Here is a 576,716-nt window from a genome sequence, read left to right as displayed (position 1 = left end):
GGAGTGCGTTTCTTCTTGACGCTAACATCGACCTGTAAGGCTGAGTTCACACTTGAATTATTTGGTCAGTTTTGGCCTCATAACTGCCCAAATAGGTGAAGTGTGCATTGATTCTAAGAGCGACTCCTGTCATTTGCGTTTCATACTGACTCACAGTATTGTTTCACTACCACAGCAGACTCCTTATGCGTGTTACTGCAAGGTACAGTGTTCTACATCACTATACAGGCTCTCTGAAGCCAGGAAATAGCTGTTTTTTTAACTCGATTTGCCACAACTAAAATCGGATCAAATAGAATCTTTTCGGAAAATTCGGCAAACCGGCCGAATCGAATTTTTCAGAAATTCGCTCATCTCTACTTTTCATCTTCATGGTGCTAAATATCTTTGCCTGCATCCTCACCTGGGAACCATGCACTAGGACATACCATGAGGGCAGTGAGCTGATACATAGACTTTAATTCTTCGTTGTCTTATTCTTCTCTCATCTACTGTACACTCATAAATGAGTAGATTACAAAAAAAAAAATATCTAAATTACAAAGAGTGGGATGATTATCTTGATTTTTGGAGTTTCCTTCTAATTTTTGAAAACATTGTCTGATGTTGATTTTCATGAGGTCAACAATCTGACTGGGTGAATCTCATTATCAGTAGTTCAGCACTGTGGAATTTTCTTTGCTGTAGTCTCCTTCAGTAAAGGTCATGAGGTTTATCTTCTCCATCAGCCCATTCATTACTAATTTCAGTCACACCATGGAGATTAAATGGCACTTATCTTAAAGTGACACATGGAAAAACGTGATAATATTGAAGAAGGAATTAGACCTTATGCATTGATTGTCATTACCATAGTTCCACTCTTTGACATTAGTCAGTGACGACACCTTGAACAAATTGAAATTATATTACCCTTAACATCAATCTATGTGAAATGTTAGATTGTGTAGTATATTGTAACATGTCATTCCAAAAAAAAAAGGCTGATTCTGCTACGTACTAAATATTTGAATTTTAATGGTATAACTATAGAGGTCCCACAAGCTTCAGTTGGGATAGGGCTTTGGGGAACCAACTATGGAAATACACTGTATATTTAGAGCTATTTGTAATTTGAGATCACTATGTGTCACGGTCTCTAAACCGACAGCTGTCAGAAGATCCAAGAGACAGGCTGCACGTGATGTGATCTGACAGTCTCTTTTGGTTCCACTTGTTTCAGTGTTGTTGCTGGTAAGGACCACACCTCTTATCTCAGGTGTAGCTTGATGGTCATTCCACTCCCCTATTTAATCTGGCTTCACCCATCATTTTATGCGGTTGATAGCTCTATTCTGTTGGTGGAAGTGTTAGTGTTTGGATATCAACGGAGTTCCTGCTCGTCCACGGACTATGTTTCCTATTTCTTGTTTGTTGTATTCCCCTATCTTTTGTATTAGGCCTGAGGGGGTCTCCTGTTCCTTCAGCCGGGAAGGAACAGCTCATCCGTTGTCCTGACACTATTTCCAGGGCCCTATAGGGTGAGATAGGGTATTAGATTCCTGCATATGAACATTCCTACCATTGAGGTCTGCTCATACTGATAGTAGTCAGGGCTCAGATTAGGAAATCACTAGGTGGTTACCATCCTACCTTTCCCTAGTTTCCAGTCCTAGTACCTTTCCCCTTCCCTCCTATGTTGGGTGTGGATTTTACTACCCACACTGCGCCGTGACACTATGTGTACAACCTTTTAGATTTATAATTGTGTTTATTACTTCTGATACTGTACTTACTGTGAAATTGTTGTGGTCCTCGAAGGGGTTGTTCCACCATAATAACATAGCACCTATCCTATTCCTCCACTAGAAATCCAACAGAACATGTGACCTCCCTTAGAGTGAAGCTACAGTCATGCATTCTGTGAATAAGTGATAAGTGGTTATGATAGGAAAACTCCTTTAAGATGCCTATACACATTAGATAAATGTTAGCCACCAATGTACCTGTATGTACACCAGACTCTCCCCGTATGGCAGATGTTGGGGGAAAGACGGATGGATTTCATCATGATATATCCTTAGTTCATACACGGGATTTGTCAGAGGATTCTGGCAGCTGTTTGTCTTACTATTTTAAAGGCTTTTTTGTTCTTTCTATGTAACAGCTTTCCAATTAACTCACTCTATCTCCGGTGGCTGGTTTCTCAGATTTCACTGAGGGTCCCATGACCTGTGATGTCAGCTTCTCTCCCTGCTCTGATAAAGGTCGTTTACAAGCCTGTAAACGAGACGTCACTGTGCTGCCCCCCCCCCCCTTCACTGCCGTCTATTCTCTGCTAGGATTTTTAACCCCTTCAGCTGCACAGCTGCACAGCTCTGCAGGCAGTGAGGAGACAATGCTGGGCATTGGAGCTGACATACTAGAGAGAGCATTGCACAAAAAGGTAGGGGGAAGAACCTGTGTGTATTAGCAGTGTCATTATACAGGTGGGACATGTAGTTCTACACTTACAAGTTGCTGTTGATTCTCCCAGCACTCAGGGCAGCTCTTGTATCCACTCCCTTAGCAGTGTCATTATACAGCTTGGACTTGTACTCCTATACATACAACATGCTGCAGAGTCTCCCAGAAGGCAGACATGTCACTCAGGGCAGCTCTTGTATCCACTCCCTTAGCAGAGCAGGGGGAGGGGCAGAGATTGTTTTTATTGCATGTAAACAAAGGACCAGATAAGAACCAGGGAAATGAGGAAATATATACAGTATATATATATATTTTTTGCATAAAACTTCCTTAGCTCAGTTATATATCAGATTTTCAGTGCTATTTTTTTTTTTTTCATAACTCGGACAACCCCTTTAATCAACATGCATACTTGACAGAGCTGAATATGGGGGAGTGGCTGTCCATCAAATATGCAATTGGTTGAGAGCTATATTAGGTCTGCGGGGACCTTTAGTCATCTGTGACATCACTATGTGAAAGAGGACCTGTAACCTGTCCAGACATATCTGTAACTGTATCTGTAACTAACTGCATTCCCCATGTGATAACAATTGTATGACTATGATGTGCCATTCATTTATAATTCCTGCTAGAAGTTATGAATGAATTGCTATCCATTTGCAATGAAGGTCCAGCCAGGTGTTACCAGTTGGTAGGGAGGGTGTCCCTGCACAGTCTGACACTGGAAATGCAGTTCCCCAGTAGTGGGGAGTATCTATTATGTAATGATATTTAATGTTTGCATTGTACACCGGCAGGTGAGCTATGGTTGGCATCAGGAATGGGGCTAACCACCCCATTTCTTATATCTTAGTAAGAGTGGGCTGGTTCTATTTCCTGCCAGAGGAAGGAATTGTTAGTTAGGACTGTAAATAGTGGGGAAACACTTCCTATTGCTCCTGCTCCAAGGACCCTTAGTACCACAGACTCAACTCATCTGTGAGACCACTACTCTAGAGAGACTTCAGACAAAACTACAGATATTCTGCAAAGCTACAGCGTTTACAGTCAGCAGAGTGGCCAGCTACCACAGCTATTCAGACCCTGCTGCAGGTGAGGGACTACTGCTCAGACACCCATCACTTTAGATCACATCCAGGAAGGCCAACTCCTAAATGCCTGCATTACACAGTACCAGCTTTCAGCCAGAAGTTCTGAAGAGAGACATCAGCAAGATAGCAAAACTTCGATTCGGCTGCTTCATCGAATTTCACAAAGAAAGAAAGAGCATTTCTTTGTAATTAGGGGGCGTATTGATGGGGAACGGTGATTATTTCGTCCCTCCATCATTGAACCCCCTCAGATCATCGCTGATTTCGGCATCTGAGATAAACATTGAGGGATTTAAGGGGTCAATCCGGGGGAGGGAGGATTCACCTTAACCATTTCATCGCATAGAGGCCGCAGGGGACATCTTTATTGAAGACACAGAGCAAATTCTCGTGTAGTGATGTGATGATATCATCACACCAGCTGACATGGTGACGTCTTACGTCACCGTGCAAGAGATTTTGCTCGATATCTTCAATCAAGATGGCCTTGGCGTCCTCTTCATGTGCAAATGCATGAGATGAGTATGATATTCCCTGCTCCCCATTTCAGGGAAAATTTTTTCCTTACCACGAAGCATAAGCAAATTTGGCTTCACAGAAAATGTAACTTTCCCTGAAATTCGGATAGAAGTCCACGATTGTCTCAGTCCTAGCCATTATCTGCTACTTTGCCAGCCACCATACCTCATCCTCTGGGAAATGAAATTGCACTGTGTACAAACGGAATGTACTAAAACTTCTATTTTGCACTTAGTAAAGAAATAGAATGGAGACAGAATACTGTATATTTAATATTTTACAATATTAGTTTGTTTGACTTTTTAATATTGTTTTAGTTTTTTTACAGAATACTTTCTTAAATATCTTTTGATTTAATGATTTACGCTATCCGTGAAATTGTGTGTTTTGCTTATGGTGTAGTCTGAAATATATGCAGTTAAGAATTATATTCAATTTAGTCAGCAATTACATTTTAGTTATTGTATATAGTAGTTTTTTCTTTGTAATTCAAGAAACAAATGTTCTTTTAATTTTAAAATCAGCGTCCAATTTTGATTTAAATTATCATATATCTGTAGTATAATTTTCAGATGTATTTTTATAGTCAGTATTACTTGATTTTCCTTAATTTACTTTGACGTTAAATACTCAGTCAATCATTTAGAATGGAACGTGTCACTCAACAAGGAGCTGTGATTGTATGCGAAGCAACGTACAGACAGATATTAAACGCTTTATGACAATCAAATGTATGCTCTAGGCAATGTGTCTAGAAACGTAAGTAGCTAATTTGAATAAATTTAAATATAAAAAATGCGGAAAGAATGTTTAACTTGAACCTTTCTGAAAAGTTAAAGCAGGAAAAAATAATACCTTCTGTAATATTACAAGAGCCTATATTGTGGCTAAGAATGAGCAAACTGATTCGGCATTCGGTCAGAACTTCTCAAAAGGGTGCAGCTTGCATGGAGTGACAGAGCTATCTTTGTGGCATAAACCCCTGAAAACCAGTGGACCGGGAAAGGTGAGCAGGGCATCTTGATTGAGGGGACCACGCAAAATTTCACGTTGTGACGTGAGGACGCCATCACACTTGCAGGACACGCTTACATGGAGACGTCAAGCATCACAGCGCGTGAGATTTTGTGTGGTTTCTTCAATCAAGATTGTCCCGATGGCCTCTCCCCGAGCAAATCAATCGGGTGAGTAAGTATTTATTTGTTGTTTTTTACCACCATTTCAGGAAAAATCGATTCATTAGCACGAAGTGCAAGGAAATTCAGCTTCATGGCGAATCACATTTTTCATGTAATTCAATTAGTTTGACTTTGATTCATTCAACACTATTAGACACATATGCAATCATAATGCAGTTGTAAAAAAACTCCAATATAACATTTCTGTGAAATCAGTCTGAAAAACAAAGTCATAGTTTCTGAGGAGGTAGTTCCAAAGTGACAACCAATATTGCCGTGGCCCAAAAGAAATATTTACATTTTCTCTAGTTTATTGTTTCAGTAAAAATCTTTAAATCTATCTATAATACTGGAAATAAAAGGTAGTGGTTAGGCTGGGTCCACATCACATTTTTTCCATACATTTCACATACACAAAAAACTTACAGGTTAAAGGGGTATTCTCATCTTCCTTTTTCATACTTACCTTTCTTGAGCGCGACGTTCACTTCCTGGATTCTTCTCTCAGCCAGGCCGCACTTGCGCAGAAGACTGAAGATTTTCTCCCGGCCGGGCCGCGCAATGCCCTGAACGCGCACGCCGCCGCGCATGCGCCATGGTGACTTATTCCTGTCCTGTATAGTACAGAGCCGGCGTGCGCGTTCAGGACATTGCGCGGCCCGGCCGGGAGAGAATCTTCAGTCTTCTGCGCAAGCGCGGCCCGGCGGAATTCGACAGGAGAGGTGGCCGTAACCAGGGGAGACCAAAGACAACATCAGGTAAGAGGGGACTTATTTTCTAAAAAAAAGGTGGGAATTGGGTAATAAAATGTATTTAAAAAAATTATCACTGTCAAATCATTAACAGATTTAACAGTGACCATTAAGATGAGAATACCTCTTTAAATACAGTGGCATCCTTTCGCCATAGAGTTTCATTGTATAAAAAAAGTATACTTTTTTTACCGGACTCTGCAGAATACAAGAAAGTGGCGTGCTGCATTTTTGTATCCTTTTTTTTCCCCTAACATATACATCAAACGGAGACATAAAACAAGATGTGAACCCACCCTTACCGCTGATTTCTTGGGCACTGCTATCATGGACTGTAATGGAAGCAAGGTCTATACCTGTCATGCCCTGCTCAGGTTATGTGCGGAGGTCTGCCAGGTTAGCAGCACGTGTGTAGTTTTTTGTTTGTTTTGGATTTTGGAGTTGAGCTGTATCCGCCTCCCTTCAGGTGCACTGGGTGGGGTCGTTTGTGTGAGTTTAACCACTTCAGCCCCCCTAGCTTAAACACCCTTAATGACCAGACCACTTTTTACAATTCTGCACTACACTACTTTCACGGTTTATTGCTCGGTCATACAACTGAATTTTACCTCCTTTTCTTCTCACTAATAGAGCTTTCATTTGGTGGTATTTCATTGCTGCTGACATTTTTACTTTTTTTGTTATTAATAGAAATGTAACAAAAAAAAATTCAAAAAAAATACATTTTTCACTTTCAGTTGTAATTTTTTTTTTTTAAAACTACATTTCTATATAAATTTTTCTCTAAATTTATTGTTCTACATGTCTTTGATAAAAATAAATGTTTGGGTAAAAAAAAATTGTTTGGGTAAAATTTGGGGTTTTAAAAAATAAATAATTATTATAAAATTAAAACCTGTATGTATTTATCCTTCACAGTTAAAATATACATTAAAAGTTGTTTGAGATGTTTGAGATGATCATTGCCTGAACTTGTACTGAACTACAAAGAGCACAGCAAAGTGTACCACTGGCCTTGCTCTTCTGAAGATTTTGTACTCAGTAATATCTAGTATTGTGAGTAGGTACATATCACAGCAGCTTTTGAGCCATATCTGTAATAACTGTAATAAACAATTTGTCCTAAAAATAACAAATTAATATGTGCAGGAAGTAATTTCGAAACAAAAGGCTTTCTCACAGTACAGACTTCAAGTTCTCACAAAACAAATTTAATGAATTTTCACAACCTGCTAGTAGTGATGGACGAACATCGGCCGGGACGGTGCGAACGCGATCAAATGTTCGCGAACCGCAAGTTCACGGCGGGCCCCATTCACTTTAAAGGCAGGCGAACCTGGAATACTTTCAGGTCATATTTGCAGCCACCAAATACTTACTAGAAGTGCACAAATAGTCCCACAACATGGACAGTGACATACCAGATGTATTATTCGAATTTGCGATCTCCATTTATTATTTTTTTCAATGCGAAATATCGGCAATGTAATTTTCGCCTATGCGCATGCTCAAAATATGCGCGGCCTACTACAGCAACTGGGTTTCCACCAGACCGAAGTTGGATGATCAGAAAAGATGGTTGGCAACAATTTTCGCGACGTTGAGGAAGAATTTCTGATCACTGTAAATAATTTGACATTAAAGCAGTGTATTTGATTACATTTCACATGCATGTTATAACAATCGCTGCATATGCAGATCGAGTGTTTAAAAAAAGCGCCGTTGCGAAAATCCCTAATGATGCAATTTATTTTTTCGCGGTACACACCACTTCACATTTTTTAAGGTCTCATGAGATATTAGTGATTGGTGCACTAAGTATTGTTGTGAGAACTTGCCACTCCAATACAGGCCCCAAAAATTAGCCAATAGCCAGAAGGCGTAAGGTACGATGTCATTGATGGCGCCCTGGCTGCGACTGACAAGTTTGGTGATCTCACCAAATGGCTGCAGAAGTCTGCATGCGTCACGCATGAGCAGCCACTGGCACAGTGTAAAAAAAACAAGCTCCCCAGAACCTGTCCTGCCGCAGTGTTCGCACAGGTAGTCATTAACTGCACATTTCTGCTGGAGCAGCCTATCAAGCATATACAAGGTGAAGTTCCATCGCGTCGGGCAGTCACAAATCAGACGTATCAGACAGGCAGGTGGTGTCGCCGCTGAATGTCAGCAAGGCGAGCAATGACCGTGTAAGATCTTCTAAAATGGCCAGAGATTTTCCTGGCCTGCCGCAAGACGTTTTGGACCCCGGGGTATTTGGCAACGAATCGCTGCACGAATAAGTTCAGGATGTGTGCCATGCACGGCACGTGTGTCATTTTGCCCTGTTTCAGCACGCTCAGCAGATTGTCGCACACCACTTTACCAACTGTTAAATTGAGCGGGGTTAGACACTGATCTGCCTGTGACCGCAAAGCTGAAAGGAGTGCAGGAACGGTGTGGCTCTTGGCTTCCAGGCACAACAGACGCAGCACAGCATGGCAACGTCTCACCTTGCACGTCAAATAGGTTCTGGGGATCTTGGTGGGCGCAGCGGAAGAGACGGTAGCAGCGGAAAAGGAGGAGTCAGCCGAGGAGGAGAGGGAGGATAGAGTAGGAGGAGGAGAAGAAGAGGCAGGCCTGCATGCAATCCGTGGTGGTAACACCAAATCTACACGGGTGCCACGGGTTGCATGCTTGACGGCCGTCAGAAGGTTCACCCAGTGGGCAGTAAAAGTTATGTACCTTCCCTGCCCGTGCTTTCTAGACCACATGTCTGTGGTCAGATGTATCTTGGCACCGACACTGTGTGCCAGAGAAACATTCACTTGCCGCTGAACGTGGCCATATATCTATGGGATGCCCTTCTGGGGCATCCCAAGAAATATTTTCTTCCGGGGACCTTCCATTGCGGTGTTCCAATGGCCACAAATTTTCTAATGGGCTCCGAGTCCACCAGTTTATATGGCAGTAGTTGGCGGGCTAGAAGTTCTGACAAGCCAGTAGTCAGCTGTTGGGCAAGAGGGTTATCCGGCGTCATCATCGTTTTTTGCCAGATGAACGCGACAACGGCAGGGTGGAAGGTGGAGTGGAGGATAACTGGGAGGAGAGAGGAGAAGAGGCAGGACGGTGAGCGCCGGGAGTATGGCTTTGTAGGTTCTGATGGTGTTGCTCCCACTGGGCTCGGTGATGGGAGGCCAGGTGCATTCTTAAGGCGGTCATCCCTAGGTGAGTGTTGGGCTTACCACGACTTATGCGTTGAAAGCACAGGCTGCAGATGGCAACACTATTGTCAGCAGCTGACACGTTAAAAAAAGCCCACACTGCGGAGCCATGTGCCGGGGGCCTGGGAGCACCAGATGTGGCCATGCATGGTGGATGCTTCATTCCAGATACATTAGCAGTCTGCTTTTTGCCTCCTGGGCACTGTAAGTTCTGCCTGCTTCTCCTCCTTATCTTCTGCTCCGTCTCTCCCTCTGAACTCCCCTACTCTTCCTCTCTTGTGGGCACCCACGTGACGTCCATCAACACGTCATCATTGGATTCGTCACCTTCACCACCACTGACATTAGACATCTCGGAGTAGGCAGCAACAGCGGGGACCGCCCTACTTGGGCTGATCTGGGTACTGTCGTCAGACTGCTGGGTGTCTGCGCATCGGTAAGGTCTTGGAATGTATGGGAAAATAATTCCTCTGACTCGAGCGGAGGGGATATGGTGGTGGTGGTGGTGTCTTTGGGGGTGGACACAACAGAGAATGAAGAGGGTGCAGATAGAGAGGATGAGGAGGGTGCAGAAGCGGAAGGCTGAGTGAGCCACTCAACCAAGTCTGGTGCGTCCTTTGACGTAATCGCACGCAACTTCTGCAACTTCCCACTTAGGCTCCGGCCTGGTGCACCTGCCCGACCCCTACCACCCTTGCGGAATGGCCTGCCTCTTCCACTGCCTGTCATTTTCAAAATGACCCTGTGACAAAAGTCCCTATAGAAGAGCAGTATTTGTGGAAGAAGGTATATCACACCCCTGCCTCAATCAGTTTTTTGGGGGGGCAACTGATAAATCACACCAGTAGAAATTATTGGTTCCAATAGTGTTTTTCACTCTGTGTAGATGTGGTAAGGCAGCAAAATCGCAGACAAATGCTGCACTACCTAAATGCACTATATAGAACGTATATTATTGGTAAATAACACCCCTGCCTCAATCAGGTTTTTTGGAGGGGCAGCTGGTATATCACACCAGTAGAAATTATTTGTTCAAATAGTGTTTGTCACTCTGTGTGGCTGCAGTATCACAACAGAACCGCACACAACTGCTGCACAATACAAATGCACTATAATATACTTTCTATGTTAGAAAGTATATTATAAGTATATTACACCCCTCAGTATGTCACACCTATCGATAGCACACCTATACCAGTCCTTAAAAGGACTTTTGTGGCCCTATTATCTAGCGATTTGTGTCACTAACAGCCTGTCCCTGCTCCACACAGCAACCTCTCCCTACACTGGCAAAAGACTGAATGTAAAATGGCGGCCAGATCAGGTTTACTTATAAGGTAGGGGGTATGTCCATGTGCTGAAACGTCTCAATTGGCTGTCCTTTACCACCTGATGGATGTGTCATGGGTCAAAGTTCTTCACAATGTAAAAGAATATGGCGGGCGCAAATATCGTCATATGTTCGCATGTTCGGCGAATCGCAAACGCGCAAAGTGCAAACAGCAAGGCCATCTCTACATGCTAGCACATACACTCAGTGGCCACTGTCAGACTGCTATAGGATAGACATCTTATGACACAGTATAGCTAAATAATTTTTTATTTTTTTTTATAAAGTTGGTAAGGAAGGACATATCTGCATTCTGTACATTCTACATTGTGATTATACAGGGTGAGTCAAAAGTCGCAGGACACCATTTTATTTCAGACACGAAAATGAAATATCTGAATACCACAGCAAGTAATGAGTGAGGGAGCCTATCTTTTGGACTATGTCTGGAACATGGCTACCATGAAAGCCGTTATATGGATCAAGGGCAAATTTTTCCAATGGGAAGGGCGCCATGTAGAATATTAAAGAAGACCAGAATTTTCTTCAAAATCGGTTGCTGTACAGAACTTTGAAGTTTTGAACTTTCTGTGTTGATGAGCAATTCCTGGTTTTAGAATTGAGGCAAAAAAAAAATCTATCTTGTTTCATCAGACTAGAGAATCTTGTCTTTTCGCAAACTGTGGTTGAGCTTTCATGTGTCTTACTGACTACTCCCAGATTGGTTGAGTGCTTCAAAGATGGTTGATCCTCTTAAAGTTTCTCCCATCTGCACACAGGATCTTTGGAGCTCAACCAGAGTGACCATTGGGTTCTTGGTCACCTCTTTTACTAAGGTCCTTCAGTGGCCAGCGCTTAGGAAGAGTCCTGGTGGTTCTAAACTTCTTCCAGTTAAGAATTATGGAGGCCACTGTGCTCTTGGGAACTTTCAATTCAGCACCCTTTTCCCGATCTATGTCTCCACACAATCCTCTTTGTCAGCTGTACAGGCAGTTATTTCCTCCTCATGGCTTGGTTTTTGCTCTGATATGCATTGTCAGCTGTATAACCTTATTCAGACTGGCTTATGTCTTTCCAAATTGTGTCCACTCAACAGGTCCACAGGTGGACTCCAATCAAGATGTACAGTACAGACCAAAAGTTTGGACACACCTTCTCATTCAAAGAGTTTTCTTTATTTTCATGACTATGAAGGCATCAAAACTATGAATTAACACATGTGGAATTATATACATAACAAACAAGTGTGAAACAACTGAAAATATGTCATATTCTAGGTTCTTCAAAGTAGCCACCTTTTGCTTTGATTACTGCTTTGCACACTCTTGGCATTCTCTTGATGAGCTTCAAGAGATAGTCCCCTGAAATGGTTTTCACTTCATAGGTGTGCCCTGTCAGGTTTAATAAGTGGGATTTCTTGCCTTATAAATGGGGTTGGGACCATCAGTTGCGCTGAGGAGAAGTCAGGTGGATACACAGCTGATAGTCCTACTGAATATACTGTTAGAATTTGTATTATGGCAAGAAAAAAGCAGCTAAGTAAAGAAAAACGAGTGGCCATCATTACTTTAAAAAATGAAGGTCAGTCAGTCAGCCGTAAAATTAGGAAAACTTTGAAAGTAAGGGCTATTTGACCATGAAGGAGAGTAATGGGGTGCTGCGCCAGATGACCTGGCCTCCACAGTCACCAGACCTGAACCCAATCGAGATGGTTTGGGGTGAGCTGGACCGCAGAGTGAAGGCAAAAGTGCCAACAAGTGCTAAGCATCTCTGGGAACTCCTTCAAGACTGTTGGAAGACCATTTCAGGGGACTACCTCTTGAAGCTCATCAAGAGAATGCCAAGAGTGTGCAAAGCAGTAATCAAAGCAAAAGGTGGCTACTTTGAAGAACCTAGAATATGACATATTTTCAGTTGTTTCACACTTGTTTGTTATGTATATAATTCCACATGTGTTAATTCATAGTTTTGATGCCTTCATAGTCATGAAAATAAAGAAAACTCTTTGAATGAGAAGGTGTGTCCAAACTTTTGGTCTGTACTGTACATAGAATAAATGTCAAAGGTGATCATTAGAAATGGGAGGCCCCCATAACTAAATACTAAGTGTTATAGCAAAAAGTCTGAATACTTATGTCCATGAAGAATTTTAGTTTTTCATTTTCAATACATTTTTTAACACATTTTTAAAAATGTTAGCACAAGGCCACATAAAATTTTAAAACAGTGCTGAAGAATTTCTGAATGCATTGTGTACACTGTAAGGATAGAAGTCTGTTTTACCCGATTTGGGAAATCATCATCAACCTGATAGATTGTCTATTTATTCATTCAGCTGTTACACATCAATAATTTCTTGACGGCGAGGAGTAACAGTTTTGAAATCCCTGGAAGAATATATCTTATTTTGTAAGATGCCTTCAAGTAACAAAAAGGAATATATTCAACCCATCTGTTGTAATGTGTCACTGAGATTTTCCGAGGCTACATCTCAAGAAGCAGTTTATTTTTTATCTTTTTCTAGCACCCAGGGTCATACCAATCCATAATCATCAAATTATCAAACGATCTGTGGAAAATGTGCAGATATCTTTTCAGACAGATATGGTGCAATTTCTACAGACAAATGATTAGACTGTGTGTTGTCTGTTATACACAGTATATTGTTTGCAGGGTTTCCTACAACAAAATATTTGTTGATAAAATATGATTAGATATATAAATTTGGGACAGATGGAAGAAAGATTTATAGATAGATAGATAACGGATAGAAAGGTTGAAACATTCCAAACATTTGGGGTGAATAAAAGAGTGCTGCTTATTGTAGGCTTTTGAATAGATACTGTAGATAGATAGATAGATAGATAGATAGATAGATAGATAGATAAATATTATAGAACAAAAAAACAACAGCACTTGTCAAAATTTATGAAGGTGCGAATCCTCCAGGATGTAGGGCATTGAGCCTAAGCATTCACAAATACAAGATGAGGCAGAACTCCAATTTTGTGAAAAGAGGTGGTGGACCACTTTATTTCACCAAAAAAGCTATTGGGTGAATTAAAGTGGTCTACCACCTCTTTTCAAGAAATTGGAGTTCTACCTCATCTTGTACTTGTAGATAGATAGATAGATAGGCTTTGCTAACGTTTGGGAAAAAAATGTCTCATTCTAAAGAGCTCACTGAATTCTGTCATGGTACTATAATTGGATGCCATCATTGCCACAAGTCAGCTCATAAAAATTCTTCCATTCTAGATATTTCTCAATCAACTATGAGTGATATTATTGCAAATTGGAAGTGTTTACAAATGACAGCAACTCAGTCATGAAGTAGAGATCACGTAAAGTTACATAGAGAAGTCGCCAAGTGCTGAGGTACGTAAAAGTCGCCAATACTCTACTGACTCGATAAAAGTTTCAAACTTCCTCTGGCATTAACATGAGCACAAAAACTGCATTGTGCCAGGAGCTTCATGGCATGTGTTTTAATGGCTGAGCAGTTGCCTGCAAGCTTCACATCAACAAGCACAATGTCAAGTGTCAGATGAAGTAGTGTGAAGCATGCCACCACTGGACTCTGGTGCAGGGGAGACATGTTCTTTGGAGCGACAAATCATTCTACTACAAGTCTAGATTTGGCGAATGCCAGGTGAACGGAAAGCCATGCCCTATCATCCAGTATCTGACCTCACAAGTGTTCTTCTGGATGAATGGACAGAAATTCCCACAGAAACAGTCCAAAATGTCAAAATCTTGTAGATGGCCTACCCCAAAGAGTAAGTCTGTTTTAGCCGTAAAGGGGGACCAACTCCATATTAATCCATTCATTTTTCTTTAGATTGTGCAGTTTTCCATAAACCTTAAATGTGACATACTGTATATCTCCATTGCTATACACCATGGTTGTTCAACCCACGGCTCAGATTGCCTATGAATGCGGCCCAACATATGATCGTAAATTTACTTAAAACCAGGCCCATTTATAGCACTGGGCTCTGGCATTCATTAGCCCAACCTTAGAGGACAGGAGGCCCAGGGAGCAGTGAGTATGTCCTTTACTCACCGCTCCATAGTCTGCTTCTGCAGGTGCCAGCATTGCCTAGGTCCTGAGAGCGTACAGTGTCATGCCATACTGAAAATAGGTGCGTGCCATGACATAACACTATGTGTGACATCAGAATTATAGTGCAGTGCTGGCGCCAGAATACAGTGTTGCGCTGCAGGAAGAGGCGGAGTGATGGCAAAAAAGGAAAGGGTTTTTTTTGTGTCTGGTCTGACGTCTGCAATACTGTATTTAGGAGAAGGAGGGGTTAGGTGAAGGTTATGAGCAGCTAGAAGTCTGCATGAATTTGGGACATGATCAGGGCCTGACCTGGATTTGTATGAATTGAGGGTCTGCATAAATTTGTGGGTTGATCTTAGGTCGATATGAATTTGGGGGCTGATTTGGGGTCTGTATGAATTTGGGGGCTGATTTGAGGTTTAATCTTAGATTTGTATAAATGTATCGGCTAATTTGGGGGCTGTATGAGTTTATGGACTGATCTTGGGTTTGATGTATGGTGGACTGGTTGCAGCAGGCTGCAGAACGCCGCATGCCCCAAAATGAAGATCCACAGAAGTTAGAACACACCATTCATTTACATCTGATCTGAATATAATGCAGCCTTTGTCTCATCACATGCCTCCGCTGCAAGTTTTAGCAAAGCCCTGTGATGAGATACATGCCGTGTTATCAGGCTTGGACTGGCCCACAGGGGAACAGGGAAATCCCTCGGTGGGACCCTGAGAAAGGTGGGCCCCCAGTCCACCAGCACAGCATCTCAAATAACCTACATCAATATAAAAAACTGGGTAGACTATCCAGATTATTATTGTAGACACATCGGAAGGTTAAGATGGCCTCTAGGCATAAAGGCAGGCCAACCAGTATCTTTTCTTCCCTGGGACTCACCTTTTGAAGTTGTTGCAGGGATCCCATAATCAATCATTTAGTAGCGTCTTGTTGCTGTCTGCCTGTGTGTGAGCAGGGAATATTTGCATGTCGCTGCACAGTGGGCCTCCAGAATCCGTTTTATTGGTGGGCCCTATGTATCCCAGTCCGACACTGCATGTTATATACAGATGTGAATGGATGGTAGAGTGTTCTGCTGATTTTCATTTTAATGGATGCATGGTTTTCTGCATCAGGACACCATACATTGTACAAAATGAAGGTCAGCAGCTGCAGAAGATAGAACTGATTATCCATTCACATCTGCAGTCGTTATCTCATTGTAGGCCTCTGCTGCAAGTTGCTGGAGTACAGTTAAGGCCTCCAGCAGCATACTCCACAGACAGACTGGGCGAAGCAGCGATTAACAATAATATTTAAACTGCCATTGCAATGGTATATGCAATTTATTGTTATTTAGAAGTCAGGTAAGCATTTGCGGTTAATTGTACACCTCGATACCTCATATGGTAAATTGTGGCCCAGGACAACTATTCTTCATCCAATGTGGACACCAAAAGGTTGGATACCCTTGTTACACATACAATGAGCCAAAGAGGAGACGGAGCGGAGGATGGGAGAGGTAGCGGCTGTCACAGTCAATCACAGTGGTAGTGAAAGGAGAGCACATCCTTTCTTTGCTTGGGGAGCACCCTGGTTCTTGTACCCTGCCTAATAGCTGTTGGAGTGTGTGTAATGTTAAGTTTCTGTATGAGTGCAAGGCAGGGTGTGTAGAGTGCAATGGCTGGTGTATGGTGCAGGAGTCAGTAACCAAGCAAGATGTGGCAGAATAAACATCTCTCCCAAGTTTAATATGGGAGTTGTGATGTGATAATTAACGGTGGGATTCTTCCAAGATGGTTTTGTGTGGAGTTGAGCATGGATGGAAATTATCGTACTCTTTCCTCTCTAACTTTCTAGAATCTATGGCTGGCAAATGCAATTTTGCAATCATGCCTGTAATTCGCAACTCAGATGTACAGATTTTTTTAAGATACCACTGGCCAAGTCATGTCCATGTGTGAAAGGTATCTTAATAGTATTCCCCCAACTGCAGTAAAGTCAAAATAATTTACGTAGCAGGATATGTTACTGATAGAGATGAACGAATCGAAGCTGACGAAGTGTAAGGCTACATTCACACGTCCGTATTTTTCTACATCCCGATTTTCGGTCCGTTTTTTGCGGATCCGTTGTTCCTGAAAATGTTTCCGTATGTCATCCGTTTTTTGCGGATCCGCAAAAAACGGAAACATGTGAAAACTCAAATCCGACAGTATATTCTAACACAGAGGCGTTCCCATGGTGATGGGGACGCTTCTAGTTAGAATATACTGAGAACGGTGTACATGACTGCCCCCTGCTGCCTGGCAGCACCCGATCTCTTACAGGGGGCTGTGATCCGCACAATTATTGTGCGAATCATAGCCCCCTGTGAGAGATCAGGTGCTGCCAGGCAGGAGGGGGCAGACCCCCTCCCTCCCCTGTATTAAATGTGACTAGTGCGGTCTCACCTCTCCCCCCCCCCCCCCATCATTGGTGGCAGTGCGGATTCCCAGTATTAATAAATGTGCCCAGTGCGGTCTCACCTCTCCCCCCCCCCCATCATCGGTGGCCAGTGCGGATTCCCAGTATTAATAAATGTGCCCAGTGCGGTCTCACCTCTTCCCCCCCCCCATCATCGGTGGCCAGTGCGGATTCCCAGTATTAATAAATGTGCCCAGTGCGGTCTCACCTCTCCCCCCCCCCCCCATCATTGGTGGCCAGTGCGGATTCCCAGTATTAATAAATGTGCCCAGTGCGGTCTCACCTCTTCCCCCTCCATCATTGGTGGCAGCGGAGAGTACCGATCGGAGTCCCAGTTTAAATCGCTGGGGCTCCGATCGGTTACCATGGCAGCCAAGACGCTATTGCAGTCTTGGCTGCCATGGTTACTTAGCAATAAATACAAGCATTATACTTACCTGCGACTGCGAGCTGCGATGTCTGACCGGCCGGGAGCTCCTCCTACTTGTAAGTGAAAGGTCTGTGCGGCGCATTGCTTTTAGCACAGACCTGTCACTTACAAGTAGGAGGAGCTCCCGGCTGGACACACATCGCAGCTCGCAGTCGCAGGTAAGTATAATGCTTGTATTTATTGCTAAGTAACCATGGCAGCCAAGACTGCAATAGCGTCTTGGCTGCCATGGTAACCGATCGGAGCCCAAGCGATTTAAACTGGGACTCCGATCGGTACTCTCAGCTGCCACCAATGATGGGGGGGGGGGGAAGAGGTGAGACCGCACTGGGCACATTTATTAATACTGGGAATCCGCACTGGCCACCAATGATGGGGGGGGGGGGAGAGGTGAGACCGCACTGGGCACATTTATTAATACTGGGAATCCGCACTGGCCACCAATGATGGGGGGGGGGGGAAGAGGTGAGACCGCACTGGGCACATTTATTAATACTGGGAATCCGCACTGGCCACCAATGATGGGGGGGGGGGAGAGGTGAGACCGCACTGGGCACATTTAATACTGGGGAGGGAGGGGGGTCTGCCCCCTGCTGCCTGGCAGCCCCTGATCTCTTATAGGGGGCTATGATATGCACAATTAACCCCTCAGGCGCAGCACCTGAGGGGTTAATTGTGCAGATCACAGCCCCCTGTAAGAGATCGGGTGTTGCCAGGCAGCAGGGGGCAGTCATGTACATCGTTCTCAGTATATTCTAACTAGAAGCGTCCCCATCACCATGGGAACGCCTCTGTGTTAGAATATACTGTCGGATCTGAGTTTTTCACGAAGTGAAAAATCAGATCTGTAGAAAACTTTACTGGGAATCCGCACTGCCGCACTGGCCACCAATGAATATAGAGGGAGGGGGGCTGCACTGGTCACATAATACTGGGGAGGAAGCCTAATTTCCAGGAACGGAATCCGCATAAAACGGATGACATACGTAATGACATACGAATGTCTTCCGTTTTTTGCGGATCCATTGACTTTGTATTGGTCCAGGATCCGATTTTTGCGGAAAAGAATAGGACATGTTTTATTTTTTTTCGGACATGCGGAACGGAACAACGGAAACGGACAGCACACATTGTGCTGTCCGATTTTTTCCAGGACCCATTGAAAATGAATGGGTCCAGATCTGGTCCTGATCTGTTCCTGAAAAAACGGAACAGATCAGGAAAGAAAAAACGGACGTGTGAATGGACCCTAATTTGATCCGAATTGCAGGAAAAATTTGATTCATACCGAAGCCGAATTTCCTCACGCTTCGTGGTAACGAATCAAATTTTTTCCTAAAATGGCTGCTGCATGTGTGAGGACATGGAGCAAGGCACTCTGGGAACAAGGTATCACCCATAATGCCATGCATGCAGCCAATCAGCAGCCAGCCAGCCCTGTGATGTCATAGCCCTATAAATTCAGCCATCTTGGATTCTGCCATTTTCCAGTGTATTTAGTGCAGGGAGAGACGTCAACAGGCGCTAGGCACAGTGCTAGAATTTTTTTTTATTGTGCTAAAAAATTATTTACAAGTGCAGGGAAAGATTATTCAAAGTGTAGGGAAAGGATAAGGAGGAATCATTCCACAGCATTTATGTTGAACAGAGTTCAGTAGGGGAAGTGACAGCCTGGGTAATAGGAACAATCCTATTACACCTTGCTGCACTGACTGGGCACCCAAATTGTCATTATACAGGTGCTGTTTGATACAGGCATTAACAGGGTTTATTACAAAGAAATATTTCTACGTCTTATTTGCCCTTGTGCGGTACAGTTATATGTTCTGAAGCATTTTTTGGCTTGTATTAGTGGGAAAAAAGTCTTATTAGCCGTTGTGTGATGAAGTGCTAAAATTACAGCCATTTGACATTTAGCAGTGCAGAAATATGTTCCAAAGCCTTTTCTGGCGTGTATTAGTCGCAAAAGAAAAATATATTCGTCGTTTAGCGGTGCAGTTATATGTTCTAAAGCACTTTTTGTCGTGTAATAGTGGCAAAATAAAAATATATTTGCTGTTCAGCGGTGCAGTTATATGTTCTAAAGCCTTTTGTGGCGTGTATTAGTGCCAAAAGTAAAATATATTTGCTGTTCAGCGTTGCAGATATATGCTCTAAAGCCTTTTGTGGCATGTATTAGTGGCAAAAGAAAAATATATTTGCTGTTCAGCGGTGCAGTTATATGTTCTAAATCATTTTGTGGCGTGTATGAGTGGCAAAAGTAAAATATATTTGCCGTTCAGCGTTGTAGTTATGTGTTCTAAAGCCCTTTTTGTCGTGTATGAGTGGCAAAAGAAAAATATATTTGCTGTTCAGCGGTGCAGTTATATGTTCTAAAGCCTTTTTTTGTGAGTATTAGTGTCACAGCCAGACAGCTGAGAAGCGCTCACAGGAGCTTCTCAGATCCTCCTCCTTGAATTTCTTTGTTTTGGTTTAGTTTCTCATCTCGTTGGTCTATCTCAGCTGTCGTGCAGTTGGACTGATTGCTACCCTTTAAGTTCCTCTCCATAATGCAGTAGTGTGCGGCTGATACAACTTCCTGGAGTGTGTGTGCATGCTGCTTCCAGTTCCCAGTTCCCAGTTCCCAGTCCTCAGTCGTCAGTCGTCTGCAAGATAAGTGCTGTTTATGTATTTATGATTTTGTCTTTTCTGGATCCAGGTGACCCTGACTCCCTCCGTGTCAGTGTAGGGAGCCGGTGGTCGTGTCCCTTCACTATTGTAGGGTCTTCAGGTAATAGATAGCCGAGGAACGTGGATATGCGGCCATCCACCTTTGGGGTGTTCGCATAGGCTGAGCAGTGAGGGAGAGCGGCAGGTCTATTGCAGGGGTCTCCCTTTGTTCCTTAGTTGTGGATCCAGAGAGACATTGTTTATATGGTATTGTCTTGTTTCCTGTACACCATCCGTGACATTATCAGCCGCCAAAACCGTCTCAAGCATGGATCCGGTTTCACTTTTGGCTGAACGCCTCCAGGGTCTTTCATTGGAGGTAGCTGATCTCCGTAGGATTTTTTTCTCAGTTTCAAGTGACCGGTTCAGCTTGCGTTCATGGAGTTTGTGCTGAGCCCAAGATCTCGCTCCCGGATACGTTCTCTGGGGGTAGTGAGAATTTTGTGCGTTTTAAAGAGGCTTGCAAACTCCATTTTCGCCTTCTTCCCCATTCTTCTGGTGATGAAGAACGGAGGGTGGGGATCATTGTATCGCTGCTCAGGGGTAACGCTCAGTCTTGGGCCTTTTCGCTACCGGAGGGGGCACGGCCCCTCCGCTCAGTGGATGAATTCTTTTTAGCCCTGGGTCAGATATATGATGATCCGGATCATATTGCTCTGGCTGAGTCTAGACTACGTCTGTTATGCCAGGGTAAACAATCCGCAGAGATATACTGCTCAGAATTTCGGAGATGGGCAGCTGATACTGGTTGGAATGATGCTGCACTCCGAAGTCAATTTTGCCATGGTCTTTCAGAGGGATTGAAAGATGCATTTTCCTTTCATGAGAGGCCTATCTCCTTGGACTCTGCTATGTCTCAGGCCGTTCGTATTGACAGGCGTCTTAGAGAGAGACGAGAGATCTCTCCTTCCTGTCCTACTCAGTCCCGGAAAAGTGCAGCGGTCTCATTCTGTGCGCAGGAGTCTCAGTCGCTGTCAGCCCCTTCTGAGCAGGAGCCCATGCAGCTGGGGTTGATTGCCTCTGACAATAGAAGATTCAGCCCGCATGGGAGGGTTTGTTTTTGTTGTGGAGGTATAAATCATTTGGCAAATGTTTGTCCCTCTAGGAGATTCAGGCAGTTTTCTGGGAGTAATAAAGAGACAAAAAGGAAAAAATCTTTTAAAAATGTTCCGTCTGTTACTATTGGCAGGGTTGAGGCGGAAATTGAAGGTTTTCCGTTTGCTTGTAGTTCCCGTTTTGTCCAGCCTGCTAGGGTGGCGCTAGAGAGCAAGAGCATTTTTTGTGAGATTTTTGTGGATAGTGGAGCAGCTGTCAACCTCATTGATAATCAATTTGCAATAACTCATGGTTTCCAGGTATGCACTTTGGGAAAGGATATTCCTGTTTTTGATATTGATTCAGCTCCACTTTCTCAGAAATCATTAAAGGGCATAGTTCACAATATCCGTTTAATTGTGAGTGATGCTCATGTTGAGGATGTGTCATGTTTCGTCCTTAGCGGTTTGCCTACTCCTCTAGTGTTGGGGCTACCCTGGCTCACTAAACATAACCCCACCATTTATTGGCAAGCGAGGCAAATAAATGGTTGGAGTAACTTTTGCAGAGAGAATTGCCTCATAACATCTGTTTCTGAGGTTTCTACTAAGACTGTACCACCTTTCCTCTCTGAATTTTTGGATGTCTTCTCTGAGAGTGGAGTTCAGGGTTTACCTCCGCACAGGGAGTATGATTGCCCTATTAATCTCATCCCAGGCGCCAAGCTGCCTAAATCTCGTTTATACAATCTCTCCCAACCTGAGAGGGTCGCTATGCGGGCTTATATCTCTGAGAGTCTGAGAAAAGGACACATACGACCCTCGAAGTCGCCTGTTGCCGCTGGTTTTTTCTTTGTTAAGAAAAAAGATGGTTCTTTAGGACCTTGTCTGGATTTCAGGGAACTGAACAGTATCACTATTCGTGATCCTTATCCGCTTCCTCTGATCCCGGACCTGTTTAACCAGGTTGTTGGGGCTAAAGTCTTTTCCAAATTAGACCTAAGAGGGGCATACAACCTGGTTAGGGTCAGAGAAGGAGACGAATGGAAGACGGCTTTCAATACCCCTGAGGGCCATTTTGAGAATTTGGTTATGCCTTTTGGTTTGATGAATGCCCCAGCCGTTTTTCAGCATTTCGTCAACAGCATTTTTTATCATTTAATGGGAAAATTTGTATTAGTGTATTTGGATGACATTTTGATTTTTTTCTCCTGATTTCAAGACTCATAAGGAACACTTACGTCAGGTCTTGCTCATCCTGCGGGAGAATAAATTATACGCGAAACTGGAAAAATGTGTGTTTGCGGTTCCAGAAATCCAATTTCTGGGGTTTCTTGTCTCCGCTTCTGGTTTTCGCATGGACCCCGAGAAGGTCCGCGCTGTGCTTGAGTGGGAGCTTCCTGAGAATCAGAAGGCGCTGATGCGTTTTTTGGGCTTTGCCAATGATTACAGGAAATTTATTTTGAATTATTCCTCTGTTGTTAAACCACTCACTGATATGACCAGAAAGGGGGTAGATTTTTCTTCCTGGTCGGTAGAGGCGCGTAAGGCCTTTTCTAATATCAAGGAGAGTTTTGCTTCCGCTCCCATCCTAGTACAACCTGATATTTTGTTACCCTTCATAGTTGAGGTTGATGCTTCTGAGGTAGGGGTGGGTGCGGTCTTGTCTCAGGGTTCCTCTCCTGCCAAATGGCAACCGTGTGCCTTTTTTTCAAAGAAACTCTCCCCCGCAGAGAGAAATTATGATGTGGGAGATAGGGAATTGTTGGCCATCAAGTTGGCTTTTGAGGAATGGCGCCATTGGCTAGAGGGAGCCAGACACCCTATTACCGTGTTTACTGACCATAAAAATCTGGCCTACTTGGAGTCAGCCAAGCGTCTGAACCCGAGACAGGCCAGATGGTCTTTGTTCTTTTCAAGGTTTAATTTTGTTGTTACGTTCCGCCCTGGTGTTAAGAATGTGAAGGCAGATGCCCTGTCACGTTGTTTTCCGGGAGGTGGGAATTTTGAAGACCCGGGTCCCATTTTGGCTGAAGGTGTGGTGGTCTCTGCTCTTTTTCCTGAATTGGAGGCAGAGGTGCAGGCAGCCCAGTCAGAAGCTCCTGATCTTTGTCCTCCTGGGAGGTTGTTTGTGCCTCTCTCTTTGAGACACAAGATTTTTAAAGAACACCACGACACGGTCCTTGCTGGGCACCCGGGGGCAAGAGCCACACTGGATCTCATCGCTCGGAGATTCTGGTGGCCTGCGCTTCGTAAGTCGGTTGAGGGTTTTGTGGCAGCTTGCGAGACTTGCGCTCGTGCCAAGGTCCCTCATTCACGGCCATCAGGTCCTCTCCTTCCTTTGCCCATTCCTTCCCGTCCTTGGACACATCTGTCCATGGACTTCATAACGGACTTGCTTCGTTCCTCGGGGAAGTCTGTGATTCTGGTGGTGGTGGACCGTTTTAGCAAAATGGTGCATTTTATCCCTTTTCCTGGTTTGCCCAATGCTAAGACGCTGGCGCAGGCATTTATTGACCACATTGTCAAATTGCATTGGATTCCTTCAGACATAGTCTCTGATAGGGGCACGCAGTTTGTTTCCAGATTCTGGAAGGCTTTCTGTTCTCGCTTGGGGGTTCGGTTGTCATTCTCTTCTGCTTTCCATCCGCAGTCGAATGGCCAGACAGAGGGCGTCAATCAGAATCTGGAGACATATCTGCGCTGTTTTGTGGCGGAAAATCAGGAGGATTGGTGTTCTTTTTTGTCCCTTGCTGAGTTTGCTTTAAATAACCGTCGTCAGGAGTCCTCTGATAAGTCACCATTTTTTGGTGCATATGGGTTCCATCCGCAGTTTGGGACTTTCTCGGGAGAGGGCTCTTCTGGTTTGCCTGATGAGGACAGATTCTCCTCGTCTTTGTCATCTATTTGGCAAAAGATTAAGGATAATCTAAAGAGCATGAGTGAGAGATATAAGCGTGTGGCGGATAAGAGACGTGTGCCTGGTCCGGACCTGAATGTTGGTGATCTGGTGTGGTTGTCTACCAAGAATATCAAATTGAAGGTTCCCTCCTGGAAGTTGGGTCCTAGGTTTATTGGGCCTTACAAGATCCTGTCTGTCATCAATCCTGTTGCCTACCGTCTTGATCTTCCTCAGACTTGGAAGATCCATAATGTTTTTCATAAGTCCTTATTGAAACCTTATGTTCAACCTATTGTACCCTCGCCTTTGCCTCCTCCTCCGATTATGGTTGATGGAAATCTTGAATTTCAGGTCTCTAGGATTGTGGATTCTCGTCTTGTCCGCGGTTCCCTCCAGTACCTCGTTCATTGGGAGGGTTATGGTCCTGAGGAGAGGATGTGGGTCCCAGTGACGGACATTAAGGCCTCTCGTCTCATCAGGGCTTTCCATAGGTCCCATCCTGAGAAGGTGGGCTCTGAGTGTCCGGAGTCCACTCCTAGAGGGAGGGGTACTGTCACAGCCAGACAGCTGAGAAGCGCTCACAGGAGCTTCTCAGATCCTCCTCCTTGAATTTCTTTGTTTTGGTTTAGTTTCTCATCTCGTTGGTCTATCTCAGCTGTCGTGCAGTTGGACTGATTGCTACCCTTTAACCACCTCAGCCCCCAGGGCTTAAACACCCTGAAAGACCAGGCCACTTTTTACACTTCTGACCTACACTACTTTCACCGTTTATTGATCGGTCATGCAACTTACCACCCAAATGAATTTTACCTCCTTTTCTTCTCACTAATAGAGCTTTCATTTGGTGGTATTTCATTGCTGCTGACATTTTTACTTTTTTTGTTATTAATCGAAATTTAACGATTTTTTTGCAAAAAAATGACATTTTTCACTTTCAGTTGTAAAATTTAGCAAAAAAAATGAGATCCATATATAAATTTTGCTCTAAATTTATTGTTCTACATGTCTTTGATAAAAAAAAATGTTTGGGTAAAAAAAAAATGGTTTGGGTAAAAGTTATAGCGTTTACAAACTATGGTACAAAAATGTGAATTTCCGCTTTTTGAAGCAGCTCTGACTTTCTGAGCACCTGTCATGTTTCCTGAGGTTCTACAATGCCCAGACAGTACAAACACCCCACAAATGACCCCATTTCGGAAAGTACACACCCTAAGGTATTCGCTGATGGGCATAGTGAGTTCATAGAACTTTTTATTTTTTGTCACAAGTTAGCGGAAAATGATGATTTTTTTTTCTTACAAAGTCTCATATTCCACTAACTTGTGACAAAAAATAAAAACTTCTATGAACTCACTATGCCCATCACGAAATACCTTGGGGTCTCTTCTTTCCAAAATGGGGTCACTTGTGGGGTAGTTATACTGCCCTGGCATTCTAGGGGCCCAAATGTGTGGTAAGGAGTTTGAAATCAAATTCTGTAAAAAATGACCAGTGAAATCCGAAAGGTGCTCTTTGGAATATGGGCCCCTTTGCCCACCTAGGCTGCAAAAAAGTGTCACACATCTGGTATCTCTGTATTCAGGAGAAGTTGAGGAATGTGTTTTGGGGTGTCTTTTTACATATACCCATGCTGGGTGAGATAAATATCTTGGTCAAATGCCAACTTTGTATAAAAAAAATGGGAAAAGTTGTCTTTTTCCAAGATATTTCTCTCACCCAGCATGGGTATATGTAAAATGACACCCCAAAACACATTCCCCAACTTCTCCTGAGTACGGAGATACCAGATGTGTGACACTTTTTTGCAGCCTAGGTGGGCAAAGGGGCCCATATTCCAAAGAGCACCTTTCGGATTTCACTGGTCATTTTTTACAGAATTTGATTTCAAACTCCTTACCACACATTTGGGCCCCTAGAATGCCAGGACAGTATAACTACCCCACAAGTGACCCCATTTTGGAAAGAAGACACCGCAAGGTATTCGCTGATGGGCATAGTGAGTTCATGGAAGTTTTTATTTTTTGTCACAAGTTAGTGGAATATGAGACTTTGTAAGAAAAAAAAAAATAAAAAAAAAAATCATCATTTTCCACTAACTTGTGACAAAAAATAAAAAATTCTAGGAACTCGCCATGCCCCTCACGGAATACCTTGGGGTGTCTTCTTTCCAAAATGGGGTCACTTGTGGGGTAGTTATACTGCCCTGGCATTTTCCAGGGGCCCTAATGTGTGGTAAGTAGGTAAATGACCAGTGAAATCCGAAAGGTGCTCTTTGGAATGTGGGCCCCTTTGCCCACCTAGGCTGCAAAAAAGTGTCACACATGTGGTATCGCCGTACTCGGGAGAAGTTGGGGAATGTGTTTTGGGGTGTCATTTTACATATACCCATGCTGGGTGAGATAAATATCTTGGTCAAATGCCAACTTTGTATAAAAAAATGGGAAAAGTTGTCTTTTGCCAAGATATTTCTCTCACCCAGCATGGGTATATGTAAAATGACACCCCAAAACACATTACCCAACTTCTCCTGAGTACGGCGATACCAGATGTGTGACACTTTTTTGCAGCCTAAATGCGCAAAGGGGCCCACATTCCTTTTATGAGGGCATTTTTAGACATTTGGATCCCAGACTTCTTTTCACGCTTTAGGGCCCCTAGAATGCCAGGGCAGTATAAATACCCCACATGTGACCCCATTTTGGAAAGAAGACACCCCAAGGTATTCAATGAGGGGCATGGCGAGTTCATAGAAATTTATTTTTTTGGCACAAGTTAGCGGAAATTGATTTTATTTATTTTTTTCTCACAAAGTCTCCCTTTCCGCTAACTTGGGACAAAAATTTCAATCTTTCATGGACTCAATATGCCCCTCACGGAATACCTGGGGGTGTCTTCTTTCCGAAATGGGGTCACATGTGGGGTATTTATACTGCCCTGGCATTCTAGGGGCCCTAAAGCGTGAGAAGAAGTCTGGAATATAAATGTCTAAAAATTTTTACGCATTTGGATTCCGTGAGGGGTATGGTGAGTTCATGTGAGATTTAATTTTTTGACGCAAGTTAGTGGAATATGAGACTTTGTAAGAAAAAAAATATAATTTCCGCTAACTTGGGCCAAAAAAATGTCTGAATGGAGCCTTACAGAGGGGTGATCAATGACAGGGGGGGTGATCAATGACAGGGGTGTGATCAATGACAGGGGGGTGATCAATGACAGGGGGGTGATCAGAGAGTCTATATGGGGTGATCACCAGTCATTGATCACGCCCCTGTAAGGCTCCATTCAGACGTCCGTGTGCGTTTTGCGGATCCGATCCATCTATCAGTGGATCTGTAAAAATCATGCGGACATCTGAATGGAGCTTTACAGGGGGGTGATCAATGACAGGGGGGTAATCAATGACAGGGGGGTGATCAGGGAGTCTATATGGGGTGATCACCACAGTCATTGATCATGCCCCTGTAAGGCTCCATTCAGACGTCCATGTGCGTTTTGCGGATCCGATCCATCTATCAGTGGATCCGTAAAAATCATGCGGACATCTGAATGGAGCTTTACAGGGGGGTGATCAATGACAGGGGGGTAATCAATGCCAGGGGGGTGATCAGGGAGTCTATATGGGGTGATCACCACAGTCATTGATCATGCCCCTGTAAGGCTCCATTCAGACGTCCGTGTGCGTTTTGCGGATCCGATCCATCTATCAGTGGATCCGTAAAAATCATGCGGACGTCTGAATGGAGCTTTACAGGGGGTTGATCAATGACAGGGGGGTAATCAATGACAGGGGGGTGATCAGGGAGTCTATATGGGGTGATCACCACAGTCATTGATCATGCCCCTGTAAGGCTCCATTCAGACGTCCGTGTGCGTTTTGCGGATCCGATCCATCTATCAGTGGATCCGTAAAAATCATGCGGACGTCTGAATGGAGCTTTACAGGGGTGTGATCAATGACAGGGGGGTAATCAATGACAGGGGGGTGATCAGGGAGTCTATATGGGGTGATCAGGGGTGATCAAGGGTGAATAAGGGGTTAATAAGTGACGGGGGGGGGGTGTAGTGTAGTGTGGTGCTTGGTGCAACATATTACTGAGCTACCTGTGTCCTCTGGTGGTCGATCTAAACAAAGGGGACCACCAGAGGACCAGGTAGCAGGTATATTAGACGCTGTTATCAAAACAGCGTCTAATATACCTGTTAGGGGTTAAAAAAAATCACATCTCCAGCCTGCCAGCGAACGATCGCCGCTGGCAGGCTGGAGATCCACTTTCTTACCTTCCGTTCCTGTGAGCGCGCGCGCCTGTGTGCGCGCGTTCACAGGAAATCTCGTCCATCGCGAGAGGATGCGCCGGCGCGTCCACTCGGAATGAATCAACCACCTCCAGGACGCGTCTGTGCGTACAGCGGTCCGGAGGTGGTTAAGTTCCTCCCCATAATGCAGTAGTGTGCGGCTGATACAACTTCCTGGAGTGTGTGTGCATGCTGCTTCCAGTTCCCAGTTCCCAGTTCCTAGTCCTCAGTCGTCAGTCGTCTGCAAGATAAGTGCTGTTTATGTATTTATGATTTTGTCTTTTCTGGATCCAGGTGACCCTGACTCCCTCCGTGTCAGTGTAGGGAGCCGGTGGTCGTGTCCCTTCACTATTGTAGGGTCTTCAGGTAATAGATAGCCGAGGAACGTGGATATGCGGCCATCCACCTTTGGGGTGTTCGCATAGGCTGAGCAGTGAGGGAGAGCGGCAGGTCTATTGCAGGGGTCTCCCTTTGTTCCTTAGTTGTGGATCCAGAGAGACATTGTTTATATGGTATTGTCTTGTTTCCTGTACACCATCCGTGACAATTAGTGGGGAAAAAAAGCTTATTAGCCGTTGTGTGGTGAAGTGAGAAAATTACAGACTTTCTTGGGGTGTTTTAATTTCCTTCTATTTATTTGATCTAACGGTATATCAGACAGAGAAGTGCCAGGTCCTGCACAGGGGAGTGGCAGAGGCCTAAATGTTTCTGGCACAGGCAGCAGATAAAAGGGGCCGTGGCAGCAGGGGTCACTTCGAGAGGCCTGAGCTCCCAGGGTCAGCTAGCGGTCGTGTCTTGACTAGTGTTGAGCGCGAATATTTGAATTGCGAATTTTAATCGTGAATATTGCCACTTCGAGAATTCACGAATATTTAGAATATAGTGCTATATATTCCTTTTCGCAAATAGTGTTGAATATTCTTATCGCAAATTTACCGCAAATTTATTGCAAATTTATAGTGAATATATTACATTGCAAACTTTTGCAATCAAGTAAACAATTACTTGAGATCTTGAATTCTCAAATTTTAGAATTTATGGCGAATATTCACGAATTCGAATATTGCCTATGCCGCTCATCACTAGTCTTGACCAGAAACCTGGCGGTTCTTGACTGATTGACTCAATCTTTGACTTCGTCGCAATTGACATCAGACACCCCCAGCCAAGAGTCATGCGTTCGTCAGTGGCAGGGGAGCTGGTGTTGCGAGCAGTCAGGCTTCTGAACCAGACAGTTGAAGAGGACATCAATGACGTGCAGACAGTACTCGATGATGATGTAGCTGATCGCACTTGGGAGCCAGGTGACGAAGGGGCTTCGTCATCATCGGGAGAAGAGGGTGTCAGCTTTCCCGTGAGGCAGCAGTGGAGCCAGCAAGTCACTAGCATGGCCTGGAGTCAGCAGAGTGGCAGCAGTGGGAGGTTGGAAGCCAAACATGCCCGGGGTATTCAACTTGCTTCGCAGGAGCCTGCCTGCCCGGGAAGTAGCGGTGCACGGGTTCACAGAGGCAGTGGCAGTAGCAGTCAGTCAGGTGTGGTAGCTTTTTGTTAAGCAGCCGGAGGAGGTGAACATGGCCATATGTAGAATCTGTGGGCAGGGTGTCAATGTTGGCACCACGGCCCTGCATCAACATAGGCAGTGTCACAATAAAGTGGCCTGGGAGAACTATGGCTCCGATGTGGTGGTCCAGCCTGCTGCAGCAACCGCTGCATCAACCACTGGCTCACAGCTGATTTTAGGTAGTCAAGGCTCCACCACCTCAGCTGAAGGGAGCTGTCTGTCCTTCCCAACATTTTATGGTCCTGATGCTCCTGCTTCTTGCCCTCCTACTCCTCGTCAGTCATTCCGTCAGCAATCGATCACCGAAGCGATTGCCAAAAGACAACAGTATGCGTGCATTCATCCAACGGCGAAGAAGCTGTACATGCTCCTGTCCAAGTTGCTGGTGCTGCAGTTCCTCCCTTTTCAAGTGGTGGATTCTGCACCTTCAGTACCAGCCCTGCACACGTATGTAGAACAGAAGGTGGGCCAGTCCTTGAGCTTGTCGGTGTCTGCCAAAGTGCATGGCAACACCGACGTGTGGAGCTGTAACTACGGTTAGGGACAATACATGCCACACCAGCAACTTGGCCAGGTGATGCCGCTTCCGCCTCCACGTTCTTATGCCGCTGGTCCTGCGACAATTTCCGCCTCTGCCTCCTCATCCTACACCCTGTCCTCAGCAGTAGACAATTCACAGTGCAGGGACAATTCACAGTGCCCCTCCAGCATACCACATGTGCAGGGCACAGTGGTGTCACGCTGTTCTGCACCTCGTTTGCCTGGGCGAACGGAGTCACACAGGGGAGGAACTGCTCCCTGTCCTTCAGCAAGAAACAAATCCTGACTTACTCCACGACAACTGAAAATCGGAAACATGCTGACAACGGGAAGAACATGATGTCGGCGCTGTGTCAAGGAGGGCTGAGCCATGCGCCTTGCATGGCACACGTGTTCAACCTGGGTGTCAAGCGGTTCCTGAAGTCTTCCACCCATCTGCAAGACATCGTAAAAGTGGCCAGGAAACTTCAGCCACTCGTACACTGCAAAGCACATCCTCCTTGAGCTGCAGCGGCAGAACGGCATCTCCCAACATAGGCTGATATGCAACATTTCTACCCGTTATGGCAAAAAAGGGAGAGGCGCTCATAGAGTAATAGTTTTTGGGTTAAATAGTTGACAACAAAAATAAGTTGTGCTCACCTTTTTCTGTTGTGCAAGCATAGGCACAACACTAGTGTAGGCGTGTGGTTAGACAGTGGTCGGTGCTGCCGGTATTGTTCGCTTCTCGCTTGTAGGGTTGCCAGTCCTCTAGAGGAGCGATGAAAAGACAATACAAGGGTGTGGAGTAAATGTGGTCCACCGTTTTTCAATACTTCTTGGCGCAAAGATATGACCTCAGGTAGTTGTAGATAGTTCCTTTATTGTTTATATATACAGGTGACAATGCATTTCGGAGCTGTGAACACTCCTTTTTCAAGTCTAAAAGGTAGTCAAGTTCCATAAAATAAATACATAGATAAGAAGTGGGGATATATAACATCAAGGATTGTATGTGATAATATATGATATATAAATAAAAAAATAAATAAAATAATAGTAGTGTTGGTAGTGGTGTAATAAAATTCATGTTGATGTGTGTATATATATATATATATATATATATATATGTCTATAGCAGGATTTTTTCAGGGGGTCTTTTAAGAGTCACGGTAATAAAAAATGAATCATAAATAAAATGTATCAAAAATGTCAATAAGATATATAATAAGATCATGTTTGCAAAGGAAAGAAAATATATTAGGTCTGTGTTGTCATCTTATTTGAAATTATTATTTGTAGTAGTTATGAGTTGTTGTTTTTAGTAGTGGATTTGATAATTATTACAATAGAAGTGCATTGAAAAATGTATATACACGTACACCTATATGCACATATATATATATATATATATATATATATATATATATATACAGTTGCAAGAAAAAGTATGTGAACCCTTTGGAATGATCTGGATTTCTGCACAAATTAGTCATAAAATGTGATCTGATCTTCATCTAAGTCACAACAATAGACAATCACAGTCTGCTTAAACTAATAACACACAAAGAATTAAATGTTACCATGTTTCTATTGAACACACCATGTAAACATTCACAGTGCAGGTGGAAAAAGTATGAATGGTGACCGTTATTATAAATGGCTGATGGGATGAAAGGAATGGAAGGAATGTATAAAGTTGGTGATAGGATGGAGATGATCAAATTTGGTTAGATGAAAGGGTGATAAGGATGAAGTATCTGTTTACTGATGATTGTTGTGAGAGGGAGAATTTTGGTAGACTGTGGTTTTGTTGTATGGGTGGATGTTGGGAACTGGTGCTGAACGATGATAATCTGCCTAGATGTGATGGCTGTTAGAAGCAGTTACTTTCAAGTGATTCGTTGAGGCCGTACAGTTCTATAGTCTGTAGCTTGAATATCCAGTACATTTCTTTGCAGTGTTTATTGGTTCTTTCTCTTAGGGTCAGGGTGGTCTGGCCGATGTACTGGAGTCCACAGGTGCATTCCAGTAGATATATAACATAAGATGAAGAACAATTCAAAAAGTCTTTTATTTCAAACCATTCCCCGGTGACATTACTGATGAATTTTGAGGTGCGGGTGGAGATATTTGAACAGCATTTACATCGCTGGTGGCCACATTTGTAGCTGCCATGAAGTTGAGAGAAAAGTGTTTAGTATGCGGCTGGGAGCAATGAGATTCTTAAGAGACTGGGCTCTTCTAAAAGTGATTTGAGGTTTGGATTGGATGTGTTTTTTTAGAAACGGATTTGCCCACAGGATAGACCAATGTTTGGTTAAGATGCCACGTAGTATGTTATGGTTCGCAGTGTAAGTTGTGAGAAAGGTGGATTTGAAGTTCACGTGTATTTTTTGATGGACCTCTATTTTCTTTCTAGATGTTAGACACTCTTGCTAAATGTAGCTCTTCGCCTGCTGATAGGCCACCTGAATGATCTTGTTGGGGTACCCTTTGTTCCGGAATCTACATTTGATGGTTTCGCTTTGGGTGGAGAAATCTTCATCATTTGTACAGTTTCTGCGTATCCGTTTAAATTGGTTAAAGGTTATATTGTTTTTCCATTTTTTGTGATGAGAGCTTTTGTAATCTAGATAGCTGTTGCCATCGACTTTTTTGAAGAAAGTTTTGGTTTGAACAGATTTACCTTTAGAAAAAAGAATTAGGTCTAGATATTCTATGGCTGTAGTGGAGTGATTGTCTGTAAATTTGAGGTTAAACATATTGTTATTTAAATGTTTGGCGAAATCCATAGCCTCGCTTGCGTTACCATTCCAAATTAATAGTAGGTCGTTAATCTATCGTTTATACAGTATTATCTTGTTGGTCCAGATATGTTTGTTGTAAATATATTGTTTTTCAAAGAGACCAATGTACAGGTTCGCTAAACTTGGCACAAAATGCGTGCCCATAGCGGTACTCATGATTTGTTTATATACAATCAGGTCCATAAATATTGGGACATTGACACAATTGTAACATTTTTGGCTCTATACACCACCACAATGGATTTGAAATTAAACAAAGAAGATGTGCTTTACCTGCAGACTGTCAGCTTTAATTTGAGGGTATTTACATCCAAATCAGGTGAACGGTGTAGGAATTACAACAGTTTGCATATGTGCCTCCCACTTGTTAAGGGACCAAAGGTAATGGGACAATTGTCTTCTCAGCTGTTCCATGGCCAGGTGTGTATTATTCCCTCATTATCCCAATTACAATGAGCAGATAAAAGGTCCAGAGTTCATTTCAAGTGTAATATTTGCATTTGGAATCTGTTGCTGTCACCTCTCAAGATGAGATCCAAAGAGCTGTCACTATCAGTGAAGCAAGCCATCATTAGGCTGAAAAAACTAAACAAACCCATCAGAGAGATTGCAAAAACATTAGGTGTGGCCAAAATAACTGTTTGGAACACTCTTAAAAAGAAGGAACGCACCGGTGAGCTCAGCAACACTAAAAATCCGGAAGACAACGGAAAACAACTGTGGTGAATTACCGAAGAATTCTTTCCCTGGTGAAGAAAACATCCTTCACAACAGTTGGCCAGATCACTCTCCAGGAGGTAGGTTTCTCAAGTAGCTCGGGAACCTAGCGCTAAACCTACCTGGGCTCCTGGTATTGCCCACAAGGCCCAGGTAGGTTTAGCGTTAGGTTTTTTGGAGGTGTAGAAACTCCTAGTCTGAATGTGCCTTCATTTCCATCCACAGGCAGCATTCTGGTGCACATGTGAGGCCCGGGCAATATCAGCCAGTCTTGGGTGGGGCTCAGAGCTCTCTGCCTCCTCCAATTGTGTGCATGGTCACATGCTGGAGGTTACTGGGAGATTGCTTTGAGTCGGACCTTGCGCACCTGTAATTCGCCCACTGGCTCCTGGTATTGCTCATACGGCCCAGGTAGGTTTAGCGTTAGGTTCCCGAGCTACTTGAGAAACCTTGGCACGGTTCTCGGGCTCAGACATGTCCTCCAAGCAGGATATGTTGGCTAATTCTCAATTTTACATCAGTACGAGGGTTAGTAAGACGGCAGAGTGCACCTGTCTTTGTTTTTGTTATGTTATTTTGACTGCTTATCACATCCACACAATTGCTATCCTGTGTAGGATGTCCATTGTGGTACTTGTGGTCTGCTGCAGGCATCCTCCATTGTATGCATTTTTGGGGATTGCCATTAGCAACGGGCCACAAGTGCAGGATCTGCCCCCCCGGTATAGATGCACCACTGCATATGGGGTTGAGCACTTCCTGTTTTTTAATACCACGCCAATTTGTAGTTTGCATTTAGAATTTTTGGAGGTGTAGAAACTCCTAGTCTGACTGTGCCTTCATTTCCATCCACAGGCAGCATTCTGGTGCACATGTGAGGCCCGGGCTATATCAGCCAGTCTTGGGTGGGGCTCAGAGCTCTCTACCTCCTCCCATTGTATGCATGGTCACATGCTGGAGGTTACTGGGAGATTGCTTTGAGTCGGACCTTGCGCACCTGTAATTCGCCCACTGGCTCCTGGTATTGCCCATACGGCCCTGGTAGGTTTAGCGTTAGGTTCCCGAGCTACTTGAGAAACCTTGGCGCGGTGCTCGGGCTCAGACATGTCCCCCAAGCAGGATATGTTGGCTAATTCTCAATTTTACACCAGTACGAGGGTTAGTAAGACGGCAGAGTGCACCTGTCTTTGTTTTTGTTGTGTCACTGGTATGGTTTGAGTAATTGTTTGGGTTTTGAGAGCTTTAGTATTGAGGTGTCTGTGTAATGTGAATTTCCTTGTAAATGTTTTCAGTTCTACAAATAGTTCAAACTCATAGAATTTTCCCATGGGGTAGAAAGAGGCACTTTTGTAAAAGGCTAGTTTCTGTATTGCTAAGTTTATATGAAGATAGACTGAAGATGCGTACTAGCGATTCGTCTTGTTTCTCTTGGGACTTTGAATGTTTGTATCCGGGGTCTTGGTTGTGTGTGACTACTTTGGGATCTGTTTGATGTTGTTTTTCCACTCCGTCGTCCTCTTCCAGACTTATCCTTCTTTTTAGGCCCCTTGTTTGGGTGGTACGGAAGAAGTCGGTGATCATGGTGGTCCCTGATGGTTGCCGTAGGGCCCCGGGTAGAGGTAAAAAAGACACCGATTGGTGTTCACATTGTTCTGGAGGAATTTGCATGCTAGTATTGTGGATTGTGATGAGTGAGTCTTCTGAGAGGGTACAATTGTCATATATATAACATGTTGTGTTGTTATCTGGTGATGGGATGCTATGAGCTGGTGGATGAGTAGGGTGCGAAGACTTTGGTTCCACCAGAATGGGGAGACCAAATGTGGTTGGTGGAAACTTGAACTATTCGGCTTGGTGATTTTGAGGGATAGGTATAAGCGGATATGCCGGGTTATGGATGAGGTTTAATGTGGGTATGGGTTATATGTTTAAGCTGTTTCCTGGGGGGTTCATATGAATGGATGAAGGAATAGACGATTTTATTCTGTTGTTAGTGATTTTTTATTTTTGATGTCCATAACTTTTTTCACGTGGATGGCCTTAACAAATCACTTGAAAGTAACTGTATTTAACAGCATCACATCTAGTCAGATTATCATCATTCAGCACCAGTTCCCAACATCCACCCATACAACAAAACCACAGTCTACCAAAATTCTCCCTCTCACAACAATCATCTAACCAAATTTGATCATCTCCATCCTATCACCAACTTTATACATTCCTTCCATTCCTTTCATACCTTCAAATCCATCATCATCAGCCATTTGCAATACCAGTGACCACCCATTCATATAACCAAATTTCCCCCTATAAATCATTACACATCACCAATTTTCCTTATTCTCCATGTTTTCCCTTCCCCTTTCTAAAAATCTACACCATCAGCCACTTAAATTAACGGTCACTATTCATACCATTATCATCCTGTTTATATACCACCAATGTCATGCATTCATTCCATTTGTCCAAAATCCAACACTATTAGCCATACACTATACTATCCATATATTGCCACCACTCCTCCAACACACTCATATACATCCCCAGTTCATCATCATGCCATCCCAAACCTCAATACAATAGTTCTTCACATGAGGCTTCAGCGATCTGACACCTTCCTTACTAGCGACTCTGACTTCTTCCCGCTCAGACACAGCGCTCATGACCAGCAAGCGTTGTGTGTTCCCTCTCTGACACAGCGCTCGTCCTCTCCCTACTCACACACAGCGCGCATTCAGCATACGGCCGCTGTGTGTTTTTCTCCCCACACATACACAGCGCCCATTCACTACATGGCCGCTCCACCCAGGCTGTCAATCTAAGCTACCCCCTCCCCCTAACCTCTTATGTAGCGTGCCTTTTTTCACTTGCACACGCTGCGAAAAACGCGCTGTCTGCACAGAAGACGTTGTGTTTTTTTTTTTTACTTCAGGTAAATTAACTCTATTTCACTATGGGTCCAATTATATTATAACATAACACAGATGTTAAAATCATAACGCAGTTGTTCTTTTACATGCGCTCCCTTTCATAATTTGATATTAGTTCTTGGGATATTGTGCACACTTGAGTTATTGTTCCGCTCTCCATATACACATATACATGTGATTGCAGTTAATGTTTTTGGCCTCCTGCTGTACACGCCCGCGATTAATCTCTCTCTCTCTCTGTATGTATGTGTATATATGTGTTAATGTATATAAATACATACATATAGGTTTACGTGTATATACATTTTTCAATGCACTTCTACACGCCCACGATTAATCTCGCTCTCTCTCTGTATGTACAGTGGATATAAAAAGTCTACACACCCCTGTTAAAATGTCAGGTTTCTGTGGTGTAAAAAAATTAGACAAAGATAAATCATTTCAGAACTTTTTCCACCTTTAATGTGACCTATAAACTTTACCACTCAATTTAAAAACAAACAGAAATCTTTTAGGTGAAGGGAAGAGAACAAAAAAAACCTAAAAGAATGTGGTTGCATAAGTGTGCACACCCTCTTATAACTGGGGATGTAGCTGTGTTCAGAATTAAACAATCACATTCAAAATCACGTTAAATAGGAGTCAGCATACACCGGCCATAATTTTAAGTGCCTCTGATTAACCCCAAATAAAGTTCAGCTGCTCTAGTTGGTCTTTCCTGAAATTTTCTTAGTCGCATCCCACAGCAAAAGCCATGGTCCACAGAGAGCTTCCAAAGCATCAGCGGGATCTCATTGTTACAAGGTATCAGTCAGGAGAAGGGTACAAAAGAATTTCCAAGGCATTAGATATACCATGGAACACAGTGAAGACAGTCATCATCAAGTGGAGAAAATATGCCACAACAGTGACATTACCAAGAACTGGATATCCCTCCAAATTGATGAAAAGACAAGAATAAAAATGGTCTGGGAGGCTGCCAAGAGGCCTACAGCAACATTAAAGGAGCTGCAGGAATATCTGGCAAGTACTGGCTGTGTGGTACATGTGACAAAAATCTCCCGTATTCTTCATTTGTCTGGGCTATGGGGTAAAGTGGCAAGACGAAAGCATGTGGGAAAAGGTGTTATGGTCTGATGAAACCAAGGTTGAACTTTTTGGCCATAATTCCAAAAGATATGTTTGGCGCAAAAACAACACTGCACATCACCATAACAACACTATACCCACAGTGAAGCATGGTGGTGGCAGCATCATGATTTGGGGCTGTTTTTCTTCAGCTGGAACTGGGGCCTTAGTTAAGCTAGAGGGAATTATGAACAGTTCCAAATACTAGTCAATATTGGCACAAAACCTTCAGGCTTCTACTAGAAAGCTGAACATGAAGAGGAACTTTATCTTTCAGCATGACAACGACCCAAAGCATACATCCAAATCAACCAACGAATGGCTTCACTAGAAGAAGATTAAAGTTTTGGAATGGCCCAGCCAGAGACCAGACCTGAATCTGATTGAAAATCTGTGGGGTGATCTGAAGAGGGCTGTGCACAGGAGATGCCCTCGCAACCTGACAGATTTGGAGTGTTTTTGCAAAGAAGAGTGGGCAAATCTTGCCAAGTAAAAATGTGCCATGCTGATAGACTCATACCCAAAAAGACTGAGTGCTGTAATAAAATTAAAAGGTGCTTCAACAAAGTATTAGTTTAAGGGTGTGCACACTTATGCAACCATATTATTTTATTTTTATATTTTTAAGATTTCAGTTTGTTTTTCATTTGAGTTGTACAGTTTATAGGTCACATTAAAGGTGGAAAAAGTTCTGAAATGATTTATTTTTGTCTCATTTTTTAACATCACAGAAACCTGACATTTTAATAGGGGTGTGTAAACTTTTTATATCCACTGTGTATATATATACACTCACCTAAAGAATTATTTGGAACACCTGTTCTATTTCTCATTAATGCAATTATCTAGTCAACCAATCACATGGCAGTTGCTTCAATGCATTTAGGGGGGTGGTCCTTGTCAAGACAATCTCCTGAACTCCAAACTGAATGTCAGAATGGGAAAGAAAGGTGATTTTAAGCAATTTTGAGCGTGGCATGGTTGTTGGTGCCAGACGGGCCAGTCTGAGTATTTCACAATCTGCTCAGTTACTGGGATTTTCACGCACAACCCTTTCTAGGGTTTACAAAGAATGGTGTGAAAAGGGAAAAACATCCAGTATGTGGCAGTCCTGTGGGCAAAAATGCCTTGTGGATGCTAGAGGTCAGAGGAGAATAGGCCGACTGATACAAGCTGATAGAAGAGCAACGTTGACTGAAATAACCACTCGTTACAACCGAGGTATGCAGCAAACCATTTGTGAAGCCACAACACGCACAACCTTGAGGCGGATGGGCTACAACAGCAGAAGACCCCACCGGGTACCACTCATCTCCACTACAAATAGGAAAAAGAGGCTACAATTTGCACGAGTTCACCAAAATTGGACTGTTGAAGACTGGAAAAATGTTGCCTGGTCTGATGAGTCTCGATTTCTGTTGAGACATTCAAATGGTAGAGTCCGAATTTGGCGTAAACAGAATGAGAACATGTACCCATCCTCTGATGGCTACTTCCAGCAGGATAATGCACCATGTCACAAAGCTCGAATCATTTCAAATTGGTTTCTTGAACATGACAATGAGTTCACTGTACTAAAATGGCCCCCACAGTCACCAGATCTCAACCCAATAGAGCATCTTTGGGATGTGGTGGAACGGGAGCTTCGTGCCCTGGATGTGCATCCCTCAAATCTCCATCAACTGCAAGATGCTATCCTATCAATATGGGCCAACATTTCTAAGAATGCTATCAGCACCTTGTTGAATCAATGCCACGTAGAATTAAGGCAGTTCTGAAGGCAAAAGGGGGTCCAACACCGTATTAGTATGGTGTTCCTAATAATTCTTTAGGTGAGTGTGTATATATATATATATATATGTATGTGTGTACTTGTATATACATTTTTCAATGCACTTTTATTATAATAATTATCAAACCCACTACTAAAAAAAACAACTATTTTCTTTTTATATCTCTTTTTGACATTTGTTGATACATTTTATTGATAAATTAATTTTTTATTTCCGTGACTCCTAAAAGACCCCCCTAAAAAATCATATACATATACATCAACATGAATTTTATCACAACATTACCAACACTACTATAATTTTATTTATTTATTTATTAATATATCATATGTTATCACATACAATCCTTGATGTTATATATCCCCACTTCTCACCTGTGTATTTATTTTTATGGAGGTCGTGTCTTTGCGCCAAGAAGTATTGAAAAACCGTAGACTAGGGATGAGCGAACCCGAACTGTATAGTTCGGGTTCGTACCGAATTTTGGGGTGTCCGTGACACGGACCCGAACCCGAACATTTTCGTAAAAGTCCGGGTTCGGGTTCGGTGTTTGGCGCTTTCTTGGCGCTTTTTGAAAGGCTGCAAAGCAGCCAATACACAAGCGTCATACTACTTGGCCCAAGAGGCCATCACAGCCATGCCTACTATTGGCATGGCTGTGATTGGCCAGTGCACCATGTGACCCAGCTTCTATTTAAGCTGGAGTCACGTAGCGCCGCACGTCACTCTGCTATGATCAGTATAGGGAGAGGTTGCAGCTGCGACGTTAGGGCGAGATTAGGCAGATTAACTCCTCCAAAAGACTTCATTCTTTGATCGATCTGCAGCTGTGGATCATTGAAGTGCTATTATTGACTTGCTCACTTTTTTGAGGCTGCCCAGAGCGTTTTTAGATCACTTTTTTTCTGGGGTGATCGGCGGCCATTTTGTGACTTGTGGTGCGCCAGCACGAGCTATCACCAAGTGTATTTAACCATCGATAGTGTGGTTATTTTGTGCTATATCCTACATCAGCTGCAGGCTGAGCCAGTGTCACCGAAGTGCATTTAACCATCAACAGTCTGGTTATTTTTTGGCCATATACTACATTAGCTGCAGGCTGAGCCTGTGTCAAAGAAGTGCATTTAACCATCAACAGTCTGGTTATTTTTTGGCCGTATACTACATCTGGTGCAGGCTGAGCCTGTGTCACCCAAGTGCATTTAACCATCAACAGTGTGGTTATTTTTTGGCAATATATATCATCAGGGGCAAGTTGAGCCTGTCACCCAGCGCCTAAAAAATAGACCTGACATTTCTATTCAACCAAATCTGCACAGTTTTAGCTGGTCAAGTTATTTGTAGTGACCGTAAAAGCAGACTTTTTGTTCTGGGTTGAAAAAGCATTCCCAAATTTGCCATTCTGAAAATAACTAGTTTGTGGTATTTGAGGCCTACTTGAAATCTATCCCAAAAAGAAAATCTTACATTGAAGGTATTGATAGTGTGATTCAGAAAAACCTAAGACACACGCTAGCGTGCTGATAGAAGTGTCATTCTGTGATTAAACCTATAACTGTCACACAGCGCAAAAAAAAAACAGGTCTCACATCTCTATTCAACCAAATCTGCACAGTTTTAGCTGGTCAAGTTATTTGTAGTGACCGTAAAAGCAGACTTTTTGTTCTGGGTTGAAAAAGCATTCCCAAATTTGCCATTCTCAAAATTACTAGTTTGTGGTATTTGAGGCCTACTTGAAATCTATCCCAAAAAGAAAATCTTACATTGAAGGTATTGATAGTGTGATTCAGAAAAACCTAAGACACACGCTAGCGTGCTGATAGAAGTGTCATTCTGTGATTAAACCTATAACTGTCACACAGCGCAAAAAAAAAACAGGTCTCACATCTCTATTCAACCAAATCTGCACAGTTTTAGCTGGTCAAGTTATTTGTAGTGACCGTAAAAGCAGACTTTTTGTTCTGGGTTGAAAAAGCATTCCCAAATTTGCCATTCTCAAAATTACTAGTTTGTGGTATTTGAGGCCTACTTGAAATCTATCCCAAAAAGAAAATCTTACATTGAAGGTATTGATAGTGTGATTCAGAAAAACCTAAGACACACGCTAGCGTGCTGATAGAAGTGTCATTCTGTGATTAAACCTATAACTGTCACACAGCGCAAAAAAAAAACAGGTCTCACATCTCTATTCAACCAAATCTGCACAGTTTTAGCTGGTCAAGTTATTTGTAGTGACCGTAAAAGCAGACTTTTTGTTCTGGGTTGAAAAAGCATTCCCAAATTTGCCATTCTCAAAATTACTAGTTTGTGGTATTTGAGGCCTACTTGAAATCTATCCCAAAAAGAAAATCTTACATTGAAGGTATTGATAGTGTGATTCAGAAAAACCTAAGACACACGCTAGCGTGCTGATAGAAGTGTCATTCTGTGATTAAACCTATAACTGTCACACAGCGCAAAAAAAAAACAGGTCTCACATCTCTATTCAACGAAATCTGCACAGTTTCAGCTGGTCAAGTTATTTGTAGTGACCGTAAAAGCAGACTTTTTGTTCTGGGTTGAAAAAGCATTCCCAAATTTGCCATTCTGAAAATAACTAGTTTGTGGTATTTAAGGCCTACTTGAAATCTATCCCAAAAAGAAAATCTTACATTGAAGGTATTGATAGTGTGATTCAGAAAAACCTAAGACACACGCTAGCGTGCTGATAGAAGTGTCATTCTGTGATTAAACCTATAACTGTCACACAGCGCAAAAAAAAAAACAGGTCTCACATCTCTATTCAACCAAATCTGCACAGTTTTAGCTGGTCAAGTTATTTGTAGTGACCGTAAAAGCAGACTTTTTGTTCTGGGTTGAAAAAGCATTCCCAAATTTGCCATTCTCAAAATAACTAGTTTGTGGTATTTGAGGCCTACTTGAAATCTATCCCAAAAAGAAAATCTTACATTGAAGGTATTGATAGTGTGATTCAGAAAAACCTAAGACACACGCTAGCGTGCAGATAGAAGTGTCATTCTGTGATTAAACCTATAACTGTCACACAGCGCAAAAAAAAAACAGGTCTCACATCTCTATTCAACCAAATCTGCACAGTTTTAGCTGGTCAAGTTATTTGTAGTGACCGTAAAAGCAGACTTTTTGTTCTGGGTTGAAAAAGCATTCCCAAATTTGCCATTCTCAAAATTACTAGTTTGTGGTATTTGAGGCCTACTTGAAATCTATCCCAAAAAGAAAATCTTACATTGAAGGTATTGATAGTGTGATTCAGAAAAACCTAAGACACACGCTAGCGTGCTGATAGAAGTGTCATTCTGTGATTAAACCTATAACTGTCACACAGCGCAAAAAAAAAACAGGTCTCACATCTCTATTCAACCAAATCTGCACAGTTTTAGCTGGTCAAGTTATTTGTAGTGACCGTAAAAGCAGACTTTTTGTTCTGGGTTGAAAAAGCATTCCCAAATTTGCCATTCTCAAAATTACTAGTTTGTGGTATTTGAGGCCTACTTGAAATCTATCCCAAAAAGAAAATCTTACATTGAAGGTATTGATAGTGTGATTCAGAAAAACCTAAGACACACGCTAGCGTGCTGATAGAAGTGTCATTCTGTGATTAAACCTATAACTGTCACACAGCGCAAAAAAAAAACAGGTCTCACATCTCTATTCAACCAAATCTGCACAGTTTCAGCTGGTCAAGTTATTTGTAGTGACCGTAAAAGCAGACTTTTTGTTCTGGGTTGAAAAAGCATTCCCAAATTTGCCATTCTGAAAATAACTAGTTTGTGGTATTTAAGGCCTACTTGAAATCTATCCCAAAAAGAAAATCTTACATTGAAGGTATTGATAGTGTGATTCAGAAAAACCTAAGACACACGCTAGCGTGCTGATAGAAGTGTCATTCTGTGATTAAACCTATAACTGTCACACAGCGCAAAAAAAAACAGGTCTCACATCTCTATTCAACCAAATCTGCACAGTTTCAGCTGGTCAAGTTATTTGTAGTGACCGTAAAAGCAGACTTTTTGTTCTGGGTTGAAAAAGCATTCCCAAATTTGCCATTCTGAAAATAACTAGTTTGTGGTATTTAAGGCCTACTTGAAATCTATCCCAAAAAGAAAATCTTACATTGAAGGTATTGATAGTGTGATTCAGAAAAACCTAAGACACACGCTAGCGTGCTGATAGAAGTGTCATTCTGTGATTAAACCTATAACTGTCACACAGCGCAAAAAAAAAACAGGTCTCACATCTCTATTCAACCAAATCTGCACAGTTTTAGCTGGTCAAGTTATTTGTAGTGACCGTAAAAGCAGACTTTTTGTTCTGGGTTGAAAAAGCATTCCCAAATTTGCCATTCTGAAAATAACTAGTTTGTGGTATTTGAGGCCTACTTGAAATCTATCCCAAAAAGAAAATCTTACATTGAAGGTATTGATAGTGTGATTCAGAAAAACCTAAGACACACGCTAGCGTGCTGATAGAAGTGTCATTCTGTGATTAAACCTATAACTGTCACACAGCGCAAAAAAAAAACAGGTCTCACATCTCTATTCAACCAAATCTGCACAGTTTTAGCTGGTCAAGTTATTTGTAGTGACCGTAAAAGCAGACTTTTTGTTCTGGGTTGAAAAAGCATTCCCAAATTTGCCATTCTCAAAATTACTAGTTTGTGGTATTTGAGGCCTACTTGAAATCTATCCCAAAAAGAAAATCTTACATTGAAGGTATTGATAGTGTGATTCAGAAAAACCTAAGACACACGCTAGCGTGCTGATAGAAGTGTCATTCTGTGATTAAACCTATAACTGTCACACAGCGCAAAAAAAAAAACAGGTCTCACATCTCTATTCAACCAAATCTGCACAGTTTTAGCTGGTCAAGTTATTTGTAGTGACCGTAAAAGCAGACTTTTTGTTCTGGGTTGAAAAAGCATTCCCAAATTTGCCATTCTCAAAATTACTAGTTTGTGGTATTTGAGGCCTACTTGAAATCTATCCCAAAAAGAAAATCTTACATTGAAGGTATTGATAGTGTGATTCAGAAAAACCTAAGACACACGCTAGCGTGCTGATAGAAGTGTCATTCTGTGATTAAACCTATAACTGTCACACAGCGCAAAAAAAAACAGGTCTCACATCTCTATTCAACCAAATCTGCACAGTTTCAGCTGGTCAAGTTATTTGTAGTGACCGTAAAAGCAGACTTTTGTTCTGGGTTGAAAAAGCATTCCCAAATTTGCCATTCTGAAAATAACTAGTTTGTGGTATTTAAGGCCTACTTGAAATCTATCCCAAAAAGAAAATCTTACATTGAAGGTATTGATAGTGTGATTCAGAAAAACCTAAGACACACGCTAGCGTGCAGATAGAAGTGTCATTCTGTGATTAAACCTATAACTGTCACACAGCGCAAAAAAAAAACAGGTCTAACATCTCTATTCAACCAAATCTGCACAGTTTTAGCTGGTCAAGTTATTTGTAGTGACCGTAAAAGCAGACTTTTTGTTCTGGGTTGAAAAAGCATTCCCAAATTTGCCATTCTGAAAATAACTAGTTTGTGGTATTTGAGGCCTACTTTAAATCTATCCCAAAAAGAAAATCTTACATTGAAGGTATTGATAGTGTGATTCAGAAAAACCTAAGACACACGCTAGCATGCTGATAGAAGTGTCATTCTGTGATTAAACCTATAACTGTCACACAGCGCAAAAAAAAAAACAGGTCTCACATCTCTATTCAACCAAATCTGCACAGTTTTAGCTGGTCAAGTTATTTGTAGTGACCGTAAAAGCAGACTTTTTGTTCTGGGTTGAAAAAGCATTCCCAAATTTGCCATTCTCAAAATTACTAGTTTGTGGTATTTGAGGCCTACTTGAAATCTATCCCAAAAAGAAAATCTTACATTGAAGGTATTGATAGTGTGATTCAGAAAAACCTAAGACACATGCTAGCGTGCTGATAGAAGTGTCATTCTGTGATTAAACCTATAACTGTCACACAGCGCAAAAAAAAACAGGTCTCACATCTCTATTCAACCAAATCTGCACAGTTTCAGCTGGTCAAGTTATTTGTAGTGACCGTAAAAGCAGACTTTTTGTTCTGGGTTGAAAAAGCATTCCCAAATTTGCCATTCTGAAAATAACTAGTTTGTGGTATTTAAGGCCTACTTGAAATCTATCCCAAAAAGAAAATCTTACATTGAAGGTATTGATAGTGTGATTCAGAAAAACCTAAGACACACGCTAGCGTGCTGATAGAAGTGTCATTCTGTGATTAAACCTATAACTGTCACACAGCGCAAAAAAAAAACAGGTCTCACATCTCTATTCAACCAAATCTGCACAGTTTTAGCTGGTCAAGTTATTTGTAGTGACCGTAAAAGCAGACTTTTTGTTCTGGGTTGAAAAAGCATTCCCAAATTTGCCATTCTGAAAATAACTAGTTTGTGGTATTTGAGGCCTACTTGAAATCTATCCCAAAAAGAAAATCTTACATTGAAGGTATTGATAGTGTGATTCAGAAAAACCTAAGACACACACTAGCGTGCTGATAGAAGTGTCATTCTGTGATTAAACCTATAACTGTCACACAGCGCAAAAAAAAAACAGGTCTCACATCTCTATTCAACCAAATCTGCACAGTTTTAGCTGGTCAAGTTATTTGTAGTGACCGTAAAAGCAGACTTTTTGTTCTGGGTTGAAAAAGCATTCCCAAATTTGCCATTCTCAAAATTACTAGTTTGTGGTATTTGAGGCCTACTTGAAATCTATCCCAAAAAGAAAATCTTACATTGAAGGTATTGATAGTGTGATTCAGAAAAACCTAAGACACACGCTAGCGTGCTGATAGAAGTGTCATTCTGTGATTAAACCTATAACTGTCACACAGCGCAAAAAAAAAACAGGTCTCACATCTCTATTCAACCAAATCTGCACAGTTTTAGCTGGTCAAGTTATTTGTAGTGACCGTAAAAGCAGACTTTTTGTTCTGGGTTGAAAAAGCATTCCCAAATTTGCCATTCTCAAAATTACTAGTTTGTGGTATTTGAGGCCTACTTGAAATCTATCCCAAAAAGAAAATCTTACATTGAAGGTATTGATAGTGTGATTCAGAAAAACCTAAGACACACGCCTGCGTGCTGATAGAAGTGTCATTCTGTGATTAAACCTATAACTGTCACACAGCGCAAAAAAAAAACAGGTCTCACATCTCTATTCAACCAAATCTGCACAGTTTTAGCTGGTCAAGTTATTTGTAGTGACCGTAAAAGCAGACTTTTTGTTCTGGGTTGAAAAAGCATTCCCAAATTTGCCATTCTCAAAATTACTAGTTTGTGGTATTTGAGGCCTACTTGAAATCTATCCCAAAAAGAAAATCTTACATTGAAGGTATTGATAGTGTGATTCAGAAAAACCTAAGACACACGCTAGCGTGCTGATAGAAGTGTCATTCTGTGATTAAACCTATAACTGTCACACAGCGCAAAAAAAAACAGGTCTCACATCTCTATTCAACCAAATCTGCACAGTTTCAGCTGGTCAAGTTATTTGTAGTGACCGTAAAAGCAGACTTTTTGTTCTGGGTTGAAAAAGCATTCCCAAATTTGCCATTCTGAAAATAACTAGTTTGTGGTATTTAAGGCCTACTTGAAATCTATCCCAAAAAGAAAATCTTACATTGAAGGTATTGATAGTGTGATTCAGAAAAACCTAAGACACACGCTAGCGTGCTGATAGAAGTGTCATTCTGTGATTAAACCTATAACTGTCACACAGCGCAAAAAAAAAACAGGTCTAACATCTCTATTCAACCAAATCTGCACAGTTTTAGCTGGTCAAGTTATTTGTAGTGACCGTAAAAGCAGACTTTTTGTTCTGGGTTGAAAAAGCATTCCCAAATTTGCCATTCTGAAAATAACTAGTTTGTGGTATTTGAGGCCTACTTTAAATCTATCCCAAAAAGAAAATCTTACATTGAAGGTATTGATAGTGTGATTCAGAAAAACCTAAGACACACGCTAGCATGCTGATAGAAGTGTCATTCTGTGATTAAACCTATAACTGTCACACAGCGCAAAAAAAAAAACAGGTCTCACATCTCTATTTAACCAAATCTGCACAGTTTTAGCTGGTCAAGTTATTTGTAGTGACCGTAAAAGCAGACTTTTTGTTCTGGGTTGAAAAAGCATTCCCAAATTTGCCATTCTCAAAATTACTAGTTTGTGGTATTTGAGGCCTACTTGAAATCTATCCCAAAAAGAAAATCTTACATTGAAGGTATTGATAGTGTGATTCAGAAAAACCTAAGACACATGCTAGCGTGCTGATAGAAGTGTCATTCTGTGATTAAACCTATAACTGTCACACAGCGCAAAAAAAAAACAGGTCTCACATCTCTATTCAACCAAATCTGCACAGTTTCAGCTGGTCAAGTTATTTGTAGTGACCGTAAAAGCAGACTTTTTGTTCTGGGTTGAAAAAGCATTCCCAAATTTGCCATTCTGAAAATAACTAGTTTGTGGTATTTAAGGCCTACTTGAAATCTATCCCAAAAAGAAAATCTTACATTGAAGGTATTGATAGTGTGATTCAGAAAAACCTAAGACACACGCTAGCGTGCTGATAGAAGTGTCATTCTGTGATTAAACCTATAACTGTCACACAGCGCAAAAAAAAAACAGGTCTCACATCTCTATTCAACCAAATCTGCACAGTTTTAGCTGGTCAAGTTATTTGTAGTGACCGTAAAAGCAGACTTTTTGTTCTGGGTTGAAAAAGCATTCCCAAATTTGCCATTCTGAAAATAACTAGTTTGTGGTATTTGAGGCCTACTTGAAATCTATCCCAAAAAGAAAATCTTACATTGAAGGTATTGATAGTGTGATTCAGAAAAACCTAAGACACACGCTAGCGTGCTGATAGAAGTGTCATTCTGTGATTAAACCTATAACTGTCACACAGCGCAAAAAAAAAACAGGTCTCACATCTCTATTCAACCAAATCTGCACAGTTTTAGCTGGTCAAGTTATTTGTAGTGACCGTAAAAGCAGACTTTTTGTTCTGGGTTGAAAAAGCATTCCCAAATTTGCCATTCTCAAAATTACTAGTTTGTGGTATTTGAGGCCTACTTGAAATCTATCCCAAAAAGAAAATCTTACATTGAAGGTATTGATAGTGTGATTCAGAAAAACCTAAGACACACGCTAGCGTGCTGATAGAAGTGTCATTCTGTGATTAAACCTATAACTGTCACACAGCGCAAAAAAAAAACAGGTCTCACATCTCTATTCAACCAAATCTGCACAGTTTTAGCTGGTCAAGTTATTTGTAGTGACCGTAAAAGCAGACTTTTTGTTCTGGGTTGAAAAAGCATTCCCAAATTTGCCATTCTCAAAATTACTAGTTTGTGGTATTTGAGGCCTACTTGAAATCTATCCCAAAAAGAAAATCTTACATTGAAGGTATTGATAGTGTGATTCAGAAAAACCTAAGACACACGCTAGCGTGCTGATAGAAGTGTCATTCTGTGATTAAACCTATAACTGTCACACAGCGCAAAAAAAAAACAGGTCTCACATCTCTATTCAACCAAATCTGCACAGTTTTAGCTGGTCAAGTTATTTGTAGTGACCGTAAAAGCAGACTTTTTGTTCTGGGTTGAAAAAGCATTCCCAAATTTGCCATTCTCAAAATTACTAGTTTGTGGTATTTGAGGCCTACTTGAAATCTATCCCAAAAAGAAAATCTTACATTGAAGGTATTGATAGTGTGATTCAGAAAAACCTAAGACACACGCTAGCGTGCTGATAGAAGTGTCATTCTGTGATTAAACCTATAACTGTCACACAGCGCAAAAAAAAAACAGGTCTCACATCTCTATTCAACCAAATCTGCACAGTTTTAGCTGGTCAAGTTATTTGTAGTGACCGTAAAAGCAGACTTTTTGTTCTGGGTTGAAAAAGCATTCCCAAATTTGCCATTCTCAAAATTACTAGTTTGTGGTATTTGAGGCCTACTTGAAATCTATCCCAAAAAGAAAATCTTACATTGAAGGTATTGATAGTGTGATTCAGAAAAACCTAAGACACACGCTAGCGTGCTGATAGAAGTGTCATTCTGTGATTAAACCTATAACTGTCACACAGCGCAAAAAAAAAACAGGTCTCACATCTCTATTCAACCAAATCTGCACAGTTTCAGCTGGTCAAGTTATTTGTAGTGACCGTAAAAGCAGACTTTTTGTTCTGGGTTGAAAAAGCATTCCCAAATTTGCCATTCTGAAAATAACTAGTTTGTGGTATTTAAGGCCTACTTGAAATGTATCCCAAAAAGAAAATCTTACATTGAAGGTATTGATAGTGTGATTCAGAAAAACCTAAGACACACGCTAGCGTGCTGATAGAAGTGTCATTCTGTGATTAAACCTATAACTGTCACACAGCGCAAAAAAAAAACAGGTCTCACATCTCTATTCAACCAAATCTGCACAGTTTTAGCTGGTCAAGTTATTTGTAGTGACCGTAAAAGCAGACTTTTTGTTCTGGGTTGAAAAAGCATTCCCAAATTTGCCATTCTGAAAATAACTAGTTTGTGGTATTTGAGGCCTACTTGAAATCTATCCCAAAAAGAAAATCTTACATTGAAGGTATTGATAGTGTGATTCAGAAAAACCTAAGACACACGCTAGCGTGCTGATAGAAGTGTCATTCTGTGATTAAACCTATAACTGTCACACAGCGCAAAAAAAAAACAGGTCTCACATCTCTATTCAACCAAATCTGCACAGTTTTAGCTGGTCAAGTTATTTGTAGTGACCGTAAAAGCAGACTTTTTGTTCTGGGTTGAAAAAGCATTCCCAAATTTGCCATTCTGAAAATAACTAGTTTGTGGTATTTGAGGCCTACTTGAAATCTATCCCAAAAAGAAAATCTTACATTGAAGGTATTGATAGTGTGATTCAGAAAAACCTAAGACACACGCTAGCGTGCTGATAGAAGTGTCATTCTGTGATTAAACCTATAACTGTCACACAGCGCAAAAAAAAAACAGGTCTCACATCTCTATTCAACCAAATCTGCACAGTTTCAGCTGGTCAAGTTATTTGTAGTGACCGTAAAAGCAGACTTTTTGTTCTGGGTTGAAAAAGCATTCCCAAATTTGCCATTCTGAAAATAACTAGTTTGTGGTATTTGAGGCCTACTTGAAATCTATCCCAAAAAGAAAATCTTACATTGAAGGTATTGATAGTGTGATTCAGAAAAACCTAAGACACACGCTAGCGTGCTGATAGAAGTGTCATTCTGTGATTAAACCTATAACTGTCACACAGCGCAAAAAAAAAAACAGGTCTCACATCTCTATTCAACCAAATCTGCACAGTTTTAGCTGGTCAAGTTATTTGTAGTGACCGTAAAAGCAGACTTTTTGTTCTGGGTTGAAAAAGCATTCCCAAATTTGCCATTCTCAAAATTACTAGTTTGTGGTATTTGAGGCCTACTTGAAATCTATCCCAAAAAGAAAATCTTACATTGAAGGTATTGATAGTGTGATTCAGAAAAACCTAAGACACACGCTAGCGTGCTGATAGAAGTGTCATTCTGTGATTAAACCTATAACTGTCACACAGCGCAAAAAAAAAACAGGTCTCACATCTCTATTCAACCAAATCTGCACAGTTTTAGCTGGTCAAGTTATTTGTAGTGACCGTAAAAGCAGACTTTTTGTTCTGGGTTGAAAAAGCATTCCCAAATTTGCCATTCTGAAAATAACTAGTTTGTGGTATTTGAGGCCTACTTGAAATCTATCCCAAAAAGAAAATCTTACATTGAAGGTATTGATAGTGTGATTCAGAAAAACCTAAGACACACGCTAGCGTGCTGATAGAAGTGTCATTCTGTGATTAAACCTATAACTGTCACACAGCGCAAAAAAAAAACAGGTCTCACATCTCTATTCAACCAAATCTGCACAGTTTTAGCTGGTCAAGTTATTTGTAGTGACCGTAAAAGCAGACTTTTTGTTCTGGGTTGAAAAAGCATTCCCAAATTTGCCATTCTCAAAATTACTAGTTTGTGGTATTTGAGGCCTACTTGAAATCTATCCCAAAAAGAAAATCTTACATTGAAGGTATTGATAGTGTGATTCAGAAAAACCTAAGACACACGCTAGCGTGCTGATAGAAGTGTCATTCTGTGATTAAACCTATAACTGTCACACAGCGCAAAAAAAAAACAGGTCTCACATCTCTATTCAACCAAATCTGCACAGTTTTAGCTGGTCAAGTTATTTGTAGTGACCGTAAAAGCAGACTTTTTGTTCTGGGTTGAAAAAGCATTCCCAAATTTGCCATTCTGAAAATAACTAGTTTGTGGTATTTGAGGCCTACTTGAAATCTATCCCAAAAAGAAAATCTTACATTGAAGGTATTGATAGTGTGATTCAGAAAAACCTAAGACACACGCTAGCGTGCTGATAGAAGTGTCATTCTGTGATTAAACCTATAACTGTCACACAGCGCAAAAAAAAAACAGGTCTCACATCTCTATTCAACCAAATCTGCACAGTTTTAGCTGGTCAAGTTATTTGTAGTGACCGTAAAAGCAGACTTTTTGTTCTGGGTTGAAAAAGCATTCCCAAATTTGCCATTCTGAAAATAACTAGTTTGTGGTATTTGAGGCCTACTTGAAATCTATCCCAAAAAGAAAATCTTACATTGAAGGTATTGATAGTGTGATTCAGAAAAACCTAAGACACACGCTAGCGTGCTGATAGAAGTGTCATTCTGTGATTAAACCTATAACTGTCACACAGCGCAAAAAAAAAACAGGTCTCACATCTCTATTCAACCAAATCTGCACAGTTTTAGCTGGTCAAGTTATTTGTAGTGACCGTAAAAGCAGACTTTTTGTTCTGGGTTGAAAAAGCATTCCCAAATTTGCCATTCTGAAAATAACTAGTTTGTGGTATTTGAGGCCTACTTGAAATCTATCCCAAAAAGAAAATCTTACATTGAAGGTATTGATAGTGTGATTCAGAAAAACCTAAGACACACGCTAGCGTGCTGATAGAAGTGTCATTCTGTGATTAAACCTATAACTGTCACACAGCGCAAAAAAAAAACAGGTCTCACATCTCTATTCAACCAAATCTGCACAGTTTTAGCTGGTCAAGTTATTTGTAGTGACCGTAAAAGCAGACTTTTTGTTCTGGGTTGAAAAAGCATTCCCAAATTTGCCATTCTGAAAATAACTAGTTTGTGGTATTTGAGGCCTACTTGAAATCTATCCCAAAAAGAAAATCTTACATTGAAGGTATTGATAGTGTGATTCAGAAAAACCTAAGACACACGCTAGCGTGCTGATAGAAGTGTCATTCTGTGATTAAACCTATAACTGTCACACAGCGCAAAAAAAAAACAGGTCTCACATCTCTATTCAACCAAATCTGCACAGTTTTAGCTGGTCAAGTTATTTGTAGTGACCGTAAAAGCAGACTTTTTGTTCTGGGTTGAAAAAGCATTCCCAAATTTGCCATTCTGAAAATAACTAGTTTGTGGTATTTGAGGCCTACTTGAAATCTATCCCAAAAAGAAAATCTTACATTGAAGGTATTGATAGTGTGATTCAGAAAAACCTAAGACACACGCTAGCGTGCTGATAGAAGTGTCATTCTGTGATTAAACCTATAACTGTCACACAGCGCAAAAAAAAAACAGGTCTCACATCTCTATTCAACCAAATCTGCACAGTTTTAGCTGGTCAAGTTATTTGTAGTGACCGTAAAAGCAGACTTTTTGTTCTGGGTTGAAAAAGCATTCCCAAATTTGCCATTCTGAAAATAACTAGTTTGTGGTATTTGAGGCCTACTTGAAATCTATCCCAAAAAGAAAATCTTACATTGAAGGTATTGATAGTGTGATTCAGAAAAACCTAAGACACACGCTAGCGTGCTGATAGAAGTGTCATTCTGTGATTAAACCTATAACTGTCACACAGCGCAAAAAAAAAACAGGTCTCACATCTCTATTCAACCAAATCTGCACAGTTTTAGCTGGTCAAGTTATTTGTAGTGACCGTAAAAGCAGACTTTTTGTTCTGGGTTGAAAAAGCATTCCCAAATTTGCCATTCTGAAAATAACTAGTTTGTGGTATTTGAGGCCTACTTGAAATCTATCCCAAAAAGAAAATCTTACATTGAAGGTATTGATAGTGTGATTCAGAAAAACCTAAGACACACGCTAGCGTGCTGATAGAAGTGTCATTCTGTGATTAAACCTATAACTGTCACACAGCGCAAAAAAAAAACAGGTCTCACATCTCTATTCAACCAAATCTGCACAGTTTTAGCTGGTCAAGTTATTTGTAGTGACCGTAAAAGCAGACTTTTTGTTCTGGGTTGAAAAAGCATTCCCAAATTTGCCATTCTGAAAATAACTAGTTTGTGGTATTTGAGGCCTACTTGAAATCTATCCCAAAAAGAAAATCTTACATTGAAGGTATTGATAGTGTGATTCAGAAAAACCTAAGACACACGCTAGCGTGCTGATAGAAGTGTCATTCTGTGATTAAACCTATAACTGTCACACAGCGCAAAAAAAAAACAGGTCTCACATCTCTATTCAACCAAATCTGCACAGTTTTAGCTGGTCAAGTTATTTGTAGTGACCGTAAAAGCAGACTTTTTGTTCTGGGTTGAAAAAGCATTCCCAAATTTGCCATTCTGAAAATAACTAGTTTGTGGTATTTGAGGCCTACTTGAAATCTATCCCAAAAAGAAAATCTTACATTGAAGGTATTGATAGTGTGATTCAGAAAAACCTAAGACACACGCTAGCGTGCTGATAGAAGTGTCATTCTGTGATTAAACCTATAACTGTCACACAGCGCAAAAAAAAAACAGGTCTCACATCTCTATTCAACCAAATCTGCACAGTTTTAGCTGGTCAAGTTATTTGTAGTGACCGTAAAAGCAGACTTTTTGTTCTGGGTTGAAAAAGCATTCCCAAATTTGCCATTCTGAAAATAACTAGTTTGTGGTATTTGAGGCCTACTTGAAATCTATCCCAAAAAGAAAATCTTACATTGAAGGTATTGATAGTGTGATTCAGAAAAACCTAAGACACACGCTAGCGTGCTGATAGAAGTGTCATTCTGTGATTAAACCTATAACTGTCACACAGCGCAAAAAAAAAACAGGTCTCACATCTCTATTCAACCAAATCTGCACAGTTTTAGCTGGTCAAGTTATTTGTAGTGACCGTAAAAGCAGACTTTTTGTTCTGGGTTGAAAAAGCATTCCCAAATTTGCCATTCTCAAAATTACTAGTTTGTGGTATTTGAGGCCTACTTGAAATCTATCCCAAAAAGAAAATCTTACATTGAAGGTATTGATAGTGTGATTCAGAAAAACCTAAGACACACGCTAGCGTGCTGATAGAAGTGTCATTCTGTGATTAAACCTATAACTGTCACACAGCGCAAAAAAAAAACAGGTCTCACATCTCTATTCAACCAAATCTGCACAGTTTTAGCTGGTCAAGTTATTTGTAGTGACCGTAAAAGCAGACTTTTTGTTCTGGGTTGAAAAAGCATTCCCAAATTTGCCATTCTGAAAATAACTAGTTTGTGGTATTTGAGGCCTACTTGAAATCTATCCCAAAAAGAAAATCTTACATTGAAGGTATTGATAGTGTGATTCAGAAAAACCTAAGACACACGCTAGCGTGCTGATAGAAGTGTCATTCTGTGATTAAACCTATAACTGTCACACAGCGCAAAAAAAAAACAGGTCTCACATCTCTATTCAACCAAATCTGCACAGTTTCAGCTGGTCAAGTTATTTGTAGTGACCGTAAAAGCAGACTTTTTGTTCTGGGTTGAAAAAGCATTCCCAAATTTGCCATTCTGAAAATAACTAGTTTGTGGTATTTAAGGCCTACTTGAAATCTATCCCAAAAAGAAAATCTTACATTGAAGGTATTGATAGTGTGATTCAGAAAAACCTAAGACACACGCTAGCGTGCTGATAGAAGTGTCATTCTGTGATTAAACCTATAACTGTCACACAGCGCAAAAAAAAAACAGGTCTCACATCTCTATTCAACCAAATCTGCACAGTTTTAGCTGGTCAAGTTATTTGTAGTGACCGTAAAAGCAGACTTTTTGTTCTGGGTTGAAAAAGCATTCCCAAATTTGCCATTCTGAAAATAACTAGTTTGTGGTATTTGAGGCCTACTTGAAATCTATCCCAAAAAGAAAATCTTACATTGAAGGTATTGATAGTGTGATTCAGAAAAACCTAAGACACACGCTAGCGTGCTGATAGAAGTGTCATTCTGTGATTAAACCTATAACTGTCACACAGCGCAAAAAAAAAACAGGTCTCACATCTCTATTCAACCAAATCTGCACAGTTTTAGCTGGTCAAGTTATTTGTAGTGACCGTAAAAGCAGACTTTTTGTTCTGGGTTGAAAAAGCATTCCCAAATTTGCCATTCTCAAAATTACTAGTTTGTGGTATTTGAGGCCTACTTGAAATCTATCCCAAAAAGAAAATCTTACATTGAAGGTATTGATAGTGTGATTCAGAAAAACCTAAGACACACGCTAGCGTGCTGATAGAAGTGTCATTCTGTGATTAAACCTATAACTGTCACACAGCGCAAAAAAAAAACAGGTCTCACATCTCTATTCAACCAAATCTGCACAGTTTTAGCTGGTCAAGTTATTTGTAGTGACCGTAAAAGCAGACTTTTTGTTCTGGGTTGAAAAAGCATTCCCAAATTTGCCATTCTGAAAATTACTAGTTTGTGGTATTTGAGGCCTACTTGAAATCTATCCCAAAAAGAAAATCTTACATTGAAGGTATTGATAGTGTGATTCAGAAAAACCTAAGACACACGCTAGCGTGCTGATAGAAGTGTCATTCTGTGATTAAACCTATAACTGTCACACAGCGCAAAAAAAAAACAAGGTCTCACATCTCTATTCAACCAAATCTGCACAGTTTTAGCTGGTCAAGTTATTTGTAGTGACCGTAAAAGCAGACTTTTTGTTCTGGGTTGAAAAAGCATTCCCAAATTTGCCATTCTGAAAATAACTAGTTTGTGGTATTTGAGGCCTACTTGAAATCTATCCCAAAAAGAAAATCTTACATTGAAGGTATTGATAGTGTGATTCAGAAAAACCTAAGACACACGCTAGCGTGCTGATAGAAGTGTCATTCTGTGATTAAACCTATAACTGTCACACAGCGCAAAAAAAAAACAGGTCTCACATCTCTATTCAACCAAATCTGCACAGTTTTAGCTGGTCAAGTTATTTGTAGTGACCGTAAAAGCAGACTTTTTGTTCTGGGTTGAAAAAGCATTCCCAAATTTGCCATTCTCAAAATTACTAGTTTGTGGTATTTGAGGCCTACTTGAAATCTATCCCAAAAAGAAAATCTTACATTGAAGGTATTGATAGTGTGATTCAGAAAAACCTAAGACACACGCTAGCGTGCTGATAGAAGTGTCATTCTGTGATTAAACCTATAACTGTCACACAGCGCAAAAAAAAACAGGTCTCACATCTCTATTCAACCAAATCTGCACAGTTTCAGCTGGTCAAGTTATTTGTAGTGACCGTAAAAGCAGACTTTTTGTTCTGGGTTGAAAAAGCATTCCCAAATTTGCCATTCTGAAAATAACTAGTTTGTGGTATTTAAGGCCTACTTGAAATCTATCCCAAAAAGAAAATCTTACATTGAAGGTATTGATAGTGTGATTCAGAAAAACCTAAGACACACGCTAGCGTGCTGATAGAAGTGTCATTCTGTGATTAAACCTATAACTGTCACACAGCGCAAAAAAAAAACAGGTCTCACATCTCTATTCAACCAAATCTGCACAGTTTTAGCTGGTCAAGTTATTTGTAGTGACCGTAAAAGCAGACTTTTTGTTCTGGGTTGAAAAAGCATTCCCAAATTTGCCATTCTGAAAATAACTAGTTTGTGGTATTTGAGGCCTACTTGAAATCTATCCCAAAAAGAAAATCTTACATTGAAGGTATTGATAGTGTGATTCAGAAAAACCTAAGACACACGCTAGCGTGCTGATAGAAGTGTCATTCTGTGATTAAACCTATAACTGTCACACAGCGCAAAAAAAAAACAGGTCTCACATCTCTATTCAACCAAATCTGCACAGTTTTAGCTGGTCAAGTTATTTGTAGTGACCGTAAAAGCAGACTTTTTGTTCTGGGTTGAAAAAGCATTCCCAAATTTGCCATTCTCAAAATTACTAGTTTGTGGTATTTGAGGCCTACTTGAAATCTATCCCAAAAAGAAAATCTTACATTGAAGGTATTGATAGTGTGATTCAGAAAAACCTAAGACACACGCTAGCGTGCTGATAGAAGTGTCATTCTGTGATTAAACCTATAACTGTCACACAGCGCAAAAAAAAAACAGGTCTCACATCTCTATTCAACCAAATCTGCACAGTTTCAGCTGGTCAAGTTATTTGTTAGTGACCGTAAAAGCAGACTTTTTGTTCTGGGTTGAAAAAGCATTCCCAAATTTGCCATTCTGAAAATAACTAGTTTGTGGTATTTAGGCCTACTTGAAATCTATCCCAAAAAGAAAATCTTACATTGAAGGTATTGATAGTGTGATTCAGAAAAACCTAAGACACACGCTAGCGTGCTGATAGAAGTGTCATTCTGTGATTAAACCTATAACTGTCACACAGCGCAAAAAAAAAACAGGTCTCACATCTCTATTCAACCAAATCTGCACAGTTTTAGCTGGTCAAGTTATTTGTAGTGACCGTAAAAGCAGACTTTTTGTTCTGGGTTGAAAAAGCATTCCCAAATTTGCCATTCTGAAAATAACTAGTTTGTGGTATTTGAGGCCTACTTGAAATCTATCCCAAAAAGAAAATCTTACATTGAAGGTATTGATAGTGTGATTCAGAAAAACCTAAGACACACGCTAGCGTGCTGATAGAAGTGTCATTCTGTGATTAAACCTATAACTGTCACACAGCGCAAAAAAAAAAACAGGTCTCACATCTCTATTCAACCAAATCTGCACAGTTTTAGCTGGTCAAGTTATTTGTAGTGACCGTAAAAGCAGACTTTTTGTTCTGGGTTGAAAAAGCATTCCCAAATTTGCCATTCTCAAAATTACTAGTTTGTGGTATTTGAGGCCTACTTGAAATCTATCCCAAAAAGAAAATCTTACATTGAAGGTATTGATAGTGTGATTCAGAAAAACCTAAGACACACGCTAGCGTGCTGATAGAAGTGTCATTCTGTGATTAAACCTATAACTGTCACACAGCGCAAAAAAAAAACAGGTCTCACATCTCTATTCAACCAAATCTGCACAGTTTTAGCTGGTCAAGTTATTTGTAGTGACCGTAAAAGCAGACTTTTTGTTCTGGGTTGAAAAAGCATTCCCAAATTTGCCATTCTCAAAATTACTAGTTTGTGGTATTTGAGGCCTACTTGAAATCTATCCCAAAAAGAAAATCTTACATTGAAGGTATTGATAGTGTGATTCAGAAAAACCTAAGACACACGCTAGCGTGCTGATAGAAGTGTCATTCTGTGATTAAACCTATAACTGTCACACAGCGCAAAAAAAAACAGGTCTCACATCTCTATTCAACCAAATCTGCACAGTTTCAGCTGGTCAAGTTATTTGTAGTGACCGTAAAAGCAGACTTTTTGTTCTGGGTTGAAAAAGCATTCCCAAATTTGCCATTCTGAAAATAACTAGTTTGTGGTATTTAAGGCCTACTTGAAATCTATCCCAAAAAGAAAATCTTACATTGAAGGTATTGATAGTGTGATTCAGAAAAACCTAAGACACACGCTAGCGTGCTGATAGAAGTGTCATTCTGTGATTAAACCTATAACTGTCACACAGCGCAAAAAAAAAACAGGTCTCACATCTCTATTCAACCAAATCTGCACAGTTTTAGCTGGTCAAGTTATTTGTAGTGACCGTAAAAGCAGACTTTTTGTTCTGGGTTGAAAAAGCATTCCCAAATTTGCCATTCTGAAAATAACTAGTTTGTGGTATTTGAGGCCTACTTGAAATCTATCCCAAAAAGAAAATCTTACATTGAAGGTATTGATAGTGTGATTCAGAAAAACCTAAGACACACGCTAGCGTGCTGATAGAAGTGTCATTCTGTGATTAAACCTATAACTGTCACACAGCGCAAAAAAAAAAACAGGTCTCACATCTCTATTCAACCAAATCTGCACAGTTTTAGCTGGTCAAGTTATTTGTAGTGACCGTAAAAGCAGACTTTTTGTTCTGGGTTGAAAAAGCATTCCCAAATTTGCCATTCTCAAAATTACTAGTTTGTGGTATTTGAGGCCTACTTGAAATCTATCCCAAAAAGAAAATCTTACATTGAAGGTATTGATAGTGTGATTCAGAAAAACCTAAGACACACGCTAGCGTGCTGATAGAAGTGTCATTCTGTGATTAAACCTATAACTGTCACACAGCGCAAAAAAAAACAGGTCTCACATCTCTATTCAACCAAATCTGCACAGTTTCAGCTGGTCAAGTTATTTGTAGTGACCGTAAAAGCAGACTTTTTGTTCTGGGTTGAAAAAGCATTCCCAAATTTGCCATTCTGAAAATAACTAGTTTGTGGTATTTAAGGCCTACTTGAAATCTATCCCAAAAAGAAAATCTTACATTGAAGGTATTGATAGTGTGATTCAGAAAAACCTAAGACACACGCTAGCGTGCTGATAGAAGTGTCATTCTGTGATTAAACCTATAACTGTCACACAGCGCAAAAAAAAAACAGGTCTCACATCTCTATTCAACCAAATCTGCACAGTTTTAGCTGGTCAAGTTATTTGTAGTGACCGTAAAAGCAGACTTTTTGTTCTGGGTTGAAAAAGCATTCCCAAATTTGCCATTCTGAAAATAACTAGTTTGTGGTATTTAAGGCCTACTTGAAATCTATCCCAAAAAGAAAATCTTACATTGAAGGTATTGATAGTGTGATTCAGAAAAACCTAAGACACACGCTAGCGTGCTGATAGAAGTGTCATTCTGTGATTAAACCTATAACTGTCACACAGCGCAAAAAAAAAACAGGTCTCACATCTCTATTCAACCAAATCTGCACAGTTTTAGCTGGTCAAGTTATTTGTAGTGACCGTAAAAGCAGACTTTTTGTTCTGGGTTGAAAAAGCATTCCCAAATTTTCCATTCTGAAAATAACTAGTTTGTGGTATTTGAGGCCTACTTGAAATCTATCCCAAAAAGAAAATCTTACATTGAAGGTATTGATAGTGTGATTCAGAAAAACCTAAGACACACGCTAGCGTGCTGATAGAAGTGTCATTCTGTGATTAAACCTATAACTGTCACACAGCGCAAAAAAAAAAACAGGTCTCACATCTCTATTCAACCAAATCTGCACAGTTTTAGCTGGTCAAGTTATTTGTAGTGACCGTAAAAGCAGACTTTTTGTTCTGGGTTGAAAAAGCATTCCCAAATTTGCCATTCTCAAAATTACTAGTTTGTGGTATTTGAGGCCTACTTGAAATCTATCCCAAAAAGAAAATCTTACATTGAAGGTATTGATAGTGTGATTCAGAAAAACCTAAGACACACGCTAGCGTGCTGATAGAAGTGTCATTCTGTGATTAAACCTATAACTGTCACACAGCGCAAAAAAAAACAGGTCTCACATCTCTATTCAACCAAATCTGCACAGTTTCAGCTGGTCAAGTTATTTGTAGTGACCGTAAAAGCAGACTTTTTGTTCTGGGTTGAAAAAGCATTCCCAAATTTGCCATTCTGAAAATAACTAGTTTGTGGTATTTAAGGCCTACTTGAAATCTATCCCAAAAAGAAAATCTTACATTGAAGGTATTGATAGTGTGATTCAGAAAAACCTAAGACACACGCTAGCGTGCTGATAGAAGTGTCATTCTGTGATTAAACCTATAACTGTCACACAGCGCAAAAAAAAAACAGGTCTCACATCTCTATTCAACCAAATCTGCACAGTTTTAGCTGGTCAAGTTATTTGTAGTGACCGTAAAAGCAGACTTTTTGTTCTGGGTTGAAAAAGCATTCCCAAATTTGCCATTCTGAAAATAACTAGTTTGTGGTATTTGAGGCCTACTTGAAATCTATCCCAAAAAGAAAATCTTACATTGAAGGTATTGATAGTGTGATTCAGAAAAACCTAAGACACACGCTAGCGTGCTGATAGAAGTGTCATTCTGTGATTAAACCTATAACTGTCACACAGCGCAAAAAAAAAAACAGGTCTCACATCTCTATTCAACCAAATCTGCACAGTTTTAGCTGGTCAAGTTATTTGTAGTGACCGTAAAAGCAGACTTTTTGTTCTGGGTTGAAAAAGCATTCCCAAATTTGCCATTCTCAAAATTACTAGTTTGTGGTATTTGAGGCCTACTTGAAATCTATCCCAAAAAGAAAATCTTACATTGAAGGTATTGATAGTGTGATTCAGAAAAACCTAAGACACACGCTAGCGTGCTGATAGAAGTGTCATTCTGTGATTAAACCTATAACTGTCACACAGCGCAAAAAAAAAACAGGTCTCACATCTCTATTCAACCAAATCTGCACAGTTTCAGCTGGTCAAGTTATTTGTAGTGACCGTAAAAGCAGACTTTTTGTTCTGGGTTGAAAAAGCATTCCCAAATTTGCCATTCTGAAAATAACTAGTTTGTGGTATTTAAGGCCTACTTGAAATCTATCCCAAAAAGAAAATCTTACATTGAAGGTATTGATAGTGTGATTCAGAAAAACCTAAGACACACGCTAGCGTGCAGATAGAAGTGTCATTCTGTGATTAAACCTATAACTGTCACACAGCGCAAAAAAAAAACAGGTCTAACATCTCTATTCAACCAAATCTGCACAGTTTTAGCTGGTCAAGTTATTTGTAGTGACCGTAAAAGCAGACTTTTTGTTCTGGGTTGAAAAAGCATTCCCAAATTTGCCATTCTGAAAATAACTAGTTTGTGGTATTTGAGGCCTACTTTAAATCTATCCCAAAAAGAAAATCTTACATTGAAGGTATTGATAGTGTGATTCAGAAAAACCTAAGACACACGCTAGCATGCTGATAGAAGTGTCATTCTGTGATTAAACCTATAACTGTCACACAGCGCAAAAAAAAAAACAGGTCTCACATCTCTATTCAACCAAATCTGCACAGTTTTAGCTGGTCAAGTTATTTGTAGTGACCGTAAAAGCAGACTTTTTGTTCTGGGTTGAAAAAGCATTCCCAAATTTGCCATTCTCAAAATTACTAGTTTGTGGTATTTGAGGCCTACTTGAAATCTATCCCAAAAAGAAAATCTTACATTGAAGGTATTGATAGTGTGATTCAGAAAAACCTAAGACACATGCTAGCGTGCTGATAGAAGTGTCATTCTGTGATTAAACCTATAACTGTCACACAGCGCAAAAAAAAAACAGGTCTCACATCTCTATTCAACCAAATCTGCACAGTTTCAGCTGGTCAAGTTATTTGTAGTGACCGTAAAAGCAGACTTTTTGTTCTGGGTTGAAAAAGCATTCCCAAATTTGCCATTCTGAAAATAACTAGTTTGTGGTATTTAAGGCCTACTTGAAATCTATCCCAAAAAGAAAATCTTACATTGAAGGTATTGATAGTGTGATTCAGAAAAACCTAAGACACACGCTAGCGTGCTGATAGAAGTGTCATTCTGTGATTAAACCTATAACTGTCACACAGCGCAAAAAAAAAACAGGTCTCACATCTCTATTCAACCAAATCTGCACAGTTTTAGCTGGTCAAGTTATTTGTAGTGACCGTAAAAGCAGACTTTTTGTTCTGGGTTGAAAAAGCATTCCCAAATTTGCCATTCTGAAAATAACTAGTTTGTGGTATTTAAGGCCTACTTGAAATCTATCCCAAAAAGAAAATCTTACATTGAAGGTATTGATAGTGTGATTCAGAAAAACCTAAGACACACGCTAGCGTGCAGATAGAAGTGTCATTCTGTGATTAAACCTATAACTGTCACACAGCGCAAAAAAAAAAACAGGTCTCACATCTCTATTCAACCAAATCTGCACAGTTTTAGCTGGTCAAGTTATTTGTAGTGACCGTAAAAGCAGACTTTTTGTTCTGGGTTGAAAAAGCATTCCCAAATTTGCCATTCTGAAAATAACTAGTTTGTGGTATTTGAGGCCTACTTTAAATCTATCCCAAAAAGAAAATCTTACATTGAAGGTATTGATAGTGTGATTCAGAAAAACCTAAGACACACGCTAGCATGCTGATAGAAGTGTCATTCTGTGATTAAACCTATAACTGTCACACAGCGCAAAAAAAAAAACAGGTCTCACATCTCTATTCAACCAAATCTGCACAGTTTTAGCTGGTCAAGTTATTTGTAGTGACCGTAAAAGCAGACTTTTTGTTCTGGGTTGAAAAAGCATTCCCAAATTTGCCATTCTCAAAATTACTAGTTTGTGGTATTTGAGGCCTACTTGAAATCTATCCCAAAAAGAAAATCTTACATTGAAGGTATTGATAGTGTGATTCAGAAAAACCTAAGACACATGCTAGCGTGCTGATAGAAGTGTCATTCTGTGATTAAACCTATAACTGTCACACAGCGCAAAAAAAAACAGGTCTCACATCTCTATTCAACCAAATCTGCACAGTTTCAGCTGGTCAAGTTATTTGTAGTGACCGTAAAAGCAGACTTTTTGTTCTGGGTTGAAAAAGCATTCCCAAATTTGCCATTCTGAAAATAACTAGTTTGTGGTATTTAAGGCCTACTTGAAATCTATCCCAAAAAGAAAATCTTACATTGAAGGTATTGATAGTGTGATTCAGAAAAACCTAAGACACACGCTAGCGTGCTGATAGAAGTGTCATTCTGTGATTAAACCTATAACTGTCACACAGCGCAAAAAAAAAACAGGTCTCACATCTCTATTCAACCAAATCTGCACAGTTTTAGCTGGTCAAGTTATTTGTAGTGACCGTAAAAGCAGACTTTTTGTTCTGGGTTGAAAAAGCATTCCCAAATTTGCCATTCTGAAAATAACTAGTTTGTGGTATTTGAGGCCTACTTGAAATCTATCCCAAAAAGAAAATCTTACATTGAAGGTATTGATAGTGTGATTCAGAAAAACCTAAGACACACGCTAGCGTGCTGATAGAAGTGTCATTCTGTGATTAAACCTATAACTGTCACACAGCGCAAAAAAAAAAAACAGGTCTCACATCTCTATTCAACCAAATCTGCACAGTTTTAGCTGGTCAAGTTATTTGTAGTGACCGTAAAAGCAGACTTTTTGTTCTGGGTTGAAAAAGCATTCCCAAATTTGCCATTCTCAAAATTACTAGTTTGTGGTATTTGAGGCCTACTTGAAATCTATCCCAAAAAGAAAATCTTACATTGAAGGTATTGATAGTGTGATTCAGAAAAACCTAAGACACACGCTAGCGTGCTGATAGAAGTGTCATTCTGTGATTAAACCTATAACTGTCACACAGCGCAAAAAAAAAACAGGTCTCACATCTCTATTCAACCAAATCTGCACAGTTTCAGCTGGTCAAGTTATTTGTAGTGACCGTAAAAGCAGACTTTTTGTTCTGGGTTGAAAAAGCATTCCCAAATTTGCCATTCTGAAAATAACTAGTTTGTGGTATTTAAGGCCTACTTGAAATCTATCCCAAAAAGAAAATCTTACATTGAAGGTATTGATAGTGTGATTCAGAAAAACCTAAGACACACGCTAGCGTGCTGATAGAAGTGTCATTCTGTGATTAAACCTATAACTGTCACACAGCGCAAAAAAAAAACAGGTCTCACATCTCTATTCAACCAAATCTGCACAGTTTTAGCTGGTCAAGTTATTTGTAGTGACCGTAAAAGCAGACTTTTTGTTCTGGGTTGAAAAAGCATTCCCAAATTTGCCATTCTGAAAATAACTAGTTTGTGGTATTTGAGGCCTACTTGAAATCTATCCCAAAAAGAAAATCTTACATTGAAGGTATTGATAGTGTGATTCAGAAAAACCTAAGACACACGCTAGCGTGCTGATAGAAGTGTCATTCTGTGATTAAACCTATAACTGTCACACAGCGCAAAAAAAAAAACAGGTCTCACATCTCTATTCAACCAAATCTGCACAGTTTTAGCTGGTCAAGTTATTTGTAGTGACCGTAAAAGCAGACTTTTTGTTCTGGGTTGAAAAAGCATTCCCAAATTTGCCATTCTCAAAATAACTAGTTTGTGGTATTTGAGGCCTACTTGAAATCTATCCCAAAAAGAAAATCTTACATTGAAGGTATTGATAGTGTGATTCAGAAAAACCTAAGACACACGCTAGCGTGCTGATAGAAGTGTCATTCTGTGATTAAACCTATAACTGTCACACAGCGCAAAAAAAAAACAGGTCTCACATCTCTATTCAACCAAATCTGCACAGTTTTAGCTGGTCAAGTTATTTGTAGTGACCGTAAAAGCAGACTTTTTGTTCTGGGTTGAAAAAGCATTCCCAAATTTGCCATTCTGAAAATAACTAGTTTGTGGTATTTAAGGCCTACTTGAAATCTATCCCAAAAAGAAAATCTTACATTGAAGGTATTGATAGTGTGATTCAGAAAAACCTAAGACACACGCTAGCGTGCAGATAGAAGTGTCATTCTGTGATTAAACCTATAACTGTCACACAGCGCAAAAAAAAAACAGGTCTAACATCTCTATTCAACCAAATCTGCACAGTTTTAGCTGGTCAAGTTATTTGTAGTGACCGTAAAAGCAGACTTTTTGTTCTGGGTTGAAAAAGCATTCCCAAATTTGCCATTCTGAAAATAACTAGTTTGTGGTATTTGAGGCCTACTTTAAATCTATCCCAAAAAGAAAATCTTACATTGAAGGTATTGATAGTGTGATTCAGAAAAACCTAAGACACACGCTAGCGTGCTGATAGAAGTGTCATTCTGTGATTAAACCTATAACTGTCACACAGCGCAAAAAAAAAAACAGGTCTCACATCTCTATTCAACCAAATCTGCACAGTTTTAGCTGGTCAAGTTATTTGTAGTGACCGTAAAAGCAGACTTTTTGTTCTGGGTTGAAAAAGCATTCCCAAATTTGCCATTCTCAAAATTACTAGTTTGTGGTATTTGAGGCCTACTTGAAATCTATCCCAAAAAGAAAATCTTACATTGAAGGTATTGATAGTGTGATTCAGAAAAACCTAAGACACATGCTAGCGTGCTGATAGAAGTGTCATTCTGTGATTAAACCTATAACTGTCACACAGCGCAAAAAAAAACAGGTCTCACATCTCTATTCAACCAAATCTGCACAGTTTCAGCTGGTCAAGTTATTTGTAGTGACCGTAAAAGCAGACTTTTTGTTCTGGGTTGAAAAAGCATTCCCAAATTTGCCATTCTGAAAATAACTAGTTTGTGGTATTTAAGGCCTACTTGAAATCTATCCCAAAAAGAAAATCTTACATTGAAGGTATTGATAGTGTGATTCAGAAAAACCTAAGACACACGCTAGCGTGCTGATAGAAGTGTCATTCTGTGATTAAACCTATAACTGTCACACAGCGCAAAAAAAAAACAGGTCTCACATCTCTATTCAACCAAATCTGCACAGTTTTAGCTGGTCAAGTTATTTGTAGTGACCGTAAAAGCAGACTTTTTGTTCTGGGTTGAAAAAGCATTCCCAAATTTGCCATTCTGAAAATAACTAGTTTGTGGTATTTAAGGCCTACTTGAAATCTATCCCAAAAAGAAAATCTTACATTGAAGGTATTGATAGTGTGATTCAGAAAAACCTAAGACACACGCTAGCGTGCAGATAGAAGTGTCATTCTGTGATTAAACCTATAACTGTCACACAGCGCAAAAAAAAAAACAGGTCTAACATCTCTATTCAACCAAATCTGCACAGTTTTAGCTGGTCAAGTTATTTGTAGTGACTGTAAAAGCAGACTTTTTGTTCTGGGTTGAAAAAGCATTCCCAAATTTGCCATTCTGAAAATAACTAGTTTGTGGTATTTGAGGCCTACTTTAAATCTATCCCAAAAAGAAAATCTTACATTGAAGGTATTGATAGTGTGATTCAGAAAAACCTAAGACACACGCTAGCATGCTGATAGAAGTGTCATTCTGTGATTAAACCTATAACTGTCACACAGCGCAAAAAAAAAAACAGGTCTCACATCTCTATTCAACCAAATCTGCACAGTTTTAGCTGGTCAAGTTATTTGTAGTGACCGTAAAAGCAGACTTTTTGTTCTGGGTTGAAAAAGCATTCCCAAATTTGCCATTCTCAAAATTACTAGTTTGTGGTATTTGAGGCCTACTTGAAATCTATCCCAAAAAGAAAATCTTACATTGAAGGTATTGATAGTGTGATTCAGAAAAACCTAAGACACATGCTAGCGTGCTGATAGAAGTGTCATTCTGTGATTAAACCTATAACTGTCACACAGCGCAAAAAAAAACAGGTCTCACATCTCTATTCAACCAAATCTGCACAGTTTCAGCTGGTCAAGTTATTTGTAGTGACCGTAAAAGCAGACTTTTTGTTCTGGGTTGAAAAAGCATTCCCAAATTTGCCATTCTGAAAATAACTAGTTTGTGGTATTTAAGGCCTACTTGAAATCTATCCCAAAAAGAAAATCTTACATTGAAGGTATTGATAGTGTGATTCAGAAAAACCTAAGACACACGCTAGCGTGCTGATAGAAGTGTCATTCTGTGATTAAACCTATAACTGTCACACAGCGCAAAAAAAAAACAGGTCTCACATCTCTATTCAACCAAATCTGCACAGTTTTAGCTGGTCAAGTTATTTGTAGTGACCGTAAAAGCAGACTTTTTGTTCTGGGTTGAAAAAGCATTCCCAAATTTGCCATTCTCAAAATTACTAGTTTGTGGTATTTGAGGCCTACTTGATATCTATCCCAAAAAGAAAATCTTACATTGAAGGTATTGATAGTGTGATTCAGAAAAACCTAAGACACACGCTAGCGTGCTGATAGAAGTGTCATTCTGTGATTAAACCTATAACTGTCACACAGCGCAAAAAAAAAACAGGTCTCACATCTCTATTCAACCAAATCTGCACAGTTTTAGCTGGTCAAGTTATTTGTAGTGACCGTAAAAGCAGACTTTTTGTTCTGGGTTGAAAAAGCATTCCCAAATTTGCCATTCTCAAAATTACTAGTTTGTGGTATTTGAGGCCTACTTGAAATCTATCCCAAAAAGAAAATCTTACATTGAAGGTATTGATAGTGTGATTCAGAAAAACCTAAGACACACGCTAGCGTGCTGATAGAAGTGTCATTCTGTGATTAAACCTATAACTGTCACACAGCGCAAAAAAAACAGGTCTCACATCTCTATTCAACCAAATCTGCACAGTTTTAGCTGGTCAAGTTATTTGTAGTGACCGTAAAAGCAGACTTTTTGTTCTGGGTTGAAAAAGCATACCCAAATTTGCCATTCTGAAAATAACTAGTTTGTGGTATTTGAGGCCTACTTGAAATCTATCCCAAAAAGAAAATCTTACATTGAAGGTATTGATAGTGTGATTCAGAAAAACCTAAGACACACGCTAGCGTGCTGATAGAAGTGTCATTCTGTGATTAAACCTATAACTGTCGCACAGCGCAAAAAAAAACAGGTCTCACATCTCTATTCAACCAAATCTGCACAGTTTTAGCTGGTCAAGTTATTTGTAGTGACCGTAAAAGCAGACTTTTTGTTCTGGGTTGAAAAAGCATTCCCAAATTTGCCATTCTCAAAATTGTTGTGAACGGGAACAATGAGGAAAACATCTAATAAGGGACGCGGACGTGGACATGGTCGTGGTGGTGTTAGTGTACCCTCTGGTGCTGGGAGAGGACGTGGCCGTTCTGCCACAGCCACACGTCCTAGTGAACCAACTACCTCAGGTCCCAGTAGCCAGCAGAATTTACAGCGATATTTGGTGGGGCCCAATGCCGTTCTAAGGATGGTAAGGCCTGAGCAGGTGCAGGCATTAGTCAATTGGGTGGCCGACAGTGGATCCAGCACGTTCACATTATCTCCCACCCAGTCTTCTGCAGAAAGCGCACAGATGGCGCATGAAAACCAAGCCCATCGGTCTGTCACATCACCCCCATGCATATCAGGGAAACTGTCTGAGCCTCAAGTTATGCAGCAGTCTCTTATGCTGTTTGAAGACTCTGCTGCCAGGGTTTCCCAAGGGCATCCACCTAGCCCTTCCCCAGGGGTGGAAGAGATAGAATGCACTAACGCACAACCACTTATTTTTCCTGATGATGAGGACATGGGAATACCACCTCAGCACGTCTCTGATGATGACGAAACACAGGTGCCAACTGCTGCGTCTTTCTGTGTGAGGTCAGGGGTCAAGACTGGGTGGAAGACGATGCAGGGGACGATGAGGTCCTAGACCCCACATGGAATGAAGGTCGTGCCACTGACTTTCACAGTTCGGAGGAAGAGGCAGTGGTGAGACCGAGCCAACAGCGTATCAAAAGAGGGAGCAGTGGGCAAAATCAGAACACCCGCCGCCAAGAGACTTCGCCTGCTACTGACCGCCGCCATCTGGGACCGAGCACCCCAAAGGCAGCTTCAAGGAGTTCCCTGGCATGGCACTTCTTCAAACAATGTGCTGACGACAAGACCCGAGTGGTTTGCACGCTGTGCCATCAGAGCCTGAAGCGAGGCATTAACGTTCTGAACCTTAGCACAACCTGCATGACCAGGCACCTGCATGCAAAGCATGAACTGCAGTGGAGTAAACACCTTAAAAACAAGGAAGTCACTCAGGCTCCCCCTGCTGCCCCTTCTGCTGCTGCCGCCTCGGCCTCTTCTGCTGCTGCCTCGGCCTCTTCTGCTGCTGCTGCCGCCGCCTCGGCCTCTTCCTCTGCCTCTGGAGGAACGTTGGCACCTGCCGCCCAGCAAACATGGGATGTACCACCAACACCACCACCTGCGTCACCAAGCATCTCAACCATGTCACACGGCAGCGTTCAGCTCTCCATCTCACAAACATTTGAGAGAAAGCGTAAATTCCCACCTAGCCACCCTCGATCCCTGGCCCTGAATGCCAGCATTTCTAAACTACTGGCCTATGAAATGCTGTCATTTAGCCTATTGGACACACACAGCTTCAAACAGCTCATGTCACTTGCTGTCCCACAGTATGTTGTTCCCAGCCGCCACTACTTCTCCAAGAGAGCCGTGCCTTCCCTGCACAACCAAGTGTCCGATAAAATCAAGTGTGCACTGCGCAACGCCATCTGTGGCAAGGTCCACCTAACCACAGATACGTGGACCAGTAAGCACGGCCAGGGACGCTATATCTCCCTAACTGCACACTGGGTAAATGTAGTGGCGGCTGGGCCCCAGGCGGAGAGCTATTTGGCGCACGTCCTTCCGCCGCCAAGGATCGCAGGGCAACATTCTTTGCCTCCTGTCTCCTCCTCCTCCTACTCAGCTTCCTCCTCCTCTTCTTCCACCTGCTCATCCAGTCAGCCACACACCTTCACCACCAACTTCAGCACAGCCCGGGGTAAACGTCAGCAGGCCATTCTGAAACTCATATGTTTGGGGGACAGGCCCCACACCGCACAGGAGTTGTGGCGGGGTATAGAACAACAGACCGATGAGTGGTTGCTGCCGGTGAGCCTCAAGCCCGGCCTGGTGGTGTGCGATAATGGGCGAAATCTCGTTGCAGCTCTGGGACTAGCCGGTTTGACGCACATCCCTTGCCTGGCGCATGTGCTGAATTTGGTGGTGCAGAAGTTCATTCGCAACTACCCCGACATGTCAGAGCTGCTGCATAAAGTGCGGGCCGTCTGTTCGCGCTTCCGGCGTTCACACCCTGCCGCTGCTCGCCTGTCTGCGCTACAGCGTAACTTCGGCCTTCCCGCTCACCGCCTCATATGCGACGTACCCACCAGGTGGAACTCCACCTTGCATATGCTGGACAGACTGTGCGAGCAGCAGCAGGCCATAGTGGAGTTTCAGCTGCAGCACGCACGGGTCAGTCGCACTGCGGATCAGACACACTTCACCACCAATGACTGGGCCTCCATGCGAGACCTGTGTGCCCTGTTGCGCTGTTTCGAGTACTCCACGAACATGTCCAGTGACGCCGTTATCAGCGTTACAATACCACTTCTATGTCTCCTTGAGAAAACACTTAGGGCGATGATGGAAGAGGAGGTGGCCCAGGAGGAAGAGGAGGAAGAGGGGTCATTTTTAGCACTTTAAGGCCAATCTCTTCAAAGTGACTCAGAGGGAGGTTTTTTGCAACACCAGAGGCCAGGTACAAATGTGGCCAGACAGGGCCCACTACTGGAGGACGAGGAGGACGAGGATGAGGAGGAGGTGGAGGAGGATGAGGATGAAGCATGTTCACAGCGGGGTGGCACCCAAAGCAGCTCGGGCCCATCACTGGTGCGTGGCTGGGGGGAAACACAGGACGATGACGATACGCCTCCCACAGAGGACAGCTTGTCCTTACCTCTGGGCAGCCTGGCACACATGAGCGACTACATGCTGCAGTGCCTGCGCAACGACAGCAGAGTTGCCCACATTTTAACGTGTGCGGACTACTGGGTTGCCACCTTGCTGGATCCCTGGTACAAAGACAATGTGCCCACCTTACTTCCTACACTGGAGCGTGATAGGAAGATGCGCGAGTACAAACGCACGTTGGTAGACGCGCTACTGAGAGCATTCCCAAATGTCACAGGGGAACAAGTGGAAGCCCAAGGCGAAGGCAGAGGAGGAGCAAGAGGTCGCCAACGCAGCTGTGTCACGGCCAGCTCCTCTGAGGGCAGGGTTAGCATGGCAGAGATGTGGAAAAGTTTTGTCACCACGCCACAGCTAAGTGCACCACCACCTGATACGGAACGTGTTAGCAGGAGGCAACATTTCACTAACATGGTGGAACAGTACCTGTGCACACCTCTCCACGTACTGACTGATGGTTCGGCCCCATTCAACTTCTGGGTCTCCAAATTGTCCACGTGGCCAGAGCTAGCCTTTTATGCCTTGGAGGTGCTGGCCTGCCCGGCGGCCAGCGTTTTGTCTGAACGTGTATTCAGCACGGCAGGGGGCGTCATTACAGACAAACGCAGCCGCCTGTCTACAGCCAATGTGGACAAGCTGACGTTCATAAAAATGAACCAGGCATGGATCCCACAGGACCTGTCCATCCCTTGTGCAGATTAGATATTAACTACCTCCCCTTAACAATATATTATTCTACTCCAGGGCACTTCCTCATTCAATACTATTTTTAATTTCATTTTACCATTATATTGCGGGGCAACCCAAAGTTGAATGAACCTCTCCTCTGTCTGGGTGCCGGGGCCTAAATGTGTGACAGTGGCCTGTTCCAGTGGTGGGTGACTTGAAGCCTGATTCTCTGCTATGACATGAAGACAGATTCTGTGCTGACATCAGGCCAGATTCTCTGTTACGGGACCTCTCTCCTCTGCCTGGGTACCTGGGCCTAAATGTGTGACAGTGGCCTGTTCCAGTGGTGGGTGACGTGAAGCCTGATTCTCTGCTATGACATGAATACAGATTCTGCGCTGACATAAGGCCAGATTCTCTGTTACGGGACCGCTCTCCTCTGTCTGGGTGCCGGGGCCTAAATATGTGACAGTGGCCTGTTCCAGTGGTGGGTGACGTGAAGCCTGATTCTCTGCTATGACATGAAGACAGATTCTGCGCTGACATAAGGCCAGATTCTCTGTTACGGGACCTCTCTCCTCTGCCTGGGTGCCTGGGCCTAAATATGTGACAGTGGCCTGTTCCAGTGGTGGGTGACGTGAAGCCTGATTCTCTGCTATGACATGAATACAGATTCTGCGCTGACATAAGGCCACATTCTCTGTTATGGGACCTCTCTCCTCTGTCTGGGTGCCGGGGCCTAAATATGTGATAGTGGCTTGTTCCAGTGGTGGGTGACGTGAAGCCTGATTCTCTGCTATGACATGAAGACAGATTCTGTGCTGACATAAGGCCAGATTCTCTGTTACGGGACCGTTCTCCTCTGCCTGGGTGCCTGGGCCTAAATGTGTGACAGTGGCCTGTTCCAGTGGTGGGTGACGTGAAGCCTGATTCTCTGCTATGACATGAAGACAGATTCTGTGTTGACATAAGGCCAGATTCTCTGTTACGGGACCTCTCTCCTCTGACTGGGTGCCTGGGCCTAAATGTGTGACAGTGGCCTGTTCCAGTGGTGGGTGACGTGAAGCCTGATTCTCTGCTATGACATGAAGACAGATTCTGTGCTGACATCAGCCAGATTCTCTGTTACGGGACCTCTCTCCTCTGCCTGGGTGCCTGGGCCTAAATGTGTGACAGTGGCCTGTTCCAGTGGTGGGTGACGTGAAGCCTGATTCTCTGCTATGACATGAATACAGATTCTGCGCTGACATAAGGCCAGATTCTCTGTTACGGGACCGCTCTCCTCTGTCTGGGTGCCGGGGCCTAAATGTGTGACAGTGGCCTGTTCCAGTGGTGGGTGACGTGAAGCCTGATTCTCTGCTATGACATGAAGACTGATTCTGCGCTGACATAAGGCCAGATTCTCTGTTACGGGACCTCTCTCCTCTGCCTGGGTGCCTGGGCCTAAATGTGTGACAGTGGCCTGTTCCAGTGGTGGGTGACATGAAGCCTGATTCTCTGCTATGACATGAAGACAGATTCTGTGCTGACATCAAGCCAGATTCTCTGTTACGGGACCTCTCTCCTCTGACTGGGTGCCTGGGCCTAAATGTGTGACAGTGGCCTGTTCCAGTGGTGGGTGACGTGAAGCCTGATTCTCTGCTATGACATGAAGACAGATTCTGCGCTGACATAAGGCCAGATTCTCTGTTACGGGACCGTTCTCCTCTGTCTGGGTGCCGGGGCCTAAATGTGTGACAGTGGCCTGTTCCAGTGGTAGGTGACGTGAAGCCTGATTCTCTGCTATGACATGAAGACAGATTCTGTGCTGACATGAAGCCAGATTCTCTGCTATGGCATGAAGAGACTGATTCTGTGCTGACATGAAGCCAGATTCTTTGCTATGGCATGAAGAGACTGATTCTCTGCTGACGTGAAACCAGATTCTCTGCTATGGGACCTCTGTCCAATTGATATTGGGTAATTTTTTTTATTTTTATTTTTATTTTAATTCATTTCCCTATCCACATTTGTTTGCAGGGGATTTACCTACATGTTGCTGCCTTTTACAGCCCTCTAGCTCTTTCCTGGGCTGTTTTACAGCCTTTTTAGTGCCGAAAAGTTCGGGTCCCCATTGACTTCAATGGGGTTCGGGACGAAGTTCGGATCGGGTTCGGATCCCGAACCCGAACATTTCCGGGAAGTTCGGCCGAACTTCTCGAACCCGAACATCCAGGTGTTCGCTCAACTCTACCGTAGACCACATTTACTCCACACCCTTGTATTGCCGTTTCCACCCGTTGGAATTCCACCCTATATATGTTGGACCAACTATATGAACAGAGAAAGGATATAAACAATTTCTTGATGATCCAAGCAGACCCTGTGTAACTTCAATGTCAGCCAGTGGCAGCTCATGCGAGACACCTGCCGTTTGCTCAGGCCCTTTGAGGATGCCACATTATTTGTCAGTTGCCAGGACTACGGGATGAACAATGTCATCCCACTGCTTTATATCCTGGAGCAGATGCTGGTAAATCTGGCTGGTTAGGAAACTGGAGATGTGGCGCCTACATCTCACTGCTACATGAGCCCTGTGGGGGCTGAACTGGAGGAGGAAGAGGAGGACGACATTGGAGCACAAGCAATCGGTGGTTTTTCTACACAGGTGACAGGAGAGAAGGAGCAAGAGAAGCCAGAGGAGCTACAGGGCGATGAGAAAGAGGAGGCAGAGGACCCAGACACACTGTGGCAGTATGCAGTGGAGATTGAGGCAGGGAGTCCCTCCGAGTCACTTGCACAAATGGCCCGATGCATGCTCACTTGCTTGCGTAGTGACAGCCGAATTGTCACCATTCGGCAGAGGGATGACTTCTGGCTCTCCACCTTGTTGGACCCTCGATACCAGTTCAAAATGGGTTCCTGTTTTACACCCCCTGAGAGGGAGGATAAACTGAACTACTATAGAGACATCCTATGTAGTCATTTGGCAGCTGCCTATCTGCGCCATCGTCAGGGCCTGCGTCAGCACCCTGTAAACCCGGGCAAGTGTCAGGTCCCACTGCTCCTGGGGGGGCCCACTGTGCCCATTTACTCCTGCAGCTGTGTCCTGGTCTTCATTAAACTGCCTGTTCTGAATTCTAGGGCAGCTTACCCCAGCAATGCAGACAATTTCCGCTATGTGCACTGCTGAGGTGGGCGGCCCCAGGACTCAGAACAGGGTAGATGGAGTTTACTACCGGGCTAAAGAACCTTCCAGATGTCATCCGCCCATGTGACCAGTGGGGGAGGAGCCGGAGGAGCAGAGAGCTGTGTTACTGTATGGAAAAGAGCCAGGCTGGAATGTTGAGGCCTAGCTGTGTGTGTCTGTCCCTGTGTGTGTGTGTGTCTGTCCCTGTGTGTGTGTCTAAGGCATTGCTTAGACTCCATACCACAGTCTACCCAGTGCCTAATGGGTTACAGTTTAGGCCACCTTCTGGTACATGTTGATAATTCCTTTTTAAACCCCATTACATGTCCCCTTAGTATTGGGAATCAATAGGAGTCATATTAGAAGGTAACAAAAGGTTGGAGAATAACTTAAGGTGGAATTCCCTTTTAATGTCCCCTAAAGGTGGCCAAACACATTAGATAGAAGTTGGCTGAAAATCTCACCATCGCACAGGTGTCTGTTCATATGTATGTGTCTGCTCCTGTGTGTGTCTGTCCCAGTGTGTGTGTGTGTGTGTGTGTCTGTCCCTGTGTGTCCGTGTGTGTGTGTGTGTGTCCCTGTGTGTGTCCATCCCTGTGTATATGTGTGCCCCTGTGTGTGTGTCTATCCCTGTGTGTGTCCCTGTGTGTGTCTGTCCCTGTGTGTGTGTGTATGTCTGTCCATGTGTGTATTTGTGTCTCTGACTGTGTGTCTGTCCCTCTGTGTGTCTGTCCCTGTGTCTGTCTGTCCCTGTGTGTGTGTATGTCCCTATGTGTATGTGTGTCCATGTGTATGTGTGTGTCCCTTTGTGTGTATCTGTCCGTGTGTATTTGACCATCCCAGTCTGTGTTTCCTTGTGTTTATGTGTCCCTGTGTGTGTGTGTCCCTGTGTGTGTTTCACCATCACCATGCCCACAGTGTTTCTATCCCTTGACACAGCTGCACCTGGACATTCTGTGCAGGGCAAGAAGAAGATGGAAGAGGAAGATGGAAGAACAGCATGGAGTCCGTGGTAGAGACACAGGGAGGCACACTAAGGACGTAGGTAACACTACCACATTATCAGCACTAGTGTTATCTGTTGTTTTACATAGGACTGCAGGTAACACTACCACATTTTCAGCACTAGTGTCATCTGTGGTTTTACATAAGACTGCAGGTAACACTACCACATTATCAGCACTAGTGTTATCTGTGGTTTTACATAGAACTGCAGGTAACACTATGACATTATTAGCACTAGTGTTATCTGTGGTTTTACATTGGATTGCAGGTGATATCTACTATATTATCTGTACTCAGAGAGTTATCACTGTGTAAGGGGGCCCACATGAACCTGGAGCCAGCCCTGGCCATCATCGATCCTCTCACAGGTCTGACCTGGGGGACCATCTGTGCTCACGTTCCACTGCCATGGCTGCTGGGGAAGGGTGGGGTGGCAGGAGCAGTACCAGCTCCATCAGCAGCAGCCTGAGTCTAGAGTCGCTGATGAGCAGCTTTCTTCACCCGCATAGTAAAGAAACTATTCACCAGCAGCTAGATATAGAGCAAAACCTGAACCAGCAGGTGGTGGCATACTTGGAGTGCACCCTGCCAGCCGTCATTGAAGATCCACTGGACTGCTGGGCAGCCAAACTGGATTTGTGGCCGCAACTGGCCGAGTTTGGCCTGGAAAAGCTGTCCTGCCCGTCCAGTAGTGTGGCATCAGAGCGGGTGTTTAGTGCGGGAGCAGCCATAGTTACCCCAAGAAGAACTCGCCTGTCCACCAAAAATGTGGAGAGACTGACCTTTGTCAAGATGAATCAGGCATGGATCAGCCAAGATTTCCACCCAACAATTCCTGATGCATCAGACTAGATCATCCATGATGCCACGCCAACACTTTGACAAAAGAGACCGGTTTCTTCTAGCTACCTGCCTCAGCAGGTACTATTCTGATGCTGCCACTAGTGATGAGCGGCAGGGGCAATATTTGAATTCACAATATTTTGCGAATATTTGGTAGAATATTTGTCATATATTCGAGAATTCGGGAATTCGAGATTATTTTCTAGATCGCGAAAAATCGGCAATGTAATATTTGTGTAATGCGCTCTAAAGACGTGGGTCACTATAGCTATATTTTTCAAGCTGCTGGTTGGCATGGCAGAACATTACAATAGCTTTATATGCAGAATAGAGTGCTCCAATATATTCGCGATTGCAAAATCGGCACCAATGATGCAAATATTTTGGCGCAATACGTGCAACTTCACATTTTAACAGAGGTATGACTACTTATTAGTGATTGGTGCACTAAGTATTGTTGTGAACTTGTGACATCACAGCACTATGTATGTAGCATGTATGTATGGACAGCAGAACCTATCGGCTACACTATATCACTATCTAACCTACACTGACTATCTCCCACTAACTATCTGTATTATATATATAAGCTAACTAACAATCTAATGTAATGACACAGGAAAGCAGAGAGCACAGCAATAACACTGCTGTCTCTCTCAGATCTGCAAAATGCGGCATACAAGGGCTGCTGGGGAGGTTCCTATATAGTAAGGGGTAGGCAACTTTCCTATTGGTTGCTAGTGATGTTGCTAAGCTCAGACAAAGACATTGCAGCCTTCTCATTGGCCCACAACCAATAAGGGAGGTTACCGTTGAAAAAAAAATTTAAATATTTAAAATTACGAATATATATCACTATATTCTAAATATTCGCAAATTCTCGAAGTGCCGATATTCACAAATAATATTTGCTATTCGAATATTCGAGCCCAATACTAGCTGCCACCTGCCTGATGCGACACATCTGATGCAAAGTGCTCTTTCTTTCACCCACCATCTTCTGCTGGTACTGGTATTGCCACCCACCTCCCCACTCTGTCACCGGGTCACTCTGTGGTCTCCTGATGCTGCTGCCACCTTCACACTATGTCACCTTGCCACTCTGTGGTTTTCTGATGCTGCTGCCACCTCCACACTGTCACCTTGCTACTCTGTGGTATTCTCATGCTGCTGCCACGTCCACACTATGTCACTTTGCCACTCTGTGGCCTCCTAATGCTGCTGCCACCTCTACACTATGTCACCTTGCCACTCTGTGGTCTTCTGATGCTGCTTCCACCTCCACACTATCATTGTGCCACTCTGTGGCCTGCTGATGCTGCCACCACCTCCACACTCTGTCATTGGGCCACTCTGTGGACTTCTCATCCTGTTTCCAACCTCCCCAATTCATGACTGGGCCACTATTTTGTCTTTCGGCCTGTCTGACATCATCATTTATTTGGCCCTTCTTCTGATCTGTCAGAAGGAAGGAAAAATGAGACGCACAACAGATCCTGTCTGTGTAGCAGATGTAAGGCCTGTAGGGTCCCATCAGAATTGGCTTGTGATTTGGTAGCCAAAAGCAGGAGTAGGTACAAAACACAGAATACATTAAAATATTCCATTCATGTGTCATCTCTGTTTTGGATCTACTCCTGTTTTTTGGGCATTGGCAATACTGATGGATTACTGACCAAATGCTGACCGAGCGAAGACAGATGCTCAACAGACAGGATACATTTTTTGGGGGTTATTGTTCTGATGGATCAGAGGAAGGGCAAAATAATCAGTGATGTCAACACAAACTTACTGCTGGTACCCTCTCCACTCTGTCAAGGGGCTCTACTTGCATAAGCATTTAATAGAACAGGTTCTGTAGACATCTATCGACGACGGTGTAAAAGGAGTGCGCTTCTTCTTGGCGCTAACATCGACCTGTAAGGCTGAGTTCATACTTGAATTATTTGGTCAGTTTTGGCCCCATGACTGCCTAAATAAGTGAAGTGTGCAGTGATTCTAAGAGCGACGCCTGTCATGTGAATGTCATACTGACTCACAGTATGATTCACTACCAAAGCAGACTCCCTATGCGTTTTACTGCAAGGCACAGTGTTCTACCTCTCTGAAGCCAGGAAATAGCAGTTTTTTAAAAAATTCGCTCATCTGTAGTTACTGACTCCATTGCTCAGCTATGCAGATTTCTGAACTTTTTTGTTTCTTTCTCTTTCTTACTTTCTGTAGATCATCCAGAGATTGGTGAGTTTCTGTAGCTTTAGTTCAGTCTTGTGGGGAATGGAATGCATGGAGTTGCTTTCTCAGTATTCTTTTTTTAGCTAACTTCAGACTAGAACGCTCTTGATTCAGCTAGGGGCGGATCTTGGTTTGACACCTAAACTTCCTGTAGGGGCTGTGCCAGAGTTTATTTATTCTGTTACCTTCATCCATAGCTACATATAATTTCTAAGTACCCCCATCTCTGGGGTACTGCACACACAGGTACGTCATTGCTTACTTTAATTTTCTTACTCCTATTGCTCTACCTGTGTACGGGTGATTTCAGATGTCCTTCATACGGTTGTATTTCAGTATCTGTCCTGTAACCTCCAGATTCAGACCCTCCACCCCCCCCCCCCCATGGTTCTGCTTAACCAAACCCTACAGTAATATATGTTCAGTTCAGTATTTCTGCCATTTGTGTATTTATAAAACTGTATTATGCTTATGAACTGGGATGCTCAGAAGTGTCAGCACTATAGATCCCTCTAAGATAGGAAAGTGCCGCAGTATATTGTGTAAATACAGGTGGAACTCGAAAATTTTTAATATTGTGCAAAAGTCCATTTATTTCAGTAATGCAAATGAAAAGGAATTGCATTAATGCAGCTTATAATTAGAATTTTATGAAAAGGTTCAGTATTCTAAGCTCAAAGTGTAACACTCTAGTCAGCTAATTAATCCATACCCCCTAAGCAAAGGGTACCTCAAAATTGTGACTTTGGGGTTTCATAGGCTGTAAGCCATAATCATCCAAATTATAACAAATAAAGGCTTGAAATATCACGCTTTGCATGTAATGAGTCTCTCATATATTAGTTTCACCTTTTAAGTTGCATTACTGAAATAAATAAACTTTTCACGATATTCTAATTTTTCGAGTTTCACCTGTACTGATTTCAGACTGTAAAATGATGCTGAATGCAAATGGTATCTTCCATATTAAATGTACAGTACTTAATACGTTTTCAGTGTTGTATGAGAAATTTCCCAATGTAACATTCTACTTTTCTGTGTTCATTGATCCTTCCTATATTAACCCTTAAGCAGTGGAGCCCCAGGGAGCTGTGCTGACATACTGTACAGTACACAGATCATATTGTAGTAGCTCGAGCAGCTCCAGGAACCGTGTAACATTGCAGATGGCTTTGCTAAGGGTTAGCGGCAAGTAAATAGGCAAAAAGCTGATTTATTTTGTAACATTTCACAATTCCGTTAATTAGTTTTATATATTATAAATGTTATGAGAGTAATATGGATGTAAATTGTACAATGAGTGAAGTATCACAAAGTTATATTACATGATATATAATATTGCTACGTGCCCCCCAAAAAAAACCTTTGAGGCAAAAATTTTACTGAATTTCACTTTGTGTTCCAAAATGTTTTGGTTAACACAAAATTGCATTGTGTGTCACAAAATGTCCATCTATTTAAAAACATTGGGAGAGATTTATCTAGCCCTTCACTCCAAAATTCTGTCTACGAAAATTAAAAAAATACAGGTTTGCAACTTATTTGCGTAAACATTTTGTGACTTTTTACATGGCTCACTCTAGTTATGGTAAGTGGTTAGAAAAGTGGACATGATTAGCTTATCTAGCTGACTTACCCCATGTTTATCAATTGAGACTTTTTAAAAAGTTGCAAAAATGGTTGCTATCTTACTAGAGGGATGGATAGAAAGTTGTGTAACATCTCAAGACACAAGTGCTAGACTTAAAGGGGTTGTCAGGGCTTTTAATATTGATGGCCTATCCTCAGTATAGGTCATCAATATCGGATTGGGCGGGTCGGACACCCGGTACCCCCACCGATCAGCTGTATGAGGAGACAACGTGCGCAGTGCTGTCTCCCTTCTCTCTTCCTGTATGCTGCTGTGGTCTATGGTCTTTGCCATAGAACGCAGCAGTGAGCAGGAAAAGAGACAGGAGGCGGCACATGTACACTGCGCGCCGTCGCCTCATACAGCTGATAGGCGGGGGTTCCGGGAGTCGGACCCCCCACCGATCCGATATTGATTACCTATCCTGAGGATAGGTCATCAATAGTAAAAACTGTGAAAAACCGTTTAAACTGGTTTTCTGGTTTGCATCAAGATCCTTTAAAATAATCCCTTATGAAGGTAGCTGTAATTTAGTAATTTCTTTTATCTTTATTGCTCTTATCTTCTGTTAAGACTTTAAAGAACGGAAATGGAAATATGATATATTATTCTAAGCTGAAGTTTGATAAAATGTATGTCAATGGTTGGGGATTTGTAACGGGGTTCTGAAGGTGCACTCGGTCCCCCATTGCCCGCAGAACTGTTGCTTAGCTTTGGGAATGAGGATCTGTGTTTGACCTCATTCCCAGGGCGGCTTTACTGCTGGGTGGCTTCCTGCTCCTAAGGCCTGATGCACACGACCGTTTTTTTTTTGCGGTCCGCAAAAATGGGTTCCGTAGTTCCGTGATCCGTGTCCGTTTTTTCTTCCGTGGGTCTTCAAGTTTGCATTGAAAATGATAGGAAAAACGGACACAGATCACGGACGACTATCTTGTGTGCATCCGTGATTTTTCACGGACCCATTGACTTGAATGGGTCCGTGAACCGTTGTCCGTGAAAAAAATAGGACAGGTCCTATTTTTTTCACGGACTGGAAAAGCGGATCACGGATGCGGAAGCCAAACGATGCATTTTCCGATTTTTCCACGGACCCATTGAAAGTCAATGGGTCCGTGAAAAAAAAACGGAAAACGGAACAACGGCCGCGGATGCACACAACGGTCGTGTGCATAAGGCCTAAGTCTGCCTTGAGCGCCGAGCTGATCACTCGGTGCTCAACTGGTTGGTCTGTCGGTCATGTGACGCTGGCCACGTCACATGACCCTCACTCCCCACTATAAATACAGGCAGCCTGCTAGCCACAGGTTGCCTGTTAATTTCTAGGTTCCTGGCTATTTGTTGGACTACTGAATACTCACCTGATAACGTTCCCTGACGATCCTTTTGCCTGCTCCTCCTGTACTGCGCATCCGTCCTGGAATTGTGACCTCGGCTCCCACCTGACTACTCTCTTAGGACTCCTCTTGTACTTCTCTACTCTCCTGGTATTTGACCCCGGCTTCTCCTGACCATTCTTTGCTTAACCCTTTGTACTGCGTAGCTCTCTTGGTTCTGACCCGGTCCGTTCATGTTCCGTATTTTGTCTTGTCTGTCTTCCCTGCACGTATCCTAAGTTAGGGACTGCTGTCCAGTTGTCCCCTGCCATCAGGACTCGTGAGGCAAGTAGGCAGGGCCAGGGGTGAGGGTGGAGCGCAGTGGTCACTATCCTTCCCCCCGTGTGTGTGTGGACGTGATCGTTACAGGATTATTGAAGAGATATAAGCTTTCTTCAGAACCCATATATTCTGAAACAAATAGTGTGAGTTCATAAACATCACTATAAGTATCTATCACAAGATCATTATGACTATATAATAGAGATGAGTGAATTTCCCAAAATTTGTTTCAGGTCCGATCCGGCTGTCAGATTTGATTTGATCCAAAATGAATTTGATCTGATTCAAAAATGCCCCAGCTGTCCTGAAAAGTCATGTATGACACTCTGAGGTCTCCTAGGACCATCTCAAGCTCTTTAATACCAAGACAGCATGAGTAATGTGAAATTGACAGTGACATTTATGGTTATGGATAACTGGATGGTATTCATTGGCAACAAACAACCTGCTTAAAAACACACTGAACTGTTGGATTCTATTTTTAATCATAAACTTCCAAACATTATCGAGTTTTCGTGGCAGATGCCTTCTTCTGTCTTCTAATCTGTAAAATGTTGGTTGCCATTTTGAGTGATTTGTATGGGCCGAATCAAAAAAGTTTCCGATTCACTGAAATGAGAATTTTTTGAGAAATACATAACAAGCTTGAAATGTGTAGAATTGATTAGCTCATCTCTGCTGTATATATCTTTAAAGTTGTTATCCCGTCCTATGACAGCTTAGCGGGCAGTTGAAGGATGGAACTGAGCATGTGTGTGCACCTCAGCAAGGTGGGCAGAGAAAAAAATAAATAAAACAGCAGGTGGAGCTTTACAGATAAAATGTATTGAATAACTTAGTGGCTATACAACATTGTTAAATACATACAATTACAAAAGTGTTCAGATTCAGGTGCTGGTTTGAAAACTACAGAATATGTTTTTGTGGGACAACCCATTTAAAGTGTAATTATTGTAATCTTCCCCTCACTTACATTGGAATGTGTAGTGCCATGGACAACTTCCTCTCTTCTCTTGCTTTATTACCAGTAGGTACATATATTTTTAGGTCCAGAAATATTTCAACAGTGACACAATCTTCATGATTTGGGCTCTTCATGCCACCACACTGGATTTTAAATAAAACAACTGAGATACAATTGAAGTGTAGACTTTTAGGTTTAATTTAAGGGGTTGAACAAAAATATCATGTGAATTGCAACCATTTTTCGACAAAGCCCCCTCATTTCAGGGGCTCAAAAGTAATTGGACAAATTAACATTACCATAAATAAAATGTTCGATTATAATACTTTGAAGAGAATCCTTTGCAGGCAATGACTACCTGAAGTCTGGAACCCATGGACATCACTAACGGCTGGTTTTCCTCCTTTGCGATTCTTTGCCAGGCCTTTACTGCGGCTGTCAACAGTTGGTGCTTGTTTGTGGATCTTTCTACCTTAAAGGGATTCTGTCACCTTGTTTTAGCTTATAGAGCTGCGGACATGCACGGCTAGATCGCTGCTAGCATGTCTACAATATACCTGTCCCATAAAGCTGTGTCCTTTTATTGTGTTAAAAAAATTATTTTATAGATATGTAAATGAGCCTGGTAAGGTGCCCAAGGGGCTGTACTAACCTTCTTGGAGCCCAGCAACGCCCCCCTGTGAACGAGCCCAGTACCGCCTGCGTCCTCCGAATCTCCTTTCTTCACAGTTAGATTTCCGTAATCTCGCGATGCGCAAGCTCGCGCATGCGCAGTTCCTTCCCTGAGGCTGATGCCAGCACAGGGAAGGAACACTATACCGGCACTGCTCATGCGCAAGCTCGCGCATCGCGAGATTATGGCAATCTAACTGTGAGCAAGGAGGAGATTCGGAGGACGCGGGCGGTGCTGGGCTCCTTCTCAGGGGTGTGTGGCTGGGCTCCAAGAAGGTTAGTACAGCCCCCTGGGGACACCTTACCAGGCTCATTTACATATCTATAAAATACATTTTTAAACACAATAAAAGGACAAGTATATTGCAGACATGCTAGCGGCGATCTAGCCATGCATGTCCGCAGCTCTATAAGCTAAAACGAGGTGACAGAATCCCTTTAAAGGGATTTTTTTTTTTTTTTTACTGATAACCTATCCTCAATACTCATTGCATCAATTGAGTATTGTTTGGTTGACATACTTACCTAGTTTTATGTTGTGTGACCCAGGAATGCATTTGTCCCATTGTGTTCAGTACCAACAGTAGAAGCTTTGGGACATGTCAATTTATAGAAAAGAGGTAAAACAAGTATGCAGATGCTTAAACAACTTGAGCAACATTTTGTCGTGTGATGGGCAGTGGTTTTGATTGTGATATGACCTCACAAAACATCAAAGTAGATAGCGGACAATGTGACAATCCCAAAAATCTGACAAGTTAGAATGGGTTATCTCTCCTGAATCATCATAGTGTTGCATTATCGTGCTTAGGCTTGCATTAAAAAGCCCTTATTTGTACTGTACTTCCAGTGATCCACTTAATAAAAAAAGTGTTGTCATTAAGACAACTTATCCCCTATAAGTTGTCTGATGAGCTGTGGCCTCTGCGGATTGCATGAATGATAGCCTGTGCTCATCATTTTAATAGAGCAGAAGACAGGCATGTGTGTCCACCAAAACATTCATCTGTATTGGACTGCCGAAGATAGCTGGGTACAAGTGGTCCAATATTCCTGACAGCCCCATACAGATGAATGGAGTGACAGAATGCATGTGTGGCTGCTACTCCATTCAACTGAGAAGCACAGGTCCCGGTTCTGTCATTGACGGGGTCCCTAAGGGTTGGACACCCACCAGTCAGACACCCACCTATCAGACCCTTGTCCCTTACCTGTGAACAGGGGATATGGGGCAACCTCTTTGTTAAAAAAAAAAAAGCAAAACAAAAACAAAGTGTTCTTTGCTTAATTTATTTTAATATGCGGAAGTGTCGCAGGAGACTTAAATTGCTGCAGTCCTACTTCCTCCTTGCTGATAGATAGATCAATAGACAAACTTTTTTCTCTGACTTGAGCAAGCAAAGAAGAAAATCTAGCATTTGACCGGAATTAAAGAAGAGCATTCAATACTTGATTTCTATATGCAAAACGGGGTTGAATTACTGCAGTCCTTAACACTGAGATAAAAAAAGATAAATAGATAATGTTCCCCCACTGTCAGCTCTCAAAGCTGAAATGTACAGTCCAGAATGCTGTGCTGTGCTAACACAATGGGGAGGACTCCGGTCCATATGCACAGCAGTCTTGACAATGTGCTTCAGTGCAGCTTTGAGTGCAGACAGTGGGGGAAAGGGGCAGCAGGAAAAAAAAAAATAGCAATCTGGACTTCTTTAGTACTACTCATGTATTCCTGCAGATAATAGTCCAAGATCATGGTGACAGATTCCCTTTAAATATTTTACAAAAAGAAGGATTAGAAACAGTTTTTACCATTAGAATAAGCTACCTAAGTAGTAAAGCCATGTGATCACAGCAGCATAGGCATTGTTTCAAACAAGCAATCTCTACAGAGGAATGAAGGGTGAGCAGTAGCTAGATTAATATAAGTTATCAGGTAGAAACAGTCTTTGTAACATTTCTGACAACTCTCTGTTACAAAATTAGGAGGAAAGAGAGGACTTCTGCTGAAACAACTACAAATACTGAACAGCACCATAAAGTTTCTTTTTTTCACTGCAGGAACATTTTAAATGACAATTTCATTGGGTGTTGTGGTCAATCCTTGCATCTCAAGAACGTTATCCCTGAAACTCTTTCTCTTATCAATATCCTATACAGAAAAAATGTAGAAGATGAGGTTTACATTTAAAGCATTCAAAATTGCACTAATTGCTGCATAAATTGCAAAGCCAAGAAGCCTCATTTTGCAGCACAATTATACACACCAAACAGATTACCTAAATGCAAGTTACAATCACTTATTTTCCTTGCGTCTCTGACGTAGAGCACTGGGATCATTTAAAATATTTTTTAAGAAAGATTTGCTCAGACCCTTTGTGAGTGTATCTTTTGTTCGATTCCATGTTTAAAGCATAGTCGCAGCACTCTGATATGAATAGCCTAGATTGGTCTCCTAGCAACAACTCTGTCTCTACCATATCTATATTCTCACTATAAAAAACACTGTTATCTGCTTATGCCGACAAGGAAACATTAGTAACCTTTTGAAATCTAGTGGCTAGCTGTATAACACGTTACACATTAGATATCAATTCTGTAAATTACAAACATCAACTGAAGTTTTTTTTTCTAGCAGCGGCTTTGTAATATATTCTAAATCTACTAGGGAAGATGCTGTATATGTTCTGCATTAAGTGGTAAGATCTTGGCACAGCCATAGACTGTACAGAGGTAGAAGAAAGAAAAGGACCTTGCAAAAAAATGTGCAAAGACAGAACTCGGAGCCGTACCTCATACCAACCAGATTTTAGCTTTCATCTTGCAGTGCAGGTTTAGCTATACTTATCTATACCCCCAGATTGCCTGAAAGACTTCCAAAATAGAGATCTTCACGACTCAGCAGAGCAGTTGTCTCTGGCAAAGGCTGCTGGCGGCTTTCACACTGTGTGCACATGTTTTTATAGCTCACAAGTTGACTTTGAAGGGGTTGTCCACTTTTTGACCTATTGACCTATCCTCAGGATAGGTCATCAATATCAGATCAGCAGGGGTCAGACCATGGGCGGATTGGCTATAGACCTTACAGGGAAATTTCCCGATCGGCCGATGCCCAGGGGGCCACCCAAGCCCTCTACTCTGCTGCTGGCCAGTTACTTAATGAGCTATCAGTGGTAATTAATGCTGTGAGAATCAGAAACTCATGTACCCCACCAGCGACCACACATGCCCTCTAAATTCAACTGCTGTGGCCCACAGCTCACCTCTTAAGCCCCTTTTACATATCTTAACAGAGACAACTGAAGGAGGACAGAAAATGGCATCTATTGATTGCCACAATAGAAGCACAGCTTTTGGGGCAATATATTGTAATGCTCTGTGGTATATGGTTCTGCTGGGCCGGTGTTTTGCATTATAGTATTGCTTATTAGTGCCCCCAATCCAGTAGTTCTGACCCCTTAGTGCCCCCATCCAATAGTGCTGCCCTCTTAGTGCCCCCCAATCAATTGGTTGTGCCCCCAATTCAGTAGCTCTGCATCTTAGTGCCACCATCCATTAGCTTTGCCCCCTTAGTGCTCCAATCCAATAATGCTGACCCTTAGTGCCCCCATCCAGTGGTTCTGCCCCCTTAGTGCCCCATCCAATAATGCTGCCCCCTTAGTGTCCCCAATTCAGTATTTTTGCCCCCTTAGTGTCCCCATTCAATAGTGCTCCCAATCCAGTATTAAAAAAAAAAAATCTAATACCTTGCAGTCTCCTTTCCCCTGTGAGCAAAGAACCTGACAGCTCCCTGCTTCACTATGGCATTCAACTAGGGGCGCCCAGAAGCCATATTAAAGCTTTCCGGTGCCCGGAAAAGAGGACCATCTGGTGCCCCCTTCAGGAGTGCAGGGTAGTGCGCCCAGTGCCATCACACAGGTCGCACACTCCAAAGGCTGGCCCTGTATCTTGCACTCTACCAACCAGCCACAGTCTCTAGCAGTTAACAATGCATGGAGCCAGATAGCCAGAACACCACAGCTCCATATATCGTGTAGTGGCCATTCTCAGGTACTGCAGCAGATGTTACTATTCAAGTGAATGGAAGCTGAGCTGCAGTACCGGTGAACAACCACTACACAGTGTATGGGGCTGTGGTATTCTGGCACCCTACACTGCTTACTTCCAGAACTCGCAGCTGATTGCCAATGCATGGGACACCCACAAGCTCATATTGATGATCTATCCTATGGATAGGTCTTCAAAATGTTAAAAATGTCAGCCATTGCTTATTCCTGTCTATCTAGTTTATAAAATATTCTAGGGACTATCAGTAACACCCGTTAATTGTGCAATTTACAATATAACAAAAATATAGTAAGCAAATAATACATTTATATTACAATTAGAGATGAGCGAATCGAAGCTGACAAAGTGGTATTCGATCCTAATTTCAGGAAAAATTTGATTCGCACTGGAGTCGAATTTCCTCTCGCATTGTGGTAACGAATCGCATTTTTTCCTAAAATGGCTGCTGCACGTGTGAGGACATAGAGAAAGGAACTCTGGGAAAGTGGGATCACCCATAATGCCATGCATGCAGCCAATCAGCAGCCAGCCAGCCCTGTGATGTCACAGCCCTATAAATAGCAGAGGCATCTTAGATTCAGCCATTTACCAGTGTACTTAGTGCAGGGAGAGACGTCAGCAGGCGCTAGGGACAGTGTTAGAAAAAACTTCATTGTGCTAAAAAAAGGATTTATAAGTGCAGGGAAAGATTATTCAAGTCATAGGGAAAGGATAGAGGAATCATTCCACAGCATTTATGTTGAACAGAATTCAGTAGGGGAGGTTACATCCTGGGTAATAGGAACAATCATATTACACCTTGCTGCACTGACTGGGGATCCAAATTGCCATTATATAGCTCTGAAATTCCAGTAAATCGTTCTTATTAGGGTGCAAGTGCTTTTTGATACAGCCATTAACAGGGTTTATTGCAAGGAAATATTTCTACCTCTTATTTTCCCTTGTGCGGTGCAGTTATATGTTCTAAAACATTTTGTGGCTTGCATTAGTGGGGAAAAAAGGGCTCATTAGCCGTTGTGGGGTGAAGTGCTAAAATTTTAGCCCTTTTTGTCGTGTATTCGTGGCAAAAGTTAAATATATTTGCCGGTCAACGGTGCAGTTCTAAAGCCTTTTGTGGCGTGCATTAGGTGTCAGGCTGTTCTACACCTCGTTTGCCTGGGTGAACGGAGTCACACAGGGTAGGAACTGCTCTGTGTCCTTAATCAAGAAATCGAATCCTGGCTTTCTCCGCGACAACTAAAAATCGGAACCATGGTGACGGACAACGGGAAGAACATGGTGTCGGTTCTGCGTTAAGGAGGGCTGAACCATGCGCCCCCTGCATGGCACACGTGTTCAATCTGGTTGTCACGTGGTTCCTGAAGTCTTCCACCCATCTGCAAGACATCCTAAAAATGACCAGGATAATTTGCTTGCAATTCAGCCACTCATACACCGCAAAGCACACCCTCCTTGAGCTGCAGCAGCAGAACGGCATCCCCCAACATAGGCTGATATGTGACGTTTCCACCCGTTTGAATTCCACCCTCCATATGTTGGACCGACTATACAAACAGAGAAAGGCCATAAACGATTTCTTGATGATCCAAGCAGACAGGAGTACTCCACTGTGTAACTTCGATGTCAGCTAGTGGCAGCTCATGCGTGATACCTACCGTTTGCTCAGGTCTTTTGAGGAGGCCATGTTATTTGTCAGTCGCCAGGACTACGGGATGAACAATCTCATTCCACTGTTTCATATCCTGGTACAGATGCTGGTAAATCTGGATGTCAGGGTACTGGAGATGTGGTGCCTAGATCTCGTGGCCACATGAGCCCTGTGGGGGCTGAACTGGAGGAGAAGGAGGACATTGGAGCACAAGCAATGTGTAGCGAAATGGGTGGTTTTTCTACATAGGTGACAGGAGAGGAGGAGTACGAGCAGCCAGTGGAGCTACAGGGCGATGAGGAAGATGAGGCAGAGGACCCAGACACACTGTGGCAGTATGCAGTGGAGATGGAGGCAGGGAGTTCCTCCAAGTCACTTGCACAAATGGCCTGATGCATACTTGCGTAGTGACAGCCGAATTGTCCCCATTCGACAGAGGGATGACTTCTGGCTCTCCACCTTGTTGGACCCTCGCTACCGGTCCAAAATGGGGGGCTTTTTTTTACACCCGCTGAGAGGGAGGACAAACTGAACTACTTTAGAGACTTTCTATCTAGTTAGTTGGCCGCTGCCTCTCTGCTCCATCATCCATCCTCTCACAGGTCTGACCTCTGTGCTCACGTTGCTCTGCTATGGCTGCTATGGCGGGGGGGCTGTAGGAGCAGTTCCAGCTCCATCAGCAGCAACTTGAGTCTAGAGTTGCTGATGAGCAGCTTTCTTCACCCGCCTAGTGAAGAAACTACTCAGCAGCAGCAGCTAGACCTGGAGCAGTACGTGAACCAGCAGGTGGTGGCTTACTTGGACAGCACCCTGCCACCCCATATTAAAAATCTGCTGGACTACTGGGAAGCCAAAATGGATTTGTGGCTGCAACTAGCAGAGTTTGCCCTGGAAAAGCTGTCCTGCCAGTCCAGTAGTGTGGCATCATAGCAGGTGTTTAGTGCAGTGGGGGCCATAGTTACCCAAAGAAGAACTTGCCTGTCCACCAAAAATGTGGAGAGACTGACCTTTGTCAAGTAGAATAAGGGGTGGATCAGCCAGAATTTCCACCCACTAATGTCTGATGCATCAGACTAGATCATCCATGGTGCCACACCAACACTTTGACAAAAGAGACCGGTTTCTTCTGGCTACCTGCCTCAGCTACTATTCTGATGCTGCCACTCTCCTGATGCCAAGTGCTCCTTCAGGTTGGGTCAGTGACTTCATCGTCCACCACCTCCTCTTCCACTTCCTCACTCTGCTCTTCCTCCTGACTTGTTGACCTAACAACAACCTCAGTTATTGACAACTGTGTCTCATCCTCATCATCAACCTCTTGAGACACTAATTGCTGTTGACTTATTGGCAACTGTGTATCATCATCATCATCCACCTCGTGAAACACTAATTGCCGTTTCCCATCGTCATCTTCTTGTGACTGTGGATGCTCAAGAGTTTGAAAATCAAGGCACAAGATCTCATGTCCCTCTTCAAGCGGTCTTGACGAGAGGCCCAAATAAAGGAATGGCGCTGAAAAGAGCTCCTCGGAATATCCGAGTGTGGGATCACTTGTTTGGCAAGACTCTCCATGGTGGGAGGAAGAAGTATCAGGGTGAGGATTATGTTGACCAGACTCTTGGCTACTGAGACTGGACTTGCTGCTTAACCGACTAGAAGCATTATCTGCTGCAATCCAACCGACCACCTGGTCTCACTGGTCTGACTTCGAGAGCGCCTTGCGCCGCCCTGCAAACTGGGACATGAAGCTAGGTATCGTGGATGATTTTTTTTCTTGTGCTCTGGCAGCAGGCACAGTTTTAATGTGCCCAGGGCTACAGGCTCTGCATGCACCATCAGCATCATGGTCACTTCCCTGTCCCTTTCTGCTCACCTTCTTCATATTAAATGTTATATATTCTTGAAAGTAAGTGTATGTGCCAAAAAATTTAAAAAAAGGTATTTGGGATGTAGAAACGTCACACAGGAGATATACCGCAGATATTGACGCTGATGTCAGCAGCGGCTAATATAAAATTACAGGGAATGTCACAGGTATTTGGGATATGGAAACGTTACATAGGAGATGTACCCCAGTAATGTAACTTTCTGCAGAAAAAGTACACTGGATGTCACTGATATTTTTTGGACATGCACAAGTTACACAGGAAATGTAGTGCAGGTAATGTCACTGTCCACAGCTGACACCATCTATGGAAAAAGTACACTGGATGTCACAGATATTTTTGGGATGCGCACACGTTACACATAAGAAAATCCGCAGATTATGTCACTGATTTCAGCAGTGGCTAATCTAAAATTACAGGGAATGTCACAGGTATTTTGGATGTGGAAAGGTTACACAGGAGATGTACCCCAGGCAATGTCACTGTCCGCATCGGACACCGTCTACGAAAAAAGTAAACTGCATGTCACTGATATTTTTGGGATGTGGAAACATTACACAGGAGATATAGTGCAGCTAATGTCACTGTCGGCAGCGGACACTGTCTACGGAAAAAGTACACTGGATGTCACAGATATTTTTTGGATGCGCACACGTTACACAGGAGATGTAACGCAGATAATGTCGCTGTCTGCAGCGGCCTAACTATTGCAGGATGCGCTAAAAATAGATATTGATGCCACACACAATAGTCCTTAAAAGGACTTTTGGGTCTGTAAAGTTTTAGCAATTTAGTGCAGGTTGTGCTAAAAATATATATGTTGCTGCTGCCACACTTAAAAGGACTTAAAAGGACTTTTGGGTCTCTGACAAAAAAAAAATTCTCTCCCTACACTATCTTTCCCTTCCTCAGAACAGCTCTTCCTGACTAACACTGAGCCTAACACGTGTCATCGGGTGCTATATAGGACCCAATGACGCGTTCCGGCCAGCCAATCACTGTAATGCCAGTAACCAACATGGCTACGGCATTACAGTGAAGGGCAGTACTTACCTTTACGTTTATTGGCTGCGTAGCAGCCAATAAACGTGCGGGGTGGAGACTCAAGCATTGCGCTCGAGCACATGCGGTATTCAGCCTACTAACTTCCTAAAAATAAAAAGGCATTTACAAAATTATGCCAACATATGTTGAATTTTAACATGACTATTTTATAAAGTATCACTATTTTTCTTAAAAGCTGAGAAATTCAAATTGAGAAAAAAGCAAATGTTTCCAAAATTTGTGTAAATTTTTTTATTTTTATTTTATAAATAATGGTAAATCACATAGTTTCAGATTTAACACTATCATACTTTTTAATGTGGATGTGTCACTGCAAGTAACCAAACAAGCTCATGTTCAAGTCCCCTAAAGGGACTTACAATAAGTGAAAAAGTAAAAAAAAATAAAAACGTGTTTATCCCATATAGTGAATGCCGTATAGGGGGGGGGGGGGATCAAAATGTCAGTTGATGCAGTTTTTTTTTATCAATTTGCCTCCCAAAAAGATTGAACAAAAAGTGATCAAAAAGTCATACACACTCCACTATGATATCACTTAAAAATACAGATCATCCAGTAAAAAATGAGCGTTAACATAGCCATGTAGCTATAAATGTTAAAAAGTTAGGGGGACAGAATATGGTGATGCAAAGAAAAACTTTTTTTTTCAAAAGTCTTTTTATACAAGAGAAAGTATAGAAATGAGGTATTGTTATATTTGTCATACCCTGAAAACAAAGGTTAAAAAATGGTGCTATTAGAAAATACAACGTGCCCAGCAAAAAAAAAGAAATAGCCCTCATATGGCTTTGAAAAATAAATACATTATGACTTTGAGAAGGCAAGGGAGGGAAAAAACTAAAACTGAAACATGGAAAATTGCAAGGTGGAGAAGGGGTAAAAGCAGCATTAATTCTAATGCGCTACACGTCTAATAGGGGCTAAACATGCATAATATAAAACAAAACATGCACAAAAACAAGTACATTACAGTACAGTACACATTAACTTATTAACACACTGGTACAGAGAAGGTGAGGACCCTGCCCACGAGAGCTTACAATCTTCAAGGGAATGGGTGAAGGAGACAGTAGGTGAGGGTAAAAGCTGTTTATCGGGCTGTGTGGTGGTTGCATACTTTTTGAAAGTGGTAGGCTTTCCTGAAGACATGTGTTTTCAGGTTACTTTTGAAGGTTTGGATGTTGGGGGAGAGTCTGATGTGCTGGGGTAATGAGTTCTAGAACATGGCAAACGCATGTGAGAAATCCTGTAAAGGATTGTGCAGGGAACAGAGAAAAGCAAAGGAGAAAATTATGTGAGGATCGGAGATTATGTATGGGGATTAGTGTTGAGCGAATCGAAGTATCCAAAGTGGACTTCGATCAGAATTTCTGGAAAAATTAGATTTGTCAGGAAGCTGAACTTCCTCGAGCTTCTAATAAATTTTTCCAAAGACGTTGGCTGAAAATGAAAAAATTATACTCACCTCATTCACCTGCTCGCAGAAAGGCTGTCTGCTCCCGTCTTGATTGAAGAAAACCCGCCAAAGGACCTGCGGCAATCATGATAACCTCACCACGTAATCACACTGGGCGCCCGCGCGTCCAGCATGATCAGAAAGCTGCACTATGAATGTAGTGGGTTTGTGCTGTGAAGTTTCCGTTCTAGAATAACGAGCAGAAAATCCATATTACGGTACCAGCAAAATATCACTCACAAGCTGTGGATTGACCTGCGGTGCAAATTTTAAAGTGTTCTTTTTTTTTTTTACTGATGACCTATCCTCTGGACCCCCGCAGATCAGCTGTTTGAGAAGGCAGTGGTGCTCGCAGTAGTGTTGCAGCCTTCTCCAGATTTTTTTAGGCCATGTGATGCTACATTCATCAGTCACATGGCCTCGGTGCAGCTCAGCCCCATTTAAGTGAATTGGGCTGAGCTGCAATACCAACACAGCTGCTATACAACATATGGCATTGTGCTTGGTAAGCGGACAGTAGGCCAGAGCGCTGCTGATAGCACTGCTGCCTTCACAAACAGCTGATCATTTGTGTTGTAAATTTATCTTGATTATTTTAGCTCAGTGTAGGAATATATTAATAAAATGTACTACACAAATCAGGTCATAAAGGATTAGGATTATGCATAATGTATAAGGACCAGGAGTAGACTTTAGCAAGATCCCTGACAGAGGCAAATCGTAAAATTAAAACTGCATTATGGAATTGCAAGTAGAGATGAGCGAATCGAAGCTGACGAAGTGGAATTTGTTACGACTTTCAGGAAAAATTTGATTCGCACCGAATGCGAATTTTCTCGCGCTTCATAGTAACAAATCAAATTTTTCCTAAAATGGCTGTAAGGACATGGAGAAAGGAAGTCTGGGAAGGCGGGATCAGCCAATCAGCAGCCAGCCAGCCCTGTGATGTCACAGCCGTATAAATATGGAAGCCATCTTAGATTCTGCCACTCACCAGCGTATTTAGCGCAGGGAGAGACGTGTCTGCAGGCGCTAGGGACAGTGATAGAAAAATCGTCATTGTGCTAAAAAAAAGATTAACAAGTGCAGGGAAAGATTATTCAAGTTGTAGGGAAAGGATAGGGAGAAATCATTCCACTGCATTTCTGTTGAACAGGGTTCAGTCGGGGAGGTGACAGACTGGTTAATAGGAACAATCAGATTACACTTTGCTGCACTGACTGGCGATACAAATTGCCAATATACAGCTCTGTAATTCCAGTAAACTGTTCTTGTAATTAGGATGCAAGTGCTGTTTGATACAGGCATTAACAGGGTTCATTACAAGGAAATATTTCTATGTTTTATTTGCCCTTGTGCGGTGCAGTTACATGTTCTAAAGCATTTTTTTGGCTTGTATTAGTGGGAAAAAAGGGTTTATTAGCCGTTGTGTGGTGAAGTGCAAAAATTACAGCTCTTTTTTGAGTGTATTAGTGGAAAAAGGAAAAATATTTTTGCCGCCTAGCGGTGCTGTAATCAGTTTTAAAGCCCTTTTTTGCATGTATGAATGGAAAAAGGAAAAATATCTTTGCCGCCTAGCAGTGCAGTTATCTGTTTCAAAGCCCTTTTTTGCTTGTATTAGTGGAAAAAGGAAAAACATCTTTGCCTCCTTCCAGTGCAGTTATCTCTTTTAAAGCCCTTTTTTCATGTATTAGTGGAAAAAGGAAAAATATTTTTGCCGCTCAGCGGTGCAGTGAGATATTTTATAGCCGAGTTTGCTTTTTATTAGTGGCGAAATACAAATATATTGGCTGTTCATATTTGAACTTATCTGTTGAAAAAGCCTTTTGTGTAAAAATAAAAAAAAATTAGGGCCTAATTGCCGTTCAGCGGTGCAGTAAGATATTTTACAGCCCAGTTTTCCGTGTATTACTGGCGAAATACAAATATATTTACCGTTCATAGTTGTACTTATCTGTTGAAAAGCCTTTTGTGCAAAAATAGATAAAAATTTGGGCCAAATTGCCGTTCAGCGGTGCAGTGATATAATTTACAGCTCAGTTTGCCGTGTATTACTGGCAAAATACAAATATATTTACCGTTTAAGGTTGTACTTATCTGTTAAAAAGCCTTTTCTGTAAAAATATTTAAAAAATGTTGCCTAATTGCCGTTCAGCGGTGCGGTGAGATATTTTACAACCCAGTTTGCCGTGTATTAGTGGCAAAATACAAATATATTCGCCGTTTATAGTTGTACTTATCTGTTGAAAAGCCTTTTGTGTAAAAATAGATTATTTTTTTTGGCCTAATTGCAGTTCAGTGGTGCAGTGAGATATTTTACAGCCCAGTTTGCAGTGTATTACTGGCGAAATACAAATATATTTTCCGTTCATAGTTGTACTTATCTGTTGAAAAGCCTTTTGAGTAAAAATAGAAAAAAATTTGGGCCTAATTGCCATTCAGCGGTGCAGTGAGATATTTTACAACCCAGTTTGCCGTGTATTAGTGGCGAAATACAAATATATTTGCCGTTCATAGTTGTACTTATCTGTTAAAAAGCCTTTTGTGTAAAAATAGATAAAAATTTGGGCCTAATTGCCGTTGAGCGGTGTAGTGAGATATTTTACAGCCTCGTTTGCCGTGTATTACTGCCGAAATATAAATATATTTGCCGTTCATAGTTGTACTTATCTGTTGAAAAGCCTTTTGTGTAAAAATATATAAAAATGTTGGCCTAATTGACATTCAGCGGTGCAGTGAGATATTTTACAACCCAGTTTGCCGTGTATTAGTGGCAAAATACAAATATATTTGCTGTTCATAGTTGTACTTATCTGTTGAAAAGCCTTTTGTGTAAAAATAGATAAAAATGTTGGCGTATCTGACGTTCAGCGGTGCAGTGAGATATTTTACAGCCCAGTTTGCAGTGTATTACTGGCAAAATACAAATATATTTTCCGTTCATAGTTGTACTTATCTGTTGAAACGTCTTTTGAGTAAAAATAGAAAAAAATTTGGGCCTAATTGCCATTCAGCGGTGCAGTGAGATATCTTACAACCCAGTTTGCCGTGTATTAGTGGCGAAATACAAATATATTTGCCATTCATAGTTGTACTTATCTGTTGAAAAGCCTTTTGTGTAAAAATAGATAACATTTTTGGCCTAATTGCAGTGTAGCGGTGCAGTAAGATATTTTACAGCCCAATTTGCCATGTATTAGTGGCAAAATACTAATATATTTTCCGTTCACAGTTGTACTTATCTGTTCAAAAGCCTTTTGTGTAAAAATATTAAAATATTTTGGCCTAATTGCTGTTCAGCGGTGCGGTGAGATATTTTACAGCCCAGTTTGCCATGTATTAGTGGCGAAATACAAATATATTTGCCGTTCATAGTTGTACTTATCTGTTAAAAAGCCTTTTGTGTAAAAATAGAAAAAAAAATAGAGCCTAATTGCCGTACAGCAGTGAGATATTTTTCAGCCCAGTTTGCTGTGTATTACTGGCGAAATACAAATATATTGGCTGTTCATAGTTGTACTTATCTGTTGAAAAGCCTTTTGTGTAAAAATAGATAAAAATTTGGGCCTAATTACCGTTCAGCGGTGCAGTGAGATATTTTATAGCCCAGTTTGCCGTGTATTACTGCCGAAATACAAATACCGTATTTTTCGCCCCATAAGACGCACTTTTTCCTCCCCAAAAATGGGAGGAAAATGCCCCTGCGTCTTACGGGGCGAATGCTGGCAGTTTTACATCGCTGGATGCGATGTACGGAGCGGGGGCAGGGGGAGGGACTGGATCACTGTACTATAGCCCCGCCCCACCGCTCCGGTATACTAATATAAAATGTATTATTGAATTAAAAGTTATTAAACATGCCCCCCTCACTCCTAATAGTACCGTATATGCGAATTTCTTCTGTATAATGCTGGCAGGCAGGACGGGCGGGCGGCAGCGTAACTCCCTGATGTCACGTGCCTGTGCCGCCTCCTTTATGAATGAAGCAGGCGGCGCAGACAAGTGACGTCACTGAGGGACGCGCCGGCCGCCCGCCCTGCCTGCCGGCATTATACAGAAGAAATTCGGATATACGGTACTATTAGGAGTGAGGGGGGCATGTTTAATAACTTTTAATTCAATAATACATTTTATATTTGTATGCGGCGGCGGCGGGGGGGGGCACACAGAATCTGTGGATGGCACAGTTAAGGGGTGGGGGTCTGTGGATGGCACTGTTATGGGCTGGGGGGCACTGTGGATGGCACATATATAACAGTGCCATCCACAGATCCCCCCCCTGTTACAGTGCCAGCCACAAATCCCCCCCTGTAACAGTGTCCGTCATCCACAGATTCCCCCATAAGTGTCCGTCATCCACAGATCCCTTCATAAGTGTCCGTCATCCACAGATCCCCCCATAAGTGTCAGTCATCCACAGATCCCCCCATAAGTGTCCGTCATCCACAGATGCCCCCCATAACAGTGTCCGTTATCCACAGATCCCCCCCATAACAGTGTCCGTCATCCACAGATCCCCCCATAACAGTGTCCGTCATCCACAGATCCCCCCATAACAGTGTCCGTCATCCACAGATCCCCCCCATAACAGTGTCCATCATCCACAGATCCCCCCCATAACAGTGTCCGTCATCCAGAGATCCCCCCATAACAGTGTCCGTCATCCACAGATCCCCCCATAACAGTGTCCGTCATCCACAGATCCCCCCATAACAGTGTTCGTCATCCACAGATCCCCCCATAACAGTGTCCGTCATCCACAGATCCCCCCATAACAGTGTCCGTCATCCACAGATCCCCCATAACAGTGTCCGTCATCCACAGATCCCCCCATAACAATGTCCGTCATCCACAGACCACCATTAGTTCCAAACGCACCAAAAGCACACCTTTTGGTTAAAATATTTTTTTTTCTTATTTTCCTCCCCAAAAACCTAGGTGTGTCTTATGGGCCGGTGCGTCTTATAGGGCGAAAAATACGGTATATTTGCCGTTCATAGTTGTACTTATCTGTTGAAAAGCCTTTTGTGTAAAAATAGATACAAATTTGGGCCTAATTGCCATTCAGTGGTGCAGTGAGATATTTTACAGCCCAGTTTGCAGTGTATTACTGGCGAAATACAAATATATTTTCCGTTCATAGTTGTACTTATCTGTTGAAAAGCCTTTTGTGTAAAAATACTGTATAAAAAAATTTGGGCCTAATTGCCATTTTGTGGTGCAGTGAGATATTTTACGACCCACTTTGCCGTGTATTAGTGGCGAAATACAAATATATTGGCCGTTCATAGTTGTACTTTTCTGTTGAAAAGCCTTTTGTGTAAAAATAGAAAAAAATGAGGGCCTAATTGCCATTCAGCGGTGCAGTCATCGCCACAAAAAAAAAGTCACACACTCAAATATTTAGTTGGACCGCCTTTAGCTTTGATTATGGCCCACATTTGCTGTGGTATTGTTTCGATAAGCTTCTGCAATGTCACAAGATTTATTTCCATCCAGTGTTGCATTAATTTTTCACCAAGATCTTTTATTGATGATGGTACAGTCTGACCGCAGCACAAAGCCTTCTCCAGCACATCCCAAAGATTCTCAATAGGGTTAAGGTCTGGACTCTGTGGTGGCCAATCCATGTATGAAAATGATGTCTCATGCTCTCTGAACCACTCTTTCACAATTTGAGCCCCATGAATCCTGGCATTGTCATCTTGGAATATGCCCGTGCCATCAGGGAAGAATAAAATCCATTGATGGAATAACCTGGTCATTCAGTATGTTCAGGTAGTCAGCTGACCTCATTCTTGGAGCACATACTGTTGCTCAACCTAGACCTGATTAACTGCAGCAACCCCAGATCATAGCACTGCCCCCACAGGCTTATACAGTAGGCACTAGTCATGATGGGTGCATCACTTCATCTGCCTCTCTTCTTACCCTGATGCGCCCATCACTCTGGAACAGGGTAAATCTTGACTTATCAGACCACATGACCTTCTTCCATTGCTCCAGAGTCCAATCTTTATGCTCCCTTGCAAATTGAAGCCTTTTTTTCTGTTTTGCCTCACTGATTAGTGGTTTTCTTACGGTTACACAGCTGTTCAGTCCCAATCCCTTGAGTTCCCTTCGCATTGTGCATGTGGAAATGCTCCTTTTTCACTATTAAACTGTCACGGATGTTGTAGGGGAGAACACCAAAAGACATCAAGACGGAAGGGAAAAGACACTAGGCCTTACCGCTAGGGAAGAAAAAGGGTCACCAACTATGAAACCCTGCTCCTGGCCCTAACTCCTATCCGTATGGGCACCTCTCGATGGTAGAGATGCCCATACACAGGAACCTAGAAAACCCTGGTGGCCCTCAGATGCCCTAGACTTATGACAGGGCAGAGACAACCCGCTCCTTCTCTGGTGAAGGAACCAGCGTCTCACTGAGGCCTAGTAAACAACAGAGGGGGGGAGGAATACAAAACACAACAAGCGGAACACTTAACTTCTAAGGATGATGGATGATGGATGATCAGGACTTCAACTAAAACCACACTCCAGCTCTTCCAACACCAAATGAAGCTATCCAGAGCAAGGAGTGATGGGTGGAGTCAAACTAAATAGGGGAAGGTAAAGGTCACATGATCCACACCTGAACAGGAGGTGTGGACATACAAGCAACACACAGACAAAGTGAAACCAAAAGATGCTGTCAGATCACTAATGAGCAGATAATCTTTCAGATCTTCTCAAACCTGTCACCGTTGTGACATAAACATAGCCCTGAGTTCTACTGTTGTTTTTCTTCTATTTGATTTCACCAAACGTTTAAGAGATCACCGATCACGATCATTCAGGATTTCTTTCCACCCACATTTCTTCCTCGAATACGATGGGTCCCCACTATCCTTCCAGTTTTTAATAATGCGTTGGACAGTAGTAGTTTCTGAAATCTCCTTAGATGTTTTCTCTGCTAGGATGCATGCCAATGATTTGACCATTCTCAAACGGACTAACATCTTTTTTATGACCATGAGATGAGTCTTTCGACATGGTTGTTTAAGAAATGAGAAGCAACTCATTAAATAACTTGTTGCCAGCTGAACGATAATCGCCCATGCAGTAATAATCCAATAGGAGGCTCATAACTATTTGCTTAGTTAAATCCAGGTGGCGACTTTTTTTTTTGGACAGGCAGTGTATTTTAAAGCCTAATGTGCTGTGTATTACTTGTGAAATACAAATATATTTGCCGTTCATAGTTGTACTTATCTGTTAAAAAGCCTTTTGTGTAAAAATATATAAAAATTTTGGCCAAATTGCCGTTCAGCGGTGCAGTGAGATATTTTTCAGCCCAGTTTGCCGTGCATTAGTGGCCAAATACAAATATATTCGCCGTTCATAGTTGTACTTATCTGTTGAAAAGCTTTTTGTGTAAAAATCTAAAAAAATTAGGGCCTAATTGCCATTCAGCGGTGCAGTGATATATTCTAAAGCCCTGTTTGCTGTGTATTAGTGACGGGGAAAATTTTTTTATCTAACATTTGTTTATTTAATCTAACAGTATGTCAGGCAGAGAAGTGCCAGGCCCTGCACAGGGGAGTGTAAATGTTTCTGGCGCAGGCAGAGTTCGCAGCAAGGTAGGGGGCCATGGCAGGAGGGGTCACTTCGAGAGGACTGAGCTCCCATTGTCAGCTAGCAGTCGTGTCATGACTAGCAACCCAGCGGTTTTCGAATGGTTGACTCAATCTTCGACTTCGTTGCAAGTGACATCAGACACCCACAGCCAAGAGTCAGTGGGTTCAACAGACACAACCCTTAGTTGGCATGGCCCGGGAGCAGGCCCTATGCCCTTACCTGTCCTTACCTGCCCTTAACCTGCCTCTCTCCTTTTCTGTTCCCTCACCGCGAGAAGTATTATATGCTGTAGGCTCTGCTCCACTTTTCAGCGAGGAAGAGGTACTAGAGGACAGTCAGCAGCTACTGCCCAGCCAAGATGTGGAGGAGACTTCCGCCGCTTCTTCCGCTAGGCGGGCAAGTACTGATGAGGGGAGTGGTGAAGCTGGTGTTGAGAGTGGTCAGTCTCCTGACCCAGAGACGATTGAGGAGGACATCAGTGACGTGCAGACACTACTCGATGATGATGATGTAGCTGATCGCACTTGGGAGCCGGGTGTAGAAGGGGCTTTATCATCATTGGGAGAAGAGGGAGTCAGCTTGCCCGTGAGCCAGCTGCGGAGCCAGCAAGTCGCTAGCGTGACCGGGAGTCAGCAGGGTGGCAGCAGTAGGAGGTCGGGAGCCAAACGCGACTGGGGTAAACCACCTGCTTCTCATGAGCCTACCTGCCCGGGAATTAGCGGTGCAGGGGCTCAAGGAGGCAACGGTGGTATCAGTCAGTCAGTGCGTAGTGTTGGGGGTAAAATCACCTACTCGGCGGTGTGGCATTTTTTTTTAAAGCCGTCGGAGGAGATGAACGTGGCCGTATGTAGAATCTTTTGACAACATATGCAGCGTCGCCATAAAGTGGCCTGGAAGAATCATGGCTCCGATGTGGTGGTTTAGCCTGCCGTAGAAACCGCTGCATCACCTAGTGGCACGCACCATTTTTCTGGCAGTAAAGGCTTCACCACCCCAGCCGAAAGGGAGCTGTCTGTCCTTCCCATCATCTGCCGGTCCTGATGCTCCTGCTCCTCCTCCTCCTCATCACGTATTCCATCAGTATCCACAAGCCTAAATGGCAACATTTCCAGTGCCAGTAATTTTGAAAGCTGCGCATTTAGTGCTATGACCTGGGTGGGTGGCTGGGCATTTGCGCTTGCATTCAAATGCCTGGGGTAATGACATTTGAATGCTACGCTGGGACAGGGAAGTGGATGTTGTCGCTGATAGTGCTTGCGAAGGTCCAGGTGCAGGGCGGGAGGCATCCGGGCCTGCGTTTTGGACAGGGGATTAACACAGGGAAAGAGGATGTAGTGGTGTGACCCGCAGACACAGATTGTGGACCCCGGTGTTCTGCCCAACTATTAAGGTGTTTTGATGCCATGTGGCGGATCATGCTGGTGGTGGTGAGATTGCTTATATTCACGCCCCGGCTCATTTTGGTGTGGCACAGGTTGCAAACTACTATTCCTTTGTCGTCCGCACTTTCCTCAAAAAAGCGCCATACTGCTGAACACTTATCCCTTGTCAAGTGAGATTTACGCAAGGGGGTGCTCCATGGAATAGTTGCGGGCCTGTTTGATGGTGCCTGCCTTCTACCTTTTGCCACCCCACTGCCTCTTCCAGCCTGTTGCAGTGCTGTAAATCCCTCCCCCTCTGTACTGCTCTCCTCACTCGGCTTGTTGCCACCTTACCAGGTTGGGTCAGTGACCTCGTCGTCCAGCACCTCCTCTTTCACTTCCTTGCTCTGATCATCCTCCTGATTTGTTGACCTAACCACAACCTCAGTGATTGACAACTGTGTGTCATCCTCTTCCAAAACCTTTTGAGACAGTAATTTCAGTTAAGTCATTGGCAACTGTGTCTCATCATCATCCACCTCATTAAACACTAACTGCCGTTCCCCAGCATCATGTTCCTGTGACTGTGGATGCTCAAGAGGTTGGGAATTGGGGCACAAGATCTTAGGTCCTTCTTCAAGCGTGCTTGGCAAGAGGGCCAAATCAATTAATGGCGATGCAAAGAGTGCCCAGGGCCACTGCCTCTGCGTGCGCCATCAGCATCAAGGCCACTTCTCCGTCCCTTAATGCTCGCCTTCTTCATATTAAATGTTTTATGCACGCTTGACACACAAGATGTGGATAAGATGTCATAGTTCACAGCAAGCACAGTATATGGAAAAAGTACGTAAAAGTGTGGAAAAAGGAAAATAGATTTCACTTATATTTTTACTATCTCTTGTCCTGACACACACACTATTACAGCACAGATGTGACAATTCACTGCAGGGACTGTTTATAGGAAAAATGTGGATAAATTATGGAAACAAATATAATTGTTTGCGCTAATATTTTTAAAATATCTGGGCCTGACACACAGACGCTATTGCAGCACAGATGTGACAATTCACTGCAGGGACCATTTATAGGAAAAATGTGGATAAATTAAGAAAAAAATATAATTGTTTTCGCTAATATTTTTCTCAATATCTGGGCCTGACACACAGACGCTATTGCAGCACAGATTTGACAATTCACATCAGGGACCGTTTATAAGAAAAATGTGGATAAATTATGGAAAAAATAGAATTGTTTTCGCTAATATTTTTCCCAATATCTGGCCCTGACACACAGATGTTATTGCAGCACCGCAAAAAAAAAAACAGTCGTGCATGAGGCCTTAGGCTTGCTTGGCCTTTGCAAAAGCTAATCTGGACAAAGAAGAAGACTTCTGGTCCTCTGTGTTATGGTCAGATAAAACAAAAATTTAATTGTTTGGTCAAAATGATGTTTCCTTCATTCGGCGTTAAAAAGGAGAAGCCTTCAACCCAAAGAACACCATCCCCACTGTCAAACATGGTGGTGGGAACCTAATGCTTTGGGGGTGTTTTTCAGCCAATGGACCAGGGAACCTAATCACAGTAAACGGCACCATCAAAAAAGAGCAATACATGAGGATTCTCAACGACAACATCAGGCAGTCTGCAGAGAAACTTGGCCTTGGGCACCAGTGGACATTTCAGCATGACAATGACCCAAAACACACAGCAAAAGTGGTGAAGAAATGGTTAGCAGACAACAACAATAACGTTTTGGAGTGGCCCAGACAGAGTCCAGACTTGAATCCAATTGAGAATCTGTGGAGGGAGCTAAAGATCAGGGTGATGGCAAGAAGACCCTCCAACCTGAAAGATTTGGAGCTCATTGCTAAAGATGAATGGGCAAAAATACCTGTGGAGACATGCAAAAAGCTGGTCTGCAATTATAGGAAGCGTTTGATTGCTGTAATAGCCAATAAAGGCTTTTCTATTGATTATTGAGAAGGGTATGAATTATTTTGGTCTAGACACCTTTTGCTCAAATGTAAATAAAAGCTGAGAAATGTTTTTTTTTCCCACAATAATGCCTCTTGTACATCGTCTTATTATCTTTTGGGAGACACCTATGTAATTTCCCATCAAAAAATTACTTGCTAGTTGAATAAAAGTAACTTAGAGTCAAAATTTGCATGGGGTATGAATAATTATGGGCATATACAGTACAGACCAAAAGTTTGGACACACCTTCTCATTCAAAGAATTTTCTTTATTTTCATGACTATGAAAATTGTATATTCACACTGAAGGCATCAAAACTATGAATTAACACATGTGGAATTATATACATAACAAACAAGTGTGAAACAACTGAAAATATGTCATATTCTAGGTTCTTCAAAGTAGCCACCTTTTGCTTTGATTACTGCTTTGCACACTCTGGGCATTCTCTTGATGAGCTTCAAGAGGTAGTCCCCTGAAATGGTTTTCACTTCACAGGTGTGCCCTGTCAGGTTTAATAAGTGGGATTTCTTGCCTTATAAATGGGGTTGGGACCATCAGTGGCGTTGAGGAGAAGTCAGGTGGATACACAGCTGATAGTCCTACTGAATAGACTGTTAGAATTTGTATTATGGCAAGAAAAAAGCAGCTAAGTAAAGAAAAACGAGTGGCCATCATTACTTTAAGAAATGATGGTCAGTCAGTCAGCCGAAAAATTGGGAAAACTTTGAAAGTAAGGGCTATTTGACCATGAAGGAGAGTGATGGGGTGCTGCGCCAGATGACCTGGCCTCCACAGTCACCGGACCTGAACCCAATCGAGATGGTTTGGGGTGAGCTGGACCGCAGAGTGAAGGCAAAAGGGCTAACAAGTGCTAAGCATCTCTGGGAACTCCTTCAAGACTGTTGGAAGACCATTTCAGGGGACTACCTCTTGAAGCTCATCAAGAGAATGCCAAGAGTGTGCAAAGCAGTAATCAAAGCAAAAGGTGGCTACTTTGAAGAACCTAGAATATGACATATTTTCAGTTGTTTCACACTTGTTTGTTATGTATATAATTCCACATGTGTTAATTCATAGTTTTGATGCCTTCATAGTCATGAAAATAAAGAAAACTCTTTGAATGAGAAGGTGTGTCCAAACTTTTGGTCTGTACTGTATATACACTGCTCAAAAAAATAAAGGGAACACAAAAATAACACATCCTAGATCTGAGTTAATTAAATATTCTTCTGAAATACTTTGATCTTTACATAGTTGAATGTGCTGACAACAAAATCACACAAAAATAAAAAAATGGAAATCAAATTTTTCAACCCATGGAGGTCTGGATTTGGAGTCACACTCAAAATTAAAGTGGAAAAACACACTACAGGCTGATCCAACTTTGATGTAATGTCCTTAAAACAAGTCAAAATGAGGCTCAGTAGTGTGTGTGGCTTCCACGTGCCTGTATGACCTCCCTACAACGCCTGTGCATGCTCCTGATGAGGTGGCAGACGGTCTCCTGAGGGATCTCCTCCCAGACCTGGACTAAAGCATCTGCCAACTCCTGGACAGTGTGTGGTGCAACGTGACGTTGGTGGATAGAGCGAGACATGATGTCCCAGATGTGCTCAATTGGATTCAGGTCTGGGGAACCGGTGGGCCAGTCCATAGCATCAATGCCTTTGTCTTGCAGGAACTGCTGACACACTCCAGCCACATGAGGTCTAGCATTGTCTTGCATTAGGAGGAACCCAGGGCCAACCGCACCAGCATATGGTCTCACAAGGGGTCTGAGGATCTCATCTCTGTACCTAATGGCAGTCAGGCTACCTCTGGCGAGCACATGGAGGGCTGTGCTGCCCTCCAAAGAAATGCCACCCCACACCATTACTGACCCAATGCCAAACTGGTCATGCTGGAGGATGTTGCAGGCAGCAGAACGTTCTCCACGGCGTCTCCAGACTCCGTCACGTTCTCACATGTGCTCAGTTTGAACCTGCTTTCATCTGTGAAGAGCACAGGGCGCCAGTGGCGAATTTGCCAATCTTGGTGTTCTCTGGCAAATGCCAAACGTCCTGCACGGTGTTGGGCTGTAAGCACAACCCCAACCTGTGGACGTCGGGCCCTCATATCACCCTCATGGAGTCTGTTTCTGACCGTTTGAGCAGACACATGCACATTTGTGGCCTGCTGGAGGTCATTTTGCAGGGCTCTGGCAGTGCTCCTCCTGTTCCTCCTTGCACAAAGGCAGAGGTAGCGGTCCTGCTGCTGGGTTTTTGCCCTCCTACGGCCTCCTCCACATCTCCTAATGTACTGGCCTGTCTCCTGGTAGCGCCTCCATGCTCTGGACACTACGCTGACAGACACAGCAAACCTTCTTGCCACAGCTCGCATTGATGTGCCATCCTGGATAAGCTGCACTACCTGAGCCACTTGTGTGGGTTGTAGACTCCGTCTCATGCTACCACTAGAGTGAAAGCACCGCCAGCATTCAAAAGTGACCAAAACATCAGCCAGGAAGCATAGGAACTGAGAAGTGGACTGTGGTCATCACCTGCAGAACCACTCCTTTATTGGGGGTGTCTTGCTAATTGCCTATAATTTCCACCTGTTGTCTATCCCATTTGCACAACAGCATGTGAAATTGATTGTCACTCAGTGTTGCTTCCACAGAAGTGTGATTGACTTGGAATTACATTGTGTTGTTTAAGTGTTCCCTTTATTTTTTTGAGCAGTGTATATATATATATATATATATATATATAATTGTTTTCAATAATATTTTTCCTATCTCTGCCCCTGACACACAGAAGGTATTGCTGAACAGATGTCACACAAGTCACTGCAGACACCCTCTATAGAAAAATAATCGCAAAGTATGAAAAAAAAAAAAAAAACTACTTTGCAAGAATAAATTGCAGCCACTACATACAATAGTCCTTAAAAGGACTTTTTGGGTCTTTGAAACGTTTTAAAATTGAATAAATTGTGATCACAAACTCCCTACACTATCTGTCCCTTCCTAAGCGCAGCTCTCCCTGACTCGCAATGAGCCGAACCCGTGTCATCGGGTGCTATATAGCACCCAATGATGCGGTTTTTAGCCAGCTAATCACTGTAATGCCAGTAGCCAACATGGCTACTGGCATTACAGTGATGACAGTACTTACCTGCACGTTTACGGGTAGGAGACTCGAGTATGGCGCTCGAGCACATGTGGTACTCAGCCGAGTACCGCCATGTGCCGAGCATAGCGATGCTTGAGCCGAACAGGTATTCTGCCGAGCATGCTCGCTCAACACTATTTATTACAGTTTGTCTGCTTATTTGGAAGTTAGTGTATTAGTACATTCAACATCCACTTGAAACATTTCTTCACAATAAGTTTGTTAGTATTAGCCAGTCTTTTATGACAATAGCAGGGCTATCTATGTTCATACTAAAATAAAACTGTCCGGTGTTGTACCTGTTGTGGCGTCCCACAAGGTAAGGAAGTCTGTACCCTGACTGTAGTTACCTTCTCCGGTGATCTTGTCGGCAGTGACCGCTAATTCGCCAATCGAGTCTCCTTGCTTGGCGTCCGAGTCTCCTCGTTTGGCGTCCCACGTGGGTGTGAGGTCACCGTGTTCGGCGTCCAACGTGTTGCGGGTCGGTCCGCGTTCACTGTGCAGTGATCTTCATTCAGAAGAGGAGAAGGTCAATAATGGAAGCACTTCCAAGAAATGAGTAATTTGTTGTCCATCAAATTGTATGGATGCGGGTCTACTGTGCTTTCACTAGACGCGTTTCGGAGGTTCAACCTGCATCCTTTATCAGTGGTTACCCGCTACCTGCCCATCAGGCAGTTTTTATACCCTGTCTGTGGTTATCATCAAAGAGCTGGACTGGATTTCATGGTCTGGATGTGACTAGCCATAGGATGTTATTTTTCCTTCTTTTTTCTTGATTTTATGTTTTTGGCAACTGTCTTTATGAGTTCAGAGATCGGTATTGTGATGCTTGTATATAAATACATAGTTATATTTCTAATGCGGTAACGCTGCTTTTTTTCCCACCGGTGCGTTTTTTATGTAAACTATAACACTGGAGGTATTCCATGCAAAAGTTTATTTAGGGAACCTTTCTATAGGTAAAAATGACATTAAACGTTGGAAGACAGTATGGGAGACATCTATATGAACTATGTGCAGAGATAGTCTTTACACCGTCTTTTGAACACTTGTAAGATCATCATAAATAAGGTTTTCTACTGCAAGATAATTTTTTCTACTTTAAACAGATGTATAGTCCCATGTTTTATCGGTCTTCGTTGAGATAGTATGTAGATATGCCTATCTACGCCACCGTCCATCCTCTCGCAGGTGTGACCTGCACTCACGTTCTACTGTCATGGGAGCTGGGGAGGTGTGAGGTAGTAGGAGCAGTACCAGCTCCATCAGCAGCAGCCTTAGTCTAGAGTCGCTGATTAGCAGCATCTTCACCCACATAGTGAATAAACTACTCACCAGCAGCTAGACGTAGGACAGAACCTGAACCAGCAGGTGGTGGCATACTTGGAGTGCACCCTGCCTGCCGACCTTGAAGATCCGCTGGACTACTGGGCAGCCAAAATGGATTTGTGGCCGCAACTGGCCGAGTTTGTCCTGGAAAAGTAGTGTGGCATCAGAGCGGGTGTTTACTGCGGCGGGGGCCATAGTTACACCAAGAAGAACTTGCCTGTCCAACAATAATGTGGAGAGACTGACCTTTGTCAAGATGAATCAGGCGTGGATCAGCCAGGATTTCCATCCACCAATGCCTGGTGCATCAGACTAGATCATCCATGGTGCCACACCAACACTTTGACAAAAGAGACTGGTTTCTTCTGGCTACCTGTCTCAGCTACTATTCTGAATTTGTGATATTTCGCGAATATTTTGTAGAATATTCGTTGAATATTCGCAAATTCGAATATTGGATATATTCTATGATTTTTTTACTCAAAAAATAAGCAAAGTAATGATCGTGTAATATGCGAATTTTTGTAATGGCAAACTTACAACTATTAGACAAAGAAGATTATAGCACTATATTAGCTAAATTGCTCTATATTTGATTTTTGTTTTTTTCGAATATTCGCTATATTGCTATAACTTCGTTTTTTCGAATATATTCATAATATTCTAAAACAAGAATATATAACAATATAGCGAATATTCGAAAAAAAACGAATATAGAGCAATTTAGCTAATATAGTGCTATAATCTTTATTTTTTATAGTTGTAATTTTTTTCCAAGCTGAACTTCAGATGAGAAAAAAATGACAACTATTAGACAAAGAAGATTATAGCACTATATTAGTTAAATTGCTCTATATTCGTTTTTTTCGAATATTCGCTATATTGCTATATATTCTTGTTTTAGAACATTACGAATATTACGAATATTCGAAAAAAAGAAGTTATAGCAATATAGCGAATATTCGGGAAAAAACAACTAATATAGAGCAATTTACCTAATATAGTGCTATAATCTTTCTTTTTCTAATAGTTGTAAGTTGAAAAATTTGCAATAAAAATTTGCATTATGAAAATTCGCAAACAACACTACTCCTAAAGTCAAATATACTGCAGCCTTCTCATTGGCCCACAAGCTAGAAGCAGGGAGGGATCATGTGTACTGATTAAAAAAAAATCGAATATTCGAAATTACGGATATATATCACTATATTCGAAATATTCGTGAATTTTCGAAGTACCTATATTCGCGATAAAAATTCTAAATTCGAATATTCGTGATCAACACTAGCCGCCACATCACACTATCATACCTAGCCACTTTGTGGCCTGCTGATGCTGCCGTCACCTTCAAACTATGTTACCTTGCCACCCTGTGGCCTCCTCATGCTGCTCCTACCTCCATTCTATGTCACCTTGCCACTCTGTGGCCTCTTAATGCTGCTCCTACCTCCATTCTATGTCACCTTGCCACTCTGTGGCCTCCTGATGCTGCCGCCACCTGCAGACTTTGTCATTGGGCTTTTCTGTGGCCTCTTGATGCTTCCGCCACCTCCAGACTCTGTCATTGGGCCACTCTGTGGCCTCCTCATGTTGCTGCCACCTCCACACTATGTCACCTTGCCACTCTGTGGTCTCCTGATGCTGCCGCCACCTCCACACTCTGTAATTGTGCCACTCTGCGGCCTCCTAATGCTGCCACCACCTACAGACTCTGTCATTGGGCCACTCCATGGCCTCCTGATGCTGCTGCCACCTACAGACTTTGCCATTGGGCCACTATGTGGTCTCCTCATGCTGCTGCCACCTCCACACTATGTCACCTTGCCACTCTGTGGTCTTCTGATGCTGCCGCCACCTCCACACTAAGTCACCTTGCCACTCTGTGGCCTCCTCATGCTGCTGCCACATCCACACTCTGTAATTGTGCCACTCTGCAGCCTCCTGATGCTGCCGCAACCTACAGATTCTGTCATTGGGCCACTCTGTGGTCTCCTTATGCTGCTGCCACCTCCACACTATGTCACCTTACCACTTTATGGTCTCCTGATGCTACCGCCACCTCCCACTATGTCACCTTGCCACTTTGCGGCCTCCTCATGCTGCTACCTCCTCCACACTCTGTAATTTTTTGGCTCTGTGGTCTCCTCATGCTGCCGCCACCTCCACACTCATTCATTGTTCCACTCTGCAGCCTCGTTATGCTGACGCCACCTACAGACTCTGTCATTGGGCCACTATGTGGTCTCCTCATGGTGCTGTCACGGATGGTGTTGCAGGAAACAATAAGTAACAAATAAAGATCCGACTGGCTTGATCCTAAACTAAGGAACAAAAGGGTGAGCCCTATTAATGCCCTAGAGCTCTCCCTCACTGCTCAGCCCATGCAAAGATCTCAATGATAGAAAGTTGCATGTCCACGTACCTTAGACTGAGTGACAGCTGCAAACCCTATAATAGTGAGGGGACATGACCACCGGCTCCCTGCACTCAATACGGAGGGAGTCATGGTCACCTAGAATCAAGCCAACAGGAAAACACAAATACAGAAAAAGACTTATCTTGAGGAACCAGCAGTGAACCCAACCCAGGAAGTAGTATAAACCGCAAAGTGAAGCAGTATGAGAGGAGATATATAGGGAGGCAATCACTCCTAATAGATGACAGCTGGGAGAGGGAGAAGAGATGTCAAAGCGAAAGCAAAACAAAATAACATCATGCAGGAGGTACTGAAGAACGTCTATCAGAACTTCTCAAAGATCTGGCGGTGACAGGTGCTTTCGCTTCACCACAATGTCATAGGGCTATTCTGTGGACTTCTCATGCTGTTCCCACCCTCCCTACTTCATTGCTGGGCCACTATTTAGCCTTTTTGGCTTTGCTGACATCATCATGTATTTGACCCTTCCTCTGATCTGTCAGAAGGAAGGTAAAATGAGACGCACAACGGATCCTGTCTGTGTAGCAGCTGTAAGGCCTGTATGGTCTCATCAGAATTGGCTTGCGATTTGGTAGCCAAAAGCAGGAGTGGGTACAAAACACAGAAGACTTGCAAATATTCCGTTCACGTGTCATCTCTTTTTTGGATCCACTCCTGTTTTTTTGGCATTAGCAATACTGATGGATTACTGACCAAATGCTGACCGAGTGAAGGCGGATGCCCCACAGACAGGATCCGTTTTTTGTGGGTTATTGTTCTGACGGATCAGAGGAAGGGCAAAACAATCAGTGTTGTCCACACAAACTTACTGCTGACACCCTCTCCACTCTGTCGGAGTGCTCTACTTTTATAAGCGTTTAATAGAACAGGTTCTGTAGACATCTATGTGGAATCAGCTCACGACGGTGTAAAAGGAGTGCGCTTCTTCTTGGCGCTAACATCGACCTGTAAGGCTGACTTCCTACTTGAGTTATGTGGTCAGCTTTGGCCCCGTGACTGCTCAAATAAGTGAAATGTGCAGTGATTCTAAGTGTGACGCCTGTCATCTGCATGTCATACGGACTTACAGTATTATTTCACTACCAAAGCAGACTCCCTATGCGTGTTACTGCAAGGCACAGTGTTCTACACCACTATGAAGGCTCTGTGCAGCCATTAAATAGCCATTTTTAACGTAATTCACTGCAATTTTTCTCGGATCGAACCCAATTTTTCCCAAAAAATTTGGCGAACCGGCGAATCCAATTTTTGAAAAATTTGCTCATCTCTAATGAGGTTGAAGTTGTATAACTTTTTCCTAAAATATTCAAACTCCACTAGAAGTAGATTGGAAAAGTCTCACAAAGTAGTGTATTTGGCATTACTGGGGGTTATATCTGGGGGTCCCTTCACATGGCTAAGCTCTACCCTGTCACACTACAAAGTTCTGCTCTTTTGCACCACTAAGCTTGGTCCCCATCGGCCCACTCTCAGCTCAGCAGTACAGTCTGCTACTGCTCTACAACTGGGAAGGCACCCCTCCTCCACTGGGCCCCTGTGCAGCTGAACCATCTGCACATGCAGTATGTCCGACCCTGGTTTGGTATTTAAAAAAATTATAATTTCAGCTGCTTGTGGCTAGTAAGGGGCCCCTGATCTTTGTTGCCCCAAGCAATTGCTTGGTTTTCAGAGTGGTAAAATCCCTACCTAGTCCCACAATCAGTCCTATTGAGTGGATTTTTTATGCGACTGTAGTAAGCATTGCTAAAATGCATAAAAATTTGTGTCTTCATATTGTAGCTCCATTTTGTCATGTGTGAAATGGGATTCTTTTAAGTTCCAACCCTTTATCCAGAGTCTGGTTTCAACAGTGACTCTGCTGGTATTCTGATGGACCAGTCCAACTTGTGGGACATTTATTATTTCAGATGACAGTGAATCAGAATGTGTTGATTTGCTTTTTAGTGCATGATGTTTGCCAGTTGTTTTTTTTTTATCTACCTTTGACCTTCAATAAGGTGTAATTTCTACCTCAACCTACAAGTTTGGGAGATCATAGCATGTTTTATATGTAGATAAATTGATACCTTTTACATTAAGTTATTGTTGCTGTTAAAAATTAAACTATTAAATATAAAGAAAAAAAAATATCTGTAGAGGCGTCACAGCAATATTTACTCTGAGGGGAATTCAGTTACACAATCTGTATCACAATCATTAAAGAGAATACAACTTGGCTTTCTGTCCTATAGCAGCTGTTACAGCATCGTGGAGGCTTAAAAGAAGCTTGAAAACAAACAGTATTCAAGAACGTGAAGTCCTTAGTCATCTGTATATTTTAGATATTTATGTTCAACAAGATGCAGGACCAGTCACGGATAAAGGAGACCACTGCCTAGAGTGCATCACTCTAATCACCATGATCCTTATGATTTTCCTTCCCAACTCCATCACACACTGAACCACAAAGATGGAAAATGTGGCTCTCAGTTCTTCCGAAAAAGATATGCTCCCTAAAGTGGGCTCATTTTAAAAAGGTTTTAAAAGGTATGTCAGTGGACAACTCTTTTAACAAACCAAAGCAGTTATTTTTATTTGTGTATGCAACGGACTATGAATATTAAAGAGGTTGTACAATATAGTAAAGGGTTTTATAGGCACTGGAGCACTCATGAAGCATTTAACCTCCTCTACTACAGCGACACAAAAAGACATCACCACGTCATCACTAGAGATGTCGCGAACATAAAATTTTCCGTTTGCGAACGGCGAACGCAGATTTCCACAGATGTTCGCGAACGAGCGAACCGCCATAGACTTCAATAGGCAGGCGAATTTTAAAACCCACAGGGACTCTTTCTGGCCACAATAGTGATGGAAAAGTTGTTTCAAGGGGACTAACACCTGGACTGTGGCATGCCGGAGGGGGATCCATGGCAAAACTCCCATGGAAAATTACGTAGTTGATGCAGAGTCGGGTTTTAATCCATAAAGGGCAGAAATCACCTAACATTCCTAAATTGTTTGGAATAACGTGCTTTAAAACATCCAGTGTGTGTATACGATCAGGTATGATGTTGTATCGATCAGGTAGAGTAAGGGTTACGCCCGCTTCACAGTGACAGACCAAACTCTGACAGACCAAACTCCCCGCAAACAGTCCATTTGCACAACCGCAAACTCCCCATTTGCACAAGGTTGGATACCAAGCTAGTCATGTCCCGTTCCTTGTCATTGACGTCATTGAAGGTCTCTTCCGCCACCCAGCCACGTACAACACCAAGGGTCCCAGAAAGGTGACAACAAGCCCCCTGGGACGCCTGCTGTGGTTGGTCTTCCACCTCCTCAAAGCCACCTTCCTCCTCTGATTCCTCTTCTTCAGATTCCTCTCTCTGCGTTGTGGCAGGTCCAGCAATCGACGATGACAAGGCTGCTTCTGGTGGTGATGGTGACCACATCTCTTCCTCTTCATGCTCATCTACGGCCTGATCCAGCACTCTTCGCAGGGCACTCTCCAGAAAAAACGCATATGGGATGAGGTCGATGATGTTGCCTTGGGTTTGACTGACCAGGTTTGTCACCTCCTGAAAAGGACGCATGAGCCTACAGCCATTGTGCATGAGCGTTCAGTAACGCGGCCAAAAAATACCCAGCTCTGCAGAGGCTGTCCTCTTTTTTAAATTAAAAAAATCTGTTCTTACCAGTTTAATCTCTGTTTTGTCCCCTATCAGGGGCCGGTGTATGGAACAGATTTTAGGAACCGGGAGATGGAAAAAGATGGTTGGTCGGTCCTCTTACTTCCAATTTGGGGCACGGCGCGTGCGCCGTGCAATGTACTGTGTGACCCTATATGAGTGGTGTGTTGAGTAGTACTATTCTTATCAGTTTAATCCCTGTTACGTCCCCTATCAGGGGACGTGTATCGAATAGATTTTAGACAACCGCAAAGAGTTGTCAATAGTTGACACACTCATGACATACATTTTATTCCTCGATGCGTCAATCTTGGTGTAGTGATGACTGTGCTCGTGCGCACGTTTGGGAGATTGCAGGCGATGGCGGTTTTTCAAAGCCTATGGTCGTGCTGAGGTAGTTCAGTGACAGTTAAGTGACCCAGAAAACAATGATTCTGCAGTGTGGGCCCATTGTTGGCCTAGTAGGCTTTAATGATCACCTTAGATGATCACAAAGAAAATTAATGTTTTTTCTATGCAAAATTATCCAGCCGATCGCTTTTGGTCTGTTCACAATGAAGCAACGACCTTATCATCTGGGGTGTGCCAACATTGCCAACACACTCATAGAGGTGATCGCTTCATTGTGATATGCAAGCCCCTTCACCACAACAAGGTAACAATCACAAAGGGGAATTGACACATGTATGTGCCTTTTTTTTTGTTTTGTTTTTGCAGCCACAGTGCAGCACCAGAGGCCAGAAAAATTAGGCATGTACACATGCCTGAAAAATCAGGTGCTGTAGCAGCGGCCGGAAAAATTTATGTTTTCCAGGCAGAAAGTGCACTAAAACATTGCGGCTTGAACCCTAGTTGGTGGCGGAGAAGTCAAGCAAGTCATCTGGCATGCAGAGATTAAATACAGCAGCGTGTGGACCATTTTTAGCCCAAGGCATCTCATCAGGCCTTTTTTTAGTCAAATGCATCCCCCACTGTCAGTCCCTTCGGGATCCATGCCTCATTCATCTTAATAAAGGTGAGGTAATCTAGACTTTTTTGACCTAGGCGACTTCTCTTCTCAGTGACAATACCTCCTGCTGCGCTGAAGGTCCTTTCTGACAGGACACTTGAAGCGGGGCAGGCCAGAAGTTCTATCGCAAATTGGATAGCTCAGGCCACAGGTCAAGCCTGCACACGAAGTAGTCGAGGGGTTCATCGCTCCTCAGAGTGTCGATATCTGCAGTTAAGGCGAGGTAGTCTGCTACCTGTCGGTCGAGTCGTTCTCTGAGGGTGGACCCCGAAGGGCTGTGGCGATGCATAGTACTTAAAAAGCTCTGCATGTCCTCCATCAACAACACGTCTGTAAAGCGTCCTGTCCTTGCCGGCGTGGTCGTGGTAGGAGGAGGATTACTTTCACCTCTTCCCCTGTTAGATTCCCGTTGTGGTGTGACATCACCCTGTGTAAAGCATACTTTTTAACTTGTTTTGGAACTGCTGCATCCTTTCCGACTTCCGGTAATTCTGTAACATTTCAGCCACTTTCTGCTTATTCCGGGGGTCTAGTAGCGTGGCCACCCAGTACAGGTCGTTCTCCTTCAGCCTTTTTATACGAGGGTCCCTCAACAGGCATGACAGCATGAAAGACCCCATTTGCACAAGGTTGGATGCCGAGCTACTCATGTCCCGTTCCTCATCCTCACTGATCTCATTGAAGGTCTGTTCTTCCCCCCAGCCACGTACAACACCACGGGTACTAGATAGGTGACAACGAGCACCCTGGGATGCCTGCTGTGGTTGGTCTTCCTTCTCCTCAAAGCCACATTCCTCCTCTGACTCCTCTTCCTCAGACTCCTCTTCCAGCGTTGCCGCAGGTCCAGCAAGCGATGATGATAAGGCTGTTTCTGGTGGTGATGGTGACCACAACTCTTCCTCTTCATGCTCATCTACGGCCTGATCCAGCACTCTTCGCAGGGCACGCTCCAGGAAGAAAACAAATGGGATGATGTCGCTGATGGTGCCTTCGGTGCGCCTGGCTAGGTTTGTCACCTCCTGAAAAGGACGCATGAGCCTACAGGCATTGCGCATGAGCGTCCAGTAACGTGGCAAAAAAATACCCAGCTCTGCAGAGGCTGTCCTAGTACCGCGATCATACAAATACTCGTTGACGGCTTTTTCTTGTTGGAGCAGGCGGTCGAACATTAGGAGTGTTGAATTCCAATGTGTCGGGCTGTTGCAAATCAAGCGCCTCACTGGCATGTTGTTTCGCCACTGAATATCGGAAAAGTGCGCCATGGCCGTGTAGGAACGCCTGAAATGGCCACACACCTTCCTGGCCTGCTTGAGGACGTCCTGTAAGCCTGGGTACTTATGCACAAAGCGTTGTACGATCAGATTCAACACATGTGCCATGAACGGCACATGTGTCAACTTGCCCAAATTCAATGCCGCCAACAAATTGCTTCCGTTGTCACACACCACTTTGCTGATCTCCAGTTGGTGCGGGGTCAGCCACTGATCCACCTGTGCGTTCAGGGCGGACAGGAGTGCTGGTCCGGTATGACTCTCTGCTTTCAGGCAAGTCAACCCCAAGACAGCGTGACACTGTCGTATCTGGGATGTGGAATAGCCCCTGGGGAGCTGGGGGGGTGCAATTGATGTGGAGCAAGACGCAGCAGCAGAAGAGGACTCAGCCGAGGAGGTTAGCGAAGAGGATGGAGTAGGAGGAGTAGAGGAGGTGGCAGCAGGCCTGCCTACAAGTTGTGGCGGTGTCACCAACTCCTCTGCAGAGCCACGCATTCCATGCTTGGCAGCCGTCAGCAGGTTTACCCAATGCGCAGTGTACGTGATATACCTGCCCTGACCGTGCTTTGCAGACCAGGTATCAGTGGTCAGATGGACCCTTGCCCCAACACTGTGTGCCAGACATGTCACGACTTCCTTTTCCACAATAGAGTACAGGTTGATGATTGCCTTTTGTGAAAAAAAAATTCGGCCGGGTACCTTCCACTGCGGTGTCCCAATAGCTACAAATTTTTTGAAGGCCTCAGACTCCACCAGCTTGTATGGTAAAAGCTAGCGGGCTAAGAGTTCCGACAAGCTAGCTGTCAGACGCCGGGCAAAGGGGTGACTCTGTGACATTGGCTTCTTATGCTCAAACATTTCCTTGACAGACACCTGACTGTGGGCAGATGAGCAGGAACTGCTGAAAGTGAGAGGCGGAGTGGCGGGTGCTTGAGAGGGGGAAAGGAGGACAGCAGTGGTTGACGTGGCTGAAGATGCTGGACCAGGAGGAGGATGGTGGCTTTGAGTTTGTGTGCTGCTTGTACTCATGTGTTGATCCCATAGGTGTTTGTAATGTGAGATCATGTGTCTTCGCAAAGCAGTTGTACCTAGGTGGGTGTTGGACTTCCCACGACTCAGTTTCTTTTGGCACAGGTTGCAAATGGCATCGCTGTTATCAGAGGCAGTCACACAAAAAAAATGCCACACTGCTGAGCTTTGCAATGATGGCATTCTGGTGGTGGCAACAGCATGCGCTGATTGGCGTGCTGTCTGGCTGACCCCGGGTGCCGATACATGCTGTCTGACTGTGCCACTAGCTCCTTGCGATGACCTGCCCCTGCATCCAACTCATCTCCTCCTCCTCTCTGTCTCCCCATCTGAACTTTCCCCCTCTTCTTCTCCTCTTCGAGCGGGCACCCACGTGACATCCACGGACACATCATCATCATCAACCGCTTCACTTGTATCTGACAACTCAGCAAAGGAAGCAGCAGCGGGTACAACATTATCATCATCATCACACCGTACGTCCATGTGTGTAATGCTGCCTGACTGAGACATATCCCTGTTATCTACATCCTCTGGCAATAATGGTTGCGCATCACTCATTTCTTCCAACTGATGTGTAACTAACTCCTCTGACAGATCAAGAGAAGCGGATATGTGGTGCTAGTGTTGGTGGTGGCGGCGGGCGGGCGAGTGGTAACTTGAGAGGTGCCCGAAGCTGAGCTGGAGGAGGATGGTGCGTCAAGGTTCCGAGCGGAAGCTGTAGAAGATTGGGTGTCCTGTGTAAGCCAGTCAACTATGTCCTCAGAATTTTTCGAGTTAAGGGTACGTGGCCTCTGAACACTGGGCATTATTCTAGGGCCAAAGGAAATCACAGCACCACGACCACGACGGCCCCTGCGGGGTGGCCTGCCTCTGCCTGTCATTTTTTTTTTAGATTAGTGGTACTATGCGTGCAAGGTACTGTGCCACCCTATATGAGTGGTGGGCAGTGGGCACAGTACAGTCTGTGGACCTGACACACACTGGCAGACATCTGCAATTATATTAAAGGGTAAAAATTTAATTACTTTTTTATCTGCAAGGTACTGTGCCACCCGATATGAGTGGTGGGCACTGGCAGTGGGCACAGTACAGTCAGTGGGCCTGACACACACTGGCAGGCAACTGCAATTATATTACAGATGAAAAATTAAATGACTTTTTTATCTGCAAGGTACTGTGCCACCCGATATGAGTGGTGTGTACACAGTACAGTCTGTGGGCCTGTGGCCTCTCACACACGGGCAGGCAACTGCGATATATATATATATATTTAAAAAAAAATAATAATCAGACTGATGTACCGGCCCTAAATAGGGCTTTTTGGGGTGCTGTCAGGATGCTGTCCTTACAGCAGATGAGTCTTTGAGGACTGGAGTGGACACAGAACATTGGCCTAGCTAACGATTTCCCTATTTATTCAGCAACAGCAGCACTCTCCCTGCTCTAACTAACACTGCAGCTTCAGAATGAATCTAAGATGGATGCTGTCCTTGCTTTTTGATAGGAGGAGGGAGGGTATGCTGATTGGCTGCTGACTGTGAGAATGTGGAATGTGTCTGCTTACTGTGAGATACAGGGTCAAAGTTTGCTCAATGATGATGTATAGGGGGCGGACCGAACATCGCATATGTTCGCCCGCCGCGGCGAACGCCAACAAGCGATGTTCGCCGGGGACTGTTCGCCGGCGAATAGTTCGGGACATCTCTAGTCATCCCGCTGGTCGAACACGGTGACATCATCACAGATGACATCACCGTGCCCGCCCAGCATAATGACATGGGTACGTCACACATTAGCGTATGCGAGAATAGGCACGTTTTTGTCAATCAAAATGGGCATGTTGGACTCTTCGCGCTCAAATGGATGAGGTGAATGTATATATTTTTTAGTTTTTTACTGACATTTCACTACCACGAAGCACCAGGAAATTCGGACTGGTGGCGAATCAAATGTTTCCTGAAATTCGGATCAAAGTCAATTTGTTTAACTTCAATTTGCTCAATACTAGTCATCAAAATAGATCCCTACACAACCCCTTTAACCATGTACAAACTTTGTCACACTGTCGTGTTAACTGAGTTGCACTGTCGAGTTAACGCATTGATTTTGGCGCTCGCTAAATCTGTATATGAGATCAGTGGTTGTAAAGTGAGTTGTAGCTTGCTAGTGTTTGGTAGCACATCTCATTAATAAAATTTGAGAAAAAGGTTAGAATGGACACATCTTTAGGTGTTATTAAAAACTACTTTATGTCTCTTCGGAGCATGACATGTATTCCTGTATAAAGTGCCATTTGTCAACAGTACATTTTGCAGTAATAAAGCACATTTTATAACACAAATGCATCAGTTGAAATTAAACAAATTTTTCACTAAAATTCTGTTTCCTACAGTGGCATACTGTACTAAAACATGAATGACCAAATAGTAATCTGTGCCAAAAAAATTCCAATTTACTACTAAATTACATTTTGTCTCAAAATTTGTAGTGTAAAAATAGTACATTGCACCACAAAATAAAATTTTGTGACCCATAATGAAACGGTGTTGCATGTAAATAATATCCCTTTAGTGTCTTACCCACAGTAGCTAGACGTCTTTAATTTCTTACAGATGAAGAAAATTGAAACAACCTGTATGATAATTGCTAGTGTTGGGCGCAAATATTCGAATTGCAAATTTTATCGCGAATATCGCCACTTCGAGAATTCGCGAAGATTTAGAATATAGTGCTATATATTCATAAAACAATTTAAAATAGTAGGGCACACCACCATTTGATGTCACACGGATAATTAATACAAGGATTTTTATTTTTATTATAACATATAATATTTATGACATATACAGTAAAATTGCTAAAACATATAAATTATTGCTATAAAATTCTTTAAAATATGGTCATCAGTGCTATGGTCAGCTAGGGTATGAACAGAAATTAATATGTTCGACTGGATTATAATGAAAACTTGCAATTTTCCTGAAGGGTTAATAACCCAGATATAATGTCCCAAAATAAAAAATTGCAATCTTTCTTAAGGGTTAATAACGTTCAATCCAAAAGATAGAAATTTATATGAGAGTCACTTGTATTTATATGGATTACAACTTGATCGCGGTATTGCCGCAGGTAAAGCGCAGGTAAGACTATGCCGGAGTGGTTTTACTCACTGTTTTAGATGATGCCGGTTTCCATATCACTCGTGGCGTCCCACGTGTAGTGGAAGTCTTTTATAGGCTGCGGTATTGTAATGACCGACGACACGCACAGGGAGGAAAACAGGGAAAGCCCTGCCCAAGGGAGAGGGAAAGGTGGTGACCCCTAACTCACCTTGCGGCTGGCACCTGACTGCCCTGACGTCCCTAGACGGGTTCCTCACCCGTGCGGCGATCACGTGCCTAAACCCTGGCTTTGCCTAATATGAGCCCTAGATAGTGAACAGGCCGGTGGGATCGCTAGTCCACACCACTATCAATAAGAGGGAAACACCAGGGAGAGGACAGACAAAACAGACAAACACATACACCCAGGTGGGCGACCACAATAAACCAAAAAGGTCCAACAGGGATCCGGAGAGTAGCGTTCTGGACCAACTACCAGCGAACGCAGCAACACAGCTCCAGAAGGTCAGAATAGATGTCCAGGCAGGAAGCTCTGTCTCTGGCAACCAGAGAAGTGTGAGAGAGGAATATAAGGAGGTCTGGGAGTGCTGGACAAGGAACAGCTGAGGAGAAGGAGCTACGGATCCCTGAGTGAGCCAAAAGGGTTTGCAAAGCAAACCCAGAAAGCTACCATAAGGAAAACAGCCCTATCTTAAATAGAGCGTGCAGCCAACCGCTGCGACTTCCTGACCCCGGGTATAACGGAGTCAGGCGTGGTTCTCGATACCCTCGTGACAGTACCCCCCTCTCTACGAGGGGTCTCCGGACACTCAGGACCAGGTCTCTCAGGATGAGAGGCATGAAAAACCCGAACTAACCTGTCGGCGTTTACCTCAGACGCAGGAACCCACATTCTTTCCTCGGGACCGTAACCTCTCCAATGCACCAGATATTGAAGAGAGCGGCGGACCCGACGAGAATTAACAATTTTGGATATCTGAAATTCTAGATTACCATCCACGACAACAGGAGGGGGTGGCAGTGGTGATGGTTCTAGAGGTGGAACATATTTTTTGAGTAACGACTTATGAAAAACATTATGAATTTTAAAAGTCTGAGGTAACTCCAGGCGAAAAGCCACGGGGTTGATGATGGCTACAATTTTGTAAGAGCCAATAAACCTAGGACCCAGTTTCCAAGAGGGAACCTTCAATTTAATATTCCTAGTAGACAACCACACATAGTCATTCACTCCTAGGTCCGGACCTGGCGACCGTCTCTTATCAGTCATGCATTTGTATTTACCTCCCATATTTTTCAAGTTAGCTTGCACCTTCTGCCATACCGATGAAAGAGATGACGAAAACCGTTCCTCTTCGGGAACCCCAGAAGACCCCCCCTCTTTGAAAGTACAGAATTGGGGATGAAAACCATATGCACCAAGAAATGGTGACTTGCCAGTGGATTCCTGACGACGATTATTTATGGCAAACTCAGCTAACGGTAAATATGATGACCACAACTCTTGGTTTTCAGACACAAAACATCTTAGATATGTCTCAAGGTTTTGGTTGGTACGCTCAGTCTGTCCATTCGACTGAGGATGGAAAGCTGAGGAAAAGGACAAGTGTACCCCCAAACGGGAACAAAAAGCTTTCCAAAATTTAGAAATAAACTGGGTACCCCGATCCGAAACAACATCGGAGGGGACCCCGTGAAGCTTCACGATTTCACTGACGAATACCTGAGCAAGAGTCTTAGCATTAGGTAGTGCGGGTAACGCAATGAAGTGTACCATTTTGCTAAACCTGTCCACTACTACCAAAATAACTGTTTTACCCGCAGACAAAGGTAAGTCAGTGATAAAATCCATTGACAGATGTGTCCACGGTCTATTGGGAATGACGAGTGGTAATAGAGACCCTGCAGGACGTGTATGTGAAACTTTTGCGCGCGCACAGGTAGAACAAGAAGACACAAAATCCAATACATCCTGACGCAACCTTGGCCACCAAAACGACGAGACAATAGTTCCAAGGTTGCTTTACTACCCGGGTGCCCAGCAAGTGCCGAATTATGATGAATAATAATTCGAAACGTAAGTTCAACGGTACAAACAATTTCTCTGAGGGGCAAGAGACCGGGGCGTCCCCCTGGGCCTCTAACACCTTCCCCTCCAAAACAGAGTGTACCGCAGAAACAACCACTCCTCTTTGAAGAATGGGTACCGGATCACTCACATTACCCCCTCCAGGGAAACAACGAGATAGTGCATCAGCCTTGGTGTTCTTTGCCCCAGGACGATAGGTAATCACAAAGTTAAACCTGGTAAAAAATAGCGACCACCTAGCCTGTCTAGGGGTGAGACGCTTAGCTGATTCGAGGTACAGAAGATTTTTGTGGTCCGTAATCACAGTGACGGGGTGGACTGCCCCCTCTAAGAAACGACGCCACTCCTCAAACGCAAGTTTAATAGCTAATAGTTCCCTATTGCCAATATCGTAGTTCTTTTCTGCTGCAGATAGTTTTTTAGAAAAGAAAGCACAAGGACGCCATTTGCCAGGAGACGGACCCTGAGACAGCACCGCCCCCACTCCCACCTCTGACGCATCGACTTCAACAATAAAAGGCTGAGAGACATCAGGTTGGACTAGTACAGGTGCTGAGGTAAACCTCTCTTTTAGAGAGGAAAAAGCAACTTTAGCGGCGTCAGACCATTTAGAAAAATCAGTCCCCTTCCTAGTCATGTCAGTAAGCGGTTTTACAATAAGTGAATAATTTTTAATGAATTTCCTATAGAAATTTGCGAAGCCCAAGAACCGTTGTAGTGCTTTGAGGTTCTCAGGAAGATCCCAATCTAAAATTGCCTGGACCTTCCTAGGATCCATACGGAAACCTGACGCAGATAAAAAATAACCCAGGAATTGTATCTCCTGAACGGCGAAGACACATTTTTCAATTTTAGCATATAATTCATTCGTCCGTAGGACCTGCAGTACTTGTCTGACATGCACCTCATGTGTTTTCAGATCAGACGAATAAATTAAAATATCATCTAGGTATATTACCACAAACCTGCCGATTAGATGACTAAAAATGTCATTAACGAAATGTTGAAAGACGGCAGGAGCATTGGTCAGACCGAAAGGCATAACTAGATTTTCATAATGCCCCTCAGGGATGTTAAACGCTGTCTTCCACTCATCCCCCTCCTTAATACGAATCAGATTGTAGGCACCCTTAAGATCAAGTTTGGAGAACCACCTAGCACCCGCAATCTGATTAAACAGGTCAGGAATGAGAGGAAGAGGGTATGGGTCTCGGATGGTTATCTGATTTAATTCGCGAAAATCTAAGCAAGGACGCAGGCCCCCATCTTTCTTTTTAACAAAGAAAAACCCTGCAGCCACGGGTGAAGAAGAGGGTCTGATGTGTCCCTTAGCCAAGCTCTCGTAGATATAATCTTTCATGGCTTGTCTCTCTGGACCCGAAAGATTATATAACCTGGTCTTGGGTAATTTTGCGCCGGGAATAAGGTTAACCGGGCAATCATAAGGACGATGAGGTGGTAACTTCTGACAACCCTTTTCAGAAAAAACATCCTCAAAGTCCGAAATAAATGTAGGTAGGGTAGTTATGGAGGCGACTAAGCAATTGCTATTTAAGCAATTTTCTCTGCACTGCTCACTCCACTCCAATATCTCCCTGGCCTGCCAATCCACTACTGGATTGTGCGCTACCAACCAGGGAAGACCCAGCACTACCGGAGTGGGAAGCCCCTCCAGAACATAACCTGAAAGCATCTCGTTATGGTGGTCCCCTACCCGAAGGTGTAAATTATGAACAATGTGCGTGAGGTTTCTCTGAGACAGGGGAGCAGAATCAATAGCGAATATGGGAATGGGTCTCTGTAAAGTACAGAGAGACAAACCCAAAGTGCGGGCAAAATGGGCATCTATCAAATTTACCCCTGCTCCACTGTCTAGAAAGAAAGAAATAGTCTCCGTCTTATCACCAAAAATAATAACCGCTGGCAACACAAATTGCGATGTACGTATGGAGGAAACGTATACCCCCGGCTGACATCCTCCACACAGCCTGGGGTTAGTAGTTTTTCCGACGGTCTTTTGTTTCTGAGGAAAGAAGGACAGACATTAATGAAATGACCCCTCTCCCCACAAAAAAAACAAACCCCACGCCTACGGCGAGCCTCAGGAGGACGGACCTGACGAGTAGTTCCTCCTAGCTGCATAGGCTCGTCTAAGTCAGTACAGACTAACTGCTGCTTGGGAGGGGTTACCAATTGCTCCGGTTTTTTCAACCTGTCCCTAAGGCGTCTATCTATTCGGATAGAAAGGGACATAACCGCATCAAGGGAAAAGGGGGTCTCATATAATGCAAGCGCATCCTTAACCCTTTCGGATAACCCAGAGCAGAACTGACTCCTGAGAGCCGGGTCGTTCCATTGGTTATCCGTAGCCCACCTACGGAATTCAGAGCAATACTCCTCTACCGGCCGCTTTCCTTGTAAGAGTCTCCGTAATCTTGATTCAGCCAGGGCGACTCGGTCAGGGTCATCATATATGAGACCCAAGGCCCCGAAAAACTCATCCACTGACCGAAGAGCCTGGGAATCAGTAGGTAAAGAGAACGCCCAGGACTGCGGATCCCCCTGCAGCAGGGAAATAACAACCCCCACCCGCTGATCTTTATTACCAGAGGAGTAAGGGCGCAATTTAAAATATAACTTACAGGCCTCACGGAATGTCAAAAACTTGTCCCTTCCCCCAGAAAATCTGTCAGGGAGAGGGACCTTGGGTTCCGCAACAACCTGGTTACCAGTAGCAACCGCTGGGCTTGCAGTCAGTTGTAATTGCTGCTGTTGCTGGGGGACCGACGCCTTCAATCCTACCACCTCCAAAGACAGGCCATGAAATTGTTTGGACAGAGCAGCAATTTGATCCATACTGGATTCTAAGTAGGTAAAAAATTTTTTTTTTTTTTTTACCTACACAAAATAATGGCCAGAGATAATGTAATGACTGACGACACGCACAGGGAGGAAAACAGGGAAAGCCCTGCCCAAGGGAGAGGGAAAGGTGGTGACCCCTAACTCACCTTGCGGCTGGCACCTGACTGCCCTGACGTCCCTAGACGGGTTCCTCACCCGTGCGGCGATCACGTGCCTAAACCCTGGCTTTCCCTAATATGAGCCCTAGATAGTGAACAGGCCGGTGGGATCGCTAGTCCACACCACTATCACTAAGAGGGAAACACCAGGGAGAGGACAGACAAAACAGACAAACACATACACCCAGGTGGGCGACCACAATAAACCAAAAAGGTCCAACAGGGATCCGGAGGGTAGCGTTCTGGACCAACTACCAGCGAACGCAGCAACACAGCTCCAGAAGGTCAGAATAGATGTCCAGGCAGGAAGCTCTGTCTCTGGCAACCAGAGAAGTGTGAGAGAGGAATATAAGGAGGTCTGGGAGTGCTGGACAAGGAACAGCTGAGGAGAAGGAGCTACGGATCCCTGAGTGAGCCAAAAGGGTTTGCAAAGCAAACCCAGAAAGCTACCATAAGGAAAACAGCCCTATCTTAAATAGAGCGTGCAGCCAACCGCTGCGACTTCCTGACCCCGGGTATAACGGAGTCAGGCGTGGTTCTCGATACCCTCGTGACAGGTATAGTGCGGTTTTCAATTGCGGCAGAAAAAATTGAAGAAATAATTTCTTCAATTTTTTCTGCCACAATTGAAAACCGCACTATACCGCAGCCTATAAAAGACTTCCACTACACGTGGGACGCCACGAGTGATATGGAAACCGGCATCATCTAAAACAGTGAGTAAAACCACTCCGGCATAGTCTTACCTGCGCTTTACCTGCGGCAATACCGCGATCAAGTGGTAATCCATATAAATACAAGTGACTCTCATATAAATTTCTATCTTTTGGATTGAACTTTCTTCTGGGACATTATATTGGAGTTATTAACCCTTAAGAAAGATTGCAATTTTTTATTTTGGGACATTATATCTGGGTTATTAACCCTTCAGGAAAATTGCAAGTTTTCATTATAGTCCAGTCGAACATATTAATTTCTGTTCATACCCTAGCTGACCATAGCACTGGTGATGACCATATTTTAAAGAATTTTATAGCAATAATTTATATGTTTTAGCAATTTTACTGTATATGTCATAAATATTATATGTTATAATAAAAATAAAAATCCTTGTATTAATTATCCGTGTGACATCAAATGGTGGTGTGCCCTACTATTTTAAATTGTTTTCTTAATTTTTCTAAAGGATTGGGTGAATCCTTTTTGTAGGTGCACCCACTCCTTTCTTGAACAGTAGGTGAGCCCTCTCTAAACTTTTGCATTAATGCTATATATTCATATTCGCAAATATTCAAGATTTTTTTTTTCATCAGTAACCTCCCTTCTTGCTTGTGGGCCAATGAGAAGGCTGCAATGTCTTTGTCTGGGCTTAGCAACATCCCTAGCAACCAATAGGAAAGTTGCCTACCCCTTACTATATAAGAACCTCCTCAGCAGCCATTTTCGGTAGTTTTATGGAGTTCTGAGAGAGACAGCAGTGTCATTCCTGTGCTCTGTGCTTTACTGTTTAATTACATTAGATAGTTAGTTAATGTAGTTAGCTTATACAGGTGAAACTCGAAAAGTTCATTTATTTCAGTAATGCAACTTAAAAGGTGAAACTAACATATGAGAGAGAGACTCATTACATGCAAAGCGTGATATTTCAAGCCTTTATTTGTTATACTTTGGATGATTATGGCTTACAGTTTATAAAACCCCAAAGTCACAATCTCGGGTCCCCTTTGCTTAGGGGGGATGGATTAATTAGCTGACTAGAGTGTGACACTTTGAGCCTAGAATATTGAACCTTTTCACAAAATTCTAATTTTAAGCTGCATTAATACAATTCCTTTTAATTTGCATTACTGAAATAAATGGAGTTTTGCACGATATTCAAATTTTTGGAGTTTCACCTGTATATATATAATACAGATAGTCAGAGTATGTTAAATCGTGATATAGTGTAGCTGACTACAGACATAATGCTGTGATGTCACAAGTTCACAACAATACTTAACCCACCAATCAGTAATATGTAGTCAGACCTGCTAAAATGGGAAGTTGCACGTATTGCGCAAAAATATGTGCATCATTAATTGCCGATTTGCGCAATCGCAAATATATTGGAGCACTCTATCTGCATATAAACCTAGTGTGATGTTCTTCCATGCCAACCATTTTATCCAGTCTCAGGAAACTTCTAGCAGCTTGAAAAATGTAACAGTGACCCATGCCTGTATTGCATGCGCAATGCGTGCATATTACATTGCCGATTTTCGCAATCAAGAAAATAATATCAAATTCTTGAATTCGCGAATATATCACTAATATTCGCCCAAATATTTGAGAAATACCGCAAATTCGAATATTGCCTCTGCCGCTCATCACTAATAATTGCATGTCATAATTGGTTGATAGGCCAAGCTGGACCATGAGGAGCCATTCATGGCACTTACAAGCTAATGTACAGTATCATGGATGCAACCAAATGATCCAACGTAACCAGCAATCAGCCTATATAATTCTACATAGGACAATGGCATGGCACTGTATCGCATATAAGTGGGTAAAAATTAGTTAATTACCCAAACTTCAACTCTGGTTTAATTCACTTGAATCCATTGACCATTTTATTCGGGTCCAATTTCATTGTACTTGGGCTAAAAATGTAGGTATGACAATCAGAGGACTCCTAGGTCTCCTGTTTGTTTCTCTGGCCTCTCATTTTAAAAAAATGTTCTTTCTGTTCCCCTTCCTTCTCTCTCTCACTTCAAAATTTACAATTTTTTTAAATGAAAATTTAGTCAAATTAAATTAATTTACAATCAATTTGCTCATATGTATGTAGACAAATAATGCTTAAACGGGTTAGCTGAGTTAAATAAAATCTGTATTTATACCATCTTCAGAACAATTTTTTATAGTTTGGGAATCATCAGCATTAGAAAATTGGATAGCCACTGTAAATTCATGGCATATTGATTAATACTTCCCAAAAACATTTGATTGGTAGGAGTCCATCTAATGAGAAACCCCACCAATACTGAGAACAGGAGACACATGCAATTTGTTTAGAGCGGTGGTTACCCTCTATTATAGGAGGGAATATGGCTATTTGTGCATTTCAAATTCACTATAATGTACAGACACCCCACTGGTGCAAACCAATTATCTGCAGCAAACTGGAAAAAGCCATATACCGAATGCAATTTCAGTTCCCTGCATGGTGTTGATTGCCACCACTGAATTCCCCATAATACCGTATGCTAGAGTAACCACTATAGCTGCATATAATTCTTTGTAATTGGTCTCTTCAATATTCACAAAATAAGTGGCAACTACAGTTCATATATTAGAAAGGTGATGAAGATGCTTGAATAAAGTAGTATGGTTTGTAACTGGTTCGTCGTTCACAATAAAGTATGAGGAAATCACACAGGGTGACATTTTCAGAATGAAATTTTATATAATTATATAATTTAGTGAAACAAGATTTTCAACAAAGATCACAATTAATGGAAGGGACTAATATTTTGTTATGCAATTCAGTATTTGGCATTCATACTGAATACAGATGTAGCCGAGCTAAAATTGACTGTGATACACGTCTCAGTGTTATCTCGTGACACAGGCCATTGAAATAAATTGAAAAGTCAGTTAACATCTTCTTGCCATTCTTTATGCGTTAACAATTACCAGAACCACTACCACTCCCATCCTCCAATCCTTCTGGGTGTAGCACTTGTTGCAGAGGGGGAACAGAATCCTTGAACTGAGAAACCATGGTTTATAAATCCAGCATATCTCTACGTGCCTAGTCTGAGATGTCAATATACACAACAAACAAGAAAATTGTATGAAAGCTGCGGATCCCAAAATAAAATCAATTTTTCTTTTATTAGGGAAAAACACATACACATTAAAAAAATGTATACAATAGACTCAGTGCCAGATAAAATACGATCAAGCACAGACAAATAACTCACTATGTCCTAGATATGGACCAAGCATGTGTAGCCAGGGACAATGTAATAGCTAATAACAAAGGTAGATACCAATAGCGGTAATGTGACATCGATAAATATGTTGCTGTACCTACAAATTGAGTAGCGGTCTATGTGAACAGGCGTGTATTTATTTGCAACCATTTGTTTTTGCACCCGAATGAGAGTTTCCAAGATCTCAGACTCCCCCCCCCCCCCCGATGTCCTTATTGTGACATGTGACTTTGAATCGCTGTATTCAAATATAGCCCATGCTGATGGATACACAGTAAATATTTTGTATAAAAGTCTACATGCAGGGATCTGGTACATCACAGCTTTTTGGTGAGTCTCTTAGACTTTGTGGCTTGTTCGATCAAGTCTTATACAGATAGGTATCTGGGACCGAAAAGTTGGGTGCCCGGTGTGCCCCCTCTTATGCAAACCTATTTTTAGGTTGGTGGGAGGAGGCACTTATACATGTACATATGTAGTTGAGTGGGACCGTTATATTGGCGATGTCATTTTCTTTTGGTAGGGTACACAAATTGAATATGAACAGTTTATTTTGATCCTCAATGAGAATCCGTTTAATATCATCCTCACCTTTAGGCTTTCAGATACAACAGTTGACTTTTGGGACTTGGAAGGCACTGAAGTTATAATATTGTTGTTCCGGAAGGAAACTGCAACGAACAGCCTTCTATATGTTGAGATCTCCACCCATGCCATTTACATAAAGAAATACCAAAGGGACAATTTTTTAAACTTTGTCGAAATTGCACCACTGCTGTGGACTTCCAAGAGGTCTCTAGGAAGCTAACTTTAGATTTTCGTGCCCGTGGATATCCTACAAAAATTATTTTACATGCCTATGAGACGGAATATGCATCTGATCTCCAGGAACTTCTCAAACCTAAACCTAGACATCGAGATAAAAAGGTACATCTTATCCCTAGATATCACAACCAGTGGAAAGAACTGTACAATCTATTGGATACTCATTGCTATCTATTATTCTCAGACCGCAAACTTTCTATTATTCTCAAACCCAACCCTCAACCTCACACTACTGCACATAGAGTGCCCAATTTAAGGGATAAATTGGTACGAAGCCATTTTCAAACATTGGAAAGTGACACCGAATTACGAGGTACAGGTGAAACTCAAAAAAATAGAATATCGTGCAAAAGTCCATTTATTTCAGTAATGCAAATTAAAAGCTGCATTAATGCAGCTTAATATTAGAATTTTATGAAAGGGTTCAATATTCTAGGCTCAAAGTGTCACACTCTAGTCAGCTAATTAATCCATACCCCCTAAGCAAAGGGTACTTCAAAATTGTGACTTTGGGGTTTCATAAGCTGTAAGCTATAACAAATAAAGGCTTGAAATATCACGCTTTGGTGTAATGAGTCTATCTCATATATTAGTTTCACCTTTTAAGTTGCTTTACTTAAATAAATGAACTTTGCACGATATTCAAATTTTTTTGAGTTTCACCTGTACATACCCTTGTTGTAATTGTAATGTCTGTCAATTCTTGCTGGGCTCAGACACATTTATCAACCCTAGTGACTCAAGGAAAGTGTTTCATAGACAATATATTATTTGCCGTTCTAAAAACATTGTTTATACTTTGATCTGTTCCTGCAGAAAAGTTTATGTGGGGCAGACCAGGCCAGGAATTGGCAAACACTTTAAAAAACATTTATCAACCATTGGATTAGCACCCTGGGACAGAGCGAAGAAATAGAAAACACTGACCTCGGCGGCTACGCATTTTTTGGAACATCACCAAGGCAGTTTTAACGACCTAAGAATTGTTGGGCTTCAATTAGTCTGTGGCAATCTAAAGGGGACACATGGGATTAATGAGGAACTCACTTTTACCGGATTTTATAGATAATTTCGGGATCTATTTTATCACCACCAGCTTTAATTGTTTTTTTTATATGTTTGTTTTTCTTTGCTTATAGGTTTTTGCACTTTTGGACTTTATTTGTATTTTGCACAATTGTGAAGTTTTGCACATCTTGTAGGTCTGGATTTTAGCTCTCTCTGGGACAAGATGCCTTGGAATACTTACCACGCGAGGACACAAGCTGAACACTTGCTTCACAATTGACTATTATAATATATTGTTAAATATATAATAGTATTGGTAAAAAAGATGTTTCTGCACCATTTACTAGGCTGTTTTGCATGTGGACTGTTTGGCTCTGTAGTGAACAGGAATTTTTGTATACTGTACTATTATTTTATCTATCTTTGCTCTGACCCACAGGTCCCAATGTTAAGAATTCATTACTCTCTGGACACCTTTACATCATTTTATCTGCATATAACTTGACTTTTTTTTTTTTTGCAGGATATTATTTTTTCACTGACTTTCTTTGGCTTGTTGGTGCCCAATACCATTATTATTTTTATCTACTGTTCTTTTCACTTGTTCTCACCACTTCTGGCCTTTTCCTCCGGCGCCCCAGGCTTTGCTCGTTCAGCATCTCTTTTGTGGATATCATTCCATCTTATATATTTACTTTTTCTTTTTTATTCCTAGGTGTATTAGGCTGCGTTCACACGGGCGAGTATTCCGCGCGGGTGCAATGCGGTAGGTGAACGCATTGCACCTGCACTGAATCCTGACCTATTCATTTCTATGGGGCTGTTCAGATGAGCGGTGATTTTCACGCATCACTTGTGTGTTGCGTGAAAATCGCAGCATGCTCTATATTCTGCGTTTTTCACGCAACGCAGGCCCCATAGAAGTGAATGGGGTTGCGTGAAAATCGCAAGCATCCGCAAGCAAGTGCGGATGCGGTGCGATTTTCACGCATGGTTGCTAGGTGACAGTCTATTCACTATATTATTTTCCCTTATAACATGGTTATAAGGGAAAATAATAGCATTCTGAAAACAGAATGCTTAGTACAAGGTCAATTGAGGGTTAAAAATAATTAAAAAAATTAACTCACCTTCTCCTCTTGTTCGCATAGTTCTCCCGGTCTTTAGTTCTTTAAAAGATAAACTATGGGCTAAAGGACCTTTGGTGATGTCAGATCACATGCTCCAATCACATGGTCCATCACTGCGGTGATGGACCATGTGATTGGAGCATGTGATGGACCATGTGATGGACCATGTGATTGGAGCATGTGATCTGACGTCACAAAAGGTCCTTTAGCCCATAGTTTATCTTTTAAAGAACTAAAGACCGGGAGAACTATGCGAACAAGAGGAGAAGGTGAGTTAATTTTTTTAATTATTTTTAACCCTCAATTGACCTTGTACTAAGCATTCTGTTTTCAGAATGCTATTATTTTCCCTTCTAACCATGTTAATAAGGGAAAATAATAACATCTACACAGCCCCGATCCCAAACCTGAACTTCTGTGAAGAAGTTCGGGTCTGGGTACCACAGTCGGTTTTTTATCACGCGCGTGCAAAACACATTGCACCCGCGCGATAAAAACTGAACATCGGAACGCAATCGCAGTCAAAACTGACTGCAATTGCATTCCTACTCGCGCGGGTTTGCCGCAACACACCGGGACGCATCCGGAACTAATCCGGACACGCTCGTGTGAACCCAGCCTTACTCATTTTCTTTCATCTTAATACCCACTCTTGGCTTGGTTTCATCTATTTCCTAATACCTTTGTACCCTTATCTGTTCATTACAATTCCAGCCATTTATTGTCTTATCTTTTAAAGCACACACCTGCCCTCTTTTAATTCACCTCTAATCATGTTCTTCGGAGCCAATTATGATTTTTCACATTTTTTAGATTGATTGTTATGGTATATTTTTTGACTACATTAAAGTTTACATAAAGTATATGTTATCTTTTGTAGTCACTTTTTAATTTATTTTTACTTATTGTAAGCTTTATTAATTTGGGTCTTTCTAACTTTCAACATTGAGTATTGGTAACACTTTCATATTTGTGTATGAATTATTATTAGTGGTTTCAATATATGTTCCAATATCTGTGAGTGGTGCCCCTCTTGGCACTTGCAGTGTATACAGTATGTTTGTCATTCTGTATATTTGTATTATTTATGGCAGTGTGCATCTCACTCTCGGCACTCTACAATTGGGTCACTATGGGTACTAAACAAAGGTTGTATTATTTCTCCCCTGTCTGGTGCTCAACTCATATTTGGGAGATTAAGCCACTTGTGTATTTAACTGCGCGTGCACTGTATAGAAGTGATATCAGCCATATATATTGCATGCATTTTAAAATGTCTCTCTGTGGCATACATATAAGTGATTCTAGTGTTTATATGTTTTGCATTTTTTGCATTTACTTTTTTCCCTCTGGTTTGGAGCGCATATGTGCTCCACTGTGGACACTCCTGCGCATGCGCATTATACTTGGTATGACTTTGTTCTAACTTTACTATGTATTTTTATTGTTAACTTTACTATGTATTTTAATATTGCATGCACAATATAAAACCAGAAAATCAGTTATATATATTATATATACTATTAAGCATCTTTTTGCCGACTTTGGCGCTTGATCCATGTATGTTTGGTATTTATTTTTGCATGCATAATGACCTAGTCATATTTACACATGCTTAAAAGCTTTGTACATGAAATTATATAAAAAAAAATTCTCCCTTACATTGTTCTTGTTTTTCTCTTTGGCGCAACTGATCTCTATATGAAGTGGGTTCAATTCACATTTACCGTCAGTTTCTATACAAAGATGATAGCGCTGCCCAATTCAGACAAAAACATCCAAAAATGCTCGGACCATCAGTCTTTTTAGACGCAACCAAACATCGATATATCCAACAGGTATAGGTTTTCTGAAACTATCCTTCTGTGGAAATTAGAGGGTTGCGCACATAGTGACGTACCACCTGATATAAGATCATAAAAGTATTCATTATACTCACAATGGAAGTATGATTATAAGCATTGAATAAAACATCCACACACATAGATTGGGTACCACTTGGAACCGAACCTGAGTTCAGGAAATGTTTTTTTACAGTACAAATTAATTTATGAAGTTATTGCTCGAAGTCTCGCGAGACTTCACGAAGCAATAACTTTGGCTCATCGGAGCCAATACATTCTAATACTGTACAGAGCTCCTGCTCCGTACAGTATTAGAATGAAGCTGTATGCTAATCGACTTAGAATGTTTAATCCGAAGTCGATTCGCTCATGCCTAGTCATATTTTTTCTGGCACTGAGTCTATTTTATACAATTTTTTATGTGTTTGTGATTTTCCCCTAATCAAAGAAAAAATGTATTTTATTTTTGGATGTGCAGCTTTCATACGGTTTTCTTGTTTGTTGTGAATATTGTTTATTGGTTTAAAACCATGCTTGCACTCCACAGTATTGTGAGTGTGCTCCCTCTCCTAATATTGTAGTCTAAGATGTCAGCACTGTTCAATGTTCCATGCCTCATTTATGTGAGAACTAAAATGAACTGGAATGACAGCAAGAGATGCTCAAAGGTAAATCTCTTCAAAGAGGCATAGTCTGGTTAGAAGAATGGCACGCAGTGATCTATTCTGTACAGCAAGTGAAATTGGATGACACACCCCAAGCCTGGGGTGGCAAACAATGTCTACAAGAACCAACTATGGAGTTTGCACAAAACTTAACTACGAACCAGGCGATCAGCTATAGGTGTTCCATAAACCTCACATCTCCACTCTCAAATGCTATCATAGTGCAGAGAAAGACAGTAATGGAAGCTGGAATGGAGGTCTTCAGTGAAGGGTTCTGCTTTATCTTGGATGGTCTGGAGGCCACGTAGGCAACGACATGAGTAGGCCTTCACAAAGGAACACACTGTTCCTACTATGGAAATTATGTTGTGGGGTGGCATAATGTATGGTAGCCAGACTGCTCTAGTCCTAATTTCAGATATACAATCAACTTGGTGTTACATTGATTTGGTGGTGAAACCTAGTTAGTGGTATGCCCATTTCTCTAAAGTGTTTGCCCTTCTGTGAGCACATCTGAGACATCATTGGTTGGCAATTGCAAAGAGAGCTGCAAGCAGCATATTTTGATGAGTGCATTCAGGTGGTAGAACATTCCTCAGAGAACTATTAAAGGGCATCTGTCAGCAGATTTGTACCTATGAAACTGGCTGACCTGTTACATGTGCACTTGGCAGCTGAAGGCATCTGTGTTGGTCCCATATTCATATATGCCCACATTGCTGAGAAAAATGATGCTTTAATATATGCAAATGAGCCTCTGGGAGACTCTGCTCTCATTGCAACTACTGGACCCTCTACACTTTGATTGACAGGGCCAGGTGTGATTATGTTTCCACTGCCTGATCCTGTCAACCAAAGTGCAGAGGGCCCTGTGATTTCGATAATTCTATGACTTTTTCTTCTTGGTGTTGCCATTTAAATGTTGAGGGGTGCATAATATTAATCATGTGTACTTTAGCCAGTGCACATAGGTATATATGCATACATTTGCTTAACCCCTTCAAAACCAGGTGACTTTCCATTTTTTCTTTTTTTCATTGCCAGTCTTCTCAAAGCCATTTTTTTTTCCATTCACATATGAGGGCTTGTTTTGTTGTGAGGCAAGTTGTAAATCCAAATGTGGTGGAATTATTAAAAGAACACAATTCTGACACAGTTTTATAGGTTTTGTTTTCACAACGTTTCCTATGTGGTGAAACTGACCTGTTACTTTCATTCTCTGGGTCAGTTCAATTACAATGATACCCCATAAGTATAGTTTTTTGTGTGTTTTAATACTGAAAAAAACATTTTTTTTCTTTGCGTCACCATATTCTCACCCCCATAACTTTTTTATTTTTATGTGTACTGAGCCTTATTAGGGCTCATTTGTTGTAGGCGATCTGGGCAATACTTTTAATTGATACCATTTTGGGGTGTGTATGACTTTTTGATCACTTTTTATTCAATTTTTGTGTAGGAGGTGAAGCAACCAAAATAGCATATTGGCCATTTTGACTTTACCTCATATGTCATATGGGATAAACATTTTAATATTTTAATAGTATGTATAAAAGAGCAGGGTGACATCGTGATCTGCCGGCAGCCCGTGCCACTGCAGATCATTGTGACCGCACTGTCATTAGACATGGAAAACTCCCGAAGTCAGCAGGAGCAGTCAGGCTATGATAGATCCTTGCAGCACCCTGCTACAAGGATCTATCACAGTGTTAAATGTAAAAGCCAGCAGGGAGCGTTTGGCAGGTCCTGTTCAGTGAAGATAGAAGAAGCTACTGCAGCGTGATCAAGTGGATGAGATGAGTTTTTTTTTTTTTTACTCCTAAATGGCCATATTGTTTTGCATTCTGTCTTAAGAATGCTATTATTTTCCTATATAACCATGTTATAACGAAAAATAAATGAAGTTTGGGTCCCCATTGACTTCAATGGGGATCAGGTTCTGGATCAAGTTTGGGTCCCGAACTTTGACCTGAGGTTTGGCCGAACTTCTATGGGTTTGCTCATCCCTAGCACAGGGACTTCATATGCCACCTCAACTATCCAAGCTCTTGTCTCTGATGTGCGGAGGAAGATTTTCTGGAAGTAAAATATTGATTACATATCTTCAGGATAGGTCATTAATATCAGATTGGTGGGGGTCCGATTCCCGACACTCTTGTCAATCAGTTGCGTGAAGAGGCTTCTGTGTTCCGGTGCATGCTGCTTCCTAGGCCAGAGAAGTCATGTTCATGAGTCACGTGGCCTAGGCGCAGTTGAGTTCAATTCAATTGAATGGTCCTGGGATGCAATACCAAGCACCACCACTATACAATGTACAGCGCTGTGCTTGATAGGCTGTGAGGAGACCATGGACACATGAAGAGAATAGGTCATCAATATTGTGCTGTACTCCTGGAAAACACCTTTAAACAAATAAATGATGAACCTGATAATTTTGCAGGAATTGTCGAATAGTTTAATGTTTATAGGGTTAGCTGCTATTTAACCTTCTGCATTTGCCTTAATTCAATTTATTAGCATTATGTGATGCACAGAGACGCTAATAAATGTTAAAGAAAAAAATATATATATTATTATGTGCAAACGCCATAGTTTACTTACTGCTTTTGTAGTAATCTGACATTTTAGTTATGCTGTGAAAACCCACAAATACAATGGTAGCAGATACAAATGTTGATTTTATTGATATTTTAGAATTACATTAGAATCCTATGATTCCCATCCCTTCTTAAAGGGTTGGTAGATTTTGGAACCCATTTTTAAATAACCTATTAGGGAATTTTAGAGTTATGCTTTGTTCATATGATTATTTGGGTGATCAGGTTCAACAGACAGAGGCCAAGAGGCCTTCACACTCCTATGCCATGAGCCACAGAAAAACATGTATGCCGCGCCGCCTAATGTACATTTTATTTTAATGGGTACCCTAGTTCTTCATTTTCCCTGCGGAGGTGCTGCAGGGGAATTGAACAGTTCCTGCCAGCTTCTACTACACACTACAGCTGATTGTCAGAGGTTCAAGAACAGGACACCCTCACACCCTAAAAATTATACTCCATTATTATATTAAAATTATGTAAGCATATTTTTAAACAGTCATCCAAATGAAATGACTGACAGTATAATACATGAATCAAGTACATTCAAAATTAATGGGCTCTTGTAGCAGATAAAAGACAGGTAAACCTAGGTTGTTACTGTGGCTTTTTGCTCTTTTAACTTTTTGATCTGGGAAAATGGAAACTTTCAGCTATAAAAAGGAATTGTGTTGCCTTTGAATACCGGCCTCTCAGTTCTGATCTTCTCCATGCAACCAGGTTTTAATTTGCTACTGGGAGTTCTACAATTTGCAGAGCTGAAAATCCATATTGAAAATATAAAGTATTTGCTGCCACATTATATTTAGAGCTTTCTGATGCAAATTATAATAGCAATATCATAATCATCCAACTGAGTCGAATTTTACGTATCAGAAAGATGTGCAACGTCCCAGATCAGATTTTCTGTCTATGCAATTTCCATGTCGCACATTGCCATTCTTTATAGATTTACAGTTAAATTATTGGTACGGTTGTATAAAGACATAGGCATGGGAGGGAATGCATAACAAGGAGAGATGAGCAAAGTTATGAAAAATTTAATTTGTCTGTTTCGCCGAATTTCACAAAGAGATTTGCTTTGTGACGAATTACTTAGTCACGAAGCGCATTTCTTTGTATGTACCGGGTAGTGTTGAGCGCGAATATTCGAATAGCAAATTTTAATCGCGAATATCGGCACTTTGAGAAATTGCGAATATTTAGAATATTGCGCTATATTTTCATAAAATCGAATATTATTTTATTTTTATTTTTTAACACAGTACACATCAGGTGATCATCCCTCCCTTCTTCTAGCTTCTGGGTCAATGAGAAGGCTTTGTCACAGCTTAGCAACATTCCTAGCAACCAATAGAAAAGTTGCCTACCCCTTACTATTGCCAAAAATTCGCAAGAGCAAATATATTTGAGCACTCTATCCGCATATAAAGCTATTCTAATGTTCTGCCGTGCCAACCATTTTCTCCAGTATCAGGAAACTTATACCAGCTTGAAAAATGTAGCATAAGTGACCCACGCCTGTATTTCCCGTGCATTACGCGAATATTACATTACAATCTCGAATTCTTGAATATATGACGAATATTCTACAAAATATCCACAAAATATCGCCCCTGCCGCTCATCACTAGTAGCGGGCACAATGACCCCCTCAGATGCCGAGTTTATTGCTGATCGCGGCATCTGAGATTATCCTTGAGAGCTTTCAGGGGTTCATCCGGTAAAAATAAAAAATAAAATACTCACTTTGCAACATTGTGCAAAATTTTGAGCGGTGATGTGATGATGTCACCACGCGTGAGATTTCGAGCAGTATCTACAATCAAGAAGACCGCGGCAGCCTCTTCGCACGCAAATGAATGAGGTGAGTATGGTTTTATTCAGTTTCAGGGAAAATTGCTTTGTTACCACTAAGTGTGAGGAAATTCGGATTGAGTTTCACTTCGGATACTTCAATACGCCAAACACTAATAATAAGGAAGTAAGCTGTTTATATCCACTATACTATCGTTCTATATACAATGTTCAAAAGCTTTGTAAATGCATTATATTACTTCATAATATGGATTATGTGTTACACTCCAGAGCTACACTCATTATTCTGCAGGCTCCAAAGCTCCCAGCTGTCATCACAGAACTTTTTCTGATAATCTGCATTATGGAAAGAGAAGTATTTGTATTAGATACTGCATGGTAATACAAAAACTAACCCCTATTGCATATTAAAAGGTTAGCTTAGCTACTAGGCACATGTCTGACAATCAGCTTGTTGACTGTTTCCAATGACAACCAGCACAACTGTTAATTAAAAATGGATAAACTGTCAATTTTTAACGGTCGTTTTTTCACTGATGCCTTTCTGAGAAACGGATGTTCAAGGACACATTCAATTGTATGGGGGCAGTCGGTCAGTGAAAAATAGACAAGATAGAACTATTTTTTGACGTCCATTATTCACTGGCCGTCAAAAAAACTGCTGTGTGAATAACCCCATAGACTACCATCAATCTTAAAATAGACGAGTGATGGCTGTTAAAAAAATTGTGTCGTGTGCATGTAGCCTTAGGCCTCATCCACATTTCCATTTTTCACTGATGTGTGCTGTCCGCAGTTTTTGCGGACGGCACACATACCCATTGATGTGAATGTGTCTGTTCACACATTAGTATTTTTTTACTGATCGCGGGTCAATAAAAAGTCACAGAGACACGTACTACCGTATTTTTCGCCCCATAAAACGCAAAAGGGGGGAAAAATGTCCCTGCGTCTTATGGGGTGAATACTAATGAGTGCTTCCACTATGGAAGCGCTACTAGTATCGGAGGACCAGGAAGCGGTGAAGCCTCTGTACACACCGCTTCCTGGTCCTTGGCTGTGCAGTGGCTGCTCATAGCGTGAGGGTGCTCTGTGACCTCACGCAGTGCGCCTCAGTTCACAGCATAGCCGGCAGCAGGAAGAGCACCGGAGGTAAGGAGCGGCGGTTTCCAGAGAAGGAGAGGTAGGTGGATTTTTTTTTTTATCTGATCTGAGGCTGGGGGCTACAGGCTGCAGACATGAGGCTGGGGGCTACAGGCTGCAGACTTGAGGCTGGGGGCTGCAGGCATGAGGCTGGGGGCTACAGGCTGCAGGCATGAGGCTGGGGGCTACAGGATGCAGACATGAGGCTGGGGGCTACAGGCTGCAGACATGAGGCTGGGGGCTACAGGCTGCAGACATGAGGCTGGGGGGTTGATCTGAGGCATGGGGGTCTGATCTGAGGTCTGATTGAGGGTCTTATTAACATTTGGGGCTGATTGGGGCTGTCAGCTGAGGTCTGATTAACATTGGGGGTCTGATTGGTGGTCTGATCTGAGGTCTAATGAAAAATGTTTTTTTCCTATTGTCCTTCTCTAAAACCTAGGTGCGTCTTATGGGCCGGAACATCTTAAAGGGCGAATAATACAGTACCTTGGTTCATGATGCAGTCCAAAAACGCCCATTGAAGTCTATGGGTCCGTAAAAATCACGGACACAACGCGGATGGCATGCATGCCATTTACACTGAAGACTGATAGGACATGCTCTGGAAATTAATTTTCAGCTGAGCAGCATGAGTGGTTTACGGATGACACATGGAGGGCAAAAATGGACACATGGACCAATGACAGATCCTTCATGGACATCTTCATGGATGAAACATGAATGCTTCAGATTATAGGTTCAGGTTTTGAAACAATAATGAACCCTGTAAAATCCAACAGACTCTCATTTGGAGATGACTTTGGAGCCAATCACTTCTCATCAGGTTCTATAGATTCATAAGGGAATCAATGCTCCTCTATATGTTGAAATAATAATCTTATTTCAAGAATCTGATCAGGGTATGAGTCCCAGTCCATAAAACAACACATATCTAGGAGGAGACTCTTCCCAGTTCTTGCTACCGCCTGCTATTATAAAGTGCTCCCAACTCCACCCCATGGCAGGGCCACAGCACAATGTTCCGCACTGCATTTTCTCAGGTGCATCAGGTTCTGTCTGGGTCGGTGCTCATGCCAGGTTCTTCCTAATCAGTACTTCTGTAAGGGTTAAGCAGAGACCCAGTTGACAGTGGCCCACCAATCATAAAAAAAGAGAGGGGAACATGGGGACGCAATGTGTCAAACAACTAAGGGTACAAGCAAATGGCAGCATCGTGATCTGGTTGGGTGGCGGCCGTACTGCGATCAAGAACCGTATGGCCAATTAGCTTGCAGTTAGTAACATAGTACATAAGGCCGAAAAAAGACACTTGTACATCCAGTTCGGCCTGTCATCCTGCAAGTTGATCCAGAAGAATGCAAAAAAAAAAACTGTGAGGTAGAAGCCAATTTTCCCCACTTTAGGGGAATAAAAAATTCCTTCCCGACTCCAATCAGGCAATCAGAATAACTCCCTGGATCAACGACCCATCTCTAGTAGCTATAGCCTGTAATATTATTACGCTCCAGAAATACATCCAGGCCCCTCTTGAATTCCTTTATTGTACTCAACATCACCACCTTCTCAGGCAGAGAGTTCCATAGTCTCACTGCTCATACCGTAAAGAATCCTCTTCTATGTTTGTGTACAAACCTTCTTCCAGACGCAGAGGATGTCCCCTCGTCACAGTCACAGTCCTGGGGATAAATAGATGATGGGATAGATCTCTGTACTGACCCCTGATATATTTATACATAGTAATTAGATCTCCCCTCAGTCGTCTTTTTTCTAAAGTGAATAACCCTAATTTTGATAATCTTTCAGGGTACTGTAGTTGCCCCATTCCAGTTATTACTTTAGTTGCCCTCCTCTTTAGTTGTCTTTCATTTATCCAATGAAGACCGACTATATAGCGTGGTCTTCATTAGCTTAATGAAAGGCAGCTGCAGGCTAATTGGCCACAAGGTTCTTGATCGCAGCATGGCCCAACCCGACCGTCTCATGACCGTGCCATGTGGTTGTACCCTAATAAGGGTGGTAAGGGCTGACCCTATTACATGCCCCCAGGTTTTTATTGAAATTGTTTTGTTAAATTTGTGCATTTCACACTAGTACCAAATTCTTGTAATGTGATGACATCTCTGGTGCCACTAATGTTATGCAATTATTTAGGGAACTATTTATCAAAAAGCGCACCACTCTTAAAAACATTGATGCACCTCAGAAGAACTCCATACCAGAAACGGAAAATCACACCACACCACAATTTACACCAGTCTTCAGGACTAAATATTGGCTGCTTAAGCTCTGCTCTAAACCACACACTTTTTTGAAAAGTAGCAAGTATTGCATAAATGAGCAAAAAGCCGTAACTTAGGGCTTGTGCAAAAATGTGCAACTTTTTGACACAATTTTTTCTTTTTTACACCATTTTTTTCCGGTTCAGAGGGCTTCTTAGATTCTCCCCATTAGGGTCCATTCGCACATTCGTATGTGTTTTGTGGATCCACGTATCCGCGGATCCGCAAAACACGAATACCGGCAATGTGCGTTCTGCATTTTGCGGACCGCACATCGCCGTCACTATAATAGAAAATGCCTAATCTTGTCCGCATGTTCTATTTTTTTCAGGAGCCGTGGACCAGAAGATCGGCGGCGTGCTCCGGAAATAGAGAATGAATGGGTACGGACGCAAATCTATTATTACGGATGTGTGAATAGAGCCTTAGGCCCCTTACACACGGGCGAGTTTTCTGCGCGGATGCGATGCGTGAGTTGAACACATTGCACCCGCACTGAATCATGACCCATTCATTTCTATGGGGCTGTGCACACGAGCAGTGATTTTCACGCATCACTTGTGCGTTGTGTGAAAATCGCAGCATGCTCCTCTTTGTGCGTTTTTCACGTAACACAGGCCCCATAGAAATGAATGGGGTTGCGTGAAAATCGCAAGCATCCGCAAGCAAGTGCGGATGCGGTGCGATTTTCACGCACGGTTGCTAGGAGACGATCGGGATGGAGACCCGATCATTATTGATCGCACAGCCGGCATCTCTTCTGTCTCCTTCTTTGCTGATTGCAGGAAAAGGACCTGTGGTGACGTCACTCCGGTCATCACATGATCCATCACATGATCTTTTACCATGGTGATGGATCATGTGATGCACCATGTGATGACCAGAGTGACGTCACCACAGGTCCTTTTCCTGCAATCAGCAAAGAAGGAGACAGAAGAGATGCCGCTGCGCGATCAAGTGGATTAAGGTGAGTTTAATTTTAATTTTTATTTTTTAACCCCTCCAGCCCTATTGTACTATGCATTCTGTATTAAGAATGCTATTATTTTCCCTTATAACCATGTTATAAGGGAAAATAATACAATCTACAGAACACCGATCCCAAGCCCGAACTTCTGTGAAGAAGTTCAGGTTTGGGTATCAAACATGCACGATTTTTCTCACGCGAGTGCAAAACGCATTATAATGTTTTGCACTCGCTCAGAAAAATTGCGCATGTTCCCGCAACGCACCCGCACCTTTTTCCGCAACGCCCGTGTGAAAGAGGCCTTAGTCTGTGATCCCACTGACTGTGAGTTGTGTAAGAATTACTCCCAGGTCACCCTTACCAGCTATCTATCATTTATTTTTAAAACATAATAAAGAGGACCTATCACCACTAGTGTTGGGCGCAAATATTTGAATCACGAATATCGCCACTTCGAGAATTAGAATATAGTGCTATATACTGTATTTGTATTCTCAAATATTCTAGATTTTTTTTCATCAGTAACCTCCCTTCTTGCTTGTGGGCCAATGAGAAGGCTGCAATGTCTTTGTCTGAGCTTAGCAACATCTCTAGCGAACAATAGGAACGTTGCCTACCCTTTACTATATAAGAACCTCCCCAGAAGCCATTTTCTGTAGTTTTATGGAGTTCTGAGAGAGACAGCAGTGTCATTGCTGTGCTCTGTACTTTACTGTGTCATTACATTAGATAGTTAGCTCATATATATAATACAGATAGTTAGCGGGAGATAGTCAGTGTAGGTTAGATAGTGATAGAGTGTAGCTGATAGGTTCCAGTGCAGGGTAGTGTGACAATACTTAGCCCACCAATCAGTAATATGTAGTCAGACCTGCTAAAATGTGAAGTTGCACGTATTGCGCAAAAATAGGCGCATCATTAATTGCCGATTTCCGCAATCGCGAATATATTGGAGCACTCTATAACTGCATAAAAAAGCTATTGTAATGTTCTGCCATGCCAACTATTTTCTCCAGTCTCAGGAAACTTCTAGGAGTTTGAAAAATGTAGCAACAGTGACCCACGCCTGTATTGCTCGCACAATACGCGCATATTACATTGCCGATTTTCGCAATCAAGAAAATAATCGCAAATTCTCCAATTCATGAATATATGACGAATATTCGCGCAAATATTTGTGAAATATTGCGAATTTTAATATTGCCCCGCCACTCATCACTAGTAGTGTTGATCGCGAATACTCTAATCGCAAATTTTTATCGTGAATATTGCCACTTCGAGAATTCACGGATATCTAGAATATAGTGCTACAGTCCTGATCAAAAGACCACTTGAAAAATGGCAAAAAATCATATTTAGCATGGCTGGATCTTAACAAGGGTTCCAAGTAGAGTGTCATGGTCTTACCTTCTTGCTGCTCTCCTTCGTTTGACATGTGCTGGCGGCCATCTTGGGTTCTGGGTTTCTTGTAGCCTTCCACCCTGCGGCTCCTCCTTCCCCTGGGAGGAGCTGGATGCCTAGCTCATATATATAGGAGGTCTGTGGCTTCAGTTCCTTGCTTGGTCCTCCTGTGTTCACATGCTTCTAGACTGCTGCTGCTTCTGGTTCCTGATCCTGGCTTCGTCTGACTACCCTGCTGGTTCCTGATCCTGGCTTCGTCTGACTACCCTGCTGGTTCCTGATCCTGGCTTCGTCTGACTACCCTGCTGGTTCCTGATCCTGGCTTCGTCTGACTACCCTTCTGGTTCCTGACCTCTGGCTTCGCAAAGACTCTGCTCGGTTTCACCATCCGTTTGGACTTTTGCTTTACAGCTTTATTTTCAATAAAGCCTTCTTATTTTCACTTATCTCTTGTTGTACGTCTGGTTCATGGTTCCGTGACATTAGGACCAAGCCATGAATTCTGACGGTACAGGGCCATCCTCGCTACCCACGCTGGTTGCCAGACTTGATCAGCAGGATCACCTGTTGGGTCGGTTCGCTGTGGCGTTGCAAACCCTGCTTGAACGCACGGCTCATTTCGCTCCCGTTGCCGATGGGTCGGTTGTCGCTCCTGGGCTCGCTCCTACTGCCGCTCCGGTTGTTGCGCCAGAGTCTACCCCGACACCTGTTGTTGCGCCTGCGGTGTTTCGGGGTATGACCGGTTCTGCCCCTCTTCCACAGCGCTTTGGGGGAGAGCCAACTCAGTGCCGAGGTTTCCTTAACCAGGTGGGCATTTATTTCGAGTTGATGCCACATGCCTTTCCTACTGAGAGATCAAAGGTGGGCTTCTTGATCTCGCTGCTCTCGGACAAGGCCTTGGCCTGGGCCAGCCCTTTATGGGAGAACAACAATCCGGTGGTTGCCGAGTTTTCCGGTTTTGTTGCTTCTCTTCGGAAGGTATTCGATGTGCCGGCTCGTGCTGCCTCTGCTGCGAAGCTCCTTATGTCCATCAGACAGGGTTCACGATCCGTAGCTGAATACGCCATTGAGTTTCGTACCCTGGCAGCAGAGGTGGGCTGGAATAATGAGGCTCTGGTCGCTGCTTTCTCTCATGGTCTCTCGGATGCCTTGAAGGATGAGGTTGCAGCTAAGGACCTACCAGTTGAGCTCGAGTCTCTTATTTCTTTCCTGATTTTGATTGACACCAGACTCAGGGAGAGACCTTCCTTTAAGGAGAACCTGCGGAGGTCTTCTAACAGATTGGTGCCTACGTTTGCTGTCCCACCCGTGCCTCCCTCTCCTCCCACGCCTCCTGGGGATGACTTGTCTGGGGGTGAACCCATGCAGCTGGGGTTTGCTCGCCTGTCCGAGGGGGAGAGGGCACTCCGGAGACGCGAGGGCCGATGCATGTACTGTGGTCTCGGTGGGCATTTTCGGTTGGCATGTCCGAACCGTCCGGGGAATGCTCGTACCCTGAGATCCTGTCGGGGGCAGATCTTGGGTGGAGTCTCCTCGTCCCCGGTTTCCCGTGTTGACAAACCACTGATCACTGTTGTCCTCTCCTGGGTCGGGGGCTCGGTGACGACCCAGGCGTTGGTGGACTCTGGTGCTGGTGGTTTGTTCATTGATAGTGTGTTCGCTGCCGCCAATTCCATTCCTCTGCAGGCTCGAGGTTCCCCACTGGCTCTTGAGGCGATAGACGGCAGACCCCTTCTGCCGCCACACGTGACTCATGAGACCCTTCCAGTGGGGATAGCCATTGGTGCCGTTCACAGAGAGTCGGTCTGCCTCCAGGTTATTTCGTCTCCACACTACTCGGTGGTCTTGGGGTACCCCTGGCTCCAGAAGCATAATCCGACTTTCGATTGGAGATCGGTCGAGATCCTCTCGTGGTCACCGCAGTGTGGGGCTAGTTGCATCCATGGGTCTGTCAAGTTGCTGTGTACTTCCTCGGACTCTCTGTTGCCTCCTGAATACGAGGAGTACCGGGATGTATTCGATAAGGTGCGCGCGGTTGCCCTACCTCCGCACCGCCCATACGATTGTGCCATAGAGTTACAATCTGGTGCCGTTCCTCCTCGTGGCAAAGTCTATCCACTGTCGGTAGCGGAGAATGAGGCCATGGAGGAGTACGTGAGGGAGGCGCTTTCACGCGGACACATTCGCAAGTCTTCGTCCCCGGCAGGGGCTGGATTTTTCTTTGTGAAAAAGAAGGGCGGTGAGTTGAGGCCTTGCATCGATTACAGGGGTCTCAATCGCATCACGATCAAGAACGCTTACCCGATACCCTTGATTTCCGAGCTGTTCGATCGCCTTAAAGGGGCCACGGTCTTTACCAAACTCGACCTGAGGGCGGCATATAACCTGGTAAGGATCAAGGCGGGCGATGAGTGGAAGACCGCGTTTAACACCAGGACCGGTCATTACGAATCCTTGGTTATGCCCTTTGGGTTGTGCAATGCGCCCGCAGTCTTTCAGGAATTCATCAACGATGTTTTCCGTGACCTGTTGCAGCAGTGTGTGGTAGTCTATTTGGATGACATCTTGGTATATTCTGAATCCATGGAGGCCCACATTCTGGATGTCAGACGAGTGTTGCAACGGTTACGAGAGAACAAGCTGTTCGGTAAGCTTGAGAAATGCGAATTTCACCGATCCCAGGTAACCTTCTTAGGTTACATCATTTCCGCTGAGGGGTTCTCCATGGATCCTGAGAAGGTTTCGGCTGTCTTACAGTGGCCCCAGCCCAGTGGTCTTCGTTCCCTGCAGCGCTTTTTGGGCTTCGCCAATTATTATCGGAAGTTCATCAGGGACTTTTCCATGCTGGCCAAGCCTCTCACGGATCTGACCAGGAAGGGCAGTAATTCCCAGGTCTGGCCGCTCGAGGCCATCCGAGCTTTTGAGGCCCTAAAGTCCGCCTTTGTGTCGGCTCCGATTCTGTCGCATCCCAACCCTGGGTTGCCCTTTGTCCTCGAGGTGGACGCGTCTGAGACGGGAGTAGGCGCCCTTCTGTCTCAGCGTAGAACACCAGAGGGTCCTCTGCTTCCTTGTGGGTTTTACTCTCGGAAACTGTCTTCCGCGGAGTGCAACTATCAGATTGGTGACAGGGAGTTATTGGCCATCGTGCAGGCCCTTAAAGAATGGAGGCACTTGCTCGAGGGTTCGGTGGTTCCGGTTCTCATCCTGACGGACCACAAGAATCTGACCTACCTTTCTGAGGCCAAGAGATTGACACCACGTCAGGCCAGATGGGCTCTGTTCTTGTCACGTTTTAATTACGTGGTCTCCTACCTACCCGGTTCCAAGAACATCAGGGCGGATGCCTTATCACGGCAGTACTCCGAGCTGTCCAGGGAGGAGTCGATTCCGACTTCGGTCATACCTCCGAATCAGATCCTGGCCGCCATTCGCACCAGCCTGACCTCTCCCCTGGGTGAGCAGATTTTGGCGGCTCAATCTGGTGCTCCCTCTGGGAGACCCAACGGCAGATGTTTTGTGCCTGAGGAGTTGCGCACTCGGTTGTTGCGAACCTACCATAACTCCAAGACCGCGGGGCATCCTGGAAAGAATCAGCTGTCCTGGGCTGTTTCACGTCTGTTCTGGTGGCCTTCCCTACGTTCCGACATCGCCGCATATGTAGCGGCATGCTCCGTTTGTGCCCAGAGTAAGTCCCCTCGGCACCTTCCGTTGGGCCTTCTGCAACCCATAGCCACCGGGGAGCGCCCATGGTCACACCTGGGGATGGATTTCATTGTGGACCTCCCTGCATCCCGAGGCCATACGGTCATTCTCATGATTGTGGATCGGTTTTCCAAAATGTGCCACTGTGTTCCTCTCAAGAAGTTACCCTCTGCACAAGAGTTGGCCACGATTTTTGCCAGGGAGGTCTTCCGGTTGCACGGTTTGCCTAAGGAGATTGTGTCGGATCGGGGGAGTCAGTTTGTGTCCAGGTTCTGGCGCGCCTTTTGCTCCCAGTTGGGGATTCATCTCTCCTTCTCCTCGGCCTACCACCCTCAGTCCAATGGGGCCGCAGAACGATCCAATCAGGCCTTGGAGCAATTCCTTCGTTGCTATGTCTCCGATCACCAAGACAATTGGGTTGACCTCCTGCCTTGGGCTGAGTTTGCCAGGAACACGGCGGTGAACTCTTCCTCTGGGACGTCTCCCTTCATGGCCAATTATGGGTTCCAACCTGCCGTGTTACCGGAGGTATTCTCTCCCCAGGATATTCCGGCTGTGGAGGATCACCTTTCCGTCCTACGTGCTTCTTGGGTACAGATCCAGAAGTCCCTTGAGGTCTCTGCGCAGCGCCAGAGACTCCAGGCTGATCGCAGACGAGCGCCTGCTCCTTCCTACCAGGTCGGAGACCGTGTATGGTTGTCCACCCGCAACCTCAACCTTCGAGTGCCCACTCCCAAGCTGGCGCCTCGCTTTGTTGGTCCCTTCCGAGTGCTTCGCAGGGTAAACCCGGTAGCCTATGCCCTTGCGCTTCCACCTGGCATGCGGATCTCCAACGTGTTTCATGTCTCCCTGTTGAAGCCACTGGTGTGTAATCGTTTCACTTCCTCGGTTCCTCGGCCTCGTCCGGTCCAAGTGGGCAATCGTGAGGAATATGAGGTGAGCAATATCCTGGACTCACGCCTGGTCCGCGGTCGGTTGCAGTTTTTGGTCCATTGGCGTGGTTATGGTCCAGAGGAGCGTTCCTGGGTTCCCTCCGCAGATGTCCATGCTCCTGCCTTGCTCCGAGCCTTCCACGCACGCTTCCCTCAGAAACCGTTTTGTGCTCCGCGGAGGAGGGGCCCTTGAGGGGGAGGTACTGTCATGGTCTTACCTTCTTGCTGCTCTCCTTCGTTTGACATGTGCTGGCGGCCATCTTGGGTTCTGGGTTTCTTGTAGCCTTCCACCCTGCGGCTCCTCCTTCCCCTGGGAGGAGCTGGATGCCTAGCTCATATATATAGGAGGTCTGTGGCTTCAGTTCCTTGCTTGGTCCTCCTGTGTTCACATGCTTCTAGACTGCTGCTGCTTCTGGTTCCTGATCCTGGCTTCGTCTGACTACCCTGCTGGTTCCTGATCCTGGCTTCGTCTGACTACCCTGCTGGTTCCTGATCCTGGCTTCGTCTGACTACCCTGCTGGTTCCTGATCCTGGCTTCGTCTGACTACCCTTCTGGTTCCTGACCTCTGGCTTCGCAAAGACTCTGCTCGGTTTCACCATCCGTTTGGACTTTTGCTTTACAGCTTTATTTTCAATAAAGCCTTCTTATTTTCACTTATCTCTTGTTGTACGTCTGGTTCATGGTTCCGTGACATAGAGATTCAACATGCAACAAGAAGAAATGGGAGTGAGACAAAACATTTTTTGAGCATTTAATTTAATGAAAACAACGAATAAACTGAAACAGGCTGTTTTTCAGCTGATCAAAAGTTTAGGACCACATGCCTTTAAAAGGCCAAATCTGTGCAAAGATATGGATTCATTGTCATTTTCTGTCAGGTAGTCACACGTTGTGATGGCAAAGGCAAATAAACTCTCCCTTTTTGAACGTGGTCGGGTTGTTGAACTGCATAAGCAGGGTCTCTCACAGCGCGCCATCGCTGCTGAGGTGGGACGCAGTAAGACAGTCATTTGGAATTTCTTAAATGATCCTGAGGGCTATGGAACAAAAAATCAAGTGGAAGACCCAAAAAAATTTCATCAGCACTGAGCCGGAGGATCCAATTGGCTGTCATTCAAGACACTGGACGATCCTCGACCCAAATTAAGGCCCTTACTGGTGCTGACTGTAGCCCCATAACCATCAGACGGCATCTGAGACTGAAGGGCTTCAAAAACAAAAAACGTCTTCAAAGACCTCGTCTCCTTGAACGCCACAGAACTGCTCTTTTGGACTTTGCAAGAGAGCACCAAACATGGGACATTCAAAGGTGGAAGAAAGTTTTATTCTCTGATGATAAAAAATGTAACCTGGATGGTCCTGATGGCTTCCAACGTTACTGGCATGACAAGCAGATCCCACCTGAGATGTTTTCTACACGCCACAGTGGAGGGGGCGCCACAATGGTCCGGGGTGCTTTTTCCTTCAGTGGAACAATGGAGCTTCAGGAAGTGCAGGGGCGTCAAACGGCCGCTGGCTATGTCCAGATGTTGCAGAGAGCATTCCTCATGACTGAGGGCCCTCGTCTGTGTGGTAATGACTGGGTTTTTCAACAGGACTACGCTACAGTGACACAATGCCCACAGGACAAGGGATTTTTTCCAGGAGAATAACATCACTCTTTTGGCCCCGGTGCGTGTTTCCCTGATCTAAATCCAATTGAGAACCTTTGGGGATGGATGGCAAGGAAAGTTTACAAAAATGGACAACAGTTCCAGACAGTAGATGGCCTTCGTGTGGCCGTCTTCACCACTTGGAGAAATGTTCCCACTCACCTCATGGAAACGCTTACATCAAGCATGCCAAAACGAATTTTTGAAGTGATAAACAATAACGGCGGAGCTACTCATTACTGAGTTCATGTTTGAAAGTTGGATTTCTGTTTTGGGGGGGTTTAGTTTTTTTTTGGAGATGTGGTCCTAAACATTTGATCAGCTGAAAAACAGCCTGTTTCAGTTTATTCGTTGTTTTTATTAAATTGAATGCTCAAAAAATGTTTTGTCTCACTCCCATTTCTTCTTGTTGCATGTTGAAGCTCTACTTGGAACCTTGTTAAGATCCAGCCATGCTAAATATGATTTTTTGCCATTTTTCAAGTGGTCTTAAAGGGTTTCTGTCACCCCACTAAAGTGATTTTTTTTTTTTGGGCTAGTTAAATTAGTTATATAGCGATATCTGAAAATATAATAGTGTTCCTTACTTTGATCCAGCAGTTTAGTCAAAAAACGAAGTTTTATCATATGCAAATTCGGTCTCTACCAGCAAGTAGGGCGTCTACTTGCTGGTAGCTGCTGCAGAAAACCGCCCCCTCGTCGTGTTGATTGACAGGGCCAGCCGGGATCTCCTCCTCCGGCCAGCCCTGTCGGCATTTCAAAAATCGCACGCCCGTGTTGAATCTGCACAGGCGCTCTGAGATGAGGAGGCTCGTCTCCTCAGAGCTCCCTCAGTGCGCCTGCGCCGATGACATCATCGAAATAGAAGACGTCATCGGCGCAGGCGCACTGAGGGAGTTCTGAGGAGAAATTGGTTTTAACCTACCAGATAAAAATCCAATTATGAAAAAGCACTGATTGGACAATTTGAGGCTAACACCAAAATGTTAGTGGTAAAAATATTAGGAGAAAATTGAAGCACATATACATAATAGAGATGACAAAATGAATTCTATCAATTTGGAATTCATCCTGAAAAATCGGGATTCTAATAAACTCTGGGTAACTAGCCTTTAACAGAGCTTGTCAGGATCTTGCCCGATTCCCCAGGTCGCAGTACCTGATCAGACCGGGATCAGGTACCAGCGGTCAATTGGGACAAGTACTGACACTACACACACTATCGACTTTGATCACCCTGCTTCCTACAACCTACCAGATTGCACGGGAGATAAAATTGTTGCCGGTTCCTTCTAACAACTATTAATAAACTTCTGAGATTTGCATTTTAAAGCAAACAGGAAGCTGAAAATTAGGAACTCTAATTGCCTTAAAAAATATTGCCCGTGCTAGGTTAAATAATTGGTTTTAATAAAAATTGAAAGATGTAAAAAAAACAGAAGCATACAAAATAAAAAGGATGAAAGAAAACTGACGCCTACTTTACTCACACAGAGACTTGCAGCTATCAGGTCCTGAGGCAAGACAGAAAGACACGGATCCTCATTCAATCAGATTGGCCTCAAAATGGGGAACCCAGTACAATCTGCTTTGTCCAATTTATAAGAATTGGTCCAGGCAGTCTGTAAACCCACCTTTAAGGCGTGACATATAGGTTGTCTGTGACTTTAATGACCGGTCAGTCACGCTGAAATCTGGTCTAAAATGGATTTCTCCCTATAACACTACACAGGAGAATGCCCACCCGATAATTGTGGGCTAATTTTTCAGCTCTCAGTATTGGGGTCACAGGGGCACCAAACACAGGTGTCCACGTGACCCCAATCAGAAGAACTGATGTTCTGAGCCTGGATTTAACATAAGTGGGTGGTTTTTGGTATGTGTGGCACAGTCACCTCCTGACCGTTAAAATTGCGTACCTCAATAATCTCTATTGAGCTGTATTTTTGAGTTATGACCAGAGTAAGATTTGTGGATTTTCCCAATGACAGCGAGGCATGGAGAGAAGCTTGCCCCCACCATCCGGAAGCGTGCCCCTATCATAAAGTAATAAACCCCTTTGAAGCTGTCCACTATACAGGCATGTTTATATAAAGTGTTGTGGAGGCCAGTGATCGTTGTCACCTCTGGGTCAAGGACTAAGAAGTTTATGGCGGCTGTCTGGTTTAGGATGTGGGGGAAGATAGAGAGGGAGATAAGGGACAGTTATTTGTTTGAATAAGGGGGAGCTCCAAGTCCCCAGAACACAGGCCAAGCACTCATACTCGGTATGCCACAGAGCTGAGCAAAGAAAATTTATTGGCTGCCTTATGGAGGGCACTAGGTATGCATGAGGAGAATCGTAAGTCAATTTTTCTTTATGTTTCTATGAAAAACATATGAAAATTAGCACATATTACATATGCTGGCATCAGATAGGCTTTGGAAAGCTAATTATTTTCCCAGAAACCCAGGGGACTTTACCTACAAATCTCCATAAATGTACTATGAATACTAGTCGCTGTCCATAATGAGAACTGGTACCCCTTGACAACGCATATAAAGATGTAGCTGAGCTAAAATTGACTGTGATAGCAAATATCACAGTGTTATCTCATGACAAAAGCCATTGAAAAAGTCAATCTGTTTATTGTTCTGAATCCCAGAGAAACATACAAGGCTCCCACTCTCTTCTCTATTCTCTCTCTGTTTCGCCTGAAAAGAATCACGAAAATTCGGATCATTATAATCCAAACTTTTTGGAAAAATCTAACTCCGAACCGAGAGAATCGATTCTCTCATCCTTAAACCAAACCTTAAAAGAAATTGTAACTGTGATATGATGCGGCATAGAAAAGTAAGACACCAAGCACATAATTGAAAATGAAATGCATAATTGTATTTTAAAAAACACCTTCTGAGTGAAAATAATATGTATTAAGCCAATTAATTATATATGCCTAGACAGGCAAACTCTATTAATAGTCCCATTACATATTGTATACAGTACACATGTGGTTCATACATTCTTAGGTTATACAACTGGATCAAAAACTACCATTTTTGGAGTCTCAATCTATTTAACAAGCTATCCAATGATAGGGGAAAAATTTAAAAGTTTAATTGAATATGAATGATTCATGGCTCCTTCCTGTTCTTGTCATGGTATGACATCTCTGGTACCACTGGTGTACAACAGTATCAGCTAGGGAACTGGTAAAAAGTATTAATAAGCTTGTCATTCGGCATAACTAACCATTATCACATCCTGCTTAGGATGTGATAAATGACACATACTGTAAAGCTCTGCTATATCAACACATACAAGTTCTTGAGCTTAATGGAAGTTGGGTCTTTAAAGGTGGCACCTTCTCCTGAGCAGAGCGGGAGTCATAGCCACCGGGTTTCTGCTGTTTGGTCCCTTTGACGGATCTGAGGCTACTACAGCAATAGTGAAATAGCGAATCTCCCATAGATCATAATGGTAATTTATTTCAGTCTATGGGACAAACAATCTAACGATTGCCTGTCCAAAAGTTGTTTAAAAGCAAGAAAAATAATAAATATAAAAAATAATAATAAAAAAATAAAATAAAAAAAATAAAGATCATAGCCATCGCCACATCCACAAATGCTCATACTATTAAAATTATAAATGTATTTGTCCCTTGCTGTGAATGCTGTAACATAAGAAAAAAATCTAAATAATAGTGATCAAAAAGTTATACACACTTCAAAATTATATCAATAAATAGTAAAGATTACCTTGAAAAAAATTAGCCCTCATACAGCTCTACAGACATAACTGTAAAAAAGGGTATGGAGGTCAGAATATGGTGATACAAAAAATCTTTTTTATTATTATCTAAATTATTATTTTTTCACTATTAAAGACAAGAAAAATATACACGTAGCATCACTGTAATCATATTTGCCTGGAGAATGAAGGGAACAGGACAGTTTTACTGCATAGGAAACACTGTAAAACTGTAGTGGGATTGTGTTTTTTTCCAATTCAACCCCATTTGGAGTTTTTTCCAGCTTCCCACTACATCATATGCAATATTAAATGGTGCCATTAGAAAGTAGAAAGTTCACAAAGGGTTGTGTGAACAGAAAAGTAAAAGAATAGTATGGCTCCAGGAATGCAGAGAGTGAAAAACAAAAATGCAAAAACAGAAAGAAAAAAAAAAGAAGAAAATTGCTCGGTCACGAAAGGGCTATGAACACCTTTGGAGGCAGTTTTTTAATTCATTGCATATTATTCAGTTTGGGCAAAAAATATTTTTTTAATTTTTTTTACTTTCTGTGCCACATCTCCTATCCCGGACATTTCCTGTCCCCACTCATAAGGAAGTGATGATGTTCTGTATACACGCATTTGATGTGACTGCTGCTGGACAATCAATGGCCTCAGTGGTGACATGCACAAATGGCATGCGTGGCTCAGCTGGAACCTATGTTTTGTGAGACTTTATGAACCAGTCCAACTGAACAAATATACACTACTCAGAAAATGTTAGGGATATTTGGCTTTCAGGTGGAATTTATGGAAAACTTAAAAAGTTCACGCTACAGTGATATTATATCATGAAAGTAGGGCATTTAAGTAGCATGCAATCCTGATTTCCTCATCTCAAACAAGTTGTTGAAACAAAAGCCAACAGCAGTGGTGGATATTCCCCCACAAAAAATGTCAATGTCTCAAAGACTTGTCATATGGCCTTGAGCATCAATTACAGCTTGATAACGAAGTTAAGTTGACTTATTATCTGCCGAGTCACGGCTTCTCACTCTTCCTGAAGGGTAGCCTCGGGTCATTGAAGTTATGGGGTACAAAGTTACGAGCCTCTACACAGCGACTCAGCTGATCCCATAGGTTTTCAATGAAATTCAGGTCTGGAGAAAGTGCTGGCCACTCAATTTAAGGTATTGCAGTCTCCAGCAGCCGTTCGCTAATGATGTGACCTCGATGAGCTGGCGCATTGTCATCCATGAAGATGAAATTAGGCCTGTGTTGTTCATGCAGAGGCACAATAACTGGATAAATGATGTTATTCAAGTAGCATAGGTTTGTCACTGTACCATTCATAAAGTGTAGGGCAGTCCTGTATTGTCTAAACACATCTGCACCCACTTTAACACGACCACAACCACCAAAGGCATGTCTGGTGACAACAGTGGCTGATGCATAGCGCTCTGTTTGATGTCTCCAACATCGTTGACGGACATAATTTCTGTTCAGCGTGAATCGACTTTAATCAGTGAACAGCACTGAGTCCCACTGGTCCATCTTCCAGGGTAGATGCTCCCTGGCCCATGTATAATGATGACGCCTGTGGTCAGGTACCCTTGCAGGTCATCTAGCACTCAGACCACGCTGATGTAAACTGTTTCAAATGGTGTGACGCGATACTTGGGTGCTTCTCACCTCCCTTAATTGTGCCTGGAGTTATGTGGCATTCATCATCCGGTTCCGCAGAGCATTGTTCACAATAAAAAAGACATCAGTGTGGTTTGTGGACAAAGGAGGTCCACTTCTATGCCTTTCTGTGACTCTTCCAGTCTCTCTCTATCTCTGTTGCAACCTGCTGAGGATTCCAATAAAAAGAAAGACGGTCCAGCTTCACTGAAAAATACTTGAGGCTTTATTTAATCCCGTGCAGATAAAAACCAACATACAGCAATGCAGAAAATCGACCGGTTTCGGATCACTATAGATGTGGATCCTTAGTCATGATGTGCATCAGTAGGAGGTGAAGTCGAGACTAAATAGTGAACTACTGAGAACAGGTGATCACAATCAGGTACAGGACACACCTCCTGATGACATCCTCCACAGATAAAGTGCATAACAATTACAACATGCCAAAAGACATAGAAAGTAAGATAAAATTTACAAATTACAATAATAAAAGAGAAGTAAAAATATTAGTAATGTAGAATAGTGTCATGACGCCTGTTCAATCCTGATGGTATCCGTGAGCCTAATTTGAAAATCCAAAAGCACTCACGATTGAGCAGCTTTTTCTTGTGATCACCGCCTCTGCTTGGTCTATTAACCCTCTCCAAACTTGCGGCGGAAACATTTTTAATTTTAGCATGGGGTACATCAGAGATATGACGGCAAATTCGAACTTTTAAGCAGTTTGATGTGCACCCGACGTACTGTAGATTACACAGAGAACATGTTATGCAATATACCACATATGTGGTGTTGCAATTAATGTATTGCTGAATAGTGTGAGTAGTGTGATTACTTGTAGACAAAATATGCGGGCCCATCCTCATATGTGAGCAACATGTGCATTTTTTATGTCCACATTTAAAATTACCTATGTGTCTCAGCCAGGTAGGCTGGGACCCAGGTTTATCCTGGTAAAGAGAGGGGCTCACCATATTAGCTAAAGTAACAGCACGTCGGGCAACACATTTAACACCGCTTTTTACAACATCACCCCAGACTTGGTCATAGTTGAGAAGATGAAAATGTCTTTTGACAATGTTACATATTTGTGAGTATTCACAGCTATAACTTGTGGAAAAAATCACTTGCTTCTCTTTATGACCAAGTTTGGGCTTATTGTTTGGGAAAATTAGATTATCTCGAGACATAGTGGAAACCATATTTTTGGATCGGTTTAAAAGTCTGCTGGGATAATTCCTGGCTAGGAGACGGGTGGTGACAGTATTCATTTCTTCAATGCAGGTTTCACTAGAGGAGCAATTGCGCAAAGCGCAAATATATTCACCCCTGGGGATGTTGTGGACAGTATGTGCAGGATGACAGGATCCCGCATGCAGGATGGTATTTCCTGCGGTTGCTTTTCTATACGTGCGACTCTGTACACGGCCATCCTCCACGTCCCCCACCAAACACAAATCCAAAAAGGATATTAGGGTCTTGATGATACCTGCTGATGATACTCTGTGACACTCTAAGCTCAGTGGCTACTTCTGTCTGAGAACATCCTGCTTAAATCCTCGCAATGGCGAGGTACTGTTGATCAATTGTTAGGTGTTGTCTTGGTCTCATGATGTCAAAATGTGAATAGCATGATGAGAAGGGCTGTTTAAATACCAATTCTAACTGAACAAGGGAATTTATTAAACGATTCATGGATTAAACTCCTGTTATGAATTTTAACGTTAAGCTCCTTGTTAGAGAACAGCAAGTTGTGCAAAAAGTACTAAAACATTGAATAGTTGGACATGCACATTCAAAAGTTTAGAGAAGGTCACGTTAAGTTCACCTATAAAGGTTAGAGCGCATTTTAGGTTCATCCTGAAGTTTCACATGAAAGCCAATTTTTTGTGAGTAGTATATAAATATATACACAGTTCAAAAAAATAAAGGGAACACAAAAATAACACATCCTAGATCTGAGTTAATTTAATATTCTTCTGAAATACTTTGTTCTTTACATAGTTAAATGTGCTGACAACAAAATCACACAAAAATAAAAAAAATGGAAATCTAATTTTTCAACCCATGGAGGTCTGGATTTGGAGTCACACTCAAAATTAAAGTGGAAAAACACACTACAGGCTGATCCAACTTTTATGTAATGTCCTTAAAACAAGTCAAAATGAGGCTCAGTAGTGTGTGTGGCCTCTACGTGTCTGTATGACCTCCCTACAACGCCTGTGCATGCTCCTGATGAGGTGGCGGACGGTCTCCTGAGGGATCTCCTCCCAGACCTGGACTAAAGCATCTGCCAACTCCTGGACAGTCTGTGGTGCAACGTGACGTTGGTGGATAGAGCGAGACATGATGTCCCAGATGTGCTCAATTGGATTCAGGTCTGGGGAACGGGCGGGCCAGTCCATAGCATCAATGCCTTCGTCTTGCAGGAACTGCTGACACACTCCAGCCACATGAGGTCTAGCATTGTCTTGCATTAGGAGGAACCCAGGGCCAACCGCACCAGCATATGGTCTCACAAGGGGTCTGAGGATCTCATCTCAGTACCTAATGGCAGTCAGACTACCTCTGGCGAGCACATGGAGGGCTGTGCGGCCCTCCAAAGAAATGCCACCCCACACCATTACTGACCCAATGCCAAACCGGTCATGCTGGAGGATGTTGCAGGCAGCAGAACGTTCTCCACGGCGTCTCAAGACTCTGTCACGTCAATCACATATGCTCATTGTGAACCTGCTTTCATCTGTGAAGAGCACAGGGCGCCAGTGGCGAATTTGCCAATCTTGGTGTTCTCTGGCAAATGCCAAACATCCTGCACGGTGTTGGGCTGTAAGCACAACCCCCACCTGTGGACGTCGGGCCCTCATATCACCCTCATGGAGTCTGTTTCTGACCATTTGAGCAGACACATGCACATTTGTGGCCTGCTGGAGGTCATTTTGCAGGGCTCTGGCAGTGCTCCTCCTGTTCCTCCTTGCACAAAGGCGGAGGTAGCGGTCCTGCTGCTGGGTTGTTGCCCTCCTACGGCCTCCTCCACGTCTCCTGATGTACTGGCCTGTCTCCTGGTAGCGCCTCCATGCTCTGGACACTACGCTGACAGACACAGCAAACCTTCTTGCCACAGCTCGCATTGATGTGCCATCCTGGATAAGCTGCACTACCTGAGCCACTTGTGTGGGTTGTAGACTCTGTCTCATGCTACCACTAGAGGGAAAGCACCGCCAGCATTCAAAAGTGACCAAAACATCAGCCAGGAAGCATAGGAACTGAGAAGTGGTCTGTGATCACCACCTGCAGAACCACTGCTTTATTGGGGGTGTCTTGCTAATTGCCTATAATTCCCACCTGTTGTCTATCCCATTTGCACAACAGCATGTGAAATTGATTGTCACTCAGTGTTGCTTCCTAAGTGGACAGTTTGATTTCACAGAAGTGTGATTGACTTGGAGTTACATTGTGTTGTTTAAGTGTTCCCTTTATTTTTTTGAGCAGTGTATATATACAGTACAGACCAAAAGTTTGGACACACCTTCTCATTCAAAGAGTTTTCTTTATTTTCATGACTATGAAGGCATCAAAACTATGAATTAATACATGTGGAATTATATACATAACAAACAAGTGTTAAACAACTGAAAATATGTCATATTCTAGGTTCTTCAAAGTAGCCACCTTTTGCTTTGATTACTGCTTTGCAAACTCTTGGCATTCTCTTGATGAACTTCAAGAGGTAGTCCCCTGAAATGGTCTTCCAACAGTCTTGAAGGAGTTCCCAGAGATGCTTAGCACTTGTTGGCCCTTTTGCCTTCACTCTGCGGTCCAGCTCACCCCAAACCATCTTGATTGGGTTTAGGTCCGGTGACTGTGGAGGCCAGGTCATCTGGCGCAGCACCCCATCACTCTCTTTCATGGTCAAATAGCCCTTACTTTCAAAGTTTTCCCAATTTTTCGGCTGACTAACTGACCTTCATTTCTTAAAGTAATGATGGCCACTCGTCTTTTCTTTACTTAGCTGCTTTTTTCTTGCCATAATACAAATTCTAACAGTCTATTCAGTAGGACTATCAGCTGTGTATCCACCTGACTTCTCCTCAACGCAACTGATGGTCCCAACCCTATTTATAAGGCAAGGAATCCCACTTATTAAACCTGACAGGGCACACCTGTGAAGTGAAAACCATTTCAGGGGTCTACCTCTTGAAGCTCATCAAGAGAATGCCAAGAGTGTGCAAAGCAGTAATCAAAGCAAAAGGTGGCTACTTTGAAGAACCTAGAATATGACATATTTATATATTTTTTTTTAAATAAATATATATTTTTATTTTCCAGATCATAGTATTAATACATAAAACAATAATAATCACAACGGTATGCCTAGCATAGCAATCACAGACATCCTTACAAAAAAAATTGTATATAACGTCCTAAGAACACCCTCACGACAATATATAATAATAACTATATCAACCCCCCCCCCCATTGGCTGCCGTCCACTCCATTCATTAATGTATAGAATAGTATCATTATTAATTATAGCTATGTAGCTCTGCGTGCAACTCTCCGCTTCCTTTCAATTTCCTCATATACTCTAATTTTTTGAAGATATGAACTCCACTCCCTTGTTGAGGGCGGGGAGACAGAGCCCCAATGCTTGATCAATATAGCTTTAGCGACCATCAAACCCCGCATCCAAATCCGTCTGACCTGAGGCGGGACTTCCGCTTCTAACCCACAATCTCCAAAGATCACAATCAAAATCCCCGGGTTATAGTTCATTGAACTCTCCTTTTGTAGAGTGGCGAAAACCTTATCCCAATAATTTCTTATTTTGCTGCAGCTCCAAAGCAAATGGACATAATTTGCATTAACATATCCACATTTAGAGCAGCAGCAATCCCGATCTTTATTTTGGGGAAATTTTCCTTGTAGAGTCTATGGAGGATCTTAAATTGAATTAACCTATGCGCACTGGAAACTGTCGCCCTTCTCACATTCCTATAAATAGTAGACCACTGTAGTGGAGGGCAATTCAACTCTTGCTCCCACTTATCTGTACTTTTGAAAGGTGTTACAGTTGCCAGTGCCATTCGGAGTTTTGCATAAAGTCTAGATAACTTCACTTTTTCATACTTCTGAGCGTCACAAAAATCAAAAAACACATTCTCTCGTGGAAAAATGAGGCCCCTATTCCTAGAGGCTTCAAATATATGTTTCAAACGTGAATACATGAATAAATCTAATGGTGAACTATCAGTAAAACCAAATTCCAAAAGTGATTTAAACCGACCCATATAAAAAAGGTCAGACACCCTGTTGATGCCATTACATACCCAATAATCAAAATCTGTAGTTTTGAAGAACTCCTCCAGCCCCCTATTCTCTCAGAGAGGGGTGAAAACAAACGGACCAGAAGATTTAAGAACCTTCTTCAGTCTGTTCCAGACCCTCTGCAGTGAGCACGGGATCAGCAAGGACTTCCTCATTCCCATATACCCAGTCTCCAAACATGCAAAAATATTATCAACTGATTTATCAAAGAGTTTTGTCAAATACTGTGAAAGTAAACTCTCTTTTGAGTAGCAACAACGCTGAATCTGTGCACATAAATAATAACCTTGAAAAAAAGGTAGTGACAGCCCACCATCTGCCTCTGACAACCATAGATATCTCTGCTTTATACGAACCCTCTTCCTTCCCCAAATCAAGTCATTGATCATGGCCTTTAACCTATGAAAGAAAATATCATCTATCCAGATGGGGGAGGCACACAACGGAAACAGAACCATCGGTAAAATAATCATTTTAATCAAAGCTATTCGGTCCGTCTGTGCCAATAACAATTTCCGCCAAGCACTGATTTTGTCCTTGACTTTATTCAGAACCGGGGCCAGATTAAGATCATAAAACCTATTTATAGGGACCCCAATCTTAACCCCCAAATAATCTAAGGTGTCATTGGGGACCAAAACACGAACTCGCCTCCCCTCATCTACAGCTTTGCGGTTCAGCGGGAGGAGCGATGACTTTGACCAGTTAATTCTATAGCCTGATAGTTTACCATAATCCTCTATTACCTCTATGACATACGGGAGAATTTTCCATCCCTGATCCAAAAACAAAATCACGTCATCGGCATACAGACTTATTTTATCGCCCGCTCCCGCCACCCCAAAACCGTCTATACGACTATCTAAATGAATCCGGGAAGCCAGTGGTTCAATAAAAAGAGCAAAGAGGAGAGGAGACAGGGGACAACCCTGTCGCATCCCTCTCTGCATCGTCACGGGGGAAGAACTAATACCATTAACACTGATATATGCAACTGGATGTGCATATAGCATTTGAGTCATCTCCAAAAAAGGATTCCCGAGACCAAAATGGGACATTGTAGCCCACAAAAAAGGCCACTCCATCCTGTCAAACGCCTTTGCGGTGTCTAGGGACAGAATGGAGTGGTCTATACTACCCCCAACGGACAAATTCAAATAAACCCTATATAGACTCATCTGTATTTGCCGTCCCGGGATAAAGCCCGTCTGATTAGGGTGTACCAAACCCGCTATAACCCTCTTTAAACGATTGGCCAGAATTTTTGCGAAAATCTTATAATCCGTATTTAGGGGTGATATGGGTCTATATGACCCCATATCACACGGATCCTTCTCCTTTTTTAAGATCAAGATAATCACTGCCTCACCAAATGATGGAGGTAATGAGCAGCATGCACGAGATTCATTCAGGACTAGAAGCAGGATCGGCAAAAGTACTCTAGCGTGGTACCTATATAGATCAAACGGCAATCCATCCGATCCAGGGGCTGATTTATATTTTAGAGAAGAGAGAGTCGCTTGGAGTTCCTCTGAGAGAATGGGGGAGTCCAAATGCTCTCTATCTTGAGAACATAACTGGGGGAGCTCTAACTTTTGAAGATATTGCTCCATATCGACGCGACTAAACATAGACTCAGATTTATACAGAGTAGCGTAATATCTCGCGAATTCCTTCCTTATCTCCTCTGCAGATTTCACCCCAGCACCCTGTAAGTTCCTGATTTCTCTTATAGTGGTAGACTCTCTCTGGTTAGCCACCAGACGAGCCAAAAACCTGCCCGTTTTACCAGATTCGCAAAAACGATTCTGGCCTTGAAATAGGAGCTTATGTTGTGCTTTTTTATATAGGAGCGTCTTAAGCTGTAAATTGGCCTCTTTTAATTGATTAATGGATTGCTCCGTATAGGAGTCAATTAATGCAGTGCGTAAACTCCTTATTAAATCTGCCAATTGTTGTTCCCTGCGCCGTGCTTCCATTCTGAACCTATTAATTTTAGTAAAGTATAAGCCCCTTATAAAAGCCTTCAAAGCATCCCACACATAGTGAATATGTGCCGATCCTACGTTAAGGTCCCAAAATTCCTGAATATCTTGGTCTATTCGGGATTGCTCCCCTATCACATCAAACCAATGCAAATTCAGTTTAAAAATTCTACCTGTATTTGGAGCCTCCTCAAATGTAACAAGAACTGGGGAATGATCCGAAATTCCATGAGGTTCATACCTCATTCTCAGGACACGACCGCACAGATCCCGACTTGCGAACGCCAGATCTATACGGGACATTGACCCAAATGACTGGCTAAAACATGAAAAGATTTTTTCATTGCCGTAGAGATGTCGCCAGATATCAACCAACGCCAGCTCCTGGCAAATAGCTGTCAAGGGGGATCCCGCGCGGCCGCGCCCGGAGACCGACGAGAACCGGTCCAACTCAGGATCAGGTACCGCATTAAAGTCACCTGCCACTAAGAGCGCACATTGATTTTTTGTGGATATATATTGGCCCAACTGTGCGAACACCGTAGCATTAAATGGTGGAGGGATATAAATAAAGGCCAATATGACCTCCTGCCCTTTCCAATATCCATGAAGAAATACAAATCTACCTTCTTTATCAATCAGATTATCTAGCGGTTGATACTCCATCCCATGATGAATATATACGCTAACCCCTCTTGCATAAGAAGAGTAGCAAGCGTGATACTCAAGAGAAGCCCATTTCCTTTTCAGTGTATAAATCCTATCTACTGTAGCGTGGGTCTCCAATAGAACCACAATCGCCGGCAGATGGCGGACTACAAGGTCAAATACCACCATCCTCTTCACCCTGTCTCCCAGCCCTTTCACATTCCAAAATAGAATGTTACACGGCATATCCTATAAAGGAATTCCAAAAACCCCTTTCCTTAACGGAGAGGCACGCATATCTACACAGCAAACGACGGCAGCCAAACCCTCCCTTAACCCCACCCCCAGAAACCCCCCCTACCTGGTTGACAGGGCATTTCACAATACCCATCAACCTCTCTCCTTCCACCAAACCTCCCCCCCGCCACCTCCCCTCATTAACCTCCCACCTCACCCACCTTGCGTACATTTCATAGGCCCTTTAGGTCCAACCATTGCGCCACTTCCGTCTGTGTGGAAAAAAACTGCACAGAATCATTATATACCACTCTCAATTTAGCAGGATATAGCATTGAGTAGTTAATCTTAGCTGCAATCAATCTTTTTTTCACGTCAAAAAAGGATCTTCTTTTATTTTGGGTCTCTTGCGAAAAATCGGGAAAGATTGATATCAGATTACCATTAAATTGTATGTCTGCTACTTCTCTTTTGCGTCTAAGGACCCAGTCCCGATCCTTTGAGCAGACAAACTTAGCCAGGATAGCCCTGGGGGGGGCCCCTGGAGGGGGTTTTTTAAAGGGGATTCTATGGGCTCTTTCCACACAGAAGGTAGACACATCATAGTCTGGTCCCAGACTTTCTACCAGCCATTTCTGGATGAAATTCGAGGGGTTATCCTGCTCTGCCCCTTCGGGAAACCCTACTAACCGCAGATTATATCTACGGGATCTATCCTCTAGCTCTACCACTTTTCTTCTTAACCAAGAGCGATCTTCATCTATCTCTTCTAATCTGTTCTTTAATGCAACATTCTCTACGGTGACAGAGTTAACTGCAGATTCCAATTCCTTCACCTTCAGTCTCAACTTCGACATTTCGTCTTTTATTATGGTGACATCGCCTTGAACTACTGCAAGGGAAGACGTCAACTCTGCCACCGAAGTATTAGTAGCGTTTACTACTCCCAATATATCCTGGAGTTTTTTTATTAATACTGTCAAAACCTTCACTTTGGGAAGAACTGGCCTTTGATAAACCCCGTTCTAACTGATCCGTACTATCCACTCCTGGCTCGATCTGAGAGGCGGTTCTATGTACACCTCCTCTAGTTTTGGGTGGTGGTGACTTCAGGAATTTATCTAATCGGGCCTGTGGGCTCCCCTCTGATCCTCCTTTTGGGGAGGTCACTCCTCCTGATTTACGAAACTTTGGCGGCATTGTTATCTAAATAAGTGAGCTACCGTTATAAACACACTCACCACCCCAGCTATGGACCCAACTCAACCCCTCAAAAGGCCGGTTATTAACAGTATCAGATAAACATGAACAGGAGAAGATAAATTACAAGTAAACCTAACCCCCAGGGGGAGCGAGTACAGAATAAATACACACCCCTAAACACAGGATAATTACAGACTAACTAAATAATTACATCCCCCAAATAAAGGGCTATAAACGATTACAGGTAATTATATAACACTCAACACCCAGAACAGAGAACGGTACAAAGCCATTAACAGAGGAAGTATAATTGTTAATCATTCTATGAGAATCATATTCATAAAAGTGTGCCAGGACCACTAAATAACTAGATACCTTATTGAAATTAAGTAACTTGTTACAGTTAGGATTAGTGTGTGAATCCAGTTTACAAATACAACAGCAAGGTACCCAGTACTGACGCCGCTCTTGCTTCCTGATTATAGCCCCGAAAATATAGCTTTTCGCCACCCCGCTATAATGACACAAGTACCCAAGTGAAAGGCTCCCCCTGTCAAGTGCAGTTTTCAAAAAGTCAGGCCATCTAGGTAATGCATCCAAATAGAAAAAGACAAAGGGGGACCTATCATCTATCAGTAGAAAGGGATCCTCTTGGGCCTTGTTACTTCATCTGTGAAAAAAAAACGTTCCCCGCTGAAAGGGCCCAGCTCCAGTGACCACTAGGAGTCATACAGCTGACAGTCATACGAGGATCCAGCTAGGACCACAGAGATATCGTGGAGTAGATTGTCCCCCAGCCACCACAGCGCCCCCCGCCAACCACACCAGACCACTGCCGCGTCCCAAAGAAATGATAGTATGATAGTATGTTAGTAAAGATAAAAAATCACCGAATTCACCCACCGGTCACCAAGCCCAGAGTCTCCACTCCACCCACGGAAACCGCTGCTCAGTAATCCATCAAGCTCCCCCGCTCCAGCGCCCCCAATACTTCACAGGCTGCAAACCACATGCTGCAAGACACAGGGACATCACCGGTCAGAAGACATAAAACAGCATGAGGCGAGTCACAACCAGGAGGCAAACGAAGGGCAGAGGAAACACAATACAGCGGACCGCAGGCAGTGGAGCAAGGCAGGTACCGTGAGGCAGGCAACAAACGGCAGGACGAAGCGGCAGGCGGCGGATCACATCAAGTAGCTGGAGACCGCTCAGGGCAGGGCAGGTAACAGACGGATCCCGGCGGGCGGCAAGACAGAGCGGCAAGCGGCGTGGCACATCAGGTAACAGGAACCGCTAAAGGCAGGTGACGGAGCGGCAGGCAACAGGCAGATCGCAATCCATCAGTCACATCTGAGCTGACATATTTTCAGTTGTTTCACACTTTTTTGTTATGTATATAATTCCACATGTGTTAATTCATAGTTTTGATGCCTTCATAGTCATGAAAATAAAGAAAACTCTTTGAATGAGAAGGTGTGTCCAAACTTTTGGTCTGTACTGTATATATATGCATATATATATATATATATATATATGTATCTATATTGTAAGGGATTAGCTCTTTTTCGAGGGTCATTCTCGCCATTATCTCCACTAAAGCCGGATTGCAGGTCCAAACGTGAGGTTTATTTTCATAGCAACAAAACATAAAATAACACCTTGCCCGTCTGGGCTCTAACTAAACAGGAAATATCCCTACCTCACTAAAGGCGCCGTTCACACACGGCAACAACATGCAGCTTTTCCAGCCTCTCAGGTATTAACAAGTCAAGTACCTTTGGGGGTATGGATCTAGCAGTCCTGCCGACTCTGACCTTGCGACCATCGTTTCCCAGACCTTGTGGAGTCCAAAGTTCATGCTAACACCTAGACCCGTGGGCCCTCAGCCAACCCGGCTGAGACCACTCTTCCAGAGTCTCCAGCAGGACTCTGTTGCACAAAGACTCTCTCCCTCTGACTGACAGTCTGGGCTGGGCTTTTATCCCAGACTGTTTGTCGGCCGGGACGATTCGCGAATGCGATCACGCGAACCCGATCAAATGTTCGCGAACTGCAAGTTCGCTGCAGGCCCCATTCACTTTAATGGCAGGCGAACCTGAAAAACCTTCAGCTCATATTTGCAGCCACCAAATACTTAGTAGAAGTGTACAAATAGCTCCACAACATGAACAGTGGCATACTAGAGGGGGATCAATGACAAAAATTCCAACAAAAAATATGTATCTTAATCAGGGGACATTTTTATGCGTCTTAAAGGGAAATTCTCAGAAATTTGCCCTATTGGAGGCTAGAAAATTGTTATTTTAGGCCACGGGAGTACGGGCCTTAAAAATTAGGCATTCACCTGACATAAAAGAAATTGTGATTATGTGGCTCGAGGTACATTATGCGTTCACCGAATAACAATTTTACTGTAGCACACATTTTTTTCACTTTTTTGGGGAAGAAACTGGTATATTGTTCCAATGGTGTTTGTCACTATCTGTAGCTGAGGTAACGCAGCAAAACCGCTAACTAATACTGCACTACACAAATGCACTATATAGAAAGTATATAATTGGTATATAACACCCCTGCTTCAATCAGTTTTTTCGGGGGGCAACTGGTATATCACACCAGTAGAAATTATTTGTTCCAATGGCGTTTGTCACTCTCTGTAGCTGAGCTAACGCAGCTAAACTGCAAACAAATGCTGCACTAACCAACTGCACTATATAGAAAGTATATAATTGGTATATAACACCCCTGCTTCAATCAGTTTTTTTGGGGGGCAACTGGTATATGTCACCAGTAGAAATTATTTGTTCCAATAGCGATTGGCACTCTGTGTAGCTGCAGTATCGCAGCAGAACCACACACAACTGCTGCACAATACAAATGCACTATAATATACTTTCTATGTTATAAAGTATATTATAAGTATATTACACCCCTCACTAAGTCACACCTATCTATAGCATACCTATATCAGTCCTTAAAAGGACTTTTTTTGCCCTATTAACTAGCATTTGGTGCCCCTAACAGCCTGTCCCTGCTCCACACAGCAACCTCTCCCTACACTGGCAAAAGACTTAATGTAAAATGGTGGCCAGATCAGGTTTATTTATGAGCTAGGGGGTATGTCCATGTGCTGAAACGTCACAATTGGCTGTCCTGTACCACCTGATTAATGTGTCATGGGCGCCGGCAGACATCACCATATGTTCGCCCGTTCAGCGAATCACGAACGAGCAAAGTTCGCCGTGAAACGACCGCCGGGCAAACCGCAGGGCCATCTCTAGTCACCTTGTGCTGCCTCAGACCTAATGACTGACAGGGAAGACATGGAAACTCCTGCCATAAATCTCCCCTAGCAGCTATGAGGCCTGTCACTGCCTCACTATATATATATATATATATATATAATTTTATTTTTTTCAAGAACAAAGCAAATACTGCTGCGCTCATCTGTGTAGTCTTTTAAGGGAAGCAAGGACGAAAGACCTGGACGGTGTCAAACAAATCCCAAAAAGCAGCAAATCCAGCTTCCCATAAAAAGAGATCTTTATTCATAGCAGATAAAATCCAATCATCAATGCAGTCTACACATTTCGGACCTTAGACATGTCGGTCCTTCATCATGACATGAATGAAGGACCAACATGTCTAAGGTCTGAAACGTGTAGACTGCATTGATGCTTGGATTTTATCTGCTATGAATAAAGATCTCTTTCTATGGGAAGCTGGATTTGCTGCTTTTTGGGACATATACAGTACAGGATATAAAAAGTCTACACACCCCTATTAAAGTGTCAGGATTCTATGATGTAAAAAATGAGACAAAGATAAATCATTTCAGAACTTTTTCCACCTTTAATGTGACCTATAAACTGTACCACTCAATTGAAAAACAAACTGAAATCTTTTAGGTGGAGGGAAGAAAAAATATACAAATAAAATATGGTTGCATAAGTGTGCATACCCTTAAACTAATACTTTGTTGAAGCACCTTTTGATTGTATTACAGCACTCAGTCTTTTTGGGTATGAGTCTATCAGCATGGCACATTTTGACTTGGCAAGATTTGCCCACTCTTCTTTGCAAAAACACTCTAAATCTGTCAGATTGCGAGGGCATCTCCTGTGCACAGCCCTCTTCAGATCACCCCACAGATTTTCAATCAGATTTAGATCTGGGCTCTGGCTGGGCCATTCCAAAATTTTAATCTTCTTCTGGTGAATCCATTCCTTTGTTGATTTGGATGTATGCTTTAGGTTGTTGTCATGCTGAAAGATGAAGTTCCTCTTCATGTTCAGCTTTCTAGCAGAAGCCTGAAGGTTTTGTGCCAATATTGACTGGTATTTGGAACTGTTCATAATTCCCTCTAGCTTAACTAAGGCCCCAGTTCCAGCTGAAGAAAAACAGCCCCAAAGCATGATGCTGCCACCACCATGCTTCACTGTGGGTATGGTGTTCATTTGGTGACGTGCAGTGTTGTTTTTGTGCCAAACATATCTTTTGGAATTATGGCCAAAAAGTTCAACCTTGGCTTCATCAGACCATAACACCTTTTCCCACATTCTTTTGGGAGACTTCAGATGTGTTTTTGCAAAATGTATCCTGGCTTGGATGTTTTTCTTTGTAAGAAAAGGCTTTCGTCTTGCCACTCTACCCCATAGCCCAGATATATGAAGAATACGGGAAATTGTTGTCACATGTACCACACAGCCAGTACTTGCCAGATATCCCTGCCGCTCCTTTAATGTTGCTGTAGGCCTCTTGGTAGTCTCCCAGACCAGTTTTCTTCTCGCCATTTCAAAAATTTTGGAGGGACGTCCAGTTCTTGGTAATGTCGTGTTGTGCCATATTTTCTCCACTTGATGATGACTGTCTTCACTGTGTTCCATACTATATCTAATGCCTTGGAAATTCTTTTGTACCCTTCTCCTGACTGATACCTTTTAACAATGAGATCCCTCTGATGCTTTGGAAGCTCTCTGTGGACCATGGCTTTTGCTGTGGGATGCGACTAAGAAAATTTCAGGAAAGACCAACTAGAGCAGCTGAACTTTATTTGGGGTTAATCAGAGGCACTTTAAATGATGGCAGGTGTATGCTGACTCTTATTTAGCATGATTTTGAATGTGATTGCTTAATTATGAACACAGCTACATCCCCAGTTATAAGAGGGTGTGCACACTTATGCAACCACATTATTTTAGTTTTTTTGTTTCTTTTCTTCCCTCCACCTAAAAGATTTCATTTTGTTTTTCAATTGAGTTGTACAGTTTATAGGCCACATTAATGGTCGGAAAAGTTCTGAAATGATTTATCTTTGACTCATTTTTTTACATCACAGAAACCTGACATTTTAAAAGGGGTGTGTAGATTTTTTGTATCCACTGTATATATATATATATATATATATATATATATATATACACACACACACACACATACCTATAAAGTTGTGTGTGCCTGATATTGACTGCAATTAAAATGGATGCAACAATAAAAAAAAGTATACTTTTTAGGTATACAGTTGTATTGACAGTGCTTTTGAATATAGTTAGAGACATGGAATCCAGACATATGCTGGCCAAATATATGCCAAAAGGAAACTCTTTTGTCATAAATCTTCTTACTCTATGCTCACATTGGCATACACATTGGGAGATTTTCCTGCAGATGTGCCATCATTACACGATGATGTGAATCAATAATATGTATAGTCTGACAAACAGTCTCAGTGTCAGGTCCACCCAGAGAGTAAAGCTCAAAAATAGTGATAGGCTGGGAACTCCTAAAAGAGACATAAAACTTATCTTTTACTTCGTAATGCGAATACAATAAAATAAAATAAATAAGGTGCTCAATAAGGTCGAGGCAGGTATAATAAAGTGACTTCATATAAACTAAATCCTCAACTGAATAAACAGTCGGATGGAAATATATCTAAACCTTCATGCCTGGGCCCATCTACTGTTTCCTCCTGTCCTTTTTCTTTATCACAAACGTCAATACAAATTCACTAACACCTGAGAAACAAGTCATAGGGAGCACAGGACACTTAACGGGACCTCATTCAAACAATCCCCCGATATTAAACTTCTCATCATGCATACTAACTAATGAAGACATTCAACTATTGAGGAAAGGCCTCACTTTTGTACCCACAGTGAGATATGATGCTTTTGAATGGAGTAAGGATATAGCACTTTTTACACGCATACTCCAATGGTATAAATACTTTCATTAGCAAGACACTGAGGCATGCAGGGAATACAATGTTGAATTACAGGATCTAGAAGTGACAAGAGCCCTGTCTGACCTGCTAACTGACGCTGAGAAAGACAGGTCAACAGTCCCCTTCACTGGTCTTAGACTAAAGAGCACCCGTATGCCCCTACCATTGGCAGAGCCACATATCTCTATTTTTCAGAAGTTGGTCACGAATGAACTTGAGTCTCTTGCACCCACTGCCGAGGTTTTGACAATCTTTACAGGGAGGAACACCTCTCCCTGAGGAAGTTAGAGCAGAATAAAAATCTGGTTGTCAAGCCCTCTGACAAAGGGGGAAATGTGGTAATCCTGGATAGTCCCTTATACAAAAAGATGTGCTTGTCTATCCTTAATGACACAGATTTTTATCACAAACTAGATAAAAACCCAAGCCCATATTTTCTAACTGAACTAAAGAAACTGATAGGTAGGAGTCTCAGACATAACCGTATTAGTCAACAGGAGGCAGATTTTTTCATACCTAATTGCCCACTTATGGCCACGTTCTACTCACTGCCCAAAATCCATAAGGGGACTTCTCCCCTTAAAGGATGCCCCATTGTCTCTGGAGTGGGCAGTCTCAGTCAAAATGTGGGCATCTATATTGATAGAATCATCAGACCTTTTGTAGAGAACCTACCTTCCTACATATGTGATACATCAGTCCTGCTTTTACGTCTAGAGGGCATTTCATTAGAGGATGAAATGCTTCTTGCGTCAATCGACGTAGAAGCGTTATACAGTTCTATTCATCACCATTTGGGCCTTAAAGCTGTGGAATGCTTACCACGTTGAGGTAAGACGACAGACGGATCATCAGCAAATATTGGAATATTCTATGAGATGATCCAGATTTGAAAGCAGTCATTGGCCCATACCTGAAAATCACTTATAAGAAAGGGCGTAGTCTAAGGGACAGACTAGTGAGTAGTCATTTTCAGCCCCCACTGCAGCCTACCACTTGGCTATCACGAAGTTCAAAAGGAAAATGGAAAATGTGTCACTTGTGATCAGGTCACAGTTACCAACAGATTCACATCTGCATCTACGGGCAGTGAATATATTATTCGGGCCTTCATTAATTGTCAGACTAATAGTGCAGTGTATCTCGCCAAGTGCTCGTGCCCATTGGATTATATAGGGAAGACCAGGAGAGAGCTCAGACGTTGGATAAGAGACTATTTTTATGATATCCTAAATAAAAAAATACGTCTGTGGCGAGACACATTAATGAAGTCCACAATGGCAATACAGCATCTATTCATTTTATGGGATCCAGCATGTACCCCAGGGTCCCGGAGGAGGGGATTGGGACAATATGATATTGATCAAGGTGGATTTTTAAAATGAAGAGTGTCACCCCCAGTGGCTTTATTGAGGTACTCTCGTATAGGCCCTTTTTATGACGGGTGGTGGGCTACTTTTGTTTACATCTGCTGACTTACACTCTCCCACCATGTCTATTTCTCCCTATATGTCCTCTCATTACATGCCCCAGGGCAGATTTTTGTCTATATGTTTGCAAAGCCATCCAGTGTTGTAAGTTTTATAACTGGATGAACTATGCAGCTGTTTCATCTTTATTGGGCTATGACTGTTCATTCATCTGCCCCTTATAAATACTTGAGGGCATCTAGCTGTTTGTCCTATGAGCCCCACTGGCTATAAGATCACTTTATTCATTTATTCATATATATCCCCCTAGTTATATTTATACTATATATGTTTGAGCTGAGCTTTTATAAATATCAGCCCTCCTGATCTCCCTCAGTACATTTTGAATGTAATTTACATAACCATTATCATTATATACCACCTATGTGTTGACCCTTACTTCCATACCAAGTTTCTTTATAGATGCGGTGTGGACGAACCTGTATGGGAGGTGTCTTCTGATCCCTATAGTAACCTCCCTGCCTTGTGACGCTTTGGCTGAAGTAGAGTATGCGGAGAGAGAGGTTGACTGAGCAGACATGGCCGGTCTCCTCCCTCCACCTGCTATTGGTCGACTGCGCTGATGAGCTCCCTCTGTGGGCGGAGCCAGGTGTGTAAAAGGAAGCGGTTGGCAGCGTGTGCTTGCCACTGTCGCTCAGTATTGAACTTACCCACAACGCTGCTCCCTGATGACCCGGATGACCAGAGAAACGCGTTGGGACCATTAGGGTTTAGTATGTGTTAGGGTGGAGTACATAGGTCTGAGGTTCCAGAGGCTGAGGGTCACTCTTCTCAGGGCAGGTTCTCCAAATGCAGCCATTGAGGTACTCCCCATCTACAGACTAGTGTCTATTAGGAATAGTGTACCTAGGCACTACTTACATGGTTGTATTTTGGAGACCACACCACCACTGATATCTATGAGTTCCAATTGACCCCCTAAGGCTACTTTCACACTAGCGTTCAGAGCGGGTCCGTCTGGTGTCTGCACAGACGGATCCGCTCCTATAATGCAGACGTTTGGATCCGTTCAGAACGGATCCGTCTGCATTATAGTTTAAAATAAATTCTAAGTGTGAAAGTAGTTCAGATGGATCCGTCCAGACTTTACATTGAAAGTCAATGGGGGACGGATCTGTTTGAAAATTGAGCCATATTGTGTCAACTTCAAACGGATCCGTCCCCATTGACTTACATTGTAAGTCTGGACGGATCCGTTTGCCTCCGCACGGCCAGGCGGACACCCGAACGCTGCAAGCAGCGTTCGGGTGTCGGCTTGCTGAGCGGAGTGGAGGCTGAACGCTGCCAGACTGATGCATTCTGAGCGGATCCGCATCCACTCTGAATGCATTGGGGCAGTACAGATGCGTTCGGGGCCGCTTGTGAGACCCTTCAAACGGAGCTCACAAGCGGAGCCCCGAACGCTAGTGTGAAAGTAGCCTAAGCTGTACCATACGGTACCTGATCTAACCCTCCATATTATCTTTTTGCGCACCTTATTTATTTTATTTTATTTTATTCGCATTACGAAGTAAAAGTTACGTTTTATATCTCTTTAAGGAGTTCCCAGCCTATTAGTATTGATGATGTGAATCAAGCCTTATTTATGTCTAATTTTAATACAAATCACATACTAACAATACAAAATATCCTATACACATCATACAAAAAGCATCATAATACCAAATACCCTGTATAGCAAATCTCTTGTTATATGCATCCCATACCACCCCACCTCCCTCTATAATGGATAGCGTAAGCTTGGTTTAATAAAAATAGGTTTTTCTTGGTGTTTAACCATGGATCACCTTAGATGTAATCCCTAGATAAGAGAGCTACTGAGTGAGATGGATAGTCTGTGAGAGGGGGAGGAAGAGGAGGGGGAGTGAGGAGAGGGAGGCTGCCATCAGATCACTCCTGCAAAAAGAGAACATTTGCAAATTATCCATTTTATGGGTAACGGGAACAGGATCTTTACTACCATCCACTGTTATCATCACACTTGGGTAAGATTAGTTCTGTCTTTATGTATTGCAATGTTTTAACAGTTTAATTGCCTGAGGAGCAGCATTTTATTTTCAAGGATCCTTAGATCTTAGACTGTACGAGCTGCGAAGAAAATCTATAAACATAAACACATTCTCGTAGCCTGGAACATGCACTGAGATAGAAACGTAGGTTGTACATGATGTTGCCTAGTAATTTATTGGGAAAGCATGCACAACCTGTCATGGCTATTGTTCTGCAAACTTGAACATCATGGATATTTGGTAGCAGATTTTCTAAATCCTCCATAGGCAAAATGTAGATGCAAGGGGAATGCATTCAATGAAAATGTTCTTCAAAATTCCTGCAAGAATTAGTAGAATTGTGTAAGTGACTTTAATATTAATAGCTACTAAAATAATTAATGGTGGCATAATGTTTTTTTTATTTTGGAATTGCATGATTAATTTTATTTTCTTTAGAGATCCAAAAAATGTAAAAATTTTCAGAAAATATTGCTTGGTAACATAATTATAGAGTATGTTTTCCTGCCAGCAGGTTGAGAAACAATCATGACAGCTGAGAAGACGATTCCTGTAATTAATGGCAAACCTGAGGATGCCCTGGATGCTGAAGCTTCAAGTTCCAACCTGGTACACAGCAATGACAAGAAAGTCAATGAAAGAGGCCATTGGAACAATAAGGTGGAATTTGTGTTGTCTGTGGCCGGGGAAATTATTGGTCTTGGAAATGTGTGGAGATTTCCCTATCTGTGCTACAAGAATGGTGGAGGTAAGATGGAATAGTATTTGGCTGTGAATGTCTCAAGAGCAGGACACTTGGTCTTCATGTGTAATGCCATACTGTGGTTTGCCAGTTATCCTAATTACAGGATTTACAGTCGGAAATGTAACCCAATAGCTTTAACATTTTTAAAACAAAAACTTAGAAAACCTTTTTTTGTTTCACCTGTTTACCCAGTAAAACAAAGATATGGTTTTGTGGGAATTGTGTCGCATTGGAAGGGGTTTTTACGGTAACAGAAATGAAAATTCTATATTGGTAATGTGATTTTTGTGTTTTTGTACTATACTTTTTCTTTTTGAAGAATGTCAGACTCAGACTTCATTGTGGTTGCATTATCTTGAAACTAAATGGAAAATAAAATGTAATTAAGGTTGAAATAAAAATAATAATTAAAAAAAAACTTTCGACATGTTTAATAAGATGAAACAATTTAATGTTAATACCCACTGATGCCTTCATTGATGTTCTTGAGCATATCCTCTACTAAATAAATAGGTTTTATACAGAGTGAGTCATAAGTCTAGAACAAGAGTTGGAGTGGATGACCAAAGGAATCCTCAGAAAGGCCAAAACTCTGGATTATCCCAAACCTTTCTTGGAATTTTTGTTCACAGAAAACATTAGTCCTTATTTTTTGCATAGCTATATGTATAATTCTAACAGTGGGTTTTACAAGATATAACATAAACAGAGATATACTTCCCCAGTAGAAGTGGAAGGTGGTGCCTCAAATTAATTTCCTTTGGCATACTCAATATACATATGTCTAAAGCTCTCTAGAGCCGCCTAAATATCTGAAAGATGGTTAATGTTACATTCACTCATCATTACTTCAGTATATGTATTTTCCATTCTTTATATAACTTTTCAGTGGGAGAAATTATGTTTTTGTAAAGTGGCTCCAAATGTCTTGTGTAGACATGCAGTGAATTAACAAAATTCTGTTCCCCTGTAGCCACTAGTAAGGGATGCCTACTTTATGCTGTTTATGTATGAAACTCTATAATAAAATAGCTCTCTCTAGTGGTGGTAATGTGTAGCCAGAATTCTATTGTTCAACTGTATGGAGGTAATTTGGCATGGCTTTTACAAATTTTAGAGTAAAAAGTAGCAGATTGGGGTGCATGCTAACTTTGTGATTTTTTGGATATTTTGAAAAGTGTATGGAGGAACTTAGAGAAATGAGGCAGTGGCTGAGTATTTGATGGACATCTAATATTAAAATTCTTATAGCCGGTAGTGAGTTGATTAATCAGGGCTGGTCAAGGAGTGCTATTGTTCCCTAGTGTAAGTGTTTCAAGAGGAATTTATGTTTAACAATTGTGCACCCCATAATGGAAAATGCGGCCCTGATGGCAAAGGAAAAGGGAAAATTAGAATTATATCTGATAGTCTACCACGGTTTGACAGACATTGTTATATGAGGACTTGAGATTGGCACTGGTATTAGGAGGCAACTGTTAACATAGGGTGATTCATGTTGTATAATAGTTGTATAAGGATCAATGTACCCCTATTATTGTAAAATAACAAAAAAAGGATGATGATTTGATGGACATCTAATATTAAGATACTTATAGCCGGTGGTTAGTTGATTTATCAGGGCTGGTCAAGGAGTGCTATTGTTCCCTAGTGTTAGTGTTTCAAGAGGAATTTATGCTTATGAAAATGTGTAGAAATTTGAGTCTCACTTCCTTCTGGGATTCACGTCCCCACCTATCCCTTGGTTGAACTTGATGGACGTTTGTCTTTTTTCAACCGTATTATAGTAACTATGTAACTATGTTTAACAATTGTGTACCCCATAATGAAAAATGCGCCCCTGAAAGAAAAGGAAAAGGGAAATTATATATATTACAATTCTGTGACCACAAAAAACACTTACTCCATGACTTCTTGTGTTCTTATATATCATGCACTATGATATAAATACGGTAGCAATGCAAAATGGAAAAGTGGAAATCACTGGGAAATATCTTTTTTTTTTAAAGGAATTGACTGGGCAAAATGCGATGGGTTTGCAAAATGTTTTATTGACCTTTATTTTGATCCCCTGTTTCTTCACTCATTTTTATACAGCTTGAAGGAAATCTGTCACCATGATTCTGGACTATCATCTGCATTAATATGTAGTAATACTGCATATAAGAAGTCCAGAATACATTTTTTTTTCCTACTGCTGACAACACTCAAGGTTGCTCTGAAATACACAGTCAGGACTGCTGTGTTGACAGTTTGGAGAGGAGTCCTATGTACATGCACAGCAGTCCTGAAAATGTACTTCAATGCAGCCCTGAGTACTGACAGCAGTGTAACAGGGAGCCATAGGAAAATTAAAAATAATGATCTGGACTCCATGACTCATGTATTACTGCAGTTAATAGTCTAAATTCGTGGTGACAGACTGGGCTGATTGGAGGCACCTTTACACAGGGCAATTATTGGGAAGGACGTTTCCTGGGAACATTCCTTTCCAATAATTGTCCTGATCATTGGCCCATGTAAAGGGACCTTTAAACTCCTCCATCAGCTCACTGTATGATAAAAAATTCCTTTAAGTGCCAAAATACCATTGTAAAACTAAGCCAAATAGAAGAACTGCCCCACACCAATACATTTCAGGTATCTAGCTCTCCTATAGCATCTGTTCATTTATTTTATATGTGTCTCTGTTATCTAATCCCCTCAGGCTCATTCACCATACTATTCTCCAGTCACTCGCTATCTAATATCTGTTTTGATATCCTCTTCTTTTAAACCTTTCTTTCTTGTTGCTAGCTCCAAATTTGCATTTTTGTTGCACGTATGTTTGCTAGGCAAACATTCCTGATATTTATATTTGAAGGTAAAAGATACAGTATTTGCCTTGGCCTTTTTCAGGATGCCAGAAACATTGAAACATAACAAGCAACAAGGATACAAATGTTTATGGGGGAGAGTAACACTACAATGGCTGCCATATCAAAGAATCTGTTCAAGAAATGTTCTTATTATTAAAGTCATTGCTCTGAACACTTGACCTGTTCCCCTTTCCCTGGCCTTTTAGTGCTCTACATTATATAATGTCTCCTCCATATCCTGACCCTTATCTCTTAAGGTGGTGACCAGATTGTCAGCTGAAGCAGACAATTTTGGCACGACCATGTAAAGTGTATAGGGGTGTCTTGATTTTCCAATAACAGCAGATGTCAGAGGATGAAGTATTGGACTGTTGGGTTTAAACATGCCTGATTCTTTTGTTCTCTGCAGAGATAGGATATTACAAATGGTGGCTGGCAACAACTTAAATCATCCCTACCCATCTAGAACACATGCTAACTGAGTATATATGTGTATGGGAGGTATAACTGATGGCCTTATAGGCATTTTATTGACAGATATCTAATTTGTATGGTTGACTTATTGACCTATGTTCAGGATAGGCTAACGATATCTGATTGTCAGTGATCCAAATCCCCCACAATTAGTTGTTTTGAGGTAGCTTGAGTCAGCACTGGAACTACATACAGCTCCATCCATTGTGTATTGGATAGAGCTGTTTACTGCAGCACTGCTCCCACTGATGTGAGTGGGAGCAATGCTGCAGTTATCAGCTCATCCACTATACAATGGACAGTGCTGTGTAGTTCTGGAGCTGGAGCTACTCAAAAACAGCTAATCTGAGGGGTTGTGGGGTGTGAGACTCCCGCAGATTAAATATTGATGACGTAGATATGTGATGGCTAACCTCCGGAACTCCAGCTATGGTAAAACTATGACTTCCAAGATGTACATTAGCTTGGCTGTAGCATAGAAATGAATGGAGCATGCTGGGACTTGTAGTTCCACTAAAGCTGGCGTGCCGGAGGTTAGCCATCACTGACCTAGATTGAGAATGGGCCACTAATAGTAAAATTATGGATTATCTCTTTAAGACTGATTTAAAAGTGGGGTCAGACTCCCTTAGTAGCTGTTATTCCAGTTATGTTCTTCCACCAACTCTTAAATAATAGATTTCTTGCTTGCCTCTTCTCGTGTGAGGTTACTTAGGTTTAGCTGTATTTTGCTTCCTGACAAAATCCAGTTTGTCTCTTCTCTCAAGACACCAGTGAATTCTTTAGTATGCAATGTTCAGCTTCTTGGCAATATGATATGTGGAATAGTCTTCATTGCACAAAATAATAGAAATATGACAAGATGTTTGATGAATATTTTTGAAAACAGGAGTGGGGCATACTACATGGTCCAAAAATTGGACTAGTTAAGTAAGTGAGTGTAGTCATTTCCTGCCTTTTTGATGAATAGAATACCTTACATTTTAAAGGACATCAATAGACTATAGTTGTACCCAAATTATACTACTTGTCTTAACAGTATTTATCAACAAAAATGTGCTAATTTCCCAATGAAGAAGGGATTAAATTCACAGATTTGTTTTTCGCCCAAAACGAGATCTTCTTATGGGTTCTGTTAGACATCATTGCTCTTCAGAGGATGGACAGAATTGCTATATCCTAACCTCTAGAACCAACCAATATGGCAGTCATTGTAGTCTTACTCTTCCACTTAAACATTTGTATCCTTGTTACTTGTTATGTTTCGATGTTGCTGGCATCCTGAAAAAGGGAATGTTGTGTAACATTTTAATAGTGAGTAGTGGAAGAAAAGTGGTTAGTGGTTTCACTGGTGTGTTCAATGTTATTAATATGTCAGATACACTTAAAGTGAGCTATGACCTCTGAGTGATCCAGCCAAAATGAAGATGGAATTTAGAAATTAACTGTCATGGCGAACTCAAGTTTAATCATCCCAGTGATGGTATGGTAATATTGATATTTCAAGACATATTCCGTGTCGAGATTAAATCTTTCTAGCTTTTAAATATATTTTATTTATACATGGTCTTTTAGAGATATATATATATATATATGCACATCAATAAAAGGCAATCAGTGTAGGCATGTTTTCGAAATATTCAATTGCTATGATCAAATGATGAGCTGTGATACAGTATATACAATAGCAATATAATACTTGCAAGAAATCACATTAGCCCTATCTGTGTGGCAATTATAATGTTGCATGGAATGTAGGTTGTAAATGTTTTTCTACTATGAGGATCCCACACCTTCGGATCCTATAATAAAAGTGCTGTCTATGTGTGCAGAGGTAAAGTATAGTAATTACAATCTCATTCCTGAAGGCTAAAATAGCAGCAACCACTAACGATGAGCACATTGATTCTATAGAATCAGAATTTAACCCAAAATAAAAAATAAAAAAATCAGATTCTATAAAATCAGCATTTTAACTGGGTCAATTTAGGATAATTTTTTGAGAGAGACCAGAATGTCATCTGAAGCATTTTTGATTTGAATAAAATCAATTAGAATCGAATCAGATGGTCAACTTAAAAGAATCGGAACCAAATTGAATTTACATCATCTCTAACTATCACAATGGTCATCATTTTTAAACTCCCCTGGGGTCGTGAACCATGCTAAGATATTCAATAACAAGCGTCTCCAGCAGATGGCCCATATACTGTTCACCCCAAAACAACATTATTTCCCCCAGTACAGGACTATGGCTATTTTTTAATTACCCCTAAAGCTATATTTAAATATAAATTATTTTAACTAATCCCTTGATAAGATAATGAAACTAGCAATGCATGGAGATATGGCTTTTGAGGCCTGCTGTACAAATAGAGATGGATCACCCCTTCAACCATGCCATGTCTTTCATGCCATGCCATGTCTTTCTTTTCATGTCTTAAACCAACAATGTCTTTCATAGGTTCTTGTATTCAGAAATGAACTCTAATCTAAAATACTTGTCAAAGTGAATAATTATATTTAACTGAATAATTGATGGGCCCAAAATGCACCACTTATTTAGTATTTTTTATATACTAATGCTACCTATATAGACTTGATGATGTACAAGGGTACATATGAGCCATTGAAGTATCTTTGCAGGCTAAAGACAACACATTAACAGAAGTCTAAAGATTCAGATATATAATTGAAAATCTTAATACAACGTCGTTAAAGGCTTCAGTTGTAATTGCATTTGGAAATGTTAATTTACTGCAAAATATGAAAGGTTTATTCGAACAAATGAATTTATCATTCAAAAAGCAACCAGGTTTATGTGATTACTAATTATTTGAAGGTGTCTTACCTTGAATATATAGGTGTAACAGTAAGTGAATAAAACAAGGTAAACAAAGGTAAAGGGGTTATCCAAAATCTATAATGCCCCCCCCTTCCCCATATGCTGGGTCTCCTTACAGAGGTTTTAGTTACCTTGCTCCCCAGCACCTGCTTCGCTTCTCATACCACTGTATCTCCCCGTCATGTGACTAAAAACATCTGGACTCGGGGAGGGATCAGCCAATAGCAGGCCGCTACGGGAACGAGCCTCCCTAGCATTGCGTGTGACGCAGCAGCGGCTGTGCCAGTATGAGAAGCGATGCGGGTGTCGGGGATAACCCCTTTCAATGAGCCTGGTCTGGTTAGGTGTTGATACTAGAAATTAATGACTTACAATATTATAATATCCAATAATATAGCAAAAAAACAAACAAACCAAAACACAGCCAAATGCAATGTACGGTTGAGAGTTAGGATGGTTAATAGCCACATAAAGCTCTGTTTCCACATATTTTTTTTTACACATGGCTTGAAGCAGAGATCCTTGAAAGTTAAGTTTTTGCATTTAAGTACTGCCATTTAAAACTTTTTTTTTTCTCTGCTGGGTGTTGCCATTTAAACCCATTTTTTTTTATATATTTTTTTTTTCTCTGCTTGATCAAGCGGAGTGGCCTGGGCAACCAGGTGCTATAAATTAAACCACTCAAACTCCCTGAGCTTGCTCTTCCTGAGACTTGCTCTACTAAGTGGGCTTCTTATTAAGTGGAGTAAAAAAAAAGGAGTTTAAGAAAAGGAGTTGGAAACTAAGGTTGGATATATTTTCCTTGTGTGTTGTTGGCTTAATTCTAGGTAGTCCTTCAACTACAGCAGACAGGGTCTAATTCTAAATCATAATTACTGTTTTACTTTCTTACTGTTGTAATCCCCATTTAGTATGTGTTGCACAATTGACAACGCAGTCCAGTGCACATCTTGCATGATGTATGCAGTCCTGGAACAGCCGTTCGAGGGTGTATATCTTTGTTCAAGATGTGAGCAAATTACCCGTCTGGAATCGCAAATCGAATCTCTAAACGGGCAAGTTGCAACACTGAGAGGCATTGACAATTTGCAAAAGAGTTTGCTTCTCACCGAGCAAGCACTCTTTGGGGTAGATGAGGGGGAGGGTGACAGAGAGGAGGCTGAGGAAAGTGAGGTAGCTAGCTGGGTAACAGTTAGAAAGCGGGGTAGAGGGAAGAGTGCCAGGGAGGCTAGCCCTGATCTGACACACCCCAACAAGTTTGCACGTTTGGCAGATGAGGGGGATGTCAGTCCAGGGACGGCACTGCCGCAGCTGGACACTTCCTCTGCCAGTCAGGGGAATGTCAGCTCCGGTAAGCAGGGGACCAGGAGAGCAGGGCAGGCCAGACAGGTGCTGGTAGTGGGAGACTCAATTATTAGGGGAACAGATAGGGAAATCTGTCACAAAGACCGTGATCGCCGAACAGTGTGCTGTCTTCCTGACGCTAGAGTTCGACACATCGCAGATCAGGTTGACAGATTACTGGGAGGGGCTGGAGAAGATCCAGCGTTCATTGTCCATATCGGAACCAATGACAAAGTTAGAGGTAGGTGGGGAGTCCTTAACCACTTCAGCCCCCAGTGCTTAAACACCCTGAAAGACCAGGCCACTTTTTACACTTCTGACCTACACTACTTTCACCATTTATTGCTCGGTCATGCAACTTACCACCCAAATGAATTTTACCTCCTTTTCTTCTCACAAATAGAGCTTTCATTTGGTGGTATTTCTTTGCTGCTGACATTTTTACTTTTTTTGTTATTAATCGAAATTTAACGATTTTTTTTGCAAAAAAATGACATTTTTCACTTTCAGTTGTCAAATTTTGCAAAAAAAAACTACATCAATATATAAATTTTGCTCTAAATTTATTGTTCTACATGTCTTTGATAAAAAAAAAAATGTTTGGGTAAAAAAAAAAATGGTTTGGGTAAAAGTTATAGCGTTTACAAACTATGGTACAAAAATGTGAATTTCCGCTTTTTGAAGCAGCTCTGACTTTCTGAGCACCTGTCATGTTTCCTGAGGTTCTACAATGCCCAGACAGTACAAACACCCCACAAATGACCCCATTTCGGAAAGTACACACCCTAAGGTATTCGCTGATGGGCATAGTGAGTTCATAGAACTTTTTATTTTTTGTCACAAGTTAGCGGAAAATGATGATTTTTTTTTTTTTCTTACAAAGTCTCATATTCCACTAACTTGTGACAAAAAATAAAAAGTTCTATGAACTCACTATGCCCATCAGCGAATACCTTGGGGTCTCTTCTTTCCAAAATGGGGTCACTTGTGGGGTAGTGTCATTTTACATATACCCATGCTGGGTGAGAGAAATATCTTGGCAAAAGACAACTTTTCCCATTTTTTTATACAAAGTTGGCATTTGACCAAGATATTTATCTCACCCAGCATGGGTATATGTAAAAAGACACCCCAAAACACATTCCCCAACTTCTCCTGAGTACGGAGATACCAGATGTGTGACACTTTTTTGCAGCCTAGGTGGGCAAAGGGGCCCACATTCCAAAGAGCACCTTTCGGATTTCACAGGTCATTTTTTACAGAATTTGATTTCAAACTCCTTACCACACATTTGGGCCCCTAGAATGCCAGGGCAGTATAACTACCCCACAAGTGACCCCATTTTGGAAAGAAGACACCCCAAGGTATTCCGTGAGGGGCATGGCGAGTTCCTAGAATTTTTTATTTTTTGTCACAAGTTAGTGGAAAATTATGATTTTTTTTTTTTCCCATACAAAGTCTCATATTCCACTAACTTGTGACAAAAAATAAAAACTTCCATGAACTCACTATGCCCATCAGCGAATACCTTGGGGTCTCTTCTTTCCAAAATGGGGTCACTTGTGGGGTAGTTATACTGCCCTGGCATTCTAGGGGCCCAAATGTGTGGTAAGGAGTTTGAAATCAAATTCTGTAAAAAATGACCTGTGAAATCCGAAAGGTGCTCTTTGGAATGTGGGCCCCTTTGCCCACCTAGGCTGCAAAAAAGTGTCACACATATGGTATCTCCGTACTCAGGAGAAGTTGAGGAATGTGTTTTGGGGTGTCTTTTCACATATACCCATGCTGGGTGAGATAAATATCTTGGTCAAATGCCAACTTTGTATAAAAAAATGGGAAAAGTTGTCTTTTGCCAAGATATTTCTCTCACCCAGCATGGGTATATGTAAAATGACACCCCAAAACACATTCCCCACCTTCTCCTGAGTACGGAGATACCAGATGTGTGACACTTTTTTGCAGCCTAGGTGGGCAAAGGGGCCCATATTCCAAAGAGCACCTTTCGGATTTCACAGGTCATTTTTTACAGAATTTGATTTCAAACTCCTTACTACACATTTGGGCCCCTAGAATGCCAGGGCAGTATAACTACCCCACAAGTGACCCCATTTTGGAAAGAAGACACCCCAAGGTATTCCGTGAGCGGCATGGCGAGTTCCTAGAATTTTTTATTTTTTGTCACAAGTTAGTGGAAAATGATGATTTTTTTATTTATTTTTTTCCATACAAAGTCTCATATTCCACTAACTTGTGACAAAAAATAAAAACTTCCATGAACTCACTATGCCCATCAGCGAATACCTTGGGGTCTCTTCTTTCCAAAATGGGGTCACTTGTGGGGTAGTTATACTGCCCTGGCATTCTAGGGGCCCAAATGTGTGGTAAGGAGTTTGAAATCAAATTCAGTAAAAAATGACCTGTGAAATCCGAAAGGTGCTCTTTGGAATGTGGGCCCCTTTGCCCACCTAGGCTGCAAAAAAGTGTCACACATCTGGTATCTCCGTACTCAGGAGAAGTTGAGGAATGTGTTTTGGGGTGTCTTTTCACATATACCCATGCTGGGTGAGATAAATATCTTGGTCAAATGCCAACTTTGTATAAAAAAATGGGAAAAGTTGTCTTTTGCCAAGATATTTCTCTCACCCAGCATGGGTATATGTAAAATGACACCCCAAAACACATTCCCCACCTTCTCCTGTGTACGGAGATACCAGATGTGTGACACTTTTTTGCAGCCTAGGTGGGCAAAGGGGCCCATATTCCAAAGAGCACCTTTCGGATTTCACAGGTCATTTTTTACAGAATTTGATTTCAAACTCCTTACCACACATTTGGGCCCCTAGAATGCCAGGGCAGTATAACTACCCCACAAGTGACCCCATTTTGGAAAGAAGAGACCCCAAGGTATTCGCTGATGGGCATAGTGAGTTCATGGAAGTTTTTATTTTTTTTCACAAGTTAGTGGAATATGAGACTTTGTATGAAAAAAAATAAAAAATCATAATTTTCCACTAACTTGTGACAAAAAATAAAAAATTCTAGGAACTTGCCATGCCCCTCACGGAATACCTTGGGGTGTCCTCTTTCCAAAATGGGGTCACTTGTGGGGTAGTTATACTGCCCTGGCATTTTCCAGGGGCCCTAATGTGTGGTAAGTAGGTAAATGACCTGTGAAATCCGAAAGGTGCTCTTTGGAATGTGGGCCCCTTTGCCCACCTAGGCTGCAAAAAAGTGTCACACATCTGGTATCTCCGTACTCAGGAGAAGGTGGGGAATGTGTTTTGTGGTGTCATTTTACATATACCCATGCTGGATGAGAGAAATATCTTGGCAAAAGACAACTTTTCCCATTTTTTTATACAAAGTTGGCATTTGACCAAGATATTTATCTCACCCAGCATGGGTATATATAAAAAGACACCCCAAAACACATTCCTCAACTTCTCCTGAGTACAGAGATACCAGATGTGTGACACTTTTTTGCAGCCTAGGTGGGCAAAGGGGCCCAAATTCCTTTTAGGAGGGCATTTTTAGACATTTGGATACCAGACTTCTTCTCACGCTTTGGGGCCCCTAAAATGCCAGGGCAGTATAAATACCCCACATGTGACCCCATTTTGGAAAGAAGACACCCCAAGGTATTCAATGAGGGGCATGGCGAGTTCATTGAAAAAAAAAAAATTTTGGCACAAGTTAGCGGAAATTGATTTTTTTGATTTTGTTCTCACAAAGTCTCCCTTTCCGCTAACTTGGGACAAAAATTTCAATCTTTCATGGACTCAATATGCCCCTCAGCGAATACCTTGGGGTGTCTTCTTTCCAAAATGGTGTTATTTGTGGGGTGTTTGTACTGCCCTGGCATTTGAGGGTCTCCGCAATCATTACATGTATGCCCAGCATTAGGAGTTTCTGCTATTCTCCCCTATATTGAGCATACGGGTAATGAGATTTTTTTTTTCCGTTCAGCCTCTGGGCTGAAAGAAAAAAATGAACGGCACAGATTTCTTCATTCGCATCGATCAATGTGGATGAAAAAATCTCTGCCAAAAAAGAAAAAGGAGGGGAAAGGCGTCTGCCAGGACATAGGAGCTCCGCCCAACATCCATACCCACTTCAGCTCGTATGCCCTGGCAAACCAGATTTCTCCATTTACATCAATCGATGTGGATGAATAAATCATTGCCGGGATTTTTTTTTTTATATATACAAAGTGTTTGCCAAAGTATATGAACACCGCCACCTCCTCAGCTCATATGCCTCGGCAAACGTATCTTTTACTGCAGAGGAGAAATCTCGTCTTGCAGCGCCGCATACACCGACTTGCGTGTAATCTGACAGCAGCGCAATGCTTCTGTCCGAATGCACATCAGTGCTGCAGCTAGTCGATCGGTTGGTCCACCTGAAAGGAAAAAAAAAAAAAAAAAAAAGAAAAAACCAGGCCGCAAAGCAATAACTTTATTAACTGTTGAACAGAACATAGAAACTTTTTTTAAACTTTTTTAACTGAACGTTTAACTTTTTTACTTACCGGTATTTTTTTTTTTGTTTAGTTTTTTTTACCTTTATAGAACAAACCTCTCCTTCCCCATGGGACAATGTGCAAAGCGCAAATCGCCCAAAGATGTGGCGAAGTACGTTATGCACTTTATCCCAGGTGAAAGGAGAGGTTTGCAGCAGCTGTGAGTGAATGGGCCCTAATAGCCCTGTGTGCCTGTCCTGGTGAGATGTGATCCCTATGCTAGGTGTACCTGTGTGTGGTACTTCCGGAAACACTGTCCATAGCATAGGGCAGGGTGGTCAGCACAGTCAGGACAGAAATAGCGGGTGTCACGCCTTATTCCACTCCTGCTACAGACACGACATCTTTTTCGGGGTGACGGTTGGGTTGAGGTACCAGGAACGACACTGGGGAAATGTCGCTCGTGTAGACGGCTAACTACACTGGTGGATGGGGCCACGGAACCTCCTGGGTAAAGGAGGTTCTCGATGATCTCTTCCTGGAATTTGAGGAAGGATCCTGTTCTCCCAGCCTTACTGTAGAGAACAAAACTATTGTACAGCGCCAATTGAATCAAATATACAGACACCTTCTTATACCAGCGTCTGGTTCTGCGGGAAACTAAATACGGAGTCAACATCTGGTCATTGAAGTCCACCCCTCCCATGAGCGCATTATAGTCGTGGACACAGAGGGGCTTTTCAATGACACGGGTTGCTCGCTCAATTTGGATTGTCGTGTCTGCGTGAATGGAGGAGATCATGTAAACGTCACGCTTGTCTCTCCATTTCACCGCGAGCAGTTCTTCGTTACACAAGGCAGCCCTCTGCCCTCTTGCAAGACGGGTGGTTACAAGCCGTTGGGGGAAGCCCACGCGACTAGTTCGCGCGGTGCCACAGGCGCAAATCCGTTCTAGAAACAAATGCCTAAAGAGGGCCACACTTGTGTAGAAATTGTCCACATAAAGATGGTACCCCTTGCCGAATAAGGGTGACACCAAGTCCCAGACTGTCTTCCCACTGCTCCCCAGGTAGTCAGGGCAACCGACTGGCTCCAGGGTCTGATCTTTTCCCTCATAGATCCGAAATTTGTGGGTATAGCCTGTGGCCCTTTCACAGAGCTTATACAATTTGACCCCATACCGGGCACGCTTGCTTGGGATGTATTGTTTGAAGCCAAGGCGCCCGGTAAAATGTATTAGGGACTCGTCTACGCAGATGTTTTGCTCGGGGGTATACAAATCTGCAAATTTCAGGTTGAAATGGTCTATGAGGGGCCGAATTTTGTGGAGCCGGTCAAAAGCAGGGTGGCCTCTGGGACAGGAGGTGGTGTTGTCGCTAAAATGCAGAAAACGGTGGATGGTCTCAAATCGTGTCCTGGACATAGCAGCAGAGAACATGGGCATGTGATGAACTGGGTGCGTTGACCGATATGACCGCAATTCATGCTTTTTTGTCAGGCCCATGTTGAGGAGAAGGCCCAAAAAAAATTTAAGTTCGGAAACTTGGACTGGTTTCCACCGGAAAGGCTGGGCATAATAGCTTCCCGGGTTTGCGGTTATAAATTGTGTGGCATACTGGTTGGTCTCTGCCACGACTAAGTCCAAGAGCTCCGCAGTCAAGAACAGCTCAAAAAATCCCAGGGCCGAACCGATTTGAGCCGTCTCAACCCGAACTCCAGACTGGGCGGTGAAAGGGGGAACTACTGGTGCGGCTGAAGTTGGTGACTGCCAATCAGGATTTGCCAGCACCTCAGGGACTCTAGGGGCTCTACCTGTCTGTGCGGTGGCTGCGACGGGGTAACTAGTGCACGTGCCACCGTACCAGCTTCAACTGCCCTTCTGGTGCTCGCTACTTCACCAGGTTGTACGGCAGTGCTGGTACTAGGTCCAGGAAGGGCTGCGCTGCTGGTGTATGCCTCACCACGTGATCCGGCAGCGACAGCCCCACTCTGCTGCTCTTGAAGCGGATCCTGCGTAACCTGTGGTCTAGCGACATGGGGCCGGGTACGCCTGGTGCTGCCAGGGACCTCCACCTCCTCGTCCGAACTTTGGGTCAGAGAGCCACTGCTTTCCACAGGTTTATATTCTGACCCGCTAGATTCGTCAGATGAGGGTTCCCACTCCTCATCCGACTGGGTCAGAATCCTGTAGGCCTCTTCAGAAGAATACCCCCTGTTTGACATTTTGGACTACTAAATTTAGGGGTATTCCCTGAGACTACCCAAGAAAAAAAGCAAACCTGTCTTACAAAGGGGAAGCTAGCGAAGTACCGGAGGCCGCTGCGGTTGATAAAAAATATCAAAACTGATTTTTTTTATCGCCGCAGTGCGTGTAAAATGAATGTGCAGTGATCAAAAAATATATATTTTTTGTCACTGCGGTGGGGCGGGCGTGGGTGAACGCACGTGTGGGCGACCGATCAGGCCTGATCGGGCAAACACTGCGTTTTGGGTGGAGGGCGAGCTAAGGTGACACTAATACTATTATAGATCTGACCGTGATCAGTTTTGATCACTTACAGATACTATAAAAGTACAAATGCTGATTAGCGATACGCTAAACAGCGAATAAAAGTGACTGCGGTGCGGTGGGGTGGGCGCTAACTGACGCTAACTACCTAACCAAGGGGCCTAAACTATCCCTAAAACCTAACAGCCAATACCAGTGAAAAAAAAAAAAGTGACAGTTTACACTGATCACTTTTTTTCCTTTCACTAGTGATTGACAGGGGCGATCAAAGGGGTGATCAAAGGGTTAATTGGGGTGCAGGTGGGTGATCTGGGGCTAAGGTGTAGTGTTGGTTTACTCACAGTTCAGTCTGCTCCTGTGCTGATTCCAACCGACGAAAAGGACCAGCACAGGAGCAGACAAGCCATATAACAGATCATATTTACTAATATGATCTGTTATATGACTTTGGATTGGATTTTTTGAAAATCGCCAGCCTGCCAGCCAATGATCGTTGCTGGCAGGCTGGTGACGAAATACTTCTTTTAATTTTGCCGGCCCGCGATGCGCATGCGCGGGACGGCTTTGAGCGAAATCTCGCGTCTCGCGAGATGACGCGTATATGCGTGACTCTGCGCAGCGCTGCCACCTCCGGAACGCAATCCTGCGTTAGGCGGTCCGGAGGTGGTTAAAAATGATTTCAGGGATTTAGGTCAAAATCTTAGGGCAAGGACCTCAAAGGTAGTATTTTCCGAAATACTGCCTGTACCACGAACCACACAAGAAAGGCAGTGGGAGATTAGGGAGATTAACAAGTGGCTCAAGAACTGGTGAAGAAAGGAGGGGTTTGGGTTCCTGGAGAACTGGGCCGACTTCTCTATCGGCTACAAGCTCTATCGTAGGGACGGGCTGCACCTCAATGGGGAAGGGGCAGCTGTGCTGGGGAGAAAGATGGCTAGAAGGTTGGAGGAGTGTTTAAACTAGGGACTGGGGGGGAGGGAAATTACACTATAGGAGGGGAAGATAGTGCAGATAGAGACCGGAGGCAAGGTAGTGGGACTGTGGGAGGAATGGAAGGAGGGACTAGAACAGTTCAGAAGGAAAGGTGTATGGTAAAAAATATACATAAACCTCTCAAATGTATGTATACTAATGCCAGAAGCCTGACTAATAAAACTGGGGAGCTGGAATTAGTGATGTGTGAGGAGGACTATGAAATAGTGGGAATAACTGAGACATGGCTGGATGATAACTATGACTGGGCAGTTAATGTACAAGGTTACAGTCTGTTTAGAAAGGATCGTCAAAACCAGAGAGGGGGAGGGGTTTGCCTTTATGTAAAGTCCTGTCTAAAGCCCAAACTCCGTGAAGATATAAGTGAGGGACATGAACATGTAGAGTCACTGTGGGTAGAGATACATGGAGCTAAAAACAACAATAAATTACTACCAGAGTCCACAGAAAATCTACTACTAAACGAGATAGACCAGGCAGCAAATCATAATGAGGTGGTTATTATGGGGGACTTCAACTACCCAGATATAGACTGGGAAACGGAAACTTGTATATCTCATAAGGGAAACAGGTTCTTGGCAATAACCAAAGACAATTACCTCTCCCAACTGGTTCAGGACCCGACTAGAGGGACGGCCATACTGGACTTAGTATTAACCAATAGGCCTGACAGAACAACAGACGTGCAGGTTGGTGGACACCTGGGAAATAGTGACCATAAAGTAAGGTTACTAAAGTAAGGTTAAGGAACAAAAAGAAACCAGTGTGGATAAATAGAACTGTAAAGAAAGCAATAAATGACAAAAAGAAAGCATATAAATCACTAAAACAGGAGGGTAGCATGGAAGCACTGAAAAACTATAAGGAAAAAAATAGAACATGTAAAAAACAAATAAAAGCAGATGACATGCAGAATGTAATGTTAAAAGTGTCCTGTCTGACCCAGGAAGAAGTACATCAGCGACTTAAAAAGATTAAAATAGACAAATCGCCAGGACCGGATGGCATACACCCCCGTATCCTAAGGGAATTAAGTAATGTCATAGCCAGACCCTTATTTCTGATATTTGCGGACTCTATACTGACAGGGAATGTCCCACAGGATTGGCGCATGGCAAATGTGGTGCCAATATTCAAAAAGGGTCCAAAAACAGAGCCTGGAAACTATAGGCCGGTAAGTTTAACATCTGTTGTAGGTAAACTGTTTGAAGGTTTTCTAAGAGATGCTATCTTAGAGCATCTCAACGGAAATAAGCAAATAACGACATATCAGCATGGCTTCATGAGGGATCGGTCATGCCAAACTAATTTAATCAGTTTCTATGAGGAGGTAAGTTCTAGACTTGACAGCGGCGAATCAATGGATGTCGTATATCTGGACTTCTCCAAAGCATTTGACACTGTACCACATAAAAGGTTAGTATATAAAATGAGAATGCTTGGACTGGGAGAAAACGTCTGTATGTGGGTAAGTAACTGGCTGAGAGATAGAAAACAGAGGGTGGTTATTAACGGTACACACTCAGATTGGGTCACTGTCACTAGTGGGGTACCTCAGGGTCAGTATTGGGCCCTATTCTCTTCAATATATTTATTAATGATCTTGTAGAAGGCTTGCATAGTAAAGTATAAATTTTCGCAGATGACACTAAACTGTGTAAAGTAATTTACACTGAAGAAGACAGTATACTACTACAGAGGGATGTGGATAGATTGGAGGCTTGGGCAGATAAGTGGCAGATGAGGTTTAACACTGACAAATGTAAAGTTATGCACATGGGAAGGAATAATGCAAGTCACCCGTACATACTAAATGATAAAACACTCGGTAACACTGACATGGAAAAGGATCTAGGAATTTTAATAAACAGCAAACTAAGCTGCAAAAACCAGTGTCAGGCAGCTGCTGCCAAGGCCAATAAGATAATGGGTTGCATCAGAAGGGGCATAGATGCCCGTGATAAGAACATAGTCCTACCACTTTACAAATTGCTAGTCAGACCACACATGGAGTACTGTGTACAGTTCTGGGCTCCAGTGAACAAGGCAGACATAGCAGAGCTGGAGAAGGTCCAGAGGAGGGCAACTAAAGTAATAACTGGAATGGGGCAACTACAGTACCCTGAAAGATTATCAAAATTAGGGTTATTCACTTTAGAAAAAAGACAACTGAGGGGAGATCTAATTAATATGTATAAATATATCAGGGTTCAGTACAGAGATCTATCCCATCATCTATTCATCCCCAGGACTGTAACTGTGACGAGGGGACATCCTCTGCGTCTGGAGGAAAGAAGGTTTGTACAGAAACATAGAAAAGGATTCTTTACGGTAAGAGCAGTGAGACTATGGAACTCTCTGCCTGAGGAGGTGGTGATGGTGAGTTCACTAAAAGAATTCAAGAGGGGCCTGGATGTATTTCTGGAGCGTAATAATATTACAGGCTATAGCTACTAGAGAGGGGTCGTTGATCCAGGGAGTTATTCTGATTTCCTGATTGAAGTCGGGAAGGAATTTTTTATTCTCGTAAAGTGGGGAAAATTGGCTTCTACCTCACAGTTTTTTTTTTGCCTTCCTCTGGATCAACTTGCAGGATAACAGGCCGAACTGGATGGACAAATGTCTTTTTTCGGCCTTATGTTATGTACTATGTTACATGTCTGCCCCTAGAAAGCTCCCAACACATACCGAATGTGTCCATAGACCCATGTTCATCACTGTATAGGAAAGTGTTGTCATCCTGCTATGCTTTCCTATACAGAAGGACGCAGTAAAAAACATATTCTATGTCAAACATTTTTTTAATGGCCAGCGTATAGGGGCATATGTCAGAGGCTTCCGTCAAAGGCATACTGTACATTGGGAAATACACCCAAAATGAGACAACAGGATAAATGTTGCTCTATACTGCAATTGTTATAGGGGATGTCCAAAATACTTCTGTTATTTAAATACACTGTGAGGGCCTATCAAAGTAATAGACATTCTAACACCTACCTTCCCTGCCTGCTCCGATTCGGTACGACCGCTCCTTCCTCTTCCCCAGCTGCAGCCAGTGACGTGTTGTTGTAGCTTCAGCAGAGACCTCCTGTACACCACTGCATCCAATTTCTGCATCAGTTGTCATGTGCCATTCACTGCAGAGGTCAGTGATTTGATGTAATGGTATACGGGACATCACTGATGCAGCCATAACAATATGTAACTGGCTTTAAGCCGGGGAGGAGGGTGGCGTGGCAGTACTGGATCAAAGCAGGCTTGGAAGCTAAGTGTAAGACTGTTTATTATTTTGACAGAAATAACAGAATACCTTGGACAAGCCCTTTAAATAATAAAAAAAAAATTAGCAGTCAGGTTCTAAAAGGCGTTGTTAATCCATTTTCATATACCCTAATAGGGAAATGGAGAGCAGTTGCAAAACGTGTCTCTTGTTCTGGAGGACCTTATCTGTCCTACATTACACATACATCCAACTGATTGAAATGGACACTGTGTGTGAGAAACTTAGCATGCTTTCCCACAGATATGAACTGATCACTGGGGGGCGTTTTGTAGGTAAACACCTTGCCATCTGCTTATTACCAAGTAATGCTTCTAACAAGAAGTTATTGTGAAACCCCTTTAATAAGCAGTTATTATGATGCAACATTACTGGTATAATTGGCGGGTTTAGCACCTTCATTTATAGGGTGTTAAAATTGAAAAGTGTTAAGGGGTGGTCAAACCTTACAACAGAAATGTATATGTGTCACTGTCAGACAGTGGAAGGAATCAGGTAAACACAGGTATAACCCAAACATGGGAACTCTACTTGACTTATATTTCGCAACAAACTTAACCACCTCCGGACCGCCGTACGCAGCGACGCGTCCTGGAGGTGGTTGATTGTTTCCTCCTGGACGCGTCGGCGCGTCCTCTCGCGAGACGCGAGATTTCCTGTGAACGCGCGCACACAGGCGCGCGCGTTCACAGGATCGGAAGGTAAGCGAGTGGATCTCCAGCTTGCCAGCGGCGATCGTTCGCTGGCAGGCTGGAGATGTGATTTTTTTAACCCCTAACAGGTATATTAGACGCTGTTTTGATAACAGCGTCTAATATACCTGCTACCTGGTCCTCTGGTGGTCCCCTTTGTTTGGATCGACCACCAGAGGACACAGGTAGCTCAGTAATATGTTGCACCAAGCACCACTACACTACAACCCCCCTGTCACTTATTAACCCCTTATTCACCCTTGATCACCCCTGATCACCCTATATAGACTCCCTGATCAACCCCCCTGTCATTGATCACCCCCCTGTCATTGATAACCCCCTGTATGGCTCCATTCAGAGGTCCGTATGAATTTTACGGATCCACTGATAGATGGATCGGATCCGCAAAACACATACGGACGTCTGAATGGAGCCTTACAGGGGAGTGATCAATGACGGAGGTGATCACCCCATATAGACTCCCTGATCACCCCCCTGTCATTGATCACCCCCCTGTCATTGATCACCCCCCTGTAAGGCTGCATTCAGAAGTCCGTATGATTTTTACGGATCCACTGATAGATGGATCAGATCCGCAAAACGCATACGGACGTCTGAATGGAGCCTTACAGGGGAGTGATCAATGACGGAGGTGATCACCCCATATAGACTCCCTGATCACCCCCCTGTGATTGATCACCCCCCTGTCATTGATCACCCCCCTGTCATTGATCACCCCATATAGACTCCCTGATCACCCCCCTGTCATTGATCACCCCCCTGTAAGGCTGCATTTGATGTCTGTATGATTTTTACGGAACCACTGATACATGGATCGGATCCGCAAAACACATACGGACATCTGAATGGAGCCTTATAGGGGGGTGAACAATGACAGGGGGGTGATCACCCCATATAGACTCCCTGATCACGTCCCTGTCATTGATCACCCTCCTGTCATTGATCACCCCCCTGTCATTGATCACCCCCCTGTAAGGCTGCATTCAGACATTTTTTTGGCCCAAGTTAGCGGAAATTATTATTTTTTTTCTTACAAAGTCTCATATTCCACTAACTTGTGTCAAAAAATAAAATCTCACATGAACTCACCATACCCCTCACGGAATCCAAATGCGTAAAATTTTTTAGACATTTATAATCCAGATTTCTTCTCACGCTTTAGGGCCCCTGGAATGCCAGGGCAGTATAAATATCCCACATGTGACCCCATTTCGGAAAGAAGACACCCTAAGGTATTCCGTGAGGGGCATATTGAGTCCATGAAAGATTGAAATTTTTGTCCCAAGTTAGCGGAAAGGGAGACTTTGTGAGAAAAGAAAATATATATCAATTTCCGCTAACTTGTGCCAAAAAAAAAAAAATTCTATGAACTCGCCATGCCCCTCATTGAATACCTTGGGGTGTCTTCTTTCCAAAATGGGGTCACATGTGGGGTATTTATACTGCCCTGGCATTCTAGGGGCCCTAAAGCGTGAGAAGAAGTCTAAGATCCAAATGTCTAAAAATGCCCTCATAAAATGAATGTGGGCCCCTTTGCGCATCTAGGCTGCAAAAAAGTGTCACACATGTGGTATCGCCGTACTCAGGAGAAGTTGGGCAATGTGTTTTGGGGTGTCATTTTACATATACCCATGCTGGGTGAGATAAATAGCTTGGTCAAATGCCAACTTTGTATAAAAAATGGGAAAAGTTGTCTTTTGCCGAGATATTTCTCTCACCCAGCATGAGTATATGTAAAAAGACACCCCAAAACACATTGCCCAACTTCTCCTGAATACGGCGATACCACATGTGTGACACTTTTTTGCAGCCTAGGTGGGCAAAGGGGCCCACATTCCAAAGAGCACCTTTAGGATTTCACAGGTCATTTACCTACTTACCACACATTAGGGCCCCTGGAAAATGCCAGGGCAGTATAACTACCCCACAAGTGACCCCATTTTGGAAAGAAGACACCCCAAGGTATTCCGAGAGGGGCATGGCGAGTTCATAGAATTATTTTTTTTTTGTCACAAGTTAGTGGAAAATGATGTTTTTTTTTTTTTTTCTTACAAAGTCTCATATTCCACTAACTTGTGACAAAAAATAAAAACTTCCATGAACTCACTATGCCCATCACGAAATACCTTGGGGTGTCTTCTTTCCAAAATGGGGTCACTTGTGGGGTAGTTATACTGCCCTGGCATTCTAGGGGCCCAAATGTGTGGTAAGAAGTTTGAAATCAAAATGTGTAAAAAATGCCCGGTGAAATCCGAAAGGTGCTCTTTGGAATGTGGGCCCCTTTGCCCACCTAGGCAGCAAAAAAGTGTCACACATGTGGTATCTCCGTACTCAGGAGAAATTGGGGAATGTGTTTTGGGGTGTCATTTTACATATACCCATGCTGGGTGAGAGAAATATCTTTTTATACAAAGTTGGCATTTGACCAAGATATTTATCTCACCCAGCATGGGTATATGTAAAATGACACCCCAAAACACATTCCCCAACTTCTCCTGAGTACGGAGATACCACATGTGTGACACTTTTTTGCAGCCTAGGTGGGAAAAGGGGCCCACATTCCAAAGAGCACCTTTCGGATTTCACCAGCCATTTTTTACAGAATTTGATTTCAAACTCCTTACCACACATTTGGGCCCCTAGAATGCCAGGGCAGTATAAATACCCCACATGTGACCCCATTTCGGAAAGAAGACACCCTAAGGTATTCCGTGAGGGGCATATAGAGTCCATGAAAGATTGAAATTTTTGTCCCAAGTTAGCGGAAAGGGAGACTTTGTGAGAAAAAAATAAATAAAATCAATTTCCGCTAACTTGTGCCAAAAAAAAAATAATTCTATGAACTCGCCATGCCCCTCATTGAATACCTTGGGGTGTCTTCTTTCCAAAATGGGGTCACATGTGGGGTATTTATACTGCCCTGGCATTCTGGGGGCCCTAAAGCGTGAGAAGAAGTCTAAGATCCAAATGTCTAAAAATGCCCTCATAAAATGAATGTGGGCCCCTTTGCGCATCTAGGCTGCAAAAAAGTGTCACACATGTGGTATCGCCGTACTCAGGAGAAGTTGGGCAATGTGTTTTGGGGTGTCATTTTACATATACCCATGCTGGGTGAGATAAATAGCTTGGTCAAATGCCAACTTTGTATAAAAAATGGGAAAAGTTGTCTTTTGCCGAGATATTTCTCTCACCCAGCATGAGTATATGTAAAAAGACACCCCAAAACACATTTCCCAACTTCTCCTGAATACGGCGATACCACATGTGTGACACTTTTTTGCAGCCTAGGTGGGCAAAGGGGCCCACATTCCAAAGAGCACCTTTAGGATTTCACAGGTCATTTACCTACTTACCACACATTAGGGCCCCTGGAAAATGCCAGGGCAGTATAACTACCCCACAAGTGACCCCATTTTGGAAAGAAGACACCCCAAGGTATTCCGAGAGGGGCATGGCGAGTTCATAGAATTTTTTTTTTTTGTCACAAGTTAGTGGAAAATGATGTTTTGTTTTTTTTTTCTTACAAAGTCTCATATTCCACTAACTTGTGACAAAAAATAAAAACTTCCATGAACTCACTATGCCCATCATGAAATACCTTGGGGTGTCTTCTTTCCAAAATGGGGTCACTTGTGGGGTAGTTATACTGCCCTGGCATTCTAGGGGCCCAAATGTGTGGTAAGAAGTTTGAAATCAAAATGTGTAAAAAATGCCCGGTGAAATCCGAAAGGTGCTCTTTGGAATGTGGGCCCCTTTGCCCACCTAGGCAGCAAAAAAGTGTCACACATGTGGTATCTCCGTACTCAGGAGAAATTGGGGAATGTGTTTTGGGGTGTCATTTTACATATACCTATGCTGGGTGAGAGAAATATCTTTTTATACAAAGTTGGCATTTGACCAAGATATTTATCTCACCCAGCATGGGTATATGTAAAATGACACCCCGAAACACATTCCCCAACTTCTCCTGAGTACGGAGATACCACATGTGTGACACTTTTTTGCAGCCTAGGTGGGAAAAGGGGCCCACATTCCAAAGAGCACCTTTCGGATTTCACCAGCCATTTTTTACAGAATTTGATTTCAAACTCCTTACCACACATTTGGGCCCCTAGAATGCCAGGGCAGTATAAATATCCCACATGTGACCCCATTTCGGAAAGAAGACACCCTAAGGTATTTCGTGAGGGGCATATTGAGTCCATGAAAGATTGAAATTTTTGTCCCAAGTTAGCGGAAAGGGAGACTTTGTGAGAAAAAAATAAATAAAATCAATTTCCGCTAACTTGTGCCAAAAAAAAAATAATTCTATGAACTCGCCATGCCCCTCATTGAATACCTTGGGGTGTCTTCTTTCCAAAATGAGGTCACATGTGGGGTATTTATACTGCCCTGGCATTCTGGGGGCCCTAAAGCGTGAGAAGAAGTCTAAGATCCAAATGTCTAAAAATGCCCTCATAAAATGAATGTGGGCCCCTTTGCGCATCTAGGCTGCAAAAAAGTGTCACACATGTGGTATCGCCGTACTCAGGAGAAGTTGGGCAATGTGTTTTGGGGTGTCATTTTACATATACCCATGCTGGGTGAGATAAATAGCTTGGTCAAATGCCAACTTTGTATAAAAAATGAGAAAAGTTGTCTTTTGCCGAGATATTTCTCTCACCCAGCATGAGTATATGTAAAAAGACACCCCAAAACACATTGCCCAACTTCTCCTGAATACGGCGATACCACATGTGTGACACTTTTTTGCAGCCTAGGTGGGCAAAGGGGCCCACATTCCAAAGAGCACCTTTAGGATTTCACAGGTCATTTACCTACTTACCACACATTAGGGCCCCTGGAAAATGCCAGGGCAGTATAACTACCCCACAAGTGACCCCATTTTGGAAAGAAGACACCCCAAGGTATTCCGTGAGGGGCATAGCGAGTTCCTAGAATTTTTTTATTTTTTGTCACAAGTTAGTGAAAAATGATGATTTTTTTTTTTCTTACAAAGTCTCATATTCCACTAACTTGTGACAAAAAATAAAAACTTCCATGAACTCACTATGCCCATCACGAAATACCTTGGGGTGTCTTCTTTCCAAAATGGGGTCACTTGTGGGGTAGTTATACTGCCCTGGCATTCTAAGGGCCCAAATGTGTGGTAAGAAGTTTGAAATCAAAATGTGTAAAAAATGCCCAGTGAAGTCCGAAAGGTGCTCTTTGGAATGTGGGCCCCTTTGCCCACCTAGGCTGCAAAAAAGTGTCACACATGTGGTATCTTCGTACTCAGGAGAAATTGGGGAATGTGTTTTGGGGTGTCATTTTACATATACCCATGCTGGGTGAGAGAAATATCTTTTTATACAAAGTTGGCATTTGACCAAGATATTTATCTCACCCAGCATGGGTATATGTAAAATGACACCCCAAAACACATTACCCAACTTCTCCTGAGTACATAGATACCACATGTGTGACACTTTTTTGCAGCCTAGGTGAGCAAAGGGGCCCACATTCCAAAGAGCACCTTTCGGATTTCACCGGCCATTTTTTACAGAATTTGATTTCAAACTCCTTACCACACATTTGGGCCCCTAGAATGCCAGGGCAGTATAACTACCCCACAAGTGACCCCATTTTGGAAAGAAGACACCCCAAGGTATTTGCTGATGGGCATAGTGAGTTCATAGAAGTTTTTATTTTTTGTCACAAGTTAGTGGAATATGAGACTTTGTAAGAAAAAAAATCAAAAAAAAAAATCATCATTTTCCGCTAACTTGTGACAAAAAAAATAAAGTTCTATGAACTCACTATGCCCATCAGCGAATACCTTAGGGTGTCTACTTTCCGAAATGGGGTCATTTGTGGGGTGTTTGTACTGTCTGGGCATTGTAGAACCTCAGGAAACATGACAGGTGCTCAGAAAGTCAGAGCTGCTTCAAAAAGCGGAAATTCACATTTTTGTACCATAGTTTGTAAACGCTATAACTTTTACCCAAACCATTTTTTTTTTTTACCCAAACATTTTTTTTTTATCAAAGACATGTAGAACAATAATTTTAGAGCAAAATTTATATATTGATGTCGTTTTTTTTGCAAAATTTTACAACTGAAAGTGAAAAATGTCATTTTTTTGAAAAAAAATCGTCAAATTTCGATTAATAACAAAAAAAGTAAAACAGTCAGCAGCAATGAAATACCACCAAATGAAAGCTCTATTAGTGAGAAGAAAAGGAGGTAAAATTCATTTGGGTGGTAAGTTGCATGACCGAGCAATAAACGGTGAAAGTAGGGTAGGTCAGAAGTGTAAAAAGTGGCCTGGTCATTAAGGGTGTTTAAGCTAAGGGGCTGAGGTGGTTAAAGAGAATCTGTTCACACCATCTTGGACTATTATCTGTGATAATACATGAGCAGCATAGGCGTGCGCACGGGGTGTGCCAGGTGTGCCTGGGCACACCCTAATCAAGCATGCTGGCCGTCGAATACTAATGAGCGCTTCCATTTTGGAAGCGCTCATTAGTACCGGAGGACCAGGAAGCGGTGAACGCTATGTACTTACCGCTTTCTGGTCCTCGGCTGTCGGCTGTGCAGGGCTGCTGGGGGCATATGGGGGCTAATGAGGCATATGGGAGCTAATGAGGCATATGGGGGCTAATGAGGCATATGGGAGCTAATGAGGCATATGGGGGCTAATGAGTCATATGGGGGCTAATGAGAGGCATATGGGGGCTAATGAGGCATAATGGGAACTAATGAGGCATAATGGGGGCAAATGAGGCATAATGGGGCTAATGAGAGGCATAATGGGGGCTAATGAGGCATAAGGGCTGATAATGGTGGCTAATGGCATAAAGGCTATATATATATACACATACACACTCGCGCGCAGAGTGTTTGTGCTTTAGGGTGCACACCCTAATGCAATAGGCTGCGCACGCCTATGATGAGCAGCACTGCATATAAAGAGTCTAGATGACTACTTTTTATTTTCCATGTTTCCCCGCTGTCAGCATTTAAAGCTGCAGTGAAATACATTGTCGGGACTGCTTTGCATGCGCACATCTTCTCCATTATATTATCATGGCACAGCAGTCCGGACTGTGCATTTTAGTAAAGCTTTGAGGGCTGACACCCAGAAAATAACAAAATGGTCGCCTGGACTCCTTATGTACAGTACCACTTATGTATGACTGCAGATAATAGTCCAGAGTCATGGTGACACCCCCTTTAACCTTTATTTTTTTTCATATTTCACTCCCTCAACTTTTTTTATTTTTCCATTCACACAGCCATATTAGACTTTTTTTTTGTGGTACAAGTTACACTTTATAATTCCACCATTTAGTATTGCATGCTATGTTGTGGGAAGGTAGAAAAACATTCCAAATAGGCTGAAATTGGAAAGAAAACATGGGATTATGGTTTTTTGTTTTTACGTCATTTCTCATACGGTAAAACTGACCTGTTAGTTTCATTCTATGGGTCAGTAAGATTCCGGAAATACCACATATGTATAGTTTTTCATTTTGATGTGGAGTGATCACTGCAACAAGGTCAGACTTAAATGATAAGGCTCTTCTTTGTATGAATGAGTGCTCCTCATTTCAACCCTTTCACACATCTATGGGTAAACCATGTATAGACAACCATAGTTTAATTATACGCAAAATTGAGTCTATAGCAAAAGGATGATTATGGTCTGTATAGGTCTCTGTACAATAAGTATGTGCAGGCACGCATTTCATTTTCTTTGTAATATAAAAAAAATTGAAAGTTCATACATGGAAAAATGGCTGCAAATTTGTAGTGCAGATTCTGTACTGGAAATCTGCAGCAGTTCACTATGTACTATACAATACATGAGGAAAACGTCCATGTGGGAAAATGAGCATGCTGTAGGTTTTCAAATCCACAGCATGCTGTTTATGTTGCCAATTTTGCAGCATAATCTCTGTATTTGCAGCAGAAACTATAGCAGAAAAATTAGGCCATGTTTGAGTATATCTTAACCCATTAGTGACCATCCTGTTTTGAGCCTTACTGACGAAACATTTATTTTTTTACATTTTTCATTATCGCCTTCCAAGAGCCTTTTTTACTTTTCCATCTATGTAGCTGAATAAGGGCTTGTTTTTTGTGAGACCACTTGTAGTTTTCATTGGCATCATTTTGGGTTACATAAAAAAAAATGTATTCAACTTTTTGGTGTCAACTAAGTAAAAGGCAGTAATTCTGGCATATCTTTGTTTTCATGATGTTCATTATATGGAATATTTTACATCCTATTTGCGTAGTGTGCATTGTTACTGATATGGCAATATCAAATATGTTGGGGAGATTTTATTTTTGCAATTTATTTAATTGAAAGGCATATTTTTTATAGTTTTTTTTTATTTAATAGTTTTTTTTTTAACCATTTAACAGTCCAACAAGGAGACTATAACAGACGATCTTTTGATCGCTTCTAAAATATAATACACTATTCCTATAGTGAATTGTATTTTAATGTCAGTGCTATACTAACATTGACCAGCAGCCTGCTGGGGAACACTTGAGACAGGCTTGGGGTCTATACTAGGTCCTGGCCTTATCATACACACATCAGCACCCAGCATTCTCATTTGCTAGGACAGAGTGTGTCCGCTCCCTCTGTAATGGCTTACATGCCCGTGGCATGCAACAGGTTAAACAGCTTGGATTGGTGCTCCTGCTGGGGTGGGCTCTTAAGGCAGGAGTGCGGCTCTCATGTGAGGAGGCGGCCTAGCCTAAGGCCCTTTTAGCGACCACCATAAACAGGCGTATTGGTGGTCACTAATGGGTTAATGTTACCATCTAAAAAGAAAATAATAATTAATAATAAATAAATAATAGTAATAATGATACTGCTGTATGGTGTCTAAGGATACCATTATCCAGGGCCACCAAAAAAGACTACGCATATATTCTTCCCAAAACTATTTGGTAGTGCATTTTAATAGCCAATTATTGCTACTATTCATTCTCTGAATAATATCAGATTATTATATTAGGTTATTTTTAATCAGCCACCTGAAAATGTAAAACAAGGCAACAGGGCAATAGAGGCAATTATCCCTCAAAGGGGTTGTCTTAAAAAGCAGCCACTGGGGTGACCAGCTGATCATTTCTAGTCCTGTTCTTGGTGCTGTTGGCAAACACTTGATTTTACTTGGAAAAACCGCAGCCAACACTTTTACATTTTAAAACAAGGATGGCTCGAGTAATCTAGAATGGGAGCCGTTCGGGGCTTTGTCACTTTTGACAACATGCATATTTCTTGCAGACATAAAGATGGAAAGCTGATATAGTCACATTTCAGTGGACTCAGAGTTTTTCAATGACAGATTGGCACTTTATTATGACCCAAATGTAAAATTAACGTTTTGGCCTTTTCTACGCGATATGGGCCTAACCTATAAGTTGGGTGCAAATAGTCTACTATACACACAGGGTTTGACTGGGGTTTTTTGGGCCCAACAGAGGAAATTATTCTTGGGGCCCAAACCCCATATCATCAATAAAGTCTAATAGATTTTGATTCAAAGATATATAGACCCTAGTGGCAAGTTGTTCTCCAAAAGCAGCTTCAAAAGTTTTATTTTCCTGGACCTTTGGGGGACCACTATAGTATAAGCACCTAGATCCACCAGAGTATCGTCTAGTACTCTGGTGAGCCAGTCCAACACTATATGTATACTATATACAGGGAGTGCAGAATTATTAGGCAAGTTGTATTTTTGAGGATTAATTTTATTATTGAACAACAACCATGTTCTCAATGAACCCAAAAAACTCATTAATATCAAAGCTGAATATTTTTGGAAGTAGTTTTTAGTTTGTTTTTAGTTTTAGCTATTTTAGGGGGATATCTGTGTGTGCAGGTGACTATTACTGTGCATAATTATTAGGCAACTTAACAAAAAACAAATATATACCCATTTCAATTATTTATTTTTACCAGTGAAACCAATATAACATCTCAACATTCACAAATATACATTTCTGACATTCAAAAACAAAAACAAATCAGTGACCAATATAGCCACCTTTCTTTGCAAGGACACTCAAAAGCCTGCCATCCATGGATTCTGTCAGTGTTTTGATCTGTTCACCATCAACATTGCGTGCAGCAGCAACCACAGCCTCCCAGACACTGTTCAGAGAGGTGTACTGTTTTCCCTCCTTGTAAATCTCACATTTGATGATGGACCACAGGTTCTCAATGGGGTTCAGATCAGGTGAACAAGGAGGCCATGTCATTAGATTTTCTTCTTTTATACCCTTTCTTGCCAGCCACGCTGTGGAGTACTTGGACGCGTGTGATGGAGCATTGTCCTGCATGAAAATCATGTTTTTCTTGAAGGATGCAGACTTCTTCCTGTACCACTGCTTGAAGAAGGTGTCTTCCAGAAACTGGCAGTAGGACTGGGAGTTGAGCTTGACTCCATCCTCAACCCGAAAAGGCCCCACAAGCTCATCTTTGATGATACCAGCCCAAACCAGTACTCCACCTCCACCTTGCTGGCGTCTGAGTCGGACTGGAGCTCTCGGCCCTTTACCAATCCAGCCACGGGCCCATCCATCTGGCCCATCAAGACTCACTCTCATTTCATCAGTCCATAAAACCTTAGAAAAATCAGTCTTGAGATATTTCTTGGCCCAGTCTTGACGTTTCAGCTTGTGTGTCTTGTTCAGTGGTGGTCGTCTTTCAGCCTTTCTTACCTTGGCCATGTCTCTGAGTATTGCACACCTTGTGCTTTTGGGCACTCCAGTGATGTTGCAGCTCTGAAATATGGCCAAACTGGTGGCAAGTGGCATCTTGGCAGCTGCACGCTTGACTTTTCTCAGTTCATGGGCAGTTATTTTGCGCCTTGGTTTTTCCACACGCTTCTTGCGACCCTGTTGACTATTTTGAATGAAACGCTTGATTGTTCGATGATCACGCTTCAGAAGCTTTGCAATTTTAAGAGTGCTGCATCCCTCTGCAAGATATCTCACTATTTTTGACTTTTCTGAGCCTGTCAAGTCCTTCTTTTGACCCATTTTGCCAAAGGAAAGGAAGTTGCCTAATAATTATGCACACCTGATATAGGGTGTTGATGTCATTAAACCACACCCCTTCTCATTACAGAGATGCACATCACCTAATATGCTTAATTGGTAGTAGGCTTTCGAGCCTATACAGCTTGGAGTAAGACAACATGCATAAAGAGGATGATGTGGTCAAAATACTCATTTGCCTAATAATTCTGCACTCCCTGTACTGAAGCAATCCCATCATTTAAAACACGCACCACAACAATATGGAATGTCACCTGTAACCTTTCAGGTATGTCTACATGTGTAAAATTTTGCCACCAGAAATATGCGGCAAAATCATCCACATGTGTAAGAGATTAACTGCAGATTTGACCCCTCTTCATTGACAGGGGTGAAATCTGCAATGGAAAGCTGAAAAAGAAATTGACATGCTGCAGATTTGAAAAATTGGCACCGATGGTCAGTGCCCATGTGGAAAAATTCTGAATTTATGAATGAGACTTGGTAAAATCTTACCCACCTGCATGCCACTATATTTTGCTGCAGATTGTGCCTATAAAAATCCAATCTTTTAAGTTAAAAATAGGTTTGACATGCAAATATATACTAGATACTTTGACATAAAATGGACATCAGCAAACTTAGCCTGCATGTTCTATACCCATCAAAAATGGTCTAAGCTATTTCCAGAATTCCCATAGAAAATGAATAGATTGTTACAGGACATGCTCGCCCAGTCACTCCATCCATTTTGGAGTATGGGAACTCCATTCTCGTGATTGGTGGGAGTCTAAGTGGTTGGATAGGAGATAACTTGTTATAACCAGAATATTCCTGGGAGGAAGATTTATCAAAACTGGTGTAAAGGAAAACTCCTCAATTGCCAACAACCATTCAGATTCCATCTTTCATTTTCTCAAGGAGCTCTGAAAAATAAAAGGTGGAATCTGGTTGTTATGGGGAATTAAGTCAGTTTTACTTTATATCAGTTTTCATAAATCTACTCCATGGTATTTACCCACTAGAGTACACATACTACAGGTTGAGAACCTCCTCCTTAGAGTACAGATAGGACATTGCTCTTTAGAAACTTCTCTGGCAATTTTATTTGGGCACTGTATAATTGTAATTAGAGATGAGCGAATTTTTCAAAAGTTTGATTTGGCTGAGTTGCCGAATTTTACAAAAAAAATAGCTTTGTGACGAATTAGTTTGTCACAAAGTGCATTTTTTGTAAGTAGTTGGTGCAATGACAGGGAACTGCGATAGCGCCGCACCCTGTCACTGTACCCCTCAGATGCCTTCTGTCATACATTATCACGGCATCTGAGTGTAAAAACAGTGTAAAATGAATATAAAAAAAAAATTCAATCAAACTTACCATTTGCTCGCGACGGGCCAGCCGCCGCCATCTTGCTTGAAGATCTGGCGTGAAATCGCGCGCGGCGCGAGATTACGTCATCATTCCGGCCGACGTGGTGATGTCATACGTCTGAGATCTTCAATCAAGATGGCGGTCCGTTGCGAGCATATGGTGGAGGTAAGTATGAATTTTTTTGTTTTTTACACTATTTCAGGTTAAATCGATTCACTTACACAAAGCACGAAGAAATTCGGCTTCAAGGCGAATCAAATTTATCCTGAAATTCGGATCGAATTCCACTTCATGGGATTCGATTTGCTTATCTCTAATTGTTATATTTGTCCACTATCTGGTACATCATAAGAGGGAATACCACTAGAAGTTACTGTGCATGACACCAAATAAGATCAGTAAATTTCTTGAAATTAAATTTATCTCCAATTTGCTGAAATAAATAAATGATTCGGGTCCAAATAGATTCTTCCTGAAGCAAAAATGCTCCAATTACCCTGGAGGGTGGTATATACTGTAGCATTCTAAGTTCTCCAAGGACTCATATATATATTTTTTCTCTCAATTGCCAGGGATATAAATCCTAGAGGACCATATTAGTATGCATGAGGAGTATTGTAGTCCAGCCAACACTGCTCTGCATTTCTCGGAAACAAATACAGTATGGAAATTAGCATATCTTACATCTGCTGGCATTAGATAGGCTAATGTGTGTGGCATAAGTGTTCTTTTCTTTTTCGAAGGAAAGCTCATTTGCATACCTTTTGAGTTTCTTGGAAAACTTTCAAAATTAGCTTTCCTTCCAAAAAAGGAAAGAACACTAAGCCTATTTGATGCCTAAAATATGGTGGTCTTCCTAATGAGAAAGAGCACCCCAAAGAATACCACCAAGACCACTCAGCTTATCAGGACAATTTTTTTCTTGAGATGCTTAGCACTCTTGTTCTTTTGGCAGGAGAATTGGCATGGTTTGTTCCACATTATTAAAAACACAGTTGTATTCCCAAGTTACTTTAAAGATGCAAATATTTTATCATACTCTTACTTCTAAAAGGAGCTCAACACGAATAATCCATGCATTAAAAGGAATCTATCACCAGCGACCTCCCTAGTAAACAGTTTCTGTAGACACATAGCCATTGTTCACCTGATTATAATGCTGTTTTTCTTTTGTTGATCTGAGGCTTCATTCCTGAGTTATGAAACTTTCTTAAATATGCAAATTTTCCATTTGATGCAATCATGGCATCACCATTGCTCTTGTCACACCTAAACTCTGCTCCTTTCTGAGGCCAGCCCCTCCCTGGCTGCTCTTATTGATAAGGCCAGGCAGGAGTGAGTGAGGCTGGTCACAGAAATGAGTGGTGCTTGGGTGCAACAAGAGCAATGGTGATACTCTTATTGCAGCAAAGACCTAATATAATTAGGAAAAAGTATCATAACTTGGGAATGGAGTCTCAGATCAACAAAAGAAAAACATTATTTTAGTCTGTTGAACCACAGCAACGTGTCTATGCAAGCAGTTTGTGTTTAAAGGTTTTTATTCAAGGTTGACATAATAAAAAATAATACATACAATAATATATAAAAGTTGTTACTTCACAACATTTCTGCCGGGTACAGTATCAACAGTAAATGTCCCATATTGATTGGTCAGCATAGGATTCCTGCGAAAATACGTCAACCCTTCCACTCTAGTCGGATTTTCCAAAAGGACGGAAAAAAAGGGGAAAAGGAAAAGAGAGAGGGGATGGAAGGGACATGGCAGAACTCACCAGGGACAACTGAGGAAAGAAGGGTGAAGAGGGATACATCCTGGAGGGATACACCAAATGGAAAAGGACTTAGGAAAACTAGAGGAATGGTCAAAAATATGGCAACTAAAATTTAATGTTGATAAGTGCAAGATAATGCACCTGGGACGTAAAAACCCAAGAGCAGAATATAAAATCAGTGATACAGTCCTAACCTCAGTATCTGAGGAAAGGGATTTAGGGGTCATTATTTCAGAAGACTTAAAGGTAGGCAGACAATGTCATAGAGCAGCAGGAAATGCTAGCAGAATGCTTGGGTGTATAGGGAGAGGAATTACCAGTAGAAAGAGGGAGGTGCTCATGCCGCTCTACAGAGCACTAGTGAGACCTCATTTGGAGTATTGTGCTCAGTACTGGAGACCATATCTCCAGAAGGATATTGATACTTTGGAGAGAGTTCAGAGAAGAGCTACTAAACTGGTACATGGATTGCAGGATAAAACTTACCAGGAAAGATTAAAGGACCTTAACATGTATAGCTTGGAAGAAAGACGAGACAGAGGGGATATGATAGAAACTTTTAAATACATAAAGGGAATCAACAAGGTAAAAGAGGAGAGAATATTTAAAAGAAGAAAAACTGCTACAAGAGGACATAGTTTTAAATTAGAGGGGCAAAGGTTTAAAAGTAATATCAGGAAGTATTACTTTACTGAGAGAGTAGTGGATGCATGGAATAGCCTTCCTGCAGAAGTGGTAGCTGCAAATACAGTGGAGGAGTTTAAGCATGCATGGGATAGGCATAAGGCCATCCTTCATATAAGATAGGGCCAGGGGCTATCCATAGTATTCAGTATATTGGGCAGACTGGATGGGCCAAATGGTTCTTATCTGCCGACACATTCTATGTTTCTAAGAGGATTGATAACACAAATAGAAAATGTAACTTTGCGCACTGTAAACCTCAGAGTGATCAAAACAAAAGCCCAGATGAATCACCTCTCTTTCATGGAAAAGCATTTTAGAAATATAAGCAGGGGCGTGGCACGTGGAAACCCCTAGAGAATCACCAGACAGAATCACATGACTGAATCTGGTGGATCACCTAATATTATACATGTCTGAAGAAAACAATCCTGAATAGACCTTTTAACCAATTTAATCAATTAAACTTTCTCGCATGTAAAAGCTGTTTAACGTGAGTCTCCTTCCTGAAGACGCCTCCACCCAGCCATATTCATGATGAACAAGTTTTTCTCAAGAAACAACTTAAACAGCGGGTGTGCAGAGTGTATCCAGGAGTGGAGGATGGTCTTAATTCCTGCAGCTGCTATTATGCGTAATAGTCTCCAACTGCCAGGAGTACATCTTGTGGTGGTTAAGTCATTAAAAGTAGCCCAGATAGGGTCTACGAGTGCTGTCAAGGAGAGATGGGTGATGGTCAATGTATGAACTTTATGCCAGAAAGATTGTATCACTGGACACAGACACAAGCAGTGAAAAATATACGCTCCCACCTCCTTACATCGGATAACAACAGTTATCACAATCAAAGATGCCCATATGGTGGCCTTGATTTGGATTGATATATGCCCGGGGATAGATCTGTAGGGTCGTTTCCCTGTATCAACTAAAGGGCAAATAGTGAAGATTGAGTTCTAAAGCCTGGTATAGGGTGGGCATCATTAACTGCAGGATATCCTTAAGCCACTTAGCTATTGCCCACTCGCTCTGTCTGTAGTCCAGAGGAGTGTGTTTAAGGGAGGCCTGTAAAGCTGGACTCCACTCTTGTGGAATTAGAGTGGACAGCAACCACTGAAGATAACTACTAGCTTGGAGCTAGGGATTTTTTTTTAAAATAAACAGAAGAGTATTTCGATATAAGATCCTCGTGTCCGTGGAGTTATTTACCAAATGACCCACCATTGTTCTTCTTCCTATGTGCCAGTCATAAATTCCCTGTTGGGCGAGTCTTATGCAAGCAGTTTGATTGAGAGGTCAATGGTGACAGATTCCCTTTAACACATGAATAAAAGACAGGAAGGCGCAAGCCTGGTATTATGTATTTGGGGTCAGACTGGTCCAACAGAGCACTAGAGGATCTAAATTGGTGAATACAACAGGGCCGACACTGATTAGTAGACAACCCAATTTTGTTCTCACTTTGGAGCTAAACATTTACCACTAGGGCCTATTTTTTATTTGTGGATTCGCAAATAATCTGCTATACCTTATTAATATTCCCTCTACCATGGTAATGATTTCAAAGTAATACCAACAGATACAAAGTAAGCAAAGTACTGTAGCAGAACTAAATGGAATTGTGATAACACATGTCACAGTGATATCTGGTGACAAAAGCCATTGAAAGCCAGTGAAAAAGCCAATTAACATTTTCTTGCCATTGTGTATGTTAAGCAGTGTGTCTAGCGCAAAAGCAATGCATACATAGGAATTAGAGAAATCTGTGTAGTACAGATGATACCTTGCTGCAATGACTACACTCAGAGATAAATCAGATCCCGGTCATTTAACCCCTCAGATTCCACATTCAAAAGCAGCTGTGGCCAAAGCAAATAAGATCATGGCATGCATCAAACAAGGCATAAATGCTCATGACAAGGGCAACATTTTACAGTAACTCTGTACAAATCACTAGTTAGATCACACTTGGAATATTTTGTACAGTTTTGGTCACCTGTGTATTAGGGCAGCCATACACATTCAATAGCAGTTGGCTAAACAATCAACTATGACTCCTGATTCCCTCCAGGCTCCCCAATACACTTATACGTTTAGCTTGGCCAACGTATGTGTATTTAAATAAAAGAGCAGAGGAAGCTGCGGCCAGACACTCTTAGGATATGTTCACAACGACGTTTAGAAACCTGGCTGGTTGTTCCGGCAGAGGAAGAGCCTGCTGGAGTTTACCTTATCCAGCATAGCCGAGAACTGCTGGATTCCCATTCACAACAAAACATAGGACATACACGACTTTTTGTCTGGTTGAAAGCCAGCATTATGCCAGGAAGCCGCTGGTTCCCCATTGGATCCCATTGTAACCAGTTTCAAGGTTTATGCTGATGTGAACATAACTTTATCTCTCTACAAGACAAAAGGATCGGCCAAAAATATTCATTTAAGCTGATCCTTCTCTCCTCCGACATCATCTGTCTGGGGAGAGCCGGGAGCTCCCAAAACATGTTAGACTGTTGGCTGAAGCATCCGCTGTCAGCAGGTTCAGCCAACAATACACTAATGTGTATGGGGGCCTTAAGAAGGACATAGCTGAAGTAAAGAAGGTATTGTACAGAGGAGGATGACCAAGATACTCTTCCCTTGACAGGTTATCAAGTTTTGGGAAACTCAGGAGTAAAGACAGACCATACTGGTTTGGTGCTCTGAGCACAATGTACAAATACTGTATATGAAGATGTTAAAAACACAGAAAGACAGAAAATGGATACATTGTGACATTGTTTTGTCTTCAGTTCATGCGAATGTACCTTTAGTGTTCTATTTTAAAGCATATATTTATTTTTTGCGATTTGTTGGGCTCCCAAGTGTTTACGAGAACAGGGAACCACAAGTGCTGCTGAACTGCCCCATGAAAATGTAGCGGTGGTGCTCATGTGCGTCCTCCACGCCATTCACGTCTGTGTGGCTGTTGAGTATAGTACCAGCAGTCCAAAAGAAGTGAATGGAGTGGAGGATTCTCATGGGGCAGATCGGTGGCACTTGCAGACACCTGTTTTCCTGAATGCTTGGGGTCCTACCACTGGTAACCTAAGCAATAAATAAAAAAACAGGACTGTGCAAGTGCCACCTCGCGATAGGGAATAAGTGTTATTAGTACAACACCCGACCATGCATTTGATATTGGCTGTATAACAATTGATAGTTAAACAATGTCTGGAGGCCACCATTTTTCCTTTTTGGAAAAGAATAGCTTACAGATACCTGGATACCAGTGGAAGATGAAAACGACACTGCCACAATATATTTACCCCTGACAGCTGCAGACAGTTTTGCCTTTATGAAGCAGAGTTTTTAATGTTTTTTCATAGACATCTTCCAAGAGCCAAAACTTTTTTATTTTTGCATCACTGTTACTGTATGAGGGCTTTTGTTTTTCAGAATAAGTTGTTTAATGGCACAATTTTGGAGAATATAAAATATATTGAAAATCGTTTATTAAAAGGAATGTGCCAAGTTTGTAAGTTATCCCTTAGACCTCATGCACACGGCCGTTCCGTTTTTTTTGCGGTCTGCAAACCGCGGATCCGTAAAAAACGGAAGCCGCCTGTGTGCATTCCGCAATTTGCGGAACGGAACGGCCGGCCCATTTTAGAAATGCCTATTCTTGTCCGCAAAACGGACAAGAATAGGACATGCTATATATTTTTTGCGGGGCCATGGAACAGAGGAAAGGATGCGGATAGCACACGGAGTGCTGTCCGCATCTTTTGTGGCCCCATTGAAGTGAATGGGTCTGCACCCGAACTACAATCGTGTGCATGAGGCCTTATCCACAGGGAATAACAGGGAATAACATAATAGCTGATCACTGGGGTCTGAATGCTGAGACTCCCATGATCCCATTCTCTCATTGTGATGGAGCGATAAGCTGCAGAGGCTACCTCTGGTGCTCCCATAGAGAATGAATGTAGTGGCAGTGCACATGTGTGACATGCCGCTCCATCAGAATGGGGGAATGGGAACCCCGTCCTTGGGATCGGTGGGGGTTCCATCGTTTGGATCCTCAGTCATAAGTTAGTTATACCTTTTAAACTTGGCCTATTCCCTTTACTTTTATTGGGGACAGAATGAAAAAAAAAAAAAATTCTACAATTTTAGGGCTTTGTTTATTGGGTTACATTGTACATGCGGCTTCAATGACAAGTTACCAAATACAAAATTTATATAGGTTTTCTTTATGTTTGACTGACCTGTGTGAGGGCATCTTTTGTGGGATAAGTTGATATTTTTATTGCTACCTTTTGATTGCGTTGTGTTCATTTTTTTGGGAGGCAAGATCGATTCTTAGTTGTCTTTTTTTTTTTTTACTTTGGCCACTGTTTGAGATAAACAACATGCTAATTTTATAGTGTAGAAATGCTGTGATATCAATTATGTATATCTTTTTATTATTTCGTTTTTTTCCTAGTAATAAAGCACTTGAGGAGGGAATAAAGAAATTTTTGGGGTTTTCTATTAGATTTTTTTTCTAAACTTGTTTTTACAATGTGATCACCTTATCATTGGTGCAATCAGATGTAATCTTTAATTTTGTTCTGTAACTTATTATGTCTGTAAGTGCCTGTCGTTATACGGAAATCACAGAACCTTACAGCACCTAATTAGGTCATCATAGATTTCCCAAATAATGTCATAATACAGTGCTCAAATAATCCAATTTAATGTGCCCAAATAATGTCAATCTTTTTTTTTCTTTTCAATTGTCTTTTTATTGATTTTCATAAGATAATAAGATAAACATTTGGTACATAGGTAGATTCGCATAGTGAACAATGACAATCACAGGAAATAACGATGATGCCGCTCTACTAGGTTGACTCCTCCAAAGTCTAATTTGGTAAGAAGGATGATATGACAGAAGGGGGCGCATTTACAGATTGTTTTGTTAAGATGTGACAATGTCTATCAAAGTATTTAACATAGAACAAGAGTTATAGGAAGGGTTGGGAAAATGGGGAGGAAGGGCGGGCAAAATTGTGAGCTGAAATTTATCTATGGGGTCACGTAGAAGGGTTAGAATCTTAAAGTTTGTTAAGAAAAGATCTTGTTTTCCAAAATGATATCCAGTCAGCCCAAATCTGTTGAAAACGAGTGTGATCTAGCTTCCCAGGCTGATAGTTCCTCCATGTGAAAAAAGTGATCCACCTTTTGTAACCATTGTGTTAATGTGGGGGAAGTTGGTTGGCTCCAGTGCTGCCGAATTAGGGATTTTGCGGCTGAAGTCAAATGGAGAAGGAGTCTCCGTTTCGCGTGAGGTGTGTCTTGTAGTCTAATATTCATTAGTGCTGAGATGGAGGATGAGGAATTGTTTAGGGAGTATATTTGTTTGATAAGTTCCATTACCTCAGTCCAGAAAGTCTGTAGCATTGGACATGACCGCCACATATGAAATTAAGTGCCTTGGGATTGGGAGCATTTCCCGCAGATGTCTGAGCTAAGACATTTCTTTTGTTTGAGACGGACCGGAGTGAGGTACCACCAAATAATGTCAATCTAATACTTAAATAACTATACAGTATAGTGCCTAAATTGTTGTGACACAAGCTGGCTAAATAACAGTGCTATGCAGTGACCAGATAACAGGGCACTTGCTTTAAGAACAAGTCACGGGTCATTCGAAAAATGGCCTATTGTATAAAGCAAGTTTTTATATTTTAAGATTATTGGTAATATTTATATTTTTCTATCTACATTAGATACTGCAGTTTTCACACTGGCCACTAAGTATAATATTAGGCTGACAATCCCTGTTCTGTAGAGATCACTTTTCTGCAGTTATGCCATTATTGTCATAGGCAGGATTACAATGACAGCTAACACCTCTGTATAGATGACACAATATCCAACAATTCACAATAGGCAATGCCGAAGCATTTATACCCCCTTCCCTGCACAATGAGCTTTGCACAGGTCACAGATCATGCTGAGAAAACTCTCTCATAGAATTCAATGAGTCATCTCCTCTCTGTTGTTCAATGTCGCATATCTCTAAATGCTGTAAACAGCATCTCAGGCGAGATATCTGCCCTCTAATCATGTATGAAAATAAAGTAAGAAAAGCTACAATCAGAAAATAAAGTTGGTTTAGAAAAATGAAATTGCCTTACTATCTGTATTTTACTAGCAAAAAAAGGTGATCTTTAAGCATCAGAATCCTCCATTAGGCCTCTTGCACACGAACATATTTTCTTTCTGTGTCCGTTCCGTTTTTTTTGCGGTCCGTATACGGAACCATTCACTTCAATGGGTCCGCAAATAAAAACTAAAGTTACTCTGTGTGCATTCCGTTTCTGTATTTCCATATTTCCGTTCCGCAAAAAAATAGAACATGTCCTATTATTGTCCGCATTACGGACAAGGATAGTACTGTTCTATCAGGGGCCAGCTGTTCCGTTCCGCAAAATACGGAATGCACACGGATGTCATTTGTATTTTTTGCAGATCTGTTTTTTGCGGACCGCAAAATACATACGGTCGTGCACAAGAGGCCTTAGTGTGTGGTGGAGACCACAAGGGATTTGCCTTCTTTTCTCTCGCTACAATCCAGCACTGTACATGAGTTCTTTTAAATTTTTAAAGTAGAGATGAGTGAACCAGTTCGAAACGACCTAGGTTTGTTACAAACTTTGCAAAATTTCATACGGCATACGAACCTGAACCTTTTCAGGTTTGTTTCAGACAAATCCAGTCTGCACCTGTCGATAGGAAAAAGCACTAGAGAGGAAGGGAGGAAGAAGGAAAATGCCCACATGACCCTGAGAGGAAGTGAGGGGGAGGGCTTGCACTGATTGTCTCACAGGTTGACACACAGTCTAGATGAGCCAATCAGAAGTGCACTAGCAGAATGAGCAGAACATCATTCCGTGTTGGCCTGTTAGTGAGGGTGGATGGGTCTTGCAGTGTTTGAAAAAAAAAAAGATCTTAGGGACAGTCAGAAGTCTCAATCAAGCTTCTATTCTACTGGCAGGGATATTGAAGGGGAAGGCTAGAATTAGAAAGAAGAAGAATTGTTTAGAATAGGGTCAGGCAGGGAAAGCTGTCAGCCAGGGAGCAAGAAGAGAGGAGATGAGGCAGCTGCAGCAGAACCTCAAAAGCAAGGACACCTGCAAGGACATTTCTTTCAGTTTTTTTCCCCATTTTAACAGATATACACTCTATATATATATATATATATATATATATACAGTACAGACCAAAATTTTGGACACACCTTCTCATTCAAAGAGTTTTCTTTATTTTCATGACTATGAAAATTGTAGATTCACACTGAAGGCATCAAAACTATGAATTAACACATGTGGAATTATAAACATAACAAACAAGTGTGAAACAACTGAAAATATGTCATATTCAAGGTTCTTCAAAGTAGCCACCTTTTGCTTTGATTAGTGCTTGGCACACTCTTGGCATTCTCTTGATGAGCTTCAAGAGGTAGTCCCCTGAAATGGTTTTCACTTCACAGGTGTGCCCTGTCAGGTTTAATAAGTGGGATTTCTTGCCTTATAAATGGGGTTGGGACCATCAGTTGCGTTGAGGAGAAGTCAGGTGGATACACAGCTGATAGTCCTACTGAATAGACTGTTAGAATTTGTATTATGGCAAGAAAAAAGCAGCTAAGTAAAGAAAAACGAGTGGCCATCATTACTTTAAGAAACGAAGGTTAGTCAGTCAGCCGAAAAATTGGGAAAACTTTGAAAGTAAGGGCTATTTGACCATGAAGGAGAGTGATGGGGTGCTGCGCCAGATGCCCTGGCCTCCACAGTCACTGGACCTGAACCCAATCGAGATGGTTTGGGGTGAGCTGGACCGCAGAGTGAAGGCAAAAGGGCCAACAAGTGCTAAGCATCTCTGGGAACTCCTTCAAGACTGTTGGAAGACCATTTCAGGGGACTACCTCTTGAAGCTCATCAAGAGAATGCCAAGAGTGTGCCAAGCAGTAATCAAAGCAAAAGGTGGCTACTTTGAAGAACCTAGAATATGACATATTTTCAGTTGTTTCACACTTGTTTGTTATGTATATAATTCCACATGTGTTAATTCATAGTTTTGATGCCTTCATAGTCATGAAAATAAAGAAAACTCTTTGAATGAGAAGGTGTGTCCAAACTTTTGGTCTGTACTGTATATATATATGTATCCAAAGACGAGGCAGCACTCCAATAAATGAAGTAAAGAGAAGTGGACCCTTTATTGACCCCTCTGTATATACACTGCTCAAAAAAATAAAGGGAACACTTAAACAACACAATGTAACTCCAAGTCAATCCCACTTCTGTGAAATCAAACTGTCGACTTAGGAAGCAACACTCAGTGACAATCAATTTCACATGCTGTTGTGCAAATGGGATAGACAACAGGTGAAAATTATAGGCAATTAGCAAGAAACCCCCAATAAAGGAGTGGTTCTGCAGGTGGTGACCACAGACCACTTCTCCGTTCCTATGCTTCCTGGCTGATGTTTTGGTCACTTGCTGGCGGTGCTTTCACTCTAGTGGTAGCATGAGACAGAGTCTACAACCCACACAAGTGGCTCAGGTAGTGCAGCTTATCCAGGATAGCACATCAATGCGAGCTGTGGCAAGAAGGTTTGCTGTGTCTGTCAGCGTAGTGTCCAGAGCATGGAGATTACATCAGGAGATGTGGAGGAGGCCGTAGGAGGGCAACAACCCAGTAGTAGGACCGTTACCTCCGCCTTTGTGCAAGGAGGAACAGAAAGAGCACTGCCAGAGCCCTGAAAAATGACCTCCAGCAGGCCACAAATGTGCATGTGTCTGCTCAAACGGTCATAAACAGACTTCATGAGGGTGATATGAGGGCCCAACACCGTGCAGGACGTTTGGCATTTGCCAGAGAACACCAAGATTGGCAAATTCGCCACTGGCGCCCTGTGCTCTTCACAGATGAAAACAGGTTTACACTGAGCACATGTGACAGACGTGACAGAGTCTTGAGACGCAGTGGAGAACATGCTGCTGCCTGCAACATCCTCCAACATGACCGGTTTGGCATTGGGTCAGTAATGGTGTGGGGTGGCATTTCTTTGGAGGGCCGCACAGCCCTCCATGTGCCCGCCAGAGGTAGCCTGACTGCCATTAGGTACCGAGATGAGATCCTCAGACCCCTTGTGAGACCATATACTGGTCTCCTATCAATATGGGCCAACATTTCTAAAGAATGCTATCAGCACCTTGTTGAATCAATGCCACGTAGAATTAAGGCAGTTCTGAAGGCAAAAGGGGGTCCAACACCGTATTAGTATGGTGTTCCTAATAATTCTTTAGGTGAGTGTATATATATATATATATATATATTTTCTTTTTTTTTGGGGAATACTAGTTCAATACTAGTTCAAACTTCGTGTTAGGGAATCTCAACAGAATTATCTCACAGTCTAATTAAAGCGACAGGAAGGAGGAGGACTCCAATGCCAATGACGATTTGCTGACAAGCTACCATCAGTGGATGAGGATAATGGCGGAAGCGGCAGCAATAAAAAGCAGAGGTGACGTACCTCCCATAGAACAGCCAGGGCGACGTCTGCTTTGGGTTCTGGTGATGCTGCTGACACTGTGGGTAGGTTAGGCCCAAAACGTGCCAGAGCTAAGTCAAGCTCGGTTGCCTATAGCTCTGTGTGAGCAACTTCTGTATGGAATTTTTTTCTCCACAAGGGCAACACAATCATAGGTACCAGAGGTGCAGCATGAGATGGTATCACAGGATCATTTCGGAAATTTAGCTAACATTCCCAATCAGAACAAGTCTGTCATCCTTCTCCTGGTACTCTTTGTGGCAGCCAACCCAGTGTCCTTGTCATCATCATAATTAGTGATAAGTGAAGTTATGAAAAATTTGATTCAGCTGCTTTGCCAAATTTCACAGAGAAATTTGATTGTTTACAAATAACTTTGTCACAATTTGCATTGCTTTGTATGTAACGGGTGCAATGATGGGGAATGAAGATCGCACCACCCCCTGTCATTGAACCCCTCAGATGCCATGTTAAAATGGAGGCCTTCCAGGGGTTAATCAGGGTTAAAAACACATCCTAATGTTATCCATTTGCTCACGGAGAGGCCATTAATGCCAACTTGACTGAACTGCGCGAAATCTCACGCCATCACGCTGGCTGGGTGCGGTGATGTCATCACCGAGATTTTGCGTGGTCTATTCAATAAAAAAGGCTGGGGCAGCCTCTCCATGAGCAAATGTATGAGGTGAGAATTTTTTTATTTAAAGAGGACCTTTCACTTGTATAAACTATGTGAACTGAGTATGCTGCCATATAGAGCGGCGCCCGGGGATCTCACTGCACTTACTATTATCCCCGGGCGCCGCTCCGTTCTCCCGTTATGCCCTCCGGTACCTTTGCTCCTTAAGTTATAGTAGGCGGTGTCTTCCCTTGTCCTGTGGGCGCCTCCTTCTCCTAGGCTGCAGCGCTGGCCAATCGCAGCGCACAGCTCACAGCCTGGGAGTTTTTTTTCTCCCAGGCTGTGAGCTGTGCGCTGCGATTGGCCAGCGCTGCAGCCTAGGAGAAGGAGACGCCCACAGGACAAGGGAAGACACCACCTACTATAACTTAAGGAGCAAAGATACCGGAGCCTATAACGGGAGAACGGAGCGGCGCCCGGGGATAATAGTAAGTGCAGTGAGATCCCCGGGCGCCGCTCTATATGGCAGCATACTTAGTTCACATAGTTTATACAAGTGAAAGGTCCTCTTTAATGCCATTTCAGGAAAAATTGATTTTTTATCCCCTTACCCACAAATTCTCATTACGGCTCCCACAGCAGGCACTTCCACGCACAGACACTCAGCCAACAGCAGCATGGGATCAGGAACCGTAACACACGATGAAGCAGCACCTCAGTGACATGGCCAGGATATATCCTTTTGACCCTCTAACCTCCCTAACTCATGATTTAATCAGAATTGCTCCCACAGCAGGCACTTATCGACCTGCTCCATGGACACTTTCTTACTACTTTCTTGCTCAGCCTCCAATGTCATCTCAGAGAAGGTTTAACTACTACTACCACTACTACTATTACTACTACTACCCATAGACAGCCAATCTACTGCCTTGTATGTTCCATGCTATGCTGCTTCTGCTGCCATTACTATTGCAGTCACATGCCGCTTATTACACTACCCTTTCCACATCCACAGTGCACTGCTACTGCTCCCAATTAAAAGGGAGAATTTTCCTAGGCTCGTTTACGAGACACTTTTTCTTCTGACTATTAACACTTGTGCATGTGCTATGGGCAAGAATTCTGACCCTATCAAGGCATGATTTTTGGACACTTGGTCCCCCAACAAGCCACTTTTTTGGGAAAAAGCAAAAATGCATTAACAATTAACGAAAATAACATGTTTTCCTAAACAGACTAGAGCGTGTTATATTCCAATATCCTGGGAAATTGGAGCCAATTTGGTTTGGCCTATTCGGGTCTGAAGTTCCAAACCAAACTTTTTGAATTTGTCGATCTGAATGTGGACAGGTGTGTGGTTCGATCCAAATTTATTTGTGGCGAATCGCATTAAAAACAGCTTTTTCCTGGCTGTAGAGAGCCTTTATAGTGGTGTAGAACACTGTGCCTTGCAGTAACACGCATACTGTGAGTCAGTATGACATGCAGATGACAGGCGTTGCTCTTAGAATCACTGCACACTTCACTTATTTGGGCAGTTACGGGGCCAAAACTGACCAAATAACTCAAGTGTGAACTCAGCCTCCATCCGCCTTCACTCGGTCAGCAATCCATCAGTATTGCTAAAAAAAAAAAAAACTGGAGTGGATCCAAAAAAGAGATGACACGTGAATGGAACATTTGCATCTCTTCTGTGTTTTGTACCCAGTCCTGCTTTTGGCTACCAAATCACAAGCCAATTATGATGGGACCATACAGGCCTTACAACTGCTACACAGAGAGGATCCGTTGTGTTTCTAATTTTTCCTTCCTTCTGACAGATCAGAAGAAGGGTCAAATAAATCGGCGCTGCCGTGCACTTTGGCAGACTCCGACAGGCTCAAGGACTGGCCCACCTTCTTTTCTACATACGTGTGCAGGGCTGGTACTGCCTTTTTGGCAAAGAAATGACGGCTTGAGAGTCTCCACCTTGGCTCGGCACAAGCCATCAGTTCTCTGAAAGGTGCAGAGTCCACCACTTGGAAAGGGAGGGACGGCAGCACCAGCAACTTGGACAGGAGCCCATTCAGTTTCTGCGCCGTTGGATGAGTGTACGCATACTGTTGTCTCTTAGCAATCGCTTCAGTGACGGAATAACTCGTCAGTTATTCTGTTGCTGATGGAATAACTGACAAAGAGTAGGAGGAGGAGCAGGGGCATCAAGACCAGCAGATGATGGGAAGGACAGACAGCTCCCTTCGGCTGAGGTGGTGGAGTCTTGACTGCCTAAAATTGAGTGCGTGCCACTGGGTGATGCAGCGGTTGCTGCGGCAGGCTGGACCATCACATCGGAGCCACAGTTCTCCCAGGCCACAGCTGTGCAGTGATATATTCTACACTGTTTGCTGCGTATTAGTGTCGAAAAAAAAATATATTCGCCGTCCAGTGCTGCACTTATCTGTTGAAAATCCTTTTGTGTAGTGTAAAAGTAGAAAAACATTAGGGCCTAATTGCCATTCAGTGGTGCAGTGATATATTCTACAGCCCTGTTTGCCGTTTATTAGTGGCAAAATAAAAATATATTCTCCGTCCAGCGTTGCACTTATCTGTTGAAAATCCTTTTGTGTAGTGTAGAAGTAGAAATAAATTAGGGCCTAATTGCCATTCAGCGGTGCAGTGATATATTCTACAGCCCTGTTTGCCGTGTATTTGTGGCGAAATAAAAATATATTCGCTGTTCAGCATTGCACTTATCTGTTGAAAAGCCTTCAGTCTTGAATGGTTCACTCGGTCATCCACTTCGTCCCTAGTGACATCAGACACCAGCAGCCGAGTCGGTGGGTTCCTCTAACACGTCGCTTAGTTGGCATGGCCCAGGAGCAGGCCCTGTGCCCCCACCTGTTCCTGAACCTTACTCTGTCATTTTCAGTTCCCTTACCGCAAGAAGTATTATATGCCGTAAGCTCGGATCCCCTTTTCAGTGAGGAAGAGCTACTAGAGGGCAGTCAGCAGCTACTGCCCAGCCAAGATCTAGAGGAGACATTCGCTGCTTCCTCCGCTAGGTGGACAAGTAGTGATGAGGAGAGTGGTGTGGGAGCTGGTGTTGTGAGCTGCCAGGCTCCTGACCCAGAGACGGTTGACAAGGACATCAGTGACATGCAGACAGTACTTGATAATGATGATGTAGCTGATCTCACTTGGAATCCGGGTGACAAAGGGGCTTCATCATCATCGGCAGAAGAGGATGGCAGGTTGCCCATGAGCCAGCGGTGGAGCCAGCAAGTCGCTAGTGTGGCCGGGAGTCAGCAGGGTGGCAGCAGTGGGAGGTCGGTAGCCAAACGTGCCTGGGGTGGACCACCTGCTTCGCAAGAGCCTACCTGCCCGGAAAATAGCTGTGCAGGGGTTCAAAGAGGCAGCGGCGGTAGCAGTCAGTCAGTGCATAGTGTTGGGGGTAAAATCACCTACGCGGCAGTGTGTCCGGTTTTTTTTTAAGCCGGAGGAGGTGAACATGGCCGTATGTAGAAACTGTGGGCAGAAGGTGAAGCGTGGCCAGGGTGCCAATGTTGGCACCAAGGCCATGCGTCAACGTATGCAGCGTCACCATAAAGTGGCCTGGGAGAATCATGGCTCTGATGTGGTGGTCGAGCTTGCCACTGGCATGCACCCGGTTTCTGGCAGTCAAGGCTCCACCACCTCAGCCGAAGGGAGCTGTCTGTCCTTTCCATCAACTGCAAGTCCTGATGCTCCTGCTTCTGCTACTCCTCGTCATGCATTCCGTCAGCAATCGATCACCAAAGCGATTGTCAAGAGACAACAGTATGCGTGCACTCATCTAACACGCAGAAGCTGAATGTGCTCCTGTCCAAGTTGCTGGTGCTGCAGTCTCTCCCCAAGTGGTGGACTTTCCACCTTTCAGATAACCCGATGGCTCGTGCAGAGCCGAGGTGGAGAGTCCCAAGCCGTCTTTTTTTTGCTAAAAAGGTAGTACCAGCCCTGCACACACATGCATGCGCCATATTGTTTTGCATAGCGCCGAACTTTGACCCATGACACATCCATCAGGTGGGACAGGACAGCCAATTGAGACGTTTCAGCAAATGGACACACCCCCACCCTATCAAAGAACCCAATCTGACAGCCATTTTACATTGTGTTTTGCCAGTGTAGGGAGAGGTTGAATTTTGGAGCAGGGACAGTTAGGGACACCAAACGCTAGCTAATAGGGCCACACAAGTCCTTTTTAGGTGTGCTATCGATAGGTGTGATATGGAGGGGTGTGATATACTTATAATATACATTCTAACATAGAAATTATATTATAGTGTATTAGTAATGTGCAGCAGTTGTGTGCGGCTCTGCTGCGATACCGCAGCTAGATAGAGAGACAAACGCTATTAGAGTAACTAATTGCAATGGGTGTGATATACCTGTTGCCCGAAACAAAACTTCTTGAGGGCTGCGATGTACCTTCTTCCACAAAATCCTGATTGAGGGGTGCTATATACCTGTTTCTACCTAATACTAATTGAGGGGTGCTATATACCAATTTCCGCCAAATACTGATTGAGGGGTGCTATATACCTGTTTCCGCCAAATACTGATTGAGGAGTGCCATACAGTATACCTTCTTCCACAAAATACTGATTAAGGGGTGCTATTGCTATATACCTTCTTCCACCAAATAATGATTGAGGGCTGCAATACACCTGCTTCCACAAAATTCTGAGAGGTGCCATATACCTGTTTCCGCCAAATAATGATTGATGGTTGCTAAATAACTGTTTCTGCCAAATACTGATTGAGGGGTGCTATTGCTATATACCTTCTTCCACCAAATACTGATTGAGGGGTGCGATACACCTGCTTCCACAAAATACTGATTGAGGGGTGCCATATGCCTGTTTACACCAAATAATGATTGATGGTTGCTAAATAACTGTTTCTGCCAAATACTGATTGAGGGGTGCTATTGCTATATACCTTCTTCCACAAAATACTGATTAAGGGCTGTGATACACCTGCTTCTACATAATACTGATTGAGGGGTGCCATATACCTGTTTTTGCCAAATACTGATTGAGGGGTACCATATACTTTCTTCCACAAAATACTAATTAAGGGCTGCGATACACCTGCTTCCACCAAATACTGATTGAGGGGTGCTATATACCTTCGTCTACAAAATACTGATTGAGGGATGCTATTGCTATATACCTTCTTCCACCAAATACTGATTGAGGGCTGCAATACACCTGCTTCCACAAAATACTAATTGAGGGGTGCCATATACCTCTTTCTGCCAAATACTGATTGAGGGGTGCCATATACCTTCTTCCACAAAATACTGATTGAGGGGTGCTACTGCTATATACAATCTTCCACCAAATACTGATTGAGGGCTGCGATACACCTGCTTCCACAAAATACTGATTGAGGGGTGCTATATACCTGTTTCCGCCAAATACTGATTGAGGGGTGCTATATACCAGTTTCTGCCAAATACTGATTGAGGGGTGTTATATACATTCTTCCACAAAATACTGATTGAGGGGTGCTATCGCTATTTACCTTCTTCCACCAAATACTGATTGAGGGCTGCGACACACCTGCTTCCATAAAATCCTGATTGAGGGGTGCCATATACCTGTTTCTGCCAAATACTGATTGATGGGTGCTATATACCTGTTTCCGCCAAATACTGATTGAGGGGTGTTATCAGGGGTGAACAGAGGGAGCAAAGGGCCCCTGTGCAAAGGATGTACCTGCCCCCCCCCCCCCCCCCTCCCAATCACACATACAAATATAAATATATATGTGCAAATAAAAAACATCTTGTGAATATGTTTACAATATGTATATATACATATATATATATTCTTTTCATACTAGGTCACACCTCTAACTCTGCCCAAAGCTTAACTATACACACCCAGTCCCCTTAATGCCCACACATAGTAATTATTCCCCCTTTGTGCCAGTACATAGTAGTTATGTCCAGATATGTGCCCCCTCACAGAAGTAATGGTCAGATATGTTCCCCTTTACAGGAAGTTAAAAAAATATACTCACCTAGTTCCCCATGATCACAGTTCAGCCGCTGGGGCTCCACAGCAGTAGCAGGATGTAGTGTCACACATTGCTCTGCTGGTCTGTGTAGGAGGACAGCAGATTTCAGGCCGCACCGCTCCTCCTCCTACACAGACCAGCAGTGTGATGTCTGACACTACATCCTGCTACTGCTGTGGAGCCAGGGCCATATTTAGATTTGATGCTGCCCTAGGCACGTTAGTGCCAGCTTTCTGTCCCCAATGAAGTCCATAGCCGATGGTAAAATGCTCCCTAGGCCTTCAGCTATCCCTCAGGACTACCTCATACACTTGGACAATTAAAGGACTGACCTGTTACGTGTGCGCTTGGCAGCTGAAGGCATCTGTGTTGTCCCATGTTCTTATGTGCCTGCATTGCTGAGAAAATGATGTTTTATTATATATAAACGGGGGCGTTACCATTACACCTAGAGGCTCCGCTCTCTCTGTAACTGCCCCGCCCTCTGAACTTTAACATGGTCCGGTGGGATGACATTTTCACTGCTAGGTCCTGTCAAAGTAGACAGGGAGCTGCAGTTGCAGAGTCAGCAGAGCCTCTAGGTGTAATGGTAATGCCCCCGTTGCTCCTAGAGGATCATTTGCATATATTCAAATATTTTTATTTTTTTCTCAATAATGCAGGCATATATGAACATGGGCCCAACACAGACCGGCACTGATGGGTGGCTTTAGCGCTGCCCTAACCATTTTACAGGCTAAGGCAGCGCTAAAGCATGTCCATTAGTGCCAGTGACATCACCGGGCTCACTGCCAGGCGGAAGCCACCCCCAAATAGTATCCCCAGTGGTAATAAGGCTCCCTACAGTGCCCTCAGTACTAATAAGGCCTCCCTATAGGGCACCTCTTATAATCTATAAGGCACTTCTATACAGCCCTCAGTAGTAGTAATGCCCTCCACCACTGCCCACAGTATTTAAAATGTTCCCTGCAGTGCCCCCTGTAATTATAATACCTCCTGCCGTACCCCCCAGAGTTATAATAATCTCTGTAGTGCCCCCATAAATTATAATGCCCGTCCTCTCCCTCTAGTCTTCTATACCATGCAGTCCCATGTAAATAACACCAGTCGGCTCCCATTAGTCTTCTATATGATACAGTCCCATGTAAATAACCTATCTTCCTTACAGTCTTTTATACCAAGCAGTCCCATGTAAATAACTTCACTCCTCTCCCTTTAGTCTTGTATACCATGCAGTCCCATGTAAATAACACCAGTCCTCTCCCTACAGTCCCATGTAAATAACTTCTCTTCCTTAGAGTTCTCTTTAACATACAGTCCCATGTAAATAACTTAAACTCCTTAACCCCCCTCCAACACATAGTCCCATATAAATAACATCACTCCTTACCCTCCAGTCTTCTAAAATATCCAGTCCTATGTAAATAACACCAGTCATCTCCCTCCAATACTTTGGAGAAAGTTTAGAGAAGAGCTACTAAACTAGTACATGGATTGCAGGATAAAACTTACCAGGAAAGAATAAAGGACATTAACATGTATAGCTTGGAAAAAAGACGAGACAGAGGGGATATGATAGAAACTTTTAAATACATAAAGGGAATCAACAAGGTAAAAGAGGAGAGAATATTTAAAGGGATTCTGTCACCAGGTTTCACCCCTGTCAGCTAAACATATGCTGATGTTCAGGGCCTCATCAGGATTCCTAATGTGGGCTTCTAAATGTGATCCGTAGCCTTATTTTGCTAAAAAACTGGTTTTACTAACCTGTCACTCAAAGAAATAAGGTGCCCAAGGGGATGTCAGGGGATGTCAAGGGATGCAAGGTGCCCACCGTACCCAACGCCGTTCGTGCCCAGCGCCGCCTTTCCAGACTTCTGCACCGCCTCCTAATCCTCTGTGCCGCTTCCCGGTCTCCCTCCATCCTCCCTCCTCCTGCTGTAAGATCGTGCGCGTGCGCACAGGGCTCTGCCTGATACGCCCGTGCGGACTTCTCGATTTGTTTCTTGAAGCGAAGTGCGCATGCGCCGGCACTTCGCTCAACCCAGGTATGACCTGCACTCTGGCGCCAGCCTCTCAGAGCCCTTTGCGCACGTGCGATATCTTACAGCAGGAGAAGGGGGGAGGGAGGGAGAGCGAGAGGCGGCACAGAGGATTAGGAGGCGGTGCAGAAGTCTGGAAAGGCGGCGCTGGGCACGAACGGCGGTGGGTGTGGCGGGCACCTTGCATCCCTTGATATCCCCTGACATCCCCTTGGGCACCTTATTTCTTTGAGTGACAGGTTAGTAAAACCTGTTTTTTAGCAAAATAAGGCTACGGATCACATTTAGAAGCCCACATTAGGAATCCTGATGAGGCCCTGAAGATCAGCATATGTTTAGCTGACAGGGGTGAAACCTGGTGACAGAATCCCTTTAAAAGAAGAAAAAACTGCTACAAGAGGACATAGTTTTAAATTAGAGGGGCAAAGGTTTAAAAGTAATATCAGGAAGTATTACTTTACTGAGAGAGTAGTGGATGTATGGAATAGCCTTCCTGTAGAAGTGGTAGCTGCAAATACAGTGAAGGAGTTTAAGCATGCATGGGATAGGTATAAGGCCATCCTTCATATAAGCAGGCCCGTCGCTAACAGACAGGCAAAACAAGCAATTGCTTGGGGCCCCGAGCTGGTTGGGGCCCCGAGCTGGCCCGGGGCCAAGCAGAGCCGGTGCTTGTTTTACTTCCTTTAAGGCTGAGTATTCTAACCCCCAGGCGTTCCCATGGTGACGGGGACGCTTGCCTGGGGGTTAGAATATACCATCGGATCTGAGTTTTACGAGCTCAGTGAGATCGTAAAAACTCAAATCCGATGGTATATTCTAACCCCCAGGCGTTCCCATGGTGACAGGGACGCTTGCCTGGGGGTTAGAATATACAGGGCCACGCCGCTCACAGCAGTATATTTATAAACTAATCAGTAACTACTTTAACTTTAATCATTGCTCATTGCTGAGCTCTTTACTTGGATTATAATTTATTTGGATATTGGATATCTTACTTTGTCTTAGCTCCGGTAATAGCAGGCAGTGCGGGGGGCGGCGCTCACTCACTGACGTCACGCGCCTGCGCCGCCTAGTGGGAGGAGCAGGCGCGTGACGTCAGTGAGTGAGCGTCGCCCCCCGCACTGCCTGCTATTACCGGAGCTAAGACAAAGTAAGATATCCCATATCCAAATAAATTATAATCCAAGTAAAGAGCTCAGCAATGAGCAATGATTAAAGTTAAAGTAGTTACTGATTAGTTTATAAATACAGTTGTGTTCAAAATTATTCAACCCCCACTGAAATTGAGTGTTTTGGCCAGTTTGACATTGATTTTGATCATTTCAGTCATCTTGTTTACAATTAAATCAAAGAGGCACTTGTAAGTCAGACAAATATAACATAACATTTATAATGAAATAACCACAAATGTCTTTTCTGTGCTCACACCATTATCAGTTTTATTCAACCCCGAAGTGACATTCAATCTTAGTACTTAGTACAACATCCTTTTCCAGTTATAACAGCTTTTAAACGTGATGCATAGCTTGAGACAAGTGTCTTGCAGCGATCTACGGGTATCTTCGCCCATTCTTCATGGGCAAAAGCCTCCAGTTCAGTCACATTCTTAGGCTTGCGCGCTGCAACTGCTTTCTTTAAGTCCCATCAGAGGTTCTCAATCGGATTTAAGTCTGGTGACTGCGATGGCCAATTCAAAATGTTCCAGCCTTTAATCTGCAACCATGATCTAGTGGACTTGGAGGTATGCTTGGGATGTCCTGTTGAAAGGTCCAACGTCTCCCAAGCCTCAGGTTTGTGACGGAATGCATCACATTTTCATCCAATATCTCCTGGTACTGAAGAGAATTCATGGTACCTTGCACACGCTGAACCTTCCCTGTACCTGTAGAAGCAAAATAGCCGCAAAGCATGATTGACCCCCCCGCCATGCTTCACAGTAGGCAAGGTGTTCTTTTTATCATAGGCCTTGTTCTTCCTCCTCCAAATAAAGCGTTGATCCATGGGCCCAAACAGTTCTAATTTTGTTTCATCAGTCCACAGAAAACTTTTGTGGTTTGTCCACATGACTTTTGGCATACTGCAGTCGACTCTTCTTATTCTTTGGAGACAGCAAGGGGGTGCGCCTGGGAGTTCTGGCATGGAGGCCTTCATTACGCAGTGTGCGCCTTATTGTCTGAGCTGAAACTTCAGTACCCACATCTGACAAATTTTTTTTCAGTTCCTCAGCAGTCACACAGGGACTTTTCTCCACTTTGCGCTTCAGGTAGCGCACAGCAGTCGAAGTCAGCATCTTCTTTCTGCCACGACCAGGTAGCGTTTCAACAGTGCCCTTTGCCTTGAATTTGCGAATGATGCTTCCTATGGTGTCTCTTGGTATGTTTAACATCTTTGCAATCTTCTTATAGCCATTGCCCTTCCTGTGAAGAGAAATCACCTCTTCTCTTGTCTTCCTGGACCATTCTCTTGACTTCATCATGTTTGTAAACACACCAGTAAATGTCTAGAAGGAGCTGAGTATCACAGTCCTTTTAAATCTGCCTAATTGGTGCTTATTATGCTTGATTGCTGCTCCTTGACATCCACAGGTGTTTTCAATACCTGATCGAAAACACTTGAATGAACCTCTGTTCTTAAGAGTGGTAGTCTTTAAGGGGTTGAATAATTGTGTCAATGAAGAAATCACAAAAAAAACATTTAATACTGTATTACAAAAAAAAATGATGTCATTTTAGTTGCATTTGGTTCTTTAAAAAGTCCTTGTAAGATTTCATTCTGAACACAATTACAAATGTACACTAAATTCCCTAAAACCCTTTACAGCATTGGGGGTTGAATAATTTTGAACACAACTGTATACTGCTGTGAGCGTCGGGGAGGGAGATCTGTGGATGGCACTGTAGGGGGATCTGTGGATGGCAGTGCCATCCACAGATCCCCCTACAGTGCCATCCACAGATCTCCCCTCCCCTAAACATGTTTAGGGGGGCACTGTTTAGGGGAGGGGGGATCTGTGGATGGCACTGTTTAGGGGGGATTTGTGGATGGCACTGTTTAGGGGGGATCTGTGGATGGCACTGTTTAGGGGGGATCTGTGGATGGCACTGTTTAGGGGGGATCTGTGGATGGCACTGTTTAGGGGGGATCTGTGGATGGCACTGTTTAGGGGGGGGATCTGTGGATGGCACTGTTTAGGGGGGATCTGTGGATGGCACTGTTTAGGGGGGATCTGTGGATGGCACTGTTTAGGGGAGGGGGGATCTGTGGATGGCACTGTTTAGGGGAGGAGGAATCTGTGGATGCCACTGTTTAGGGATGAGATCTGTGGATGGCACTGTTTAGGGGAGGGGGGATCTGTGGATGGCACTGTTTAGGGGGGGATCTGTGGATGGCACTGTTTAGGGGGGATCTGTGGATGGCACTGTTTAGGGGGGATCTGTGGATGGCACTGTTTAGGGGGGATCTGTGGATGGCACTGTTTAGAGGGGGATCTGTGGATGGCACTGTTTAGAGGGAGATCTGTGGATGGCACTGTTCAAATTTAATGCACATTAAATGCAACAGCAGTATTTGCACTGTAGGCTTTGCGTGCGTAAGGTGGGGAGGGCGTGGAGGGGGGGGCCTCCATGTCTATTTTGCTTGGGGCCCCCAAATTCCTTCAAACGGCCCTGCTTACGGGGTTCCACACCCTGCTGCTCTACCTCTCAGAACACATATTCCATCTGTTCATATTCCCTAATCCACTGTTTCCTTTACGCCTCTCATACTAAGTGATAGACATCCCAGTTTTGTGGTCATTGTTAGACCCTTATTATGTTATTGTTATTTATTACTTACTTTATTTTTTTTATGTTTTAATTTATTGTTCTATAAGGTTACACTCAAGGGATCTACCTCTATCTCCTCAAATACCTGAAAACAAAGGTACAATCCCACGGTCCCCTCAATTATCATACGGTAACATCTGGGTACTTTATTCTTTAGTGCATGTTTCTTTATATTTATTCAGGTTAGAAACACTAGCAGGTTGCTATGAAGCTTTAAGATGGCCAGTAAAGGTATAAAGATCTTCTCAGCAAATGTTAAGGGTCTCAATAGCCCTTTTAAGCGTTCCACATGCTGGAATGAGGTGAGAAGACAGAGAGCTGACATTATTTCCATTCAAGAGTCTCACCTTAATGAGGAAGACTCCTACAGATTCTGCCCCCCCTTCTTTCCGCACACTTTTTTTTTCTCCAGCTATTAAAAAAAGGAAGGGTGTGATTATAGGCTTTTAGAACACTATTGCCTTTCATTGTCATAATATAATATCAGATAAAGAGGGTAGATATATTATCATTATATGCGACATAAACAACTCTAGATACACATTAGTTAATCTTTATGCTCCCAACTCTGACCAGATAAATTTCATCAAGCGCACTATTAAATTGGCTCAGGACTCCAAACAGGGATCCTTATTGATCTGTGGCGACTTTAATATGTGCCCTGATTCTTTAATTGATAGGCTACCCTCCCCTCCCCCTTCTCTTAAAAACTCGCTCCTTCAAGATTTTTTATTTCAGGAAGGGCTTCTTGATATTTGGAGGGTCCATCACGCAAATGAAAAGGATTTCACGTTTTTCTCACATCCACATAGTACATACTCTAGAATTGATCTTTTTATTTCAGATAAGTGGCTTCTTCAAAAAGTGTTAGATATATCTATTTCCAATATCAAATGGTCTGATCATGCGTTTATAACTCTCACATTAGATGACATGTATAATAATAGAGTATACTCCCCGTGGAGACTTAATAATTCCTTGCTCCTAAATTCCTCTATATGTACGGATGTATAAAACTCTCTAAAAGAATATTTTAAAACTAATGATAATAATTTGGTATCAGATACCACATTATGGAGCGCGCATAAGGCGTTTGCTAGAGGTGTACTGCTAAAACATGCGGCTATTCAGAAAAAAAATAGAAGGAAATCCCTGGATACATTACTAGCGGACATTAAGTCCCTAGAGGAATCTTCTAAATCTTCTCTAGACCCAAAAATCTTCAGCAAATTGAAAACAGCCAGACATCACCTCTACCTTCACCTTCATGAAAAACATGAGTTCCATCTTCGTAAAATTAAATCAGACCACTACTCACAAGGTAACAAAGCCTCAAAAATCTTAGCAAATAGAGTCAAAAAAAGAGAAGTCAAGACAAGAATTCCCTTTCTATATGATACTCAAGGCAAAAAACAGTTTAATCCCAAACACATAGCTGAGGAATTTGCCAACTATTACGCAAATCTGTACAATTTAGAAAAATCAACTGACATTGTCCAACCTACTACTGAATATATCAATGACTTTCTTAGTGGCATCTACCTGCTGTCCTTAACTCCAAACCAAAATCAAACCCTTAATTCTAAAATCACGCATTCAGAAATTTCCGAGGCAATCCATTCCCTCAAAAATGATAAATCCCCTGGCCCAGACGGACTTACAAATGAATATTACAAGAACTTCTCACACATTTTAAATCCCTTCCTGAATAGAACCTTTAACTTAATAGCAGCGCAAAACTCAATCCCAAAAGACATGCTAAACGCATTGATCATTACCCTTCCAAAACCCGGTAAACCTGCAGATAAACCGGCTAACTTCAGACCCATATCACTTTTAAATTCTGATATAAAGATTTTTGCGAAAATACTGGCAAAAAGGTTATCTAGCATTCTGCCTTCTTTAATTTCCAATGATCAAATTGGTTTTGTCCCCAACAGACAATCATCGGATGGTACTAGAAGGTTTATAGATCTATTAGACGTGGCATATGCCACCCGGACGCCTTCTCTGCTTCTTTCCTTGGATGCGGAGAAGGCGTTCGATAGAATACACTGGGAATATATTTATGCAACTTTAAAAAGTTTGGATTTGGGGAATTCTTCCTATCTGCAGTTATGTCCTTATACTCTAATCCCAGTGCCTCTATATACTCGTCTAGTTTTCTGTATGCCCCATTCAATATCAAGATTGGAACCAGACAAGGCTGCCCTATGTCACCCTTGATATTTGCTCTTGCAATGGAACCCTTTGCTGAACATATTAGATCCTCCCCGCTTATTAAAGGGATATTGGTAGGAGACATAGATCACCGTATAGGTCTCTTCGCAGACGATGTCTTAATTATAACATCAAATCCAACTACTGCACTAACTGCTATTAATGATATTATTTCCATGTTTGGCAAAGCATCCTTCTATAAAATAAATATCAACAAGTCCCAAATACTTGACTTAGGTTTATCCCCGGCTACCAAACGTTTAATTTCCAATTCATATAAATTTCCCTGGGCTGAAGATTCTTTGACATATCTGGGCATTCAACTTGCTTTTCCCACCAACAAACTATTCAAGGTTAACTTCTGGCCTCTATATAATAAAATTAGTGACTCTTTAAATAACCTAAGGATGGACTCTCTCTCATGGTGAGGAAGAATAGCTGCACTGAAAATGGTCATTCTTCCCAAAATTATTTACATGTTCCGTAATATCCCAATTACCATTCCCACTGGTTATATAACTAAGCTACAATCCTTAATTAACCGCCACATCTGGGGAAAATTTAAACCCAGAGTGAAAGCACTTATCCTTAGCAAACCACTCAAAACAGGAGGTCTCAATGTCCCCTCTATTAAACATTATCACGCCTCGTCTTTACTCGACCAATTGAGATATTTGATTAAAGATGACATCTCAAAAAAATGGGTTTCATTAGAAAAAAGTTTTATGGGATCCCATGACATAAGTTTACGTCTTTCCGCTACAGCGGTCTTTGGTATCAAAAATAACTCCTCATTATCAACTCTGACTTCAATACATAACACCTGGTACTCCATTGCTAGAATAGATAAGCTAATTCCCACTTCAGTATCCTCAATGCCTCTGGAAATCTGTGAATTAGCCATCCCAGACTTACGGATAAATATTTGGGTGGCTTTAGGCATCACTGATGTTAAACAACTATGGAAGGATGGTATCTTTGTTGAATTTGCTCAATTACACAGAGACTTTAATATCCCCAACTCAGATTTCTATAAATATCTAAGGATAAGACACTTACTAAAATCTCCAAGAATTTTTAACTTCAACTCCAATAACCATGCACTTCTAAAATGGATACATATGTCCCAAAACATGGACAAAGGTATCACTAAAGGCTATCAACTCTTGAAAGAATCACGCATAAACCCCTTACAACATACTTTGGATCTTTGGAATTCTGAGTTGGGCTCTGTCCTCACGGATTCTGATTGGAAAGAAGCTTTTACCTCCGTATCCAAACTGTCTAAATGCTCTGACCATTTAGAAGGGGCAAGGAAAATATTATATAGATGGTACAGAACCCCTCTCTACTTAAATAGGATTTTCCCTGAGATTTCTCCAGAGTGTTGGAGATGTGGCCAAGCTCCTGGTTCATATTTACATTTGTGGTGGGACTGCCCTAAAGTTAGATGTTTATAGGATTCAATATTTAAGTTCATCTCATCTTTAGCTTGTTATCCTATTAGACCTTCATCTAAGATGGCTCTTTTGTCTGTTGGACTTATAGACCTTCCCTATCACTTTAGGTCTATAGCTAGCCATTTAATATTTGCCACTCGACTAAAAATCGCTGCTTGTTGGAAATCTGGGAACCTCCCTAATATTAATAGAATTTTTAGAACTCTGGATAACAGCTGCTTATATGAAGGTTTATGGGCATCTTCTAGGAATTCGAAATCTTCATTCCTAAAGAACTGGGATGTATGGCTAAATCATAGTAGTTGTAAACTACCTCCTAGCACAACCATTAGATCATAAGTCTCTTCTCATTGTTAAATATCTATGCACACAAGTACTTACCTCATTATATATGTACCTGATATGCTTTATTCCTTTTAACGGTATAATATTCCCTGTCATATGCTGTGCAATAACTTCTAACTTTAGAAGCTTCACAATTGCCTTAATTTTCCTTGTTTCAAACATGTACATGTGACTGTCATTCATTCTGTAACCTTTTTTATATGAAAACTTTTTCAATAAAAATTATTGTTCAAAAAAAATTATGCATCTTGGTAGTAATAATCTCTGTGCTTCATATGTCCTAGGTGATGTAACACTGGGAGAGTCACTTATAGAGAAGGATTTGGGTGTCCTTGTAGATCATAGATTGAAAAACAGCATACAATGTCAATCACTGGCCACCAGGATATTGTTATGCATTAAACTAGGCATGGACTCGCTGGACAGGGATGTAATATTACCACTTTACAAATCGTTGGTGCGGCCTCATCTGGAATGTTCAGTTCTGGGCACTAGTGATGAGCGGCAGGGGTCATATTCGAATTTGTGATATTTTGCAAATATTTTGCAGAATAGTCATCGAATATTCGTGAATTATAATATTTGTTATATTCTACATTCTTTTTTTTTTTACTCGAAAATCGTCAAGGTAATGATTGCGTAATATGTGAATATTACGCAATCAATACAGGTGTGTGTTAAAAATGAATATATAGCACTAAAGAATATCGTATTTTTCGCCCCATAAGATGCACTTTTCCCCCAAAAAAGTGGGGGGGAAATGCCCCTGCGTCTTATGGGGCGAATGCTGCCATTTTACATCTGCAGCATCGCAGACTGCGATGTATCAGCGGGGAGGGAGGAGGGGCTGGAGTCCGGGTACTTGCGGCGGGGCCTGATGTAGTCACTTTACTCTTACACCGGGCCCTGCCACTCACAACAGTATTTCTAAACCGTAATCCTTAACCTCTTAATAACTTTAACTAAAGTTGCGCTCTCCCCTGTATCAGCACTTACTAAAGAGCATCCGGAGCAGGCAGAGCAGCTGGCAGGATTACATCACTCACTGACGTTGCGTGCCTGCTCCTCCCACTGTATAAATGAAGCAGGCGGAGCAGGCGCGCAACGTCAGTGAGTGACCTTACGCTGCCAGCCGCTCTGCCTGCTCCGGATGCTCGTTAGTAAGTGCTGATACAGGGGAGAGCGCAACTTTAGTTTAGTTATTAAGAGACTTAGGATAACTGTTTAGAAATACTGTTGTGAGCGGCGGGGCCCGGTGTATTGGGGGACAATGTTATGAGGGGAATCTGAGTGTCATGGGGGAATAGCAGTGTCATCCACAGATCTCCCCCATAACCGTGTCATCCACAGATCCTCCACCCCATAATAGTGCCATCCACAGATCCCCCACCCATAAAAGTGCCATCCACAGATGACCCTCCCATAAAAGTGCCATCGAAAGATCCCCCCATAACAGTGCCATCCACAGATCCCCTCCATAACAGTGCGTCATCCACAGATCCCCCATAATAGTGTCATGCACAGACCACCATTAGTTCAAAACCCACCAAATTGACACCATTTGGTTCAAAATATTTAATTCAGCAGGCATTCTGCGACAATGCCGAGGGGAGTCCTGTGACCCCCCCCCCCCGTATTGGCGATCGGGGCTGCCTTCCGGTGAAGAGCCTGTGAGATCCAGCCCCCTGGATCTCACAGGCAGGAAGCAATATTACTCATACAGCCAATACATTACACAGAAGTATTAGAATGCATTGTAAAGGGGATCAAACCCCCAAAAGTTAAAGTCCCAAAGTGGGACAAAAAATAAAGTGAAAAAAAGTTGAAAAAAAGTTTTCCCCCAAAAAAATTAAAAGTTTCAAGTAAAATTCCCCCCCCCCCAAATAAAGTAAAAAATTGGGAAAAAATTGGGGGACATAGACATATTAGACATATTAGGTATTGCCGCGTCCGTATCGACCGGCTCTATAAAAATATCACATGACCTAACCCCTCGGGTGAACATCGTAAAAAAAAAACAACGGTGTAAAAAAAGTAATTTTTTGTCACCTTACATCACAAAAAGGGTAATAGCAAGTGATCAAAAAGTCATATGCACCCCAAAATAGTGCCAATCAAACCGTCATCTCATCCTTAAAAAATAGACTCTACCTAAGATAATCGCCCAAAAAATGAAAAAACTATGGCTTTCAGAATATGGAGACACTAAAACATGATTTTTTTTTTTTTCAAAAGTGATATTTTTGTGTAAAACTTACATAAATAAAAAAAGTATACATATTAGGTGTCGCCGCATCTGTAATAACCTGCTCTATAAAAATATCACATGACCTAACCCCTCAGGTGTGTGTATACAGTAAAAAAAAAAAAAACGGTATAAAAAAAGCAATTTTTTGTCACCTTACATCACAAAAAGTGTAATAGCAAGCGATCAAAAAGTCATATGCACCCCAAAATAGTGCCAATCAAACCGTCATCTCATCCCGAAAAAAATGAGCCCCTACACAAGACAGTCGCCCCAAAAATAAATTAAACTATGGCTTTCAGAATGTGGAGACACTAAAGAATCATTTTATTTTTAAATGCTTTGTTATGTAAAACTGAAACAAACAACAACAAAAAAATTCATATTTGGTATTGTCACGTCCGTGACAACCTACTCTATAAAAATACCACATGAACTAACCTGTCCGATGAATGTTATAAATAACAAAAAATTAAAACAGTGCCAAAACAGCAATTTTTTGTTACCTTGCCTCACAAAAGGTGTAATATAGAGCAACCAAAATTCATATGTACCCTAAAATAGTACCAACAAATCTGCCACCCTATCCCATAGTTTCTAAAATGGGGTCTCTTTTTTGGAGTTTCGACTCTAGGGGTGCATCAGGGGGGCTTCAAATGGGACATGGTGTCAAAAAACCAGTCCAGCAAAATCTGCCTTCCAAAAACCGTATGGCATTCCTTTCCTTCTGTGCCCTGCCGTGTGCCCGTAAAGCAGTTTACGACCACATACAGTCATGTGAAAAAATTAGGACACCCTTTGAAAGCATGTGGTTTTTTGTAACATTTTTAATAAATGGTTATTTCATCTCCGTTTCAACAATACAGAGAGATTAAAGTAATCCAACTAAACAAAGAAAACTGAAGAAAAGTCTTTTCAAGATCTTCTGTAAATGTCATTCTACAAAAATGCCTATTCTAACTGAGGAAAAAGATAGGACACCCTCACATGTATTCCCTCTTAAATTGGCTCAGATCTCACACAGGTATATCACACCAGGTGCACATAATTAGTAGATCGTTACTCTGCATGTTGAATGAGGCTTGCCCTATTTAAACCTCAGACATTTAGTTTGGTGTGCTCCTGACTGTTGAAGTGAGAGTGAGCACCATGGTGAGAGCAAAAGAGCTGTCAGAGGACTTCAGAAAAAAGATTGTAGCAGCCTATGAGTCTGGGAAGGGATTTAAAAAGATCTCAAAAGATTTTGAAATCAGCCATTCCACTGTCCGGAAGATAGTCTACAAGTGGAGGGCTTTCAAAACAACTGCCAACATGCCCAGGACTGGTCGCCCCAGCAAGTTCACCCCAAGAGCAGACCGCAAGATGCTAAAAGAGGTATCCAAAAACCCTAAAGTGTCATCTCGAGAACTACAGCAGGCTCTGGCTACTGTTGATGTAGAAGTACATGCCTCTACAATCAGAAAGAGACTGTACAAGTTTAACTTGCATGGGAGGTGTGCAAGGAGGAAACCTTTGCTTTCCAAGAGAAACATCGAGGCCAGACTGACATTTGCCAGCGATAAAGTTGACAAAGACCAGGACTTCTGGAATAATGTTCTTTGGACAGATGAGTCCAAAATTGAATTATTTGGACACAACAGCAGAGGACATGTTTGGCGTAAACCAAACACAGCATTCCAAGAAAAGAACCTCATACCAACTGTGAAGCATGGAGGTGGAAGTGTCATGGTTTGGGGCTGCTTTGCTGCAGCAGGACCTGGTCAGCTCACCATCATAGAATCCACGATGAATTCTACTGTGTATCAGAAGGTGCTTGAAGAACATGTGAGACCATCAGTTAGAAAATTAAAGCTGAAGCGGAACTGGACCATGCAACATGACAATGACCCAAAACATACTAGTAAATCAACCAAAGATTGGCTGAAAAAGAAGAAATGGAGAGTCCTGGAATGGCCAAGTCAAAGTCCAGATTTGAATCCCATTGAGATGCTGTGGGGTGACTTGAAAAGGGCTGTACGTGCAAGAAACCCCTCAAACATCTCACAGCTGAAAAAGTTCTGCATTGAGGAGTGGGGTAAAATTTCCTCAGACCGAGGTCGAAGACTGGTAGATGGCTACAAGAACCGTCTCACTGCAGTTATTTCAGCCAAAGGAGGTAACACTCGCTATTAGGGGCAAGGGTGTCCTATCTTTTTCCTCAGTTAGAATAGGCATTTTTGTAGAATGACATTTACAGAAGATCTTGAAAAGACTTTTCTTCAGTTTTCTTTGTTTAGTCGGATTACTTTAATCTCTCTGTATTGTTGAAACGGAGATGAAATAACCATTTATTAAAAATGTTACAAAAAACCACATGCTTTCAAAGGGTGTCCTAATTTTTTCACATGACTGTATGAGGTGTTTCTGCAAACTACAGAATCAGGGCCATAAATATAGAGTTTTGTTTGGCTGTTAACCCTTGCTTTGTAACTGGAAAAAAATGGATTCAAATCTGCCAAAAAAGTGAAATTTTGAAATGTTATCTCTATTTTCCATTAATTCTTGTGGAACACCTAAAGGGTTAACAAAGTTTGTAAAATCAGTTTTGAATACCTTGAGGGGTGTAGTTTTTTAAATGCGGTCATTTTTGGGTGGTTTCTATTATGTAAGCCTCACAAAGTGACTTCAGACCTGAAATGGTCCTGAAAAAGTAGGTTTTAGAAATTTCAAGATTTGCTTCTAAACTTCTAAGCCTTCTAACGTCCCCAAAAAATAAAATGGCATTCACAAAATGATCCAAACATGAAGTAGACATATGGGGAATGTGATGTAACAACTAGTTTTGGAGGTATTACTATCTACGGTATTATAAAAGTAGATAAATTGAAATTTTTTTTTAATTGGTAAATTTCGAATTTTTTTATAAATAATTATTTTTTTTTTTAACTCAATTTTACCACTGTCATGAAGTACAATACGTGACGAGAAAGCAATCTCAGAATGGCCTGGATAAGTAAAAGCGTTTTAAAGTTATCACCACATAAAGTGACACATGTCAGATCTGCAAAAAAATGGCCTGGTCCTTAAGGTGAAAATGAGCCCGGGCCTTAAGGGGTTAAAACAGATAGTGATACCTCATATAATAGTTATTATTTTACATTTCCCATATGTCTACTTCATGTTTGTATCATTTTGTGAATGTCATTTTATTTTTTGTGGACGTTAGAAGGCTTATAGGTTTAGAAACTTGTACAAAAAAAGAGCAAGGATTTAACAAGGTAAAAAAATCTCATTTTATTCAATATAAATCACATGAACATTACAGGTGAGACTCAAAAGGGACAGAACATGGAGACTGGGCCACAAAAGGGCTCTGCAATGTGGAGAATCACAATGGTGGATAATGTGACCATATACAGCAGGTAACAGACAATTAACAGAAGCTGTGAATATTGGAGTAGTTGCACTATCCAATTATACCCTACAGCATCCATTGCTTGGACGCTGTGAATAAGAGCTAGGTAGTTGTTCAACACTAGGGGACAGCAATTGCACCCGCAACTACTCCAATATTCACAGCTAAAGGGTTAACAAAGTTTGTAAAATCAGTTTTGAATACCTTTAGGGGTGTAGTTTTTTAAATGCGGTCATTTTTGGGTGGTTTCTATTATGTAAGCCTCACAAAGTGACTTCAGACCTGAAATGGTCCTGAAAAAGTAGGTTTTAGAAATTTCAAGATTTGCTTCTAAACTTCTAAGCCTTCTAACGTCCCCAAAAAATAAAATGGCATTCACAAAATGATCCAAACATGAAGTAGACATATGGGGTCATCACATGATCCATCACCATGGTAAAAGATCATGTGATGGATCATGTGATGACCGGAGTGACGTCACCACAGGTCCTGTTCCTGCACAGAGCAAAGAAAGAAGTCAGAAGAGATGCCGACTGCGCGATCAAGTGGATTAAGGTGAGTTAAATTATTATTATTATTTTTTTAACCCCTCCAGCGCTATTTTACTTAGCATTCTGTATTCAGAATGCTATTATTGTCCCTTATAATCATGTTATAAGGGAAAATAATAAAGATCGGGTTCCCATCCCGATCGTCTCCTAGCAACCATGTGTGAAAATCGCACCGCATCCGCACTTGCTTGCGGATGCTTGCGATTTTCACGCAGCCCCATTCACTTCTATGGGGCCTGCGTTGCGTGAAAAACGCACAAGATAGAGCTTGCTGCGATTTTCACGCAACGCACAAGTGATGCGTGAAAATCACCGCTCAAGTGAACAGCCCCATAGAAAAAAATGGGTCGGGATTCAGTGCGGGTGCAATACGTTCAACTCACGCATCGCATCCGCGCGGAATACTCGCCCGTGTGAAAGGGGCCTAACAAAGGAAGGATTAACAGCCAAACTAAACTCAATATTTATTGCCCCGATTCTGTAGTTTACAAAAACACCCAATATGTGGTCGTAAACTGCTGTACGGGCACATGGCGGGGCGCAGAAGGAAAGGAACGCCATATGGTCTTTGAAGGGCAGAATAAAATTTGGGATAATTTTAACTTGCCATGTCACATTTGAAGACCCCCTGATGCACTCCTAGAGTAGAAAATACAAAAAGTGACCTCATTTTGGAAACTACGGGATAAGGTGGCAGTTTTATTGGTACTATTTTAGGGTATGATTTTTGGTTGCTCTATATTACACTTTTTGTGAGGCAAGGTAACAAAAAATAGCTGTTTTGGCACTGTTTTTATGTTTTGTTATTTACAACGTTCATATGACAGGTTAGATCATGAGCTATTTTTATAGAGCAGGTTGTAACGGACGCGACAATACCAAATATGACTTTTTTTGGTTATTTGTTTCAGTTTTACATAATAAAGCATTTTTGAAAAAAAAAAGATTTTTTTAGTGTCTCCATATTCTGAAAGCCATAGTTTTTTCCAGTATGAGATGACGGTTTGATTGGTACAATTTTGGAGTGCATATGACTTTTTGATCACTTGCTATTACACTTTTTTTTATGTAAGGTGACAAAATGGCTTTTTGACACCGTTTTTATTTTTATTTTTTACGGTGTTCACCTGAGGGGTTAAATCATGTGATAATTTTATAGAGAAGGTTGTTACGGACGCGGCGATACCTAATATGTATACTTTTTTATTTATTCAGGTTTTATACACTAATATTTTTGAAACAATAAAAAAATCATGTTTTAGTGTCACCATAGTCTGAGAGCCAAAGTTTTTTTATTTTTTGGGCGATTCTCTTAGGTAGGGTATCATTTTTGCGGGATGAGATGACGGCTTGATTGGTACAATTTTGGAGTGTATTTTACTTTTTGATCGCTTGCTATTACACTTTTTGCGATTTAGGGTGGCAAAAAAAATGGCCTAAGGTGTTCACCTGAGGGGTTAGGTCATGTGGTATTTTTATAAAGCAGGTTGTTATGGATGTGGAAATACCTAATATGTATACTTTATTAAAAATTTTTTACATTTAACACAATAAAAGCATTTTTGAAACAAAAAAAAAACATGTTTTAGTGTATCCATAGTCCGAGCTATAGTTTATTTTTATTTTTTGGGCGATTGTCCTATGTAGGGGCTCGGTTAGATTGGTACTATTTTTGGGGGCATACGCCTTTTTGATCGCTTGATGTTGCATTTTTATTTTTTATGGTGTCTATCAAATGGGGTAGATCATGTGATATATTTATATAGCCAGTCGTTAAGGACGCGGCGATACCTAATATGCGTGTTTTTTCTTCTATTTTTTATTATAAAATCAGGGGAAAGGGACGTTTTTCTTTTTACTTTAAACTTTTTTTTTTCAAAACACTTTTTTAACTTTTTTTTTTTTACTTTCTTTCTGTACCACTCTGGGACTTCAACTTTTGGGGGTCTGATCCCCTCTGCAGTGCATTACAATACATCTGTATTGTATTGCATTGCCTGTTACACACTGAGTCATACACTAACAGGTTACCTAGGAGACCCAACCTGAGGCTGGATCTCCTCGGCACCCATAGAAGGCAGGTCCCGATGCCGTGCAAGGCATCGGGCTGCCTTCTGACACATCGAGTCCCCGCCACAGCAGTGCGGGGACTCGATGCGCTGCTTCACCCGCCAGAAACAACTTCTATGCCGCGGTCAGCGTGTGCAATAGGCCTAACTTTTGTAAAAACTTTGCACAAAGTCGTCCAAGAAGTTGGGAAAAAACCTTTTGTGACTTTTTAAAGCCTAAATTCTGGAGTCCAGGGCGTGATAAATCCTTCAAAGATTTGAAATACTAATTAATTTGTTTATAAATCTATATTTATTAATATTTTTATGTTTAATTCTCATATCAACTCTTGTATTTCAGGAGCATTCCTCATTCCTTATGTGATATTCTTTATATTCTGTGGTATACCGGTGTTCTTCTTAGAGACTGCGCTGGGGCAGTTTACCAGTGAAGGGGGGATAACATGCTGGAGAAAAGTTTGTCCATTGTTTGAAGGTACAGTATGACTTTCCTTTCAATATTTTACCAGGACAGTAACTTCTACATACATTGCACATATTACAAATGATGCCTAATCTTTTTCAAGATTTCTGCTAGCTATCAATGAAAAATCCTTTTATACGTTTAGTTAACCTTTACACAATTTTAGCATGTTACATTATAATACTGTAGACAAGTGACTGGTCATTTACGCATTTAGGCACCTACAAATAATGTTATACAATTTTATGGGGGTCGAAGAAATGAATGCCATAATTCACACAATGAGTATGTAATGCCCCCACAATTTCCTTCTCCACAGTCTAAAGAGAGATACTGTATAGCTACATACTTCTATGAATTTAGAAGTAGGAATAAATGAATGAAAGGTGTCTGGGTCACTTCACCTGTTTTACAATGAGATCACAATACTAGTCCTGAGGGAAGGCAAAGACAACAGGGAAGCCACTTAGCATGTTAGTCCTCCACTTAATGCAGGAAAAGGTGGACCAGAAGCATAAACAGCAGGGGATGCTACCAGAGAGGAAAAACAGCAAAAAACCTACCTAACAATATTATTTATTGCATGTGTAGTGCAATACTACTTTACATGAAATTCCCCATTCATTGCATAGTAAAACTTTTAATGGGATAACCCCTTTAAGAGAATCAGTGCTTCTGCCTCTATAATGACAGTGTCACGGTAGGGAACAGTGAGTCCTGTACTCCTGCCTAGCTGTGTCCCTACCTACTTGCAAAATCTGCCCTAACCAGCGGCCTGCAACTGGATGACAGTTCCTTTCTCTATAAGTGCTGAGCCCAAATCATGGAGGGAACACAGGGAAACAAAGTAATGGATGACTGGTAACAAAATGGCACACTGGACGAAGATAGAACCAGAAAAGGTACCAAACCAAGGTCAATACCAGGAGAGTCAAAACCAAATCAGAATCAGAACTAGCAACGCAAAACAGAGATAGACAGAGGTCAAAACCAGGAGATCACATCAAATCCAAGGGGTCAAACACAAGTCAGAGTCAGGGTACAAACCAGGGTAAAGAACAAAATGCTAGTGTGGCAATCCAAAGGATGAAACCAATCACAGGCAACCTGTGGCCAGCAGGCTGCCTGTTTAAATAAGCAGCACTTCCTGGTCGTGAGACCCATCCAGCGTCACATGACTGATGACATCAATATACCTCTGATTGGCTAATGCTTCCTGAACTAGAAATCCGGCCTCGTTGTCTTGACAACTGAATGGCAGCAGCACTGCCTGCTAAGGATCGTGTCATCTGCAGAATATGACAGATAGATGTTACAATCCCTGTGGTCACAAGAAAACCTTTGAAGCATCAAAGTGAGGCCCCATTTACACGTCCACAATTCCGTTCCGCATTTTGCGGAACAGAATTGTGGACCCATTCATTTTTATGGGGCCGCACGATGTGCGGCCCGGCTCCGGAAATGCAGACTCGCACTTCTGGGTCCACATTTCCGTTCCCGAAAAAAATAGAACATGTCCTATTCTTGTCCGCAATTGCGGACAAGAATAGGCATATTCTATAAGTGTCGGCGATGTGCGGTCCGCACATTGCCGGTGTCCGTGATTTGCGTGGATCCGCAAAACACGCTAAGGACGTGTGAATTGACCCTAAGAATTTTTTTTCATGTCACTGTAGATCAGTTCTGCAGTCTCCAATGAGGTCTACAGTATTCCTTAGACCTCTTGCACATGGCTCTATTGCGGCCCACATACGGCGGGTCCGCATCACTTGAATGGGTCCACAATCTCGGAGATGCGGAACGGAAGCATGGAGTGCTTATGTGGTGTTTCTGCCTGTGCCTCTGCATCACTAAAGTTAGAGGGGTGGTAATCGATGTGCTTAAGGTGACCAGCTGTGTACTGAGACTTAGTGGCAATGCTTCATGGAAAAATAATATGCAAAGATGTATCTCCCAGAGAAAGAGAATCGTCTTGCTAGTGCCACTTTCTCTGGAAATAACTCCCTATGAGTCAATGTAAAATTTTTCAAGAAATGTTGGAATTTGATGAGGGAAAATAGCCAAGCCGAATATCCATCCACAAACAGCTTTTGTTGGATAATTGCCACTCATCAGTCACCCAGCCTACCAGAATCCTATTCCGTAATGATGAAGGGAAAACACCCAAAAATAGCTGTCTTTTCATATTATACAACTTGAAAAATGCCAGAAAATTTTTTATGTGCTGGCATACTATGTTTTTTCCTGTACATGTCACAATGTTAGGCTATTAGTTTTCCTAGTCTATGACATCCTGAAGTCTATAGGAAAATGCCAGAAAAATGATAAGCCCAGTGCATGGTACGATTTAGGCAAGGTCTACATGACGACATTTGTCACTCGACATTTTGTCGCACCAATGTGGCGCAACAAATTTTATAATGATAGTCTATGGTGTCGCACTGCGACGCGACAGTAGCAAAAAACTCATTTAAAATGAATTTTTCTGTGACTGTCGCGTCGCAGTCGCAGCATGTCGCAGTGCGACACCATAGACTATCATTATAAAAATTGTCGAGTGACATTGGTACGACAAAATGTTGCGCTACAAATGTTGCAGTGTAGTTGTGTCCTATCTGTCACACGACTTGCTAAAGCCGCAATAGAAAATACTGCTAAAAATGCTGCAATTTTGCAAAAAGTTGTAGTGTGACACCAGCCCTAAAGTGTTTCGAGAAAAAAATAAATGCTGCAAAACCCTCTAGACTGCTAAAATATGTTTAATATATTTTTCTGGCAAAATAAGTAAAAGGCAGAAAAATGTGTGAAAAAAACATGAAAGAAAATGTTTAAAGGGGTATTCTCAACACACTATTTCATACTTACCTGCTCCCGGCGCGCTGTCCACTTCCTGGTTTCGGCACTCGACAGGGGACGGGCTCTATCTTGATTGAAGTCTTGTCCCAGCCAGGCCGCGCGCTGGACTGAACGCGCACGCCGAGGCCGCGCATGCGCCCTGGTGACTTCTTCCTTCTTCCTGGCAAGCATTCCGGCTGGGAGAAGAGAATAAGTCGTCTGCGCACGCGCGGCCACCGCGATTCCTGAGAAGAGCGGTGGCCGTAACCAGGGGAGACGGAAGACAACAGTCAGGTAAGTATATGTTTATTTTCTTCTAAGGGGTGGGAATTTGTTAATTAAATATATTTAGAAAAATGATCACTGTTAAATCATTAACAGATTTAACAGTGATCATTAAGATGAGAATACCCCTTTAATGCATGTGTGTGCATCTTTTTCTTAAACCATTACCTTGTATTTTCTTTCCAGGTATCGGTTATGCAACCCAGGTGATTGAAGCACATTTAAATATCTATTACATCATTATATTAGCTTGGGCAATTTTCTATTTATTTAATTGCTTTTCTGCTGATCTGCCCTGGGCCACATGTGGACATAAATGGAATACAGGTAAAACAATTATTTTACATTTTACATAAATGCATCTAGTAACCAAGACATTAACAGCATAAGGTTTAAGAAATTCTTCTTTATAATGGTATATTTTCACAGTTTTGATTGTATTTGTTGCTTTTAGTTTTTGATATGTTTAATATGTTAGCAGTAGGTAAAATGTAATTGCAAAGCTTTTTTGTAGCAGGATTTTACATTTCTTGAAGGGACTGTTTTAAGCCTGATTAAAGGGAACCATTCATTTAAACCTCCGCTCTCTCTATTCTTAGGAGTCATGTGGGCTATGCTATTTACTGATTTACAGCTGTATACTTTGGCCTGTATTACACCAACAGATTGTCTGACAGATTTTCGGACCAATCATTGGTCAGACGGCTGATTACACACACATCTTTTGTTATACACACCAACTATTGGTCCAGATTGGACAGAAACTTGTCAGATAATCTATTTTAGGGCTCATGCACTCGAACATATTTTCTTTCCGCTTCCGTTCCGGTTTTTTTGGCGGACCGTATTTGGAACCATTCACTTCAATGGGGCTGTAGAAAATACAGAAGTTAGCCCATTTGCATTCCATTTCCGTTTGTCTGCATGGCCGTTCCGTAAAAAAGTAGTGCATGTCCTATTATTGTCCGCAAATCACGGTCCGAGGCCCCATTCAAGTCAATGGGTCCGCAAAAATTACGGAACACACACGGAATACATCCGTATGTCATCCATATTTCATTCGTATTTTGCGGATCCATACTGTAGAAATGCTATGCCCAGTCCATATTGCTCATGTGTTTGGTGATTAATAAGTTACTGTTTCTGTATACGATCCACAAAAAATGGATCAAATATGGAAGCCATACGGATATATTTTGTGCAATAACGGAAGAGTACTTATATAAGAGAAAAAAAACTCATATACGGAACAACGAATCACTGAAAATTGGACGGCAAAACAACAACGGTCGTGTGCATGAGCCCTTATGCTGCATTCACACATACGTGGATTTTTACAACCAACGGTTCGTGAAAACCCGTCCTGCCGTCCTGCTGTGCGCTTCGTGCCTCCTCCGCTGAATAGTAATAAACTCGTTTTCAAGGACCATTGTCTGTGAAAATCCACGTATGTGTTAGGCCCCTTTCACACGAGCGAGTATTCTGCGCGGATGCGATGCGGGAGGTGAACGCATTGCACCCGCACTGAATACTGACCCATTCATTTCTATGGGGCTGTGCACACGAGCGGTGATTTTCACGCATCACTTTTGCGTTGCATGAAAATCGCAGCATGCTCCTCTTTGTGCGTTTTTCACGTAACGCAGGCCCCATAGAAATGAATGGGGTTGCGTGAAAATCGCAAGCATCCGCAAGCAAGTGCGGATGCGGTGCGATTTTCACGCACGGTTGCTAGGAGACGATCGGGATGGAGACCCGAACCTTATTATTTTCCCTTATAACATGGTTATAAGGGAAAATAATAGCATTCTGAATACAGAATGCTAAGTAAAACAGGGCTGGAGGGGGTTAAAAAAAAATAAAAAATCATTTAACTCACCTTAATCCACTTGCTCGCGATGCCGGGCATCTCCGTCTGACTCTTTTACTGTATAGGACCTGTGGAGAGCATTAACTATAGTTTAAGGACCTGGGATGACGTCACTCCGGTCATCACATGGTACGTCACATAATCTTTTACCATGGTGATTCACCATGGTAAAAGATCATGTGACGTACCATGTGATGACCAGAGTGACGTCATCCCAGGTCCTTAAACTATAGTTAATGCTCTCCACAGGTCCTATACAGTAAAAGAGTCAGACGGAGATGCCCGGCATCGCGAGCAAGTGGATTAAGGTGAGTTAAATGATTTTTTATTTTTTTTTAACCCCCTCCAGCCCTGTTTTACTTAGCATTCTGTATTCAGAATGCTATTATTTTCCCTTATAACCATGTTATAAGGGAAAATAATACTATTTACAGAACACCGATCCCAAGCCCGAACTTCTGTGAAGAAGTTCGGGTTTGGGTACCAAACACGCGCGATTTTTCTCACGCGAGTGCAAAACGCATTACAATGTTTTGCACTCGCGCGGAAAAATCGCGGGTGTTCCCGCAACGCACCCGCACATTTTTCCGCAACGCCCGTGTGAAAGAGGCCTTAATCACTGTTTGATACCACACACAGATCAGATTGAGCATAGGGTTAAATGAATAATAGACAAGATATACTGAATATTTTCCTAAAAAACAATATACTGTATTGATCTGCTCAGCTCCGACTGCTCTATAACACGTCGCTTGCAAATAAGGCCCCCTGCACATGACCGTTTTTTCCCCCATTTACTGGCCGTTTTTTGCGTTCCGTATACGGTCCGTATACGGAACCATTCATTTCAATGGTTCCGCAAAAAAAACTGAATGTACTCCGTATGCTTTCCGTATTTCCGTTTTTCCGTTCTGTTTAAAGATAGAACATGTCCTATTATTGCCCGCGAATCACATTCCGTGGCTCCATTCAGGTTAATGGGTTCGCAAAAAAACGGAACACATACGGAAATGCATCCGTATGTTTTCCGTTTCCGTTCCGTTTTTTGCGGAACCATCTATTGAAAATGTTATGCCCAACCCAATTTTATCTATGTAATTACTGTATACTGTATATGCCATACGGAAAAATGGAACGGAAAAACGGAACAGAAACGGAAACACAACGGAAACAAAAAACGGAACAACGGATCCGTGAAAAACGGACCGCAAAACACTGAAAAAGCCATACAGTCGTGTGCAGGAGGCCTAAGACTGCATTTTCCTGGTGGCAGGTTCTCTTTAAGAGAATGATAAGACAGAATACCAGAATAAATAGGCTTGTGGCATAATACAAGGTAAATAATATGTTATTGAGTGCTGAAAATCAAAGAAATTTTTTTTTATTATTATTTACTAATGCAAAGTTTTGAAATTTAGTGATAAACAAATTACCGTATTTTTCTTGAGTATATATTGATGTGTGTGCAAAAAGGGACGATAAGGTTGCAAAATGTTGTTTTTGATTGTAAGCTGTTTTTAATGTTTTAGTTGAGTAAGTCTAGGTTTAAATTATAATTAGTGTTGAGAGAAAATTGGCTGCAAAGCCGAATTTCCTCATGCTTCGTGTTAGCGAACCGATTTTCCCTGCATGGTGGTAAAAAACAAAAATATTATACGTACCTCATCCATTTGCTCACAACTGGCCGGCCGCAGCCATCTTGATTGAAGATCTTGCACAAAATCCCATGGGCGGTGTCATATGACATCACCACGCTTCAATCAAGCCTGTTGCGAGCAAATGGATGAGGGGAGTATGATTTAAAAAATGTTAAAAAATTTTTACACTCTGTTATTACTGTCAGATGCCACAATCAGCTATGAACGCAACATCTGAGGGGTGCAATGACGAGGAAAGAAATGCGCTTCGTGACAAAGTAATTCATCACAAAGCAAATTTTTTTTTAAAATTCGGCAAAGTAACCGAATCAAATTTTTAAATACTTAGCTAATCTCTAATTATATGTCTCTTGTGTGTATAGCAGGAAAATTTCTAGATGTTTATCTCAACCATTCTCAATATCAGGGAAAATGCCCAAAAAAGTGGTTACATGTTTGGACATACAGAAGATGTATCCTTCCTCACCTTTCCTCTTGGCTTGAAATATCCTGAGATGAGTGCTCAAAGTTGACAAGTTTTGAAAAAATAAAAACTGGGAAAGAGTTATTTTTTTTCCTTTTTTTCTTGTTTTCTTGTTCCACTCTGAGGCCAAGAGTAAAGGTAAAGAGGGACACATTTCTTTCTTTGTCCAAAATATTTTAGTATATATTTTTTCTCAACAGTACTCATCATAGTGGACATAGCGCAAGCATATGCAAAGATGTATGCACATTGGTGGCTGTAAGGAACTGTAAGCATAGAGGTGGATAATTTTGGGTCATAAACTCTCTAGGGCAGGTATGGCCAACCTGCGGCCCTCCAGCTGTTGTAAAACTACAACTCCCACCATGCCCTGCTGTAGGCTGATAGTTGTAGACTGTCTGGGCATGATGGGAGTTGTAGTTTTGCAACAGCTGGAGAGCCTCAGGTTGGCCATCCCTGCTCTAGGGCCTCTAGAGCCTCCTTGATACATGAAAAAAAGATGTAAAAATAGTAAAAACCGTACAAAATAAAAAAAAAGTCACCAAATATGCTTGTGAAATAATATTCAGTAAAATGTTTAAAACTCATGTTTTACTTATTTAAAAACTGAAATAAAAAATGAAATATGTGTAGGAGAACTTATAGTGCAGACGGAGATAAAGAACTTTATGGTTTGATTCCTGCCAAGCTGCTTTTTCTGTACTATCAACACAGTGCCAATGTGCTGAACAGCTTAGTCACTTGAGACAATTTGTGTGCTAAGGATAGTCTTGCAAGCAGTCAAAGGTCATTAGTTAAAGGGGTTGTCTAATAATTAAAAATCTCTGACAAAACCTACAATAGTCTATACTATACAGGGTGGGCCATTTATATGGATACACCTTAATAAAATGGGAATGGTTGGTGATATTAACTTCCTGTTTGTGGCACATTAGTATATGTGAGGGGGGAAACTTTTCAAGATGGGTGGTGACCATGGCGGCCATTTTGGAGTTGGCCATTTTGAATCCAACTTTTGTTTTTTCAATAGGAAGAGGGTCATGTGACACATGAAACTTATTGGGAATTTCACAAGAAAAACAATGGTGTGCTTGGTTTTAATGTAACTTTATTCTTTCATGAGTTATTTACAAGTTTCTGACCACTTATAAAATGTGTTCAATGTGCTGCCCATTGTGTTGGATTGTCAATGCAACCCTCTTCTCCCACTCTTCACACACTGATAGCAACACCGCAGGAGAAATGCTAGCACAGGCTTCCAGTATCCGTAGTTTCAGGTGCTGCACATCTCGTATCTTCACAGCATAGACAATTGCCTTCAGATGACCCCAAAGATAAAAGTCTAAGGGGGTCACTAGATATGCGAAATTGCTACATGATGATGTGTTTCCCTCTTTATGCACTCAAGCTGTTCCCTGAGTTTTTCCAGCAAGATGGTGCACCCACCACCACATTATGGGTGTCAGGTCCGAGCATTCCTAGATGAACAGTTTCCTGGAAAGTGGATTGGTCGTCGTGGGCCAGTTGAATGGCCCCCAAGGTCTCCCGATCTGACCCCCTTAGACTTTTATCTTTGGGGTCATCTGAAGGCAATTGTCTGAGTCATTGGCCCACAAGCAAGAAGCAGGGAGGAATCATGTTTTTACTCGGCAATTGAAAAATTTGTGATAAAAATTTGCATTTAGAAAATTCGCATTTTGAAAATTCACAATAAAAAAATCTCGAATATTCGAAATTACGAATATATAATAATATCACTATATTCTAAATATTCGCGTATTTTCGAAGTACCTATATTCGCGATAAAAATTCGCAATTCGAATATTCATGATCAACACTATCAGCCATATCTGTGTCTGTGAAGGCAAGCATATTATATTGACAAACACATAAAAACAATAGTAATTCACCTGTTGCAAAATTGAATGCCTCTGATCTTCGAACTCTAAAAGATACTAAAATAAAATGTTTTTGATTTGAGCAGAATATATTCTTTATTTCTGTCTTAAATAGACTGCTGGAAATAATTTTTAAAAGTCAAGCTTATGTTATCATGCATATAAATTTTTATTTGATATCAATAAATTAACTAATTAATTAATGCTTTATTTTATGTATTTTACACCGTTGTTGCTAAAGCTCTAATTAGAGATGAGCGAATTTCAGGTCATGCTTCGTTTACTGGTAAAAGGTGAATTGCGTCATGGATTCCGTTACCACGGACCATGACAAAATTCTATGACGAAATGCATAACGGAATGCCTTTAGAGGCATTCCGTTATTCATTCAGTCATAATAGAAGTCTATGGGCTGCAAAACGGATCTGTCCGGTTTCCGTTATGCAGGAGAGGACTGCCCTGCATAGCGGAAATGGAACGCCTCTAAAGGCATTTTGTTATGCATTTCGTCATAGAATTGCTTTATGGTCCATGGTAACTAAATCCATAACACAATTCACCTTTTACCAGTAAACAAAGCGTGAACGAATTTCAAAATATGAAATTCGCTCATCTCTAGCTCTAATCATAAGAAACCAATGACTCCTTTGTGTTATATCAGTGTTCCTGTTTCACAGTATTTCCTGCTTTGTGGTAAGAAGTAGAGCAATTGAAGATGTCTCCGCTTTTCTTTTTTGATTTCTTTGCCTTGTGGCCTTCCAGTTTAATCACAGCTTTCTAAAGAAAGTCAGAATAACCTTTAGAACTATTTATATTTGTTATAGTTCAAGGAGTAGAAAATGTCACATTTGCCGCACAGACAAGATAAAAATGACCTAGTTACTACTTGTAGAAAATTTTGAGTAGTATATATTCTTTATACACAGAACTTATTTTAACATTATTAAAAATGAAAACCCACAGCGCTTTCCACTGCAGCGATCATTGTGCTTATGGTCCAGTGCCTGTAGACTTTCCTTTCAAATGATGGCACATTCCAGGGAGCACTTACTCATATATTTGAGATTTCACAATAAATATTGCATTTTTGGGTAAAATATGTAGGTTAAAGTTTCATTCTACCAAGTTTATTTTAAGGAGGTTATTCAGAATGAGAAGTTAGGATGTGCAATTTTGCCCCAAAACAGTCCCAGTCTTGTCCATGGGCTTTGTCTGAGGTTGCAGCTTTTCTACATTGAAATGAATAGAGTTGCAATACCAGAAACAACCCATGGACTTTCTAGTGCCGGATGACTACTTTAAGAATCAAACTTTTCATAATAAAATGTTACTACAATATTAGAGAAAATCGACAATATTAGAGAAAAGTGAATTTCCTAAAATTTGTATAGAGTCAGAATCAGTTAAGAAATTTGTTTGCGCCCCAAATCAAAAAGTATTGAACCCCGTCCTGATATCCACTGTACATGAACGGCAGATGTCGGGTCTTTAAAGTTGGTGATCACTCCAGAGCACAGCAAGTCCCATAGACCCCAAATTTCTGCTGCTTTAGGCCTCATGCACACGACAGTATTTTTTCGCGGTCCGCAAAACGGGGTTCCGTTGTTCCGTGATCCGTTTCCGTTTTTGTTTCCGTGTGTCTTCCTTGATTTTTGGAAGATCACCAGACATGAAAATTGAAAAAAAAAATCTAAGTCAAGTTTGCCTTGCAAATGATAGAAAAAAAAACGATGCGGACGCACGGACGCGGATGACAATCTTGTGTGCCTCCGTGTTTTTTCACGGACCCATTGACTTGAATGGGTCCGAGTACCGTTGTCCGTGAAAAAAATAGGACAGGTCTTATTTTTTTGACGGACTAGAAACACGGATCACGGACGCGGATGACAAACGGTGCATTATCCGAGTTTTCAACGGACCCATTGAAAGTCAATGGGTCCACAAAAAATCACGGAAAACAGAACAACGGACACGGAACACAACAACGGTCGTGTGCATGAGGCCTTAAACTGCAGACACCCAGGGCTAATGTCTGTGATTGTTGATAATGCTGATCTCAGACATTTAACCCTTCACATACCATGGTCAATTGTGACATGGCATCTGAGAGGATTTTCCCCATGAGCACTGCACTCTCAAGCTTCTCTGCATCAAGATTGGGAAAGCTGTTCGGTCACTGTAGTAGCCCCGGTCTCTCTGAAAGATCCAAGGCTACCATTGCAATACTGTAGTTCCTATGGATCCCTGCCATGTTTTGAATGTCGCATAGGCTTCAATATTAATTCATTGCAGTCTATAGGACAAGCAATCAAATGATCACATGTTCAAATACCCTTAGAGGACTTAATATAAGTGTGAAAAGACCAAAAAAAAATGGTTTTAAAAATATTAAAAAATCTAAAATAAATATTCAAACCACTTTCCTTTCCCATAATCAAAATAAATCAACAATAAAAAAAAGCTAATTTGAACCACTGCATTCTAAAAGGTCCATGCTATTAAAATATAAATGTATTCATTTAGTGAAGAATGTCACAGGAAAAAAGTTAAAAATAGCCACGTCCCTGGTTTTTTTTGTTGCTTCACCTCCCCAAAAATTAAATACAAGTTATCAAAAAGACATACGCACCCCAAAATGATGTCACTAAAAACTACAGATTGCCCCACAAAAAATTAGCTCCCACACTTTAAGAAAAATATATTTTTCCAAAGTTTAAATTTTTTTTTTACTGTTAAAACACAAGAACAAAAACTATATAAATTGCTCTAATCGTACTGACCCAAACAATGGGGAAGTCTTAATTAGAAATGAGCGAATCGAAGCTGACGAAGTGGAATTCGATCCGAATTTCAGGAAAAATTTGATTCTGAACTAATGCGAATTTCCTCGCACTTAGTGGTAACAAATCACAATTTTTCCTAAAATGGCGGCTACACGTGTGAGGAACTCTTGGAAGGCGAGATGACCCATAATTCCATACATGCAGCCAATCAGCAGCCAGCCAGCCCGGTGATGTCACAGCCCAATAAATACGGCGGCCATCTTAGATTCTGACATTCACCATCGTACTTTGTTCAGGGACAGACGTTTATGCAGGAGCTAGGGGGAGTGAAAGAAAACCTCATTGTGAAAAAAAAAGCGTTTTATAAGTGCACGATAAGGATAGGGACAGACGTTTCAGGCAGTAGGGAGAGTGATAAAGAAAGCATCATTGTGAAAAACAAAGCAGTATAAAAGTGCATGATAAGGATAGGGAGGGATCATTTCACATCATTTTAGCGCAGGGACAGACCTTGCAGGAGCTAGAGAGAGTCATACAGAAAACATCATTGGGAAAAAAATACTATTTACAAATGCAGGGAAAAATTATTTCCGCATCCAAATAGCCATTATACAGCTCTGAAAAAAAAAAAAATCACCAAAAAAATGAATGAAAATAACTTACATATGTATGAAGATCCAAACAACTTTATTGTAAGTATATATAAACATATAAACAATACATACATATATAATAAAACAGGCAGCACAGGAAGAAGCCAGATCTGCTGGCGAAACGGCGTTGGGTCAGGAGTCGGCCGAGAGATCTTTGCACCATTCAGGGTATGTTTATACTTTGTCCTTTTTATTTCAACCTCAATCTCCACAATCGCCTCCTTTGCACTTTGTTTGGGCGTTGCTGCTATGAGGTTTTGAGGTATGCTCTTTCAGCTAGCATTCTTTTTCCCTGTTATTTCGTGCATCGATCTCCCGGCCTCTCCTTGGGTCCTGCTCCTCATCTGTGTGTCCCGCCTTGTGCTGCCTGTTTTATTATATATGTATGTATTGTTTATATGTTTATATATACTTACAATAAAGTTGTTTGGATCTTCATACATATGTAAGTTATTTTCATTCATTTTTTTGGTGATTATTATGATTCCTTGGGGGTCCGATGTTTTTGATATTAATCTGGCCGGTTAATATTGGTTGACCATTATACAGCTCTGTCATTCCAGCAATTTGTTGTAGGGGTGCAGTGATTTTAATAGCGACGCCTGTCATCTGCATGTCATACTGACTGACAGTATTATTTCACTACCCCAGCACATTCCCTATGCATGTTACTGCAAGGCACAGTGTTCTACACCACTATACAGGCTCTCTGCAGCCCGGAAATAGCCATTTTTTAATGTGATTCTTCGCAAATTAATTCGGATCGAAGCAAATTTTTCCTGAAAATTTGGCGAACCGGCCGAATGGAATTTTTTTGAAATTCGCTCATCTCTAGTCTTAATGTTTTCTTAATGTTTAATAAAAACAGACATGTCTGGAATGGTGACAGGTGATCTTTCAAAGATTGCATGAGATTAGAAACGTTTTTTGTTTGTTTTTTTCTTCTCAGAAACAGAGCTAAGGTTGTCCATTGTCTTTATCTGAAGGTACACTGTGCAAAAGTAGATTATCCCTTTATTACAATATCTGTAATGTGGACAACCACTTCAATATGTTTGATAATGCAAAACTGGATATGAAATGTATCAAATGGACATATGGGGCAGATTTATCAAAGATCAGCATTTTACTCTGGTCTTTGAAATCTCATGCACCACCTAAACTAGGCACATTCTCCAGCAGTCCATGAGCCATAATAAAATCTAAGTAGCTCTGAGCTGCCATCCATTTGAAAACAGGTGCCAAAGAAGATGTGTCAGGCCACTAGCCCCACCCCATCCCCACCACACGCCTTTTTCAGAAAAGTGGAAAGGATGGAGTAAAAACACCACTCACTACAAAATTTGCTACAAGTGGCATTTAAAAAGTCACAAACTTAAGGTTTGCAACTTTTTTTAAGCCACAAAAGAGGTGCAGGAAGATGATAAATCTCCCCCATAGTTTAATAATTATATTTTGGTGATTGAATTTTAAATAGTAAATATAACCGTTTTTTATGTTTACAGAGAAATGTGTGGAATTCCAAAAACTTAATATGAGTAATGGAAGCCTGTTTTCGTTTGCCAATGCCACATCTCCAGTCATGGAATTCTGGGAGTAAGTAAAATCCTATATCATTTACTTAAGCTGTCTGTAACTTATCTTAAGAATGCTGTTAAATATTTCATATTGATTATTCTTTGGAGTCATTAAAATCTTCAAGAAAGTTTTGGAGTTGTTACTGATCGCTGCCACCTGATGGATAGTTTTGAAGGTGTGACACATTGGCATGCATTTTATTAAAACTGGAGTAGAAAGGAGAAAGTTTGGGTGCTTTGCATCAAATGTAATAAAATGTGCAGTGTTCCAATAAATTTGGTGCATTTCGGGTTGTCAGAAAATGAAATTTACGCCTGCCATGAGCAGATGTAGACTCGCACCAAATTTGCACAATTCTTTCTACATCACATGCACATTTCTCATCACTTTTCAAAATTGATAAGTGACAAAAAAGTGCCAATTTGGCACATTTCATGATTTGAGACGTTTTGTTGCTGTTTATGTCCAAAATTGTTCTGAACTGCTTAATAAATTTGAACCATTTTGTATTGTGAACTCGAAGTGGCAAGCTATGTAAGAACATAAAGGGTCATTTATTAAAATGCCGGTCTAAATTAGAGATGAGCGAATCGAAGTTGACGAAGCGGAATTCGATCCGAATTTCAGGAAAAATTTGATTTGCACCAAATCCGAATTTCCTCACGCTTCGTGGTAATGAATTGCATAAAATGGCTGCTGCACGTGTTAGGACATGGAGCAAGGAACTCTGGGAACGAGGGATCACCCACAATGCCATGCATGCAGCTAAACAGCAGCCAGCCAGCCCTGTGATGTCACAGCCCTATAAATAGCCTCAGCCATCTTGGATTCAGCCATTTTCCAGTGTACTAGGCGCTAGGGAAAGTGGTAGAAAAGATTTTAAAACTTTTATTTTGCTGTATAGAAGTTCAAGGAAAGGATAGGGAGGAATCATTCTACAGTATTGAAGCAGAACAGGGTTTAACAGCAGGGGAGTTTAACAGCCTGGGAAATAGGAACAATCCTATTACACCTTGCTGCACTGGGGATCCAAATTGCCATTATACAGCTCTGTAATTCCAGCAAACCGTTCTTGTTATTAGGGTGCAAGTGCTGTTTGATACAGCCATTAACAGGGTTTATTACAAGGAAATATTTCTACGTCTTATTTGCCCTTGTGCGGTGCAGTTATATGTTCTAAAGCAGTGGTCCCCAAGCTTTTTTGCACCAAGGACCAGTTTCATGCAAGACAATTTTCCCAGGGACCAGGTGGGGTGGGGGGTTCTGGGGCGGGGCTTAGGGGGCGGGCAGGGCTTAGGGGGTGCTGGTCGGTGCTGACTGATTCATACGCATAACAAAACACAAGGTGCATATTAAAATATATAACACTATATAAACTGACTAGGGTCTCTGCTGCACTGGTCTCTGCTGCACTGTACCGTATTTTTCAGCCTATAAGATGCACCGGCCTATAAGACACACCTAGGTTTTAGAGGAGAACAATAAGAGAAAAAAAAATTCCATTATACCTCAGGTCAGACTATCAATCAGACCCCCAATGTTAATCAGACCTCTGATCAGACCACCAATGACTCAGATCAAACCCCTAACCTTCAGTCATCTATCAGCCCCCATGTCAGCCATAAGCCCCCATGCCAGCCAGCCATCAGCCCCATGTCAGCCAGCCATCAGCCCCATGTCAGCCAGCCATCAGCCCCCATGTCAGCCAGCCATCAGCCCCCATGTCAGCCAGCCATCAGCCCCCATGTCAGCCAGCCATCAGCCCCCATGTCAGCCAGCCATCAGCCCCCATGTCAGCCAGCCATCATCCCCCATGTCAGCCAGCCATCATCCCCCATGTCAGCCAGCCATCATCCCCCATGTCAGCCAGCCATCATCCCCGATGTCAGCCAGCCATCATCCCCGATGTCAGCCAGCCATCATCCCCGATGTCAGTCAGCCATCAGCCCCCATGTCAGCCAGCCATCAGCCCCCTTGTCAGCCAGTCATCAGCCCCTCATGCCAGCTATCCGACCCCCACGTCAGCCAGCCATCAGCCTCTATGTCAGTCATCAGCCCCCATGTTAGCCAGCCATCAGCCTCGATGTCAGCCATCCATCAGACCCCATGTCAGCCAGCCTTCAGACCCCATTTCAGCCAGCAATCAGCCGCCTATGTCATCCAGCCATCAGCCCCCCATGTCAGCCAGCCATCAGCCCCCATGTCAGCCAGCCATCAGCCCCCATGTCAGCCAGCCATCAGCCCCCATGTCAGCCAGCCATCAGCCCTCCATGTCAGCCAGCCACCAGCCCCCCATGTCAGCCAGCCCCCCATGTCAGTCAGCCACCAGCCCCCCATGTCAGCCAGCCACCAGCCCCCCATGTCAGCCAGCCACCAGCCCCCCATGTCAGCCAGCCACCATCCCCCATGTCAGCCAGCCATCATCCCCCATGTCAGCCAGCCATCAGCCCCCATGTCAGTCAGCCATCAGCCCCCATGTCAGCCAGCCATCAGCCCCCATGTCAGCCAGCCATCAGACCCCATGTCAGCCAGTCATCAGCCCGTCATGCCAGCCATCAGCCACCCCTCATGCCAGCCATCAGCCCCCCATGTCAGTCATTAGCACCCATGTCAGCCAGCCATCAGACTCCATGTCAGCCATCCATCAGACCCCATGTCAGCCATCCATCAGACCCCATGTCAGCCATCCATCAGACCCCATGTCAGCCATCCATCAGACCCCATGTCAGCCAGCCATCAGACCCCATTTCAGCCAGCAATCAGCCCCCCATGTCAGTCATCAGCCCCATGTCAGCCAGCCATCAGCCCCCTATGTCATCCAGCCATCAGCTATTGAATGTGTATGGCCAGCATAAAGAGGTTGTGTCACTTCAGCAAGTGTCATTTACCATGTAGAGAAAGTTAATAAAAGCCACTTACTAATGCATTGTTATTATCCATATTGCTTCCTTTGTTGGGTGGATTCATTTTTATATCACATTATACACTGCTTGTTTCCATGGTTATGACCACCCTGCAATTCAGAAGCGGTGGTCGTGCTTACACACCATAGGAAAAAGTTCTGGTCTCTCTGGTAGTCGAGACGGCAGGAGCGCACATAGGCTGGTGTTTTTTCCTATACTGTGCAAGTATGACAACCAATGATAGATTACAGGGTCAAAAACCATGGAAACGAGCAGCGTATAGTGCGATGGAAAAATTAGTCCAGCAAGCAAAGGAAGCAATATGGAGAATCACAATACATTAGTAATTGGTTTGTATTAATTTTCTCTACATGATAAATGTCATTTGCCAAAGTGACACAACCCCTTTAAGTACTATACCTTTTTGTATTTCTTTATATTCCTGGCTTTTCCAATAAAGAAATTCAAAATCCCCTCCATGGTCACACAGTTACAGATAAAAGGACACTTCCTGCAGCCATTAATGAAGCTAGTTAGGAACTTAAAGGGAACCTGTCATTAACTTTATTCTGATCTCACTGAGGGCAGCATAAAATAGTGACAGAAATGCTGATGTCAGCGGTGTGTCACTGATGAGCTAAAAGTAAGAGGTTGCTGAGAACCAGCATCATAACCATTGCAGCACAGGCCTGGAAAAGAGTCAAATCTACTTGAGAAGAGTCATAGTTATTCCTAATCTCCTGCTCTCCCACCGACCTGCTGATGATTGCCAGTTCTCTCCTAGAGAGAAAGGGAGAAAACTAGGTAGAAGACTGTCAGTCATCAGCAGGTGGGCAGGGAGAGCAGGAAGTCATGAATAACCAGGACTCTTCTCAGGTGGCCGGGACTCTTTTCCAGGCCCAGTCTGTAATGATTGTGATATTGGTTCTCGGCAACCACTTACTTTTAACTTATAAATGACAGACCGCTGAAATCAACTCACCCGTCTCTACTTTATACTGCCGTTAGTACGGAAAGCATCAAGTTGATGGCAGGTTCCCTTTAACACATAACTTTTTGAGTTCAATGTATAAAAGTATGCAGTAAGCAGAAATAGCAGAAATTAGTTTTGGGTCTGATTCGACCCGAATCGAAAGCGCCCTAATTGCCCTGAAAAATTGTGTATGACACTATAGGGTCTAATAAAACGGTATCTAACCTCTTTCAAATTCTTTAACGTTAAGATAGCATTACTATTGTAAAAATGACAACAAATGTATGTTTAGATGGTAACGGGTAGCATCAAACAGCCTGTTTAATAACACACTGCACTGTTTGATTCTAAGCAGCACAAATACCAAGAGTTTTAAGATTTTTTTTTGCAAATGTGGAACAAATTTGATTTGTGATAGATTCATTTATCTTTAGCAATAAGATCCTAAGATCTCTTAGTGCTGGCTGTTGGTAGTCAGAGCTAAAAAAAAAAAAAAAAAGTTTAACTCTATAAGTATGCAGGAAATTTTGAGCTTTTGTATGACAAAAAAAGACTCCTATACAGACACAGTACAGACTGGTTCAAGACTTAACATTTACATGAAAGGTTACGAAACCATTCAAGGTCAGTCTTGTATTGTCAGTCTTTGGAAAGACTCTTTGGCAGATTTTGTAATCCTTCAATTTGACCAGGTGAGCTAAATTTATTACAGTGGTTCACACTGTATAATAAATCTGGGGCATCTTGCTGGAAATATTAAACAATTTGGTCAAACTTTACACCACCTATTGGCTGTTGTACTTTAAATATTTTTTTTCCTTCTAAATTTGGCCACAATTTGTTTCATTTAAACCATGAAACTTGCCAAGTTAAAGCACAAAAAGTTTCTGGAACATAGTAAATGTATTCTTGTTTTTTTAGGCAAATTGTGCCAGAATTCTGGCATCTTTAGCTCATTAAGTTTCCCCCTCTGTCTTGATTTATGCAATAATTACTGTTTTAGGATTTGAAGAAGAAAAAGGATGTAATAATTTAGTAACTTGTATTATTTTATTCTTCTATGGCCTCATGCACACGGAGGCTTTTGTGGTCTGCATCCGAGCCGCATTTTTTGCGGCTCTGGTGCGAACCCATTCACTTCAATGGGGCCCCAAAATATGCGGACAGCACTCAGTGTGCTGTCCGCATCCGTTGCACCGTTCCGCAGCCCCACAAAAAAAATATAGCGTGTCCTATTCTTGTTCGTTTTGCGGACAAGTATAGGCATTTCTACAATGGGCCGCAAATTGCGGAAAGCACACGGGCCTCATGCACACGACTGTGGCGTTTTTTGCGGTCCACATTCCCTGTAATTTCATATTAGCCGCTGCTGACATCAGCGACATTATATGCGGTATTTCTCCTCTGTAACGTTTCCACACCCCAAATACCTGTGACATTCCCTGTAATTTTTTATTAGCCGCTGGTAACAGCATTGAGCTTATCTGCGGTATATCTCCTGTGTGACGTTTCCACATCCAAAATACTTTTTTTTTTTTTTTGTGCATACACTTACAAATCCTACGCTACTGTATGTGTGACATACTTTCAAGCATATATAACATTTAATATGAAGAAGGCGAGCAGTAAGAGACAGGGAATTGGCTGTGATGCTGATGGTGCACACAGAGGCCGTGGCCCTAGGCACATTGAAACTGTGCCTGCTGCCAGAGCACAAGAAAAACTATTATCCACGATACCTAGCTTCATGTCCCAGTTTGCAGGGCGGCGCAGGACAACGCTCTCGAAGTCAGACCAGTGCGACCAGGTAGCCAGTTGGATTGCAGCAGATAATGCTTCCAGTCAGTTAAGCACCACCCTGTCTTCCACCAAGTCCAGTCTCAGTAACCAAGAGTCTGGTCAACAGAATCCTCACCCTGATCCTCCTTCCTCCCACCATGGAGAGTTTTGCCGAACAAGTGATCCCATACTCGGATATTCCCAGGAGCTCTTTTCAGTGCCATTCCTTCATAAATTATTAGCACCACATCTTCTGTTTAAAGTGTGCGCATCCCTAAAATATCAGCGACATCCAGTGCAGTTTTTCTGTAGACACTGCAAACTGTGACTTTACCAGTGGTACCTGTAAAACGTTTCCTCATCACAAATAATGATGTCAATTTTTTTTGCACATACACTTCCAAATCCTTTCAAGAATATATCACATTTAAAATAAAGAAGGCGAGCAGTTGGGGACGGGGAAGTGGCAGTAATGCTGATGGTGCACGCAATCCTCACCCTGATCCTCCTTCCTCCCACCATTTACAGTGTGGCCAAACAAGTGATCCCACACTCAGATTTTCAGAGGAGCTCTTTTCAGCGCCATTACTTGATTTGGCCCTCTCGCCAAGCATACTTCAAGAGGGAAATGAGATCTTGTGCCCTGATTCCCAAACTCTTGAGCATCCACAGTCACAAGAAGATGACGGTGGGGAACAATTAGTTTTTCACGAGGAGGAGGATGATGATGAGACACAGTTGCCAATAAGTCAACAGCAATTAGTGTCTCAAGAGGTTGATGATGAGGATGAGACACAGTTGTCAATAAGTGAGGTTGCTGTTAGGTCAACAAGTCAGGAGGATGAGCAAGGTGAGGAATTGGAATTGGTGAGGAGTGAGGAATTGGAAGGAGGTGGTGGACGATAAAGTCGCTGACCCAACCTGGGAAGGTGGCAAGCCGAGCGAGGACAGCAGTACAGAGGGGGAGGGATCCGCAGCACCGCAACAGCCTGGAAGAGGCAGTGGGGTGGCAAAAGGGAGAAGGCAGGCCACAGCAAATAAGCCCGCAACTGTGTGCCGTGCCCACCTTACATCAGCATATGTCCCGTAACATCATCCGTGCCCTTACCAACGCAGTTACTGGGAAGGTTTACTTTACCACTGACACATAGATAAGTGCTTTCGGCCTGGGATGCTACATTTCCCTGATGGAAAACTAGATGAACTTTGTTGAGGCCGGCAGCGAATCATACCCTGAAATGGCAGAGGTGCTACCGACGCCAAGGATTGCAGGCCCTAATTCCATTAAGGTTTCCGCCACCACCTACGTTAGTGGCTCCAACCCCCACAGCTCCTCCTCCACTTCCACCTCAGAATTATCCTGTTGCAGCACCAGTCAGCCATCAGCCACTAAAGTGGGGAAGCGTCAAAAGGCCGTGCTTAAGCTGATCTGCTTAGGTGACAAACAGCACACCACCGCAGAGCAGTGGCATTAGATAATAGACCAGACTGAGCTGTGGCTCTTGCCACTAAACCTAGAACCAGGCATAGTAGTGTCTGATAATGGCCATAACTTAGTGGCGGCTTTGGAGCTCAGCAAGCTCACAAATATTCCATGCCTAGCCCACGTCTTAAACTTAGTGGTTCAGCGGTTTCTCAAAACCTACCCCAATTTGCCTGAGCTACTGGTGAAGTTGTGCCACATGTGTGCCCATTTTTGCAGGTCATCTACAGCTTCCGCCGGTCTGTCACCACTGCAGGAGCGCTTACAATTGCCAGCTCACCGACTGTTCTGCGACATGAGCACATGATGGAACTCGACGTTCCACATGTTGGCCAGGCTTTGTGAGTAGCAGAGGGCAGTAGTGGAATACCAGCTGCAACATGGTCGTTGCCTTTCCAGTCATCTTCCACTCTTCACAAGCGAGGAGTGGGCATGGATGTCTGACCTCTGTGAGGTTTTAAGAAACTTTGAGGAATCAACACAGATCGTGAGCGGCGATAATGTTATTATCAGCATCACCATCCCACTTTTGTGTCTACTCAAACGCTCGCTGCTCAAATTTAAGGCTGACGCTTTGCATGTGGAAGAGGTGGAAATGGGGAAAGACATTACACAGGGTGATAGCCAGACCACCCTCAGTTCATCTTCTCAGCGCAAATTGGATGAGGATAAGGAGGAGGAGGAGCAGGAGACAGTTGCCTCCGCTAAAGAGGGTACTACCCATAAAAGTTTACTTCCATCTGTTCAGCGTGGATGGGCAGAAGAGGAGGAAGAGGATGAGGAGATTAAGAGTCATCCTCCTGATGACGACAGCGAAGTCTTGCCTGTTGGGACTCTGGCACACATGGCTGTCTTTATATTAGGCTGCCTTTTCCATGACACATGTTTTACGCATTTTGGATAACACCGATTACTGGTTGTTCACCCTTCTCGACCGCGTGCTACAAAGAGAACTTCTCATCTCTCATTCCTGTGGTGGAGAGGATGAGCAAAATGGTGCAATACCAGACGGTCCTTGTGCAAAAATTGCTCCAAAAATTTCCAGCTGACAACGCTGGCGGCAGAGTACGTAGTTCCTTAGGCAACCGAGCAGGGAAGACGAGGGGAACATACAGAAGTTCCAACAGAGGCAGGGAAACACAAAGCCTGGGACAGTTTCATGACACCCCGCCAGCACCCTCACCCTGATGCGCAGCCTAGTGTCACAAGTAGGGAGAAATTTTTGGAAGATGGTGAAGGAGTACGTAGCAGACCGTGTCAGCGTCCTCAATGATCCCTCTGTGCCTTACAACTACTGGGTGTCCAAGCTGGACACGCTACGCCTTTGAGGTGCTGGCCTGCCCTGCCGCCAGCGTTTTGTCAGAGCTGGTATTTAGTGCTGCTGGGGGCATAATAACTGATAAGCGCATCCACCTGTCAACTAAAAATGCTGACAGGTTGACTCTAATAAAAATGAACAAGGCTTGGATTGCCCCTGACTTCTCTACTCCACCAGAGGAAAGCGGCTGAACATAAAATCACTTTAAATGTGTTTTTTATAATGTACTGAATACACTATAATCCCATGCACCCCTTCCACCACAAAAAAGGGTATATGATTAAATCTTCCTTGTCTCATCCTCCTCCTTTTCCATCATATCAACATGCTTATTAGTCTGCCCTCGCTCCTAATGTTGTAGAGGGTCAGCTCACCTGCAGGCCCTCGCGTATAATGTTTTAGAAGGTCAGCTCACCAGCAGGCCCTCACCTACAATCTTTTAGAGGGTCAGATCACCTGCAGGCCCTCGCATATAATGTTTTTGAGGGTCAGCTCACCAGCAGGCCCTCACATGTAAAGTTTTTGAGGGTCAACTCAATTGCAGGCCCACGCATATAATGTTTTTGAGGATCAGCTCACCAGCAGGCCCTCCACCATAATATTTTACAGGGTCAACTCACCAGCAGGCCCTTGCCCATAATGTTTTCAATGGTTAGCTAAGCAGCAGGCACTCGGCCATAATTTTTTCAATTGTCAGCCCAGCAGCACGCACTTGCCCATAATTTTTTCGATGCTCATATCAGCAGCAGGCGCCAGCCCCTAATGTTTTAGAGTCAGCTCTGCAGCAGACCCTCACCCCTAAAGTTTTAGATCAGCGGTTCTCAACCTGGGGGTCGCGACCCCTTTGGGGGTTGATCGTCCCTTCCCTGGGGGTCGCCTGAGGCTTCCTATTATGCCCCCGTTCCCGCCCCCTAAGTGAGCCGCTGCCGCCGCAGTCAAGCACAGGGAGATGAGCGCTTCCATTGCGCTCATCTCCCTTGTAATCTGACTGTGCTGCGGCGGTGCAGGGGAGGGAGGGGTGTGTCCCCTTCCCTTCCTCTGATAGGCTGCCGGCGCACTAGGCCGGCAGCCTATCAGAGGCCGGCGCAGGCGGCGCGTGACGTCATCACGCCGCCTGACCCTTACAGCGCTGGACACAGGCCAGAAGAGGCCTGCATCGCATCGCTGACACTGAGGTAAGTATGTGTTTTTTTTATTTTATTACAATACTGGCACATGATGATGATGATGGGGGGGACTTAATACTGGCTGGCACATGATGATAATGGTGGGGGGGCACGTAATACTGGCTGGCACATGATGATGATGGGGGGGGACTTAATACTGGCTGGCACATGATGATAATGGGGGGGGGACTTAATACTGGCTGGCACATGATGATGATGGGGGGGGACTTAATACTGGCTGGCGCATGATGATAATGGGGGGGGCATTTAATACTGGCTGGCACATGATGATGATGGGGGGGCACTTAATACTGGCTGGCACATGATGATGATGGGGGGGGACTTAATACTGGCTGGCACATGATGATAATGGGGGGGGGGGCTTAATACTGGCTGGCACATGATGATGATGGGGGGGACTTAATACTGGCTGGCACATGATGATAATGGGGAGGGGACTTAATACTGGCTGGCACATGATGATAATGGGGGGGACTTAATACTGGCTGGCACATGATGATGATGATGGGTGGGACTTAATACTGGCTGGCACATGATGATAATGGGGGGGGGGGAACTTAATACTGGCTGGCACATGATGATAATGGGGGGGCACTTAATACTGGCTGGCACATGATGATGATGGGGGGGACTTAATACTGGCTGGCACATGATGATAATGGGGGGGGGGACTTAATACTGGCTGGCACATGATGATAATGGGGGGGGGACTTAATACTGGCTGGCACATGATGATAATGGGGGGGGACTTAATACTGGCTGGCACATGATGATAATGGGGGGGCACTTAATACTGGCTGGCACATGATGATGATGGGGGGGGACTTAATACTGGCTGGCACATGATGATGATGGGGGGGGACTTAATACTGGCTGGCACATGATGATGATAATGGGGGGGACTTAATACTGGCTGTCACATGATGATAATGGGGGGGACTTAATACTGGCTGGCACATGATGAAAATGGGGGGGGCACTTAATACTGGCTGGCACATGATGATGGGGGGGGACTTAATACTGGCTGGCACATGATGATAATGGGGGGGACGTAATACTGGCTGGCACATGATGATAATGGGGGGGCACTTAATACTGGCTGGCACATGATGATGGGGGGGACTTAATACTGGCTGGCACATGATGATGATGGGGGGGACTTAATACTGGCACATGATGATGATTGGGGGGGGCGACTTTATACTGGCACATGATTGGGGGGGCGACTTAATACTGGCACATGATGATGATGCCCCCCATAATACTAGCACATGATGGGGGGCTTATTACTGGCACGTGATGGGGGGCTCTTGTTACTGGCAGTGGCACGTTATTGAGGGCACTTATTACTGGCACATTATTGGTGGGCACTATAGGGGCATCTACTGAGGCCTCAAAGAAGGGGTGTTTTATATGGGGGGCTCTGTACAGTAGCATTTTATACTGGGACACATTATGGTGGGTACTATGGGGAAGGGGGGAGAGGAGTACTATGGAGTCATCTACGGGGGCAATAAGAAGGGGTATTTTATACTTGCAAATTATGGGGGACACTGAGGGCATCTACTGGGGCACGATATATGGGGCATTTTATACTGGTACATTATGGGGGGCACTAGCAGGAAGGGGGGAGAGGAGAACTATGGAGGCATTCACTAGGGGCACTATATAGGGGTATTTTATACTGGCACATTATGGGGGACATTAGCTCAACTGGGGGCATAAGGGGGTATTTTTTGCACTGTCAAATTATAAGGAGAATTATTTCTATTGGGGGGCATTATGGTGGGCTCTATTACTCCCCCATGGTATGACCCCCTAGTAGCAGCACCAGCCTCTCCCTGCTCTGCTATCCCTCTGCCCCTTCTCCATATCCTTATTATGAAATCTTTCTCATTAGGATAAAACACAACATCAGCTCCGCCGAGCCCCCGGCCAAGTGTTGAAGTGGCGTCCGAGATCCCCAAGGGCCAAGCCAAGTAACTGTAAGTGTTCATGTGAAATATGTTTGTTATATATGTACACTCCTGTGAGAGGCGGGGAGGGAGATCTGTGGATGACACTGTTATAGGGAGGGAGATCTGTGGATGACACTGTTATAGGGAGGGAGATCTGTGGATGACACTGTTAAAGGGAGGGAGATCTGTGGATGACACTGTTATGGAGGGAGAAATGGGGATGACACTGTCATGGGGTGGATCTGTGGATGACACATATAGCATAAGATGCTATATCCGGTATGTGGCATCCACAGATCCCCCCATAGCAGTGTCATCCACAAATCCCCCTCTCTATAAAAGTGTCATCCACAGACAGCTGGACTTTTCTTCCCTGTTGCGGTTTTAGGTATTGGGTAAAGTATCGCAGCATTTCTAAGCGTACTTGTGTAAATGTATCGTTGTTATAGCTGCCCCCCTACTTTTGTCCTGGCCCCCAGTGTGCCCCCCCAAAATTTGAAAGCTAGAGACGCCACTGCTCGTGAGATTTCCCTACCTCCTGACTTCCTGTCGCACTGCTAATGACGTGAGGAGGCGTTCCTGAGTTTTGACGATCTGCGCATGTGCAGACCGACAGTTTATGGAAAATTTCAGCGGAGTTCAGCTTCACGCCGGCCGGAGTTAGCCGCGCTTGCGCACTGGGCCGTAATATTTCCCTACTGAGGCTCTCCTGCGCATGCGCAGTGTCCCGGTGTAAAGCTGAACTCCGCTGATTTTCCATAAACTGTCGGTCTGCGCATGCGTAGATCGTCAAAACTCAAGACCGCCTCCTCACGTCATTAGCAGTGCGACAGGAAGTCAGGAGGTAGCGAAATCTCACGAGGTAGGATAGTATAACGCTACACCAGCACAACGGCAGCGGCCCCTTATCCTCGCGCACAGGAAGTGATGTCCTATCACTGCCTGTGCTTGAAGGAGCCTGACGTCTGGACGGGTAAGTCGGGCCGCCTGTCTGCTGAGGTCCGAGTTTTTTTCGTTAATGACACCACCGCTGGGCACCACTGCCACCAATGATTTAATTGAGCCCGGCTAATTTTATTTTAATTATTTGGCTGAGCAAGGCTTAATTTATTTGGGAGGACATGAATCACCGCTGATTTATATATTTGGGGGACCCTGAGCACTTCTGATTTATTTATTTGGGGGATCCTGAGCACCGCTGATTTATTTTTTAGGGGGTATTTGTTGTTTATTATTTATTTTAAAGTTATTTATTTGGTTTACAAATATTTTGTATTTATGCTAAAGTTCTGTGGTTATGAATGAATACTTGTGTATTTGAATTAACATTTGGTGTATTGGTGTCTGTGCGTGTTTTTGGTGGGTCATCAGACCCAATTCTCCACGTGGGCCACGGGAGTTCCAGCCGGACACTGGGGTTGGCGCCACTGTATTTATGCAAACTGGTCACACATCTGCAGAGAGCAGGTATTGTAGAAAGCAGCTGCTGTGTTAAAGGCATTTGAGGTAAGACAGGGCAACACTTGAATTATTGTTCATCAGCTATTGTCATATATTATTTTCATTTAGATAACAAACCACCCCATGACAATGGATCGTGTAGAGAAGAACCATAAAATAAGAAAATATAGTGAGGATTTTTTACAGTATGGTTTTACCTCAATAATTACAGTAGGGATTGAGAAACCACAATGTGTTATTTGTTGTGAAGTTCTATCAGCTGAATCTATGAAGCCAAACAAACTAAAACGCCATTTTGATAGCAAGCATCCGAGCTTTGCCGGTAGGGATACCAACTATTTTAGAAGCAAAGCTGATGCACTCAAAAAAGCCAGACTTGACACTGGTGGCAGGTATTACAAACAAAACGTAGCAGCCGTTGAAGCTTCATATTTGGTGGCACGTAGAATTGCCAGAGCTATGAAACCTCACACCATTGGTGAGGATTTACTGTTGCCAGCGGCCAAAGACATTGTTCGAGTTATGATCGGAGACGAATATGTTACGAAATTAAATGCAATTTCCTTATCTAACGATACTGTTCGCAGACGATTAGATGACATGTCGGCTGATATTCTTAGTCAGGTAGTACAGGAAATTAAATCTGCTCCACTTCCAATATTTAGTATCCAGCTTGATGAATCTACAGACGTGGCAAACTGTTCACAGTTACTGGTTTTTGTGAGGTATATTAATGATGGCGACTTTAAAGATGAGTTTCTTTTTTGCAAACCTCTGGAAACGACAACTACTGCACGTGATGTATTTGACAAAGTTGGATCATTTCTGAAAGAGCATCAGATCTCTTGGGAAAAGGTTTGTGGTGTTTGTACTGATGGTGCTCCAGCTATGCTAGGATGTCGATCTGGATTTCAACGTTTGGTACTGAATGAGTCCCCAAAAGTCATTGGAACTCACTGTATGATTCATAGGCAAATATTAGCAACGAAGACGCTGCCACAAAATTTACAGGAAGTTATGAAAAGCGTCATAAGTTGTGTCAATTTTGTAAAGGCGAGCAGTTTAAACAGTCGACTGTTTTCGCAACTGTGCAACGAGTTGGATGCGACACACAATGCTTTGTTATTTCATACTGAAGTGAGATGGTTATCAAGAGGAAAAGTTTTAAAACGTGTTTTTGATCTTCGTGATGAACTCAGAATGTTTTTTAATCAGAAGGCAAAACCACAGTTTGAGGCACTTTTCAGCGATAAAAGTGAACTGCAGAAAATAGCTTACTTGGTTGACATCTTTGTCATCTTGAATGAGTTAAATTTATCACTGCAAGGACCAAATGCAACGTGCCTTGATTTGTCTGAAAAGGTTCGATCATTCCAAATGAAACTTCAGCTTTGGCAAAAAAAATTGGATAACAATAATATTTACATGTTGCCTACCTTAGCTGCTTTCTTTGAGGAACATGGCATTGAACCAGACAAAAGAATTACAATGATAATTTCTGTGAAAGAACACTTGCATATGCTTGAAGATGAAATTTCATTGTACTTTCCAAATCTACCGGACACCCCATTTGCTCTGGCCAGAAGCCCATTCACAGTCAAAGTTGAAGATGTTCCTGAGACAGCACAAGAGGAGTTCATTGAACTTATTAACAACGATGCAGCAAGAACTGATTTCTCTACAATGCCAGTTACAAAATTCTGGATCAAGCATTTGCAGTCATATCCTGTTCTGTCTGAGACTGTGTTGCGCCTTCTTCTTCCATTTACAACAACTTATCTATGTGAAACAGGGTTTTCCAGCTTGTTGGTTATCAAGTCTAAATACAGAAGTAGACTTGTTGTGGAAGATGATCTTCGGTGTGCTCTTGCAAAGACTGCCCCAAGAATTTCTGATCTGGTGAGAAGGAAGCAATCTCAACCTTCGCACTAATGTTGGCTGTTTTATGCATACTGTTGCAAAATGTAGCGATGTTGTTTACTGTTGTTATATTAAGTATGTTACCCATGCTACACCATGCTTCAATACAAAATTTCATTTATTTGTAATTAGAAATAAATATTTGACAATATATAACATTTTGTCTTTGTGATTAATTACTCTGCTTTAATTATGTTCAATTTGTAGCAATAAAAATACATCCTGCATATCAGATATTTACATTACAATTCATAACAGTAGCAAAATTAGTTATGACGTAGCAAGGAAAAAAATGTAATGGTTGGGGGTCACCACAACATGAGGAACTGTATTAAGGGGTCACGGCTTTAGAAAGGTTGAGAACCACTGTTTTAGATGGTCAGCTCAGCAGCAGGTCCTCACCCATAATGTTTTAAAGGGTCACCAGCAGGCCCTTGCTCCTAATGTTTTTGAGGGTCCCCAGCAGGCCAGCAATCATAATTTTTTAAGGGCGTATGATGCCCTCCTTTATGTGTAATAACGTGTGCATTGGAGTGCCCATTCCTTGTAATTTCTGGAATCCCTTTCACTTAGTGCATAGCCTTTATGAGTGTCCTACTACCTGAACTTTTGTACCACAATGTGAATGAGGCCCTCCATTATATGATATACAGATTGTATCGGAGTGCATCTTTTTTGGCAGCACTTGCACTTTATATACAAGTAAATATATAGGAAAGAATGTTTCCTAACAATTTTTCCTCTGAAATCGATTTTATCTTTGGTTTTGTGCGTATTTTTGTCAGTCTGTAAAAGTGGCATACTACTCAGACAACATCGTTCCCAGCAGCGACCTGGGAGTCCAAGATGCATCCAAACATCCTCCCAATTTCGGTGGAGTTTCCATCAATTTCAGACCTTTTCCTATGAACCAGACACCCTCCCCTCTTCAGAGCAGGGGGTGCATTGTTTAATGCTCGGGTTCTCCCATTGACTTCCCTTGTGCTCGGGTGCTCAGTAGAGCACCCGAGCATCCCGAGGTGTTCGACCCGAGCACCCGAACACCCGAGCACTTTGGTGCTCAATCAACACTAGCTCTTATTAATTCCAGCAAAAAACATGTTTTCTCCAAACTTCACGTTGATAGAACAGTTGCTTAATATGAAGAAATGCAGCCAAGCCAATTTGTGAGATTCCAACGATAGGAGATTTATACTAAAAGCCAAAAAGTCTCCTATTTAATTTTTCCTCATAGGCTTCCCTGCCAGGCTTGGCCCAGATCTGAATGAAAATATGAACCTGCAGTTCATATATGACTCATACTCTTAATTATTATTATGGAATTCCCCCTTGCAATCCTTTCATGTTGCTTCTAATTGGAATTATTCCAGTGAGTATAAACCACATATTTAATTTTTATCCTCATCTTGTTTCAATATTAATTAAAACATTTTTTTTTTCAAAAGTTCGAAGTTAGAGCTGCTTTTCTAACACTGTGTCATGCCACCCGAGAAGATGGATTTTATTATTGGACATTGGCAACATTTTGAGACATAGTATAGCATAAGTGTAGTATAAAAGGCTATGTACACGTAGGTCCAAAAATATTGGGACATCGACACAATTCTAAAATTTTTGGCTCTATACACCACCACAATTGATATGAAATGAAACAAACAAGATGTGCTTTATCTGCGGACTGTCAGCTTTAATTTTAGGGTATTTACATACAAATCAGGTAAACGGTGTAGGAATTACAACAGTTTGCATATGTGCCTCCCACTTGTTAAGGGACCAAAAGTAATGGGACAGAATAATAATCATAACTCAAACTTTCACTTTTTAATACTTGGTTGCAAATCCTTTGCAGTCAATTACAGCCTGAAGTCTGGAACGCATAGACATCACCAGACGCTGGGTTTCATCCCAGGTGATGCTCTGCCAGGCCTCTACTGCAACTGTCTTCAGTTCCTGCTTGTTCTTTGGGCATTTTCCCTTCAGTTTTGTCTTCAGCAAGTGAAGTGCATGCTCAATCGGATTCAGATCAGGTGATTGACTTGGCCATCGCATAACACTCCACTTCTTTCCTCTAAAAAACTCTTTGGTTGCTTTATAGTTTGCAGTATGCTTTGGGTCATTGTCCATCTGCACTGTGAAGCGCCGTCCAATGATTTCTGAAGCATTTGGCTGAATATGAGCAGATAATATTGCCCGAAACACTTTAGAATTCATCCTGCTGATTTTGTCAGCAGTCACATCAACAATAAATACAAGAGAACCAGTTCCATGGGCAGCCATACATGCCCACGCCATGACACTACCACCACCATGGTTCACTGATGAGGTGGTATTCTTAGGATCATGAGCAGTTCCTTTCCTTCTCCATACTCCTCTCTTCCCATCACTCTGGTACATGTTGATCTTGGTCTCATCTGTCCTGTTTTTGAGGTTCACTAATGGTTTACATCTTTTCTTGGTTGTTGACTTTGACACAAATACACCTACCTCCTGGAGAGTGTTATTGATCTGGCCAACTGTTGTGAAGGGTGTTTTCTTCACCAGAGAAAGAATTCTTCGGTCATCCACCACAGTTGTTTTCCGTGGTCTTCTGGGTCTTTTGGTGTTGCGTTGCTGAGCTCACCGGTGCGTTCCTTCTTTTTAAGAATGTTCCAAACAGTTGTTTTGGCAACGCCTAATGTTTTTGCTATCTCTCTGATGGGTTTGTTTTGTTTTTTCAGCCTAATGATGGCTTGCTTCACTGATAGTGACAGCTCTTTCGATCTCATCTTAAGAGTTAACAGCAACAGATTCCAATTGTAAATAGCACACTTGAAATGAACTCTGGACCTTTTATCTGCTCATTGTAATTGGGATAATGAGGGACTAACACACACCTGGCCATGGAACAGCTGAGAAGCTAATTGTCCTATTACTTTTGGTCCCTTAAAAAGTGGGAGGCACATATGCAAACTGTTGTAATTCCTACACCGTTCACCTGATTTGGATGTAAATACCCTCAAATTAACAATCAACAGCTAGACAAACAGTTAATCCTTTGTGACAGAAAGGCTCAATATGTTTAATGAAGACCAATTGAAAATATGGTTTTTAGCCCAAAAGGATTAAAATGCAATCATAAAACTTGACAGTGGTGAATCGATGGATGTCGTATATCTGGACTTCTCCAAAGCATTTGACACTGTACTACATAAAAGGTTAGTATATAAAATGAGAATGGTCGGACTGGGAGAAAATGACTGTATGTGGGTAAGTACGGTTAACTGGCTTAGTGATAGAAAACAGAGGGTGGTTATTAATGGTACACACTCATATTGGGTCACTGTCACTAGTGGAGTAACTCAGGGGTGAGTATTGGGCCCTATTCTCTTCAATATATATATTAATAATCTTGTAGAAGGCTTTCACAGTAAAATATCATCAATTTTTGCAGATGACACTAAACTGTGTAAAGTAATTAACACAGAAGAGGACAGTATACTTCTACAGAGGGATCTGGATAGATTGGAGGCTTGGGCAGACAAGTGGCAGATGAAGCTTAACACTGACAAATGTAAGGTTATGCACATGGGAAGGAATAATGAAAGTCACCAGTACATAAATGGTAAAACACTGGGTAACACTGACATGGAAAAGGACCTAGGAATTTTAATAAACAGCAAACTAAGCTGTAGAAACCAGTGTCAGGCAGCTGCTGCCAAGGCTGATAAGATAATGGGTTGCATCAAAAGTGGCATAGATGTCTGTGATGAGAACATAGTCCTACCACTTTACAAATCACTGGTCAGACCACACATGGAGTACTGTGTACAGTTCTGGGCTCCTGTGAACAAGGCAGACATAGCAGAGCTGGAGAGGGTTCAGAGGAGGGCAACTAAAGTAATAACTGGAATGGGGCTACTACAATACCCTGAAAGATTATCAACATTAGGGTTATTCACTTTAGAAAAAAGATGACTGAAGTCTTTATTAACAATCTCGGGACTCAAAGTTAGACTTATAATAAACGTATCAGTAATAATTATACTTAAATATTCACTCATTTGTAAGATCTAATTGGAAAAATATTAAACCTTGAGATTCACTTTATTATCAATCTAACAAGGACCGTAGTCTTTATTAACAAACTCAGAGTCTGAAAATTAAACGATCCTTACTGGTTTAGTAATAAAGAGTCTTTCAAGATATAATATCATTGTAATATGGGTACACAATAACATGTAAATATACTTACTGTCTACTGTGCATGATTATTAATGATATGTACTTTATATCATGTCTATCGCTTTATGTATATATCGAAAAAGAAATGTATACTGACATAAAGGATTTGTATGCCTGTTATATATGAAAAATTTTCAATAAAAACAAAATGTTACAAGAAAAAAGACGACTGAGGGGAGATCTAATTACTATGTAGAAATATATCAGGGGACAGTACAGAGATCTCTCCCATTATCTATTTATCCCCAGGACTGTGACTGTGAAGAGTTATTCTGATTGCCTGATTGGAGTCGGGAAGGAATTTTTTCCCCCTTAAGTGGGGAAAATTGGCTTCTACCTCACAGTTTTTTTTTTGCCTTCCTTTGGATCAACTTGCAGGATAACAGGCCGAACTGGATGGATAAATGTCTTTATTTTGGCCTTATATATTATATTATTATAAAAAATTGCCTCAGAAGGTGTACAGTCGTGGCCAAAAGTTTTAAGAATTTCATAAATATTGGAAATTGGAAAAGTTGCTGCTTAAGTTTTTATAATAGCAATTTGCATATACTCCAGAATGTTATGAAGAGTGATCAGATGAATTGCATAGTCCTTCTTTGCCATGAAAATTAACTTAATCCCAAAAAAAAAAAAATCCACTGCATTTCATTGCTGTCATTAAAGGACCTGCTGAGATCATTTCAGTAATCATCTTGTTAACTCAGGTGAGAATGTTGACGAGCACAAGGCTGGAGATCATTATGTCAGGCTGATTGGGTTAAAATGGCAGACTTGACATGTTAAAAGGAGGGTGATGCTTGAAATCATTGTTCTTCCATTGTTAACCATGGTGACCTGCAAAGAAACGCGTGCAGCCATCTTTGCGTTGCATAAAAATGGCTTCACAGGCAAGGATATTGTGGCTACTAAGATTGCACCTCAATCAACAATTTATAGGATCATAAAGAACTTCAAGGAAAGAGGTTCAATTCTTGTTAAGAAGGCTTCAGGGCATCCAAGAAAGTCCAGCAAGCGCCAGAATCGTCTCCTAAAGAGGATTCAGCTGTGGGATCGGAGTGCCACCAGTGCAGAGCTTGCTCAGGAATAGCAGCAGGCAGGTGTGAGCGCATCTGCACGCACAGTGAGGCGAAGACTTTTGGAAGATGGCCTGGTGTCAAGAAGAGCAGCAAAGAAGCCACTTCTCTCCAAAAAAAACATCAGGGACAGATTGATCTTCTGCAGAAAGTATGGTGAATGGACTGCTGAGGACTGGGGCAAAGTCATATTCTCTGATGAAGCCTCTCTCCGATTGTTTGGGGCATCTGGAAAAATGCTTGTCTGGAGAAGAAAAGGTGAGCGCTACCATCAGTCCTGTGTCATGCCAACAGTAAAGCATCCTGAGACCTTTCGTGTGTGGGGTTGCTTCTCATCCAAGGGAGTGGGTTCACTCACAATTTTGCCCAAAAACACAGCCATGAATAAAGAATGGTACCAAAACACCCTCCAACAGCAACTTCTTCCAATAATCCAACAACAGTTTGGTGAAGAACAATGCATTTTCCAGCACGATGGAGCACCGTGCCATAAGGCAAAAGTGATAACTAAGTGGCTCGGGGACCAAAACATTGACATTTTGGGTCCATGGCCTGGAAAATCCCCAGATCTTAATCCCATTGAGATCTAGTGGTCAATCCTCAAGAGGCGGGTGGACAAACAAAAACCCACTAATTCTGACAAACTCCAAGAAGTGATTATGAAAGAATGGGTTGCTATCAGTCAGGAATTGGCCCAGAAGTTGATTGAGAGCATGCCCAGTCGAATTGCAGAGGTCCTGAAAAAGAAGGGCCAACACTGCAAATACTGACTCTTTGCATAAATGTAATGTAATTGTCGATAAAAGCCTTTGAAACGTATGAAGTGCGTGTAATTATACACTGCTCAAAAAAATAAAGGGAACACTTAAACAACACAATGTAACTCCAAGTCAATCACACTTCTGTGAAATCAAACTGTCCACTTGGGAAGCAACACAGAGTAACAATCAATTTCACATGCTGTTGTGCAAATGGGATAGACAACAGGTGGAAATTATAGGCAATTAGCAAGACACCCCCAATAAAGGAGTGGTTCTGCAGGTGGTGAGCACAGACCACTTCTCAGTTCCTATGCTTCCTGGCTGATGTTTTGGTCACTTTTGAATGCTGGCGGTGCTTTCACTCTAGTGGTAGCATGAGACGGAGTCTACAACCCACACAAGTGGCTCAGGTAGTGCAGCTTATCCAGGATGGCACATCAATGCGAGCTGTGGCAAGAAGGTTTGCTGTGTCTGTCAGCGTAGTGTCCAGAGCATGGAGGCGCTACCAGGAGACAGGCCAGTACATCAGGAGACGTGGAGGAGGCCGTAGGAGGGCAACAACCCAGCAGCAGGACCGCTACCTCCGCCTTTGAGCAAAGAGGAACAGGAGGAGCACTGCCAGAGCCCTGCAAAATGACCTCCAGCAGGCCACAAATGTGCATGTGTCTGCTCAAACGGTCAGAAACAGACTCCATGAGGGTGATATGAGGGTCCAACGTCCACAGGTGGGGGTTGTGCTTACAGCCCAACACCGTGCAGGACGTTTGGCATTTGCCAGAGAACACCAAGATTGGCAAATTCGCCACTGGCGCCCTGTGCTCTTCACAGATGAAAGCAGGTTCACACTGAGCACATGTGACAGACGTGACAGAGTCTTGAGACGCCGTGGAGAACGTTCTGCTGCCTGCAACATCCTCCAGCATGACCGGTTTGGCATTGGGTTAGTAATGGTGTGGGTGGCATTTTTTTGGAGGGCCGCACAGCCCTCCATGTGCTCGCCAGAGGTAGCCTGACTGGCATTAGGTACCGAGATGAGATCCTCAGACCCCTTGTGAGACCATATGCTGGTGCGGTTGGCCCTGGGTTCCTCCTAATGCAACACAATGCTAGACCTCATGTGGCTGGAGTGTGTCAGCAGTTCCTGTAAGACGAAGGCATTGATGCTATGGACTGGCCTGCCCGTTCCCCAGACCTAAATCCAATTGAGCACATCTGGGACATCATGTCTCGCTCTATCCACCAACGTCACGTTGCACCACAGACTGTCCAGGAGTTGGCAGATGCTTTAGTCCAGGTCTGGGAGGAGATCCCTCAGGAGACCGTCCGCCACCTCATCAGGAGCATGCACAGGCGTTGTAGGGGGGTTATACAGGCACGTGGAGGCCACACACACTACTGAGCCTCATTTTGACTTGTTTTAAGGACATTACATCAAAGTTGGATCAGCCTGTAGTGTGTTTTTCCACTTTAATTTTGAGTGTGACTCCAAATCCAGACCTCCATGGGTTGAAAAATTTGATTTCCATTTTTTTATTTTTGTGTGATTTTGTTGTCAGCACATTCAACTATGTAAAGAACAAAGTATTTTAGGAGAATATTTAAGTAACTCAGATCTAGGATGTGTTATTTTAGTGTTCCCTTTATTTTTTTGAGCAGTGTATTTCACTACATCACAGAAACAACTGAAACAAAGATCTAAAAGCAGTTTAGCAGCAAACTTTGTGAAAACTAATATTTGTGTCATTCTCAAAACTTTTGGCCACGACTGTACATAGGCTTTAAAGCTTCCTTGTATTGTCAATCTAACAAAACTTCATAACCAACACTACATAACATCCCGTATGCTTAAACTAAATCCACACATTACACATAGGTTTGTCACAGATATCACCCAAATTCAGTGACCTCCAGCCTATAGCTCCCCAGTTGTTAAAAAGCTACATCCATCATGCCCTGATAGCCATAGGCTGACAGCGCAAGATGTGAGTTGTAGGTTTGTATAACCTATACATTGCAAATGATGAAATCCAAACTTGGAAAGCAGAAAAGAAACCCAAAGTTTTAGACTCTGTCTCAATAAAGTGAATTAATCCAGAGTGGTATTTGTTTGGATACAATTTTAGGGTAATCAAACATACTGTATACACAACAAAGGAAAGTCCAATGGAGGGCAAACATAAGGTATGAACAAAACCTTTGAGTGACTAGGAATCTATGGGTACTTTCTACCTAACATCATATTCTTGTGTGGAAAGGAGAAGGGTAATAATTACCTTTGTTTACAGCTGGGACTGGGGGATTCTTGCCATTATTTTATATGTTGGTATGTCTATGTAGTTGAGTGATGCCTGAGGTGCTGTTGTCACTATGGCAGGCAGGGATTTCAAGTGATTGCTCCTCGGAAGATGCATGCTGTTTTTTTTTAGATTCACTTTGCAGTCTGTGTGAGGGAGTTCCTCAAAGGGACAGGTTAGAAAGATGATATGCACACAGTACATTTCACATAATACAAATACATCTTGGCTTTTGGTTATCGTCTGAGGCCCTTTGGAAATTTTATAGCTTAAGTGACCAACTCCCTTTGTGCTAGTTCGTAGCATATAGTTGAAGTCCAGCTTCTTAGATATATTCACCAGTTGTGAGCGCTCTGTTTGGTTTTGCTTCAAGTTCAAAATGTAACTTTTATTGAAGAAAATTTTGAATAAAGGTATAGAAAGCCCAAAATTCAATGCTAGGGTATCCCTATGATGACAATGAGTGGTTCAATGATTGCTCAAAATATTGGTCTAAGGTACTGTAAGCAAGCTAAGAGGCGGCTAAAGTACAGTTTTTCATAGTGTGCTAAAAATTTCATACGTGTGCCACTGTTATAAATTTGGTGCATCCTCTGCCTGCAGAATATAATTCAAGACAACAATCATACATCTCCCTAATGTGTTTTACTATGGCCTCCATTTTGTCTGAGTTTTCTGTAGAGGAAACAGATTATTTGAGTTGGCACAAAGCCTGGGAAATTAGCTAAAAATTATACCTGGAGAAACTTGTAAATGGCTGCTATTTATGACAGCATTTTTTAATTTTAATTTAGTATTTGTGCTGTTATATAGTGCATATTCTGTACATATTCGGATAGAGAACACTTGTTATTCTAGTGTAAAATAAGAGCTGCCATATTTGTAAGCTGCAGGTTTTGTACTGTTTTGTATCTCAGGATTATGTAGCATTGATCCATCATTTGTTTCATTGCATTGATTCAATGTGGCAGGATATATGATTAAGACCCTTTTTAAATGAACATTCTTTTTGACAGACAGTGAACGTGTCCTACAGAGCTGTAGGATGACATCTACCTACAAGTTGCTTTGAGGTCATACTCTAACTTTATTGTCTCAAATGTTATACCAAGGCACACAGAGAGCCAGGATAGGGGATATGTAGAGAAGGAGGCATCAGTGAGAGGTTGAAGTAATTTAAAAATAAAAAATCAATCTTTGAATTGTTTCTGTATGTCTAAAGCAAATCAATTCTAAATCAAATTTCCCAATTTACGAATATCCCAAAAATAAATCGGAATTCTTTTGGGATGCGTACAACAAAACGGGAACTGCTGTTTTACAAGAAAGCACCTTCATCCAAAAAGGGTTTGTGCCTTTTTTTTTTTTTTTTTAAGTACCACCAGCTACCATCTGTGCATGTTGCTGTAACTTTGACACTGTTTTGGCACCATGCTGTCTTGGCGCTTAAGATTTTTCAGGGCAATTAGGGCACTTTCAATTTGGATGAAATTTATTCTGACTCTTAGGACCGATTCACCTGAATCAGATCCGAAACCAATCTTGGGAAATTTGTTCATCGATATGTATAACCAATTGGATCTGAAGAGAACTTACCTTGTTCATTGGTGACATAACAGACTTTGACTGTGTGTCAAGAACTGTGAGAGCTAGTTCCACATTCCAAATGGACTTGTATGGGCTCTGTATGCTGTCATATAGGGACCATTTCTTTTATGTGTATATGGACGCTCAGCTTAACATTCAACTACAGAGGAAGCTGGATTTGTCATTGAATGTTTGTAAAGATAGCTCAGTTTGCCAGAAAACCTTGCATAGCACATTGAGATAACCCAAAGAATAAATGACTAAAACAGCTCTGTTGTAATGAAAAATTGTGTTCTGTAATGTACATGGTATATGGTACTGTGCATACACTATGGCTCCAGCTCCAAACTCCAATACCTCAGTTAAAGTTTACTAACTAAAGGGGTGAAGAACAGTAAAGGGATGTTTCTAAGATACTATGTTATCAATATTTGATTATTTAGGATCTGGTATTTGGTACCATCCCAAAAAGAAGGGGCCACAAGGCTGGGAAATTGTAGCAGCACCTTTTAAATTGTATTCATCACTTAATCACTATCATTCCAAGATGCAGACATGGAACCCAACAGATGGAGCAAAGAAAATACAGTTTGCTGGCATTTTTCATTGTTCCCTCTGCTGAGATCTGTTCCGGGATATATTTAAAAAAAATAGATGGGGGTGTCTGACACTAATAAGAACAGGCCTTTACATGGCATCTAGATAAACTTAATACGTATGTGTAAATAATGAGAAACTAATGGCAAGCTCTATTGGTGCCAAAGGCAGGTATTTGAAAATGGTGCTCTCAATCCTCGGTCACAGATGTCCAATAAAGAATAATTTACCATATTTTTCACCCAATAATATGCACCTAGGTTTTAGCGGATTAGTATTCGCCCCATAAGTAGTGATGAGCGGCATAGGCAATATTTGTTTTTGCAATATTTCGTGAATTTTTCGCATAATATTCGCAATAAATTAGCAAATTCTACAATTTGTGATCTCTAGTCATTATTTTCGCGATTGTGCAAATCGGCACAAATGATGCGCATATTTTTTGTGCAATACATGCAACTTCACATATTATCAAGTCTGAGTAGATATTACTGATTGGTGCACTAAGTATTGTTGTGACATCACAGCACTATGTCTGTAACATGTATGTATGGAAAGCAGAGAAACAGTAATTCCTATCACACTGCCTAACACCCTGCACTGGAACATCAGCTACACTATATCATTATCTAACCTACACTGACTATCTCCCACTAACTATCTGTATTATATATAGGAGCTAGCTAACTATCTAATGTAATTGGATAAGGAATAGGATCTAGATGAAAGCACAGAGAACACAGGCCCGGCGCTATAATAAGCCAGACCAAGCGTCTGCCTTAGGGCCAATGGGGGAGGCGGAAAAATGTAAATTAAACGTTTTCTTTTTAAATAAATCACTTGCGCGCCGACGGCTCTATGTGGTCCTGGTATCTTCTTTCTGGGCTCACAACAAGTTTGAGGACCTTTCCCACTCAGCCAATCAGTGGCCACAGCTGTGTCACGTGTCAGGCCAGTGATTTCCTGCTGAGCTAATCACTGGCCTGACACGTGACACAGCTGCGGCCACTGATTGGCTGAGTGGGAAAGGTCCTCAAACTTGTTGGGAGCCCAGAGAGAAGATACCAGGACCACACAGAGGAGAAGGGTTGCTGCTGCACATTGGACCAGGGCCAGGTGAGCATAATGTTTTTTACATAACATTAATAGAGGAGGGGTGACATGGGAGGGTGTAAATGTGCCATGGAGGGGGAGATATGTTACATAGGGGGGGTGATGTGCCATGGAGGGGGAGAAATATAACATGGGGGGTGATGTGACATTAGGGGGGGATGTGACATTGAGGGTGTGAAATGTGACATGGAGGGGAATAAATGTGACATGGAGGAGGAGAAATGTGACATGGAGGGGGAAAAATGTGATATGGAGGTGGCAAAATGTGACATGGAGGGAGAAATGTCACATTTCTCCCCCTCCATGTCACATCACCCCCTCCTTTTTACATCATCCCCTTTGTGTCACATTTCTTCCCCCCATGTCACATGTCTCCCCCATGTCACATTTCTCCCCCTCCATTTCACATTTCTCCCCCTCCATGTCACATCACCCCCTATGTCCCATTTCTCCCCCTCCATGTCACATTTCACCCCCCTCCATGTCCCATCACCCCCTCCGTGTCACATTTCTCATCCCACTCTATGTCACAATGTGACATCACCCCCTCCATGTCATTTTTCTCCCACTCCATGTCACTTGTCTCCCCCTCCATGTCACATCACTCCCTCCATGTTACAGCACCCCCTCCTTTTTACATCACCCCCACTGAGTTCTTGTGGGGGAGGGGGACACCAAAATGTAGCTTTGCTTGTGTTGGCAAAAATCCTTGCAGCGGCCCTGAGAGCATACCAATGTCACGACAAAAAAACTGCTGAAAATAGCTGCTGGGGAGTTTCTTATATATTAAAGGGGTAGGCAACTTTCCTATTGGTTGCTAGGGATGTTGCTAAGCTCTGACAAAGATATTGCAGCCTTCTCATTGGCCTACAAGCAAGAAGGGAGTTACTGATGAAAAAAATCTAGAATATTAGCGATTACAAATATATAGCACTATATTCTACATCTTCGCGAATTCTCGAAGTGCCGATATTCGCTATAAAAATTTGCGATTAAAATATTCGTGACCAACACTACCCATAAGATGCACTGATATTTCCCCCCACTTTTAGGGGAAAAAATGTGTTTTATAGGGAGAAAAATATGATACTTAATTGTCCCATGTCTCTTTTCCTTCCCCACAATCCCTAGCATTCTGCATAATATCTACTGTACCCACTTCCCTCCACCCTCCTATCATTTACACTTTTACCTGTAACAGGGTCTGTTGTCTCCTCACCTCTTAGATACCCCTTGTCCTGGACCAGGTGTAAATTGTGCGCTTATTTAATTTAACTAACAACTGGAATAATACAACTGACAACTTTACGTACAGTGGATGACTGCAATCAAGAAACACTATGAATGAATTTGATGGGTGGTAACCTTGTCAGTCATGTATTAGTGCTTTTATCCTAATGATATTTGAACAGATTTGTTTCATAAAATGACTAGTAATTATACATTTGTCATGTAAATTTGGTCAGATTGATTGTTTGTTGGTTACAAATGGAGCTAGACAGATGTGTAATTTGTGGTGCATAGAACACACAGTCTATATTCTACTCAACACAGAGTCATTTTTCTGATTGGAGACTGAAATGAATCTAGTAATGGTCATTTAATACTTGAGAAAGGGACAAGACTTCCCCTAAATTCTCAAATATTAGAATTCATAATTATCATAGGTTTGGCCAGTAGTGCTGGCCAAACATACAAGTAATTGGCATTCTATGACCTATCAGGGACATGGATTTGAGAGTGGTGACAACTGTACAGATCTGCAGAACATATAGGAAAGTGGAAATAAATACATAAAGGTGAGTGAATTTCTTGAATTTTGTTTCAAGACTGATACGCACAAATCAGTTGGAAGATTTACTTTAGGTCTGAATATATTCAACCTGATTTGAAAGGGCCTCAATTGCTCTGAAAAGTCATGTATGACGCTCTGTGGTCTCCTAGAACTATATCTAACCCCTTTCAAGCTGTTTAACGCCAAGACAGAATTAGTAATGTCAACGTGACAGTGGCATATATGACTATGGGTAAATAAATGGTAGTGGGCGGCAACAAACGGCATGTTTAATAACACACTGCACCGTATCATTTTTTTAATTAAAAAAGATCCAAAACATTATCCCATGTCTTCTTCTGACTTATAAAATGGTGTCCGCCATTTGGAGAAATGAAAATTGCAAAATTAATCTCAAATGTTTTTGATTTACTAGACTCCACTTTTTTTTAAACTTCGTAACTAGTGCGATTAATATAGAATCAATCTGCTCATCTGTAATAATATGTAATCATATGTAGGACACAACCTGTTTGGTAGACTTGTTTTCTGTGGGTGTAACATAGTAAGATAGTTTTTAAGGCTGAAAAAAGACATTCATCTATCCAGTTTAGCCTATTATCCCACAAAGTTGGTATCGAGGAAGGCAAAAAAAAAAGTGAGATAGAAGACAATTTTTATCATTTTAGGTAAAAAAATAATAATTCCTGACTCCAATTAGGCAATCAAAATAACTCATTTGATCAACAACTTTTCCATGCTGTATAAAGTGTAAATAGCTACAATGCTATATAAAGCAACAACATCACTTGTGGATTGGTGGGATTTAACCACTGGGACCTTATGTTTGGTAGAATAAATAGGGACTGCAACCTATGAAAGCAAATGGATACTGTACCCCACAGTAGAGGGAGGCTCCAGGACAAAAACTCTGTGTTGTCTGTATGCCTGCTATGACTCTTGTAAGGTGCTGCACGAACAAATCTGTGTGGGCATCTCTACCTCGTCCAAAGGAGAAGGAAAAAACAATAAAATCAAGAAATAATTTGATTTTATTGTTTGGGTGCCAAGGATCCTTTCCCTCCTTGTTAACACATAAACTGTATGGAAGTGTCGTTGTGCAGGAAAATGTCAATGGAACCTTGTTTTTTTCCGTTATTAATGATTATAAAAATTATAGGTTTTTCTATAAATATTCATTCAGCTCTAGTTACAATCAACAATACTACAGACATATGATATCCTTATTACTGCCCAATGCAAAAGATGGGGGGGGAAGAAAAAAGATACCAAATCTTCTTTTTCTCCTATTATGTACACCCCTTCCCCCATAGACTATTGAAAACAAAAGTTCATATTCCATTTGCGATCAAAGGCTTGAAGATTGTTGAAGATCCTTGCAGGCTGTCCTACATGATCAATAAGTGATGCTATATTCTAGTATTGTTTTCATATTAGTGATCATAAATGTTGATAATGTTATTATTAAGGCAACTTTATATAGAGGTTGGACTAATAATCATTGATGCTTCTTTGCCATATGCTCTACTGGCTCAATTCACATTCAGTTGACATAAGATGGGTTCTACCAGCTCAGTATATTTTACCTATAACTCTCCACACAACAAACCCTACCTCTAAGGTAGGGAGGTGCCAAGGATAGTGTCTCTAAATGATATGGATGCTGTCGTTATTTGGTGTGGATGATGTTCCTAATTAACATGGAACGCATCCCTAATTAGCTAGCTATGCTAGTTAACGACATTAATCACACCAGTTATGGACTCATAGTAAATGGGCCTTCGGCTATGCCGGATATAGTAACTCTGATAGTCTGTTCCTCTGCTTGAACAGACTACCGGTTTTACAAAACGGAGATATGAAAGAAGCCTTAGTAAGAAGGGGGCTTTCTAAAGATTTGCACTATATAATATTATATGATTTATCCACTTTTAAAATGTATGGCACAGTACACATGTAGAATTAGTCACTCAGTAGTTTACCTTAGCAAAATGAATACTATTTTCTTGAACATTGCTTAATAACACACACCTATATTCAGTAAAGACCACCTCTTTCAGTAGACCACCACTGATCTAAACCACCCTTTTCTGTGATTGATTTTCAGTTCCCTCTTTTTTCAGAGGCTCGCTTCTATGAAAGGATGTTTGTACGGCATTTTTGGGTGGTCATTACAAAGAAACTTTGCTCTCAAAGAGTAATTATTCTTGTTCTTCATCTGCTTCGATGCTGGTTGGACGGACAAAGCTGTTAAATAGTCTGAAAGTAATTGTGAACCCGTCACAACAGTACTGGGTTCACTGCCTCTCCTGTTGGGTGCCTAGGCTATTGACTATGTCTTTATGTCCGTTGTACATCAAGAGATGAAATAATTGAACACAGGACATCCCTAGATCAGAAGCTTTTTTTGTGGGAAGCAAGGATTTAAAAACATCTTTGGTAACCAATTAGCCGAGCTGTTTCCCTATATCCGTGACTCCTATAGCGTGTTGTTGCCAAAAACTGAAGGCTTGAAATAAATCTTTAAACACTCACCTTCATTTAAGAACAACTCCTGCAGGCAGATTTTTTCCAGTCAGTAAATTAATTTAAAGGGATGATTGTTTATTTTTGCCTTTTAGGTCCTAAACCATGAAAACAAATAGAACCTTTGTGACAGGGCACATTAACATTTCAATTAGCCGCACTAAGCAATGAATGATACAGTCTTGTTTTTTTCCTGATGTCTTTGCAAAACCCACCCAGAAAATGTATTTCTCATTTAAAGCAGATACAGTGAAATGTTTGTCCTTCACCAGCTCCATGAAATGCTTTATTTGAAGAAAACATTTGTACAGAATATTGCAATAAGTAAAGTACATACTAAGATCTTCAGGAGCCTCTGCACGTAACAAAAGATTTACCATTTAAAACACAGTGGTTTTAGAGTCCTGTAGTACAGATGTTTCTAACTTTCTCTTAGGTATTCTTTGGTTAAGAACTTCAATTGCACCTAAAACCAAATCAATACAATATCATGACATGCTGGCAAACAATTGACAGCTTGCAAGTCACAACACAACCATTGGATGGCCCCACATAGACACATATAGGATAGACATCTTGTGATGCAGTATCGCAAGTTTTTTAAAGCTGGTCATTTTGCAGAATTTGTCACGGCATATGTTAAGCCAAGAGGATAGGTAAGGGTCCATTCACACGTCCGTTGTTTCTTTCCTGATCTGTTCCGTTTTTTGCGGAACAGATCTGGACCAGATCTGTACCCATTCATTTTCAATGGGTCCTGAAAAAAAATCTTTGAGCTGTCCGATTTTTTTCAGGACCCATTGAAAATGAATGGGTACAGATCTGGTCCAGATCTGTTCCGCAAAAAATGGAACAGATCAGGAAAGAAACAACGGACGTGTGAATGGACCCTAAGGAAGGACATGGACACGTATATTGCCTTTGGCGCCTATCCACTCTTTGACACCTAAAGACTGTTAGTTGAGTTAAACAATAATGCATTTTTTAACTCATACAGCACTGATATATGCTTTACAGACATTCTCATCGCTCGTTGTCCCCAGAGGGGCTCACAATCTAAGTTCCCTATCAGTATGTCGTAGGAGTGTCGGAAGAAACCCATGCAAACATTGGGAGGACATACAAACTCCATGCAGATGTTGTCCTTGGTTTGAGTTGAAACTAGCACTGCAAGACAAAAGTGCTAACCGCTGAGTCAACATACTGCCTGTATCTCATGTAGTTACTAGAACAATGGCAATTTATTTTAGGGGAAATAAGACTTGACAATGTATAGTTTCATGCACATAGGCCCGAATGCAGCAAAACAGCAAACCAAAAATAAAACAGTGATTTTGAAATCTGCAGCATGACCCTAACCTTTCAGAATAGCCACAGATTTGCACTGCAGTTTCCAACTATTGGGTGAAATCCACAATAAATCTGCAGCACAATATCCTGCAAAATCGACAGTACATGTAATATGTGTATTTTGCTGAGAAAATTCTGTGTATTTGTTGTTAGTCCCCCAGAGAATATTTAAAAGAAGAAAAACTGCTACAAGAGAACATAGTTTTAAATTAGAGGGGCAAAGGTTTAAAAGTAATATCAGGAAGTATTACTTTACTGAGAGAGTAGTGGATGCATGGAATAGCCTTCCTGCAGAAGTGGTAGCTGCAAATACAGTGAAGGAGTTTAAGCATGCATGGGATAGGCATAAGGCCATCCTTCATATAAGATAGGGCCAGCGGCTATTCATAGTATTCAGTATATTGGGCAGACTAGATGGGACAAATGGTTCTTATCTGCCGACACATTCTATGTTTCTATGTTTTCTAAACTATAGTATGGGTTACTATTAGTGGTAATTTGTGGTGTGCGGTATGACAGCTTTTGAAGTTTTTGTGAAGATTAGAAATGAGCGAATCTTCCAAGATTCGGTTCATTTCTGATTCGCAGAATTTTTCAAAAAGTTTGGTTGGGGTCCAAATCTATTCGTTCCGAACCAAAGTTGCTCCAATTGCCCTTGAAATTGGTGTATAACCCCCTCTAGTCTTCTAAAACACAGATTATTATAATTTTTTTATTGAAGCTCACAAATTGTTTCATTAATGTTTTTGCAATATTTCGCTCGTCCCCTCGGTCTGATACAGAGTCAGGTGTAGTTGTATCTATTTTTATCGTTGCTGCCACAAACTGCGGTTATTGCTTGGCCTCCTGTCTAGTGGTGACAGAACACTATTGATTGCTTATGCACTGGGTGCCATTTTACTAGTTTCCTAATGGAAACAGAAAAGATTTGAGCTCAATTCAGAGCCTAAAAATTCAGAGATTCAAAATAAATCTTCGGATATGAGAATAGATTCTCTCATCTCTAGTCAAGATGTCACAAAAAAGTGTTTAGGAAACTAAAATAAAATAAAAGTAATAATAATATTTTTTTTTTCCGTAGAATGTTTTCCTAGAACTTCTTTTGCCGTTTTAAATAAATCTATAAGAGCATCTGGAGCAATGAATTGGGGGATCTCTGGGACTATATGAGGGTTGGCTGTAGCTTGGTTAGAAGGACATTATTATGTACTATATGATGTCTGTTAAATTTTTACATTGATCATGGGATAACCCTCTTTACATAACTAAGTTTGCAACAATTTTGTAGTATGCTTCAATTGTACGACAAATACTAGGACTAGATTGTGCACTTGCGTACCTATATATAGTGCTTGGCGCGAACATTCGAATCGCGAATATTAATCGCGAATATCGCAACTTTGAGAATTTGCGAATATTTAGAATATAGTGCTATATGTCTGTATATACGAATATTCTAGATTTTTTTTCATCTGAAACCATGATCCCTCCCTTTTTCTTGCTTGTGGGCCAATGAGAAGGCAGCAATGTCTTTGTCTGAGCTTAGCAACATCCCTAGCAACCAATAGAAAAGTTGCCTACCCCTTACTATAGAAGAACCTCCCAGCAGCAATTTTCTAAAGTTTATTGCAGTTATGAAACAGACAGCAGTGTCATTGCTGTGCTCTGTGCTTTGTTGTATTACATTAGACAGTTAACTTATATATAATTCAGATAGTTAGGGGGAGATAATCAGTGTAGGTTAGATTGATCCATAGTGTAGCTAATAGTATCCAGTGCAGGGTGTTAGGTAGTGTGATAGGTTCTGAAGTACATACACACATGCTACAGACATAGTGCTGTGATGTCACAAGTTGCACTTATTGCGAAAAAATATGTGCATCATTAATTGCCGAAAATTCGCAAGCGCAAATATATTGGAGCACTCTATCTGCATATAAAGCTATTCTAATGTTCTGCCGTGCCAACCATTTTCTCCAGTCTCAGGAAACTTATACCAGCTTGAAAAATGTAGCATAAGTGACCCACGCCTCTATTTCACACGCATTATGCGAATATTACATTGCCGATTTTCGCAATCAAGAATATAATCGCAAATTCTCGAATTCGCGAATATTCTACAAAATATTCGTGAAATATCGCAAACTCGAATATTGCCCCTGCCGCTCATCACTACCTACTGTATATATTGTTGGCAATACAGTAAAGTAAGAATTCTGACTCTTCAGCTGAGAATCATGTTCCTTTTTTCATAGCTACAGAATGCCCTGACCATATTTTTAAGATAAAATGAAGATTTTAAAAAATGAAATAAAAAAAAGACTTTCTTTGCTTTCTTATTCTATTGACAACTTCAAAAGTATGATTAATGTGCTATATGCCTTTAAATCACATTTTAGAAACTCTTGATTTGGGGAGTACTATCTCTCCTTGGGGAAAGAGCACCTTAGTCGGTGTGAGGAGACCTATAGGCCATACATGCTCCTCTGGAATTCGGGAAGAAAGGGGTGCAAATGAGCTCTTAACAAGCTAAGCCTCTAATGCCACCAGATGTAAGGAAGCCATCCTATAAGTCAATGTTTAGCATTCTCTTCCCAAGGAGAGATAGTACCCCCCAAATTCTGACTTAGACCTCTCACACCCTCTGAACTGATGAGGGGCAATCACCCAAAACAGCTGTCTGCAGATGAGGGGCTGGCTTAATTATTATCCAAGTCATGTTTCAAGGCTTGTTTAAAGGGTTGCGCATTGACTTATAGGATAGCTGCATTACATCTGGTGGCATTAGAGGCAAAGCTTAGAAACTGTTGTAATGTTCAATCTACTCAATACTGAAAACCCCTAAATTCTGTTCATAAGATTAATTATTGCTTCCAAATAATGTGTGAAAACAGAAACAAACAGAATGTCCCTGGTAGGTTGCACAATAATCCACATTGCATTGCCTTCTGGTTTGCATGGAAGAGAAAGGACTCTTGAGGAACTTGTTTTTTAACTACAAATGAAAAAACCCAGTTAGCAAAACGTGTTTTCCCAGGAGAAATCTAAACCCTTCAAGCCGCTGGGAACAACATACTAAAGACAGTTTGAGAACAGCACTCTCGGAAAGTGAAATAACAAGACCACACAGCTTTCAAAACCTATCTCATCCAGGAAATTTGCTACAGTATTCTGTTTAAAAGTGTAGAGTAACTTTGAAAGAAAGAGGATGAAATGTGTGCAGGATACTTACTATTGTCCAGATTCTAAAGAAAATATTAGGCAGTAATGGTAAATTCAATGACATTTACAACCATTTTTTATTGTCCTAAAATGCATCACAATTATATATCATATTACATAAGTGAAACATCTTAAAAAATATATAGTGCTGTGATGTCACAAGTTCGCAACAAAACTTAGTGCACCAATCAGTAATATGTAGTCAGACCTGCTAAAATGTGAAGTTTCATGTATTGCGCCAAAATATTCGCATCATTAGTGCCGATTAGCGCAATCAAGAATATATTGGAGCACTCTATCTGCATATAAAGCCATTTTTAATGTTCTGCCGTGCCAACCATTTTCTCCAGTCTCAGGAAACTTCTAGCAGCTTGGAAAATTTAGCAAAAGTGATCCACGACTGTATTGCACTCGCATTACGTAAATATTACATTGCCGATTTTTGCAATCAAGAAAATAATCGCAAATTCTCGAATTTGCAAATAAATGACTAATATTCTACAAAATATTCGCGAGATATCGCAAATTCGAATATTGCCCCTGCCGCTCATCACTACTCAACATCTATAGAAGTAGCCTGATCAAGTGAAAAGTCATCTTGGCTTAACAAATTACTGGACTGTCATGTTCTTGTGGCTGAACAATCTTGTAGATTGTAAGTACTTACGAGTAGGGTCTTCACTCCCCTCTGTACCAGTTTGTTAAGTTTATGCCTATTATACTTGTTTTTGTGCTTGTTTTGTATTATTTATGTATAGCCCCTTTTAAATGTACAGTGCTTAAAAAATAATGGTGCTTGCGTTAAAAAAAAAAAAAAAAATAATAATAATAATAACAAATGCAAATCCGAAGTTATGTTTAAGAATGGATAATATTGAGAAATGTTCACATACTTTTTGCCATATAGTGTATTCAGAGTTATAGCCACTTAGGATAAAAAAAGTAGCACCCAGACCCTTTGGGCTAAGAGGATCTAATAGACCGATCACATAAGAAGGCACTATCTTAAATAATGTCACGTGGTAGGTTACCCTCTTATAGGTTTTGTGAGGAGGCCAAGGAGGTTTAAGTTACAACTTTCAATGGATGTATTAGATTTGGTGACCAATGTACTTAAATTGAAAGGGATCAACAGTCTGAGGCTTCATGCAGACAACTGTATGTTTTCCTCTGTGTGCTATCCACATTTTCTGTAGCACATGGACCCATTCATTTCTATGGGTCCGCCCAAAAAATATAGAGCACACGAATGTCATCCATGTTCTATCTGTATGTCCACAAAATGTAGAACATGTTCTATTCTTGTTTGTATTGTGGACGAAAATAGTCATTTCTAGTGATGGCAATGAAGAAAATGCAGAGTGCACATGGAAGGTATCTGTAGTTTGGAGATGTGTTATTTGCAGACCAAAGTACTGACATGGTCGTGTGCATGAGGCTCCAGTAGAATTTTCAAGATTTTGTAAATTGACTGATGCAATGGTGGAACTTAGCTAGAGATCACGAGTAAAGTAGGTAGTGAAAGCTAAATGTCTTCAGGCTGTCATGAACTGGTCCTATGTATCTTGCCATTGGAAAAGGAGCTGTGAAATCCTTTATACAAGGGACTGGTTGCAGGATATACTATATTAAATATTAAAAGTTTATCCAGCCTTTTTCAAGTGATGGCCTATCCTTAGAATAAGCCATCACTAGCTGAGCAGTGATGGCACCTCCACTAGTGTTGGGCGAGCATGCTTGGCCGAACACTAGTTCGGCTCGAGCATCGTGATGCTCGGCACATCGCGGTATTCGGCCGAATACCGCGTGTGCTCGAGCACGATGCTCGAGTCTCATCCCTGCACGTTTGTTGGCTGCTACGCAGCCAATAAACATGCAGGTAAGTACTGCCACTTACTGTAATGCCGTAACCATGTTGGCTGCTGGCATTACAGTGATTGGCTAGACGGAATGCTATATAACACCCGATGACACGCCTTCTGCTCAGTATTAGTCAGGGAGAGCTGGAGAGCAGAAGGGAGATATAGTGTAGGGATTGAAATAGCATTATTTTAGTTTTTATACTTGTTATAGACCTAAATGTCCTTTTAAGGACTATTGTGTGTGGCGGCAATATATATTTTTAGCGCAACATGCGCTAAATTACTAAAACCTGTTAGAGACCCAAAATTCCTTTTAACGACTCTTGTGTGTGGCAGCACTTAAAGGGTTTCTACCATCAGAATTACTGTTATGTAGCTGACTGACATTAACGATGTGCTAATGTCAGCAGTACATAACAGTATGTTTTTTACATTTCTCCCTGCAGCCGTTCTGATAAAATAAGCACTTTTATAATATGCTAATGAGCCTCTAGATGCTATGTGGGTGTAGATTCAGCACCTAGAGGCTCCGTCTACTCACCATTTATCCCGCTCAGGTCCTCTGTTCTACCCGCCCCGCTCCTCTTGATTGATGTCATGGTTCGCAGCATCACTGACGAAATCCCGCGCCTGCGCCGTTCACTTCTGTATTCGGCGCAGGCGCAGTGAGTGAATGATGCGCTCCCGGCTTCCTCACAGTGACGTAGTCGGCGTAGGCACAGGGTGATAGCCAGACCACCCTCAGTTCGTCTTCTCAGCATGAATTGAATGATGATGAGGAGGAGGAGCAGGAGACAGTTGCCTTCGCTACAGAGGGCAGTACCCATGGAAGTTTTATTCCATCTGTTTAGCGTAGATAGGTAGAAGAGGAGGAAGAGGATGATCAGATTGAGAGTCATCCTCCTGATGAGGACAGCGAAGTCTTGTCTGTTGGGACTCTGGCTCACATGGCTGACTTTGTGTTAGGCTGCCTTTCCTGTGACCCTCGCGTTGTACGAATTTTGACCAACACCGATTACTAGTTGTTCACCCTTCTCGACCCCCGCTACAAAGAGAATTTCTTATCTCTCATTCCTGTGGTGGAGAGGATGAGAAAAATGGTGCAATACCAGAAGGTCCTTGTGGAAAAATTGCTCCAAAAATTTCCAGCTGACAACGCTGGCTGCAGAGTACGTAGTTCCTTGGGCAACCGAGGAGAGGACATGAGGGGAACACACAGCAGTTCCAACAGAGGCAGGGCAACACTCTCCAAGGCCAGGGACAGTTTTATGACACCCCGCCAGCACCCTCAACCTGATGCGCGGCCTAGTGTCACAAGGAGGGAGAAATTTTTGAAAATGGTGAAGGAGTATGTAGCAGACTGTGTCAGCGTCCTCAGTGATCCCTGTGTGCCTTACAACTATTGGCGCTCTACGCCTTGGAGGTAATGGCCTACCCCTCCACCAGCGTTTTGTCAGAGCGTGTATTTAGTGCTGCTCGGGGCATAATAACTGATAAGCGCATCCGCCTGTCAACTGAAAATGCTGACCGGTTGACTCTTATAAAAATGAACAAGGCCTGGATTTCCCCTGACTTCTCTACTCCACTAGAGGAAAGCGGCTGAACATAAAGGCACTCTAAGGGCTGTTTCACACGAGCGAGTCCATTGCGGGAATCACGCTCCGTGTGTGCGTGTGATCCTCCGCTCTGGACTTGCAGGAGCGCACGGCCTTATCATGATTTATAATGCTATGTGTCTCTGCATCGCCTTTTTTCCACAGAATCATAGTGACATAAAGCTGTCAGTATGATTCTGTAGAAATAAGGTCAAGCAGAGGCACATAGCATTATAAATCATAAAAATGCTGTGCGCTCCTGCCAGTCCAGAGTAGAGGATCACACTCACACATGGAGCGTGATTCCCGCAATAGACTCGCTCATGTGAAACAGCCCTAAATGTGGCTTTTATGGTGTATTGAATACACTGTATTCCCATGCACCCCTTCCACCACTAAAAAGGGTACATGGTTCACTCTCCCTTTTCTCATCCTCCTCCTCCTCCATCATATCAACTTGCTTATTAGGCTGCCCTCGCTCCTAATGTTTTAGAGGGTCAGCTCGGCAGCAGGCCTCACCCATAATGTTTTAGAGGGTCACCAGCAGGCCCTCAACCATAATGTTTTAGAGGTCAAGCTCATCAGCAGACCCTCACCCCTAAATATTTAGATGGTCAGCTCGGCAGCAGGCCCTCGCCCACAAGATCTTTTAGATGGTCAGCTCGGCAGCAGGCCCTCGCCCACAATTTTTTTTAGATGGTCAGATCGGCAGCAAGCCCTCGCCCACAAATTTTTTTAGATGGTCAGCTCGGCAGCAGGCCCTCACTCCTAATGTTTTAGATGGTCATATCAGCAGCAGACCCTCAGCCCTAATGTTTTAGATGGTCAGATTAGCAGCAGGCCCTCGCCCCAAATGTTTTAGAGGGTTACCAGCAGGCCCTTGCTCCTAAAGTTTTTGAGGGTCACCAGCAAGCCAGCAATCAAAATTATTCAAGGGTGTGTATGATGCCCTCCTTTATGTGTAATAACGGGTGTATTGCAGTGCCGGTTCCTTGTAATTTTTAGCAGCCCTTTCCCTTAGTGCATAGGCTTAATGAGTGTAGCAGTCCCACTACCTGAACAATTGTACCACAATGTGAATGAGGCCCTCCTTTATGTGATATACAAGTTGTATCGGAGTGCCTCTTCCTTGTAATTTTTGGCAGCACTTGCACTTTCAAAATGACTGACTTCAACCTGTTCTGACTGGCTCCAGCTTCACACCGAGGCTGAGAATGAGATTGGTTGATTAAGAAGACCCTTCACAATTTCCCCTACACAGCCATGCTCCCAACCACACATTCAACTCAGTGGGGATGGGCTGCAGTTTCTGTAGCCCCTTCATTCTCAGGATCGGCAGTGGACCCATTGGCCGACCCCTGACTAGTAAGAAGGCCAATCCTCGCAAAAACCTTTTTAACTTTGCATTTAAATATTTATAATATAAGCAGCATCAACAGTGTCAAAGATATGAAGGGCTAAACTAAAAACAAGCCAGGAGAATCAGATTTCGGGGAAAAAAAGTCATGTACAATATATGAAAAGATCTGATAAGCAAATTGTGTTTTCATTCATGCATAAAGATGTGAATGTACAATTCATTCCACAAAAATTACAAGAAAATGGATTTTATATGTTTACCACATAATTGCAAAAAGTGAAAAAATCAAGAATTGAAAGAATGTTTTGCTTTTTGCACAAAGATGAGGGAAAAAGAAGGAAAATGATGCTGATTCAATCGGAAACATTTGGTTCTAAGTGACCCCTCTCTGAGCCATACGCAGTGATGCACAGCATGGTAACTCAATCAGAACTGACGTAAACTACATTAAAACATTAATGTAACTTCAGGATAACTCTGCTTTCAGCATGACTACTGGCTTTCTCTCTAATGCTAAAAATCCAAAAATATGCAGCATCCAGAAACTCATATACAATGTATTGGATTTTCTTCACTTGAGATGGATAACGATGAATATGTTTAAATGAGCTCATAACTAGGAAACAACATCTCACATTTACTATGCTGAGTGCGCCACCCTCCATGGCAATGTTTGTGCCAAAATTTTGAAACATCTTATTTTAAATATATTTATTATTCAGAAGCCCCACCGAAAATGACTTCTTCCTACATCCTCAGCATTTCCTGTTTTTAAGCTAGAATCTAGGAGTTGCCAGCTTATTTCTACCTTTTTGATACATTTATGAAGTAGAGTTTGTCTAAAGTTTCTGGTGGACAGTTTTTTGGAGTAAGAAGTTTGGCACATGATAAATGTTTGGGGCACATAGACAGATTTTGGGGAGCACTGGGTCAAATGTTTGGCACATGTGAATAGATTTTTGATGTAAGGTAAGCCAACAAATAGGTGATAGGGACTAGGCTATTCAGATTAAAGATGCATCACATTTATCATCCAGCACCAGCTTCTATGTTAAATACTACAGATTTTAGTTTCACACTAGTGGTATATCCTTCCAGAAGGTTGTTTCTAAGATAGGGTATTATCGCTAGAAACGGCTCCACAGCCCTAAAAGCAGTTACTTGGTTATTATTCTTACCCCAAGCAACACATGACTGCTAAAGCCAGTCTTAGTTGCAGCTATGCACATGACCACGTCCATACCTGGCTGAAAGAAAACAAGCCAAGGACTGGAAGATGTTGAATAGGGAGCTACACACAGGACTGGAGCAGCGGAGAGCTGGTAAAATGAGTATAATTACCATATAACCCCGTACATGAGTTTAAGTGGGGACATGAGGTACATGACACAAAAAAATTGTTTGAGCACATTGTATTAACCTGGCTCAAGGTTGTGACTAAGTCAATTGACATGTGGCCAATAACAATTTTAACCTGAGATGCAGGCTACTCTGGGCTAGAGAAGATGAGTGAATCGATTCATACTGAATTTCCCCAGAAATTTTGATTCAATTCAAAAAATCCATATTGCTTGTGATATGAGAAAGAGGGACTAATAAACGAAGCTGTGTTTCTGGGAAAAATATATGTTTTGCCTGGCGTTATTCCTTCTCATTATGAAGCACAGCTAGTATGCATAATAAGTATTGTAGTCCAGCCAACGCTGCTCTACATTTCTGGGAAAAATACATACAAATTAGCATATTATTGCTCTGCTGGCAACAAATAGGCTTAATGTTCTTTTCTTTTTGAAAGGAAAGCTCATTTGAACCAGTTTCCCAGAAACCCAAAGGTATGCAAATTAGCTTTCCTTTCAAAAAAAAAAAAAAAAGGACTGACTGGAAATTTTGAGACTAATCATCTTATTATGAAAAAGCACTGATTGAATAGTTCAAGGCTACTAAGGAAAGTGGTCTTATTAAAAATCTGGTGGTAGCCTCAAACTGTTCAATCAATGTTGTTTCATAATAAGACTTTACCCTGGTGGTATCCTCAAACTGTTCAATCAGTGCTTTTTATAATAAGATTTTCCCCTGGTAATAGCCTCAAACTGTTCAATCAGTTCATTTTCATAAAGGAAAGCTAATTTGCATATCTTTGGGTTTCTGGGAAATGTAAGTATATTAGCTTTCCTTCCAAAAAGAAAAAAAGCACTAAGCCTATCTGATGCAAGCAAAATTAAGATATGCTAGTTTGCATATTTTTTTCCTATAAACACAAAACATTTTTCCCTAATGAGAAAGTCCACCCCAAGACCCTGACAAAGGCCAGTTAGCTAACCAGGGCAATTTTATCTTGAGATTCTCCGTTTTTCTTGTTCTTTTAGAAAGAGACCTGGCTTGCATGTTTCATTATCACGGTCGGCGTGACTATCACATACGTGACGCAGAGGGAGGGAACAAGGAAGGCCCTGCACAAGTGAGAGGGAAGGTGGTGACCCCTAACTCACCTAGCGGCTGGCACCTGGCTGCCCTGACGTCCCTAGACGGGTTCCTCACCCGTACGCCGATCACGTGCCTAAAGCCCTGGCTTTCCCTAAGCTGAGCCCTAGATAGTGAACAGGGCGGTGGGAACACTAGTCCGCACCACTAGCTCTAAAGGAAAACACCAAGGGAAGGACAGACAATACAAACTCAACATATAATCCCAGGTGGGCGACAACAGGAGACAACAAGAAGCCCAACAGGGATCCGGAGGGTAGCACTCTGGAACGACAACCAGGATTCACAACTCCAGTGGGTCAGTATAGATGTCCAGGCAGGAAGCTCTATAACTGGCAACTAGAGAAGTGTGAGGGGAGAATATAAGGAGGTTGGGAGTGGCAGACAAGAAACAGCTGAGAAGGAGAAGCTACGGATCCCTGATTGAGACAAAAAGGATAGCAAGGCAAACACAGAAAACAATCAGTAAGAAACAACGTGATCTTTAGATATAGAGCGCGTAGCCACCCGCTGCGACCTCCTGACCCTGGGTATAACGGAGTCAGACGTGGCTCTTGATACCCTCGTGACAGTACCCCCCCTTTCACGAGGGGCCTCCGGATGAGAGGTATAGAAAGCCTGAATTAACCTGTTGGCGTTTACCTCTGACGCTGGAACCCACATTCTTTCCTCGGGACCGTAACCCCTCCAATGCACCAGATACTGAAGAGAGCGGCGGACCCGACGAGAATCAACAATTCTGGCTATTTGAAACTCCAGATTACCATCCACAATAACAGGAGGAGGTGGCAGTGGTGATGGTTCTAGAGGTGGAACATACTTCTTGAGTAACGATTTATGGAAGACGTTATGGATCTTAAAAGTCTGAGGTAGCTCCAGGCGAAAAGCCACAGGGTTAATAACGGCTACTATTTTATAAGGACCAATGAACCTAGGGCCCAGTTTCCAAGAGGGAACCTTCAACTTAATATTCCTAGTAGACAACCACACATAGTCATTCACTCCTAGGTCCGGACCTGGCGACCGTTTCTTATCGGGCCTTGCATTTATATTTACCACTCATCTTTTTCAAGTTAACTTGCACCTTCTGCCATACCGATGAAAGAGATGAAGAAAACCTTTCCTCTTCGGGAACCCCAGAAGACCCCCCCTCTTTGAAAGTACAAAATTGGGGATGAAAACCGTATGCACCAAGGAATGGTGACTTGCCAGTGGACTCCTGATAATGATTATTTATGGCAAACTCAGCTAACGGTAAATATGATGACCACAACTCTTGGTTTTCAGACACAAAACACTTTAAATATGTTTCTAGGTTTTGGTTGGTACGCTCAGTCTGTCCATTCGACTGAGGATGGAAAGCTGAGGAAAAGGACAAGTGTACCCCCAAACGGGAACAAAAAGCTTTCCAAAACTTAGAAATAAACTGGGTTCCCCGATCCGAAACCACATCGGAAGGGACCCCGTGAAGCTTCACGATTTCACTGATAAACACCTGAGCAAGAGTTTTAGCATTAGGAAGTGCGGGTAGCGCAATAAAGTGTACCATTTTGCTAAACCTGTCTACTACTACCAAAATAACTGTTTTACCCTCAGACAACGATAAGTCAGTGATGAAATCCATTGACAGATGTGTCCATGGCCTATTGGGAATAAAAAGTGGCAATAAAGACCCTGCTGGACGTGTATGAGAGACTTTCGCGTGCACAAGTAGAGCAAGTAGAAACGAAATCCATTACATCCTGACGCAACCTTGGCCACCAAAAACGACGAGATAATAGCTCCAAGGTTGCTTTACTACCCGGGTGCCCAGCAAGTGCCGAATTATGATGTTCTTTTAATAATTCAAGACACAGGTTTAACGGTACAAACAATTTCTCTGAGGGGCAAGAGGCCGGGGCGTCCCCCTGGGCCTCTAATACCTTTCCCTCTAGAACAGAGTGTACAGCAGAGACAACCACTCCTCTTTGTAAAATAGGTACCGGATCACTAACATTACCCCCTCCAGGGAAACTACGAGATAACGCGTCTGCCTTGGTATTTTTTGCCCCAGGACGATAGGTGATTACAAAGTTAAATCTGGTAAAGAATAGCGACCACCTAGCTTGTCTAGGGGTGAGACGCTTAGCCGATTCTAGGTACAGAAGGTTTTTGTGATCCGTAATCACAGTGACGGGGTGGATTGCTCCCTCTAAGAAGTGACGGCACTCTTCAAGCGCCAGTTTAATCGCCAACAGTTCCCTATTTCCAACATCATAGTTCTTCTCTGCAGAAGATAATTTTTTGGAAAAGAAAGCGCAAGGGCGCCATTTGCCAGGAGACGGACCCTGAGACAATACAGCCCCCACTCCCACCTCTGACGCATCTACTTCAACAATAAAAGGCTGGGAGACATCAGGTTGAATTAGAACAGGTGCCGAGGTAAACCTCTCTTTTAGAGAGGAAAATGCATTTTTAGCGGCGTCAGACCATTTGGAAAAATCAGTCCCCTTCCTAGTCATGTCGGTAAGGGGTTTAACGATCACTGAATAATTTTTAATGAACTTTCTATAGAAATTTGCGAAACCCAAAAACCGTTGTAGGGCTTTAAGGTTCTCAGGAAGATCCCAATCTAAAATTGCCTGGACCTTCCCAGGATCCATACGGAAACCTGAAGCAGATAATAGATATCCCAGGAACTGTATTTCCTGAACGGCGAAGACACATTTTTCAATTTTCGCATATAATTTATTCGTCCGTAGGACCTGCAGTACTTGCCTGACATGCACCTCATGTGTTTTCAGATCAGCCGAATAAATTAAGATATCATCTAGGTATATTACTACAAACCTGCCGATGAGATGACTAAAAATATCATTAACGAAATGTTGGAAGACAGCGGGGGCATTGGTCAGACCGAAAGGCATAACTAGATTTTCATAATGCCCCTCAGGGGTGTTAAAAGCTGTCTTCCACTCATCCCCTTCCCTGATACGAATCAGATTGTAGGCCCCCCTAAGATCAAGTTTGGAGAACCACCTAGCACCCGCAATCTGATTAAAAAGGTCAGGAATGAGAGGAAGAGGGTATGGGTCTCGGATGGTTATCTGGTTTAGCTCACGGAAATCTAGGCAAGGACGCAGGCCCCCATCTTTCTTTTTAACAAAGAAAAACCCTGCAGCCACGGGTGAAGAAGAGGGTCTGATGTGTCCCTTAGCCAGACTCTCGGAGATATAATCTTTCATGGCTTGTCTCTCGGGACCCGAAAGATTATACAACCTGGACTTGGGTAATTTTGCACCGGGAATCAGGTTAACCGGGCAATCATAAGGACGATGAGGTGGTAGCTTCTGACAACCCTTTTCAGAAAAAACGTCCTCAAAGTCCGAAATAAATGTAGGTAGGGAAGCTATGGAGGCGATTAAGCAATTGTTATTTAAGCAATTCTCTCTGCAATGCTCACTCCACTCCAATATCTCCCTGGCCTGCCAATCCACCACTGGATTGTGCGCTACCAACCAGGGAAGACCCAATACCACAGGAGAGGGAAGGCCCTCCAGAACGTAACATGAAAGACACTCATTATGGTGGTCCCCTACCCGAAGGTGTAAATTATGAACAATGTGGGTGAGGTTTCTCTGAGACAGAGGAGCCGAATCTATAGCGAATACGGGAATAGGTCTCTGCAGCGTGCAGAGAGACAAACCCATAGTGCGGGCAAAATGGGCATCTATCAAATTTACCCCTGCTCCACTGTCTAGAAAAAAAGAAATAGACTCCGTCTTAACACCAAAAACAATAACCGCTGGTAACACAAATTGAGATGTTCGTATGGAGGAAACGTATACCCCCCGGCTGACATCCTCCGCACAGCCTGGGGTTAGTAGTTTTCCGACGGTCTTTTGTTTTTGAGAAAAGAGGGACAGACATTAATGAAATGACCCTTCCCCCCACAGAAAAAACAAGCCCCCCCCCCCTGCGGCGAACCTCAGGAGGACGGACCTGACGAGAAGTTCCGCCTAGCTGCATAGGCTCATCTAAGTCAGTACAGACTAATTGTTGTTTGGGAGAGGTAACCAATTGCTCAGGAATTTTCGATCTCTCCCTAAGACGCCTATCTATTCTGATAGAGAGGAACATAACAGCATCAAGGGAAAGGGGGGTCTCATACAGCGCCAGTGCATCCTTAACCCTTTCAGATAACCCAGAGCAGAACTGACTCCTGAGAGCCGGGTCGTTCCACTGAGTATCCGTAGCCCACCTACGGAACTCTGAGCAATATTCCTCTGCTGACCGATCTCCCTGTAGGAGTCTCCGTAACTTCGACTCAGCCAGGGCGACTCGGTCAGGATCATCATATATGAGACCCAAAGCCCCAAAAAATCCCTCCACTGACCGGAGAGCCTGGGAACCAGGGGGTAACGAGAACGCCCAGGATTGTGGGTCCCCCTGAAGCAGGGAAATGACAATCCCTACCCGTTGTTCTTCATTACCTGAGGAGTAAGGGCGCAACTTAAAGTATAATTTGCAGGCCTCACGGAACGTCGCAAATTTGTCCCTTCCCCCAGAAAATCTGTCAGGAAGAACAACCTTGGGTTCTGTAGCTACCTGGTTACCCATAGCAACCGCAGGGGGTGCGGTCTGCTGCATTTGCTGCTGTTGTTGGAGGACAGACGACTTCAATCCTGCCACCTCCAAAGACAGGCCTTGAAGCTGTTTTGCCAAGGCAGCAATAGGATCCATATTGAATTCTAAGTAGAGAAAAAAAAACAACTAAAAAAATTTTTTTATTTTTATTTTTTTCTCAAAAAGTAAAGGCCAGTTATAATATCACGGTCGGCGTGACTATCACATACGTGACGCAGAGGGAGGGAACAAGGAAGGCCCTGCACAAGTGAGAGGGAAGGTGGTGACCCCTAACTCACCTAGCGGCTGGCACCTGGCTGCCCTGACGTCCCTAGACGGGTTCCTCACCCGTACGCCGATCACGTGCCTAAAGCCCTGGCTTTCCCTAAGCTGAGCCCTAGATAGTGAACAGGGCGGTGGGAACACTAGTCCGCACTACTAGCTCTAAAGGAAAACACCAAGGGAAGGACAGACAATACAAACTCAACATATAATCCCAGGTGGGCGACAACAGGAGACAACAAGAAGCCCAACAGGGATCTGGAGGGTAGCACTCTGGAACGACAACCAGGATTCACAACTCCAGTGGGTCAGTATAGATGTCCAGGCAGGAAGCTCTATAACTGGCAACTAGAGAAGTGTGAGGGGAGAATATAAGGAGGTTGGGAGTGGCAGACAAGAAACAGCTGAGGAGGAGAAGCTACGGATCCCTGATTGAGACAAAAAGGATAGCAAGGCAAACACAGAAAACAATCACTAAGAAACAACGTGATCTTTAGATATAGAGCGCGCAGCCACCCGCTGCGACCTCCTGACCCCGGGTATAACGGAGTCAGACGTGGCTCTTGATACCCTCGTGACATTCATGCAGAGATGTGTATTACAGAGTAACTCGTCTTGACCATTTGGAAGAAAACGGTTAATCTACGACTTTTCCTGCTCATGCCAGGTCTAAAATTTTAAGCGTGGATGGGGACAAGCCTGTTTTAGGCATAGAAAATGGTCCAAATGCAAGACAGCTTACGAAACTTTGTGGATCCACCACCAGCTACTGTATGAGCCTTTATTGCAGGCCGGTCTTAATTAATGTGCCCCTTAGTATTTACTTTGACAGTGTGATCACATTGTTTGAGCTTTGCATGGTGTTAATATTTTTGCACCATATAGTATTGCATGGGAATATTGTTTTTGCATTGTATCAATGTATCCATAAAGCACTACATGATGATGTAGTCACTGTATGAGCATCATTTTAGTTTTTTTTGTGGTACCTGTATAATGGTATTATGGCATCATTATCTTTGCACTTTATAAAACTATTGCGTGTATATTTTATGTTACAAGAGGATGTTTTGGAGATATAGAATAGCTTATCGGGACAGGGAAGGTTTTTTCAAGCCCAAAGACTGAAAGAAGAAATGTGGATTGTTCAAGAGTTGCATATTAGCTTTTATTGCTCTGTCTACATAAACATTTTCAGGACTGTTGGAAAATCTATATGTAATACTGTGCTGGAAGAGACAATTCCATTGGTATCTTAAATTAAGTTGCATCCCCATTGGCATCTTCACTTTGCACACCAATCTTCTACTATTAATGATAATCTTGATTTCAAGGCACAAATCTGTTATAAAGTTGACAAATCCCCCTCCCTTCACCCAGCGGGATCTCTTTAGAGAAGCATACTCCATTGGTCTACTGCAGTCTTCACTGCACTTTGGTCCCCATTAGTGATGAGCGGCAGGGGCAATATTCAAATTTGCGATATATCGCAAATATTTGGTAGAATATTCGTCATATATTTGCGAATTCGCAATTATTTTCTTGATAGCAAAAAATCGACAATGTAATATTCGTGTAATGAGCGCGAAATACAGGCGTGGGTCACGATAGCTACATTTTTCAAGCTGCTAGAAGTTTCCTGAGACTGGAGAAAATGGTTGGCACAGCAGAACATTACAATAGCTTTATATGCAGATAGAGGGCTCCAATATATTCATGATTGCAAAATCGACACTAATGATGCAAATATTTTGGCGCAATACGTGCAACTTCACATTTTAGCAGGTCTGACTACTTATTAGTGATTGGTGCACTAAGTATTGTTGTGAACTTGTGACATCACAGCACTATGTATGTAGCATGTATGTATGGACAGCAGAACCTATCAGCTACACTATATCACTATCTAACCTACACTAACTATCTCCCACTAACTATATATATATATATATATATATATATATATATACTAACTAACTAACTAACTAACTATCTAATGTAATGACACAGGAAAGCAGGGAGCACAGCAATGACACTGCTGACTCTCTCAGATCAGCAAAATACTGCATACAAGGGCTGCTGGGGAGGTTCTTATATAGTAAGGGGCAGGTAACTTTTTCTATTGGTTGCTAGGGATGTTGCTAAGCTCAGACAAAGACAATGCAGCCTTCTCATTGGCCCACAAGCAAGAAGGGTGGATACTGATAAAAAAAATCTAGAATATTCGAAATTACGAATATATATCACTATATTTTAAATATTCACGAATTCTCGAAGTGCTGATATTCACGATTAATATTCCCTATTTGAATATTCACGCCCAACACTAGTCCCCACATGTAAACTTACAGCATGGATGAGGTCTCGTGTGAAGCTGCACCCAATAACACACCTTAGCAGTGATGTGTACCTAAGCAGCATTTCACTATTGAGTCACGTGGTGCTTGGGGAGAGGCCACTGCTGAGGCCAGTCATTGGCTGCAGCAGTAAACTTCATTCCATCTATGCCAGAAGTTTACATGCATGGACTGAAGCGCAATGATGACAGTGGTGGAACCGAGCATCCAGTAGCAGGTAAGCATGCTTCTCTCGACTGGGTGGGGGGTATTTAAAATTGTATATGAGGTTGAACAACCCCTTAAAGACATTTAATCATCCATAAATAGTAATACTTCCTTGTATTGCATGCCATGGAATAATGTAATATGGTTAATGAATAAAAAATGTATCTGTTCTGGACTAAGCTCCAACTGTGTCCATCATGCCGCAGGTAATCATTTTCTTGTAACGCGATCCCTCTCATTATTTATGATTAATGTGCAGCGCTCCATGATGTGTTGGTTCTGCATACACTATTAGAATATGTGTTTTGTAATGTGGTTAACACTTGTCCATTATGTTTACAGCTTTTATTTTATCTTTTTACAGGCGTCGTGTTTTAGGCATTTCTGATGGAATTGAACACATTGGAAACCTCCGCTGGGAGTTAGCACTTTGTCTTCTCGCTGCATGGACTGTTTGCTATTTTTGCATTTGGAAAGGGACAAAATCCACTGGGAAGGTTAGATTGAATTTGTTTTCTCTGTTTAGTATAGCTCCAGTTTTATTCACCGCAGGAGAAATGATAGTTTGACTTCATTGCTAGACATTTGGATTTTTCTCACGTCTGGATTTTTGTTATTGTCATTTTTAGTATTATTGATGAAATCCTGACCGCATAGAGAATGTGTTGCTGAGTAAGGGCTCATGCACACGATTGTATGTACTTTGCGTTCTGCAAAAAATACGGATGATGTCCGTGTGCATTCCGTATATTGCAGAACGGAACACCTGGCCCCTATTAGAACAGTCCTATCCTAGTCCGCAATGCAATAATAAGTCATGTTCTAGCTTTTTGCAGAACGGACATACGGACAAATGGAAACGGAATGCACACAGAGCAGCATCGTTTTTTTTGTGCTGAACCATCAAAATGAATGGTTCCGCATGTGGTCCGGAAAAAAACCTCAACAGACACGGAAAGAAAATACGTTAGTGTGCATGAGGCCTAAGCAATAATGTGAAAAGGCTGCCTGCTTAAACATACACTGAGCTGATCTGCCCGATTTAAGATTTCAAGCTGATTGGGATAATGGTTCACAAGGACAAGACCATTAACAAAAAAAAAGGCCTAGCTTTAGGATAGTTTGTCAATGTATTGATGAATCTGTTCTTTGGGACCCTAAGGCCTCATGCACACGGCCGTGTTTCGCGGCCGAGAGCGGGATTCCTGCTGACAGCAGGAGCGCACGGTGTCATTGGTTGCTATGACACCGTGCGCTTCATGCCACCGCTGCACTAGAGTAATACACTCGTATGATCTTTACGAGCGTATTACTGTACAGCAGTGGCGGCATGAAGCGCACGGTGTCATAGCAACCAATGACGCCGCGCGCTCCTGCTGTCAGCAGGAATCCCGGCCGGGTTACCACGGACCGCTCTCGGCCTCGGAACACGGTCGTGTGCATGAGGCCTAAGGCTACATTCACACGACATCTCCAATCAGAAAGCCACCAATCAACTGGTGACTGGAAAATCTCCTCAAAGGGAATCTGTCACCAGATACATCATTATGAATCCAACTTACATGCGAGATGAGTGCTCTTCAGTACTTTTTAATAGTCTTGGTTCAATTTCAATATGTGGAATTGTGTAGAAATTAGCACTAGGTGCAATGAGGGCAGTGCCTTTGCATTTTGTTGCACCTAAGGCTCCATTCCGTGCCACGCCCCCAACAATTTGATTGACAGGGCCAGGCAATGAAGACATATTCAATCCTGGCCCTGAAGCCTTTGGCACATGCGCTGCACAGGGATACATGCTTTTGAAGGTAACTCAATGGACACATCCCTGTTTATTGACTGTTTTAAAGCCTGTCCATGTTCTAACTCCTGAGAATGATTGCCCATCCATGTAAAATCAGCGTTGTCTCCATCTCATTATTTCTGTCCATATGGCATCAATGTGTCGACTATTTTTAACGTGTTTTCTGGCATCCATCAGTGAAAAGTGAACTGCACACATACAGCATCCTTGTGCAGTTGTTTTGTGGACCAGTTGACTGGAATTTGTGACTCTAATGTGAGAATCGGAACGAAGTATTGTTTGCTGCGATCTTCTCTCCATTGGACCATTGCTGGAACGTGTGGAAAATCAAGCATATGATTTGACTATAATGTGTTACTGTTCAGACGACACTCGGACACTGCACAGATCTGAACATTGTTCATGTGAATGAGGTTTTATTGGCCTCTTCCTATGGTGCAGAAGGTCCATATGGGCTCCATCAATGCCCCTGCACACATTCTCCTGAGGATCATTGCTTATTACATTCATTTTTTTATTTTTATTATACAGTTGGCAATAGCAAACATAACTCTCTGTTATTTCTCAAGACCAGCTTGTAGATTTGTCAATTTTATTCACATAAGGACTGTAGACTGGAATTCAGTGATGGTATGATTGTTCCTTTACTGGAGGCATATGAGGTAAATTGTACAATTATCGGCAGATTTCTTTTGTATTATTCACTTAGTCAACTTATGAGTTTTCTTTTTTGTTTAGACTTTGCTGCGTAGCTTGTCAGCACATTCAGTGATTCTTCAGCTGTTTGTAATATTTCCCTTGATTTCCATTGCATCATATTTTAGCAAAGTTTTTCGGCTGTTGCTCAAGTTTGACTTGGTTAGGGCTCTTTCACACCTGCGTTCTTTTCTTCCGGCATAGAGTTCCGTCGTCGGGGCTCTATGCCGGAAGAATCCTGATCAGTTTTATCCTAATGCATTCTGAATGGAGAGAAATCCGTTCAGGATGCATCAGGATGTCTTCAGTTCAGGACCGGAACGTTTTTTGGCCGGAGAAAATACCGCAGCATGCTGCGCTTTTTGCTCCGGCCAAAAATCCTGAACACTTGCCGCAAGGCCGGATCCGGGATTAATGCCCATTGAAAGGCATTAATCCGGATCCGGCCTTAAGCTAAACGTCGTTTCGGCGCATTGCCGGATCCGACGTTTAGCTTTTTCTGAATGGTTACCATGGCTCCCAGGACGCTAAAGTCCTGTTTGCCATGGTAAAGTGTAGCGGGGAGCGGGGAGCGGGGGAGCAGTATACTTACCATCCCTGCGGCTCCCAGGGCGCTTCAGAGTGACGTCAGGGCGCCCCACGCGCATGGAGCATGTGATCGCATTGGACACGTCATCCATGCGCATGGGGCGCTCTGACGTCATTCTGGAGCGCCCTGGGAGCCGCACGGACGGTAAGTATACTGCTCCCCCGCTCCCCACTACTACTATGGCAACCAGGACTTTAATAGCGTCCTGGGTGCCATAGTAACACTGAACACATTTTGAAGACGGATCCGTCTTCAAATGCTTTCAGTTCACTTGCGTTTTTCCGGATCCCGCGGGCACCTCCGGCAAATGGAGTGCACGACGGATCCGGACAACGCAAGTGTGAAAGAGCCCTTAGTTATGTCTTTTGTGTTGATGTCTAGTGTATGTAGCCATATTTGGGGGGAGTGTGAGTAATATCCCTCCCTCAACAGACTCTGGCGCTGACCTGTGTGTATAATGGGACCTAGAGCTTTTGCTGAATGGAAGAGGGGGAACATAAGTAAGGTATATCAGTGCCTTCATCCAGGTTAGAGCCCCTGTATTAATCTGTTCCTGGGACTTACATATAAGGCATAGTTAGCAGCCTTAACAAGGATTACTGTACTAATCTCACAGTCTGAAGAATACATATAGATACCACATAAGGTTATAACAGTAACTTTATAAGGGTAAGAATGATAACAGTACATACATGCTGTATACTAAGAACGCAGCAGTATTGCAATAACCAGAGATCCTGCAACAAATTTAGGTTATATACCCGGGTATATATATATATATATAGAAAGAGTCCTGTGCACGATACCTCCAGACAAGAGATGATCCAGATGCAGGGGCCCCTGTAGATCCAGGACTCTTTCGGGTGACAGACAGCCGATCAGAAAAAAAACGATGACGATGATAAAAGGATTTCTTCCAAGCAGCAAACAGGGCAGCAGCATCAGTAGTAGATTCAGGCCTGACTACCCTAACACGGAGTCCTTAACCTGCCAACTAATCTACCAGTGCAACCGGGCCTCTAACTATCTAGTTGGCCATCGGAAGCCTAACCTATCACTACCCTGAACTATATACTGATCCATAACTACAATTACTAGCTAGATTCTGTGAATATAGAAGTATCAAAGAGCAAAACTACCGTCTCTGTGTGAGGGAGATAAAGAGGAGCAGGTGGCAATCTATTCTTATGCACTCCAGCCTCACTAGCTGATCTTAGGCCCCTTTCACACGGGCGAGTATTCCGCGCGGATGCGATGCGTGAGTTGAACGCATTGCACCCGCACTGAATCCTGACCCATTCATTTCTATGGGGCTGTGCACACGAGCGGTGATTTTCACGCATCACTTGTGCGTTGCGTGAAAATCGCAGCATGCTCCTCTTTGTGCGTTTTTCACGTAACGCAGGCCCCATAGAAATGAATGGGGTTGCGTGAAAATCGCAAGCATCCGCAAGCAAGTGCGGATGCGGTGCGATTTTCACGCACGGTTGCTAGGTGACGATCGGGATGGGGACCCGATCATTATTATTTCCCCTTATAACATGGTTATAAGGGAAAATAATAGCATTCTGAATACAGAATGCATAGTACAATAGGGCTGGAGGGGTTAAAAAACAATAAAAAATAATTTAACTCACCTTAATCCACTTGTTCGCGCAGCCGGCATCTCTTCTGTCTTTATCTGTGAGCAATAGGACCTTTGATGATGTCACTACGCTCATCACATGATCCATCACCATGGTGATGGATCATGTGATGGACCATCTGATGAACACAGTGACGTCATCAAAGGTCCTATTCTTCACAAAAGAAGACAGAAGAGATGCCGGCTGCGCGAACAAGTGGATTAAGGTGAGTTAAATTATTTTTTTATATTTTTTAACCCCTCCAGCCCTATTGTACTATGCATTCTGTATTCAGAATGCTATTATTTTCCCTTATAACCATGTTATAAGGGGAAATAATACTATCTACACTACAACTAACCCAAACCTGAACTTCTGTAAAGAAGTTCGGGTCTGGGTACCACAGTCGGTTTTTTATCACGCGCGTGCAAAAACATTGCACCCGCGCGATAAAAACTGAACATCGAAACGCAATCGCAGTCAAAACTGACTGCAATTGCGTTCGTACTCGCGCGGGTTTGCCGCAATGCACCGGGACGCATCCGGACCTAATCCGGACACGCCCGTGTGAAAGAGGCCTTAAGGATATAGATACTCGAAGCTCTGCTCATCTATTCCTCCTAGTTTTAAAGATTACACATGCCACTTGCCTAAGGGTCCATTCACACGTCCGCAAAATGGGTCCGCATCCATTCCGCAATTTTGAGGAACAGGTGCGGACCCATTCATTTTCAATGGGTCCGGAATGTGCTGTCCGCATCCGCACTTGCGGATCCGCACTTGCCTATCCACAAAAAAATAAACATGTCCTATTCTTGTCCGCAATTGCGGACAAGAAAAGGCATTTTCCATGAGAGTGCCGTCGATGTGCGGTCCGCAAAATGCTGATCGCACATTGCTGGTGTCCGTGTTTTGTGTATCCACAAAACACATACGGACGTGTGAATGGACCTTTAGACTTCTGGAGACATAAGATGTCTCCTCACTACAGCTCTGTCCCTCACTGTGTTTACAAAACAAACCTTGTACTGAATCTCTGGGGTTTCTGAAGCAAACCAGCAGGGGCAAAGAGGCTAGATACACTAAGTCTCAGCAGTATTAGCAGTTCCCTACATGTACATACAGTATATCAATAAAAGAGAACTTGTCTCCACAAAATGTAAGGCAATCAGTGGACAGCATGTAAGAGCAGGATGAAATGAGCAGATTGATATATAGTTTTTTGTGGGAAAAGATCCAGTAAAACTTGTCATTTTATACATTTACCGTATTGTACACTTTATAAGATGCACTTTTTAGCAAGAAAAATCCTTACCAAAAATTGTCTGCATCTTATGAATGGCAGTCAGGAAGATCCAGCATGGCCAGACCCCCTGGCTGCTGTCTTAATGATCCGACACTGCGCACATTCTGAGTTTTGCCCGATCAGTGAGATCGCCCGATCTCTCTCCCAATCTGTGTGATCAGCAGCAGGAGTGCGCATGGGGAGGAAGGTCCTACAGCTGTACTAAAAGGAATTCAAAACTCCATGTATAGCTTAAGGACCTTTGATGATGTCATTAGTGGGAGGAGCCAGAACAGAAGGACAATACAGCTGGTGCTAGTGCAGGGAAATGTGAGTTTCTATTAAAGATGATGTGTGTGTAGCAGTGCTGTATGTGTGTATATATACACTCACCTAAAGAATTATTAGGAACACCTGTTCTATTTCTCATTAATGAAATTATCTAGTCAACCAATCACATGGCAGTTGCTTCAATGCATTTAGGGGTGTGGTCCTGGTCAAGACAATCTCCTGAACTCCAAACTGAATGTCAAAATGGGAAAGAAAGGTGATTTAAGCAATTTTGAGCGTGGCATGGTTGTTGGTGCCAGACGGGCCAGTCTGAGTATTTCACAATCTGCTCAGTTACTGGGATTTTCACGCACAACCATTTCTAGGGTTGCGGCAGTCCTGTGGGCAAAAATGCCTTGTGGATACTAGAGGTCAGAGGAGAATAGGCCGACTGATTCAAGCTGATAGAAGAGCAACGTTGACTGAAATAACCACTTGTTACAACCGAGGTATGCAGCAAAGCATTTGTGAAGCCACAACATGCACAACCTTGAGGCGGATGGGCTACAACAGCAGAAGACCCCATCGGGTGCCACTCATCTCCACTACAAATAGGAAAAAGAGGCTACAATTTGCACGAGCTCACCAAAATTGGACTGTTGAAGACTGGAAAAATGTTGCTTGGTCTGATGAGTCTCGATTTCTGTTGAGACATTCAAATGGTAGAGTCCGAATTTGGCGTAAACAGAATGAGACCATGTATCCATCCTCTGATGGCTACTTCCAGCAGGATAATGCACCATGTCACAAAGCTCAAATCATTTCAAATTGGTTTCTTGAACATGACAATGAGTTCACTGTACTAAAATGGCCCCCACAGTCACCAGATCTCAACCCAATAGAGCATCTTTGGGATGTGGTGGAACGGGAGCTTCGTGCCCTGGATGTGTATCCCTCAAATCTCCATCAACTGCAAGATGCTATCCTATCAATATGGGCCAACATTTCAAAAGAATGCTATCAGCACCTTGTTGAATCAATGCCACGTAGAATTAAGGCAGTTCTGAAGGCAAAAGGGGGTCCAACACCGTATTAGTATGGTGTTCCTAATAATTCTTTAGGTGAGTGTATATATGTGTGTAGCAAAGCTGTATGTGTGTAACAGAACTGTATGGATGTAGCAGAGCTGTATGTGTGTAACACAACTGTATGTGTGCAGCAGACTGTATGTAATAAGGTGACCACATGCACCATTGCTGATTGTTGTAATGGTGAGCAGAGGACACAGTAAGGTTAACAGGATCTGACATGAACGATCCACCCCCCCCACGCTACACCCTATAGTTACTGACGTTGACCCCTCCACTTCAGTAAACCATATTCCCTTCAAAGAGGACCTACCAAATATTTTTTATAACTTTCTGTTGTCTAAACCTGGGGTGCATCTTATAGTCAGTTGTATCTTATAAAAATGCAGTATGTCTCTGCTTTGCTGGTACTGTAAAAAACAGTGAGTATCAGTGATGGCAAAGCTTTTTTTTTTCTTCCAGAATCAGCACTAGTGATGAGCGGCAGGGGCAATATTAGAATTCGTAATATTTCGCAAACATTTGGGCGACTAATCGTCATAAATTTGCAAATTTGAGAATTCGCCATTATTTTCTTGATTGCGAAAATTGGCAATGTAATATGCTCCGCGTGGGTCACTTTTGCTACATTTTTCAAGCTGCTAGAAGTTTCCTGAGACTGCAGAAAATGGTTGGCACAGCAGAACATTACAATAGCTTTATATGCAGATCAGGGGCGTTGCTAGGGTCTCAAAAAAGATCCGGGGCCCAAGCCCCAATGCATATGGCCCCAGTCAATGCCCCCTGCCTGCACTAGCACTAAAGACATTTTACTTGCTTTACTTGTTGAATAGACACTATCAAACATACAGGAATATACAGCAGCACATACCTCTCACATCCATAGCCTCCCAAGTGGCGTCTCTACTGATCTATTAGGTCAGGACAACTTCTCTCAGCCGCTTCGTCTCTGCAGAGTGTGACACAGAGACATCTTAGCTTCCTCACATTTCTATCATCACCCTCAACAACCTGGAGTCCCTACAGTGTTATCCTGCTGCTCGCTGTGCCCCCCAATACCTCCAAATACCACCCTGAAGAAAAATTACTGCCATACAAATAGTCCCCACCAATAGTAATCCCTTCTAGAATGCCCTCATTAGTAATACTGCCCCCTACAGTGTCCCCAATCGTGATAATGCTCCCCAAGAGTGCCTCCATTAGTAGAAGAGCCCTCCAGTATTAATAATGGCCTCACACAGCCCCCAGTAGAAATAAGGCCCCCTATTGTTACCCCAGTGGTAATAAAGCTCTCTATAGCCCCGATGTATAAACACTCCTATAGAGCCCCCTGTAGCAATTAGGACCCCAATAATCTGTATTTATAATGTTCCCCTGAAGTGCCCCCTAAAATTATAATCTTTCCTGTAGTGCCCTCAGAAATTATAATGTCTCAGACATTCCAACATACAGACCCAAAAACATAATTTCCCCCCCTCCACCATACAGTCCCATGTAAATAACATCACGCCATCTCTCTTGCCTCCTCCAACATACAATCCCATGTAAATAACATCAATCCCCTGTCTTCAGCCCCTCCAACATACAGTCTCATGTACAAAACATCATTCCCTCCCTTCAGCCTCATCCAACATACAGTCCCATGTAAGAAACATCACTCCCTCCCAAACTGCCTCCATCATACAGTTCCATGTAAGGCTACATGCACACAAATGTAAAAAAAAATATTAAAAAAAATAGGCGTTTAGAAGCAGACGCACTGTCATAACCATTTTCTAACCCTTTGTGCGTCCATTTTCTCGCCATATGGCTGTAATTGGTTATATATGGACGCTACTTAAACTGCTGTCACATGACCTAACTAACATTACTCTCCTCCAAGATACAGTCCCATGTAAATAACATCACTCCCCGCCCTTCTGCCCCTCCAACATACAGTCCCATGTAAATAATATCACTCCCTTCCCTTCAGCCCCTCCAATATACAGTCCGCATGCAAATAACATCACTACCTTCAGCCCTAACATACAGTCCCTTGTAAATAACATCACTCTCTCAGCCAAGCAGGGAGGTGGTGTGAGAGAGCAGAACTACAACTCCCTGCATGCCTCTGGCTCTCACACTGTATCCATCCCTTCACTTACCTCTCCTCAGTCACAGAAGCCATCACAGTCAGGGTCTTCTCCACTAGTTCTCCTCTTCACAGCTAAGCTCCGCCCCCTCCCACATATCACATGACGGTGACATCATCAAAGGTCCTTCTCCACCACTGAGCTCTGCCTCTAGCACAGATCACCTGACTGGGATGTCATCACAGGCCCTTCAGCTCCTGCAGTGCGTCCCTGGTTAGTAGTCACGCTTTTTTTTCATTAGCAGGCAGTACATTCGGGGCCTGAGACAAAATATCTGGGGCCCAGGTCCCGAATGTTTTATCCTAGTGACGCCCATGATGCAGATAGAGTGCTCCAATATATTCACAATTGCACAAATCGGCAATTAATGATGCACATATTTTGGCGCAATACGTTCAACTTCACATTTCAGCAGGTCTGACTACATATTACTGATTGGTGCACTAAGTATTGTTGTAAACTTGTACATCACAGCACTATGTCTGTAGCATGTATGTATGGACAGCAGAGAAACAGTAATTCCTATCACACTACCTAACACCCTGCACTGGAACCTATCAGTTACACTATATCACGATCTAACCTACGCTGACTATCTCCCACTAACTATCTGCAGCCTTCTCATTGGCCCACAAACAAGAAGCAGGGAGGGATCATGGATTCAGATGAAAAAAAATCTAGAATATTCGCGAATACGAATATATAGCACTATATTCTAAATCTTTGCAAATTCTCGAAGTGGCGATATTCACGATTAAAATTCACGATTCGAATATTCGCGGCCAACACTAATCAGCACCACTCCTCTGCAAAGACTGCGTTTGGTATTGCAGTGGGGCTAAACTGCAAGACCTTTCATAGCCCATGAAGAAGAGTAAGGCCTCATGCACACGGCCGTTGGGCGGCTGTGGCCGTATAGAGGCCCGCAAACCTCGGGTCGGCAATCCACGCCCGTCTGACGTGTGCACCACGCATCACGGATGCGGACCCATTTACTTGAATGGGTCCGCAATTCCGGAGATGCGGAACGGAGTCACGGAACGGAACACCGGAAGCACTACAGAGTGCTTCCGTGGTGTTTATTTCCGTTGTTCCGCACCGCAAATAAATATGACATGTCATATTTTTTTGCGGTTCAGACAGACCACAATGCACGGAACGGCCGCACAACGGCTGTGTGCCTGAGGCCTAAGGTTGTTCCTGGAGAAAAAAAGCCGATCTCCCTTGGTCAAACTAGAGAGATCTTTAAAAGATAAAATTAGTGTGCCCAGCAAATGTGATCTTTAGGGCTTGTTCTCAGTTGCCAATAAAAGTGCTAATTAAATATTGATATACAATATAGATTTTTTAGCAATTTTTTTGTTTTGTATCTTGTTCTGAGTTTTCCTTTTTTTCCGCATTAGTTATCCGCTTTTGTAATGGAGAAACATAGTTCATAAAAAACAAACAAAAAAAAACCCATAAGTATGTACAGTACCTGCAAACTATGGAAACATGGAACATGTTTTTTTATTGTTCTATCATTCAACCATTTACCAATGCAGTTATGTTGGAACATGTGACATAAAAAGAACGTGGATAGAAAAATGGAAGTGAGAGCAGCGCTGCAGTGATAAGCACAAGTGTGGATGAACCTGTCACGGTCTATGGTGTACGCTGTTACACTGTTGCCCCACTTGCGGTTGCCCGCGGCAACGTGTTGCTGTGAGAGCATGCGGTGGCAGTGTCTCGACCTTCTGGGTGATTGCCGTGACATGGTTGCCACGCATGCTGTTGCCGGTGGTTACGTGTTTGGTATGTTTGTGTGTGCACTTCCCCTTTTAGTTGTAGCCTCCCTCTGTCTGGTGCTGTAAGGGTTAACTCCCTGACTGGGTGTGGTCACTTGGCTTATATCTTCTGTGGTTTCCTGGCTGGAGTCAGTTGTACTTTAGCTGTTGTTGGTGCTGGAGCTCTGCTCCAGTCCAGGGTGTTCCAGGGTGTTCCATTTGTCCAGTGAGGGCCACCCTTGTGGTCATCAATGTCAACCCGGTGTCTCCTTCCCTTCCTGTCCCTATTTGTATCGAGTGGGTTATGTTCAGGGTGTTTGTATGTCTAGTTTGGTGTTACATGTCTGGTGGTGTTTGGTGTCATGTTTACTAGACATTCCCCTGTCTCATGTTGTTGCAGCTATGGTGTCCTGGGTTCCTGTGTGGTTTTGTGGTGTGTGCTGTGTCCTTTAATGTTGGTGTGGACAGCAGCATTAGTGCACGGGTTCCAGTCAGTGTGTCTGTGGCAGGTAAGTGTGTTATTGGTTTCGCTTACCTGCCATCTCCTTATGCTGTATGTGTTCCCCTCTCCTTGCAGCCTGGCCTCAGATAGAGACTCCTGTTCCTCGATTACTGGGATGAACAGGTCATCTCTTCCCTGCTCCTTGGTGATTACCAGGGCGACTTAGGGTCTCTAGGAATCCAGAGTATGAGTCGTCCTACCATCGGGGTCCGCTCATACGGTGAGGAGTCAGGGAGTGGATTAGGGAAGCTGTAGGAGGTGACCTGCTCCCTTATTACTCCTTTTGGCCAGGCTGATCCCCTTTAACCCTTCGACACCGCACGGTGGGGGGTTTCCCCCACTCCCCACCGTGACAGAACCCATGTGAGGAATAGGTTTTCTGCCAAACCTTATAAATCAATCTTAATAGGAATCTGTCACCAGGAGAATGAAGTGAAATTGGCAGCATGTTACAGAGCAAGAGGAGCTGAGCAGATTGATATATAGTTTTATGGGAAATGATTCAGTAAAACTTGTATTTCATTAATTTAAATTCCTGCTCAATCTGGGCTTTGAAGTCCAGGAGGCGGTCCTATCAGTGATTGACAGTATCTGTATACACAGTCATAGGGGAAGGGCTGTCAGTCACTGATAGGACCGCCTCCTGGACATCGAATCCCAGAATGAGCTGGAATTTAAATGAATAAAATACAAGTTTTACTGAATATTTTCCAATAAAATATATATTATTTTGCTCAGCTCCTCCTGCTCTATAACATGGTGCCTGCAGCTCAGACACCAGGTTCCCTTTAACAAGTGCAGTTTGTTAGACCTCGGTGTCTTCTGCAGCTTCTGGGCACTTTGGCCTTTTACCTGTAGAGTAGACCTTTCTAATTAGACACTGCATTCATTTATTTAATCAATTGTAAGTCTGCTTTTCTAACCTGTTATGTAAGCACTCCTCATCAAATATGCATATGGATTTCTCATGAACTTTATCACTTACCTTCGCACTTCATAGTGCTTTTATAATTGCTTAGTTCAGTGAAAATCCTATTTTTAGGATTCAATTTCATGTGAACCGACATGGGTATTTCTCTCTGTAATTAATTCAAAACTACTTGTATGATCTGTTAAAATGATAAAATGAACAGATACGCACCGTGCTGAGGTTACATAATTCACTTTTTAGCAGGTTTCTCTCAAATTTGCATATCAAAAAATGCTCACAAATAGTTTCGAAGACATGATTACATGGCAAGGGCAGCTGGAAAAAAGACAGATTCTAATTTTACAAGAAAACACAATACATCATTACATTAAAAATATCACATATCTTGAGGACTGGGGATGAGCGGACCCATGGATGTTCGGGTTCGCCGGGTTCGGGACCCAAACTCAATTGAAGTCAATGGTGACCCGAACTTTGGTGCACTAAAATGGCTGTAAAATAGTCATAGTAAGGGCTAGAGACCTGAAAAAGGAAGCAAAATGGGGGTAAGAGCAGGACAATTGCCCTGCAAACGTGGATAGGAAAATTACTTAAAATAACATGGAATAGAAAAAAAAAAATAATCTTGAACTAGGAGGCGGAGGTCAATGTGGAGTAGGAGGTTGAGGAGGCACCACAGTGTAGGTGGAAGCAGCAGTGGAGGAGGACATAGCCAAGAAAGTTTTTTTTTCCTTTATTTATTTTTTATAAATTTGGGAAGACCCGAAAACATTAGGAAATGAAAAAGAGAACTCAAAGAGAAAGTGCGCTGATGTATAATAATGGCTGGGTGCAGCCGTTATATTTGTCTATTCAGCACAAGGTACGGACACGTCCTGTGGGATCCATACCTGGTTCATTTTAATGAACGTGAGCTTGTCCACATTGGCTGTGGACAGGCGGCTGCACTTGTCTGTGATCACCCCCGCCGTGCTAAACACCTATTCGGACAATACACTGGCCGCAGGGCAGGCCAGCACCTCCAAGGCGTAAAGGGCAAGCTCAGGCCATGTGCTCAATGTGGAGACCCAGAAGTTGAATGGGGCAGACCCATCAGTCATTATGTCTAGGCATGTGAACACGTACTGTTCCACTATGTTGCTGAAATGCTGCCTCCTGCTAAGACGTTCCGTATCAGCTGGTGGTGCTGGTTGTTGTGGCGTGCTGACAAAGCTTTTCCACATTTTGGCCATGCTTACCCTCCCTTCTGAGGTGCTGGCGGTGCCCCAGCTGCATTGGCACTTTCTTCCTCTGCCTTCGCCTTGTGCTTCCACTGAGCCCCCGCTGTCAGGTGTGAATGCCATCAGCAGCGCGTCTACCAGCGTGCGCTTGTTGTACTCGCGCATCTTCCAATCACGCTCTAGTGATAGAATTAAAGACGGCGCGTTGTCCTTGTAGCGGGGATCCAGCAGGGTGGCCAACCAGTAATCAGCACTGGTTAGAATGTGGGCAACTCGGCAGTCATTGCGCAGGCACTGCAGCATGTAGTCGCTCATGTTTGCTAGGCTGCCCAGAGGCAACAACAAGCTGTCCTCTGTGGGAGGTGTATCGTCTGTGTGGTCTGTATCCCCCCAGCCACGCTCCATTGATGCCCATGAGCTGCTTTGGGTGCTACCCTTCTTTGCACACGGTTCTTCCTCCTCACCATCCTCCTCCTCCTAATCCTCCAGAACTGTGTCCTGGCTGGACAATTGTGTACCTGGCCTCTGTTGGTGTAGGAACCCACCCTCTGAGCCACTTGTGAATGAAATGAAAATGATCCCTCTTCCTCTTTCTCCTATGCCGCATTCTCTTCCATCATCGCCTGAAGCGTTTTTTCAAGGAGACATAGAAGTGGGATAGTAACGCTGAGGACAACATCATCAGCACTGGCCATGTTGGTGGAGTACTCGAAACTCCACGTCCCGCATAAAGGCCCACTCGTTGGTGGTGAAGTGGTGCTGTTCCGCAGAGCTGATTGCTGCAGCGGAAACTCCACTATCGCCTGCATGTGCAAGGTGGGGTTCCACCTTGTGGGTACGTTGCATATGAGGCGGTGAGCGGGAAGGTCGAAGTTACTCTGCAGCGCAGACAGGCGAGCAGCAACAGGATGAGAATGCCAAAAGTGCGCACAGACGGCCCACGCTTTCTGCAGCAGCTCTCACATATCGGGGTAATTTTTCAGGAACCTCTGCACCCCCAAATTCAGCACATGCACCAGGCAAGGGATGTGTGTCAAACCGGCTAGGCCCAGAGCTGCTACGAGATTTTGCTCATTATCGCACACTACCAGGCCGAGCTTGATGCTCAGTGGCACCATCTACTCATTGGTCTTTTGTTCCGTGCCCGTCCACAGCTCCTGCGCGGTGTAGGGTTTTTCCCCCAAACAAATGAGTTTCAAAACAGCCTACTGTCATTTCCCCCTGACTGTGCTGAATTTGGTGGTGCAGGTGTTACGCTGACCGGATGAGAAGGCGGAGTAGGAGGAGGAGGCAATGAGAAACATCCTGCAATCCTCGGTGGCAGAAGGACATGCGCCAAACTGCTATCTACCTCAGGCTGCCAATGCATTTACCCAGTGTGCAGTTAGGGAGATATAACGTATCTGTGGTTATGTGGACCTTGCCACAGATGGTGTTGCGCAGTGCATACCTGATTTGTCCGCCACTTGGTTGTGCAGGGCAGGGATGGTGCGCCTGAAAAAGTAGTGGCGGCTGGGAACCACGTACTGTGTACTCCACTGCAGCTCGTGCTTTGCATTTAGATGCCTGGTCATGCAGGTGGTGCTCAGGTTTAGAACATTTATACCACTCTTCAGGCTCCGATTGCACAGTGTGAAAACCACTCGCGTCTTGTCGTCAGCACATTGTCTTAAGAACTGCCATGCCAGGAAACTCCTTGGAGCTGGCTTTGGTGTGCTCAGTCCCTGGGTGTGGTGGGCAGTAGCACACATACTGGCTAGGGGAAGGCCACTCTGCTTTTGCACCCTGCTCCCTCTTTTGCTGTGCAACTGGTGCTATGTGACCACCACGTCTTCCTCTGCACACGTCACTCGCATGACCTTGATTCCATGTTGGGTCTAGGACCTCATCATCCTCCACATCATCTTCCACCCACTCTTCACCCCTGCCCTCCTTGCCGGTCTGCACACTTCAGAAAGCCGCAGCAGTTGGCACCTATGTTTCGTCATCATCAGAGATGTGCTGCGGTGGTCCTCCAATGTCCATATCCTGAAACATAAGTGGTTGGGCATCAGTGCACTCATCCTCCTTCTCTTCCGGGGCAGGGCTAGATAGATGGCCCATGGAAACCCTGCCAGCAGAGTCATCACAAAGCATAAGAGACTAGAGATGGCCTTGGGGTTCGCCCGGCGGTCGTTTCATGGCAAACTTTGCTCATTCACGATTCGCTGAACATGCGAACATATGGCGATATTCGCACATGCCATATTTTTTTGCATAGCACCGAACTTTGACCCATGACACATCCATCTGGTGGGAAAGGACAACCAAGTGAGACATTTCAGCACATGGACACACCCTCAGCCCTATAAAAGAACCCGATCTATCAGCCATTTTTCATTATGTGTTTTGCCAGTGTAGGGAGAGGTTGCATTTTGGAGCAGGGACAGTTAGGGACACCAAACGCTAGCTAATAGGGTCACAAAAGTCCTTTTAAGGACTGGTATACAGGGTAAGTGTGCCATCGATAGGTGTGATATAGAGATGTGTGATATACTTATAATATACTTTCTAGCATAGAAATTATATTATAGTGTATTTGTATTGTGCAGCAGTTGTGTGCGGTTTTGCTGTGATACAGCAGCTAGATAGAGGGACAAATGCTATTGGAGTAACTATTTGCAACAGGTGAGATATATCTGTTGCCCCACAAAAAACTGCTTGAGGGCTGCAATATACCTTTTTCCACAAAATCCTGATTGAGGTGTGCTATATACCTGTTTCCGCCAAATACTGATTGAGGGGTGCTATATACCAGTTTCCGCCAAATACAGATTGAGGGGTGCTATATACCTGTTTCCACCAAATAGTGATTGAGGGGTGCCATGTACCTTCTTCCAAAAAATACTGATTGAGGGGTTTTATATACCTGTTTCCGCCAAATACTGATTGAGGGGTGCTATATACCAGTTTCCTCCAAAATATTGATTGAGGGGTGCTATATACCTTCTTCCACAAAATACTGATTGAGGGGTGCTATTGCTATTTTCTTCCACCAAATACTGATTAAGGGGGCTGCGATACACCTGCTTCCACAAAATACTGATTGAGGGGTGCCATATACCTGTTTCTGCCAAATACTAATTGAGAATTGCTATATACCTGTTTCCGCTAAATACTGATTGAGCGGTGCTATATACCTGTTTCCACCAAATACTGATTGAGGGGTGTCATATACTTTCTTCCACAAAATCCTGAATGAGGGGTGCTATTGCTATATACCTTCTTCCACCAAATACTTATTGAGGGGTGCGATACACCTGCTTCCACAAAATCCTGATTGAGGGGTGCTATCACTATATACCTTCTTCCACCAAATTCTGATTGAGGGGTACGATACACCTGCTTCCACAAAATACTGATTGAGGGGTGCCATATACCTGTTTCCGCCAAATACTGATTGAGGGGTGCCATGTACTTTCTTCCACAAAATACTGATTGAGGGGTTCTATATACCTGTTTCCTCCAAATACTGATTGAAGGGTGCTATATACCAGTTTCCGCCAAAATACTGATTGAGGGGTGCTATATACCTTCTTCCACAAAATACTGATTGAGGGGTGCTATTGCTATATACCTTCTTCCACCAAATTCTGATTGAGGGGTACGATACACCTGCTTCCACAAAATACTGATTGAGGGGTGCCATATACCTGTTTCCGCCAAATACTGATTGAGGGGTGCCATGTACTTTCTTCCACAAAATACTGATTGAGGGGTTTTATATACCTGTTTCCGCCAAATACTGATTGAGGGGTGCTATATACCAGTTTCCTCCAAAATATTGATTGAGGGGTGCTATATACCTGTTTCCACCAAATAGTGATTGAGGGGTGCCATGTACCTTCTTCCAAAAAATACTGATTGAGGGGTTTTATATACCTGTTTCCGCCAAATACTGATTGAGGGGTGCTATATACCAGTTTCCTCCAAAATATTGATTGAGGGGTGCTATATACCTTCTTCCACAAAATACTGATTGAGGGGTGCTATTGCTATTTTCTTCCACCAAATACTGATTAAGGGGGCTGCGATACACCTGCTTCCACAAAATACTGATTGAGGGGTGCCATATACCTGTTTCTGCCAAATACTAATTGAGAATTGCTATATACCTGTTTCCGCTAAATACTGATTGAGCGGTGCTATATACCTGTTTCCACCAAATACTGATTGAGGGGTGTCATATACTTTCTTCCACAAAATCCTGAATGAGGGGTGCTATTGCTATATACCTTCTTCCACCAAATACTTATTGAGGGGTGCGATACACCTGCTTCCACAAAATCCTGATTGAGGGGTGCTATCACTATATACCTTCTTCCACCAAATTCTGATTGAGGGGTACGATACACCTGCTTCCACAAAATACTGATTGAGGGGTGCCATATACCTGTTTCCGCCAAATACTGATTGAGGGGTGCCATGTACTTTCTTCCACAAAATACTGATTGAGGGGTTCTATATACCTGTTTCCTCCAAATACTGATTGAAGGGTGCTATATACCAGTTTCCGCCAAAATACTGATTGAGGGGTGCTATATACCTTCTTCCACAAAATACTGATTGAGGGGTGCTATTGCTATATACCTTCTTCCACCAAATTCTGATTGAGGGGTACGATACACCTGCTTCCACAAAATACTGATTGAGGGGTGCCATATACCTGTTTCCGCCAAATACTGATTGAGGGGTGCCATGTACTTTCTTCCACAAAATACTGATTGAGGGGTTCTATATACCTGTTTCCTCCAAATACTGATTGAGGGGTGCTATATACCAGTTTCCGCCAAAATACTGATTGAGGGGTGCTATATACCTTCTTCCACAAAATACTGATTGAGGGGTGCTATTGCTATATACCTTCTTCCACCAAATACTGATTGAGGGCTGCGATACACCTGCCCACACAAAATACTGATTGAGGGGTGCCATATACCTGTTTCTGCCAAATACTAATTGAGGATTGCTATTTACCTGTTTCCGCCAAATACTGATAAAGGGCTACGATACACCTGCTTCCACAAAATTCTGATTGAGGGGTGCCATATACCTGTTTCCGCCAAATACTGATTGAGGGATGCTATATACCTGTCACGACCATGGTCATGGTCGTGACTCCTGGCACCGCGTGCAGTCGCCTGCGGTCTGGTTTCGTTCTCAATCACAGGTGAGGGCTGCAGTATCTTGCCTCACGTGTGGTTGCCGCTGGCAACATAATAGTATTGGCAATATAGCTGCCTGAGCTGTTGCTAGGCAGCTTGCTGTCAAGGGCAGGCGGTTCCACCTGACTATCTGTCTTTGTATGTGTGCACTTTCCCTGTTTGTGGTGCATGAGGTTTATGTATGTGTGCACTGTGACACCTCCCTTCACTTTCGGTTGTCCGCGGCAACGTGTGGTGTTGTCTGCATGTGGTGGCAGTGTCTCGGCCTGCTTGCTGTTCCCCAGGACATGGTTGCCACCCATGCCGTTGCCGGTGGTCTCTTATACCATCTGCCAGTGAGGGCCACCCTTGTGGTCATAAATAGTATGTCACAATGTTACTTTGAGTGTGTGTGGTGTCTATTCTTACTGCAGCTATGGATCTGGGTTCCTGTGTGTTTTTGTGTGTGTGCTGTGTCCTTTCTATGTTTGGTGTGGACGTCAGCATTTGAGCACGGGATCCAGTCAGTCTGTCTGTGGCAGGTAGGGGTGGAAGTGGTTTTACTCACCTGCCATATCCATAGGCTGTTTATGTTTCCCCTTCCTTGCAGTTTGGCCAGTTTAGACTCCTGTTCGTCCGTGTCAAGGAGGAACAGGTTGTCTTACCCAGCTCCTAGTTCAGGGATCCCTTGAAGGCTAGTAGGGACCCGAGGTTACTGAGTATGAGTCCTCCTACCTTAAGGGTTGGCTCATACAGCTAGGAGTCAGGGTCAGATTTAGAGATGCGTTAGGAGGTGACCTGCTCCCTAATTCTGTTGTCCTGGCCTAGCAGCTACCCTTATCTACGACACCGCACGGCTGAGGGTTTTTCCCCACTCTCAGCCGTGACAATACCTGTTTTCACCAAATACTGATTGAGTGGTGCTATATACCTGTTTCCACCAAATACTGATTGAGGGGTGCCATATACCTTCTTCACAAAATTCTGATTGAGGGGTGCTATTGCTATATACCTTCTTCCACCAAATACTTATTGAGGAGTGCGATACACCTTCTTTCACAAAATACTGATTGAGGGGTGCCATATACCTGTTTCCGCCAAATACTGATTGAGGGGTGCTATATACCAGTTTCCGCCAAATACTGATTGAGGGGTGCCATATACCTTCTTCCACAAAATGACGATTGAGGAGTGCTATCGCTATATACCGTCTTCCACCAAATTCTATTTGAGGGATATGATACACCTGCTTGCACAAAATACTGATTGAGGGGTGCCATATACCTGTTTCCGACAAATACTGATTGAGGGGTGCTGTATACCTGTTTCCGCCAAATACTGATTGAGGGGTGCCATATACAGCACTCCAGCTCCTAACTCAAATTTCTTAACTCATCGCGTTATCTTGAGACAAAAGCAATTGAAAAGCAATTGAAGGTGTTTGCTTAGATTAGATAACACAACTCAGAAATCTCAGAAAACAGGAGTGTTAACTCTACTCCATCCGTGTCTTCTTCCACCAAATACTGATTGAGGGTTGCAATATATCTTCTTCCACAAATACTGCTCTTCTCTACGGACTTAGGCAGAGGGTCATTTAGAAAATGACAGGCAGATGAAAATTTAGACTGTTCCGCAGGGATGGTAGGGATTGGGCAGGTGCACCAGGCTGGAGCCTAAGTGGGAAGTTGAAGAAGGCGCGTGCGATAACTTGAAAGGGCGCACCAGAGTTGGTAGAGTGGCTCACTCAGCCTTCCGCTTCTGCACCCTCCTCATCCTCTGTATTTGCACCCTCCTCACTTTCTGCTGTGTGAATCCCCAAAGACACCACCACCACCACCACCATAGCCCCTCCACTCGAGTCAGAGGAATTATTTTCCCATCCATTCCCAGACCTTACCGATGCGCAGCTATTCTTGGCATCGGATGAGGAAGAGGAGGTAGCAACGGCCGCCACCCAGCGGTCTGATGACAGTACCCAGATCAGCCCAAGGAGGGTGGTCCCCGCTGTTGCTGCCTACTCCGAGATCTCTAATGTCAGTGGTGGTGACGGTGACGATGATGACGTGTCGATGGATGTCACTTGGGTGCCCACAAGAGAGGAAGAGGAGGGGAGTTCAGAGGGAGAGACGAAGCAGCAGATAGGGAGGAGAAGCAGGAAGAACTTGCAGTGTGTAGGAGGCAAAAAGCAGACTGCAAATGTATCTGGAGCGAGCCATCCACCATGCACGGTCATATCTTGCGCTCCCAGGACGGCGGCACATGGATCCATTGTGTGAGCTTTTTTTTAACGTGTCAGCTGCTGATAATAGTGTTGCCATCTGCAGCCTGTGCTGTCAACGCATATGTCACGGTAAGCTCAACACTCACCTAGGGACGACCGCATTAAGGAGGCACCTGGCATCCCATCACTGAGCCCAGCGGGAGCCATGCTGTCAGAACCCACAAAGCCACACTACCGTCGCTCCACGTCCTGCCTCTTCTCCTCTCTCCTCTCATTTGTCCTCCACCTTCCACCGTGCCATCGTCGCGTTCATCTGGCACAAGGCAGGCTTCCGTGGCCCAAATGTTCGAGCACAAATAAATAATGACGCCGGATAATCCTCTTGCCCAAAGGCTAACCGCTAGCTTGTGGAAACTGCTAGCCTGACAACTACTGCCATATAAATTGGTGGACTCGGAGGCCTTTAGAAAATTTGTGGCCATTGGCACACCGCAATGGAAGGTCCCCGGAAGAAAATATTTCTCCCAGAAGGGCATTCCCTGAACTATATGGCCACATTCAGCGGCAAGTTAATCTATCTCTGGCACACAGTGTCGGTGCCAAGATACATATGACCACAGACACGTGGTCTAGCCAACACGGGCAGGGAAGGTACATAACTTTTACTGCCCACTGGGTGAACCTTCTAACAGCCGTCAAGCATGTAACCTGTGGTATCCGTATGGATTTGGTGCTACCGCCACAGATTGCGTGCAGGCCTGACTCTTTTGCTCCTCCTCCTCCTACTCCATCCTCTGTCTTCTCCTCGGCTGACTCCTTCTTTTCCACTGCTACCGCAGCTGCATCCCCAAGCTCCCCAGAACCTATTCGACATGCCAGGTGAGACGTTGCCATGCTGTGCTGCGTCTTTTGTGCCTGGGAGCCAAGAGCCACACCGGTCCTGCACTACCTTCAGCTCTGCGCTCACAGCCCAATCAGTGGCTAACCCCGCTCAATTTGACAGTTGGTAAAGTGTGCGACAACAGTGCCAGTCTGATGAGCATGCTGAAACAGGGCAAAATGACACATGTGCCGTGCATGCAGCGATTCGTTGCAAAATACCTGGGGTCCAGTCTTGCGGCAGGCCAGGAAAATCTTTGGCCATTTTAGAAGATCTTACATGGCCATGGTTCCCCTTGCTGACGTTCAGCGACGACACCACTTGCCCATCAGACGTCTGATTTGTGACTGCCTGATGCGCTGGTACTCCACCTTGTATATGCTTGATAGGCTGCTCCAGCAGAAACATGCCGTTAACAACTACCTGTATGAACTCTGCAGCAGGACAGGTTCTGGGGAGCTTGTTTTTTTTTCACCGCGCCAGTGGTTGCTCATGCACATTTGATGAGATCACCATATTGGCCAGTCGCAGCCAGGGCGCAATCAGTGACATCGTACCTTACGCCTTCTTTCTGGAGCTTTCATTGCATCATGTCATTGATCAAGCCGCCGAGGAGCACGAGCTGGAAGATGAGGAAGTCGCAATGCTGAATGAATTCCCAGGGGGGGGCTACTCCATCTGAGACAAGTCAGCAGGAGTCTAAAGAGGAGTCAGAAGAGGATTGTGGCTGGGGGAGTAGGAGGAGGAGCAAGAAGAGCAGAGTTAACTTTTTGGGGATCCCTGGTGTTGTCCGTGGCTGGGTGGAGGAGACCGAGGACGACATTCTCCTGGGCGATGAGCAGGAGCCAAGGCGCTCCACTGCTTTCAATTTAGTGCAAATGGGGCCTTTATGCTCCAGTGTTTGAAGAGGGACCCCTGTATAAAAAGCATAAAGGTCAAGGACCTGTACTGGGTGGCAACGTACTTAGATCCCCGGTACAAACACAAAATGGCGGACATGTTTCCAGCACCACAGAGGGCTGTCGGAATGGCGAATTTCCAGGCCTAGCTGTGAGAGATGCTGCATTCTGCTGTTGCGGGCACTGGCAGAGGAATTTCCACCCACAGCGAAACAAGTGCGTGTACCAATCCTACCACGCCTGCAAAAAGAGGGCGTTTTGAAGATGTGTTGGTCACTTCGGATATAAGATCATTCTTGCAGCCAACCCATCGACAGTCGCCCTCCGGATCCAGCCTCAGGGAATGCCTAGACCGACAGGTGTCAGACTACATCGGGTTAACGGCCGATGTGGACCCTCTGAGAAGTGAGGAACCCGTTGACTACTGGGTGTGCAGGCTTGACCTGTGGCCAGAGCTGGCACAATTTTCCATGGAACTCTTGGCTTGCCCCTCGTCGAGTGGTCTGTCCGAAAGGTCATACAGGGTCATACAGGGTCATATGACTGTGCCCCCCACCCCATACTGTGCCCCTTACCCTGTACTGTGCCCCCTTATACCTTGCATTGTGCCCTCTTACCACAGCCTATGCAGTGCCCCTAGTCATTTCCTGTACTGTGCCCTCTTATACCCTTTTATCAGGTCACGGTATGGCGGTGTTATCCGATCACTGTACAGATGTGTTATTCGGTCAATGTATGGTGATGGTATCCAATAACTGGATGGCCATAACTGTATCCCTTTCCCTGCCCACGCCATCCTTTTTTAGACCTGACATGAGCGGGAGAAATATGCAGATTGCGGTGCTAAGGACCTTTGCGCCGCAATCTGTGCATAACATAGACGTATTTCTATATAATAAATGACCACCTAATTTTATTATTCGGGGGTAGGGATAATATCTTTGTATTATATAGATTCTAGTGTATTATATTGTGCCCTGTATTTCCCAGTAGAAAATGATCCTTGGGAAGCACAGTCCTCATCCCTGACCACCAGGACCAGGTAGCCCTCTGTCAGTACTTAGCGGCCTCCCCTCTATGCTGTGTACTGGTGCTTATTATGCCACTAGGGCTGGGTTCACATCATATTTTTGCCATCCATTTAATGCATACCAAAAATGTATGCGTTAACAGATGCCTCAGACAGTGGCATCTGTTCACCATACAGTTCCATGGTAGAAAAAAATGTACATTAACGTATGCTTTTTTTAATGGACTCTGCAGGATACAAAAACGTGAAGTGCTGTACATTTGTATACATCAAACCGATAGGAAATACAAATTGTCTAGGTTCCAGCAGGGCACATTTTTGAGAGTTTCCCTTTAAGACACATAAAAATGGCCCCTAATTAAAATACATATTTTTTGTGGGAATTTTTGTCAATGATCCCCCTCTGGTATATCACTGTCCATGTTTTGGGACTATTTGTGTACTTCTAGTAAGTGTTTGCTGGCTGCAAATATGACCTGATGGTTTTCCAGGTTCGTCTGCCATTAATATGAACATTTGATAGCGAACGCGGGTTTGCGAATTGTCCCGGCCAATGTTCGTCCATCACTATAAGAGACTGCTGCATGACTTGGGGCTCAGACTGCTTGGCTGATTTGCAAAGGGGTGAGGTGAAAGACAGATGCCCATGGGCTGCAGGTGCCAACTCTACGCTTTCAGCAGGGGACCGGGTGGGATACAATGGAAAGGAACTGGGGGCACTTTCAGCCACCCAATCTACTACCGCCTCTACTTGTTCTGGCCTCACCATTTGTACACCAGTATTCGGGCCTTCAAAATAACACTGAACGTTCTGTCGCCTACGTGCACCTGATGAAGGTGTTTTATTTAGGCGTGTAGCTGGCACAAATCGACCATGTCCTCTCCCTGCAACAGGAGCTCCAATAACACCAGCAGCACCACGACCAGGGCCACGTCCCTTATTTGATGCTCTTCTCATTCTTTGAGGTCACCCACTGAACTAACAGACAGATTAACTATATTAATTTTCCTGTCACGTATGCAGTGCAGGTGTACCTCACACCAAAAATGGGTATATGTTACCCACCGAACTAACAGACAGATTAGCTATATTAATTTCCCTGTCAATTATGCAGTGCAGGAGTACTTCACACCAAAAATGGTTTTATGTCACCCACTGAACTAACTGACAGATTAACTATATTAATTTCCCTGTCATGTATGCAGTGCAGGTGTACCTCACACCAAAAAGGGGTTTATGTCACCCACTGATCTAACAGACAGATTAACTATACTAATTTCCCTGTCATGGATACACTGCAGGTGTACCTCACACAAAAAATGGGTAAATGTTACCCACCGAACTAACAGATGGATTAACTAGATTAATTTCCCTGTCACGGATACAGTGCAGGCGTACCTCACACAAAAAATGGGTAAATGTCACCCACCGAACTAACAGACGGATTAACTATATTAATTTCCGTGTCACGGATGCAGTGCAGGTGTACCTCACACCAAAAATGGGTAAATGTCACCCACCGAACTAACAGACAGATTAATTATTATATTTTTGTACTCAGGGGTACAAAGATGGTCCATTGCACCCACCAAAAAATCACTATAGGTCACCCACAGAATAAATAGCCAGATGAGATTCCTAACACTCTCCCTCACTTCAGCTGTCTGCTTCCTGTCCCTGCACTACTCAGAGCTGATGGGCAGTGCTACACGTGATCCAGCTTGTATAGAAGCTGGGTCACATGATGCACCGGCCAATCACAGCCATGCCCTTACTAGGCATGGCTGTGATGTCTTCTAAATGCCCACTTTTGCTGCAAAGTTTGGTTTCGGGTTCAGGTACCAGGTACCCGAATTCGCAAAGTTTGGTATGGACCTGAACTTTGCAGTTCGGGTTCGCTCAACACTATTGAGGACCTTAGACAAATGTACTTTATGGGGAAGTTTTGTTTTTCACTTCTTCTTAAAGTGGTTGTCCATGATTTATTAATTTTTTAAATCCCACCCAGCAAGACACATGAAAGGGAACTATACTTACCTGCTTTCCACTGAACGGTTCTGGCTCCATGGTTCACAACTTGTCTTCACTGCACTTCCGATCCCATGGATCCCAATGGCTGGCCTCAGCGGTGACATGTTCAGAATTGGCATGTCACTGGTGGGTCACGTGCCAATTATGGAAGCATCATTACTGAGGCTAGTCATTGGTGCATCTTTTGTATCGTGTATAAGTGGAAAAAAATAAGGGCCTATTTGCAGTTCAGCTGTGCAGTTATATGTTCTAAAGCCTTTTGTGGAGTGTAAAAGAGGAAAAAAGAAAAATATATTTGCTGTTCAGCGGTGCAGTTATATGTTCTAAAGCCTATTGTGTTGTGTATAAGTGGAAAAAATAAGGGCCTATGTGCCATTCAGCAGTGCAGTTATATGTTCTAAAGCCCTTTTGTGGAGTGTATAAGTGGAAAAAAGAAAAATATATTTGCTGTTCAGCTGTACAGTTAAATGTTCTAAAGCTTTTGTGGAGTGTATAGGTGGAAAAAAGAAAAATATATTTGCCATTCAGCGGTGCAGTTATATGTCCTAAAGCCTTTTGTAGAGTGCATAGGTGGAAAAAAATAAAGGCCTATTTTCTACTTAGTGGCGCAGTTATATGTTCTAAAGCCTTTTTGTTGTGTATTAGTGGCAAAAGAAAAATATATTTGCCGTTGATTTGATGAGGAGAGTGGCGTGGGAGCTGGTGTTGCGATTGGTGAGGCTCCTGACCCAGAGACTGTTAAGGAGGAGATCAGTGACGTTCAGAGAGAACTCGATAATGATGATGTAGCTGATCGCACTTGAGGCCGGATGAATTAGTGGCTTCATCATCATCGGGAGAAGAGGATGGCAGCTTGCCCGTGAGGCAATGGCGGAGCCAGCAAGTCGCTAGCATGGCCGGGAGGCAGCAGTGGGAGGTCGGTAGCCAAACGTGCCCGGGGTACTGCGCGTGTTCACGGAAGCAGCGGTGGTAGCAGTCAGTCAGTGCGGCAGTGTGGCAGTTTTTTATTAAGCCACCATCGGAGGTCAACATGGCCATATGTGAAATGTGTGGGCCTGCGTCAACATATGCAGCGTCATCATACAGTGGCCTGGGAGAACCGTGGCTCCCATGTGGTGGTCAAGCCAGCCGCAGCAACTGCTACATCACCCAGTGTCAGGCACCTGGTTTCAGGCAGTCAAGGCTTCACCACCTAAGCCGAAGGGAGCTGTCTGTCCTTCCCATCATCTGCTGGTCTTGATGCTCCTGCTCCTTCTCCTCCTACTGCTCGTCAGTCATTCCGTCAGCAATCGATCACCGAAGCAATTGCCAAGAGACAACAGTATGCGTGCACTCATGCAACAGCGCAGAAGCTGAATATGCTACTGTCCAAGTTGCTGGTGCTGCAGTCCCTCCCTTTCCAAGCAGGGGTCTCTGCACCTTTCAGAGAACTTATGGCTTGTGCCGAGCCAACCTGGAGAGTCCCAAGCCATCATATCTTGAGCCTGTGGGTGTCTGCAAAAGTGCACGGCAGCGCCGACGTGTGGAGATGTAACTACAGTCAGGGACAATACATGTCCTTTACGGCCCACTGGGTGAATGTGGTTCCTGCACAGCAACTTGGCTAGGTGACGCCGCTTCCACCTCCACGTTGTCACACTGTTGGTCCTGCGACTATGTCCGCCTAAGCCTTCTTATCCTCCACCATGTCCCCAGCCTCCTCTGCAGGGACAATTCACAGTGCCCCTCCAGCACTGGAGGGGCACACTGTTCTGCACCTCATTTTCCTGTGCGAATAGAGTCACATAGGGGAGGAACTGCTCCGTGTCCTTTATCAAGAAATCGAATCCTGTCTTTCTCCGCGGCAACTCAAAATCGGAACAATTGTGACCAACAACGGGAAGAACATGGTGTCTACGCTGCATCAAGGAGGGCTGAGCCATGCGCCCCGCATTGCACACGTGTTCAATCTGGTTGTCAAGCTGTTCCTAAAGTCTTCTACCCATCTGCAAGACATCCTAAAAATGGCCAGGAAACTTTGCATGCACTTCAGCCACTCATACACCGCAAAGCAGAACCTCCTTAAGCTGCAGCGGCAAAACGGCATTCCCCAACATAGGCTGATATGCGACGTTTCAACCGGTTCCACCCTCCATATATTGGACTGACTATACGAACAGAAAAAGGCCATAAACGATTTCTTGATGATCCAAGCAGACAGGAGTACTCTTCTGTTTAACTTAATTGTAAGCCAGTGGCAGCTCATGCGTGACACCTGTCGTTTGCTCACGCCCTTTGAGGAGTTCCACTTTATTTGTCAGTCACCAGGACTACGGGATCAACAATGTCATTCCACTGCTTCATGTCCTGGAACAGATGCTGGTAAATCTGGCTGGTCAGGGGACTGGAGACATGGCACCTAGATCTCACGGCCACATGATCCCTGTGGGAGCTGAACTGGGGGAGGAGGAGGATATTGGAGCACAAGCAATTTGCTGCGAAATGGGTGGTTTTTACACACGGGTGACAGGAGAGGAAGAGCAGGAGCAGCCAGAAGAGCTACAAGGCGATGAGGAAGATGAGGCAGGGGACCCAGACCCACCGTGCCAGTATGCAGTGGAGATGGAGGCAGGGAGTCCCTCTGAGTCACTTGCACAAATGGCCCGATGGATGCTCACTTGCTTGCGTAGTGACAGCCGAATTGTCACCAGTTGGAGGGATGACTTCTGGCTTTCCACCTTGTTGGACTCTTGCTACTGGTACAAAATGGGGGCCTTTTTAACACCCGCTGAGAGGGATGACAAACTGAACTACTATTTTGGATCCACTCCTGTTTTTTTGGCATTAGCAATACTGATGGATTACTGACCAAATGCTGACCGAGTGAAGGCGGTTGCTCAACAGACAGGATCCGTTTTTTGGGGGTTATTGTTTTTCTGGATCAGAGGAAGGGCAAAATAATCAGTGACGTCAACACAAATTTACTGCTGACACCCACTCTGTCAGGGGGGCTCTACTTGTATAAGCGTTTAATAGGACAGGTTCTATTGACATCTATGAGGAATCAGCTGACGACGGTGTAAGGCTACTTTCACACTTGCGTTTTTCTTTTCCGGCATAGAGTTCCGTCACAGGGGCTCTATACCGGAAAAGAACTGATCAGGCATATCCCCATGCATTCTGAATGGAGAGTAATCCGTTCAGTTTGCATCAGGATGTCTTTAGTTCAGTCGTTTTGACTGATCAGGCAAAAGAGAAAACCGTAGCATGCTACGGTTTTATCTCCGGCTAAAAAAACTGAAGACTTGCCTAAATGCCGGATCCGGCATTTTTTCCATAGGAATGTATTAGTGCCGGATCCGGCATTCAGAATACCGGAATGCCGGATCCGTCCTTCCGGTATGCGCATGCGCAGACTGAAAAAAAGGGTGAAAAAATAAATGCCGGATCCGTTTTTGCCGGATGACACCGGAAAGACGCATCCGGCATTTCAATGCATTTTTTCGACTGATCAGGCATTTTTAAGACTGATCAGGATCCTGATCAGTCTTACTAATGCCATCAGTTAGCATACATTTTGCCTGATCCGGCAGGCAGTTCCGGCGACGGATCTGCTTGCCGGATCTCTCTGCCGCAAGTGTGAAAGTAGCCTAAAAGGAGTGCTTTTCTTTTTGGCACAAACATCAAGCTGTAAGGCTGAGTTCATACTTAAGTTATTTGTTCAGTTTTGGCCCCGTGACTGCCCAAATAAGTGCAGTGTGCAGTAATTCTAAGAGCGACGCCTGCCATCTGCATATCATACTGACTCACAGTATTATTTCATTACCACAGAAGACTCCCTATGCGTGTTACTGCAAGGCAAAGTGTTCTACACCACTATAAAGTCTCTCTGCAGCCATGAAATAGCGTTTTCTTTTACGTAATTCGCCGCAAATAAATTTGGATCAAATCAAATTTTTTCAAAAAATTCGGCAAACCGTCCAAATCGTATTTTTGAAAAATTCGCTCATCTCTATTCACAGTACATTTTTGTGGAAGTGTATCATGGCACAAACAAAGAAGATATTTGAGGACCTCAGAAGAAGAGTTGTTGATGTTCATCAGGCTTCAAAAAGTTATAAAACCATCTCATATCTAAATTTCAGCAGTCAGACAAAAGTCAGACAAAAGGGAGGAAATCCAGGACCATTATTAACCTCCCCAGGATTTGTTGACCAACATAGATCAGTCTAAGAGCAAGGTGTTTAAGAGCAAGGTCACAAAGGAACCCATGGTAACCTCTAAGCAACTAAAGGCCTTTCTCACATTACATAATGTTAAGGTTCATGGCACAATAATAAAATGTGTGCCTGGCAGGATTGCAAGGATACAGCTACTGCTCTCCAAAATGAACCTTGCTGCCCATCTGGAGTTTGCTAAAAAATTGCCTGGACAAGCCAAGGGGTTTTAGAACTTTTGGTTTAAATGTGAAAGATTATGTTTAGATAAAAGAAAACACTCCATTCCAGCATAAAAACCTAATTTCATCTACGAAACACAGAGGTTTAAGTATCAACCTGTTTTTCTGCATCTGGGCCAGCACGGTTTGCTATCATTGATGGAACAATGAAATCTGAATTATATCAGCAAATTCTAAAGGAAAATGTCAGGACATCTGTCTGTGAGCTGAGTCTTAACAAAATGTGGCTCATGCAGCAATACAATTAACCTATGCATATACTGTAAGTCGGTCTAGGAATAACTTTATATAACCGGAATATTCTATTAAAGAAAAATAAAGTTTCGAATTGACAAAGTCAAAGTCCTGACCTTAATCCAGTAGAAATGTTGTGGAAGGACTGGAAGAGAGCAGTTCATGGGAGGAAACCACCAACATAAGAGTTGAGGCTGTCTTGTATAGAAAAATGGGCTAAAATTCCTCCAAGCCGATGTGCAGGACTAAACAATTACTGGAAACATTTAGTTGCAGTTATTGCCACATACAGGGGTCAGACCAGACCAGACCAGCAAAGGTTCATGTACTTTTGCCACTCACGGACATGTGATCATTTTCCTCAATAAATAAATTATGAAATCTAATATTTTAACTCATTTGTTTTATTTTTTATATCTTTATCTACTTTAAGGATGTAGTTTTAGGTCAAATATATGCAGAAAATTTGGAAGGGTTCACAAACTTTTAAGAACTATTGTAGGTGACATTTTGGTAAGGGTTAAAATGGTTTCCATGTGACTTATCTAGGGCATCAACAAACTGCATTACATATCTTCCTGATTGTGCCGATCTCGAGAGGCAGTCTTCTTTTCAGAGCTGCAATCCTAATTCTGCAGGTTTTCACTAAAAACAGCCATTCTGAATTTTTGCCTAGACTACAAAGTAAAGTATGTCAAAGTCAGTACATGATGAAAGATGCAATGTATTTGAAAAGTGACAACTTTTTCCGTAGATTTATTCTATATGTAAACTGGAAAGTGATGTAGACACTTTATGACACCACTTCCCACCAAGCAAATGGTTGAAAAGCATCAATAGTGAGAGACAGCTACATCTTAATATCCACACAAGACATGTCGCTGCAACTAATGGGGTCAATGAAGGAGGCGAAAAGCATAGAGAGAATGAAAGAGCAAAATAAAGAGGTGCCAAGAAAGGCCTTGTGAAGGCTCAGGAAAAGGGACTGAGGAGCAACAATGATATCTTTTGAAGCAGCATTTGTTTAAGCTTGAAGTGATGGCAAATAATAGTCTTTCAAGATGTTAACAATCAACCGAAGATTGATCTCTCTATTTAACAGGAAAATCCTGGGTATCCATTGAGTGAATACAGAGTTCTCACTCTTAAACTTGCAGGGAGAAGCTGTAAAACAGCAAGGGAGTTGTCTTCTCTGCTATGTCTTGAGTAACATAATGAATTCAGCCTGTTATACAGGGTCCCTCCAGGGTTTAGATGCCTTAGGGGAAGATCGATTGATGCAAACAATGCATCAAAGGAAATACAATTTTATCTGGATTCTTGTAAAGAAAGTGTTCACTGGTAGATAATGGAAATCCTCTGGTTGCACTGGAGTTTAAGGCTGGAGAAATAAGTATTTATCATTGGAAAATTAGAGAATGGACATTTCAGCTGAATTATGAAATGTGACCTTATGCAAGGTCTGGTGTTAGTACTCAACAGATCATGTTGGGGATCCCTAGGGCTGTGCAGTGATTTTAGGGCACATCCTTTCTTCCCTCAGGGAACACCATAGTATTGGGGCTCCTGCCTGGTGTTCATTGAGGCGCCATTGCTTTGCTGGGTGCAAGACAGGACCAATGATCAAGTACATATATATAATAGTACAGTACAGTACAGTATAATAGCAGTGTATGGACAGCAATAATGAAGGTGGCATGCAATAAGGTTCTTGTCAAGTCCTTATTCCATTACCAGACTGAAGGATACAAAACTGAGATACAGGTGGTCAATCCATCTCAAAGTGTGGGGATGCCTTTTGCAATATTCCCTTCTACAGCAGAAAAGCCTTTCTGCCATAAATGAGCACAATACCTTGCTGTCTGAGTTGATTGAATGGCCTTGTGAGTTCTAGACCATTTCAGATGTCAATTATTTTTCTTAAAAGAGAATGGCTGCTTTCTCGACAGTTGTAGGCTCAGAGACTCGGGGGTTCTCTTAATTTTGGCCTAGTTGTGCAGGAGGTTGAACAGACATGTCTTTCCTGAAGGCAAGTTCAGACTAGACTCCCTCAACACTAACTTTTTAGGGAGCAGACCTGGTCCATCTACTGACAACCTTACACAATTTGACAAGTTCTTTATGCTCACTTGCATATAGATAAAAACACAGATACAGCCTGGTCCATAAATATTGGGACATCGACACAATTCTATACACCACCACAATGGATTTGAAATGAAACAAACAAGATGTGCTTTAACTGCAGCTTTAATTTGAGGATATTTACATCCAAATCAGGTGAACGGTGTAGGAATTACAACAGTTTACATATGTGCCCCCCACATTTAGAGGAACCTAAAGTAATGGGACAGAATAATAATCATAAATAAAACTTTCATTTTTTAATACTTGGTTACAAATTCTTTGCATTCAATTACAGTCTGAAGTCTGGATAGCATAGACATCACCAGACGCTGGGTTTCATTCCTGGTGATTCTCTGCCAGGCCTCTACTGCAAATGTCTTCAGTTCCTGCTTGATCTTGGGGCATTTTCCCTTCAGTTTTGTCTTCAGCAAGTGAAATGCATGCTCACTCGGATTCAGGTCAGGTGATTGACTTGTCCATTGCATAACATTCCACTTCTTTCCCTTAAAAAACTCTTTGGTTGCTTTTGCAGTATGCTTTGGGTCATTGTCCATCTGCACTGTGAAGCGCCGTCCAATGAGTTCTGAAGCATTTGGCTGAATATGAGCAGATAATATTGCCCGAAACACTTCAGAATTCATCCTGCTGCTTTTGTCAGCAGTCACATCATCAATAAATACAAGAGAACCAGTTCCATTGGCAGCCATACATGCCCACGCAATGACACTACCACCACCATGCTTCACTGATGAGGTGATATGCTTAGGATCATGAGCAGTTCCTTTACTTCTCCATACTCTTCTCTTCCCATCAGTCTGGTACAAGTTGATCTTGGTCTCATCTGTCCATAGGATGTTGTTCCAGAACTGTGAAGGCTTTTTTAGATGTCGTTTGGCAAACTCAAATCTGGCCTTCCTGTTTTTGAGGCTCACCAATGGTTTACATCTTGTGGTGAACCCTCTGTATTCACTCTGGTGAAGTCTTCTCTTAATTGTTGACTTTGACACACATACACCTACCTCCTGGAGAGTGTTCTTGATCTGGCCAACTGTTATGAAGGATGTTTTCTTCACCAGGGAAAGAATTCTTCAGTCATCCACCACAGTTGTTTTCCGTGGTCTTCCGGGTCTTTTGCTGTTGATGAGCTTACCGGTGCATTCCTTCTTTTTAAGAATGTTCCAAACAGTTGTTTTGGCCACACCTAATGTTTTTGCTATTTCTCTGATGGGTTTGTGTTGTTTTTTCAGCCTAATGATGGCTTGCTTCACTGATGGTGACAGCTCTTTGGATCTCATCTTGAGAGTTGACAGCAACAGATTCCAAATGCAAATAGCATACTTGAAATGAACTCTGGACCTTGTATCTGCTCATTGTAATTGGGATAATGAGGGAATAACACACACCTGGCCATGGAACAGCTGAGAAGCGAATTGTCCTATTTTTTGGTTCCTTAACAAGTTGGAGGCACATATGCAAACTGTTGTAATTCCTACACCGTTCACCTGATTTGGCTGTAAATACCCTCAAATTAAAGCTGACAGTCTGCAGTTAAAGCACATCTTGTTTGTTTCATTTCAAATCCATTGTGGTGGTGTATAGAGCCAAAAATGTTAGAATTGTGTTGATGTCCCAATATTTATGGACCTGACTATCTCTGCAGTTGTTCAACATACAGACCAAAGAAAGGTATCATTTTTAATTAAAATAATCGCTAAGAGATGGCTCACCTATTGTTCAGTATATGGAAGGGTGCTTCTACTAAAAAGATTCACCCAATCTTCAATAGTGTATAAATGATGCAAAGAAATTGAGGGGCACACCTACATTAAGTAACACATGGGGATAGACAATATAAAATAGTATAGGATTTTATTGCATAAGAAAAGTTCTGATTATAAAAACAAGTTCTGAATATATAAAACCATGAACAACCAATAATTGCGTGTAGGTCTACAGTGGCAAAAAATGGTCACACAATATGTCAATCTTGATAGGGTATAAATAATCGCAAGTTTCTCCTGATGAGCAGCTGGATAATACACAATTGCACTCGTGTTATAGTCCTCTTATTCTATTCGGAAGAAAACACGAAAATATATTATCAATGCATAGTCATGTTGGTCTCGATTGACCTAGCGATATTGAATGATCGCGCTCAAGGAGTCTATAATCGTGCAATCGTTATATGTCTGTAATATTATCCTATTTCTTATCATCCAAGCGTAATTGTACTCACTGTTCTGTAGGAGTTCACCAACTTCGCTGCACACACTGTGGCGTCCCCTGTGTTGCGGAGCTGAAGACCGTAATTCGCACTTTGCTGGCTCTTTGCTGGCTCTCCCGGTGAGTAAGTTCTATAGCGGCTCTAGGGATCTTCGGTAAACTATTAAATTGATGGTGTGCCGATTTTTCAAGCAACAGCTGATGTTAATCGACAGAAATAATGATTCTAATTCTCTCAATCTGAGAATTATCAGATCACACTGCCTTACTTGGATTTATGCTGCTCGACTCTGCATCGACGTCCCACGTGGTTATGAAGTCACCGATCTCCCTTTGCCTGTTAGTTTTTTGCTGGAGCGCTCCAGAGATTATAATGTTCAAGAAATTACTTGCTTATTTCCATGAAAAGACTTCACCATACGCGTTTCGGAGTTAACTGCGACTCCTTCCTTCGTGGTTGTCTTTCTCATGGATATGGTGGGTTTAAATGCTTTTCCAAAGTGTGTTCCTAATTAAGCATTTGATGTCGTATCCAAAGTGTGGAATGGATCTACTGTATATTCTGTTTAATTATTCTTTCTTTGTGCTCGAATGACTTAGTTATATTGCTGCTCAATAGAGAATTAATATCGCATAATATTAGAATAAATGGTCAGTCTATCTTTGATTTCAGAAATTCACTTTTAATATCCCACTGCAATTTATCTGCGGTATCAATGCGTTTTTCTCGCTAGAAAGACATATGGATTAAAGGTGCTTGTGTCTATCATTTATACATATATATATTCCAAATAGATGGATATAGATCACCTCAAAAGATATACATATACGCTCAATTCACTTGACATAATGGTATAATATATTTTCGTGTTTTCTTACAAATAGAATAAGAGGACTATAACACGAGTGCAATTGTGTATTATCCAGCTGCTCATCAGCAGAAACTTGCGATTATTTATACTCTATCAAGATTGACATATTGTGTGACCATTTTTTCGCCACTGTAGACCTACACGCAATTATTGGTTGTTCATGGTTTTATATATTCAGAACTTGTTTTTAAAATTAAAATTAAAACTTTTATTATTCAATAAAATCCTATACTATGTTATATTGTCTATCCTCATGTGTTACTTAATGTAGGTGTGCCCCTCTATTTTTTAGCATCATTTTTAATTAGCATGATTAACCCTATCAGGCAGTATGCTTGGTTTAATAGGGCTGATCACGCTGACCACATGTTGTCCACACTATTCCATTAAGTGCATGTGCATAACAAATCACAAAATTTAACTCAAGAAGCGTTGCATTAACTCGATCAATAGATTTAATCCTTTACAATAACTCTTCTGGGGTACTAAACATGTAATTGTATTTATATGGGACCTTATGGTTACCCTTAGCTGATTTAGGTAGTCTTGCTGATTTTCTTGAAAGACAGAGCTGATAAATTAAATTCATGCATATCTTAATTACAACCATAACAGTCGAGGAATACCATGCATGAACAGATTTTTTTCTCAATAACGGACAGATGGCAGATCTAAGTAAAAGTTTTTTTTCCCCTTAAGCAACAGCACATTATTAGATTTAGAATATTCTTTACTACTGTACTGTGACAAACATTACTCATAAACCAAGAGATTTCACGAGCAAGAAGGATGCTAATGAAAAGGTATTACATGTCACATCTCTACAGTGATATAGAAGAGAGGGGGCCCCATTGTCATGCTGGTTACTAGGTTGTTCGGCCTGCTATTTGCTTCCCCTTCATGCTTTTGCCCTTAGGTACACTCTTAACCCCCTTGTTTCCTACAAATGTAGTTTTACTGGATAAGAGAGTCCTGCACAGGTTCTTGCCACCTAATAGTAAAAGGGCATGGGGTCAGATAGGGTTTTCCCCCTCTCACCAAGGGTCTCATAGCAGTTGTATATTTTGCCACTACGGTATTTATGCCCTTGCATCTTTTATTGTACAGTTTGGGGTTTATATTTTTGGGTTTATATTTGGGTTTACTATTGGGGAATTTTAATTACAGAAGATTATTAAAGGTTTATTGTTAAAGGGACAATTCCACAAAATATATTTATTACATATAAACAACCAGCACAGTTGAGTCACATTATTATGACCACCAGCTAATATCTAGAGTAACCACCGTGTGCAGCAGTTAGACAGGCTGATAGTGACTCAGTAAAGGTGCTGGTAAGTTGTCAGTGGTATGTGGATCCATGCTGACTGCAGTACATTCCACAGTAGCTGGAGGGTGCATGGGGGAGAATCCGTAGAGTAAACATGACAATCGAGGTGTTCCCATAGACTCTCAAGTCTGGGGAATTAGGGGGCTAGGATAGTACTTGGAAGTCTTGGTCATTCTCCTCCAACCAATGTTGGACATTTCTAGCCGTGTGACATGTCACATTGCTGTAAGATCCCATTTGCCCCAGGGAAGACAATCAGCAGGTATCTGTGTACATGATCTGCACCGATGGTGCCCTACCCAAATCATCTGAGATTACCTCCCACATGGATGAGTAGGCCGCAAAAATGCCACAAAAACATTCCCCAGAATGTTAGCAGAGGTGCAGTGATATTCCGTGTTTCATAGCCCTATATGGAGCATGGTTTGCTAAACTGTTTAGACATCTTGTAGCCCCCTGGTTCATTTTGGTGGTGAGCTGCTCCACTGTAGTGTGTTGGTCCACCCTTGCACTCCATCGTAACCAATGTTGATCTCTTACATCAATGGCTTGTGGTGTTTAACAGTTTATACATTGCTTACACGCAATGGTGCCCTTTGTCCATTCACTATACACTTTTACCGTAGGAGCGAATGAACAATTCACAAACAGCAGTTTTAGAAATACTATTAAATTGCCCATATCACGTCCTACATAAGCTAAGTGCTGCTGATTCTGAAAGTAGTAAGTGGTCATGATAATGTGACTTAACGGTGTATATGTGACTATGACATGTTTTTCTTTATAAATATGGGTGGATGGTTTTCTGCATATAATTGTTTCAATAGACTCCATGCATAATAGTTCCAGTCCAGAGTCTTTAACATCTTCTCTTTATGGACTTTTAGCCTGGCAAAGAGTCTCACTTAATAATTTTTGTCAGACCATCAGTCAGACCAGAGAGAAGTGAAGGGTGGTGCCTAAATTACATCACCACACCTCCAGTATCCTATTCAGTAGAGTGTCTGGTCAGGGCTTCTTCCATTTTTTATAATTAATGCATTGCTCCTCTCTGATCATGTTAATATAAGTCTATCAAGAGGACAATAAAGCTGTCTTTCTGTCATTCATTCCAGTCCTCCACCTATTATTCTTATTAGGATTATCTTGCAGAAAAATCCTTTCTCATGCAGCAGAGTCATAACCTCTAATTATTTTGCTCTCTCATTGAGAGTTTTTTTTCTTTCTGATATTACAGATACAGCAGGGCAATATTTCACATTTAATTTCCAATGGCAAGCATTCTATGTTTGAACTAGTCATTTCTGGTCCGGCTGTAGCACCTCCTTTGGGGTCAAGTCAGAGTTTTGGCCATGCTTTCCATATTTAGTGTTTAGAGTTTTACAAATCAGCAATTAAAGTGATTAAAGTGTAGATTTCTGTGCTTTGAACCATGATCTAACTTAGTTTCAGCTTACAGATATGACCTTACAATACATTTCTGAACAGAATTAATGGACCCTTGAAGGCCCCTTAAAGAGTTACAACAGTGACTGTTCAGGTCTTAAGGCAGTAAAGCATCCACACATCATCACACTATCATGACTATGTTGGAAAGTTGTAGATAGATAGATGCAGTAGGTATAGATAGATAGATAGATAGATAGATAGATAGATAGATAGATAGATAGATGTAGATGTTTTGGCCATAATGCAGGAACTTTGGGGAATACAGTATATTGCCACCATGCATGTACTTAAAAGAGTAGTGATAAGACTACTTTCACATCTGCGAATTCGTTTTGTCCCCAATCATTGTCAATTGGGACAAAACTGAACTGAACGGATAACAGGCCGAACTGGATGGACAAATGTCTTTTTTCGGCCTTATGTACTATGTTACTAACGGAATGTACCAGAATGCACTCCGTTTGGTTGCGTCACCATCGGGACAGAAATACTCTGCAAGCAGCGTTTTTCTGTCTGGCATGTGATGCAGAGCAAGATGAATCCGGCATGACACACAATGTAAGTCAAAGGTGCCGTATCCGTTTTCTCAGACACAAAAGAAAACGGATCCGTCCCCCATTAACTTATAATGGTATTAGTGTCGGATCGGTCATTGCTATTTTAAAGATAATACAACCGGATCCATTCATAATGCATGCAGCCAGTTGTATTATCATTAGGGAAACGTTTTTGCTGAACCCTGCCGGATCTAGCAAAAACGCAGACGTGAAAGTAGCCTTAAATGAACCAAACAATATGCAACAGTATTTTTTACAATTAGGAATGTTTTTCGTAGTATAGTTCTTTTAGGTATTATTTGCATATTAACCAATGTTTTCAAGCAAAGTACCCTGATTGGCTGCATAATATTAATTCACAAGTAATGCAGCGAGTATACTGTGCACTGTAGCTTGAGCAATAGCGTTTTAAATATTTAGATTTGGCATGTGCTGTGTCTATCATTTATAACAAAATTTTATACCAAATATCTTTTCTACTAAAACTCAAAAACCTTTTCATACATTAGCACTGGTTAACATTAGTCATAGAAAAAAAACAACAAAAAAAAACCTATAAAACAGTAAGAAAATGTAGTTCGCATTTATTATGCAAACATGCTTGCTACATTTTAGTAATGCTGTAGCACTGTGTTCCATCACAATATTAAGGATAGATTTGCATAATGTAAATGTGATCTCCTAGGGGCAATCTTCAAAAAAATAAAATAAAATTAGATCTGTTCTGTCTAATCACAAATGTCAGATAGTAGTATCAAATTTTGTTGAAGAAACTAGTTACCGACCACTTTATGCCACATTTATTAAATGTCTCATGTTACTTGATAAATCTGGCTCATCCTTAACCACTTGCCATCTGGGCCATTTGCCCCCTTCCTGACCAGGCCAAATTTTGCAAAACTGATATATCTCACTTTATGTGGTAATAACTTTGGAACGCCTTTATTTATCCAAGTCATTCAGAGACTGTTTTCTCGTGACACATTGTACTTCATGATAGTCATAAATTTGAGTCAAAATATTTCACCTTTATTTATGAAAAAATCCCAAATTTACCCCAAAATTTTAAAAATTCGCAATTTTCTAAATTTCAATTTCTCTGCTTTTAAAACAGAAAGTGATACCTCATAAAATATTTATTACTTAACATTCCCCATATGTCTACTTTATGTTGGCATCATTTTGGAAATGTCATTTTATTTTTTTAAGACGTTAGAAGGCTTAGAAGTTTAGAAGCAATTCTTCAAATTTTTAAGAAAATTGCCAAAACCCACTTTTTAAGGACCAGTTCAGGTATGAAGTCACTTTGTGGGGCCTACATAGTGGATACCCCTATAAATGACCCCATTGTAGAAACTACACCCCTCAAGGTATTCAAAACCGATTTTACAAACTTTGTTAACCCTTTAGGCGTTCCACAAGAATTAAAGGAAAATGGAGATCAAATTTTTAAATTTCACTTTTTTGGTAGATTTTCCATTTTAATCAATTTTTTTCTTTAACACATCGATGGTTAACAGCCAAACAAAACTCAATATTTATAACCCAGATTCTGCGGTTTACAGAAACACCCCACATGTGGTCATAAACTGCTGTATGGGCACACGGCAGGGCGCAGAAGAAAAGGAACTCCACATGGTTTTTAGATGCCATGTCCCATTTGAAGCCCCCTGATGCACCCTTACAGTAGAAACTCCCAAGAAGTGACCCCATTTTGGAAACTAGGGGATAAGGTGCCAGTTTTATTAGTACTATTTTTGGGTACATATGATTTTTTGATCATTCATTATAACACTTTATGGGGCAAGGTGACCAAAAAATTGGTTGTTTTAGCACAGTTTCTATTTATTTATTTTTACAGCGTTCACCTGAGGGGTTCAGTCAAGTGACATTTTTATAGAACAGATTGTTACGGACGTGGCGATACCTAATATGTATACTTTTTCTCATTTATTAAAGTTTTACACAATAATAGCATTTTTGAAACAAAAAAATTATGTTTTAATGTGTCCATGTTCTGAGAGCTATAGTTTTTTTTATTTTTTGAGAGATTTTCTTATGTAGGGGCTCATTTTTTGCGGGATGAGGTGACGGTTTTATTGGTACTATTTTGTGGGACATACGCGTTTTTGATCACTTGGTGTTGCACCTTTTGTGATGCAAGGTGACAAAAATTGCTTGTTTTTAAAACAGTTTTTCTTTTTTTTTTTTACGGTGTTCACCCGAGGGGTTAGGTCATGTGATATTTTTATAGAGCTGGTTTTTACGGACGGGGCAATACCTAATATGTATACTTTTTTTATTTGTTTCACTTTAACACAATAATAGCATTTTTGAAACCAAAAAAATGATGTTTTAGTGTCTCCATGTTCTAAGAGCTATAGTTTTTTTATTTTTTGAGAGATTTTCTTATGTAGGGGCTAATTTTTTGCGGGATGAGGTGACGGTTTTATTGGTACTATTTTGTGGGACATACGCGTTTTTGATCACTTGGTGTTGCACCTTTTGTGATGCAAGGTTTTTTCTTTTTTTACGGTGTTCACCCGAGGGGTTAGGTCATGTGATATTTTTATAGAGCTGGTTTTTACGGACGCGGCAATACCTAATATGTATACTTTTTTTTATTTTTTCTATTTTTAACTTTTTTTTTTCATTCCTTACTTGGGGACTTTTTTTTTTTTACATGTGAAACTTTTTTTTATTTTTTTATTTTCAACCTTTTATTTTTTTTATTTTTTATTTTACACTTTTCGTCCCCCATAAGGTCATACAAGACCTCTGGGGGACATTTACTTCACTTTTTTTTTTTTTTTTCACTGTTGATTTCTCTTGTAACTGGGGCTGACATAGTAGCCCCAGTTACAGGACAAATGCACCCCTATAGAGGCTGTACAGCAGCAATCCAGCGCTGTACAGCCTCAGAGCAGGGCTGATCGAGGTCTCTGAGAGACCTCACACAGCCCCTGCACTCTCCGGTCACGGCGGTCACATGACCGCCGGGCCGGAACAGGAAGCGCACAGCGCTTCCTTCTCTGCATACACAGCGCTCGGTGAGCGCTGTGTCTGCAGCGATCCGGAAGGCAGGGACACCTGGGCACTGTCCCTGCCTTGTCTTAGGGTTGCCCTGCTGTCACTGACAGCGGGCAACCCGATCAGCAGCTGTACGATTAGCGTGCAGCTGCTATTTCTGAAAGGACGTTTTAAAACGTGCTTTCAGAAATAGACGTCCACCCATAGGACGTTTATATCCTATGGGCGGACGTAAAGCGGTTAAACTTAACAATTTTGTCTAGAGAAGCTACGTACTCCAGTTTTCCTACTCCATCCTCCTCCTGGAGTGAGATTACAACTTTTTTGCACCTTTAAAAAAAAAAAAAGTCTCAATGATAAATCTGGAGTGAAACTACATAGCTAACCCCACCCAATTTTCCACCCACTTTCCAAAAGCGAATGCAAAAAGTCTCAAAAACCTTATTTTTGCAAATTTTTGACACCAGAATTCTGGAGTGAAGGTATGATAAATTAGGGCCCTAGTCTTTAATAAGAATATCCTTTATCAGTGCTTAAAGGGTATGTCCAGATGATCAGCTGTCTGCAAATCCTTTCCAGGGGTAGACACAGGCAGTAGGGACCTCCTTCCTTTATAGCCTTCCTACCATACTGCTGGAGCAACATTAGGGGCAGTAGACCCCTTTGGTTCCATCTTTACCTAATATACCATGTTTACCAAGCATTGATGGTTAGAGATGTCCCGAACTATTCGCTGGCGAATAGTTCCCGGCAAACATCGCTTGTTCGCGTTCGCCGCGGTGGGCGAACATATGCGATGTTTGGTCCGCCCCTATTCGTCATCATTGTGTAAACTTTGACCCTGTACCTTACAGTCAGCAGACACATTCCAGCCAATCAGCATCATACCCTCCCTCCCAGACCCTCCCACCTCCTGGACAGCATCCATTTTAGATTCATTCGGAAGCTGCAGTGTCACAAATTTGACTAAGTTGTAATCACAATGCGATTAATACAGGTTATATTAATCGCATTGCGATTACAACTTAGATCTGAGTTCCTAATGGTTGTATTGCTAGAATTGACGAATATAGCACTATATTCTCAATCTTCGTTATATTCTAGCAATACAACCATTAGGAACTCAGATCTAAGTTGTAATCGCAATGCAATTAATACAGGTTATATTAATCGCATTGCGAATTTAACTTACCACACTCTGCGTCAACTACGTAATTTTCCATGGGAGTTTTGCCATGGATCCCCCTCTGGCATGCCACAGTCCAGGTGTTAGTCCCCTTGAAACAACTTTTCCATCACTATTGTGGCCAGAAAGAGTCCCTGTGGGTTTAAAAATTCGCCTGACTATTGAAGTCTATGGCCGTTCGCCCGGTTCCGCCCGTTCGCGAACATTTGCGGAAATTCGCGTTCGCCGTTCGTGAACGGAAAATTTTATGTTCGCGACATCTCTATTGATGGTGCACATGCTCTATACACACAGCTGTGAGCGATCAGGACCGATCTCTGAAATGGGTGGTTACCAAGAAGTCACAGAACCCCTGGAGACACCCAGCCATTGATAAATAAGTGGGTGTTGCAAACAAGTAGCCAAAGCCTAGGTGGGGTTTGCTGTGGTAGTAGTTAGTCTTCCATAGACCCATATCAACACAAAAGACTTGGAGAAGAGCGAAAAGCCGCTTTTGGTAGGACCAGGTCCCTGGAGGATTTGTGATCTCTAGGCTCAGCAAGAGACCATTTACATTGCTACAACTATTCAATTTTCCCCTATCCCAGAGAATATTCCTATCAGGTGTGAGAAACCACCAAGCTTATTGTACCTCTTCCAGTGGCTGTAATCATTACGCTTGTTTATCACCAAGGTATCACTTAAAGTGACAGCAACCAATTTGTATTGAATTGTGAGAAGCAATAAAGTAATTTTCTTTCTGCTCCAACTTCTGTGACATTTCCCATGGGGCATAGTCCCATGACATGAGGGCTCTGAGGGCAAAAGGATTTGCCACTGGTTCTTACAAAGTAACAAAGGTGTTGGCTACTTTCTGGCTACTTGTGACCTATCTGTATATAATGATGAGTATATGACACTTACTAATATATAATTTGTTTATCTTATGTGTCGCTTGCTATATTTCATAAGCCATGTCCCCTTTGTTAGGTAAATCTCCAGGGCTGTCCGGATAGAGGTTTGGTACGATGGCCGTTGATGGAGGGCCATGTGACCAGACAAATCACTGTCTCCTGCACATTGTACCTAAACCCAACAGTGCAAAGGCAGATAGCAAGTGCAGTGTATTTGAAAGGAGGAGACTAGAGTTGAGCGGACACCTGGATGTTCGAGTTCGGCCGAACTTGAAAAAAAAGTTCGGGTTCGGGACCCGAACTTGACCCGAACTTGACCTGAACCCCATTGAAGTCAATGGGGACCCGAACTTTTGGGCACTAAAATGGCTCTAAAATAGTCCTGGAAAGGGCTAGAGGGCTGCAAAAGGCATCAAAATGTGCTTAAGAGCATGGCAACTGTTCTGCAAACAAATGTGGATAGGGAAATGACTTAAAATAACATAAAATACAGAAAAATTAAAAATAACAATCTGGATCTAGGAGTAGGAGGTTGAGGAGGCGGTGGATGGGTGGATGCGGCGGTGTAGGTTGACGTGGCGGTGTAGGTGGAAGCGGCGGTGAAGGAGGAATAGGTAGCCAACACTGATTTGTGTTATTTTTTATTTTTAAATTGGGGTATCCCCCAAAATATTGGGACATATAACAAAATAAAACAAAGAATAAGTGCACTTTAGTACAAGAATGGATGGTTGAGGCTGGTATAAATGTCTATTCTTCCGATCAGTAACAGATGTTTTCACTAAATTTAGTTCCCTGTCAGCAATGCAGAGCAGGGGTTAATTCACGGCAAAAGGTGGTTCATGTCACCCAGCAATAGAACAGAGGATTTTGAGAGATTTAGGCCCCTGTCACCCAGGCACAGCAGGGGTTCATTCACGGCAAAAGGGGGTTCATGTCACCCAGCAATAGAACAGAGGATTTTGAGAGATTTAGGCCCCTGTCACCCAGGCACAGCAGCGGTTCATTCACGGCAAAAGGGGGTACATGTCACCCAGCAATAGAACAGAGGATTTTGAGAGATTTAGGCCCCTGTCACCCAGGCACAGCAGGGGTTCATTCACGGCAAAAGGGGGTTCTTGTCACCCAGCAATACAACAGAGGATTTTGAGAGATTTAGGCCCCTGTCACCCAGGCACAGCAGGGGTTCATTCACGGCAAAAGGGGGTTCGCCAAAAATGGTAAAATGTCACCCGACAATTGAAAATACGATTTTTTTCAATTTAGGGCCCTAAAATTGGCACTTTTTTGCATTAAAATGGCTCTAAAAATAGTCCTTGAAAAGCCTAGAGGGATGTAAGAGGCAGTAAAATGTGCTTAAGAGCATGGCAACTGCTCTGCAAACAAATGTGGATAGGGAAATAACTTAAAATGAAATAAAATAACTAAAAATTACAAATTATTAACCTGCAACTCAGAGAAGGAGGTGGATATGGAGTCGGAGGTTGAGGAGGCGGTGAATGTGGTGTTGTAGGTGGAGGCAGCAATAGAGGAGGAGGAGGTAGCCAACAATGTTTTTTTATTTTTTTTATTGGAGTAGGTAGCCCCCAAAATATTGGGACAAATAAAAAAAAAGAAAACAAAGAATCATTGCACTTGACTTGAGTACAAGAATGTATGTTTGATGTTGGTATAAATGTCTATTCTGCACAAGGTACAGACAAGTCTTGTGGGATCCAAGCCTGGTTGATTTTAATGAACGTGAGCTTGTCCACGTTGGCTGTGGACAGACGGCTGCGTCTGTCTGTAATGACGCCTCCTGCCGTGCTAAATACACGTTCTGAGAGTACACTGGCTGCAGGGCAGGCCAGCACCTCCAAGGCATACAGGGCAAGCTCTGGCCATGTGGACAATTTGGAGACCCAGAATTTGGAGACCCAGAAGTTGCGGCGAGGTGACAAAGCTTTTCCACATGTCGGCCATGCTAACCCTGCCTTCTGAGGTACTGGCGCTGACACAGCTGCGTTGGCGACCTCTTCCTCCTCCCCTTCCTTCACCTTGTGCTTCCACCTGTCCCCCGACGTCAGTCAGGAATGCTCTCAGGAGCGCGTCTACCATTGTGTGCCTGTAGTCGCGCATCTTCCGATCACGCTCCAGTGAGGGAATTAAGGACGGCACATTGTCTTTGTAACAGGGATCTAGCAGGGTGGCCACCCAGTAGTCAGCACACGTTAAAATGTGGGCAACTCTGCAGTCGTTGCGCAGGCCACCACAACCTACCACTATTGTGAGCCACCACAACCTACCACTATTTTTTGCACTGCAGCATGTAGTCGCTCATGTGTGCCAGGCTGCCCATAGGTAAGGACAAGCTGTCCTCTGTAGGAGGCGTATCGTCTGCGTCCTCCGTATCCCCCCAGCTACGTACCAGTGATGGGCCCGAGCTGCGTTGGATGCCACCCCGCTGTGAACATGCTTCATCCCCATCCTCCTCCGCATCCTCCTCCTCCTCATCCTCCAGTAGTGGGCCCTGTTGGCCAAATTTGTACCTTGCCTCTGCTGTTGCAAAAATCCTCTTTCTGAGCCACTCTAAAAGACTGGCCTGAAAGTGTTAGAGATGACCCCTCTTCCTCCTCCTCGTCCTGGGCCACATCCTCTTCCATCATCGCCCTCAGTGTTTTCTTAAGGAGACATAGAAGTGGTATTGTAATGCTGATAACGGCGTCATCGCCACTGGCCATGTTGGTGGAGTATTCAAAACAGCGCAACAGGGCACACAGGTCTCGCATGGAGGCCCAGTCATTGGTGGTGAAGTGGTGCTGTTCCGCAGTGCGACTCACCCGTTCGTGCTGCAGCTGAAACTCCACTATGGCCTGCTGCTTCTCGCACATTCTCTCCAGCATGTGCAAGGTGGAGTTCACCCTAGTGGGCACGTCGCATATGAGGCGGTGTGTCCCCCAAACACATCAGTTTCAGAACGGCGTGCTGCGTTTACCCCTGGCTGTGCTGAAGTTGGTGGTGAAGGTCTGTCGCTGACCGGATGAGGAGGTGGTAGAAGAGGAGGAGGAAGCCGAGTAGGAAGAGGAGGCAACAGGAGGCAAAGAATGATGCCCTGCGATCCTTGGCGGCAGAAGGACGTGTGCCAAACAGCTCTCCGCCTGGGGCCCAGACGCCACTACATTTACCCAGTGTACAGTTAGGGAGATATAGCATCCCTGGCCATGCTTACTGGTCCACGTATCTGTGGTTAGGTGGACCTTGCCACAGATGGCGTTGCGCAGTGCACACTTGATTTTATCCGATACTTGGTTGTGCAGGGAGGGCACGGCTCTCCTGGAGAAGTAGTGGCGGCTGGGAACTACGTACTGTGGGACAGCAAGCGACATGAGCTGTTTGAAGCTGTCCGTCTCCACCAGCCTGAATGACAGCATTTCAAAGGCCAGCAGTTTAGAAATGCTGGCATTGAGGGCCAGGGATCGAGGGTGGCTAGGTTGGAATTTACGCTTTCTCTCAAAGGTTTGTGAGATGGAGAGCTGAACACTTCCGTGTGACATGGTGGAGATGCTTGGTGACGGAGGTGGTGTTGTTGGTGGCACATCCTCTGTTTGCTGGGCGGCAGGTGCCAATGTTCCTCCAGAGGCGGAGGAAGAGGCCGAGGCAGCAGCAGAAGAGGGAGCAGGAGGTGCCTGAGCCCTTTCTTGGTTTTGAAGGTGCTTACTCCACTGCAGCCCGTGTCTCGCATGTAGATGCCTGGTCATGCAGGTTGTGCTAAGGTTCAGAACGTTAATACCTCGCTTCAGGCTCTGATGGCACAGCGTCCAAACCACTCGGGTCTTGTCGTCAGCACATTGTGTGAAGAAGTGCCATGCCAGGGAACTCCTTGAAGCTGCCTTTGGTGTGCTCGGTCCCTGGTGACGGTGGCCAGTAGCAGGCGAACTGTTTTGGCGACGGCTGCTCTGCTTTTGCACCCTGCTCCCGCTTTTGCTACGCTGTTGGCTCGGTCTCACCACTGCCTTTTTCTCCGAACTCTAAAAGTCAGTGGCACAACCTTCATTCCATGTGGGGTCTAGGACCTCATCGTCACCTGCATTGTCTTCCACCCAGTCTTCCTCCCTGACCTCCTTTTCGGTCTGCACACTGCAGAAAGACGCAACAGTTGGCACCTGTGTTTCGTCATCATCAGAGACGTGCTGAGGTGGTATTCCCATGTCCTCATCAGGAAACATAAGTGGTTGTGCGTCAGTGCATTTTATGTCTTCCACCCCTGGAAGAATCAGAATCTTCAAACAGCATAAGAGACTGCTGCATGACTTGAGGCTCAGACAGGTTCCCCCGATATGCACGGGGATGATGTGACAGACTGATAGGCATGGGTTTCAGGCGCCACCTGTGCGCTTTCTGCAGAAGACTGGGTGGGACATAATGTGAACGTGCTGGATCCACTGTCGGCCACCCAATTGACTAGCGCCTGAACTTGCTCAGGCCTTACCATCCTTAGAACGGCATTAGGCCTCACCAAATATCGCTGTAGATTCTGGCGGCTACTGGGACCTGAGGTAGTAGGTTCAGTAGGACGTGTAGCTGTGGCAGAACAGCCACCTCCTCTCCCTGCACCAGAGGCTCCACCAACACCACGACCATGACCACGTCCCTTATTAGATATTTGCCTCATAGTTAGCATTTACAAAGCAAAGTAAAAAGTGGTTAAGTCTGTTAAAAAGAATTAACCGCCAATAAAAACCCTGATGTAGGGTATTGCACTCAATTTTTTATTTTTTTTTAACCGCCTCAGCTCCCCTAGCTTAAACCCCCTTAATGACCAGACCACTTTTTACAATTCTGCACTACACTACTTTCACGGTTTATTGCTCGGTCATACAACTTACCACCCAAATGAATTTTACCGCCTTTTCTTCTCACTAATAGAGCTTTCATTTGGTGGTATTTCATTGCTGCTGACATTTTAACTTTTTTTGTTATTAATCAAAATTTACCTACATTTTTGCAAAAAAATGTCATTTTCACTTTCAGTTGTAAATTTTTTTAAAAAAAAATACATTTCTATATAAATTTTTCTCAATTTATTGTTCTACATGTCTTTGATAAAAAAAAATGCTTGGGTAAAAAAAAAATGGTTTGGGTAAAAGTTATAGCGTTTACAAACTATGGTACAAAAATGTGAATTTCCGCATTTTGAAGCAGCTCTGACTTTCTGAGCACCTGTCATGTTTCCTGAGGTTCTACAATACCCAGACAGTAGAAAACCTCCACAAATGACCCCATTTCGGAAAGTAGACACCCTAAGGTATTCGTTGATGGGCATAGTGAGTTCATAGAACTTTTTATTTTTTGTCACAAGTTAGTGGAAAATTATTTTTTTTTTTGATTTTTTTTCTTACAAAGTCTCATATTCCACTAACTTGTGACAAAAAATAAAAACTTCCATGAACTCACTATGCCCATCACGAAATACCTTGGGGTGTCTTCTTTCCAAAATGGGGTCACTTGTGGGGTAGTTATACTGCCCTGGCATTTTAGGGGCCCTAATGCGTGAGAAGTAGTTTGAAATTCAAAGGGTTAAAAAATGTCCTGTGAAATCCTAAAGGTGCTCTTTAGAATTTGGGCCCCTTTGCCCACCTAGGCTGCAAAAAAGTGTCACACATGTGGTATCACCGTACTCAGGAGAAGTTGGGCAATGTGTTTTGGGGTGTCTTTTTACATATACCCATGCTGGGTGAGAGAAATATCTCTCTAAAAGACAACTTTTCCCATTTTTTTTATACAAAGTTGTCATTTGACAGAGATATTTATCTCACCCAGCATAGGTATATGTAAAAAGACACCCCAAAACACATAGCCCTACTTCTCCTGAGTACGGCGATACCACATTGTGACACTTTTTTGCAGCCTAGGTGGGCAAAGGGGCCCAAATTCTAAAGAGCACCTTTAGGATTTCACAGGGCATTTTTAACACATTTGGATTTAAAACTACTTCTTACACATTAGGGCCCCTAAAATGCCAGGGCAGTATAAATACCCCACAAGTGACCCCATTTTGGAAAGAAGACACCCCAAGGTATTCCGTGAGGGGCATGGCGAGTTCCTAGAATTTTTTTTTTTTTGGCACAAGTTAGCGAAAAATTGTTTTATTTTTTAATTTTTTTTCCTTACAAAGTCTTATATTCCACTAACTTGTGACAAAAAATAAAAACTTCCATGAACTCACTATGCCCATCACAAAATACCTTGGGGTGTCTTCTTTCCAAAATGGGGTCACTTGTGGGCTAGTTATACTGCCCTGGCATTTTAGGGGCCCTAAATCGTGAAAAGAAGTCTGGAACATAAATGTCTAAAAAATTTTACGCATTTGGATTCCGTGAGGGGTATGGTGAGTTGATGTGAGATTTTATTTTTTGTCACAAGTTAGTGGAAGATGAGACTTTGTAAGAAAAAAAAAAAAATAATTTCCGCTAACTTGTGATAAAAAAATCTTCTATGAACTCGCCATGCCCCTCAAAAGTGATCTTTTTATAGCGCCGCAGCGATTTTACGGTGTTTTTGCAGTGATCAGAAAAAAAATATTTCTGGCACTGCGGTGGGGCGGACTGAACGCAAGTGTGCACACAAGATCAGGCCTGATCGGGCGAACACTGTTTTTTGTAGAGCCTATAGAACATGTCCTATTCTTGTCCGCAATTGCGGACAAGAAAAGGCATTTTCTATAAAGTTCTGGCAATGTGCGGATCCGCAAAATGCGGAAAGCATATTGCCGGTGTCCGTGTTTTTCGGATCCGCGGTGTCCGTAAAACACATACGGACGTCTGAATGGAGCCTTACAGGGGGGTGATCAGGGAGTCTATATGGGGTGATCACTCCCCTGTAAGGCTCCATTCAGATGTCCGTATGTGTTTTGCAGAACCGTGGATCCGCGGATCCATGGGCCCGCGGATCCGCAAAACACATACTGACGTCTGAATGGAGCCTTACAGGGGGGTGATCAGAGAGTCTATATGGGGTGATCACCCCCCTGTAAGGCTCCATTCAGACGTCCGTATGTGTTTTGCGGATCCGCGGATCCGTGGATCCGCAAAACACATACGGACGTCTGAATAGAGCCTTACAGTGGGGTGATCAATGACCGGGGGTGATCAGGGAGTCTATATGGGGTGATCACCCCCCTGTCATTGATCACCCCCCTGTCAGGCTCCATTCAGACGTCCGTATGTGTTTTGCGGATCCGTGGATCCGGGTATCCGCAAAACACATACGGACGTCTGAATGAAGCCTTACAGGGGGATGATCAATGACAGGGGGGTGATCAGTGACAGGGGGGTGATCAGGGAGTCTATATGGGGTGATCAGGGGTTAGTAAGGGGTTATTAAGTAACAGGGGGGGGTGTAGTGTAGTGGTGTTGGTGCTACTTTACAGAGCTGCCTGTGTCCTCTGGTGGTCGAGCCAAGCAAAAGGGACCACCAGAGGACCAGGTAGCAGGTATATTAGACACTGTTATCAAAACAGAGTCTAATATACCTTTAAGGGGTTAAAAAAATCGGATCTACAGCCTGCCAGCGAATGATCGCCGCTGGCAGGCTGCAGATCCACTCGATTACCTGCAGTTCCTGTAAACGCGCGCGCCTATGTGCGCGCGTCCACAGGAAATCTCGCCTCTCGCGAGATGACGCGTAGATGCGTCATTGTGCCTGAGTCAGCCGCCTCCGGAACGCGATCCTGTATTAGACGGTTCGGAGGCGGTTAAACTCTATATGACCGCTGTATTTGTGGCCTAAATGTGACACTCAGTTTATGCACGTCTTATCCCAGATGTGCAGTATATCAGAGGGGTTTTTCACCCCAGTAACCAAAAAGCCGTATTTCTGGCCTAAATGTGACAGTCACTTATGCACGACTAATCCCAGATGTGCAGTATATTAGAGGGTTTTTTCACTCCAGTAAGCAAAAAGATGTATTTCTGGCCAAAATGTGACAGTCACTTATGCTTGTCTAATCCTAGATGTGCAGTATATTAGAGGCTTTTTTCACCCTAGTAATCAAAAAGCCGTATTTCTGGCCTAAATGTTACAGTCACTTATGCATGTGTAATCCCAGATGTGCAGTATATTAAAGGGTTTTTTCACCCCAGTAACCAAAAAGCTGTATTTCTGGCCTAAATGTGACAGTCACTTATGCTTGTCTAATCCCAGATGTGCAGTATATTAGAGGTTTTTTCACCCCAGTAACCAAAAAGCCATATTTCTGGCCTAAATGTGACAGTCACTTATGCTTGTCTAATCCTAGATGTGCAGTATATCAGAGGCTTTTTTCACCCCAGTAACCAAAAAGCCGTATTTATGGCCTAAATGTGACAGTCACTTATGCACGTGTAATCCCAGATGTGCAATATATTAGAGGCTTTTTTCACCACAGTATGCCAAAGCCGTATTTCTGGCCTAAATGTGACAGTCACTTATGCTTCTCAAATCCAAGATGTGCAGTATATTAGAGGGTTTTTTCTCCCCAGTAACCAAAAAGCCGTATTTCTGGCCTAAATGTGACAGTCACTTATGTACGTGTGATCCCAGATGTGCAGTATATCAGAGGCTTTTTTCACCCCATTAACCAAAAAGCTGTATTTCTGGCCTAAATGTGACAGTCACTTATGCTTGTCTAATCCCAGATGTGCAGTATATCAGAGGCTTTTTTCACCCCAGTAACCAAAAAGCTGTATTTCTGGCCTAAATGTGACAGTCACTTATGCATGTGTAATCCCAGATGTGCAATATATTAGAGGCTTTTTTCACCACAGTATGCCAAAGCCGTATTTCTGGCCTAAATGTGACAGTCATTTATGCTTGTCTAATCCTAGATGTGCAGTATATTAGAGGCTTTTTTCACCACAGTAACCAAAAAGCCGTATTTCTGGCCTAAATGTGACAGTCACTTATGCTTGTCTAATCCTAGATGTCCAGTATATTAGAGGCTTTTTTCACCACAGTATGCCAAAGCCGTATTTCTGGCCTAAATGTGACAATCACTTATGCACGTGTAATCCCAGATGTGCACTATATTTAATAGATGTATTTTTTTAACCCCAGTAAGCAAAAAGCTGTATTTCTGGACTTGCAGACATGCAGATAGCCTGTGCTGGTGCACTATCGTTGCATAAAATGGCTGCCGATTATGTATTGATATTGACTAATTGAAGAAAAAAAAGTTTGTTTTCAGCAGTAGTTGGCTCAGGGCAGGCTTAAAAAAATTGTGCATTGCACCCACAAAACACATTTGCTGTAGATCGCTAAGTACAAAAAACTGTTCTTGATAAGATTTCTCCCTGATCTCTCCCTCACTGCAGCTGCAGCCTCTCCCTACACTAATCCGAGCAGAGTGACGGGCGGCGCTACGTGACTTCAGCTTAAAATAGAGGCTGGGTCACATGCTGCAGTTGGCCAATCACAGCCATGCCAATAGTAGGCATGGCTGTGATGGCCTTTTGGGGCAAGCAGTATGACGCTTGTTGATTGGCTGCTGTGCAGCCTTTCAAAAAGCGGCAAGAAAGCTCCGAACACCGAACCCGAACCCAAACTTTTACGTAAATGTTCGGGTCTGGGTGCCAAAAAACCTAAAGTTCGGTACGAACCCGAACTTTACAGTTCGGGTTCGCTCAACTCTAGAGGAGACATCACATGGAGGTGATTTGTCTGGTCACACCAAAAGAATTGGCAAACAAGGGGTATACCTTATGAAATATATATAATGGCACATAATTTCAACAAAGGATATATTAGTAGGCGCCATATAATCATCTAAAAAATACATTGCTCAACAGTAACCAAAAAGGGTCCAAACCTTTAAAGTGTATAGCATTAAATATAAGGATCTGGCTGATAACTGGGATAGATGTAAGGAGAAATTGAGCTCCTGTGGTGATTACAAGCATCTTATGTCACTCTTGTCAATTTTTCCAGTATGTCAGAAGATCTATTATTATCTGGAAAGAGGTCAGATTCACTCATTGCTATCTTTTCCTGTCCACTTGTTGGTAGAACAAATATAATTTCTGTGTATGAAAAGTGTCATATAAAATGTTATGTTTCTTATCACAGAATAGTATTTCACATTTTTATATATATTGCAATACTGTATGACGTTTTCTTTCTGCAGGTGGTCTATGTCACGGCTACCTTTCCCTATGTTATGCTTCTGATTCTCCTGGTCCGTGGGGTTACTTTACCTGGAGCCTCACAAGGGATAAAATTTTACCTGTATCCCGATTTGTCAAGACTATCAGATCCACAGGTAAGACAAAAGATTTTTTTCTAAGGATTATCTATTAGTGAATTTTGCTACAATGAAAATGTTTTATTGTAAATAAATACTGTTATAATTTCTTTATAATTATATAATTTCTAATATAACAAAAACTACAAGTTCAATTCCCTGAGCTTGGATAAATCTGGAAGGGTTAACAATATCCACATCGCTGGAACCCATGGAAATAAGATATGGAGGACTTGGAGTTGAAATTGGCCCCAGAATACCTAACATAGGGAAATGCGATTGTTAGCTTTATTTGACCTGATGTAAGTACAGTAAGTAATAACAAGATCGGTACAGCACTAAGGAATAGGCTGGTGCTATATAAGCAAATGTAGATAATGCATATATTTAAAATTGAGCTTAACATTTTGTATTCTCCTGATAATAGGATTTTGAAAATAATATTTTATTGAACAATGTCATATTTATAATGGACTAGGTGACATTTTCCGTGTTCCTATTGCATAAATATGGATTGTGAAGTTTCACCATCACGTGTTTCCTCCCTATCTCTTTCATGTTGTACATAGTAGAATTAATAAAGGTGTTGTCCACCACTGAATGAAGAAAAAGCAGAAACAACTATTAGAATGCTTGAAAGTAATACAAAAAGTAAAACTCCAATTCCAAAAAAAGTTGGCACACTGTGTAAAATGTAAATAAATGTAAAGAAAAACACAATGTAATGATTTGCAAATCTCATAGACCCATATTTTATTAACAATAGATCATAGAACCAGGGGCTTTGCTAGGTTAAAACATTCGGGGCCTGGCCCCTGATGTTTTGTCCCAGGCCCCGAATGTCCTGCCTGCCAGCTAGGAAGGCAATACAATTGAATCTTATGCACTGGAAGAGCTGAAGGACCTGTGGTGACATCACAGGTCATGTGACCAGCAAAACAGGCAGTGGTTGAGAAGGACTTGCGATGATGTCACTATCATGTGACCAGTGCAGGAGAGTACAGCAGTGAAGAGGAAAAGTCCTGGGGCAAGAAGCTGTGGTCAGGTCTGCTACATGAGGAGAGGTAAGTGAAGGGAGAGGCAGAACAATGCTGGGAGTTGTGGTTATTTAACAGGGACTGTACGTTAGGGCTGAAGGGAGGGATGTTATTTACATGGAACTGTGTTTTGGAGGTGGCTGGGGAGGGGGTCATGTTATTTACATGGGACTGTATGTTGATGATGGCTGTAGGATAGAGTGATGTTATTTACATGGGACTGAATGTTGATGGCGGCTGTGGGAGGGAGTGATGTTACTTACATGGGACTGAATTTTGGAGGGGGCTGGGGCAGGGTGATGTTATTTACATGGAACTGTATGTTGGAGGGAGCTGGGGGAGGGAGTGATGTTATTTACATGGGACGGTATGTTGATGGAGGCTGTGGGAGGGAGTGATGTTACTTACATTGGACTGAATGTTGGAGGGGGCTGGGGCAGGGTGATGTTACTTACATGGGACTGTATTTTGGAGGCGGCTGTGTGAGGGAATTATATTATTTATATGGGACTGTATGTTGGAGGCGGCTGTGGGAGGGAGTGATATTATTTACATGGGACTGTATATCGGAGGGGGCTGGGGAGGCAGTTATGTTATTGAATTGGGACTGTATGTTGATGGCAGCTGTGGGAGGGAGTGATGTTATTTACATGGGACTGAATGATACAGGGGTCTGAGGGAGGGAGTGATGTTATTTATATGGGACTGAATGGTGAAGGTGGCTCGTGGGGGGAATTATGTTATTTACATGGGACTGAATGTTGAAGGGGTGGTGTTTACATGGGATTTCATTTTGGAGGTGTCTGGGTGGGATGATGTTGTTAACATGGGATTGTATTTTGGAGGGGGCTGTAGATAGAGAGGAATTTTATTTACATGGGAATGTATATTGGAGGGGGCTGGAGATATAGTGTGATGTTATTTACATGGGACTCTATGGTGGAGGGAGGGAAATTGTGTTATTTACATGGGACAATATGTTGGAGGGGTTGAAGGGAGGGGTGTGATGTTATTTACATGGGACTGTATGTTGGAGGGAGGAATATAACTACAGGGGACATTATAGACGGTCTTATTACTACAGGGGGCTCTTTAGGAAGGACTTATAGATCAGCCTTATTTATATTAAGAGCACTATGGCGGGCCGTATTACCACTGAGGGGTCTGTAGAGAGCTTTATTAACACTGGGAGAAGCATTATCACGGTTGGAGCACTGTAGGGGGCAGTATTACTAATGGGCGCATTCTAGAAGGGAATTACTATTGGTGGGACTATGAGGAGCACTATTACTATGGGGGTACAATTTTTTTCTTCAGGATAGTATTTGGGGGTATTGGGGAGCACAGAGAGCAGCGGGATAACACTGATAGCACTCCAGGTTGGGGGATGATGATAGAAATGTGAGGAAGCTAAGATGTCTGTGTGTCACACTCTGCAGAGACGAGGCGGCTGAGAGAAGTTATACAGACCAAATGGAGAAGATGATTACAGAGAAGATCTACATCAGAGGAGACGTCACCTGGAGGCACTGGATGTGACAGGTATGTGCTGCTGTATAGCAAGTACAGCAAAATGCGGTGTGTGTGTGTGGGGGGGGGGGGGACAGAGAACTGGCCATATTCATTGTGGCTTGGGTCCTGGATCTTTTGAGACCCTAGCAACACCCCTGCATAGAACATATATGAGATGTTAAATGTGATTTCTCCAGATTCTCTGAATCTTTTAATGATATTATGCACAGGAGATGAAAGTCTTCACAATTTTTCGTTGAACATTTTTCTGAAATTGTTCCACAATGTTTAGACACAGTTTTTCGCAAATTGGTGCATCTCTTCCCATCTTTGCTGGTGTTGCTGTCATCAAGTTCTAAATTAGTTAATTTTTTGTAATGTCTCATTGTGAATAAAATATGGATCTGTCAGATTTGCAAATCATTGAATTCTGCTTTTATTTACATTTATTTATAGTTTACAAAGCGTCCCAACTTTTTTGGAATTGGGTTGTAAAATCTTAACAATTCCCTTACTAATTCAATGCCTCCTGACTCACCCACCTGTCTCTGCACATTTTGCTTCATTTGACATGTACATGTGACCCTGTACCCAATTACTGGCCATATGCAATAGTGGTACCAGCAAGTCACAACTGCAGCCAATGACTTAGTGCAGAAGTCACAGGTACATGTAGTAATGGAGAAGGAATTCCAAATGCTGACAGTATCATCAGAATGGAAGCAGCAGGGATTTGATAAGGTGTAGAGATGTGAGAATGAATTCTGAATGGATCAGATTCTTAACAAATTTCAGAAAGTTTCTGCTGCCAAATGAATCTGAAGTTTTGGCGATTCACTTCAGAAGAATCGTGCAAAATGATGCCAGCTCCATTTTATGGTGAAAATTAGCAAGAAACAGAGCAGGGACCAGGGAGGATGACGTTAACCCCTTAAGGACCGGGCTCATTTTCACCTTAAGGACCAGGCTCATTTTCACCTTAAGGACCAGGCCATTTTTTGCAAATCTGACCAGTGTCACTTTAAGTGCTCATAACTTTAAAACGCTTTGACTTACCCAGGCCGTTCTGAGATTGTTTTTTCGTCACATATTGTACTTCATGACACTGCTAAAATTGGGTCAAAAAAGTTAATTTTTTTGCATAAAAAAATACAATTTTTACCGTAAATTTTGAAAAATTAGCAAATTTCAAATTTTCAGTTTCTCTACCTCTGTAATACATAGTAATACCCCCAAAAATTGTGATGACTTTACATTCCCCATATGTCTACTTCATGCTTGAATTGTTTTGGGAATGATATTTTATTTTTTGGGGATGTTACAAGGCTTAGAAGTTTAGAAGCAAATTTTGAAATTTTCAGAAATCTTCAAAATCCCACTTTTTATGGACCAGTTCAGGTTTGAAGTCATATTGTGAGGCTTAGATAATAGAAACCTCCCAAAAATGACCCCATTCTAGAAACTACACCCCTCAAGGTATTCAAAACTGTTTTTTCAAACTTTGTTAACCCTTTAGGTGTTCCACAAGAGTTAATGGCAGATGGAGAAACAATTTTGAAATTTCTATTTTTTGGAAAATTTTCCAATATAATCAATTTTTTCCAGGAGTAAAACAAGGGTTAACTGCCAAACAACACTCAAAATGGGTTGCCCTGATTCTGTAGTTTGCAAAAACACCCCATATGTGGTCGTAAACTACTGTTTGGCCGAACGGTAGCACATAGAAGGAGGGGAACACCATATGGGTTTTGGAAGGCAGATTTGGCAGGACTGGTTTTGTTTATACCATGTCCCATTTGAAGCCCCCTGTTGCACCCCTAGAATAGAAATTTCAAAAAAGTGACTCCATCTAAGAAAGTACACCCCTCAAGGTATTCAAAACTGGGTTTACAAACTTTGTTAACCCTTTAGGTGTTCCACAAGAGTTAATGGCAGATGGAGAAACAATTTTGAAATTTCTATTTTTTGGAAAATTTTCCAATATAATCAATTTTTTCCAGGAGTAAAACAAGGGTTAACTGCCAAACAACACTCAAAATGGGTTGCCCTGATTCTGTAGTTTGCAAAAACACCCCATATGTGGTCGTAAACTACTGTTTGGCCGAACGGTAGCACATAGAAGGAGGGGAACACCATATGGGTTTTGGAAGGCAGATTTGGCAGGACTGGTTTTGTTTATACCATGTCCCATTTGAAGCCCCCTGTTGCACCCCTAGAATAGAAATTTCAAAAAAGTGACTCCATCTAAGAAAGTACACCCCTCAAGGTATTCAAAACTGGGTTTACAAACTTTGTTAACCCTTTAGGTGTTCCACAAGAGTTAATGGCAGATGGAGAAACAATTTTGAAATTTCTATTTTTTGGAAAATTTTCCAATATAATCAATTTTTTCCAGGAGTAAAACAAGGGTTAACTGCCAAACAACACTCAAAATGGGTTGCCCTGATTCTGTAGTTTGCAAAAACACCCCATATGTGGTCGTAAACTACTGTTTGGCCGAACGGTAGCACATAGAAGGAGGGGAACACCATATGGGTTTTGGAAGGCAGATTTGGCAGGACTGGTTTTGTTTATACCATGTCCCATTTGAAGCCCCCTGTTGCACCCCTAGAATAGAAATTTCAAAAAAGTGACTCCATCTAAGAAAGTACACCCCTCAAGGTATTCAAAACTGGGTTTACAAACTTTGTTAACCCTTTAGGTGTTCCACAAGAGTTAATGGCAGATGGAGAAACAATTTTGAAATTTCTATTTTTTGGAAAATTTTCCAATATAATCAATTTTTTCCAGGAGTAAAACAAGGGTTAACTGCCAAACAACACTCAAAATGGGTTGCCCTGATTCTGTAGTTTGCAAAAACACCCCATATGTGGTCGTAAACTACTGTTTGGCCGAACGGTAGCACATAGAAGGAGGGGAACACCATATGGGTTTTGGAAGGCAGATTTGGCAGGACTGGTTTTGTTTATACCATGTCCCATTTGAAGCCCCCTGTTGCACCCCTAGAATAGAAATTTCAAAAAAGTGACTCCATCTAAGAAAGTACACCCCTCAAGGTATTCAAAACTGGGTTTACAAACTTTGTTAACCCTTTAGGTGTTCCACAAGAGTTAATGGCAGATGGAGAAACAATTTTGAAATTTCTATTTTTTGGAAAATTTTCCAATATAATCAATTTTTTCCAGGAGTAAAACAAGGGTTAACTGCCAAACAACACTCAAAATGGGTTGCCCTGATTCTGTAGTTTGCAAAAACACCCCATATGTGGTCGTAAACTACTGTTTGGCCGAACGGTAGCACATAGAAGGAGGGGAACACCATATGGGTTTTGGAAGGCAGATTTGGCAGGACTGGTTTTGTTTATACCATGTCCCATTTGAAGCCCCCTGTTGCACCCCTAGAATAGAAATTTCAAAAAAGTGACTCCATCTAAGAAAGTACACCCCTCAAGGTATTCAAAACTGGGTTTACAAACTTTGTTAACCCTTTAGGTGTTCCACAAGAGTTAATGGCAGATGGAGAAACAATTTTGAAATTTCTATTTTTTGGAAAATTTTCCAATATAATCAATTTTTTCCAGGAGTAAAACAAGGGTTAACTGCCAAACAACACTCAAAATGGGTTGCCCTGATTCTGTAGTTTGCAAAAACACCCCATATGTGGTCGTAAACTACTGTTTGGCCGAACGGTAGCACATAGAAGGAGGGGAACACCATATGGGTTTTGGAAGGCAGATTTGGCAGGACTGGTTTTGTTTATACCATGTCCCATTTGAAGCCCCCTGTTGCACCCCTAGAATAGAAATTTCAAAAAAGTGACTCCATCTAAGAAAGTACACCCCTCAAGGTATTCAAAACTGGGTTTACAAACTTTGTTAACCCTTTAGGTGTTCCACAAGAGTTAATGGCAGATGGAGAAACAATTTTGAAATTTCTATTTTTTGGAAAATTTTCCAATATAATCAATTTTTTCCAGGAGTAAAACAAGGGTTAACTGCCAAACAACACTCAAAATGGGTTGCCCTGATTCTGTAGTTTGCAAAAACACCCCATATGTGGTCGTAAACTACTGTTTGGCCGAACGGTAGCACATAGAAGGAGGGGAACACCATATGGGTTTTGGAAGGCAGATTTGGTAGGACTGGTTTTGTTTATACCATGTCCCATTTGAAGCCCCCTGTTGCACCCCTAGAATAGAAATTTCAAAAAAGTGACTCCATCTAAGAAAGTACACCCCTCAAGGTATTCAAAACTGGGTTTACAAACTTTGTTAACCCTTTAGGTGTTCCACAAGAGTTAATGGCAGATGGAGAAACAATTTTGAAATTTCTATTTTTTGGAAAATTTTCCAATATAATCAATTTTTTTCCAGGAGTAAAACAAGGGTTAACTGCCAAACAACACTCAAAATGGGTTGCCCTGATTCTGTAGTTTGCAAAAACACCCCATATGTGGTCGTAAACTACTATTTGGCTAAACGGCAGGACATAGAAGAAGGGGAACGTCATTTTTGGAAGGCAGATTTTGCTGGACTGGTTTATTGACACCATGTACCCTTTCAAGCCCCCTGATGCACCCCTAGAGTAGAAACTCCATAAAAGTGACCCCATCTAGGAAACTACGGGATAAGGTGGTTGTTGTTTTGGGACTATTTTTGGGGTAAATTTGATTTTTGGTTGCTCTATATTAGTCTTTTTTGAGGCAATGTAACAAAAAAATGTAATTCTAAAATTGTTTCTACATTCACTATTTGGTTTTGTGGAACACCTAAAGGGTTAACATAGTTTGTAAAGTAACTTTTGAATACCTTGAGGGGTGTAGTTTCTTAGATGGGGTCACTTTTTTGGAGTTTCTAGTCTAGGCTACATCAGGGGGGGCTTCTAATGGGACATGGTGTCAAAAAAAAAACTGTCCATCAAAATCTGCCTTCCAGAAACCATATGGAGTTCCCTTCGTTCTATGCCCTGCCGTGCGGCTATATAGCCATTTACGACCACATATGGGGTGTTTCTGCAAACTACAGAATCGGGGCAATAAATATTTAGTTTTGTTTGGCTGTTAACCCTTGCTTTATTACCGGCAAAATGGATTCAAATTGAAATTTTGCCCAAAAATTGGTGTTTTGGCACAGTTTTTATTTTATATTTTTAACACCGTTCATCCGAGGCGTTTGGTCAAAAGTTATTTTTATAGCGACGACTTTTACGCACGCGACGAGGCCCAATATGTATGGCTCTCAGACTTTGGAGACACTAAGCAGGCATCCTAAAACTGCGGCCCTCCAGATATTGTAAAACTACAATTCCCACCATGCCCTGCTGATGGCTGTAGGTTGTCTGGGCATGCTGGGAGTTATAGTTTTACAACATCTGGAGGGCCGCAGTTTGAGGATGCCTGCTCTAAAACTAATATTTTTTGGGGAAAGAAAAATTGTTTCCGTGTCTCCAAAGTCTGAGAGCCATAGTGTTTTATGTTCTCTAGTGGACTGTTGAGGATTATAAAAATTTAGTACTCCATGGAAGTGTGATACTCCCTGAAGCAATTGATAATGCAGAGGCCCGGATGATCGGGGCAAGTGTCACATTGAGTAGTGGTGTCCTTCCGTATCCCCCTCTTGTGACACACTCTGCACTTTTTTTGGGTTCGTCCCTTCTTTCCAGTATGGGGGACCACACCTGGAAAGTGTTGGCCAGGGACGATCCGGGCGCCTCCAATTCCCGAGGTACTCCGGCCTGCTCTTTCCCGGTCCGAAAAGATCAGGTCTTTGAGGACTGCCTCATAGAACTGGAGGAATGTCCCTGTGCTGCCAGCGCTTCGGGATAGTACAAAAGAGTTGTACATGGCAACCTGTACCAAGTAGACCGCAACTTTTTTGTACCATGCCCGGGTTTTGCGCATGGCGTTATATGGCGTGAGGACTTGATCAGAGAGATCAACTCCTCCCATATACCGATTGTAGTCGACGATACAATCGGGCTTGAGGACCGTTGCCGCGGTACCTCGCACAGGGACAGGGGTGGTGCCGTTACCGTGGATTGTGGACAGCATAAGGACATCCCTCTTGTCCTTATACCTGACCAGCAACAGGTTTCCACTGGTAAGGGCACGGGTCTCACCCCTGGGGATAGGTACCTGGAGGGGGTAGGCAGGGAGGCCGCGTTGATTTTTCCGCACGGTCCCACAAGCGAACGTGGATCTGGCGGCAAGGGACCTGAACAAGGGAATGCTGGTATAAAAGTTATCCACGTACAAGTGGTAACCATTATCCAGCAGTGGGTACATAAGGTCCCACACGAGTTTCCCGCTAACACCCAGAGTGGGGGGACATTCTGGGGGTTCAATACGGGAATCTCGCCCCTCGTACACACGAAATTTGTAAGTGTACCCTGAGGCACTCTCACAAATTTTGTATAGCTTCACGCCATACCTCGCCCGCTTTGTGGGAATGTATTGGCGGAAACTGAGTCTCCCCTTGAACGCAACGAGAGACTCATCAACCGCGACCTCCCTTCCAGGTACGTAGGCCTGCTGAAATGTGGCCCCAAAGTGATCGATGACCGGCCGTATCTTATACAGCCGGTCATAGGCAGGATCACTTCGGGGGGGACATGCTGCATTATCGGAATAATGCAGACATTTCCGGATGGCCTCAAACCGGTGACGTATCATGACCATACTGTACAGTGGGGTCTGGTAGAGTATGTCCCCACTCCAGTATTGCCTGACACTGGGTTTTTGGACTAGACCCATATGCAGCACGAGGCCCCAAAATGTCCTCATTTCGGCTGCACTGACCGGCGTCCAGCCACCGGGTCTAGCCAAAACTGAGCCTGGGTTTTGAGCGACGAACTGTTGGGCGTACAGATTCGTCTGCTCCACCATCAAATTCACCAGTGAGTTACTGAAAAAAAAACTAAAATAGTCTATTTCAGTAAACCCCACTGTGGGAATCTGGATTCCAGGATTGCCAGCAAAATCCGGAATCTCAGGCTCAAAGTCCACTGGGGGACACCAGCTAAGTTCATCGGCAGGGGGCTCCGGTGGACTTATTTGGTGGGCCGGGAAACCAGTACGAACCCCAGGGCGGCTCGTACTAGGGTGGGCCACAGGATCCCTAGCATGTGGGGCCCCTGGCTCCGCCTGGCGGCGTCTCCGCCGCCTTGGTGGCTCATCGTCATCAGATGATGATGAGGAGGATGCGGATGACAAAAGGAATGTGGGGTCATCCTCATCCTCACTGGGGCTCTCAGAGTCGGAGGCAATCTGGGCGTATGCCTCCTCGGCCGAGAACATCCGGTGGGCCATGGGTGTGTGTGCGTGTAGGTGTGCGTGTGTGGCAAACTTTATTATATGTGCGTGTGTGTGGGGGCAACGGGTGTTCGCGTACTAAAAAGTCCAGGCAAAAAAATGGGCAAGTGTTAGAAAAAAAAAAAGTTAAAACTTGCTGATCAGCGGTACAACGCTGATCAGCGGTCGGTGGGGTGGTGGGGCGGGCGATGCGCTAACAGTGGACGGACGCTAAAAAGTGCCGGCCAGTCAGCGCATGCAGAAAAAAAAAAGTGGTGGTGAGTGGGGGGTGGGGGGTGCTGGTGGGGGGTAGGTGGGGGGGGGGAGGCAGGTGGGGGGGGGGGGGAAGTGGCTGGTGGGGGGTGGGTGGGGGGGCAAGTGGCAGGAGGGGTCTGGGTTAGGGTTAGATGGAAGTTTGGAAGTTTGGAATAAAAGTACTTTTTTTTTTTTTTTTCTAACTTACTTTTCCCTTCTTTCCCTGCCTAACGGTGCCTCTCCCTCACTGACCCTAACCTACCTGGGTGGCGATGGGTGCAGGAGGGTGATGGATGCCGATTAGGGGGACACAGGAGCTCGTTCTGGACGGTGCTGCACGGTCAGGGTGCTGGACAGGAAGAGGAGGGGAGAGAGGAGCGCAGGAAGTTTGAATCTCGCGCCTCTCTCCCCTGCACCAATCAGCACCCTGGACAGCGGCATTCAGCACCAGGGCCAGCACCGCCTCTCCAAATCCTCGGACTGCGATAGGTGGTGTATAATTACGCCACCGATCGCAGTCTTTTTCCGGTTCATCGGGTCACAGGACACCCGAATGGACCGGAAACGCAGAAAACCGCAGGTCTGAATTGACCTGCGGTTTTCTGCGATCGCCGATACGGGGGGGTCAAATGACCCCCCCCTGCATTGTTACGGGATGCCGGCTGAATGATTTCAGCCGAAATCCCGTTCCGATTAACCCCTGCGGCGCCGGAGTTCCGATTTTAAGTCAGGACGTACCGGTACGTCCTCGGTCCTTAAGGACTCGGGAAATAGGGCGTACCGGTACGTCCTAGGTCCTTAAGGACTCGGGAAATAGGGCGTACCGGTACGTCCTAGGTCCTTAAGGGGTTAAAGGGCTTCTGTCACCCCACTAAAGTGATTTTTTTTTTTGGGGCTAGTTAAATTAGTTATATAGCGATATATGAAAATATAATTGTGTTACTTACTTTGATCCAGCAGTTTATTCAAAAAACAAAGTTTTATCATATGCAAATTCGGTCTCTACCAGCAAGTAGGGCATCTACTTGCTGGTAGCTGCTGCAGAAATCCGCCCCCTCCTCTTGTTGATTGACAGAGCCAGCCGGGATCTCCTCCTCCGGCCAGCCCTATCGGCATTTCAAAAATCGCGCGCCTGTGTTGAATCGGCGCAGGCGCTCTGAGATGAGGAGGCTCGTCTCCTCAGAACTCCCTCAGTGCGCCTGCGCCGATGACATCACCGAAATAGAAGACGTCATCGGCGCAGGCGCACTGAGGGAGTTCTGAGGAGGCGAGCCTCCTCATCTCAGAGCGCCTGCGCCGATTCAACACAGGCGCGCGATTTTTGAAACGCCGACAGGGCCGGCCGGAGGAGGAGATCCCGGCTGGCCCTGTCAATCAACAAGAGGAGGGGGCGGATTTCTGCAGCAGCTACCAGCAAGTAGACGCCCTACTTGCTGGTAGAGACCGAATTTGCATATGATAAAACTTCGTTTTTTTAATAAACTGCTGGATCAAAGTAAGGAACACAATTATATTTTCATATATCGCTATATAACTAATTTAACTAGCCCAAAAAAAAAAATCACTTTAGTGGGGTGACAGAAGCCCTTTAAAGTCTCACACAACTTGTGAGAGAGGGGGGGTTGGCCTTTTTTTGCTCAGAGGCTGAAATACAATCAAGGGGCAGGATTTTAGCAAGTTATTTGGCTCTGTGCTATTTGTAAATCACAAACACTACAAGCTGCGTTCAGAATAATGTGAGAGGATGTGTGTTGAATGTGTCTGGCAAAAAGCAATTACAGTCAGAAGCCAGCAATCCTAGAGTGTTAAAGGGACAGTATAGGGGCATATTTAGTTAGGTAAATTTAAAAAATAAATGTAATAGGTAGAAAAATCTGGGTTTTATTAGACAGGGGACGTATAGGGTTACTCCGAGATCTGTGTGTGTTTTATAATGAGGACAAGTGGAAAGCTTCACCCTGCAGTAGCCTAATATCTGCAGTTTCTACTGAAACATAATTTTTTAGTAGCCAATAATCCTTTTTTACTTGTAAAAACCTGAAGCCTCTACAGTACTTAAAGGGGTTGTCCCACTTTGCTTTTTCAGTCTTACGAACAGTAAATGTCCTGATAACTTCCTGGTTTGGCTCAGGCAGTTGAGTGAAGGCTGGCCACGCCTCCTCATGACTCACCCTGAGAGTTCAGTCCTTGCATGCTCGTTCATGTGGATGAGTCATCCTTCTGGAGCCTGCAGAGTATGTAAAGCCCATCCCCCTGCTGGGGAATCACTCAGTGACCACTGACCAATGATAGTGAACTAATGTAGTAACTTGTGGCTGTCCTGCATTCTAATACACTGTTACACATAAAACCTGTGTTACAAACCCATTCTGTGCAGCAAAAACAATAAATCACTACAGCCCAAATGCATGTTAGCTAGTAGCCATATGATCTGTGCTAGATATAGATAGATATATTCACTGACTTATTACCCAGCTTTCCCGGTGTCTGATATTATCGCTGACTTATTACCCAGCTTTCCCGGTATCAGATATTATCACTGACTTATTACCCAGCTTTCCCGGTGAACAATATTATTACAGACTTGTTACCCAGCTTTCCCGGTGTACAATAATATTGTACACCGGGAAAGCTGGGTAATAAGTCAGTGATAATATCTGACACCGGGAAAGCTGGGTAATAAGTCAGTGATAATATCTGACACCGGAAAAGCTGGGTAATAAGTCAGTGATAATATCTGATACCGGGAAAGCTGGGTAATAAGTCAGCGATAATATCTGACACCGGGAAAGCTGGGTAATAAGTCTGTAATAATATTGTTCACCGGGAAAGCTGGGTAATAAGTATCTGATAATATCTGATACCGGGAAAGCTGGGTAATAAGTCTTATAGACTTATTACCCAGCTTTCCCGGTGTCTGATATTATCACTAACCTATTACCCAGCTTATGGGGGGGGGGGGCATCTGTGGATGGCACTTATGGGGGGGGGGGCATCTGTGGATGGCACTTATGGGGTGGGTGGGATCTGTGGATGGCACTTATGGGGTGGGGGGATCTGTGGATGGCACTTATGGGGTGGGGGGATCTGTGGATGGCACTTATGGGGTGGGGGGATCTGTGGATGGCACTTATGGGGTGGGGGGCATCTGTGGATTGCCGCCTGGACTCCTTCTGGGCACCAGAGAGCACGGCGTCCTCTGTTGCTATGACGCCGTGCGCTCCCTCCTGCCGCTGGAATACAGTGATACTCTCTTATAGATCATAGCAGTATATCACTGTATTCCGGCTGCAGTAATGTCTCTATATAACGCCCACAGTAATGACCCCCAACTGCCCCCGGTAATGTTCATGCCCCCAGTAATGTCCCTATAGTGCCCATAGTAACTTTCCAAACTGCCCCCAGTAATGTCCCTACACTGCACCCACAGGCTGTCATCAGAAGATTACTAGCACTGGCGGCGGGCCAAGTCACTTACATGAAGCCCGCCCCGCCGGTCACCAGCAGCCTCTTGCTGAAGCTCCCAGGCGGCTCGCCGACAGCACTCATGGTTATGAGGTAAGAACTACCACAGGACTGGAGTAGAAGGACATGGCCGCCAGCTGATTGGACGCTCAGCATGACGTCACAGCCCGTCCCGTTGCCTCTGCAGATGCGGCGGCTGGAGCTGCGAATGTCGCATGGCAAGGTATAGGAGAAGATGCTGGGGCTCCTGCTGACTTTGTTGCGAGGTTCGGGGCAGTGGTAGTTTGATTCGGGACCCTGGCCCCGGATAAAAAGCATATAGATCATAGCAGTATATCACTGTATTCCGGTGGCAGGAGGGAGCGCACGGCGTCCTCGGTTGCTATGACGCCGTGCGCTCCCTCCTGCTGCCGGAATACAGTGATACTCTCTTATAGATCATAGCAGTATATCACTGTATTCCGGCGGCAGGAGGGAGCGCACGGCGTCCTCGGTTGCTATGACGCTGTGCGCTCCCTCCTGCTGCCAGAAAACAGTAATACATTGCTATGATTGGGCGCCCGCGCAAAACTATGGGACGTGCGCGCTCACAGTGTGAGGGAGAGGCCGGCTGTAGGATCGCAATAGTTACCAGTGCGCAGGTGCGGCATGGATGCGGCCGGCGAGATGTGGCCGTATCCATGGGATACCAGCACAAACAAAGGAGAGAGAAAGGAGCGTTTTTAGGCTGAATGCTAAGTTTTTTTTAATTACATGTATTGGAAGAAATGTTCAGTGGGGGGCAATGATTTAATGTAACCGTATTTAATGAAGTGGGACAACCCCTTTAAGTCTTTTATAGGCAATCCCATACATTTTGCTGGCTACACTGCACAATTACACCTTTTTTGTTTGTAAAAACCAGCAGCAATTTTGATACTGTTACAAATTGTTCAGTTAAAAGCTTTGTACTACTCCGCTAATATACTAATTTAATTGAAAACATTGCACTACTGTGTTAATATATCTGTTCAAAGCGTTATAAAGGTGTGTTAATATATCAGTTAAATTTAACTCATTGTTAAAATTCTAGATACATTTTATGCATTATACTATTGCATCAATATATCCACTAGAATCAATGCAATAAAATACTAGTTACATTTAATGCATTATACTGCATTAATATACCAGCAACATTCAACACATTGTACTGAACCCCTTGGTGACATCCGCCATGCATGTACAATGGAAGTCGGCGCCCATTCGCTCATAAGGCTAATCATATACATTTAACCCCTCAGATGCTATGGTCAAATGTGACCATGGCATCTGAGCAGAAACAGGGTTCCCCGGCTCAGATCGGGGAAGCTATATTATCCCAGTGATGGCTCAGAGCCTCAAGCAAACTCTGATACTCATCACTGATACATATACTAGTGCATAAATAAATATTTAAACTTTCACACATTATACTGTTGTATTAATATACTCGTTAAATTCAACGTATCATAAAGTTGCATAAATAAAGCATTTAAATGTAATAAATATACAGTTGCTTTAATATACCCATTAAATTAATTATACTGTTGCATAAATAAGCATTTAAATCTAATGCATTATATTATTACCTTAATAAAGCAGTTAAATTCAACAGATTATAGTGTTCAATTAATATATCTGTTAGATTCAATGCATTGTACTGTGTCAATATACCATTGTAAATTATGAGTACCAGTGTGCAGTGTGTTCGTAGAAGGGGAGGGACGTTTAATTGTATCTCTGTCTGTTAATTCCCCAAAAGACACAATTTTGCTACTGTTTAATACTCTGTGTACCAAACTTGTGACTTTTCATATATAAGCCTCCTAATACAATGTATGGAAACAGAAGATCGGAAAACAAAAGAATCATGTTTCATCATCTGAGAGTCAGAATTTGGGTGCCTATAGTAGTGTAGGGTGGACAACTATCTGCAGCCTTTGGTAGTGAGAACTGTGGGGTATCTTGAGAAATACCAAACATGTTTTAGGTTTGGTACAAAACATAAAGTGGAGTATGGATGCATGTTGGCTTACAGCAGACACTAAATTTATACACATGCATCCCTCACAAACATGCAATCATGTTAGTTTCTTTTCATTTACGTAAATGTTCAGGGTATGCTGATGACCTCATTCAATTCCTTTTGATTGAAATTGATTATCTTTTGTCCCACAATTATTTTATGACAACATTGTTTATAAACAGCAAAGTGGGGGGAATTCTCTCCTTCACTATCCAGTTTTATTTGTTGCTTGGTTTGAGGAGTGCTATATCCTCACTGATTGCAATCCTTTTTTTTGATTGTTTGTCCCGGTATGGTCGCTACATCAATGACGTGCTGGTCACATAGGTGGGCGATGTGGTGGCCATAGCGGGATATATTTAGTATCTAAATAACATTCCTTTTGGTTTGTTTTGTACTTAGCAATTTCATAAATATGCTATTTCTTTTCTGGATCTTACATTGTCAATAGATGTACATCAAGTAACCATTCAGACTTACAGTAATTGCAAACCTACTTCAGGTAATGCGATCCTGCATTTCAGATCATTTCATCCACATCACGTGTTAAAACATTCCTGTTGGTGAGCTTTTGTGATAAAAAAGGAATTGTTCAACAGAAGGGGCTTTCCAAAAATAAAAAAAATTAATGTAAAACAAAGATGGAAAAAAACCCAGGATATGATCAATGTCAGAATGAGGGAGGACCTTCTGTCAAAGGAAAAATCTCATAAATTGCAGTATGAATGGAGCAAGTACTTGTAGTTATACTAAGCCAGCGCTCCACAGGAGACAAGGCATAGTTTAAAGACCAGGAAGTGGCAGCTGATCGGCGGGGGTGGACCCCGCCAATCTGATATTGATGACCTATCCTGACAATAGGTCATCCATATTAACGGCTGGACAAGCCCTTTAATTTCAAATCCAAGCGATTCTAGCATATTTGAATAACGTTCACACCTAAAGAGTTTTTTTAGGAGTGGCAATACTCGTTGCCTATCATGTGCATATGCAAAACACATAAAACAAATACAAGGAGTTGTGGATGGCAGGCTCCATAACATTAATGGATTCCTAAATTGCAGCACTAGCAATGTTGTATATTACATCACTTGTACAGCATGCAACCTGTTCTTTGTTGGTTGCACCACTCATCAGCTAAAATACAGAATCAGAGAACATTTGAATGGTGCAATCAAAATAAAAGTAAGGAAGCCTTCCAATGTATCAAAGCACGTTAGACATGCGCATGCCGGTGAAGTGTCTACTTTGTTTTTTCAGGCGTAGAATAAGTAAAAACCCCTAAAATGAGGGGGGGGGGGGGGTTGATACCTATTAAACAGAAAAGGTTACTAAATTTGAATGCTAGATACAACATTTCCAGAGGGACTGAATAATAGAACAGATCTTATTTTAAACTATTGACTTTTCTGATATTCTGTATTTTTGTATATTTGCTACCAGTTTTATCAATTGGACCTAATCGCTAAGGGGTGGGATCATGAGCTCATTTAAATACCACTCATGTTTGTATTCACATTTATCTTTGACTAAGGACCCGGAGGGGTCAGAAACGCAACCGTATTAGACGTAGTATACTATGCAGGACACAGTTCTCCCTTGCTTTCGGTAGGCTACATTATTATTGAGGACTAAGAGGATGACATCGTGAACTTGATAGCTCACTCCTCCGCAGGATGATGGCAACATCACCTCTTAGTCTGACACTAAGTCTTTAAGCCAGGGGTCAGCAAATTTATCCTTCAACTCCTCCTGCAGCTCCAGAGAAGCCTCTCAGTTGCATTATCTCTGTCTTCACTGCCACCTCCTAGTGGGGTGCCTTCTTTTTTCAAGAAGAGGCAACAGAACCCCATGTGCTATGGAAGATATTCAAGGTGGTCTCCCTGTTGATGACTTGTGTGAGAATAGTCAGTGCTTGGACTGTCATAAGGAGAAGGGTTAAGGTGGAGGTGGGTGACCCATGCATAGATGTGTTGTTGTTAGTGGTAGTAGAAGTGACCTTTGTAGCTACAGTGATGGTAGTATGGGCAGTGGTAGGCATGGAAACAGTAGCAAAAACAGAGGAGGGAATCGTGAAGGGGGCCAAGGAGCCCCTAATGACATATCACAGTGTGATAAAAGTGCATGGAAGGGTGAGGTCTATGACAATGATTGTGTATTAAACAAGAACTGTGACACCCAAAACCTCACTAAAAACTACAAGGGCCAGATATTATTCTGTTGTGGTCAACTTGGGAATTGGTGATGCCAATGATACTCTGGGCAGGTTTAAAACGGCCAGACCTAAGCCAAACGTGGTTGCCGATAGCTCTATGCCAGTATTTCCTGTGTGGAACTTCTTCTCCACAGTGCCAGACGAGGTACCATGGCTCTATTACAGCATGTTAAATGGCAGCACCAGATCCAATGGGAAAATAGAACTGACCACCGGGAATCGCCTTCTACCAGCTTACTTTGCGGCAGCCAGGCAGCATCCACATACAGTACAGTGTCTTTGTCATAGTCATCATCAGTTACTGTTTCTCCCACTCAGAATACTCCTCCAACTCTGCTTCGTTCTCAGCCATCGAGAATGGAATGTGTGGCCATGAAATAACTATACACCCTCAGCAATCAGATTTTGTGTGCTAACTTAACTATCGCACCACTTAGTGGATTCTGCTGCTGTTAGCATTATGCCATGCTCTCTACCTCAATGGAAAATACCTAGCCTCCAATTTGTCCCCCAAAAAGCCATTTTTTATCCAGTACTCTCGTGTGGCAGAGAACGAGGGCCACTCCTTCCAATAATCAAAGGCGCACGCCACCATGGACACCTGTACCAGCTGTTATGAGCAGGGATAATACATGTGTTATGTCCCACTAGGTCAATGTTTTGTACGGCAGTGGCGATGCAGAACCGCAGTAACAAGGCCAGGTCCTATTGACACTTCAACGTTTGTGTCAGTCTGGTTCCTGCACCAGGCAGTTATGCACCTCCTCCACGTCCTCCCCTAGGGACATCCTCTTGTGCCCAACAGAAATAGAGTGTTGCTTCCACTCTCCCTTCCTCCTATCATATGTGTAAATTGAAACATTGTCATGTTGTGTTGCAGCTGATGAGTCTGGGCGAGGGTAGCCCCACAGTGGATCAGTTGCTAAAGTCCATCCAGGAGCAAATAACCTGCTAATTGTCTCCCCACCAACTACAACTGGGCATGGTTGTCAGCAACAATAGTAGAAACATTGTGGTGCGATGCATTTGAGGGAAATAACACATACTCCTTGCATGGTGCTTGTGATAAATTCAGTGGTGCAACGCTTTTTGAAAAAATAACATGGTTTGCCGAAGGTGCTGGCAATGTCCAGGAGACTGTCCTCACCTTTCAGCCATTCTTATGTGGCAAGGAACTCCCTCCTGGACTAGCAGAGACATAATGGTCTGCCACTGCACAGCTTTATCTGAGACGTTCCAACTCGCTGGAATTCCACCTTGCATATGCTGGAGCGTCTGTACGAGCAATGTAAAACTGTGACTGATCATGCACCTGACCACCACATCAGGGAGCATGTGTTGCTTTGCGGTCAGGCAGTTGCAGCTCAGCAAGTCATATACTCAGGCCCTTCGAAGAGGTCACCAGATTTGTCAGTAGTGACAACTGCAGCATCAACAATGTCATCCCCCTGATATTTATATTAAAGATAATGTTCACACTGACACAACAAGGGATGGTGGAAGAAGAACAGCTTTTGCATATTGCTGGCTGCCATATAGCTGTTGGGGACCCATACAGACAAATTTGCATGGAAGGAGAAAGTAGAGGAGGAGGAGTAGCTACCATGAAGAAGGAGGCTGATGATAATGATTACACTGACCATGATGACCAAACATCTCAGTGGGGGTCTGAGCCAGAAAGAACTGGGTCCTGGGTTCATGCTGGTAAGCATTGTCAGCTCTTTGCTTGCTTGTTTACCTTGCAGCTCTTTACTTGCGTTATGATCGAGCAGTGTGATGATTACTGGATAGCCATGCTTTTAGACCCTTGTTATCAAAGCAAAATGGGTTAATGGTTTCCTGTGTCTGAAAGGGAGGCTAAATTGCTATATTACCAGTATACACTGTGTAGACAGCTTGCCACCCATGGGTCTGACCAGGAGGCCTATCTTTGCTCCCCGCTGATAAAATATCTACCGAATGTCTCTGCTACCACTAGTAGCAGAAGTTTTAGCAGCACCAGTTCAGTCTCATGAACTTGATTGAGCCGTTTTTTCAGGGGTGTGTCAGGCTGAAACAAATCAGCAATTGGAGATGTACCTCCTGAACAATCAGGTTCAGTCCTACAACGACCTTGCCCTTTCTTCACCACATATCATGTTCCATGACCCCATGGACTTCTGGGCAGACAAATTGGAATAGTGGCCAGAACTGTCCCATTTTGCTTTTGCTGTACTGTCTTGTCCAGCCTCCAGAGTTATCTCAGAGAGGGTTTTCAGAATGGCAGGTGGCAATTTCACACCAATATGGACAAAATTGTCTTTCGCAAGTGTATAAAATATCACTTTTGTCAAAATGAATGAGGCTTGGATCCATGAGGATTTTCACACACCTTTGGCTGAGGCTGATGAACAGATTTGCCATGGTTGATGGTGGCTATTTATTGTTTATTCCATCATGCCACTGTCACTGTCTGCCTACCTAACATGATGCTGTGTACTGCATAAGTGCTACTGCCACCATTGCAGCTTCTGCTCCCTCTACAGATCTGTCACTGCTACTACTACACCAACACAGCTGTACACACATCTACTGCCTTGCCTGTTCCATGTGCTGCTACTGCTGCTGCTACTACTGCTGCCACATGCCACATGCCACTATTACCCCTATACACCTTATCCTTTCCACATCCACCCTGTACTGCTGCTGCTCCCAAATAAAAGGGATGATTTTTCAAGGGTTGTTCCAAACAAACCAGTTTTTTTCTGACATTTAGGCCTCATGCACACGACGTCATTCATTTCAATGGGTCAGCAAAAAAATGCTGATAGTTCATCCGTTTGTGTTCCGCGTCCGTCGTCCGTGTTTCCCTTCAGCAAAAAAAATAGTGCATGTCCTACTTTTTTCACATTTGCGGACAAGGATAGGCATCTATTACAAGGGATCTGTGGAAAAAAACGGATCCTCCAAAAAAAAACGGATGCCGCATCTGTTTTTTTTAGCGGACGCACAATTTGCGGACACAAAAAACAACTGTCGTGTGCATGAGGCCTTACACAGTGTGTGTGTGTGAACAGGGGCAGGCATCTGCTTCTGTTAAGACATCATTTTTGGATGCTTGTTCAAAACAAGCAACTACTTTTTCTTATACTACTGTGTATGTGTATAAACATCTCCCATTAAAGCATCATTTTTTGAACACTTGTTGAAAACAAGACACTGTTTCCATGATTTAACACTGTGTGAGTTTAAACACCACCTGTCCCCAATAAAGGACACTTTTAGAATGTTTCTATATAAAAAAAAGTATAACAAATGCCACAACACAGTGTGTTTTTAAACAGACTGTTTTTAAAGGGTTTCTACCACCTCATTTTGACCTAATTAGCTCTCAGACACTAGCGATCTGCTAGTGTCTGATCTACCTAACAATGCTATTCTCAGACCTGTGTGTGGATCTGTTTCACAAAAAAACTAACTTTTATTAATATGCTAATGAGCATCTAGGTGCTATGGGGGCGTCTTTTCAGTACCTAGAGGCTCGGTCTACTCACATTGTATGCCGCCCCGCTCGTCCGTTAAGCCCGCCCATCTCCTCTTGAATGCCATCCTCCATCTGAGCCAGCGGACGAATTCTCGCGCCTGCGCCGTGCGCGTCTGTATTCGGCGCAGGCGCAGTGAATGTCTGACCGCTCCCTGCACAGACATCTCCACTGCGCCTGCGCCGATGACCGAGATGTCTGTGCAGGCAGCGATCAGACATTCACTGCGCCAGCGCCGAATACAGATGCGCACGGCGCAGGCGCCAGAATTCGTCCGCTGGCTTTGATGGAGGATGGCATTCAAGAGGAGATGGGCGGGCTTAACGGACGAGCGGGGCGGCATACAATGTGAGTAGACCGAGCCTCTAGGTGCGGAAAAGACGCCCCCCATAGCACCTAGAGGCTCATTAGCATATTAATAAAAGTTCATTTTTAGTGAAACGGATCCACACACAGGTCTGAGAATAGCATTGTTAGGTAGATCAGACACTAGCAGATTGCTAGTGTCTGAGAGCTAATTAGGTCAAAATGAGGTGGTAGAAACCCTTTAACACTGTCAACCATGTGTTTACCCATAGCTTTATATGTCAGTGTCACTCTTATTTGCTATTATCATTGGGTTAAAAAGCTTTAAAGGAAGGGGGAGCAAAAAAAAAAAAAAGTTTTTAAAAAGAGATAATGAAAATCTGACTCCTAGGAGATCTCAAAGTGTCATATACCAATTTTAATTTTAAGGCCATTTGGAGAAATTTTGATTTGAATAGGAATTATTCTGACCCGAATTTGATTTTTTTGTAGTAAATTTTTAGCAGTATACATATATTATATACCTTTAGTGATCAATGATAATATTCCTTTCTGGGGACCTGTATCCTTGTACCAAACAAATCAGATACTGCTATAATCTTATGCACTGGCACTTATTCATTTTTACTCAGTTTTCTACACACTGAGATCTGTTGCATTCAAATAAAAAGTAAATAATGTACGATTCTCAAGTTGTGTCGAATTAAGATACAGCAGATTTGGATTCCGCCATTTCAATCATCTAGCCCCAAAAGCATTAATCTTGTAGTTAATGACAGGTGCATTTACCTTATATAGAAAGCAACAGTGGATCTCTCAGCACCCCCTTGTGGTAGTTTACTCACACAATAGTAACTACATCGCATTTCTTGCATTTCTCCATTCTTTAGTTTTTGAAAACCTTAAGAAGAGACATCGTTTTTCACTTGACCTATGATTTCTGCTGGCTTCTGCTTCCATTAAAAAGCTTGTCTGTCAAAAGACGTTCCGTTTTCCAGCAAGTGGTGAACCTCCGAGATGTAATCAGCTGTATCTTATTCAGAATGACAGCACTGGAACCATTTAAGTCACTGAGGCAGACCAAATGCAGCTTTAATGCTCTTTTGAAATAGAAATCCAAGTAAAATATAAAAGGAGAGAAGGAAAACATTATCAATAAAACACTGAGTATCTGTAGGTCTCAATTTTAACAAAATGCAACATGCATGATTTCAAGCAGGGGTGCACCAACCTTTCTTCTGCCTGAGGCAAAAATTAAATTCAACCCCTCCCCTCAGCCCTATTGTTAAAGACAAATTTGGGTAGACATTACATGTAGCCCTAAGAAGCATACAGGAGAATACAGTACCACATACCTCTTACATCCATTGATATATCCTCTGATGTAAATGTTCCCTTTCTCATCTTCTCCTTTCAGACCAGACCACCTTGATGAGTTCTTTTAGCTGCCTCCTGTCTCTGCAGAGTTTGGCACAAAAACATCTTAGATCCCTCAGCTTTTCATCATCCCCCCCCCCCCCATCCTGCTGCTAACCCCAATACTGTGCCCATTGTGCTACCCAACACCCCCAAACACTATGCTGCAACTATGCTGCAAAAGTAATAGTGCTATATAGATAGTACCCCCATATTTATAGTGCTCTGCAAAGTCCCACCAATAGCAATGCTTCTCTCCCAGACTGTTCTCATTAGTAATAGTGCCCCCTACAGTACAACCAATAGCAATAATGCTACCCAAAAGTGTCCCCATTTGTAGTTATGTCCTCCTTATTGTGCCCAATAATAATGCCCCAATGTACCCCTGTAGTAATAATGCCATCATAGTGCCTCCAGTAGAAATAAGGCCCCCTATAGTGCCCTCAACAGTAGCAAGGCCCCTATTTTAGGCACTTCTATAAAGCTCTCAGTAATAATAAAGCCACAATAGCTATAATGCCCCGTATAATAACCCTAGTAGTCATACTGCCTCCTGTAGTGCCACCAGTATTTATTGTGTCACCTGAGACCAAATGCAGGAAAGTCACGATGATGTTGTTGTCACCTCCTGCCCCATTATATTGTCTCATAAGCTTCAGGCTTGCCTGAGACCTATGAGGCTGAATGGTGAGGACTTGAGCCATAGGCCCCTGTGCCCTGTTGTAAACTGCCTCCCCCATAGAGGCATGTCGCCCGTGTCTGAGGCTAGATGCTTATCTTGCCTCATGGCAGATGTGGCCCTTATTTCATTATATAAGGTATCATACTAGTGTAGATGAATGCTAGGTGAATTCAACTGAAGATTTTGGAGGGACACAATGAATAATGCTTAATGGTTGTGAGATACAGTAAATTAATATTTTGAATCAAATTAAAGAAGTACTCCGGGAAGGTACATAATGTACAGTACATTGTAGTAGAAGCAATTTTCTTACCAGTGGCTGTAGTGAGTTAACCAACACCTTCAGGTCCTCAGCTGTCCACTCATAAGATTGTGTGTCAGTTGGAGGATCAGTGTTGATCACACGACAAAGCTGAGGACCAGAATGAGTGGACAGTTCATAACTACAGCCACTAGTAAAAAGACTACCTTCACTACAATTTACATCATGTACCTTTCTAATGGGCCAGAGAATAACATTTATTTTTGCAGCAGTGCTTCTTTTAGGCTGGGTTCACATCAGGTATTTTGGGCTGTCCCAGGTTGAAAATGGGCAGGGCTTAGACAAGGTCCTCCCATAGATGAGTGCATTGTCGGACTGGGTTGCTTGGGCCCACTAATAATGTCTAAGAGGTTTTGATTCAAACAGGCAGACCCTGGTGGCCAATGAAAGGCTCAAAAGGCAGTTCCAAACTGGTTTTATTTACTGGACCTTTGTGGCCCTCTATGGTATCAGAGCCTGGGCCCATCAGAGAAACCTCTGGCACTCTGGTGGGCCAGTCCGAAATTGAATGAGCCGTCCCATTTTGTGTGTAGTGTTCCAGGCCTACCTGTCCTGAATTTACCAATGGTAAAGTTGGTAAGTATGTATTAGAGAAAAATAATGATTTCCTATTCTGTGATTTTAAAACATTATAGTAAATTTACAGTATATAGTAAGTGAATTGAGCAATGCATTTTTCATTTTGAGGAAATGTTGGAAAACTTACTAGTGTAAGCACCTGGACCTACAGACAGGAATACTCAGAGAGTAATAACAGCGTGTACCTATCTGTGGCACATAGTAACATGGTACCAAAAGAAAGACAATATGTGCAACATTAAAAGGATTTTCCGAGATTTTTTTACTGATGATGTATCCTCAGGATAGGCAATCAGTGTCTGATCTGTGGAGGTCCGACACCCATGACCCTGCCTATCAGCTGTTTGAGAGGGCACTCGAAGCACAGTAGCACCACAGCCTCCTCTCTGCTCAACAAGCATAGAGCCATCTATTTAGGGGCTGTGCTTGGTATCACAGCTCAGACTCATTCGTTTAAGTGAAGCTGAGCTGTACCTAGGCCATGTGACCGATGAACATGATGTCACCTGGCCTAGGGAAAGCTGAGAGAAGGCCGGAACGCCAGTGCCTTCGCAAACAGTTGATTGGTGGTGGCCCCAAGTGTCGGGCCCCAACTCATCAGATACTGATGACCTAACCAGAGGACCTATCCAGAGGTCATCAGTAAAAAGGGGTTCTCCAATATAAGTCAAACATGAAAGGCAGACCCAAATGTGTTAAAAAAATTTAAAAAAACTTCACTCATCTTATAAAATGACCATTGCTGACCCCTGATGCCGGAACGGAGGGAATTTTAAGAGGTGTGAGATTTTATTTGATGTTTTTTTCACACACATTCCTGCCGGCCGTTCATGTTTGACTTATGTCAGACAACCACTTTAATGTTGTATATATTACCCCTTTAATTGTAAAATTCAGGTGCTGTAGTACATAAGATGGCAGAAACTGTTATGTTATCACCAGCATGTTGCACCCACTAATAACAGATACCGGGTGGGAAACGTCTTTGCTGCATTTGTACATCTGCATGACATTTATACATTAATCTTTGGTAGAGACACAAGAGAAGCAAAGAGTTTTCTTTGTAGCCTCAAAAATTTGTTTTTTGTTCAGTATGTGGGTCAAGTTGTACCCAGCCTGCCTGTGAAATGTTGATTATCCAGAAAAACCTTATCTCTCCAGTTGGAATTATTTGCTTTAGTCTTCTGCTTCATGTACAGTATGTGATTTATCTATTGTTCCTTTCTCTCTTCTTAGGTGTGGGTAGATGCAGGTACTCAGATCTTCTTCTCTTACGCTATCTGCTTGGGATGTTTGACTGCTCTGGGAAGTTACAATAATTACAATAATAATTGCTACAGGTAATGTGACTTGTAAATATCAAGAAGGGATTATTGGAGGGGGTTTATTTAAAGGGGTTGCCTCACTTCATCAAAAGGTAATTATCACTTACTAATGTATTGTGATTGTCCATATTGCCTCCTTTGCTGGCGTGAGTCCGTTTCCCAACAGAATATACACTGCTCGTGTCCAGGGCTTACGACCACCTTGCAATCCAGCAGTGGTGGTCTTGCACACTATAGGAAAAAGCACTGACCTCTCTGGCCAGGACCATGGGAGTACACATGCGCAGCCACCTCGTATCTGCGTTTCAGATATATAATTCCAATTGAAAAATGAATGAAGCCACCATGAATGAAGGAGGCAATGTGGACAATCACAATACATTAGTAATTGCCATGTATTAACTTTGTCTACATGATAAATGTAATTTGCTAAAGTGAGACAACCCCCTTTAAAGAGAAGATAGTAAATTACAGTAATTTCAGAGTACTTTGTGGCGAGGGGTAAAATGGACTAAAGAAGGAAGAAGTTCAGATCAATAGTTTATAGATTGTAGGCTTTTGCAGCAGGGTCCTCTTACCCTTTGTACCAGTCTATTAATAGATTCTTGTTTATTGTATTTTTATATTTGTGTAACCTCGGCTGGATGTACAGCGCCATGGAATTAATAAATAAATGAATAATAATAATATCAACTTATTAAAGAGGTTGTCTAAGTTTAAAAAAATAATCTGTTTTAACAGATTCTTAGTAGAGATGAGAGAATAATTGAAAAGTTCGATTCGGCTGATTCGCTGAATTTTAAAAAACAATTTGCTTCCTAACTAATTACTTTCTAGAGGGTGCAATGACAGGAAGCTGCGATAGCGCCACCCCCGTCATTGTACCCCTCAGATGATGTGTTCATACATGATTGCGGCATCTGAGTGTAAAAACAGTGTAAAATTGGTTCTGTAGGGGTGGTATTTTGTGCTGCACTGTTTTATTTGGTTCTGCAGGGGCGGTATTTATTGTGCTGCACTGAAATATTTTTGCCTACTGGTGGTTGTCCCTAGTTACTTGTGTTGCAACGCCTTCTGTCAGTTTGGACACGCCTACAACACAGGGCCACTTTTGAGTTTCCAGGGCCACTTTAAGCTCCCAGTCCGTCCCCTGGTGGGTCTCTACATAGTCTGACATTGTCAACACTGATTATACAGTGTCATACTTTATAAGGACAGACTTCTAACTGGTAGCACTCACTTCTCAATGTATTCATACATTTCTCTTACAAATCACAATGGTATGACACAATACAGAGCTCTAAGAAACGATACTCCAGAAATGTCATTTCATAGGGATACACATTGGAAAGCTCTCCTGATGTACAATATATATTTAATGAGGCCAATATACTTCAATAATAGCCATTGACCTTTTCATTTTGTATCATCATTTCTGCAAGAATTAATTAGACATAAATAAATACCACTGCTGAAGTAGTCTGTACCAGTCTTCTTTGCCTTTCCAACCCATGGACCTACCGACCAGTGAGCCTTGTTTTATCCATATGGATGTAATTTTTGGTCCCAAGATTTGTTACTTAAAATATAAACTTGTCTATAAAAGGGGTTATCTAATAAACTTAAAACTCTTTTTTCACTCGGCTGAGTATCTGGAGGACTTTCTTCCCTTTCTGTGGTTGGGCAGCAGCTCATCATATGAGACAATCCACCACCCGCATCTCCTAGCACAAACCTTCCTCTCCTGCATACCATCCTAGCAGTGTGCCCCCATTGTCTGAGGGAGAGATCAGGAAATGTATAGGAAAGCTATTCAGCAAGTTAGTCCACCACTAAATGTAAGAGAAGGTGGACCAGAAGGATAACCAGAATATTTGCCCTTCAGCAGGCCAGGAAAGCTGATGCAAAGACATGTGTCCCCTATATTGGTGAACAAGAGGACTTTTTGATTTTAATTTTTTATTTTATTTTAGGCTTTACGTTTTAACCTAGAAGGTATAGTTTTTCTCTTATACAGTATGTTCAAATTGATAATTGTATTATTTATGTCTGGAGCTTTCAGCTGGGCTAACCTGCTGCACAATTGGGTGATCTGACCAACCTTGGCTCAACCTTCTATAAAACTTTTGGAGTCAATTCAGTGAATGAAAAAAATGCCCACCAGAAGAAAAATATATGTTTTCTATCCAGTAATATAAGTCGCTTTCCAGATGTCTGTGATGCTCACTTCTCGTCTAATTTTTATACTGTACAAATAATATCATCTGATTATATTTGTTCCTAAAAAGTCGGAATTGAAAGAAATGCTTTGCAATATGTTCAGTGGTTGATCACAGCTGTTCATTTTCATGGTCAATTGTCTGCAGTGACGAGAAAGTCATTAGATAAATGTTAGAAGCGTAATTAAATCTGCCGAAATGTTACTGCTCATAAACTGATTGCATAATATCTGCTTTCCTCTGCAGGGATTGTATCCTGCTTTGCTGTTTGAACAGTGGCACCAGCTTTGTAGCTGGTTTTGCTATATTTTCTGTCCTTGGGTTTATGGCTTACGAGCAGGGGGTACCAATTTCAGAAGTTGCAGAATCAGGTATGTATGGCTGAGTTCTTGTATTGTGGCTATGCGAAGATAGTAAATTACAGTAATTTCAGAGTACTTTGTGGCGAGGGGTAAAATGGACTAAGGGCTCTTTCACACCTGCGTTATTGTCTTCCGGCATAGAGTTCCGTCGTCGGGGCTCTATGCCGGAAGAATCCTGATCAGGATTATCCTAATGCATTCTGAATGGAGAGTAATCCGTTCAGGATGCATCAGGATGTCTTCAGTTCCGGTACGGAACGTTTGTTGGCCGGAGAAAATACCGCAGCATGCTGCGCTTTTTGCTCCGGCCAAAAATCCGGAACACTTGCCGCAAGGCCGGATCCGGAATTAATGCCCATTGGAAGGCATTGATCCGGATCCGGCCTTAAGCTAAACGTCGTTTCGGCGCATTGCCGGAGCCGACATTTAGCTTTTTCAGAGTGGTTACCATGGCTGCCGGGACGCTAAAGTCCTGACAGCCATGGTAAGTGTAGCGGGGAGCGGGGGAGCAGTGTACTTACCGTCCGTGCGGCTCCCCGGGCGCTCCAGAGTGACGTCAGGGCGCCCCAAGCGCATGGATCACGTGATCGCATGGATCACGTCATCCATGCGCATGGGGCGCTCTGACGTCATTCTGGAGCGCCCCGGGAGCCGCACGGACTGTAAGTATACCGCTCCCCCGCTCCCCACTACTACTATGGCAGCCAGGACTTTAATAGCGTCCTGGGTGCCATAGTAACACTGAACGCATTTGGAAGACGGTTCCGTCTTCAAATGCTTTCAGTACACTTGCGTTTTTCCGGATCCGGAGTGTAATTCCGGCAAGTGGAGTACACGCCGGATCCGGACAACGCAAGTGTGAAAGAGGCCTTTAGAAGGAAGAAGTTCAGATCAATAGTTTATAGATTGTAGGCTTTTGCAGCAGGGTCCTCTTACCCTTTGTACCAGTCTATTAATAGATTCTTGTTTATTGTATTTTTATATTTGTGTAACCTCGGCTGGATGTACAGCGCCATGGAATTAATAAATAAATGAATAATAATAATATCAACTTATTAAAGAGGTTGTCTAAGTTTAAAAAAATAATCTGTTTTAACAGATTCTTAGTAGAGATGAGAGAATAATTGAAAAGTTCGATTCGGCTGATTCGCTGAATTTTAAAAAACAATTTGCTTCCTAACTAATTACTTTCTAGAGGGTGCAATGACAGGTAGCTGCGATAGCGCCACCCCCGTCATTGTACCCCTCAGATGATGTGTTCATACATGATTGCGGCATCTGAGTGTAAAAACAGTGTAAAATTAACAATAAATATTTTTTAAAATCTGGAAGATCTGGAGAGAAATCTCGCGTGGTCCACAACACGTGCATGGCCGTCCCATGGTCATATAAGTGCACCCTAAATCTTCAACTGCCACCAGCCATATGTTCTGTTAGAAGCTATGGCAGTTACAGAGAAAGAGAGCTGCAGCAGTAAGGACACACTCTCTACCTGGCTGAAGAGAATCTAGCAGAGAAATTGGAGCAGTGAATGTGGAAATCTGTGGACCCATGTGAGGTACAGGGCTGGGTTTAACTTTGGTAGAGATTGTCATGTACTATATGATCACGTACACAGGCTTTGTTTACTATATGAATAAACAAAAGAGAGGTGCACCATAGGGTAAAAAACGTATATAAGGGGTTCGAGACGATACTCCAATTGGAGGCTCACCTTAGGGTGTTGTGCAGAAACATAGGCACAACACTATTGTAGACGTGTCAGGAATAACTTATCGTTCCCCAGATGCGGTCGGTATGCAGCCACGGATGCGGATCTCCTCGGGTAAGGGTAGCTGGAACCTCACTAAGAATTATTATGCGAATACAAGAAAAATCATCCCTCGGCGCAAAAACGGACCAGCCAGTTGGAGTTATTAGTAGTCTTCAAATGTGTATTGGTTACAGAAACACTTCACAACTCATTTCGGGGAAAAAACTCCCCTTCTTCAGGTGAAAATATGGTTGCTATATAGTATGTCATTCGGTACTATATGTACTATATGATTTCTGGTTTTCATTTTTTACATCAATCATGGCATATCCCCTTTAGGAGGCCTTATACTAAGCTGGTCACTAAAGCTAAAAATGCATATGGGTGATGAGGTTAAATAAATTAAAAAAATATATAAAAAGTAGGTCATCTGCCTGACCCTGTTTCTTCTTTGGAGCGGTCATCAGTTGACCCAAAAACAAGTGCACTCAATATATCAACAAGTAGGCAGTAACCATCATGCAATTACTTGATTGTGCCCATTGAAAACATAACTTATTCACTGACCTAAAATTCCCGGGTCTTTATTTAGAACATTCACTGTGAAATTATTACAGCAAAATCTGCTTGGCCTCAGGCAAAAAACTGATATTTATTTCATTGGCTTTTCAAAAATCTCATAAAAAAGTTCTAACTGTGTCTAAAAGCGTCATGATTTTAGTAGAAATGTTATCTGATCCACATCTATTATAAGTTATACTATAGGAATGCAATTATTATGGTAAATTGAGTGGATTCTGGAAATGTGAAGGAATAGAGGTCAATAATGGAAGAGAACTTTGGGAGAACCGTGACATGGGACAGCTAAAGGCTGGGGATCACTGTACCGCCATAGCAAAGGTATAATAAATACAGCATCATAATACTAGGATAATGTATGCAATGAGGTCAGAGTACAGAGATGAGGAACACCATGATTTCACAGCATAGGGGTACTAAGTATGGTGATACAGCTAAAACATAACTCAGCGCTTTCCTCCTCCTATCAGTATGGCGGATGGAGGGGCATGTGGCCAGACATTCAGTCTCCTCCATTGAAACAAAATGCACCTGCACTAGATTCATGGTGTCCTGTATCAGCTCAGGCAGAGGCATAGTTACAGGGATTGTAGAGGTAGCAGTCACTACCGGGTCTGGGCGCTTGAGAGGGCCCAAACACCCTTGTGCCACATAAGAAGAGACTGGTATTAAAGAAAGTGCATGCAGATCAAGTTACACCTCTGGCTGGAGGGAAGGGGTTAAGTCAAGAAATTGGTATGGGGGAAGAGGTTGCCGTTAGAGTTGAGCGAACCCGAACTGCAAAGTTCGGGTTCGTATCGAAATTTGCTAGTTTTGGTACCCGGACCTGAACCCAGACTTTTTCACTGAAGTTCGGGTTCAGTGTTCAGGTGATTTTATTATTTTCTATTATAACATGGTGAGCTTGGTGACCTCACCGCAGGTCCTTCTATCTTCATTCAGCAGGACCTGCGGTGACGTCACCGCTTACCGTGTGGTGAGCGCAGGTCCGTCACCGCAGGTCCTTTTGCAGGTCATGAAGAAAAGAAGATATCGGCTGTGCGATCAAGTGGATGAGGTGAGGTTTTTTTTTAACCCCTCAGTAGACATTTTATTTAGCATTCTGTTTTAAGAATGCTATTATTTTCCGTTATAACCATGTTATAACGGAAAATAATAAAGTGAAGTTCGGGTCCCGAACCCGAACTTTGAACTGAAGTTCGGCCGAACCCGGCGAACCTGAACTTCCACGGGTTCGCTCAACCCTAGTTGCCGTTTCAATTTTTGCCTCAGGCAGCACAAAGGCTATGTGCTTCCCTGCCCCTGGCCGCAAAGCTCTGAGGGAAAGAGGACCAAAACTGAACTTTTGAGCCCATGAGCCTTTAGCTTTGCCCCTGAGCTCAGGTACAAGCTGCAGATGCAGTGGCCCAGATTTATTAATGTATTTGCACCAAAAATCTGTAAAAAAAAGTGGCACAAAATGGAGCAATCTGGCACATCTGAGGTTTCTACACTTTTTTCCAACATGCTCGACAAGGTAAATGTCCAAAGAATGTTGATCGCGCTGCCTTCTGAGTGTAAAGTTCCAAAACCGGACCCTTCTTTTCAATGCTCAGGTTATTCCACCTTGTAGCCAAACAATCGGTTACCAGAGGCTAGGTGCACCCACGTACACCTGCACCCTAGAGGGAAGTATTAGTACAAATAGTGAAGTTCCACCAGGTAATATCGCAAAAAGCAGATTTTATTCTACTTACAAAGGTCTTAAAATTTCAGTCATAAAAACAAGTCTCTTTTCATCACAAATCCACCCGAAGGGTGTTGCATTTGAAGAGACCCTGAGGATCCCCCACAGTCAAAAACCCTGAAAAGTGACCACATTTTGTAAACTACAACACCCAAGGAATTTGTATGGGGTGTAGCAAGCACTTCGCTCAACAGGTGTTTCATAGAATTTTTTATACTTGGGTGTGAAAATGAAAAATTAAATTTTTTTATTTTTACAAGAAAATGGTGCTTTAGGCCTAAACTTTCTTTTTCACAAAAGATAACAGGAAAATATCCCACACAATTTGCTACCCACTTTCTCCTGATTACAGTAACACCCCAACTGTGGTCGTAAACTGTTATTCGGGGATACGACAGGGCTAGGAAGGGAGGTAGCGGCATCTGGATTTTCTAACATGGAATTTTCTGTCAGGGTTTTTAAGAGCGATAACTTTTTTTTGTTGAATGAGCTGCATAAGGGCTTATTTTGTGTGGGAGCTGTAGTTTTTATTGGCACCATTTTGGCGTACATTTGGCTTTCTGGTTGCTTTTTATCACATTTTTTGGCAGGTGAAGTTACAAAAAAGACATATTTTTATACATCCAGTCATTACGGATGCAACAATACCAAATATGTCTATTTCTTTTTTTTTTTTTACGTTTTACACAATAATTTTAGGAAAAAAAATCATGTTTTTGTGTTGGCATTTTCTTAGAGTCATATTATTATTATTATTTTTTAGCTAGTTTCATGTGAGGGCTTGTTTTTTGCGGGACGAGGTGACGTTATTAATACTACAATTTTAGGGTACATACGACTTTTTGATTGATTGATATTATGTTTTTTGTGAGGTGACTAGAAATAAATCTGTTTTGAATAATTTTTATTAGTTTCTTTTAGGGCTCATTCACACGACCGTGGTTTGGTTCCGCATCCGAGCCGCATTTGTTGCGGCTTGGGTGAACATATATTCATTTTAATGGGGCCGCAAAAGATGCGGACAGCACTGCAATTTGCGGACCGCAAAACACGGCACGGTCGTGTGAATGAGCCCTTACACCGTTCACTTGATGGAGTAGATCATGTGATAGTTTTGTAGAGCCAATTGTTACGGACGTGGGGATAGCAAATATGTCTATTTGTTATTTATTTTTGTACCTTTTACACAATAAGAGCATTTTTAGAAAAAATATAATGTTTTTGTGTTGCAATTTTCCTAGAGACATATTTTTTACATTTTTCTGGCTATGGTCTTGTGTGGGGGCTCATTTTTTGCGGGTTGAGGTGACGTTTTTATTGCTACCATTTTGGAGTACATATGACTTTTTGATTGATTAATATTATGTTTTTTGGGAGATGGACTAACTAAAAAGTCTGTTTTGGGGTAATGTTTATTTATTTATTTTTTTACGGCGTTTACCTGATGGGGTAGATAATATGATATTATTATAGAGCTAGTAGTTGTGGATGCGGTGATACCAAATATGTTTATTAGTGTTGATCGAGAACCAAAGTGCTCGGGTGCTCGAGTAGAACACCACGGGATGCTCTGAAGAGGGGAGGGTGTCTGGTTAACAAGAAAAGGTCAGAAATTAATGGAAACACCACTGAAATGGTTTGTGATCATCATGGGGAGGATGTCTGGTTGCATCTTGGACTCCCGGGTCGCTGCTGGGAACGATGTTGTCCGAGTAGTACGCCAATTTTACAGACTGACAATAATACGCACAAAACCGAAGATAAAATCGATTTTAGAGGAAAAATTGTTAGGAAACAATGCTGCCAAAAATTACAAGGAAGAGGCACTTCAATACAACCTGTGTATATATATATATATATATATATATATATCACATAAAGGAGGGCCTCATTCACATTGTGGTACAATTGTTCAGGTAGTGGAACTTCTACACTCATAAAGCCTATGCACTAAGTGAAAGGGCTGCCAAAAATAACAAGGAACTGGCACTCCAATACACCCTTTATTACACATAAAGGAGGGCATCAAACACACCCTTGAAACATTATGATTGCTGGCCTGCTGCTGACCCTCTAAAACATTAGGGGCGAGGGCCTGCTGCTGAGCTGACTCTCTAAAACATTAGGGGTGAGTGCCTGCTGCTGATCTGTCCATCTAAAACATTATGGGCAAGGGCCTGCTGCTGAGCTGACCATTTAAAACACTATGAGTGAGGGCCTGCTGCTGAGGTGACCATCTAAAACATTATGGGCGAGGGCCTGCTGCTGAGCTGACTATCTAAAACATTATGGGCGAGGGTCTGCTGCCGAGCTGACCATCTAAAACATTATGGGCAAGGGCCTGCTGCTGAGCTGACCATCTAAAACATTAGGGGTGAGGGTCTGCTGCTGAGCTGACCATCTAAAACAGGGGTGAGGGTCTGCTGCTGAGCTAACCATCTAAAACATTAGGGGTGAGGGTCTGCTGCTGAGCTGACTCTCTAAAACATTATGGGGAGTGCCTGCTGCTGATCTGACCATCTAAAACTTTATGGGCGAGGGCCTTCTGCTGAGCTGACCATCTAAAACATTAGGGGCAAGAGCCTGCTGCTGAGCTAGCCATCTAAAACATTAAGGGCGAGGGCCTGCTGCTAATCGGACTACGGAAAAAATTATGGGTGAGTGCCTGCTGCTGAGCTGATCATCTAAAACATTATGGGCGAGGGCCTGCTGCCGAGCTGACCATCTAAAACATTATGGGCAAGGGCCTGCTGCCGAGCTGATCATCTAAAACATTATGGGTGAGGGTCTGATGCTGACTTGACCATCTAAAACATTAGGGGTGATGGTCTGCTGCTGAGCTGACTCTTTAAAACATTAGGGAAGAATGCCTGCTGCTGATCTGACCATGGAAAAAATTATGGAGGAGGGCCTGCCGCTCAGCTGACCATCAAAAAAATTATGTTTGAGGGCCTGCTGCTGATCTGACCCTCTAAAACATTAGGAGCGATGGCAGCCTAAAAAGCACGTTGATATGATGGAGGAGGAGGAGGACGAGAAAAGGAAGATTGAACCATGTACCCTTTTTTGTGGTGGAAGGGGTGCATGGGAATACAGTGTATTCAATACACCATAAAAGCCACATTTAAAGTCCCTTTATGTTCAGCCGCTTTCCTCTGGTGGAGTAGAGAAGTCAGGGGAAATCCAGCCCTTGATCAATTTTCTAAGAGTCAACCGGTCAGCATTTTCAGTTGACAGGCGGATGCGCTTATCAGTTAATATGCCCCCAGCAGCACTAAACACCCGCTCTGACAAAACGCTGGCAGCAGGGCAGGCCAGCACCTCCAAGGCGTAGAGCGTCAGTTCGTGCCATGTGTCCAGCTTGGACACCCAATAGTTGTAAGGCACAGAGGGATCATTGAGGACGCAGACACTGTCTGCTACGTACTCCTTCACCATCTTCCAAAATGTTGCCCTCCTTGTGACAGTAGGCAGCGCATCAGGGTGAGGGTGCTGGCGGGGTGTCATGAAGCTGTCCCAGGCCTTGGAGAGTGTTGCCCTGCCTCTGTTGGAACTGATGTGTATTACCCTTGTCTCCCCTCCTCGGTTGCCCAAGGAACTACGCACTCTGCCGCCAGCGTTGTCAGCTGGAAATAATTGGAGCAATTTTTCCACAAGGACCTTCTGGTAATGCACCATTTTGCTAGTCCTCTCCACCACAGGAATGAGAGATGAGAAGTTCTCTTTGTCAGCTGGAAATTATTGGAGCAATTTTTCCACAAGGACCTTCTGGTAATGCACCATTTTGCTAGTCCTCTCCACCACAGGAATGAGAGATGAGAAGTTCTCTTTGTAGCGGGGGTCGAGAAGGGTGAACAACCAGTAATCAGTGTTGTCCAAAATGCGTACAACACGAGGGTCACGGGAAAGCCAGCCTAACATAAAGTCAGCCATGTGTGCCAGAGTCGCAACAGACAAGACTTCGCTGTCGTCATCAGGAGGATGACTCTCAATCTCCTCATCCTCTTCCTCCTCTTCTGCCCATCCACGCTTAACAGATGGAATAAACCTGCTATGGGTACTACCCTCTGTTATGTTATGTTATGTTACTAAGTCCTTGTATAGCGCTCTAGAGGAACTCAATCCGATCGAAGCGCTTGTGGACGGCTATATTTGTGAGCCCCTACGTCATCCTACACAAATAGCCAGGTCTTAACCAGCTTCCTAAATTCCAGGTAATCTGATGTTGTTCTGATATGTTCTGGGAGGGAGTTCCAGATCTTGGGGGCTATGCTGAGAAACGTCTGTCCATCCTTGTCTTGAGGTGGGTTCTTGGCACCGACAGAAGGGAGGCTGAGGTGGATCTCAGTTCTCTAGGAGGATGGTAACGTGTTATCTTTTTTTGCAGATAGATGGGGCCTGTTTGTGGAGGGCTTTGTGTGTTAAGCAGCACAGCTTAAACTGCACTCTCTCTTTCACTGGGAGCCAGTGGAGTTCCCTGCGTGCTTTTGTAACAGAGTCTGTCCAGTCTAGTTTCTTGATGAGCCGGATGGCTCTGTTTTGACAGAGTTGCAGAGCTCTTAGATCTTTCTCTGGTAGCCCCGCATACATTGCATTGCCGTAGTCCAGGTGGGAGTTGACTAGCGCTCCCACCACGACCTGTCTGCATGTGTTGGGGAGAAACGGTAGGGCTTTTTTTAGAAGGAATAGGGCGAAGTTTGCTTTCCGTATTACTTCTTTAATCTGGGGACGGAGGCTCATTTCTTGATCCAAAATTATCCCCAGACTCTTTCCTTGTGTGGCGATGGCAACGTTTTCCCCAAAGATAGACGGGGCGGCAGCCTCAGGTGTTTTATGTAGTGCAATAAGCTCAGTCTTGGTCGGGTTGAGTTTGAGGTGGTTATGTGCTACACTCTCAAAAGGATCTGTGTATCGTCCGCATAAGACTCATAGCTGATGTTATACTCCTTCAGAATGGCGAGCAGAGGTCGGACATAAATGTTGAAGAGTAATGGCGAGAGGGTAAATCCCTGAGGGACTCCCCACTCCACCTTCTCGACTGGGGAAAAGAATGAGCCCAGTTTGACTCTCTGAGCTCTGTTTTTCAGGAAAGAGTCAAACCAGGCAAGTCCGTGGTTATCTACTCCAATGTCAGCTTTTAATCTATTTAGGAGGATGGAATGGCTGATAGTGTCGAAGGCTGCCGACATGTCTAGGAGAACCAGCCAAGTCCCCCCTCCCTCGTCAGCGACCCCTAGGGCTTCATCCCAAAGGCTGACCAGGGCTGATTCCGTGCTGTGTGTTGGCCTGAAGCCCGACTGATGTTCATCTAGAAGTCGATGCTGTTCTACGTGCAGCTGGAGTTGGCTTGCCACTGCTATCTCCATGATTTTAGCTATTAGGTGGATGTTGGTAATCGGTCTGAAATTGGCCATCATATTTATGTCTGCTCCTGGTTTTTTGAGGAGGGGAGTTATGATTCCTAACTTGAGAGTCTCAGGGACGTTACCACTGAGAAACGAGTCATTTATAATTCTTAGAATTAACAGGGCAATGGTGGTCGTGCATTCAATAAGAGATTTAGTTTGGATATTGGAGAGGGGATAAGTTGCTTTGGACATATTTTTCATGCTTTTAGTTAGGTCTTCAAGTTTTAAAGGGCATAGAGTAAAGGTGTGGGTGGGGTTTATCACGTTGTTCTCTATGGGGGGAACAGTTGCCTGTTGAGCTAGCAAGATGTCGTTTTGGATGTCATCAACTTTTTGTTTAAAAAATTTTGAGATGTCGTTGCTGAGGTCTTGGGATTCGGGGATAGTGGTTTTGAGGCCATCAGGGTTAGCTAGATCGAAAACCGTCTCCTGCTCCTCCTCATCATCATCCAATTCGCGATGAGAAGACAAACTGAGGGTGGTCTGGCTATCACTCTGTGTACTGTATTTCCCCATTTCCACCTCTTCCACATGCAAAGCATCCACCTTCATTGTGAGCAGCGAGCATTTTAATAGACACAGAAGTGGGATGGTTACGCTGATAATAGCGGCATCGCTGCTCACCATCTGTGTTGGTTCCTCAAAGTTGCGTAAAACCTCACAAAGGCCAGACATCAATGCCCACTCGTTGCTTGTGAAAAGCAGAAGCTGACTGGAAAGGCGATGACCATGTTGCAGCTGGTATTCCACTACTGCCCTCTGCTGCTCACAAAGCCTGGCCAACATGTGGAACGTCGAGTTCCAGCGCATGCTCGCGTCGTACAACAGTAGGTGACCTGGCAATGGCAAGCGCTGCTGCAGCGCTGCCAGACCGGCGGCAGCTGTAGATGACTTTCAGAAATGGGCACACACGCAGTGCACCTTCACCAGTAGCCCATGCAAATTGGGGTAGGTTTTGAGAAACCGCTGAATCACTAAGTTTAACACGTGCGCTAGGATGGTATGTGTGTGAGCTTGCCGAGCTCCAAAGCCGCCACCAATTTACGGCCAATATCAGACACAACCATGCCTGGTTGTAGGTTGAGTGGCGAGATCGACAGCTCAGTCTGGTCCCTTATGCCCTGCCACAACTGTTCGGCGGTGTGCTGTTTGTCACCTAAGCAAATAAGTTTCACCACGGCCTGTTGCCGCTTTTTCACTGCAGTGCTTCACTGCTTCCAGCTGCTGACTGATGGCTGACTGGTGCTGTAAGATGACAATTCAGAGTTGGAAGTGGAAGAGTGAGGGGGGGGGTTGCAGCCCCTAATGTAGGTGGTGGCAGAAATCCTGATGGAAGTAGGGCCCGCAATCCTTGGCGTCGGTAGCACCTGTGCCATCCCAGGGTACAAGTCGCTCTCGGCCTCCACAACATTCACCCAGTATGCCGTCAGGGAAATGTAGCATCCCTGGATGAAAGCACTTGCACATGTGTCAGTCGTTAAGTGGACCTTCCCAATAACTGCATTGGTCAGGGCACGGGTGATGTTACAGGACACATGCTGGTGTAAGGCGGGGACGGCACAGCGGGCAAAAGAGTGGCGGCTGGGGATTGAGTAACGAGCGACGGCCACCGCCATCAGGCTGCAGAAAGCCTCAGTGTCCACAAGCCTAAATGGCAACATTTCCAGGGCCAGCAAATTGGAAAGTTGCGCATTTAGTGCTATGACCTGTGGGTGGGTGGGTATTTGCGCTTTCATTCAAAGGCCTGTGATATGGACATCTATACGCTGCGCTGGGACACAGAAGTGGATGTGCTAGCTGATGGTGCTTGCAAAAGTCCAGGTGCAGGGCGGGAGGCATCCGCGCCTGCGTCTTGGACAGGGGATTGGCCAGCACATGACACAGGGGAAGAGAAAGCAGTGGTGTGACCTGCAGACACTGATTGTGGACCCAGGCGTTTGGCTCACCTATTAGGGTGCTTTGATGCCATGTGGCGGATCATGCTGGTGGTGGTGAGGTTGGTAGTTTTCACGCCCCCACTCATTTTGGTGTGGCACAGGTTGCAAATGACAATTCTTTTATCGTCTGCACTTTCCTCAAAAAAGCGCCAGACTGTGGAACACCTACCCCTTGACAAGGGAGATTTCCGCAAGGGTGTGCTCTGGGGAACAGTTGCGGGCCTGTTAGGTGTGGCCTGCCTTCTCCCTTTTGCCACCCCACTGCCTCTTCCAGCCTGTTGCGGTGCTGCTGATCCCTCCCCATCTGTACTGCTGTCCTCGCTCGGCTTGCCACCTTCCCAGGTTGGATTATTATTATTATTATTATTATTTATTATTAAAGCGCCATTCATTCCATAGCGCTGTACATATGATAAGGGGTGCACATACATAATACAGACAAGTGCACTAAACAGGAACAAGACGAGTTACAGACTGGTACAGAAGGAGAGAGGGCCCTGCCCGTGAAGGCTTACAATCTACATGGTATGGGAGAAGGACACAGTAGGTGCGGGTTAAGTTGGTCATGGCGGTATAGAGGCAGCAGTGGATCAGTGATTTCATCGTCCACCACCTCCTCTTCCACTTCCTCACTCTGGTCATCCTCCTGACTTGTTGACCTAACAACCACCTCACTTATTGACAACTGTGTCTCATCCTCATCATCAACCTCTTGAGACACTAATTGAAGTTGACTTATTGGCAACTGTGTCTTATCATCATCCACCTCATTAAACAGTAATTGCTGTTCCCCACCGTCATCTTCTTGTGATTGTGGATGCTCAAGAGTTTAGGAATCAGGGCGCAAGATCCTCATGTCCCTCTTCAAGCGGGCTTGGCGAGAGGCCCAAATAAAGGAATGGTGCTGAAAAGAGCTCCTGAGAATATCGGAAGGTGAAATCACTTGTTTGCAAAGACTCTCCATGGTGGGAGGAAGGAGGATCAGGGCGAGGATTCTGTTGACCAGACACTTGGCTACTGAGACTGGACTTTGTGGAAGACAGAGTGGTGCTTAACCGACTCGAAGCATTATCTGCGGCAATCCAACCGACCACCTGCTCGCACTGGTGTGACTTCGAGAGTGGTGTCCTGCGTCGCCCTGCAAACTGGGACATGAAGCTTGGTATCGTAGATGAGTGTGCTTCTTGTGCTCTGCCAGCAGGCACAGTTTCACTGCGCCCAGGGCTACAGCCTCTGCGTGCTCCATCAGTACCACGGCCACTTCCCCGTCCCTTACTGCTCGCCTTCATCATATTAAATGTTATATATGCTTGCAAGTGTGTCACATGTACAGTAGTGCATTTTTTTAAAGTGTATGCGCAAATAAATTACAGTCAGTCTTAGATATTTGGGATGTGGAAACGTTATACAGGAGAGGTACCACAGGTAATGGCGCTGCTGTCACCAGCGACTAAGAAAAAATTACAGTCAATGACACAGATATTTGGGATACGGAAACATTATACAGGAGATGTAGCACAGGTAATGTAACTGTCCGCAGCATCTACAGAAAAAGTACACTGGATGTCAGATATTTTGAGGCTGCGCGAACGTTATACAGGAGATGTAGCACAGGTAATGTAACTGTCCGCAGCGGACACTTGATTTAACAGATATTTTTTATTATGCGAACATGTCAAACAGGAGATGTAGCGCAGATAATATCACTGTCTGCAGCGTCTACGGAAAAAGTACACTGGATGTCACAGATATTTTTAGGATGCGCAAACGTTATACAGGAGATGTAGCGCAGGTAATGTAACTGTCCGCAGCGGACACTGTTTACGGGAAAAGTACACTGGATTTCACAGATATTTTTATTATGCGCACACATTAAACCGGAGATGTAGCGCAGATAATATCGCTGTCTGCAGCGTCTACGGAAAAAGTACACTGGATGTCACAGATATTTTTAGGATGCGCAAACGTTAAAAAGGAGATGTAGCGCAGATAATGTCACTGTCCGCAGCGGACACCGTCTATGGAAAAATTACAATGGATGTCACAGATTTTTTTAGTATGCGCAGACGTTAAACAGGCCAAACAATTGCAAGGTATTTAGCACAGGTTGCGCTAAAAATATATATTGCTGCCAGATACAACAATAGTCTTTAAAAGGACTTTTGGGTCTCTTCAATTGCACGCAATTTAGCACAGGTTGCGCTAAAAATATATATTGCTGCCAGAAACAACAATAGTCCTTAAAAGGACTTTTGGGTCTCTAGCACCAACCCTGCCTAACAAAAAAATAAAATTGAATTCCCTACTCTCTCTGTCCCATCTACAGCACAGCTCTCCCTGACTAAGACTGAGTCAAACCACGTGTCATCGGGTGCTTTATAGCACCCGATGACTCGTTCCGGCCAGCCAATCACTGTAATGCCAGTAACCAACATGTCTACGGCATTACAGTGAGTGGCAGTACTTACCTGCACGTTTATTAGCTGCATAGCCGCCCAAAAATGGGCGGGGAGGAGATTCGAGCATCGAGCTCGAGCACACGCGGTATTCGGCCGAACACCGCAAAGTGTCAAGCATCGCGATGCTTGAGCCGAACTGGTGTTCGGCCGAGCATGCTCGCTCAACACTAATGTCTATTTTATTTTTTTTCTTCTATTTTTTAAAATTTTTAAATAACGGATTTCGGGGAAAATTTTGTTTTTTGAATGTGCAACTTTTTTTTTTCAAAACACTTTATTAAAAAAAAAACAATTTGGACACTTTGTGTACTCCATAAGGTCATACAAGACCTCTGGGGGGACATTTAACTTCATTTTTTTAAACTATTGATTTCTCCTGTAACTGTGGCTGACATAGTAGCCCCAGTTACAGTGGAAACACCCCCCCCCCCAAAGAGGCTGTACAGCATAATACAGCACTGTACAGCCTCAGTGCAGGGCTGATCGAGGTCTGTGGAAGACCCAACAGCTCCTGCACACCCTCGGCCCCGGCAGTCACATGATCACCAGTCCGGGACAGGAAGCGGCATAGTGTTTCCTGATCTGTATACATACATACATACATACTATATACAGCGATCTAGAAGGCAGGGACACCCAGGAATGGTCCCTGCCTTCTCTCTGGGGTGCCCTGTTCAGAAACGTCCGATCAGAGATAAACCCGACCGCCCAGGACGTTTATAGTCAATGGGCAGTCGGGAAGTGGTTATTATAGGAGCATCAGGTACTTATGGATCTTTCCAGCAGTTGCAGGTGCCCTCCTCAACTCAACTGTGTCACTGTCCTCACAGTTGAACATTGTAGCGGAGGTGGCAATATTTTGTGATGCACTGTGATATTTGGTTCTGCTGGGGCAGTATTTTGTGCTGCACTATGGTATTGTAGGCAAATCTTCTGCTGTCCCATCTTCCGTCAATCTGGACCAGCCTACCACATGTTCAGGCTTACTAATGCAATTTTGGAAGCCAAAGTCAGGAATGGATCATAAAAGGCAAGAAAGCATTAAGGACATTGTTTCCTAAAATGCATAAGAAACCTAAACATGTGGGCATACCCTAAGGCCTCTTTCACGTTTTGGCTAAGGATGCGTCCCGGATGCACACCTCCTCCCCTGCTGCACTCTCTTATAGTGGATTTCAATTCACTCACCTCCCCCCCCCCCCCCCCGCCCCGGCTGCAAACATGGTGGAGGAGTTGGTCTTCTCCTATCAGACACCTGCTCCTACAGCCCAACTCCACTTCCACCCTCCATTAAGCTCACCTCGTTTGAAGTACACTCTGTTCGCATCTACTCTCCCTCCAACCTTCAAGTAGCCGTCATTTACCGCCCTCCAGGCCCAGCCACCATCTTTATTGACCACTTTAACACCTGGCTACTACACTTTCTTTCTGCCGACATCCCCACTATCATCATGGGTGACTTCAACATCCCTATTGACACATGCCACTCGGCCGCCTCTAAACTCCTGTCACTCTCTTCCTCCTTTGGCCTATCACAGTGGTCTTCAGCTCCCACCCACAGAGATGGTCACACTCTGGATCTGATCTTTACCCGCCTGTGCTCCCTATCTAACTTTTCTAATTCGCCTCTCCCCCTATCCGACCACAACCTACTCACCTTCTCTTCATTGGTCTCTTCTGCTGCTCCCCCGGTCCACACACTAGCACACCCCTGCAGGAACCTCAAACATCTTGACTTTCGCTTGCTTACTGACTCTCTTCTCCCACTCTCTACCATCTGTTCACTCCAAGACCTAGATGCTGCCACCACCCTATATAACACCACAATAAGTACAGCTCTGGACACTGTTGCCCCCCTCACACACAACAAAACCCGAAAAATCAACAGACAACCCTGGCACACCAACCTGACCAAAAAACTCAGACAAGCTTCCAGGGCTGCTGAGCGGCGATGGAAGAAATACCATTCTAAAGATCATTTCCCCGCATTCAAGAAATCACTCCTCATATTCAAATCCTCACTCGCTGATGCAAAACAGGCCTACTTCTCATCTCTCATATCTTCCCTGTCACACAGCCCTAAAAAACTTTTTTTAGCACTTTTAACTCCCTTCTCCGTCCCCCAGCGCCCCCACCCTCTCTTCTCAGCTGAGGACTTTGCCAAATATTTCAAACAAAAGATAGTCAACATCAGAGAAAGCTTTACTACACAGTCCCCACAGACCCTCTACACAACTGCTCAGTCCTCTTCTCCCAAAACCCGCTTCTCCACCATTACAGAAGAAAAACTCTCCAGTCTACTCTCTAAATCTCATCCGACCACCTGTGCACTTGACCCAGTCCCATCCCACCTCATCCCTAACATCACCACAGTGTTTATCCCAGCCCTAACTCATCTCTTCAACCTATCACTAAACTCTGGTGTCTTCCCCTCTGCTTTTAAACATGCTACCATTACACCCATCCTCAAAAAGCCTTCACTTGACCCATCTTTCTTGTCCAGTTATCGCCTCATATCACTTCTTCCGTATGCCTCAAAGCTACTTGAACAACAAGTCCATTCAGAACTGTCCTCCCACCTCTCCTCCTGCTCCCTCTTTGACCGCCTACAATCTGGCTTCCGACCCCACAACTCGACCGAGACTGCCCTTACCAAAGTCACCAATGACCTACTGACAGACAAAACCAAGAAACAATACTCTGTCCTCTTTCTCCTTGACCTGTCCTCTGCCTTCGACACTGTTGACCACTCCCTTCTGTTGCAAACTCTCTCATCTCTTGGCATCACTGACCTGGCCCTCTCCTGGATCACATCATACCTCAGAGACCGGACGTTTAGCGTCTCCCACTCCCGCACCACCTCCTCGTCTCATTCCCTCTCTGTTGGTGTCCCGCAAGGCTCTGTCCTAGGACCCCTGCTTTTCTCTATCTACACTTTTGGCCTGGGACAGCTCATAGAGTCCCATGGCTTTCAGTATCACTCCTACGCTGACGACACACAAATCTACCTCTCTGGTCCAGACATCACCACCTTACTATCAAGAATCCCACAATGTCTATCTTCTATATCATCCTTCTTCGCCTCTCGCTTTCTAAAACTTAACATGGATAAGACAGAATTCATAATCTTTCCCCCATCTTGTTCAACCCCCCCAACAGACCTATCTATCATGATCAATGGCTGCACACTCTCCCCAGTCAACAAAGCCCGCTGCCTTGGAGTGACCTTGGATTCTGCCCTTTCCTTCCGACCGCACATCCAAGCCCTTTCCACCACCTGCCGCCTCCAACTCAAAAACATCTCCTGCATCCGTGCTTTCCTTGACTTTGAATCTGCGAAAATACTTGTACATGCCCTCATTATCTCCCGCCTAGACTACTGCAACATTCTCCTCTGTGGCCTTCCATCTAGCACTCTCGCACCCCTCCAATCTATCCTCAACTCTGCTGCCCGACTAATCCACCTCTCACCCTATTACTCCTCTGCCTCTCCCCTCTGCCAATCCCTTTACTGGCTCCCCATTGCCCAACGAATTCACTTTAAAGTACTAACAAATACATACAAGGCCATCCATAATCTGTCCCCTCCCTACATCTCTGAGCTACTTTCCCGATACACCCCCACACGCACTCTCCGATCCTCACAAGACCTCCTTCTCTCCTCTCCTCTTATCACCTCTTCCCACAATCACCTCCAAGATTTTCCAGTGCATCCCCCATACTCTGGAACTCGCTATCCTAACATATCAGACTCTCACCTACAGTGGAATCCTTCAAAAGAAACCTGAAAACCCACCTCTTCAGACAAGCCTACAACCAGTGACCCTGCTGCCTCTATACCGCCATGACCAACTTAACCCGCACCTACTGTGTCCTTCTCCCATACCATGTAGATTGTAAGCCCTCACGGGCAGGGCCCCCTCTCCTTCTGTACCAGTTTGTAACTCATCTTGTTTATAATTAGTGCAACTGTCTGTATTATGTATGTGCACCCCTTATCACATGTACAGCGCTATGGAATGAACGGCGCTTTAATAATAAATAATAATAATAATAATAAAATTGCGGCATGGAATGTGTTTTGCACGTGCGTAATAAAAAACTGAATGTGTTACCCAGACCCGAACTTCTTCACTGAAGTTCAGGTTTGGGTTCAATGTTGTGTAGATTGTATTATTTTCCCTTATAACATGGTTATAAGGGAAAATAATAGCATTTTTAATACAGAATGCTTACTAAAATAGGGCTGGAGGGGTTAAAAATTTTTTTTAACTCACCTTAATATACTTGTTCGCGCAGCCCGGCTTCTCTTCTGTGGCCCTTCTCTGCTCCATCTGGCACTCCATCTGGAACTGTAAATGCAGTCATAATACTTTCTGACAGTTTTTGACATTCAACCAGTTGACTTGTTAAGTGCTCAACATATGTCCACACCACTAGTACTACACCAGGACACTCTTATTCCTCTTCCCACTCCCTGCTCTGGGAAAAAGTTCACCATGTGTGTAGATCTTTTTGTCAATATACTCTTATTATTACCAAGCACTCTTTTATTTTTTTAGGTCCTGGTCTAGCTTTCATCGCATACCCAAAAGCTGTCACCATGATGCCTTTGGCCCCTCTGTGGGCAGCCTTGTTTTTCATGATGCTTATATTCCTCGGACTTGATAGTCAGGTAAGAATCAGGTTACAAAACGCCTAAGAATGTAATTCAAATATAAAATGACTGATAAATACAGGTAACTCATTCAAAAACCTACAGGACAAAAGTAAATTGCCCTGAGTTATTTTTTTCAAATATTCAAGCATTCTATATTAAAAGAAGCTCTATTGGAACTGCGTAAAAAAGGAATCTCCGCCTTTAAAGGGATTTTCCGGGTGCTTAATATTGAAGACCTATCCTCAGGATAGGTCATCAATATCACATTGGCAGGGGTCCCAGCACTGTAGCCTCCTTGCAGCTTACCAAGCGCAGGGCAGTTCAAGGCTTAGTGGCTGTACTTGGTATTGCTGCTCAGGCCCATTCACTTGAGCTGTACCTAGGCCATATGACCAATCAATGTGACATCACAGGCCTAGGAAGACGCGCTCAGTGAAGCTTTTAATTATCTTTGGTGATATAGACAAGCAAACATTAAAAAAAAAATGTTTTCTGATATACCCTTCTGTTTTTTACTGCTTTCTGCTTTTATTTTTCTACTGCATACAAACTGTTCTGATGTGAACCTGGCCTAACATAAAGGGATGACTATCTGGGGACCATTAAGTTTCTGATTTTGCTCCAGTCCCCAATCCAAAAGCCCAAAGGCATTGTATAACATAGAATACATTTTGCCACCATATAATTAAATGTAAATCTGTAGATGAGAATTAATGTGTTTGTCCTTTTTATTAAATTTGAAGCTATTTATTTTTTACTTTTAAAAACATACTAGGGGGGTGGGGGGAGCCATATTAGAGGGACACACTTTCTGTCTGTATTGTCTGTGTAGACAGTCCAGCAGAGTATCTGTGCTTCATGGCAGCTGTAATAAATAAAAGTCAATTCTAGCTTATCTATAATATGATATATCTGTCATCAAAGGGGTTGTCAAGCCTAGAAGCCAACTTAACCCTAGTCCCTAATGTGTGGTAAATAAAATTAAAAAAATGCACTCCCCTGTCCACAGTCCATCCATTCCAGTACATAGCTTCCTTCCTGTCCCCACTGGACTGGAAGTGGTTTAATCCAGTGACTGCTATGGCCAATCACCGCCCTCAGCGGTTACATGTGCTAGAACAGCACATCATTAGCAGTGACGTGCTTTTCTAGAAGATGGGACCAAGCCATTTCGGGTCCGACGGGGACCTAAAACAGTTGAGAAGGGTTCCAAAGAACTTGAACAGTGGGACTCTAGATAGATACAAGCATAGGTTTTGCCATCTAGACCTGACAAGTTCTTCAAATCATATACGTTCTAATAATATTGAGATGACTCTGCTCATTCCATCCTATTCTATGAAGCAACGCTGTGTCCGCTCAAAAGGCCAGTATAAATATTGAAAGTTTTAACTTTTTTTTTTATATGGATAGGCCATAAAGAGGTTGGGCAGTGATTTATATTGATGACCTATCCTCAGGTCCAACATCTGGTACCCCCACCAATCAGCCTTTTGTCAAGGAGGCAGCGCTCCATGCGAGCACCGCTTCCTGGTCATTACACTACATGTCGTCACCTCTGGAGTGTGTACTTGTCATTACATTGCACTTCCGAGACAAAGTGAAGTTTAATGAACAGGAAACAGCACTTGCATGGAGCGTTGCCTCCTTTTCAAACAGCTGATTGGCGGGGTATCGGGTGTCGGACCCCCACCGATCAGATATTGATGAACTATCCTGAGGATAGGTCATCAATATAAATCGCTGCATAATCCCTTTAAATAACCTAAAAAAACACCACCAATGTTGAACATATTTTAAAATATTCTTGCAGTTTGTTTGTGTGGAAAGTTTGGTCACTGCAGTGGTGGACATGTATCCAAAGACTTTCCGAAGAGGATACCGTAGAGAATTACTAATCTTAGCACTTTCCATTGTATCCTTTTTCCTTGGGCTCATCATGTTAACTGAGGTAAGATAACCTATTTATAATTATAACTATTTTTGAGTATTATTGTGGTCATTACTATTTTATTAGATAAAATAAATACATAGATATTTGCAGTTATAGTGGCTTCTAGTCTAGTCTAGTCATCAACTAGAGATGGTAGAATTGATTTGTTAAGTTTGAGATTCACAAGGAGTCATAGGGATTTGTATTCTGGATAATCAAGTAAGAAATCAGTTATAATCTCAAGGTAAATGCTTAATGGAGTTGTACCATCTGGGACATTGCTGGTGTATCACCAGGATACAGAACAGTGTTTATTAGGTCAAGAATCATTACATGAAATTTGGGACTTCTGAAAATAGTCAATGACATATCCAACAATATGCCATCAATCTCAGATGGGCCACCCCTTTAAATATAATTGACTGTTTTATGTAACTTATATGTCCAAACTATAAAATTAGAAACACAAATCTAATAGTTACATTTATAGTTTAACTATATTAACTATGTAACTATGTTTTTATAAGATTTGTGTTTCTAATTACAATTATATTTAAAGTGGTGGCATATTGTTAGATATGCCATTGGCTATTTTCAGAACTTCCACAGTGAATGCAGAGGAAGCACAGTGTGCTCTACTTCACTTTAGGGGCCTCTTTCTGGAGATAGGAGTGGGTGTCAGAGGTGGTACCCACACTTATCTGACATTGATATCTAGTGATATGTCATTAATGTCCCAGATAGGAAAATCCCTATAAGTAGTAGTCAGTTGCCACAAGTTTCTAACTTTATTCTATGAAGTGCAGGTAATGGTTATACTCTGCATTCTCAAGATATGATAGAGGCCATTCTTTAGGTTGCAAACATAGAGCCCTGCAGGATATTAGCATTACTCTGAGCAACCATTTTGCACACTGGAATGAAACAGACGTTTAACTATATATAATTATTATGTACTGTAATTTTTAATTCTAGTAGTAATAGCCCTTTATTAAAATGATTTGCCTTTTTAGTGCTAATGTTAACCAATATGTGCATGTATCATTTACTAATGCATCATTTTAATACGTTCGTACCGACTTGCTATATTGGTTAAGCTCCTCCTGTCCACCCACTGCTCCTGTCAATAAGATGGCTGGTTATTCTGATTTCATGTCAGATATTGAGAAAAACATGCATACAGTATGTGTATTTTTATATAGTGTATGTAAACTTCTGGTTTCAACTGTTCATCTGATGGATGTCATTGGTCAGACATCCGTTGGACATCCACCACCCAAAGGCTAGAATATTAATATATGTATTTGTTTAACTCTTTTTTTTTTTACTGGTTGCAGTGGTTGGCTGTGACTATCTGCCATCTGTCAGCTATATGTTTGTATGTAGTAGCATTGCTTAAAATGCCTAGGTCTTCTATAATGCTAGAACTCTTCCACTGTTTGTCTTCTAGGGGGGAATGTATGTATTTCAACTTTTTGACTCGTATGCTGCTAGTGGAATGTGTCTTCTGTTCGTTGCAGTGTTTGAATGTATCTGCATAGGTTGGGTTTATGGTAAGTTTTTTATTTTTTATTAATTTCACAAAATGTAGTTTGAAATGTCCTAATTAATTATGAATACTCTAGAACTTAATGTTCTGAAAATGTGGGTTGTGTAAGTAGAAAACGGGATTTTAACTTTTTGATTATTATTTTTAAATTAATATGTGAAAATTATAAGGAACAGACATAAAAAAAAAACATAAAAGAATTAGTTCTTGACATAATCTACCATAGCGCATACTGGCTCAAGGGTTTAAAATAATACCTCTGGGCCACAATGTAAAATCGATAGCACCCCACCATCAACAACCATCATCCATAATTTGTGTTTTTCTTTTATGAAGTATACGGATTCCTTGGGTTCTCTCAGGCTTCAAGCCTTTTAATTTTCCTGCTTTAGGTTCCATAGACAGAAAAAAGGTGGACAAACCAATCAGAGCTCAGATTTTAGTACTAAAACAAAGGGAAAGGAGAAATTGTTCATTAAGCTAGGAAAACTAAATAACAAATGGAAATACAAAACTGAAGAATATTACTTGCCTTCAGTTGTGTTTAAATAGCCATAACACTAGTGTAGACATGAAGAGCAAATCCCTGGTGGCAGCACCAAAAAGCCTCCTTTGGACTACGTAGTTGAGGAGAACAACAGAAGTGTATATGGATCAGCAATCGATAAAGGTTGCTGATCCTGAGGAAGTCATTTACGACGAAACGCACGTCGAGGAGCGGCACCTTCATCTATACCGTTACCACACAGGTATCAACAAACTTCATACTTTAGACATAGACATAGGGACACATATGCGCTTTCAATCAGCAGGGATTATTTAACCCCGCAGTTCATTTAGTCACGCATATTATGTTCCCCCCTTCATATTGATTCATGACCCATGTGGATTGATTGTGCAAGTAATTGGGCGCTATAGATGCAGTATTTAAACTTTGGAAACTCGCATTATGTATTATGACAGTGTTTTGTACACTCTTTTAACTATTAATAAATATATATTGTATTGGCAAGGAATTGTATATACTCTTTCGGTTGTTGTTTCATTTAATAATTGAGTATTCCGGTCACGTAGGACCACATTAGCAGCAGACCTTGTTGTGTAATATTTATTATTATTGTGTTTGTTTGTAGGAAGCAATCGATTTTATGACAATATTGAAGACATGATTGGACACCGTCCGTTTTTCTTAATTAAATGGTGTTGGATGATTTTCACTCCTGGGATTTGTGCTGTAAGTTTAATAATGTAGTTTGCTAAAATACAGATGCAGCAGCCTTTAGGTTAAAGCAGTTTTCCCACAAAGAACATTTATCTTTTATCCAGAGGATAGGAGCTAAATATCTGATTGTGGACGTCAACTGCTTGGACCTCCAACAATCACGAGAATCCAGACACAAATACAGCAATGGTGTGCACATGTGAAGATGCTGTATTTTCAGAATGAACAGAAGCAAATTATTTGATGATTTTACCAGTCAGAATATGATAGACTGGTATCATACATGGTACATATAGAGTGTTCATACTATTAACATTAATGACCATAAAAGTTCATATAAAAAGTCAAACTTCCACGTAAAGCGTTTTAAAATATATTGTGTTTTCTCTTTTATTGCAGAGCATTTTCATATTTTTCTTGGTGAAGTACAAACCTCTAAAGTACAATAATGTATACACCTACCCACCATGGGGTTATGGTATAGGGTGGATGATGGCTCTGTCATCCATGGTCTGTATTCCATTGTGGATAATAGTAAAGGTTTGGAAAACTGAAGGAACCTTATCTGAGGTAAAAGTTCAAGACGGTCTTATTAGATGCTAATTTCTAGGAATATTATCTTCTAAGAGATCATATATTTCATGGTGTCTTCATATATAGGGTAGTCAATGTTATTTTACTATAAAAAGTTTTGGCTTATTGTATGTATGATAAAGGTGGCTCATTTAACTACATGTAATCAGTAAAACAAATGTTCCCACACTGACATAATGGAACATTACAAAAAAACTGAGTTTAAGACAAGGAGCAAGGAACTAAGGTCTGATAGATTTTTCTTGTGCATTGTTGACTTGATTTTAACTAGTCCTCCAACTACAGCAGACTGGGTCTCATTCTAACTCATATTTACCGTTTTCCTTCTTTCCTGTTCATCCCGTTTTCCATCCATGGAAAATGCTACTAAAGGTGTGTCCTATGCAATGCATGTGTGCCTTGAAGAGCCATTCGAGGGTGAATACATTTGCACTAGATGCACTCATGTTGCATATTTGGATGCCCAGATCTTGGATCTAAATAAGCAGCTTGAAATACTTAGGGGCATTGCAGACCTGGAGAGAGGCTTGGACCTCACTGTGCAGGCACTTACTTGGGTCAGTGAAATAGAGGTGGGAGGAGGAGGGCAAGATCAGGACTATCAGGTCAGCAGTTGGGTTAATGTAGGAAGAAGTGGTAGAGGTAAACAGTGCCAGGGAGGCTAGTCCTGAGCTGGAATGCCCTAGTAAATATGCCCCCTGCAGGAAGGATGGGAAAAGGAGTGCAGCAAAGGTTAGACAGATGCTAGTGGTAGGGGACTCTATTATTAGGAGGACAGATAGGGTCATCTGTCGCCTAGACTGTGAATGCCGAATAGTGTATTGTCTTCTGGGTGCTCGGGTTCGGCATATTGCGGATTGGATTGACAGATTGCTGGGTGGGACTGGGGAAGACCCGGCAGTCATAGTACACATTGGCACCAATAACAAAGTCAGGGGGAGATGGAAGGTCCTTAAAAATGATTTTAGGAAACTAGGAGAGAAGCTCAAGTCCAGGACCTCCAAGGTAGTGTTTTTAGAAATACTACCAGTGCCACGAGAGTCACCGGAGAGACAACAAGAGCTTAGGGAGGTAAATAAGTGTCTCAGAAGCTAATTTAGGAAGGAAGGGTTTGGGTTCATGGAGAACTGGGCTGACTTCTCTGTTGGTTACAGGCTCTACAGTAGGGATGGGCTGCACTTTAATGGGGAGAGTGCAACTGCCCTGGGGGGAAAATGGTTAGATGGCTGGAGGAGCTTTTAAACTATGATCTGTGGGGAGGGTGGGGGGTCATACTAATAAGGGGGTAGATAGTGTAGATAGAGAGTGGGATATAGGAGGGGACAGTGGGGATTGAGTGGAGGCTGGGGTTAGTAATGAAAGTAGGGAGAAGACTGGACAGAACTATACACTGATGAAAAATAGAACTTCTGGTAACAAGAACCTTTTACATACAAACATCTACCAAGTTAACCCAACAATCCCAGATATTGACTTTATAGGTAATAGTAATTTAAAATGTATTTTCACAAATGCCAGAAGTCTAGCTATAAAAATGGGGGAGCTGGAGGCTATGGTACTAGAAGAACACATAGATGTAGTTGGTGTGGCTGAGACATGGTTGGATTCTTCGCATGACTGGGCTTTAAATATTGAGGGTTTTACACTATTTAGGAAAGACGAGGTAAATAAAAAAGGTTGGTGGCATGTTCCTGTATATGAGGAGTGATCTGAAGACGAGTGTGAAAGAGGCAATTGTGGGTGAGAATGGTGAAGATGTGGAAACCTTATGGGTGGAAGTTCAAAGGGATATAAACACAGAAAAAATAATAGTTGGTGTAATTTATAGACCCCCTAACATCACAGAGGAGATAGAAACACAACTGTATAACCAAATAGAGCGGGCTGCACAGGCTGGTACAGTGGTCATAATGGGGGATTTTTACTTCCCAGACATTGACTGGGGTCATGATTCAGCCTCAACCGCAAAGGGGAGAAAATTCCTCAACTTGCTGCAGGGCCACTTTATGGACCAGTTTGTAGAGACAATGCTCTGTTGAATCTGGTAATTTCTAATGATGCAGAGCTTGTCGGAAATGTTACTGTTCGAGAAACACTAGGTAATAGTGACCCCAATATAATTATATTCCCCCTAAACTATAAGAAGCAAACTTTGTCAGGCAGTGCAAAGACACTGAATTTTAAAAAGGCCAATTTCCCTGGGTTGAAGGCAGCATTTGAGGGCATAGACTGGGAGCAGCTACTGTCACATAATAATACTGAGGATAAATGGGAGAGCTTTAAATCCACATTGAGTAATTGCACAAACAATTTTATTCCTTTAGGTAACAAGTATAAACAGCTAAAATTAAACACCCATGGCTTACAGCTACTGTAAAAAAGGGCAATAAAAGACAAAAAAAGAGCATTTAAAAAATACAAATCTGAGGGGTTAGCTGAAGTGTTTGAAGATTACAAAGGGCTTAATAAAATCGGTAAAAAGGAGATAAAAATTTGCAAAAATTCAAAACGAACAGCAGGTGGCAAAAGAGGGCAAAACAAATCTCAAAAAATTATTTAAATATATAAATGCTAAAAAAACAAGGTCTCCTAAATAATGGTAAAGGGGGATGAGTTACTAAATGGGTTTTTTAGCTCTATATATACAAAAGAAGAGAAAGGAGCTGATATCTGTGGTGCTGGGGCTGTAAGTACAACCAGTAATATATTCAATTGGCTAACTGTAGATATGGTTAAATAAGGTAAATGTGAACAAGGCTCCGGGTCCAGATGGATTGCACCCAAGAGTGCTTAAAGAGCTTAGTTCAGTCATTGCTGTGCCCCTGTTTATAATTTTTAAAGATTCTCTAACTTCTGTTGTGGGAGAAATGTTTGAAGGACTCTTAAGGGACTATATACAGGAGTATGTGACTGTTAATAATATTATAAGTGATAACCAACATGGGTTTACCAAGGACAGAAGTTGTCAGATTAACCTGATTTGTTTTTATGAGGAGGTGAGTAGTAGCCTGGACAGAGGTGCGTTTGTGAATGTAGTGTTTCTGGATTTTGCAAAGGCTTTTGATACTGTCCCTCATAGACGTTTAATAGGTCAAGTAAGGTCTATAGGCTTGGAAAGTATAGTTTATAATTGGATTGAAAACTGGCTGAAGGACCGTGTCCAGAGTATTGTGGTCAAGGATTCCTATTCAGAATGGTCCCAGGTTATAAGTGGTGTACCCCAGGGTTCAGTGCTGTGCCCTAATGATATCGAGGACGGGATTAATAGCACAATTTATATTTTTGCAGATGACACTAAGCTATGTAGTACTATGCAGTCTATGGAAGATGTCCATAAACTACAAGCTGACTTGAACACTCTGAGTGATTCGGCATCAACTTGGCAAATGAGGTTCAATTTGGATAAATGTAAAGTTATGCATTTTGGTAGTAATAATCTCCATGCTTCATATGTCCTGAGTGATGTAACACTGGGAGAGTCACTTATAGAGAAGGATTTGGGTGTCCTTGTAGATGGTAGATTAAATAACAGCATACAATGTCAATAAGCTGCTTCTAAGGCCACCAGGATATTGTCATGCATTAAACGAGGCATGGATTTGCGTGGCAGGGATGTAATATTACCACTTTACAAAGCGTTGGTGCGGCCTCATCTGTAATATGCAGTTTAGTTCTGGGCACCAGTCCATAGAAAGGACGCAATACAGCTGGAAAAAGTACAGAGGAGAGCGACTAAACTGATAAGGGGCATGGAGGGTCTTAGTTGTGAAGAAAGATTAAAATAATTGAATTTATTTAGTCTTGAGAAGAGATGTCTAAGAGGGGACATGATTAACCTATACAAATATATAAATGGGCCATGCTAAAAATACAGTGAAAAACTGTGTGGCGAAACCAACCTCGCCACTGGGTTTTGGAGGGGCCTGTTTACCAGCCTCTTGCCTCAGGATTATGGCCCATACTAACTTTAAAGGAGAAGACAGACAGGCCGCAGAGCTTAAATCTGTCTTTGGAATTGTATTTTATGTTATGTGAGGGTACCCAGATAGCTAATTTTATGGTATTCGTGTATTCTGAGTGCCATTCACCTAATGATATGCACTCAGACTTGAGCTATCTGGGAATATGTTAAATGTCTGTGTTTGCTGTGGGGGTGTGACATTGTGTGTTTGGGTGGTGATTTCTGTCCTGTTGTCCCCACATGTGTATTGGCGATTTCCCTTTGTCCTGAGAGATAATTGAATTGCTCCTCGGGTGTCTCCAGGGCAGAGAGGAGGAAACCATGATGCATTGTGGGGATGTGTTGTGTCTGTGTATCCTGAGTTGCTACGTATCTGTCCTGTGTCACAGTCTTCCTTCTGGTCCCCTAGGGGCGTGTCCACCAGATGGGGACCTGCATAAATATGGGCAGGTAGCCCTCAATAAAGTGTGCCTGTTTTATCCTTCATCATGTTGAGGCTGGTGTTTGGGTAACTGATCGACACTGGGGGATTGCTATACGCTGGGAGATTTGCTATACTCCCCTGGCTATAACTACTAGCTCTTGTAAGAGCTGTCCCTGCTCTCGGGATTAGGGAGAGGTTCACCCACTGGAGCCTGGAGCTTTGTCGTAGGTCCAGGGTGAGTAGGAGACGGTGAGACCTCAACCAAGCTTCGGCGGTTCGTGGGGTCTGCAGTGCCAAGTGGAGTGCTTGGAGTCCTCGGAAAGCACTAGGAGCACCTATCGACGGAGGTACCCGGTCGGGGTGCCAGGAGATCCGTTACAAACTGCTCCATGTAAAATGCCCTCAAAAGACAAGGGGGCACTGCCTCCGACTGGAGAAGAAAAAGTTCAGTCTTCAGAAGCGTCAAAACTTCTTTACTGTAAGAACGGTGAAGCTGTGGAATAGATTTCTTCAGGACGTGGTCACAGCAGGAACAGTGGACCGTTTTAAAAAGGGTTTAGATCAATTCTTAAAAGTAAACAACATTAATGCTTATAAAAACGTATCAACCGTTATTCAACTGCTTATTCAACCGTATCAACTATGTAACTATGTAATTTAATGACTTTCCATGTTTTTGGTAGAATAATGTGTTTGATCATCATATTTTTCTTCCCAATAAGGTGGTATTTCTTAAAGGTCCCATTGTATTAATATTAGATTACTACTCCTTCTCTATTACTACTGTCTTCTCTATTCACTCTTGGCAGTTAAGCAACTAACTAGTGACAAACCTTTCCTTACTCCTTTCAAACATTTTTGAGTTAAAATGGTGTAATAAAATGAAAAAACTTGGGTAATCTTTTTCTGAATGCCTCTTATTAAAGGTGTTTAATAGTTTGCTATCAGTATCTTTAAATCAGTTCATCTATATGGCCTCATGTACAGGACTGTTTTTTTGGTCAGTGTCCAATTCACAATTTTGGCGGATTGCACACGGACCCATTCATTTCCAGGGGTTCGCCAAAAAACAGCCAGCATACAGATGTCATCCATGTGCCATCCATATTTGTGCGGCTAGGCTACAAATTATAGATCTTTTCCTATTCTTGTCCATTTTGCGCACAAGAATAAACTTTTTACAGTTAGTCCTGCGAAAATTTCCAGATACACACGGACCACATCCATATTTTGCAGATCCGGAATTTGAGGACCACAAAACAGATATGTTTGTGTGCAGGAGGCCTATATCTGTGTCTGTTCAAATTTAAAAGATCTGAAAAACAGGAAGAATCATTGTTCATAATGGCATTAATGATCATCTGAATCCATGATATATGGCTGATTTATCAAACTGGTTGTCCCTTTGAGACAATTTATCCACAGAAGGCTGCCAGATACAGATGAGCACTTTTGCTTGGCTATCTCCAGCAGTCCCATAGAGTTGAATGAAGTGGCGGACATATATATTCATGTCTTCCATTCCATTTAAATGGGGAGCAATGGTAAACGTTCTCGTGATAGGAAGGGTTCCAAAAGTTGGATCCCCACCAATCAGACACTTATCCCCTATACAAAAGGAAATGAGTTGCTTAAAGGGGCAACCCCTTTAAAACCTCAAGATCCATTTGATCAATTTGTTGGATCCATCATATTTTTCTTTTTGACTTAGTCAGGTCCATAAATATTGGGACATCAACACAATTCTAACATTTGTGGCTCTATACACCACCACAATGGATTTGAAATGAAACGAACAAGATGTGCTTTAACTGCAGACTGTCAGCTTTAATTTGAGGGTATTTACATCCAAATCAGGTGAACGGTGTAGGAATTACAACAGTTTACATATGTGCCTCCCATTTGTTAAGGGACCAAAAGTAATGGGACAGAATAATAATCTTGAAACAAACTTTCACTTTTTAATACTTGGTTGCAAATCCTTTGCAGTCAATTACAGCCTGAAGTCTGGAACGCATAGACATCACCAGATGCTGGGTTTCATCCCTGGTGATGCTCTGCCAGGCCTCTACTGCAACTGCCTTCAGTTCCTGCTTGTTCTTGGGGCATTTTCCCTTCAGTTTTGTCTTCAGCAAGTGAAATGCATGCTCAATCGGATTCAGGTCCGGTGATTGACTTGGCCATTGCAGAATATTCCACTTCTTTCCCTTAAATAACTCTTTGGTTGCTTTTGCAGTATACTTTGGGTCATTGTCCATCTGCACTGTGAAGCGCAGTCCAATGAGTTCTGAAGCATTTGGCTGAATATGAGCAGATAATATTTCCCGAAACACTTCAGAATTAATCCTGCTGCTTTTGTCAGCAGTCACATCATCAATAAATACAAGAGAAGCAGTTCCATTGGCAGCCATACATGCCCACGCAATGACACTACCACCACCATGCTTCACTGATGAGGTGGTATGCTTAGGATCATGAGCAGTTTCTTTCCTTCTCCATACTCTTCTCTTCCCATCACTCTGGTACAAGTTGATCTTGGTCTCATCTGTCCATAGGATGTTGTTCCAGAACTGTGAAGGCTTTTTTAGATGTCGTTTGGTAAACTCTAATCTGGCCTTCCTGTTTTTGAGGCTCACCAATGGTTTACATCTTGTGGTGAACCCTCTGTATTCACTCTGGTGAAGTCTTCTCTTGATTGTTGACTTTGACACACATACACCTACCTCCTGGAGAATGTTCTTGAGCTGGCTAACTGTTGTGAAGGGTGTTTTCTTCACCAGGCAAAGAATTTCTCGGTCATCCACCACAGTTGTTTTCCGTGGTCTTCCGGGTCTTTTGGTGTTGCTGAGCTCACCGGTGCATTCCTTCTTTTTCTGCTGGCCCTCTCTACTCTCTCCCTTCTTTCCTCTAGTGTTAGAGATAGCAACAGGGAGGGAGTTGTCTATAGAGATATCGCGAACATAAAATTTTCCGTTCGCGAATGGGCAAACCGGGCGAACCGCCATGGACTTCAATAGGCAGGCGAATTTTAAAACCCACAGGGACTCTTTCTGGCCACAATAGTGATCGAAAAGTTGTTTCAAGGGGACTAACACCTGGACTGTGGCATGCCGGAGGGGGGTCTATGGCAAAACTCCCATGGAAAATTACGTAGTTGACGCAGAGTCGGGTTTTAATCCATAAAGGGCATAAATCACCTAACATTCCTAAATTGTTTGGAATAACGTGCTTTAAAACATCCAGTGTGTGTATACGATCAGGTATGATGTTGTATCGATCAGGTAGTGTAAGGGTTACACCCGCTTCACAGTGACAGACCAAACTCCCCTTTTTAACGCACCGCAAACAACCGCAAAGAGGTGTCAATAGTTGACACACTCATGACATAAATTTTATTCCTCTATGCGTCAATCTTGGTGTAGCTATGACTGTGCTCGTGCGCACGTTCGGGAGATTGCAGGCAATGGCGGTTTTTCAAAGCCGTGCTGAGGTAGTTCAGTGACAGTTAAGTGACCTAGAAAACAATGATTCTGCAGTTGGCCTAGTAGGCTTTAATGATCACCTTAGATGATCACATAGAAAATTAATGTTTTTTCTATGAAAAATTATCCAGCCGATCGCTTTTGGTCAGTTCACAATGAAGCAACGACCTTATCATCTGGGGTGTGCCACCATTGCCAACACACTCATAGAGGTGATCGCTTCATTATGATACGCAAGCCCCTTCACCACAACAAGGTAACGATCATGAAGGGGAATTGACACATGTATGTGCCTTCTTTTTTTAGTTTTGTTTTTGCAGCCACAGTGCAGCACCAGAGGCCAGACAAATTAGGCATGTACACATGCCTGAAAAATTAGGTATTGATGTTTTCCAGGCAGAAAGTGTACTAAAACATTGCGGCTTGAACCCTAGTTGGTGGCGGAGAAGTCACGCAAGTCATCTGGCATGCAGAGATTAAATACAGCAGCATGGGGACCATTTTTAGCCCAAGGCATCTCATCAGGCCTTTTTTTTGTCAAATGCATCCCCCACTGTCAGTCCCTTCGAGATCCATGCCTCATTCATCTTAATAAAGGTGAGGTAATCTAGACTTTTTTGACCTAGGCGACTTCTCCTCTGCGACAATACCTCCTGCTGTGCTGAAGGTCCTTTCTGACAGGACACTTGAAGCGGGGCAGGCCAGAAGTTCTATCGCAAATTGGGATAGCTCAGGCCACAGGTCAAGCCTGCACACCCAGTAGTCAAGGGGTTCATCGCTCCTCAGAGTGTCGATATCTGCAGTTAAGGCGAGGTAGTCTGCTACCTGTCGGTCGAGTCATTCTCTGAGGGTGGACCCCGAAGGGCTGTGGCGATGCGTAGGACTTAAAAAGCTCTGCATGTCCTCCATCAACAGCACGTCTGTAAAGCGTCCTGTCCTTGCCGGCGTGGTCGTGTAGGAGCAGGATTACTTTCACCTCTTCCCCTGTTCGATTCCTGTTGTGCTGTGACATCACCCTTAAACGCTGTGTAAAGCATACTTTTTAACTTGTTTTGGAACTGCTGCATCCTTTCCGACTTCCGGTAATTCGGTATCATTTCAGCCACTTTATGCTTATACCGGGGGTCTAGTAGCGTGGCCACCCAGTACAGGTCGTTCTCCTTCAGCCTTTTTATACGAGGGTCCCTCAACAGGCATGACAGCATGAAAGACCCCATTTGCACAAGGTTGGATGCCGAGCTACTCATGTCCCGTTCCTCGTCCTCACTGATCTAATTGAAGGTCTGGTCTTCCCCCCAGCCACGTACAACACCACGGTTCCCAGATAGGTGACAACGAGAACCCTGAGATGCCTGCTGTGGTTGGTCTTCCTCCTCCTCAAAGCCACATTCCTCCTCTGACTCCTCTTCCTTAGACTCCTCTTCCAGCGTTGCCGCAGGTCCAGCAAGTGATGCTGATAAGGCTGTTTCTGGTGGTGATTGTGACCACAACTCTTCCTCTTCACGCTCATCTACGGCCTGATCCAGCACTCTTCGCAGGGCACGCTCCAGGAAAAAAACAAATGGGATGAGGTCGCTGGTGGTGCCTTCGGTGCGACTGACTAGGTTTGTCACCTCCTCAAAAGGACGCATGAGCCTACAGGCATTGCGCATGAGTGTCCAGTAACGTGGCAAAAAAATACCCAGCTCCGCAGAGGCTGTCCTAGCACCCCGGTCATACAAATACTCGTTGACGGCTTTTTCTTGTTGGAGCAGGCGGTTGAACAATAGGAGTGTTGAATTCCAACGTGTCGGGCTGTGACCAATCAAGCGCCTCACTGGCATGTTGTTTCACCGCTGATTATCAGAAAAGTGCGCCATGGCCGTGTAGGAACGCCTGAAATGGCCACACACTTTCCTGGCCTGCTTGAGGACGTCCTTTAAGCCTGGGTACTTATACACAAAGTGTTGTACGATCAGATTTAACACATGTGCCATGCACGGCACATGTGTCAACTTGCCCATATTCAATGCCACCAACAGATTGCTTCCGTTGTCACACACCACTTTGCCGATCTCCAGTTGGTGCGGGGTCAGCCACTGATCCACCTGTGCGTTCAGGGCGGACAGGAGTGCTGTTCCGGTGTGACTCTCTGCTTTTAGGCAACTCAACCCCAAGACGGCGTGACACTGTCGTATCCGGGATGTGGAATAGCCCCTGGGGAGCTGGGGGGGTGCAGTTGATGTGGAGCAAGACGCAGCAGCAGAAGAGAACTCAGCCGATGAGGTTAGCAAAGATGATGGAGAAGGAGGAGTAGAGGAGGTGGCAGCAGGCCTGCCTGCAAGTCGTGGCGGTGTCACCAACTCCGCTGCAGAGCCACGCACTCCATGCTTGGCAGCCGTCAGCAGGTTTACCCAATGCGCAGTGTATGTGATATACCTGCCCTGACCGTGCTTTGCAGACCAGGTATCAGTGGTCAGATGGACCCATGCCCCAACACTGTGTGCCAGACATGCCATGACTTCCTTTTCCACAATAGAGTACAGGTTGGGGATTGCCTTTTGTGAAGAAAAAAATTCGGCCGGGGACCTTCCACTGCGGTGTCCCAATAGCTACAAATTTTTTTGAAGGCCTTAGACTCCACCAGCTTGTATGGTAAAAGCTGGCGGGCTAAGAGTTCCGACAAGCCGGCTGTCAGACGACGGGCAAGGGGGTGACTCTGTGACATTGGCTTCTTACGCTCAAACATTTCCTTGACAGACACCTGACTGTGGAAAGATAAGCAGGAACTGCTAAAGGTAAGAGGCGGAGTGGCGGGTGGTTCAGAGGGGGCAAGGAGGACAGCAGTGGTTGACGTGGCTGAAGATGCTGGACCCGGAGGAGGATGGTACAATAAAAAAAATATATATAGATATACTAAATCACGAGTCCGCAAGAAACTGCTGCAGGTCCGAGAAGTGTTGTGGGGTAGATTACACTGTTAAGGAATGTACATAAAGGTTCGGACCGCTCGTATCATAAATATTCGGTAAAAAACAGATTCTTTTTTCTTCCTCCCTTCAAAAAGTAACCAAGGTCTGCAGATCTCCTACTGATGGCTATCCTGCAACTTACAAAGAAAAACAATAGGGTAGATCCGTAGGTTTAAACTGCCCTGTGGTGCACAGATTGTACACGGCACTCCACCAATATCAAGCGTATCGCAGATATCCTCTGTAAGCTGGTTGGTTCTCCGCGGGGAAGATGCGCGCTCACACGCTGTTAAACAGGGCTCAACCACGGATTTACTGACAGCATACACCTGGTGAGTCTACTGGGATTCCCAACTTCTATGGTTCAAGATTTTCTGTGGATACACGTTGCTCCCACCATAGTGAAGATCCGATAACTCTTTTAAAAAGTTTATTAGTACATACTTACAAACATGCACTTTAAAATCGCATTTAAAATCCCAGCGTCTGTTTCCTTGCCCGACCCAGGTTTCGCTCCTTGAGCTTCGTCAGGGGCACAGGCTTTGAGTTTGTGTGCTGCTTGTACTCATGTATTGATCCCATAGGCGTTTGTGATGTGAGATCATGTGCCTTCGCAAAGCAGTTGTACCTAGGTGAGTGTTGGACTTCCCACGACTCAGTTTTTTTTGGCACAGGTTGCAAATGGCATCGCTGTTATCAGAGGCAGACACACAAATAAAATGCCACACTGCTGAGCTTTGCAATGATGGCATTCTGGTGGTGGCAACAGCATGCGTTGATTGGCGTGGTGTCTGGCTGACCCTGGTGCCGATACATGCTGTCTGACTGTGCCACTAGCTCCTTGCGACGACCTCCCCCTGCTTCCAACTCGTCTCCTCCTCCTCTCTGTCTCCCCATCTGAACTTTCCCCCTGTTCTTCTTCTCTTCGAGCGGGCACCCACGTGACATCCACGGACACATCGTCATCATCAACCGCTTCACTTGTATCTGACAACTTAGCAAAGGAAGCAGCAGCGGGTACAACATCATCATCATCATCACACCGTACGTCCATGTGTGTAATGCTACCTGACTGAGACATCCCTGTTATCTACATCCTCTGGCAATAATGGTTGCGCATCATTTATTTCTTCCAACTGATGTGTAAATAACTCCTCTGACAGATCAAGTGAAGCGGCTGTGGTGCTAGTGTTGGTGGTGGTGGCGGGCGAGTGGTAACTTGAGAGGTGCCCGAAGCTGAGCTGGAGGAGGATGGTGCGTCAAGGTTCTGAGCGGAACCTGTAGAAGATTGGGTGTCCTGTGTAAGCCAGTCAATTATGTCCTCAGAACTTTTCGAGTTCAGGGTACGTGGCCTCTGAACACTGGGCATTATGCTAGGGCCAAAGGAAATCACAGCACCACGACCACGACGGCCACTGCGGGGTGGCCTGCCTCTGCCTGTCATTTTTTTTCAGATTAGTGGTACTATGCGTGCAAGGTACTGTGCCACTCTATATGAGTGGTGGGCAGTGGGCACAGTACAGTCAGTGGGCCTAACACTCACTGGCAGGCAACTGCAATTATATTACAGAGGAAAAATTAAATGACTTTTTTATCTGCAAGGTACTGTGCCACCCGATATGAGTGGTGGGCTCTGGCAGTGGGCACAGTACAGTCAGTGGGCCTGACACTCACTGGCAGGCAACTGCAATTATATTACAGAGGAAAAATTAAATGACTTTTTTTATCTGCAAGGTACTGTGCCACCCGATATGAGTGGTGTGCACACAGTACAGTCTGTGGGCCTGTGGCCTCTCACACACGGGCAGGCAACTGCAATATATATATAGAAAAAATAAATAAAAGCAGACTGATGTACCAGCCCTAAAAAGGGCTTTTTGGGGTGCTGTCAGGACGCTGTCCTTACAGCAGATGAGTCTTTGAGGACTGGAGTGGACACAGAACATTGGCCTAGCTAACGCTTTCCCTATTAATTCAGCAGCAGCAGCACTCTCCCTGCTCTAACTAACACTGCAGCTTCAGAATGAATCTAAGAGGGCTGCCGTCCTTGCTTTTTGATATGAGGTGGGAGGGTCTGGGAGGGAGGGTATGCTGATTGGCTGGAATGTGTCTGCTGACTGTGAGGTACAGGGTCAAAGTTTGCTAAATGATGACGTATAGGGGGCGGACCGAACATTGCATATGTTCGCCCGCCGCGGCGAACGCGAACAAGCGATGTTCGCCGGGAACTGTTCGCCAGTGAATAGTTCGGGACATCTCTAGTTGTCTACTACAGATCTGAGAGCGGAGAGGCGAAAAGGGGAAAGTATCCAAGGAGAGCAACTCTAACAGGCTGTAGATAGGAAGGGAGGCAAACATAGGCATTTTTCAGAAGACAGCAGCATCCTGGACACACAGATCCGAAATAGTGTGAAAGTTGGAGAAGGCTGTATGTAATCTGAATATCAGTGGTCTGAAAATAAAGCAAGGCATTTGGAGTGCAGCCTGAAACTTTGCTCAACTTTTTTTTTCTCAAGGCAACCAGTATTATACAGTATGTAAAAGTAATGTTTCTTTGTCAAAACTGTCCGCAGTTTTAAATAACTGGCAATTACTAGAGAAGGTTAGGTTTATGATGAGAATGCCTATAATTCAACAATTCAACGAAATAGAGGTTATGGTTTTGTTTTAACCTGAATATTTTACTGATATCCAACTACGTGAGCTCCAAATCAAGTGACTACCTTCACTCAACCACAGAGCTAATTAATACAATTTTAGCTGCCTGCAATCCCTACTGGAGGAGGGGAGTGAGAGCTTGTTTTTTTTTTGCATACAATGGGATTATAAATTAATATGTAGTAAGCAGTACAATTTGCACAATTTTTTAGTTATCAATGTTAACAAAGTAACTTTTGTCTTACAGAGATTTAAATATTTAATATTACCCAGCCCAGACTTAAAAATGAGAGGAAAGCTTGGAGCTGCCGCCTGTACAAATGCCGTAAACGACTGTGACGCCAAGCTTAAAGGTGATGGAACCATATCGGCCATTACAGAAAAAGAAACACACTTCTAAGGGATATTTTATTTGACAATTGATGTTTTGTAAAATAAGAATATGAAAAGAATATTATTTCACTGAATCAATAGAGGCTCACCTGTTTCGCACAAACTTTAACATGTTTAATTTCAAAGTGTACATTGTATAATGTTTAAAGTGATTTTTTAAATCTATAAGCGACTGATTATAAAACAGTATTGTATTGTTTTTTTAGTGCCAAGTTTATGTAATGTTGTGATACTGGTCCATGTTTTATAGAGCTATAGGCTCATGTATAGTGTGTTGTAAAATTTTTATACTTGGATTTTATGAAGCATGGTGTTTCTATAGGGTATTCTTCTAATCTAATGTACACAGTTATGACCATTCCAGCTGGTAATGTAGGTCTATGAAGGAACTTACTATTATGTATTACTGGTTCTGTGCGCACTCTCCTTTTCCGTGACCTATCCATGTAGTGACTAGTGTTGATCACGAATATTCGAATTGCGAATTTTAATCGCGAATATCGGCACTTCGAGAATTCGCGAATATTTCGAATATCGCAAAATATATTCGTAATCGCGAATATTCGATAATTTTTTTTAAATACCAGTTCATGCGAATTTTTATGCGAATTCTTTAGGCGAATTTTATGCGAATTTTCGCAATCAAGAAAATAATGCCTAGAGATCATGAATTCGCGAATTCTCGAATATATGGCGAATATTCGCCCAAATGTTCGCGAAATATCGCGAATTCGAATATTGCCCCTGCCGCTCATCACTAGTAGTGACCCCATAGTTTTACCCTTCTTTCTTTTTGCCAAGAGAAAAAGACACTTAATTGCTAATATCTGGTGAGTTGTATTGTATGTTTCTATGTGACTGAGCGTTTTTTGTCTTTTTGTATAATATCACTAAAGAAACTACTAAGTGAATATTTTAATTACATTTCCTGTCAATGCCTTCTGGACTTCTCCACATTGGCCTTCAAGTATATCTGGGATTGGAAGAATTTATTCAGGGATCTCTGACACTACATAAGCATCAATAAAGCAAGGGCACAATATACTGTATATTTTTATTTCCTAATAGAAGTTTTCTACAATTTAAACTCAAGCGCTTATTTCCTGGACCACATTGCAGACAATACATTACTTTCGCATGACTACTATGGGGCTTATCGGAATAGCACTGAACTACTTTCCCTTCAGCTGCCACTAGGTGGCATCCAATACTAGCTGTTAGAGATGAACAAATAAAATCCCATGAAGTGGAATTCGATCCGAATTTTAGGATACATTCAATTCTCCTAGAAGCCGAATTTCCTTGTGATTTGTGTCAGCGAATCAATTTATCCTGAAATAGTATAAAAACTAAAAAATCTAACTTACCGCCTACATTTGCTCGCGACAGACCTCCAGCCTCCATCTTGCTTGGAGATCTCGGCCGAAATCCAGTTTGGCAGACGGCGGGATGATGTAATCTCGCGCCGCATGGGATTTCGGCCTAGATCTTCAAGCAAGATGGTGGCGGCTGGCCCGTTTCTTTATTGTTAATTTTACACCGTTTTTAAACTCAGATGCCGCGATCATATATGAACGTGGCATCTGAGGGGTACAATGATGGGGGCGGCGCTATCGCAGCTCCCTGTCATTGCACCCGCTACTTACAAAAAATCCCAAGACTTGTTTAAATAAATATCAAGCCTGTGTATGTCAATTGCGTTCAAATTTCTCCCAGATGTAAATGTGGAAGAAGCATTTTGTGTCACCCAAGTTAAGGTGAGTAGCTCAAAAACTAAAAAGTAATAGATTTATTATAGAACAATATTTATACAAATATTGTAGTTGGAAGTCTCCTTCAACAAATTCAGCCAGCTAGAACTGCCACTGAACATGTTTACATAGATTAAGTACTTCAATGACTCAGCTAAGCTGCTATATCAGAATGTGAGTGAGCATTAAATATCGTAGATAACGTTGCACCAAAGCTAAACTTTGGTGCCTGCTAACAGAAATCAGCAAAAAAAAAAAAAGAGTTGATTTTCTGTGCATTAACCTGCACCCTTGTGCAAATACTCTTATAGCCCTTGGGGACTATAACATTTTAGGGAAGCTTTTAGGTCAGAAAACAGCAACCCACAAACTGCCTAACTGACAGTAACCCAAAAGGTTACTGCCTTCCTACCCGTAACAACTGAAATCATGATTTGCTTAAGCATTTAAATACAACAAATAAATACATTCTTGGCATAAAAATTATATCTGAATTTATATAAAACAAAAATACATGTACAAAATCATTAGCATTATTAATCCATTATTAAGTTTTAATGGATGTTTCTTGAAAACTACACTCCTCATCATTGAAATTGCAACACCAAAAAGGCTAAGCAAATTGAAGTTAGCAGGCGTCGACAAGATATACAAATGATCACATTTTCAAGCAACTAAGTCCAATCTGTGGCATGTAAGAGGGCTATGAAGGCCAGGCTGAAAGCAATGTTTTTTTACACATATGAAACCTCAAAAATCAGATCAAGTTGTGTGGGATGATTATGTGATGCCTCCTATTCGTTGAGGTGCCAGTTATCACCACTGGTTGTAGACCGAGAGGGACAGAATCCTTGAAGTGAGATACTTTGGTTTATCACACTGGCAGATCGCTACGGACCTGGGCTGAGATGTCAGCACTGTTCAACGTTGCGTGTCCAAAACAACGATGAACTGGAATGACTGCAAGAGGTGCACAGACGCAAACCTCTGCACGAACAGATTGTATGATTAGAAGAATGGCATATAGTGATCAATTCTGTACTGCAAGTGAATTGGACCATCACATTTCAACTCTAGGGTCTACACAAACCATCAGAAGGAGTTTGCATGACACTGGACTATTAGCCAGACATCCAGCTACTGGTATTCTATTAACTTCACGCCCAACTTCAGACTATCATTGTCCACAGCAAGACAGCCATGGAGTCTGTCATTAATGTTTATCCTCATCAGCGATGAGTCACATTTTTGTCTAGGAAGCAATGATAGCCAGAGATTGATCTGGAGATCACTTGAGCAATGCCATGAAGAGACCTTCACAAGAAAACATCACACTGGTCTTACTCCTGGGATTATGGTGCGTGGTGGCATAATATACGGGTAGACTGATACCTTCTAGTCTTCATTTCAGGTACACTAACAGCTCGGTGTTCCATTGATTTGGTCATTGAACCAGTGGTATATCCATTTCTCCAAAGTGTCCCAGGAGCTGTTTTTCCACAGGACAACGCCAGGCCATATGTTGCTTGTGCTACTGTAAGCAAGTAGCTGCTGACAGAGGATCTTGGTGATTTGAGTACATTCAGGACATTCCTTAACCATTAATAACCTTGTTGATATATTTCTGCATCTGGCGCTCCTTCTCGATACTGAGAAAAATCAAGATGTTTTGAATATTTTGTTTTCATTTTTTATCATTTGCATATCATTAACAAGTTTATTAATCCTGTGATTTACACATCTCCCAGACTTTTCCTTCTTGGTGATGCAATTTTAATGTTGAGGACTGTATTTTTATGAGACATACATAAAACCAACCTTTTAGCTCACATACTAGTAAAAAAAATAGAATGATCACTTATTATAAAATCGGCATATGAAGACATAACTAGACATACTGTATATTGAGTATTTGAACTTATCCCACATCTGCATATATCATAAGGTACTAATCTTAAAGGAAAAACAGACCCATTGATTTAGTAGTATATGTATTTTTTTTACATTTATCCTCACATTCAATTCAGTGAAATTACTGAAGTTGTATCCCACTCCACCGACTAAGGCCTTCAGCCTTAGTGTTTGGCCTGTAAAACTGATGTACGTTTTTCCTGAGTGTACTGAGGTCAAACATCTAAGCAGTCCAAAAAAATGCCATTTTCTTTGGCAGATGCCACTGAATTTCATGAAATTCAACAATTTTATATTCATACCAGCTCCATAGTTTGAAGCTTATGGCTAAAATTTAAATTCCGTTTTAAGTTCCTCATCTACTATGTTTGATTTATAATACTTTATACACTTATGTTGCCAAGGGGCCTCAGGGCCCCAATAGACATCAGGGCCTTGGTGAAATTGCTAGATCTGCACACCCTATAGCTACTCATCTGATCTACATTACACTGGTTAATGGAAGACCCCTGTAAGAAGCATATGATATATATATATATATATATATATATATATATATATATGTTTATGGGTTTTTTGGGGTACTGAGGTTTGTCTTTTGTCGCTTTCACATTTTAAACATGCTAATTAGTTTTCTTTAGGGCCTATTTTTTGGGGAAATCTTGTTTCTTATTTTTTTTTTTTACAAACTTTTCAGTTTATGATTTGTAAGATAATTTACACCATACGTTTAGCTGTCATCATTTTTTCTAAAACTATGTACTGCCTTTAATATTGATATTATTATGACAAAAATATTTTAATGATATAAAATACACATTTATTTTCACATATTAAATCTATTCAGTAACAAATCAAACCTTTTAAAAGCAGAAAAATGCAGATAAATAGGGCCTATAACACAGAGCTATATATACAAATAATATATTGTAAATACATCAAAAATATGTTATTACTATTTTAAACATTACCATATATTTTACATTTTATATTTTGCATTTTAAATAAAATCATTAAACGAGCTATGTCTAGAAAGAGTGTATAACTAGACAGATACACAAAAAGCATAAATAGCTTACTGACAGCAATATACAAATTTATATATACTATATGTTCAGTTTATGTTACCAATCTGTTTTGGTGCCCATTTCAAAAAATGCTAAAAACTTTCAATTCATGCAAAAACTGTGTTTTGAAGGGATTGTACAGGGAATGAATGGAATGAATACTTGTAATTACACTATGCTACCGCTACAGGGGAGATGACGTGTAGTGCAATAATTAGGAAGCAGCACTTGTATGGAGCGGCGCCTCTTGTTTAAACAGCTTTTTGGCGGGAGTGCCGGGATTCTGACCCCACCAATCAGATATTGATGACCTATCCTGAGGATAGGTCATCTATATAAAACCCCTGTACAACCCCTTTAAGGTCTGCTCACATTGCAGAGGATTTACAAATGTTTACCCCCGAGGTATACCGCTGTCCTATATATACACTTGTAGTGTGCCTTTCCAGAGTCTTACACCAAATGGACACTGCAATTTGAAAACACTGTATTTTAACCACATACATTTTTTCATAAAAAAATAATAATAATGGATTTATAGGACAATGGCATCTTAGGACCGGCTTGTTCAACTGCTGTTCTCATAGAACTTCATTAACCTTTGTCATCAAAATGATCGCTGGAATATTTGCTACTACCACCAAGATCTGCATTTACATTTATATTGCACTTATATTTTTATTATATAGAAACAATCAGTAAAATATTTGTGTTGGTTTTCCCAAATTGTGAGAACTCGTCAACCTACAGTTTTATGCAAAAAGTTTATTTGTAGATTTAAAAATTGTAATAGTAATGGCATAATACATTACTCTGGATACTCAGAAACAAGCATGTAACTTATACGTACCTTTTAAAAAGGATCGGTCACTACAAAATGCAATGTAATCTGTACCACAGTGTTATAGAGCAAGAGAAGTTGAGCAGATCGTTATATATTCTTGTGGTAAAATATTCAGTAAAACTGGTAGTTTATACATTTACATCTCTATTTTTTTTAATTTTTTTTCATGGGGAAACACACAGCAAATGCTATCCGTCACTGAGGCCAAGATTGCAGGAACATATGACTTCAAGTACAAGTTCTTGAACACTCTTTAATGTTCATCTGTTCTGTACCCATCCTAGCCAGATCCACGAGGACACAAAATATATAAAAGTAAGCAGAATCTATAAAAGTAATTATAGAAATAAATTTGATCTCTCGAACAGCGTACGTAGAGTAGGAAACCTAAGGAAACGACATTGATGGTGCCTAAATAAGTAGGCCCCACATCAAACATAAAAATAAATACATAACACCAACCATGTCTACGTTACACACCAGGAGTACATACATTTGATTTTAATGAGTAAAACATGTAAGATCCGAAATCTAAAAATATTGGATGTCTTTAAAATGAAAATATATTTTCTAGACATAATGTCGGGACCACGAACAGTTCTGATTTAGAATAGACAATCAGATGACAGGACTTGTACATAATATAACAAGTAATAAAAAAAAACACCTTCCAATGTTATAATTCTATTTCAACACAAACTTCAACCGTTCTTTTCGTTTTTTTTTATGACTTGTTAGATCTACTTTTTTAAACTATAACTAAATTGGTGGTCTCAGGTAGAAACAGAAGTACTGTGATCTATGAAGTAGAAAGATTCTGTGATTTTTCTTAATGGTTCTCTTTTTTGTTTAGCAACAGTCTTACTCTATAGTTAGTTACTTATTTTTAGCAAAATGCTAAATATAAAGTTAGGTTTTTATTCCAGTTCCATTGTTAAAAAAGTCCAAAGAGTTGATTTTCAAAATCACATTTCATGTTTAGAAACATTGTAGTGGAACATATCATGGGACATCTAGTAATTTGTGAAAATGTATTACACCTTGGAGCTTGTTAACCTTTATCCAATGCTTTAGCCCCTTTATAGAAGTCCATGAAGATATCTTCTTAGATACTGGAGCATTTAAAAAGTTCCAACTTGGTTTAACCTGGTGCCTGTTAAATTAGCATAGCACAACTTATATTCAATCAATTTGGTATTGCAGCAACTAAGTCTATTGATATTAATAATATGCAATGACTACTCCTAAAATAAAGGCTCCAAGGTTGAGCAGTTATCCAGAAAAAGTGTTTATAGAAGTAATTTTGAAACAAGAGTCTTAACATTACTCTAAACCTGATTCATGCTGTGGATATTACTTGAAATGGGGAATACTAAATGATTAGGAATGAGCAAACCCGTAGAAGTTCGGGTGTGCCAGGTTCGGCCGAACTTCAGGTCAAAGTTCGAGTTCGGGACCCGAATTTGCCCAGAACTTGACCCCGGACCCCATTAAAGTCAATGGGGACCCAAACTTCACTTTATTATTTTCCGTTATAACATGGAAAATAATAGCATTCTTAAGACAGAATGCTAAATAAAATGGCCATTGAGGGGTTAAAAATGATTAAAAAAAACTCACCTCATCCACTTGATCACGCAGCCGGTATCCTCTTCTTTCTTCTTTCTGCAGGACCTGCAAAAGGACCTGCGATGACATCACCACGCTCACCACGTGGTGACGTCATCACAGGTCCTGCTAAATTAAGATAGAAGGACCTTCTATCTTCATTAAGCAGGACCTGCAATGACATCACCGCGCTCACCACATGGTGAGCGCAGTGACATTATCGCAGGTCCTTTTGCAGGTCCTGCAGAAAGAAGAAAGAAGAGGATATCGGCTGCGTGATCAAGTGAATGAAGTGAGTTTTTTTATTATTATTTTTAACCCCTCAATGGCCATTTGTTTTTAGCATTCTGTCTTAAGAATGCTATTATTTTCCGTTATAACCATGTTATAATGGAAAATAATAAAATCACACGAACACCGAAACCCAACTTCAGTGAAAAAGTCCGGGTTCGCTCAACCCTATAAATGATATTTGTACTTTACATCATTTTCTAAAGACTATAACATTGTCTATCTTTTTATCCCTTTTTTGGCATTTCATTTTTTTACTGTGTATACCCCATGCTTACATACGGGGCAATATACAAGCTGGATAACAATTGTATTCCCCAGAGGAGGCTGTGGACTGCAGAATTTATTATCTTAGATTGCTGCTGGGAGAGACCAATGGTGCTACAGCTTTAAAAATATTCTGTAACATTAGCACATGGCAAACATTGCTGATCTCTCTATGATGGCACATGGCCCCCCTACAGGTATGTATTATGAACCCTTAGGAACTCTGTATTGCCTATGTATGGTACCTCCGGGAGGTGCTGTATACTCCCCTAGAAGAAATGTGTCTAGGGGGGTATCAAACAGAAATACGCCTAAATTAGGTGTATTTCCGGCACAGATTGCAGTCTTAATGAATGTGCCCCTATACCTTTACAATATGACATTCAATTCTCCATGGCATAATTCAAATCTGCCCATGTGCATGGAGCCTTATCCTCTTCCCCGATAATAAATCATGCTTGTGTTCAAAATCTTACTCAACCTCTCTTATGCCAAAATTACCTTTATCCAAAAAATAATAAAAAATTGCCTACTAATGGTAATGGTAATGGTATTCATGGACGTTTTGTTATCAAAGTACTGTATTTAAGACATCCTGCTTATGACATAAGAACTAAAAATTGACGATCTGAACACATAATCAGATGCAATATTTTTTTTTCCTGAAAAACATCAGTTACACATTTTTAGGAAAAAATATTATGTAATGCAATTTAAGGGTGTTGCCTAGATGGTAATTTTTTTTAAGGATCAGGATAGCTAAAATAGAAAGTCATACTCAACTGACTGATCATCTGCTGCTCCCATTGTAGCACATCTAGATCCCCTGGTGATCCCTACTTCCTGGTCCCTTTTGACGAAGAAGTGTGACCTCTTAGCAAATCACTGGCTGGGGTGGGTCTCCAATACAGCCAGTGATTGGCTCAGCTGTCATTTTTCCTGTGCTGAGAGCGACTAAAAAAGACAACAACTGAGGACCTGAGAAGCATTGACAAAGGCATGGTGTGAGATCTGTGAGTTGAGTTTGAAGTATTGTTTTAAAGCGGTTGTGCCATGAAAAATATTCTTCATTTTTCAAACCAGCACATGGATCTGAATACTTTTGTAATTGTATGTATTTAAAAATGTAGTATAGCCAGTGAGTTATTCAATTAAATGTATCTGTATAGCGCCATTTACTGTTTGTTCTTTTTCTTATTTGTCCATCCACCTCACTAAGGTGGTTGCACATGCTCAGTTTAAATCTTCAACTGTCCCCCAGCCTATCTTCTGTTAGAAGCTGTGGCAGTTGCAGGGAAAATGCTAGAGCAGAAAGCATACGCCAACTGAGAAAGGACACATCCCTTAAGCTGCCAACCTGAAATAAATTGGAGCAACAACTAAAACAATGAATGGGTAGATCTATGGTTACATGTGAGGTAGAGTTTTTTTTCTAGATTTGTTAGAAAGAGATTGGCATGTACTATATGATGTCTATTTTAAACATCAATCATGGCATAAACCCTTTAAGTTGTTCTGAACCTTTAAAAAAATCTTTGCCAGACACCTAACCCCTTTAATCTATTTACTATGTATTCTTGTATAATGTTAAATATGATAATTTACCATCATCATTATTAGGCACATTAGTTGCAAATATCAATTTTACTTGGACTGTTAACATATAACCCATAGATTTTAATATAATACGCCCATGGGGGCTAGACTATTAGAAATTATTAAAGCAATAACGTATGAATGACAAATCTTACACACAGAAATGCATAGTTTTAAAATGTGAAATTTTTCTGTGGTATACTGTATCATTGTGACCGGTATCCTGTAAAATCTTGTGGGTGACACATTGTAACTAATTGTAACTGCCAATCAATGAATATATACCAGCAGTGTGAGTATATGAAAAAACATACGAAAACACTAATGTGATTTAACTTTATTAACTAAACTATTTTTATTGGCTCATGCAGATGTTTGAATATTGCATCTTGGTCAATGAGATTAAAATATTAGCAATTGTACAAAAGGTTCCAAAACTAATCTTTATTGACCCACTAGGGATTTTTGCTTTCTTTTTTTTTAAACATAAAACAATTCTCACAAATGCTTGCACCACGGGTCTACACTTTGCTATGTGACATTGACACAGTAGCAGTGACATTTCACATTCCCTTTTGTAGTTTGTTGCAGGTCCTTTGTAATATCTCAGTTTCCTCCCATACATGAAGTTTGGTATGGTCTAAGTATTATACTTGCTAATTGTGAAATGTGCTGTTTTTGTACATGTGCCAAGTTTCTGACTTACCTGGTTAACACTTTACTGATTTTTTTTAAAGATATTTGTTTTCAAAATTCCTAATAGGATTTTTTTTAATGCAGACTGTGAAAATATCTTGTCATTGTGATGACTTTTTGATATGTGGTAGAATACAAAACATGCCCTTTTATGATGTATTTGAAAATATTAAAGAAAACAAATTTGATTGTAAAATGTGTGTCATTTATTCCCATGCTTCATAATGTATGATTATGGTGCGTTTGGATTTTTGCACAAACGGGAAGAATATATATAATCTCAATCATAAAATGGACTAAAGAGACTTTCTATTATTTAAATGTCCTTTTACCATTTGATTATGGGTGTATAAGAGGGGGAATGTTATCACAATTTAACAACCACTAAGTTAAAGGCTTAAAGGGTTGCCCAGCTGTTAATAATGATGACCTATCCTCCATGTGAGCCCTGCTTCCTGGTTTTCAATTATACCGCATCTCCTGTGGAGCGGTGGCCTTGTGTAATTACAAGCACTAGCTCTATTAACTTCAATGGAGCGAGTACTTGTTATTACACAGCACTTCCAAGATGAAGTCCAGTGTAATGAAAAAGAATCAGCGCTCACATGGAGCGCAGTATTCAAACAGCTGATCATGGGGATCCCGGGTGTCGGACCTCTGCCAATCAGATGACTAGAGAGGAGTGAATTGAAGCTGACAAAGTGGAATTCGATCCGAATTTCAGGAAAAATTTGATTCGCAACTAATGCGAATTTCCTTGAGCTTTGTGGTAACGAATCACAATTTTTCCTAAAATGGCGACTACACATGTGAGGACATGGTGCAAGGAACTCTGGGAAGGCGGGCTGACCCATAATGCCATGCATGCAGCCAATCAGCAGCCAGCCAGCCCTGTGATGTCACATCCCTATAAATAAGGTGGCCATCTTAGAGTCAGACATTTTCCAGCGTTCAGAGTGCAGGGACAGATGTGAGAAGGAGCTATGGACAGCAATAGGAAAAACCTCATTGTGAAAGAAAAATTTAAAAAAGGATTTATAAGTGCAGGGAAAGGATAGGGAGGAATCATTTCACAACATCTTAGTGCAGGGAGAGATGACAGAAGGTGCTAGAGACAGTGCCAGAAAATCGATTTGCAAGTGAAGGGAAAGGATTGGAAGGAATCATTTCACAGCATCTTAGTGCAGGGAGAGACATCGGAAGTAGCTAGGGACAGTGCTAGAAAAACCTCATGGTGAAAAAATAAAGCGATTTACAAGTGCAGGGAAACATTATTTGGGGATACAAATAGCATTATACAGCTCTGGTATTCCAGCAATTTGTTATTGTTATTGGGGTGCAAGTGCTATGTTGAAAAGTCTTTATGGCTTATATCTGTAGAAAAATATAAATATATACTTCTGCAGTTATTTGTGTTCAGAACAAAAAGGAAAAATACAGTATATACGCATTTCACTTCTGCAGTTATATGTGGTAAAAGCGTTCAGTGTCCTATTTCAGTACAAAAAGGAAAAAATTATATGCACTTCACTGTTGCATTTACTTGTGGTGAAAGACTTTAGAGGCCTATTTCAGTACAAAGCGAAACATAAATACTAGGGATGAGCGAACCCGAACTGTATAGTTCGGGTTCAAACCGAATTTTGGGGTGTCCGTGACACGGACCCGAACCCGAACATTTTCGTAAAAGTCCGGGTTCAGGTTCGGTGTTCGGCGCTTTCTTGGCGCTTTTTAAAAGGCTGCAAAGCAGCCAATCAACAAGCGTCATACTACTTGCCCCAAGAGGCCATCACAGCCTTGCCTACTATTGGCATGGCTGTGATTGGCCAGTGCAGCATGTGACCCAGCCTCTATATAAGCTTGGGTTACGTAGCGCTGCACGTCACTCTGCTGATTCAAGCATAGGGAGAGGTTGCTGCTGCGACGTTAGGGCGAGATTAGGCAGATTAACTCCTCCAAAAGACTTAATTCAGTGATCGATCTCCAGCTGTAGATCATTGAAGTGCTGATATTGAATTGCTCACTTTTTTTAGGCTGCCCAGAGCGTTTTTATATCACTTTTTTCTGGGGTGATCGGCGGCCATTTTGTGGCTTGTGGTGCGCCAGCACAAGCTACCACCAAGTGCATTTAACCATCAATAGTGTGGTTATTTTTTGCTATATCCTACGTCAGGTGCAGGCTGAGCCTGTGTCACCAAAGTGCATTTAACCATCAACAGTGTGGTTATTTTTTGGCCATATACTACATCAGGTGCAGGCTGAGCCTGTGTCACCCAAGTGCATTTAACCATCAACAGTGTAATTATTTTTTGGCCATATACTACATCAGGTGCAGGCTGAGCCTGTGTCACCCAAGTGCATTTAACCATCAACAGTGTGGTTATTTTTTGGGCATATACTACATCAGGTGCAGGCTGAGCCTGTGTCACCCAAGTGCATTTAACCATCAACAGTGTGGTTATTTTTTGGCCATATACTACATCAGGTGCAGGCTGAGCCTGTGTCACCCAAGTGCATTTAACCATCAACAGTGTGGTTATTTTTTGGCCATATACTACATCAGGTGCAGGCTGAGCCTGTGTCACCCAAGTGCATTTAACCATCAATAGTGTGGTTATTTTTTGGCCATATACTACATCAGGGGCAAGTTGAGCCTGTCACCCAGCGCCTAAAAAATAGACCTGACATTTATATTCCTCCAAATCAGTACTGTTTTAGCTGGTCAAGTTATTTGTAGTGACCGTATGTCACGGAACCATGAACCAGACGTACAACAAGAGATAAGTGAAAATAAGAAGGCTTTATTGAAAATAAAGCTGTAAAGCAAAAGTCCAAACGGATGGTGAAACCGAGCAGAGTCCTTGCGAAGCCAGAGGTCAGGAACCAGAAGGGTAGTCAGACGAAGCCAGGATCAGGAACCAGCAGGGTAGTCAGACGAAGCCAGGATCAGGAACCAGCAGGGTAGTCAGACGAAGCCAGGATCAGGAACCAGCAGGGTAGTCAGACGAAGCCAGGATCAGGAACCAGAAGCAGCAGCAGTCTTAGAAGCATGTGAACACAAGAGGACCAAGCAAGTAACTGAAGGCACAGACCTCCTATATATATGAGCTAGGCATCCAGCTCCTCCCAGGGGAAGGAGGAGCCGCAGGGTGGAAGGCTACAAGAAACCCAGAAACCAAGATGGCCGCCAGCACATGTCAAACGAAGGAGAGCAGCAAGCAGGTAAGACCATGACAGTACCTCCCCCTCAAGGGCCCCTCCTCCGCGGAGCACAAAACGGTTTCTGAGGGAAGCGTGCGTGGAAGGCTCGGAGCAAGGCAGGAGCATGGACATCTGCGGAGGGAACCCAGGAACGCTCCTCTGGACCATAACCACGCCAATGGACCAAAAACTGCAACCGACCGCGGACCAGGCGTGAGTCCAGGATATTGCTTACCTCATATTCCTCACGATTGCCCACTTGGACCGGACGAGGCCGAGGAACCGAGGAAGTGAAACGATTACACACCAGTGGCTTCAACAGGGAGACATGAAACACGTTGGAGATCCGCATGCCAGGAGGAAGCGCAAGGGCATAGGCTACCGGGTTTACCCTGCGAAGCACTCGGAAGGGACCAACAAAGCGAGGCGCCAGCTTGGGAGTGGGCACTCGAAGGTTGAGGTTGCGGGTGGACAACCATACACGGTCTCCGACCTGGTAGGAAGGAGCAGGCGCTCGTCTGCGATCAGCCTGGAGTCTCTGGCGCTGCGCAGAGACCTCAAGGGACTTCTGGATCTGTACCCAAGAAGCACGTAGGACGGAAAGGTGATCCTCCACAGCCGGAATATCCTGGGGAGAGAATACCTCCGGTAACACGGCAGGTTGGAACCCATAATTGGCCATGAAGGGAGACGTCCCAGAGGAAGAGTTCACCGCCGTGTTCCTGGCAAACTCAGCCCAAGGCAGGAGGTCAACCCAATTGTCTTGGTGATCGGAGACATAGCAACGAAGGAATTGCTCCAAGGCCTGATTGGATCGTTCTGCGGCCCCATTGGACTGAGGGTGGTAGGCCGAGGAGAAGGAGAGATGAATCCCCAACTGGGAGCAAAAGGCGCGCCAGAACCTGGACACAAACTGACTCCCCCGATCCGACACAATCTCCTTAGGCAAACCGTGCAACCGGAAGACCTCCCTGGCAAAAATCGTGGCCAACTCTTGTGCAGAGGGTAACTTCTTGAGAGGAACACAGTGGCACATTTTGGAAAACCGATCCACAATCATGAGAATGACCGTATGGCCTCGGGATGCAGGGAGGTCCACAATGAAATCCATCCCCAGGTGTGACCATGGGCGCTCCCCGGTGGCTATGGGTTGCAGAAGGCCCAACGGAAGGTGCCGAGGGGACTTACTCTGGGCACAAACGGAGCATGCCGCTACATATGCGGCGATGTCGGAACGTAGGGAAGGCCACCAGAACAGACGTGAAACAGCCCAGGACAGCTGATTCTTTCCAGGATGCCCCGCGGTCTTGGAGTTATGGTAGGTTCGCAACAACCGAGTGCGCAACTCCTCAGGCACAAAACATCTGCCGTTGGGTCTCCCAGAGGGAGCACCAGATTGAGCCGCCAAAATCTGCTCACCCAGGGGAGAGGTCAGGCTGGTGCGAATGGCGGCCAGGATCTGATTCGGAGGTATGACCGAAGTCGGAATCGACTCCTCCCTGGACAGCTCGGAGTACTGCCGTGATAAGGCATCCGCCCTGATGTTCTTGGAACCGGGTAGGTAGGAGACCACGTAATTAAAACGTGACAAGAACAGAGCCCATCTGGCCTGACGTGGTGTCAATCTCTTGGCCTCAGAAAGGTAGGTCAGATTCTTGTGGTCCGTCAGGATGAGAACCGGAACCACCGAACCCTCGAGCAAGTGCCTCCATTCTTTAAGGGCCTGCACGATGGCCAATAACTCCCTGTCACCAATCTGATAGTTGCACTCCGCGGAAGACAGTTTCCGGGAGTAAAACCCACAAGGAAGCAGAGGACCCTCTGGTGTTCTACGCTGAGACAGAAGGGCGCCTACTCCCGTCTCAGACGCGTCCACCTCGAGGACAAAGGGCAACCCAGGGTTGGGATGCGACAGAATCGGAGCCGACACAAAGGCGGACTTTAGGGCCTCAAAAGCTCGGATGGCCTCGAGCGGCCAGACCTGGGAATTACTGCCCTTCCTGGTCAGATCCGTGAGAGGCTTGGCCAGCATGGAAAAGTCCCTGATGAACTTCCGATAATAATTGGCGAAGCCCAAAAAGCGCTGCAGGGAACGAAGACCACTGGGCTGGGGCCACTGTAAGACAGCCGAAACCTTCTCAGGATCCATGGAGAACCCCTCAGCGGAAATGATGTAACCTAAGAAGGTTACCTGGGATCGGTGAAATTCGCATTTCTCAAGCTTACCGAACAGCTTGTTCTCTCGTAACCGTTGCAACACTCGTCTGACATCCAGAATGTGGGCCTCCATGGATTCAGAATATACCAAGATGTCATCCAAATAGACTACCACACACTGCTGCAACAGGTCATGGAAAACATCGTTGATGAATTCCTGAAAGACTGCGGGCGCATTGCACAACCCAAAGGGCATAACCAAGGATTCGTAATGACCGGTCCTGGTGTTAAACGCGGTCTTCCACTCATCGCCCGCCTTGATCCTTACCAGGTTATATGCCGCCCTCAGGTCGAGTTTGGTAAAGACCGTGGCCCCTTTAAGGCGATCAAACAGCTCGGTAATCAAGGGTATCGGGTAAGCGTTCTTGATCGTGATGCGATTGAGACCCCTGTAATCGATGCAAGGCCTCAACTCACCGCCCTTCTTTTTCACAAAGAAAAATCCAGCCCCTGCCGGGGACGAAGATTTGCGAATGTGTCCGCGTGAAAGCGCCTCCCTCACGTACTCCTCCATGGCCTCATTCTCCGCTACCGACAGTGGATAGACTTTGCCACGAGGAGGAACGGCACCAGATTGTAACTCTATGGCACAATCGTATGGGCGGTGCGGAGGTAGGGCAACCGCGCGCACCTTATCGAATACATCCCGGTACTCCTCGTATTCAGGAGGCAACAGAGAGTCCGAGGAAGTACACAGCAACTTGACAGACCCATGGATGCAACTAGCCCCACACTGCGGTGACCACGAGAGGATCTCGACCGATCTCCAATCGAAAGTCGGATTATGCTTCTGGAGCCAGGGGTACCCCAAGACCACCGAGTAGTGTGGAGACGAAATAACCTGGAGGCAGACCGACTCTCTGTGAACGGCACCAATGGCTATCCCCACTGGAAGGGTCTCATGAGTCACGTGGGGCGGCAGAAGGGGTCTGCCGTCTATCGCCTCAAGAGCCAGTGGGGAACCTCGAGCCTGCAGAGGAATGGAATTGGCGGCAGCGAACACACTATCAATGAACAAACCACCAGCACCAGAGTCCACCAACGCCTGGGTCGTCACCGAGCCCCCGACCCAGGAGAGGACAACAGTGATCAGTGGTTTGTCAACACGGGAAACCGGGGACGAGGAGACTCCACCCAAGATCTGCCCCTGACAGGATCTCAGGGTACGAGCGTTTCCCGGACGGTTCGGACATGCCAACCGAAAATGCCCACCGAGACCACAGTACATGCATCGGCCCTCGCGTCTCCGGAGTGCCCTCTCCCCCTCGGACAGGCGAGCAAACCCCAGCTGCATGGGTTCACCCCCAGACAAGTCATCCCCAGGAGGCGTGGGAGGAGAGGGAGGCACGGGTGGGACAGCAAACGTAGGCACCAATCTGTTAGAAGACCTCCGCAGGTTCTCCTTAAAGGAAGGTCTCTCCCTGAGTCTGGTGTCAATCAAAATCAGGAAAGAAATAAGAGACTCGAGCTCAACTGGTAGGTCCTTAGCTGCAACCTCATCCTTCAAGGCATCCGAGAGACCATGAGAGAAAGCAGCGACCAGAGCCTCATTATTCCAGCCCACCTCTGCTGCCAGGGTACGAAACTCAATGGCGTATTCAGCTACGGATCGTGAACCCTGTCTGATGGACATAAGGAGCTTCGCAGCAGAGGCAGCACGAGCCGGCACATCGAATACCTTCCGAAGAGAAGCAACAAAACCGGAAAACTCGGCAACCACCGGATTGTTGTTCTCCCATAAAGGGCTGGCCCAGGCCAAGGCCTTGTCCGAGAGCAGCGAGATCAAGAAGCCCACCTTTGATCTCTCAGTAGGAAAGGCATGTGGCAGCAACTCGAAATAAATGCCCACCTGGTTAAGGAAACCTCGGCACTGAGTTGGCTCTCCCCCAAAGCGCTGTGGAAGAGGGGCAGAACCGGTCATACCCCGAAACACCGCAGGCGCAACAACAGGTGTCGGGGTAGACTCTGGCGCAACAACCGGAGCGGCAGTAGGAGCGAGCCCAGGAGCGACAACCGACCCATCGGCAACGGGAGCGAAATGAGCCGTGCGTTCAAGCAGGGTTTGCAACGCCACAGCGAACCGACCCAACAGGTGATCCTGCTGATCAAGTCTGGCAACCAGCGTGGGTAGCGAGGATGGCCCTGTACCGTCAGAATTCATGGCTTGGTCCTAATGTCACGGAACCATGAACCAGACGTACAACAAGAGATAAGTGAAAATAAGAAGGCTTTATTGAAAATAAAGCTGTAAAGCAAAAGTCCAAACGGATGGTGAAACCGAGCAGAGTCCTTGCGAAGCCAGAGGTCAGGAACCAGAAGGGTAGTCAGACGAAGCCAGGATCAGGAACCAGCAGGGTAGTCATACGAAGCCAGGATCAGGAACCAGCAGGGTAGTCAGACGAAGCCAGGATCAGGAACCAGCAGGGTAGTCAGACGAAGCCAGGATCAGGAACCAGAAGCAGCAGCAGTCTTAGAAGCATGTGAACACAGGAGGACCAAGCAAGGAACTGAAGGCACAGACCTCCTATATATATGAGCTAGGCATCCAGCTCCTCCCAGGGGAAGGAGGAGCCGCAGGGTGGAAGGCTACAAGAAACCCAGAAACCAAGATGGCCGCCAGCACATGTCAAACGAAGGAGAGCAGCAAGCAGGTAAGACCATGACACCGTAAAAGCACAGTTTTTGTTCTGGGTTGAAAAACTATTCCAAAATTTGCCATTCTCAAAATTAGTAGTTTCTGCTATATCAGGCCTACTTTAAATCTATCCCAAAAAGGGTATATTAGATTGAAGGTGCTGATAGTGTCATTCTGAAAAACTTAACACACACGCTACAGTGCAGATACAAGTCTAATTCTGTGATTAAAGGTATACCTGTCACCCAGCGCCTAAAAAATAGCCCTGACATTTATATTCCTCCAAATCAGTATTGTTTTAGCTGGTCAAGTTATTTGTAGTGACCGTAAAAGCACAGTTTTTGTTCTGGGTTGAAAAACTATTCCCAAATTTGCCATTTTCAAAATTGTGGTGAACGGGAACAATGAGGAAAACATCTAGTAAGGGTCGCGGACGTGGACATGGTCGTGGTGGTGTTAGTGGACCCTCTGGTGCTGGGAGAGGACGTGGCAGTTCTGCCACAGCCACACGTCCTAGTGTACCAACTACCTCAGGTCCCAGTAGCCACCAGAATTTACAGGGATATTTGGTGGGGCCCAATGCAGTTCTAAGGATGGTAAGGCCTGAGCAGGTACAGGCATTAGTCAATTGGGTGGCCGACAGTGCATCCAGCACGTTCACATTATCTCCCACCCAGTCTTCTGCAGAAAGCGCACAGATGGCGCATGAAAACCAAGCCCATCAGTCTGTCACATCACCCCCATGCATATCAGGGAAACTGTCTGAGCCTCAAGTTATGCAGCAGTCTCTTATGCTGTTTGAAGACTCTGCTGCCAGGGTTTCCCAAGGGCATCCACCTAGCCCTTGCCCAGGGGTGGAAGAGATAGAACGCACAACCACTTATGTTTCCTGATGATGAGGACATGGGAATACCACCTCAGCACGTCTCTGATGATGACGAAACACAGGTGCCAACTGCTGCGTCTTTCTGCAGTGTGCAGACTGAACAGGAGGTCAGAGATCAAGACTGGGTGGAAGACGATGCAGGGGACGATGAGGTCCTAGACCCCACATGGAATGAAGGTCGTGCCACTGACTTTCAGAGTTCGGAGGAAGAGGCAGTGGTGAGACCGAGCCAACAGCGTAGCAAAAGAGGGAGCAGTGGGCAAAATCAGAACACCCGCCGCCAACAGACTCCGCCTGCTACTGACCGCCGCCATCTGGGACCGAGCACCCCAAAGGCAGCTTCAAGGAGTTCCCTGGCATGGCACTTCTTCAAACAATGTGCTGACGACAAGACCCGAGTGGTTTGCACGCTGTGCCATCAGAGCCTGAAGCGAGGCATTAACGTTCTGAACCTTAGCACAACCTGCATGACCAGGCACCTGCATGCAAAGCATGAACTGCAGTGGAGTAAACACCTTAAAAACAAGGAAGTCACTCAGGCTCCCCCTGCTACCTCTTCTGCTGCTGCCGCCTCGGCCTCTTCTGCTGCTGCCGCCTCGGCCTCTTCTGCTGCTGCAGCCTCGGCCTCTTCCTCCGCCTCTGGAGGAACGTTGGCACCTGCCGCCCAGCAAACATGGGATGTACCACCAACACCACCACCTGCGTCACCAAGCATCTCAACCATGTCACACCGCAGCGTTCAGCTCTCCATCTCACAAACATTTGAGAGAAAGCGTAAATTCCCACATAGCCAGCCTCGATCCCTGGCCCAGAATGCCAGCATTTCTAAACTACTGGCCTATGAAATGCTGTCATTTAGGCTGGTGGACACAGACAGCTTCAAACAGCTCATGTCGCTTGCTGTCCCACAGTATGTTGTTCCCAGCCGCCACTACTTCTCCAAGAGAGCCGTGCCTTCCCTGCACAACCAAGTGTCCGATAAAATCAAGTGTGCACTGCGCAACGCCATCTGTGGCAAGGTCCACCTAACCACAGATACGTGGACCAGTAAGCACGGCCAGGGACGCTGTATCTCCCTAACTGCACACTGGGTAAATGTAATGGCGGCTGGGCCCCAGGCGGAGAGCTGTTTGGCGCACGTCCTTCCGCCGCCAAGGATCGCAGGGCAACATTCTTTGCATCCTGTCTCCTCCTCCTCCTACTCAGCTTCCTCCTCCTCTTCTTCCACCTGCTCATCCAGTCAGCCACACACCTTCACCACCAACTTCAGCACAGCCCGGGGTAAACGTCAGCAGGCCGTTCTGAAACTCATATGTTTGGGGGACAGGCCCCACACCGCACAGGAGTTGTGGCGGGGTATATAACAACAGACCGACGAGTGGTTGCTGCCGGTGAGCCTCAAGCCCGGCCTGGTGGTGTGCGATAATGGGCGAAATCTCGTTGCAGCTCTGGGACTAGCCGGTTTGACGCACATCCCTTGCCTGGCGCATGTGCTGAATTTGGTGGTGCAGAAGTTCATTCGCAACTACCCCGACATGTCAGAGCTGCTGCATAAAGTGTGGGCCGTCTGTTCGCGTTTCCGGCGTTCACACCCTGCCGCTGCTCGCCTGTCTGCTCTACAGCGTAACTTCGGCCTTCCCGGTCACCGCCTCATATGCGACGTGCCCACCAGGTGGAACTCCACCTTGCACATGCTGGACAGACTGTGCGAGCAGTAGCAGGCCATAGTGGAGTTTCAGCTGCAGCACGCACGGGTCAGTCGCACTGCGGAACAGCACCACTTCACCACCAATGACTGGGCCTCCATGCGAGACCTGTGTGCCCTGTTGCGCTGTTTCGAGTACTCCACCAACATGGCCAGTGGCGATGACGCCGTTATCAGCGTTACAATACCACTTCTATGTCTCCTTGAGAAAACACTTAGGGCGATGATGGAAGAGGAGGTGGCCCAGGAGGAAGAGGAGGAAGAGGGGTCATTTTTAGCACTTTCAGGCCAGTCTCTTCGAAGTGACTCAGAGGGAGGTTTTTTGCAACAGCAGAGGCCAGGTACAAATGTGGCCAGACAGGGCCCACTACTGGAGGACGAGGAGGACGAGGATGAGGAAGAGGTGGAGGAGGATGAGGATGAAGCATGTTCACAGCGAGGTGGCACCCAAAGCAGCTCGGGCCCATCACTGGTGCGTGGCTGGGGGGAAACACAGGACGATGACGATACGCCTCCTACAGAGGACAGCTTGTCCTTACCTCTGGGCAGCCTGGCACACATGAGCGACTACATGCTGCAGTGCCTGCGCAACGACAGCAGAGTTGCCCACATTTTAACGTGTGCGGACTACTGGGTTGCCACCCTGCTGGATTCCCGGTACAAAGACAATGTGCCCACCTTACTTCCTACACTGGAGCGTGATAGGAAGATGCGCGAGTACAAGCGCACGTTGGTAGACGCGCTACTGAGAGCATTCCCAAATGTCACAGGGGAACCAGTGGAAGCCCAAGGCGAAGGCAGAGGAGAAGCAAGAGGTCGCCAACGCAGCTGTGTCACGGCCAGCTCCTCTGAGGGCAGGGTTAGCATGGCAGAGATGTGGAAAAGTTTTGTCACCACGCCACAGCTAACTGCACCACCACCTGATACGGAACGTGTTAGCAGGAGGCAACATTTCACTAACATGGTGGAACAGTACCTGTGCACACCCCTGCACGTACTGACTGATGGTTCGGCCCCATTCAACTTCTGGGTCTCCAAATTGTCCACGTGGCCAGAGCTAGCCTTTTATGCCTTGGAGGTGCTGGCCTGCCCGGCGGCCAGCGTTTTGTCTGAACGTGTATTCAGCACGGCAGGGGGCGTCATTACAGACAAACGCAGCCGTCTGTCTACAGCCAATGTGGACAAGCTGACGTTCATATAAATGAACCAGGCATGGATCCCACAGGACCTGTCCATCCCTTGTGCAGATAAGACATTAACTACCTCCCCTTAACAATATATTATTGTACTCCAGGGCACTTCCTCATTCAATCCTATTTTTATTTTCATTTTACCATTATATTGCAGGGCAACCCAAAGTTGAATGAACCTCTCCTCTGTCTGGGTACCGGGGCCTAAATATGTGACAGTGGCATGTTCCAGTAGTGGGTGACGTGAAGCCTGATTCTCTGCTATAACATGAAGACTGATTCTGTGCTGACATGAAGCCAGATTCTCTGTTACGGGACCTCTCTCCTCTGCCTGGGTGCCTGGGCCTAAATATGTGACAGTGGCCTGTTCCAGTGGTGGGTGACGTGAAGCCTGATTCTCTGCTATGACATGAAGACTGATTCTCTGCTGACATGAAGCCAGATTCTCTGTTACGGGACCTCTCTCCTCTGTCTGGGTGCCAGGGCCTAAATGTGTGACAGTGGCCTCTTCCAGTGGTGGGTGACGTGAAGCCTGATTCTCTACTATGACATGAAGACTGATTCTCTGCTGACATGAAGCCAGATTCTCTGTTACGGGACCTCTCTCCTCTGTCTGGGTGCCAGGGCCTAAATGTGTGACAGTGGCCTCTTCCAGTGGTGGGTGACGTGAAGCCTGATTCTCTGCTATGACATGAAGACTGATTCTCTGCTGTTATGAAGCCAGATTCTCTGTTACGGGACCTCTCTCCTCTGCCTGGGTGCCTGGGCCTAAATATGTGACAGTGGCCTGTTCCAGTGGTGGGTGACGTGAAGCCTGATTCTCTGCTATGACATGAAGACTGATTCTCTGCTGACATGAAGCCAGATTCTCTGTTACGGGACCTCTCTCCTCTGTCTGGGTGCCAGGGCCTAAATGTGTGACAGTGGCCTCTTCCAGTGGTGGGTGACGTGAAGCCTGATTCTCTGCTATCACATGAAGACTGTTTCTCTGCTGACATGAAGCCAAATTCTCTGTTACGGGACCTCTCTCCTCTGCCTGGGTGCCTGGGCCTAAATTTGTGACAGTGGCCTGTTCCAGTGGTGGGTGACCTGAAGCCTGATTCTCTGCTATGACATGAAGCCAGATTCTCTGTTACGGGACCTCTCTCCTCTGTCTGGGTGCCAGGGCCTAAATGTGTAACAGTGGCCTCTTCCAGTGGTGGGTGACGTGAAGCCTGATTCTCTGCTATGACATGAAGACTGATTCTGTGCTGACATGAAGCCAGATTCTCTGCTACGGGACCTCTCTCTTCTGTCTGGGTGCCGGGGCCTAAATGTGTGACAGTGGCCTCTTCCAGTGGTGGGTGACGTGAAGCCTGATTCTCTGCTATGACATGAAGACTGATTCTGTGCTGACATGAAGCCAGATTCTCTGTTACGGGACCTCTCTCCTCTGCCTGGGTGCCTGGGCCTAAATATGTGACAGTGGCCTGTTCCAGTGGTGGGTGACGTGAAGCCTGATTCTCTGCTATGACATGAAGACTGATTCTCTGCTGACATGAAGCCAGACTCTCTGTTACGGGACCTCTCTCCTCTGTCTGGGTGCCAGGGCCTAAATATGTGACAGTGGCCTGTTCCAGTGGTGGGTGACGTGAAGCCTGATTCTCTGCTATGACATGAAGACTGATTCTGTGCTGACATGAAGCCAGATTCTCTGTTACGGGACCTCTCTCCTCTGTCTGGGTGCCAGGGCCTAAATGTGTGACAGTGGCCTCTTCCAGTGGTGGGTGACGTGAAGCCTGATTCTCTGCTATGACATGAAGACTGATTCTCTGCTGACATGAAGCCAGATTCTCTGCTATGGCATGAAGAGACTGATTCTCTGCTGACGTGAAGCCAGATTCTCTGCTATGGGACCTCTGTCCAATTGATATTGGTTAATTTTTTTTTTTATTATTTTTTTTTTTAATTCATTTCCCTATCCACATTTGTTTGCAGGGGATTTACCTACATGTTGCTGCCTTTTGCAGCCCCCCCATACCCACCCGCGATCCCTACCCCTGAATGCCAGCATTTCTAAATTACTGGCCTTTGAAATGCTGTCATTCCGTCTGGTGGAGACGGATATTTTTAAAGGCCTTATGGTGGTGGCTGTCCCACAGTACGTCGTGCCCAGCCGCCACTACTTTTCCAGGAGAACCATCCCTTCCCTGTACAACCAAGTAGGGGACAAAATCAGGTGTGCACTGCGCAACGCCATCTGTGGCAAGGTGCACCTCACTATGAATACGTGGACCAGTAAGCACAGTCAGGGACGTTATATCTCCATAACAGCACACTGGGTAAATGCAGTGGCGGCTGGGCCTGAGGCGGATAGCAGTTTGGCGCATGTCCTTCCACCACCGAGAATTGCAGGGCGCTTCAGTTTGCCTCCTGTTGCTTCCTCCTCCTACTCTGCCTCCTCATCCTCTACCAGTTCCTCATCCGGTCAGCGTAACACCTTCACCACCAACTTCAGCACAGCCAGGGGTAAACGACAGCAGGCAGTTATAAAACTTATCTGTTTGGGGGAGGAGCTGTTTTCGCGCAGGAGCTGTGGACGGGCTTTGAACAACAGACCGATGAGTGGTTTGTGCCAGTCAGCCTCAAGCCCGGCCTGGTGGTGTGCAATAATGGGCGAAATCTCGTAGCAGCTCTGGGACTAGCCGGTTTGACACACATCTCTTGCCTGGCGCACGTGCTGAATTTGGTGGTGCAGAGATTCCTTAAAAATTGCCCCGATATGTCAGAGCTGCTGCATATAGTGCGCGCTTTCGGCGTTCTCACCCTGCTGCTGCTCGCCTGTCAGCGTTGCAGCGTAAATTCGGCCTTCCCGCTCACCGCCTCATATGCGATGTGCCCACAAGGTAGAACTCCAGCTTGCACATGCTGGCCAGACTGTGCGAGCAGCAGCAGCAGGCAATAGTGGAGTTTCAGCTTCAGCACGCACAGGAGTGAGGGTTGCACTGGAGGAGGAGGTTATGAAGAAGTTGTTGGGGAAGGGGGGGCCATTCAAAAATTTGCTTTGGGGCCCTGTTATTTCTAGTTATGCCACTGGTTATTACCTTCTCCTATTCAGCAACACCAAAAGGATTTTTGTCAAAAACATAAGGAAGATATTAAAACTTTGGGTGCAAGGTCCAAGCCTGAGAAACAGATGTCTAAAGGAGCTATTATTAATTGGGGTGCAGAAAAAAACATATTTCTTTACATATTTATTAGTGTTGAGCGAGCATGCTCGGCCAAACACCAGTTTGGCTCGAGCATCGCTATGCTCGGCACATCGCGGCGTTCGGCCAAACACCGCGTGTTAGTGTATTTAAATCTAATTTAGCCTCTATTTCTATGCAGAAGATCGCTGTACAGTGAGTGAATCCGCGGCTTAGGAGTCCCTGCTCTGACTCCATATATAGCTATGTCCATATATGATTCAGTGCTTGGGGACACCCCAGTGTATTTAAATCTAATTTAGCCTGTATTTCAGAAAAATTTCTGACGGGATTCAAACTCACAACCTTCTGTATTAGAGACAAGGCACTTAACCACTCAGCTATAATAGCTGTATAGCCAGGTACGAAAAAAAAAAAGAGACTTCTACTGTACTGTACTTCTACTGAGACCTATACAGTAGCAGTCTCATATATTTTTTTTTTCGTGACTGACTAATATTTATGAATTCATATATCATAGTTAACATATCCCATATAAACTTAGCTATACTCCTGTAACAAGTAGAACTTAAAAGGAATTGGCTGAATGGATAGTTATCCCATTGTTCCTGCTAGGTCGAAGCTTTTGATGATGTTTACTTATGCTCACTTGTTATACCTGTTGCAAAATCTTCAATTTCTAATAAAACACCTAGATCTTAAAGTGATAGAGCATTCTCTAATTTCTCTTGAAAGGTAGAACAGCCTGCAGCTAACTATATTTTTCGTGGCCGGCTGCGGCCGGCTAATAGCACTAGGTGGATGGAGTCTCCGGACTAATCGAAAGACTGAGGCGGCCGCGGCGTGCCACACTGCAGTGGGGCCCGTGGCCGCTCTGAGCCCCTCTCTGCTGCCTGCCTCTTTAAGAGAGAAGTGGCTGCTGGAGCATGCCGCCGCACAGGCACGTCTTCGCATCTGTGATGTTGCCTGCCAGTTCCGCCCCCAGAGAAGAAGAAGGAGCGAGCGAGGCAGCGAGCGCCAGCCAGCCACTGCCAGGGAAGGCCCCCCCACACACAGCCATTCAGCCAACACATTTACAAATAAAAACTGAATCTGGCTGTCCCAGTGGCAGTGGGAGCAGAGATGTGCATGTGCTAGTCTGAAGAAATGTGCTTTTTGGGGGGAGGGGATTAGGGGTTAGAATGCATGTGCTGGAGAAATGTGCTATTGGGGAGGGGGGGTCTGGGGGGAAGGAGAGATGTGCGGCTGCCACTGGCCCATGTAGAAGGTCGGGAGAAATGTGCCATTGGGGGGGTTGGCACTTGATACTGGCACATTGGGGGGGGTTGGCACTTGATACTGGCACATGGGGGGTTGACACTTTATACTGGCACATGGGGGGTTTGGCACTTGATACTGGCACATGGGAGGTTGGCACTTAATACTGGCACATAGGGGGTTGGCACTTGATAGGGGCACATGGGGGGTTGGCACTTGATACTGGCACATGGGGGTTGGCACTTGATACTGGCACATGGGGGGTTTGGCACTTGATACTGGCACATGGGGTGGGTGGGCACTTGTTACTGGCACATGGGGGGAAAGAGAGGCACTTGATACTGGCACATGGGGGGTTGGCACTTGATACTGGCACATGGGGGGTTTGGCACTTGATACTGGCACATGGGGTGGGTGGGCACTTGTTACTGGCACATGGGGGGAAAGAGAGGCACTTGATACTGGCACATGGGGGGGTTTGGCACTTGTTACTGGCACATGTGGGGTGGAAGAGAGGCACTGGATACTGGCACATAAATATGGGGCACTATGGGGGATTCTACTGAGGTCACAAAGAAGGGGTATTTTATATGGGGGGCTCTGTGTGGTACTAGCATTATCTGTTTCTGCAGTATAATATTGGGGAGCACAGCGGCACAGTATTGGGGTTTGTAGGATGATTTGTCCAGAAGATGGGAGGATGATGGAAAAGTGTTAAACTAAGATTTATTTATTTTTTGTCAAACTGCAGAGATGGAAAATGGCGACAAAATGGTGGTCTGAAGGTCTAAAAGGAGAAGACGAGGACAGAGAACATTTACATCAAAGGAGACGTAACTGGATGTAAGAGGTATGTGCGCTGTATTTCTGTAGTGATGGGGGGGGACGTTAAAGTCAGCAAGTGTTGTGTGTGTGTGTGGGGGGGCCCTTTTTGTTTTTCGCACCAGGGCCCCATTTCACCTAGAACCAGCCCTGATCTGTATTTTGTTCCAGGTCCTCTACATCAACAAATAAAGCTTGTCCCCCAACATGTTTTGCCAGCTAATCTGGCTTTATCAGGGGTAACGGTAACGGCAAATGGAATTTATCCTGAAATTCGGGACTTCGATTCCTCATCCCTAATAAAAATCAATTAAGAGTGAGGTTTTATGTTCAGTGATTAGGTTTGAATAATTTGTGTATCTGTCTCAGTGATATGTTCAGATGCATTTCAATAAATTAGGATATCATTGAAAAGTTAATCTATATCAGTAATTCAATTCAATAAGTATTCAGTAAGTATTTTATAGATGAATTACACACAGAGTTATCTATTTAAAGCATATATTTATTTTACTGTTGATTATGGCTTATAGCTAATTAAAACCCAAATGTCAGTATCTCAGAAAATAAGAATATTGAGAAAAAGTCCAATATTATATACTAATCATGTCATACTCTAATCAGCTAATCAACACTAAATGCCAGCAAAGATTTCTTAAGCCTTTAAATCGTCCCTCAGTCTGGTTCAGTGGGCTACACAATCATGGGGAAGACTGAAAACTTGACAGTTGTCCAGAAGGACACACGCTAGGCGGATTGATTGAGGAGGGATCCATGTAAAAAAAATGGAGGCAGCGTACCAGGAAAGGAGTAATTATTTTAATCCATAAGTGATACTCCTTAGCCTTCCTCAAGCATGCATACAACAGCGTAAACTCAGCTTTTATACGCATATACAGTGACATCACTGGGGTGAACCAGGAAGCACATTGTCATGTACTCATAGTAGAAAATACATAAAATATATTCATTTCGGTTACTGAATCCTTTTGGCTAACAGAAAACCTGCTAGTGTATATTGATATTCATAAATTGACATAAAAGAATCTAAACATTGTTCTACCTGCACTTAATGCACATGTCTCCTGACCACTCCACTTGTGTTCTCCTGTCAAGGTCCAGTCATGCTCAGTGTAGCTGTGGAGGGAACTGTTGAAGATGATTGAGGAGGGAGGTGATAACGAAAAATAAACATATATCATAAAAAGAATCCAGCACTTTCCCAATGTGATGCAAAAGTGAAAAACTCAATTTTTTTCACACAGTCAGAGCATACATGAAATTTCCATATAATCCAAAGAAATTCATGTAGTATATGGGAAATAGTGGCTTGATATTTCAGACGTGATGCAAGAGGCAGGGGGAGTGAAGTGCATAAAGTAGTTGATATTTACACCAAAATCATTCTTTCTGGCCAGCAGATTGCTTTGTCTAAACAGGGATCTACTGCCCAAAAACAATGAATCTGTATGGGGTGATCCCTTAATAATAGTGTAGCTCTCACCTCTTCTGATGATTAGGCAAAAAATCAGAAACAAATATTTCATTCCCAATAACTGCCGGCTCCATCGACCAATGAACATAGGCCTTTATACATATAGCATATTATGCTTTACTTTATTCCTGGAAAAAATGTATTCAAGAATACATGAGAGAATGCCCGAAATGTGGCCTATCTTGATAATTTGTGACATGGGTTCCTGGAATGCCCATAGATAATAGCTTTTTGGAAAGAAGTATTGTCTCTTTTGCATAACAAAATGGTAGCAGAATACAATGGGACCCATGGTTATATCTTCAGTGACTCCAGAATCAGTTTTGTCTTACGCCATAGTTCATATAGTAATGTTGGCAGATAAGAGGTCCATATAAAAAAGTTGGATTCTCCCAACCGCTATATATGGAACTGGAATTTATGAGGAAACTCACATATTTAGAAAAGTTGGAGGCAGAAAGGATACATGGGGAGTAAGCAGAAACTTTTTTTTAAAACGCTAGGGGTTATATAGAGAAGGTAAATATGGAACAAGATTGCTGTCAACCATACTGTTCGGCTTTAGGTCATATCATTTCGATATGTGCAGTAAGCCCCTGAGGAGCCTGTGCAGAGGATTGGAGTGGTAGTGGCCCTGATAAGATGATGTGTTATGGTATACTCCCTCAGAATGTTGCTCCCTGGGGATCAATGCAGTGAAAAGGTCTTATAAGGTATCAAGCCAGAAGTAGAAAAGTAAAAGTATCTCTTAGTGCAAAATAGGAATTGTAGTACATCCAGCAGTAGTTGTACACAGTGTGGTTTCTCTTTCCAGATGATGAGGTATGGTGGCTGGCAAAGGGGCAGATAATGACACTTCTAGTATGCTAATTTGCTGATGTCTCTCTCCTGAACTTCTAGCTAACACCTAGAAGCTGGCACTTGTGGCTGTAGGTTTTCACTGGGTGAAAATACAGGCTTTTATAAGTTGGCCTGGCCTGGGTGTAATCTAGGTGATGGGTGTCTTAGCCCTGCAGCAGGGTCTGTATAGCTGTGGTTGCTGTTCACTCTGCTGTCTGTAAAAGCTGTAGCTTTTCTGATATCTGGAGTTTTTAGTATCCTTGCAAGTCTTTCTGGATTATTTGTCATACACAGAAGAACTGGAACTAGAACCGGTCAACAAAACCTAATATCTGCCTCCTCACTTTCCTGGCTAAGACTTCTCTTCCTGCCAGGAAGCAGTACCAGCCCACTCCCACCAAGAGGGAAGGAATGGGATGGTTAGTCTCATTTATAATGCCAACCAATGCCAACCATGCCTTAGCTGCTGGTGCCCTGTATATACTAGAACATAGCAAAAACATAAAAAGAAAAACAATTTGCAGATACATCCAGGTCTTGGGTACTCCATATGTAATCAAACCAAAAAATAAAGAGGAAAAAAAAACAATGATTAGGGTTGTCTATGGACTTGAGTGAGGAAGGATGAGGTCCAAGACCGAAAGCGGCCGAGAGAGGATGGGATATATAAACAATGTTTGTACTGTTATATGGAATTGTTATATGATTTGTAAGAAGTTAATAAAATAACTGTTACAAAACAGATTATTGGTGACCATACAAATGGACGAATATCAAGGTTTGATATTTTACTGAGCAGTAATCCTAACATTATCTCTGTTCTTATAGTAGCCTATGATTGATGCAGGGACGGACTGGGAACTTAGAGTAGCCCTGAAAAAAATTAGAAAAGTGGGTCTGTTTTGTAGTTTGGTCCAACACTGATGGAAGGCAGGGCCAGCAATACCATATTGTGGCACATTATACCACCCCAAACAGAGCCAAATACCACAGTTTTTTTTTTAGACAAGCAATAAACGTTACATTTTATATTGAAACTATTAGTATTATATGTAAACCCAGGGACAATTTCGGTCACAGTGACCTATTGTAAATAATTATAGTATTGTGTCCCAACATATGTTAATGGGTCAGTTGAAAAAAAAGATAAAATACCACAGTCCATCACAAAAATACTGCCAGCAGCACAAAATACATCCCCAAAAACTTCCACTGGTCGCCCCCCTGGACATCAGCCCACAGGGAAATTTCCCTGTAAGGTCTATGGCCAATCCACCCCTGGATTGATGTGCCTTATGAGTGATTAAACCAGTTTTTATTCATAATTATAAACCAAAAATGACCTACCCAAGTGCAACGGGCCCCTCCCCCTAGGGCCCTCTATGTCACGCGCCCTAGGTGTAGGAATGCAGAGTGCTATTTTGCAGCCTAAAATGTCTCTTTATGTGTGTCACGGTTCCCCTACCTAGATACCGCTGGACCCCAGGGTTTGGCTTCGAAGCAATAAATAAAGGGAATAATTAAGGGATTAAGAAAGAACTTGAGTCCAGACCTTGAGATGAAGTTCAATGGCAGCTTTACATGAGTAAACGTTTTTCCAAAGCAAAATTCTGGCTTTATCTTGGTTCCAGCAGGCTTTAGCATTAAAATGGCAAGCAAACTCAACTGTGCTATATCTGACTCTGCTGTCCTGACAAGCTTAATTAGTGTCTTTGCTTTCTTTGTGATGCTGTGCTTAACTCTTTGGTCCGGCTTATGTTCAGCCAAGGGATGTGGTAGAATCCGGTGAGCTCCAACATGGAGTCCCTACCAGCACACACACTACCACTAACACTAGCACTAGAACCAGTTATATCTGGTCCCTACCCGTCCTCCACGAAATAGGACTCTCCAACTTCCCTAGAGGGGGGTTAGAATGGAACGGTTAGCTCTATTCTACATAATTACAGCTCTACCAGGTTTGCTACTACCTGCTGGTGAACCAGGCATATTACATGTTATAAACAGTTACAAACATTATTATAGATGCACATTATGGAGAGGACCTGGAACATAATGCATAGATGACTTTATGTTTGACCATTAAGGACAGTAGCAGGGTGTAGGAGTGGCAACACCACTCGGAGGTGTTACATTAGTATTAATCTAAGAGACATATGGGAACTGTTAGCACATTTCAAGTCTCTCAAACTTCTTTATTTTTTTTTACATAACCAACCACCTCTCCTGAGATTTTGTAACTACTTGAGTTTGGACATGTATCCACACTTGCAAACACACACACTTGATTTTATACTAAGGAGCAATCCTTACTAAGCTAGGCATGTTGGCGAACCTGGTGTGGAATAAACAATTATGTTTAGACATGCATCAGCAGAGAAGACTGACAGTTGACATTTAGTCACTGCAAACAGCTAATTACTCGAGGAACGTGTTATTATTAGATGCATATTATACCGACTATTATGTGCGTTGTGGAGATTACAATGAAAACAAGAGAAGAGAGTGTGTACATAGAAATGCATAGGAAGTTATTGTAAGTAGTCATAGATAATATCTCTGCTATGTCTTGTTTAGACATGAGCGAAGTTCTTAAAAATTCAATTCGGCTACTTCGCTGAATAAAAAAAAAAAAATGCATTCTGACTAATTACTTTGCCACAAAGCGCATTTCTTTGTAAGTAGTCGGCGCAATGACAGGGAACGGCGATTGCTCCGCCATCTTATTTCTTTCTGGGATTCGCGTCCCCACCTATCCCTTCGTTGAACTTGATGGATTTATGCCTTTTTCAACCGTATCAACTATGTAACTATGTAACCGTCATTGAACCCCTCCGATACCGCATTCATCGTTGTTCACGGCATCCAAGATTAATATTAAGGCCTTTCAGGGGTTAATCTTTTTTTTAATTTTATTTAATTGTACTTACCTTATCCATTTGAATGCAAAGAAGCCGCCGTAGCCATCTTGCTTGAAGATCCAGCTTGAAATCTCTCACGGTGCGTGATGACATCATACATCACAGCGCACGAGATTTAATGAGGGATCTTCAAGCAAGATGGCAGCGACGGCCCCTTCACATTCAGATTTTTCTTATTTTTACCGCCATTTCAGTGAAAATTGATTTATTACCGTGAAGCATGAGGAAATTTGGCTTTGCAGTGAATCAAATTTTCCCTGAAATTCAGATCGAAGTCCACTTCGGCTATTGCGATTCGCTAAACACTAGTCTTAATCAATACTTCATCGTATAAAAGTACAAACAATATAGCTATATGTAGTAATATTTAATTTACATAGAATTTGTGTCACATATTTTCTTCTCTATTCATACCAGTGTCAATTCATAATCAAGCTCTCTCTTTGTAACTAAACAATGCTGCGTTTTGGATGACGGTGACACCATTTTTTATGTTGCTCTCTGTATTCTAGTTAATGTGAGTAACAGATACTGTAAGTGCATGTCCACAGATGTTTAAAGGGACTCTGTCAGCAGTTTAAACCCCTCAAAGCTGCTGCTGCCAGTGCTAGACAGGATTTGTAAACCAGTTAAAATATCAGTAATCATGTTCATATGTCATGTAGCTCAGGCCTTAAGTAATGAAGTCGTATGTCTGATATTGGAGAAGCGGTAAGGCACAGGCTGTTTCTAAAGACATGAACAGACTCCAGCATAATTAGAGACAGGAGTACCATTAGAGCATATTCCAATACATTCAAATTAAAAAATGAAAATCATAAAAAATAAAATAAAAAATAAAATAAAAAGATATTAGCTAAAAGATGGAAGTAAATAAAATAATATTAAATTCACACAAACAATTGTAAAATAAAACATTAAAAAAATGAATTCATATTTGGTATCCCTGTATCTGCAACAACCCATGTTGTACATCTAATGTGCAATTTGTGATTAATGGTGAACAACAATTTTACATTAAATATATGTGTGTGTATATATATATATATACATATATATATATATATATATATATATATATATATATATATATACACATTTCAAAACAATGGATAAAAGAAATGTTGTGCTTAATGCAAACAAATTTGATTTGGGGCCAAATCAATGCTACCCAAATCAAATATGCTCCAGTTACCTTGTAAATTGGTATATAAAAGTCTCTGGTCTCTTAGGACTCTCTGAAAAGAATTGGAGAGTAAAGAGGCTGTAGAAGAAAGAATAGAGGTAATGCTCCTTTACAAAAGAGACATGCAATTTAGTTCTTCTTCCGAAAGAACAATAAAACTCAGTGTCCCCAAATTACACTTTGGTAAATGAGATATACAAGTCAGATCTCCTTCTAAAAGGACATTACATATATTGGTCTGAGAGACGTGTAAACCAGATTTCTTTCCAAAAGAACAAGAAAAGTCTTACGCCAGCTGAAGAAACATTGGAAAGGCAGGCCTTTTCCAGGGCCTGAAGGAGGATTCTTTCTCATTATGGAGATTGCTTAGTACACATGATAAGTATTATATGCCAGGGAAGACTGCTCTCTGGGGACAAATATACTCAAAATTAGCATATCTTAATTCTGATGGCATGAGACTTACCTCTCTTTTCAATTTTATCAGGGAAGCTCATTTGCATACCTTTGGGTTTCTGAGAAAGATGTTGCAATCCTTTCAAAAAGAAAAGAACACTAAGTCTATGTGATGTCTAATACTGGTGGTGTCCCTAATAAGGAAGAGCACCCCAAGAGCTTCCTAAAGACCACTCAGCTTACCAGGGCAATTTTCTCTTGACCTACTCAGTACTTTTGTCCATTTGAAAGGGGAACTTTAAACAAACTTTGAAATAATCAATACTACAGTGTGTGTACATAATAAATAACACTATATCTGGTCATTAAAGTATGACTTTACTGTAATCTGGTATTTGTTAGCAATTTTCCCCTATGCATGCTGAATGTGTAGTTTAGAGGTCTCCAACTGCCCACCAAAAGTAGAGAAGAATCTGCTTCAGCTTATTCTAAAAGTGCCTCTGTCAGCATGATAAACCCTATTAAACCAAGCATACTGTCTGGTAGGGTTGATCATGCTGATTAACCTGTTCTGGACACATGACGTACCGGTACGGCATGTTGTCCCGGTACTTAAGGACACATGACGTACCGGTACGTCATGTATAGTTCAGGATCACTGCCATCTGGCGGGCGGTGATCGGAACCCGGTGCCTGCTCAAATCATTGAGCAGGCACCTTGGCTCAATGCGCCGGGGGGTCCTGTGACCCCCCCATGTCGTTGATCGCAGCAAACCGCAGGTCAATTCAGACCTGCGGTTTGCTGCATTTCCGGGTTATTCGGGTCTCTGGGGACCAGATAAACCAGAACAGGATGGTGATCGGTGGTGTGATAATACACACCACCAATCACCATCCTGGATCGGTCTCATTGGTCGGCTGGGCGGGTGGGTCTTTCAAATTACATGTGGAAAGGTTAGGGAAAGGTTAGGTTAGACAGGGATATGATAGGGGGGGCCCTATGGCTACTGGCAGTTGATGGGGGGGCTCAGGCTACTGGCACATGTTGATGGGGGGGCTCAGGCTACTGGCACATGATAGGGGGATTCTGGCTACTGGCACATGATATGGAGGGGCTCTTGTTACTGACAAATGATGGTGGGGGGGCTCTTATTACTGGCACATGATATAGGGGGCTCTGGCTACTGGCACATGATATAGGGGGACTCTGGCTACTGGCACATGATATAGGGGGGCTCTGGTTACTGGCACATGATATAGGGGGACTCTGGCTACTGGCACATGATATAGGGGGGCTCTGGCTACTGGCACATGATATAGGGGGGCTCTGGCTACTGGCACATGATATAGGGGGGGCTCTGGCTACTGGCACATGATATAGGAGGGGCTCTGGATACTGGCACATAATATAGGGGGGCTCTGGCTACTGGCACATGATATAAGGGGGGCACTGGCTACTGGCACATTATATAGGGGGGCTCTGTCTACTGGCACATAATATGGGGGGGCTCTGGCTACTGGCACATTATATAGGGGGGCTCTGGCTACTGGCACATGATATAGGGGGGCTCTGGCTACTGGCACATGATAGAGGGGTCCTCTGGCTACTGGCACATGATATGGGGGGGCTCTTGTTACTGACACATGATGGTTAGGGGGCTCTTATTACTGGCACATGATTGGGGGCATCTATGAGGGCACATTTTACTGGCACATTATTGGAGGGACATCTATGGGGGCACTTATTACTGGCACATTGGGACACTTCTTACTGGCACATTATTGGTGGGCACTATAGGGCCATCTACTGAGGCCACAAAGAACGTATATGGGGGCTCTGTATAGGGGCATTTTATACTGGGACACATTATGGTGGGTACTATGGGGAAGGTGGGAGAGGAGTACTATGGGGTCATCTACGGGGGCACTGAGAAGGGGTATTTTTTACTTACAAATTATGGGGGACACTGAGGGCATCTACTGGGGCACTATATATGAGGCATTTTATACTGGTACATTATGGGGGGCACTAGGAGGGAGGGGGGAGAGGAGCACTATTGGGGCATTTACTGGGGGCACTATATAGGGGTATTTTATACTGGCACATTATGGGGGCACTATGGGGACATTAGCTCAACTGGGGGCATTACAAGGGGGTATTTTTTTGCACATTATAAGGAGAATTATTTCTACTGGGGGGGGGGGGCATTATGGTGGCTTTATTACTCCCCCATTGTATGAACCCCTAGTAGCAGCAGCAGCCTCTCCCTGCTCTGCTATCCCTCTGCCCATTCTCCAAATCCTTATTATGAAATCTTTCTCATTAGGATAAAACACAACATCAGCTCAGCCGAGCCCCGCAGCCAAAGTGTTGAAGTGGTGTCTGAGATCCCCAAGGGCCAAGCCAAGTAACTGCAAGTTTTTAGATGAAATATGTTTATGTTATACACATATAGCATACACCGTGCCCCACAATGTACAGTTTCTTCTGTTAAAGTTATCAAGTGTCATGGGGGGGGGGGGGGGGGCTTATTGTTTTTCGCCCCAGGCTTGTTTCTTTAGCTATGGCTAAATTATGGTAGTTATTCTCCACCATTCTTAATAGGGGGCTTTATTGCAACATATAACTCTCTTTTAATTTAAATGCTGAGAAAGGGGTGGAACATATGTGATGTCATGATATGGGCAGATCATCTGATAAGGGGGGGCGGCAATTTTTATCTTGCCTAGGGCGGCAAAAATCCTTGCAACGGCCCTGCCCCTGATGCACCCCTAGAGTAGAAACTCCCTAAAAGCGACGCCATCTAAGAAACTACACCCCTTTAAGGTATTCAAAACTAATTTTACAAACTTTATTTAATCCTTTAGGTGATCCTTAATAGTTTATGGCAAATGGAGATGAAATTTCAGAATTTTTATTTTTGGTAACCTTGCTTCACAAAAATGTAATATAGATAAACCAAAAAGCATATGTACCCTAAAAATAGTCCCAACAAAACTGCCACCTTATCCCGTAGTTTCCAAAATGGGGTCACTTTTATGGAGTTTCTACTCTAGGGGGGCATCAGGGGGGCTTCAAATGGGACATGGTGTAAATGACCCAGTCCAGCAAAATCTGCCTTCCAAAAACGACACGGCGCACCTTTCTCTCTACAATCTACTGTGTGCCCGTACAGTAGTTTACGGCCACATATAGGGTGTTTCTGCAAACTACAGAATTGGGTCAATAAATATAGCATTTTGTTTGGCTGTTAACCCTTGCTTTGTTACTGTAAAAAATGGATTAAAATGGAAAATTTGCCCAAAAATTTAAATTCTCAAATTTCATCTTCATTTGCCAATAACTCTTGTGCAACACCTAAAGGGTTAACAAAGTTTGTAAAATCAGTTTTGAATACCTTGAGGGGTGTAGTTTCTTAGATGGGGTCACTTTTATGGAGTTTCTACTCTAGGGGTGCATCAGTGGGGCTTCAAATGGGACATGGTGTAAATAAACCAGTCCAGCAAAATCTGCCTTCCAAAAACCATATGGCGTACCTTTCCCTCTATGCCCTACTGTGTGCCCGTACAGTAGTTTACGGCCACATATGGGGTGTTTCTGCAAACTACAGAATCGGGACAATAAATATAGCATTTTGTTTGGCTGTTAACTCTTGCTTTGTTGCTGTAAAAAATGGATTAAAATGGAAAATTTGCCAAAAAAATCTAAATTCTGAAATTTTATCTCCATTTGCCATTAACTCTTGTGGAACACCTAAAGGGTTAACGACGTTTGTAAAATCAGTTTTGAATACCTTGAGGGGTGTAGTTTCTAGAATAGGGTCATTTGTGGGTGGTTTCTATTATGTAAGCCTCACAAAGTGACTTCAGACCTGAACTGGTCCCTAAAAATTGGGTTTTTGAAAATTTCTGAAAAATTTCTAGATTTGCTTCTAAACTTCTAAGCCTTGTAACGTCCCCAAAAACTAAAATGTCATTCCCAAAATGATCCAAACATGAAGTAGACATATGGGGGGATGTAAAGTAATAACTATTTTTGGAGGTATTACTATGTATTATAGAAGTAGAGAAATTGAAACTTGGAAATTTTCTAATTTTTCTAAAATTCAGGTAAATTCTGGAAAAAATTTTGGTCTTAATTTTACCAATGTCATGAAGTACAATATGTGACGAAAAAAACAATCTCAGAATGTCCTGGATAAGTCAAAGCATTTTAAAGTTATCACCTCTTAAAGTGACACTGGTCAGATTTGCAAAAAGTGGCCTGGTCCTTAAGGTGAAATATGGCTGTGTCCTTAAGGAGTTAAAACAATACCTTTCTTTTGTCTGCATGTTAAACAGCTTTGGTGATATATGTGTTTGTATCAATATACAAATCAGTATGTTGACAGGGTTAGATATCAGCATGCTGAGGGCTGAGCTGTGTCTTAGCATGTACATATCATATACACTACTTACTGTAGCCTTACCATGTGAGGTCTCAGACCTTAAATAGCCTGTTAGGTCTAAGGCTTGTTCACAATCATCCTTAGGAAAGGCCAGATTATGCAAATTTTAAAACTTTATAAATACCCAGACTCTAACCTTGTCCCAAAAGACAGCAGCCGTGGGTTCTTCTAAGGAGCTACCTAACACTCCAAAATTGAAAATGGTTGAGGCCCACAAAGCAGAAGACTATAAGAAGTTAGCAAAGGGTTTTCAGGTTGCTATTTCCTCAGTTCAAAATGTAATTAAGAAATGGCAGTTAACAGGAACAATGGAGGTCAAGAAACGGTCTGGAAGTCTAAGAAACATTTCAGTGATAGCTCTCTTAGGATTGCTAGAAAAGCAAATCAGAACCCCAACTTGACTGCAAAAGACCATCAAAAAGATTTAGCAGAATCTAGATTTGTTGTGCATTGTTCTACTGTTCAGCGACACCTGCACAATATAGCCTTCATGGAAGAGTCATCAGAAGAAAACCTCTCCTGCGTGCTCACCACAAAATACAGCTAAACAAGCATTTTGAAAAGAAGTCCTGTGGACCAATGAGGTTAAAATAGAACGTTTGGCAACAATGAGCAAAGGTATCTTTGTAGAAAAAAGGGAACAGAATTATATGAAAAGAACAGCTCTCCAACCATTAAGCATGGGGGGGGGGGGAACAATCATGCTTTGAGGTTGTGTTGCAGCCAGTGCAAAATTTCACTGATAGAGGGAAGACTCGATTCAATGAAATTCTAGCAAATTCTGGAAGCAAACATAACACTAATAAAGAGCTGAAGTTGAAAAGAGGCTGGCTTCTACAAATGTATAATGATCCCAAACAAACCTCAAAATCAACAACAGACTACCTCAAAAGGCACAACCTGAAGGTTGTACCAGAGCCCTCACAGTCGCATGATCTGAACATCAATGAAAATCTATGGATAGACCTCAAAAGAGTAGTTTATTTAAGATGGCCCAGAACTGGAAGAAACTTGCAAGGAAGACTAGATGAAAATCTACCAAATAAGAATTGAAAGACTCTTGGCTGGCTACGAAAGGTGTTTTCAAACTGTGATACTTGCCTAAGTTTTGCTTTGGGCCCTTTTCCTTTTTAATTATTTTGAAAATGTAAAAGGAGGTGTGCAGAGCACAAGGCTATTACAAAAGCAGTCCTCCAAGGGTTCAGCCCCATCCCCTTGTGCTCCAACATGCTAATTTGCACATAAATAAAAATGCAGATATGGAATAAGTACTTATTCCATATACTTATTCCATATACACTTAACTAGGGAGACCAATAGCTCCTTTAAAGGCATTAAGCAGCAGGATCTCCCCATACAGGCAGATTCACACATATCTATTCAATAGGAGCGCAGGGGGGTCTCTATTCTATTATTAAAAATAAATGATTATGTCAGCCAGGCCGAAAGCCAAAATAGTGGACAAGTCATGAAGTGGGGAGGGTGGGAACAGCATGAGAAGTTCACAGAGTGGGCCTATGACATAGTGGTGAGGTGGAAGCAGCATGAGGAGACCACAAAGTGGCAAGGTGACATAGTGTGGAGATGACAGAAGCATGAGGACACCACAGAGTGGCTAGGTGACATAGTGTGGAGATGGCAGCAGCATAAGGACACCACAGAGTGGCAAGGTGACATAGTTTGGAAATGACAGCAGCATGAGGAAACCACAGAGTGGCAAGGTGACATAGTGTGTATATGGCAGCAGCATGAGATCACAGAGTGTCAAGGTGACATAATGTGGAGATGGTAGCAGCAGCAGGATACCACAGAGTGGCAAGGTGATATAGTGTGAATATGGCAGCATCAGGAGGAGACCACAGAGTGGCAAGGTGACATAATGTGGAGATGGCAGCAGCAGGATACCACAGAGTGGCAAGGTGACATAGTCTGGAGATGGCAGCAGCAGCTGCATCAGGAGACCACAAGGTGACCCGGTAAAAGAGTGGGGCGGTGGGTGGTAATACCAGTACCTGGTAAGGTGGGTAAAATCAGGAGCACTTAGCATCAGATGTGTGGCATCAGGCAGGTTGCAGCTAGTGTTGAGCGCGAATATCACCACTTCGAGAATTCGCGAATATTTAGACTATAGTGCTATATATTCGTATTCGTATTTATTGCTAATTTATCACGAATATCGGCACTTAGCAATACCCTTAGCAAACAATAGTAAAGTTACCTACCCCTTAGTGTTGATCGCGAATATTCTAATGGCTAATTTTTATCGCAAATATATTACATTACCGATTTTCTAAATCAGTTAAAAATCGACTGGAGATCACAAATTCTCGAATTTGCAAATTTATGGCAAATATTCGTCCAAAAATTCTCAAAATATTGCAAATTTGAATATTGTCTATGCTGCTCATCGCTAGTTGCATCATCAAAGTAGTAGCTGAGGCAGGTAATAAGAAGAAACCGGTCTCTTGAATCAAAGTGTTGGTGTGTTACCATAGATGATCTAGTCTGATGCATCAGGAATTGGCGGTTGGAAATCATGGCTGATCCATGCCTGATTCATCTTGACAAAGGTCAGTCTCTCCACATTTGGGGTAGACAGGCGAGTTCTCCTTGGGGTAACTATGGCCCCCGCCGCACTAAACACCCGCTCTGATGCCACACTACTGGCCGGGCAGGACAGCATGTACAGGGCAAACTCTGCTAGTTGCGGCCACAAATTCAGTTTGGCTACCCAGTAGTCCAGCGGATCATTAATATGGGGTGCTAGGGTGCTGTCCAAGTATGCCACCACCTGCTGGTTCAGGTCCTGCTCCAGGTCTACCTGCTGCTGCTGGTGAGTAGTTTCTTCATTATGCGGGTGAAGAAAGCTACTCCTCAGCGCGACTGTAGATTCAGGCTGCTGCTGATGGAGCTGATACTGCTCCTGCCACCCCATCCCTCCCCAGCATCCATGGCAGTGTAACATGAGTGCAGAGGGCCCCTCGGTCAGACATGAGAGAGGATGGACGATGGCGCAGGTATGCAGCAGCCAACTGACTACATAGGATGTTTCTGTAGTAGTTAAGTTTGTCCTACCTCTTTGTGGGTGTAAAAAAGGCCCCCATTCTGGACCGGTAGCGAGGGTTGAACAAGGTGGAGAGCCAGAAGTCATCTCTCTGCCAAATGGTGACAATTTGTCTGTCACTACGCAAGCAAGTGAGCATGCCATTTGTGCAAGTGACTCGGAGGGACTCCCTGCCTCCATCTCCACTGCATACTGCCACGGTGTGTCCAGGTCCTCTGTCTTGTCTTCCTCATCGCCCTGTAGCTCCTCTGGCTGCTCCTGCTCCTCCTGTCCTGTCAGCTAAGTAGAAAAACCACCCATTTGGTTAAGCATTGCCTGTGCTCCAAAGTCCTCCTCCCCCTCCTCCTCCTCTTCCAATTCAGCCCCCACAGGGCTCATGTGGCCGTGAGATCGAGGCGCCACATCTCCTGTCCCCTGACCAGCCATTGTTACCAGCATCTGTTCCAGAAAATAAAGCAGTGGAATGACGTTGTTCATCCCATAGTCCTGGCGACTGACAAATAACGTGGCGTCCTCAAAGGACATGAGCAAAAGGCAGGTGTCACACATGAGCTGCCACTGGCTGATATCAAAGTTACACAGTGGATTACTCCGATCTGCCTGCATCATCAAGAAATCATTGATGGCCTTTCTTTGTTCGTATGGTCGGCCCAACATATGGAGGGTGGAATTCCAACGGGTGGAAACGTCGCATATCAGCCTATGTTGGGGGATGCCGATATGCCACTGCAGCCGATATGCCACTGCTTTTCGGTATATGAGTGGCTGAAGTGCATGTAAAGTTTCCTGCCCATTTTTAGGATGTCTTTCGGAAGGGTGGAAGACTTTATCAACCGCTTGACAACCAGATTGAACATGTGTGCCATGCAGGGCGCATGGCTCAGCCTTCCTTGATGCAATGCCGACACCATATTCTTCCCGTTGTCTGTCAGCATGGTTCTAAAGGACATGTAAAGGACATGCATTATTACTGACCGCAGTTAGAGCTCCACATGTCGGCGTTGCCGTGCACTTTGGCAGACACCGACAGGCTCAAGGACTGGCCCACCTTCTCTTCTACATGTGTGTGCAGGGCTGGTACTGCCTTTTTCACAAGGAAATGGCAGCTTGGGACTCTCTACCTCGTCTCGGCACAAGCCATCAGTTCTCTGAAAGGTGCAGAGTCCACCACTTAGAAAAGGAGGGACTGACCCACTAACAATTTGGACAGGATCACGTTCAGCTTCTGTGCCGTTGGATGCGTGCACACATACTGTTGTCTCTTGGCAATCGCTTCAGTGATCGATTGCTGATGGAATGACAGATAAGGAGTAGTAGCAGGAGCATCTGGACCAGAAGAAGATGGGATTGACAGACAGCTCCCTTCGGCTGAGGCAGTGGAGCCTTGACTGGCTGAAATTGGATGCGTGCCACTGGGTGATGTAGCGGTAGCTGAGGCAGGCTGGACAACCACATCGGAGCCATGGTTCTCCCAGGCCACTTTATGGTGACACTGCATATGTTGAGGCAGGGCCGTGGTGCCAACATTGGCACCCTGTCCACGCTTTACCTTCTGCCCACATATTCTACATATGGCCATGTTGACCTCCTCCGGCGACTTCACAAAAAACTGCCACACTGCCGAGTAGGTGATTTTACCCTCAACACTCCACACTGACTGCTACCGCCGCTGCTTCCGTGAACCCCTGCACCACTCCTTTCCGGACAAGTAGGCTGCTGAAAAGTGGTTGGTCTACCCCGTGCCCTTTTGGCTCCCGACTTCTCACTGCTGCCACCCTGCTGATGTCACGGATATAGTAGGGGAGAACACCAAAATACAATCAGGAAGGAAGGGGAAAGACACTAGGCCTCACCGCTAGGGAAGAAAAAGGGTTACCACCTATAAAACCCTGCTCCTGGCCCTAACTCCTATCCGTATTGGCACCTCTCGATGGTAGAGATACCCATACACAGGAACCTAGAAAACCCTGTTGACCCTCAGATGCCCTAAAGGTAATGACAGGGCAGAGACCACCTGTTCCTTCCCTGGTGAAGGAACTAGCGTCTCACTGAGGCCTAGTAAACAACCGAGGGGGGGGGAATACAAAACACGACAAGCGGAACACTTAACTTCAAAGGATGAAGGATGAACAGGACTTCAACACGAACCACACTCCAGCTCTTCCAAGACCAAATGAAGCTATCCCAAGCAAGGAGTGATGGGAAAAGTCAGACTAAATAGGGCGTGGTAGAGGTCACATGATCCACACCTGACCAGGAGGTGGGGACATACCAGCAACACACAGACAAAGTGAAACCAAAAGAGGCTGTCAGATCACTAACGCATAGATAATCTTTCAGACCTTCTGGGACCTGTTACAGCTGTGACAGTACCCCCCCCCTTCTACGGGTGACCTCCGGGCACCCAGGACCAACCTTATCAGGATGAGCTCTGTGGAATGCTCTCACCAGACGACTAGCATTAACATCGGTCGCTGGAACCCACATCCTCTCCTCTGGTCCGTACCCTCTCCAATGAACGAGATACTGGAGGGATCTCCGGAGAACTCGGGAGTCCACAATCCTGCTGATCTGAAATTCTAAATTGCCATCCACCATGACAGGAGCGGGAGGCAAGGAGGACGGCTCAACAGGTTCGACACATTTCTTTAGCAACGATTTATGAAATACGTTATGGATTTTCAATGCCTGAGGAAGTTCAAGACGGAAGGCTACAGGGTTAACAATGGCAGTGATCTTATATGGACCAATAAATCTTGGGCCCAACTTCCAAGAAGGTACCTTAAGTTTAATGTTTCTTGTAGACAACCACACAGAATCACCCACATTCAGGTCCGGACCACTTATACGTCTCCTGTCAGCCACACGCTTATACCTGTTGCCCATCTTTTTCAGGTTAGTTTGGATTTTCCGCCAAATAGAAGACAAAGAAGAGGAAAATCGTTCCTCCTCAGGAATGCCGGAATTTTCAGCACCAGAAAATGTACCAAACTGTGGATGGAACCCATATGCCCCAAAAAACAGCGACTTATCAGTGGATTCCTGTCTACGGTTAATTATAGCAAACTCAGCTAACGACAAAAATGAAGACCACTCTTCCTGATTCTCTGAAACAAAACATCTCAAGTAAGTCTCCAGATTCTGATTAGTGCGCTCCGTCTGTCCGTTCGACTGAGGATAAAAAGCCGAAGAGAAGGACAATTGTACACCCAGACGAGTACAGAACGCTTTCCAGAATCTGGAAACAAACTGAGTCCCTCTATCGGACACCACATCAGAGGGAATGCCATGTAGTTTCACAATGTTGTCGATAAACACCTGTGCAAGAGTGTTAGCATTGGGTAGACTAGGTAATGCAATAAAGTGTGCCATTTTACTAAAACGATCTACAACCACCAGAATCACAATTTTTCCCGAAGAATTCGGTAAATCCGTGATAAAATCCATGGACAAATGGGTCCAAGGTCTGGATGGGCAATGGAAGCAGAGATCCGGAAGGCCGAGTATGCGTCACCTTAGCACGTGCACAGGTACCACAGGCTGACACATAGTCCTCAACTCACTTACGCAACCCCGGCCACCAAAATCTGCCAGAGATGAGATCAATAGTCGATCTGCTCCCAGGGTGCCCAGCAAGCACCGTACAGTGATGTTCCTCAAACACCTTGTGACGTAATTCGGAGGGAACAAGCAACTTCCCCGGAGGACAAGAGTCTGGAGCATCCTCCTGTGCCTCCAACACCCTGGCCTCAAGATCAGGATAAAGAGCGGATATGACTACCCCTTCAGAAAAAATGGGACTAGGGTCATTAGACTCACCCCCCCCAGGAAAGCTACGCGACAAAGCATTCACCTTGACGTTCTTAACCCCAGGGCGGTAAGTGACGATGAAGTTAAATCTGGTGAAAAACAATGACCATCTGGCCTGCCTTGGGTTCAGTCGCTTAACCGACTCCAGGTAGGCCAGATTCTTGTCATCCGAAATTACTGTAATAGGGTGAATTGCTCCTTCTAACCAATGCCACCATTCCTCGAATGCCAACTTAATGGCCAGCAATTCCCTATTCCCCACATCATAATTCCTTTCAGCAGTAGAGAGTTTTTTAGAGAAAAATGCACATGGGCGGCATTTACTAGGTGAAGGACCTTGCGACAAGATTGCTCCTACCCCTACCTCGGACGCATCAACCTCAACAATAAATAGCACGTCCGTCCGGTTGCATCAGAATAGGGGCCGAAGCAAAACATTCTTTCACAGCAGAAAAGGCCTGTAATGCTGCATCAGACCAGACAGAAATATCCGCACCCTTCCTAGTCATGTTAAAGGTTTAACCACCGATGAATAGTTCAAGATAAATTTACGGTAGTAGTTGGTAAACCCCAAAAACCGCATAAGTGCTTTCAGATTTTTGGGCCGATCCCAGTCCAACACGGCACGGACCTTCTCGGGATCCATACGAAAACCTGAGGATGAGAGCAGGTAACCCAGAAATTGCACTTCCTCTACAGCAAATACACACTTTACCATCTTAGCATACAACTTATTCTCTCTTAGGATCTGTAACACCTGTCTCACATGATCCTGATGAGTCTCTACAGGGAGTGCAGAATTATTAGGCAAGTTGTATTTTTGAGGATAAATTTTATTATTGAACAACAACCATGTTCTCAATGAACCCAAAAAACTCATTAATATCAAAGCTGAATATTTTTGGAAGTAGTTTTTAGTTTGTTTTTAGTTTTAGCTATTTTAGGGGGATATCTGTGTGTGCAGGTGACTATTACTGTACATAATTATTAGGCAACTTAACAAAAAACAAATATATACCCATTTCAATTATTTATTTTTACCAGTGAAACCAATATAACATCTCAACATTCACAAATATACATTTCTGACATTCAAAAACAAAACAAAAACAAATCAGTGACCAATATAGCCACCTTTCTTTGCAAGGACACTCAAAAGCCTGCCATCCATGGATTCTGTCAGTGTTTTGATCTGTTCACCATCAACATTGCGTGCAGCAGCAACCACAGCCTCCCAGACACTGTTCAGAGAGGTGTACTGTTTTCCCTCCTTGTAAATCTCACATTTGATGATGGACCACAGGTTCTCAATGGGGTTCAGATCAGGTGAACAAGGAGGCCATGTCATTAGATTTTCTTCTTTTATACCCTTTCTTGCCAGCCACGCTGTGGAGTACTTGGACGCGTGTGATGGAGCATTGTCCTGCATGAAAATCATGTTTTTCTTGAAGGATGCAGACTTCTTCCTGTACCACTGCTTGAAGAAGGTGTCTTCCAGAAACTGGCAGTAGGACTGGGAGTTGAGCTTGACTCCATCCTCAACCCGAAAAGGCCCCACAAGCTCATCTTTGATGATACCAGCCCAAACCAGTACTCCACCTCCACCTTGCTGGCGTCTGAGTCGGACTGGAGCTCTCTGCCCTTTACCAATCCAGCCACGGGCCCATCCATCTGGCCCATCAAGACTCACTCTCATTTCATCAGTCTATAAAACCTTAGAAAAATCAGTCTTGAGATATTTCTTGGCCCAGTCTTGACGTTTCAGCTTGTGTGTCTTGTTCAGTGGTGGTCGTCTTTCAGCCTTTCTTACCTTGGCCATGTCTCTGAGTATTGCACACCTTGTGCTTTTGGGCACTCCAGTGATGTTGCAGCTCTGAAATATGGCCAAACTGGTGGCAAGTGGCATCTTGGCAGCTGCACGCTTGACTTTTCTCAGTTCATGGGCAGTTATTTTGCGCCATGGTTTTTCCACACGCTTCTTGCGACCCTGTTGACTATTTTGAATGAAACGCTTGATTGTTCGATGATCACGCTTCAGAAGCTTTGCAATTTTAAGAGTGCTGCATCCCTCTGCAAGATATCTCACTATTTTAGACTTTTCTGAGCCTGTCAAGTCCTTCTTTTGACCCATTTTGCCAAAGGAAAGGAAGTTGCCTAATAATTATGTACACCTGATATAGGGTGTTGATGTCATTAGACCACACCCCTTCTCATTACAGAGATGCACATCACCTAATATGCTTAATTGGTAGTAGGCTTTCGAGCCTATACAGCTTGGAGTAAGACAACATGCATAAAGAGGATGATGTGGTCAAAATACTCATTTGCCTAATAATTCTGCGCACAGTGTATATCAGGCGAATAAATTAGTATGTCATCAAGGTATACAACGACAAACCTCCCCACCAGATGATGAAAGATGTCATTGACAAAGTGTTGAAAAAAAGCAGGAGCACTGGTTAACCCAAAGGGCATGATCAGGTTTTCAAAATGACCCTCAGGGGTATTAAATGCGGTCTTCCACTCATCCCCCTCCTTGATCCTTAACAGATTATATACCCCCCTCAGATCCAACTTAGAGAACACCTTGGCACCGACAATCTGACTAAACAAATCCGGAATCAAAGGAAGAGGGTAAGGATCACGGACGGTAATACGATTGAGCTCACGGAAGTCCAGGCATGGTCTCAGGGTACCATCTTTTTTCTTTACAAAGAAAACCCCAGCAACCACTGGGGATTTTGATGGTCTAATATGTCCCTTTGCCAAACTCTCGGTAATATACTCTCGCATGGCCTTTCTTTCGGGTTCCGAAAGATTATACAACCGAGATTTGGGCAATTTAGCTCCGGGAAAAAGATTGACTGGACAGTCATACTCCCGATGCGGAGGCAATTCCTGATTACCACTCTCAGAGAAAACATCTGAAAATTCTGAAATGAACGAGGGTACAGTTTTAGTGGTCACCATAGATAATGATGCATTAAGACAGTTGTCCATGCAAAAATCACTCCAATCGAGAATCTGTCTCGCTTGCCAGTCGATGTTAGGGTTATGTTTGCTTAACCATGGTAAGCCCAACACCAACTTGGGAGCAGGCAGACCCTCCAATACATAACAGGAGATAGATTCTTGATGAAAATCACCCACTCTTAAATGAATGCCATTCACTACCTGCGACAGACATTTTTGGGTGAGAGGTGCTGAGTCAATTGCAAAGACAGAAATACAGGGAGTGCAGAATTATTAGGCAAGTTGTATTTTTGAGGATTAATTTTATTATTGAACAACAACCACGTTCTCAATGAACCCAAAAAACTCATTAATATCAAAGCTGAATATTTTTGGAAGTAGTTTTTAGTTTGTTTTTAGTTTTAGCTATTTTAGGGGGATATCTGTGTGTGCAGGTGACTATTACTGTGCATAATTATTAGGCAACTTAACAAAAAACAAATATATACCCATTTCAATTATTTATTTTTACCAGTGAAACCAATATAACATCTCAACATTCACAAATATACATCTCTGACATTCAAAAACAAAACAAAAACAAATCAGTGACCAATATAGCCACCTTTCTTTGCAAGGACACTCAAAAGCCTGCCATCCATGGATTCTGTCAGTGTTTTGATCTGTTCACCATCAACATTGCGTACAGCAGCAACCACAGCCTCCCAGACACTGTTCAGAGAGGTGTACTGTTTTCCCTCCTTGTAAATCTCACATTTGATGATGGACCACAGGTTCTCAATGGGGTTCAGATCAGGTGAACAAGGAGGCCATGTCATTAGATTTTCTTCTTTTATACCCTTTCTTGCCAGCCACGCTGTGGAGTACTTGGACGCGTGTGATGGAGCAGTGTCCTGCATGAAAATCATGTTTTTCTTGAAGGATGCAGACTTCTTCCTGTACCACTGCTTAAAGAAGGTGTCTTCCAGAAACTGGCAGTAGGACTGGGAATTGAGCTTGACTCCATCCTCAACCCGAAAAGGCCCCACAAGCTCATCTTTGATGATACCAGCCCAAACCAGTACTCCACCTCCACCTTGCTGGCGTCTGAGTCAGACTGGAGCTCTCTGCCCTTTACCAATCCAGCCACGGGCCCATCCATCTGGCCCATCAAGACTCACTCTCATTTCATCAGTCCATAAAACCTTAGAAAAATCAGTCTTGAGATATTTCTTGGCCCAGTCTTGACGTTTCAGCTTGTGTGTCTTGCTCAGTTGTGGTCGTCTTTCAGCCTTTCTTACCTTGGCCATGTCTCTGAGTATTGCACACCTTGTGCTTTTGGGCACTCCAGTGATGTTGCAGCTCTGAAATATGGCCAAACTGGTGGCAAGTGGCATCTTGGCAGCTGCACGCTTGACTTTTCTCAGTTCATGGGCAGTTATTTTGCGCCTTGGTTTTTCCACACGCTTCTTGCGACCCTGTTGACTATTTTGAATGAAACGCTTGATTGTTCGATGATCACGCTTCAGAAGCTTTGCAATTTTAAGACTGCTGCATCCCTCTGCAAGATATCTCACTATTTTTGACTTTTCTGAGCCTGTCAAGTCCTTCTTTTGACCCATTTTGCCAAAGGAAAGGAAGTTGCCTAATAATTATGCACACCTGATATAGGGTGTTGATGTCATTAGACCACACCCCTTCTCATTACAGAGATGCACATCACCTAATATGCTTAATTGGTAGTAGGCTTTCGAGCCTATACAGCTTGGAGTAAGACAACATGCATAAAGAGGATGATGTGGTCAAAATACTCATTTGCCTAATAATTCTGCACTCCCTGTACTTTTCTCTAATGCATTAGTGTTCAACCCATGAATGCGTACAAACTCTCCATCAATCAATTTAACTCCTGCCCCACTGTCGATAAATGCTTCGATTTTCACAGTTTTGGACTCTAGCGCCACCTCGGCAGTCAGGAGAAAACGGGTACTACCAGTAAAAGACAATAGGTTTTCTTGCTTCCCATCCACACCACCAATAGTAATTTGAGGATTAAAAGGTTTTTTCTTTTTGTTTACACCTTGATGCTGCAAGTACGGACAAATGTTCACAAAATGTCCCTTCTTGCCACAATAAAAGCAGACTCCTTTCACATGACCCAAGCTTTTGCCAGGAGTAGCTCCTCCTAACTGCATAGGCTCATCACAAGGCGCAACTACCAGTGTCTCTCCAGTGTCAAAAGGAAGCAATACCCTTATTGGACAGTACGTCCTGAAGGTGAGGACCCCTAGATCTCTCCCTCAGGCGTCTATCTAGACGTACAGCAAGGGACATAGCTGCCTCCAATGACACAGGAATTTCATCAAAGGCCAACGCGTCTTGCAGTCTCTCAAAGAGACCATGACAGAATTGGCTGCGGAGAGCAGGATCGTTCCACTCAGTATCGGTAGCCTATCTCCTAAATTCAGAGCAATAGGTCTCCGCGGAACGATCTTCCTGCCGCAAACTCCGTAACTTGGTCTCGGCCTGAGAGATCCGATCCGGGTCATCGTAGATGAGACCCAAGGCTCTGAAGAATTCATCTACCGACCGGAGGGACAGTGATCCGGTCGGCAGAGAATAAGCCGAAGATTGGGCGTCCTCTTTAAGCAATGAAATAATCATACCCACACTTTGACACTCATCCCCAGAAGAGTATGGACGCAGCTTAAAGTATAATTTACATGACTCCCTGAACCAGATGAAATTGTCACTACCCCCGGAAAACCTGTCTGGGAGAGCCACATTCGGTTCAGGACAGGCCTGGGACCCACCATCGGAACCAGCAGCCTATGGACTCTGAATCTGCAAGACAGTTGCGCGGAGGTCTGCTACCTCCAAAGTCAGATTCTGCATCTGTTCGACCAGTGCAGACATAGTATCCACAGCTGCACAGATCAGAAAACAAAAATGGTGGTATAGGCTTGAGATAATGTCACAGATGTAGTGGGGAGAACACAAAAAGACAATCAGGAAGGAAGGGGAAAGACACTAGGCCTCACAGCTAGGGAAGGAAAAGGGTCACCACCTATAAAACCCTGCTCCTGGCCCTAACTCCTATCCGTATGGGCACCTCTCGATGGTAGAGATACCCATACACGGGAACCTAGGAAACCCTGGTGACCCTTAGATGCCCTAAAGGTAATGACAGGGCAGAGACCACCTGTTCCTTCCCTGGTGAAGGAACTAGCATCTCACTGAGGCCTAGTATACAAAACACGACAAGCGGAACACTTAACTTCAGAGGATGAAGGATGAACAGGACTTCAACACGAACCACACTCCAGCTCTTCCAATACCAAATGAAGCTATCCCAAGCAAGGAGTGATGGGAAAAGTCAGACTAAATAGGGCGTGGTAGAGGTCACATGGTCCCCACCTGACCAGGAGGTGTGGACATACCAGCAACACAGACAAAGTGAAACCAAAAGAGGCTGTCAGATCACTAATGCATAGATAATCTTTCAGACCTTCTGGGACCTGTCACAGATGTGACAGATGACTCCCGGTCACGCTAGTGACTTGCTGGCTCAGCCGCTGCCTGTCAGGCAAGCTGCCACCATCTTCTCCTGATGATGACGAAGCCTCTTCTTCACCCGGATCCCAAGTGTGATTGGCTTCATCATCATTGAGTAGTGCCTGCACATCACTGATGTCCTCCTCAATGGACTCTCGGTCAGGACCACTCTCAACACAAGGCCAGAGGCAGGTGAGGGCACAAGGCCTGCTCCTGGGCTATGCCAACTAAGGGTTGTATCTGACGAACCCACAGACTGTTTGCTGGGGGTTAGTGTTGAGCGAGCATGCGCGGCCAAACACCAATTAGGTATTGTAATTTAGCATCAATTTCTGAAAAGTTTCTACCAGGATTTGAACTCACAACCCCTTGTAAATTAGAGACATGGACCTTATCCACGCAGCTATTAAACTGAATGCCAAACTGTGTCAGAAAAACTTCATATTAGTTTCTGATTTATGGAGTATTCCTATTTAGCAGAAGACGTACAGTATTTTATATTTCTGTGCAGGTTAGCATGTAGCTGTATAGTGTAGTGGTTAATGTTCTTGCCTCTACTGTATAAGCTTTGGAGTTCAAATCCCGGCAGGAACTGGGGTGTCCCCAAGCACTGACTCCATATATGGATATAGCTATACATGGAGTCAGAGCAGGGACTCCTAAGCCGAACTAGAGTCCAGACACTCTCCCCTCTTCAGAGCAGGGGGTGCCTGGGGTTATCCCATTGACTTCCATTGTGCTTGGGTTCTACTCGAGCACACGAGCACTTTGGGGCTCCCTCAATACTACTGGGTGTGTCTGATGTGACGTGGATGACCGAGTTAACCAATCAAAAACCGCAGGGTTGCTGTTCAAGACACAACCGCTAGATGACACCAGGAGCTCAGACCTCTCGCTGCGACTACTGCTGCCACGACCCATTACTCTGCTGTGACCTCTGCCACTCCTCTGTGCATGCACTCTGTCTGACATACTTGTAGCTGAACTAAACCAATGAAATGGAAATTAAAATACCCCTAAAAGCGACGAATATTTTTTTCTTTTTGTACTGAAATAGACCACTAAACACTTTCACCACAATTAACTGTGGAAATGCACTGAGAATATGTTTTTCTTGTTGTACTAAAATACGACCCTATCCACTTTGACCAGAAAAAAAGGAAAGATTGAAGTGCATATATATATTTCTTAAAGTACTGAAATACGCCCCTTTACGCTTTCACCAGGAATCACTGCAGCAGTGCTCTGAGAATATATATTTCTTGTTGGACTGAATTAGGCCACTATACGCTTTCCAAACTACAAATTGGCGTGGTATTAAAAAGCAGGAAGTGCTCAACCCCATATGCAGTGGTGCATCTATACCGGGGGGGGGCAGATCCTGCACTTGTGGTCCGCTGCTAATTGCAATCCCCAGCAAAAATGCATACAATGGAGGATGTCTACAGCGGACCACAAGTACCACAATGGACATCCTACACAGGATAGCAAATGTGTGGATGTGATCAACAGTAAAAATAATATAACAAAAACAAAGACAGGTGCACTCTGCGGTCTTACTAACCCTTGTACTGGTGTAAAATTGAGAATTAGCCAACATATCCTGCTTGGAGGACATGTCTGAGCCCGAGCACCGTGCCAAGGTATATTTTTCTTTTTTTATTAAAAAATACGCCCCTATACGCTTTCACCAGAAATAACTGCAACAGTGCAGTGCGTATATATATTTCTTTTTTTGATGAAATACATCCCTATACGCTTTCACTAGAAATAATTGAAACAGTGCAGTGCTTATAAATTTTTCTGTTTTTACAGAAATACGCCCCTATACACTTTTAACTAAAATAACTGCAACAGTGCAGTGCGTCTAGAGAACGAGGGTTGCACAGCCAGCGTCTGGAGGACTACTGGGCCACACTCCCCCAACAGGTACTGGAGTTGCCACAGCCTGGAGGCTGCTGTATTGATGTTGGTTGAGAAAAGCCGCATATAATGTCCATGTGTGAACTGTGCTCTACTAGTGAGGTAGGGACGTAATTTTTTTAGGTAGCGCCTAGACAGGCAGGAGTTTATTTGTGTTTTAAGTGTTGGCGGTGCGGAAACCTCACTCCACCCAGTGATGTATAACTGGACTATCCTTTATGAGAAGACTGTCAAAATAAATGCACAGTTTGGACATGAAAATCTGTTGTCTGGTGAGATATCCCTTACAGAATATATTTTTGTCTTTTTTTACTGAAATACGCCCCTATAAGCTTTTAACAGAAATAACTGCAACAGTGCAGTGCGTATAAATTTTTCTTATTTTACTGAAATACGCTCCTATACGCTTTCACCAGAAATAACTGTAACAGTGCAGTGCGTATATATATATATATATATATATATATATTTTTTTTTTTTAAATGAAATACGCCCCTATGCGCTTTTACCAGAAATAACTGCAGAAATGACCTGAGAATATATATTTATTTTTGGAATGAAATAGGCCACTATACGCTTTAACCAGAAAACAATTAAACAGAAATGCACTGAGAATATATTTATCTTTTTTTACTGTTATACGCCCCTATATGCTTTAAACAGAAATAACTGCAACAGTGCAGTGCGTATATATTTTTCTTGTTGTACTGTAATACGCCAGTATACGCTTTCAACAGAAATAACTGCAGAAGTGAAATGCGTATATATTTTTCTTGCCGTACTGAATAAGGCTACTTTCACACTAGCGTTCAGAGAGGATCCGTCTGGTGTCTGCACGGATCCGCTCCTATAATGCAGACGTTTGGATCCATTCAGAACGGATCCGTCTGCATTATAGTTTAGAAAAAATTCTAAGTGTGAAAGTTGTTCAGACGGATCCGTCCAGACTTTACATTGAAAGTCAATGGGGGACGGATACGTTTAAAAATTGAGTTATATTGTGTCAACTTCAAACGGATCCGTCCCCATTGACTTACATTGTAAGTCTGGATGGATCCGTTTGCCTCCGCATGGCCAGGCGGACACTCGAACGCTGCAAGCAGCGTTCAGGTGTCCGCTTGCTGAGCAGAGCGGAGGCTGAACGCTGCCAGACTGATGCATTCTGAGAGGATCCGCGTCCACTCAGAATGCATTAGGGCAGTACGGATGCGTTCGGGGCCGCTTGTGAGACCCTTCAAACGGAGCTCACAAGCGGACACCCGAACGCTAGTGTGAAAGTAGCCTAAGAAACTAAGATATAAGCCACTAAAGACTTTCCAACATAACACTTGCAGATCCCCAAATAATCTTTCCCTGCACTTGTAAATCACTTTCCTATCAATGTCCCTAGCGCCTTCTGGCGTCTCTCCCTGCACTAAGATGCTGTGAAATGATTCCTCCCTATCCTTTCCCTGCACTTATAAACCCTTTTTTCATTTTTTTTTTTAAACATATAGGTTTTTCCAATAACTGTTCCTAGCACCTTCACACATCTATCCCTGCACTCTGAACGCTGTAAAATGGCAGAATCTAAAATGGCTGCCGTATTTATAGGGCTGTGACATTACAGGGCTGTCTGGATGCTGATTGGCGGCATGCAGGCATATGAATCTGTGTGATCCCACCTTCCCAGGGTTCCTTGCCCCATGTCCTCAGTCCTCACACGTGTAGCCACCATTTTAGGAAAATTGTGATTCGTTACCATGAAGCAAGAAGAAATTCGCATTAGTTGCGAATCAAATTTTTCCTGAAATTCTAAACAAATTCCACTTCGTCAGCTTCGATTCATTCATCTCTAGTCGTCACAACTGTGTGATGATGGTTATGTGTGGAATGTCACTTTCAAATAAATACAAAAAATAATATAATCAATTGTATAATATACAGTGATGCCAATGCAAACTGAGCTGACAGTTCTTCTATTTGATCATGTCACATAGCTTTCACTATGTACTTTATTTTGTAGAAGTTCCCTTTTCAGTTGGTATCATAGTAACACAATCCAGCCACTGAGGGGAGCTGTAGCATTAGTTTCTGATGTTTTTCTCAGGAGTACAATGGTTTTGAGTGTAAAGCTGCAACAATTTGTCTTATGACAGTAGCTAGACAGATATTTTTTTATTTTATTTAATACTTGCATTCCAAAGCTTATTGCTGATGTCAGCTAACTCCAATTTTAATTAGATAAAGAGTAGGAATCATAGAGGTCAGTCCGACATGTGGTATACAAAAGGGGTGGCCTGGAATTGAACATATTACTCTTCCTAAGTCCTCTGAGGTTTTTAGTCACCGTTAATTCCTCTTCAATGCTTGGAACATGAGGTGCTCAACATTATTGTGCTGGACAGGGTTGGATTGGGTCATAAAAGGACAAGAGGATCTGCCTGTGGGCTCAGGATCTGTAATGATAATATGACTCACGAATAACAGGTAGATTATAACTAGGGTTGAACGAATCGAACTCCACAAAGTCGAATTCAATACGAATTTCAGGGAAAATTCGATTGGCCGCAAAGCCGAATTTTCTTGTGCTTCGTGGTAATAAATTGATTTTACCTTAAATGGAGTAAAAAACTAAATAAAATCATACTTAATGCATCCGTCGCTGCCATTTTGATTGAAGATCTTGTGCGAAATCCCGTGCACGGTAACATATGACTTCACAACGCCGGCCATGTGAGATTTCGTGCTAGATGTCAGCAGCCAGCTCTTCACGATCAAATGGATGATTTTATTCATTTATTTTTTACATTTTACATTGTACTATTGCTTTCAGATGCTGCCATCAGTTATGAACACAGCATCTGTGGGGTACAATGATGGGGAGTGGCGCATGCGCCTGTCCCTGTCATTTCATGCACTACTTACAAAAAAAGTGCTTCATGATGAAGTAATTCATCACAAAGCAACTTTTTGTGTAAAAAGCCAAATCTAATTTTCCAATACTTCACTCATCTCTAATTCTAACTTTTTTGGGATGGTGGGACCACTAACGCAGTCATTTCCAAGGTATTTTAGTTCAGCTTTGGTGGTTGTTCAAAAAAGTGAGGGCTCATGCACACGACCGTATGTATTTTGCGGTTCGCAAAAAACTGATCCGTAAAAAATACGGATGACGTCTGTGTGCATTCCATATTTTGCAGAACAGAACAGCTGGCCCCTAATAGAACAGTCCTATCATTTTCCGTAATGGGGACAATAATAGGACATGTTCTATTCTTGCTATGCCTGCACATGTCAACATGGATTATTGTGGATGTGTGGTCTAAATCTGAATTTAGAGAAACTACACAGATCAGGGGGAAAAAAAAGGAGATGACCATTATTTGAAATGAAGCAGAAACATTTAGTTTCTCTTTAACAAGGAAAAATATATATTTTTATTTACCACATAATACCAGAGTTTTTATCTGTCTACTTATTTGTTCTTTGTTTTAATTTGTTGTATACCATAACAACACTGTCGTAAAATTGTAGATAAAATTGCTTACTCTTGCAAAAGTATTTTTGGTGAAATTTCTTCTACGTGTTTTTTTTTACAATTGTACAGTAAAAACTCTTTGTAAAAAAAATATATTTTTGTGTCACTATTCATAGACCCATAACGTTTTTATTTTTCAGTTGACAGAGCTATGTGAGGCTTTGTTATTTTTTGTTCTGTTAGGGATGAGTAATGATGAGTAGTAATTTTTTATTGTGCTATTTTTTTTATCGTTTTTCATTTTATTGTTTTTCAGAAGGTGGAACGAACAAAAAACAGCAATTTTGCCTTTTTATAAATTTTATCCTAATGTTCACTGTATGAGATAAAAAAAAGTTATTTTTTTTGACAGTTTGTTGCATAAGCACAGAAATTGGTAATTTGTAGTTTATTTTTTTATGGACATAAAGGTGTTTGTAAGTGACAAAAGCGATTTGTTATTTACTTGATTTATTTTTATTTTACCAAATACTTTATTGACTCTTTACAAGTCCCACTAGGAGAATTGAACATGAGATTGTATAATATTATAATATAAGTAATTAAGGTAACCGATAGCTGCTGTGACTTGAAAGCATTATAGCATAGAACTGAAAACGAACACTTTTCCCTGTTTATTGCCACAAAATCTTATATACTGTCCTTGTCCTGCACCATCCATACTGTCTGTCCTTGTACTGTTTTGTTTGTGTCTGTCAAGCAACTGCCAAGTTAAATTCCTTGTAAGCGCAAACTTATTTGGCCAAATAAGTTGATTCTGATTCTGACTTCAGATGAAACATCCGAAGTCGATTCCCTCATAATCGCGCTAAAAAAACAAGGTGGCAGGTAGAAAGTCAGGGATACGATAGGGTGAGTTAAGGCCCCTAAAATCGTAAAATCGAACAAGTGATCAATTATCAAATAGTTTAAAAGCATTGAGCAATCAAACACCAAGCGATAATTGTTTAATTTTCTGTTCTTGCGATTGCAAATGTAGACGTCTAAATTATACACAAGTGTAAACAGATATCGTTTACAGCACAGATGAATCTGCAGTGGGTGTGGAGTCATTACAGCACAGACGTCCTTCAGTCGGAAATAAGTGCTCAAACCATAAAAGGGTGTGGATTTGAAATTTGGTCACTCCTTCAAGTGTTCTCTTATTGGTCAAATTGTAGTGGGAGGAACTATTTTGAACATTGGCTTTTAATTTTCCCGCAACTCGTCAAACACTGAATATCACAATCCTCCAGCGAACGATCAAATACAAGTGTCTCCAGTTTTACAATTGTGTAGGCAAGAATGTTCGTTATTTCCTATCTATCACCCTCAATAAATATGGGAGAATAAGCTCCTTATATTTACAATAATATTCATATGTGAATCCATCTAAGCCAGGGGAAGAATTTCCCGAGCAGACTTTTATTGCTGCCTCTATCTCATACAGCGAAAAATCAAGATCAAGAGATTCCTTTTGGGAATCGGCAAGAGCCGGTAAAGAGATGGTATCCAGGTAGGCATTTATCATTTCATCGGGAATATTATTATCTGATTTGTATAACCCCGCAAAGTGCCTAACAAAGATTCTTTTTATGTGCTCCTGATCCCGAATTATTCCCTCATCTGATCGAATACTTATTAGTGTTGATCGCAAATATTCTATTCACGAATATTGGCACTTCGAGAGTTCGAGAATATCTAGAATATAGTGCTATATCTTCGTAATCGCGAATATTCTAGATTTTTTTCATTAGTACCCATGATCCCTCACTGCTTCTTGCTTGTGAGCCAATGAGAAGGCTGCAATATCTTTGACTTAACCGCCTCCGGACCACCTAACGCAGGATCGCGTTCCGGAGGTGGCTGATTCATTCCTCCTAGACGCATATACGCGTCATCTCGCGAGACGCGAGGTTTCCTGTGGACGCGCGCACACAGGCGCGCGCGTTCACAGGAACTGCAGGTAAGCGAGTAGATCTACAGCCTGCCAGCGGCGATCGTTCGCTGGCAGGCTGTAGATGCGATTTTTTTAACCCCTAACAGGTATATTAGACGCTGTAATGATAACAGTGTCTAATATACATGCTACCTGGTCCTCTGGTAGTCCCTTTTGCTTGGATCAACCACCAGAGGACACAGGCAGCTCTGTAATAAGTAGCACCAAGCACCACACTACACTACAACCCCCCTGTCACTTATTAACCCCTTATTAACCCCTGATCACCCCATATAGACTCCCTGATCACCCCCCTGTCATTGATCACCCCCTGTAAGGCTCCATTCAGACGTCTGTATGTGTTTTACGGATCCACGGATCCATGGATCGGATCCGCAAAACACATACGGACGTCTGAATGGAGCCTTACAGGGGGGTGATCAATGACAGTGGGGTGATCACCCCATATAGACTCCCTGATCACCCCCCTGTCATTGATCACCCCCCTGTAAGGCTCCATTCAGAGGTCCGTATGTGTTTTGCGGATCCACGGATCCATGGATCGGATCCGCAAAACACATACAGACGTCTGAATGGAGCCTTACAGGGGGGGTGATCACCCCATATAGACTCCCTGATCACCCCCCTGTGATTGATCACCCCCCTGTAAGGCTCCATTCAGACGTCCGTATGTGTTTTGCGGATCCGATCCATGGATCCGCAAAACACATACGGACCTCTGAATGGAGCCTTACAGGGGGGTGATCACCCCATATAGACTCCCTGATCACCCCCCTGTGATTGATCACCCCCTGTAAGGCTCCATTCAGACGTCCGTATGTGTTTTGTGGATCCGATCCATGGATCCGTAGATCCGCAAAACACATACGGACCTCTGAATGGAGCCTTACAGGGGGGTGATCAATGACAGGGGGGTGATCAGGGAGTCTATATGGCGTGATCACCCCCCTGTCATTGATCACCCCCCTGTAAGGCTCCATTCAGACATCTGTATGTGCTTTGCGGATCCGCGGATCCGTGGATCCGCAAAACACGGACACCGCGGATCCGCAAAACACATACGGACGTCTGATCATTCAGACATTTTTTTGGCACAAGTTAGCAGAAATTTATTTTTTTTTTGTTTGTTTTTTTGTTTTTTCTTACAAAGTCTCATATTCCACTAACTTGTGACAAAAAATAAAATCTCACATGAACTCACCATACCAAATGTGTAAAACTTTTTAGACATTTATATTCCAGACAAAACAAAAACATCTTCTATGAACTCGCCATGCCCCTCATTGAATACCTTGGGGTGTCTTCTTTCCAAAATGGGGTCACATGTGGGGTATTCATACTGCACTGGCATTTTAGGGGCCCTAAAGCGTGAGAAGAAGTCTGGGATCCAAATATCTAAAAATGCCCTCCTAAAAGGAATTTGGGCCCCTTTGCGCATCTAGGCTGCAAAAAAGTGTAACACATGTGGTATCGCCGTACTCAGGAGAAGTTGGGCAATGTGTTTTGGGGTGTCATTTTACATATACCCATGCTGGGTGAGATAAATATCTCGGTCAAATGCCAACTTTGAATAAAAAAAATGGGAAAAGTTGTCTTTTAGAGAGATATTTCTCTCACCCAGCATAGGTATATGTAAAAGGACACCCCAAAACATATTGCCCAACTTCTACTGAGTACGGCGATACCACATGTGTGACACTTTTTTGCAGCCTAGGTGGGCAAAGGGGCCCACATTCCAAAGAGCACCTTTAGGATTTCACCGGCCATTTTTTACAGATTATGATTTCAAACTACTTCTCACGCATTAGGTCCCCTAAAATTCCAGGGCAGTATAAATACCCCACAAGTGACCCCATTTTGGAAAGAAGACACCCCAAGGTATTCCGTGAGGGGCATGGCGAGTTCCTAGAATTTGTTATCAATATAACAAGCTATGTTCGCTGGCGAATAGTTCGGGACATCACTAATGACAGGTTCCCTTTAAGGACCTTGTCATTTTTCACCTTAAGAACTAGGCCATTTTTGCAAATCTGACATGTGTCACTTTATGTGGTAATACCTTTAAAACGCTTTTACTTATCCAGGCCAGTCTGAGATTGTTTTCTCGTCACATATTGTACTTCATTATAGTGGTAAAATTTATTAAAAATCAAATTTTTTCTGCTAACAAAGCAAGGGTTAACAGCCAAATAAAACTCAATATTTATTACCCTGATTCTGTAGTTTACAGAAACACCCTATATGTAATCGTAAACTGCAATACGGGCACACGGCAGGGCGCAGAAGGAAAGGAACGCCATATGATTTTTAGAAGTTAGATTTCACTGGGATAATTTTAAGCTGCCGTGTCACATTTGAAGACCCCCTGATGCACCCATAGAGTAGAAACTCCAAAAGGGTGACCCCATTTTAGAAACTATACATCTCAAGGTATTAAAAAACTTGTAGAGTTGTAATTAATGTCCCAAAAAACTAACAATCTCCTGTCCAATCATGTTATGATTATCCATTAAAGAAATCCAGTAGGGATTTAATCTGAAGGGGGTTCTTACCCTAGGCTTATTATTCACCATAGATACCTCAAGAGAAAGCAGTACATGGTCCAATAGAGCCCTGGCCTCATATTTCATCCGCTTTATGCATCTAGTATGGTTTTTATTTATCAAAGCCAGATCTATCCTGGACATGGAATTTCCTGATTTACTAACACAGGAGTACGCTCTTTTACCCCTCCTTACAAGGCTACATAAATCAACAAAGCCTGATTCCTGACAGAATCATGCCAGGGGGGACCCTTGTGTAGGAATCTTGTTATCAACCCTCATTGAAATCCTATCAACCTTAGTGATGAGCGGCAAAGGCAATATTTCTTTTTGCGATATTTCAAAAAATTTTGGCATAATATTTGCAAAAGAAATTAGCAAATTCTAGAATTCGTGATCTCATCATTATTTTGGCGATTTTCGCATATCGCAACTTCACATTTTATCAGGTCTGAGTAGATATTACTGATTGGTGCACTAAACATTGTTGTGATATCAAAGCACTATGTCTGTAGCATGTATGTATGGACAGCAGAAAAACTGTAATTCCTATTACACAACCTAACACCCTGCACTGGAACCTATCAGCTACACTATATCACTATCTAACCTACACTGACTATCTCCCACTAAATATGTGTAATTATATATATATATATACACTGCTCAAAAAAATAAAGGGAACACTTAAACAACACAATGTAACTCCAAGTCAATCACACTTCTGTGAAATCAAACTGTCCACTTAGGAAGCAACACTGAGTGACAATCAATTTCACATGCTGTTGTGCAAATGGGATAGACAACAGGTGGAAATTATAGACAATTAGCAAGACACCCCCAATAAAGGAGTGGCTCTGCAGGTGGTGACGACAGACCACTTCTCAGTTCCTATGCTTCCTGGCTGATGTTTTGGTCACTTTTGAATGCTGGCGGTGCTTTCACTCTAGTGGTAGCATGAGACGGAGTCTACAACCCACACAAGTGGCTCAGGTAGTGCAGCTTATCCAGGATGGCACATCAATGCGAGCTGTGGCAAGAAGGTTTGCTGTGCCTGTCAGCGTAGTGTCCAGAGCATGGAGGTGCTACCAGGAGACAGGCCAGTACATCAGGAGACGTGGAGGAGGCCGTAGGAGGGCAACAACCCAGCAGCAGGACCGCTACCTCCGCCTTTGTGCAAGGAGGAACAGGAGGAGCACTGCCAGAGCCCTGCAAAATCACCTCCAGCAGGCCACAAATGTGCATATGTCTGCTCAAACGGTCAGAAACCGACTCCATGAGGATGATATGAGGGCCCGACGTCCACAGGTGGGGGTTGTGCTTACAGCCCAACACCGTGCAGGATGTTTGGCATTTGCCAGAGAACACCAAGATTGGCAAATTCGCCACTGGCGCCCTGTGCTCTTCACAGATGAAAGCAGGTTCACACTGAGCACATGTGACAGACGTGACAGAGTCTGGAGACGCTGTGGAGAACGTTCTGCTGCCTGCAACATCCTCCAGCATGACCGGTTTGGCATTGGGTCAGTAATGGTGTGGGGTGGCATTTTTTTGGAGGGCCGCACAGCCCTCCATGTGCTCGCCAGAGGTAGCCTGACTGCCATTAGGTACCGATAAGAGATCCTCAGACCCCTTGTGAGACCATATGCTGGTGCGGTTGGCCCTGGGTTCCTCCTAATGCAACACAATGCTAGACCTCATCTGGCTGGAGTGTGTCAGCAGTTCCTGCAAGACGAAGGCATTGATGCTATGGACTGGCCCGCCCGTTCCCCAGACCTGAATCCAATAGAGCACATCTGGGACATCATGTCTCGCTCTATCCACCAACGTCACGTTGCACCACAGACTGTCCAGGAGTTGGCAGATGCTTTAGTACAGGTCTGGGAGGAGATCCCTCAGGAGACCGTCCGCCACCTCATCAGGAGCATGCACAGGCGTTGTAGGGAGGTCATACAGGCACGTGGAGGCCACACACACTACTGAGCCTCATTTTGACTTGTTTTAAGGACATTACATCAAAGTTGGATCAGCCTGTAGTGTGTTTTTCCACTTTAATTTTGAGTGTGACTCCAAATCCAGACCTCCATGGGTTGAAAAATTTGATTTCCATTTTTTAATTTTTGTGTGATTTTGTTGTCAGCACATTCAACTATGTAAAGAACAAAGTATTTCAGAAGAATATTTAATTAATTCAGATCTAGGATGTGTTATTTTTGTGTTCCCTTTATTTTTTTGAGCAGTGTATATATATATATATATATATATATATATATATATATATATACACACACACACTCACCTAAAGAATTATTAGGAACACCATACTAATACGGTGTTGGACCCCCTTTTGCCTTCAGAACTGCCTTAATTCTATGTGGCATTAATTCAACAAGTTGCTGATAGCATTCTTTAGAAATGTTGGCCCATATTGATAGGATAGCATCTTGCAGTTGATGGAGATTTGAGGGATGCACATCCAGGGCACGAAGCTCCCGTTAAACCACATCCCAAAGATGCTCTATTGGGTTGAGATCTGGTGACTGTGGGGGCCATTTTAGTACAGTGAACTCATTGTCATGTCCAAGAAACCAATTTGAAATGATTCGAGCTTTGTGACATGGTGCATTATCCTGCTGGAAGTAGCCATCAGAGGATGGATGCGTGTTCTCATTCTGTTTACGCCAAATTCGGACTCTACCATTTGAATGTCTCAACAGAAATCGAGACTCATCAGACCAGGCAACATTTTTCCAGTCTTCAACAGTCCAATTTTGGTGAGCTCGTGCCAATTGTAGCCTCTTTTTCCTATTTGTAGTGGAGATGAGTGGTACCCGCTGGGGTCTTCTGCTGTTGTAGCCCATCCGCCTCAAAGTTATGCGTGTTATGGCTTCACAAATGCTTTGCTGCATACCTCGGTTGTAACGAGTGGGTATTTCAGTCAACGTTGCTCTTCTATCAGCTTGAATCAGTCGGCCCATTCTCCTCTGACCTCTAGCATTCACAAGGCATTTTTGCCCACAGGACTGCCGCATACTGGATGTTTTTCCCTTTTCACACCATTCTTTGTAAACCCTAGAAATGGTTGTGTGCGTGAAAATCCCAGTAACTGAGCAGATTGTGAAATACTCAGACCGGCCCGTCTGGCACCACAACCATGCCACGCTCAAAATTGCTTAAATCACCTTTCTTTCCCATTCTGACATTCAGTTCGGAGTTCAGGAGATTGTCTTGACCAGGACCACACCCCTAAATGCATTGAAGCAACTGCCATGTGATTGGTTGACTTGATAATTGCATTAATGAGAAATAGAACAGGTGTTCCTAATAATTATTTAGGTGAATGTATATGAGCTAACTAACTATCTAATGTAATTGGATAAGGAATAGGATCAAGATGAAAGCACAGAGCACATCAATGTCACTGTTCTCTCAGAAAATGGCTGCTGGGGAGGTTCTTATATACTAAGGAGTAGGCAACTTTCCTATTGGTTTCTAGGGATGTTGCTAAGCTCTGACAAAGATATTGCAGCCTTCTCATTGGCCCACAAGCAAGAAGGGAGGTTACTGATGAAGAAAAAATAAATCTAGAATATTTGCGATTACGAATATATAACACTATATTCTACATCTTCGCGAATTCTCGAAGTGCGGATATTTGTGGTAAAATTAGCGATTAGAATATTCGCAATCAACACTACTAATGAGGGACACTCAGGCCAACAATCTATGAACGTTAACAAAAGGTTAAGTATTTAAAGAGAGAAGGGTGGGGGTATATAAATAAAAGCCAGAAAACACAATCTTCCGTCAAGCTTTCCATAAAGAAAAACATATCTATCCAGCTTATCAATAGAGGATGCCCGGCAGACAAAATCAATCCGATTGTGAACTAAAACGGACACCCCTCTAGAATAACTAGAGTAGGTAGAGTTCCCAGTGAGATGGGTCACCAGAAGACACACAATCAAAAACCACTTTTCTTTTAAGCCTATCGCCCAGGCCCCGAACATTCCATGTTAATATTTTGGTCAACATCTACTCAACCTATAGAGTCCCAGAAAAACCTTGCTGCCCCCCTCCTCCTTCTAAGGGACGCACTGCAATCCCTCCCATAAACCCCCCCACTCCTCTTGATCCGCCACATTACTGCTCCAGATCTCTTAACTAAGACTACTCCTGCCCCTCTTCTCCAATCCCACTTCCATCAATTGACACTTCAACAAAGAAGTAACTGCTCAGATGTTGTTCTAATCTAGCCAGTCCACCACGAGGTCGGGAGTATCAAAAAATTTAGTCGCATTGTTAAATATTATCCGCAGTTTGGCCGGGTAAATAAGCGAATACTTAATGTCCTTTTCTTGGAGTCGTTTTTTAACCTCTTCATAGCAATGTCTCTTTTCTTGAACGTCCTTAGAAAAATCAGGAAAAAACGACAGTTTATTACCATTAGAGTCTATTCTTACATCTGTGTGTGTTTTGCGGATTCATGGATAGGCGGATCCGCAAAACACTGACACCGGCAATATGTGTTCGGCATTTTGCGGACCGCACATCGCCGGCACTATAATAGAATATGTCTAATCTTGTCCGCAATTGCGGACAAGAATAGGACATGTTCTATTTTTTTCGGGAACAGAAATGCGGACCCGGAAGTGCAGGTCCGCATTTCCGGATCCGGGCAGCACATTGTGCATCCCCATAGAAATAAATGGGTCCGCAATTCCATTCTGCAAATTACGGAACAGAATTGCAGACATGTGAATGGACCTTTAAATAGATTAGGAGGGCACTCCCTTGCCCTTCTCAAAATCATGTCCCTATCTCGTGAAACCAGGATCTTGATAAGTAATATCCTTGGAGGCCTTCCGAGGGTTAATTTACCAGCTGATGTGCCCTCTCTACAAAAAACAATGGAGAAAAGTGCTCTTTTCCAAACCGCCAAAATTAAGGGCTGAATCATGTCAGCAGGATTATCTCCCTCCATGCCTTCTGGTAGGCCCACAATTCTCACGTTGCATCGCCTTAACCTGTGTTCCAGATGCGTCACCTTTTTTTTTTAAGTGTTCCCCTCCAAACTCAACTTTGGGATTTCGGTTTTAACCATTTTAAGTTCCTTCTCCAGGACCCCCACCGAATTTTCTGTGTTGGTGACTCTGTCCCGTATGTTTGTGAGGTCGTCCCTTATCAGGACCACGTCAGCACGAGGCACTAAACGCAGACCAAAGCCACACGCAACAGGCGCACCGAGGACACTCAGGTGATCCTAGCACACTCGCAGGCTCCTGGGTCAGGGAGAGGGTAGCATCCCTGCATCAGTTAGAACCAAGCAGGATGTGCAAGCGTGGGTGGATGGAGCGAGAGGGGAGGAGAGCGACGCAGTCGTCCTACCTCATCACATCTGATAGAGATAATTATTCTACCATTTTTAAGTGTGGAATAAGCGTATTTTAGTGTGTCAATAGCAGTGAATATTTTGGTTGCACTCAAAAACACATCCTATTGTGCCTGTGTCTTTTCAAAAAAACGATTGCAATTTTTTAAGGTTTATAAATGTACAAAGAACTTAAATAAGCATATTTTAGTGTGTAACACCGTCAACCATGTTTTTACCTATAGCTATAACTACAGTTAGGTCCATATATATTTGGACACTGACACAAATTTAGTTTTTATTACCTGTTTACTAAAACATATTCAAGTTATAGTTATATAAAGGACATGGACATAAAGTCCAGCCTTTTAGCTTTCATTTGAGGGTATCCACATTAAACTTGGATGAAGGGTTTAGGAGTTTCAGCTCCTTTACATGTGGCACGCTGTTTTTAAAGAGACCAAAAGTAATTGGACAATTGACTCAAAGGCTGTTTTTAATGGGCAGGTGTGGTCAATTCCTTTATTATTTCATTCTCAATTAAGCACATAAAAGTGGTACTTCGGAACTGAACCCGAGCTTGGGAAATGTTTTTTTTACATTTAAAATAATTTATGAAATCATTGCACGAAGTCTCGCGAGACTTAGCGAAGCAATAACTTCGGTTCATCGGAGCCAATACAGTACAGTATTAGAACAAAGTTTTATGTGAATCGACTTCAGATGTTTCATCCGAAGTCGATTCGCTCATCCCTAGCAAAGACCATAGACAGCAGCAGAGGACAGGAAGAGAGAAGGGAGACGGCACGTGAGCACAGCGCTCACCATCTTCTCATACAACTGATCTGCAGTGGTGCCGGGAGTCGGACCCCCACTGATCTGATATTGATTGCCTATATTGATTACCTATCCTGAGAATAGGTCATCAATAGTAAAAGCCTGGACATCCCCTTTGAAGAGCTTGACAAAGAGAGAAAGAAAATAAAAAATAAAAAAAATAAAAATAAAAACAAGAGAAAAAAGGAGTGTCCTATGCCAATTGGGCACATTTGATTTGGGTACAGTTGATGTTGAGGAACGGTTGAGACGTGTGCATATATATCCATGCATGCCTGCAAACACGTGCGGGCATGTATGGTATATATATGCATACATTAACCACCGCATCATGGGGTGATGCCCATGGTGATCCCCAGGGGCTCATGGTGGCCCCTGTGGGAAATATGTGGTCCCTGGAAGCTGTGCCCCCTTATAATCCCCCTTATATATATGTGCCCCCTTATATATGTCCCCTGTATGTGATGCCCCAGATATATGCGAGGGTGTGTGTATATATAGATATGTGTGTATGTATTTGCACACGTGTCTATGTATATACACTTATGTCAGCATGACAGTATGTATGTGGGCTTATTGCTGCCCATTCATACCCCCGGTTTTGTATGTGTTTATAGATGAGCCCCCAAGCATCTGTGGATATATATATATGCATATATGCAATTCCAACTGTTATCAGCAGAGTTGTTTAGAGGAAAACTTGTGCTGATAGCCTGTAGGATAACAGCTGATTAGCATCTAGTCCCCTTTTGTTCAGGCCCAAAGCAATCAGACTCTGTGGCACTGTTGTGCGGGGACCTTCTAATCAGAGACATCAAAGACCTGTTTTTCCACACCTCTGCCCCATGGCCCAGCATTTTTGGGACTAGGGGGGGGGACTAAGGCACACTATGATGTCACATGCCTGAGGAAGGAGGAGGGGGTTGCTTTTGGGCTATAAAACCCCGAACCGGCCAGAGGTGCCCGCTCTTGCAACCAGACTCAGAGAGAGAGGAGCTCCATGATGACCACCTGGATAAGGCCTAAGTATATTTGTGTCCTCGATGTGATGTGACCCTGGGCCCTGATTTACCCTTGCCGTGTTACTGGACACCCTGATCCCCCCTAACCCTTGCCTTATTGTATCCTTGTTTGTACCCCTGATCCTGTGCCACTGGTTCCCCTGATTGTATTTGTGGTTACCCCCACTGTATCTATTACTGGACACCCTGATCCCCCAAACCCTTGCCTTATTGTATCCTTGTTTGTACCCCTGATCCTGTGATCCCCCAAACCCTTGCCTTATTGTATTCCCCTGTTGTACCCCTGATCCTGTGGCCCTATTTGACACCCTGGCCCATGATCTGACCCTTGCCCCTACCCTGATTAACCCCTGGTGGTAGCCCCTGCTCAAACCCTGCCACACACCCCCCCTCAATGTACCCTTGCAGGGTATTTACGCTTGCATTGCTGTACAGTTCTGTTATTATCCCCATTGTTAACCCTTTGTATTTGTGGTCAGCTTACACCCCTGTAAGACCACCGGTAACCCTCGTCGTACCCCGTAGGGACAGTGATTAGTCAGGCGGATGGGTTACTGATATTTGTGTGTATGAATGTATTATTGCAATGTTAATATTACTTGTATGTGTGAATTGTCTAGTTAGTTGATGGGTGGAATTGGGAACGTGTAGTGTAGTTTAGGACTGTATATTTAGTGCTGTATTGTAGTGTACTGCGTGCGTAGTGTATTGTTAGTATTGCGTGCGTAGTGTATTGTTAGTAATAAATACTGTGTTTGGTTTATAACTATCTGTGTGGCGTGTGGTTATTGGTGATAGTTAGTTTAGTAAGGCGCATGCAGCTAGCATAGTGATCAGTGTAAAGTATAGCAAAGGTATTGTGTGTTATTATTATATAAAGGCATAAATGAGCGGAGTCATCAATAGATGGCTCCTCCCATTTATGAATATTAATTATCGATATTTGCATAAATATTGGTGATTAATATTCCCCCTTTACAGTTGATTTAGACTCCAATAAATTTTCTGAACAATTTGTTATAATCGGACCATTAACGAATTTCAAGTAGTTTGGTCATCTCTAAGTAATTATTAAAATAATTAATGGAATAACGTTCTTAGTATTTCATAGAATTTGTCCAATAACAAATTACTTATAATATTTATTTATTTTATGCACTTATATAGCGCTACTATATTCTGCAACGCTTTGCAGACATTAGCATCAGTATGAAGGTATGGGTTTCCTTTACTTGTTAAAAGAAATCAGGCACTATGTAGATTCTGTTCTTATACGGTATCAATTTCTTCAGGAGACACAGCTCATTGTATACCAAAATGAACAGTATAGAATTTTATAGGAATCCAATCACAATAGGGACTCACACCCGCTTGGAAACCTTATCACTAACAATTAAGTGGTACAATTTTAGATTACATCACGTCTTGACTTAAAAACAAAGAAGCACAAAAATCTACAAGATGTTCTATGACCTTTAGAAAGATGGGGTCTAAGCATGTCTGTTTTCTATGTGCAAAGAAAATATAGCTAAAGCACCTACGTATGTCTCAAAAGTAGAATAGTGCCTGCTAAAAGAGGAGTGACCTATGTGTGACATCAAGGGAGTACATATACTTTTGATGAATCTGTTTGATCTAGTCCTCAGTTTTAGAGGTGAACTGTTCAAAAGATTGTAGCTATTAATTACTATGGTTGCCAGCTTGTAGTCTAATTAAAGGGGTTGTCTCACCTAATCATGTCCTATTTATTGTGTATAACGGTATTTTCAGTTACTTACTAATGTATACAAATTTTAAATAATGCTTGTGGTACCGATTACCTATTATTTTCCATCTCTTTAGTCACTGCTCATACATAGAGGAAGTCATACTTGTGTACTACAAGAAAAACAGCCAGCCTTTCTGGTGGCTGGGAACAGCTGGAGGGGGTGTGCATAAGAGCCGGAAGAGCCCCATAAAACCCTGATCCCCTGCTGTTGCTGACATTTTCCTGGGAACTGAGCAAAGTGAGAGACGTGAAAAGACCACAAACTCTTAACAGAGAGTGTAGGACAATATTAGAGACTGCAGGGAGAGAGAGTGCAAAGAGAGTGCAGAGAGAGTGGAGGGAGACTGCAGGGAGATTGCTGAACTACAGACTCTGCTACAATTTATCTCTATGTACTAGTGTTGATTGAGCACCAAAGTGCTCAGGTGTTCGGGTGCTCGGGTCGAACACCTCGAGATGCTCGGGTGATCTACCGAGCACCCGAGCATAATGGAAGTCAATGGGAGAACCCGAGCATTAAAAGTCAGAAATTGATGGAAACACCACCGAAATGGTTCAGAAACAGCATGAGGAGGATGTCTGGATGCATCTTGGACTCCCAGGTCGCTGCTGGGAACAATGTTGTCCGAGTAGTACACCACTTTTACAGACTGACAATAATACGCACAAAACCGAATATAAAATCGATTTTAGAGGAAACATTGTTAGGAAACATTTTTTCCTGTATATTTACTTGTATATAAAGTGCAAGTGCTGCCAAAAATTACAAGGAAGAGGCACTCCGATGCAACCTATATATCACATAATGGAGGGCCTCATTCACATTGTGGTACAATTGTTCAGGTAATGGGACTCCTACACTCATAAAGCCTATGCACTAAGTGGAAGGGCTGCCAAAAATTACAAGGAACCGACACTCCAACACACCCTTTATTACACATAAGGAAGGCATCATACACCCTTGAAAAATTATGATTGATGGCCTGCTGGCGATCCTCAAAAACATTAGGACCAAGGGCCTGCTGGTGACCTGACCATCTAAAACATTAGAGGTGAGGGTCTGCTGCAGAGCTGACTCTCTAAAACATTAGGGACGAGTGCCTGCTGATCTGAGCATCGAAAAAATTATGGGCGAGTGCCTGCCGCTTAGCTAACCATTGAAAAAATTATGGGCGAGGGCCTGCTGGTGAGCTGACCCTGTAAAACATTATCATTGAGGGCCTGCTGATGAGCTGACCCACAAAAACATTATATGTGAGGGACTGCTGGTGAGCTGACCCTCTAAAAGATTGTAGGTGAGGGCCTGCTGCTGAGCTTACCCTGTCAAACATTAGGGTTGAGGGCCTGCTGGTGAGTTGACCCTCAAAAACATTATATGTGAAGGCCTGCAGGTGAGCTGACCATCTAAAAGATTTTAGGTGAGGGCCTGCAGGTGAGCTGACCCTCTAAAAGATTGTAGACGAGGGCCTGCTGGTGAGCTGACCCTCTAAAACATTATATGCGAGGGCCTGCAGGTGAGCTGACCCTCTAAAAGATTGTAGGTGAGGGCCTGCTGGTGAGCTGACCCTCTAAAACATTATATGCAAGGGCCTACAGATGAGATGACCATCTAAAAGATTGTAGGTGAGGGCCTGCTGGTGAGCTGACTCTCTAAAACATTATATGTCAGGGCCTGCAGGTAAGCTGACCCTCTAAAACATTATATGCGAGGGCCTGCAGGTGAGTTGACCCTCTAAAAGATTGTAGGTGAGGGCCTGCTGGTGAGCTGACCCTCTAAAACATTATATGTGAGGGCCTACAGGTGAGCTGACCCTATAAAAGATTGTAGGTGAGGGCCTGCTGGTGAGCTGACCCTCTAAAACATTATATGTCAGGGCCTGCAGGTAAGCTGACCCTCTACAATATTAGGAGCGAGGGCAGACTAATAAGCATGTTGATATGATGGAAGAGGAGGAGGACGAGAAAAGGAAGATTGAACCGTATACCCTTTTTTGTGGTGAAAGGGGTGCATATGGAAGGGGTGTCAACCATACACCCTTTTTTGTGGTGGAAGGGGAAGGGGTGAATACACTGAATACAGGGGTGAATATACTCAATACACTGAATACAGTGTATTCAGTACATTATAAAAAACACCTTTAAAGTGCCTTTATGTTCAGCCGCTTTCCTCTGGTGGAGTAGAGAAGTCAGGGTCAATCCAGGCCTTGTTCATTTTTATAAGAGTCAACCTGTCAGCATTTTCAGTTGACAGGCAGATGCGCTTATCAGGTATTATGACCCCAGCAGCACTAAATACACGCTCTGACAAAACGCTGGTGGCAGTGCAGGCCAGCACCTCCAAGGCATAGAGCGTGAAATCGTGCCACGTGTCCAGCTTGGACACCCAGTAGTTGTAAGGCACAGAGGGATCATTGAGGACGCTGACACAGTCTGCTACGTACTCCTTTACAATTTTCCAAAATTTTTCCCTCCTTGTGACACTAGGACGCACATCAGGGTGAGGGTGCTGGCGGGGTGTCATGAAACTGTCCTAGTCTTTGGAGAGTGTTGCCCTGCTTCTGTTGGAACTGCTGTGTGTTCCCCTCGTCTCCCTTCCTCGGTTGCACAAGAAACTACGTACTCTGCCACCAGCGTTGTCAGCTGGAAATTTTTGGAGCATTTTTTCCACAAGGACGTTGTGGTAATGGACCATTTTGCTCGTCCTCTCCACCACAGGAATGAGAAATGAGAAGTTCTCTTTGTAGCGGGGGTCGAGAAGGCTGAACATACAGTAATTAGTGTTGTCCAAAATGCATAAAAAGCGTGGTTCACGGGAAAGGAAGCCTAACATAAAGTCAGCCATGTGTGCCACAGTACCAATAGGCAAGACTTCGCTGTCGTCATCAGAATGATGACTCTCAATCTCCTCATTCTCTTCCTCCTCTTCTGCGCATTCACGCTGAACAGATGGAATTAAACTTCCATGGGTACTACCCTCTGTAGCGGAGACAACTGTCTCCTGTTCCTCCTCCTCCTCCTCATCATCATCATCCAATTTGCGCTGAGAAGACGAACTGAACGTGGTCTGGCTATCACCGTGTGTAATGTCTCCCCCCATTTCCACCTCTTTCACATGCAAAGCGTCGGCCTTAATTGTGAGCAGCGAGCGTTTGAGTAGACACAGAAGTGGGATGGTGACGCTGATAATAGCGTTATGGCCGCTCACCATCTTTGTTGATTCCTCAAAGTTTCTTAAAACAGGGGTCAGACATCCATGCCCACTCCTCGCTTGTGAAGAGCGGAAGCTGACTGGAAAGGCGACGACCATGTTGCAGCTGGTATTCCACTACTGCCCTCTGCTGCTCACAAAGCCTGGCCAACATGTGGAATGTCAAGTTCCAGTGCGTGCTCACGTTGCACAACAGTCGGTGAGCTGGCAATTGTAAGTGCTGCTGCAGCGTTTACAGACCGGTGGGAGCTGTAGATGACTTGCGGAAATGGGCACACATGTGGCGCACCTTCACCAGTAGCTCAGGCAAATTGGGGTAGGTTTTGAGAAACCGCTGAACCACTAAGTTGAAGACGCGTGTTAGGCATGGAATGTGTGTGAGCTTGCCGAGCTTCAAAGCCGCTACCAAGTTATGGCCATTATCAGACACAATCATGCCTGGTTCTAGGTTAAGTGGCGAGAGCCACAGCTCAGTCTGGTCTCTTATCCCCTGTCACAGCTCTGCGGAGGTGTACTGTTTGTCACCTAAGCAGATCAGCATAAGCAGGGCCAGTTGACACTTCCCCACTACAGTGCTACACTGCTTCCAACTGATGACTGACTGGTGCTACAAGAGGATAATTCTGAGGTGGAAGTGGAGGAGGAGGCGGAGGAGGAGAAGTGGGGGTTGATCCACTAACGTAGGTGGTGGCGGAAACCCCGATGGAATTAGGGCCCGCAATTCTTGCCTTTGGTAGCACCTGTGCCATACCAGGGTACGACTTGCTCCCGGCCTCCACAACGTTCACCTAGTGTGCCGTCAGGGAAATGCAGCGTCCCTGGCCCAAAACACTTGTCCATGTGTCAGTAGTTAAGTGGACCTTCCCAGTAACTGCGTTGGTCAGGGCACGGGTGATGTTACGGGACACATGCTGGTGTAAGGCGGGCACGGCACACCGTGAAAAATAGTGGTGGCTGGGGACTACGTAACGTGGGACGGCCGCTGACATCAGGCGGAAGGCCTCAGTGTTCGCAAGCCTAAATGGCAAAATTTCCAGGGCCAGTAATTTGGAAAGTTGCGCATTTAATGCTATGTCCTGTGGGTGGGGATTTGTGCTTGCGTTCAAATTCCTGAGGTAAGGACATTTGTACGCTGCGCTGGGACATGTAAGTGGATGTGGTCGCGGATTGTGCTTGTGAAGGTCCAGGTGCAGGGTGGGAGGCATCCGGGCCTGCGCCTTCGACAGGGAATTAGCCAGCATGTAACACAGTGGAAGAGGAGGCAGTGGTGTGACTCGCAGACACAGATTGTGGACCCAGGCGTTTGGCCCACCTATTATGATGCTTTGATGCTGTGTCGCGGATCACGCTGCTGGTGGTGAGGTTGCTAGTGTTCACGCCCCTGCTCATTTTTGTATGGCTAAGGTTGCAAAATACAATTCTTTTGTCGTCCGCACTTTCCTCAACAAAGCGCCAGACTGTGAAACACCTACTCCTTGGCAAGGGAGATTTCCGCAAGGGTGTGCTCCGGGGAACAGTTGCGGGCCTGTTTGGTGTGGCCCGCCTTCTCCCTTTTGCCACCCCACTGCCTCTTCCAGCCTGTTGTGGTGCTGCAGATCCCTCCCCCTCTGTACTGCTGTCCTCGCTGGGCTTGCCACCTTCCCAGGTTGGGTCAGTGACTTCATCGACCAGCACCTCCTCTTCCACTTCCTCACTCTGGTCATCCTCCTGACTTGTTGACCTAACAACAACCTCAGTTATTGAAAACTGTGTCTCATCCTCATGATCAACCTCTTGAGACACTAATTGCCGTTGACTTATTGGCAACTGTGTCTCATCATCATCATCATCCACCTCGTGAAACACTAATTGCCATTCCCCACCATCATCTTCTTGTGACTGTAGATGCTCAAGAGTTTGGGAATCAGAGCACAAGATCTCATGTCCCTGTAACGGATCTCCTGGCACCCCGACCGGGTACCTCCGTTGATTAGATGCTCCTAGTGCTTTCCGAGGACTCCAAGCACTCCACTTGACACCGTACGCATTGCAGACCCCATGAACCGCCGAAGCTTGGTTGAGGTCTCACCGTCTCCTACCCACCCTGGACCTACGACAAGGCTCCAGGCTCCAGTGGGTGAACCTCTCCTATATCCAGAGATCAGGAACAGCTCTTACAAGAGCTAGTAGTTATAGCCAGGGGAGTATAGCAAATCTCCCAGCGTATAGCAATCCCCCAGTGTCGATCAGTTACCCAAACACCAGCCTCAACATGATGAAGGATAAAACAGGCACACTTTATTGAGGGCTACCCGCCCGTATTTATGCAGGTTCCCCTCTGGTGGACACGCCCCTAGGGGACCAGAAGGAAGACTGCGACACAGGACAGATACGTAGCAACTCAGGATACACAGACACAACACATCCCCACAATGCATCATGGTTTCCTCCTCTCTGCCCTGGAGACACCCGAGGAGCAATTCAATTATCTCTCAGGACAAAGGGAAATCGCCAATACACATGTGGAGACAGCAGGACAGAAATCACCACTCAAACACACAATGTCACACCCCCACAGCAAACACAGACATTTAACATATCCCCAGATAGCTCAAGTCTGAGTGCATATCATTAGGTGAATGGCACTCAGAATACACAAATACAATAAAATTAGCTATCTGGGTACCCTCACATAACAAAATACAATTTCAAAGACAGATTTAAGCTGTGCGGCCAGTTTGTCTTTTCCTTTAAAGTTAGTATGGGCCATAATCCTGAGGCAAGAGGCTGGTAAACAGGCCTCTCCAAAACCCAGTGGCGAGGTTGGTTTCAAGCGGGCTTGTCGAGAGGCCCAAATGAAGGAATGTCCAATTGTGGGATCACTTGTTTGGTAAGACTCTCCAAGGTGGGAGGAAGGAGGATCAGGGAGAGGATTGTGTTGACCAGACTCCTGGCTACTGAGACTGGAATTGGTGGTTAACCGACTAGAAGCATTATCTGCTACAATCCAACCGACCACCTGGTCGCACTGGTCTGACTTCGAGAGCGTTGTCCTGCACTGACCTGCAAACTGGGACATGAAGCTAGCTATCGTGGATGATTGTTTTTCTTGTGCTCTGGCAGCAGGCAGGGTTTCACCGCGCCCAGGGCCACGGCCTCTGCATGCACCATTAGCATCACGGCCACTTCCCTGTCCCTTACTGCTCACCTTCTTCATATTAAATGTTATATATGCTTGAAAGTATGTCACACGTACAGTAGCGTAGGATTTGTAAGTGTATGCGCAAAATTAAAAAAGTTTTTGGGGATGTGGAAACATCACACAAGACATATACCGCAGATAATGTTGCTGATGTCAGCAGCAGCTAATATAAAATTACAGGGAATGTCACACGTATTTGGGATATGGAAACGTTACACAGGAGAAATACCACATATAATGTCGCTGATGTCAGCAGCGGCTAATATAAAATAACAGGGAATGTCACAGGTATTTGTGATGTGGAAACGTTACACAAGAGATGTACCCCAGGTAATGTCCCTGTCCGCAGCAGACATCGTCTATGGAAAAAGTACACTGGATGTCACTGATATTTTTGGGATGTGCACATGTTACGGAGGAGATGTAGTGCAGCTAATGTCACTGTCCGCAGCGGACACCGACTACAGAAAAAGTACACTGGATGTCACAGATGTGTTTTGGATGCGCACACGTTACACAGGAGATGTAGCGCAGATAATGTCGCTGCCTGCAGCAGCCTAACTATTGCAAGCTATTTAGCGCAGGATGCGCTAAAAATAGATATTGCTGCCACACACAATAGTCCTTAAAAGGACTTTTGGGTCTGTAAATCTTTAGCAATTTAGCGCAGGTTGTGCTAAAAATATATATTGCTGCTGCCACACACAACAATAGTCCTTAAAAGGACTTTTGGGTCTCTGACAAGTTTTTCAACTTAAAAAAAATAATAATTCACTCCCTACACTATCTTTCTATTCTTTAACACAGCTCTCCCTGACTAACACTGAGCACCCGATGATGCGTTCCAGCCAGCCAATCACTGTAATGCCAGTAACTAACATGGCTACGGCATTGCAGTGAAGGGCAGTACTTACCTGCACATTTATTGGCTATGTAGCAGCCAACAAACGTGCGGGGAGGAGACTCGGCCGAATACCGCTATGTGCCGAGCATCGAGATGCTAGAGCCGAACTAGTGTTCGGCCGAGCATGCTCGATCAACACTACTGTGTACATAAATGTGCAGTGCACCAAGAGTCATAGCTAATGTTAGCTGTAGAGTTACTGTGCCATCAGTATTACAGGTAGGTCTAATTTATCGCCGTGTACATAAGTGTGTAGTGCACCAAGATTCATAGCTAATCCGTTCTGTTAGCTGTAGAGCTGCTATGCATCAGTATTATAGGCAGGTCTAATTCATCGCCGTGTACATGAGTCTGCAGTGCACTATTATTCATAGCTAAGCCGTTCTGTTAGCTGTAGAGCTGCTATGCATCAGTATTATAGGAACGTCTAATTTATTGCCATGTACATAAATGTGCAGTGCACCAAGATTCATAGTAAACCTGTTCTGTTATTTGTAGAGTTACTGTGTGTCAGTATTACAGGCAGGTCTAATTTATTGCCATGTACTTGCACCAAGATTCATAGCTAATCCGTTTTTAGCGTTGCTATGCATTAGCATTATAGGCAGGTCTAATTTATTGCTGTGTACATAACTGTGCAGTTATGCACCAATATTCATAGCTAATCTGTTCTGTTAGCTATACAGTTGTTATACACTATGGCCAATAGACAGTTGCCTGGGCCCTCCAAAGGAATGGGCAGTGGCAAAAATGCACAAGTAGCAGCAGAAATAGGGAGGCTGGAAGTACCCGCAGCAACAGGCTAGAGCTGCCATCGTCATCCAGTAGTCGTGTTTTGACCAACCATACAGCCGTATTGGAATGGTTGACTCACTCTTCACAATCATCTCAAGTTACAACAGATACACAGAGTAAGGAATTAGTGGGTTCCTCTGAAACCATCATTAGTTGGCATAGCAGAGGAACTGCCTTTATGCCCCTACCTGTTCTGAACCTTGTTCTTGCTGCTCAGTCTGCTAGCCAAGTAATAGCAACTGCCGTCTCTTCTCCTCTTTACAGCAACAATTACCTTTTTGAGGACAGTCTGCTCTGGACTCCTTTAGGTGTGCAACTACCGATGATGACAGTTGGGTGAGAGCACATGTTGTGAGAGGTCAGGGATGTGCGCAAGAGACAGGTGACACAAGTAACAGGCAAATATATGTAGATCATGATATAGCTGATCGCACATGGGAGCTGGTTGAAGAGGGGTATCATCATCATCTGGGGACAAGGGTGACAGCAGGGTGGAAGCAGTGGGAGATCTGGAGCCAAACGCGGGAAGGGTACACCATCTGCTACTTGGGAATTACCTGTGAGGAACACACTGACAGTACACTGGTTCATAAAAGCAGCTGCAAGCAGGCATCATGCAGTGGTGGAGGGAAAATCCCTTACTCAGCAGTGTAAGAATATTTCACACAGTCACTGGGAGAAGCTAGCATGGCGGTATGCAGGATGTGTGGGCAGAAGGTGAGGTACAGCCAGGGTGCTAATGTTGGCACGACGGCCTTGCGTCAGCACATGGAGCATCACCATTAAATGGTGTGGAAAAATCTGTACCACTCTATTAGCACTCATTTAGCATCTCCCACCGGCCAGTACCCCCTCTCCAGCAGTCAGGGGTCGTCACTGTCAGCAGAAGGAAGCTGTCATTCTTTCCCATCGACTTCAATGTCATCTATTGCTCCTGATGTTCCTCCTCCTCCTTGTTTTGACAGAAATTGATCACCGAGACAGTTTCTAAAAGACAATAGTATGTGTGCACTCATCAAGTGGCACAGGAGCTCAATGTGCACCTGGCCAAGTTGCTGGTACTACAGTCCCTCCCTTTCCATGTATTGACTCTGATGGCTGAGAACTGATGGCTTGTTCCCACCCAAGGTGGAGAGTCCAAAGTTGAGATTACATACACATGTATATGAAGTTTCTGAATAAAAGGTAGCACTCATTACCGTCTTCAAATCACTTCAGCATTTATTCATATCCAACCAGTACAGGGGATGAGTGCAGACAAACTTACATGAAACATATGACGTAGTGGCCTGAGGAAGTGCAGAAGCTCAAAACAGCCGTCGACGCTCATCTGAGCCTGTGTTTCATGTAAGTTTGTACGCCCTCATCCCCTGTACCGCTCGGATACGAATAAATGCTGAAGTGATTTGATGACGCTGGTGAGTGTCGCCTTTTATTCTGAATCTGCATATACATATGTGATGTCTATCTTTGCGAGAAGGCAGATCACCACATACAGCGAATGGAAGCCTCACTGCAGTTGGTGCCGCTCCGTATGTTGGTTATTTAAAAGGTGTGTCAGCAGTGCCATCACAAAGTGACTGTATCTTATATTGGGACTAGAGATGAGCGAATTTCAAAAAAATTCGATTTGACCGGTTCACCGAATTTTTCGAAAAGATTCACTTCGATCCAAATTTATTTGCGGTGAATCACATTTAAAAAACGGCTATTTCCGGGCTGCAGAGAGCCATTATAGGGGTGTAGAATACTGTGCCTTGCAGTAACACGCATAGGGAGTCTGCAGGGTTAGTGAAATAATACTGTGAGTCAGTATGACATGCAGATGACAGGCGTCGCTCTTAGAATTACTGCACACTTCACTTATTTGTCCAGTCACGGGGCCAAAACCGACCAAATAACTCAAGTATGGACTGAGCCTTACAAGTCGATGTTAACGTCAAGAACAAGCGCACTCCTTTTACACCCTCGTCAGCTGATTCCACATAGATGTCTACAGAACCTGTTCTATTAAATGCTTATACAAGTAGATCCCCCCCGACAGAGTGGAGAGGGTGTCAGCAGTAAGTTTGTGTTGACGTCACTGATTATTTTGCCCTTCCTCTGATCCGTCAGAACAATTACCCACAAAAAACGGATCCTGTCTGTGGAGCATCCGCCTTCACTCCGTCAGCATTTGCTCAGTAATCCATCAGTATTGGCCCAGTCATAAAGTGGGGAGGGTGGGAACAGCGTGAGTCCACAGAGTGGCCCTATGACATAGTGGTGAGGTGGAAGCAGCATGAGGGGACCACAGAGTGGCACAATGACAGAGTCTGGAGGTGGCGGCAATATGAGAAGGCCACCGAGTGGCACAATGACAGAGTCTTTAGATGGCAGCAGTATGAGGAGGCTACCGAGTGGCACAATGACAGAGTCTGAAGGTGGCGGCAGTATGAGGAGGCCACCGAGTGGCACAATGACAGAGTCTGGAGGTGGCGGATACAGCAGCAGCATCAGGAGAAGGCCACCGTGTGGCACAATGGCAGAGTCTGGAGGTGGATGCAGCAGCATCAGGAGAAGGCCACCGATTGGCACAATGACAGAGTCTGGAGGTGGCAGCAGCATCAGGAGGTTGTCATTGTTTTCATGTACTTTTTGTATATTTGTTTTTTGAAAAAATATATTTTTTTCTCACACTTTTAGACGTCACATGAACTCACACGAAGTCATTCGGTCCATACAGCAAAAAGAGTTTTGCAGTCACCAATCAATTTCACCTAAAAAAACTATTTTGAAAGAAAAAATTTCTCCACGACGTCATTCAGTGTCACGGAACCATGAACCAGACGTACAACAAGAGATAAGTGAAAATAAGAAGGCTTTATTGAAAATAAAGCTGTAAAGCAAAAGTCCAAACGGATGGTGAAACCGAGCAGAGTCTTTGCGAAGCCAGAGGTCAGGAACCAGAAGGGTAGTCAGACGAAGCCAGGATCAGGAACCAGCAGGGTAGTCAGACGAAGCCAGGATCAGGAACCAGAAGGGTAGTCAGACGAAGCCAGGATCAGGAACCAGCAGGGTAGTCAGACGAAGCCAGGATCAGGAACCAGAAGGGTAGTCAGACGAAGCCAGGATCAGGAACCAGAAGCAGCAGCAGTCTTAGAAGCATGTGAACACAAGAGGACCAAGCAAGGAACTGAAGCCACAGACCTCCTATATATATGAGCTAGGCATCCAGCTCCTCCCAGGGGAAGGAGGAGCCGCAGGGTGGAAGGCTACAAGAAACCCAGAAACCAAGATGGCCGCCAGCACATGTCAAACGAAGGAGAGCAGCAAGCAGGTAAGACCATGACAGTACCTCCCCCTCAAGGGCCCCTCCTCCGCGGAGCACAAAACGGTTTCTGAGGGAAGCGTGCGTGGAAGGCTCGGAGCAAGGCAGGAGCATGGACATCTGCGGAGGGAACCCAGGAACGCTCCTCTGGACCATAACCACGCCAATGGACCAAAAACTGCAACCGACCGCGGACCAGGCGTGAGTCCAGGATATTGCTCACCTCATATTCCTCACGATTGCCCACTTGGACCGGACGAGGCCGAGGAACCGAGGAAGTGAAACGATTACACACCAGTGGCTTCAACAGGGAGACATGAAACACGTTGGAGATCCGCATGCCAGGAGGAAGCGCAAGGGCATAGGCTACCGGGTTTACACTGCGAATCACTCGGAAGGGACCAACAAAGCGAGGCGCCAGCTTGGGAGTGGGCACTCGAAGGTTGAGGTTGCGGGTGGACAACCATACACGGTCTCCGACCTGGTAGGAAGGAGCAGGCGCTCGTCTGCGATCAGCCTGGAGTCTCTGGCGCTGCGCAGAGACCTCAAGGGACTTCTGGATCTGTACCCAAGAAGCACGTAGGACGGAAAGGTGATCCTCCACAGCCGGAATATCCTGGGGAGAGAATACCTCCGGTAACACGGCAGGTTGGAACCCATAATTGGCCATGAAGGGAGACGTCCCAGAGGAAGAGTTCACCGCCGTGTTCCTGGCAAACTCAGCCCAAGGCAGGAGGTCAACCCAATTGTCTTGGTGATCGGAGACATAGCAACGAAGGAATTGCTCCAAGGCCTGATTGGATCGTTCTGCGGCCCCATTGGACTGAGGGTGGTAGGCCGAGGAGAAGGAGAGATGAATCCCCAACTGGGAGCAAAAGGCGCGCCAGAACCTGGACACAAACTGACTCCCCCGATCCGACACAATCTCCTTAGGCAAACCGTGCAACCGGAAGACCTTCCTGGCAAAAATCGTGGCCAACTCTTGTGCAGAGGGTAACTTCTTGAGAGGAACACAGTGGCACATTTTGGAAAACCGATCCACAATCATGAGAATGACCGTATGGCCTCGGGATGCAGGGAGGTCCACAATGAAATCCATCCCCAGGTGTGACCATGGACGCTCCCCGGTGGCTATGGGTTGCAGAAGGCCCAACGGAAGGTGCCGAGGGGACTTACTCTGGGCACAAACGGAGCATGCCGCTACATATGCGGCGATGTCGGAACGTAGGGAAGGCCACCACAACAGACGTGAAACAGCCCAGGACAGCTGATTCTTTCCAGGATGCCCCGCGATCTTGGAGTTATGGTAGGTTCGCAACAACCGAGTGCGCAACTCCTCAGGCACAAAACATCTGCCGTTGGGTCTCCCAGAGGGAGCACCAGATTGAGCCGCCAAAATCTGCTCACCCAGGGGAGAGGTCAGGCTGGTGCGAATGGCGGCCAGGATCTGATTCGGAGGTATGACCGAAGTCGGAATCGACTCCTCCCTGGACAGCTCGGAGTACTGCCGTGATAAGGCATCCGCCCTGATGTTCTTGGAACCGGGTAGGTAGGAGACCACGTAATTAAAACGTGACAAGAACAGAGCCCATCTGGCCTGACGTGGTGTCAATCTCTTGGCCTCAGAAAGGTAGGTCAGATTCTTGTGGTCCGTCAGGATGAGAACCGGAACCACCGAACCCTCGAGCAAGTGCCTCCATTCTTTAAGGGCCTGCACGATGGCCAATAACTCCCTGTCACCAATCTGATAGTTGCACTCCGCGGAAGACAGTTTCCGGGAGTAAAACCCACAAGGAAGCAGAGGACCCTCTGGTGTTCTACGCTGAGACAGAAGGGCGCCTACTCCCGTCTCAGACGCGTCCACCTCGAGGACAAAGGGCAACCCAGGGTTGGGATGCGACAGAATCGGAGCCGACACAAAGGCGGACTTTAGGGCCTCAAAAGCTCGGATGGCCTCGAGCGGCCAGACCTGGGAATTACTGCCCTTCCTGGTCAGATCCGTGAGAGGCTTGGCCAGCATGGAAAAGTCCCTGATGAACTTCCGATAATAATTGGCGAAGCCCAAAAAGCGCTGCAGGGAACGAAGACCACTGGGCTGGGGCCACTGTAAGACAGCCGAAACCTTCTCAGGATCCATGGAGAACCTCTCAGCGGAAATGATGTAACCTAAGAAGGTTACCTGGGATCGGTGAAATTCGCATTTCTCAAGCTTACCGAACAGCTTGTTCTCTCGTAACCGTTGCAACACTCGTCTGACATCCAGAATGTGGGCCTCCATGGATTCAGAATATACCAAGATGTCATCCAAATAGACTACCACACACTGCTGCAACAGGTCACGGAAAACATCGTTGATGAATTCCTGAAAGACTGCGGGCGCATTCCACAACCCAAAGGGCATAACCAAGGATTCGTAATGACCGGTCCTGGTGTTAAACGCGGTCTTCCACTCATCGCCCGCCTTGATCCTTACCAGGTTATATGCCGCCCTCAGGTCGAGTTTGGTAAAGACCGTGGCCCCTTTAAGGCGATCGAACAGCTCGGAAATCAAGGGTATCGGGTAAGCGTTCTTGATCGTGATGCGATTGAGACCCCTGTAATCGATGCAAGGCCTCAACTCACCGCCCTTCTTTTTCACAAAGAAAAATCCAGCCCCTGCCGGGGACGAAGATTTGCGAATGTGTCCGCGTGAAAGCGCCTCCCTCACGTACTCCTCCATGGCCTCATTCTCCGCTACCGACAGTGGATAGACTTTGCCACGAGGAGGAACGGCACCAGATTGTAACTCTATGGCACAATCATATGGGCGGTGCGGAGGTAGGGCAACCGCGCGCACCTTATCGAATACATCCCGGTACTCCTCATATTCAGGAGGCAACAGAGAGTCCGAGGAAGTACACAGCAACTTGACAGACCCATGGATGCAACTAGCCCCACACTGCGGTGACCACGAGAGGATCTCGACCGATCTCCAATCGAAAGTCGGATTATGCTTCTGGAGCCAGGGGTACCCCAAGACCACCGAGTAGTGTGGAGACGAAATAACCTGGAGGCAGACCGACTCTCTGTGAACGGCACCAATGGCTATCCCCACTGGAAGGGTCTCATGAGTCACGTGTGGCGGCAGAAGGGGTCTGCCGTCTATCGCCTCAAGAGCCAGTGGGGAACCTCGAGCCTGCAGAGGAATGGAATTGGCGGCAGCGAACACACTATCAATGAACAAACCACCAGCACCAGAGTCCACCAACGCCTGGGTCGTCACCGAGCCCCCGACCCAGGAGAGGACAACAGTGATCAGTGGTTTGTCAACACGGGAAACCGGGGACGAGGAGACTCCACCCAAGATCTGCCCCCGACAGGATCTCAGGGTACGAGCGTTTCCCGGACGGTTCGGACATGCCAACCGAAAATGCCCACCGAGACCACAGTACATGCATCGGCCCTCACGTCTCCGGAGTGCCCTCTCCCCCTCGGACAGGCGAGCAAACCCCAGCTGCATGGGTTCACCCCCAGACAAGTCATCCCCAGGAGGCGTGGGAGGAGAGGGAGGCACGGGTGGGACAGCAAACGTAGGCACCAATCTGTTAGAAGACATCCGCAGGTTCTCCTTAAAGGAAGGTCTCTCCCTGAGTCTGGTGTCAATCAAAATCAGGAAAGAAATAAGAGACTCGAGCTCAACTGGTAGGTCCTTAGCTGCAACCTCATCCTTCAAGGCATCCGAGAGACCATGAGAGAAAGCAGCGACCAGAGCCTCATTTTTCCAGCCCACCTCTGCTGCCAGGGTACGAAACTCAATGGCGTATTCAGCTACGGATCGTGAACCCTGTCTGATGGACATAAGGAGCTTCGCAGCAGAGGCAGCACGAGCCGGCACATCGAATACCTTCCGAAGAGAAGCAACAAAACCGGAAAACTCAGCAACCACCGGATTGTTGTTCTCCCATAAAGGGCTGGCCCAGGCCAAGGCCTTGTCCGAGAGCAGCGAGATCAAGAAGCCCACCTTTGATCTCTCAGTAGGAAAGGCATGTGGCAGCAACTCGAAATAAATGCCCACCTGGTTAAGGAAACCTCGGCACTGAGTTGGCTCTCCCCCAAAGCGCTGTGGAAGAGGGGCAGAACCGGTCATACCCTGAAACACCGCAGGCGCAACAACAGGTGTCGGGGTAGACTCTGGCGCAACAACCGGAGCGGCAGTAGGAGCGAGCCCAGGAGCGACAACCGACCCATCGGCAACGGGAGCGAAATGAGCCGTGCGTTCAAGCAGGGTTTGCAACGCCACAGCGAACCGACCCAACAGGTGATCCTGCTGATCAAGTCTGGCAACCAGCGTGGGTAGCGAGGATGGCCCTGTACCGTCAGAATTCATGGCTTGGTCCTAATGTCACGGAACCATGAACCAGACGTACAACAAGAGATAAGTGAAAATAAGAAGGCTTTATTGAAAATAAAGCTGTAAAGCAAAAGTCCAAACGGATGGTGAAACCGAGCAGAGTCTTTGCAAAGCCAGAGGTCAGGAACCAGAAGGGTAGTCAGACGAAGCCAGGATCAGGAACCAGCAGGGTAGTCAGACGAAGCCAGGATCAGGAACCAGCAGGGTAGTCAGACGAAGCCAGGATCAGGAACCAGCAGGGTAGTCAGACGAAGCCAGGATCAGGAATCAGAAGGGTAGTCAGACGAAGCCAGGATCAGGAACCAGAAGCAGCAGCAGTCTTAGAAGCATGTGAACACAAGAGGACCAAGCAAGGAACTGAAGCCACAGACCTCCTATATATATGAGCTAGGCATCCAGCTCCTCCCAGGGGAAGGAGGAGCCGCAGGGTGGAAGGCTACAAGAAACCCAGAAACCAAGATGGCCGCCAGCACATGTCAAACGAAGGAGAGCACCAAGCAGGTAAGACCATGACATTCAGTTTATACAGAAAAAAGAGTTTTGCAGTCACCAATCAATTTCACCTAAAAAAACCTATTTTAAAATAAAAAAATTTCACCAATGAAAGGATAACGGAATTCAGTTCATACAGAAGAAAGTGTACATTAACCAATCAAATTTTCCCCAAAAAAGGTGTGTCCCAATAAAATTTCACCAACGAAAGGATAACAAAATTCGGTTCATACAGAAGAAAATGTACATTCACCCATCAAATTTCCATAAAAATGTTTTTCTTTTTTTACTGAAATACACCTCTATATTCTTTCAACAGAAATAACTTCAGAAGTGAACTGAGAATATATTTTTCTTGTTGGACTGAAATAGGCCACTATACGCTTTGACCAGAAAAAACTTAAAGAGTGAAATGCATATATATTTTTGTTTTAGTACTGAAATACGCCCCTATATGCTTTCACCGGAAATAACTGCAACAGTGCAGTGCATATATATTTTTCTTTCTTTGCTCTAATATGCCCCTATACGCTTTCAACAGAAATAACTGCAGAAGTGAACTGAGAATATATTTTTCTTGTTGTACTGAAAAAGGCCACTATACGCTTTGATCAGGAAAAACTTAAAGGGGACCTGTCACCGGGATTTTGTGTATAGAGCTGAGGACATGGGTTGCTAGATGGCCACTAGCCCATCCGCAATACCCAGTCCCCATAGCTCTGTGTGCTTTTATTGTGTAAAAAAACAGATTTGATACATATGCAAATTAACATAAAAGAGTCATATCTTACTTGTGTGACCAGAGAAGAGTCATATTTTCAAGCTCTGACTCATCTCAGGTTAATTTGCATATAGTTTTTTTTACACAATAAAAGCACAGAGAGCTATGGGGACTGGGTATTGCGGATGTGCTAGTGGCCATCTAGCAACCCATGTCCTCAGCTCTATACCCAAAATCCAGCTGACGGGTTCCCTTTAAAGAGTGAAGTGCGTATATATTTTTCATGTAGTACTGAAATATGCCCCTATACGCTTTCAACAGAAATAACAGTGCAGTGCGTATATTTTTTTCTTTTCTTACTGATTTAGTCCCTATACGCTTTCACCAGAAACAACTGCAGAAGTGAAATGCGTATATATTTTTCTCGTAGTACTGATATAAGATACTAAAGATACTAAGATAAAATGCACTAAAGGCTTTTCAACATAGCACTTGCAGCCCAATAACAAATTGCTGGAATGACAGAGCTGTCTAATGGCTATTTGGATCCCCAAATAATCTTTCCCTGCACTTGTAAATCTCTTTCCTTTCAATGTCCCTAGCACCGTCTGACGTCTCTCCCTGCACTAAGATGCTGTGAAATGATTCCTCCCTATACTTTCCCTGCACTTATAAATAGTTTTTTCTCTCTTTTTTTTCCACAATCAGATTTTTCCAATTGCTGTCCCTTGTGCCTTCACACATCTGTCCCTGAACTCTGAACGCTGGAAAATGTCTGACTCTAAGATGGCCGCTATATTTATAGGGCTGTGACATCACAGGGCTGGCTGGCTGCTGGGCTGGCTGGCTGCTGATTGGCTGCATGCAGGCATGTCAATCCGGGTGATCCCGCCTTCCCAGAGTTCCTTGCCCCATGTCCTCAGACCTCACACATCGCCTGTCCTTAGGAATGTCTGACCGGAGGGACCCTCTGCGCTCACACTCCACCGCCATGATTGGTGGTGGCGGGTCAGCACCAGTTCCATAAGCAGCAAGTTAAGTCTGGAATCTCTGATGAACAATTTTGTTCAGCCACTTTCTGAAAAACTACCCAGCAGCAGCAGCTGTGAGACATCCAGCAGAACCTCAACCAGCAGATGGTGACATACTTGGACAGCACCCTGTTATCCATGATCAAAAATCCCCTGGACTACTGGACATGCAAACTTGAAGTGTAGCCGCAACTGGCTGAGTTTGCCATGGACATGCTTTCTTGCCTGGCCAGTAGTGTGGCATCAGAGCAGGTGTTCAGTGCGGCAGAGGGCATAGTTACCCCTGAGCGAACTCGCCTTTTCCCTAAAAATGTTGAGAAACTAACCTTCATAAAGATGAATCAGGTGTGGATCAACCAGGATTTCCAGACACCAGTGCCTGATACAACAGAATAGATCATTCTGCCACTAAAGATCAAACTCTAGTGTGCTGTCACACTGGAGTATTAAGCAAAATGGACCGTTAATTCTGGCCATGTGCTGCTGCTGCCATCATTCTGATGCTGCCACCCGTCTGATGCTTCTACTGCCATTCCTATAAATGGGGCTTCTTGGCTACTGATATGTTCATGTTAAATTTATAAAAGGATATACATGCCACTGGGTCTTGCCACCAAACTGCTGTTGTTGGGTTCTACTACTACTGTGATCTGCCACCATCTTGTGCTGTATGCCACTGCTGCTGCCCCCTTCCCCACTCTGTCATGGGGCCACTACTGTCACTGTCAATGGAGGACGGATGTCATTGAATTGACTTCCGTTTGCTCCAATTCCGCCTGAAATCTGTTTTTATGCTGGATTTGAAAATGCTGCTTTTAGGCAGATTAGCCTGGATATACCTGATGTATAGTTATTCGTGGAAATTAAGTCATAACGAATCAAATTACTTTTCGGACTTCGGTCAATGTGCCGAATTAAAATTATTATTAGAGAGGAGTCAATGTCTTGACTAACGAATGAATAAAAAATTCAATTTGGGTCTGAATTGATTCTACCCAAATTGAAAGTGCTCCAATTGGCCTATGATGCTCCAAAGCTTCCAAGGACTTATGTTTTTTCTTTTTCTCTTTTTCTCTTTTTATTGTTTTGGATTTTTTTTTTCTTTCTCTCCCCTTTTAAGCTCTTTAAAGCAAGGACAGTAATATTAAATAATGTTAGAGTGACACTGACATACATAGTTATGGGTAAACGCATGGGTGATGGTGTTAACAAACAGCAGGGGAGATTGATCAAACTGGTGTAAAGTAGAACTGGCTTAGTTGCCCATATCAATCAATCAGATTCCACTTTTCATTCTTCACAGCTCTTTTGGAAAATGAATGGTGAAATCTGATTGGTTTCTATGGGCAACTAAGCCAGTTCTATTTTACCCCAGTTTGATAAATCTCCTCCAGCATGTTTAGAAATATGCTGTGCCATCAGATTTATGCTTTTTTTAATTGAAAAATATTTAAAACATTGTCCCATATTGGGGGGCAGATGCATTCAGTTATTATGGGTGCATTTACACAACTGTATGTATTATGTGGTCCGCAAAACGAGAATCCATTTTTTTGGTGGACCCATTGCAACAATGCCTATACTTGTCCGCAAAACATGTTCTATAGTGAGGCTACGGAATAGACATACGGATGCGGAGAGCACACAGTGTGCTGTCTGTAGTTTTTGCGGCCTCATTGAAATCAATGGTTCTGCATTTAATCTACAAAAAATTGGATTAGATGCAGACCAATAATATGGTTGTGTGAATAAAGCCTTAAAGACACATGATAGTATTGGATTTGGCTTCCCTTTGGTGTGACCAAAATATACACTGCTATTGACAAACTAAAATTCGCTTATTGCATGCATATAAACTATAGAAAAAAGGGTAACAGTTTTTTTTGAAAAACAAAACAAGACACGGGCACAATAGGACATCCCTTGAATGCGACCAAAATACTTAGTAAAGGCTAGACATCCCCTTAACTTATTTTATTTTTTGGAGTTCTGTATCGGAGAAGAGGAGTACCAGCTTCTATAAATATCCACTGAGAAATGAATAAGCACTAATTTGGTCCTATTTTATTTCTCTATGGGCCACATTTATTAAGACGCCGGTCTTAATAAGGTCCTGTGCTGGCGGTGGATCCATCTGAGTTATGTAGAGGCGCCGGCCTCTTCAGAACTTTTGCGGATCCACTGACGCTTCTAAATGTAAGACAGCTTCCTAGCTGTCTTACTATACATTTAGACCATTTTCTACATCTAAACCAGGCGTATAAAATGGTAAATGAGAAGAGCCTGCCAGCCCATCCCCTTCCCCACTCATGCCAAGCCCACTTTTTTAGACCTGGAGTGAGCGGGGTGAAGTCGCAGATTATGATGCAAAGGACCTTTGAGCCGCAATCTGCACCAGAAATATGCCTAATATAGGCATATTTCTGGTTAATAAACGACCCCCTATGTTCATCCCTCAAGTTATTCAAAACTTTGTTTGTTCCACAGGAATTAAAGCAAAATGGAGGTGAAATTTTAATTTTGCTTTAGCCCCAAATTAGTCATTTTTACAAGGAGTAGGAGGGGAAAAAGCACCCCACAATTTGTTATGCATTTTTTTCTGAGTACGGCAACACTCTATTAGTGGTCGTAAACTGCTGTTTTGGGACACAGCAGGGCTCAGAGGGGAAGGAGCAGCATCTGCAATTTTCTAACATAGGATTTGTTGAAATTGTTTTAAGGGGCCATAACAATTAAATTTTTTGTTGTTGACAGTGCTTGTGAGTGCTTTTTTGAGGGACAAGCTACAGTTTTCTTTTTGGTAACATTCATTTTTTTTATCAATTATAAATGAGCAGAAAAGACAATTTATAAAAAAATTTTATTGATATTTTTATTTTTTTTATTTTTTTACACTTCTGGCATTTTGGTATCGTATTGATCTCCTGGTTCTGACTCTTTAGCGTGTTTTTTTTTTTTTGCTGCTGACATTACCTGTACTTTATTGTCCGACTGGTATTTGACCTTTTTTCCATAAGACGACTCTGTAACGAGATTCCGAAGGTGCACTCGGTCTCCCATTAGCCGCAGACCTGCTGCTTAGCTTCGGGAACGAGGACCTGTGTTTAACCTCGTTCCCGGGGCGGCTTTGCTAGCTGGGAGGTTCTCTGCTCCTAAGTCTGCCTTGAGCACCGAGCTGATCACTCGGTGCTCGACTGGTTGGTCTGTCGGTCATGTGACGCTGGCCACGTCACATGACCCTCACTACCCACTATAAATACAGGCAGCCTGCTGGCCACAGGTTGCCTGTTAATTTAGGTTCCACCTGTGATTTTGTATTTCCTGCCGTATTTACCTCCTGCTGAATTCCTGACGATCCTCTGCCTGCTCCTTGTGTACTTTGCTGCTCTCCTGGTATTCTGACCCCGGCCTCCTCCTGACGATCCTCTGCTGACTCCTTTGGTACTTCACGACTCTCCTGGTATTTATGACCCCGGCTTATCCTGACTATTCTCTGCTTACTCCATTTGTACTTTGTAACTTTCCTGGTATTGACTCGGTCCGTTCACGTTCTGTTGTTTGTCTGTCTGTCATCCCTGCACTTATTTCAAGCTAGGGATTGCCGTCCAGTTGTCCCCTGTCATTAGGACTCGCGATTAGAAACAGGCTTCGTTCCACTGTAGAACAAAAATGAATGGCGCATCATAGGGTAATAACGTTTAAAATAAATAAAAATAGGTATCTCCACAATGGAGGCTCACCTGGTAGAGTTGTACTAGTTTAGGCACAACTCTAATGTAGACATGTATCGAGTTGACATGAACCCCTCACAACGGATGGTGTGCAGCCCGGGATGGATGCTTCTGTTCAGGGATGCCTGGAATCCCGCAAAAAGCCAGTAGTTCAAATAAAAGAAAAGGTATCCCACGGCGCAAAAACCACCCAGTAGTTGGAGTAATAATGGTTCTTGTTTATTTGGGCAAGCGGTACAACGCGTTTCGGGGTTTAACCCCTTCTTCAGGTACAATTGACTTGAATTAGGACTCGCGAGGCAAGTAGGCAGGGCCAGGGGTAAGGGTGGGGCACAGTGGTCATTTCCCTTCCCCCTGTGTGTTTGTGTACGCGACCGTTACAGATTAACAGGCGCAATAACCACTGTATAATGAATCCTCTGGTGACCCTGACTGACCATGTCTCTAATCTGACGCAGATGGTGCAGGAGTTAGGGGAGAAACTCAGTTCTTTTGAGTTAGGGCAAGGTTCTTCCACTCCTCAGGCCTCCACTCCGCATTTTGAGCCCCAGATTAAGCTCCCAGAACCCTTTTCTGGAGACCGGAGGAAGTTTCTCTCTTTTATGGAGAGTTGCAAACTTTACTTCCGTTTGCAAGGTATTCCAGTGTCCTCTGGCCCCGAGAGTCAACGCGTGGGCATTATCATTTCCCGACTACAGGGTGATCCCCAGGACTGGGCGTTCTCTTTACCTGCTGGCGGCAGTTGTTTATCTTCTGTGGAGGGGTTCTTTCAGGCCCTGGGTACCCTCTATGAAGAACCAGACAGGGCTCTAGTAGCTGAGACGGCTCTAAAGGCACTAAGGGCAATCTACCTGCGGAGGATTATTGCACCCAATTCAGAAGGTGGTGTGTCCCCTCAGGGTGGAACGAACCAGCCCTGAAGAGTCAGTTCAGGTCAGGTCTGTCTGATAATTTAAAGGATCTTCTGGTCAGTTATCAACCTCCAGAGACCTTAGAGGAGATGATGATCCTTGTTGTCCGACTTGACCGACGGGTTAGAGAGAGACGACAGGAACAACAGTTTTCTTCCCAGATGGTGGTCCAGCCAGAGGCCTATCCCAGAGACAATGCTGAGGTCTTCATCTGAGGTCTCCGCAGACGTGGAGAGTGCTTTTACTGTGGAGATCCTGACCATTGGATCAACCAGTGTCCAAAGAAGGTCCTCTTTGTCAAGTCTCTAAGGCAAGGCAACCTAAAGACTAGATACTTCCTGAATTTTCTAAATATAAGCTTTTGGTACCCATTACGATTTCTCTGGGAGTAGATAAATGGCCGGGTAAGGCCTTTATCGATTCTGGCTCAGCGGCCAGCTTTATTGACTTTGAGTATGCTGTGAGATTAGGAATTCCAATGTTTGCTTTACCTACTCCTATCCATGTCATGGCTATTGATGCTACTCCTCTTATTGGTGGTAAGGTGAGCTCATGTACCTCAGAGATTTCTCTAACCGTGGGTGTGTGCCACTCCGAGAGATGTTCCCTTTCTGGCCTGGAACACCTACCGGCTGAGGTGGTTTTAAGGTTGCCTTGGCTCCAACTACATAACCCCACTATAGATTGGTCCAATGGGGAGTTGGTGAGATGGGGGCCTAAGTGTGACTCATGCTTGTACGTGGTCTCAGTAAAGTCTGATACTTTATCCACTGTTGTTAGGGAGTATTCTGATGTATTCTCATCACCAACCCCGGAGGTTCTACCTCCCCATAGACCTTATGATTGTACTATAGAGCTAGTAGAGGGGGCCAAGTTTCCCAAGGGGCGAATTTATAATCTTTCTAAGCCCGAACGCAAGGCCATGGAAGATTATAATAAGGAGAGCCTTGATAAAGGGCATATTAGACCTTCTGTCTCTCCTATGGGGGCGGGGTTTTTCTTCGTTAAGAAAAAAGATGGTGGTCTCAGGCCATGTATCGATTACCGGAGATTAAATAAAATCACTGTCCAGAATAGATACTCCCTCCCATTGATTCTGGATTTATTTAACCAGGTTCTGGGGGCAACCTGGTTTTCCAAAATTGACCTGAAAGGGGCATACAATCTAATCCGAATCAAGGAGGGAGACGAATGGAAGACAGCGTTCAATACTCCGGTAGGACACTTTGAATATTAGGTGATGCCTTTTGGACTCAGCAATGCCCCAGCTGTGTTCCAAAACTTCATGAATGACATTCTTAGGGAGTTCTTAGGTAAATTTGTTATTGTCTATCTTGACGACATTTTAATATTCTCTCCTGACTTCGAATCCCATGTGTCTCATGTTAAACAAGTATTAGAGGTGTTGAGGGAAAATCAGCTATCCGCTAAGCAAGAGAGATGTGTCTTTGGTGTACAGGAGATTCTGTTTCTAGGGCATGTTCTGACTCCTCACGCCTTCAAGATGGATCCTTGTAAGGTACTAGCAATTAAAGAATGGGTGAGACCTTCATCCTTAAAGGCCTTACAACGATTCTTAGGTTTCGCCAATTACTATTGTAAATTTATCATGAATTTTTCCGTAATTGCTAAACCGTTGACCGACCTTACTAAGAAAAGGGGCGTATTTGGAGAATTGGTCTACTGAAGCCATTTCCTCATTTGAAAAATTAAAAAAGGCATTCAGTACCACTCCCATTCTGATCCAACCTGATCAGGAGAAACCTTTTATTGTGGAGGTGGATGCATCCGAGGACGGCGCAGGAGCAGTCCTTTCACAAGGTCCTGCTAGCCTCACTAACCTGAGACCGTGTGCCTTCTTCTCCAGGAAATTCTCTCCCACGGAGAGAAACTACGACATAGGGAATAGGGAGCTACTGGCCATTAAATGGGCATTTGAGGAGTGGAGGCATTTTCTGGAGGGGGCAAGGCATTGTGTAACTGTTGTCACTGACCATAAAAACCTTATGTTTCTCGAGTCTGCTAAGAGGTTGAATCCCCGTCAAGCCAGATGGGCTCTGTTTTTTACTCGTTTTGATTTTTCCATTACGTTCAGACCAGGAAGTAAAAATGTGAAGGCGGACGCATTATCTCGGAGCTTCCATGCTTTTCGGAATCCATCCTACCAGCTAACATCTTCATAGCAGCTCTAACCCAGGATATCTCGGCTAGCATTAGGTCTGAACAACATCTGGCACCGGTATCCACCCCAACAGATAAGTTGTTTGTTCCCGTACAATTTCGTCACTAGCTGTTGGGTGAGTGTCTCGATTCTGCCTTTTTTGGACATCCGGGTGTTGAGGGCACTAAGGATCTGGTTTCTAGATCTTATTGGTGGCCCACTCTAACTAGGCATGTCAAGTCCTACGTGTCAGACTGTGAGGTTTGTGGCAGGTCCAAGACACCAAGGACTCGCCCTGCTGGTAACCTACGACTCCTACCCATTCCCAGTAGACCCTGGTCCCATATCTCGATGGACTTTATAACTGACCTACCGCCGGCGGAGGGTAAGACTGTAGTTTGGGTAGTGGTCGATAGGTTTAGCAAGATGGTCCATTTCATTCCCCTGGCTAAACTCCCGAATGCCAAAACCCTGGCATCTATTTTTGTGAAAGAAATTGTTCGATTGCATGGTATCCCGGAAAATATTGTTTCTGACAGGGGTGTGCAGTTTGTGTCCAAATTCTGGAGGGCCTTCTGTCAAAAATGTCAAATTTCATTGTCTTTTTCTTCTGCCTACCACCCTGAGAGTAATGGGCAGACTGAACGCCTTAATCAGTCTGTGGAACAATTCTTGAGGTTGTATGTTGCTGATGACCAGCAATTATGGGTGAAATTTCTTCCATTGGCTGAATTTGCTTTGAATAACCGTGCCAATTCTTCTGCTGGGGTTTTACCTTTCTTTTGTAACCATGGTTTCCATCCCCGTTTTCATTCTGGGTCATCAGTCTCCTCCTCTAACCCTGAGGCGGATAGGCTCTCCTCTGAACTGTGCACAGTTTGGGCCCGGGTTCAATCAAACTTAGAAAAGGCTCAAAGTTCTCAGAAACTCAAGGCCGATAGGAGACGTTCAAGGGGGGTGAATTTTCAGATTGGGGATAAGGTATGGTTGTCCTCCAAGAATCTCTCTCTTAAGGTAGATTCTAAAAAGTTTGCTCCTCATTTTATTGGACCATATAAGATCACGGAGGTGATTAATCCGGTATCATTTAGGTTGGAGCTGCCCGAGTCATTCCACATTCATAATGTGTTCCATAAATCCCTACTTAAAAAATATGTTGAACCGGTAGTACCATCGAAAGCCTCGCCTCCGCCGGTTCTTGTTAATGATGCTGTCGAGTATGTGGTGTCTAAAATAGTGGATGTCAGGAAGGTGCGTAATTCCTTGCAGTACCTGATTCACTGGAAGGGGTATGGACCTGAAGAGAGATCTTGGGTACCTGCCAGGGAGGTTCATGCTCCTAGACTTGTTCGAAAATTTCATTTAGAACACCCTGAAAGGCCTTCGCCTGAAGTCTTGGGTCCGGTGGCCCCTCGTAAAAGGGGGGGTACTGTAACGGGATTCCGAAGGTGCACTCGGTCTCCCATTAGCCGCAGACCTGCTGCTTAGCTTCGGGAACGAGGATCTGTGTTTAACCTCGTTCCCGGGGCGGCTTTGCTAGCTGGGAGGTTCCCTGCTCCTAAGTCTGCCTTGAGCACCGAGCTGATTACTCGGTGCTCGACTGGTTGGTCTGTCGGTCATGTGACGCTGGCCACGTCACATGACCCTCACTACCCACTATAAATACAGCCAGCCTGCTGGCCACAGGTTGCCTGTTAATTTAGGTTCCACCTGTGATTTTGCATTTCCTGGCGTACTTACCTCCTGCTGAATTCCTGACGATCCTCTGCCTGCTCCTTGTGTACTTTGCTGCTCTCCTGGTATTCTGACCCCGGCCTCCTCCTGACGATCCTCTGCTGACTCCTTTGGTACTTCACGACTCTCCTGGTATTTATGACCCCGGCTTCTCCTGACTATTCTCTGCTTACTCCATTTGTACTTTGTAACTTTCCTGGTATTGACTCGGTCCGTTCACGTTCTATTGTTTGTCTGTCTGTCATCCCTGCGCTTATTTCAAGCTAGGGATTGCCGCCCAGTTGTCCCCTGTCATTAGGACTCGCGAGGCAAGTAGGCAGGGCCAGGGGTAAGGGTGGAGCACAGTGGTCACTTCCCTTCCCCCTGTGTGTTTGTGTATGCGACCGTTACAGACTCTCTTGGTGTTTGTTTATTCCTTCTTGTTTGTCCCCCTTCGCGTACTGCAGCATAAGGACTATCATCCAGTTGTGGGTCACTGCCTAGGGTGATCATGCAAGTAGGTAGGGATAGTGGGTCTGGCAGTTTAGAGCAGCACTATACTTGTTTGTGTGTGACGGTAGTTGTTATCCTGACAATTAGTAATCTTAAAGTGACAGGGACAACTATGGCTATGGGTAAATGCATGGCTGCTGGTAGTTTGTACAGTAAAGTTTTTTTTTTTTAAATAGTCCAAAAAATGTTGCTTTTTGGTGACAAATGTTTGTCAGTTTTTAGATACACATAACACTTGAGGTCATGTCATTTTTCCTGACTTCGATATCAAGCTGGCAGCTTAAGGGGCATGTCCTTTCAGCTCTCTATCACTGCTCAGGAGGCAGTTAAAGGTTGAAACTGAGCATGTGCGTCCACCTCCGCAAGGTGGACAGAGAAAAAAAAGCACAAACAGCAGACACATTTTATTAAATAACTCAGTGACTATACAAAATTTTTAATTATATGAAATTGCAAAAGTATTCATATCTGGTACATAGGTACTGGTTTGAAAACTGTAGAATATTTTTCTTTAAGATACAATTAGATGTGCTTATGTCCTGCATACATGAAGGATGGGCCCTGACGGTGATTTCCTTGGTTGCACCAAGGAACCTCAGTCTGGTACTAACTAATTCTCCTGTCTATTGGCATTAGTGATGAGCAAAGTATTAAAAAATTTGATTCAATTGTTTCACCGAATTTTACAAAAAAACTGCTTTGTGATGAATTACTTCGTCACGAAGCGCATTTCTTTGTAAGCAGTGGGTGCAATGACGGAGAGCAGCGATTGCGCCGCCCCCTCATCATTGTACCCCTCAATCCCGCCTATATAGCTGATCGTGGCATCTGAAAGCGATAATACTGTGTAAAAAAAAAATAAAAAAAAATTTAATCATACTTACCCTCATCCATTTGATTGCAAAAAGCTGTCCGATCTTGATTTAAGATCTAGCTCGAAATCTCGTGCGGCCCATGATGCCGTCATCACGTCGGCTGGTGTGGAGATCTTTAATCAAGATGGCAAACTATTTTTACCTGAAATTCGGATTGAATTCACCCTTGTGGAGTTCGATTCGCTCAACATTAATTGCCATGCATGTGTACGACATAATGCTTTATAAGCTTATAGCTCAGAATATTACTTACTACATGATGTTGACAAGAAGCATTTTACCCACTACATCATTGCACGACGTCATGCTGTAAATCATTAGCCATTGCTATACATTACCATTGATTAGTCTGGCAATCTTTCTCATAACTTAGAATTGACTCTTTTGTACATTTGCCATTCCACTAATGATTTGTATATTAATTATTCCCACACTCATTAATGTTACTTTGAAGAATATTAGGAGGCATAATGGAATGAATGTCTTTTCAGCTGCACCTGTGACATTACGATAATGGCAAATCAATATTTCTCTCTGCATTGTGAGGGGTTATTGTTCTGTTTGACTTATTCTGAGCTGGCACCATGAAAAGGGCAGAAACGAGTTCTGCGATTGCTGCTCTGGTTGCTCAGCAACTGATGCTCGGAGCATAATTGATTGAAACAGCTTGATTGCGGTACAGAAATAAGTTGTGCTATACATAAAATTTCCTGCCATTAGAGCATGTTTGAGAGACTGTGAAGAAAAAACATACTTCGATGCACTGCTAGGGTGTTTTAGGGTTATTTGTGACACTGAAATCAATGGTGAAACAGGGTCGATTCAAAGTAGCAATGATGTGCAACATTAAACTGTAGAGGATTTACGTGAACCACTTCATTAACCTCTCTTCTGCTGAGGCTACAGTGTCAGTATGGCTTCTTTATGGGGCTTTAATGGCAAGAAAGACAGTAACACGTAATATGCTTGCACCAAGCCATCGCTTAGAGAAACTCAAATAGATGTTTACTTAGGTTTTAAGAGGTTTAACTTACCTGAGAATTGAGAGACAAATGGATCATCATAACAATACAACCCATGACCATGTGCCGTAATTTAAAGGGGTTTTCCAAGATCTTTTTACTGATGATCTATAAGTATCTGATCAGTGGGGGTCTGATAACTGGGACCCCCTCTGATCAGCTGTTTGAGAAGGCACCGCCACTCAGCCTAGCACCTCCACCTTCTCAGAGCTTTCTCTTGGCCATGTGGCATCGCATTCATTGGTCACGTGGCCAAGGCGCGGGTCAGCCTAATTGAAGTGCATGGGGCTGAGCTGCGATACCAAGCACAGCTGCTATAAAATGGACGACACTGTCCTTGTTGAGAAGAGAGAAGACTGCGGCGCTACTGCGAGAGCCAGTGCCTTCTCAAACAGCTGAATGGCAGGGGTCCCTGTTGTCGGACCCCCCCACCTATCAGATACTGATGAGTATAAATATCTCGGAAAACCCTTTCAAAGGTGTTTTCCGCTAATTAGATATTAATGGACTATCCTCAGAATATGTCATCAATATCAGATTGTCGAAGGTCCGGAGCAGCTGGCACCACTACAGATCAGCTTTTCCGGACAGCGTAGACAGAAAGCTCCATCCACTCTGTAGCCTCCAGCGTCAGCTCAGCTACCATTCACTTGAATGGAAGCTGAGGTGCAGTAGTCCATTACAGATACTACACAGTGAACAAAACCATCTGCTTACATTAATGTCCACTGTATAGTTCCCAGCGCCAGCAGCTGCCCAAAACAGCTGATTGGTGGACGACTTCTATTTTTCACTGCTATCATTTTGGGGTCAATAACACTTTTGATCACTTTTTATTCAGTTTTTTTGGGCACAAGCAAAAAGCAGCAATTCTAGCATTTCGTTTTTTTACAGCGTTGACCGTATGAGATAAATACATAATAATTGTGTAATGCAGGTCGTTAGGGACACGGCCATACCAAATATGCGGCAGAGATTTTATTTTTTGCAATTTTGTAATGTTGCAGTGTTTGTAATAAGAAACTAAACACAAGAAGAAAGGACCACAATCTGAAATTAGTTGGGGGAAGATAAGAGCCTATAGAAAATATGTTATTTTACCGAAAGTATAATAGAAGCTTTGAACAAACTTCCAAGCTTCTATTAGAACACCTATTCTTATGACTCTATGTTGTACCATTATTTTATTGTTCCTTTCAGAAGTTATGAATTAATTACTAGCAGTTTGCAATGAAGGTGTTATCAGTTGGGGGAGGGGGGGGGGGTGTCCCTGCACAGTCTGACCCTGGCAGCACTGATTGGATAGTGTCAGACTGTGCAGGGACACCCCCCCAGCTGGTAACACCCATCAGGACCTTCATTGCAAACTGCTATTGATATAGTCATAACTTCTAGCAGGAATAATAAATGGATGGTACAACATAGAGTCATATGAATAGATGCTCCAAAAATATACGCTAATGATTAAACGGGACAAGGCCTTACTAATGGAAAATAATAATACCCAGGAGATGCCTAAAGAAAAATAACATTACAATACTTAAACTGATATTCTCAAAACACTCTTTGACATGTCTTTTTTGTAAGTATTGCACCCCCTTTGTAATAACAATTCTGGAGCATCTATTCTTATCACTCTATGTTGTGTCATTCCTTTATTATTACTGCTAGAAGGTATGAATGAATTACTATAAAGATCCAGATGGGTGTTACCAACTGCGAGTGTGTCCCTGCACAGTCTGACACTGGTAACTCTGATTAGATAGTGTCAGACTGTGCAGGGACAAACCCCCCAACTGGTAACACCTATCAGGACCTTCATTGCAAACTGCTATGCATTGCATAACTTCTAGCAGGAATAATAAATGGATGGTAAAACATAGTCATATGAATAGATGCTCCAGAATTGTTTTTACATGGGGAATGCGAGTAGTTAATATGAGAGAAGAGGGGGCAGCTCCTCTTTAAATCTACTTGGGATCAATATACAAATAATATTGCTTATTTCTATGATAAGATAAAAATCAAAAAAGCAATATTATAAGGGTAGACATGGGCCAAGCGGGCTCTTTCTGCCGTCTTTCTTCTTGGTTTCTATGTTAATAATTCTGTAAACAATTAATTTTCCCAATTGGGAATTAATTGTGGTTATAATGTCTTATATGCACTGAATATGCATTTGGATAAAACTGAAGCTGACAGCTAAAATGAATAACAGGGGCATGCTCTACTCGCTGTCTTCTTTTGACCCTCATTTCTCTGTATAAGAAATGAATATACGGATGGAATAATCTTTAGCTTCACATTGAGGGACATGCATGCTTCTGGCTCCGTTCTCTGCATGGTGGCATTAACAGCGAGGCAGCGACACCATTCTTCCCAATCTGACAGTTCAGCCTCTAGGTTATATTTTTTGAGCATAGCCAATAAATCATATGAGAAGCTTGCGAGAAAAAAAAAAAAAATAGACATTCTTGTGATGAAATTGGAGAACAGAATTAGAAAACATATAACAACCTTTATGTCCGTGTTCTGGAATATAGCCAAATAGTTCACATATTTTGCAATTAGGTTAATTACATTTCATTCAAGTGTTTTAAAGTTAACTCCAGTGTTAACCCCCTTGGAGCCCTAAGCAATTTTCACTTTTTTTTTTTTTTTTTTTTGGTACTCCTTAATGTCCTTACACAGGACTGGACGCAGTGCAGTGTGGTGAGACTCCGTCCCCTCCGTCCCTGTAAAGCTAGGCATGATGGGAAACATGCAGGATTCATTAGAAAGACTGTATCTAAGGCATCTTGCACCCGACCGTATGTATTTTGTGGTCCACAAAAAACGTATCCGCAAAAAATACGGATGACGTCCGTGTGCATTCTGTATTTTGCGGAACAGAACAGCTGGCCCCTAATAGAATAGTACTATCCTTGTCTGTTATGCGGACAATAATAGGACAAGTTCTATCTTTTAGCGGAACTGATATATGGAAATACGGAACTGGAATGCACACGGAGTACCTTCCGTTTTTTTGCGGACCCATTGAAATGAAAGGTTCCACATACAGTTCGCAAAAAAAAATGGAACGGACACGGAAAGAAAATACGTTTGTTTGCAAGAGGCCTAAGGGGAAGAAGTAATCAAGATGGCAGACAACCCAAAAATAACACATCAAATAAAGCAGGTATACAGAAGAGCCTCTATATTATTCTTTAACCCCTAGATAACCAACACCATACATGAACGGTGCTGCGGGAGTTGAATTGCTGCCCAGCTTTGTACATGTATACTGTGCTGATTGGGCCATCACAGGAGTTGTGCTTGCCCAATCAGCAGAAGGGGCCCGGCTGTTACTGACAACTGGCCCCTGCTGTAACCACCGGCATTGGTGAAAAGTCTGATGCTAGCAGATGAACCCCTTAGATGCAGCAGTCAATGCTGACCACCACACCCAATTTGTGGTAACAAATTGATTTTCCCTGTAATGGCGGTAAAAATAACAAAAAGTATACTCATCTCATCCATTTGAGCATGAAGAGGCCGCCGCGGCCATCTTACCTGAAGATCCTGCGCAAAATCTTACGCGAGAGCTCACGCGTGATCTTTAAGCAAGATGGTCGTGACAGCCTCTTTGTGCTCTAATGAATAAAGGTAAGTATGAGTTAATAAAAAAAAAAAAAAGATTAACCCCTGAAAATCCTTAATATTAATCTCAGATGCCGCAATCAGCAATGAACGCGGCATCTGAGGGATTCAATGACCGGGGGGCATTTACTTACTTACAAAGAAATGTGCTTCATGGCAAAGCAATTTTTTTTTGGTAAAAGCCGAATCGAATCTTTAAGAACTTCACATCTCTAATATCAAACTATAAAAATATCACATAATCTACCCAGTAAGGTGACTAAAAAAAATAAAGATTTTATAAGAAATAAAAATGGTGTTAGAACAGCCATTTTTTGGTCACCTTATCTCACAAAAAGCATAATTTTGAGAACAAAAAGTATTATGTATCCTAAAATAATAAAAAACATCAACTCATCCCAAAAAAACTATTGGTATTTCTGTAATTGTACTGACGAGCAGAATAAAGATAACATGTCATTATTTCCACACGGTGTACTGTGCAATAACAAAACCCCAAAAGCAATGGCAGATTTAAAATTGATCAAACAGTTGTGTATACCCCAAAACAGAATCAATGATGATGGCAACTCATCCCTCAAAAAAATAAGCTCTGCCGAGAGGAGAAAATAATGTGTGTTTCTCAGAAAATGGCTGTACTACTATCCCAGAGGCTGTTCAATAGCAACATGGTGCCTGTAAAGCATCAAAATCTGCACTGTAAAATCGAAAAGGTAGCCTTTCCCTTCTGAACCCTGCAGCATACCCAAACAGCAGTTTTTGTCCACATTTTTTGCATTTCCATACTCAGTAGGATCTTCCTAACAATTTAAAGGCTGTGGTGTGTCTGAGATACTAACTACAATACAATTAAGGCCTTATGCACATAGCCGTTGTTTGGGTCTGCATCCAAGCCGCATTTTTTGTGGTTTGGATCCGGACCCATTCACTTCAATAGGGCCGCAAAGATGTGGACAGCACTCTCTATTCTGTCCGCATCCGTTGCTTCGTTCCATGGCCACGCAAAAAAATGAAATAAAAATAGAACAAGTCCTATTGTTGTCCAATTTTGCAGACAAGAATAGGCATTTCTATCAAGGGCCGTCCGTTCCGTAAATTGCAGAACGGACACATCCGCATCCGTGTTTTGCGGATCCGCAATTTAAGCCCTAAACCTGGCAAACGTATGGTTCATGTGCTGTAATTTTAACCATAAGCCAAGTTGACTACTAATCACCACTTTTTACATTTGCCAATTTACACTGCTCATTAAAATATACCTTTTATTAGAACCGCAAAAAAAAAAAGGAAGTGAGATAAAATCCCAGTGCATCTATCGCAATATGGCTGGTAATAACACACTCCTACTATTCATCTATCGCCTACTGGCCTGCTGCTTCATTCAAACACTGCTGATTACTACTACTTAAAGTTATCCCGTATTTACAAGAAACAGATTGGTGGGCATCCTTACCAGTTGCTCCGTCCATTTCAGGAGGGCTCCACAGAGCATTCTCATGATCGGTGGGGGTCCCAGCAGTAAGACCTCCACCAATCTAATAGATCACAGGATAGGAGATAACTTTTTATAACCAGAATACTGCTTTAAGGTATCATCTCTGCGATGGTGCGCTATTAAAAACTTTCGCTCTGTGACGATATGTTTCGCCAGATCCCGAGCATCTTCAGGATTATGGGCAGTGACCGCTGATAGCCATTGCTTTTGGCTTGTCTGGTAGGCATAGCAACCCTCCAAATACAGCAATGCATAGTAATTAGAGTTGAGCAGACACCTGGATGTTCGGGTTCGACGGGTTCGGCCGAACTTCACAAAAAAGTGAGTTCTGGACCCGAACTTGACTCAAACTTGACCCCGGACCCAAACCCTATTGAAGTCAATAGGGACCTGAACTTTGGAGCACTAAAATGGCTCTAAAAAGTAATGGAAAGGGCTAGAGGGCTGCAAATTGCATCAAAATGTGGTTAAGAGCATGGCAAGTGCACTGCAAACAAATGTGGATAGGGAAATGACTTAAAATAACATAAATTACATAAAAAATTAGAATAATAATCTTGATCTAGGAGGACGAGGTCCATATGGAGTAGGAAGTTGAGGAGGCGGTGGATGTGGCAGTGTAGGTGGAAGCGGTGGTGGGGGAGGAGGAGGAAGCCAACACTGGTTTTTGGTTTACATTTTTATTTTTTTGGTTTAAATTAGGGTACACCCCAAAATATTGGGAAATATAACCTGTGATAACCCCCTCCAGCCATGCTAAACAAACGTTCAGACAGTACACTGGCTGCAGGGCAGGCCAGCACCTCCAAGGCGTAAAGGGCAAGCTTAGGCCATGTGCCCAATTTGGAGACCCCGAAGTTGAAGGCGGCAGACCCATCAGTCAGTACGTGTAGGCGTGTGCACACATACTGCTCCACCATGTCGCACGTCCCCGTGATGTCCACAATCCAATTGGATATCTGCTCTATCAACTGGTCTTTTCTGTGTCTATCATGTTGATCACGGTTAGCGGCAAATCAGGGTTCCACACCGGAGAGGGAGCGTAAAAAAGGGATACCACATCCAAACGAGGTCAATGGTTGAAATATGATTGAGCACAAAATGTGGGACAAGTTGTTAAAGCGGAAGGATCGAATGAAAGGAGGTGGCGCGCGTCAATTAAAGACGATTTTTTGAAATTTAACTCACCTATGCAGAGCAGGGGTTTATTCACGGCAAAACTGTGTTCATGTCACCCACCAATTGAACAGACGATTTTACAAAAATTAGGTCCCTGTCACCTATGCAGAGCAGGGGTTTGTATACGGCAAAATTGGTAAAATGTCACCTGACAATGTGACAGACAATTTTTTGAAATTTATGTGCCTGTCACCTATGCAGAGCAGGGGTTTATTCACGGCAAAAATTTTAAAATGTCACCCAAGAATGTAACAGACGCTTTTGCACCCTGCTCCCTCTTTTTCTGTGCTGGTACCTCTGTGCGACCACCGCCTCTTCCTCTGAAATAGACAGGTCACTCGCATGACCTTGATTCCATGTGGGGTCTAGTATCACATCATCTTCCACCCACTCTTTACCCCTGCCCTCCTTGTTGGTCTGCATACTGCAGAAAGCCGCAGCAGTTGGCATCTGTGTTTTGTCATCATCCGAGACGTGCTGCGGTGGTCTTCCCATCTTCCTCACCTTGAAACATAAGTGGTTGGGCATCAGTGCACTCAATCTCTTCCACTTCTGGTGCAGGGCTATGTGGATAGTTCACGAAAACCCTGCCAGCAGAGTCATCAAAAAGCATAACAGACTGCTGCATAACTTGGGGCTCAGACTGCTTGCGTGATTTGCAAGGGGGTGAGTTGAAAGACAGATGGCCATGGGCTGTAGGTTCCAACTCTGATCTTTCAGCATGGGACTGGGTGGGAGACAATGCAAAGGAACTGTAGGCACTGTCAGCCCCCCAATCTACTATAGTCTGTACTTGTTCTGGCCTCACCTGACACCTGTCCTAAATGCAGTGTAGGCCGCAAATGTACTTTCTAGCGCAAAAGATGAGCATTTGTCACCCAACAATGTAACAGACGAATTATTGTAATGTATTTCCTTGTCCACTAGGTAGAGCAGGGGTATATCACAGCCAACAATTGGTGAATGTCACCCAACCATTTAACAGACAAATTAGTGTAATGTATTTTCTTGTCTACTAGGTAGAGCAGGGGTATATCACAGCCAAACATTTGGGATATGTAACTCAACAATGTATCAGACAAATTTGTGAAATGACTTAAAATAAAATAAAATACGTAAAACAAAAAAATAATAATCTTGATGTATGAGGTGGAGGTCCATATGGAGTAGGAGGTTGAGGAGGGCGTGGACGTAGCGGTGTAGGAGGACGAGGTAGCCAACACTGGTTTGTATGTTTTATTTTTTATTTATTTTTTGTTTAAATTAGGGTACACCCCAAAAGAGTGGGAAATATAAAAAATACAACAATGAGCAATTGTGCTTTAGTATAACAATGGCTGGGTAAGGCCGGTATACATGTCTATTTTACACAAGGTATGGACAATTCCTGTGGGATCCATGCCTGGTTCATTTTAATGAATGTGAGCTTGTCCACATTGGCTGTGGACAGGCGGCTGCGCTTATCTGTGATAACGCCCCCTGCCGTGCTAAACACACATTCAGACAATACACTGGCTGCAGGGCAGGCCAGCACCTCCAAGGCGTAAAGGGCAAGCTTAGGCCATGTGCCCAATTTGGAGACCCAAAAGTTGAAGGGGGCAGACCCATCAGTCAGTACGTGTAGACGTGTGAACACATACTGCTCCACCATGTTGCTGAAATGCTGCCTCTTACTAAGACGTTCCAAATCAGCTGGTGGTGCTGGTTATTGTGGCGTGCTGACAGAGCTTTTCCACATTTCGGCCATGCTAACCCTGCCTTCTGAGGTGCTGGTGGTGCCCCAGCTGCATTGGCGACCTCTTCCTCCTCTGCCTTTGGCTTATGCTTCCACTGTGCCCCCGCTGTCAGGTGGGAATGCCATCAGCAGCGCGCCTACCAGCGTGCGCTTGTACTCGCGCATCTTACGATCATGCTTCAGTGACGGAATTAAGGATGGTACGTTGTCCTTGCAATGGGGATCCAGCAGCGTGGCCACCCAGTAATCAGCACAAGTTAGAATGTGGGCAACTCGGCGGTCGTTGTAGAGACACTGCAGCATGTAATCGCTCATGTGTGCCAGGCTGCCTAGAGGCAACAACAAGCTGTCCTCTGTGGGAGGTGAATAGTTTGTGTCCTCTGTATCCCCCCAGCCAAGCACCAGTGATGGCCATGAGCTGATTTGGGTGCCACCCTGCTGTGAACATAGTTCCTCCTCCTCCATCTCCTCCTCCTCATCCTCCACCTCGTCATCCTCCAGAACTGTGCCCTGGCTGGACAATTGTGTATCTAGCGTTTGTGGGTGCAGGAACCCACCCTCGGAGTCTCTTGTGAATGACTGGCCGGAAACCCTATGAAATGATCCCTCTTCCTCCTACTCCTTTTCAAGAAGGCATAGAAGTGGGATAGTCACGCTGAGAACAGCGTCATCGGCACTGGCCATGCTGGTGGAGTACTCAAAATAATGCAACAAGGCACACAGGTCTCGCATGGAGGCCCAGTCATTGGTGGTGAAGTGGTGCTGTTCCGCAGAGCGACTCACCCACGTGTGCTGCAGCTGAAATTCCACTATAGCCTGCTGCTGCTCGCACAGTCTGGCCAGCATGTGCAAGGTGGAGTTCCACCTTGTGGGCACGTCGCATATGAGGGGGTGAGCGGGAAGGTCTAAGTTATGCTTCAGCGCTGACAGGCGAGCAGCAGCAGGGTGAGAACGGCGAAAGCATGCACAGACGGCCCGCACTTTCTGCAGCAGCGCTGACATATCGGGGTTATTTTTAAGAAACCTCTGCACCACCAAATTAAGCACATGCATCAGGCAAGGGATGTGCGTAAAACCGGCTAGTCCCAGAGCTGCTATGAGATTTCGTCCATTATTGCACACCACCAGGCTTGAGGCTCACTGGCACCAACCACTCATCGGTCTATTGTTCCATGCCCGTCCACAGCTCCTGCGCGGTTTGGGGTTTGTCCCCCAAACAGATACGTTTTAAAACTGCCTGCTATCGTTTACCCCTGGCAGTGCTGAAGTTGGTGGTGAAGGTGTTACACTGACCGGATGAGGAGGCGGTAGAGGATGAGGAAGCTGAGTAGGAGGAGGAAGCAACAGGAGGCAAAGAGAAGCGCCCTGCAATCCTCGGTGGTGGAAGGACATGCGCCAAACTGATATCCGCCTCAGGCCCAGCTGCCACTGCATTTACCCAGAGTGTTGTTATGGAGATATAACGTCGCTGACCGTGCTTACTGGTCCACGTATACGTAGTTAGGTGGACCTTGCCACAGATGGCATTGCGCATTGCACACCTGAATTTGTCCCCCACTTGGTTGTGCAGGGAAGGGATGGCTCGACTGGAAAAGTAGTGACGTCTGGGCACTACGTACTGTGGGACAGCCACCGCCATAAGGCTTTTAAAACTCTCTGTCTCCACCAGACGGAATGACAGCATTTCAAAGGCCAGTAATTTTGAAATGCTGGCATTCAGGGTCAGGGATCGCGGGTGGGTAGGGGGTACTTCCTCTTTCGCTCCAGTGTTTGGGAGATAGAGAGCTGAACACTTTCATGGAACATTGTGGGGATGCTTGGTGACCCAGGTGGTGGTGTTGCTGGCAGATCCTCTGTTTGCGGGGTGGCAGGTGCCACTGTCACTCCAGAGGTAGATGAAGAGGCCGAGACTGCCGTAGAAGAGGGAGCAGGAGGAGCCAGAGACCTTTCTTTGTTTTTGAGGTGTCTACTCCACTGCAGCTCATGCTTTGCACTTAGATGCCTGGTCATGCAGATTGTGCTCAGGTTGAGAACGTTTATGCCTCACTTCAGGCTCTGATTGCAAACCACTCTTGTCTTGTCGTCAGCACATTGTCTGAAGAACTGCCACGCCAGGGAACTCCTTGGTGCTGGCTTTGGTGTGCTCGGTCTCTTGCTGCGGTGGTCAGTAGCAGGCGTACTGTTTAGGGGACGGCCGCTCCGCTTTTGCACCCTGCTCCCTCTTCTGCTGTGCTGGTGGCTCTGTGCGACCACCGCCCCTTCCTCCGAACTACATAGGTCACTCGAATAACCTTGATTCCATGTGGGGTCAAGGACTTCATTGTCCTCCACATCATCTTCCACCCAGTCTTCACCCCTGCCCTCCTTTTCTGTCTGCACACTGCAGAAAGCCACAGCAGTTGGCACCTGTGTTTCGTCATCCCATGTACTCATCCTTAAACATAAGTGGTTGGGCATCAGTGCACTCAAACTCTTCCACTTCTGGGGCAAGGCTATGCGGATGGCCCTGGGAAACCCTGCTAGCAGAGTCATCAAAAGCATAAGAGACTGCTTCATGACTTGTGTCTCAGACTGCTTGGCTGATTTGCAAGTGGTGAGGTGAAGGACTGATCGACATGGGCTGCAGGTGCCAACTCATCTTTCAGCAGGAGACTGGGTGGGAGACAATGTGAAGAAACTGTAGGCACTGTTAGCCACCCAATCTACTATCGCCTGTACTTGTTCTGGCCTCACCATTTGTAGAGCCGCATTCGGCCAAATAAGGCTGAAGTTTCTGTCGCCTACTCGCACCTGAGGAAGGTGTTTCACTTGTGCGTGTAGGTTGCACAGATCGACCACGTCCTCTCCCTGCAACAGGAGCTCCACCAGCAGCACCATGACTGGGGCCACGTCCCTTATTTGACGCTCTCCTCATTCTTTGCGCTCACCCACCAAACTAACAGATGGTTTATGTCAGGCGATAATGTAACTGCCAATAGCCAACAATTAAATTCACTGAGAGTAAGGCAGTGCCTATGTCATAAAGAGGAAAAAATTCTTGAGGTCACACAACAGTGTGCAATGCGAATTTTAAACAAATACTTCACGGTCACAAAATGTTTTAATTTGTCAACCAAAAATGTAACTGCAGTATTAACTGGTTGTATTTGACAGTGACAAATGCAGCAAAGGCCCCAGATGCAGGGTCTTGCCCAAAATGGGTGTTTTTATAAAACTAGAATATAACAACAGTATCCAACGCTTGTATTTGACTGTGACAAATGCAGCAAAGGCCCCAGATGTAAGGTGTTGCCCACAATTGGTGTTTTTTTTAAAACCAAAATATAACAGCAGTATCTAATGCTAGTATTTGACTGTGACAAATGCAGCAAAGGCCCCAGATGTAGGGTCCTTCGAAAAATGGGTGTTTTTTTAAAACCAAGAATATAACTGCAGTATTTAAACTTTGTATTTGACTGTCACAAATGTAACAAAGGCCACAAATGTATTATCTTGCCCAAAATGGGTGTTTTTTAAAAACCAGAATATAACAGTGGTATATCATGCTTGTATTGGACTGTCAGAAATGCAGCAAAAGCCACAAATTTATTATCTTGCCCAAAATGGGCGTTTTTTTTTTTTATAACAGAATATAACAGCACTATCTAACACTTTTATTTGACTGTGACAAATGCACCAAAGGCCCCAGATGCAGGGTCTTGCAAAAAATTGGTGTTTTTTTAAAACCCAGAATATAATTGCAGTATTTCAAGCTTGTATTTCACTGTGACAAATGCAGCAAAGGCCCCAGATGTAGGGTTTTGCAAAAAAAAAATAGTTTTTTTAAACCCTGAATATAATTGCAGTATTTCAAGCTGGTATTTGACTATGACAAATGCAGCAAAGGTCCCAGATGTAGGGTCTTGCACAAAATGGGTGTTTTTTTTAAACCCAGAATATAATTGCAATATTTAAAGCTTGTATTTTACTGTGACAATGCAGCAAAGGCCCCAGATGTAGGGTCTTGAAAAAAATGGGTGTTTTTTTAAACCTAGAATATAACTGCAGTATTTAAAGTTTGTATTTGACTGTCACAAATTCAGCAAAGGACCCAAAATTTATTTTCTTGCAAAAAAGGGTGTTTTTTTAAACCCTGAATATAACTGCAGTATTTAAACCTTGTATTTAACTGTCACAAATGCAAATATGCTGTGCTGGTGCACTGAACTTGCATAAAATGTCTGCCAACGCCCACTAAATAACAGACGGATAAAAGTTATTTTTCTGTGTCACTGGGCTCAGAGCAGGGTAAAAAAATTGTGCACTGCAGTGACTGCACCCACAAAAAACAATCGCTGTAGATCGCTAAGTTAACAAGCACTTCTGATAACTAATTCTTTCCTATTCTCTTCCTCACAGCAGCAGCATCCTATCCATACACTAATATGAGCAGCGCTACGTAACTCCAGCTTATATAGAGGCTGGGTCACATGCTGCACTGGCCAATCACAGCCATGCCATTAGTAGGCATGGCTGTGATGGCTTCTAAGGGCACAAGAGTTAAACGCTTGTTGATTGGCTGCTCTGCAGCCTTTCAAAAAGCGCCATATACTCGCCGAACACCGAACCCGAACTTTTACTGTCCGGGGTCCAAAAATACTAAAGTTCGGTACGAACACGAACTTTACAGTTTGGGTTCACTCAACCCTAATAGTAATGTGACATGAAGTCCTGTCTGTAGGTACTGTATCTGTACTTGGCAGGCCACTGTTAGGCCCCTGGCTGCAATAGCAACCCCTTGGCACACCTATACACTCACCTAAAGAATTATTAGGAACACCATACTAATACGGTGTTGGACCCCCTTTTGCCTTCAGAACTGTCTTAATTCTACGTGGCATTGATTCAACAAGGTGCTGATAGCATTCTTTAGAAATGTTGGCCCATATTGATAGGATAGCATCTTGCAGTTGATGGAGATTTGAGGGATGCACATCCAGGGCACGAAGCTCCCGTTCCACCACATCCCAAAGATGCTCTATTGGGTTGAGATCTGGTGACTGTGGGGGCCATTTTAGTACAGTGAACTCATTGTCATGTTCAAGAAACCAATTTGAAATAATTTGAGCTTTGTGACATGGTGCATTATCCTGCTGGAAGTAGCCATCAGAGGATGGATACATGTTCTCATTCTGTTTACGCCAAATTCGGCCTCTACCATTTGAATGTCTCAACAGAACTCGAGACTCATCAGACCAGGCAACATTTTTCCAGTCTTCAACAGTCCAATTTTGGTGAGCTCATGCAAATTGTAGCCTCTTTTTCCTATTTGTAGTGGAGATGAGTGGTACCCGGTGGGGTCTTCTGCTGTTGTAGCCCATCCGCCTCAAGGTTGTGCGTGAATCTATTGCAGAAATCTGAAGCTGAAACTACAGTAGGATGTGGATGTGCCTGTAGATCCGTGCAAGCATTAGCCCTATTGTCATTCATATGGATTAATCCATGGCTTTTCCTTAAGGAATCCATGCTTAGTGAGTGCTGCAGCCTTTTTAGAGGCCATGTGACATCATTGTACATTGATTACGTGGCCTAGTCGATAGGGCTGAGCTGCAATAGCAAGCACTACAGCTATACGATGTAGGACGCTGTGCTTGGAAAGCTGCCAGGAGCCCGCAGCGCTCCGCAGCGCTCACCAGAGCTCCGGTGCTGATTCTGGCTGATTGACGGGAGTGGCAATGCACGGACCCCCACCAATGTGATAATGATGACCTATCCTGAGGATCATCATTATCTTTTTTCAGGATAACCCCTTCAACTTAAAAAAAATTACCCAGATGACTATGGACCCAGGTTTCCCTTTAGTCTGGCAAGTAACACAAAATAGCACATTTCTAAAAGTGAAGTGCTGTGGATTTATAACCATTCTCTTTTTACTTTGTGTACACTTTGACAAAATTGGTATTGTCATGGAAATGAGTTCAAATGACTTCCTCTAATTATCTTACTTCCACTGTTTATTAGCAGTAGTGTTTATTCTTTAGATGGTGTTTAGTGAAAGTGGATTTTTTTAGTTACTTATAAGGGTGCCAAGATTCAAAGGTACATAACAAAAGACAACTAACCATCTGCTGGGAGTCGGACCCCTACCACCCTCAAGAACTTGGATCCCATTCCCATGTCCTGATTTTTTGGCAGATCAAGCATAAGTCCTGCTGCTCCGTTCATTCTCTATGGGACTGCTGGAGATAGCCTCTGGCAACACCATGGAGAATGAATAGACCAACAGGAGAGATGCTCAGCCTGGTCCGTTTTGCAGTGGTTAGAGCCCCACAGATTGATTTGTTATTCCCTATCTTGTGGAAAGTAGATAACTTTAATACTTGGCATGATCCCTTTGAAGGGATATTTCCATCTCAGACATTGATGGTATATTCCTAGGATATGGCGCGGGTCCCAACTCTGGTATCCACTCCCACCTCCAGAACCATCCTCCCAAAGGGAAGGGAGAACAGCTGTGCTTGCATAGCCAATTTCTGTATGCCGCTATAGAGTTCTGAAAATAGCCATGCACTATAGCTTGGCTACTGTATATCCTGCAATCCCATAGCGGTGGTTGTGCATGTGCAGTGCACTCTCCATTCAGCATTATGAGACTTCACAAAATAACCCCTGCATGGAGACATATGATAGCTGCAGAAGAAAGAATTGTTGTCACAGTCATCTAGTCACATTCACATCTGACTGCTGAGCATGCATGTTATGTAAGTGTGTATAATATGTGTATGCGGTGACTGTATGTACTGTACATTTGCCTAAGGGTCCATTCACACGTCCGTTTTTTCTTTCCTGATCTGTTCCGTTTTATGCGGAACAGATCTGGACCAGTTCTGTACCCATTCATTTTCAATGGGTCCTGGAAAAAATCGAACAGCAAAATGTGTGCTGTCCGTTTCCGTTGTTCCGTTCCGCATGTCCGAAAAAATATAAAACTTCATCCGTTTTATGCGGATTCCGTTCCTGAAATTACATTTTTATTTTATAAACTTTTATTCATTTTTTTTTTTCAATTTTTTTTCAAAGAAATCCAAACAACTTTATTTGCTTATTGAAATTTATACATGTTTCCGTTTTTTGCGGATCCGCAAAAAACGGATGACATACGGATGACATACGGAAAAATTTTCAGGAACAACGGATCCGCCATAAACGGACCGAAAATCGGGATATAGAAAAATACTGACGTGTGAATGTAGCCTAACTCCCAGCATTTGAATCACAACACCTACCCTTACTGTGTGCAGAACACCCACAAATCTTCCCAAAAACACCAATTTAAGTTTAATTTGCATGTCAGGCCCCAAAGAATCATTTTCATAGAAGTAATACGCATGTTAGTATGGTTGTGTCATACAAGATTATCAGCCGCACTACGGCAGCATCCCATTGGATGTAGAAAAAATGTACTATTGTGTTGTTTTGCTTTTGTTTAGTCCTTAAACTGCATCCCCTTTCAATGGCTTCAAATGTGGCGTCCTACTCCACCTACCCTTATTCCAGTCCTGATCAAAAAAAATATTTCATTTTAAAGAACCTCATCTGTTCAGTCAAATTAGTAAAATCTTACTTTTAGGGCTCATGTACTGTATTATGACTCCTATCTGTATAGAGACTGCTTCTAGTGGAGAATATCTGTAGTAGTGGTGTAGCTAAAAGGATTTCAGTTGCAACCAGACTCCCAGGTCAACGGGACCCACAGGCGTTCCTTACCTCACACTGACTCTCCGGTTAAAGATGAGGTGGAATGCTCATGAACCACTCTATCTGATCAAAAGGAGACCTGTGCACCCACACAGATACAACTGCATGGTACTCCTTATCTCCTGCCTGCACTCATCTCTAGCGCTCAGCGCAAGGAAAAAATAAAAAAATTATGTCAATACAACGCTGGTGAGTAAGTATTGACCAAGGTATCTCAAAATTTAAGATAGTACATCTTCACTGTACTAAATCACCAGGATTATTGACTTTCGCCGCTAAAAAAACTATCCAGCTTTAATCCATACCTTGGTGCTGGGAGGAAGATCCTGAGTTGGCTGCAGGTACAAACCATCTATCCAACATTGTACATTCAACTCCAGCACTCCAATAAAACTACCAAGTTTATTTGTCATATTAAAAACACTTGTTTTTAGAGGTTTATTGGAGTGCTTAAATTGACATTCTCACATTAACCCATTCACTAACCTAGACATCAAGGGATCCTTACATTAACCCCATCACTGTCCTAGACTGTCGGGGATCCTCATTTTAACTCTGTAATATATAACAAATACTGTATATTGGAGCCCATTTATCAAACAGAAATACACCTTCTCCCCGCTCATGGCAGGTCTAAAAAAGTGTGAGTTGCGTAGGCTGGGAAGGGAACGGGTCAGTAGGCTCATCTCATTTACCATTTTCTACGCCTGTTTTAGGCTACTTTCACACTTGCGTTCGGGGTTCCGCTTGTGAGCTCCGTTTGAAGGCTCTCACAAGCGGCCCCGAACGGATCCGTACTGCCCCAATGCATTCTGAGTGGATGCGGATCCGCTCACAATGCATCAGTTTGGCACCGTTTGGCCTCCGTTCCGCTCAGCAGGCGGACACCCGAACGCAGCTTGCAGCGTTTTCGTGTCCGCCTGGCCATGCAGACCCCCCCTATATTTAACTCATTGGTGGCCAGTGCGGCCCCCCCTTCCTCCCTCCCTCCCATGTTTTTAACTCTTTGGTGGCCAGTGCGCCAGCCCGGCGCTCCTCCTACTCGTAAGTGAAAGATCTGTGCGGTGCATTGCTTATAGCACAGACCTTTCACTTACCAGTAGGAGGAGCGCCCGGCCGGTCACAGACATCGCAGGTAAGTATAATGCTTCTAAAATTGCTAAGTAACCATGGCAGCCAGAAATGCAGTAGCGTCCTGGTTGCCATGGTTACCGATCGGAGTCCCAGCGATTAAACTGGGACTCCGATCGGAACTCTCCGCTGCCACCAATGATGTGGGGTCGGTCATTTTAATTAGGAGGGAGGGGGGGCCGGCCGCACTGGCCACCAATGAGTTAAAAACAGAGGGGGGAGGGAGGGGGGGGCCGCATTGGCCACCAATGAGTTAAAAACAGGGGGGGGCTAGGAAGGGGGGCTAGGAAGCTGTCTTACATTTAGAAGTGGCAGTGGATCAGTAGAAGTTATGTAAATGCCGACACCTCTACACGACTTTGGTGGATCCACAGCCAGCGTCTAAAACACAGTTTTTTATAAATGTGCCTCATTGACTTTAAAACCCCACTGCTGTAGAACAACAGGAATATTGAAATGAACCATTTCACTGCTCTAGATCACTACGGATGCTGTCACTTGCACTGTGACTGTCAATGACTACCAGGCATACAATCATTATTACCTTCACCACTCTTGACTACTAGGAATATAGACAATAACTTTTACTGAGCTAAACCTGAATGACGTATAATACTACTTAAATCAGTAAACTCTTAGTCATGTCTGTTTGTGGGAAAGTTGAGTGATTGATATGGCTGTCATTAATATAACCTGAAAATGTCAGCTTTCTACAGACTTGAAAGGCAAATCTGCCTAGTTATGCCTACTGTGTTAAATCCTCCACTCTGTTGCATGACTAAGCAGATTTCCCTACATCAACTTATATTTTAGCTTTTTTCATCATTTTATAACCAGGAACTTTCTTTCTTAAGTCTGTAAATAGATTTTTACGTAAAAGAGGCATCTATTATATTTTTTCTGCATCTTATGTAGTAAGGTGAACAGAAATGTGTGTGGTAAAGTCCTGGAATGGGTGTATATCCCACCCAGATTTCTCAACTGGGTGAGGTAAATGAATGTGTAGGTTGCTGAGACAGTTTTGTTAAGTTTATGGGCTGGATTTTATTGGACTGGGGAAGGTAGTGTCACGGATGGTGTACAGGAAACAAGACAATACCATATAAACAATGTCTCTCTGGATCCACAACTAAGGAACAAAGGGAGATCCCTGCAATAGAGCTGCCGCTCTCCCTCACTGCTCAGCCTATGCGAACACCCCAAAAGTGGATGGCCGCATATCCACGTTCCTCGGCTATCTATTACCTGAAGACCCTACAATAGTGAAGGGACACGACCACCGGCTCCCTACACTGACACGGAGGGAGTCAGGGTCACCTGGATCCAGAAAAGACAAAAACATAAATACATAAACAGCACTTATCTGCAGACGACTGAGGACTGAGGACTGGGAACTGGGAACTGGCAACAGCATGCACACACACTCCAGGAAGTTGTATCAGCCGCACACTACTGCATTATGGGGAGGAACTTAAAGGGTAGCGATCAGTCTGACTGCATGACAGCTGAGATAGACTAACGAGATGAGAAACTAAACCAAAACAAAGAAATTCAAGGAGGAGGATCTGAGAAGCTCCTGTGAGCGCTTCTCAGCTGTCTGGCTGTGACAGTACCCCTCCCTCTAGGAGTGGACTCCGGACACTCAGGGCCCACCTTCTCAGGATGGGACCTATGGAAAACCCTGATGAGACGAGAGGCCTTAATGTCCGTCACTGGGACCCACATCCTCTCCTCAGGACCATAACCCTCCCAATGAACGAGGTACTGGAGGGAACCGCGGACAAGACGAGAATCCACAATCCTAGAGACCTGAAATTCAAGATTTCCATCAACCATAATCGGAGGAGGAGGCAAAGGCGAGGGTACAATAGGTTGAACATAAGGTTTCAATAAGGACTTATGAAAAACATTATGGATCTTCCAAGTCTAAGGAAGATCAAGACGGTAGGCAACAGGATTGATGACAGACAGGATCTTGTAAGGCCCAATAAACCTAGGACCCAACTTCCAGGAGGGAACCTTCAATTTGATATTCTTGGTAGACAACCACACCAGATCACCAACATTCAGGTCCGGACCAGGCACACGTCTCTTATCCGCCACACGCTTATATCTCTCACTCATGCTCTTTAGATTATCCTGAATCTTTTGCCAAATAGATGACAAAGACGAGGAGAATCTGTCCTCATCAGGCAAACCAGAAGAGCCCTCTCCCGAGAAAGTCCCAAACTGCGGATGAAACCCATATGCACCAAAAAATGGTGACTTATCAGAGGACTCCTGACGACGGTTATTTAAAGCAAACTCAGCAAGGGACAAAAAAGAACACCAATCCTCCTGATTCTCCGCCACAAAACAGCGCAGATATGTCTCCAGATTCTGATTGACGCGCTCTGTCTGGCCATTCGACTGCGGATGGAAAGCAGAAGAGAATGACAACCGAACCCCCAAGCGAGAACAGAAAGCTCTCCAGAATCTGGAAACAAACTGCGTGCCCCTATCAGAGACTATGTCTGAAGGAATCCCATGCAATTTGACAATGTGGTCAATAAATGCCTGCGCCAGCGTCTTAGCATTGGGCAAACCAGGGAAAAGGATAAAATGCACCATTTTGCTAAAACGGTCCACCACCACCAGAATCACAGACTTCCCCGAGGAACGAGGCAAGTCCGTTATGAAGTCCATGGACAGATGTGTCCAAGGACGGGAAGGAATGGGCAAAGGAAGGAGAGGACCTGATGGCCGTGAATGAGGAACCTTGGCACGAGCGCAAGTCTCGCAAGCTGCCACAAAACCCTCAACCGACTTACGAAGCGCAGGCCACCAGAATCTCCGAGCGATGAGATCCAGTGTCGCTCTTGCCCCCGGGTGCCCAGCAAGGACCGTGTCGTGGTGTTCTTTAAAAATCTTGTGTCTCAAAGCGAGAGGCACAAACAACCTCCCAGGAGGACAAAGATCAGGAGCTTCTGACTGGGCTGCCTGCACCTCTGCCTCCAATTCAGGAAAAAGAGCAGAGACCACCACACCTTCAGCCAAAATGGGACCCGGGTCTTTAAAATTCCCACCTCCTGGAAAACAACGTGACAGGGCATCTGCCTTCACATTCTTAACCCCACGGCGGAACGTAACAACAAAATTAAACCTTGAAAAGAACAAAGACCATCTGGCCTGTCTCGGGTTCAGACGCTTGGCTGACTCCAAATAGGCCAGATTTTTATGGTCAGTAAACACGGTAATAGGGTGTCCGGCTCCCTCTAGCCAATGGCGCCATTCCTCAAAAGCCAACTTGATGGCCAACAATTCCCTATCTCCCACATCATAATTTCTCTCTGCGGAGGAGAGTTTCTTTGAGAAAAAGGCACACGGTTGCCATTTGGCAGGAGAGGAACCCTGAGACAAGACCGCACCCACCCCTACCTCAGAAGCATCAACCTCAACTATGAAGGGTAACGAAATATCAGGTTGTACTAGGATGGGAGCGGAAGCAAAACTCTCCTTGATATTAGAAAAGGCCTTACGCGCCTCTACCGACCAGGAAGAAAAATCTACCTCCTTTCTGGTCATATCAGTGAGTGGTTTAACAACAGAGGAATAATTCAAAATAAATTTCCTGTAATAATTGGCAAAGCCCAAAAAACGCATCAGCGCCTTCTGGTTTTCAGGAAGCTCCCACTCAAGCACAGCGCGGACCTTCTCGGGGTCCATGCGAAAACCAGAAGCGGAGACAAGAAACCCCAGAAATTGGATTTCTGGAACCGCAAACACACATTTTTCCAGTTTCGCATATAATTTATTCTCCCGCAGAATGAGCAAGACCTGACGTAAGTGTTCCTTATGAGTCTTGAAATCAGGAGAAAAAATCAAAATGTCATCCAAATACACTAATACAAATTTTCCCATTAAATGATAAAAAATGCTGTTGACGAAATGCTGAAAAACGGCTGGGGCATTCATCAAACCAAAAGGCATAACCAAATTCTCAAAATGGCCCTCAGGGGTATTGAAAGCCGTCTTCGATTCGTCTCCTTCTCTGACCCTAACCAGGTTGTATGCCCCTCTTAGGTCTAATTTGGAAAAGACTTTAGCCCCAACAACCTGGTTAAACAGGTCCGGGATCAGAGGAAGCGGATAAGGATCACGAATAGTGATACTGTTCAGCTCCCTGAAATCCAGACAAGGTCTTAACCACCTCCGGACCGCTGTACGCACAGACGCGTCCTGGAGGTGGTTGATTCATTCCTCCTGGACGCGCCGGCGCGTCCTCTCGCGAGACGCGAGATTTCCTGTGAACGCGCGCACACAGGCGCGCGCGCTCACAGGAACGGAAGGTAAGAGAGTTGATCTCCAGCCTGCCAGCGGCGATCGTTCGCTGGCAGGCTGGAGATGTGTTTTTTTTAACCCCTAACAGGTATATTAGACGCTGTTTTGATAACAGCGTCTAATATACCTGCTACCTGGTCCTCTGGTGGTCCCCTTTGTTTGGATCGACCACCAGAGGACACAGGTAGCTCAGTAAAGTCCCACCAAGCACCACTACACTACACTACACCCCCCCCCCCCGTCACTTATTAACCCCTTATTAGCCCCTGATCACCCCTAATCACCCCTGATCACCCCATATAGACTCCCTGATCACCCCCCTGTCATTGATTACCCCCCTGTCATTGATCAACCCCCTGTAAAGCTCCATTCAGATGTCCGCATGATTTTTACGGATCCACTGATAGATGGATCGGATCCGCAAAACGCATCCGGACGTCTGAATGAAGCCTTACACGGGCATGATCAATGACTGTGGGGATCACCCCATATAGACTCCCTGATCACCCCCCTGTCATTGATCACCCCCCTGTCATTGATTACCCCCCTGTAAAGCTCCATTCAGACGTCCGCATGATTTTTACGGATCCACTGATAGATGGATCGGATCCGCAAAACGCATCCGGACGTCTGAATGAAGCCTTACAGGGGCATGATCAATGACTGTGGTGATCACCCCATATAGACTCCCTGATCACCCCCCTGTAAAGCTCCATTCAGATGTCCGCATGATTTTTACGGATCCACTGATAGATGGATCGGATCCGCAAAACGCATCCGGACGTCTGAATGAAGCCTTACAGGGGCATGATCAATGACTGTGGTTATCACCCCATATAGACTCCCTGATCACCCCCGTCATTGATTACCCCCCTGTCATTGATTACCCCCCTGTAAAGCTCCATTCAGACGTCCGCATGATTTTTACGGATCCACTGATAGATGGATCGGATCCGCAAAACGCATCCGGACGTCTGAATGAAGCCTTACAGGGGCATGATCAATGACTGTGGTGATCACCCCATATAGACTCCCTGATCACCCCCCTGTAAAGCTCCATTCAGATGTCCGCATGATTTTTACGGATCCACTGATAGATGGATCGGATCCGCAAAACGCATCCGGACGTCTGAATGAAGCCTTACAGGGGCATGATCAATGACTGTGGTTATCACCCCATATAGACTCCCTGATCACCCCCCTGTCATTGATTACCCCCCTGTCATTGATTACCCCCCTGTAAAGCTCCATTCAGACGTCCGCATGATTTTTACGGATCCACTGATAGATGGATCGGATCCGCAAAACGCATCCGGACGTCTGAATGAAGCACTACAGGGGCATGATCAATGACTGTGGTGATCACCCCATATAGACTCCCTGATCACCCCCCTGTCATTGATTACCCCCCTGTCATTGATCACCCCCCTGTAAAGCTCCATTCAGACGTCCGCATGATTTTTACGGATCCACTGATAGATGGATCGGATCCGCAAAACGCATCCGGACGTCTGAATGAAGCCTTACAGGGGCATGATCAATGACTGTGGTGATCACCCCATATAGACTCCCTGATCACCCCCCTGTCATTGATTACCCCCCTGTCATTGATCACCCCCCTGTAAAGCTCCATTCAGACGTCCGCATGATTTTTACGGATCCACTGATAGATGGATCGGATCCGCAAAACGCATCCGGACGTCTGAATGAAGCCTTACACGGGCATGATCAATGACTGTGGGGATCACCCCATATAGACTCCCTGATCACCCCCCTGTCATTGATCACCACCCCTGTCATTGATCACCCCCCTGTCATTGATCAACCCCCTGTCATTGATCAACCCCCCTGTCATTGATCAACCCCCCTGTCATTGATCACCCCCCTGTCATTGATCACCCCCCTGTAAGGCTCCATTCAGACATTTTTTTGGCCCAAGTTAGCGGAATTATTATTTTTTTTTCTTACAAAGTCTCATATTCCACTAACTTGTGACAAAAAATTAAATCTCACATGAACTCACCATACCCCTCACGGAATCCAAATGCGAAAAAATTTTTAGACATTTATATTCCAGACTTCTTCTCACGCTTTAGGGCCCCTAGAATGCCAGGGCAGTATAAATACCCCACATGTGACCCCATTTCGGAAAGAAGACACCCCCAGGTATTCCGTGAGGGGCATATTGAGTCCATGAAAGATTGAAATTTTTGTCCCAAGTTAGCGGAACGGGAGACTTTGTGAGAAAAAAATAAAAAATATCAATTTCCGCTAACTTGTGCCAAAAAAAAAAAATTTCTATGAACTCGCCATGCCCCTCATTGAATACCTTGGGGTGTCTTCTTTCCAAAATGGGGTCACATGTGGGGTATTTATACTGCCCTGGCATTCTAGGGGCCCCAAAGCGTGAGAAGAAGTCTGGTATCCAAATGTCTAAAAATGCCCTCCTAAAAGGAATTTGGGCCCCTTTGCGCATCTAGGCTGCAAAAAAGTGTCACACATCTGGTATCGCCGTACTCAGGAGAAGTTGGGGAATGTGTTTTGGGGTGTCATTTTACATATACCCATGCTGGGTGAGATAAATATCTTGGTCAAATGCCAACTTTGTATAAAAAAATGGGAAAAGTTGTCTTTTGCCAAGATATTTCTCTCACCCAGCATGGGTATATGTAAAAAGACACCCCAAAACACATTCCCCAACTTCTCCCGAGTACGGAGATACCAGATGTGTGACACTTTTTTGCAGCCTAGGTGGGCAAAGGGGCCCATATTCCAAAGAGCACCTTTAGGATTTCACTGGTCATTTACCTACTTACCACACATTAGGGCCCCTGGAAAATGCCAGGGCAGTATAACTACCCCACAAGTGACCCCATTTTGGAAAGAAGACACCCCAAGGTATTCCGTGAGGGGCATGGCGAGTTCCTAGAATTTTTTATTTTTTGTAACAAGTTAGTGGAAAATGATGATTTTTTTTTTTTTTTTTTTTTTCATACAAAGTCTCATATTCCACTAACTTGTGACAAAAAATAAAAACTTCCATGAACTCACTATGCCCATCAGCGAATACCTTGGGGTCTATTCTTTCCAAAATGGGGTCACTTGTGGGGTAGGTATAATGCCCTGGTATTTTAGGGGCCCAAATGTGTGGTAAGGAGTTTGAAATCAAATTCTGTAAAAAATGACGAGTGAAATCCGAAAGGTGCTCTTTGGAATATGGGCCCCTTTGCCCACCTAGGCTGCAAAAAAGTGTCACACATCTGGTATCTCCGTACTCAGGAGAAGGTGGGGAATGTGTTTTGGGGTGTCATTTTACATATACCCATGCTGGGTGAGATAAATATCTTGGTCAAATGCCAACTTTGTATAAAAAAATGGGAAAAGTTGTCTTTTGCCAAGATATTTCTCTCACCCAGCATGGGTATATGTAAAAAGACACCCCAAAACACATTCCCCAACTTCTCCTGAGTACGGAGATACCACATGTGTGGCACTTTTTTGCAGCCTAGGTGGGCAAAGGGGCCCATATTCCAAAGAGCACCTTTTGGATTTCACTGGTCATTTACCTACTTACCACACATTAGGGCCCCTGGAAAATGCCAGGGCAGTATAACTACCCCACAAGTGACCCCATTTTGGAAAGAAGACACCCCAAGGTATTCCGTGAGGGGCATGGCGAGTTCCTAGAATTTTTTATTTTTTGTCACAAGTTAGTGGAAAATTATGATTTTTTTTATATTTTTTTTTTTTCATACAAAGTCTCATATTCCACTAACTTGTGACAAAAAATAAAAACTTCCATGAACTCACTATGCCCATCAGCGAATACCTTGGGGTCTCTTCTTTCCAAAATGGGGTCACTTGTGGGGTAGTTATACTGCCCTGGCATTCTAGGGGCCCAAATGTGTGGTAAGGAGTTTGAAATCAAATTCTGTAAAAAATGACGAGTGAAATCCGAAAGGTGCTCTTTGGAATATGGGCCCCTTTGCCCACCTAGGCTGCAAAAAAGTGTCACACATCTGGTATCTCCGTATTCAGGAGAAGTTGGGGAATGTGTTTTGGGGTGTCTTTTTACATATACCCATGCTGGGTGAGAGAAATATCTTGGCAAAAGACAACTTTTCCCATTTTTTTATACAAAGTTGGCATTTGACCAAGATATTTATCTCACCCAGCATGGGTATATGTAAAATGACACCCCAAAACACATTCCCCAACTTCTACTGAATACGGAGATACCAGATGTGTGACACTTTTTTGCAGCCTGGGTGGGCAAAGGGGCCCACATTCCAAAGAGCACCTTTCGGATTTCACTGGTCAGTTTTTACAGAATTTGATTTCAAACTCCTTACCACACATTTGGGCCCCTAGAATGCCAGGGCAGTATAACTACCCCACAAGTGACCCCATTTTGGAAAGAAGAGACCCCAAGGTATTTCGTGATGGGCATAGTGAGTTCATGGAAGTTTTTATTTTTTGTCACAAGTTAGTGGAATATGAGACTTTGTAAGAAAAAAAAAAAAAAAAAAAAAAATCATCATTTTCCGCTAACTTGTGACAAAAAATAAAAAGTTCTATGAACTCACTATGCCCATCAGCGAATACCTTAGGGTGTCTACTTTCCGAAATGGGGTCATTTGTGGGGTGTTTGTACTGTCTGGCCATTGTAGAACCTCAGGAAACATGACAGGTGCTCAGAAAGTCAGAGCTGCTTCAAAAAGCGGAAATTCACATTTTTGTACCATAGTTTGTAAACGCTATAACTTTTACCCAAACCATTTTTTTTTTACCCAAACATTTTTTTTTTATCAAAGACATGTAGAACAATAAATTTAGAGCAAAATTTATATATGGATGTCATTTTTTTTGCAAAATTTTACAACTGAAAGTGAAAAATGTCATTTTTTTGCAAAAAAATCGTTAAATTTCGATTAATAACAAAAAAAGTAAAAATGTCAGCAGCAATGAAATACCACCAAATGAAAGCTCTATTAGTGAGAAGAAAAGGAGGTAAAATTCATTTGGGTGGTAAGTTGCATGACCGAGCAATAAATGGTGAAAGTAGTGTAGGTCAGAAGTGTAAAAAGTGGCCTGGTCTTTCAGGGTGTTTAAGCACTGGGGGCTGAGGTGGTTAAAGAACCATCTTTTTTCTTAACAAAGAAAAAACCAGCGGCAACAGGTGACTTCGAGGGTCGTATGTGTCCTTTTCTCAAACTCTCAGAGATATAAGCCCGCATAGCGACCCTCTCAGGTTGGGAGAGATTGTATAAACGAGATTTAGGCAGCTTGGCGCCTGGGATGAGATTAATAGGGCAATCATACTCCCTGTGCGGAGGCAAACCCTGAACTCCACTCTCAGACAAGACATCCAAAAATTCAGAGAGGAAAGGTGGTACAGTCTTAGTAGAAACCTCAGAAACAGATGTTATGAGGCAATTCTCTCTGCAAAAGTCACTCCAACCATTTATTTGCCTCGCTTGCCAATCAATTGTGGGGTTATGTTTAGTGAGCCAGGGTAGCCCCAACACTAGAGGAGTAGGCAAACCGCTAAGGACGAAACATGACACATCCTCAACATGAGCATCACTCACAATTAAACGGATATTGTTAAATATGCCCTTTAATGATTTCTGAGAAAGTGGAGCTGAATCAATAGCAAAAACAGGAATATCCCTTCCCAAAGTGCATACCTGGAAACCATGAGTTATTGCAAATTGATTATCAATGAGGTTGACAGCTGCTCCACTATCCACAAAAATCTCACAAAAAATGCTCTTGCTCTCTAGCGCCACCCTAGCAGGCAGGACAAAACGGGAACTACAAGCAAACGGAAAACTTTCAATTTCCGCCTCAACCCTGCCAATAGTAACAGACGGAACATTTTTAAAAGATTTTTTCCTTTTTGTCTCTTTATTACTCCCAGAAAACTGCCTGAATCTCCTTGAGGGACAAACATTTGCCAAATGATTTATACCTCCACAACAAAAACAAACCCTCCCATGCGGGCTGAATCTTCTATTGTCAGAGGCAATCAACCCCAGCTGCATGGGCTCCTGCTCAGAAGGGGCTGACAGCGACTGAGACTCCTGCGCACAGAATGAGACCGCTGCACTGTTCCGAGACTGAGTAGGACAGGAAGGAGAGATCTCTCGTCTCTCTCTAAGACGCCTGTCAATACGAACGGCCTGAGACATAGCAGAGTCCAAGGAGATAGGCCTCTCATGAAAGGAAAATGCATCTTTCAATCCCTCTGAAAGACCATGGCAAAATTGACTTCGGAGTGCAGCATCATTCCAACCAGTATCAGCTCCCCATCTCCGAAATTCGGAGCAGTATATCTCTGAGGATTGTTTACCCTGGCATAACAGACGTAGTCTAGACTCAGCCAGAGCAATACGATCCGGATCATCATATATCTGACCCAGGGCTAAAAAGAATTCATCCACTGAGCGGAGGGGCCGTGCCCCCTCCGGTAGCGAAAAGGCCAAAGACTGAGCGTTACCCCTGAGCAGCGATACAATGATCCCCACCCTCCGTTTTTCATCATTAGAAGAATGGGGAAGAAGGCGAAAATGGAGTTTGCAAGCCTCTTTAAAACGCACAAAATTCTCACTACCCCCAGAGAACGTATCCGGGAGCGAGACCTTGGGCTCAGCACAAACTCCATGAACGCAAGCTGAACCGGTCACTTGAAACTGAGAAAAAATCCTACGGAGATCAGCTACCTCCAATGAAAGACCCTGGAGGCGTTCAGCCAAAAGTGAAACCGGATCCATGCTTGAGACGGTTTTGGCGGCTGATAATGTCACGGATGGTGTACAGGAAACAAGACAATACCATATAAACAATGTCTCTCTGGATCCACAACTAAGGAACAAAGGGAGACCCCTGCAATAGAGCTGCCGCTCTCCCTCACTGCTCAGCCTATGCGAACACCCCAAAAGTGGATGGCCGCATATCCACGTTCCTCGGCTATCTATTACCTGAAGACCCTACAATAGTGAAGGGACACGACCACCGGCTCCCTACACTGACACGGAGGGAGTCAGGGTCACCTGGATCCAGAAAAGACAAAAACATAAATACATAAACAGCACTTATCTGCAGACGACTGAGGACTGGGAACTGGGAACTGGGAACTGGGAACTGGGAACAGCATGCACACACACTCCAGGAAGTTGTATCAGCCGCACACTACTGCATTATGGGGAGGAACTTAAAGGGTAGCGATCAGTCTGACTGCATGACAGCTGAGATAGACTAACGAGATGAGAAACTAAACCAAAACAAAGAAATTCAAGGAGGAGGATCTGAGAAGCTCCTGTGAGCGCTTCTCAGCTGTCTGGCTGTGACAGGTAGGCTTGGTAGAGGGACCTCCCAATTCACCCCATTCCGGGGCAGGTTTTCCCCTAGCCTGAGGCATCCCCAGCTGAAGCCAGCTGGGATCGTTAAGGGGAAATAAAGTACAGTCCAGGCTGTCAGTCTGGGGAGAGTGATGCCTGGAGAAAGTCTGGGAAGCTGGCTGCCCTGCGGGTTAGAGAAGCCGAATTCTCTGTTTGACCTGTGTTCAATAGGTGAGCTTGGATCTTCACTGTATTAGCCACAGCCCAGACGGGCAGATGTTTATTTTGGTATGGTTTATGTTTTGTGGTGCGGGACCATCACCTTACCCAGTGAGCTATAACTGGGGCTTGCCTGTATTGTCGGAGTGTCAAAAAAAGAAAGCATCATTTGGACTTTAACCCTGTGGTCTGCAAGAGAATCTGTCACCACCACCCTGCTTAAGAGAGCAATCCCTTACAATTGGTGGTTGATGCGGGCAATAGCAAGTTGCTGAGGGCAATAGCAAGTTGCTGAGGGCAACAGCGTGACAGTTGGTGATTTCATCTCCTGAGTAAAAGCTGCTGCAGCATTACAAAGTTGATCGGATACCATGGTGGAAATGATGAAGATGTTTTTCAAGGCCAGTCTGGAGGAAAAGAAAAGATATGCCCAGGATAGAAAGAAACACAAAGAAGTCTTACATGTCCAACAACAAGCTAATGCGCAACAACAACAGGTCATGGCACAGCAGCAGGAAACCAATTGTTTACTGCTAGAGCAGATTGCTGTATTGAGAGAGACTGTTGTAGCTCCAACCCAGCGTGTGGAGGTAAGCCCCCAGAGACTTTAAATGTGAGGAGGGCTGTGCAGCGGACCTTGTAAAAACTGATGCCCGATGATGATATTGAGGCCTACTTGACCGTATTCGAGAGGGTGGCGGAGAGAGAAAGGCTGCCAGTAGCAGAGTGGGCAGAGGTCCTTGCGCCCATTTTGTCCAGCAAACCACAAAAGGCCTACTATGACCTCAGGTAGCAGCAGGGCTTTTTTTCTGGCGGAACGCACCGGAACTTCGTTCCGCCACCTTTTGACATCGCAAGCTGCGATGTATCAGCGGGGAGGGACTGGGAGGAGGAGCTGGGGGCCGGTGCGTTCACTGTGCTCCGGCCCTGCAGCTCCAGTAGAGACTTATAAAATGTTTAATTAAATGAATAATGATTCCTGCTGCCCCTCAGTAGTATAACATTCAATGTATTTGTACTCACAGCCGGCTACTGACATCGTAATCCAGGCCGGCCGGGTAGACGAGCGGCAGCGTCACTGACTGACGTCACCTGCCTGGGCCGCCTGCTTCATTCATAAAGTAGGCGGCGCACTCACGTGACGTCAGTCAGTGACGCTGCCGCTCGTCTGCCCGGCCAGCCTGGATTACGATGTCAGTAGCCGGCTGTGAGTACAAATACATTGAATGTTATACTACTGAGGGGCAGCAGGAATCATTATTCATTTCATTACACATTGTATAACTGTACTGGAGCGGCAATGGGGGGTCTGTGGATGACACTGTTATGGGGTGGGGGGGGTATATGGATGGCACTGTTATGGGGTGGGGGGGTCTGTGAATGGCACTGTTATGGGGTGGGGGGGGGTCTGTGGATGGCACTGTTATGGGGTGGGGGGGGGGTCTATGGATGGCACTGTTATGGGGTGGGGGGGTCTGTGGATGGCACTGTTATGGGGTGGGGGTGTCTGTGGATGGCACTGTTATGGGGTGGGGGGGTTTGTGGATGGCACTGTTATGGGGTGGGGGGGTCTCTGGATGGCACTGTTATGGGGTGGGGGGGTTTGTGGATGGCACTGTTATGGGGTGGGGGGTCTCTGGATGGCACTGTTATGGGGTGGGGGGGTCTGTGGATGGCACTGTTATGGGGTGGGGGGGTCTGTGGATGGCACTGTTATGGGGTGGGGGTGTCTGTGGATGGCACTGTTATGGGGTGGGGGGGTTTGTGGATTGCACTGTTATGGGGTGGGGGGGTCTCTGGATGGCACTGTTATGGGGTGGGGGTGTCTGTGGATGGCACTGTTATGGGGTGGGGGGGTCTCTGGATGGCACTGTTATGGGGTGGGGGGGTCTGTGGATGGCACTGTTATGGGGTGGGGGGGTTTGTGGATGGCACTGTTATGGGGTGGGGGGGTCTCTGGATGGCACTGTTATGGGGTGGGGGGGTCTGTGGATGGCACTGTTATGGGGTGGGGAGGTCTGTGGATGGCACTGTTATGGGGTGGGGGTGTCTGTGGATGGCACTGTTATGGGGTGGGGGGGGTTTGTGGATGGCACTGTTATGGGGTGGGGGGGTCTCTGGATGGCACTGTTATGGGGTGGGGGTGTCTGTGGATGGCACTGTTATAGGATGGGGGATCTGTGGATGCCATCCCCAGATCCTCCACCCCATAACAGTGCCATCCTCAGATCCCCCCATTAACAGTGCCATCCCCAGATCCAGTGCCATCCCCATCTGGGGGGTTTCTTTGCTGGGCTGGACTTTTATAGCCCCCCTTTTACTTGCGGTCCTAGGGTTGGGTAGAGGGGGCGGTCCTAGGGGTGGGTAGGGGGCGGTCTTAGGGGCGGGTAGGGGGCGGTCCTAGGGTTGGGTAGGGGCGTGGCCAGCGGAGGGGGGGGTGAGTTCCACCACCTTTTCTCTGAGAAAAAAAGCCCTGGGTAGCAGGATGTCCGGGACTATGCCAAATTTAAAATGGAGATCCTGGCTCGTTTGGGCGTTACACCAGCTGTTCGTGCCCGGAGGGTCCACACGTGGAACTACACCATGGACAAGCTGGCCCGATCCCAGATGTTTGACCTCCTCCATCTTGTACGGAAGTGGCTGGAACCTGAGTCTTCTACACCGGACTAGATCGTGGAGAAAGTAGTGGTGGATCACTACTTCAGGGCCCTCCCTGCGGAGCTGCAAAGGTGGGTCGGACATGGAGACCCCAAAACTGTGGATCAGCTCGTAAACCTGGCGGAAAGGTTTCTGGCGACTGAGGACTACCTCCGTGATGTCCCTGCCACACCTCCCTGGAGTACCCGACCCATGTCATCTGTGGGTAAGAGAGTTCCGGCTGTTGGTGGTGTGTGGAAGGGTGCAAGAGGGAATAAGGCTATAGAGGTTGGGTGTGGGCATAAGGCTGAGTCTCCCAGGCAGTTTGGACCTGGAGAAGTTTCACCTAGGAGACCCGGGGCGCCCCAGTGCTGGAGGTGCCGTGAGTTGGGACACATTGCTGCCTATTGCCCTCTGACCTCAGAGCCCATGGAGTGTGCAGGTAGCCGGAGACAGTTGCTGTATGCGGTTCCAGTTTGTGAGGCCTTACCAGGACTAGAGACGGAGCCACAGATGTGTACCCTGTTGATAATCGGACTATGTGCCACTTAGGATCAGGCACTCCTGAGGAAGCCAGCAAGTCTGGCGATACGCGTTGGGCTTCTTTCCTGACCACCACACATACCCCCACTATGCTACCTCTATGATAAGTATTCCAGCTCTTTATTTATTGTTGACGGATTTCATGCACTTTATATTGTTATTCATTCATTGTTGTGGGGGCATGTTCATGACTTTGTGGTGAGTCAGGGTGGCATGTGCACATATATGGTTCACATGGCCCTGATTTGTCGTGTCTGTTGCTTTAAATAAATTTGATATGGTTTAGATGTGCGGCTCCTATCTCGGTATTCTTTTTCTCCTTCTTAGAATCACATTGTGTATTGTATACCGTGAGCCGGCACTCTTACTTCAATCTGGATGTGCCCCCGCTCCTTGAATCATATACCCTGTTGATAAATCACTGCTCCGTTAGGGCTCTGTTTGACTCCGGTAGTCTGGTCACCTTAGTGCATGCCAGCTTCGTGGCTGGGAATTATGTGCCGGACAAAAGAGTAAATATGCTGTGCATCCATGGGAATGCAAAATTATACCTGGTAGCTCTGGTTAAGCTGGAGACTCTGGCTGGGACTGTAACCTATGAAGTTGGGGTTGTAAAAAGACTTATGCATGATATGATATTGGGCCGGGACTTTCCCTTTGTTTTGGAAGTTGTGGGAGAAGAAAAACACTCCTGCAGAATCTGTGCCTTCTCCTTCAAATAATCATTGCTGTGAGTTACTCATTGAATACAATTGTTTAAAGGAAGAGATAAGGTGCAAAATGAAGATGTCATGTTAACTGAAATGTCTGGTGAAAATATGGGGTCATGTGACGTACCTGATAATGACACTTTTCCATTGCAGGTGTTAGCTGGGGAAGATGAAGCTTCCCCAACTGGGGAAAATGTATTGGACTTAGGGGTGTCTCTGGGTAAATTTGGTACAGAGCAATTGAGAGACCCCACTCTCATGAGTGCTGACGGAAATGTTACCATGATAGATAGTGTACCATAAATACCAGAAGCTGACCAGAAATTTCCGCATTTTGCCATGAATGGAAACCTGCTGCATCGAGTTAACAAATGCAACAATGAAATTGTAGAGCAGCTTCTGGTGCCAAAACCCTATAGACGTATGGTACTAGATCTCGCACATAACCAGGTACTTGGGGGTCATTTGGGTGTTAGAAAAACACAGGAGAGGGTACTACAAAGATTTTTCTGGCCTGTCGTGTACAAGGAAGTAGAATTATACTGCGAGTCCTGCCCCACCTGCCAGATAAGTGCCCCGACCTCACATTTCCGGAGTCCCTTGGTGCCTCTTCCCATCATTGAGGTACCTTTTGAAAGAATTGCCATGGATTTGGTGGGTCCCATTGTTAAGTCAGCAAGGGGACACCAGAATATCTTGGTTGTGTTGGACTATGCCGCACAGTACCCGGAAGCGGTACCCTTTACGAAACATGGTGTCCAAAAATATTGCCCGGGAATTCTTTTTCATGTTCTCCCACACGGGGATGGACCAGGGTACCCCCTTTATGTCAAAGGTCATGAAAGAGTTGTGCAAGTTATTCAAAATCACCCAGATGCGTACCTCGGTGTATCACCCCCAGATAGACGGGTTAGTCGAGAGGTTTAACAAGACCCTGAAACAGATGTTAAAAAAAGTGGTAGAAAAGGATGGTCGGGACTGCAACTGCCTTCTACCTTACCTTATGTTCTCTATTAGGGAGGTGCCCCAGGCTTCTACAGGGTTCTCGCTATTTGAGTTACTATATGGCTGTCACCCAAGGGGTTTACTCGATGTAGCTAAAGAGACCTGGGAGACTGAGGCTACTCCCTATAAGAGCGTCATTGAACATGTGGCTGACATGCAAGACTGGATAGCAGGGACGTGCACAGACATTTTAAAGGGCAGGGGCTTAAGTAAAAAAAAAAAAGGGCACTTGTCATAATTTCAAAAGAAAATTGTACAACGGAGCTTACTTTTCTAGAAGTCCTACCTTGTTCTCCATAAATTTTTTGATACTGTAATTATAAACACGACAAATACATAGTAATGTATATACATGATGCTACATGGAGGGACACTTCCAGATTGTTTTGTGGTGGCGGACTGAAAATAATGTGGTGCTTATAGAACAGACTACACAGTGTAGAGGTATACTGTATATTGTGTGGCACAGTGTATGCTATATGTGTATAACAAACATATTTCACATGAAAACTTACAATTACTTGGCTTGGCCCTTGGGGATCTCGGACACCACTTCAACACTTTGGCTGGGGGGCTCGGTGGAGCTGATGTTGTGTTTTATCCTAATGAGAAAGATTTAATAATAAGGATTTGGAGAAGGGGCAGAGGGATAGCAGAGCAGAGAGAGGCTGGTGCTGCTACTAGGGGGTCATATTATAGGGGAGTAATAAAGCCCACCATAATGCTCCCCCAGTAGTAATAATTCTCCTCATAATAGACAGTGCAAAAAATACCCCTTGTAATGCCCCCAGTTGAGATAATGTTCCCATAGTGTCTCCCATAATGTGCCAGTATAAAATACTCCTATATAGTACCCCCAGTAAATGCCCCATAGGGCTCCTCTCCCCCTTTCCTCCTAGTGCCCCCAAAATATCCTAGTATAAAATGCCCCTATGTAGTGCCTCAATAGATGCCCTCGGTGTCCCCTATAATTTGTAAGCATAAAATACTCCTTCTTAGTGCCCCCCGGAGATGACCCCATAGTACTCCTCTCCCCCCTTCCCCATAGTACCCACAATAATGTGTCACAGTTTAAAATGCCACTGTACAGAGCCCTCCATATAACATACCCCTTACAATTGGTGGTTGATGCCCCTATAGTGCCCACCAATAATGTGCCAGTAAAACGTGCCCCAATGATGCCCCCTGGCCTTAATGTCACATTACTCCCCCTCCATCCATGTCACATTTCTCCCCCTCCATGTCGCATCACCCCCTCCTTTTTACATCACCCCCTTCGTGTCCCATTTCCCCCCCCTCCATGGCAGTACCCCCCCCCCCCCATGGCTCATTTCTCCCCCTCCATGGGCCTGGCAGCACAGCAGCACATCAGCACATCTTACCCCCCCTCCAATGCACATTTCTCCCCCTCCATGGGCCTGGCAGCAGCACATCTTCTTCCCCCCCATGGTACATTTCTCCCTCGACCCCCTCCATGATGGCATAGTGGCAGTGGCACTCACATACGAGCACAACACGAGCTCACTCACAGACCGGTGAGCAGTCGCAGTCACAGCTCAGCTCCAGACTTCCTGCGCGCCGCCCCACATGACTACTACTGACTGAGTGAACCTGACTGCAGCGCTACACACTGCTGCATGGATACGCCGCACGGGCCCGGCACTTGCGCAAGTGAAAAAAAAAAAGGGCATTAAAGGGGCAGTGGCAGAAGGGGGCAGGGGCTCAAGCCCCCTTTGAGCCCTATGTATGCGCGTCCCTGCTGGATAGCGGCCGTAATGACCATAGTTAAAGAGCATCTGCAAAGAGCTCAGGAGGCTCAAAGCAGAATCTATAACAGTTCTGCCAAGGTAAGGGACATTAATCCCGGGGACAGGGTCCTGATTTTGGTTGCAACTGTAGAAAGTAAGTTTCTGGCAAAGTGGCAGGGTCCCTACGAGATTGTGAAAAAAGTGGGCGGGGTGAACTATAAGGTGCACCAATCGGGAAGGAGACGAGCCTTCCAGATTTACCACGTAAACCTGATCAAGCCATGGAAAGATCAGGAGTCATTGGTGGCCACACAGACCATGATTAAGGAGGTTTTACCACCAATTCCTCCAGTAAAAATTAGTGAGGCACTGTCAGCACCCCAGAAACAAGGAGTAAAGGAGTTTCCACCGAAAAATAGAGAAAGGTTTTCTGACCTACCAGGCCGTACCCACCTGATAAAACATTACGTGAAAACTGAGCCCCACAGTAAGGGTAATCTAAAGCCCTATAGGATACCAGAAGCACGCAGAAAAGCGGTATCCTCTGAGGTCAGGCGCATGCTTGAGTTAGGGTTCATTGAGGAATATACCAGTGAGTGGTCAAGCCCTATTATCTTAATCTCGAAGCCCAATGGGACTTGGAGATTTTGTAAATGAGGTGTCAAAATTCGATGTGTACCCCATGCCCAGAGTAGATTAACTAATTGAGAGGCTTGGGAAAGCAAGGTACATCACGACCCTGGACCTTGCAAAAGGGTATTGGCAGATACCATTATCAGATGATCCAAAAGAAAAGATGGCATTCTCCACTCCAGAGGGGTTGTTCCAGTACACAGTGATACCGTTCAGGTTACATGGAGCTACATTTCAGAGGTTAAAGGACCTAATCTTGAGGCCACATCGTGACTGTGCTGCCGCTTACCTTGATGACGTGGTCATTTTTTCATCTGATTGGAGAAGTCACCTCTGGAAGGCACAGGCCGTGATAGACTCCATGAGTGATGCTGGCCTAACCATATACCCTGAGAAATGTGCAGTGGGTCTAGAGGAAGCAAAATACCTGGGCTACATTATTGGTAAAGGGCTGGTTAAAACCCATATCAATAAAGTAGAGGCGATACAAAACTGGCCTAAGCCCTTAATAAAAAACCAAGTCAGGGCCTTCCTTGGCATAACAGGGTACTACCGCCGATTCATACCGAATTTTGCCTCAATGGCAGCACCATTGACTGACTTAACGAAAGGCCCTAAGTCAGTAATGGTGAAGTGGACCCCATAGGCAGAAAAGGCCTTTCAAAGCCTAACATCCGCCCTCTGTCAACAGCCAGTGCTCATTTCCCCGGATTTCGGAAAAGAGTTTCTGGTCCAGACTAATGTGTTTGAGACAGGCTTGGGAGCGGTCCTGTCACAAGTGATAAAGGAGGTGGAGCACCTAGTGATGTACCAAAGCAGAAAGTTGAACCTGGCAGAAAAAAATTATGCCATAGTGGAACGAGAATGTGTCTAGACATTAAAAGGGCTCTGGAGTCACTTAAATATTACCTGCTGGGTAGAAAATTTCTGTTGGTAAAAGATCACGCTCCTTTAACTTGGATGAAACAAAACAGGGAGAAAAATGCAAGAGCCAGCTGGGATCGTTAAGGGGAAATAAAGCACAGTCTAGGGTGTCAGTCTGGGGAGAGTGATGCCTGGAGAAAGTCTGGGAAGCTGGCTGCCCTGTGGGCTAGAGAAGCCGAATTCTCTGTGTTATCTGTGTTCACTAGGTGAGCTAGGATCTTCACTGTATTAGCCAGAGCCCAGACGGGCAGGTGTTTATTTTGGTTTGGTTTATGTTTTGTGGTGCGGGACCTTCACCGTACCCAGTGAGCTATAACTTGGGTTTGCCTGTATTGTCGGAGTGTCAAAAAAATAAAGCATCCTTTGGACTTTAACCCTTGTGGTCTGCAAGAGAATCTGTCACCGCCGCCCTGCTTGAGAGAGCAATCCCTTACACTTATTATATTAATTCTGTATCTGATCAAATCATTAAATTGCTAAACTGACCTTGTCATCTTTAAGTAACTCTTCAAAGATGAAAGAAGATTTAATCTGTGATATGATTTTTCAAATGTGCTTGAAAAGACTATCTATCATTACCGGCCCTGCAGCGCCATCTACTGTGTAATAAAATGTATAAGCGACAATTGCCTCATCATAATTAACCTCATCAGTATACTTTATGAGCCTAGGATTAAACTAGAACATGAAAAGCTATTAAAACAAAAATGTTAGCGATCTCAGAATATAAAAAATTTAGTTTAGTAAGGAAAAACATCCCATGTAGAAACAATAGAGAATTAATCGCCTGGGCGAACAGCTGTTTCTTATGATATCTGGCATTCTTCTATGTCACATACCACATAGACGGCAATGTTAATCCACTAGATTGCCGTGCATTTGGCTTAGGGCTAAACTCGAGAGCAGAGTCTAAGCAGTTCCCCAGAAAGATGATGCAGTGACCTGACAGGGGGGAAGAGGATGGGAGTGGTACAGTATTAGGTGTCAGATGGTGGCGTTACTAACAGTTATAGGTGTTCTGCTTTATTGCTCCCCTGGGCCATGCACCTGTCCCCCTCGGGGCACATCCTTGTAGAGGTCTTCTGTGAAAGGTGACATGCTCTTGGTGTGGATGTTAATGGGGTGCAAGGCAGGAAAAAGTAGGCAACTAATGAGGTAGTCAGTGCAGTTCAACATATAATGCATCTTTATTGAAGAACCAGTTTGTTCCACAATCATGCACATGAAATGGATACACAGTTCATAACACTTTGTAAACATTCCTTAGGCTGACAATGTTTCAACAAGTCGAAGGGTGCAATTCTTACAAAAATATATGTCTGCACTGCCCACTACATGTAGGGCTTCTGACAAAAACACAATCTTTCCCACTTGTACGACTGGGAGCCTTAAGACATGTAAATCCATCCAAGAGCTGTGGAGCCATAAACAAGTGTTACCTCCACAGACTTTTTTTTTTTGCATACACAAACCCTCTTCTTTTGGCTGCTTCACCTTCTTAAGAATGCTTCACTCATTCTGTGGGATGCTGCCTGACCTCTTTTCCTGGATCCCCATGTGCTGACTGTAGCTGCTACAGGACTGTGGAGCCTCTTGACCTGGCTGCTTTAGAATGACTAGCTTTTGTAATAGATTTGATGGCACACCACTTAAGAGGTGTGGTTGCAGGAGATGGTTCCCAAGCCAGAATAAATAGAATAAAGACTCTTGCACTCCACTAGATTGCAGTGCTGTATGTTTTATTGGGTGGACTGAACATTTTTGGCCTTAAGTTTTCATCAAAGTACTGAGGTGCCGCACAAGAGGGGTAAGCAGATGTAGCAGCAACAAAAAGGGGCAGAGACCCTGTCACTATCGCGCTGTAGGGATGTGGGGAACAGCCCAGTATGAATAGATTAATGCCAGGCTGTTGCCCACATCCCTACAGCGATACTGTGACGGGGCCTCTTCCCGCTTTTCCTGCTGCTACATCTCATTATCCCTGTGGTGTTGCCCCCCAGTATTCTGATGAAGGCTAAGGCTGAAAACATTCAGATTTTTACTGGAAGTCCACTCAATAAAGAATACAGCACTGTTTGAAATCTGGTGGAGTGCGGGAGTCTTTATTCTTTTTATTAGAATGACTAGCAGCACACAGAAACAAGCCAAGCCCAGGATTTGGGGTCCTTTCTTGCAACCATCTCTAGGGAAAGAAAATTAACTCCAAACTCCAGACTTCAGGTACACACAAACAATAAATGAACAATTCTGTAATAAGATCGGAACACATCAGAACATTTTCTTTATCCTTAGCAGTGATTCACTGGGTCACTTCCGTGATATAAAAATTGACAATTGTGATACAGTCTTTAAAAATAAATTTGAAATGACATAAAGATGTGTCCTTGCTTACCTTTACTCTTGGCTCTTTATATTCTGAGATGATTACCACCTTTGAAAAAACTTTTTATGTTCTGTTGGCTGTTATAACACTAGTGGACCCTGCGTGCAAGAATCATGAACTGCCTTTTTTGGTGCAAAACTAAAAGACTATTATTTTATGCTACAATACATTATTACATTATTAGGCTGAGTTGATTGATTTTTTCCGCAGACTTTCATCATTCAAAAAATTACTGTTAGGCCCCTTGCAGTCAATGGGGACCCGAACTTTTGAGAACTAAAATGGCTGTAAAAATGTAATGGAAAGAAAAATATAAAATAATAATCTTGATCTAGGAGTAGGAGGTTGAGGAGGCAGTGGATGTGGCGGTGTAGGTGGAAGCGGCGGTGGAGGAGGAGGAGGTAGCCTACACTGCTTTTTGGTTTTAAATTATTATTATTTTTTTTATTAGGGTACACCCCAAAACATTGGGAAATATAACCTGTGATAACCCCCTCCAGTCGTGCTAAACACACGTTCAGATAATACACTGGCTGCAGGGCAGGCGAGCACCTCCAAGGCGTAAAGGGCAAGCTCAGGCCATATGCCCAATTTGGAGACCCAGAAGTTGAAGGGAGCAGACCCATCATTCAGTACATGTAGGTGTGTGCACACATACTGCTCCACCATGTCGCACGTCCCCGTGATGTCCATGATCCAATTGGATATCTTCTCTATCAACTTTCGATGTTCTTTTATGCGCCTACCATGGTGATCACGGGTGGCGGGTAATCAGGGTTCCAGGCCGGAGAGGGAGCCTGAGAAAGGGATACCACATCCAAGGGAGGTCAATGGATGAAATTAAATGTAATCAAGCGGAAATGTGGGACAAAATATTGAAGCATAAGCTTCCAAGTTAAAGAGGGGGCGCGCGGCAATTACCCACTCCCGACTCGGGGAGGTAGTGATGATAAATAACAATACAGGACTCTTAAGATGCCCTGTTATTGGAATGATTAATAAAAAATTATAGGGAATGTTACTGGGGTATTTTGGATTTGGAAACTTTAGCCAGGAGAGGCCCTGCTGCCGCTTTGTTGACTATAGATAACTTCTGCCTGATCGCACGTCCCTGTGACATCCACCATCCATTTGGATATCTTCTCTATCAACTTTCGATGTTCTTTTCTGAGCCTACCATGTTGATCACGTTTATTGGTGAATCAGTGTTCCACGCCGGAGAGGGAGCGTGAGAAAGGGAGACCTCATCCAAGAGAGGTCAATGGCTGCAATGGGATGAAGCGGAAATGAGGGACAAGTTATTAAAGCAGAAGGATCGAATAAAAGGGCCAATTAAAGATGAATTTTAGAACTTTAAGTCCCTGTCACCTATGCAGAGCAGGGGGTTTTCATCGCCAGAAATGGGTTAATGTCACCCACCAGTGGAACAGATTATTTTAAAAAATTTCAGTCCCTGTCACCTATGCAGAGCAGGGGTTTATTCACAGCAAAAATTGGAAAATGTCAACTCAAGAATGAAACATAAAAATTAGTGAAATTTATTCAGCTGTCAACTAGGTAGAGCAGGGGTATATCACAGCCAAAAATTTGTGAATTTCACAAGAAAATGTAACAGACAAATTAGTGATTTTTTTTTTTTTTACCTGTCTTCTAGGTATAGCAGTGGTATATCACACCCAAAAAATGGTGAATTTCACCCGAAAATGTAACATACAAATTAGTGATTTTTTTTTTACCTGTCTTCTAGGTATAGCAGTGGTATATCACACCCAAAAATTGGTGAATTTCACCCGAAAATGTAACAGACAAGTTAGTGAATTTTTTTAACCTGTCTACTAGGTATAGCAGTGGTATATCACACCCAAAAATTGGAATTTCACCTGAAAATGTAATGGACAAATTAGTGAAATTACATAAAAAAAAAAATAATACGTACAAAAAAATAATAAAAAAAATTGATTTATGAGGTGGAGGTCCATATGGAGTAGGAGTTTGAAGAGGCGGTTGACATAGCGGTGTAGGTGGAAGTAGCGGTGGAGGAGGACGAGGTAGCCAACACAGTTTTTTGGTTTAAATTTTTTATTATTTTTTATTAGGGTACACTCCAAAAGAGTGTGAAATATCCAAACTACAAGAATGAGCAATTGCGCTGTAGTATAACAATGGCTGGTTAAGGCTGGTATACATGTCTATTCTGCACAAGGTAAAGACAAGTCCTGTAGGATCCATGCCTGGTTCATTTTAATGAACGTGAGCTTGTCTACATTGGCTATGGACAGGCGGCTGCGCTTGTCTGTGATAACGCCCCCTGTCGTGCTAAACACACGTTCAGATAATACACTGGCTGCAGGGCAGGCCAGCACCTCCAAGGCGTAAAGGGCAAGCTCAGGCCATGTGCCCAATTTGGAGACCCAGAAGTTGAAGGGGAAAGACCCGTCATTCAGTACGTGTAGGCGTGTGCACACATACTGCTCCACCATGTTGGTGAAATGCTGCCTCCTGCTAAGACGTTCCATATCAGCTGGTGGTGCTGGTTATTGTGGCGTGCTGACAAAGCTTTTCCACATTTCGGCCATGCTAACCCTGCCTTCTGAGGTGCTGGTTGTGCCCCAGCTGCGTTGTTGACCTCTTCCTCCTCCTCTGCCTTTGCCTTGTGCTTCCAGCTCCCCCGCTGTTCCCCCGCTGTTAGGTGGAATGCCACCAGCAGCACGTCTACCAGCGTGCGCTTGTACTCGCGCATCTTATGATCACACTCAAGTGAGGGAATTAAGGATGGTATGTTGTCCTTGTAACGGGGATCCAGCAGCGTGGCCACCCTGTAATCAGCACAGGTTAGAATGTGGGCAACTCAGTGGTCGTTGCGGAGACACTGCAGAATGTAATCGCTCATGTGTGCCAGGCTGCCCAGAGGCAACGAAAAGCTGTCCTCTGTGGGAGGTGTATCGTCTGTGTCCTCTGCATCCCCCCAGCTACGCACCAGTGATGGCCATGAGCTGGTCTGGGTGCTACCCTGCTGTGAACATGGTTCCTCCACCTCCATCTCCTCATCCTCCACCTCGTCATCCTCCAGAACTGTGCCCTGACTGGACAATTGTGTACCTGGCGTTTGTGGGTGCTGGAACCCACCTTCGGAGCCACTTGTGAATGACTGGCCTGGAAACCCTATGAAATGATCCCTCTTCCTCCTCTTGTGCCACATCCTCTTTCATCATCGCCAGCAGCATTTTTTCAAGGAGGCATAGAAGTGGGATAGTGATGCTGAGAACGGCATCATCGGCAATGGCCATGTTGGTGGAGTACTCGTAACAGAGCAACAAGGAACACAGGTCTCGCATGGAGGCCCAGTAATTGGTGGTGAAGTGGTGCTGTTCACCCGTGCGTGCTGCAGCTGAAACTCCACTATTGCCTGCTGCTGCTCGCACAGTCTGT

The 576,716-nt window shown here is 43.3% G+C and overlaps 1 protein-coding gene across 1 annotated transcript; it reads left to right on the top strand.

Moving 5' to 3' along the window:
• Window positions 1-179,510: 179,510 nt before the first annotated feature.
• SLC6A11 (solute carrier family 6 member 11) lies at window positions 179,511-434,233 on the top strand. The gene is made up of 14 exons (XM_040406984.1): window positions 179,511-179,730; window positions 248,823-248,957; window positions 252,252-252,392; window positions 262,896-262,986; window positions 313,606-313,738; window positions 367,872-368,006; window positions 393,868-393,971; window positions 396,422-396,546; window positions 414,962-415,074; window positions 416,873-417,010; window positions 418,443-418,545; window positions 419,675-419,775; window positions 420,163-420,333; window positions 434,081-434,233. The coding sequence occupies exons 1-14, from the start codon at window positions 179,511-179,513 to the stop codon at window positions 434,231-434,233; spliced, it is 1,863 nt and encodes a 620-aa protein (XP_040262918.1).
• Window positions 434,234-576,716: the final 142,483 nt, after the last annotated feature.

Source organism: Bufo bufo, chromosome 9 (assembly GCF_905171765.1).
Source record: "Bufo bufo chromosome 9, aBufBuf1.1, whole genome shotgun sequence".
In the NCBI taxonomy this organism is placed as follows: Eukaryota; Metazoa; Chordata; class Amphibia; order Anura; family Bufonidae; genus Bufo; species Bufo bufo.
This window is presented reverse-complemented; position numbering and strand designations above follow the sequence as displayed.

Bases quoted from the DNA above. Each gene is read 5' to 3' on its own strand.
- SLC6A11 (XM_040406984.1), top strand. From the start codon at position 179,511: ATGACAGCTGAGAAGACGATTCCTGTAATTAATGGCAAACCTGAGGAT. The intron at 248,958-252,251 runs GTACAGTATGAC...TTTTCTTTCCAG, and splicing joins AGTTTGTCCATTGTTTGAAG to GTATCGGTTATGCAACCCAG. The intron at 252,393-262,895 runs GTAAAACAATTA...TTATGTTTACAG, and splicing joins TGGACATAAATGGAATACAG to AGAAATGTGTGGAATTCCAA.